At 39.6% G+C, this 482,714-nt stretch overlaps 4 protein-coding genes across 38 annotated transcripts; 2 read left to right on the top strand and 2 right to left on the bottom strand.

Moving 5' to 3' along the window:
- Nucleotides 1-13,357: 13,357 nt before the first annotated feature.
- ANK2 (ankyrin 2) lies at nt 13,358-383,966 on the bottom strand. Of its 32 annotated transcripts, none has more exons than XM_065633277.1 (51): nt 383,772-383,800; nt 332,164-332,222; nt 167,538-167,639; nt 155,824-155,922; nt 154,352-154,450; nt 138,517-138,615; nt 133,115-133,300; nt 132,609-132,632; nt 130,368-130,466; nt 129,112-129,210; nt 120,837-120,935; nt 118,562-118,759; nt 115,486-115,584; nt 115,214-115,312; nt 112,550-112,648; nt 111,699-111,896; nt 109,641-109,739; nt 108,773-108,871; nt 106,799-106,996; nt 105,264-105,362; nt 105,059-105,157; nt 102,282-102,380; nt 99,682-99,780; nt 94,211-94,283; nt 92,732-92,812; nt 81,061-81,205; nt 75,692-75,794; nt 74,981-75,084; nt 71,331-71,372; nt 70,405-70,440; nt 62,962-63,186; nt 59,824-59,978; nt 58,776-58,987; nt 57,734-57,938; nt 55,852-55,948; nt 50,984-51,212; nt 48,346-48,471; nt 46,616-46,738; nt 45,043-45,075; nt 42,260-42,281; nt 31,719-31,793; nt 29,952-30,083; nt 29,280-29,426; nt 27,678-27,960; nt 24,956-25,241; nt 23,097-23,189; nt 22,599-22,682; nt 20,817-20,981; nt 19,262-19,444; nt 17,796-17,887; nt 13,358-15,609 (listed from the first exon to the last, which is right to left on the bottom strand). In XM_065633277.1, the coding sequence occupies exons 2-51, from the start codon at nt 332,182-332,184 to the stop codon at nt 15,426-15,428; spliced, it is 6,147 nt and encodes a 2,048-aa protein (XP_065489349.1). In that variant the 5' UTR covers nt 332,185-332,222; nt 383,772-383,800; the 3' UTR covers nt 13,358-15,425. The 32 variants fall into 32 exon arrangements, with proteins under 32 accessions (XP_065489349.1, XP_065489347.1, XP_065489348.1 ...); XM_065633275.1 differs by lacking the exon at nt 383,772-383,800 and adding an exon at nt 358,486-358,592; XM_065633276.1 differs by lacking the exon at nt 383,772-383,800 and adding an exon at nt 358,490-358,592.
- Nucleotides 383,967-403,482: 19,516 nt separating this feature from the next.
- On the bottom strand, nt 403,483-433,187 carry LARP7 (La ribonucleoprotein 7, transcriptional regulator). 4 transcript variants are annotated; one of them, XM_065633448.1, is made up of 13 exons: nt 433,035-433,187; nt 427,885-428,100; nt 426,315-426,415; nt 426,123-426,206; nt 422,990-423,154; nt 422,222-422,330; nt 420,251-420,625; nt 419,145-419,280; nt 416,223-416,365; nt 415,195-415,313; nt 412,252-412,411; nt 409,952-410,043; nt 403,483-403,893 (listed from the first exon to the last, which is right to left on the bottom strand). In XM_065633448.1, the coding sequence occupies exons 2-13, from the start codon at nt 428,090-428,092 to the stop codon at nt 403,813-403,815; spliced, it is 1,773 nt and encodes a 590-aa protein (XP_065489520.1). In that variant the 5' UTR covers nt 428,093-428,100; nt 433,035-433,187; the 3' UTR covers nt 403,483-403,812. The 4 variants fall into 4 exon arrangements, with proteins under 4 accessions (XP_065489520.1, XP_065489521.1, XP_065489519.1 ...); XM_065633449.1 differs by lacking the exon at nt 433,035-433,187 and adding an exon at nt 432,592-432,899; XM_065633447.1 differs by lacking the exon at nt 433,035-433,187 and adding an exon at nt 432,636-432,899.
- A 1,537-nt stretch (nt 433,188-434,724) lies between these two features.
- ZGRF1 (zinc finger GRF-type containing 1) lies at nt 434,725-459,491 on the top strand. The gene is made up of 28 exons (XM_065634072.1): nt 434,725-434,806; nt 434,918-434,998; nt 435,127-435,183; nt 435,638-435,823; nt 436,189-438,382; nt 438,690-438,772; nt 439,454-439,552; nt 439,992-440,165; nt 440,868-440,970; nt 441,057-441,163; nt 441,366-441,516; nt 442,473-443,131; nt 444,677-444,815; nt 445,345-445,529; nt 445,989-446,176; nt 446,789-446,928; nt 448,117-448,263; nt 450,336-450,450; nt 451,192-451,451; nt 452,631-452,790; nt 453,493-453,570; nt 454,466-454,613; nt 455,544-455,671; nt 456,000-456,123; nt 456,570-456,746; nt 456,886-457,020; nt 457,761-458,022; nt 459,376-459,491. Exons 1-28 carry the CDS (start codon nt 434,786-434,788, stop codon nt 459,489-459,491), a joined length of 6,417 nt encoding a protein of 2,138 aa, XP_065490144.1. The 5' UTR covers nt 434,725-434,785.
- A 6,815-nt stretch (nt 459,492-466,306) lies between these two features.
- NEUROG2 (neurogenin 2) lies at nt 466,307-467,023 on the top strand. Its single transcript, XM_065634665.1, has one exon. It carries the CDS (start codon nt 466,307-466,309, stop codon nt 467,021-467,023), a length of 717 nt encoding a protein of 238 aa, XP_065490737.1.
- Nucleotides 467,024-482,714: the final 15,691 nt, after the last annotated feature.

Here is a 482,714-nt window from a genome sequence, read left to right as displayed (position 1 = left end):
CATATATATTTGTAAGTGTCGTCCCTGCACAGGACTCTCTTCCACACTGAAATACTATCCTTCTGGGAGACTAGCCAAAGAACTTGGACACTGTTCAATATTCAAGTGACTTTATGTCCAGAATCTGCAACAGCTTTTCTAGTGTCTTTGAATTGTCAGGAAAACCCCGTAACTGCCACCCCTCTAAAATGTGTTTTTCAGACTCTCTGGTGCAAAGACCTCAGAAAAATGGCTCTGAGATTTTCAGAGTCTTTTTTTTTTCAGCATGTTTGGAGTAAATGCACAAAACCTATTGCTGTATGCTATTCAGCTGTGACAGATAATAAAATAAGCTGGCCAGAGAAATTAGGAGCAGAAGCAAAGACCTCTAGGCAGCAATGTAATATAATACAGAAAAGATATAACTCAATTGGAAATAGCCAGTTGGCACTAATGGCTCATTTGTTTAGACTCATATTTCTAGACTGTCTGGCTTTTGGTGAGATGGGAGCAAGGAAAATCATGCCTGCCTGCCAATGGCTATCATTAAAAGCACTATTAAATAGAGTCATTGGTCTGCAGCTAAGGAGGCACTCAAAACCTTCTTGATAATCGGAAATGGGTTTAGGAAACTGTCAAGTACCTGAGAAGACAAAGCTTCCTCATCACCGTCATCCCAGGAAACTTTATCTTCTCAGGTACTTGACAATTTCCTAAACCCATTTCCGATTATCAAGAAGCTTTAGATAATATGCTACTGGAAATGGTGTAAACAGAGAGGCAGCATCACTATGCATAGCTAAGGTAAAATGCTCTATTCTGCATGGATGAAAAGTTTCCTCTATGAGCACACTAAACTAACAAAACTTTATTTTAAGCAGAACATAAGATTTTGCTGTTCCCGAACACACAACTTGGAGTTTAACCTCCATACCGTTTTTATTGCAATGTGGTTGGTTTTAATTACCTTAAACAAACAAAAACAAAGGAACAGAAAAACCCAAACACCTAGGACTGTTTCTCCACAGGTTGTAGTATATGCAGGTGGGTTAAATGCCACTGTTCTTGTGGAAAATAAATTGAATACTGCTGAATTCAACAATCCCAAATGCAGAACAATTAGATGAACTGGTGGAAGGGTGAGAGCGGTGGGAAATGGTGGGTGCTTGTAGTCTGTCTGGGAACGAGAACTAACTCACTATAATGTGATCCATCTGTCTGGCTGTTCCAGTTTTGGGCAGGGAAAACATCCTGCCTGCCTTTCCACCTCCCCTCTGGTGCTCCCGGCCACCAAAGCAGATTCGGCTCTTCTGGTGTGGTCAGGAGCACGGGATTTGTCTCACTGTCCTGCTCCACCTGCCGTGATCAAGTGCAGGCTGCCTAACAGGTAGCCCTAGCTAGCCCCATTTGTATGACTGTATTATCCATTTTCCCATTTCTTGACCTTCCTTTCTGCCGTCCTTCTAGCTCTCTTTCTCTGCCCCAGTCCCCTCCTGAATAAATAACCTGCCCCTGATATTGCTTCTTCCTTGAAGGTCCCAGTTTTACTAGATCCATACCCACACTGGGTATTTCTGTTACCGTTGTCTAGAGGGAATAATAATAACAGTAGTAACAACAATAACAATAACGATGTTGTTATTATTATGGTATAATAATTGGTTTATTTTTATTCCCTTAGTGGGCCTTACAGATAGGTTACCTCACAATCATTTGCTTTCCATGGGATCCCCAGTACTCCCCTGCAGTTACGTGTGATGTTCTAATTCCCTCGTAAGCCCACGTGAAGGGCAGGCATCTCTCCTGGCACTGCCTGTAGCTTTTGTCAGCTCCTCACTCGCTTACCTGCCTTACCCATGAATTTCTCATGATGTTCAGTTCGCATGTTCTCGTGGCAGGACTGAGTCAATGCCCGAGTCATTTGCTTGAGAACATAACAAAAGTGTGTGTGAAGTGTTGAGGAGCCTAGTTAAGGATTAGTGACTTGTAAAGTGGTGGGAAACCTAGTTAAGGATTAGTGACTACTTTGCTGGCAAATTCATGGCACGGTGCTCACAGCCGTGCATGTTGAGCAGCAGGAACACAAACCTTCTGTCTGAGATGGGTTAACTTGCTAAAGGCTGGAATGAATCACCCAAAGGTCCTGAAAGCAAAAGACAAAGATGGAGAAAATATGTCCTGCAGCACCTGTTAGAAATGACTCATGAAGAATATAGTGCTATTCAAGAAGAAGAGACAATAGCACTTTCAAATCTGTCTGTACTCAGCTATGTTTTAAGGCTTCATTAGCTGCAATGTCTTCATGTATATGATCATTTGGTTGGTGGGTTTTTTTAAATTGTTTTCCTTCACCATTTCAAAGAGCAGGTGTAACTGCACCTTCTGCTAAGTTTTGGTGACTTCTTGCACCTGGAGGGGAGAGGCGCAGACACGGTGCCAGCTGTTCCTCGTTGCTAGTTGGGGTAACTGCCTTGCAGCTGTCTCAAAGTGTAGCTGAAGCTGGGCTCCTCACTAAAAAGTTAGAGAGCTTCTTAGGTAGCGAACGCTTCTGTTAGAAGCATCCTAGTGAGCTGCGTGGAGAACTTCAGCAATTCAGAAGAGGTGTCGATGTGTTTTAGCCTTCATATGGACAAGCAGATTTTCCTGTGAGCTGCTTACAAATGGTGAGTATTGGCTGGAGAAGCCCTATTGTGCACAGCTGAGATACAGTAGCTGATGGCTGGAAAATAGTATATTTTCTGTAGGCAGTGTGTGATTTAGTGGAGAGGAGGCTGCCAGATGTAGGTGGAGATCTGTGGAGGTGTTGTTGGGAGCTGTTAGTGCACTGGTCTGGACTCTTGCTAGGAAAGTGGTGATCTGGTCTTGCTGCAGAGTTACTTTGCTGTAAAAACTTAAATAAAAGGCTGTACATGCCCTTATAGGGTAGTGATCTTAAACCTTATACAGCAGAGAAAACAATTGGAAATTAATACATCAGTAGGTGTGGTTTGGTTAGGTTGGTTTGTTCTACCTATTGTGCTGTGAGTAAAAGGCTTTCATTTTAAAAGTGTCTTTTAAACACAGAAAATGCTGTATCTGTTTGCTAGGTGAGCTTCCTCTTGTGCTAGCCAACATCTGCACTTGATATTCAACTGGTATACACAAAGCTTTGTTTAAATGATGTGTTTCATTTTTTGAAAATGTTCAAGCATATACAAGCCGCAGTATGAGAGCAGTTTATCTAAATGTACTGATTAGTTTTCAAAGGTGCCCTTTCATGACAAATGTACTGCCGCTCATATTTCTTCTTTATGAAAATGCTGTTTATAAGCATAGTTCTCTTTATTATTGAGATTTTTACTGGATATGTGCCAGGACTGTAATGTCTGAGTCTTCCAGGATCTTCAGTATTGCTCACACATAAACAAAATAAATACTCAGCAGTTAGCTGTGTGATTCTTATGAGGTGCTGATTGGAGTAAGTGTTCACGCAGCTCCAAGAAGTTATGTAAATGTCCTGTCTGCTGGTGATTATTCTCATATGTTACACATGCTTTTCTTCATACTGATCCGACTACATGGGGAGCAAGAGCCTGAAAATCTTTCTTCCTATGTCATCAGACTCTTGGATGAAGCTTGGCATATTATTATGGAAAACAATTTACTAGATTAACTTTTTTCCCCACATTTTTCGTGGATTGATAAATGCCGAAATCATTTACATGCTGTATTGGAATAAATTTCAGATTGTGTGCCAATTACATGATGTTCGCTTAACATGCTTCTCTACTGGCAATAAATATCGTGCTATGGGTTGTCAGTCACTATTAATTTGGTACCACCATGGAGACCTAGAACCACAGTTTAGCTTCATTAGTAACAACAAAATATCTCTGAATGTCTTTAGCCTTCTCTGGTGTACATGTGACTGAGATGCACTTGTCCAGATTTCATTCTTTGAACGGTAATTGCTTGTGCAAATATTCTTGAAATGCTGACTTAGAGTGCTGCTGGGTAATGGGATTGAGTCAACCTGGTGACATAAAGCCTGCTCTCCTCTTTCTAAGTTATTGTGAGAAGAATTTGGCATTAGTTTTTGAAAGCAATCCGGAAATAATGCTGGCAAAGTAGAGATAGTAAAACGCGCCTTATGGAAATCTGCAGAAAACACATGTGCTTTTATGTACGTGAAAAATAAGTTACCGAAGCCTGAACCAAAACTCGAGAGGTACTATCTGGTATCTCTGCCCTGGAGTGGAAAGTGTTAATGTAGAAGTCAAGCACGAGCGTTCAGGCCTTAGTACAGGTTGTTCAGCATCCAGGTTCAGGGTCAGTTCTGGGGAGAGAGGAAAAACCTTTCCCTCCAGGATCATGTAAAAGTCACACTCCGATAGTGCAGGTTTAGGCCCTGTTTAAGTCAGTTCCCGTGCATTAAGTACATGAACCATATAACACAGTTTCCACCATTTAAATGCTGTAAAAGTCATACTCATCCCTATGTATAGAAAGTAAGCAAAGACGATGTGTCATAGTCTGAATTATATCAAACTAATTTCAGCATTGAGAAGAATCTGACTTTGTTCAATGATTTAGAGACTGCAAGGAATAAAGGTTGAAAAATAATATTTTTCAGAACTGGGTGCCTTGAAGCTTTAATTTTGGAGTCTGGGGAGATGGAAAAAGTCTCATTCTGTGTGTCTGTGTATGGGGTTATCAGGGGAGCGATGTCTGATTTGCACTTTGATTTTTTTTTTTCCCCCATGAAAATTGTCTGTGGACAAATACTTTTCTCCTCTTATGGATACTTTAAGATTTCAAGAGGGCAATGCAAAATCCTTCCTGAATCTAATGAGCATTTTTGTAGTAGCTTCACTTTACTGTGGCCTTAAACTATACACTATGCCAGGTGTAGTTCAGCCTTTCTGGAACTTTAACTGGGCATCATCATCAAGTACAGGCAAATGCTTTTCACCTGTGAGAATGAATAGTGACTTTTCAGTATTATGTACGACCTTCTGGGGCCTTCCTGAAGTTTGCTTTCCTTCATGAAGCTATAAACATTCTTTTCCTTTGATGCAAAAAAGCCACAACTTTCCATCGCAGGCCTTGGAAGAAGGGAGAAGTGGAGAATTGATGGCTTTTCCATGATGGCAAGCTGGGAATGGGGCAGAGAGAAGAGGAGAAGAGTGAACTTGTGTCCCTTCCCTTTGCCAGCTGTATTTTCAAATGGCTTGTATGATAAAGAGAGTTCTTAAATACCAGCTGAAAAAAATGTGGTACCTTTTTTGTAGTCGTCTTGGTTACTTCACTATCTTGTTCTGTTCTCCTAACAAACCTCAAAGAAACTAAAAATACTTAGTAAAATCATTGGATAATCTCATGGTACTTAAGATCTGATGTATCTATGTACAGCAGAAGTATCTGAGGAAAAAGGAAAATTTCAGAGTTTAAGTTGAAGCATGAAACTTTACAGCCTTGCAGAGAATGAGTTTAGTAAGTGCATTCTGCATATCCATATGTACCAGTTCAACAGCTGATGGAAGTCAGTCTATTCTATCAATTTAATTTGTAGCAGTAAATGATGCAGTCATGTAATGCTTGATTTTTATTAATTTATTTATTTCCACCAAAGATGGAAATGTGGAAAATGAAATTAAGAACTATATCCTCTGTCTTCACTGAGAATTTACATGTTGATTTCTGTTTGAAAGGGGAAAGAATATCACATCTGCAGAATCATGACGTCATCTCCACAAGTTAACCACAACCTTTCTTTCTGTGTATTTCTAATTCTATGTGTCTTTGTGAAGACAGTGTTGGTGAAGAACTCGGTTATCATTGTAGAAAGCTATAGAAAAAGCAACAACAAAAAATGTCTTTGCAATATTTGAGTCTTTCACTTTCTGGTTGAAAGTACAATTATGGATTTATTATGTCTGTTCACTACCCTGTTTCCTAAGGAAACAAGGCTAAAAAGAATAATTGTTTACTGAGTACCATCTATGTTGAACTCAATGCTCCAGTGACTTCATTAGTTTGTAATGGCTTCTGCATAGGGAGAAGAGGGTAATATAATACACAGGCAGTCAGATTTTTAAGCCAGAACCCTGGATAAACACCTGCATTGCTATGATATTGGTGTAACTTAGAGCAGGTCTGGAATGAAAAGAATCTATCCTCAGTCACCAAAAATCACCCTGGGTAAAGAACCATGGTAAAATGCTCTGAGAAGGGATTCTCTTAGAGCTGGTATGTGTGTGTGAATGCAGAATTTCACAGCACTTGCAATAGCAGAAATGTTACTTTAAAAGTTAACATAAAGAATGTCAGTTCTTAAGCCTATAGCAATGTATTCCCATTCTGAAAATGCCTTTTCAGTTGCCTCATTTATTGCTGCCTACCTGCATGCTTCACGGTGCAGATGCTGCTTCCCACACCCCTTGCAGATGCAGGACTGGCTAATGGGAAGGGGAGCCCGAAGGAGCTGCTGTACCCCCCGTAAGGAGGCTGGAAGAGCAGCCTTGATGAAGGCAAATCTGCACGCTTGGAGGAAGAAATAAACCTGTCAAATGTAGCAATAAAAAGGTGACAGGATTATTCTGGATCTGGATATCACTTTTGATAAAATTGTCAGATACTTCAACTTTAGAACCACTGAAAGGCTTTGAATACAGAGGTGTTAGAAAGTGACTATAAATTTGATTTTTCCGATGTGGTTAAAATGTTCAGTGTTTCACTAACTGCAACAAATTTGGCCTGATAGGAAGCTTTCTGAAGTGTAGGGTTGGATTCAGTGGGCTTTGGCAAAGCCCTCAGGTGGGGTACAGCCATGTCTCTTACCTTTAAATCTTCTCTGGCCTTAATCATCTAAGCTGTAAATAGTAGGATAAATATATTTGACCTTTTTTAAAAATCTTTTTCTTTCAATTATCCTTGTTAAGCAGAAAAAAAAAAATTCCTGGCTATAAATTAATTAAATCAGAGGAAAAAAATTGTGCTTTACAGATCAGGAAGAAAGTATTTGAAATTAAAAACAAACAAACAAAATACCCAAAATACACAACCTCCCCCCACAAACAACAGCAAAAAAAACCCAACAAAAACAAACAAACGAAAGCACACAGATGGTTTGCTCTGGTCTGTTTGGAAGCACTGGCTGCACAGTGTGTTTATGTCCTGTGGCTGCTATTCTTAGAATTAGGTGTGTGATGGGAATAGTTGCATGTGCAAGTACAAAACTTGCTTAATATGCTCCCTGGTGAAATGTGTCTGCTCTGGGTGCTGACAAGGAGCCATCTGCTTCATTACCCACAGAAAGTAAACAATGACAGGATGCAAATGCAGTTTAAGCAAATAAATTTAAATATTCCCAAAGTATTCTGATATCCTTATTGAAAACTCTTGCCTGGCTCTTACTGTTGCTGTCACAAGGGAGAACTCTGTGTGTGTGTGCATGTAAATACAATACACATATATTTTAAGTTCTAAAGTTTGGAATAACGAGTGAGGAGTCTCTTGCCATTACTGCGGCATTTGACTTCAAAAATTCTTGGGGGTTTGTTGTGGAGTTTTTTTCTATTAAACACTGATTTGCTGCACTCTAGTGGCTATTTGATAAAATTCTTGTGCAATGCCAGCTATTTTTCAGTTAGTTACATCCAGCCTCAGAAAGGTTCAACCAGCTTTGATAAATTTTGTTTTGTTTCAATTGCCCCCCATTTTTCGCATGTAGCACTGGAGGTAGTAATATAATGCCGCCTTCTGCTTGCAATAAGAGACACAAAGACAAGTGTGCCAAGTAGCCATCAGAGATGAGTCTGGTATGTCTTAGCCCTTTGGAGATTTAGTTGCGTTGAAATTGCAGGACAGGAGCCCTGAGATGCTGTGGCCAGACCCTCTCCTGTAGTGACTGCACTGCTGGGGCGGGGGCGAGGAGATGGCACGTTCCTCTGGGTGCTTCTCGTGCTCTCCTCTGTCTGTTTAGTTTGACTGGGGGCAGAGAGGTTTATTTTTTGTGTGTTTATTATTATTTGCTCAGACCTGCTGTTTAGCATGTTTTTTATTTTTACCTCAAAACATAGATTATTGGTGTATGAGAAAAAGGCTGGAACTGACTTCCTTTATTTGCAATATTTCCAGGGATAACCCTTTAAATGTCTTGGATCCATATATTTCTCTGTCTCTCTTTTCCTTCACATTGATATTCCCTAACTCAGAGTTAAGATAGCATCCTGTAGAGCAGGGAGGACTGGGTGCAAGCCTTCGTCTTTACACATACTTGGTATGAGTATTTGAAAAATTATTTTCCTGCCTTGTCAACAAATAACTATGTTCAGTAAAGCTAGAAGGGCTCTACAGTTACAGCATTGCTTCTATAGCATTTTAAAATATGTCTCAAATACAAATAGGCTGTCTCTCATCTGGCTGTTGGCGGAATGTGCTGTTTGAACGCAACAAATGAGAGAAGGAGGTGACACCCTGAGCCGACACAAGGACTGCAGTGGCATGTTCCTCCCCTGAACACCTTCTCTTGTTCTCTTAATCACTCAGAGCTTCCATGCTCTCTCCTCCCTTCCTGTGTTGATTGGCTGACTTCAAGGTAACACTTTTTCTGTGCCCTCTCCAAAAATTCCGCTACTGTTGAAGTCAGTGATATTATCCTGATTTTTTTTTTTTTTTTTTTTTTCTGGCTTTCGAAAAATTAGGAGGAGAAAAATAACTTCTCCCTTGTGCTCTTTGTTTTATCTGGAGCTAAGACCAAACTGTTCCCTTGGCCATCACTGATGCGAAGCATCATTGCTCGTCTCATAGCACGATGTTGTACAGCCCTGAGGTATCTTTGTTGCTCCAACCTGCTTTCTGTCGCTGTTGTCCTCACACATGGCTGGGATGGTTTTAGCACACCCTGCAATGTGAGCAAGCATTTTGCTGTAGTGTTCTGGTCGTTGTGTCTGGTCATATCGGTGGTCACACAGCCGTTGCAGCATGACCTTGAGGAACGCTGCCTGGCCAACCCTGCTTGCTGCTCACCAGTAAGATCCTTCCTCCCATTCCTCTCCACAAACTGGCTGCAGAAATGAGCAGGTGGGAGTGGGCTGTTTGGCAGGTGTGGGCCTCATTTCTCCCCTAGTGAAAGAGTTGTGGTTTATCACTTGTCACAGGCGCAATACTAGAAAGGGGTCCTTAGCACCTTTTATCCCACTTCTGTGTATTGTATGTGGAATTATGGTCCCTCCTGCAGTACTAAAGCCAAGTGGAAGTATTTGTTTCTGCTGCTCAGTTGCCTGTTTCTCTGATCAGAAACAACAGAATGATGTGGTGACTTGTGGGGTGATTTCTGGATGGTGTCTTCTACTGTTCAACCAGCTAGTCAAAATCTTGTTTCTCAAAGATGCAAAGGGAAGCTCTAAGGCACTTAAGAGAATCATAGAATAGTTTGGCTTGGAAGGGACATTCAAAGGTCAGCTAGTCCAACCCCCCTGCAATGAGCAGGGACATCTTCAACTAGATCAGGTTGCTCAGAGCCACGTCCAGACTGGCCTTGAATGTTTCCAGGGGTGAGGCGTCTACCACCTCTCTGGGCAACTTGTTCCAGTATTTTACCATTCTCATTGTAAAAACTTTCTTCCTCATGTCTAGCCTGGATCTCCCCTCCTTTTCTTAAAACCATCACCCCTTGTCCTGTTGCAACAGCTCCTGCTAAGAAGTCTGTCCCCATCTTTCTTATAGGTCCCTTCTAAGTACTGAAATGCTGCAATAAGGACTCCCTGAAGCTTCTGTTCTCCAGGCTGAACAACCCCAACTCTCAACCTGTCCTCATGGGAGAGCTGTTCCATCCCTCTGATTATCTTGGTGGCCTCTTCTGTCCCTTCTCCAACAGGTCCATGTCTTTCCTGTGCTGGGGGCTCCAGAGCTGGATGCAAGAGGAATTCTTGATCTTTGGCACTGCTGGAGCCTTTTACAGTTGTCTCTTTTTTAAAATATTTTTTTAATCTTGTTATTCTGACAGCTCCTGCTATGAAGTCATGTTGACATAAGAATGTGAGGCTGAAACTGTAGCATTACAAAGGGGAAGAGATACTCATGGTCGGTCACCCACTGAAACATGAAGAGCAAAGCACAAACACACGTTAATGAATTGGATTGATATATTTCTGAGTGTTTTTCTTTGCTCTTTTTAAATCCTGAGAATCCTTGTTGGGTCCTTACCCTTTAGATATATAGAAGCTGAGCATCACCTAACCAAACTTAGTGTTTTCCACTTGTGTTCTCTGTGAGGTCTGTATTTACTGCTACAGCTGTTTTAGTTCAGTAAAAGCCATCATGTCGCACTGCAGATCTGGCTGGTTTTGAGCACGTCATATGTTCTGACACATTGCAGCTGGTAGTAGATGCTGGTGCTTCAATTATGTATGTTGAAATGGTGTGCCAGATTTAGATTCGTACCCCATGATTGCAGTGAAGTAGGTTGACAGGTGCACTCTGTTTTATCCTTGAGCTTGGCAACAGGGATGTTTGGGTTCATGTAATGATTGCTCAGGTATTGATTTAGTAAACAGAGAAAGCTGGTGCCATATTCATGAAAAAGAGCTTAAGTCTGACCAACAAGGGCATTGAGTTGATGGGGTGGATTTGAACAGCATTCAAATGGAAAAAGGAGTTCCTCACTGAAATAAAAAAAAAATCTGGTGACCTCATTTGACATCCAGTGACCTCCCAACATTGTATCAACTTTAAGGTGGGGGGGGGTGGGGGGGAAGGAAAAAAAAAAAAAAATGTTCCAGTCCAGGGTTATTGCTGTTGTATAAGTGGGTTTTCTGTTTGGTGATTGTTGTGTGGGTGCATGTCCTTGTTTGTCTGGGGTTTGTGGTGGTCTTTTTCTTTAAACAGGTAAACAGGTTTCAATTCCGGGTGCAGCCCTGCGTCTTAATAGCCCTATAGCATGCGTTCCAAAATAGATCACCTTACTTCCATTTCACAATCTCCTAGAGAGTCTTAATTGCTCTCTTGCTAGTGGGAGCAGGAGGCAGACCTGACAGAAAAGCTGAGGTGGACTGAAAAGAACAGGTTTAGAGCACAGAAGACAAAACAAATCTATGCCGGGGACTGAAAAGTGGTGGCAAAGATTGAAGACACAGATTGTAGGGTTTGTTGTTGTGGGTTTTGTTGTTGGTGGGTTTTTTTTGTTTTTTTTTTTTTTTTTCCCTGGTGTTGATTCTTCCTGACAAAAATTGCAACAAATGGTATGCTCTTTACAGGGTATTTTGAGCTAGTTCTAGCTTTGGACTTTTCTGAAATGCTGCTTTCTATGCCAAAATGTCTGAAGCAAGTACGAAGTTCATAGTTGGGATACTGTGGAACAGGTTTTAAGGGGGTGATGTAGGTGAAGCCATTTGTATTTATTTCCTCATGGAAATATGTCATTCTTTTAAATTGCTTACTATCAAATACCTGAAATTATAGGCTATTGTGTGTGGAGTATATATCTTGTACTTGCAAAATTCATTGCTTATGCATGTATGTGCTGAGTGTTAGCTGTAAATTCAGTGTTTGGGGGTTTTCTATCTTGTACAGAAATAAAGCATTTCCTTTTTTTAAGGTGGGAGCAAAGAGTGAATCAGTATCTAGATTGCTGCTACCACTTATCAGGCTGTGACAAGCACGAGGTTAGTCCTTGGATTTGACAACTTACGCTTGCTTAAAAAAAAAAGATGATTAATGTGACTTTGTAAAAGGTGTTGACTTTCAGATATTATTTAGCAGAACTGGCTGAAGTCTTTCAGCAAAATAATGTTTCTATTGGAAAGTGCTGATAGTGAGGTTGAAACTAGTCAGGCTAGGGTTTAAATCAATTTAAAACCCTGTCAATGCTAATAGCCTACATCTAATATGTCCTATTTCCCCACCCCAACCCATGTGGCTCAGTTGTGACTGAATGATGCAGGACAAAAGCCCTGCAGCCCGGGTCACCTGTAGGGCAGAGCTGGGAAGGTGGCTGGGGACACTCGCAGTCCAGGCTGATGCCCACCCTGGGGTCCATGCCTAAGTGTGGCGGCCACCTCTGTACTGCTTGTGCTCTACCTGTCCCTCCTCTTTCAAGCAAAGCTTCTCAAATAAGTTGGAGTGAAAGAGTACATGACTGCCATGGTGGTGTTACAGATACTACTGTTGCTCTACAACTGACACCTGTTCTGATACACATAGGTTGCAAGAAAGCAAGCCATTTTATTTGCTCTAGGTTAATTAGTGTATTTTGTAGATCTGCATTTTTTTTTAAAAAAGGCACTTACTTTCATGTTTTGCAAATGCTAGATTCTGCAATTATTTCCTTTTTGTCCTCAGGCCAATGTCACGGGGGGGGTGTGGTGGAGGGCTGCTTTTGGGGTGGGTTTGTTTGCTTGTTGTGTGGGGTTTTGAGTTTGGTTTGGGTTTTGATTGTTGTTTTGAGTTTGTGGGGCTTTTTGTTTGTTTGTTTTGGTTGGCTTGTTCACTTTTTAAATTGTCTCACTGGGGAAAGGGGCCAGGGGGAAGAGAGGAAAAAGTCTTTGGCTTAGGTACTTACCTCAAATGTGTAAGTCTTGACAGTGCCTGACTTGCGATGTGATCCCATAGCTCCTGTGGTCTGGGTGCAAGTACTCTTCTGGCCTGTGGGCATCATTCTGGTCCTGCCATGGAGTTCAGGTGTCCCTCTCTTGTGCCCTTTCTGTCCCTTAATCTAGCAGGTTCAATGAGACTGAATTTTGGCAAATATAGAAACTGGCTTCTCTGCTGTGGGAGATGTAGGTAGGACTCCTTTGCCTGTGAATAGCAAAGAGTCAGGATGCTGCGGCAGTGGGAACTGTTCCACTAGCCTGAGATCCAACTACAGTAGTAGAATTGGTACAGATTTAAACTGAATAAATATCAACCAGCAGCAAAACAGACTCTTCCCCAGATTTTCTGTGCATTACAAGGACGTAAGACATGACAGAAATTTACCCTACATTTTTTTTTTTTTTATTTCCTGTGGCTGAGAAATTCTCAGTAGTAGTAGATCTGGGTGCTGAAAAAGTAATTGACTGTAAAAAGCCATTTGGGCCATATTTTAAGAAAAAAAATTCTGCAGTTTCAGGCCCAATAAAATAACTAGCAAACATGGCTAGCTACTCTTTGAAAAACTATTATCAATGATTGTTAAAAAACCCCTATATCTGTCTGCTATAAGGGCTGACACCAATCAGTGCTGAATAGCAGAATAATAACAAAAAAGATATAATAATAAAGAAAAATCTTAGGGAGCTGGGTACAGAGGAATTATAATTATGATAGTTCAGTTAAAGTACCCAAATGGATGCTGTCCCTTTTTATGCTGCATTGGCAGTAAAAGAGAGTGAGCCATTATTTCTACATTTAACACTTGTACATTTTTATTTAGTTAAATCAGCCATTGTACACATTGCAGCTATGTATTGTTAGTGTTGTATTTTTTTTTTTTTTAATTTTTAACTAATACATGCCCTCATAGATATATTCAATTAGTGTTATCACCATGGGAACAAGATGCTGATTCGTCAACTTAAAATTCACTTCTTCTCACAGTATTCAAGTTCTTTGATAACACAGCAAAAAATCAAAATAAGAGGTGAATAACCATTATGTTGTTACACAGAACATCATCTGCACCGCAAATAACACAACAGAAATGCATTTCTTTAGAGCCCCATTCTTGAAGATCAACCTGTGCTGTCTCTGACAATAAGAAAGCCATGATGCATTGTGAAATGTTTCATCACAGATCTCATTGGTTTTGGCTACCAAAACACTTTTTTTTTTTTTTTTTTTTCCTGCTGCCAAAAAAGTGGTAGCATGGCACCTGGGGTTGTTTTCCTGCAGGAAGCCAGAACACTCAAGATGTTTTCATGCTTTTGGCATCGTTACCTTAATGAGGAAGTGCCCTTGTTCTGAGCACTGAGTGAGTCATTAAAAAAAACCAAACCTATAATTGTAGAAGGCCAGATAAGCTTGGAAAAAGTATTACTCGTAGAGGAGAGGATTTGTTTTACTCTGGTTTCAAGCATACTATCAAAAAAATCAAATAGCTGTTTAAAAACATTTAGTGTGTGTGTGTATTATATGCTGAAACACTTCAGAGCTCCTTCCATTAAATATTAAGGTATAGAACACCCAAAATGTCAGATTCTGTGTTCCCTTTTTTGAAAATAAAAGTGCAGACATGCTATCGTGGCTTTCAGAGGGTTGGTTTAGAAATATATATATTATATATAGATAACAAAATATTAACAGAAACTGGCTTTCAAGGATTGTGAGCAGTTTCTCTTTAGAAAACACTTGATTGGAAGATAAAAACTGCTCGCTCAGTGCTAAGAGGGCTAACAAGCTGACATGATTATAGGAGGGTTTGGTTTTGACCTTCAAATGCCACATGCATGTATTGGATAAGAGGCAATCTTGATAAAACATGGTGAATTAATTATTCTCCTTGTATAGTGGGTAAGTCTTTCTTCATAGTTATCTACAGTGCAGTGGCCAGCGGGAAGTACCACCAATTAGACAGTGTGGTTTGCTAAGCAGTGATGAAAACAGGAAACTACCGTAGTTATAATTGTTTAATACACCCTGCCACATGTCCAGATCTAAAAGATTTTAATACCGTATGCAAATGTGCCATAGATATAGCTGCTAGCAAGTTGGTTACCTAATTGGGTATTCTTTTTTTTTTTTCTGGAAATCTTTAAGTGGCTGTCCAAAGGTCTTAGAAGTATTAATGGCCACTGTCAGCTATTACTCTATGAGAACAGCTGAATTTCCAGGTTTTTAGCCTGACTCTTAGAGCCTTTAACTATAATAGATCCCTAAACTGGAAGTCTTAAGGATGCAGTAGATCTGCAGTGCTTCCTCCTCAGTCAGTCTGTGTTTGCAGTTGATTGTGTTAACATTACTTTATTAATCACTGTTCAGCAGTGTCAATAGACCTTGTAATCCATGAAGCTAATTGTAGTCACAGGCAGTGTGTTTTCTGCAGTCTTGTAAGTCCAAATACTCTTACTATATACAGTTTACATGTTAACTCCCTTTTTCTTATGATGCATATACATAGTCACTTGAAGAGGCCTGTAGATGAAGTTGGCTTGACAAACGTGATTTCATGAAGCTAGTGCAGAAGCAAAGGAAGGGCAAGAAGTGGCGATGCTGACAAATTCCCAGTACAGCACAAAGACGACGATTCGGTGGATAAATCATCCTGAATGAAGGATGCTATCTTTGGTCACAAATTAGCTTACAGGGTAAAAAAATAACAAAAACCCAAAATCAGATACGGGGGGAAGAAATGAATTCACTGCGTCTGCACAAGTAGAAATGGCAGTGTCTTCCAGTGATTATGTAGGTAATAATGTCTACACCTAGACAAGATGAACGCTGCATACTGGATGGGTGGTTATGTGGTGATGTTGAGGGATGGCAGCTTCTCACTTTGCCTCCTGTTCCCAGTCCTCTTTGCAGAAGTGTCTAAGAAGCTGCTGGAGGTCGTGTTGGAGGTCATCCTGTGGTAGTGCTTCTGGTGTGTCTTCCACCTCTTCTATGTGAACATGTTTCCCATACCGATCCTTCATCACAGTCCTCTTCTGTGTGTTGGCTTTACTCAGCGTTGTCCTAAAAAAAGGAGAAAACTTCCATTAAAAGCCCACAGTCCCTGAGAGGTTCTAAAAAAATGTTCCCTTTTTGCTGCTGTGTTAAGGCTCTTTCTTTTAAAATAACATGAGAAGAACTGTAGCTGGCAGTTTAAGCCAGCTACTGAGGTAAGATAATCTCTATACATTCTGAATACAACACACTACTGCTTTAAGTGGCTTTCATAATGTAAAGTAATAGCAAGTCATCTCTATATGCTGATTAAGCATACAGTTTTAGATGCCCAACAAAAACACGCCATCACACAGACATGCAGAATATGTTGAAATTCACACAAGACCTTCTATTTGCTATATTTAACTTGAACATGCAGAATTGTCCTGTACAGTAGTCTTTTAAGCTGATTAATTTCTTGAACACGTACTTGTGAATAAGTCTCACTTCTGCCAGCCATTAAAGCTACATTCATGGCAATCTAGTGCCCTAAACTGTTCCGTTAATTACTTTCTTACCTCGCTGGAACTGTCTCACTCTACTAGGTAGAATCTTAAACCTCACCAACTCCCTTCTAGATCTAGGCAAATAAATGTAGTTGTCACAGGACAGCTGGGTGGCTCTTGCTTAACTTTACCCAGAAGCCAAATTTTTGGTCAGTGTCCTTGAGAGAGGACCACGGGAAGCCAAGAACACTTGGAAATTCCTGAGTGCTCAGCCAGGAATAGCTTGATTTCTATCAGCCAGCTGACACTTCTTAATTTGACCTGAATGACCAAAAGGTCCCTCCGTTGGATGGAGCACTTGGACAAGAATGTGTGCCCTTCATCCAAAAGCAGATGCAGCAGGTCTCTGGGCTCTCAGTGTGTTGTTGTGACACCATCCTGCTAACTCTGAACTGGTATGTGTTTGCAGCTCATAAGGGCTTCCATCCCAACGAACTGGGATACCAATCACAGCTTGTTACAATTACATACACAGTTTGGTCAGGATGTTATTTCAAATACTAACATTGGCTTTACCATCTTGGCGGCCACTGTCAATACAAATGGTCTGAAAGAAAAGGCTTGTAGCAGCCTTGGCTCAAGTTGTGTGTGGTAGGAATGAATACACTTGCTGTACTTCAGTAGATTGTTGTTTTGTTGTTGGTTTTTTTTTTTCCCCCAAAATACTTTCCTATCTGCCCTGCCTCATTCTTCATAAGCCTCAACTGTCACATGCACGTATCTATATATATCTATCCATCTCCATATATCGGATCTATATTATTTTGATATATATCTATTTTGATAATGTTCAAATTGTCAAATGATAACAGAGTCAACTGGTATGAAAACCTATTTTTGAAGTAACCTTGATTCATGTTATCTGTAAATCACACCATTATTCTTGTATGGCCTCCTATGGAACCATCCAGGCAGTGATGCCCTCCCTTAGTACTGGGTCTAGCCAGGGTGCAGTTACCTTCCTTCACAGCAGCCTGCCTGATGCGCTGTTTTCTGTTTGTGTCTGAAACAGTGGTGATAACAGACCACTGCTTTGGCTGTTGCCGAACTGCACTTACACAGTATCGAGGCTTTATCTTTTTTAACCCACTGCCCCCCTTGGTGAGAAGGCTGGGGGGCTGGTGAGAAGCAGGGAGGGCAAAGAGCCAGGACAGCTGCCCCAAACTGGCCAAAGGTATATTCTGTAATACATAGCATCATGCTTGGCAATAAAAACAGGGCAGAGGAAGAAGCTGGGGGTATGCAGGGGGTTATGTCTTCCAAGGCGACCGTTGATACCCAGCCAGTCTCTGAGCAGTCTGCTTGTGGGAGGTGGTGAGTGATTGCATTTCCATCACTTATTTGATTGTTCTTCTCTCGTTCTTTCACTTATTAAACTGTCTTTACTCAATCCATGAGTTTTATCACTTCCACTCTTCTACCTCTCCCCTGCTCCATGGTGGGGCAGGAGGAGGGTGAGGGAGCAGCTGCGTGGTGCTTGGCTGCTGGCCAGGCTGGACCCACCACACCCCTAATGACCAAGTCTTTTCAAGTGAATGTAGATCTATCCCTTCCTGTAAGCTAATGTTAGTAGTCTTTAGTACTTTTGCAAATAAAGCCTCAGATGCTGCCAGTGGTTTCACTTCAGACACTCACTTAAATCCCCTTATTTATGATGAGTTTGTTAATCCTTTTCTAGTAACAGTTCATTGACATGCCAAGCCAAACCTTTTAATAATCGATCCATCCTCTTTCATGATTTCTTTCTCTACTAAAGCGGGAAGTTGGACTTTCATTTGGTTACCTGTATAGCTCAAAGCCTCAAATTAAAACATAAAGTTCAAATTAAAACAAAAACGTAGGACAGAGGATAATTGCTCTTCATACTTTAGCACTATAATTAATGAAGTTGAATGCTGAGAAAATGGTGAATAGAGAAATAAGAGAAGCATCCGCCTGCCATTTGCATCCTTTCAAACATTCCTCAAATGTGCAGATCAGTTATAGCTTCTTGTACAGGATAGTTTCATTTTACTAATAATTGTACTGAAGTATGTTTTGGTACTTTCTTTTCAACTTCGAAGTTGCCCAACTTGAGGCCTTGTAGTACCACACTGCAGAACTCATCCTTTGTATCTATTGATGACAGCTGCTATAGTGACCTTTTTTCTGTCACAGAAAATACTCTGATAGCTGTTCCACCTGTCACCTTGCACTGCCTGTTCTTACTGCCAGTGGTACATAGATGGGTATACATAGAAAATACAGGTATACAACAGAAAAATAGAAGAAAAAGGCTACATTTTCATTTTCCTTTTGGCTGGATGTTATTTCCCAGACCATTTCTTTGAACCCAAACATGAACCCATACATTTGAACCCATTTTTGCTGCTTGTTTTGTTGTTGTGATGACAGAAGGATCTGGCCGCTGGGCCTATATTCATAAAGGGAAATTTGGCATTTCAATCTGATAGCCTAGTACTGCTTGTCTTCCTGCAAGATGTAATACCATTGTACAGCAGAAAACATCCAGGCCACGACATTGTTGCATCTATGCTTTTATATGATATTTTGTCAAATTAGGTGCAACATAAGTACTTTTTTTTTTTTTTTAATGATGCCAAACTTTTATCCACATGAATCTTTAAGATGTGTTTTACACATGTTATTCAAAGGGACAATAAAATAGGGTAAGAGTGAAGTGCTATCAGTTCCTCATAGAAAAAGCTGTATTAACGCAATATCACTTTGCTATTACTAAAATGTCTACACTGATCACAAAAAGCATAAAACCAAGAAAGGTGCTTAATCAGCTTGGTAGCTATTTTTTTTCTTTCGAGAACAAATACATCAGCTTACTCAGAGACTAGACTTAACTGTATTGATTTTTAAAATTAGCTCCATGTGGTAACATATGAATGAACAATTTTTTAATAGTAATCACACACATGATTTCTAACAACTTCACTTAAAGCCTCCATAGGTTTTTGGAATCTTAAAATGTTTCAGAGCTAATTCCATAACATTAGCTTCCCACACACACACTAATCTTTTTATGGTTGACAATAACAACTGAAGTTTATACTCAGTAGCTGAGTATGATCCTCCACCAACAAAACTTTCAGTAGAGCAGAATTTGTATCAAGGTATGTTGTGACACCTGTTTAGTATTTATAGTTAAAAGGAATTTTTACCTCTTCAAAGTCCTCTTTGGCTGACGGAAGATCAGTAGCTAAGCTAGCATCCCCCAGATGTTTCTCCGTTCGCTCTCCTTGCACTACAGTGGTCTTTATGACTTTGCTGACCTTCCGGCCTTCTGCTGGTTCAGACTGGAATTTGGAGGCACTGGGCAAAACAGCGGGTTCAGACAAGGTCACCTGGAAGGTTAGAAAGCAGAAGTATATTGGATATGATTTACATAATGGAGCTTTTAGTTACTCCATCACTCTTTCTTAATCATTGCCATAGAGAACAAGCATATAAGAAGTGTCTCGCTTTCTATGTGTACACATCAAAATAGTGAGTGCACGTTTTATTACCTGCTTTACAGCTCCGGAACAAGACGTTGTAAGACTCATGCCAGTTCAGACCGCGGGAACACCCCTGGATAATTATTCCACTAAGCAGCTTTATGCTGGCAGGGTGAAAACTGCTTCTGGAACCTGAATTCGCCTGAGGGTAGCGGAGGTATTGCCACCCTCCAGCACACCACAGGCTGCCATACTGGCTTACCCCACAGGCCACCGAGTTACACCAAGTAACAAGTGGACCTCTTGCTGTGAATCCTTGCTGTGTTCACACAGGTAGTACCAATTAGTGGTATCAGTCATATCTTAAAATTAAGATAGTCTTTTGAGAGATGAGTCACACTTGTAAAACCAAGGAACTCTTACAGCAGCAACAGACTAGAATTTTAGAAAACCTTGTGAAAGTGACAATTGTGATTTTGGCAAAATACTTATTTAATGTATATGGTGGGTTCCATATGATACAGAGTAGCTCTGGTGTGGTCAGCTAACTAAAAAGAATTTTTTTCCTTGTTACCTTACTCCTAGAGAACTAATTCTGATGATTAATTCTGGCAAGAGAGCGCAGCAATCGTCTTCTTAGCACTTCTAATGATTGGCTGTCAAATGTCGCTTTCAACTGCTGTTACTGGCTTCTGACCTTAATTGTGCTGACACAAATGTCTGTGGGGCTACATGGTGAACTAAGGCAGGAAAAGATAAACTGAAAAGCACTTTTTCAGGTTGTTCTTTTCTTTTTAATTACCTGGCTCTACAGTTTGCATGAAAGTAATACTTTTTTTTCACTCTCTTCAAAGCAAAGAACACCGAAGTTAAGTAAGTTAAACCTAATATAGCTGTATAGTTTTAGAAGGATTTAGTTGTAGAAACCTGGAGAACATCAGATCATTTCATTACAACATTCACTAATTTTCTTATCAGAGTAAGAGGTAAAATAACAAATACAGATCTTCCACTCATCTATATGTCATTTTAGTATAAACCTGCTTTCTTTATGAATTTGGTACTTCTCATAAATCACAGAATCTGTATCCTGGCCTGTTTTCAGAGAAAACTTCCCATTTTCCCCGACAGCCTTCCCACCCCCCACCTTTTCCATCTACAATAAAACTTTTAAAAGTATTATTCAAAACTGAATGTTGTTGGCATGAGTAAGATGTAGTTGCTAAGTACGCTGGTGGTGTATTGCTGCTTTGTACCATTGCAAAGTAGATTATCTGACCTCTGATTGTTCACTCTCGCTCTTCAGCACAACCCGTTTTACAACTTTGGAGTAGCCATCTCCCTCTTCAACCGTGACAGGTGTTTGTGGTGCTCCTTGCATTAGGATTTCCTCTTTTTCTGTGCCATCTGGAGAAACATATCGCCGTATGATCTTTCTAGTGACCTGAAGGAATGAAATAGAGCTTTGTCCTGAAAGAATTAACAATGACATATTCCTTCTTATTCTCCATATAGTATTTTCTACTCGAAGGACATTTTTTTCCTACACAAACCTACCTAGATGGTTCAGTGGTTTAGTCTTTAACACGTACACCTGTAGTAAAGCTGCCAGTTGATGTGTTCACCCTACTTAGGTTACCACACAGCAAAGCTTCCATAAACTGACTTCACAAGTGGACACAATATAGATACTGGAATGATTCTCTAAAGTAGTAGTTATTATTAGGAAAAGATGTAAAGTATTTTAGAGAGCAAACAAACTTTACAAATGCACAACTGCTAGAAAACGTTTTCACACTGGCAATTCCGAAAGGCTTCTGAAAGTATTGAGGTTATCAGCTTGGCTACCAAATGCTTAGAACTAGATTCACAGAGGGACTTGGACATCACATTGTAACACTGGTGGTACTAACCACTGCTGAACTAGTGAGCTAGAAATAACCAACCTAAGAGACTACACTGGTCCTTACGCTTTCTAGGCATTGGCAAGCCAAAGAAAGATGGGCAGAAAAGAATTATAGGGTTCAGGATGAGATAAATTTCTCAGGACGATGCGTACGAATCCCTCTGCGCGTGACCTAGAACTCTACATTTCTACATTTTCAAACAACCTTCCCAGCCTTTTTTGACACTTACCACCTGCTTTGTCCAAAAGCTTATTTGCTGTGATTGTCATTCAGACTGTGTCACTTATATTTAAGAGTCACAGAGGTGGGTTTAGTGCCCTTCCAGGCATGGACCTACCCAGAAGGATACAGTCATGCTCACTCTTGCACAATGTGCCCAGGAATATTTGGCTGGTGTTATTTGAATTCAAACAGCTTCCAGAGACATGCTATCCGGCTACGGGTCTGTGAAGTTCTCTTGGGAGACAGTAGAATTCAGCCAACTCCTAGACCAATTCTCTAAGTACTGAATCGTCAGATGAAGCAAGGAGCATAGAAGTTCCTCTTCCACCTTTGTGCTGTGCAGAATTCACTTTGTAAGCATGGTCTAAAAAATGCTTATTTTATGAAGCCATCACATAGTAAATACACCCCATATTTTTTGTGCCATATAAATTGAACTGTATGTACAGATATGGAAATTCAGGAACCTGTTCAGGCACAGCTGAGTAGAGATTTTGAAGATCTGAAGTCTGGATTTATGTGGCTCTTGCAAACCTGCCCCTCCATTACTTTCATTAACATGAGCAAACATGATCTTAGATAAAATTGTGGTGTGTTATGTTTTTTGGGGGGGTTGGTTGGTTGGATTTTTTTTTAACTTTTTCTCAGAAATGTGGATCTATGCAGAATTTTCATGGGTTGTAAGTAGGAAAATTAACAAAATATTAATATGTCATGTTCGGTTATAAACTCTGAAATAGAATGATCTTGCAAATCACAATAAATCTTCACATCTTGGAATTTCTCATGAACAGAAATTCTGGTTCCTTCCATGCTCTACTCTTAAGAGTCATGCCCCTTCACAAAAAAAAAAAAAAGGTATGGATGTGGCTGTATTTATTCTTCATTTTATAGGACAGTAAGAAGGTAGCAAGGGGCATAACTGACAGTACCTTCTTTACCACTGTGTGGCCATGTTCATCTGTATATTGCTCTTCTGTGACTGTTTCTGGTGGCATTTCAGGCATACTATCAGCCTGTATGACAAAGAACGAAGTTTTATGAAGCAAATCCTTCATACAGGGAACTTCAAGTAATTTTAAAATTGGTTAATTGGTTAAAGAACAACAACAACAAAAGGTTAGAAAATTCTGCAAATAAATACTTAGACACACACACAAAAAGTAATGCCACGATGGACAGGCAAATATTTGTTAGTGGACTGTGTCATTCATGGGGGTGAGAAGTCTTTGTCCTCCTCCTACTGAGGCATCTCATGGAATTTAGAGTTGGGTTAGCAGTAGTACCATAAGCCTCCCTTCAAGAAAAGATGTTAGAATGGCTTATCAGGAGCATTCCAGCCTCAGGTGCAATCCCAGCCAAGCAGCATGCCTCAAGGTGCCACCAGGCACAGTCACCCCCGGCTCATGCCATCCTTCAACACTTGGTACCTGAATAATCACCCGGCGACGAATGACTCTGGTAGTTACCATCTCCTCGTCCTCCGAGCTGGTCTCCAGCCCACCTAACTCCTCTGCTACCTCCTAGAGGAAGCATGGAAGCAGTGCTTTGTTGTATGGGGTACTAGCAGTACCTACAGGTTCTGTCTTTATCTAAAAACACCTTCGCTTCTGAAAAGTTTTGCTTTTAGGATTTTGGCCTCTTATCTGACCAGTCTGCTGAACACTGATGCAGGGTGGGAGGCTTTGGCCATTTGACTATATGTTAGCTGTTCATTAGCGTATTGAAAAAAGAAGGATGAATCTTTGTGGTACTAATTCTATAGGATGCTTTTGGTGATCTTAGTGCTCTGAAGGTTGCCAGAGACAAGCCTGAAGTTTGTGGCAGACATGGCTGCAGGTGGACTAGAAGGTATTACTAACACCAACTCTGGAATTCATATGTATTGCATATGGTTTCGGTATTGATTGCACAGAAAATTATATGAAAGCCTTTTAATCCTCCGTAGTGGGAAGTGCACAGTGCAGCATATAGACAATAGGAGTAAACAGTTTTAACTAGAGAACAATGTATCAATAGCCTCTCATTGGAAAGATCAAGAAAAACTAGTTACAAGTGTTGAAGCTCTTCTTACTCCTGCATTGGGAAGAATTAAAAGTTTAAATGAAGAGTTCAGAAGGTAAAGAGAAGCTGAAAATAAATACTTGGGAAATAGCAGCAGTATAAAAGCATAAAGGGGAAAATAAATGAGGAAGGAGGTTGTTTCCTTTTAGCAGTGCTGGTTTTTGTTGTTTTAGTTTAATAAAAGAACTGTTGGGGGGAAAAAAAAGTACATTATCTTTGGGGGCAGCCTTTCCTACAGCAGCCATTGTATTGAGCACTATTGTAGCTGATCTTTCACCACTTGCATCATCCTACACACTTCATAGTCAACCTTCTTCTGAGAGCCCAGAGGCAGATCCCTGAAACTTTTCATTCTAGAGGTGGTACATTTGGCAACATAAACAGCAAAGAAAGAAGAACCTGTTTCTAGGTGAATGTCAAAACAAGAAATGATTCCTGCTTGAGTAGAACTGTGCTTTCTCCGCTCCAACCTCACTGATGAAACTATTTTCCTGCCCAATTATGCCTTCTCCTTTTCTCCTACTTAGGGCGGGCAAAGAATGCCGTTTATTCTTGAACATTCTTGAAGTAATTTAAATTCCTCACTGAAAGCCATATAGTTGCTTTCTTTTATTGCCTCTTGACATCTTCCCTTCTCCAAACATTGCAATAAGGTTCCTTTGCCTCACACAACTAAGTGTCTTCTATCTCCTGTCTCCATTTCTCTTTACTACCTGCATGCTACATAAACACCATTCTCAGGTTCTTTTCTTCTAGTACATCATAGTGCTCTGCAACGTACATCCTGCTGCCTCTTTTCCATCTCACTAATTTCACAGTATTTTTCATGTCATTCTTCATGCTGCTCTGGGCTACTCTTGCATTTCTTCACAAGCTTTTTTTCATTATTTCTTTGGTTTTCATTACATCTGTTTTTCAGCTCTCACTTGCACGTGGTTTGTTTCTGTACCTGTAATTTACACTAATTCTCTCTTACGTGTGTGGACATAACTGTCACAGACCAAAGGACCAATAAGGGTAGCAGAGCCAGAATTACAGTCTAGACTTTAGGATCTGGGTTTTGCTTCAGCTTTCAAAACCTCTATACAAATGACTATAGCTAGCCCTTGTAACCACGGACAAAGGGAGAAAGACTTGGTTGCAGATGGGGACTAATTAGGCTTATTAAAAAGATTCCTTTCTTAAAGAATGAGACATAAAACTTTGAGGCAAAGTTGGTACTTACCTTTTCTAAGGATTCCTCTTCATGGCCTCTTCCAAACTTTTCTGTCTGCTCATCAGTTGATTCCACTATCACTAGACTAGTTCTCTTTGGAGAGAGGTCATCCTGGTGGAGCTGGGGGTCCTCAGGCTCTTGGATGATGGGAGAGTCACCTCTCTGAGCAGATGATGGGGGCTGTGGGGATGTTTTTTCTTTCTCTTCCTTTGCCACATGGAAGTGCGCAGATTTTTCGCTTGCTGCTTTTCCAGTTACTGGTGCTGTGGACTGCTCTGTTCCTGGAGTTGTGACACTGTGAATTACAGGTTCAAGGAAAGTTACTACCATACAATCCTTTCCAACTTCCATAAATAGAACATTATGTGCTGATGAAATATTGTTATGCCATCTGTTGTCTAGCCAAGTCTAGAAACAACTGATACTCCTTGACAGTAACTACAGAGCAATCAGGCTAGGAATCCCTCTTATCTTCCTGACGTAAGAAAATCTCCAAATGGATGTCCAGACATTACACACAATTCTGCAAAATCTGGTCTTTGTAAAATATTTGTGTGAGCTTGGCTGTCAACTGTGCCCTCACCAATCTACATATTACCTTTTTTTTTTTTTTTTTGGAGGGGTGGGGAGGTGGGAGCAGACAGAGACTGGATCACTGCAGATAGATGTCAGGTAAATATTACATTAATTGCATGGTATGCAGCTGCAGGTGAGGAGAGATCAACATTTATGTCAAATGCTGGAGCCTTACTAAGCAGATATTTAGTAGGGAATCTTACTTTGTTTATAATGTTATTTTCACTGTTGAGCATTGCTGTGATTTAATTGCTGCCACAAGTTATTTAAATGTATTATTACTTATGTTACATAAAGTAATACATACTTTAAAGCACATATACATGCAATATTTTTTTCTTGCATGTGGCTATTAAGCCAACTTTCATCTAACTGAGTTTTATCAGGTAAGTAGCTTAAAAAAGGTCACTTCTGATTTATACTAATTGTGAAAATATTACCCACTTCATTGCCTAGAATCTTTTTCTGAGGTTGACTTTTCTCTTTTCGTGTATATCAGTAAAGAGAATAAAAAAATCAACTCTGTCAAAACTGGTGGAATTACAGCCTGAAAAACAGAGAAATTACAGCCTGAAAAATAGTGAGCCTGCAAAAATGAAACCTCTTACTTCTGAAACTTCTGAGATGCTTTAGAGCTGGCATCTACACGCTTGATTTTTTTTTTTTTTTTTTCCTCCCTCATCCTAAAAATTAACTGGGGAAATCATTAAATTTTAATAATAGGAGTCCAGATTCCCTTCTCTGTAACCAGTCCCCTGAGTAGATAACAGTAATAACAACATGAGTACATTAACTTGCCTGTATATGTTTGTTTTCTTCCTGGCACAACTCGGGGTTTGACAATTTGTTGTGCTCCCCCCAACTATTGCCCAAAACATTTCATTGTAGTATAAAGTTGAACAGTCTTGATCCAGCTTTTTTTTTTTTCCCCCCACTCAGCAGGCTATACTTATTATTGTATAATTCCTCTTAGTATCTGTTCCTTATCAGCTATGTAAATCCAGCCCAATTTTCCTCCTAGTTCAAATTATATATGAAGTATAGTGATACTCCCCTGTCATGACTACTCTTTCATTTAATATTGGCAATATTGTCTCAAATGTATTCTCTATTCCTCAAAAACATTCATTTTCTCATGCAAATCCTTTGGAAGTATAGGTGTTTTTTGCCTATCAGTGGAACATAAGTCCTCTACCTTAGATGCTGTTTTCTGTCTCACTCTCTCCTGGGCGTAAAGCCCCTCCTGAGCAAAAGATTCCCCCCGAAAGACCATTTGCCAGACTCAACTTCACTTTGACTGTTCAGAGCTGCGTCTCTGCATCAAAGCTAATCGCGCTCAGGAAAATCACTTCTTAGGAAGGGGATCCCTGATATTTTGCTAGCCTATGGATACCTGAATCAACTCTGCATGGAGTTCTTGGTATGGGCACATGATCAGAGATGGTGGGAAGAAAGAAACTTGACCCTTTTCAAGTTCCTTTGCAAATAAATGAAACCAACCCCACTGACAGCCCCAAATCAGAATTCAAAGCTTTGCTAATGCAGGTCTTCTAAATCTATACTTTATCATGTGTTGTTCCCTGAAGTACTTTGCCTTGTCTGTATAAAACTCTGTTTCTGTTTTTTGATCATCTGAAATTTACATTTTAAGATCTAGTTGCTAATCACAGAATCACAGAATGTTAGGGATTGGAAGGGACCTCGAAAGATCATCTGTGTGTGGTTATGAGTTTTGTAAGTAATGATTAAGTTGGAAAATTTTTGCCTCAATTGAAAAAGCTATCCTGAAGTTGAAGATAGGTCCCTCTAGTGTTAATTCCATTAAGTTTAACATTACTTGCTAACATATGAAAAATATACACAGTTTGCAAAAAACCCCCATCTTTACGTTATCCTTTTTCTTTCATATGTACTAGACTAGATTATTGCTTTCGGGTCACAGTGAGAAACAAAGTTTCTCTCCCAATCCTGAAGGCTCCCTCCACGTGGATTAAAAAGTTTTAATTACCTGCAGAAGGAGCTAATGAACTGGTGTGCACAATTGGAGGAAAATTCTAGTGAGCTCGAATGTTTCAAAGAAAACTGTAAAATCCTCTTATTACACAAAGAGATAATCTGTTCCATATAGGTTTTGTTCAGGTCTTTTGACACTCACAAATATTCATGTTGTGAAGCAGATGTTTTTTCTGGCACATCTTGGGGTTTCCCTGAGAATTCAGCTTCTACTTGTTCCTTATGTGCTTGTCTCAGGAGCTCAGGCATTGATACTTCTGCCTCACTCCTGGGAGTACTGTCCTGAAAAGGAGAATAACTGACAGACACGTCTTCCTCAGAGACAATAGGAGGGTGTTCAGTTGAGTCACTGTCTTTAGATATTCTGTGTTGTTCTTCTTGCTTATGTCTTGAACTGTACAGTTCTTCTGGCAGTGCAGAAAACCCTTTAAAAAAGAGAGAGATGACAAATATCATTACAAGTCTTACTAGAATGCAGGAAGTCCTTTCCATTCTCCATGTGCACTTAAAAATCCTGGATGGAACACACTACCTGAAACTTTTAGAAATCTTGAGTGGAAGAGGATGTAACCTCTCTACGCAAGCAAAGGAACACTGGATTACCACTAGTACGCCAAAAAATAATTCTTGACAGTAACAGGCAAAATAAAATTTACTCAGAAACTTACCTACAGTAATTAATCTTGAAATCTTTGAATTATGAAAGAAGTTTCACGACAGTTTTTTCCAGCAGACTAGGACAGGTTTAAGTGACTTCCCCCCCTCCCCCATCCATTATTTATCTGCTTACGGGAAAAATAACTACACAAGTATGGACAGAGAAATTAATGCTGGGCTAGGAAAGAACGAGCTAAATTAAGTGCTTCAAAGCATATAAACAAATCCACCTGCCCCCTACCCCTAATCTCAAAGTGAGGGTTCTCATTCTGCAAAAAATGTAAAATAACATATGCATTTCTGTTGTACAGGCTACAAGTCACAAGCTTGAGCTTTTGTTTTCCTTACTGGCCACATTCACTAGGAACCTACTGAACTCTGAAGAATAGCTTGGAGGAAAACATAACTACTTATGCAGAACATGGAGGTTAACATTCTTAAACTAATCAGTTGTGATATTAAAATGCTAATTATAGCAAACAACCTTCTATTTCTACATTATCTTAAAGCTGGGACATTTTATCAAGCTACTAGTTCAATACTTAGTTAAGGATGTAAAAGTATCGCTTCCAGAAAAGAGAATTTTATTTCATATAATTTGGAGGTGTTTCTTAAGTTTACAGCCATTGATCTAATCTACTGGACTTTCAAATTTAAGAAATCCAACGGTAGAATTACAAACAGCAGAATTACAAATATCCTGGATACTTGAATCCAAAGGCTTTTCTAAAGCATGGAGTAGTTTTCCTTTTACAAATTGTGGTCAAATGGTAATGCAACCTTCTTAACTTTTATGAGAGTACTTGTATAAGCAAAAAACCCCCAATAAACTGGGTGTAAGTATTTGCAGTAGTTTCTGACAACTTTCCTTCATTTGCTTTAAAAGAATCAGCTAATGCAGAGATCTTGTACCTGGTGAAGTAGTGACTCATGCGATGTCATGCTTGCATTCATCTGTATTGTCCGTGTCTTCAAAATTAGATTCTAGTGCTGTGTCATGAGAGCTAACAGATTATCACACTCAAACATTTCAGAGCAGAAGCTAGTGCTTAGATAACCTGGACAGTCTGGATCAGGAGGCATTTACCTTCACTGTGGTCCAGTCCTATTGTTTGTTCAATTTCTGCGTATGTGCGAGTGCCGTGGACCTGCATGGAGTCTATGCCGCTCGTCTCCATTAGGTGAACAATATCCATTCGGTTGATTTTTGTAAGACATTGGGTAAGATTTGTATCTGTGGCATTAGAACAACACCATGTTGCTGAGTTAATGATTTCCCATGCCCTCTCCCTTCTATTTTCCATATGAAGGGGACATATATAGGATAATGAGCAATAAAATATCCTGCATAAAATACAGATGCATTTAGATGCACTGCTATGTAAAATCTAAAATTAACTGAAGGGCTGCCTATGAAATTACCACTACTATTGTTTTTTTCCTTTAACCAATTGGTTTCCCCAAATATTTTTTGGTTTTTTGGTTTAGGAAAAAGAGGCCCCAGTGTTCTTCCACCCTTACTTTGCTGTAAGATGTTCTGTCTTGCTCTCTAAATGAACAAGATTAAACTATTTTCTCTGAGGATTCTATGATATGCCATGTTATACAGAGAAGCTTAAAAAAAATTGAAGTACAACCTATGGATATTCTTACTATAGCCTAATTTTTACCTTAATTTTCTTTTTGTGATTATAACATACATCTGTTGCCTTAACTAGTAAATTGGAGACAGTCACAAATACTATAACTGGAAACAAACCTGTTGCATGTTTCCCATCCCTTTCAAGCCAGTATTTGAGAAGCGCGTGGCTCTGGTCTTGAAGTGAATTAGGATTTTCAATTCGGATCTGGTGAATTTGCTCCTCTGTGAAATCCAGTTCTCTTGCTAGCTCTGAAAAAGAAATCCATGTCTGTAAAGATGTCTTTTTTTTTCTCCTTCTCCACAGCAAAGTGGATTACAAACTTTTCTGAAACCAAATTATCTTTGCTTCTATGTACCTCGTGTTATATTTAGAGACATTGTTAAACAATAACTTCATGACAAAGACAGAAATGCGTTATGCCTAGAAGTGATGGTTCTGTGCGAGCTGCTATTTTTTTGTGTCTACCATTCCTAGTTCTCAGAGGCACAACACTACTGACAAAATTTAGCAGTGACAAGCTATCGAATAGAGTGCAGTTGCAGAAATAATACGTGAGCAGATACAAATATTTCTAGCTACCGAGTAGCATGCTCAGCAAATTCAATCCTCTGAAATGTTTAATATTTCAGAAACTTTGATCAAAATCTAGTAAAATAATTCATTTTAAGTAACGGCATTTCATAGGGCTAGATTAAAGCACAATACTACCACACCCCTGGACTTTTTTCATTTACAGAAAAGTAAATGCCCATGAATCACAGCTGAAAACCAAAGATGTGAAACTAAGAATAACTGATGTCTTTCTGATATAGTATAGACTGCAGTCTGGAAAAGAGAAATCGTTTAATAGGCTGTAACATCTTTATTGTGCCCTGAAGGAGGAACGGCTTTCTTGCCGTCACCAACTAAGATGCAGCTCTTGAAGCAGGTCATCAAATGAGATAAAGCCATGGAGAAAATATGAGACTCCTACTGGTATTGCTGGTGTACAGATTTCTGCTTCTTTCACAAAGAAGGATTCATACTCTGTTCCATTGTCATTATCGCTATAATGGCATGAACATGATTTTAGAGGGTGTTGAGGGTGTCATGTTTTAACAAGGTAGAGGGAACCCTAACCCCCAAAGCCCAAGATAAGTTTTTATTTCCAGGCTGGCTTGTGAACTGGTGCAACTGTAAATTTCAACAAATATACAGTAACTACACATTAGATTAAAATCCTACGTAGACAAATAAGTTTGAATAAAAAACAACTACTAGTTTATCCCCCAAAGTAACATTTGACACAGTAATCTTTACTATAATCTAAGACAGGAATATTTATGCAGGTACAGTAGCCTGCCCTCTCTAAAATGCTATGAAACATTAATGTCTACTTTGAGCACCCATTTTTTTCTAGTTTTGTTTTCTGAACTGTCTATTCATTCATATAAAATTTTCAGCAGATTCTTAATCTGTTATATTGCACAGGTCCAAGTTCTACTGATTTCAAGATAATCCATGTTGGAATGAGTTATATATGCTCCCAGTCTTCTCTATAGGTTGAAATAGAGGACAGGAAAGGAAGAGATGAGTAACATTAAGCAAAAGTATCAGTGATATTTTGTATGTACTCTGAAGATGCTTATAAAAACAGCATAGAGCACAATCTTCATTATCAAGGAGCTAACATTTTTTCTCTGAAATGCAACTCTTCTTTAACTCCTAGAATCTTGTGTATTTTCAGGAGTGTGGTACTGTGCTAGGGATAGATACTAGAAGACAGCTACTGAAATATTTCTATAAAACATCTTCAGATAATCAGGAAATCATTTGAAAGAAACAGGAAAACAGTGAGGAATGCTCCCCTCCTTTCTCTCTAGAGTAGACAACATGCATTTTACCTGTCCAGCTGAATCCAAGATGATCAGCAATATGGGCCAGCCTTTCCTCTGTCCTTTCCTGATCATCCTGTTGATCTAAAGGTCAAAGAGAGCCACAAGTTGCCTTTTTCAACTTAAGAACCATTTTCATAGGTGATACAGGCCAAGAAGGGAAAGTGCTTTTTTTTTTTTCTAACTGCTGTAATCTAAATGTAGGGAGGCTGTTACAAATAAAGTGAGGATTGTAAATCACCAGGTTTTTTTAAAAAAAAAAAAAAAAAAAAAAAGCCTGATTGCTTGCTTGTTTGTTTTTCCAAAAAGCATAGGACCATTTGCCTTTTCCATTTCAAAATCAGGTGTTCACGTGAAAATCTAAACAAGAACTGAAGTCCCACTGTGCCTATTTGGGCCAAGAATTTTATTGTAAAACTTCATTCTAACATTAAATTGAAGAGTTTAAGTCAAGAGCCATAGTTTTCCACACCTTCTTAGTCAATGCCAAGGTTGAAAAATTCATCTAGACTGGTGCTTGTAATTATGTTCTTTCTGTAGTAAGGAAAGTTTGTTCAAACAGTCCATACTGCACTTCGTATTATTGTTTCTATTTGCGATATTGTTAATTTAAGTGCCTTTGACTAGTTCAACTAGGGAGTGATATAAAATACTTACAATGAAGGCAAGGGAAAATCAGATGTTCACTTGCCAGTCTTCACTTACATCAGTAACAGTGAGACTGACTATTCCTCCCATCCCCAAAGCTAATCTGAGGATGGCAGAATTTGAGTTTTGGTTTTCCCTGAATACACACATGGATTGCAATATCTGAGATTCAGAAAATTGCTTAAGGTTAATGATATTTGCATGTTTCAATTTAGCTACTGGATTTCCATCATAGCTACTCAGAAGTAGTAGACAAGTAGGTGAGAAAACTTGTACTGAAGTTACTAGTGACACAGCATTTTTGGGGGCCGCAGATGGTCAAAAAAAAGGAATGTGAAAAACTTAATTGTTTAAAACTTCTGCAGATTTCTTTGTGTAACAACTCAAAAGAAAATGGATTTGCCTGTCTCAGTTTCAATCAACGCCCAAATCTTTGATTTTTAGTAAAAATTAATAGCTAAGAATAGGGCCAGGGAAAGCCAAAAGCCAAAATGTACATGACCTGAGCGATAGTTTGATGGTAAGACAATACATAGTTTTAGAAGTGTTTTAATTTCTTAAGGTAACACTTCCCACAAGCATTCATGGTTTGCAATCTTGAGATTTTTTTCATAGACAAGAAAAACACAGACACGACACAAAAAACAAACACAACTCACAGGGGAAAAAAATGCACAACAACCACCAAAAGCTTAAAAGAAAATACCACACGCATTACACGTGTATACATACATACACACGCACACCAAAGAAAACAAACAAACAAACAAAATAAAACAACAAAAAGTTTAATTCATGACATGCGTCGCACAGGGAATCCCAGTTGTTGTCAAATACCTTCAGTATGGTCATGGACATTTTCATCAGGGATACGTTCAATCTGAGTCTCTACAGACTCATCCCAAATGGGTCTGGTGTCAAAGATGTCTTCAGGAACTGACTGCTGGGTCTCACTGGAGGGCACATTTTCAATAACTGAAACTTCTAGGGCGCTACTGCTTTCATCATCTGAAACTAATTCTTGTTCTCTCTCTGACTGCGTGAGTCTTTCCACTAATTTAGAAGCTTCATCACTAATTTCTTCAAAGAATTCTATGGAGTTTTTGTAAAGGTCAAAAAAATGATCCTTGCTTTCTTTTGTGGGACTGTAAGCACTGCGGGAGGCTGTAGTGCTTCTGCTTTTAACTGGCAACCGTGATGAAAATACCTTGGGTCTTGCTGTTGTTGCCTCATCTGAGTCTAGCTCAAGCTTCATCTCTCTCTCTCTCTCCCTGGTCTCTGCTTCTGCCTCTGCATAACTCCTAGCTTTGATTGAACGTTTAGTCTTTGGGTCCGTGGGAATGCTGCTATCAGATTCAGATTTACTTCGGTTATCTTGTTTCATAGGTAGTTTGCTTGTCATGTCAAGAGCTTTGGGTGACTCTAGCTTGCGGACAGATGTGTCTGTGTGTGTATATTGTTGTTCAGCTTTTTGCAAAGCTGTTTTGACAGGAATTTTAGACTTTGGTTTTGCTTGGTCATCTTTTCCTTCGAACTGTGAACTGTCTAGGAAGCCATCTGTGGGAAGACTCTCGTTTTCCCATTGTTGCAATGATTGCAATGAAGCAGCAGCCGTCCGTACAGGAATTTTGGATTTGCTTTCACAAGAAGGCACTGTCTCCATTAGAGCAGTAGGGATTTCAATCACAGATCTCTGTTCTTCTGGTGAAGAGTCTGGGGACTCATCACCCCGTTCAGAAGAAACGAATCTAGTGACTTTGGAAAAATCTAATTCATCTTCTACTACAGACTGCTCAGGAGAGATAGGGCAAGGCACCTGACTGCTATCAACTGTGTCAGTCTCTGTTCTGCAGAAGGGCTCAGCTTCAGAGGCAGCAGTTTCTTTCTTTGGTGATTTTGAAGAAGCTGAAATACCCATTTTAATCGGAATTCTGGATTTAAGATCTGCTTTTGTGGTGCCTATGCTGACACCTTCAGCTGTCATTTCTTCTGATTTATCACTAGACTCAGATGCCGGGGGTGAATATTTCAATGTATCTTTTTCTTGTATATCTGAGTCCTCCAATTCTGAAGGTGAAAATGGATCTGGTGAGCTCTTCAGCTCAGAAGATACCACCTCTGCTGCTTCTTTCATTTCTTCAGACAAAGAAACTTCTTCCTGAGCCTGCTGCCCCATTTGGAAGAAGTGAAAACCTTCATCTGGATAGTTCCTTTTGGTCATGTCAATGGCTCCACTTCTAGTCATTTCAAACAACTTCCCTTCCTGAAAAAGAAAAGGATTTTGTTCACTAAGTGGTGTCCCTTCTTCAGTGGGTGTTCTGGCTGGTGTTGTATCAGGTGTTGTGCCTTGTGATCGCCTGTCTACCATCAACCCGAATATCTTTTGTTCCTCTTCTTTCACCCGAGCTTCAAAAGCTTCATCATCTTCACGTATTTCACTCCACATGTCAGAATCCACATCAGTTTTAGTGATGACAACTTGACTGATCAATTTCTCTGTTTCATCTCTTATATCCTCAAAGGCAGATTCAGCAAATTTTGTGCAATCTGATGCTGAAGACCCCTGTGACGTTTTCTGAAACGCATCCTCTGGTTTTGGCTCTGTTTCCTTATCTACTTCCTCTGAAGAGTGATATTCACTACCTGTGTCTCTGCTAAGTAAAGCTTCACTAGTCTGATCTCTTCCTTCTTCAACAGAATAGTTTTCCCTAGATAGCAGACTTCTGCTAGCTCCTACCTTACTTTCAGAGTCAGTAAAGAAATGTTCAGAGGACACATTTTCATAAGGGCTTACTATGTAAGGAGCACTACTTTCAGCAGCATCTGCTACACAACTTTCAAGTTCCACTGTTTCAGTGGTAAGGGATGAATACTCTGTTAAGGGTTCCTCGGCACAAATGCCTCTTTGAGATGTTTCAAAACCTGTATCTGCTTTTCCCAAAGCAGAACAGTCAGTGGTATCATCTTCAGCCAGTTTGCCATCTTGTGGTACAGAGTACTCAGTGGTACTGTGTCCACAAGAACGATCACCTACTTTCTCAGACACAGCTCCCGTAGCAATGAGATCTGTGTGTGGTAACAGTGCAGTGGTTTTGACATCTTTTTCAGTAGTATCGCATTGTGGTAGAGTTAGTGAAGACTCAGCATGAACTTCTTTTTGAGAACTGTCACCAATGGAATGATACAGAGTACCACCAAATCGTGTCACTGGGGCATTGGGACTAACTGTCTCACTGTCATCTGTACTGTCACATTTTGATTCACCAGTTTCTCCTGATACACAACCATCAGAATGACAAGTGTCCGATTCTCTTGTGGAAGCCTTACAGCTGCCTTTGTCATCTTCTGTTGCCTCATCCTGTTCTGCTTTAACTGCGCCTACCCTGGAAGAGCACTGTTTTGAATCAATGGGTTGAAAACCTTCGTCAGGGCTAGAACTGGAGTCGATACTGGATGGTAATGGTGAGGGTGGCTGCACTCGGATCACAGGCTCCATTAAGAGGCCTGAGTCAGCTTCTTTTTTCAGCTGAGTCAATTCTGGCTCACTTTCTGAAGAGGAAGAACTTTTTCTAGATTCAGCTGCAGATGTCACCACTGTAGGTATATCTGTTTCTTTTACAGCTGTTGACTCTAATTCTTCAGCTTCACATGCAGCTTCTGAATCGGCATCTACAGAAGATTCATCTTGCTTACAATCCTTTTTGTAATCTCTTTTCTGCTTTGCTTCTTGTTCTAATTCATCAAATGTTTTAATTTTGGTCACCATTTTAAACATCTCCTCTTCTGGGGTGAATCTCTTCTTTGGTTCACCTTCTGAATCATCCTCTGCTTCTTCATTGACTTCAGGGATCATGGCTGACTTTGGTATGTTTGACAGTGCCTGTGAGTCTGCTGTCTTAGGTGTAATTTCATAGCTAATTTCTTCAGAACTAGGAGTTTCAGGTGAAAGGGGACTTTTCCCTGAACTCTCCATGAGGGATGTTTGCTCTAGACTGTCATCATCAGCACTTCCCTCAGGGTCACGGAGAATCCTGGAACGCACCGATGCCAGCTCTGGGTAGGTTTCTCCTTTGCTAAGAATGGGCTGAAGAGGACCCTGCCCCAAAATACCAGCCTTCACTGTTTGTTCTACAGGGCTACTTTCAAGAGAATCACGGCAGGGAGACTCTTTCATAGGACTGGGCTCCAAAGAATCAGGCGTTTTGTGTGATGAGTTATCTTCTAGCACTGGGCTTGCTTCCAGTGAGTCTTTATGACTTACAGCAAAAGAGTCATCTGCAACTGGGCTAAAGCTTTCACTATCATGGCTAGCAAGTGAAAGTTCCAATTTCTGGGGACTTCTAACGACAACACGGCGTTCACAGGTTATATCTTTTTCTTTCTCTAAAGCTGTGTCATGTGTTTCAGAAGACTTAGTTAAATGTGCAGTGGTTCTGGATTCTTTATCCCTGCTAATATCTTTCATAATGGAAGCTGAGCTACTTTCTTTAAGTTTATCAGCCTCTTCTTCAGAGGCTGTAGGTACAAGCTCTTCCGACACATGCTCAGAATGAGACATGCTAGTCTCAGAAACAGCATCTAGCTGTTTTTCAGTAATACCTTTTTTATCTTCCTTTGGAGAGAGTTCCTTCCGAGAACATGTTTCTGCTGTTGTGTGTGCTCTAGCTGCTCCTTTAGCTTCTTCAATTTGCACATCGGTTTTCTTCGGTGAGAACGAAAGGCTTTCAGGGCTTGTCTCTGGAGTCTCTGCCAGACCCTCATGCTTATAACTGTCCTCAGAGCTGATCTGAGGGGTTCCGTCAAGCAGGCTACCTGGAGAATCAGCCACACCTTCATGTTTCAGGCTCTCTGAGCTCCCATCAAAAGCAGCACTTTGCAGAGAAAGAGCAGGAAGGAATCCATCTTTCACATAGTCTGTGGGGAAAGCAACACTGAAAGGACTAGTCAGTACTTGCTCCAGGTTAAGCTCTCCCTCCTCTGTCACTGAAAGGTGTCGGAACTGTTGGTATTTGTCATTATCCTCCAGTTCTTCTTTAATTACATCAGAAAAGTCTGTTGAGGTTTTTCTGTCAGGGCTGATTTGGAAGTCAGCATCTCCTTGGTCATCAGAAGTCCTGCCCTTCACAACTGCTGTATCTTTGGCTCTTTCATCATCACATACTGGAGGAAGAGGTTCAGCTGGTTTTTTGCTACTCTGTTCTTTTACCTGGTCTTTACCTACAGGTTTTTTTGTAATTTTGACAGTAGAAATTTGCATCTTTCCTTTTTTTGATTGTGGCTCTTTCTCTGCTTTTAATATCGTGCTTTGTTTGTCCTTCTGTTTGTCTGTCTTGTGGCTTGATACTTGCTTCGTTTCACTTTGTGAAGAAATGGTTTTTCTCCGGGTTGTTTCCTTCTCAGGGGCCTGTTGCTTCTGTTTGACAGATTTGTGCTCAAACAGTCCAGATATATTCTTGGATGGATCTTGACCTGACTGGAAGGCTTTCATCAGTTCACGAACTGACATGGTCTCTTCAAGTCTTTCTGTCTTAGAAGAAGGTGAAACAGGTGGTTGTGCTTTGTGTGCTACTGGTTTTTTGACTTGTACTGGCTTTTTAGAAGCCTTTTCAGCAGTGCCTTCTCTTGTTTGAATTCTGACAGGTAGTTTTGACCGTATTTTTTGTTCATCTTCCACTCGTTTCTGAAGAGCTTTAACTTTATCTTTTATTGAGCCAATAGGAGTTTCCTCTATAACAGGGGATACAGCTTTAGCCTCAGGAGCAGCTGTTGGTGTTAAGCCAGGTTCTCCACCTAGTGACACATCTGAGGTGGGCTTTGTCAGTCCTGGTTTTTCTTCACTGATGTGCATCTTGCCTTCCTTTTGTTTTTGCTTGTCTCTTAATTTTGTCCTAACTGGCTTTTTCATTTCTAAGGCTGGCTTGTGTTCCTCCTGTGGACTTACTGTTTCAGTTGTTGGAGATTTTTGTCCTTCTTTTTCAGAATCCCTGCTTATTACTACAGCTTCAAATCTCTCTTCTGCTAAGTCTTCTTGTAAGCCTTGTGGCTGTACCTCATGAAGAGAGACATATGTTTTTAAATCCTCTGTAAGGTAATCTACCATTCCTGTCATGTCTGGCTTCTCCATTTTTGTTGTCCCTTCGTCTAACCTGACTTCTACACAGGTAGGTTCAGTGACTTCTAAAGGAGCGTTTCTTCTGGCCTCTTCAATTTCATCATCACTGACAATGACCCACTCTTCCTCTACAAATTCTTGTCTGGAAAGGGACTTCTGCAAAACATGTTCTTCTCTGGTATAGGAACCACCTCTTAGAATTTCATTTACTTTTTCTAAGTCTTCTTTCACTCTTTCAACTATTTCAAAAGGCTCTCCTGGCTCTTCTTCAGTGGGTTTACCAAGATCTTTCACTTTAATGGAGCCTGATTTATCAGAAGGGTCAGTTGTCAAGATGGCAGTCATTTTGATCAAATCTTGTTTCATCTCAGAAACTTCAGACAACAGGTCTGGACTGGCTAGCACAGGGACTTCATTAACCAGATGGCTTTTCAGGATAGATGTTTCTGTAGATTCTGTCTCGTCATCTTTGATGCGAATGAAAAACATTGAAAGTAAAATGGAAATCAAAAATAGAGATTGGAAAATGTAATCAGGACTGAAAATGACAGTCTTTGGTTGCAGTGGTAGGAAGGTCAACAAAATGGGCCGGGAATGGTGGATCCACAAGATCTGAGGGTACAAGAGCAAAGCAAAGCTAACAGGGAAAAAAAAAAAAAAAAAACAACCAAACTGAAAAGGAAAATGGCAGGAAATAACTTGCTTAACTGTATCAATATAGCACAACCACACATACATTATCAAAGCTGTAACAAACCAAATCAGGACACCACTAAAAAAAAAAAAAAGAAAAGAACCAATAAAATTTAAAATTAAAAACAGAAGAAACACAGTGAAGTTACACAAAGGCATCTCAAGATTGTTCAGATGTTACAGATCAATGTTCAAATAAAAATAAACAAGAAAAAAGGGGGAAAGCATTAGAACTGATTGAAAGTCGATTTCCTCTAAGAGAAAGCCAGTGTTAGCAAACTGTCAGAATAACATTGGGTTAACTTTTTTTTTTTTCTTAATGACCAAAATAAAAAGTTAAAACTAATTCTGCAGTAATCTAAAAGATGATCAAATATGTAGAGATCTGAATCAGCTGCAAACCGGCATTTCATCTAAGGGGATTTCACACCTAAACAATGAAACAAACATTCTTTTGTTTTAAGAGGCATGGTCCTTTCCTTGGAACATCCTCATTGACAACTAATGATTTGACTGAGGGAAGAGAAGACAGAGGGGAAAAGAGAGGTAATAAGAAAAAACTGTGAATGAACTTAGAAGTGATTTCAAAGTTTAAAAAATGTAATGTATGGCAACCAAAAATCAGAGACAGTCACACTAGACACATACATACAATTTATGTAAGGCAAGTTATTTCCATGCAAAGCAAAGGTGTTGCAAATGCTGCTGGGTATGTAGCTTCAGTTAAAAACGATAGCTTTAAAATTAATCATATAAATTAAAGATACATGAAAATATTGTAAAACATACTGTGGTGAAATATTTTTCTGATCTGTGCAATCAATATATAGTAAGTTGAACGTAGGTAATTCCCACTATGCCATAACTACCTGCTTGGAATATTTAATTTCAGGAAGGACTACTAGAAAATGTATATTGAACAGAATGAAACATGGAAGGACTGAAGCAAGTTATGAACAAAATGCAATGCTTAGAAATTATAATTGTACATTTTGCTTTTAAAAGTAGCACATCACACAAAACTTGACACATTTCTGAACTCCAGTCTAAAAGTCCAAGTAGTAATTCAAATACTGAGAACCTAATCAATATTTAATTATCTGTATTTCTTTGTAAAAATATCCTCTTTGCTACACTATTCTCTCGTATGTAATGAATGCTAAACGTTTGTGCTGTACATTAGTTATAACCAGATTGCTGGAGGTTATTTTGGTGCTGAAAAGTTGGTTCTTACGGTTCTGCAGGTTTTAGCGTGAGCTATCTAGTGCAGTATTGTGACATGGGTGAGATTTTTCTGCATTGTCTCACAGATCCGTTTCCTTTTATGTAAATAATTATTCCCAAGCCAAGGACATACACATGTGAGTCCTAATTCTTACTGAACAGTACCACTACTGGGCCAAAAAATCAGTCAGTTGTATATTACCTTATTGCACTTAGAAGTTACTTAGACTAAAGGAGACCATTAGCAGAAGTATAAGGGTACTGAACTAACTGCCGGAAAAGAAGTTGCTTGGTTGTAAGTATATTTTCCAGCAATTTGGATATCATGATGTGAGCCATCTCAGGGGTCTTTAACGAGGGACTTGTTGGTCTCGTTCCTGTTTAGGAATTATGTATTAAACGATTCCTGGGAACGGCATCTCTCTCTCACTCTCCTTGCAGCGGTTCTACACAATTCTCAATCTAATTCTCCATTAAGCCAAAGGAAGAAGTAGCAAAACTAAATTGCTATGTGACTGGTATTTTCATTCATCCAGTGTAAGAGTCACTAAAAATTCTAGCTCTACACCATGTTGAATTTAGATGAGTCTGTGACAGACACAGCTGAGCAACCTCACCAAACCTGCATCTTATCCACCTTCCGTAGGGTAGGTGTACTACATTGAGTAAATAATTATTTGGCAGAGGGAGCATTCAAGCCTTTTTTCACTTGTAAGTTTTACTGTTCCACTGAATTCGCCTCCCATTTCCCATGGCCAAGGTGAGTCATGAGGCAAGAGAAATTCCATTCTGCTGGCTATACTACGGTGTCTTTTTTCCATCTTGATTATTTGTCATCCTGATATAAATAATAATGAATTAGAGCAAAAATCTGTTACTAATAATGTTGTTAAACATGGTGAATATTATTTCCCACCATGTTATCAGTGATTTTGTAACCCTGATGTCTTTTATTCTCTTGATGAAGCATTTCTGCTTTAGACAAAGGTTATATAGGGGAACGATCATCCATTTGATCTTCAGGATCATGGTGCTGTTGTCTTTTCAATTAAAACATGTACATCAAGAATAGTACATCACGAATAAATAACATTCAAAACGAAATGTAGAAAAAAGGCAAGGCATTGCACTTTAAACTGGAAACAAGACAGAAGTCATTCTTTTCCTAAACAGATTTAAGAAATCACTGCATTGGAAAGCAGTTCTTATTAAATGATATACTCTTCAGACTGAATATATATTTGTTTGATTAGCATCTTCATTAAAGGAGATCTTTGGCCTTGTGAACCACTCAGTCTCTAATAATGCCCTGATTCTGTATATACAAAGGGTATCTATGCTGTACCAAGCTTAACAGTCATATTTCTAGTCATATTTCACCACAGTAAAGGGAGGGGAGGGAAGGAGGGTTAAACAGCCTGATTACTTTGGACAGTATCACTTTTTTGCATGCTTGTTATTTCATGAGTTCAATGAAATATATTGCAGCATTAATTACATTTTCATTAAAAATGATACTGTCATTTATCTCTAAATATGAGGCAACAATATGTATCAACAAATGGACAAAACAAAAAATGGAGGTATGAGCATTCATACAAGCAAAATAGCAATAGCGGGATCAATCACTAGGGATGTCAAAGGAAAGTAAATGCTTAGATGAACTGTTTTAAACTGTATTACTTGTTAAATTATACATTAAAATGTATTTAATTGAATAACTGCTTTGGTATTAAATTGGTTTCTGTTACATTTTAAAAGTATTGATGTTATTAGCAATAGCAGTTAAAGCTTAGCTCTCTTTCATGCTTATCTTTAGTCTTAACGATCTTTCATACAAACTGCATTATACCACATTAAAAAAAAATCTTACTTTTTTCTGAAGTCATATCAACCTGGAAGAGAAAAAAGGGGAAAATTTAAAAGTTCTAATATAATCAATACATATAAAGTTGCTAGGGAACTACTACAGGTTGAGTCAAATCCACTAGATGTATGGAGACACGCAGATTCATTGACTTAAAGGGAACCAAGAATGTATTTCAAATAGTGGTAAAAGCATGGCTTAATTTATGTAGTGTTGCTAATGAAAGGAAAATGGTTACTCTGCTATAGTTATAGTAAATAGTAGATGCTAAATGTTGCAATGTATTTTCTTTAAATGTAACTAGCGGTACGGAGGACCCAGACTTTTGCATTACTGGGTATGTTGTTGCATTGTTCTTAATTTATTTCTTCTCATCTAAAGCAAAAAAGAGTCCAATATTGTCATCTGAAGGCATGTGTCCCATCTGGAAGGCAACCAGCCTGCTTTGTACAGAGTTTCATTGTACATATTCATTCTGAGATCATGCTTTGCATTTTTGCCTCTGTGCTTTGTGATGATGAAAATCAGGTGCAGAGATTACTACAGACTTCTTACTGCCCAAGGCCAGACTTGATGCTCCTAATAGCTATTGGTACCTCTAAATGGAAGCAGTGACAGCCCTCGGGGGGCATCTTCTTGACTTTTTCAGAGTGTATTTGGGTATAGATTGAAAAAGCTATATCCAAAATAAAAAGCCAAGTCAGACTATGAAAATTCAGGAAGCAAATGCTGGAAGTTGCCTCGTAGTTTGACTTTTTTTTTTCAGTTCTGCTGGCACAATTGTTTGTTCACACAAGCAAAAAGATAGATTTGTTGTGTAAACTTGGATATGCAAAAGTATGCAAAGACAGAATTAGCAGTAAACATTTAATTTCCTATACGAACTTGTGGTGGTAGGATGACTCTGAGGAATGAAAATCGGCTATGCAGCAGCGTTGATTCAATATACTGTGTTTGTTAAAGCCCTCAAGATAGTTTTTAGTGAGTGTTGAAAAAGTTTTACTTGCTTAGAAGTATTCTTTATAAGGATAAATGCAATGTATTGTCTCAGTTAAGATGCTACTAATTCTTGCTTTTCCATAAACTCAAAATGAATACAAGTAAATCACTTACATGTTCATACATGCCTTGCAATCCTTTAGGGTCACATTTTTAAACCTCACACTTAGCAGCGTGTATTACAGATCCAATACGGTGTGAATTCCTCTAATGCACAGATTGCTCTGCATGGTAACCTAGGATCCCTGGGATACTCTAATTCCCTTTACTTTAAGTTCCTCCAAATCAGTCTGGAATTATGTCAGCACACTAATTAATCTTATTAACAGAAAAATGAATGAAGTAAACAAAAAATAATTTTAAATGGATGGTGGTTTTAGCCATCAGTGACCCTATCTTTTTGTGCTTTAGTTTCTTACATATAAACATAAGAAGTCATCAATGTTTGGAAAAATAATTTTCCAATATCTTTTACATTGCTTTTCTAGAGCATAGATTTGTTAGAAACAACTTTTGGGGACTTTACTGGGAGTGCATAGACAGCATTATAGAGTCCAGAAGAATTAATTTTGTGCTTTTTGTATAAAATTGAATGATCACCTGACAAGAAATGTTAACTTCTGAATGAATATAGTGGGAATTAGGTTAAAAACTTTAGCCATGTTTTCACTTGACAGTGCCTATATTTCAGCACTGAAACGGGAGTGGTAAATATTTTTGTGATGATAACAGGAAGCTGCAATCCATGCAACAAAACTTCTGACCTCTGTTTTGCAGTGCATGGAAAAGATGTCCATCGTTGGGGAGCAGGCTATTCTCACAGGGCTGGCACTCTTACTTGTTTCCAACAGCTGAACATCATCAAAATGTAGGGGTGCTTTTCTACTGTTACTCATTCACGTAGAGGTCAGACCTTCAGAAATATCTACAACTGCCAGACTGGGGCTGGGAATGTAAGGGGAGTTGGCCACATTCCTCCACTAAGATGCAATTCAGTTTATGCTAAAGATGAAAACTCTACACCTTTAACTTCGGCTAAACTTTCTCGTAACTTCTGGATTAACACTGATTCTGTACTGGATGTTAGTATACAACCCAGAAATCTGTAAGATCCAGTCCACTGGGTGTAAAAATGGACAAGATTTTCAGCCCTTTCAGATACACAGGTAGTGCTTTCAGCTGCAATCTGGTTGCAATCTGGCCACAGACTCCTCACAACAGCAGGGAACTCGCTGATGGGAGGTAATTGTTGGATTTAGGTCTGTTCCTCTGTCTCCATACTCCCACCCACCACCACTAACTAGAGGGAGCGTATTCAGACTGTGCTTAGGGGTCAATAAAAGTACACTATGCCAATGAGCCACTGGCTCTGAATAGTTATTTTTAAGATGCAGGATGGTGCTCAGAATCAGAAAAATCTACCCCATTTCCCCTTTTTTGTGCTGCAGAGAACACGAATTAAAGCAATACACTTGTATGGCTTATTCTTGAAAAAAATAATTTTAAAATTATTAAGAAACTGTTTTGAAAACAAGATGAACTATTATATACCTCCAAAATCAGTGCATCTGAATCAGTAAAACTTTAACGTACAGCAAGTTAAACTCAGTAAATCCCAAAAGTGAGCCTGTGCAAGATCCTTTTAAATGCGCTCCTCTCCATTGTTTTAGCAGCACTGAACTAATGATTCATATGCCTGTTTCACTACAGACTTGATCTTCCAAGCTATATCTGTTAGTTGTATTTTAGTAGTATGCGTAAGCAATAACATGCTGTTAGAGCAACGTTACCTCTTCTTCTTGTTCTTGATCTGATTCTGATTCCTTTCAGTTCCAAAATGCCATGCAAAAAGAGAAAGGGAAAACAGAGCAGGCAAAATGCAAATTTTTTTTTCTGAATAGTGTAGGAAAAAATATTTTCTGACAACATTTAACAGAAGAAAATGCAGTAAGTTTCTTTAGTTGATTTCTTATTTCAAAAAGCAGCAAAACTCTAAACTGTCAGTTTAAAACACAAAAGGCTACAGAACCAAGCAAAGTTGCTTCTGGGTGTTAGAATTTTAGTGATCTTTAATTGTACCAAAACTTAAAATATATATGTGCTTTTTCATCCATAAGTAAGGATGAATAAATACTTTAATTAAGAAAGTTACTCATTTAAAGTGAAAATATGTTGAGATGTGTTATTTTTAAATTATACAAAAACCCTACAATAAAAATAATCTGCTAAAAATGCTTAGAAAAATTGAACACCACGGGCAAGATTTTGGTCAAACAGACTAACACATTACTAAAAGGCATGCAGCTCCTAATCTGACAAGGAGAATAAAAAATCCTCGTCATCACAGAATAGCAATAACTTGACTCTTCACAAGGAAACAAGTGCTTCGTAATATCTAATCTCACCCAAACAGAAAACAAGTGCACTCCCATGGTTTATGAGAATTTAACTGGTCTCAAGCTTCTTATTTATAAATATTAATTTATACTAGAATTTCCTTTTTCTGCCCTTGATATTGGACCATTTTCTTCCCCAGATACATTAATAACTGTTATAAAAATATTCTGAAGAAAGAACATTTACACGCTCTGACATATTCATAGATTCCTGGAAGCGTTTATCAGATATAGGAAGAAAAATCTGTGAGAAAAGTCAATGCAATATTAAAATCTAGTCTAAGAAAATATTTTTGGCACTGCTGTAAATTTTCCAAATTTTAGAGCTCAAGTCTGTGACATTTTTACAACTATCACCACAGATAAACAATTTGGTTAGCTAAAAATGCTATTACTGCAAATCCCATTAACTTTCAAATTGGCAAATGAAAAATTGACAAATAGTTTTCAGCCCTTGTGTACTTCATACCTGCAGAACATCATATGATCTACAGACATTTCCTTTAAACTTTGTGAAACAAGAATTAATAGTTACTTCATCTCCAGAGAGGTGTCACAAGACATAGTTAGACGGGTGAGAAGTCTTTGGCAAAATAAAAAATGAACCTAGAGATACTCATTGAGTCCTAGATATGTCTCATCCCTGAAGAGGATCTGGGTAAAATTTCTACACAAAATAAAATTAGCATAGGTCTTGTGCAACACCAAATGAAACCATGGGAGCTATGTAGTACAAATTGTATTTTCATGTCCCTTCTGTCATCTCTTCTGAGACCTCAGAAAATATTCGATAACATCTTTGAACACTGACATTAAGAGTACCAAACCCAAGAAACTGAAAGCCCTTGGGTGGTATTTTTACTTTTCTAAAATACTTGACTACGAAGCTTTAAGAATATTTTGCCCTTCTTGTTTCTTGTTTATATTATAATCCTGATTACTATAGATCAGTATAATTTCACAGTACCTTTGTGTAAACAGGTAAAGTGATGTTTAAATTACATATGGCTTGATGAACGAGGCCTCTTGTAGATTTTGGCTCCTTCATGAATGATAATCGTCCACAGGGTTCTTGAGTGGTATCTCGCACCTGGTAGAGCAAACATACAGAGGTCTAATCTATTGTTTTGCTATTTTGCTGTATGATCTACTTGTGTCACTCAAAACTGATTAGCAGAAAGAGGCTAGACGTGGGAGGAAAAGTCCATGTAGACAAAAAGAACGTGCTCTCTCTTTTTTTTTCGTGCTTTTTTGTAAATGTACATATGCACGTATTTGTGTGTCAAAGCCAGAGAAGACACAAGCATGTACACACTTACACATTAGAACCTTATTTACAGAAGGCAGTCCTAACACTGTAATCACCGTCTTAAAAGAAAAGAGACATTCCAATGTGATTAAGCTTCTACGAAAACTTATAGCACCAAATTTTCACTGAAATGGTCCCCAAACTTCATGGTAATAACAGAGACTCATTCTGAATTAGGTGACGAAATGAGCTAGAAAATTTCCCTCCCCATATGGCAAGAATACGTATTTATGTTGATGTTAGAAATAACTCCCTGCTGAAAAATATAGTATTAAATATTGTGTTTGTTCATTTGGCTGCTCTTTTGGCTGAAAACAGTGAAAGATACACTTAAAATTTCTTCTCTTGCAAAATGTTTTCTCAAATGTATCGATAATCCTACTCTTAGAATGAAGAAATTTTCTGGAATATATTTATTGGCACGACCATTACTATCTACAAAAGGTACTACAGCATGCCGTACTTCAAGATTTTGTGCTGAATCTTAGAAAAATTTCTTTCATAGTTGTTAGTATTAACAAATGGAAGCACTTTGGTTTCAGTTTTTGTAAATAATGTCAGGAGGATTAAATAAGATACCACAGAAGAAATACAACTGAAAGCATCACCTTAGTCTGAACTGATAAAATGATACAATTAGATACATATGTATTAACTTTATCAGACTGAAAATACTCTAGATGCAAAGATACAAGGTTTTGAAAATATTTTGGAAAATCCATCATGGAGAAAAATATGCAAAGCCAAAGATAGGCAGTGGCATAGATAAAGTTCTAAATTAAAACAAGCCTACAAAATATTGCTGGAAAGGAGGAAGAGACTTCAGAAGTCATCCAGCAGCATACAACAAAATGGACCCATACTTTCTTACTGTAGCACCAAGGAAGTTTTGCGTTGCCACTGAAAGGAGGATTGGTTGAAGAAGAGTTATATCTATTTTTACAGCCATATGCATATTTACAAGCGCAGGTTACAATTATCATATTTTAATAGATTTCTGCCAATTCTACAATGCTGACACTTTCTGCAGTTTCCGCATTTTTTTCCTGCGATATATGAAACCATGATACAGAAAAGCGAACAAGACTAACTTGATCAGCTCTTTAGATTATCAGGTAGAGAACAGGATTCCTGGAGGTACCATTTTGGGGTCTGGACACATGCATATATAGCACAACACAGTCACATATAATTATATATTTGAAGAAAAAAATTACTAAATTTTAGGAAGCCACTTCCATACATATGGTCATTTTGACTACTCAAGTCAGCATTTAACCCATTATCATAAAATAATTTGGAACTGCTCTTCAGTCTGCTAAGTTTCTTGCAAATTAAGAATTAGACAGAAATAAGAATATAATTCATAGCTCATATTATAACATTACCTTAACAAACAGAGGAAGTCTGTTTTCTTTGAAGGCAAAAAAACTGAATATATGGTGTTGCCCACTCTTCGTTAGTGGCACCAAATTGCCAAAGCAGTCAACATAGATAGGTTTTCCTTCTAATACCTATTGGAAATGAAAAAGAAGCAAAGCAGCAATTAATCACAGTGAGGTGGTTAGGATTTCTTCTCAAGCATAATTCTACAGTAGTTTTGATCCATTTCTTAAATTGTTAGGACTTGTCAGCATTTACAAGCTTTGTTACTTCCAGTTACCTAAAATCTGTGGAAGCATTTCAGATTATTCAATTCCAGTTGTAATATATTGTTAATTCAATAACAATAGCATGACATTATAAATGATGAAATAAGCATTCAGTGTCATGACTCTAGGCACATTCTCAATCTATATTATCATTTGGATTTTTTATTGGCTCTAATTTTAGCATACTTTGCCAACCTGGGCTCATGATGACAGTTAAAGAAATATTTTCTTCAGCAATCAAATCAAAAGTCCTAGTTTTGGCTGGCAGGATAATAAACCAGTCTGGGAATATCATGAAGTTGCAGAGGACCTTTTTACCAATGCAACAACTTTCTAAATTGGATCACTCATGCATTTAATCTACTTGCAACAGTCTGCTGCAGCAGGCAAACAGGGTGTAGATAGTAGATGGTATTATTTCAGCTTGATTTGTAAAGGCCTAGAGCTTTTGAAAGTCAAGCCTCAGGTAGATGCCTCCCCGAAATCCCTATATAATGATACTACCTACATCTTTGGATTGCTATTGTTATGGCCCCTCTCAGCTTACCAGTTTTGGAGATGTTCCCTTCAGACTGCCAATATATTAATGTTTCATCCTTACATTCCAGAAATCCAGCCTTGGCATTCCGTTTTATTAGCCCATATTTTATCTAGCTGCTCTGCACAAGAAATGCCTGTCAGAGCTTCAGGAACAGTGAGCATAAATTTTTTTTTAAAGGTGGGTTTCTCACCGAAAAGAGACCATACTAAGCAGAAGAATACACCATGCATGTAATTTAAAACACTTGCAATTTGTCATCCCTTATGAGGAAGCTGACGGAGCCAGAAAAACTGCGTTTAGCAAGCAGTTTGCTGGATTCCACATAGGAAAGCTTTTGCTTGTTTAGCAACATGATTTTTTTCTTTTTTTTTTTTTGGTGGAGCAGAACATTAATCAAACTTGCTAGTTTAACTTCCTGGTGTGCAAAAATGCTGACAAAGCGTGACTACTGTTGACTGCCCTTCTGGTTAGTGATATGCATTTTATGGAGTTACTGGAAGTTGAGATTTACCTGCCTTTTTTGGCAAAGACTATCTCCCCTTTTCTCACAGCACCCACTTTGTATCAAGCTGAGGAACACAACAGTTCAAAGAACAACACCCTCAAAACTCTTTTTTACTCAGACATTCCTCTAAGAGTAAGTCAGTAACTAAAAAATTCAAGGTGTCTCCTGGCAGTTTGCTATAGAGCTAATCAAAAAAAAGGAATCACTGTGGACCACCACAGAAATGACTAAATTACTATGAGGTACCCGTTTTGAATTTAGGGTTAGCCTGCGTCCATAGAACTTTGTTTTAGGCCGAGGAAAAAGTCAATTTACAACACCTATCTGTTATCTCTCGGCTCACTGACTTAAGTCTTTGGTCTTGTTGTGCACCTTAAACCCCAACCAAGTTATACAAAATGCTTACAAATTATTGCATTTTGTTTAATAAGAGCCATGGGAAACATCTCCTGCTTGCATAACTATCCATCTCAAATACATTTCATGATACTTAGTTGGCAGTTGCTGCTCCAGTTCTCAATCTGAATGAAGAAACGCTGACCCTGACACCGGACAAAAGGAGGACAAGGAACCTGAAACTGCTGGAGTAAAATGGTAACTCCCAACTTCATTTTATTACCTGATTTCCTAGCATAAAATCAGTGCAGTTTCTAAGTACAACTGTTTAACAGGTCTTTTGGGAAACCCAGTTTCAAAACTCGGGAAACCAAATTCTTTCAGTTCAGTTTTGTCTTATAAGTTCTTCTAAGCCTTAGTCCTATAACAGAGAGCTCAGATTGAACCAGCCCACACCTGTGTTTACTATCTCCTTAAAAAGAGCTTAAGGTTCCCGCGACCTATTTTTTCAATTGCTGAGGACTGCCCCCTGAGAACACATGTGAGCTCGCATTTGAATGCCAATGATGCTACGGAGAAAGCAAAAAACTGGTAATACCCAAGTCAGACAAGGAGTTCATTTCTACCTTCTGATAACCAGCTCATTGGATTCCCTTGTGGGTGAAGCTCACAATTACCTTCCACCTCGGTAGGTTGACCCAAAGGACCCTAATGCAGTCAGCTGAATATAGATAACCTTTCCACCAGCCTTGTGGACTACGAGATTGAGAACTGCCCACTGAGAACAGGATTTCATCACTCATATCCAGCAGCTAGTTTTCCCTTGCATCTCACAAAAATCAAAGTTTCCAGCTTATCATGATGCATGGTACTGCGTCTTGACAATATTTGTATGTTGGCACTATTATCTTTCAGTACTTATGGCAGTTAGAAGGCAGAAAATATTAGCTTAAAACCAGACATGAGAAAAAAAGGGTAAAACTGTACAGTACCTCTACATCCCTGCTTCTGGCAACTTCAGAAAAGTTTTCTTGTTGTTCTAGAGTTTTATCCACCTTGTCATCTGTCATGCAAAAACATCTTAACCGTGCTTCAATGGGATCATGTGATTTGGCAAACACGACAAATTTGGCCATGTAGGGGACACAGATAATCTCTCTGTACACTTGGGAAGCAAAAGTAACAGATTCTTGTGTCTGTCGACAGTCTATCAACCAAAACCTGTAAAAGAAAATGAAGAGTTGTGTAATCACCACAGAAAGATTTAAGCACAAAAATCTCGGTTTTGTTTCTTTCCATCTTGGCAGCATGAGCTGGTAACCAGACTAATTGGATATGACGAGTCAGAATAAAATAAAAAAATTAGTTACCATTTGGGAAGAATATTCTAAGAATGCTCATGGTACCCCCTGTGTATTAGGAGCACAAAGAAAAATCAACAGGGAAAGCATTTGGACCAGAACTTAACTCTCCTAAATACCAGATGCAAACCCTTCACAGGGTCTCCTGCTGCACAAATTCCAGGCCATTGTTTGCCTTTCTGATAAGATCTCACTCAGCTAGAAGCTTTTTTGCTTTCAGGTACATGACTGGCTTTTAAAGAAGTTCACTTGTCCTGTGGCAGCCTCATACACCTCCTCTGAAAATTTAAACATATGAAACTTTTCATATTTTTGTGTGTATGAAATACATATATTAAATTTATAAGATTTTTAATAATATTTAAACAATTATTGATGGCTTACCAAAATCAAGAATTTCTGGAAATTCATCATAGTATCAAAAAAATGCTTTTTCTTCTATTCAAAAGTTGGCTTTGGCCTAAGCTTTCTGTTCATCTGAATAGACTCCTTATAGTAAGAATATGTGATCAAACGTTTCCTGCCTTTAATCAATAATAAAAAAAATCTCCTCTAGAATAAGCTCAGTCGTGATCTTACCAGCTTTCTTCTAGAGCCGCCCAAAAAAGTCTCTGAATTTGTTCTTGTTTGTCACATATCATTATTTGATTTCTATGCAGACTATTAGTAAATAAGGGTGTACTAGAAGTGTACAGTTCAGATTTCCCCTTAAATGTGACTCTGCAATATGTGCCTTTCATCTAGAGAAATACAGGTGCTTTCAGACAGCTGGTTGCTGCTAAACATATGATGATGCAGAAGAGTAATGACCCATAAAAATCTTACTAAAATTGCTTGTATCTAGTCATATGCCGATCCTGTCATATGTCTTCCAGGTTATGACTAAATTGTGAAACTACAAAGTGGGAAATTTCATCCTTTTTTATTTAGCGCCCTGAAATCTTCTTAGGCATTGTAGAATTTCCCATTTGTTAAGTGCTGGACACATCAACCTACTGCACTTAGGTGTTTGGGAATTGTGTACAAACTCCTGACATGACGAGGATGCTATGAAAATTTCCTGAATTTTACTGGTGAGGGACAGGAGACTGAAATGGCTTTTGTCATGTGTTGCTAATCCTTCAGTCTGTTCTAGGACCTCCATCTCTAACAGGTGAAATATAAAGCTGCCTCACTCAAAACATTTGTTTTTCTTCTACAATCTAGCTTAAAGGTTAGTGGCACATTTCTTACATACCACGTCAAAAACTGAGGGTCTTTAGGTGAATGTAAATGATTTTGTCCACCGTGTAACACTGCATGCAAAATCAGAAATTATTCTTAATGTGAGTTCAGTCAAAGACTTTGATATTTGTGGTAAGTTTTTGTTACGCATATTGAAGACTAGCGATAAATATAATTCTACATTTGAGCCATATTATATTTTGAAGAGCCTGAAAGCAGATGTGTCCACATCTGATTCCTACTATCCTTGCCTCACAGCAGCTTTGATCACCACTGACTCACTTATCATGGTTTCTCACATGCCATTTTACTGACAGCATCTTTCTAATATATAACACTGAATCTCCTGCACCAGTGGTTCCCAGTCTAACACATGTACCACAAGTCAAACATAAACATGTTCAGAGCAACAGGCAAATACTATGGGAATAAATGACCTTCTCTGCATGGTGCGAAGCCAGGAGCTGCCGCTGCTTTCTCATTCAGGTACCACCACGCCAGAAAAATACTTTAGGATTCCAGAGTAAGGTCATAATTTGTCTAACATAATTACTATAAATGAACATCTGTCTGTTACAAATTATTACTAGTACATGTGACTTGGAACAAACTACCTCAAAACTTATCAAACATACACAGTTACTTCAGACATGTCTAGAACTTCAGCTTCCAGAACAGGTCCCCTTGTGTCAAAAATGACCCTCCTCTTCACAGGTTTTTTACCATTTCTTTAGGCCATTCAGGCCAGGACAACATTCCCCAATAACAGAAAATCTACAGAATTTCCTTATACCTTTGTCAAGACAACTGAATTGCTATTTGCAAAGATTACAGCTTTCACTTAAAATAATTCTACTCCCAAAACATAAGAGCAGAAACGTGCCAAGCATTTTACAAGGAGTAACATGTATTGCCTTCTTTCTCAGAAATCACTTCAGTGAGTTTCTCTGTGGAGCTGATGCCATTTCTTTTGAATGAAATTCAATGTGTGGGTGAAAAGCATGCTCGAGCTTGACACCCGCAGTATGGAGACGGACGTCATGAGAGGTCAAAGACACCGCAAAAGCTGATATAATCTACAGGGGGCTTATTACTTACTGTAGAATACATGGTGTTATAACCCACAAAGTACACCTTTCAAGTGTGATTTCTCTGGTCTTACTCATCTGCAGTTGAATAATAGTGAATTTCATGCTCTGCTTATCTTCAGAACATTTAACAAATGCACTGGTTAAAAAACATGCTGATGACATTTGAAAAAGGGAAAGCATGTTTGGTACATAAAGGCTCTGCATACTGATACTTTACTTTTCATGTGTGGGAGAATTATGCCACGATGGACTCAAACTGGAGAGGATATATGCTCTGAGAAACCACCATCTGCTCAAATGATTTGCTGTCATACACCAGGGGCAAAAAAGCCCAAACAGATACTGAAGTATTTAAAAGTTGCGGCTCAGGAAATGGAAAACAGCTATGCCTGAAAGTATTTTAGACAAACGTATCTCTTTCCCAAGCTCGTTTTGGACAGAGTCAGTCTTATGAATGGGAAAATTGTTCTCCATCATTAATGATTTAACTAGATATAAACAAGTTATTGTGAATAGCAAGCAGTCAGGAATCAGCAGGGCTCGAAGGTAAAAGGGTAGATGCACTTTTAGACCAGGGTGAAGAAGTTCAAGTTAGCTTGTCCTTCAGCAAAGAAGGTAATTAATCATCTGACTGTGAATACAAGAAAAATCCAAATTGTCATTTTCTAACTTTAACTGCATAGAAAATCAAGTTTGGGTTAGCGTAGTCTGTTGAACATTCATTTAGATTAAAAACAAAAGGTGGAACCCATTAAAATCTCTACATGGGACCCAGCCTATATCCCAAAACATTAGCAATAGTAATCAATTTTATTCTCATCATCGGGATTCGGTAATATCCACTACTAATAAGGTTTGTAGTTCCATAAACTGTCACCCTCATCCTGGCTGTATTTCATGTTTAGCCCTGCTGCTTCACAATTTTAGGGACTTTGATCTCTCAAAATTTGCATGTAGTCTCCACAGCTGGTTCTTAAATTAATCTTCAATTTATCCCTTTAAACAAAACACTGAAGATGGCAGATGAGAGCTAAAACACGCTTTCAGATCTCCCTCTTGTGGTCACTGCTATTAAAGAAAAATGTTTAGTTTGAACTGAAAAGACATTCAAGAAATGTATATATGCAAAGTATCCAACTTAATAGGAAGAAACCCATTTCTGAACTGAGAAAGTATAGAAAAATAATATTTTATTTCTCCTAAAGTCATACTGTAGATTGGACTGCAAGAGCTGAACTAATTTTAACATTGAATAAATTATTTAATTAAATAGCAATCCTAATCTAATCTAATAGTAATATCTCCTCTGGACACTAAATATTTGCACTGAAGGAAATTCATCGATTTTCATGGGCCTAGTCACACTTCCAAAGTTACCCGAGATTTTTGTAACTTTTTGCAAACCTACATGCCCTAAATTTAACACTTTCCAGGTCATGGACTGCATGACCTGTTACAGACAAGATTTTTCAGCGTTTCTGTGATACAAACCATGGGCAGTATGCAAACTAAAATCCACCCATACACACACATATATATGTGTGTTATTATTTTAATACAAAATTCTGTTTTCAGAAAGACAGCAGTTGAATCTCATCACAAGAAGAGATGGTTGGAAGAGACTTTTCTAGATCAGAGTTTGGTACACCTACAGGCCTTTCTGCTTGATTTCTTCGTTTGTTGGATGTTCTGGTAGTAACATCTTTTATAAGATGCACAATGACCTACCCAAATAAGGGATTTCTGTTTCCATGGCAATTTTCACATTTCTGCTTCTGGGGGGGACGGAGTGTTCAAAATTAAATCAGATTTTTTTCTAACCACCTGAAAATTGAACTGTCCTTCAGATTACTATTTCAGAAAAATGAGTGTGTCATTCCTTCATTTCTGGGATCACAGCAGGTACTGACTGTAAGGGACTAATGGCTGAGGTAAAAATGACAGGAATATCAATTTCTTTTAGCAGCTGGTAACGACTGTAGTACTTAGAGCTCTCGTACATCATCTGTCTGGGCTAGGAGGTTTGGGGCTTCCACAATACCTGGCCAATTGGTTCACAGCACAGACAAAACATCTATGCTCCTTCTACTACATAAACTAAAATAGTTTAAAGGAAATATCTCTTGAAAAAAGACATGCACTTGAAAGTAACACTGTAAAATTCATGTCCTGTTGTACAGATACCTGGCAGACACATTTGTTGTGAAGGAAACACATTCATTAACAAATGTCAGCGGGGTTGTTCCAGTGATGTCTTCCCATTGGGCAGGGGTGGTTCCTCCTGAAATGATAAGATTTAAAACAAAAATTAAACCCAAGCAAGTCTCCAGTTTCCTTGCTTATAAGAAATATATTACATTCTTATATAGTTTTCCATTGCTATAAAACAAGTAATAATCCCAGACATGCCTTCTCCTTAGGTCCACATTATTTCACTAATGCTAGTAGGATTGAATGGGTTTCCCCTGAGAAAAGAAAGTGCCCAAATACAAATGATTTTCAAATGACGAGTCCTGTAGTGCAGCACCAGAAATATTAAGAGGCTGGAATTTTAGGGAGGGGGGAGGTAATTCATTAGAACTTACTTTTGTTTGTTCTAGACTATTCACATATGTGAGGCAAAATTAGCCCAAATATATAGGGCAGTTAAACAAATACTGTTACGCTTGGGAAACAACAATAATGTTAGTAATAGTGACAACTAGAATTTATGATTTCTAGGTTCTACTTTTTTTTTTTTTCTTTTTTTTCTTCATATCCATCTATTACATGTTTCAGCCCTCGCTGTTATGGGTGCTGCCAGCTTCCTATTTGGCCCATGCAGCTGAAATCTTGGGCACAATCTGTCACCCGCAGCTGTGTTTTCAAGTCCCTGCCTCACCTTTTGGTGAAAAATATCCCATTGGTTTCCAGTTACCTTAAAATCACGCTGCGCTTACAGAAAACAGAAATAGAAGTGTTTATTTTTAAGAGCAGTTACAAATGTTTATAAAAAAACTATGAAGACCTAAAGGAGAAATTATGCATAACCAGGGCTAAATCAGAACGGGAATCTGTCCCTCCTCGCATATACACCTGACTTCTTATATCCATTTGACCATATGGCACAGTCTTTATGCAAACCTTAAACCTAGTATCTGTAAAGGAAATACCTCCGTTCTCCTTTTAGTGAAGCATTCTTGGAGCCAATGTCCCCTTTAGAGTTTTCCAGAAGATTGTTGCAGATTTACTGTCCCTCCAAAAAGCTTACTTAAATTCCTCTTTATAGAGGAGACAATTCTTCTGTATTTAAATAAGCATTGTTTTGCTTTCTTCGAAATGCGAATACTTGTTTGCTGACCAGAAGTTGTTTCTGGTATTTCATCAGCTAACTAACACTTTGCAGCAAGAAATTATAAGGTCATCTGTCGTCTGGAATGACTCATTGGCACAGTGTGTAATGCATCTTACATTGGGTTGGTATTTGAAATCGCTTTGAAAATTAAGAAAGATGCTAACTTCTAAAGAGAATAAAGGCATGCACCTCATTTCTGCCTCCTAAGTGACACTGAATGAGAGGCTAACAACTTTGGACTTACAGGCAGTATAAAGTATTTCATTCCAATATTTTCCTCTGAAGCATATTGCAACACTATGTCTGTACTACACTAACTTTGCTAGCCAGAGGTATGGTGGTTCTCAAGAAAGAAACTGTACCGAGAAAAAAAAAAAAAACAAAACCAAACACACACACACACACAAAAAACCCACCACCAAAAACCAAACGCCCCCACTCAAAAAAAAAAACCAACACAATAAACCCACCACAACAAAACACACCACATAAAACAAACAACAAATCCAGTCCCAAAGTCTATGATTATATTACACATCTCTTATTAGTCCAAACAACAAATATTGTTTCTGCTATAAATTAATTGCTTGGAAAGTAGTTTATTTCCATGCTCTCTCATCCCAGTCAGGTTTTCACCAAGTTTTCCATATATATTGTCAGTTTAACATATTCAGCTCACGATGAATGACAATTTCAAGAGGCACATAAAAAGCTCTAGCATTTGCATCCTACCTGTTATGCTGCACAGTAATCTTAAAGTGGGTGTGTCGCCTCCATAACCATTCATGATCCCATCACTGGAGGCCTTGGGGACAGGAATCGTCATCGTGATGGGTTTATGGAACTTCCTTCTCCTGGGCTCCAGTGTGACTATAGGACTGAAGGTAGCCTTGTTGCCTAAGATCTTCTTTATAAGTTCAGTATGCATAGGTTGAGCCTTTCCAAAGCAAAACACAATAATAGAATAGATACTTGAAAACGGTTTAATGAGTATATAAAGAACTGGGTCTGTACATTGCCATTAAACCCGTAAGTTTTTACACTAAATGGCACAATTTCCCATGAAAATCTGCGGACAGAACTGCCTGCCAATGAGAAGGGGAGACCTCCCTTTTTCGACATTCCCACACCTTCCTCCTCTTCCCATCTGTTTTCCTGGTTCTTGTCAGTGCCTTTACAGCATTAATTTAATTCACTTAACCAGCAGCAAATGATTCCCTTGTCTTTTTGTTGTTGTTGTCGTTCTTTTGGAACAAGTTCTGAACTATTTTAGTAAGATATTCAGCTGTTCTCAGGGGATTTCAACAAGCACGGTCTCCTGGCGAAGGCAAGTTGTGGATGCAGCAGGAGACGGGGATGGAGGTGGGGGGAAGACTTCCCCCTCTTTCAGTAGTGAACTGTTAGGCTGGTTTACTTCATGCTGAGAATCTGTACATTTGACCTAGTAATTACAGCAGTTTGTACTTCTTTAATGCCTTTCATTTAAGAACTTGCTCTGTGACCTACACTAGTATCATCATCACCAAAATTAGATGCTTCTCCCAAGATCATAAAGACAGTTAACGGACAGAAATCTGAATTATCTGGAATATCCAAAGCTTTACCACTTGCTTTGACGTTTGCATGGATTTTTAAAAAATTATTTTTACTAGATGATGTCTGCACAGCAATGTACAACATGATAAGCTGAATATGCTGGTTCTCCAGTACAAATAAGGTTATTTTAAAATTAAAAAAAAAAAAAAAAAAGAGTCTGGTAACTGCTTCACTGTACCTGGAGGCCAACGCGAATTCGTTTGGTTAGAGCCCCTTCTGGGAAGACCGCCTGCACTTGTGGAACCACCGTGCTGCTGAGCACCCCTCCCTCAGGGCCGATAAGGTTGCTGTCCTGTTTGATGCGGGATACCACCGCAAAGTACTGAGGGAAATCTCGGGTGATGATGCGGCAGATACGTTTCTTCTCCAGCTCCTCTGGAGTGTCAAGTACTGGAGCCAAAAGACAAGATGGTCAGAAGACCATTGTAGAAACAATACAGTGAACTTCCAAATGCATTCACGAGCTTTTCACAGTTTAACTTGCAAGTTACAAAAGCATTTTGTCTAGAAATCAAAGGGGGAAATGAAACATATCCCAGTATTTTAAGTTCAGCTAAAACAGAGAAATCAAGAAAGGAATAGACAGACAGACCAACTAACTGAAGGCAGCTTAATACAGCAAATTCAGAACATGTTGACAACATCCCCCAAAACAGCAAACAAGCAAAGGGATTGGTCCGAGCCCCTTTCTACTTCACATGTTTACACTATGGCCTGGAGTAGCATCAAGGAAACTAAACTCCAAATGAAAAAATTATCAAAGTATGAGTTCAGCTTTAAGTATGCGAGTTCGCTTGTTTATTTTTGTTGTTTTTTTTAAAAAGCCATCAAAATTAATGACAAATTCTGCAGATCCTAGACAGCCCAAGTCCATTCTGTTCTCTCAGAAAACAAAAGTACTCATGAGTGACATTTCCTCCCACACATGTAGCTGTTGGAAAGGATTAGTATGATAATTGTCTTGTTTTGGAAAGATGTTTGCTATGGAAGCTTTTCGTTTAACATGATGAAAAGGAGCAGTAGAAAACCTAAGCAGCATCTATTCTCAGCTTTGTGATGGTAGAATTTGTTTGTGTGACTAAAATGAAGTACCTGGAGGATGTAGTGTCAGAAAGTCTCAAGGCGGACCAAACATGAGGTGCTAATTAGAGTAAAGGGTAAAATGCTATTACCCCCAGTTACAGAAGTAATGCAAGAGCAGAGAAAAATAACGTCACAATGGATACCTTCATCCATCCCATTCAGGATTTCATTCAGTTCATCCTCAGTGTATTCACAGAAATGCTCCTTCCAGCTGTCCCCATTCTCACTGCGCAGGATCACCAGCTCCCTCTCTTTCCCACGCAGAGCAGCAAAATGGGGAATCTCCACAATCACAGGCCTGGCACAGCAACACAGCGCATTAAATGCACACAGGAGAGAGGAAGAAACAGGATTAACAGCAACTCTATTCAGTCTGCTACAAAGTGACCTGGAATTCTACCTATTTTGCTGGAATACTTTGGCATAATCCTAAACTAGTAGGTCGCTAACACAGATTTTTTACAGGGACCCAGTAAATGCTAAAGGACAGATTAAAAAGTGCATTCAGCTCTTTCCACAGTGTGAATGATATTTGGTAAGATAATAGTGCTTAGCTAGAAATTTGGTAATTGTTTTGGAAATTCATAAAAAACTCATGCTCATTTTAGTTGTCACTACTGTCTGGGTTAACCTGTGCAACTTCATTTCAAAGAGAATCTACTGTAACATATATGAATAGTGGGGCAAATTCTGATCTCACTTGTACTAGTGCAAATCAGAATAATTTCATTGCAATCAGTAGGCAATTGTGTCCTATGCCAATTTTACTACATTGTAATTCTGTATATTCCAATGAATTTATTCCTGATTTACACTCTGGGAGAGACAAAGGAGGTGTGAGGAGATCATCTGGGCTTCTATTTCAGTATAGGAGATAAGAATTTGCCTCCTTGTTGCCTTACAAGCAGATGCCAATATATGTATTAATGTATGTGTCCATATATATATATATATACACACACACATATACAACACATATGTGTACATATAGCATATGTATATTTATATATACATACTCTTAGAAATAAGAGAGAAACTATACATATATTTGTATATACACTCCTCTAATTAGAGTACTCACACAGGTTACCATGTACATAGTAAATGTCATGTGTTCTATTACACTGGTGGTATCCAACATATAACTTATTGATTAATTAGTCCTTCATACAAAAAAAATCTTTAAATTTACAGTAGATTCCTTTATTTTGGTCCCAATCCAGGTTGCTTTGCTACAGACATCAAGCACATAACTAGGAAGATTTCATGCCAAAACAAAAATGAAGGCCACAGTACTTCAAGAAAAAGATACAAACATACCACCAAAACAAAACCACATACCACAAGGGTTGAAAAATGGTCCACTAAGGGTTAGGTATACAAAATCTCAAATTATAGAAAGGGACTATATCATGGGCATAATGACATAAAAAAATCATATTGCAGAAGGAGGAGAAGAATGGGGAGGTCAGCATCCATCAATTTGTTTCAAGTCTCTCCTACCCAAGGAATTTGGTCCCAGGAGGCCCCAGCTGAAGGATTCGGCTGACCAAGCTTTCTCCCTCATTAAGTGGGGGAGGAGCCGTAGGCAGATGAAGTTTACTGAGTACATCCAAAGCAGCAGTGAAAGAAAGAACATAAATAAACTTTATGTATTTTTTTTGCCAGAATGCCTGTGCCACTATCTGGTCCACAGAGTGGAATTAGGCTGTACACTGAATAAAGTTCCGTCCTAGCGATGACAATTTGGTGCTTAAATCAGCAAAATGAGTGTAGTTAATTTAGGAACCTGTCTTGCTTCTGGGCAGACAATGGGAGCTTTGGCAGTGAACTCAATGAGAACATGATTTGGACCTTAGAATGCATCTCTGCAAACAGTACAGTAATTTTCTGATTTCGCTGCCAGTATAGCATCTAGGAAAACACTTGCAGGAAGGGCAGAAAGATCTGAGAATGAATAAAACCATGCTGTATCCTGGTCTGTCAAGTGAGACATTCTCATTAGATACAGAAACCATTAGAAAGAAAATGGGAGACATTTCAGGTCAGTTTGTGTGTGACAAAGATAATGGCTGAATGTGGCAGCACAATATTTCTTCTGGTCTTTAGATTTCTTTCTGCTTCTCTTTAAAAGTGACCAAGGTGTGAAAAGAATAAGTGGTACAAAGTATCTGATTAGCCAGCTTGTTTCCTGTTATTTGTGATATTAAGAGGTATCCTGTCTGCCCAAAGGAATGGTTGGTTTGCTCTCAGAGTCACATTGGCAGTCTTTCAGAACTGCTCGCGCTTTGTTACCAGATTAGAACAACAGGGAAATAATCAAAACACGTCCTGGGTATGTTCTGCTTACACACTCCATAATAAAAGCAGTGGGCAGTTAAAATCCACAGAGCAACTTTTTTCTCTCCCTAAGCTAAATCTTTTAGAAAAAGTACTAACAAAGCGGCTCTGACGACTGCCTGTTGTGATAGGATTTAAACGTAACTGATTTGTCTTTAAATTGATTTAAACTATTGCTGTTTACAGAGTCACTTTTTTTTTTCCCAATTTCTGAATGAAGCTATCTATTGTAATAGAAAGGGTTCCTTCAATCATCCACTGTTGATGGGGACAACAGTTGGTGTAAAATTTTAAGAAAGTGTGGATAACTGCTGCTTTCAGCTGAAAATTGCTAAAATGAGCTTGGCAGCGAACACAAATTTGATCTTTCTATGGGTTTTTGCAGCATAGGACAAAATAAATAGCTAGAAAATTCCAGGGTTGTCCTATTGCTTAATTTAGCAATTTCAACTCCAGAAAAATCAAAGGCACTGTGCTTCCCTGAAAGTCTAAATTACAGAGAACACAACACAGGTGTCTAAAATAAGCAGCTGTAACTTGTGTTGTATACGTAGCAGGCTTTATATTTGGGCTTTAGATCAGTGCTGTGCTATTCATGCCTTATATGTAGATTATTTGAATACAGTACAAACTGCCTTTTTGAGCTGCAAAGGGATTTTTTCTCACCCTAACATCACAACACTGAGCAATAATGATAACCAATGAAGCACATTAACCTTAGCACTAGTGGCTGAAGTATCTGTTTTCAAAGGAAAAGGCATTAAAGCTTTGTGAATTGTTAACTAACAACTGATTTGTATTTCATACGGCCAGGCTGTTACCATATGTTAAACACATCTTTTTTCTGTTCAAGTCTTGAAAAAGGAAACCATTTCAGTGCAAGGTGCAAACAGACGAAAACGGCCTGAACATTTCCTGCTGGGCCACGTGGCAGCCCTTACCCAAGAAACTGAGCACCAGAAGGTCCAACTTCGATCAGGCGGCTGGCCAGACCTTCGCCTTCCACCATGGGAGGCATGGTGGCCAGCCTGTGGCGTTTCACCAACCGGCAAGTCACCCGTGTTGGAGCCGTGCATTTCCGCGGAGGGATAATGAGCCGGAGTCCGTTGTGCCTGCAGCCTCTCATGGCGCCCCCGCGGGCATCCACCATAAAACTAACCAGGAAGCTGAAAAATCAGGAAAAAAAAAAAAAATTTAGATGCAAGCCCTACCAAAATTCCTTTGGTTATGTTCCACATACGTAACAAACTACGTATGTAAATATAGCTCTTTCTCAAGATGTACAAAGAGAAAAAGCCTTTCTCCCATGTGAAGCGCCAAATCATGCTAAGATGATTTATTAATTAAACTGACAAGTGCTATCTAAGAATTCTTCACAGAATCAGTCTTATTTTTCAGTGCTGCTGTTGGTAAAAACATCAGCAGTCACTAATAAATGTGAGCATGGGTATATATCTATTAGATAAAGTGCAAATATCACTACTCTGTATCTGTGAGCATCTATATGGTAAAGTTGACACTCTTTAAATACTTTAAAAACAAATACAACTTACTGAAGAAAATTATTTATGACTGAAGAATATAAAGCCAATTCTGACTGGAGGGGTTGTTGGGGGGTTTTTAGGTTATCTATATAATTTACTAGTTCTTTGAAAAACTATAATTTCTAAAAAAAAAAAAAAGGCTTTGGATTAAAAAAATCAAATTTCATTCTGGATTGTGTGGATACAATTTGTAATACATCACTGGAGCTAGCACCTGTTTGTATAAAAAACCTATCATTATCGTTTGAAGACGAATTTTTCATTTTGGTGAAATGACAATAGCTATAGTCGTGATATAACAGGTTTATTTATGGACTTTTGTTTTTCTTTGTTACTTTGCACAGCAATACAATGTCCCAGTGGAAAACTTACAGATGAAGAAAGTCACCTACAGGGAGCCCTCTTCTAGCACAAGGTAAATTATTTATTTCTTTTTCTTTAAAAGGGAGAAAAACATTTCATGGAATTTCTTTTATGCTGAACTTTTTATAGTTCCATATATAAACAACCGGTAGGTTTTGATAGATTAGTTACAAATATTAGGGACATTCTTGGGAAAGGTGTGGAACTACTTCAATTTTTTTTCGCTGGTTTATGACTTAGGATCATGCCTGATGTAGGATGGGAATGTCAGGTTGCTGGAAGTGAAAATAAGAGTAGATGAGACAGAACGGTATCAGGCCTACTTCTAGCCACTAAAATAGAATCATCACATGGGGAGTCGCAGAAATGCTACTGAAGGACCTGCAATAGAGAAAAGCCCTTATAACAGAGTAACAAATACAGGTATTTTTCCACTGTCCCCCTGACCGTTCTGTGCAACAAACATTGCATCCATCCATTGTCCACACAGCTACGAGTAAGTCCACATGCTGTAAAAACACAACACTCAACACACCGTGCAAGTCAGAGGAATGGATGATGGAAAGGAGCCACAAGCGCCAGTCAGAAGCACACCATGCACCAGGGATGCCAGTCTTTCTCACACATGCAGTCTCCTATTCTACTGCCATTCATATACCTCTAGGTTTTGTTTAGTGTAAAAGTCTGGGTAGTACAACCATTATCTCATTCCTTAGAGGTTGGTGTTTCTGTGGTTTTAACAAGGGGGAAAAGAAAGAAAATGAAAACATTTTACAGCTTTGATTCTCTGGGGATTAATTTAGAAAACATGGGAGCTTCCTTGATAAAAAAACACACTTTATACATTTTAAGCACAGATTAAAGAACAGTTTAAGAGATACTAAGTGTTCAGTTGTTGCAATAATGTTCTACGGCTCGCGTTGCTATTTTCCTTTAACAGTACTAAGTAGTGTTATCAAAATGATTCTGAATTATGTTTCAGAGAATCAGTCCAAGTCTCTGTTATAATGGGTGTGTTAGAGGTAGTTAATAACACTGAGTGCTGGAAGAAAAGTTTCACATTTTGATGCTAATACTGTGAGCAACAGAAGTACTACCCCCACAATTACCAGAAGCTAATGAGTGCACTTACTGAATTAAATTGGCATTCACATTTTTCATTGTGTAAGCTGTCACGAATACAATTGTTACGATTCATTTATTTCATTATTGATGAAATACTCAAGTTTGTGTACTTTAATAACAGGATCATGTTTTGCTGTCCATCATTGAAATATTAGTGCTGGGTCATCTCTCTGTTTTATGTTCTCCTTACCCAATGTCTCCATGTGTCTCAGCAATGCCAAAAACACTGTTAACTGCTAGAAGAATACATGCACACAAAAAATAAGGGTCCAAATCAAATAATCTCCCTTCTGACCACAGTACCGGGGGATTTTTTGCATTTAATACAGTGCTCTTTCTCTGCATAGTAATTCCTTTCAGACTAACTAAAAGATGAGCAGAGTGCTGAACTAGTAGTGCCTTCTGATAAAGCACGTGTTCACAATTAAGATAACTAACCTGCGGTGTAGAACCAATACAAAAGCTGAAGAAGCAGGAGTAGCCTTTGATTTTGAGCATCTGTAACAGAACGGTATCTCACCCCACAACAGTAGCCCTGTAGTTCCCACACCTGCACAGCTCTGGATCTAATACAGATCAATTGAAAAACGAGGGTGCCGGTTGTCTCTAGTACGCACTCGAGATGCAAAGGGATAGCTGTGGGCGTTCAGGCCTCAAAGTTGCGGCTCTTTCTTTCAGTGTCAGATTACTGAATGTGCCCGGTGGGTCAGAGCAAGGTCTATCAGCAAATCTATCACAAGGTCTGTCACTGAAACCATTGCTCCAAAAAGTGGAAAAACAGGCAAATATAAGTATCATTGAAAGGTGGACATAAAGTTAACAACGGTTAGGATAAAAACAGCAGGATATCATTATTCACTGTAAAAAGAGATGTTTCTGTCAAAATGATCTAATGTGTTTACTAAGTGACAAGATACAATCTGGCAAGCAGGAATGTTCATCACAGTATACCCCAAAAAATAAATTTGTGCCATATCACTGAAACAGACCCTCAGATGAAACAGGAGATTCCTGAAGGGTTCTGTGACTTCTGGATGAGTCAGAAACAACAGCGAGCACCCTCAAAAGGCTGGATACCATATTCAGGCAAAAGGAAAAGAGTATAAAGATTGCACAGAAAGATGAGTGCCAATTATCATACTGAATATGGAGGAGCCCTTTCACAAAACCAGCTATACACTACTATGAAATTCAAGGAAACCAAATTTTTGAGAACTTGTATAAAATACTGCAAAAGAAGGAACTGAAGGAGAAAATTTCTCCACTCCAGAGCTGTGGCATGAAGATTTGTAGAGCTGACACAGAATGTAAAAATACATTCTTTTTCACCATACCACTCTTGTTTATATCCCAAACTTTTGCCACACCCATTTTTTCATCCGCTTATTTAATCTGATTTCTTTTACCTCGTTTTCCTTAAATTAGCACATTTCCTGTAATTTTTGATATGCAATAAAGCAAGTCATAAGAAAGCATCTTCTGAATCATAGCAGCCTCTTTTTCTGCCTATTTGCTATATAATACGGCATCTGGATGGTGACATTACTGTTCCAGGACTGGAAAAGCTTTGCCCTTTTGAAAGACTGTGTATATCAATATAAAACTAATCCACATAGAATTAAGGCATGACATTATAAAACAAGCTTTCTGAAATGTGCATTTAGGAAAGTGAAAAAAATGGTATCAATAATATAAAGGAAATGTAAAATGCAAAGTAATTCTTTTGTTGCCCTCCTCCCACTATTTTTCCTCTCTCCAACGTTTCTTTTACCAGGTGTTGTTAAGTGACAAGATTGAGAGAGGAGGAGATTGTACTCAAATGAGCAAACGAAACTAGCAGGAGCATTTGACAGATCAAGATCCTGTGGTGAAAAATAAAGTAATACATAATACTAGCAGATGAATATCCCTAACATCGTATATACTTCCTGAAGCTTGGAGGTGGGGGTGCTTCTCTTACTGCCTGCAGAGAGACAGTGACAGTGCTTTATGGTAACACCCCGAGAGGTACCCGTTTAATCTTTGCATCCGTCTTCCCTGCTCTGACTTAAAACTTTCTAAGATCCTCCTTCTGCAAAGGGCATTCAGCACCCTCTGCTTATGCTAACTGGACATTGCAAAAAGTGACTTTTGGCGAAGCAGGAAACTCAGAGCTTACTCCGTGTTCCAGTTGCAGGAACCACTACTACAAGCACTACCAACCGTCTTCATACACAGAATGAAGAGGAGAGGGCTCATGAAAAAGAAACACAAATAGGTGTGAGTAGTTCAAGAGGAAAAAAGAAAAAAAATGGTAATGAAAAGGATTAAAGGGAATCAGGAAGTTCTTACAGGTCATCCAAGGAAAGGAGGCATCCTAAAAAATGAGGTTGGTAAACATTCCTTACATGCTTCTATGATAATTTATTATAATATTAAAAATTAAAGAAAATGTAAAAGAAATCAAAATCACTTTCAGGAACTCCATGTAGATGAAATAGCTACAGTTTTCAGAAGGGGATAAAAATGGCATAATAAGGGAAGGAAAACCTTAGCAGGGACTAACTATGCTTAGGAGAAGTGAGGTAAAACTGAGGAAATGGAAAGCAACATAAAAAAGTGAAAACTTTTGGACAGCTGGTAAGTAGGAAAACATTCTTGTGAGTCATTTAAAACAAAAGTGGCCAAAGTAAGTGAACTGATTCTTCAAGCAATGGATCAAAATTACATGTGCTTTCCATCATCGAAAGTCTATTTCAGAACATGTTTTAAACGTTCTTCCTATAATAATAACCATACACAGGGGAAGCACCCTTCTTTATGCACTGACTTTGGTTTATCTTGGCAACCCATGGCAAGAACTTAAATTTCAATTAAGTGGTGATTCAAAATCAAAGCAGACTATGGATTAAAGCAGGAAAGTGAAAATTTGTATGTCAAAGGTGACTAGGGCAACACTGAGATGATCTTTCTCAGTACTAAGGCAGTCTTTGAGCAAGTTACATTTTCTGCCGATTTTAAAGGTTCAGTTACAAACGATGCATGACAGAAACAGCTGACCCTGACAGTCTTGCAAACTGGATCAATACTGAGCTTTCCTGAGATTTAGAAAGGTGGCAGTTCAATATAATAGCCAAATCAATGAAACAAATTAGGTTGTGAGAAATTGCCTTCTCTCTTTTAAAGAGAATGAAGGGGAAATCAGGATTATTTTTTAAATAAAAAATTAAGAACAAAAGCAATTCTTTTCTAGGAATAAGTTATAGGTTGCAGAGGAGTCTATACATGCTTCTGTTAAACACACAGCAGTTAGATCAAGTATCATCCATTCTCCTCTAATTTAGCAATACTTACTCATAAATTAGAGAGGCCATTTCACTCTTTAATTTTGGAGTGATTAAAATCTACGTACTTGCCATATGAAAGGTAACTGTATCAAATAAAATTGGCTACAGCATCCTTCTGATTGGGGACATAAGCAAAAGGCCCCCGTATCTTTCAGGCTGTTTCCGTGCCTTCTACAGAGAGCACAGCAAACAGCAATGGGTTTTCTAATGGCTTCAGTTGAACAAAACACAGACAATAAATATGCACTGGATTTATCCACCTTACAAGGTCAAAAAGATGTGGTATATTTTCATAAAATATTTGTATTTCATGTCTGAGCCTGAGTTATTCCCTTTGTTGATTTTATTCATATGGAATTAACATGGTTTTATTCTATATCTATGCTCATTTGAAAGATAATAGCAGGATGAACAAATAAAAAATTGATGTGTCAACACTGGGGGGCGAAAGAAGATATTTGTGTGATTTGTGAAGAATCGCTGCTACATGAATAGCTTTGCAGAAGAGTCAGAGTTTCAGGTGGCTGTGAAGGCAAGCATGTTGGCACTCAAATGCACTTCTCATTCTGCAGAATCACCTGAAGAGCCATGCAAACCTAGCGCCGTCAAGTGTCTTTCTAGAACAGGCAATAGTTCTTTCGGCACACAAAGCCAGAATAGGTAAATCAATACACCACCACTTTCATACAGTCAGTTCAGGTATGAATATTCTTTTCCACTAGCCAGGCAGGCACACATGCTCTCATTAGGTAGCGGGAGACAATAAGAAGCTATAACTAGAGCACAACCATTGTAGACACATTTAAGAACTTTTCTGCATACATTATCTTCATTTTTAAAAGAAACTGGGAAACAAGGAGATAGCAGCATTCAGTGTTAGTCGTAGTGTGAAGAAGCAGAAACAAACAATCAGGGTGCTTCAGCCATTGTAAAGTGTTCAGCTGGAGAAGGAAAACTGATAGAGAGTCTGAAATTAAGAAAAAAGACCTTGATCTAGCTCCCACTGAAGTCAACAGTGAGTCATTCAACTACCTCACTGTGCTTTTGATCGGGCTGCAACTATGCCATACATAAACGAGGCAAAATACACATTCCAGGAGGACAAAAAACATGATCCTACACAGGAAACCACCAAAGTATTAACTTATGGTGACATTCTCTTCATTGCATTAGTCACTATTGAGAGACTGAGTGATATGACCTAAAAATAGAGTTTATAGCTTGTTTTTTTTATTTAGCCATTTAATAATTTTTCACAGCAGAATATTTAAGATTTTCACCTTTCTACAGTTACGTTAAAGGAGATGAAGCGGGATTGTGCCAATCAACACTCAGTTTGCCAAGTGAAGATGATCTCCTTTAGGAAGGTACCGCTTCAGGTGTTCTGTGCAGGATGCAATGTGCCAGTGATTCAAAAACTGATCAACCAAAGTCACACAGATAATGCACACAGCATGACAAATTAAGCACGCTGGGGTCAGTGCTGTTATTCTGCTAGTTCCGATATAGTGGCACAATTAGAAAAATATGGCCTAGGGAGTGGCTGTGTAATATTCTTTACATACACAAGTGAGATAAAAGGCTCAGTTTGTAAAATAACAGTTAAAACTATATCTATAGTGGTTTGTGCTGGATTTTTTTGTGGTTTTTGGTTGGTTGGTTTTTCCTTCCTTTTAATATTAAACCATGTCACCAGCAGAGAAAATGTATTGTTAATTAAATCACCGGTTAAAACTGTCAAGGAATGCATAAGGAGGTTTGTTAAGATGTTTTGCGGTGGACTTACTATGTGTTCAATATTCCTTTCTTATAAAGGACACAGCAGATGGGAGAAAGTGGACACTTATTGTATAAGAGAAATAGAGTGATGTGTAACTATTACTACTAGTCAGAATAGACTTTTTTTCTCTTGGCTAACGTGCACTATCAAAACACTAAAGCATCCTGAAGTGAGGTAAGAGAGGAGGATAAATAGGGTGGGTAAGAAGTGCAATGTATTAAAGAAATAAATTACGCAGAAGTTCACCTGCTGTTGTCATGATCAAGACATGGAGAAGAGCATCTGCAATAGAATAGATGATTTAACATCAAAAAGGAAAAGAAAGGGGGAAAAAGAATGAGTTAAATGAAATACTGAAATATTGAAAAAAAGAAATCGATTTCTAAATTAAACACATGAACACATACATATATATGCATATTCATTACATGTGAGAAGGTAGAAGTGAGTATGGAAAAATCAGCCTACATAAACATCCTTGGTTACAAATGGTTACTACTACTACAGCAGTAAAGCTAGTGTGATCTGGTTTCTTAAACTGGAAGTCAAGATACCTAAAATGTACAGTTAGATTCTGGTAAATCTTTCAGAACCAGACTCGGGGAAATGCTGCTTGGTTTAGGTATCCACACGTAAAATTTGGACCACAGTCTATCAAAGGGTAAGGTATCTTAGGTAATTCCAGCCAGTGTTTCTGATAACACAAGAAATCTTTATTTTCTTCAAATTTCCTATCAATACATTCTGTCCTCCAGTTTCTTCCATTTCAACATGTTTCTTGTCCTCCTTTTGTTCTGGACTACAGAATGACAAATTTCAAACTTTCAGTTTGACCTGTTTAGGTTCTTAGTAATGCATCACGTGGTCAGTTACTCTTCTGATGTCTCTTTTTATTATGTATATCTCCATTGCCATTTTCTTCTACTGACATGAATTGAGATTTGTTATTAACAAAAGAAACCCGCCATTTTTCCTTCTTGTAACTTTCTGAATAAAGGTCATAAACGTTACAGCATAATTTGAAATAATTTAGACTTTCAGATTTTAGAAATGACTATCAGCTGGTCGCTGCCAGGTCCTGTTTCCATAACTATTTCCAGGAAGTTAATCTCACATTCAGGAGAACAATATTATGGAGTCAAAATACAACACTTGAAATATATTTTGTTTACCTTGTTAGCAAGGATCCAGCCTCCTTTTTTGCAGCCATGCAGCTAAGAATGATAATTCAAATTATTTGTCACAGTTCGAGCTGCCCACTCCCTCATCCATCTCCCTTTTTCATTGATGGAAGCAACAGCTTCCAGAACGGTAAATTCACTAATAATATCCAAGTTGTTTAATTTTGTCAGATACAAGTACTGATACAACTGGTCATCTATTAGTCAAATAGGGACTTCTTCATCACAGTAAATAAAGGAAATCAATAGATTTCCTTAAATAGTTTTACTGTGAACAAATCAGAGTTGGAAAAACTGCAGAGTTGCTATGTATCTTGCTCTAGAACACAAAAGCAAGTTAATATCAAAGCATGAACTCAAAGTTCCTTGCTGTCAGTGCCATATTCCTGATAATATGTCAAATAAGATTTACGTCTCTTCTTATCTACCATACTTTCACATATTTGTCAGTAAAATTCTTAGAAATAAAATCTACACAACTAAATTTTTTTTCACTGTATCACCAGAACCCAGGTATAAAAATGACATAATTTTGTACATAATTTATACTTTAAAATCTTACATTCAGCCTTATCTTTACCATTCACATTTAACTACTGTGGGTGACAGAGGCATAAGAATACGATATTGTCAAGCAATGTCTACATGCTGCAAGTGAAAAGAAATATTTCAGTTCAGTGCTTTTTTGTGTTCCAACTTAATGGAAATAGTACATGTATTCCATTATTATATTATGGAATATTATATTTTATATATATACAATATATATATAATATATATATATAATAAAATAATATATTCTGTTATGGAATGGAATATTATAATATTCCATTCCACAATAGAATATTGTGAGGTATGAGATTAAAACTGTGGAACACATTTGCATTTATGTCGGCATTAGTTCTGTCTCTCATAATTCTTCAGGAGGAAATTATCCATTATATTCCCTAATATTACCAGCAGAGCAATAAAATTCTTTTCTTATTAGATATTTAGCACCCAAACTTTCTGGCATATTCAGAGATCCTTAACTTTGCTCAATATGCAAGATCAGATAGTTTTATCAGGAGAAGCAAATCTGATTTGCTGAAAGGTAGTTTAAATGCAGGAATTTCTACTTATTTCCTAAAGCCAACGTATGAAACTATTCAGAAACTGTTAGCTGCATAAAACGACCAGAAGATGCTTATGTTGAGATTGCAAGCACCAAAACAGCATCACCTCTTAAGATTTTGAAATGGCTGCCAAAGACTCTGATCAAAGATCTTTCTTATGTCATATTGATGAAATTATCAACATATTGATGCAATAGTTACATTTAAATTTTAAATGGATGGTTAAAACATTTTTCTCTTCTGAAATTTCAGGCATTTGACAAGTTTAGGTTGGTTATGCAATGGCTGAAATATACAGCTGTGAAATTGCACACCAAGAAAACAATTCTCTATAAATTTATCTTTTTTGCTTGGGGGTGTTACAGTGTGATCCACAAAAACACTTCCCTACAATGGGAGACTGGTAAGAACCCAACAACAATCTGGGTTGAGCCACTGAAGTAGTGCAGGGAGAGAATAGTGTCAGCTTTTTCTCAGGTTGAACAGAATACAAAATGGAGATCATCTGTGCCAATAAATTGCTGTCCAATACTTTGCTGATGTGTTACTTTATGAAAACTCGGACTACATTCAATACATTTCCAGTGTCTTGGGGAAAACAAGGGCTATAACCTTGCTTAAAATCACTAACTCTTTATAGAGGATTTGTTTTCAAATGCTGAGTTTTCTTTCACATCAGATATATAGTTACTTCAATGCATGCACCTGAAATGTCATCAGCATTGCCAGCTCATAAAACCCTAGTCATAGTGTGTGTCTGTGTATGCAGAAGAGTGTAGGTGACGAAAAAGGTATAAATGACAAACATCCATTGTACCAGCTAACTGAATGTAACAATCACACACATCATACTTCTACAATTGTTTCACTTTTAAAATAAGATATTACAAGCGCAACTCTAGTAGTTAATGTATTTTCCTAAAAAGACATGTAAACAAAATGCACCCCAACAGTTTATAACTTAATGACTCGGCCAAATCTAAGCAAGATAAAATACGAAGTGTTGTACAGTCTTTTCCAAAGGCTGAGTAATTATTATTATAGGTTTCTTTATTACAATATTTAGTGGCATGTTAGTTGGCATGTATATAAAGAAGAACATAATTTGTGTTGTGTTAAATGTCAATATTTCATAAAAAGCTGCAGAGACTATTGCTTCTATTAAAATCAGATATTCTTATCCTACCACTAGCATCCTGGTCATCCAGAAAGATCTAAATATCACTAATATTTTTTTAAATAAAAACACAACATGACTGCACATCCAAGAAATAAATGCCACTCTTCTAGAAAGTATTTAGTTGGAAAGACCTACCTTTCTGGAAGTAATACATCCTTTGGAAAAAGTCTGTAAACTATTTAGGGTTAGAATGAACCACTAAAACAATTTTAAAGCTTACATAGTGACATATATGTAAACATACACATACTGTACAGATTAAGTATTTTAGTTTAATTTGTTAGTTAGAGCTCAAGAAAGGCAAATCCAAACAGCTCTTGCCACAGCCAAATATCCTGCTACCAGCTAATAAACAAACTTTTCATGTCAAGTATCAGTCAATTTGCAATCACAATAGTGACAATGTTGTTCCTCTTCTAGACCAGGACTGCCTGTCATTCCAAACTGGACTTCAGTGTTATTTTTTGAAAGATACAGACTGTAAGATCGTTGCAGACTCATTTGAGATTAACAAAAAAGTCTTCCTTGAGATGTCCAGCCATGCTGTATACAACGTAGCTCAACAGAAATGAAATGCTTTTGCATTAAATCAGTTTCGTATTAATTCACCTGCATGTGTCTCACCAAATCTCATGGCAGGACAAAAGTGTAGAACTTGGTGTAAAGAATAAAATTACTTAGAACAAAGTAAATGCACTCTCAGATTTTGAGGACAACCAGGATAAGTTTTGTAAGTAGGAGTTTGGCTGGGACTGCATTTTGATGTGTTTTACTCCATTTCAATGAGCTTGCCTAATTGCAAATGCTTACAAAGAGTCAGTTGTGAGAACACGTGTACATAGTGGCCAAATACATGTAAAGCACATGATGTTTAGGTTGCTTCCCTATTACACAGTTCACGTAGTTTAAAATCATTTGTTTCATTTTTTCAGTAAGCATGCCAAACACTAGAGTTGCTCCTTACATAAACTACTTCACTAGCATAAGAAGTACTCACCGTCTGGAGTGATTAGAGCCTTTGTCTCAATTATTACTAACTTTTAAAAGGCACTGTATTTATTTTTCCATAAAATTCACACAGAACGTGTGTGTATGTGTCAATTTTTCATTCCTCTTGAACTTGACTGAAAGCCACCAACATCAGTTCACTGACTTGCAGTTATTTCAGTGGATAGTCTTTGTTCTCAGACTGGCTTAATTCTCAGAGCTTAAGAGATCATAACAATTTATTGACAGCTCTAGAAGGCAATGAATTAAAATGTAACTCCTAGTTAAGCATTAGTCAAAGCTGCTGCCACTGCAGGTATTCTGGGTTTTTTTAGTATAATGCTAATTGATACACTCACCCTGAGTGAATAGGGCTGGAAGAAAGAGCCACATTGTCCAAGTTTTCAGGGCCCCAGCTTAATCGATATGAATTCCTTTCAGCTTCTTTGGCCAGAGTTGTTACCTTGGTAAGCAAAAAACCCTCCTTTTTACTATAATAAAATCAATGAATCAACCAAACAATAAGAAGATATTTTGCATAGTAGTACCTGAAGCATTTCAACTTAAAAACAAAACAAAACAAAAGGAATAATAATAGCATTAAGATATTAGAAACCCTTTATTGCAATGTTTTACACTTGCTCAAAGTAATCATATGTTAATGGTCCTAGTGAAATGAATGCTGTGATTTACCAAGGTGGCATTTTCCTAAGTATTTTTTTAAACTGCAAGCATGCTTCAGAATAGTATCTTTGAGGACAATGGCCTGGAGTTCATTAGATCACCGGAATATTTAGCTCAATGGCTGTTAGTATCATTAAAAAAATCAATTAAAATGGAGGACATTATAAAGACAGTCCCTGTACTATATTCACATAGCTTATCCATTTATTTTGGAATAGAGCTTAATATTGTACAGTATAATATGCCGTTAAATGTCAATGAAAATTAGAAAGATTTATGGTAAAATAAATAAAGCAGCAAACACCACATTAGCAAAATCCAAACTGTCATTTTTTATATTCCTGTATTTATCCAACTGATAAGTGACCGTAAGAGAATGTGCTTACCTGCTGGCTGGGGATTACAACCGTGTCGTCAATCATGGCACTGTCCCTCAGGTAGGAGGCATGGCTCAAAGTGTGGGACCTGTCTGAACTGAAGGATCGCAGGCTGGTAGGTTGGTGGGATGCCATAGCAATATACCAGCAGTACAGATGATGTTGTAAAGGTGTGATGATAGATCGAGTGGGAGAATGAAAAAAAAGCGTGCTATTAGCAATATGATGCAGCTTCCAGGGGGAGAGTGTAATAGTCAAGGGGGAAAAACCAGAGCTTTACAAATCTGAGTTATGCTGCCTTTCTGCCCAAGGGCCACAAAGTGCTTCTGTCCCTAATGACTGACTTTTTCTTTGCTTCAAAATGCAGAACCCTAGAGATTAATCTAGATGACAGTTTATTTTATATTCACCAATACTTTATACTTGGCTTTATGCCATGATAGTTTCCTTATAATAAAGAGCATGAATTTTTTTTAAGTAAGGCTCTTTAGAGAAGTTCTCTCTCCTGCTATGTCACACAAGCAAACCACTATGGAAAGCTGTAATACTAACATCTGAATTAAAGCTGAAATTACTCTTCCTGAAGCTTTGCTATGATCTATTCTCTCTCATTAAAACTGTAAATAAGTAAGCTTGATATTGTCCCCTGGAAGGTACACACAGCAAGGTGAATTGTGGCCAGCCGCAAGCTCCTGTATAAAACGAAATCCTTCCTCTGTGTGCCAACAGCATCTTTAGAGAGGCAGCCCAAATGCGAGCACTGTTTCCTGTGTAAGTACACGCAGCTCTACAGAAAACTGGTTGCTGTAGCAATGAGTGAGGCAAGGCAGTAAATCAGCTGCTTCCAAGCACTGGCTCAGAATGTAACTGCAGTATTCACTAGCAAAAAGCAAAAAAGACAAATAAGACACCACAGAAGGACATATAAAGGTAAATGGGGTTTCTGCTATCAAATAGCACTAGTTTTGTCCTTTAAATATTTACTAGCAGCAATATTACAATAATGATTTTTAAAAGCAGATCAACCACCTTCAGATGTCGTACGTGTACTCTGATGTTGTTCTATACGCTGAGGAATATAGTACAAATAACTGAAGGAAGCGCTTTCATTTTCCTGGCTTACACATCCATGAGTAGTACTCATAATGACTAATACACTGGATCAGAACAATAGACCACCTATCTAAATACATAGACTTTTAAAGGATAATTCATTTTCAGCAGTTAGCAGTAAAAAAGTCGTGTACATTACAGACATGAGATTCAAGTGCTTTACATGCAGATCTTGTTGGAAATCGCATTTTACCATCTGATTCAGACCAGTCAACCTTTCTTAACAATAGCTACTCAATATTTTTTGATCCATTTTTAGAAGGAAATGATTATCTTATTTTTATTAGAAATATATAACATTGAAGAATAATCAATGATATTGAACACTGACTTAAACTAATGGCCTATTTAGCATACTAGATGGATTGTACAAAACAAAAGCAAAGATAAGTATGACACAAGTATCAGCCTTAGGAAAATCTTGAGCGAAAAAAAAAATCAACAATAAATAATCTCTCTTACCTGTCATGAATTGCCTTTCACCCAGACAAGTGAAAGAGGTGAGACATATAAAGTTGATATTTAGTGTATTATTTGGATTATGTATTTCTGGAATAAAACTCTGTTTCCATTAAAACAACCATAAATTTCAATAGGGACAGAGATTCATCCTAACTGTCTGCATGTAATGTTTCAGAAAAAAAATTTTTGAAAGGGAATCTTGACTGAAGAGTATTTTGGTTAAATATTTTAGTGTCAACTGGGTGGGCAGAGTACACCTTGCTTGTTTGTAACAAGAGCACTTCAGTGAACATCTGTTCTTTGGTTGAAAAATAATCCTCAATAGCAGACCCCATTTGCCATTATCCTTTATTCATTTCAACGTTTGACACTTTCAGAACTGCTTTGCTGTGCCATGCAATGCTTGTAAGAGGTTCAACATCCAAATTGTAGGTTCTGCTATTCAGCTAATGTCACATCCTGGACAGCTACGGAATGAAAGGGAGTATGTACTAAATTTGACCGGCAATCTGTAGGGTGATTTTGTCCATATTCTCCTGCAAGTACCTGACACTGCTATTACCACCACTACAAGCAGCTCAGTACATATCCACTATATAGTACGTGTATGTAAGCTCCAGTAAATATCCAATACATTGAGGGTACAGACTTATCTACAGGCAAAGTATGCACAAACATGACTGAGGTCTTCAGTAAATCAGATGTTTAAATTTCCTACTAATTTCAAAACCAGTGTTCAGATGGCACTGCCCCTCTTGCATGTGCTGTACCAGCTAAATGAAGAGCAAACCAGGAGTTAAGGTCTGTGCTTCTGAGACTCAGAAATAAAGGTACTGACTGAAACGACAGCCCAGTTACAGGGTGCAGTGGCACTGGACAGAACTTATTATTTATTATTATAATGAGTCTTCAGGAACCCTGTAAAAAATAACCATAAATCACAGAGACAAAACTAATGTCTAAATACATATTCTTTCCAAATCTGGTTGACAAATCTTGAGTCACAGGGGTTGCAGGGTCAATAGCACTTTATTCAGCGCCGTTGACTGAACTGTGGAATCCAGGAACACGACAAAGCTCCTGAACATCAGAGTGTGTCTTGCCTGTGTTAGGTAGTGCACAGGCATGTACCATCCACCTCTCTAAGCCCTGAATAAAGCTCAGGTAGTATCCAGAACTAAGAGCAGCATACGCTAGCCAAGATTCTAATCGGGATGACTGGGAGACCATGTTGCAGTACACATCCACTTGCCAGCCCAGACAGAGCTCGAGAATCTCTAGTCCCACTTAGTGTATCTGATGTTGTGGGAAACATACGTTGTTTCAGAAGTTGGGAAAAGAACTTGGTATCATTGAAAAACATTGAAAACATTTATCCATCTAAAGAATGAAAGCCTTCCTCACACCTGTCATAGACCACAAAGGTGGCAGGGACTTACAATGAAACAGTCTTTTCAAACACTGGCGATCTGATATGGCCCAAATCAGTTCTGGCTCTCAATATCCAGAAGGAGAATCCAGCTAGTGTATCCACTCTCTTTAGTTTTTATTCTACCAGTTTCTCCACGTAGAGAGGAAAACGGCTAACCTTCCCAGCAGCACGGTGACAGGAGGACGCTACCAGCTGTCCTGACCTAGTGCAACTCCCCTGCTCCAGGAATCAGCAAAGTTTCTGTGGGACAGTAGCTACATCATACAGTGACCCTTCTACACAGAGAGTACTGTTGGATCAGTATTCACCACTACATACTCATTTGAGACTAAACCAATCTCCAACGGCAGTGTCGTTCACATGGTTCTGCAAATCAACCTTCCAGCAAACAGCAGCCCTCCAAAATGGATGAACAGAGACAGGTGCCATAAAAAGATACAGAGACATGTTTTCATGCTATGTAATACCTACCTGGGCATGGTGCTAATGAAAGCATATGAAAAAGAATGAAGGGGAGAGAGAAATAAAATAAATACGGAAGATGGTTACAAAAGAAAAAGATATGTTTTAAAATCAAATTGTTTAATACATAAGATTATGTGAGTCTAGACTGCTAAAACTATTTCGCTTTGCTGAATTTCTTGAAAAACCAAAGTCAGTATAATACAATGAAAATCACATTAAAGCAAAAGCAAAATAGTTTAAGCAGTGTCTGTGAAAATTATTACAACCAGTTACCTGACAGTGACAGAAAATGAGACCATGGAGTTAGAAAGATGTACTTTTTTCTTTCATTCTCTCTCTCCTTATCATTTTGCTTCATTTCAATATAATCACGCTTGATACGGGGTGGGAAATAATTTTCATACAACACAAAATAGAACACATCGATTTCATGCCAGTGAAAATCTACTGAAGTCCACTGACAGGATTTAAAAGCTAAAGTATTCTAAATGAGAGCAGAAACTGGCTTAACATTTGCCTGCACAATCATTTCTATACAACATCTTAAAATTAAAAAACACAAACCACTTTGTTACCATCGAAAGCACATGATAAAAGGTTTGGATTTTTAAGCATTCTGATGTAGTTCATAAACATCCTCAGAGACTTAAAAGCCACACAGTCACTTTGTTTTCAGTGGATTCACTGGAGCTGTCTAAAAACCAACAAAGACTCCAAGCGTATAAGGCCTGAATGATGAGAGATTTACACATGCTGTGAGGCAAACCAAACTGCTTCCTGACGCCTTTTGTTCCAGAAGTAATTCATAACCTAATGAAGTAAACAGAACGGATCCTACTGACTTGACTGCGCTTCAGAAACGCTACCAGAACAACAGTCGAGACTGGAAAACGAGGTAGGTTAAAAATTCATCTGTTGCCAAGATCTCAACTTTTTTTTTTTCTTCCTCTTTATTGAACCCTAATTCTAAATGCAGTAAGTCTGGTGACATTACTGATTTATATTAGACATTGTCATTTTCAAACAGAAATACCTGGGTAGCCTATTATAAAGTACAACTGTGGGTATTAATCTACCAGTTTCAGACTCTCATTTTGACAAGGGAGCTCCATATTTTTTCTAGATTACTGTAACATTCTCTAAATTCAAACAAACAAGCCAAAAAAAGAAAGCGACAGGCATTGTTATTCTGCAAATACATCTAAGCTTAAGTTCAATACGTTAGATATAAGCAAATCAGTAAGTTTTCGGGACTGAACACACCTTTTTCTATTTTTTTAATGTACAACGTAAATATTGTGCTGTGCCAGTAGAAGGAAAAATATTCTCTTTCCTGCTAATTCAACCATGATGAAATAGTCAATGTGCTTGCTGACAATACCCTCACTGCCAATCCAAGGCAGAATGACCAAGTCCATCCCTCCTTTCCTTATACCTATAGCCAGCAAACTACTTTAAAAAGTCAGCTCACCTAATGCTAAAACACCTTGTCCACTTACGCACCCCCCACCCTGTCTCAGGACAGGAGGGGATGGGGATGATTCGTAAGCCCTTTCCATAGACAAGCAGATTCCTCTTCCTTTGCCTGACCACAAACACAGTAAAGCAAGCCATGCCTTTTCAAGAACCAAATAAATACCACAAACAAATTCTTCACTAGACTTTGAGTACAATATTAATGCCAAATGTATTAATTTCTAGACTGGTTAGGAACTATCATGCCTCCTGCCCACACCTTCCTCCTAAAAAGTGGCAACTTGGCACCCTGACATACTTAATAAAGAAACGTTGACAAGCGCATCCCATGTCTGCCTTGAATTAAAAGCCCCAAGAAGGAGATTTCAAACATTTATAACACAATGTGTGCAGAATTATCACAAGAAAATATATGTGTCCAGGCAAATACCTGTCAGATCGTCCTCCTTCCAAGCTGTACCTTAAGTAGTTCATACCATCCAAGAACTGGCTGCTTGGTAAAGAGTCATCTCCTAGTTCTTTGAGGTCTTCTGGCCTAAGGTACTCTCCTCCATCTCCTGTCATTGTGTCATCACCTTTAAACCAATCACAGAAGGGACAGGGATAAGTACACACACAGGTTTGATATCATTTACACATTGGAATCTAACAGCTGGATGGTACAATCATCAGGAAGGCATCAGGAAACACTGCAAACCACAAGCAATTAATGTATTTCATGAAACTGGCACATCAAACAAGATTAAAAAAAAAATCAAAATAAAGGTGATTAATCAATTGGATTTAATCTAATTTTTGCTGTTGCACATACTGGTAAGGGTAAAATTCCTTTGCTGCACTCTGACGTGTGGTCTCTCTGTTCCTTTATCCATTTTAGCTCTCTGGTATAGCTATAGCTATGTTGTATCACAGCCTGACAGTTTATGATTAAATACAACCACTCACTTGACTATAAGCTATGTGTTTTCTGTGGCCTTATGCCTGACAGTTGCAAACACTAATTTAGACTCTCCATTGTCTAAATTCCACATCATTTGAGGCCGTCTCACCCATGTTCAAACATCCTTGTGTGATCAGTAAAAAAATTCTTATTTCTAAAACACAGCAATATCCAGAAACTGGGAATAAGTTCACATGCATAGATTGTAACGATTGTTAATCAGAAAAGAAATTCTTAATGAATCAAAGCCTAAATGATCATTGGTTATCTGACATAGCAGCATTTCTGCATATACTCTGAATGACTGGGTTTAAATTTTTTTTTTTTCTTTTTTTAGGTACAAAATTATTTTCCCCAGGAAATTCTGTCTATATGAAGTCACAGTTTGCTCTTCCCCAGCAGACTAACAGCTTACATTGCCAAGAGGTAGATGTTTCTTTTCATTCCTATTTGCAACACGGTTTCTCTCCTGGAGATTGCAGCCACTTTCCCAATGGTTAATTACTACTGTGTGAACCTGGCTTGGTGTGGCCCACAGAACTGCACATCACCACCCTAGGCCACCAATATCATCAAGTTTTTCATTTTCTAAGCTGCATGGGCAAATGTCAAGAACCTGAACCTCAGTTATGTGAAGGAGACTGGAACCGTCATACCAGAGCAACACATTCCAGCTGTAATAATTCCCTCTGATATGCCAAGAAATATGAAGGATTGTAAAGGTTAGTTAAGTGGTATCCATGTTGTTTCAAACAGAATTCAGCTGTGCATCAGGGCATTTAAAGTCCTAATACATCAAAATTGCAAAAACCCCCTATTTATTGTTACTGCTGCTATTTCTGGTACAGCACGTTTCCCCTCTCCCTGCAAAATGCTACCAGCATTATCAGTTACAGGAGTGGTGTCCACTCCTAAAGGAAGAGTACTTGGTATTTATTTTCATGAAACAAATCAAGCTAGTTTTTCTAGCTTGATGTTTCAGTTACTAAATAAATAATTTATAATTTGTCACCTAAAACAAAGTAACATTTGAGGGTTTTAAGATATTTTTTGTATCCACAAATATTATATGTAAAAAATAAGGCCTAAATCTTCTCAGTATAAGAACAAAAGCTCTTGAAAATTCCATCTGTCCACATTAAGACAGAGAAACTGGGCACAGTTTCACAGAAAACAATAAAATGCATTTAATCATTGCATGTTTCCTGTCTTCTGACAGATGATGCCTCCTGTTGCCTGGGAATGTCACATTATAAAGCACAGGGCTTAGTGAAAACTTGGAAGAGATTAAGACAATGCTGTTAATCAAACAATAAAAGGATTTTCAAGTTATATTTCAAATAAACTAGATACTTATAATCATGCCAGACATTCCATCTGTAATAGAAACAAAGGCAAAATCTTCACTGCTTTTATCACGCCCACATCCTTTAAGAAAAAAAATCCAAGGTCTAGTCTTATTTCAGCTTTGGCCTCTCATCTAAGAGTTGTCAATAATGGGTCTAAGTAACACAAGCTTTTTTTATGTGATGTGAACATCTGCAAACAGTAATAAGATTATCCATGAATATTTCACAATGTCTTCAGAACATTTATCTGTGGGTAATACAGCTTACTTGCTAGCATACTCGTTTTGAGTGAGTGAACTAGAAGCTAAAGTCACTCCCCACCAACCCCTTGTGCTCTTCCATCTTTCCTTAATAAGATGAACAAAAACAAAACTCCCCAAAAAGTAGCACAATCCTAGTACATGAAGGGTAAAAAAAATACATGTTTAAGTCTAAATGACTGTGTAGCAACATAACATTTAATACAACTGTGGCTACCCCAGTGCCTTAATTCCTGCTTTGCAAGGCAATAGCACATACACAAAGGGAATTATTCGGAGTCTGCATAATAAGCACTCATTCCTGCCAGTAATATTGTGTTGTCATTTAAATATGTGACATGGCTATATTCCTGAGGCTCAGTCAATTCACTGTGCTGGAATCTGTACGAAAACATACACAGACATGTTACCTGCTGAGAAGAAACTACATATTCAGCTGACCATGAGCTTCTTTACATAGCAAATCTTACCAGATGGTAGTTTTGTGGCAGTACAAGACGTTATCCTTTTTAATCATGCTGGAAACAATTCACTTGCCACCACATTCCCCATCAAATTAACGATAGTAATGTTTTCACTACTTACTAAGGAGTTCACAACAAATACAGCCCTTGATAGTGATGCTCCATGAGTTGCAGTGGCCATCTAGGAACTTACAGGTGAATTTCAATGAGTTATCCACTTATACTTTATCCTCAATTTACTTGAAAGAACACCTTCCGTTCTTCCGTGATACCAACGGACTCTCACAGGTTTACTTGACAGGGGAAAACACACTACAAAACACCGGGTGACCTTGCACTGTGCCCTAATTAAAGCATTCTTAAAGCATTTCTGTTCAGCCTTGGCCTCATCACTGCTACTGCCCTTCTCTCAAATATGTCTCAAAGTTTTACCTAAATCTGGATTTCTGAGTAACAACATCTCTTTTGGGACAGGTTTGAAAGGAAATAAAATGCACTAGAAAGAAGTATCAAGTACCTGGACTTTCTTACAAGAAACACTGACATTTTACTGCTAAGGACAGTAAGAAAAAAGAAAAAAGAAGAAGAAAAAAGAAATTAAGAATCTATTTATATTTAAACAAAAAGTGGCCAATAGTTGAGTCCCTGCACTGGCTGCTGCTATTATTCTTACTTTTCAGGGGTGCAAATAACTCCCAATACAACAGATAGCTTTTCTGGAGTATAACACACTAAGTGTCACGGTCCCACTGCACTCTCAGTAATTACCCAGTTAGTCCATTAACCTGTTTCCAGTGGCCAAACTACAAAAAATAAGTGAGGAGATGTGGACCAGCTAAGCAAGGTGCTAAAGATTTCTATGAGGTGCTGGCCATCTTCAAAATCTATTAAATTAAGTGGGCTCTTCTGCAAAACTGGAGACTCGGCACTTTGCAGGGTTGGATCCAAGACGAGTACAGAGAGGGAAAGGACGAAAATGGAATGAAAAGGTGGAAAGGAGAGACAGTAAACCTGAGATCGGAATGGGGAGATCAAATAAACTTTAGGATTTAAATACTATGCTTAAGGCAAGGAAGGCCTGATACAGAAACCAGTAACAGGCGAGTGAAAACTACACTGATGGTTCTTAGTAACACCTTACACAAAGTTTTACATCTTTGTCACAACCAAGCCAACCAAAGGCGTATCTACTTTAAGTGGTGAAGAGCAGCACAGAGGTTCTTGGGCTGGTGGATCCATCCATCCCAGACCACAGAGTTGTGCAGACACAGGGGTTCGGTTTTTACATTTTATGCTGATCACATATTATTCTGTGTACCATGAACCCATGATATCCAAATATAGCAATGGATCTCAGGTGCTAATTTCTAAGATACCTGTTAGCAGAAAGGGAAGGACCAGGGCAGATCTGACTGGTCACTCAGTAAATATTTGCCTTACTCTAACCCAGCAGTACAGAGGAAACAAAAAGCTAATTTTGATACCTATGATTTCATGTGTTTGAACACAGGTTTTGAGCATTATAAATCACTGAATACGCTACTAAGAGAAACAGGCCACATGCTGAGACCACATATCTGTTCCTTCAGTGACAGTCTGGCTGAACACACATGAATTTATCAAACCATCAAAGCTGGAGACTCACACTGATATTCCTGTACTTCTGTTTTCTTGAATTCAACAAAAGGGAGTGGTATTTCCTACCTATATAACTGATTAAATCAAGCAACAATCATGAACCACATTGAGGTCAAAAACGTGTTTTAAATGCAAAGTAACATTCACGAGACAGTAGCTTTGAGGCACCCAGCCACATGCCATTCTCAGCTTAGCAAATCACTATTGGCTCACAGGAGAACTGCTGTTAATACATCAATGTTTCTAAAACAGACCAGCTTTTCCAGCTTTTTTCTTTTTTCCCCAGAAATAATCCTTCCTACTGTTATCAGGGAGCTATGCAAATATTTGATCAAGTGAACAGTTTTTAAATGTTCACCACACCATTCTGGATATGCATCTACAAAATCAACTTATTTAGGGAAGCTTCAACAAAGGCAGTTCCTACCATTCCTGCAGTTCTCCTGCTAGGTAAGTGAATTGCAAAATACAATTGCTGTATGAGAATTCCTCTGGAGTTTTTTCTCAGAAAACACAGAGAAAATATAGGCAAAAGTTTTTTAAAAAAATAAATAAAAAAAGAAAGAAGGCTCTGATAGAAACGGCAGGAAATTGCGTTTAATAGATGCTTTTAAAGCCAGATACAGTTACAAGTTTGCCAAAATTACTGTTTTCTCTGCAACATGCAGAGAAGTCTGCAGCTCCCCACATAAGTGCTACTTCTTAAAAGAAACAGATGGAGAAGGGATAGCTATGGCAAGCACAGTTCTTTATGAAATACGTAAGTCCTGAAGCATCTTTAATGGAATGTATAATGCAGAGTTTCTCTGACACTTTCCTTGGACACCTTCACTTCCCTAAAGGCAACCCTCTATTTAATGGTCCACACACGCTAGAAGTTTCCCTAAATTATATCTTGGCTAATTTATTTTTTGCCAGTCAGGGAAGCAGGTTTTCACACATGGTTTTACGCAGGACTTAATACATCAATACATGACTTAACATGTCAGCTATTGGTAGCTCAAAGCAGCACTTGCAGAAAGACAGAAGGTGAAGGAAAGGCAAAGGGAAAGGCAAAGGGAAAGGCAAAGGGAAAGGCAAAGGGAAAGGCAAAGGGAAAGAGAAAATCCTGTATGCCTACCCTCCGGGATCTGTGGGGAGGGGAAGGGACATAGATTTTGTTTTCTCGCAAATTAATCTGCCGCAAAATGAATTCCAGCATTTCACAGGTGGCTACCATGGCATTTATAAAGGCGTTACATTGAATCCAGGTAACGAAGAATAAAAGCACGGCCTTTTCAGAACCGGACGAACCAGATCAAACTACCCGTACGCCTTGCTAAGGCACAGAAGCCTTGGAAGGCCAGCCATGCTGCCTGGCACGCTGGCAAGTCTGAGGTGGTGGGGCTGCCACACCATGTACAGTCACACTGGGACTTGAGTGAGTTCCCCGTGGAGTTTCAAGAGGAGCAACAGAGCAGATCCCATGAAGAATTCTGGGCAGGAAATGACATTAAAATAACATACTGGGGTAAGTGACAGAGAACTGGCTTAGCTTTTTGTTCCACCAGAATGTAACTTTCTTCTCATGGAAGAGGAAAATTCACCCTAAACCAGGTAAGTATTTCCTATGAAACAGGAGATTTCCTCACAGTATGAAACACATTGAGCACTAAGGAAGGAAAATTTGATCTAGTACAGACACCTGTGACTCAGAACAAACCTGCAGATGAAGATCCTGCATGCATTCAAAAAGAAAACTGAGGGAAAAAAGTCTTTTCCTTCTTCCCAAGGATACAAATTATTTACTAAATGTACCTTTGTGAAATTCACATGGCAAGTACTGCTCTTTTATGTAGCACTTTGAAAAATATTTGTAAAATGTTATGTACTGACACACAAGTCATCTCTCACAGCCACATCGTTCCAGGGAACAATAGCCCAAGACATCTGCTGCCCGTGGAATGGGTAATGCTCCTCTGGCTGGGAGAGCTCACTTTGACTACTAAATATCTGTAAATATTGCCAGCATCCGTAAAACCTTCATCTAAGGTTAATGTAAAAGTAAAAGCAACAAGTTTGTATCAGTCACGAGTGGGAATAATATCTAGTAGCATTAAATACAGATTTAGATCCGATGGTTAAGGCTGGTCAAAAATGCATTGCCCCTTTTTAACATGCTGATTAGGATTTACTTCAATGAACAAACTAGTGTAGGTGTCCCCCCCAACTTCAGTCTCTGAAGAAAATAATTCAGTGCTCAACATTGCTCACAAAATAAGCAATAAAATATTAACAATTTATGAAATAATTTTAAGTATATAAAGTATAAGTAAAAACAGTAGTGTCTCCTGGTTATATCGATGCATTATTCCTTCTTTGTACTAACAAAGTTCTGTCTGTACTTTGGTCATACCTACACGTGTCACTGACATCATTTATTATTGTTAATCTGGTCAATTCTGTTTTTTGTCAACACTGATGCAAATGAAAAACAGGAGTTTCTTTAAAACTTTTGCCAAAATTTTTGCAGCCTAACCAACCTTCTATTTTTCATTACCAAAGTGTTGAGCCGTTTTTAGCAGATTCTACCCCAACAAAAAAACCAAGATTAATTTAATTTAATTTCTTTCTAATGACAATACCAGATTGTTTTAAAGGCAGCTATAGTCTGTCTGAAAGATTTCAATGGAAAAATCCAAGTAAGACTTTGTTCTAACTTTTTTTTACATTCCTAACAACAATGTCAATAAAGTTATAAGAGAAAAATTGAGCAGTTAACTATTATATTGAGAACCCTTTGTGTTGACAACACATGAATGAAAAAAAGGCAATGAATTTTCAGATTTCTTGTTGCATTTGCACATCTGGCACTTCGAAGAAAAAAAACATCCTCATTTTGCTCAAGGAAAGGAAGAAAAAAAAAAAAAGGAAAATATAAGTAATCTCAACAATACCATGTAAACAAAAGCAGCTTTCCAGAGAAGAATCTCCTTCCATCTTGCATTACCTTGTTAAAATGTCCCAGCAAGAAACTACCCACATAACAAACGTTACAGAGCATCTAAAATATACAAATTGCTAGGAAATGAGAGAGAGAGAGAGAGACTGGCATATTTTCTGTGCAGGTTATCGTAAGTAAAGTTTTTAGAATCATCTCTCATTCACCAGCTGTTTCTTTCTGAGCACAGATTTCTTTCCACTAATAGAAAAAAAGTTTCAGTTAAACTTTCAAAACATAGCTTTAGATTTACTTCTATAAATCAATAATCTTTGGCTATACTTTATACTACTGGTTATAAGACGTTTAAATTAAGAGTGTGAATTAATTCAGTGGTGTTATTCTGATTTTACAGTGTTTTAATGTGCAGCAACAGCAGCTTAAGTCTAACCAAGAACAGTTACCAGCTGCAACTTTAACTCCCAGCTTTAATTAAGGAAAGTTATTCTTTAAGTCTGCCACTAATTAAGCCACTACTTCAGTGGAATTATGTGCATGTACAACAGCAATGAATTCTTCCCAGACGTAACTGCTCATTTCTCACATATATGCCGTACTATTAGCATACTTGAAGGCCACATGCAGAGGCTCTCAGGAAATTCACTGTCATATTTTAGCCCTGTTTACTGCTGCTACGGACACTGTTCAGGAATTTGGTATGTTATGGAAGTGCAAGATGCATTTACCTCACATATGAAGCAATACACTTAGACAAAATAACATTCTTTGGTACCAGAGCACATTATCATTTAATCACAACAACATTCACAACAATAACTAGGTAGGCAGTTAGTTCCAGGCAAGCAGTTACAAAGACAGGTAGACAGATACATGTGGCATTTTCTTCACGGCTCCCAACACACCAGGCAAAGCAGCTTGTCATTATCCCATTCTGCAACTGGAAGGCTGAGATAACTGGAGTGATTTCCACACAGACATTTAGGAATCATCAACAGTGCCAGAAACATATTCCTGAACCCTATATGAGTGTCTGTTGGTAAAGCAGTAACTTCTTGGTCCTCTGTGAGCCTATGTCTGAACCAGACTTACAAAGCAGTTTGGAAGTTCTCTTTGTTGATATTCTCTTTACACTGGAAAAATTGTCTACACTGAAAACAACATTTTCAATAATAAAAATATATATTTTTTTTTTAATTTTTAACCAGAAGTCTGATGTAATCAGGTATGGATTAGCTGTGAACTGTTTTCTGGAATCTAGGATCACATTTTTGTTGTCCTTAAGCAATGCAATAGTTCACAGATCTGCCTCCCTTGTCACTGATACACATCCATGAAGGGACAGCAAACACCACTTTTACACAGATACTGTTACTGTGAATCTGTTTGAATGATGTAGTATCATAATTTTGAGTAAGATTTAAAACTAAAAAGGAGAAGAAACTCTGTGAGAGGAAAAATGCAACAATCTGACACTGGGTCATTATCATTTGTAGGCATTAATGCATATTCTATTTTATAAATTATTTAAGGACATGATGACACTTTCCATTTTTAGAAACACTTCAGTAAATTCAATGTCCTAATTACCTTCTTTTTAAGATGACTCTATTATTAGTGTTCGGGGTTTCTTTAAGAAACACGAGGTTAAAGTAAAGAAAACAAACAAAAACCCCCACCACCTTGTGTGTCATCCAGGCACAGGGCTGAATCTTTAGCAACTTTTAGACAAGCATCCCTCATGAAAGTCGTGCTTTTTGTTCTTTGAATATTGTGATTCCATCCAATTTTTGAGACTCCATTGACTATTTGCACGACTGTTTGCTCAATGTTTGTGTCTCTTCTTGGCAACTGAAATGTCAGCACCAATTACTGTGGTGTGAACTGAGCTTCACGACAGCCAGCTCAGGGCCATGCTGCTTCTGACCATGGTGTCTCACCTTCCACTGCAGCCTTTCTATCCCCTTCTGCCTGCAAAAGTAATCTGGCCCCAAAATAACTTATTAGAACAAACAAAGAGATTCATTTTCAGACAGATCAGTTCTCTGGGTTGGTTCACCACATGGCGAAACGTTTGTGCTGACTTATGGAGGATGTGGGAAAGCGCAGTTAGAGCTACGACAACTTCTTGCAGCAGCCAGAACTTGGTCTCAAAGAGACAAGGAAACCAAAGCTTTTGAAAATTAACTGCACTGAAAACAAGAGTAGGAGATGAGGAGGCCCAAACAGACACAAATGAGAGCTCTTCAATAACCTGATTACTGGTGGGTCTTGTATCCTCTATATACAGCACTACACCTACTGTACTGTTTCAGACGGGAGTCACAAAGACAAACCACCAGCAGTGTGTACAAGTGTTTTGCCACAAAAGTAACACATGGAATGAATATGGAGGAACAGCAACATGCTCCTCAATACAATATTAACAAATGGGAGAATAAGAAAAAAATGTTCCTGCCTTTTCCAGATTTTCTGGTATGTTTACACTGACTCAGCCCTAACAGAAATATCTGCATGTGTTTAACTTCACTAATTCTGTAGGTTTCACTAAAATACATTTCACAAGATGCTTTGCAGTAATTGCCCTTTACTGCTGTAAAGATCCCTCAGGGGCAAATTGCTTCTTTTGTTGCAACAGCTTCAAAGGGACTAAGCTTTGTAGCAATACAAACAGCCAAGCCAGATACAATGATAAAAATGCACAGTTCTTTTGGTATAACTCTATTCACAAAAAGCACTTCTGCTGGCATGGAGATGTTTCAGAAACCACATCACTGAACAGCTAGGCCTGTGGGAATCTGTGGTGTAATTCCCATCCTCGATGAGAAGCACTTTTGCAAGATCAGGCCATCGCCTTCTGTACAGTGACTGTTACATCTGCACTGTGCACAGTGCTGAGCAAATACCAATGGACGATTATCCTTAAACGTTCTTCATGGCAGACTGTGGTACAAAGAGAGAAAGCAGCAGTAACACACACGTGCGTGTACGTATTTCTGCAGTGTATGAATAAACAGCTTAATAAAACTGTGCTGATAAATCTTTGGCCCTGATGGCCACGAAGCAGGAAAGGCTTTTTAATGCCATAGAATATCTGATACATGTAGGACCACGTAACAGGCTTACAGCAGATGAAGTAGGATTTCTCTATAATCATGGTTTTGCTAGTCTATGAAGTTTCCTTTTTTTCATTTCTTCCTTGCACAAGGCTTATGAATCCAATTTAATCTATTCTGTTATTGGCCTGGGTGTTTCTCTTTCCCTGACAAACATACACTCAGTTCTGTAATTAATTCTGATACTTATAATCTAAAACCAACTGATCTAATTAAAAAAAAATCAAATGCAAGTTTAAATAAAAATATAATCTAGTTGTGTTCAAAGGAAATATTTTTTTCCAGTTACAGTAAAAGGTAAAGAATTCTAAATATTAATACAATTGCTAAACAAGAAAATGCTGTATGAAAATTAAAGACGACTTAGTGGGACTCCCACCCCATTCCAAATATTTTAGCGTGGGCAACACAGAGCAGGACCTTACATAGCAAACCGAACAATTTGATAGATTATGTGGTCCTTTATTTTATACTGCTAAGACTGGATATTGCACTTGAATTTGTTTTAGGAATATGAATACTATATTATTAATGTAACAGCATACTACTATGAAATATAACTGCTGCCCAGGCAAAATGCAAAATACTTTTCACAAGCGATGAACAAACTCCAGAATGAGACCTGAAATACTCATTTGCTGAAGTACTCTTCTTGTCTTCAACTTTATAATTACATAATTGCAGCTGGCAGGTTTACCATGTCATGTAAATTTATTTCAGAACACATTATGTCACTTTAAGGCAGATTAGAACACGGCATTATAGAAATGTTATTCCTATCCTCCTATAAAGACTATACTATCATTAAAGGTTCATCCTCTTTATTTAAAAAGTTTTCCAGTCTTTCTGCCCCCAGCTACTTTAAGTTCCTGGGATGAGTACCCTCCATCTTAGGAATTTTCGCAACATGCTGAATGTTTTGCCTGTAGAAACAGATTTTACAAGGACAGTGGCATGAAGTGCTTTAACTGGTACCAGCCTGCTTAGCAACCTGCAGCAGGATCACAGAGGCACTATCGGTGTGAGCGCTCAGTAGTGAGTCCTGAGCAGCAATGAGCCCGAGTACCTGTGTCCTATCGGCTGGCTAGTGACAAACAGGAGGTGTCAGATGGCAACAGAAAGCAGAGAATGTTAATTCAAAGCGCTGGAGAGCATTAGTCATGCTGGATGGCCACAGTAAGTTCTGCCAGCATATTCAAGATACAGGTAATAAATCTTGGATTTTCTGGCTTCCCTTCCTCCTCCCACCTTTCAGGAAACACATGCCCAGTCACACTTCAAAAGAAAAGGAACAGTGTTAGGCACCCAGATTAAGCAAATTCCTGTTGGTTGCTTCAACACAACAATAAAATAAACAATCAGAGTTAAGGAAAAAGAGAAATTTCGCAAGTCTTACTCCATGAGCTTCTGCTAACAGCGCCTGTGCCACTATAGGCTTCACCATCACTGAAGCGCTCATCATCAGAGTGTTTAAAGGCTGTGCAACATATAAATTGGTTTGAGAAAAAGGAATACCCTGGAAATTTATCCTGTAGAAGCAGATGGACACACCAGGCTTTATGGATTTAAAGATGGTTAAATGGTAGTACAAAAGACTGGGAGAAAATTCAACAAAGTGAACATAAGGCTATAAGCAATTTGAAGGCCATTTATCATCATAATTACACAAGCAGTTGAATGTTTTTCTAACTGAGAAAATGCAGAAAAACATGCCTGAGGGAAATAATTTCACTAATCATGATGCAGCAGAATAGAATTTCTTTCGAATAACACTTGTTTGCATTCACTTGCAATTTTGCAAGTGTTAAAAAAAAATAGTATTTGCAGCCTAAACATAGTATTGTCTCAAGAGTGTAACCCATTAACACCATAGATCCCATTTCAAAAAGTAATAGAAGCACTTTAGAAATATGAATGCCATTAACTTCCAGTACCATTTAGAACCACAAGTGTATTTGTATTCTTTGTAAAAGAAAAAAAGTCAACCCTCTAACCTGTGTTCCTAAATCCCTAGGGCTTTTTGAAACTAGTCTCTCTAAAAAATATTTCCATGAAATAATAATAACCATAAATATGGCATATGTAAGATACTGTAATATTAACACTGCTAAAACTAAAAAAGAACTTAAAACATTCTTGCAAATGTCTGTGTACCTATCAGATGCCATGCTAATTAAAATTTGTAAGAAGTGATTTGTGAACTTCTAGAAACGGATGTTTTTAAGCTATTTCCTTAATTCCGTGATGTATAAAACTGCAGTACTTTATCATTCCCTACAGAACTTTACAGAAATTTTCTTGGGACTTAGCTAAGCGATACAACATATGCCTCCTGTCCGTACACACAATAGACTTTGAGACCAAAGCGCCAAACTTATTAACATGTTGTTGTTTTATGTCATGCCATATGTGTCTGTGATTTGTGTGTGCCAAAAGCTCCCTCAAGGAAACAGTCTCCTCAACTTCCACCTTACGCGTCTTATACAAATGTTTCCAATTAAGCAGAACTCTAGATATATGTATCTGAAATAGGTGGCACTGATCCAAAAAATTTACTGCTCAACTCCATTTTTATGGGAGGGTCAAATCCAGTTTTGGGACAGCTCTACATTTAAATGTTAAGATCTCATGTTGGGAAGTGTTCTCATTTGGAGAGTTGGTTCAGATAAGTTTTTTCTGAAAAAGAAGTAGGGGCTTAGGATTTGGGGTTGGGTCAACTTTTGGCATCCTTATACAAATGTTATGTGTACGTCATGAAAAGAAGTCCATTACACAGAACTTCATTTCAAGCACTGTCAAATGAAGACGTCAAAATACTTAAGCAGCTACAGGTTGCACAAGTGATATGGAATAGGAACTTAGCAGAGCTGCTCACCTTCTTCATCTGAAACATCCAGGACCTCAGTCATTGTCTCAGGTACATTTAGCTTGTGCTTCTCTGTTACAGTCTGCAAAGACAGAATCATCAATCCCCAGATTAAACACCAAAAACAGATGCAAAGTTTACAGAATGGTATTTTCAACAGCAGCAGCAGTGGGATCTGCTGAGACATTTTATAAGTTGTTTCCCCTTCCCCAACTTTACTTTTCATCTTTACTCCAGAAGCTCCTGTTCTCAGTGCTGTATATGGTAACATTTACTCTGGCAGAAAAGTACAAAAACAGAGACAATGAGCTGGTCAGAGCAATAATAAAGGAAAGAAAAGAAAGCCCTCAGCAAGTTTATTTATAAATGGGGCATGTAGAATAATTCAGCTCAGCGTTTCCAAGATGATTTTTAAAAGAATTAGGTAATGTCTACAAAAGAGCTTCAGAAAGTTTGTGTGGCATATGGAAATTACTAAATCGTAAAGCATTTGGAAATGAAGTTATGAATGATGTGAAATTTTTACACTAAAAAAGATGTGAAGGATTTACACAGACCACTTGAAGCATTTCTTCTCCCCCCTAAAGTGACTACACTGCATATTAATAATACCTTTTTGATAAATAATGCATATTCCCTCAATTCATATTAAAAAAAAAAAGTTACTTGAAGATTCTGATATATTTTGTGCACATAAAAACTTAAAATATTGTGATACAAGGCAAGTATGGACTGGGCACTGCTGGGAGGACTGTTTAGGTGTGAGAACACAGAGTAGGAGAACATTGGAAGATTTTTTTGTAATATGATTTTATCTTCATAAAGGACTTCCAGGAGGAAACAGATGATGTTCAGGGGTGCTGATTCAAGAATGGGGACATCCTTTGAGCATCAAGATACACACTGGAGAAGGAGACAAAGAACATAACGAGAAATTGTAGGACACGCAATGTGTCATAAAGTTGCCTACAGGGAGACAAAATGTCAAGGGCTTAAAAAAGAGCAGCGATCAGAACGGCATTAGTCACAACAGAAAAATAATTATTTTCCTGGCTCCAGCCAGACCTGCAGCTGAACTGGGGAGCTGTGGAGGGGAGTCAACACATCGCCCTGGAAGGTATGTAGGAGCAGATGTGCCCCTTGTCATGGAGGAGAATGTCAGGAGGCCATGTGTCTTGTGAAACTCCCACTGAGGTAGTACTTCACTCCCTATTGTGGATAGTATCTATCTATCATATAAATTAACATCACGTGCAGAAGTAGTGAAAGAACATACAATCTAAGGGATAATTAATGTCAGCCAAAGCCCAAGTCCCTTTTGCAATATGCTTTTGGGAGAATACCCATTGATATCAAGCAGTGAAGTCAACAGCAGTTTTGTTTCACAAAACTTACTGGGCATTTCCCTATTCTGCTTTATACTTCTGTATTTCTCATACACTGACAAAGATAGCATTCTTGATTGTTATAAGATACTGTACTTTATAAATAACAAACTTAACAACAGTGTAATCACTTCAGAAATTTGTTTTTAAAGCCTGCTTTGCATTTTAAAAATATATTTAACTGTGACTTCAGTTTTCAGTTCACCCTTTTGAGGTACAAGAAAAGAACAACGCCCTTTGCTTCAAACAGCAATCTTAAGTAGGCCGCCTAAATTCAATCTCACCCCTGATTCAAGACAATAAATTTTTTCTGTTGGAATGTTCTTCATAACACATGTTCTGTGTTGAGAATTAGTTAATATTCACCAAATGCCTCCACCAGTGTGTCTGACTTTTCCCCCCAGTGTTCCTGTGGTTTTCCTCAGGGTGACAAAGCCAGCTGTGACAGATGGAGAGGATCCCACCGCTCAGGTGATGCTGACCCCACCTCTTCAACAACACAGCAGGGAGTTAACAAATACATCCTAAATTAAAAATAAATAATCACTAACACTGGGCCAAAGAAATAAATCCAGGTGAAGCAGGTTGCATATTTTTCAAGCGAAGTGGAAAGCGCTGTATATGAGTATCAATTTACTGGCATTGGAATTGTAATTGTTGTTGCAACTGTATCTACACAAGGCGTACTGCATATTCTCTATCGCCAGTTCCTACGTTTCCCCATGTAAAATAACTGAAAGGTCAGGAAAAAAAAGCAAAGGCAGAGCAGATGACTGAATTCTGAAGAAAGGAGAAAGAAGGGGTCTACCTAGGAGTCACAAATGCTAGTTTTTGTATGTCTGATGTATGACCGAAATTGATTTAAGAAAACTTGATTCCCAACCTTAGCTTCTGTATAAAATCCATTTGGTTAGATGAACAAAGAAGTGAAAGAATGCTACAGTACTCTTGTCCACCAGCTACAGGTAGAGAATTCATTGTATTCTGTCTTTGTATTAACTTAGATCTGCAGGCCCTAGTAGTTAAGGTTCATTTATCATTATATCATTTTATTTGTAAATAGGTTTTTACAGGCCCCTATATAACAACTATTTGGTCTCTGACTAAGGCTCTCAGACGTTGCTATTTAACTACATAGGAGTAATGATACTTTATTTACTTCCTGATTTTCCTCTTAGTATGAGAAAATTATTATGTAATTTAATCATTGAAACAACGTTTGGAAAACAGAATCAATATGGTGTATGTGCATGTGTTTCAGAAGAACAAAAAATCTGTAATGTTATCTCTGAACACTGAACTCAGCAAGAATCATTACTGCTACAACGATTCCAACAGAAGTTATGAATTAATGTTTTAAAAATATTTTTAATATAATACTAGATTTTTCTAATTGATAGGCTCATGAAAAATGTGAAATACTCTCAAAACTTAAAATCCATATCCAGCCCCATGAATGGCCCATTTTGAAAACTGCTCAACCTATATTTCTCAAACTTCCTACCATGTAGTGCCTCTGAGAATTCAATTATGTACTTTAGGCTTCTGTATTTAAAATTTCCATTGAAAGGCCAGATTTTCATCTGGTGGCACAGAATAATTCAGATATATAATTCAGGTATATAAACCTATATATACATTCAGCAATTGCTTACTCAACAGCAGTATACTGAAATGAATGTCAGAGCTCCTCATATATTCTCATTTGTCCACAGGAAGACTATGCCTATTTGCATAAATACCCCAAAACTTCGTAGCATAGCAAACCTTTGAAAGTCTAGCTGCTTCTGATTTATTTCCTCTTCACCTCTAATCCGTGAGTAAAAATAAGTGCACTTTATTCTCTCTATTGCTTTATATTCATGTGGTTCCCCTAACAATAACACTAATGCAAGGAAGAGGAAAGTTTGTTCTAAGTTAGACCAAAAGCCTTGGCACTGGAGATCTCTTCCTCATCTCTAATGCCAGTGACTTGAATATTAATAAAGCGTCAGCCTAACATCCTTCATGCATCACTCAGCTACAACCTTGGAGAATGAAGTAGCTATGGTGACAGCACCTTTTTTCAGTGCTAAATGCTGTTTTCTGGTTTGGCAACACCAACCTCGCCATCTGGACAGCTTTACTGCAGGGAGTGCCTGTGAGTGCCTGTTATTTATCTCGCCTTTTCAGGACTTGTTCTAAATTATGTTTAATCGACATTCCCCACCATGAACAATGCCAGAGGTTTACATTCTATATATCCCTAAGGTACAAGATTCAGACAAGCTCATAGCTGAAAAATCTGCTGAGTTTATCGAGGGTTCCCACCTGACTTTTAAAAGCAGTACTTTGTACACAGACACCGCTGGAGATTCCAGATTTCTCCTATATGCAAGCATTAGAGGTCAACTATGCAAGTAAGGTTCAGTACTTGATTCAGCCCTAAACCTCAAGCATCTGGTCGTAAAGTTCATTACCCTCAAAGTTTAAAGAAACATTTATCCAAAGTAAATAACTCACAGGTGTTTTTTCATAGTGTAATCCCTGTTATTGCAAAATTTATAATACCTACATATGACCAAGTACAAGGCTCCACAGTGCAATACAATGTACAATAGAAAGGAAGTTACAACTTATATCAGGCATGAAAGGAAAAAGCGTTCCAGGACACAGCACAGAGAACACAAAGGTGTCATTTGAGGCTAAAAAATATACTTTTGAAAAGATTTAAAGTTTCCAAAAATTTTTTACCCAGGTTTTATTTTTCTAAATCTCTAAATAGATACATATGTGTTTATGTATTTACATGTGTGATGTCCTATATGATTAAACAGGAACACAAAACAAATATCAACAAAACCATACAGTCTTAAGAGACTTCTGGAACTACACTGGAATTCCTTGCCCAAACCTGACTCAGTCTGATTGCTGCAGTTCATTAATAAATTATGGCTCACTCTATTTGTAACCTTATGCCATGTTAATTTATTCCATCTTCCTCAGTTAATATCAGTGGAACTCGCTGTTAGCATGCAACAAAATAAAATTTATTTTCCCCTTTCCTTAAAAAAGACCCTGGATTTCTTCCCTTCCCTTTTTCTAACTGTCTCCCTGGCTGAGCAGTAGCATCTTATAAGTGCTCTATAGATTTTTACATCTCTGAGCTCCTAAATGACACCTATATCTTGTAAGTTTTCTAGTCTGGTAATCTTCCTTGCATTAAAAAAAAAAAAAAGTGAGACCTTGCAACAAAGTTTCAAGATAAAATGCAGTAATGGAAAGTGAAATTTAAATTAATTTCTTGAATGATGCACTATTTCTGATGTTCTCCCTTACAACCTGCTAAGACTTTTGTAGATGGGAGGTAAAAGTCCGAGAAAACCTTTCCCTCCCAGAGTGTCAGAATACATCAACTTTTTCCTGGCTTAAAGCAGCAATACTAGTTTGCTGATGTTCAGCACATAGTATTCACAAACCCTGAAATCAAAATACAGACTACCAAGAGAGTGGAGGGCTGAGCACATACGGAGAGATCCTTTCGTATTTTGGAAAAACAGGATCCATCTGAACTGAAAGGGACTTGAGTAAAAAGATGATTGATGTGATCCAGAGCCATCTAGCGAGCATCACTAAGCTTGGCACCAGTCCAGGGCTGGTACAGTCCAAATGCTAAGCAGCTTCTTGTGGTGTGCTGCAATGGCTGAGCCTCAACAGGTGTCAAAAGTGTGGAAACGTAAGGATAGGTGAAAAGGAAAATAGAGAAACAGGGCAGGATCTAAACAACAATGCACAAACTTCTGGAGAGTTTGAGTTTGAAGCTCAGACCCATATCTAGAAAAAAAGTTTTACTCTGCCTTTGAATAGTTGTTTTCCATCTGCATGTACATAGATTTCGTTACCTAGCTCAATGAAGCCGGATGCATTGCACATACTTCTACGTGCTTAGAAGACACAATGATAGCATTACAGCGCTTTTGTCAAAATCCAACAGAAAGGGGGGGCTAAAAACAGAAAATTAAAAAAGGAAAGAGATACATGGAGAGTCTGAGGGCGGAAGAGAAAGACAACATTCTAAATAAAGAAGAGAGACATTTTAATGCATCTACAACTTACAGTTGTGGTAGTAGTAATCTCTTCCGTTACAACCTTCAGCGTATCGACCACTGAGATGTATCCCAGGCGCCTCGCAATAGCTAAGGCAGTGTTCCCATTCTGAGCAGGAAAGAGAGAAGCAGAGAGAGAGCGCGGTGAGAGGGAGGATTGTGGTGTGAACCAATGAAATCACTCTCAACACTGCATGAGCCAGCATTTCCATCCAAAACAAGGCGCAGCCTAGGAAAATCACTGGGTTTTTTACCGTTACATCTGACTCTGTCTTTGTAACTTCTTTAAGACTATAGCCCCGATTACCATGGTAACACAACACACATCTGCCTGCTATTCCAAATAGAAAAGTGTTGTATGGTTTAACCCTTCAGTGGTCAAATTTCACTATACAAAATGTGTATTGTCTGCAGATCTTAATGTTTTATTCTGCATAAGCTGTTCCACATCAGAAATACTCTTCTAAAAATGTACTTTAAAATGTTACAGTTTCAATTTCAGTTGAAACTGTTAAATCTTTATCGGGTACAATTCCCTTTTTGGGGAATATAGGATTACAGCTGTATTGTCCACATACACTTCTATTCCTCCTTACAACAAAAACGTATGTACAATAAAAGTACACAAAAGATAATGATGCAACAAACACAAAAACAATCCATATAAGGCTTGGGGTGTGGACCTATTTTGCATTATACAAATTTATTTGCAGTTTAAACGCCTGTGCTATATAGATGTGCCATTCATCAAATGGACATTAAAATTATAATTTAGTTAGTGTTTAGGCCTGTTTAGCTCCACTTCATCACCTGGAACATCAAAATAGCTTAGGAGAGTAGTACTATTTTATGAACTTAGACTGTTACTTTTCATTGTAAATGAACAGTACTTAAGATTGCCATCTGTCTCACTGCATTTGAAATTCTACTCAAAATGCCTCAAAATAGGGTCCATGCTCATTTATTTCAGGGAGAACATCCATTGCAACATAATGCCATCCACAATAGGTGGCCAAATTTATAAACTTTTTCATGTACGGAAGGAAAATTATTGTAAGTATCAGAAACTAGCTAAATCACCCACAACTCTCTTGAGGGTGTATCTTCCCTGCAGAACTGGCCCCGCTGACTGGTTGCCAGTTCCCCCTAAGTGGCCACAGAGGCTGCTGTCACAGTTACTTGGTTCTATGTGATGTGGCAGTCACAGTCCCTGTGTCACCCAGCTTGGGGAGGGGTGGACGGGACATATTGCATGGTCCTTTGTAAAGAGCTCTACACAGAACTGGTGTATGTTATTTCGCACTGAACCAAAGGACACCATGCTGGCCTACTGGGGGAATTATGTAAAGGCACTCCGTGCTTTGCACTGGAATGATTTCTCTCATGACACCACTGCAGTGTGTGCAGGATACCAGCCTGAGGGCTTCTCGCTACTTCAGTATCGGCTTTAGTTATCTATAATTTAGGTTCTTCTGCATTAGTCTAGCTCAGCAACCCTGAAGCAACACAGGGTTTGTGGGTTAGCACCACAAAATGAGTAGATTAGTATCTTCATAGCACAAATAGTTCAACTGTTACTGTCACTTGCACATTAACTGCTCATAACCCACCCCCATATCCCCCCTGCCAGATGTCTCAGGTTGAAGTTCTCTCTTATCTCAAGCTAGAGGTTGCTATGAGTGGACAAGAACAGTGCTAGTAACCGAGAAAGTAGGCAAACTGGGCAGTAAAGGCACATCCTTGACACCCTGCTTGCATTTGGGTTAGATTTGGGCATGACAGCCCCAATGTGAGGGCTGAAAGCAAGTAAAGAGACCTTGGGTTGAATATGCCCAGTAGAACCTGCAGTCCCACAAGCTGACCACAATGGTCTCTTTCTTGCTGATCTGGTGCATAAACTGGTCTCTTGGATAACTTCACAGAAGATTACTCAATGTGATCGTTCCAGAACCAACCAGGGCCCCAGTGCTGATTTAAGCTCGCAAAATGTATGTACACAGAAACCCGATCCACTCTAGGGAATGACACGTGAGTTTTGGACATTCTGGCTGCATTTTAAAGATTACCCAATTAGAGGTGACTAATAACAACATCAACATGAAATAAGACAGTTGCATTCCTGGCTGACTGCAGAGAAGGAACTGTGCCAGAGGTTATTGACGGTCTTGGAGGAGGCATTAACATCAGCGAACTCAGTAAGAACCTGAAACAGTTCCAGCGGATAAAGGGACAGAAATTTGGGTCAAAATCTTAAAAGAAGCCCAGCTTCTGATTTCCCTTAATTTTTATGGAAAAATCCTTATCAAGATACCAGTTCACAGCCCAAAGCACTGAGGCAGAGGGCAAGAGAACAAGCAGAGCACAGCCAGCTGTGGCCAGCAGCTCAGAAATCAGTTTCCCCGTCTCATGTTTAGCTTAATGCACGGTGAGACAGATCTGATCTGAACTACCTTAAGACGACAAGGAAATCAGAAGTCACATACACACATCTGACAACCAGCTGTACATAGAACACTTTCACCAAAACAAGGGCTTGCTCTCAAGCCTGAAGAAAGCAACAGAAAGAACTGGCCAGGGAAACAAGTTCCCTCTGGCACTTCACAGACTTACAGTGGTGATGGCGTTGGGCTTGGCTCCATGTTGGAGAAGGACGTTAATGATGTGAGTGTGGCCTTGTTGAGCAGCTTGGTGGAGAGGTGTGTACCCATTCTGTTGCCCACGGTGGTTACCATAAAAGCAAACAAAGAAAGAAAAACAACCACCAGTAATGAGATTAGACACTTTGCTTTGCTTCCTTCTGTTCCTTTTGAGACATTTTAAAAAGAAATCATGCCATCAAGTGACCCAAAGAGATAACAGATCTTCAGTAATAATACTACTTCTCCAGATTAATGGGAAGATAAAAGAAGATAATATTTTTATTCACAAATCATATTAGATCTCAAAATACTAGCAATCTCTGGAAAGACAGATAATTCCTCATTTCCTAGGTCAGAGAGGGGAACAATGAGGAACAGTTAAAGTGGCACACTAGGGACACAGAATCATAGCTGAGGCAGATAACAGTTTTCTTCCTCTCGCATCTTAGTTTGCTGTAGAAGCCTAAAGATTTGCCTTTAAAATATTTGAGGCAATTTAAAAAATATATCATTTTTAACAGCAGTGATTTGAGACTATTTGCTTTTAAAAAGGCTAAAAACATATACCTATTACAAATGTCAATCAATTTTAGCTTTGTTTGCCTTCAAAAGGCCTGAGCAAGCTGCAATTACACTTAGAAACATGTACAGAATGTCTGTATTAATAAACACACTTAACTCCATATACTTATCAGCTCCAGTGATTCATTCTAATGTTACACAATACAGAAACATAGCCAAAGTGTACTTCGGCTAGTTGATCTGAGATGGTATTGTGTAAGTCCAGTCAAGCAATTCATTTACCAAATTATTTGCAATTGGCTTTGAAAGCAAGCAGAGAATATACTGGAAGAAAACACCAAGTTGATTCACTGTACACTTATGTAAAGCCCGGGGCAGGCTCTGAAAGACAGGCTCCCAGAGTTCGCTCTTTTGCAAGCAAATAGACGCAAGTAATGCTTTGTAGTACTAATTAAATAGTGATAGTTCAGCACTTTACAATTCTTATATTTACAGTTTGCATGCATGGACCGCTAAAAAAATCAAAGGAGGATTTTACTGTGATTTTAGTGCAAATAAATTTGCTATCTTTACTTAAACATCAGCGCAGTTCTTCAAAAGCAGAATTCAGCCATATTATTTTTCACTGGAAATGGCACAAAGCATCATGCAGGCTTTCTCCAGCTAAACACCAAGAAGCAATAGAGGTTACTTATTCTTTAACATGCCTATCCTCAATCTATCCAGGATGGATTTACTCTTTAAACAGAGTCCACAGTACCAGCTGACAGATTGCCAGTATTTTTAATGGTCCCTAGGCAGGAAATTCTGGAGAACCACTGCCCCATACTCTCATACAAACTTGCTGACTTTAATGAAATTATTCTAAGTGAAATACCAGGGGAAATGGCATCAGAACCTGGTCCAGAGGCCCCTTAGACATAGAGTGAGACTTAATACTAAAGATGCAAGCATGTCTGTCCCTTTAGTTAGCCTCCAAATACCTCAGCTGAATGACTTGGCAGCTACCATCTGGATCCTGCTAGAGTCTGCTTTATTAATTCTTATCAGCTGTTTTTCTAGTAGTGTTGCCAGTTCTTTTGGAATCCTTGCGTTTTGCCTATTGATTTCGGGTGATCTCACAAGGGATGGGCCAGCATCTTGTATTTATTTACTTTGCTAGCTGTTTCTTACCACATTAAGCTGTGACCACTGTGATGAAATAGCCCTACTTTGAGAAAAGAATCTATCCCATAGGTCACAGCTGGGGACAGCAGAGCTGGCCAGAGTGACCAGCAGACCACAAGCCTGTGATTTTGACCAGATCTTACAAATACTAAGTATGTCACTAGAAATATCAATGGACTTCTTCACATTGATCCCAAGACATCCAATGTGAAGCTAGTAGCTAGCTATTGCCTGATGCCAGCTTTAACTGAGCTGAAGCCCTGCAGCTCCTGACTTAGCCTTCTCTTTCTGTTAAGGGTGATGTGATGATATTTGGGATGCAACACACTGTTGCAGCCACCAGAACCTCTCCGTGTATACTAAGGAGATATACGATTCTTGCTACAAGTTGTATAACGTTCAGCTGTTGTGCACACCAGTTTACACTACAAGAAATTGCTGAAATCAGTGGATTTCATTCAGGCTTTGGCTGTAGGCAGTCAGGTCCATTTCAGTAGAACCGGTCAGTAACAGTGTACCCAGATCCTCCTCAAAAAAACCCTCAAACCTCTCTTCAGCAAACTGCATTCCCCCACCACAGCTGCTTCCTCTCCCAAAGTCATTCCACCCACGCTTCGATCAGCAGCAATTCTTCCCACTCTTCTCCCAGCAGACTGGAGAGAACCTGGCATCCCCCTCAAAGTGTCTGCGTCTGCATTTCTACTTACTAGTTTGGCAGCACACCGGTATGACACTGGTGTAAACCATGTGCAAATGAGATCAGAAATAAGCTTGCATTTGTTAATTTTCAAGTAAAAACAAAAAAATAAAATGAAACAGATTCTCTATCTCCTTCATTCGTACACTCAAAGAGCTACCTGACTTTTCTTTTGTGAACACTACACAATGAGATGTTATAGAGAGAAGGTATTCTACTATAGCCACGAATCACCATAGGTTCACACTTCTCATACAATCATTATAGTTTCCTAGTGAAAAGGCACCCATCGTATGTATTTGTAGTACTTGGTTACCAGGTTCATAATAAAAAGCAAAAGCAAGCAAGGAAAAATTCTTTACCTTTGTTTTAGCATTGACATTTGCTCCCTGCTTGAGAAGAAAATTCACCATTTTGATGTTTCCATAGTGACACGCCACAATTAAAGGTGTATAACCAAGCTACAATAAAAAAACAAATAAGTGAAACTGCAAGCTCAGTGGAACATTCCTTTACAACACTAGCATCTTTTGGCACACCGGAGACAGTAGCCGCTCCACAATTTACCTTTGTCTGAGCATCTTGGTTTGCACCATGTTTGGTGAGTATTTCAGCTACATTCACTTTATCCTCTTGAGCTGCAAGGTGTAAGGATGTCAGTCCAGTCTGGAGGCGGAATACACAAAATAAAAAAATGAAAATAAAAAGAAACCTACTTTACATGGGGAAAGAAATCTAGACTTTACCACTTTCTCATCTTTAAAACATGAAGTGATCCTAACTATAGCTTCTAAGTATGGGTGGCTTTTTTGAACAAAGTAGAGTTGATGTTTCCCCTGATCTGGCTGACAAACAGCTCCAAAGCAATTACATCACCATAATCATGGAGTAAAACTTTCAGGCATCAATGATCATGCTCAGATTTTATACAGTAATGTCACTGGGGAAGCTGAGGAGGCCATTAATAAATTAGGGAAGCATATTCACTGTGTTTACCACTCTCAGACAGCAAAGAGAACCTTGACAACTGCAGGCAGGAGTCAAAATGAAGAAAATAACTCCAGAAATAGAACTCATTCAAAGATGCCAAGGAAATTGATGCAGCCTTTAACTAAAAGCTCACTGCAATCACACTCACAGTACTTGCCTGTGTACAAGGGAATAAATTTTGTAAGAGAAACGAAAACCACTTTGTTTCTTATTTGTTAGATGGCATATTACACCAATGTGAGACAATGAGAGACTTGAGCCTTCTATTTTGTCTTCAAGTAAATAAGACTTACATATATGCCTGGATACATCTGGTGACCTATGGAGATCTACACTAATGTTGGGGGTTTTTTTGAGGAACCATCTTGTTTTCTATGAGAAATCTGCCATGTGCAATCATAAAAAAATATTAAAACTTGGAAAGCTCCTCCACAAGATTTTTGTCATTCACCACTCTGTTAATAATATTGTTTCGTTATTTGCCAGACACCACCAATTTCTTCCATTTGCAAAGAAGGCTGAAGGGTAAGTATATGAGGAAAAGCACCTCTGCTGGCAGATGCGCTGAACTATTTTAGACTGTAGCTCTCAGGTTTCTGATACATATTGCTAAATCTGCCCCTGGACCCACAAACTCCAAAATTTTACACTCCTCTTCCTTAGCATCCAATGTAAAACTTCAGGCGCATATGTGAAACACCCAAGAGATGGCAAGGTTGCAGCACAACAAAAGCACCACAGTCTTGCCTTCTTGAATGCTCAGGAACAATTTTCTCTTCGTCTGCCTTTCCTCCTGTAACCTCTCTGCCCGAGCCAGATGTTATATCATTTTCCTCCAGTCATGGCAAACAGCTGCAGCTTGTCCTGTGTGTTAGTCAGTACAGCTATTCATTACATGATATAAGTTAACTGGTTAATCCATCTGCCAGTCCTAGATATCCTTTTCTCACTTTTACTGTTCACTCATCTGTTATCACTTCTGCAGACTCACAAATATGTACATAAGGAAGTGAAGCAGAGAATTTCTGACAATGTGACAGCATTTCTACACTGCACTTTGCATCTTACTGGATGCTGCTACCCATAGTATTTTGTCTCCGGTTGTGAGTTACCTTTGTTGCCACGTGGATATTGGATCCTTTCTCCAAAAGCAAGGTCACCATGTCAGTGTGACCTTCTTGGGAGGCCAAATGAAGTGGGGTGACTCCCTGCTTGGTCAAAATGTTTGTCTCAGCCCCGTAGTTCAATAGAGTGGTAGCTATCTGCATCTGGTTCTTCTTGGCAGCAATATGCAGAGGGGTGTATCCGTTCTAACATCAGTCAGGAAACAAAATGAGAATAAAGTTAACAAAAGAGCCATGTAAGCCTGGGAAGTCAGACACCCTAAACCAGTATTATTTCGTGTTACGCCTTATCACCAGAGATGAGAGTTCATTAAGTTTTCAAGGCCAGACATGTCCCACATGGCCCTGCTGTTGTGTTGTTTTGTCCGTCTGTAGTTTTTGCCATCCAAACTAGAACCAAGCCTGCCCTTGCCAGGGTGGGTAAGGCTGTTCATCTGATACCCTCAAATTATCTCGAGTTTGACACCTATATTTTGAATAATCTATGTTGTAAATATTCACTTCTGACTGATGAGTGACATTCTCTATGATGAGTGACGGGTGCCCACTCTTCATTGTATGATGCTTTTTTGGAGTGTGTGGGTAGAGGTGTGTTTGCCTATGGAATTTTGATATGTGTGTCATTCATGGCACTGGCTGGAAACAGTAAAAGGGAGGAATGTTTTTTTGATTGAATTAACCATTTAAGTGAAGCAGAAAGGCATTAATGGTACTTTTTGGCAATAAAGCAACTTCCCATGTTTAATAGCTTTACAACGCACCACAGGGAAAAATTCTGGGTTACAGCAGACAGTCTGTCTGGGAGTGTTCTGTTGGTCTGTTTTTAAAACAGAGCTCTACCAAACTCTTCTACTGCAACTGTAGCTGTTGCTGCTCTCCACGCACCACGATGGAAACAACAGCTCTGATATAATCACTTAACAGACGGGCTGCATTTTTTGGCAGCATGCAAAACAGCAGCCTCACACAGGGCAGAACGTTCTGAAATCAGCACCAATTCACTCATTATTTTCCCCTTTTTGGTCGCCTCTGCCTAACACAGTGATATGATACTATTCCCAATCCCAGAATGAACTCTCCATATGCATGGTCAGAATATGCGCAGTTTCTAATATTACACAATACTAAAGTGACTTCCAGCTATGACTAAAGCTCACAAGCATAAAAACGGGCTTAGAGAATTGCATACGTACATATCTACACATCTATATTTCTTCTTTTTCAATGAAGGCGTGCGAGAGCCATATGCCAATTTAGGTAGGGGGTCATCCAGCCAGGCTGTTTGAACCTCCTACGGCTCAGCAACTCGCTCACAGAATCACAGAATGTCAGGGATTGGAAGGGACCTCAAAAGATCATCCAGTGCAATCCCCCCACCAGAGCAGGAACACCGAGATGAGGTTACACAGGAAGGCGTCCAGGTGGGTTTGAATGTCTCCAGAGAAGGAGACTCCACAACCCCCCTGGGCAGCCTGTTCCAGTGTCTGTCACCCTCACTGAGAAGAAGTTTCTTCTCAAATTTAAGTGGAACCTCTTGTGTTCCAGCTTGAACCCATTGCCCCTTGTCCTACCATTGGTTGTCACCGAGAAGAGCCTGGCTCCATCCTCGTGACACCCACCCTTTATATATTTATAAACATTAATGAGGTCACCCCTCAGTCTCCTCCAAACTAAAGAGCCCCAGCTCCCTCAGCCTTTCCTCATACGGGAGATGCTCCACTCCCTTCATCATCTCGGTTGCTCTGCGCTCAGTGACCTTCTGACCACCCCCTCGGCTCTCACAACCCCCCGTGCAGCCCGTCCCTGGCCGCCCGCACCCCGGGGATTATTTTATTTCTTTACACCGAGCGGACCCTCCCCGCTCCGCACCGCTCCGCAGGGGCGGGGGGCGGGGCCAGAGCCGGGGGGCGGGGCCAGAGCCGGGGGGCGGGGCCAGAGCCGGGGGGCGGGGCCAGAGCTCACCTTGGCGGTCGCGTGCGGCGAGGCGCCCTTCTCCAGCAGCAGCAGCGCCACCTTCTGGTTGTCGTAATGTGCGGCCACGTGTAGGGGGGTGAGGCCGTTCTGTAAGGGCGGGTTAGGGTTAGGCTGCGCTCGCCGCGTTACGGAGCCGTTAGCGGGGGGCGGCCGGGGGAGAAGCAGCGCGGGGGGAACGCGGGCGGCTCTCGGGCACCGGCTGCCTGAGGCCACGGATCTGGTTTCCATCTCCCCAGCGCCCAGGATGCGCAATTCCCACAGCACGGGGTGGACGCCGTGTATTTGACAATTATGATTTTTACAGTATGGAGAGCTCAGTGCAACCTCAGGAACATTTCTGTCTCCAGAGCGGCACACCCTCCCACCAGGGACCCGTAACAACACTTCAGCCGCATCGTCTTCACCACCCTTTGGGGACTGAGACCTTAACAAGCCAGCACAACCGCAGGAAAGCAGCCACAGCTGCCCTTCCCGTGCATGTTGCACACAGTTCCTTCCCAAACAAGAACCCAAAATGCTTCTGGATTTTCACAGAATCACAGAATGTCAGGGATTGGAAGGGACCTCAAAAGGTCATCCAGTCCAATCCCCCTGCCGGAGCAGGAACACCCAGATGAGGTTACACAGGAAGGCGTCCAGGTGGGTTTGAATGTCTCCAGAGAAGGAGACTCCACAACCCCCCTGGGCAGCCTGTTCCAGGCTCTGTCACCCTCACTGAGAAGAAGTTTCTTCTCATATTTAAGTGGAACCTCCTGTGTTCCAGTTTGTACCCATTGCCCCTTGTCCTATCATTGGTTGTCACTGAGAAGAGCCTGGCTCCATCCTCGGGACGCTCACTTTCCTTTCTCATCATTACCTTGCCGGCTGAATCGGGAGAGGCACGGCGCTGCAGCAGGAGTTTTGCCACTTCCAGGCTCCCGTACTTGGCTGCCACATGCAGAGGTGTGAATCCCTTCTGAAAAATACCAGGATATAAAAAGCAGGTGTTAGTGTTAAAGATCATGCTGACATCTCTCTTTTACTAACTATGTATTAACAAACACTTATTCTTCAACCTGTATTCTCGCTGGCGGAATCAACAGCCATACCTAGAAACAGCAGCATCTCTTGAAAGCATCTAGAAACATGAAAAACAAGAAAATACTTTCCCTTCTATTCTTTCCTACGTGCATGCTGTCAGGCTGGCAGACATTTTATCAGATACAGACTCCACCAGCATCACACACTGTGTGTGTGGGCAATGAAGGCACTTGTTAAAACTTCTACTCCGAACTAGCTGCATTTTTAGTTTCATGATGACAGCTGTGGAAATATTTCCTGTATCAGTTGTTACCAGTAACAATGAAACACCAACTAAATTCAGTGAGAAAAGCTCCAATCTTTGTATTCTTCCTTTAGAGAGTTTGTTGAAGAATGATTTATATTTAGACTCATGTATCCATACAGGCACTAAGTTCTGCTACAGCCTGTGAGCTTCAGCTGAAAAAAGTCATGCCTGACTCAATGGCAGTGCTTTTGGAAATGCACCGTGGCAAGACTAAAAATATTGCCTTTTAAAAAAGAGCCCTTTTTGTTTTAATAATGCTTGTCAGTAAAGCCCAGGCATAGGGTCTACATCGAACGAACAAGCTCTTTGCCTATTATGTTAATTTTAAAAATCATGTTGATATGGAACACTCATGGATGCAGGACAGCAGGTGGCAGACTGCACCGCTGCCCAGACTGTAAGTCGAGGGAGCTACAACGACCTATTTGCCTGACACAAAAGTTATGTGTAATGTTTATTATCATTATCATCTTGTTCCAATAATCCCACCTCGAAAAGAGTTTACGTCAGTGAATCTCAGACATTTCCAGTTCATGAATCACAGGTTTTTAGAGAGATTATCTAGTGGACTACAGCTTCTCCTAGTCATAATTACATAATGCTCCTGCAATACTAAAGCCATTGCCATAAAGTGATATGGAAAATTAGGAAAGTATTTAGTGTATTTTTAGCCATTTTAATGTGATTTAACAGCTGGATAAAAGGAGAACATCAAGCATTTTCAGTAATCTGTGGATCATAATTTGAAAATTGCTGGGTTAGTCTTCTAAACCCTGGAAGACACCCCATTATACAAAAAATATGTTTTAAGCTTCAACTGTAAAATCACTTTTCAGACCTAAAACAATAGCAAGAATCCCTTAATTACACGCAATAAATTTGGAAAATATACCTTGGCACATAATTCTGTTTGCAGCTAACTATTTTCTTATGTGATCATCACTGTCATGATTCTATTGGTAAACATTTTTGGCTAACAAAATAATGATTCTGCAGACTATTTCTTCTATAACCTCTTACAAAATGGCCTATTGTGTGGTATGACACCTCACAAATAGAATCACTGAAAATAGATTCAGCATTAAATGAGGCTTGACAGATGCCGAATTGTATGTTTTAGGAACATTCCTTTCAGCCAGTACAGACCAGAATTATTTAACTATTTAAATAAACAAGGTACTAAAAAATAAATAGGCCTGTTCATTTAAAAAATCCCCCCACTCTTCTACTTTGAAAATATTTGCCAAAAAAGACCTACCCATAACACAATGGCGAAGTAAGAAGCAAGGACCTAATGTATATTTTAAACCTGTTGAGACCATGTATTTATCATGATCTGCATGCGGCTCCAGCAGGAATCAAACTCCCAACTTTAGGTGACAAGAAAATCTGTCAAAATTTGATTAACTTCTGATACATTACTTCAGTCTATCAGATTGCTGTTGATTAAGATTGAATAAGAACAAAACAAAAGACCCAAACTAGCTCAGTTTCTCAGTGTGAAAGTACGCTCTCCATTGAATGGCCATAGACCACCACGCACCGCCTGAGCTACCGGAATACAAGACACGAAGCATTTTGTCTTACTTTGGTGGACATGGAGTGCGAGGCACCTGCCTCTAGGAGAACAGATGCAACATCAACTTGTCCCTCTCTGGCAGAGATGTGCAGCGGGGTGTACCCATTTGTCGTTGCCGCGTCGGGGTGGGCCATGTGCTGTAGCAGAAGCTGGACGATCTCCGTTTTACCCAAGCGAGAGGCAATGTGCAGTGGAGTCTGTTCTTCCTACAACTCAAATCGAGTAGATAATTAGCACAGGTAGAACCACCCTGAACACAACCTTTTTGTTAATCCCAACAGACCTATCTATGCATTTGTCTTGCAGAAATCAGAGGAAGTAATAGTACCAAAAAAAAGGCAGCAAAGGAGTGCTTGCAAGTTAAATTTTGTGATGAGCTTCAGCAGTCTTATTAGAACAGAGACAACTAGAAAGCAAAACATTGTTTTCCTTTTATCAAGGACAGCTGACCTGAATTGCCCCGAGCGATAATCCATATCATGGAGCATCATGCTCAGCAATAAAACCAGAGAGTGAGTTTCTGCAAAGGAGCCATTGCTCAGAAACTGCCTGGGCATTGGTCTGCTTGTGGGAGGTGGTGAGTGATTGCGCTCCCATCGCTTGTGAGGGGGAGGGTTTGTGCTTTATTTTGTTTTGGGTTTTTTCTCCTTCACTTATTAGACTGGCTTTATCTCAGTCCAAGAGATTTTCTCACTTTCACCCTTCCGATTATCTCCCCCATCCTGCCACAGGGGCAGCAAGCGAACAGTGAGCAGAGCTGAGCTGCCGGCCAGGGTCAGCCCACCACACACGTTCTCTCTGGAAGATCTACACGTATTTTTGAGTGAAAGCAAAAAAAAGTTGTAAGCAGAACACCTACCCTGGCTCGGGCATCAACCAGGGCCCCGTTTCTCAGGAGGCAGCGAACTACTTCCACCTGCCCAGCACGTGCCGCCATGTGCAGCGCGGTTTCTCCACGCTGCAGAAAAGCAAAAGTATTTCAGTGTCCTAAACCTCCATGAAGAAACAGAAGCTCAAAGGGTGTAAACTCTACCCACATCAACTTGTGCAGAGACCCACATTTCCACCAGCTGAGAATCTGGCTTCAGACCCAGCAACAGGCAGCGCAGAAGAGTGCGTGCGTCCACGTTGCTGGGCCTGGGTACACTGTGATTTGCAAACACGGTGATCCCAGACAAGCGTCATCTCACTACAGAGGGTCAGAATGAAAATCCTGATTTGTAGAAAACTCTGCCGTATAGATTCCTCTGGTCACATATGCTCCTCAGCTTTCTACATAATGGTGCATCAGCTTGTGCACTGCACCAGAGAGAAGAGTATATTGAGCCTGTCTCTCTCAAGGGATTGAGAGGCACATGAGCCTCAAGATGGAAGGGGATTATTTTTCCAGATGGTCTCTTCCTGCAGACTGTGTGGAGCTGGCAGCTTTCAAAGCCCTTGCAATGGCTGTGCACAGCTGAGCCAGCATATGAAATGTGTAAAATCTGCGCTCAGCAGTGTGGCTCAGTCCGCGGGCTATGGAATGAATCTTGTTTCAAGCCTTTTGTAGCCCACAGAATCTGAAGGAAAATATTAAATTTTGGAAAGCTGACTGGGGTGATGTGGAATTTCAAGTCAGGATAATGAAGTATGGATGACACATTCAAAGCATGTACTTCTTGCATAGGTTTGCAAAGGAACACTGGAAGTGAGTATTCCTTGACGACTGCATTTCTAGCTTAGTTTTGCACTGTCCAACATTCTTTAAGTGCACTGTCATAAAGTGGACTGAAACAGTCCCTGTGCAGCTCACTGGTGTCTGGTACATTAGGTACTGGGACAGTTCCACAATCAAGAGCTCTGTATTGATCTTTTATGACAACACAGCAGGACTAATCACTTCTTTGTACTAATTGTTCCTTCTCTTTACTCTAGAGCTGGAGTATATTCTGTTGTAAGACTTTTACCCCCAGGACTATCAAGTTAAATTGCAATTGCCAAAATGAACACTCTGGTCAAGATCTTTTGCATCAGAATCAGGAATCACATCTTCTTGTCCTTCGTCTAGATGTAGCAAAAGCAGCAACCTGAGCTTGCCTACTATTATGAACTTCCTATTAAAGCAAACCTCCTTCACCAGGAGTTGATTTATCTTTTCATTTTAAAGTTAACATTGTATTACCAGCTGTGATTAGTAAGTAGGCAACAAACAAAATCCCACAGCTCTAGCTACAAATCTTAATACAGAATTTCATCTCTATAAAGTTTATTACCTGAAGAATGAGCTGTTTAAAATGTGAATAAGTTTTACATTTCACACACTCTAAAGATCAAATTTCTGTAATGACCCCTTTGTACTTGCATTAGCAAAGCAGTTTAGCTTTTGGAAACAGTTAGTAATCCAACAGGGAACTTCAGCTTAGCAATTAAATGCTAAGACACAAGTGTAGCATAAATTGTAAAGTGTTAAACTTTGCACACAAATGTCTGATGACACCACCACAATATTTACACCACAAGAATTGCTTCCACAATAATTTCTTGTTGGCTGTCATATCATTGATAAAGGTTTTATATAAAGATTGCTTCCATTAAAAAGTGTGACAACAGTAAGAGGTTTTGTCAAAAAGAGTCCATTCTAACAATTCAAGCAAAAAATTCAGTGTGCTCAACATTGTTACTAGGTTCCATATAACATTATCCTAAATGAGAAAAACTGATGAGTCCAGTGCACCTGGATTACTCAAATTTTCTTGTTTTGTTGTTGGGAACACTTAATTTATAATATTATTTACTGGTAAAAAAGCTGCTTTCAAAATGCAGATGGTCCGAAGTTAAATATTTTACATTTTATATTGACATGTTTATATTGACAAATTCAAACACTAAGGTATCTATAAAATACAACTCAGGAAACCATCATGTTCTTGTTATTTTTCTTGGTAACTAGGCTATAGGTATACAAACACTGATTTCTATGGTAAGTCATGTTCTGCATTTTGTGTTATCTCCCAAAGGTCACATTTTCTAAATTTAAGTATGTTCTTGTGAAAGGCACTAGTTCCTGGAATTTCCTTTATAAAAGGAACATCTTGACTATAGCATTTTTACTTTTTGTTTGTTAGGTTTTAAGCATTTTATACCCTTTCACTGGTACAAATGACACAATTTCATGGCAGCCAGTGAAACTATGCAAGCAAAAATTAGAGCCATTTGGACTTAAATTTCATCATTCAAAGACAGTCTTTCCCATGACTTGGCTTATACTCAGTTTTGGATGAATTTCGCGAGCTCTGTTTTTAGGGGAAACTTGACCTACTGAAGCACTGCTCAGGAACACATGGAACTACAGATAGCTTATAATGCTCTCATACAACTGCCATTTTCCCCTCTTCACTGTTTGGGACACTAGAATAATTTGTCCTAAAATGCAATACAGTCATAAAGCATCATTAAAACGTGACCTTTGGTTGGAGTGCGTGGTAGGCTAGACCCTTTCCGCAGGAGGTATTGCAGAGATGATTCTAGTCAAAGCCATACTCACAATGTTAGTGACATCGGGAGAGGCTCCGTTCTGCAGCAGAAGGAGGACTATGTTCAAGTGGCCCATAAATGCAGCCACGTGTATTGGTGTGAGGCCCGACTGCGAAACAAAGCAAGAGCAGTTTTACTCCTCTGCACCGGCATAGGGAAGGGGCTTCTTTGTTTAAATAAAACATAACTGAAAGTGAGGTATGAGAAGAAAGAGGAAAAAAAAAGAAGCAAAAAAGTAGAGAGAGAAGGAATGTTTCTTCAGGACATGAAACATTTTTCTACCTCTGTTATAGCCTGGATTGAAGCCCCATATTTCACCAGGAGTTCCATGACTTTGATGCGATTTTTCTTGCAGGCAATGTGCAGTGGAGTAAAACCATTCTGTGCAAAAGACAGTCATGTTAGTTAAAAACATGCAGCTACGCTTTCCACACAGCTCCATGCTGGCGCACTGGGAGCAGAAGTGTTAGAGTACCAGAAGCAATTGTTCTTTAAGCACAACAGGTTATGAATTACAGACGTCTCCCAGTAATCTGAGGCAGAACAAAGCAGTGCTGCTGCTTTCTTCTCAGGCCACGGGGAGAAACTGAACATCCGCCTCCGAAAGCCAAATACAGACATGTCCATTTGGACTTCAAAGTGTGTGCGCACACACGTATGTGGTGCTGAAGGCTGCACACAGGTATGTGTAAGAATGACTTAGAGCAGTTCCAAATATTGCCTAACCCAAGGAAAACATAAGAAATTATAGTGACTGGTTTGAAATCAGTTAGTGTCTTTGGAAATGTTTCATGCATAATCTACACCGCTCTAGGAAAAGAACAGAATGGAGTACTTCTCCCACATCCTGCCTTATTTGTTTTTATAGAGTATCTTGTAATCTAAGCATCTATGTCTATTTATTTGTATATTTACGCATCAATTTACAGCATGCTGTATTCATGTTTGTGTGTGTGTGTGTGTGCATTCTGTGAGGTGTCTTTATAATCACTGCTTCAGCTGTAGTTTCACGATATGGAGTGTTCATTCTTGAAGCAATTGTGACCCCTCTTCTTTTATTCCTGCTTTGTAAGACAGGTATCAGCCCTCATTTGGATTAAAATTAAACGGGGCAGGGACAGGAACAAAAGGGAGGTGGGGAAAGGAACATCTGAAATCAAGATTGCAACCTAGCATTTTGTATTGCAAGAGAATATTTTTAGTGTTGTGCTTAGCATCAGCACATATTCATTTCTTTGAAAATGCTTATTCAGTGAGATTGGGGCCCAAATCAAAGCATGTCTTCATATTATATACTGTAATACATGCTTTGACTTCAAGCTGGGTTTATGTACTATAATAGTTAATGCAGGTTAAGTGTGTGCCTAAAGTTACACAAACACATTATTCACCGTATGTGAACGTTTAAGTGAAAAACACAGGTAACATTTTTAGATAATGTTGAAAAAATGCTTTTTTTCTAATGAGAAGGATCAGTATTGCTAAACACTCAACTAGCAGTAAAGAGAACTTAGTGAAATTTTAGCTCATGGAAAGAGGCATATAACAGATGATTCTACAGTCAGCTTCTGTTAAGGGAAATGTTAATTACTAGATGACTTGAAGGTGCTTTAAAGCATATACAAATTGAAAAAGCTGAGAACTCATATAGTGCTTGTATCCCCAAATCATTTTGCAAACATTAACAATGATTTTTTTTTTAAGTCTAGCTAAAAGTGAATTATTTGTATATTTTTTCCATCATAGGACTCTGCTGATTATTATTACTATTGTTAGCCCTCTGCAATTTCTAAAGTAGGAATTAAAACCATTAGATATTTTACTTCCCATACAACAGCTCTAAATATATTGCATAGGGAGTTTTACTGTTTCAGAACTTTTCATATTTTCACTTAACTATACTGCCTGAGTTGATTTAACTTTGCTACTTCTAGTTAAGTGAGGAACAGTTTGATGGGGGAGAGGAAAAGGCAGAAAAAAATCTATCACTAACAGAAATTATAAGCATAATAATAATATATTAAATACTACAAACAAGCCAGAAGCTACAAGTTCCTGATGGGAGAGGAAAAAAAAAACCAGTTTGGAGAGAAGCGAGCAGAGAGGCAGTGAGTGGCTTGAGGATGTTCTCCTTTCATTTCAGGATGGATGTTTTGCAGGGAGGGTGGGAAGGGAGGAACAGAATGTATATTTCTGGTCATAGAGGGAAAAAAAGGAAGATGTGGGGGCTAGCATACAATGTGTATGTGTGGGTAGTTGAGGAAAGTACAGCTAAAGATAATCAGGAGGCTGGAAAGAAAAAGAAGGGTGAAAACAGCATTGAAAAAGACCAACCGAGTGAACATGATACTGAGAAAGATAAAACAAGAAAAGCATAAGAATAGGAAGCAAGAGGGATTACGGGATTTGTGCGTAGAGAAAGGCCAAGAAAAATGAGAGGGCAGAAGAAAATCGGTCAATAAAAAGACAGTTGCAAGGAAGTAAGGGAAGAGAGGGACAGGGGGAGCCTTCACAGGAAAACAAAGGGCCATCCTGAAGGCAAGAAGCTGGGGAGGACATCCGAGTGGCCTGTGGGAAAGTTCTGTGGAAGCACCGAATACAGCAGGCAACGGCAGACTTCTTGCCATGCACAAGTATCTCAAGTGTGCACAGTCTCTTTCCCACAGTGACTGTAATATATCGGTATTTTAACGTCCATCCAGCTAACAGTTCATGGGGGGCACTTCCTATTAGAGAAAACTGGAATCTTGTCTGGGCTTGGATAGAATAAAGACTCTTGAAAGCTTTATATGCTATCAAAGCCAAATGTGATGTTTTTCCCTCAGTTTGGAAATAATGGTCTGATCAATGAGTGAAAGAACTCATACCTGTTTTCCTGTAAGCATCAGAACTGTTTTTTAAAAAGGAAGAATAGTGGCACCTAATAGAGGGGAATGTCATAATTTGATAAATACAGAAATACTAGCTTTTTCATATATTTTCTCCATGCCAATTAGCTTACTGATTCAGCCAAAAGCTTAAAAATTATTTGTGTATCATATCACACAGTATGGAAAACTGAACTATCAATGCAATAAAATGGCAATGCATAAATTAGCATCAACTAGAATTGGCTCTGATTTTAGGAACTGTGTAGAGCTTCCAGACCTGATACTACAGCCACTTGCCATGGGACATGGTCCATGACTAGGCCTAATGATGCGAGATACAATACTGGTAACCAGCAGGTGTGACAACCCCTGTTGGGACTGCAACTACTTAAGCTTGCTGGAGTTCGTTGAGAGAGTTTTCACTTAGCTGTGCTGGCAAGAGCTACTCATCTGCCCTTTGTTACATGACACAGGTGGGACAGGTTTACCAGGGCACGAGCATTGGGATTTGCTCTCTTGTCCAGAAGGAGTTTGGTGACACGGTAGTGACCACAGTGTGCAGCCACGTGGAGGGCGGTCAGGTAATCCAGCGTGACGTCGTCCACGGGAGCTTTGTGCTGCAGTAGATGTTTGACGCATTCCACGTGGTCCCCCTGGGCCGCCATGTGAAGTGGAGAGAGTCCATTCTGTGGCAAAAGCAAACAGAACAGTAAGTTCTAGTACCTCTCGCTTAGATAATGGCAAACACTAGAAGGAAGCCATCGTGAGTTTGCAGAGTACCCCCATCAGGGAAATAGAGCTGCATCTGAGCTATGGACACCCTCAGTCACCCTTTCTGTTCCAGCAAATGTAGGGAAGTTTAGAGAAACATCATATAAATAACTAGAATGAGAAATCAATCAAAGCAAAAGAATCTAAGAGTCTTTCCCATGATTTAATATTTAATAAAACATATCTTGACCTTAAAAGACAGTTCTAAGGATATTAATCATAACACAAACATAGGTTGTGTGTTAATTAGAGGAAAAGCACCTACTTACCCATCACCATGTTTATTAAGGAACTTATATTTTTTTAAGTGCTCAACAAAAAACCAAACTATATTGGTAAAACCTGACCCCTGAGCTTCTTGGGAAATGATACTTTCAACCTCCAGCATGGCTGGACCTTTTGTTCAAACCACAACACTTGAAGGGCAGTGGAAGTGGGAGTTTTATAGCCCTTTCTGGCTTTAATAGATCTTTTCATAAATATCGAAGTCCATGGAAGGCAGACAATTAAAAGGAAAGAGAATTGTTGCTATTAATATTTATAGCAACTTGTTTACAGAAAAACAACAAAAAAAAGTAGTTTTAATATTTAAAAATTTGACTGCCTCCAGTTTGGAACCACCTTTTCATTTGAAAGTTAGCAAAGGAAGTTACTTTTAAATCTAGGTTCATTTTACATGCAATAAGATAATTTTAAAAGCATTGTGTTCTGGGCTATAACATATAGGCTTGAACAGGTAGCTGAGTTGGTGTGATCAAACTGACTGTTTATTTGTTGCCTGGAAGTCGGGGATTATTCACTGGCCAGTTCTGCTTTGCTCAATTCTCCACACAGTGGGGATGTCCAGATGCTGCCGGGCAATGCTGATATTTTGTCCTTACTGGCAACATCTGCCTCTGAATGGCAACATCTGGGAATCCTGCCTGAAGTGTGCAGAGTATACGTGGCAGGGTCTGTTCTTCTGAGCCTCTTAGTGAAGTGAGGCTGTTGTCAGATGGGGTTCACCTAACCATCTTCTCCCACCAAAGGAATCGGTGAAGCTACAAGGAATCTTTTCCTTACGCTTCCCATCTCCCTGTGGATCCCTCCTGTAAAAACAGAGGACAGGGACTACTTGGTGCTATCAGGGATGCATAGCTTGAGCACATCCTTATTTGATGTGGCTGATATGCGTGCAACCCAGTGCTAAAACCTCCTGAAGACTATAAAGAGAAAAAAATCTCAAGCTTCCAAAAAGGATAACTATGGGTCAGAATATGCTAATTGCCATTGTTTTGAACTGTGTTCGAGGGAATGGGGTTGAGTAAACAGTACAATGGGCTGAAATCAATACTTAAATTGTCCCTCCTGATCTTTCAGGAGACCTCAAGCATATTTGTAATACTCTGTACCACTGTTTTCCCCCTCATGATACCAGCTACCTTTGTGATATAAAGTGCTACTCAGTGGGGTTTGCTATTATACTGCAAGTATCTTTCTCTCACTGGTTTCACAAAAGTGACGTAGGAAATGCATTGATCTAAGATGCACACTCTTGAGAAATCAGTAAGGCCACACTTAAACTTAATTTTCCAAGTCTGAAATAGCCCCATAGAGAAGCTCCAAGTCACAGGTCCTAGTTAGCTTATATGAAGAATGAGAAAATATGTACCAGGAATCATCTCTTAGGAGTCACTGACCCAGATTTCCCATCTCTGTGCTCGATGGTCTCAGGAAGCCCCAAAAGTGAAGTGCTTGCAGTGGCACTGTATATCATATGTTTAGTCTGATATTAGAGAGAAGGGCAAAGAAGTGTATACTGTTTCATATATATTTGGAAAGGATAGTCCCTAATTATATAACCAAAACCTTACTTTTGGATCATTTAGCCATTAATACATTTCCTTTGGGAGAACAGAAAAGTTCCTGTCTTCTTCTTCGTCCTTTCAGTGACATTAAAAATTCTGCGGCAAGTTACAAAGAGCTGTTAACATATCCTAGCAAGACACATACCTTGGTCCTTGCAAGCAGTGGGGCACCTCGTTCCAGAAGCAGCTCCACAACTTGGTCATGTCCACTTCTTGCAGCACAGTGGAGAGGGGTGAGTCCATCCTTGAAGTAAAATGAGAGAAAACAAATTAGCACATCCCCAGCTGTCCATCCTGGCATGCTGAGGAACACCCTTCCAGGAATGCAGCCCCACAAGTATGTAAAAAAGTTTATTTTGGGGACTCCTAACTGCAGCTGGTGCTACAACATGAAGTTTCATCCCTATTCTTACTTGCACCAGTAAAGGACACTTTAAGGTTACCTTTTCAGAGAGGAAGCCCACTGTGTGTTGAAATCTTTTATCAAAGAGGATAACGTGAGCATGCATTGCCTCCTCCCCTCTTTCTCCTCTGCATGGCTTTAAGATTGTATTGCCTCTCCCTGAATAATGCATGCTGGGCCAAGGCTGCTCCGTTAATCACCTCTGGTCATTTGGATTTCTTTTGATGCAGGGATGAAACAAGAAAGGTCCATGCTAGAAAATTTACTCTAGAATTTATTTGTGAGGTTTTTTTGTTTGTTTGTTTGTTTTGTTATTAAACAGGCAGCAGGAGAAAGAAGATTTTAAAACAGAGAGAAACAAACAGAACAAAACTTTTCGTTTCTGAGATTGAGTGGCAAACAGAAAGCTAACAATTCTTTGCTAAAATTGCTGTGAGAGCACCAACTTCACAATATTTTTTCCATTGCGGAACACCACCTTATAGCATGAGACTTGCTCAGGCTGCTCAGTAATGGTCACAGAAGTGGTAGCAAAAGATGTGTCAATGAAACATTTAGATAGGAGAATGCATTCTAGGTAATTCTGCTACAGTTTTGATTTTATGCATAAGAACACAGGAAATATGAAGCAAGAAAAATGGTTGGAAAAGAATATTAGTGCTGAATGACAGAAAAAAGAAAAATCATAAGGTATAGAAATGCAAGTTTTCATCTCATTTGACCTTGATACTGTTCAAGCATGCACTCAGACAATTCATCAATCCTCGTTCAATAGAGACAGGTTTATAAAGGTGAAATGGTAATAGCTTTTAATCACAAGAAAAGCCTTCTCTGTTTGAGACACACTGCTTATCTTTGATGAGGTAGATGCTATTGCTCTATGGGGCTTTCTGAAAGAATCCAGTAACAGCATGATTAAAAGATGAATATACTGGTCTGAGGTAGATCTATTACTTACAGGATAAAAAAGTAGCAAAAATACAATAGCATGGCCTTAAGTACAAATTAGTGACCCTGCTTCATACACAGATGCACTGTTTGCCTTGCTGGAGTTTGGAGGAAGTCTATATCATTGTATTTTTACTTCTACTACTAACAGTTCAATTAAAAGTAGCTCTAGATTGCCCAGTGCCATTGCAATTGCAACATCATTTTGGCTACACTTTAATACTTTACATATGATAGTTCCAAGAACTAGATCCTCCCTCATCCTCAGTTTCAAAAGCACAGAGCACCTTCCTGAGTTAGCAGAGCACAAAGCTCCACCTCAGCAACGAACCGAAGTCTGCGGGGAGGAATTTTTCTCATTTATCTACTGTTTCCAGAGATTTTTCAGTATCATGTGAAGGTGCTAGGTGTGCCCTGACACTCACTATCTCAGAGGCATCACTAAATCCCATGGAAGCTTTGCAATGAAATTCAACAGATGCAAGATCAAGCCCACAAACAGAATTCAAAGCTGTCCAGCAACCGGCAGATCACGTCAGTGTAAAGGAATTGGGTATAACTAGCTTATCTGTTTTTTTCAGATATCCTAAATCAAGTCTGTAAATGCACAACAGAGGTTTATTTCCATCTTGCTGCCAAAGGGATTCATACACATACTTCCCATTAGCGTCACAAGGTGAGAATGTATCTCAAATGTATTTCTAGGAAAGGTATTTATTTGGTATTTCTTTCCGGTTTCTGGCATTTTGTGCTCCATATTTTTAATCAATGTAGGAAGTTCACTTTCCTTATCTGCACAGTGACTGTGATGTTATTCTATTCAACAGAACAGCAAAAGAAAGGTAGAATTGTGTGAACTCTTGAAAAAAAACAAGGCAAATCCCCAGTGGGAGAAAAAAAGAACAGTACAAGCTAAGAAACACATCAGCTCCACAAGAAAAGCCAGCTTTCATAATAATCGGAACGAAACTGTTTAAAAGCATGATTTCTCCTCTGTTCTTATCTATAATTCCCTATAAAAGTAGAGACCAAAATTTTATATCTATCCTATCCTGTCACAGTTTTTATAAATGCATCACCATTTCCTATCTCTGCAGCCTTCCCATATAACACTTTCCTCTTTCTGCCCTGGGGAAAACAGCATGTATATTTTAAAATTTTTGTATATTTAATACTGTAGATTCTATTTTTGCTTCTGTTTACTTCAAAGATGAAGGAGAGTGAAAAGGAAGAGCTGTTGCAGTAAAAGGATTAGTACATAATACAATGAGGACAAACTGACACTAGCCAACAACAAGAGACACACTGGTGTACCAAACTAGTCCTCTTTTGTACCATTATCTATTCGCAATGAACATCGGTGCTCTGAAATCTATTGCAGGACTCTGCCTACATATCTTTTAAATCATTCTGTTACTAACTCGTACACCACATAAATTGAAGAACACAGGCTGACGAAAATATCAAACACATCATTTGACAAGACATGCAACACTGGGTCGAAGAGACACAGACTTGAAGCACAGATAATGGATTTCCCATGAGCATAAAGGCTGCCATGCTGGAAGACTGGAAATTCAACGTATTTATATTTTAGAGAAGTCCAATATTTATCTCCTCATCCCAAATAATGCATAATGGTGAGCTATATGTTTTCATCGTCCAAATAACATTCTGCACCTAGTATTCTGCTCTTCCCATATGCGGTACTCGCCTGGTGCACACTTCGCAATGTAACGAACAGGTGGGTCACTGTTAGAAATGACACTACGATCCTCTCTGTATGTATGGAAGCCAGGAAATTCCATCACTCCTAATTTCCTCTTAGAAGATTGTCAAATAGAAGGTAAACTTTTGCCTTTTTTTCTTGAAAATCAATCGCTGGTCATTTTTTAACCTGCAAAATTCATTCCGAATTCCGTGCATGACTCCTAACTGCAGGGCTCAGAAAGATAAATTATCAGGTCATTTTGCCGTGATTAAAATGCTTTACCTCAGCTTACCAGAGCAACTGAGATAAAAAGCAGCTGTGCTTATGAGAAATTCTTAATTGGAAATTATTTGGGTAGTATCTTAACAGAAGGACAGTTGTGTACTGTCCAGTGCTCATTCGAATGAAGACGGATGAGAGCACATGAGCAAAGGCCAAATTACTGAATTCTTCTAAACTGCAGTTGCATATTCTCATTTTTATGAGGATAAAGCAAAATTTTAGTATTCTGTATGTTAGACATGCAAAATCTTCTAAATTTCCTTGACAAATAAAGACCTTTTTCATTTTTCATTACTACTAAACCTCATCTCTTTAAAAATGAACACAGCAAGTGTCTCCCTTGACTCTAAGCTCTCAGAGTCTTGACATAATTAAACACACTCTAAAGTATTCCTGCAGATATGCCATTCAAAGTACAAATTTTTAAAATACAGCAAAAAAACTCCCATGTATTTGCTCAAGTAATAAGATGTTAACTTAAATAATTCTAAATAAGAGTCGCTATTTATATAGCTTGCTTAGATAATCTGCACAACATTCCTTGCCCCTCCCTTGTAAACATTATATGAATCCACTCCATTTTTTATAATCAATATCTGCATTGTGACTAGATATTTATAATCTGACATTGCTTTAGGAATGGCAAAAACTGCCAATGAATGATTAGTGCTCTGTGCATGTGTGAAGACTAGGAGAATATGTCACAGCAGCATTACTGCAGGAAAAAACACCCTGAGCACAGTGTAGAGCCAAGACAGTGTTAGGATCCTGCTACAATGGCTTTATGGTGGGAAACCCACTATATGTGGTAACAGCAGAGAGCCATTCCTGTTCTGTCAGGCTGCATATTTACAAAAGAAGACACTATTACAAATAAATCTCAATAGGTTCCCAGAATGAGCATTAAGGGGTGTCTGAAGCTCATTCACCACAAAAAATAAATAATCCAAGTTCCACCTCCCATGGCCAGTGGGAAAAGGAAGCTTTTCCCACTGGCATCATACATCTCTGGGACCGACTGTCCACTTCTTTCAGCTCCAGCTGGGCCTCCTTTCTTTTCTGTGGCCCTTCTCCAACCCAAATGTCACACCAGACTTTCCCCCCACCATCAGCACATCTACTCCCCTCTCCAGCTCCAGCTGCCACGCTCCAGGCACACAACGTGTTTACTTTCCCACACAATAAGCTTTCCATTCCAAGACTGGATGCTCTGTTTCATTCCAGCAATTTTTTTTCAACTGTAAATATTCTGGACAAGAGCCTGCAAGAGGATTCTAAAGAAAAGTCTCAGAGCAAGAAAAATTTAATTTCAATCTTGGCGAGATTCAATAGAAAAAACACAAATGTGTGACAACTTCAGCATCTGAGACAGGTGAATGTGTTGCTCCCCAACTCCTAGGGGTGTTTGCATAGTCACACAACAATGCAAACACCAGTAAGGTGTCAAGTGCCTGTGAATAAGACTGTATTTTAAAAGTAAAAAAGCAAACAAAAACTAAAAAAGCCTCACATTCTTGTCCTTCTTTCCTATACATTTTCTACAGAGAGATTATACAAATAGAGATATTACAAAAACTGCATTCATAAGGAATACTGCTAAAACCATTTAGTAGTCAGTGACAGAACATCCTGACTGTTACTATTCCACTATATCAGAATTTTCATATATTTAATAGAAATACATCTATTTTGGTTGTGCTGACATTGCTCTAGCTTTAAATGCTTAAAATAACTCTCCCTGTAATAATCTTTACTATGTTTCAGAAAGGCTATAAGTGCTTTCCTTCTCTCAAAGTGAGAATTGATAAGTGCCACATTACTCTTGACCACATGTCACCGATTTAATCATAAATTGAACTTTCAGCCATCTTTTAGAGACTAAGTTTCTGCATACTGATTCCTAGCCACAGTTTGCACAATTGCTTCTGAAACCAAACTTCATTGGTCAGCAGTTTAGCTAAATTCTTAAATTTTAAATAAACACTGAAGTTCTTATTCAGGTAAACTTTTAAATATTAGAAGTTTTAGCATAAGAAATTTTACTCATTAATCATTTAGCAAACAAAGCTCCAGATGAGGCTTGTATGTAAATACAAATAGCACGAAAGTAGATATGACAGATAGTACCAAAAGTACACTACTAATATAATTGTGAATGGAGTTTATATTTTTGCCTCAGACACAATATAAAAGAGAAACGAGATTCTGCTTTTTAAAAAGTTATTTAGTAGTTTGCTGAGAAAAATGGTAAAACCCCCAAAATTTAAGTAAAATTTTATATTAAAATATATAAATGTAGCAAGCAGATTTACTTGCAATTCTACATCTTTATACTCTAGTCAGAAATGCCAAATTCAGCAAATACATTTTGAAAAGTATAGAACATAAAAATATTTAATTCCTGCACTAAGAAGGACTTTCCTCTGACATGCAACATTAACTATGGAACAGCAGGACACATTAATAATTTACTTCCTTGGAAGAATGTACGTTTTGATTTCTTTTCTTTTAGACAATACAAGGGCTCCTAATAGATCGTTCCAGTCGACCATTTTCAAGCATAAAAAGATTTCACATATTAACTAGGCAAAATTAAAGTACTGAGGCTCACTGAAAATCTGTTAAAATAAGTTTTTGTATCTTAATTTATGCATCAGATGTCAGGTAATAAAGCAAGATAAAAATAAACTGAATGAAAGCAATGAGTACTTTTTTAACAAAAGAGGTGGGGTTTTTAATATGGTATTGAGACCAAGAAGAAAAGCCCAAGCTGCCCAGCAATGAAATATCCTAGTACACTTAATTCCACTGTTTTTCAGTGAATCTGGCCTACTGGAAGAATGCGGGTGTTCCTCAGGAGAATGAAGAGGCATGTATGGAAAGGCAAGCATGTTAGTACCAAGGAGGCAGAGGCGCAAGTCTTTCCTTTGCACTACAAAACACACGTATGCACGGCATGCAACACACAACCTACCTCTTCCATACCCTACATACTCACGGCCATAGCAAAGCACACAAGGCATGCGGACAAAGCAAAGGGGAAAGAAAAAGACACCGAGACTATATAAACAGTTGGCATGAAGACGAGATCACGCCACGGAGAGACTGACAGCAAAGCCAAAGCTCTGGAATCTCCCCCACCGTGAAGGACACGCAGCCGACCAGCACCGTGGGCTTTGAGCAGGGAGGAGGCAGGAGGTGAAAGCAAGACGAAGCTGCTGAGCCCGTGCAAACTGGGATAGATGTGCTCTAGGATACCTTTATGGGTTTTCACTGATACCTTTGTGCTGACAGTTTTTGAGTTAATGTAGCAGCTGACAAAGGGCAGGAAGCCACGACAATGAGAAGACTCTAAAATTAGCACCTTCCACCTACGCTGGGCAAAGTCCTGTTCTTTCAGTTTCGTTCACAACTGCACATCAATCTTTCTGGGTGAGCAGGGAACAGAATACACCTTGACCTCTTAAAATCCAAGATATCCTTTACAGTCATCTGGGCCAGCTTGTCCAAAACGAACATCCAAGTACTGAACAGGAGATGGGTGAATTCGATATTGTCATTCCACAGGCCAAACGGACCATTTCTGTATGACTACGGTGCTTATGAGTATGTGGAATATACTGACTGCAGTATATTACTACCATTTAGAAGCCTCTTTACTATGAGATTTTAGGCACTTATTGTGGAGAATTTAACCAGGGATGATTTACTGCACACCTTCATGAGAGGTAGCATTTTCCATCATCAGTAGATAAATTAGGGGAAAAAAAAAAAAAAAGCAAGAGACATAATTTCATAAATAATCAGAAATCAAAATCATAATCACATATAGAGCTACATGATAATCACAATTGTCTTCCTTGCTTATGAAGCAACAAATGGTTGATGAAATTAATAGCAAAGTAACTGCAGAGGTTGAATCAACCACAAGGGCAGTTGCATAGAGTATCCCTATCTTTCCACCTCATTAAACAAAAACTATATTGTTTTAGTTTGGAACTCTTATGTCCAGCTCTGAAACATCCTCTGTTACTTGGAGACACAATTTTGCAGATCAGTGCTTAAAACCAGCAGCTTTCAAGAATGAGTCCTGTGGAGTTCAATTTGCATAGATGACCACATTTTCCTGGATGACTCCGAAATCCAATTTTAAATAATTAACTCTGCCCATATAAATCGACTGGCAAAATAGTGCAAAGTATTGGTGTGACATTTCAACAGGACAACTTGGGAGGAGGAAGCCATGGAGAGTCACCTAATTCTCTGTTGTTAGCCTGTGGAAGAGGTGATTTGCTGCTGCACAGAGGAGGTTACTGTGTCCCCAGGACTGAGCCCAGTAAAAAGTGATGGGCAGCCCACAAGGGCAGGTTTCATTAGGCATGATATGACTGGCACAGACATTCAGGACTCAGGGGACTGAAAGGCTTAGCTGAGTCCAGATCCCCCACTTCCCACTGCTGTGCAAGATGCTTGTTCTGTCACATAACGTTGGACCAACTAATGGGCTTATTTCCTCAGCAAGATCAGAGTTTCATCAGCTTCTTCTTGTATGACGTAGGTAGATTATGCAGGAGATGGAAGGAAATAGTATTTCTGCCTCCTACTATCACTAATACTTGCCATTCTTTAGTCTTATTCAATAGAAAGCAGTCTACATAAAACAAATAACAACCAGAAAACTAAAGGTAGGATTTTGAATTTAAAAAAAAAGATACAAAAATTTCTTTACAAATTATTTTTGGAGTCACAATTTAAATTTAGTCCAAGTTTCGAAAAGAGTACACTTGTGAGGAGGCAACGTTTTGACATTTTGGAGCTGTGTTCAGCTGAATCTTTTTTTTTTTTTTTTTTTTTTGAGAGTGTGTGTGTGTGATTTATAACAGCTGCATCTAATGTCTAACTTTAAGAACAGAGAACAAGACACAATTACTGAAGTTGAATTCCTAGCTATGAATCTTGGTGTTCCCAGTCTCTGATTTGGAAAAAAAAAAAAAAAAAGAAAAAACAAGCAATCAAAAAATCCCAATCCATTCTCAAGAAGGGACAACATCATATTCAGGGAATAGAAACACTCACCCTGGTTTTGGCATCGATCTGCCCTCCACGATCCAACAAGAGCTTCACCATGTTTGTGTTTCCCCTTTTGGAAGCCACATGCAGTGGGGTGATTCCATTCTACACCATGAAAAGAACAAACAATGAGCATGATGGATTTGAAGGTGTATAATGGTGGTGAATTTGTGTTTGGATCACAAAAACGAGACCATCACATTGTAGAGAATAAACAAAAATGTACTTGAGCATCAGAGCTAGGCACACACCGTATATGCTAGAGTTAGTAATTCCTTTGTAAGCAAAAATCTTTATTCATTGTTTGGGATTTTTTAATAAACAAAGAAGCGCATCTGCCAAAGCAGCAAACATCACGGTCCCAGAGTCAGACAAATAAACAAACATATATCAGAGTCCCAATGAGTCAATATTCACAAAACACTGATGCATTTAGATCATCGCAACATACACAGAGTACACAAATGCGTCACTCTGACACAAAGGAATCTTCTTAGTGTAATGCCAATAGCATAAAGGAGTAGGTCCTGCTTAGGCTGAAAGTCCTGGCAAATGCTTTGGGTGAGGGAAGGAGGTAATATTAGCAGTTATTCCAGATCAGCAATAGGAGGAAGCCAGTCTGAAAGGCAGAGCCCTAAAGTAATTCCAAGAGTGTCTGGCAATGCAAAATTAAACAGAAACCTCATGATCCAGCAGCCATGTTGATGCACAGATTACCAGAGGTTTTCACGGCACCACATGCCGTGCTTTAAACTATGCATCGTACAACAGCAAGTACGCTATATTATCTATCTCTGCAGTTGTTCACCATAAAAAGTAGTCATGATTAATTAGTAGTTTTATAGTTGTATTTCTATAATGGCAGTGTAGCTTTTTTCAAAATACATTTATATGTGAAAATATCAAATTACAGTAGCATAGCATATACTGAATCCTGCATACTAAAGAAGCCAATAAATCCTACATATATTCCTGGAGTATGTGTAACTGATGGGAAAGCTAAAGTGAGTTGACATATTATGAGAATATCAGCTTTCTGGAGCTAGTCACAAGAGCCTTCTTCCTTCAGCTGGGAATACAGGTCGCTACTAAACGCCCAGGGACTCTGCTGCATTGAATTATTGCAAAAAAGACATCTTTGAACACAATGGAATTTCAGCATTACTTTGCTGCTTGCTTACTCTTGACTAAGAATTACACAAAGAAACACTCCATTTTCGTAGGCCGTTACAACTAAGACGCAAAAAAAATTTCCTCCGTACCCTTGCTGTGAAATCGACTGCAGCTCCTCGGTTTAGCAGAAGCGTTGCCACATTGACATTTCCATAGTGCGCGGCTATATGCAAAGGTGTAAAGCCACTCTACAAAGGGAAACAGACTTCATTACAGAAATCAATTTATACAAGATAATCAGCTTAACTAGAACTTCGTTTTAGAAGCTGCTGGCAAACAAATGTATCATGTCAATTTTATCTAGTTCACCTATAAGATAGCACATTCTTTCAGGCAGAGTGTGCATTTTTCGTAAGGGAGGTTATGAAAAGTGCTTCATTCTTTCATTCTCCGATTCAGTGTTCTGAATCAGTGGCCAGTAAGAAAAGTAGCTTTCATGACAGAAAATATAAAATTTATTAGCCATTCTTAAAGAAAAAAAAAGGAAGTTTCCTTATTATAATTCAGAAGCAACATGGGTCTTTTGGGCTGCATCTGTTTACTGTTTTTGTCTAAACGACCACAAAAGTTGTTGGACTCTTATTTTACTGATCTTAGAATTAGAAATTCTGATAATATATTTCCTTTTTATTTTAAGCAGCGGTGATTCAATATGTAACCCCAAAATATGGTGTTCATGAGAAACTACTTAGTAGCATAAGAACCATAATTACTTATATTTATATACAATTTTTATTTCAAAGGATGTGAAGAAACTAAACATCTAAACATCAGAGAAAATATAATTTACTTACTGCCTCTTGAACACTAGAAGGTGAAACATGCTCTAGCTACGAGATACAGAATTTCTTGACAACAACATAAAAAAGATTAATTTTTCAGAAACTAGGCCACAGAGCAAGCTTTTAGTTTCATAATTAATTCAAGTAGAAAGGACCTTGCTTTTGAGGTTTCCCTGAAGAGCTTTACAATGATTTGATCAGATCTTACTGTTCGTTAAGGGAAAGAGAGAAATAACTTTTGGCTTCTACACTATACTGTTTTTTCAAGTAGGTTTCATTTCTTTCAGTGTACAAATCATGATTTTAAACTGCTTGTAGAATAAAGAAATGTAGGCAGATGTGGGACTCTGAAATCAACTATATTCCCAAAAGAAACAGCAATCAGCCCACTATTTTACCCTAATTCCATTTACTTCCTTGTCGGCTCACAGGTGATCCTGGTCAAAGTACAGTCAAACACTCATTAAATTCATCGTCTTGTTGCTATGGTAAATTACCAAGGAAATGTCTACTGAGGATATTAGGCGCACAAACATGATACCATGTTAAGCTATAGATTTAATGTATATTGCGTTAACAACTAACTTCTCACGGACACATGTTTACCCGGTGACAAATGCACTGAGAGGTAACATGTTGGCCAGAGGAGAGAGAAGGCCCCTCACGTTTACCATGGTGAAGAGCAGGTCCATGGGCAGATGCCAGGGAGCAGCTGTCACCCTGTCCCTTCACATCGTCCCCTGCCTGGGGACAACTTGCTCATGTGCGCGTCCCCCGAGCAGGGAGCTCTTCCACCTGTGCGCCTACATCCAAAGTTCATTCCCTCATCTCACAGAGAAAGTTCCATTATTTAAAAAAAGACCTTCAGATAACAGCTGCATTCTTGGAAATAATTCTTTTTCTAAAATGTTACAACAATTTTTCGGGGAGAAAACACAGTTTTAGCCAATCAGACACATGATTTTTAGTGGAAGTGCCTGGCAAGCTGATATTTCCAGAATCTGTACGACAAATGTAATATTATCTGCTGCAAGTAAATTCTGATTATGTACTATCCCTTAAGGACTTTTCAAAACTTTATTGAAAAGATCATAATAAGAACAATGGTAAAAATAAGCAGATGCTCTGAACAAGATTTTACCTTAGAGGATTTGATTGTATTTATTATTGTAAAAGAAGGAAAACGAATTTTACCATGACTCTGTCTGAGCCAGACACCTTAATTTAGTTATGCCAAGTGAGTGCATTTTCATAATTAACGAAATTGAGCTTGAAAAGCATCTTTAACCTTTCAGATCCATTACTCACTGCAGACTTCTTTGAACCAATGTGAATTCTCAAAAGTTTATTTCAATAGTGACACAAATAAAAAGAAATTCTAAGATAAAGGCTGAATAAAAATAGGTTTGCTTAGTCACAAATTTCTGTGTATTAAAAAAGAGTAATATCTTCACTTTTAGTGCTAAATAATAAAGAAATATTGCCACAGAGCAGAGAAAATAATCATAAGTAACAGAAAGAGTAATTAAAAATTTTTTGTCTCGGTACCTCAGTCGTCCTATTCACCATCATCTGATGCAGCATGGTTTGGGAAAAAGAGGAAAAATATTAAAGAGTGGCCGCAAAACGAAGAACTATGTTGCTTTTTGAAATGAGTTATGCTGTTAATTATGGGAAAAGCCATTCAAGCATGCATTAACTTTAAATACAACCTATGTTCCCGTGGGCAATAAACCAGTATCCTATTTAATCGGGAAGCAGTGATTCTGCTTCCACTCAGGTCTCTTCTTGTTTACAAATAATGAAAAGAAAGCTGGTTACAAAAGAAATGGGAGGTATAACTAAAAAGCAAAAAAAAAATGCATAACTTGCAATTACTGAGTAGCTGAACACTGCAAAAGTAGATATATTACTGGTGATACTGGTCAAGCAACCTGTCTTTCCCCACAAAATAACACTGCCTTTAGACATTAAGACTAAGGAAGTGAAGCTTGTTGCCCTTCGGCTCTCAGCCGCGTGGCCACCCTGTTACCTCTCAGGCAGCATCGTGTTACCTTGGACTGCACGTCAGCGTTATGGTCGTTCTGCAGTAGGAGTGCTGCTGATTTGGTGTCGTCTTTTCTAGCGGCAATATGCAGAGCGGGTAATCTCACTTTCCCCTTGGTGTCATTTTCCAGGAGGATGGCCACCGCCTGGTTGTGTCCTTGTTGCAGTGCGACAGCTAGAGGAGTGAAACCATCCTGGTAGAGCAGAAAAGAAGATGTGCTCAATAAAAGCTTTGAAAAGCTGAGGGAGCTGGATCTCTTTAGTTTGGAGAAGAGGAGACTGAGGGGAGACCTCATTAATGTTTATAAATATGTAAAGGGTGAGTGTCACGAGGATGGTGCCAGGCTCTTCTCAGTGACAACCAATGATAGGACAAGGGGCAATGGGTTCAAACGGGAACACAAGAGGTTCCACTTAAATTTGAGAAGAAACTTCTTCTCAGTGAGGGTGACAGACACTGGAACAGGCTGCCCAGGGAGGTTGTGGAGTCTCCTTCTCTGCAGACATTCAAACCCACCTGGCCACCTTCCTGTGTAACCTCATCTGGGTGTTCCTGCTCCGGCAGGGGGATTGGACTGGATGATCTTTTGAGGTCCCTTCCAATCCCTAACACCCTGTGATTCTGTGAAACTGAAGGATATAGACCTTCAGTAATTTGCACAGCACTGTTCACACACCGAATTTTGAAAGGTACATTACCAGCGCAATGTTTTAACCCAGATATTACATCAAACATGTCAGAAGCACACTTCTTCACTTCAAAGTAGTCTTTTTTAAATCAAGTACAAGCAAAGGATCATTTTACTGTATCTCTCTTAATTATTTCTTGTCTTAAAATGGATCACAAAGCATATTTTCAGCAACATTTTGGTAAGGATTAGTGAGGTCTGAACAAGGTAGATATAAAAAATATCCACGGAACTTGTTTCTGAATATCTCATATCTGTGGGAAAAGAAAGAACATCTTCATTCACATTTGCTGTTGCTTCTCATTCTAAGTTACATGTGAACTACGGCACAAGAAAGCCAGATCATGTTTAGGATTTTATTCTAATTTGAAGCAGGAAAACATTAGATAATTTGTACTTTTTGGAACTTCAAAGTCAGAAAAATCTATCTACTTCTTATTCACACATTTAGCTTTGTTTTAAAATTATTATCAAATTTTCTTGCTCCTTCACATGTGCCCTGGATTGGCAATGCTTCAAAATGTCACACACCCACAACTTGCTATCTCAGCTGAAGTACCGCCTGCTCCCATACCTTTTATTCTGACTATAAAACTGAATCTAGCCCACGACTTGTGTGCTACCCAAGAACATATGTGCTGTAACCACATGCAAGATCAGAGGGCAGCTAAACTATCGGGGCACAGAGAAGCTCTCTAACAGAGCCTGTGACCAGAGGCATGGCGAATGACAATGAAAGTAAAGAGAAGGGAATAATACAAGGTCTTCTATGTTTAGGTGGGAAGGAACAACTAAGGAGTTGACTATAGCCAGAAAGTGAGAAAACTGATTTAAAGACATTGTAAAAGGCATAGGAATGAGACAGAATTGATTTAGAACAGGAAAATGGAAAAATGATTAAATAATAAAGGACAAGTTAGGAAGGAATTAGAGTCAACATATGCTGAAAGAAACATCTGAAGGATTGCTAGAGCAATTTTTCCCCTTTGTAATCTAATAACATTCACTCCCTTTTGCATAGATCTGTGGATAGGTGCGTTGTAACAGTGATACTACTACGGTTTCTTTCTGTAATAGAGATTAAATTGTGTACAGTGAATTAAAAAGGGGTGAACAGCTGATGAAACAGCTGAACTGTAAAGATAATTCTGAGATTGGGGCTACATTAGGTGTTGAAATGGCTTAATGTATTTGCCTTTCGCCTCTGGGAACATGAGAACAAATCCTGGATTAGAGGCCCTGTGAAACTGAGCTCATCCTTTCTCTCATTTTGTACGTATACATATATAAAAGTGAAAGGAAACATAAAATAGAGGAAACAAAATACATCCAAAGGTAGTGCAAGTTTCAAAGCTCCAAAGGCAAGATCATCCATTTGATCTCCACCACTTTATCCTCCATCCTTCTCTAAAAGGACACAACCCTTTCTGCATTCCCTTTCCTTTTTGTGGAAAGCATGGTTGACCAGAGCCTGGAGAAAGTATTTCATTTCCCCAGTTCCCCACATGAGAACAGCCAATCTGTTTGACATCAAACAGAAGGCCCTTCTCCATGTATTTTGGTAGCATCCTCTGTTCAGGCTGTCACCCCACTTCATTTAATGTACCATTTCTTCACTGTGTTCATGAGACTAAATCTGGGCAGTGTGAAACCAGACAGCAGCTTAGGCCATCCTTCAGTGGATGGATCCATCAAATCATTAAAACCATCACCTGAGCAGGATCTCAACCCAAAACTTACTTAAGGGGGTAGGGAGGCTTTACTTCAGAGGCTACAAAAGTGAGAACTGACATTTCAGAAGACAGACTTGGACTCAGAGTGGGGGGCAGCTGGCTTTTCTCTCGCCCTGCCTTATTTAAAAAAAAAAAAATCAGACTATACTACCGAGTTCCAGTGATGCCTGGATGTCTGCGTTCAAACAGAGGTCATGTTAATTATAACCACCTCAGCCTCACAGTTCCAATAACTAATGAATGAATTCCCCATGCACCTGATCACAGCCAGAAGAAGTTACTCGGTGAAAGGCTGCAGGCAGGTGACTGGGGCTGCAGCCTGGCCTGGCTCCTGAAGAGCCACAGTTCCACTCGGCTTCTTCACAAGGAGGGTGTTTCTGCCACGTTGCCTGGCAATCACACGGGATTTCATATTTCAGCAAGCTGCCATGTAACGTGATCGCTATGTATGCAGGCCACAAGAGGATTATTTTAGGAGCTGTCATCAAATGGTACAGTATCCATTGAAAGGAAGGACAGTAAAGCAGCTGTTAAGACTAGCAGTTCAGTTTAAAGAAAAGGAGAGTGAGCATAAACGCACCATCATTTCAAATTCATCCATTTGTGAAGGCAATCCAGAATGGGTATGCTTCTATACAGACTAGGTAAAAGCAACAAACATGAGCAAAAGCTCTGACAGGGAGGAACTTTCCTATCACTATTTCACATGGCACATCCACAGAGCAAACACAAGCCAACAGAAGCAGCACAGAGCCTGTTCACTCCTTCCCTTGGCCTGGAATAAAAGAACATTTGGCAGAAAGAGAATAATAGAATCATAGAATAGTTTGGGTTGGAAGGGACCTTTAAAGGTCAGCTAGCCCAACCTCCCTGCAATGAGCAAGGACATCTTCAACTAGATCAGGTTGCTCAGAGCCCCGTGCAACCTGACTTTAAATGTTTTCAGCAATGGGGCGTCTACCACCTCTTTGGACAACCTGTTCCAGTGCTTCACCACTTCATCATAAAAAAATATCTTCCCTTCTATCTAGTTTGAATCTCCCCTCTTTTAGTTTAAAACCATTACCCCTTGGTGTATCACTACAGGAGCCACTAAAAAGTCTGTCCCCATCTTTCTTATAAGCCCTCTTTAAGTACTGAAAGGCCGCAATAAGGTCTCCTCGGAGCCTTCTCTTCTCCAGGCTGAATAACCCCAACTCTCTCAGCCTGTCCTCACAGGAGAGGTGCTCCAGCCCTCTGATCACTTTCATGGCGCTCCTCTGGACCCTTTCCAACATGTCCACATCTTTCCTGTGCCAAGGACTCCAGAGCTGGACACAGTACTCCAAGTAGGACCTTACTAGAGCGGAGCAGAGGGGCAGAATCATCTCCCTTAACCTGCTGGCCGTGTCTCTTTTGATGCAGCCCAGGATACGGTTGGCTTTTTGGGTTGCAAGCACACATTGCTGGCTCATGCCCAGCTTATAATCCACCAGTGCCCCCAAGTTCTTCCCCACAGGGCTGCTCTGAATTCCTTCAGCCCCCAGAACAAGAGGAAACAGAATGAGCATAGTCCTCATTAACTAGGAGTTGTCCCCATTGTTCTGAAATCCTGTCATCTGCAAAAATAAGTTCTTATGATTCAGTTTCTCTTAAGATGGAGTCTCATCTCTCTTACTTTGGTGTCTGCCCTGCTTACACTGAGGTTAGCACAGGTTTACAGAACTGCAGTTAAATCCAGAGCCTAGCAATGAATGCCATCCTTCTGCGTATTTATACCCACATAGTTTGGCAGTAGAAGCAAACCATCCGAGAAGAAAACAGCACATTGCCTGCTGAACTCATTGATGTGATCCTTGTTACTCATTTGATTTCCAATTTATGCTAATCACAGACAAAAATGAATATTTACAGGTTACACTTAAAGTTGCAGACAAGACTCAGCATCAGAGTATCTTAGCTGGTCAAGGAGGCCCATCTGCCATCACTCCTCACTTAGAGGAACTGGAGCAGAAGATTGGAGTAAGTGACTTCTTGAGGCACCTTTGATACCTGAATGGTTCTGGGAACCCAGTACCACAGAGAGCCTACTCATCTCATCACTTTTGTGCATGCACTTGCCTGTTTCCCACTCTTTCTCTCTATGCAGAAAATAGTCCGAACTCATCTAAAATCTCAAGTCCGTATCTAAAAGGACATTTGTCAGCAACTAGTTGTTGATACCAATTGTTTTTATACCATTTTATACTATACACAGACACCCTTCGGGACACAGTCCTCATAGTCTAATTATGGGATTCACATTGTTCCACATGGTTTTCAGCTGGCTGAGAAAGAAGCTGAAGCAAGTCAACAACCTACCTTCCCCAGGAGACCACTTCTACAGCTAAGAGAGGGAGACACATGCTATAATATTATATTCACTGATTTTTGCCCAGGTCCTATAGTGCAAATAGAGAAGCAGTGCAAAGATAGCACTGTTACTCAGGTGATGACACTCTTAGATGCTTGAGTTTTCATGGGCTTCGTTGGAGACATAGTTCTATTCAAATTAAATGTTGTACCTCTCCACTTAGCCTATGATTGATCTACTATTCACTCCATCCCCCTGACAATACAACCTTGGCCTCCTATAACTTCTACAGCTCTAGGGACCCCTCTTTAGAAGCCTCATTCATTTTTCAGAAAATTCTTCAGGAAGCTGATAGGAGAAATGGGCATAAACTGAAGGTGAAAATCCTGGGCTCACTAAGGTCAGTGGAAGAAATTTTGATGTCAAATGAATCAGGCTGGATGTCAACCCTTGACTTTTCACCACTTCCAGAACAGTTCACCTTTGTCTTCTGTGTGTGTAGGAAAAAAAGGTAAGATTCATACATACAAGTCAATGAAATGAAAGGGTGAAAGTTCCCAAAATACTCTGTTTGAAAAATCTTCAGACTTTAAGCAATATGAATATAAAGGCAAAGAAAATAAGAGTGTATGTAGAAAAGGAACAATATACCTCACCTCAGTAGCTGTGCTTTGGTTGGCTCCATTCTCCAGGAGATATTTCACCACTTCAATGTGGTTCTCTTGAGCTGCCATATATAAGGGAGTAAAGCCATTCTATGAAGAACACATAAGAAAATATTGTAATGAGGAAATGGAATATACAAACAATGATGAATCCTAAATAAATATACAGCTAAAAATGCATTTGTGCTTTTTAAACTGAAATGTTTTAAGTATATAAGTCGAACAACTTTGTAATTTTTAACTTAATATGGAAACATTTAATGCCACTTAAATCCACAAAACTCTACGTGCTTTCACACTCATTTTTTTCTGACACACATTTTAGGGAAGCAATGGACGCACTCATTATTAATATAGCTATCCTTGCTGATAATGCCCAGGGACCGTAAAGCTGGCAATAAAGTTTTATGAAAGCTGACAGGAAAGCAAGAGTCTCCTCCATCTATTACATCGACTCAACCAAAGGCATCATCCCCTGGAGACCATGAAGTCTATACCTCATGACAAGCTGAGCAGAGATGACAAAGGCTTAGCATACTACATAAAATTTTGTAATACATAAAACATTGCAAATCACCAAACATAAAGGAATTCAACCTTACAAAGTAACAACTGCATTTCTGACCATGAAGTAAGTTAATCTATCATTTAATTATAAACATTAGTGTAAATGTCCTAGAGTCCTTAAAATAATCTGTTCTAGATAATCATAGAATCATAGCATGGTTTGGGTTGGAAGGGACCTTTAAAGGTCAGCTAGTCCAACCCCCCTTCAATGAGCAGAGAGATCTTCAACTGGATTGGGTTGCTCAGAGCCACGTCCAGACTGGCCTTCAATGTTTCCAGGGGTGGGGCATTGACCACCTCTCTGGGCAACCTGTTCCAGTGTTTAACCACCATCATTGTAAACGATGTCTTCTTTGTATCTAGTTTGACCCTCCCCTCTTTTAGTTTAAAACCATTACCCCTTGGCCTACCGCTACAGGCCCCCCTAAAAAGTCTGTCCCACTCTTTCTTACTTTTAAGTATGGAAAGGCCACAATAAGGTCTCATCAGAGCCTTCTCCAGGCTGAACAACCCCAGCTCTCTTAGCCTGTCCTCAAAGGAGAGCTACAAACTACAGGCAAATTCATTAGAAACGTAAGTCCTTTCTCTCATTAGAATACTTTAATGCAAACAACTTTAATTAATTAGCTACAAAATCCTTATGAAAGAATGGCATAGAAAGGAACTGTCTGCCTGATTAATAACTTTTTTCTGAAAGTTTTTAGGATTGTTAAAAAGACCTTAGAAAATTCTTTAATATTCTGTAGATTACCATGTAACATCAGAGGACATAATGATCTATACTTCTGGAAACATTCTTCTGTCTTTGAATGGCACTTTTAGCTAGAACATAAACCATAAACCGGACTTCAAACACACAACTTTTTTAATCTTGCGTGCTGTGACAATAAATTATAAGCTTAAGCATTTACAGACACAATAAGAATAAAAGCAAATACTGTGATAACTAAGAACCTTGTTTCAGAGAAGCCAATATTATTCTTTCTAGCAAACCTGGTTGTAGAACTGATGTCTTCACAATGCCCCTCTGCATTTAAAAATGTAGAAGATTGCTCAAGACAATACATGCCATCTATATTGGGTATGTCATATGATATATGTCATATACGTTGTAGCCTTTTAATATTGCTTTGCACAATATTCTGGCACTTCTATCAACAATCCTGGGACATATAATTAAAAAATTGCACCCAGAAAACAGGTAACAGCAGCTCCATGCCAAAACTGTGGGATGTATTTTGAGTGGTTTTGCACAGGGGCCTATCTTTGGCAGGTACTATCCAATATTGTCAGTAATGACTTCAAGGATGGACCCGAGTGCTCTTATTACAGTTACAGACAGTATGAACAAGATAATCTGCAAGTACGACCACACAACAGGACCATGATGTGAATGGTTTATGTTACCCTGGAGGAAAGGGCTGGAAATGTAATTTAGTAAGGACAAATACAAGTACCTACACTATGGCAGGAAAAACAAACTGTGCAAACAGGGAATGGTGAGTTAGAAAAGAAGAATGCAGAAAAGGAACTGAAGGTCCCAGTGGTCTACCAGAGGGCCACTGGTCAATGAGCACATTCTGCAGTAATAAAGACAGTCATCACTCTGGCATAAAACCAAAAATGTATCTCCCTAGGTTAGCTATTTTTCTTTGAGAAAGGACTAGTAATCGGTGTTGTTCCATGTGGAAAGGGAAAACTGAAGGAAAACAAGATAACAGTTTTCAAAGAAGAGGGGAAAGGTCTGTTCTACATGTTCATAGTGACTAAAACAAATAGAGAAGCACATAGTTTACAAGGGTTGCAGGAAAGAAAACTCAGGTTAGACGTCAAGGAAAGCTTTTTAACAGTAAGGTCAGCCTGCACTGCATTTTGATGAGCCGCTTCCCTCCACCCAAATCACTGCTAAAAGCAGGCAGCAAACTAGATGCACAAATGAAGCAAACAAGCCAGGCTCTTCCATTTCCACGCCGGGGCTGGGAGGCCACAATTTGGGGTGCGTGCTGCTCTCCCGGCTGCTCCTCAGGCAGCTCTTTAACAGGGGGCAGATCAGAGGTCTCATCACCACGTCAAATGAAGGAATGCTGTTCAGCCTATAATTTAGGAACATGCAGAAAGGCAGGGGACTGCCAAGTACAGGGACTGAGCTGGCAGTGGGAATTATGAACAGATTGGTTTGTTTTCGACTGCACTTGGATGGAATAGCACTGAGAAAACTGCAGGTAACAAAGCTGGCTCGCTATTTCAGTTTTCCTTCCCACTCTGGAAAGGAACAAAATGTCAGCCTGTTAGGTACAGCTAATAGTGATTTTCCACCCACCTCATCAGGATTTTAATATTAAAGTCTAATGTAGCATTTTTTTAAATGGCAATACGTGCCATTTGTAAAATCATTCTAGCATTGAATATTTCATGGGTGAACACGAGGATCATACAGACTAATTTGAAATAAGAATTTTCAAGCCAGAGTAAATCAATTTGCTTAAAAGCTTTGAAGATTTTTTTTTTTTTTTTTTTCCAATCAACTCATGTCCCTAGTTCTGGAACAGGATGAGGACAATAAATCCTGGATTAGGAGATCATAAACAACACATATATGACTTCATGACCCTTTAGTACCAAGAAGTACTAAATGCTTTTCCACACAAGGATCCAGAAGAGTGCCCATTATATCAAAGATACCTTTCTTATGTGCCATAATCATACCTAAAACTGCAGCAATCGGGGATAAGGAAACTCTTGCACATAAAACCACAGCCTTTTTTTTTTCTTCAAGTTTTATTTATGGTTTAAAACTATGGTATATATTTTCTTTAAAATCTGTTTTATTTTGGAAATTGCAACAACATGCTGAGGTCTATGTGCAAAACTGCCTAGAATAGACATTTTTAATTTCTCCCCCTGGCACAATCAAGCCTGACTATTTCCACTGGCAGGGTGAAGTTCGCTTTCTCAGTGAAGAGCTGGTTTCAGGACTTCTAATTGTGGTGTTCCCGACCTCAACATTTCTGGCTCCTATTTTAGGATTCCCAGTATTACCGCTCTCCTTGGCAGAGCTCTGCCCAGTGGGATGACCTGCTGGCCCTGCTGGAACCCTTCTTTTGCATTTGTCCACTGGACCCCAGGACTTCCACACCTCCTCCCGTCCTGCACAGCTTCTATGATGTGTCTGTCTGTCTGTCTCCTATACAGCAAGGTTCGCTCTTTCTCAGCCAGTCCTGCAGTGAAGTGGAAATGCCCACAACAAAATCATATCCTTCCCTTTGTTCCCTTTACTTTTTTAACCTAAAATGCCCTTTCCATTTTAGTTTCAAAAAACTATATGCCAATACTTTGGTTTCTTTGTTCTGCTGCTAGAGGTACTTCGAAGCTCAAGATCCCAGATCTCTACAAACTGAAGAAAACATGCTTTCCCTAAACTTCTGTTTCACTACCCCAAAGTGTTTTCTACTGAATCAAAGACATTGTGGTTAATGATTCTCCATGGACATATTGCAAAGGAGACTGACCTCTCCCCTCCTCGTTTCAGTTGCAGAATGGGATACAGAGGGTTTATTGGGCCAGGGGTGGGTAATCTGTATTTCAATAATTTTCCCTTCAGCTTATGATCCCATACTGTATAAACACAGCCCAGAATAAAAGTAAAAATACTGATCGCAGTACATAAATGTGACCTGGAAAAGGAAAAATACACTTTTATTTTGCTTTTTCTGAAAGCCCAGCTGTGTACTTAAGTTTAGATTTTGTGCATCATCTGAAAAATAGAAATTAATTTTGTAATAATACATAACATTCATTTTCAAACAATTATTTCATCAGAGCATTTATAGTGAGGACAGAGTACTCAGATTTCATTATCCTCAAAAATGTATACTGCAAGATGTTTACTGCTATAATATAAAGTTATAATGAGAAATTAACGCTAAATAAATAGAGTGTATTTCATACTCCAGTCTTTCTACTACATTCACTGATTTACTTGCTAATTTGAGAAAATTAGTAGCTCTCAATGATTCCTCAAGCTATTAATGCAAATTGGCAAGTCTTTATATGACTCAGAATTTGTATCATTAAATTTTGCCCAAGCCCTAATGAAGAACACAGTCTGAAGAAGCAGAGGGATTATTAGAGCATTTAGAAAATCACATAAACAGTGTTGGTTTAGCTTTATTTTATAGAAGGCTTTCAAGGAACCATACTCTTTGCATGCAGTATGAAATGACCAGAAGCACACACCTTCCAAACTCAGTAGCCAGGGCATGTGAATGACTAGCCTACCCATGCTTGTCCATGAAGATGTGTCCTTCTGAGTCTCTATACCTATAGTACCTATATACCATATATATATATTTATATTCATACTGATCAGGGAAAGAGAGAAAACAGAGATACATTATCTCTTCCCTCAGTTTGCCTTTTTTAAAGTGATGCATGAGAGTATAGCAACAGGTCTCATGAAGAAATAACTAATGTAAACCCAGATGAACATTTCTATTTTATTCTAACAGCCTCCAGGAACTGTTTAAGACTGTATTAGGAGATCACTGAGATTACCAGGGAAGATGAGACAGCTGATATCTAATGCAATTGTTTACATATAGCAAATGCCCATTCCTACTTACTCTTCAAGATGTAATTACCAGTCAGAAGGTCAACACAATCAGCAGATTGCCTGACCCTGACCAGTTGCCTCCTTTGCCTCTCCATCTTACTGCCTGTGTTTCTGGTTTGACATTTTGGTAGGTTTTTCCACCCAATTTTGCTTCATATCAAGGAAAGGAAAAATTTGTTTACTCAAGGTCACAAATGAAAACCAAATTAGTTTAGCTTTTTCTGTAACCTTTACCTCTGCAACTGCACTTCTAAAGCAACATTTGGAGAAGATTCTTTGCACAAAATACTGCCCATGTAAAAGCTCAGTTTCTTTTCAATTGCTCTGGGGTTTCCTTCATAGGACCCAGCATGTGACCTAATGTGAGAAAAGCCTTTGTGAAACCGCTCTACCTACCCCTTCCTGTGCCTCCTTCTCGTTCTGCCCTTGTAAGAATTTAAGCCAGCCCCAAAAAGGAACAGATAGTGGCACAAAGGATGAGACAAGAATGAGACAAGGGTGAGACAATCTTGGATGACTCATTAAACAGCTCACATGGATTATTAAATCTTCTGATTTATGGTCATATGTTAATATAGCATTTTACACAGTAAGATTATGATCATTTCTGGGGCCTTTAAATTCAATAACTGTTTCAGGATTTTTCTACTCTTCAGAATATTGCTCAGCTTCAACAAAAATTGTAAGTTCCTGATTTAAGTCTTTATTCAGTGACATACAATAATCTCCCCATTTTCCCCATTCTTCCACAGATACTAGTCTACATCAGTGACATCTGCATCTCACATTAGCAATTACAAGAAGGTAACTCTACCTTCACTGTTTCCTTTATCTCAGTCTCCAGTAAGCTCCACAGCAGAGGAAATAACCACTCCAGCAAAGGCTACTCTCTCTCAAATAGGAGAATGTTATGCAAGGAAGAAAACGGACCAGAGGCAACGGGCACAAACTGAAACATGGGAGGTTCCCTCAGAACATCAGGAAACGCTTTTTTTTTTAATGTGAGGGTGACTGAGCACTGACACAGGTTGCCCAGGGAGGCTGTGGAGTCTCATCCTTGGAGACTCAAAAGTCACCTGGACATGGCCCTGGGCAGCCTGCTCTAGGTGGCCCTACTTGAGCAGAGGGGTCAGACAAGATGACCTCCGGAGGTCCCTTCCAACTTCAACCATTCTCTGATTCTGTGAAAAATCCTCTAACCATCCAAGCAATTAATTAATTTTAATCAATGAAACACAAGAGTTACAAACAAATGCAACACCACAAGTTAAATTAAAACTACACAGCTTGATAGAATCAACAATATTACAGTTCTGGGAACTTTGTTGTGCATTATGCTCAGAGCATTATTTTCAGTCAGTCTAAAAATAAACTCTTCGTAAGAGGATTTTATCTTAGCAGAAGAGATCCTCTGCCTAAAAGGGTGAATTAAGGATAGATCAAGGTACCTATTTTAACTTCTAAAACTCTCTATTTTTTGTTAGCTTACACCAAAATCTGAAAGTTTTATATAGTGGTAACTTTACCAATTACTCACATTCCTTTTTCTTTTCCATTAAAATACATTTTCCATAAATCAATCATATAATCCATATTATTTTTCAAGAAAAATATCTCAGAAATATTTGGACTAGTGCACCTATATTTATATTCAAGCAAATATGCAATTGTCAAATTTGTGAAGATATGCTAAAGGGAAATTCACACCATTTAAGTTGCCAAATATAAGGTGTCTAAGGAGTCTCGTTTTGCCTTACAGTCAAGGGAAAGTGGGCCACTCCAAAGAAAGACTGAGAATATTCAATTCAAGAGCCCATCTTCCTCAACTGACAGTATAAGGAGCATGAAATTGAGAATGCAAAAGTGGATGGAAGGAAACTACCCTTTATTACATCCGTGACTAAAAAGGATTAGAAATAACATGTTTACTGTCAGAACTGGAACTCTAAAACTTGATTAACTGTATAATACTATATACGTATTTTTAAAAGATCTGGGGTTTTTTGTTGCTATTGTGGTTTGGGGGGGATTGTTTGTTTTGGTTTTTGTGGGGTTTTTGTGTGTTGGAGGGGTGTGTTTGTTTGGTTTTGTTTGTTTGTTTTTCCCAAATAAACAACTGTGTTTAAACTGATGTATTTTAGCAGGCTTTCACAAGTTGAAAACAACTAAAAGGCCCAGAAAACCACTGCATGTTTTTCTCCAGTGAGCCTAGAATGTCTATCAAGCATTCAGATCAATGCTGCCAAGGTGTGACACTTTAATACCTGCACACTGCCTGATTTTATCTTTAAATGATTTATCATAAGATGATCTATTTCTGTTAAATGTACCATTGCAATACTCAGAAGACAATTTGATATTTGTCTATATGTTCTCCTTGAGACCCTAGCAGGGAGTTTGACTCTAATTCAAGCATAGGGAGAAGTGCTGAACCACCACCAGTGCAAAAAACAGATTATGCCTCTGATAAGCGTAATTCAATTCAAGGTTCTTTCCTTGTTCTGAGAGAAGTTATTTCCTTCAGCTTCACATCTGGCTGAAGCTAAGAGAGACTCGGGAGGAAAGAGCACTCTGTTCCCCCTTGTTCTCCTGCCCTTGTAACTGCATTGTTGTGACACTGACAGCACATTCATGGAGGGGATTTTTCTTTTGTCTTGAATACACGTTATAAGAAAGAGACATTCAGTGCAAACATCTTTTGGATACATCCACAACCAGATAAATTAAATACTGGGGATTTCTGGTATTGATATGAGCACCTTATATTTTCTGACTAGACTCTTTTCCTCCGTGTTTCAAAATGAGCACACATTAGCATATATTCATTTTCTTGGAGTATCTTTTCATTTTATAACAATGACAGCAAGTGCTAGTAAAAAGGATGACACACAGATTAAATGTAACCATTTGTGAGCATAAAATTATTCCATGTAATGTGGCACATCTGTAATGGAATGGGAGAGCTACTGGATTCTGACCTACTGTAGAATTCCCAGTAAGTGTTAGCTAATCATGTAGGTGACAATCCTTACATTCATTATACAGAGCAGATGCTGAGGCCTGCAGGGCCCCATAGACTGAAAAGATTAAAGCTGAGACAGCATTTAGGAAGAAGACTGGAATTACTGGATTTAAGGAGGCTGGTGATTCTACTTCATTGCGTCAAACAATTAAACAAAACAAACAAACAAAACCACAATAAAAGAGTATTTACCTGTTTGAGATGACAGATCATAAAACTAATTTGTCATAAATAAAATAAAAATAATGTAGTGACACAGAAGTCTACACGGAAAATATTACCACCCTTTCAGCTGTCTCACTAATTTGCTAGTAAGATAATAGTGTTTTCCACTCTGTACTTTCACCAGTGCAATAATTATAAAGCCTATGGATAAATGATTTTGTCTGGGTTTGTGATGAACTCAGTAAATCCATTCATGAGAGATCCCACAGAACTCCAACTGCAGCACTACGTATATGACACCTGTTGCCTCATCATTACAAGAATCCCTTTCCTGGGAAGTGTATTTTACTGTAAATCACCTTCTAGCTCATATGCCAAATTTAAAGAGCACAAACATTCTATTTTAGCAGCTTCAAATATCACCATTTTCTCCACAAGAACACCAAAGCAACAACACAGCCTGAAACAAAGCCAGGCAGAAATCAAGACGTTCCGTGCTTTGAAAATGTCATTTTTACAAAAAGAGACCCTGTAATAGAAACTGAGCTGATGGAGAATAATGGGAACACAATAGCTTAGTCAGGCACAATAAAATATAACCTTGATACTGGGCATGGGTTAGGGCCCAAAAGCTTAGCCAGGTCAGAGGTCCCACCTTTGAATGCTGAGCAGTCATCCAAAACAGCATTTGGGGTTTGCCTTCCAGACATGGCAAAGTAAAAGCAGTACTGAAAACAGCAATTTATTTTATGTTATGGTTCAGAGCTGGAAGGAGGATAATATTGCACTAAAGTTATAAGTAAAATATTTGTATTTATTTGACTGTGATTCAGTTATACCTATGCTCTCATAAACCTGTGCAGATAACATTTACGCTGCCTGGTTCTTATCATTGTAGACTGTGTCTTTACAGCAGGGTGAAATGTGGCACGTTGGTCTGGTGAACCCTTACCTTCCAGCTGGTGTGTTAGTTTATTACAGGCTCCTAAAGTTTCTGCATTTTAAGAACAAATATTACAGGTCACCTCTGTATTACATTACTAGCTGAAAAAACCCACTATTTTTTTTAAATTATATTTTTTCAAGTTCTAACCTGCACCATTGGTATTAGATCCTTTCAAAGCACTTTAACAGAGACTCTAAGTTAGCAAAATAGGCTAAGATGTATGTTGCAAATATTTTCAGTTTCTTCTCAGTTTCAGTTGAGATCCTGACACATTCAGTTATTTTATGGCTGCAGCTGGGATCCCACAGACACATATTAAACGGGCTCAGTACACTTCTTTGTTCTTTAAGAGCTCCTGATCCTCAATAACAGCTTTTGAGAGAAAGCCAACCATACTTCCAGATCACCACGCTGCTTTTCTGGGCATCCTCATGGGGTTATTTTTCCTTTAACTATATTACTTATTTGGCAAAATGGAAAAGCCCCACATGAATGCTTTAACATCAACAATCATTATATTATGTTCTCTCTCTGTTATCCTGTAATTCTGTGTATATCTGTAAGCACCACTGTAGTCTCACATGCACAGGCATCCTGCTCAACTCCGCTTCCATGGTGCCCGAGACCATCCTTCAAGATCAGGAATAAGGGTTGTTTGTCATCAACTGATAATCACTGTAAGAGACGGGCAGCTGAACCTTGGACTAGCTTAATGGAGGATGAATAAGTATATCTGTTCTTTCATTGTTCTTAATGTATTACTTTTGTTTACAACTCTCAAAATCCATATAATCTTCCAGAAGGCATTTCTTCCTTTTTTTTATTTCCCTCTCCAGTGAAGAGATAATGGGCCCGATCCTTTATTACATTAGCAATGATGAACAGCATCTAAATGAGTCCTCTTGATATAGAGCAGCTAAAAATCTGTCTCTCTAAATATACTGATATAAATTCAGGAAGGCCAGTTGGTGGAATTAAAACCATTTGTCATAATGGAGTAGCAAATACTCTACAAAATCTGGTCCATTCTGAAGGTAAGATTATCTTTACAAACCACAGGGAGACCAATCTCTGGTAAAGCAAATCCCAGGGCATCCTGAGAGAGACAAGCTGATCACTTTTCTGAGAATCATCCAAATCCTCCCTTTGCTTTGGTGGTAACACAGAATACAGACATTCAACAAGCTCTCTTACCGCTCATTTTTGGGTAAGTATATTGAGGCCAGAAATTTTGTGCTTCTCTAAGGGTTGCTTTAATCTGCTGAATAGTCTGGATAAGAATACCATAGCAATCACAATAGCATCTCCTATGCATTGAAACAGGAAGTGGTAACCATAATGGGGGCAAATTTAAACAAAAATATTTTTTGGCTAATGTGTTTGCAATGAGCTTAGAGAGGGATATAGAGGAAAGGAAACCAGAGGGCTTTTAAATAACAAGATCAGCTTGGGGGAGGACTGATTTATCTAATCCTTGCTTTCTGTATCTGGGTCACTTTAAATAATCTGATGATTAAAAGGTAGCTCCTCCTTTTGTGAGGGCCCCTAAGTGATGCAGTGGTCAAAGCACAACCTTAGCAGCTAATGGGGAACACATTCTGTTCTAAACTCCGTTGCAGAAATTTTAAAATTGAAGGGAATAGTTTATTTCTTAGGTGACTCCAGGATATGATAGTTCCCTTGCAGTTACTGAACAGAGTGAATATTTCCTCATTTTGTATTTTACTTTTCAGCTCTCTTTACCTCAATCACTTGACATTTGTGAAACCACCTCATACTGTAAGGTGCAACTCTTTGCACTAAGATAACTTTTTTTGACCTTGTTTGGAATGGAGGAAAGTCAGGATGCATCCATTCCATACGGTATGTGTGGTCAGAATAGCTCAGCATGATTGCTGCAGGTGACAGTTTACAGGTAGACTCAGTTATCAAGATTACTGCAGTAGGAGTATCATCACATTTGGCAAGCTAATATTCTAGTTATTAGATATCTCTGATGCCTACACAGGAGTCAGATGATACCATCTGACTTTAAGAGAAAGCAACAGAGACAAAAGGTCATTTATCGAAGGGAAGGACTGGACTGACTAAATCTGGTGATGTCTCTTCCACCTGGGAAAAATGATCAAGAATGGGCATAAAAATTCCTAATATGTCACAAAAGTAGACACTCATTGAGAGGAAGATTTAAAAAAATAATAATGTTCTACTACACAAGCAACAACTTGAAATAGTTTGAGGTAACGAAATGATACATCTATGAAAGGAGGATACCACTGGGCTCAGTGACAGTATGTGATGGAGAAGGTGGGGGAGAAAGGGACAGTGGTGGGGAGAGGGGAGAAGAGAGAAGTGGCCAATGCCACTTCCATGGTTCTGCATAATGAAACATTTCAATGGCTCCTGAGGACTTTTTCTGAATTCCTCACTGAAATTCAGAAGTACCTAGAGGATCACCCACACAAGTGAACACATACTGCAAAAGATCACATCATTCTATAGGATGACCTTCCTCTGCAAAAAAATATAATGAAAGCCCAAAGGAATAGCCTGGACCAACCTCAATAGATTTGCTACCCACTTTACATTATAGTTTGTGTCATTCAGTCCCCAGAAAAGTTTTTATATTATCAATGAGTACAGCTTAGTCAGATCTATATGTGACAAAAAATCATGGTCAAATCAAGAAGAGAAATTGCAGAAATTGATTTTGACTTGATGACGCATATCTAGATCTGCTCATTGAACCATGAGTAGAGTCAACCAAGTGAACGTTTTATAGATATTCATTATATATTTTCTCCAGCAATACTTGTAGCAAAAGGCAATTCTAATCAAGCCAAATAATTGCACACTTGCCAAATTCTAGATGGAGGTATGCCAAAAAGGACCAGCAACTTCCAGATCTCTCTGGCCATTTCTGGGTTTGATCTCATTTCAGCATTTGCCTGAAACATACTCAAGGAAGATGTCAGCTCTCAAATGATATGCATGCAGGTGAAAGTGGAGTCATTCAATTAGTAATCACTGTGCAATTAGGCTATCAAAATAGAAATTACTTTTCTAAAAATAGCAATGACGACATATTAGCTCAAAAGGAACAGACTTTTTAAAAGAGTAAGATGAACAAAATAACAGCTCTGAAGGCCAACATGAAACTGAAAGGCAAAGCAAAGTAATATAATAGAAAAACAAAATCCATAAAATCAAAGTCCTGAATGCGTAACTGTCTCAGATAACACATATGAGGTTTGTAATCTCAGTGGTTGCAAAGTTTTTAATAGCATTTTCTAAGATTATTCTGTTATTTTCTTATTGCAAGGAACTGGGAAATCAGTGTGGTGTTTCAGATGTCACTTGTGGTAAGTTTTGATAAAGGCCAGTGGTTTTATGCACTTTAATGGTGAAAAAGAAAGGAAAAACAGTAAATTGAACAAGTTGGTGTTGAAAATGGTCTTTTATCGATCAGTTTATCATCAGTGAAGAAATTTTGTCACTATGGCAAATTGTCATCACTGGAAATGACAATGACCTTAACAGATACCAAGTTCTTTAAAGAGGAAGTTATGGAGCAACCTGAGCAACTTCAGTGGCATTAAATCTCTACCACCAAATGGCATTTAGCAGGGGCCTAAAAAAAATAAAGTGTGGAATAACAGAGATATCAAGGAGAGGATGTAATATACCCTCAATACCAACTGTTCCTAAAAGATTTAACAGTGACAATGCACAACGTATTTTTAAAAAAAGGAATTGAGAGAAAACATAAGAAAAAAAATCAGACCATTTCAGTAACAATTTCTCACTTTTCAATTCATTTTTACCTTTAATTTGTATTTTTGTTCATTTCTGACTTTCTTAATTAAGCTCTTTCCTGATATGATTTTTTTCTCTTCATCTTTTCATCACTGACATATTTTCTAAAAAAACATCTTAGTATTTGAGTATTCAAGCATATTCTGCTTATTCTCTTTTCCCTTTTCTATGTAACTTCATATTTTTATTTTTTGACCAGCTGTCGTTAGGTTTGCTTGAATACTTCTTGACCTTTTATCACAAATCAAGTGCCTACCTATCCTTTATTAATTTTGAAATTAATGTTTCTCTTTTCTTTTTTTTTCTAACTTATTTGTTGTTTATGACACATGTGATTCTTGAGTATGTCAAGGCAATCTTGAGTAGAAAGACAGCATTCATTATCCTCATTCCATTCAAGGGGTATAGAGGAATTATGGTTGTTTTTTTTTTTTAGTCTTCCAAGGGAAGCCTCTGGCAAATCAGTATTAGACTCAAATTCTTAGGAGTCTTCTCAGAGCTTTGACTGAAAATTACATCCTTTTCACCCATCATATAGGCAACGTGTTCATTCTTATTCAAACTACTAGCTACACAGCAACGTGTGTGTGAATGCCCACACACAAATACTATTCAACATGCTGAATATCAGTAGATGTTACCCAAGCGCATTCAATGTTTACCAGAAAGAAGACAGATCCAGGTCATCCGCTTCTTCCTCTACGTGCAGATGTTTACTGTTGTGCTACCGACGGCGCTGTGACCTGGAAACTGTGTGACAGAGCAGCCCCTACCAAGGGACACCTTCCAGTGCGTCCTCCCCCTCAGCAGCAGCAGCAAGAGCCTCTGAAAGCTGAGCTGCTCTGGTAGCCGGCAGAGCCAGAAACACCAGGCCAGGAAGGCTTAACACAGAAACTGAGAACTCCACAAGCTGCTGCTCCCCATGCCGGCCGCTCGCACCCTCCACGGCAGCGGCAGCAGCAGCAGCAGCCACCCGATCGAGGAACAATCTGGCCACCCAAACCTCAGCTGCCCCAGCAGCTCTTGTCCACCTCTTCTGGAAAAGTGCAACAGACCAGAAAGATGCAACCAAAAGGCCCTCGCAGCTGGATCACGCTGCGTTAAGGACTCACTCTCCAGTTCAAGTCAATGGGACTTAATTAAGTCAACACGGCACAAATCCAGTGTGTAGATATGACAGCAGTTTGAATTTGTCCTGTCTGGAGGCAACCAGTGAGCAGTAGTGGGGAAAAAATGCCATTCATCAGATTCATTAAATTAATTCAAGTAGCAAATGCCTGTTAACAGGTCTGCATACGTTACACAGAATGTCCAGTGCTAGCAATAAATGTGTTCAAAACTAGAAGAGCGTATAAAATAATACCTGTGAAAACAATTTCCAATTATGGCAGGATTTTTTTTTTTTTAAATTTAGAAACGTCATGTCTTTTTCCAGCATAAGGAGAAGCCTTTATGAAGACTTTTTGAGGGCTAATGCTTCATGAAAGTATCATTTTTACAATTATTTCTCTTATAATGCTCAAAGTCCTAATACTAAAGATATCACTTTTTCTCCTTATACACATGAAAAGGCTGAAAAACGTATGCAGAAATCATCCAGTTAGGTCATTATGAAAGGAGTTTGCTAAATTTTTGAGCAATGGAATTACGACATTTCTTATCTTTAATGGAAGTAGAGCATGGGGAGCAATAGACCATCAGTTGTTCTGAGACAGCTCTTTAGCAGTCACTTTGGGGCAAAAAAGCATAATAAAGAAAATATTTTAAAAATCTTGGAGTCAGGCAGCTTAAAGATCCTTTCAATTTCTCTCTTGTCTTAAAATGTAATGAAGGTATAGAAAAATCGATTCATTTTAGAAAACTATTAGTTCACCTGCCTTCTACTTACTTCTCACTGTCCATCATAAATTTGTAACAGCAAACAGCAAAAAGCCCTGCCAGGTCTGGGCAAGCAAGATGTGGAGCTAGCCAGACTTAGGATGGACTCCGACAAATGAAAGCCTTTTACAAACTCGTCTGTGTTCCTGATGATCAGGGAATGCGCAACAGAACAGGATTGAGAAAAGCATCCCACAGAGGCCCAGATATGCTTCCTGAAATTCTCTTGAACCATGGTAGCTCCCAGCAGCACTGTTAAATCAGATTGCTCTCTTTTGTTCACATAACTCAGCAAGATTAAGCTAAGGGCCACTATCTTGCCTATAGACACTAAGCACTAGGAAAATTTAATTGAAATTTATCTAACCCTGAAGCTTGACTTATTTTTCTCATCATCTTAGCTTATACCATTACTGCAAAAGTGGTATTTGTGATCATTGAGTGATGCACTAGGGCTCAATTTGAGCACTGTTAGTTAGCTCGATGATTTACTTCCGCGAATGTCACAAGCTGAATAGATGCTTCAGAAAGACGCAGTTACTTTATCATATAAAGTCCTCATCTATACCATCTGTTCAGTTCTTCATAGCTACAGACGGTTGCCATAGTTAAGGTAGCATTTACAAACATTAATTGAATTATTTATTTGACGATTTTTTTTCACTTACTTTTATTCTACTTACCAGTGAATGCTATGTAAGCCTCAGTTTGATTGATTTGTCAGGCTTGGATGTTTGGAATCACTGCCTAACATCTCAGGTCTATCTTACGAATTTCTTCAAAAAACTTTTAGAAGAGAGAAGGGAAAATAGCATCATACCTGAGACTGTGCATTAATATTGGCTCCTTCCTTAACGAGAACTTTGACAACTTCAGCTTGTCCTGCTAAGGATGCGATGTGCAGGGCTGTATTCCCTTTCTGTTACAGGGAGGAAAAAATGAAAGACATTACCCTTCATTAGGAATAATTTCAACCAGCAGTTCTTTATAACATTCATTTTTTGAGTACAATTTTATCTTACAGTTCCATGATGTCCCATAAACACCACAGGGGAGAGAATTGGTAGTTGTAGCCATGAAGGTTTGAGTGGTTGTGTAACCCTAACAGCCTAACATAACTTTTGAGTTAAATTATGGAATCTGATTGGGGCATGGGACAAAGTTCTAGGTAAAGTTTAGTATGGACTAACAGGTTTTTTGCATTCAGGTCCAGAGATCATGCCCTGTAGAAGGCAGCTGAAATCTAGGACTCCTGAAATCCAATCTGTGAATCACATGTAAAATGAGATTTCCCAGTGCAAGACCCAAAAAGAAGATCTGACTGTTAAGTAACAGAAACCCACCTTCTAAACACAGAAGATAAACCTTTTTTCTCTTCTCTAATTGGCGTAAAATTAAAATGTGCATTTTTGAAAGGCATTATCTTTAAGAGATGCATTGCACAACAAAAATAATCTCTCACAAAACAGCAGCAGTGCAGTAGGCCACTGCTTTTGTAAGACCTTTGTATTTTTACCAGGCCAATCACTCCTCCTGGCAGCGATATTTAAACGGCGCTATTAAACAATCAAGGTTCATAAATCCAGAACAAACCCCAAAATCCTATCAAGAACCTGGTGGTTCTACTAACAGCTTCACTGAGGGGTGACTTAAAGATATTTTTGAAAGAGGGAATGTCTTTCCACCAATGATAGAAATCACAAGTTCAGCAAGAAGCTCTCTAGCTGAGGATCAAGTGTTGAACCTTGACGGAGACCCTGTCCATCAGAAATCATAATAAAAAAAAAAAATAACAGAGCTGCAGTGACACAGTGGTGATAACTGAATGCAAAGGCTAAGCACAGCCAGCCAACCTAGGCACTAGGAGTCAAACATTCCAGTGTTCAAACCAACGAATCTGGCTGATGACAAGGAATGTACCATCCATAGACAAATAACACACTGATTCAATGTTTTGGACATATGCGTGTGCTTGTCTGTGAAAAGGCTGAAGGCAAAACAAATTATCACACAGGTGTTTTTTTCCATTGTGCCCTTGAGTGAAAAGGCTCTGGATATGATACAGGCAATTACCAATTTTCACAGATTGTTAAAAAATCTACTATTTTGAGCTATATTCACTCTCTCTGTAATGGAGACTTGTCATTGGAAATAATGAAAAATTGAAAATATGTCAAGTATCAGTGAAGTATTTATATGATCTTATTTTGTACTTTATGTTTTTTCTCTAAATTTCTCCCACGTATTTGATTTTTCTTTTTGTGAATAAACTTACAGGCATGCATGAATTACCTTAGTGGCAGAATCCACAGCTGACCCTCTTTCCAATAATTCTTGTACCAGTCCCACATGGCCTTCTTTAGCCGCCAGGTGCAGAGCATTGAGTCCATTCTGTAAGCACAAGGGCCATATCAATTACAAATATCAGTTCTGAAGATACACATTCCTACCTTACTCTGGTATAAGAAGATTAGTAGCTGGAATACTATTACATGTCTTAGCTGGCTGTCTACATAAGTCAGATATTTTGGACTTGGCTAGTTAAGCCAAGGCACTGTGTGACAAACTTCTCCAATAACATTTTTCTCATAGCAACAAAGACATCCAAACAAACCGTATTTTGCAGCCAGCAAGTATCCATAAAAGATTCCTTCCTTTCTGATAGCTTCACATTTCCCTAGACTACCTTGGGTATTTCCATGGAGCCCATTATTTCAAAATTTGAGTGCATATCTGCCTTCTATTTACTGTAACCTTATCTAGCCCCACTGAGGTATTATCATCACAGAGAAATCACAGGAGTTAGCTAAATTTACACAGGATACGTCTATTGAATCAGGATTATTCCAGGCTGATGTAGCTGTCCTGAACCCTGGGCTCTCCTCCCTTCCACTGGAATAACTGGTATCAGACAGAAGACCAAAAACACAACTAGACCAAATGGTTGTCGATTATACGTGGTTTGCAAATTACAGTGATCCTTGACTTAATACATCTGCTGGTTTCTGATGAGCAAGTCTTCACTAAACTTCAAGGTTTTGTTACCTCATTCAAAAAGGAAAAGAAATTTAATGAAGTGCTAGGAGTTTCAAAAAAGGCAGCCTAAGAAGGTAAACATCTAAATCCCTTTCATATTAAATGGGAATAGAACACTTTATCTCTTATTAATTCTGGCCATGGAAACTGGATCTTCCTCTTCCTAGCATCCCTGTTCTACCCAAGGGAAAAATATAACATGACAGTCCATTTTAACTGAATTGCCAACCTATATTTCACAATCCTATAGTATCTTTCACAGTACATCAGGCAGGTGACAGCAAGAGATACTGCTATTGCCCTGAAGCATTCTGCTGTTTTCCATATTGCAAGCATCATAAGCAATACTCAGGTATCTGAGTAACGTGCAGCAAGTCTAGCACTGTGTAATTCCTATGACTTTATTTGCCTCTAAGTCATTTTTTAGATTACAAAATAAACAAGCAGCTTTCTGGTCTTTTCTTTGTCCATCCACAGAGGGAGTTCAAGCTTGTAAGTCCCAGTAGGATTTTAAAGCACTTAGCACTTCACAGGAGGCATTTAATGGGAGCAGGTCCAATGGCTGCAGACACAGCAATCCAAATGCATTTCTGAATAACTCCATCTAATTCTACATTCATATGAGCAGCACAGGCAGATTTTGTGGTCAAATTTAGAAATGCAACTATGAAAAAAGCAAAGGAACTGAAGGAAAGATACATTCACAAGCTGCCACAAGAAGAATATCCTTGTGCAGCCTGGTAGATAGGAAACGTTAATGAGAAGTGTGGTTTCAAATCCCATTACGTGGGTAAAGCAGCAGCAATCAGATCTTCTTTATTCCAGAGCAACACTCTTACTACTGAGCTGCAGAGTCCAGGGGTGGCAGTAGTGCCATGCCCTGGAACAGGGATATATCTTTAGCCAAAATTATGCGTTGAGGTTGACCATAATCATCAAGATGAGAAACACTGTACATGTCAGTGAAGTTTTTGCAGGCTGAAAACATTTCATAAAATTCTAATCTTTCTTGGTTTTGAAGCTCAACTGAGTATTAAATAACCATAATTACTACCTACAGTGGTTTAAAGCTTTGAAACAGTATTTTGTGAGGAAACACATAGCAGTCTTCTTGCTGTTTGAGAACAAAGACCTGGTCTCATATCTAATCTCACAGATTCAGTCATCACCACTTTCTATGAACGTATGAACAGTAACTTTGACTCCTTGCAGTTGTACACAGCTGACACATTGCTATGACATGTTATTAACCTTTTTCACCCTTGGTGAGCAGACTGAATTCCACAAACAGCAATATTGCATGGCCTACACAAATTATTTGCATACACATGCCTTCAAATGCAAAAAGTTGAGGGCAAGCTTTTTAGTATACTGAGTGCCGAAGTATGGAGAAAGCAAGGCTCATCCCACTTCTTAATCAGTAGCAATCTCTTAAAATATCTGTATTCGTAACTCTAAGACACAGATCTAATGATACCACATTAAGCAGCTGAAAGCTAATATTGTTGCATAGATTATGTTTCTTTGCAACATATGACTTTTTTATTTATTAAAGATTAAAACATAAGCAAAATTCATAGAGTGAGGTCCAGTAAAAAGTGCACAGAAAGAAACTATAGCCTAAATACAGTTCCTACTTTAGACATTTAAATTCTGTCATTGCTCCAATAAAGTAATCCAGGGCAAGCAGTAGTAGAAAGCAAGCACTACACTTCAAATGCTGAGGGCCAGCATGACTGAAGCCTTAAAGCAAGCTTTGTTCCTCCATAATCAGAACCAATGCTGTAATTATTTCCCAGCCCACATTGCTGATCCCTGCTACTTATGATTATGGAAGCTCGGATTTAATCAATGCAACTCCTCCGTTCCTGTCAACTGGATTCTTGTATTCTAGAACAACGAAGGTTTCTAACACTTCCCTTTTTCACTCCCATGCCTACCAAAAAGTTGTGTGTGGGGGGAGATGAAATTAGTTGTCTGCTAAGCAAAACTGTACCACATAGGGACTTGGTCCTCCCCACAAAACATACGTATACCATAGTTACCTTTCTTTTAGAGGCTCATTTGTAATTCTAATTCTCATAAAAGAACACAATACTAAGCTCTGCAAGCTTGGCTCTTCAAATGCTTTCCTGCAGAGCCTCATTCCCTCAGTTCTTTTTCTCTTTTACCACTGAGCTAGAGGCATCAGCAGTTCATATCCCGTAGAGTGCTACCAGTGTGCACACACACCACTACTGCTCACAGCGCTTATTATAGTGTCACCCTACATATTTTCACCACATCAGAAAAACTTGCAGATTTCTTGTAAAGTCCTAGAAATCACCAATCTTTTCTAAGCTAACTGAATATCTGCCACATTTTTTCCACAAGACTGTCTCACTACTATTGTCTGAAAATCACCCAAGGAAGTCCATGGTACTTCTGCCTTTGAACTCACCTGCCTTATGGGATGGTCCCTACGTGGAATGGAAGCTCTTCAACAGTATGAGGCTGCACACAGCGTCAATCCTGCTGTGCTATTTACTCCTTCTGGCACATCACCCAGATCACTGTTACATCCAACAGCAATAATGGCTTATACTATTCCTGCCGAGCCCTGTTATGCCAAAGCAAACCGACCCCACAGAAAGGAGGCTTCCTGGCAGAGCAGCACATCAATCTATAGTTCAAAGAACATTTTAAACCAGTGAAGTCAGCACTGCTAGCAGAAGTGCTTCTGCTGCTTCTGTCCTCTCCTCTGCTCATTTCTATCTCCAGTCACCTTTTTGCAGATCAGGTCCCTCGGTCGTTCAGTATGAGGCTGCACACGCTTCTGCCAGCGTCAGGGAGAGCATGACATGGAAGCACGATCACAAAGCTAGGGCAAGGTTTCATCTATAGCGGTATTGACTTAGGTCAGCTTAAAAAGACCAAATACAGCCCCAGCAGCTGTCTAGCGTTACTGCGGCTTCACTGACAAACTGCATACAAAAGCTGCAATATGGGCACAGTGCGAGCTTTTGCACACTCCCGTCTAAGCTCAGCTGTGACAGGTACAGACAGTAATCTGGTAGGCCTAGAAAGCTTTACTCACCTTCTGCTGGTGAAAGTTAGTGAGAAGTATAAGCCCAACAGAAAATGTATTGATGGGGGAAAGAAAGCGTTTGAAGGAAGTGAGAAAAAAGTGAACATTGGCTTGTATTACTTCAGTATGTAATGGACTTTGCACTAAAGAAAACAACCTTTGTTAAATATAATAATTCTTACTTTCCTGAAGTTTATTTCAGGTTGAAGAAATTAAGTACTTAAGATCTTTGAGAATATTAGGATGCAAGAATGCATATTAACAAAATTAATCCTCTTCTTTCCTTTACACTAAGAGGTTGAGACCTTATAACTCCCATTGACTCTGATGGAAGTTGAGATGCAACACTTTCCAGGAAGATTTGCAAACATGTGAGTTTCTAATTACTCTTGCCTTTGCTACACAAGGTTAGAATGGCAATTAAGAAACTGTCAGAAAAAACATCATGACAGTCAACAAAAATAAAACAATTCAAAAATTGATTTCTTTTTTTTGGTAATGTCTTGACATTCTCTTGAAGCGTTAAATGCAATGTACTTTTACAGAGTTCCTTCCACTGAGGCTGTGTTCACAGGCCTATATAGACTAACGGGCCAATAGCAAAGCACAAGTTACAAACACAAAGAAAATTACAAAGCTATTGTGAGTAATTCTGCATGATCATACTAACTCCTTTATGTGTTTTGACAGAGTTAAGAAGGCATCTGCGCTTAACAGTAGAAGCTGAGACTAAAAAGCAATATCAGTCTTTGTTAAAGTCACACACTTTTCTCTATATCTCTAATAGATGTCAGTTGAGGGTTGCTGCAAATTCTCTCCTCTGAATAAATCTCATGGGGAAGTAAAAAGTGCACGTGGCCAACATCTTTTCAAGAAGGATTTGGGAAAGGGCACATTAGAGAGCTGGGCATGGCCTTCTCAAGTCCGAAAGTTAAAGTTTTTCCCAAAAATACCACAAAGAAATAAAGTGTATGGTTGAAAAAGGAAAAATAATTTCAGACTATGAAAATTCTCCCTTTATGTTGCTTTATAGAAAATGAATTCATGAAAATGAATTAACCCACTGAGTGACATCAACGTGTGATACTGTCAACCTCATGGCTACAGTGCTGCTTCAGTCTATAGTTAGCACTACGGGGAGCGTTAGCTGCTTTCTATTTGGACTAAATAGGGGAGTAATTAATAGCTGGTGGTTTGTCTCACTGTAACTGAAGAAATAAAGACACTACTCAAATTATAATGAAGCCAACAAAGTGAGAGCAAAAGCCAAACAGACCTAATTTTTAAAAAGCCTTGGAGCTGGCAGCCCCCCAAAACTACCTAGTAGTTGAATCTTGTTCTGTTCAAGGTATTTGACTTCACATACATTCCTTGTGAATACAGAAGACTTCATCAAAACAAATGCCAAAATCCATCATAAATTTTTCCTTCCAAGAAAGTAACTTTTATCACCGTGAAAACTGAGAAGCCTCCGAAGACAAGATGGGGAAAACATTACCGTATGTTGCCTTTTCTATTACCAATTCTGTTTCAAAACACAGCATACAGCTTATGAACCCTTAGATTTGTCAGATTCTAGAGTCTAACTTCTGCTAGAACTATGGGCTGTATAAAGGCTTTCTGTAAAATTAAAGTTCATTTTGCTAGTCAACATTTTAAATATTGATTAAGAAGCAAGTTGTTTTCTCTTGCTACATCAACTAGAAATAGCAACCATGTCCTAAAATAACTACATCTGTAACATAAGGAAAATAGCTTTAAAGGAATCAGAGATTTCCAATGGCTATCAGTTTTTCATCCTATAAAATACAAGTAATTAGATTTTTTTTAAAGGTACTGCTTTTAAAACAGCGGAAATTTGTCCACTGACATTTCTAACTCTCTCCAGAAATAAATCTAAATTATTTATGATTATCAGAATAGATTATGTTGCTTGAATTCAGATTAAAGGATATGAACTAGAGGTAGCATTCAAAGCAGCATAATTAAGTAATAACTAATTATTAACTATATAACTATATTAATAACTGTAACTAATCCCTGTATTCAGTATATCCAGAACCATTAAGATCCATCAGATTTTGAAAACAGTTAAACTGGGGAAATACTTTCATTATCTACAAAAACAGATCTCTAAGAAAACTTAGGATCTGAAAAATAAATGCTAAAGCTGAAGAAAGCATCTTCTTGTGTTATCTCTGTTCAGGAAAGCTTATTCTCAACATTAAACACTGTTTTCCTAGTTGGGAACTAGTCTAAAAATAGCATTATACTGAGAAAAAAAACTCCCTGCATATACAAGGCTTCATTTTTTAAAGAGTATTCAGTTATCTCACTCTTAAAATAAAATATACTCCCCATATTTTGCACAGTGTTTGCTCTTTTCCTTAACAGGAACAACCACGTAGACACCCCATTCAAACCCCTGGAGGAGGAGGAACAACTCTGAGGCTGCACTAGCAGCTGCTGTGTTTTATTGCATATTCCCAAACCTCTAGAAGAAGAATCTGCTCCCACTCCTATTAAAATTTACAATACACCAGTAATGGTTAATCAATAGAAGCTGAGGGTCTTAGTTATCAAAAAGCTTTGTCAGCAATTTTATATGGTACCAGAGTCAGAGTTTGCAAGAAGATAATGTGCCTGCATGTGCTCAATGGATAGTGCAGGCTAAGAAATTGGGCTCGCTAGTCCTGATGATGTAGGATGCTCATCTCAGTTCATTCTTTGTACTTGGGAAGCCCCATAGAGTCATCAAGGTCTTCAGGGAAACAGATTATCCCGTGCACAGACAGAAGTTTTTCCTGGCTACCATGGCTGAGACAATCTAAATTAGACATTAATTTTATTCATAGATGTGAAGGGGTTATTTTAGCATTTTCTGTTTTGTACTGATTGTCGAGAGCTCAAAACGCTTAATGTAGTCTAGAATAATTCCTGAGTTAACCCAGACATCAGGTAAAATTAATTAATTAAATCATGTTCACATGGGATTTTTCTGTTTTGTACACTAATCAACCACTTTTTTTTTTTTACCCTGTGATCCTAACCACAGTGCAAAACCACAGATTCTGAAACTTGGTGGTGTTGCCATCTATAATCCAGGAACATTCTATCTATCTCAACCCACTGAGAAATTACGCAGCCTCTATTCTGATGTTTGCATTCATCTGGCTTTGATTTCACCCATACAGTGTCAATGTAGAAGCAGCCCTGCTTTGCAATATACTGTTCACACGCTCTTGCCAGTCAGCTGCAGAAGGGAAGCACTTCCAACACAAGATAAATCTGCAGCAACTCTAGTCGTATTCCTCTCATACCAAGCAGAAGACTATGAACACTGGAAGAAAGACATGTCATCTTTCAAAGTAATTATCATATTAACTGTGCTCTGTCCTGAGGGTGATGCTTCTTGTTAATATTGGTTGGACTCGATGATCTTAAAGGTCTTTTCCGACCTAAATGATTCTATAATTCTGATACCTAAAATTTGCTGGATCTATTTCAATATAAGAACTTGAGTCCAAACTTATTCTCTCCTAATCAGAGAACTTGAAGTTCACCAGGTTGTGTCCCATATAACTCGGCAAGTTTTTTCTTTATAGTAGGTCATGTAATGGAAACTTTCTTCTAGACAGTAAGACAAGAATCTTTCTATGTGTTTTCATTAAGCCGTACATGGAATGCCCGAGTTCTTATCCTGCCCATCATTAAATTCCTTGGCACAGACACCAGAACCACTCTCCCTTTTGTATCCTACATTCCACTTGACACATGCCTACTATAATCATCTGCAGCTTTTCTTCAGCAGGGAAGGTAATGTCTCAAAATATTTTAGATTACTTCATTTCTTATTCTTCCATCTACTCTTTCCAAAATAAATAGTGTCCACAATTGTGGGCTTTTTAATTAGTTTTGACATTTCTCCAGTCTGAATGTCAGCATGTAAGTACCGAAAAGAAGCAAGGAATTCTGTGGAGGCTTTCTTGGTGGTATAGATAACATTTGGATAGTATAAAGCTCCAGTTCAGGAAAACAGCCTTCTTCAGAGTAGTACTCAGCTCCATACTTCAACTAAATTAATTAGGACTTAAATGTAGTTTTAAAATTGAACACATACTTATTTTTTCACAGAAGTAAGGACTTAGAGTTCTTGAGAATATGAAGAAGCTTCAAAAAACCTGTCCCCCACACTGTAGATTCCTATGTCGGCGCTCTCTCTGCCCCGTGCCCCGGCCCGCGCAGCTCACACGCTGCCTGCGCTCGGTGTCCCTGCAGCAGCCTGGGCAGCCCACACCACACAGCCCCTCATGCAGCCTTCACCTGGCCACACATGCTGGACCATGTCCCAAGGACATGACGTGTGTCTGTTTTCCTTGGGTGCAAGTTCCTGAAATAACATGAATTCCATACAACAAGCTAATAAAGAAGAGAGGTTTGGGGTTTTCTTGGGTTTGGGGGTGTTTTTATTGCTGGTTTGGGTTTTTTTAAGAAAGATGCCACAGTAAGCTGTGCACAACATGGCTCACAGTCTGAGACAAGCCTTACGGAATCAAGGTTTGCTCAGATACACTGGGGAACTATGGGGAGCAGCAGCCCCCCAGCACAGGCTTTCTCTGCTGCATGAGGAGAGCGGTCCCTGGACTGTGCACCCCCTGAACTGCTCCCAGGTCTCATCTCAGAGAAAACCCCAGCTGCTTTATGCAGAAGGAACCCAAGAGCCAACTAATACACATAAAGCATAGATGCTTAGGGAACCAGGACTCAAGGCTGAAACTGGGGAGGGAGGTCATTTAACAGCATGGACACACTCGTTATGTTCCCAAACATAGCCAAAGTACAGGAGTTTTTTCTTACAATTGTTACATGCAGGGATACAGGAGTGTAACCAGGGATGCCACAGTAATGACACCTTTCATTAACAGTTGTTCTTCACAGAACCCTTGCCCAAGACAGACAGTACAGTCAAATGTATGTCAGGGGCAGCATCTTCAGAGTCTTCTCCTCTGCTCCCAAACTTTCCCTGAAAACCTGCACCTTTTCACCAGGAAGTCTTGTTCTTTACAGCTCTTCCACTGTGGGAGTCAAACAGAATAATCTGTGCTGCCAAGAAGTTGAACCTGATGCTTTAGTCTATGAAGGTGAATAATCTTTGAAGTTTCTATTTAGATGGTGTGCTAAAATTTTAGTCCATCTCATGATGCATGAGTCACAAAACAGAGCTTATGTGACATTTCTATTGAATGATTTACTGATTTTAATGCTATTTTAAAACATCCTTTAAGCAATTTTACTTTCAAAATTGGTAGCCATTGTCCAGTTAATGGTAATTTTGATCGAATCTGGCTAAAAGATAGGGGAAAGCTGGACACCATACAGCTTGAGCTTTCAAATGTCCCTTCAAAGAAATGCCATTGATTTCACTAGAATGTCAAGCTGTTTTTGAGGACTGATGCAGACACTTACTTGCATATTTATTTTAAGTCACAGTTACAGTCCTATTAAATTTAATGGTACTAGCCACTTAAATAAGCATTGCAAATGTAGTTCCTTATGCTTTGAAGCAAAAGTAATTGGATTTATACAACAGACTTAAAAAGAACCAAGCTAAAATATTTTATCACCTTATAGTCATATCAATGGTGAAACTTTAACAATATATTTTTACAGCAGTAATAACTTTCCTCAAAGTAGAGGTAGTATTTTAATCAGAAAGTTTAAGTACCCTTTTATAACAATATGTAAACCAATTTATTTTATAGAGAAGATTAACCAGAGACAAAAACATATCTAAGTAGTGATAAAAACATATCTAAGTTTGTAGTTTTGTGAAACAAGGCTAAAAACCATGGCTACTCTCTCTAACCATCTGAGGGTAATCAGAATTGCATTGCTAATGCAAGTGAGCTATAAGATTTTAATCTGCTTGGACAGAAGTTAGCTAGTCAGCTGAAAATACCACCCACTGAATGTTTACTTACAGGCTGAGATCTCCCAAAAATAGCAAGGGAAACCTCAGACTTCCGCATCTCAGGTCACAGGGGATCAGGTGCTTTGTGTGGGGTGGCTAAGAAGAATCAATTGGCTGACCATACTGCTTTCAGTGTGATTAAGTAGTTTAGAATATTTCTATAATGTCCAGAGAGTATACTGCTCTTTCTATTATGTGAGTACACATTTGGAATTGGATTTGACCTTAGTACAACAATTACCTCTACAGTTCCAGCAACCGCTCCTAAGGGAGGAGGCTGGCACTGTGAAGTGCAAAACCTCCTCCTGCTTCCTTTGAACTTCAAAACAAAGAAGTGTTTTTGAACCCACTGAAGATATCTTAGGTCACGCACTAACTACAGAGTTGCGAAAAATTCCTTCTAAAATGTTATGAAGGCCAGGACATTAAATAACCAACGGACCAAGGAAATCATCATTAGAACTGAACCACTGAAGTTAAACATGCACCAGAAGTACAAAAGAGACTGGTTAAAACAGTAGAAAGGTCTTATAGTAATAAGTTTAAGGTATACCGCAAGTAAATAAAAGCAAGAAGATCATGTATAAATACTGTCTTTGAAAAACTTATTAGAACTCTTTCTGCCCTTCCAAAGCAATTCCCTTACAGGTTTCTAAATCAATTCCCCAACAATTTTCATAGAAGTGGCCTCCTGATATCGAAGAAGAAAACAAAATATTGGTTTCTTCAAGAAGGGTTCAGAGACACAATAATTTCAACCCAAATTCCAGAGACTGGGGAATTCGCCACCAGCACCGCTGGCAGGGTACTATTCCAGAGCATACTGCCCAATGACTTTCTTAAAATTCTTTGGGAAAAAGGAAGATTTCAAATTTCATGTGATCTTATTGCTCTTGCTACCAAAGAAAAACCATGCTTTAGTAGTATTTCTTTGCTGCCTTAGAAATCCATGGCTTCTAAAGCCCACGTTCATATATATCAGAGCAGAACAACTCAAGCTTTCAGCCTGATGATCAACTTGGTAAATGTATACCTTTTACCTCAGTTGTTAAAAAAAAAAAAAATTAGAAATGCTGTTTCAACACCCTTTTTTTCTTCTGGCTGCCCTGGAGAGCAGTTTGTTAGCTGTCACGGCTTAATGGTGTCATAATATCATTCCTTTACTAATTCCAAAGCTAAACAGAGTCTTATTTCCTAAATATTTTATTTATTTGTAATAGGTTCGTCCAGGGCAACTAGCAGCTCAGCTCCTGGACACAGTTTACATTAGGAGCAGAAACATCTCTCTGTGTCTCATGACAATCAATCTCATTCTGTTACAGCAATACAAAGCCAAGCAGACCAGGAAGGTGGTGGGTTTTGCAGAATACAGATGCTTCCAGACATCTCAACTGTAGCTTTCTATAAAGAAGCCAAATGGAATCACTGAGAACCTTCAACGTGATATCAAGGCATATTTTATCATAGTATTTACCTGTATCCAAAGAATACTACACAATAGAATAACTTCCACAACTAAAACTTTTTTTTTGGCATAACTTGAGTATTTTGAGGAATGCAACTCTATATACACATGCTCAGTGGTTCAGATAGAACTGGAACATCACAATAGCGGATTCATTAGTGTTTGACTACCAAAGCACACCTTAAGTGTTGATTATAGGTACTTCACTAACTTACGTATCCATACCTGTGGGAAACTGGCAGGAAAGAGGAGCCTGAAAATGACAATGCAAAGCTTTTCTAAAAGCACCACAATTTTATGGACGCTGTTAGCTTATTGTAGAAAGATACCACTGAAGAGCAAGACTGAAGATGAAGCTCAAGATGAATCAAAACCTCTGTATGAAGTAAGCTAGCCTGAACAAAATAGGTTTTGAGGGGAGTTTCTTGCAACTCACTCTTGCAACTTCTGTCCTTCAGATATCTTACCTGATTACATGTGTTAATGTCTATTCCACTTTTCAGATATTCCACTACTTTGTCCAGATTTCCAGCTCTGGCAGCTCGGAGAAAGCTTGCATTGCTGTCAGACTGTAAAAAGAAGGAAAAAAATCTCTAGTTAGCTCCTGCTTAAAAGAGAGCACAACTTCATCACCAGTGAAAGGTTACTACATTTTATGCTGCAGAAGAATAAAATTATGAAGAGAACTGACTTTGCATTGTATCTGCATTGATTAGCATATACATACTTAAACAAGGCAATACTGGCACAAAAGAACTGCAGACCTGTCAGAGCAAACAAAATAGTGCAATGATTGCTTAAGTTCAGAATTTATGAAGAACCAATGAAAAAACAGAAATCATAGTCACTGATACTACCAACAAGAAAAAAAAAAGTGTCAACTTACTAGCTACAGTTTTTGGGTTTTTTATATATATGCTCAAAAATCTACAAAATAATAATCAATCATGTTATTGGCTATGCTACTTAACAAAACATATATTGGGTTTGGATTTGTACTTGACATTAAAAGTTACATGACTACAATACGTATTCGTGCACACACACTGGCTTAACGGAGAAGTACACACTGGAGAAAAAACAATATCCAAGAGCAAAAAAATCCTGTGGATATATTTTATCAGCTGTGACACAGAAGTGGGGCATGCTAAAGGAAAAAACATCCCACAAAACTGGGTAGCACTGCAAGTGTAGCTAACCATAGAACAAAGCGGATGAAGTACTCAAGCCTGAGTATCTAAATCCAGGATAATGCTGTAAATAAACATGCTCACTCCTAACCTGCCTGCATTCATACATTTGCATTTAAAGCTCCATTAGCATTTATAGGTTAAAAAAAAAAATCATATTTTCATTTTTTCAGCTAGGTTGTGGGAAGTACTGTTAAGCAAGGGAGCAAGGAATGTGCCAGTGTGCTTGCCTTTATTTATGGTTATAGCATGACATTACGTCGGCTGTTTGAAACCAGCATACACTTTGATGTTCACCCACATGTGAACCTACACACAGGTAAACTGGCTACTAATGCAACTGGCGATACCAGGAGAAAAAAATCTTGTGCAAAAGAAGTAATGATTAAACAGAATAAGCATTTGAGAACACACGCAGAGTAACAATTTTCATACTTAAAATAAATAAATAGAGAAGGAGTGTGTTTCAAAAAGCAGACAAATAACTGTAAAAACCTGTTTTCTGGGGACATAATTAGAGAGGCACAGAAGGGCGTGCACACCATTGGACTAGTACTTGGTGTTCCACTGAAACACCTCCGATTGAGCACAATTCTCATAATTCCACCTCCCTGCCAGAAACACCAGGTGAAAACCACTCTTATACATCCTGAGAATATCCTAGAAGCCTCCCACTTTCAGCTTATTAATACAGATTGACAAAGCCATTTATTTCAGTCACCCAATCCATTTTGATGCATTTATTTTGGTCACCCTACTTATCACGCTGTACTAACTCTCTCCACAATCCTTGATTCCAGCCTATTTTAATCTGCAACAGATGGATGTCATCAGAATGATTCTTCTTACAACTGCGCTACATGCCAAGACAAAAATATTTCCTTTTAAATTCCTTTCAGCAAACTTCAGCACATTTTCCACATCTTTTACTGTTAAGAAAACAGACTGTCTTTCTAAACGCACAGCAGGGTGAAGAGGAAGGTAGCACAGGAATTCGTACTGACAGAACCCTTCTATAGCTTCAGGCTTCAGTCAGGCATTCGGATGAGGCTTGACATGGGAGCACATTTTCACAGGTACTTGAAAGGGATCCCTTTTAAGATCAAAGGACAGCTATGAGCACTGCACCCTCTCCTATGATGTGTTTGTGCACATAAAGAAGCAAAATTATATTTTCATGTTTAAATACCCTTGAAAAAGCAACTGACTTGGTAAAAACAATAACCAAGAAGAAATATTCGAGCACATGAGGGCTAAATCCGGACGCTGTTGAAATTAATGGGAAAAGCAACTTTGCACTCAATAGAACACACATTTTTCCTTCTTTCCCCCCATTTTTTTCATGCTTTACTACTTCTACAGTAATTTGACATGCCAAAACTGCAATCATTTGGTTTTGTATTTTTAAAAGGTTAAGAGAGAATGACGCAACAACTTAACAACTATAAGTTCTGTTTTATTAGGGATGAATCAATCATCGCTTGTTTTTCTTTCACACAGAGTAACATGAAAGGCTAAAAATGTTAAAAGTTCCAATTACCGCTGGAAGCTCAGATTGTAGCTAAGACCATACTAATAAATTCAATTTGTTTCTGGCTAAGAAGATGCAAGCAGCACTTGCAAAATAGATTCTCATTTCCTTGATTCATGCTTTTGTTTTCTCAAAATTAAATTAGTGTCATGTTATCTCACTTCAAGACATATTATGTATACCTGAATATCAGTCACAATGCAGAATATGGACTTCTTGTATACATGAAGAGTTATTATGAATTAATGATAAGGTCCCTGTAACAGGCACTTTTATCCCAGGAGCATCTCCTGCTGTGTATGTTTTCACTCTGAAATACCAGTGCTTGACCACAAATAGAAGAGTAACAAAACTGCCAAAACCCCAGTGAAACACAATGAGATCTTGATGCTTCAATTAAGTGCCTTTGAAAATCGTAGCCCACATGGTCTTTGGTTTTTTTATGAACTTTCTCACTGTAACATGTACTGATCTCAGATGAATATAATTGTACCCATCTTTTCATAGTCTGGCCTCTCCTGTTTTAAAATGGTTTCTCACAGACTTGCATGATGTTCTCATTTAAATCAAACTTGAACACACAGATAAAAGACATGAAGCAGCAATTCAGCTGCTTCATATACAAATTCACTTACAGGTACCAGTGAGAGCTTTTGTGAAATATGCGAAAGATTCAGCACTGTGTTTTGAAGCTTAGAAGTCCTAGAAGTTAGGAGTACTCATATCTGTATTTTCTTTCCTGGTTTGGTTTGTAAACTATAATTTTTCAGTAGGTCCTCAGTAGGTTCTCCTTTTCCTCATTCTTTCAAGGTCTTTAAAAAACATTTTCATCAGTATTACTGTCTCAGCAATTTACTCACTTTGGCACATTATGAATTCAAATCCATTTTGACAAAATTGTCTCGGTAGTCAACAGCCACGGTTTTCTGTAGACTTAACATGCTAAGAAGCCATGATTAGTGATCTGTGGGCTTTTCCAATTGATTCAGTAATCTCGTGAAATATTTTGTTTCCTTACATGTTGAATTTTACTTGACTTAATGACGCATATCAGTGGCACAGAAGCCAGCATATTAGTCTTCACTAGTTTCTCGACTGGTGAAGACAATCTGTCAACAAACTGTCATTTGAACATACTTTCTTTACAAGAAAGAAGATAAAAACATGAAGCCAGAGTCCATTGCACCATATGATACCTATCACATAATCTCTTCCCATGCACACACCTCTGAGATTTTTTAGGAGTTATACGCATGTGTGCAGACCACACTCAAAAACAAGCACTCTACCAGTAAGGAAGAGAAAAGACTGCAGAAGAGCATGCCTTGAGCAGCTACCAGCAACCACACGAATATGAGAGGCTAGCAAGCTGGGAAACTCCAGTGATGACATGTTAATTTGCAAAGTCTCAGCTGGCATCTCTGCATGCCACAAATAGTTCAGGTCATAAAGAATTAAGGATCACTTTGTTTACATGTGGCCACTAAGACTGTGCTATCTAATCAATATGTCATTAATATGCTATTAGAATAAGAACGGTTGAAGAATACTTAGCTGATATTTTATGGTATGGGACAAACCGACAGTCTGTTGAATTAACAAGCTTTTTCTAACGTACTAAATTGAGAAATCCAAGCTGTTCTATCAAAAATGCACTACTAACAGTAGTTAACATTCACATTTGACTGCTCCATAGAGAACTTTTTTACGGCAACCATAATCGATTCTGGACTACTACTTGCAGTTCTACAGAAGCCAAATATTGATCACAGAAGGACAATAGTCACTGTAAAAACAAAGAAACAAACAAAAAATAACGAACAACTTCCAAGACATACTCAATGAGACAGTACTACAAATCTTTGATAACTACTTTGTTTATTAACTTCTTTTTAAAATCTGTTTGCAATGCAATTCTAATACACATTATAGATTTGTGAGGAATATTCGGTGTTATTGAAACTTATAAACAACACCTCTCTTTTAACTTTTCTTTATTAACTTTCAACTGATGAAAAACAATTTCAGCCAGAAATGAGAATTTTCAGAGAACTATGAATAAACTATGATGTGAAAAAAACACTATAACCTTCAGTACACTCACAGCAGAATGCAAAAGTGTTCTTTGTAAGTACCCAGTTGTCAGATGTTGCATAAGAAAACAAAGGAAAAGATAGAATGAACAACAATAAATGAATGCAAGGCTGTGGATTCAACTTCTAACTTTCTAATTGTAATGCCAGAATTTTGCCCAAATTTGAAAAATATAGCTCAGGGAGTCTCAGTAATTAAATCATATATGGAAACTAGTATTTTATTCATAAACCTCCCCTTCTGTCCTCTGTTCTCACTCCAGTTGCCTTTCCCATCTCATAGCATCCCACATCCCTTATCGTGCACAACATGTGTCTGTTTCTGAAATGCATTTTATAGAGATGTGCCAAAATAAATCATGATGTGTAGTGTTGAAGTCATATGCTGTACCAAACTCACAGGAATTTCTCCGATTATTCAAATTTGCTGGTGAAAGCAGCTTCATGCATAAGAAGGAAAGACTGAGGGAGTAAGAAGCTTCAGTTTTCAAGAGCTAAAGGACAAGTCTCATAATATAATAACATTATCCAAACCATCCAAATACTTGCTTGAAATCATGTCTATAGTAAAATTATTCCTGCAGGTTGGCTCCTCACCCCTGCCCTCCAAATGAGGTGAATGGCCCCAGCCTGTCCGTAATCACAAACATCGCTGTGCGAGAACAGAGTCTACCAACAAGACCTACTAACAATTCTCAACTGTTAAACACGGTTTATTAATTGAATGACAGCAAAACCAGAATTCAAAACTGATGCATAATAACCAAATTGGAATTTTATGCCTTAACATTTTTGGTTTGTATGTGTATTAAAGCATGTATCTGAATACTAACATCACTTTTAAACTTACCCTTCAAGCATCCACTCTGGGACATAGTGCTTTTTATAGAGAAAATTTATTTAGATATAGGCTTTTAAGAGGCTGGCCCTGATCAGTAGGTGAGCAAAACCTGCTAATAACTCATAGGCATTATATAAATCAAGACACTCAAAACCACTAGTAGTTATAAAAACTTTCATGCTAAATTGAATCCTGTATTATTATTTCACATAAAATCAGCATTAAGACAGAATTTGTCAATGTGGCAGTCTTCAGGGTTATCTGACAGTATTAATTCCATTTACAAACTTCAGAGTTGTAAGGGAGTGTTTGTTCAACAGCTGTTTCGATAATTAGTAAAATGATGATGGCTTGTTAACTCTTTTTCTTCATTAAAGGCTCTTAATTGACTGTTGGCTCAACATGTTAATCTATTCAGGTAATGCTTGGAATTGAGAATTCCACTCACTGCAGAAAGAAAGTTGCATAATATACACTCAGTATTTTGTGGCTTCTTGACGTCATTCAGTACTTAAAAGAAGTGGGGGGGAAATGACAGATGTGTAAACATTTTTTTTTTATAATGCCATATCTTCTAGAGTATAAATTTATGCTCATACCCTTGAGACAACCACTAAATTTTGTCCCAATTGGCTTGGTTATTCTCTGATTTCTGAAACCATCTGTTCAAACCAGCCATTGCTTAATTGGGTGCAACTCTAAAACCAGCACAGATGAGGCGTTACCATTACCCAACTCATTTGCAAAATGTAAAAGATGGGACTTGAAAAGGAATTCTTTTTCCTCATGAAACTGTTTCTCTCTTAAGCTTACCAGGTAGTTTCTCCGTGACTCACATTTTATCTTTTGTACCCTGTCTACAATCACCTGAAAGGAGGTTGTAGCATGGAGGGTGTTGGTCTCTTCTCCCAAGTAGCAAGTGATAGAACAAGAGGACATGGCCTCAAGTTGCACCAGGGGAGGTTTGGATTGGGTATTAGAAAAAATTCTTCACGGAAAGGGTTGTCAGGCATTGGAACAGGCTGCCCAGGGAAGTGGTGGTGTCACCATCCCTGGAGGTGTTTAAAAGTTGTTTAGACAAGGTTCTTAGGGACATGGTTTACTGCTAGAGTTAGGTTATGGTTACGGTCTCTTCCAACCGAAATGATTCTATGATTTTTTTTTTTTTTTTTTTTTTACATTGAGCTGAAAGTGCTGCTGATCTGCAAAGGGCATCACAACAGCACAAGGGTGATACTGTGAACTGCAAACCTAAGATGCAGCAATGACTGCAAGAAGGCAAAGGCTTGCGTTTTTTTTGCCCCCCCCCCCCCCCTTTTTTTTTTTCAATTAAACTATCACGGCAGAGTCTCAGCCTGCAGTTCTGATGTGCTTGCCAGAACATGAGCTAAATCTTGCACTTGCAATGGCACAGGCTCAGTAATCTAACACTGGTAAATGAGTTAAATGGGATAATAACAGCTATAATGGAAACATATTTTCCCAGCCTTTAATGAAATAACATTCATCTTCAGAAAGAAAAGAAATACAATAGCACTTTACTTTCAAAGCCACTTCCTTTGTTTATAAACATAAATGTCTTCCTCCCATTAACTTACTGGAAGACACGAAGGAAGACAGATTAAATCTCAGATCTTAAAGAAATTTCAGTATCTATATTCCTGGATGAACAACCTGCCAATTTTCTTATTTCAATTTCAAAAAAGTATTTTCATCACACAGGTTTTCCCATTCAAGCAGGTATAGGCATATCAGATTTAATTCACCCTACTACGCACATTTGGTTGTATAGAATTTTTTAATAAACAGTTGAACTAAAAAGCCCACAATTCTAAAACTGCAATCTTAACTAAACAACACCTCTCTCTCATAATCGAAAGCATCTTCTTGTCCACCGAAAAAACCAAACCAAACCAACAACACAACAAAAACATTACTGACCTTACAATAAACTAACCTTTTTTTAAAAAAAAAAAAAAAAATGAAATGAGAAACTGAAACACAGGAACTGTGAAGTGTGAAGAAGACAACAGGCTTTAAAAGACAAAAAATCACTAGGAAGTTAAATATTCTCTGCCAAGATGTAGCTAATAAAATCTAGTGTTTAATTATTTTAATCTCAGGGGTCTCTCTCTCTCCCCATTGGTGATGATGGTTAAAAAAATCAGAAAAAATAAAAATATTATTTTAAGTACATTCTATGCATCTGAATAATTTAAGGCACTTTGAGTATTTTGGCCAATTAATCATGGAATGTCATGAAGGAGACCAAGAAGTTGGCACCACTTTCACCAGCTCTGAGCTGGAACTCTGGCCAGAGTTCTTCTTATCGTAATGTCACATACAGTATGGACACGGGTCCAAACTCAGAAATAAAGACTATCGCTATTTACAGCAAAAAGTGTTGTGTAATAACAAGCCAGTGAAATAGCTATAAGAAAAGAAAAAGCTGCTGTGCTATAAGCTACATGAGACCCAGGATTAAAACATCCAGTGATTTCAAATCAAAACTAGCTTGTACATATTTGAACAAAGAAAATGACTGCCTAATACAGGTGCCTGTGACAGACGTGACTGAATTCAGAGGTGACCCCTTCACTACATCCCATATTCCTCAGAATGAATACTTTCTCATTAGATCTGCTAAGGGATGTGTAGGAGCCAAAATTATACAGGGCCAAAGTAGGTGGGAATGCTGCACATGTTTATTATACATATTGGCAAAAGCTTTCTTATGTTAGACAAAGAGGCTGCAGCCCAAAGTAGTACTGTGTGTAGCAATACTCAAGACTTAGAACATCCTTGAGAAATTAATTTCATTGGTATGACTGGAGATGGAAAGAGCCATTGCAAAAAAAGAAGCTAAGAAAATAAAACTAGGTTGATGAATGCACTGTGATACAAGCACATCATAAAATAACACATGTATTATAATTCCAACATATTTTTAGTAACTGATGAATTAAAATACTTCTTCCAGTAATTTTAATATTTGCATATGACAGTTTTGTAGCAGGTCAGAACAGTTTTACATCTTGCTATGAAGACTGTTCTCAGAAAGCTGCATTTGGTATTTGGAAAGATTCTTGTTACTGTTACCCCACCCCAACAAACATATATTTTTAAGTAACATTAGGAGCAGAAAACAATGCCTTGCTAACAGCTTTATCTGAATACCAGTTCCTGCTACAAGATTGCTCCAGAAAGACACAACTAAAAGTTTTTACATGCTTCTGGACCCTTCTAATTTTTACTAATGCACAGTTAATGGAAGAGCAAGGCTTCAACTATTCTGTCTTTTGATATGGATGTGAAAATTTCCTATTATTCGTAAGGGACAACTTCCATTTTATGATGGTTGTTGTACTTTGACACCTTTGACTCTTTTGCAAACAACTCCTTGAAATTCCAGAGTTTGCAGGATACCAGCCATCCAGCCCCTCTTTTCTTTCCACTGGAACGTACAAATGTTTCATCAGTTCTGGCTTGTTTTTAACCAGAAGAGGAATAAAGAACTACATTTGGCAAAACACTTCAGCATATTATTAATTTTTACCACTTATTTAGTCCAATTGATTTCAAATTAAGTATGTTTAAGTTCTTTGCTAAAGACTGGATTTAAATACACACTTAACTGTGTTCCTTAGTTTGGGCCAATATTAGCAAATGCAGCAGCAGCAAAAGAGGAAGAAAAAACTAATGCAAAATCAATCCTTACTTGAGCCAAGGAGTAAATGACTTCTATAAGCCCTTTATGATACTTAGCTGCCACAGACATCTGTAGGAGTCCTCCCACTACGTTCATTAATTTGACATACTGGACTCGCTGCCAGCTGACTTTTACTATGTCAATGAAGGATTTGTGAGAACTGAGGCAAAACTGCATAGTTTTCTATGAAAAAGAATAGAAGTGTTTTGCTCAGCTGCATGTTCTTTCCAAACACAGTATTTGAAATTATAGAAGTTATTTTAATCCATACTGATTTTAAAATATTAAGTGACATCAATAACAGAGTCCTAATCCAGAACGACACCTCAGTACCAGCTGAACTTCAGGCCTGTGTAATCCCTGATTCATATTCTCAAAAACAAACAAATATTTTAGTATAAATCCCAGCTTGGAAACAATGTGTACAAGTCTGAATTACACTCATCAGGGCGAATATGAGAAAAATTGAGTCTCAAAAGTATCTCAAAAACATAGCCTGGATTTTAAAAACAGGAAAAAAATAAAACAAAATCCACAACCACACACCAAACCCAAAAGCCAAAACCTGATGAATTTGGGTTTAAAGAATGAAAGCTTTTACCGTAGTCTGAGCAATCCTAAAAACTAGAAAAATGTTCAAGTCTTTACCAAGACTTTAAACTACTCTAAAAATGGAAATGGATAAACTTATTGCTTAGTGGGAAAGTTTCCTGTGCTGAAATTTGAGTGAGGACTCCATATATTGAGATTTTGAGGTGTGAGTAACAACTTTTAGAACTTGGCAGGCATTCAAATGGTTTCCATGGCAAGCTTCCATTACTAATGATGTCCCTAAATATAGAGGTAATAATACTGGAACACCTCTAGAAAGAATTATTAGGATGCCATTCCAAACATATCTAACAGGAATTTGGTTTTAACTAGGCTTAACAAAAATCTAGCCTGTAATTGAAGTTTATGAGAGACTGTTGACAGAGAATTCTACCTCTCTCACTGATTCTTCATCATCTTCCATCACTTCTCTTACCATCAAAGGGACATTTTCTAATAGAATAAATGTTCTAACACCATCAGTGCTAAAGAATCAAACAGCTTTACTTACCTAAACATCATTAACCAATTGCCCATTTATTCAAATTTACTGATACCATAAGGCAAAAAAAAAATTATTTCACGTCCCTTTGAGGTGGATTAAAATAGGTGCAAACAAAATGGGTGTTATTAAAATGCAGCAGTTTCTAATTCAATGCCAGTTCTGCCAGCAAGACTCATCTTAAAGACCCTACTTGTACAGAAAGGTAAAATGGACGCTAAAGCAGTAAATGAAGAATTTTTACCTTTATCCATTGTGGAAAGAAAGTAGGTTTCACGTATGAGATTTTTTCAGGAATCCTGCAAAGAGCTTCGTACCTAGAACAGATAATTTCCTTTTCTCTCTTCATATTAATTTCTTCCCAAGCATCTGGGAGTTACGTTTGAAGCATACCTAAACCTGGCAAAACCCTTCTCTTCACTAACCGTGACATTTGTTGCTTGTGTATAGGTCATGATATTAAGCAGTCACTGTTTCCCTTTAATTCCCAGCTCAACACTACCTGTAAAAACAAAACTCCTGTAATCCTGGGCCTAAATTTCAAATAATTTGGCTTTGGGCAGGAGGGAGAGGAATCAGTTTAATCTAACTTCACCTGTATAGAAGTTACACTTCTAATTCAAGCAGACCACATAGGCTTCCTATGGCTAATAATAATAATAATGGATACATGCCACTTAAAGGTGTCTAAAATATGCAGAATTAATAGCTCTTTGGCTGCATTTTCCACTGTCTGCAGCCCTCCATTTTAGAAGACTGTAATGCATGGCTCTGGCCTACTTAAATATTTAAAACTTTCTGCCACTCACTCATATTTGCTGTAGTAACAGGAGTGAGAGGAACTGACTGGACCATGAATCCTGCATTCTGCAAACACAGATATTTCCCAAGTTTTTGCAAGCTGCTGATCAGCACAGTTTATCACTTCTCAGCATCGATGCTTCACATCAGCTCCCTACATTGACTCTCCCGCTGTCTCGTACAATGACATAAAAAGTCCACATTGCCAAGTCTATCACTCTGAGCAGAGAGAGAACTCTCCTCCTCTGACCGATGCAGTAGGAATTTAGAATGTCCCTGCCCTGAAACTCAGAAAGCAGTCTGTCATAGGTAGTCTGAAATACAACGTGATCCAGCCATATTTCCAGCACTGTGAAGCTTTCAAGAGCAAATACAAAGGTAAGGGAGAATAATGTACAACGAATGCAACAAACCCCAGTGTTTTGTGATCTGAGATCTCTTAGTTTCAGCACATCAAAAACCAGAAGTAATTAAATCTATGATACGTGATTATTAAATAGTTTGGGGTTTGTAATGCTGCTGTCATTTCAAACTCAGTAACTGCTGTTATTCAACTCAGTATCATAATTTGACTCCTCAGTTGAGGAAGTTATTTGGCATCACGTAGACAATTCAGGATAGTCAAACAAACACGTTCATGATTTCTTCAGCATGATGGGCCTGAAGCAGCAGGCTGTATTTGACTTTAGTTTCGAGAAGATTAGATTATGCAAAGCAGTTCTGCCATTTGAGTTGGCTGAATACCAACTGAATTATTCTGAATTTTGTACATTGTACAAGAGTCATGTAGTCATCATACTGAGCTTGATGTGGCATTGTTTCTCAAGCATCATAAACTAAGACAGCACGCATGGCTACAGCTATATAAAAGCATACAAAATGTACAGGTAACATGGGATTGTCCTGGATACTATATTCCAGCTTGGGAAAAAAACATATACAATTTCTACCTTTAGCATTGACAATTCTAATTTACTCTTTTTTTTTCTTTTTACCTTATTGTAAGGAATCACAAGAATAAATACAATGACAGACTCTGAACTTCCTTAGGGAAATACACCCATTTTCCTTTGTAATCCTCCAAACACTGTAACATCTGAATCAAGCAATATAAAGCCAAGATCTTATGACTAAATGTATCAAAGACATTATCAAACTGCCTGATCTTTGCCTGCTATGAAAAGCTCTGAAGGCTGGCTGAAAAGTATCCAGGAAAAAAAAAAAATATCAAAGATGACATGCTGCTAGATTTGGCTCACTCCTGCTTCTTCAAAGTCCTGACCTTACGCAGAAGGGCAGCTTGGAGACTGTGAATCCAGAGAGCACTGTTTTGTATTTGTGTTTGCTCATTTGTGTCACAGGGAACCTTTGCACATTGTCTAACAGGTTCAGACCATCCACCTTAAGGGAAATACAGTGTGTGTCTGAAACAAGAAAAATCCACACACTCAGCAATGGAAGCAGGCCTGTCCTCCCCCCAGCCCACTACCCTGGGAAGTCCTGTGCTTGCATTGTCCCTCCCTCCGACTGCACGTCTCCCATCACAAATGCTAGAGCTTTTTTGTTAATTCAACCAAAAACTGCTCGGTGGGAGAAAAAAAATTGTCTCAAAGTTCAAATAAATAGTTTAATTTCATGTTTTAGCTCGAAGGAAGTTTTATTTCTGAAGAACCGTTCCCACTGTGTTGTCACTGAAATAAGCAGTAGAACTGTTCAGAAAATTTCAGCCAAGAAAATTTCCTAGCAGAAAACCCAGCGAGCATGACACTTATTTTCTAGGTGAAAGCAGAACTTCTTGTTCTGCTATGATTCTTGTGAGCTGCTGCTGCGAGCACCTCCAATCTTGTCTTGCCTTCCGAACACTGCAGCTCATCTCAACTACATTTCCTATGATGCATTGCAGTAATTCATGCAAGTGCAAAGCATAATATTGACCTGAGAGCAATTTTATTTTAGATCAACGTGGGAGAACATACAATTTGGATGTATCAACATTAACAGTTTTCTGAGCTTCCTGTTCTGCCCGGCTGTTTTGACACTATCCCCTTTCATTGCCAATTTTAATTGAAATAACCAATTTATAAGTGAATTTCCCAAGTAGAGCAAGAAAATAAAGAAAAAAAATATAATGGAAGGACTTAATTTTCTATAGACATTATACAAGTATTCATTTCTATTTTGTTGTGTTTTGCAGAGCAAATACTGACGTTACCGTTATTATATAATGACTTCATGCCTAACTCTCAAGTCCTGCAGTCACCAGTGTAACCCCATTACCTGTGCCTGGTCCCACTCACTGTAACCTTCATCTGCATAACCATCTGTGGGACTCTGTCTCTACTGCAAACACAGAAAATAACATAACGTACTGGACAGACAACAATTTAAATAAAGAAATAGTTCAGTTTTGAGAATGATAGATGCAGGCTCATTTATAGCAATCACGTTCTCTGTGATAATTGATCACATCCATTTATCTGAAGCACTTCTTTCATGGATGGTGTTATATCTCCTATACCTAAACCTTTTGGTACCTAACAATACTTTTAAAAGACTGCACAGCTTAGCGACAGCTGCTTTTAAATTACAGTCAGTCACAACAACAAACGTAAAGCTTGAACACGGATACATTTAGCAGGTCTCTTAATATTGCAAACTGTCAAGTAAGATTCAGGCTCAGCAAATAAATCCTTTTCAAATCTAACATACACAACCCTGATTTTAATTTTTCTCTCCAGTTCCCATTTTCTCCAGCCAAGACTTACCAGGGCTTGAGGTTCTTTACTTTCTTCACTTTTGCATCCATAATAGTCAGAGTTTTTATCCAAGTCCTCTATGTTCCCTTGTGTTCTTAAACCCTTATCTGAATGACAAGCCTGGCAAATCGGTGCATTGCCCATATCAGTTCTTCTGCTAACTCCTGCAAGTGGGATCGCCCTTGTGCCGCCGAGGGTGCCCAGTGGTCCCCAGGGACGGCCAGCGCTGACGATCCAGGAGGAGGATCACGCTGCTCTGCTCCCCGGCCGCTCCTGCCAGGCTCCCTTCCCCGAGCCGTCCCGTGTCACGGAGAACCCGAAACCCCAGCAACTGCAGGCAGCAGTCGGTGACCATTTCCAATTCAGGCACTGACTGTCTATTTTTACACCTACCAGGCCAGCTATGCATGTAAATGGCGTTGGGGTGGGGTGGGGGGAAACCTCTTTCTTCCCAGCGAACAGCCAGCCTGCCTCGCACGGTGAGTTAAAGTCCCACTGAGTGAAATGCCTCTACATGTGAGGGTTATTGAATTACCCAGTTGCATGCCTTTGAATGTTTTGATTTTTTCCTACTGCTCTCAGTCTCACTGTTTACATAAAGCACTAAATTTCAGAATGTTGCTAACGCCTTCTGAGTTTCTAACTCAAAAAGAGAATGAATTCGAGTTGCATCTATTTGATATTTACAAAACAAGAGAAAATGTATGAGTCCGGATTTCATGGCTATTTCATTCCAGTGATTCATATGGTATTTCATGTAGATATTGACTGTGATGAGTTTGCTTTCGAACTGATACATCCTCTGGGTTTCATTTCAGAGGAGCTCAAATGTAACCAAAAAGGACAATCCCTGATGTTAGATCACTTTAGCTCTTGTCTATGTCATGTCTGATATTGTTCTGGTTTTTGCTGATGTTTTGGGTTATGCTTTTTTTTAGCTAGAATACTAATTATTTAAGAAAAAAACAATCGAATCACCAGCACCAATATTGAGATAAGGACATTCCCTCTAAGTTTGAGTTGATTATCACAATCATAGCCAGCAGGATAAAAATAATTTTGAAGATTGAGTTTTGGAATCCAGCCATTATTCCGGATGAGGCCCAAATAAAACAAACAAACAAAAAGACCACAACAAAAAAACTCCCACAAAGTTAGCTGAGAAATAATTAGCAGTTTTCAAATGCTTCAGGAACAGCTGAAGGTAATGGAGATAATGGAGACAGACTGACTGTCTGTAAGTAAGAGTCCCATCGAATATATCGCAATGCACATGCAACCCATGAGTAGAGATGAGCATGTATTTGAAAAATTAAGGCCAAAATTCCTCAGAAACAGAGTGATCCTCAAAGCTTTCTAATATCTAGCCAACATTTCTCTCTTTGGCGTTTCAAACTATTGCTGGTACTGCAATACACAGCAGGCAGGTGTCCATACCATTCCATCCATTTCTATCCAGTTACCCTTCATAGCAGTGCCAGTTATAATCAGGGAAAGAGAGGTCTCCCCAGTCCCCCTTTAAGGATAATTGATCGGTATAGGGTTCTCTTTTGTGTTAATTACCGTAAGGTAGATTTAAAATGGCTCTATAATTTTTCCTTGCCTGATGAACACTCCAGGATGGGACCATTCGGCTGCTTTGAAAACCCTTGGGCGCTATGGTGTGTAATGAGTATGAGTACGTGCTGGATAGATGCACGTACAAAATAGCTAAATTCATTGTCGCTTTTGGTGATGTGATTATATACTTGTACAGAACTCAGCGCAACCTGCACTACAAAATCTCCCTGACAACAACATTTTTCCAAGCAATTGGCAAATACAAGAGATGGAATGTTTAATCTTACATTCAAACAGTCTGAACTTCAAATATAAAATGACTAACAAGCAAGTAAATGCTTCAGTTCATGTTAAAATTATACATTATAAAATAAAATATAATATTCACACACATTACTTCTTAGCTATGGGCAGGTTCAGATGCAAACTGACCATTCTAAGAAGGAAAATAGTACCAAGCATTGCTAACCACATTTGACATTCAGTTCCTACAGCACTGGAAGCAGTCACTGCTCTTAATTGACACCAATGACATTGAAGAATTCTTCATAGAAGGCTAGCCTACCCCCAAATTATCTTACACTGAATTTCTTCAACTTGTCCAAGGCCTTACTCTATGACAGTAAGGTATGTATACACTGCCATAACTTCTTCATGTAGTTATAAAAATAAAAGTGTGCAAGAAGGAATCCCACCAAGTGCTTGGCTTGACCAAAGCTCTTGAAACTAAAGGTTCCAACATAAACCAGAACTAAAACCCCTTGGATAGAGGAATCTATTTAATGTGAAATGAACTTACTAGAAACAAAGAGGGTGAAACAAGGCATCAGCTCAAGGGGAAAGGGTAGCAAAAACCAAGTACCATGCATTCCTTTGAAATAATGCTTGCAGAAAGCAACAATCTGCGTAGACATCTGATGAGAGCAATGGATAAGCTTCCTGCCAGAGCCTTTTAACAATCTTACTGTTGTTTGTCAGAATGGTTCAAAGCCATTAGGGCAAATTACTCAGAAAGCAAACATGTTCATGTTTTGCCAAACTTAGCTGGGACATAATATTCAAACAAAGTATATGTCTTATGATGTAGGATTCAAAGCATTTGTGGAGGAACATGTTGCACTATCTTTGTAAGTTCCCATGCTCTTTTTTGCTGTTGTTGACTGGGCTGCAAATCTATCACATCAGGCAGAAGAAGTAAAAACACCAAGGCACAGTTTTCAAGCATGAAACTCATATCAAAGCATCTTCCTCCCCTGTGTAGAGAAAAGTCAGAGCCTGGTCTGTGTTACACTGCCAGAACTGCTCTGCAGCCGACGACCTTGTGTCTCTTTGCAGGGGAATCAAACTTTTTAAAGAACCTCCTGTAGGTGATTTACTGAGTCTGCTTGTTTTCCCATGCTTTAATATACCCTTTACTCCTCAGCAGTGCAACACAGCTTTTTGCAACACTAACTCCAAACCTTAATTACTGCCCTAACTAGAAAGCCTCCTAAACACTTTAAAGTGTCTGGTAAGAAAGAGAGCAGAGTATCTCATATACTATACTAAAGCGTTGATGCTAGGATAGCAAGCAGCTGACTGAGACAGGATCTCTCTTGTCCCCAAAAATGTTGATACCGTAGGAGAACGTGAGAAGAATTCAATAGTCCAGAAACCCACCTTTTTGCTCCATTCTACACCTAGCACTTGTGCTTTAAAAATTTATACAACCCTCACAATTTCTTGGGGGGGAAAGAAAAAATTATGCTGGGCTTCATTTTGAGCTTGTAAATTTTCCACATTACTTGTGGGACGTGCAAACTGGTTCATTCATCTTAGCAGGTTCTCCCCAAAGCCAGCCTTGTGAAGTGGCAGCATTAATCATGTCAGCATTTTCATTTTTTAAGAGAAAAATTCGGGTGATGCGCTTCTGTCAGAAACCCCATTCTTCCTACTCCCTTTCCATCCTAAGTAAATCCACACATCCAACTGTCTTTGTTCTTGGCCAATGAACTTAACCCATATTTGGGTTTTCACACATTGAATTCTGTCAGATACTGAGAAAATCGGGGGTGGGGAATCAAAGAACTTTGGTGCTATTTAGAGCAACCAAGAGACTGCCCTAGGTCATTTGTTGAAAATTGTCATACTACTACCCTCTGATTCACCACAATTTCAGAATACTCCCCTCTTTCTCCTGGCATCATTCTTACACAATGTGGTGGCTCATTATACCAGTTCCATTAGCTGGTGCTTGGTGGAGAATTCCATCCCTATGGGGAGTCTTCTCCTGGCAACTTTTGCACTTTTGTACCACCCAAATAATGCAATGTGACCATAATTCACCAAAAAATGCAGATCGGCAAGCTCAAAATCCTTGGTAGAGATCATTAGTAGTATAACAGGCTGTCTGCAAAAAAACGTAGAGCCATATGGAGACTCCTACCAGCTGCCTGCTGTATCTCAAATAATGCTACAGGCTTTGGGAAACATTCCAGTTTCATCACTTAAACTCTTTCTAAGCCTGCAGCAGTTATGATTATCATCTTTTCCGTGACACAAAGCCGGTAAACAAAACAACAGACGAGGCCCTCAGCAGACTTCTGGGAATTCCATCTTGCAAGATCTTTTCCATTAAGTGCAGCAAAATGTACCTTCAAGTTTCATGGGATCAGCCATTAAGTACATTTGCAGGGGCCTTATTTTGTTATATTTCATACTCCTTTACATAGTTTTCCTACTCATGACATTCAGAAGAGATACAGCTGTAGATAAAATTAAATATGGTTTAGTAAAGGAACTCATTTTTAAACTTGACCAGAACGCCCCCACATTTTTTTCTACAGAAATGAGGTCCAGCGTGTTATATGATGCCTGTTCTGAATGCCACACATTTTATAAATATTTTTCTCAGGTAGGTACCTGGCTTGGTTTACATGTTAGCGTAAGGCAACTTCTGACAAAACAACTACCACTGCCTTTGGCCAGCAAACACCACCATGTATTTGTGATTCTTGTTATGGTCTGGTTTATTTGCAGTTTGCCATATTTAAAAATATTGAACCTAGTCAAAGAATGAAATATAAATGTAAAACACATGGGAAGTCCTGTAAATTAAAAACTGAAAACAAACGCCAAAAGATAACATAGACAATGTTGCCTGAGACCACATAAAACACTAAGTGAAAAATATAAGAAGCCTTACCATCCAAAAGATGAATGTTAAAGACAAAATAATATTGAAAGTAACATTTTTGCACATGTAGCATTGCACTTTTGTCATACTTAAGCATATATTGTGCTTCTAATGTTACCAAGAAAAAATAATAAGCATATAATGTCATCACCAACAAGAACTTACTCTCTTAATAACACTATTTCTTTTGTCACCACTTTTCCAGAGATTCATGCAGTAGAGTCACTGCTAAGCACTTTGACTGTTCAACTACTGGACACCAAGAAAGAGAGTGCAATACAAACCCACTGATTCGCTGCTACTTGCAAAATCTCAACTAAGAGCTCGAAGACTAGTAAGTGAGAAGTAGTGAAATCAAAGCTGTAATCTAATCTCCAGATGGATACTTAATTTTGTAAGATACTGTTCATCAGTACAGGAATGACAAAGCTTGTGTCTTGTAAGATGAAAGAGGATTTAGGGACTATCATACATACCCAGGCTTGCAGTAGCAAAAGCAAAACTGCTCTGCTGCTATGAAGAATGCTGCTTTATCCTTTTTTGCTATTACTACTAAAGCTTGTTCTGTCAGTAGAGGTTTCAATTATGCCCTAATGTAGCACAGTAGGTAAAATAACAAAGCATTAGGTACTATAAAAACATTTAGTGCTGCAAAATAAAAGACAAAAGGGAAAAAGAAAGTTCCAAGTATCAAGACAAATCACAACCTACATATTGTTAGTGACATAAATCCCCAAATTTATCATTATGAAAACTTTCCCCAAATAGATATTTCCTATTAAATTTTTAAGGTTAAACATAGTAATTAAAAAAAAAAGAGAGAGAGGGAAAAGAGTCTGCACTGGGACCTAGATATTTCTAGGAGATTTCTTGAACTTTGAAATGTTTCATAAACACAGTGTATTTCACTCTTAGAGATTCTTCTATGGGAATGTCAAGTATAACACGGCTCACTTGTTTCTCGCAATTATTTTGGGTCAGATCTTGACCCCATGCAGATTATAAACTCTGATGATTTATGCCTTTATACAATTTATGCCTCCTTTATGTTTTACAATAATGACACTGATGCTATCATTTCCCAAAAATTCAGCATTTTCTTTCTTGTGGTATCTACAGTATGTGAGTCACACAGGCCAAAAGAAATAATTCCTGAAACCCAAATAGTCTTGAGAGAGAGGCAGTTGCCTACTACAGAGGACCCAGCCGCAAATCCTTTTCAGCTTAAATAATCGGAGTCCAATTGATTGCAAAAATCTATTCTGAGACATTTTGAGGAAGACAAATCATTTTGCTATGCTTTAGATGGTGAATCATTCAACACATTAAGCATAACGATCCTCTTTGGCCAGTGACAAAGAGCTCTTAATCCAAGTAGTACCATATGTCTTTGTATCCCTATGAGAATCTGCAAACAGATAACTTGTTTTTTAATCACCACAGCTACAGATCCTGCAGTACTGAAAGGGCACAGGTGTGACAGAATTGGAAAAAGATTGTTTCATGGATAGGAAGGTTTAAAACAAAGAAGTATATAATATACACAATTAAAAAAAAGAAAAAAATGTATACGGTCTCTGTTATTCCAAAATATCTATGTCTCTTTGCTGAATTTATAGGGATCTTCCTCCAAACACAAGCCACCTGAGCCTCCAGCATTCCACAGATAAAACACATGGAACAAAAAAATTTAGAAACAAAAAAAAAAGCAAAGTGTGGACAATTCAAAATCAGAAATCCAGTGTACTGCCTCATATATCCTTCATATACTTGGTTAGAGTGGAAGCAAGTGCAAAAGATAACCTTTTTATTCCAGCATTCATAGTGTTTGAATATGTAATCTATAGAAATACAGTATTGCCTAGCCCATTAGTATTTTGGTTTGTAATTGAAAACATACTGGTTTATTTAATACTCGTTTTCATACCTACTCACAGAGGGGGAAAATGTCTCACAAGAACTCTGAGTTAATTAGAAAAAAAGCTCATTTCTCTTCTACAGATTATCCAATGATCAGTATGCAAGTTTCTAACCAAGGCTTTCTTCTTAGTATGTAACAATCTACTCTACAGCTTGAAAAATGCAAAACACTACCAAGAGTGTTTATGAGGACGTTACCCTGGGACTCTCCACTAGGCGCCTAGTGGGGCCCCACAGCCAGACTCAGCACCTGTGGCACGACCTCAGCTCTCTATGCCTTTTGGATTGGTCCACCAATATGTTAAAACTGTGGCACACCCTTATTTTGCAGAGTTACTATGACAATTTCTCAGTATGTGCAAAATTATAGGAACTTGTAGGTGAGGGGTGTGACACATGAAGATTAAAAAAATATAAAAAGAAAAATTCATGGTCTATTTAACAGAGGTCTCCTCATAGACATAGCAGTTTACGTCTCATGTGCATATTTTTCTCATCAAAATTACACTCAGTATTTCTTTTCTTTCTCATCCCTGCTTCAACCTTCCACTTTCCAAAGAGAAATATTCATTGAAATTGAAATATACGTGTTAACATCAAATGCTGAATAACACACAGGAACTATTACAGGGATTGTTGACTAATCACAGAACTAGCAAAATTTATGGCTAACCTTAGAAGTCTGGGTCAAACCAGTGGAAGGAGAAGTATTGAATATAATTTTATCAGTTGGTCTTTATCTATTTAAATTGCTGATCATAATTTCCTTAAGCAACAGCAAGAAGGTCTGTAGGACTACAAGGGCAGTTCTTCAGCTGGAATCTAAGCACGACTCTGAATTATGAAATTAATACCTGCCTGATTTCAACTCAAATACAGAACTGTGTTGTTCTTGTGGATTTGCATCTTTGCCACCCTTGTTTTGCAGATTGAAGAAAGTACTTTCAATGCATAGCAATATTAGTATTTGCTGATATATACAGAAAAGCAGTTGTGTTATAAAATGACAGCTGTTCACTAAATTTAAAAAAAATGTATGCATATGCTATTTAGCATGAACATGCTATATGCAGGAAATGATGGAATGCATTTGCGGTACTTGGCCAACACAGAGGAGCTTTTAGATCAATTTAAGCGAGTGAGCCCACCTTCACTTTGATTAACACCATGGGTCTTACTGAAAGCAGTGATCTAAGAGCAGTGATGCAGCAAAGCTTTGCTGCACCAAAACATGGGTTAAGAACGCAGTTCAGCCCCACCCATGCCAATATAAAGTATATCATCGCTTCGTGTGCCTGAAACAGCTTGCCTTTTTTTTTTTCTTTTCAACAGAAGTAAAATGTTTTTTGAGAACTTCATGTTTTTATATCTCTCTGTAGCAGTAAGCTCTAATTGGTACCTATTTGTCTCAGGCAGTTCAGTCTAAATCAAATATCTGCCCCTTGATTAGCTCTAATTTTTGTTCCTTAACATAGACGGGATACTAATTCTGCCCTAAGCCATCTTGTAGGATTTCGTCAAGCTATCTCATTCAGAATTTGGAATATCCAGCAAGGCCTCAATCCTCTGCTCTAAGATAATCATCCTATCGTCTCTTTTGAATACATCAGCAGGAGATCACTCCTGACTCCCTGAAAATCCCAGTCTCTTAAATCCTTGTTATTGAAATACAGAATGAAGAGCAACAGTCCCACTACAGACCATGGTACCACTCTGTTGCCTTCCCCCTGAAAGCACCATATAGTTACTTCCATTGCTGTAAGAGAAATATTACTCTGATCCTTTTCCTACGTGCTTCTAAATTTCATACAACTTTCAAGGACAAAACTTCCATATTTTCACGTAAAATTAGTTTGCTGGGGGAATATATACTTCCTCTATAACAGATAAAAAATAGCTTGTCTCATATACATACATGTGTATATTATACACGTAGTAGAATCTTCCACATGATGCATCTTTACTGTAGTTTAACAGAATCAATTGATTCATGAGGAATGAAAGGTAACAATATTAAATATATAATTCTTCCTTTCCAAAAGATCTTACTATTCAGTGACATTCACTAAAATAGACTTTACTCAGGCTAATACCCAACATTTATTGAAGTCTAAATATTTCCTGTCTAAATGTAAACTGTCCTTCTATTTCTTTGTGCAGCAGTAGTATTTGCAATACTGCTAATGGGAAGTTAGAGATTAACAAATTGTAATAAAATGGGGTAAGGCAGCAATATGAAACAGAGAGAAAAGGTAACTGCTTTATTCTGAGATTTAGTATTTTGTTAATAAGCTAATCCAACAAGCAAGGAAGAGAAAGAGTGAAAATACTTTAAGAAAACCTGCATGTATATTAAATAGCACAGAATATTATACGCGGAACACAAAAAAGTGCAGGTTCCGATAAATTTCCTCATATTAAACATTGCTTTATTCCAAAAGCAAAAGTATTGGTTTAAGATAGATTTTTTTTTTCCTTAAAAATCCGCATTATCACAAGCTTTGAATATTTTGCACTGAAACTTTAAAGAGAAAAATGGTTTGTAATTAACTTATCTTCCCTGGAGCTCTGCCCTAGGCAGGATGATAAAACCTACTTATAGTCTAACATATGCAAAATGTCATAGCTGGTAACTGAAAGTTACACGGTTTTATCAGACCTTTTGTGGAACTAGGGAAATCAGTTTATTTTTAAAATGTTTTTTTTTTAAAAAGAGCATAATTTATTTTAATATTAAATGTGTTTTGAAATTGCGCCTGTGTAAAACTATGCTTTATAAATACTACTTGAAATCACTGAGTAGAGAAGTATCCTCTTGTCTCAAAGGCAGCTCCTGCCTGGGCATACATTCTGGTAATGGAAACGAGTAGACTGAGGCTTTCAATATCTAAGAAATTCTCTGAGAAACTGATAACAGAATACAGAAACGTAGGCTTCAGCCTCACCTACCAGCTTAAGTATAAAAAAGAAAGAGCATCAGATGTAATATATGTTCAGTATTTTAGTTCCATTTCTGTGTCAATTAGAGAAAAAAGAGCATATTCTCAGGATCGAAGAATTATTAACATTGTACCCCTGAACCTAGCTTTTACTCTCTCATCGTAATTAATTGTTGCTGATGTACAAAATTACATAGGTTCTTAAGTACATACCAGTAGTTAATTTACTGAGTTTCTTTTTTATTTTACATCCTGTGCCTGCCTACTATCTCAGGGTTCATCCAATACAGGTGGTATAACAAGTTTTTCTATTAATCTGCATTAAAAACTACTTTTATCTTGAATGTTAAGCTATTTGTTTTAGTAAATTGCTCTTTATGGTTAAACTAGAATCAAAAAATAATATCTAGTGCCACTGAAAGAAACCTATATCTAATCTCCCCAAATTCACACACTAATATGAATCAATGCACACCATTATATACACATATGCACATACATACACACATACATTGAACATATCTGTAGCAATGCTGAAAACAACCTGCCTATGCAAAACTGATTTACACGTAGTTGAACTACAGCGATAAACCAGTGTCATTTTCTATTCTGCAACATTACAGCTAGTGTTATATGTGCTCAACTAACCACACCACTAGCTCCTTGAAGAAACGAAACAGAATCCAGCATTACTGAGTCCAGGTCTTGGGCTTTAACAAGTCAATAAGGCTTCCGTGCGAATGAAAAGACATCCTCTGTGGAGCAAACTCTAAAGAGTTTATTTCTCTGATCTTTGAAGAAAAAGTGAGTCATGAACTAAGAAGTTATATGCTATGCACATCACATGTCAAACAACAGCATTTGAAAGTTTGGTTTTATGTCACTCCTATCCAACATTTTTTATTTCTCCACACTGAAGTAGTTTGTGATGGATGATAAATAAAAGATTATAATCTTCCAAAAGCAATTCTCTATGATCAAAAGTGTTTTAACAGAGTATAATCAAGAATTTTGTTTTCTGTACGCAAACAACGATTTATGCCTTATAGTTGTAGACATCATCGAAATGATGGACAGAATACGATGAAAAACAAATAAGTATGCTATGTAACTGAACAAATTTTCATTATTGCAATCATGAGCACAGTTCTAAATATACAATTTGAGATTTTGCGATTGAAAACACATCTTCACATAATTTACCAGGTAGACATGCCACCCAGAAGAAAATAAGACCTCAATACAACTAACAGAAACACCAAAGGACATATTGATAAGTGTGTCATTTGTAACCAAGTCTTCATCAATTCTGTGGTAATTCTGAACTATGTATAAATGAAACATTGTGAGTGAGTCTGATCATGAACAACTGACAAAGGAAAAAGGCAAATCTTGGTGTACTGTAGTCTCTCAGGACTATTAAAACCAGTAGTGTATGAAAACTGAAGAGAACCAAAGAAGGCACAAGGACAAATCTGAGAAGTTTTTTCCAGACAAGTTCTAAGAATGCTATAGAACTTTCTTCAGTTGCCATTCATAATTCACGATGCTGTGATAAGCACAACGTTAATGCTGCATATACTGTGACTATTAAACATGAGGCAAAATATCCAATGTTTTAAGAACAACTTTGCATTCTTCTGAGAAATAAGCACATAAGAAAGAGACAATAAAATAAGCATTCATTTTGGAGTTAAGGCATTAGCAAATTCAAGTAAGCATGGATTTAGGACAACAACTTTCACCATTAAATAAAAAAATTAAAAAATTTTTAAAAACACCCCACAACCTAACCTGCTAAAAGACAACAGTGGAAAATTCTGAACTAATGAAATTGAGGAACTTCACAAGTACTTGGCAGTTCATTAGTAGCACCTAGTAGACAGGATTCAATGAGTTGATGATGATTCACAGGAAAAGCACTCTCATGGAGCTACAAAAATCCAAATGCCAAAACTATATTTAATATGATGAAGATTCAGTAAGGAGACCCCTGTTGTTTAGCAGTGGTGGCAGCCTCTATAAAAGTACACTATAAAATGGCTTTATTTTCTGATGATCCCATTTAATGTACTTTCAAGGCTATTATTCTCTAGGGATTGTCTTGCTACAAAAAGTAATAGATTTTGAGGTACAGATTTGTAGGTGGTATTACAAACATGAGTTACCTCCCTCTCTGTCAAATATCTCTAGAGTTCCTAGCATCTCAGGAAAAATTCCCATCTGCCTTGCTTGGAAGCCATAAGCTATGCAAGGGAACATGCAGCCTCTTTTTCCTGAAAGGATCCACACAAGAACTGGAGTCTCTCAAAACCCAACAGAGCAATTTTAGGAAAAGCATAATTCCAACTGGAACATGTGCTCTGCTCCCAGTCTCTTTGGGTGAGCTGTTTGCCTCTTTTCCCCTTTAGCCTGAGTAATCACAGATGGCCTCTATCACAACCCAGTTCATTTTCCCAAATCGATGCCACCCACACACTCTCAATCAATGTCCAAGTATAATATTTCTGTGTTTAAGAACAGCTGGACTAGTAGGATCTTTGTCTTTCAGGTAATTAACCACCTTCAAAGATTCAAAGGGCTCAAGGAATCGAAAGGGCTAGATATGTTCTTGGTCAGTGTATAAACAATGCTTTCCAGTCTGTGTTTCACTTTAAAGGTGATAAATTTTATTTTATTCTCACACTAGGTTATTTTGGATTTCACAGAATGTCAGGGATTGGAAGGGACCTCAAAAGATCACCTAGTCCAATCCCCGCACTGGAGCAGGAACACCCAGATGAGGTTACACAGGAAGGTGTCCAGGCAGGTTTTGAATGTCTCCAGAGAAGGAGACTCCACAGCCTCCCTGGGCAGCCTGTTCCAGTGTCTGTCACCCTCACCATGAAGAAGTTTCTTCTCATATTTAAGTGGAACCTCCTGCGTTCCAGTTTGCACCCATTGCACCTTGTACTATCAGTGGTTGTCACCGAGAAGAGCCTGGCTCCATCCTCGTGACACTCCCTCTTCACATATTTATAAACATGAATGAGGTCTCCCCTCAGTCTCCTCTTCTCCAGGCTAAAGAGCCCCAGCTCTCTCAGCCTTTCCTCATAAGGGAGATGCTCCACTCCCTCCATCATCTTCGTTACTCTGCAATGGACTCTCTCCAGCAGTTTCCTGTCTTTCTGGAACTGAGGGGCCCAGAACTGGACACAATATTCCAGATGTGGTCTCACCAGGGCAGAGTAGAGGGGGAGGAGAACCTCTCTTGACCTACTAACCACCCCCCTTCTAATACACCCCAGGTACCATTGGCCTTCCTGGTCACAAGGGCACAGGGCTGGCTCATGGTCATCCTGCTGTCCCCCAGGACCCCCAGGTCCCTTTCCCCTACACTGCTCTCCAACAGGTTGTTCCCCAACTTACACTGGAACCTGGGGTTGCTCCTGCCCAGATGCAAGACCCTACACTTGCCCTTGTTATATTTCATTAAATTTTTCCCTGCCCAACTCTCCATCCTGTCCAGTTCTCTGGATGGCAGCACAGCCTTCTGGCGTGTCAGCCACTCCTCCCAGTTTGGTGTCATCAGCAAACTTGCTGATAGTACACTCTAGTCCCTCATCCAAGTCATTGATGAATATACTGAATAGTACTGGTCCCAGTACCGACCCTTGAGGCACTCCACTAGATACAGGCCTCCAACACTGTCCCATTGACCACAACTAAGATGTAGAAGAAAGATGAACACTTGGGTTGCATGCACAGCACACAAGGACTTCTAGGACTGCAACTACTATCATAAAGTATTTCTATTTCTTCCTCCTCCCCATAATACTTATTCAATGAGGAGATTTTTGCTTTTTCTTTAGAAATTTCTTTCAAAATGAAAATCTCTCATGGCAAGGAAGCTGCCAGTAGCATTTTAAATTCTGTGTTCCATTATAACTGTAATATTTGATCATTACCAAATAAATTATGTATCTGAATCATCCTATATAATCTACAGTGTCTCCAAGAATCAGAGAAATCCTTAGCAATGACCATTCTCCAACGCCTGCCCAACCACCCCAACAAATTCCCCGACTCCATTGTGCAGCGGGACAGAGTCTGGGCAGGCAGTGTAACTCCAGTCAAGCAACTGCTATATGTGTCCCTCGTGACATCCAGCACCCTTCCATTTCAGAACGTCTTTTCACATCTGTATTAGTTCTCACCAGCCCCATTCTGTCACTACTACAGCTCATTTATTTGGACTTCATGGGCGAGAACCAAAATTTGGCCCAGAGGCAATTACAAGATGGAAAATAGGTCACAGGCCCTCATAAACCACTCTCCTCTCCAACGCCTTCTCTCAACACTGGGTTTCCAGCTTTTCTCTCTGACAGCATCTCTATAATTCCAACTGGGACAGAGACACATAAAATTCCAATTACAAGCAATGGAAAATGAATGTGTTTCCAATTAGGTAAGTGCAGTTGTTAATAGGCAGAGTCAGAAATAGATTCCAATCTATCCAGACCTTACTCCTGTTACCCTTCCTTTCAGAGAGTAGCATATCTTTATGCAATCAGCCTGAGCAGAGAAATCCTATGGACTTGGTTTTTTAAGTGCTTATCAACAGAAAGAATATTGCTAAACTTGTCCTTAGACTGTACTAAAATGGCTAAATAAACATTGATATTGTGCTTTATGATGTTCCCTGCTACCTGAGATTACAATAAATTTAAAAAAATAGAGAAGAGGTAGCAAGATACCCATCTCACTTGAACCAACTCCCTGTTTTGTGAAATACTGCACTAAACTTAGTCTTTTCCTTCCTTGTACCTGCAGGAACTCCGTCCAGATGATCTTTCAGAACAAAAGCAAATTATGTTCTATATTTGTGATATAAATGACTGTAAATCAGTAGTATAATAATTCATATCAGCACTGATAAAGTGAAACAGTAGATGCAAATATTTCTGTACATTTTGACATGCCCCTGTTTGCCAGATTTCTGGTAAAGTTGCTAATTTTCTAAGTAAAATGTCTCATGGAACTTAATAATGATAATATTTATAAACATTCTAACATAATCATAATAGTTGCTTTAGTAGTATTAATTGTATTGCAAAGTAGAATAAGTATAATTATTTCCATTTTACATAAATGGAAGCCAAACTTCAGCCAGGTTCATACCTCAGCTCACTGACAAAGACCCACATCCCAGGTCTTCATCCAAAGCCTTAAGAGTTAGACTCCAATTCCCACTTGAATTTGCATCTTACATTCAGAATGAGTAAAAGGAGGGGGGTGGGATGCAGGAATTATATGGCATGCTAAACAGCCAAAAAAACCCAGATAAGTAAAAGTACATATCTTATGCAATAATACTCTAAACCAGAAACTAATTTTATGTAATAAAATACTTCAGGAGGCTAGCATTTCCCGGGCAAAATGAATATTGAGTGAAAGACCTCAGATCCTATGCAAGATTTCCGATAAGTTCTACTGCATTCAAAGTGACAAATGACATTCTTTTTTTATTACTGCAAAGATGACTCATTTATGGGAGGATATCAACACCACATACATGGGAAGCAGCTGTCTGATTAAATGAATAATCTATTCTTATCCATTCTCTATAAGCCTCCTCCAGCACCCACTGAAGTCAACATGATCTTTGACTTTGGATTTCAGTAGAGCAGTTTATCTCTGGCCAGGCAGTTCTCCCTCGGTCACTGCTCCAACTCTCTCTTGCAGTAAAGGACTGTCAGGGACAAAAAAAAAAAAAAAAAAAGAAAATCCCATGCAGTTCTGTCAACAACTTTTTTGACAACCCACAGCCTCTTCGATCAATGGTCAAGCACCTTCAGTCCTTCTGGAAGCTGTGAGGCCATCAACATTTCTGTCTATGTGGGTCGCTTCAAATATGTGTTAGTTTCTTTTCTCTTTTTTTTTTTACATTACATGTATTATTTCTAAAAGCACATTATAAATCAGAGAATTATCCCTCTTTTTCTTAAGCTGCCTCCATAACCTATATAGCACAGAATGATATTCATCACAAGGAAGAATGTGACGGCTTTCAGCACAGTATGAGAAAAACCTTCAGTCTTCTAATGCAAAATGTTTTAGGTGGAAGAACAGGAGAAAAAGCAAAGGTTTAAAATCATTAAAAATTGAAACTGTTACCCTGCCACTGAACGTTTAACTATTAAGGGGGGGGGGGGGGCGGGGGGAGAGAGGACGGGGGTGTTCTTGGAGTGAAAATGTCACAAACAGAAAATCAAAACTCCCTCCCCCAATTCTCAAAAGAAAATGGCAGCAACTCCAATTTTGCAGGACTATTAAATTGCTTTGGATCATGAGGGAGATATTTCACCTTTTGTAAAGATGAATACTTAGTAACTTTTTCCAAATCTCTGCAAAGTCAAGCTTTCGCTGTACACAGAAAAATTGTGTTCATGTAAGGGCTAAACAACATCCTGATGTACCTATTCAACATTACACTACTGGGACAGAAGCTTGTGCACAATTGCTTAATTGCTTTTTTGAAATGACTCAGATGCTTTTCTAATATTCCTCAGCTGGACACTTCAACAATTCCATGGCTCCTTTGAATATTCACATACATTATAAAAAAGGACTAAAGGTATTATTTAAAAAATAATTAAAATATTTTATATCTATTCTTCCGTGTGTCAACTGCAAGATGTTTTCTGTAGACACATTCTGCATGTCTGTCAAGCAAAAACTATCTACACATAATTAAACTTTGGCCCTTCTTCCCACAGTGATCAACACCTGATGCTGCATTATCTTTGCACATTGAAGATGTACCTATTTTTAACACTTGTGCAAATATCCTAGGTAAAGCCACAAATGCCCTAAAGTAGTATTTAGGAACTGAAGATTTTTGTTCATTCTCCAATCCTATTTCTCCAACAATTGGGATCCCCTGCCCCTACAGAACCCTGAGGGAAAATCAGCAAGTTCCTCTATTAATAACCTCAAGGAATTCAAATATATCAGAGAATACATAACATATTAAGAATCTGTAATACACTTTAAATAACCTCAGCATATACAAAAAAGGATGAAAATGTATATCACTTTTTATCTCTCTGTATAAAGTACTAATATCACCAAAGCTCATACACAACTGCAACAAGCATCTTGCCATTATAAGCACTACATCACTCCTAGTTGCACATACACTATTATGAAGTAACAGGAGACTATAAGCTAAAACAGTCAAACCATATTTCAGATAGCCCCTTCTGAACTGCTCAATAGAATTATTTAAGTCAACTTGAAGGACCATTGATTGGAAGGATCTCAACTACCAGAAATTATTTTCAAAAGTAAAACCAGAGAAAAATATTTAAACCTAACGTTCAAACAGGTTAGAAGTGCACGAGTCCCTTGGCAAGGCTGAAGCACGCATAACCATTCTTCAAAGGACATTACATCGATGGCATGTGAACACCTGGAGTCCTGGTGCTGGGAAAAACTGCCTTCATTTTAACCTTCTGCAAATTTCTCTCCAATTATATTTGTGATTTTTCTGCTCTTTCTGCCCCTGTTAATTATTTTCGGCATTATCTTCAGAATAGTATTAAGTTTATAAATAGTTTCAGAACACCAAAGCTCTCCTCATGCCAACAACATGGTGATTTGAACAGGACAGGTCACAAAACATGACACTTGTGTGAGGAACATTTTGGTCCTCCAGGTATATTTGCTGAGCATTATTTTCCACTGTAAATAATCTCTCTTTCCACCACACAGCTATATTAATAGAAACAGAACAAATGTTCACAAATTACATTAGAAAACACAAAGCACTAAGATGGTTATGTAATATGAGATGAATGATCTTCTGTTTGAAATCTTCTGGAAAGAATCCTAAATCTCTTGAAATCATTAGCAAATCTTTCAGGGATTTCAATGAGTTAAGATTACACTCTATATTATAATCAAACCAAGTCTTTTATAAGCTTTAATTACAGTTGCCTATCTCTAAATTATCCTTGTGCATCTCAAAAACCTTTTCCAGGAGGAGGCTGGTTCTTCTCAAGTGTTCTGTTTTCATAACATTAAGTTTGTATATTAAGGTTGGTTTGACCTGGTACAGTAAAAAAGGATCAAATATCGCCTTCTGTATTTCAGGTTTCTGGATTAACGATTGTTACTACAGCTATGTAGAGGCTACAAAATAACTATGGTTTATTGCTTGAAATAAAGGAATATGTACTGCTAAACTCACCCAGATGACTTATAAAATGCCTGAGATAAACAGAAAACTGGTGTTAATTAGCGTTTTCTACCACCTACATACTCATAAGCCAAACCAATACTTGTTTCCTCTTAAGCTGCCCTTAGAGAATTTCCTTTTGTTCCTCTATTTTAATGAAGTTACCAAGCACTGCTCAGAGCAAACACGCGCTAGGGTTTTCATCAGAGCACTGTACCAAAAGTCAGAAACAAATGCCGCACAGGCAAATCCACAGGAGCCTACAGCCCCGCATCAGTGGCACCACACTGTACAGCCACAAATAACTGTATCCTGTCTGTGTTCTTTCCATAACCGCATTTTCATCAGCAATGCCACACGACAGGCATAGGAAGGACACCCTAATACTTAAAACCGCTGTGTTAAGGGCTAGGCTGCCTTAGAAATACAGGGGAGATGGCCAAGCATGTACATCCTTAAGCCTGTGAGAAGTCATGCTGCAATGCAGAGCTCCGCTACACAGCCAGCTCTCTGCACGGCTATTAATTATTTCTGATTTCACTTGTTTGGGAAACCTTTCTCAAGGCCTCATCATTCACCAGGCTAACACCATGCCCTACTTCAGGGAAACCGCTCTATTAAAGTACATATTGCTAGTGCCTGTATCTGGGGAAAGAGAAGTTAATAAATAAGTTATTACCAAAAAAGTGATGGAGTTGTTTATCTACCTTTCAGACAATGCTGCAGGCTTTGTGTTGTCCTTGTGATAATCAAGAAAAAGAAATAAAATACGACTTGGGGAATTTTTTGTCATCCCCAAAATAACCCTGATGCAGCGGTCATTCGCTGAAGTTGCCGTTTGTCAAATGCAATTAGGCTGAGCAGCACAGGCAGCAGGGGTGCAGTGTCAGTGGGTGACAGCCGCCTTCTTCACAGAAAACACAGCAACAGTACTAAGAATTCAGCACATATTTTATCTATTTGCTACGGAGCCTCCATGCTTTTCTTCAGAAAAAAAAAAAAAAAATTGCTGCTACACATCAGTTTCTATTGCCACTGACCAGTCAAAATAACTTTTCTTTTTTTAAAATCACATTCACTTTTTTGTCTCCATCGAATACCATAACCAAAATTATTCGATAATCCTTAAAGCCACATCTGCTTTGGACACAGAAGCTTGGCATGTCAATCCAAGACTCAAATCAGCATTTTGAATTTTATTGAATTCCTCCTGCAAAGTCATGTCATTCTACAAAAATACCTTCAAAATGTATCCATCTATCCATACTTTTTTCCATGAGTAACATATAAAGAAATAGGCACCATTTGGAAAAGTACTGGGTTTTAAATTTTGCTGTTACATAAAGTTTGGGGTTTTGTTGTTTTTTTGCTTGTTTGGTTGGTTTGGTTTTTGCAGGGGGGGAGTTGTTTGTTTGGTTGGTTTTGTGTTTTGTTTTGTTTTTTAATTTGGCGCAAGAATGTAAGTTTTATACTGAGACAGACCAACAGTATTATTTCAATAATCTTTTTCCAATAGTGACTAACAGAGCTAATATTAAACCTGTGGAGACCCTGCACAGAGGCTAAAACAGAGATAACTTACACTGTTACCTGACTCAGCTGAGTGCAACTGATTGTACCTGACCTGGAAACTCGGGCAGCAGCCACCGGGCTGTTCCGATGTCCAGTACCACATTCATCAGCAAAAATGAAAAATACTTGCCAAGTAAAACTATTCTCCATTAGCTGCTCAGGGTCTGAAGTTCTGTTTTTTATTAAATTTTAGTTATTGCCTCTTACCGTTACAGTAGTGACAGTGTTATCTACATGGAGCATGCAATTTCTTTCCTCTCGGCTGCTTTGGTGCCTTTAAAAAAATATGAAGCAGGGGAGCAAGAAGGCTCAACGAGGTCTATCCACTCCCGATTAAATCATGGCCTGAGCAGTGAGGCACTAACCAGCTTTTATCTGTTCAAGTCTCCTGTTGCATTGTCAGCTTCACTGGTTTTGAGTGTGACGTGTCTTTGTTAGACATCTTGACATACCATAAGCCTGAAATAGTAAATAATTAAAAGCATGCCTAAATTATTAAACCTAAAACAGCCTAGAAAGGTTTGTTATTATGGTTCTATAGGCTGAAATAATTTTCTACCAGCCTGGGGAAATAACAGCTACATCCATTTCGGGTGAACACTGGTTCTCAACACTAGCTTTATTTTGCATACAGAAATAAAGAAAATGCAGATCTAGATTATTAGGAAAGAAAAATGTACATCCTTCCTCAGGTTGGGTAGAATAACAGCATCGCATTAATATTTTCTAAATAGGAAACACAGCAAGTCTGTCATGATCTGATCCAGCCTCAATGGACTTTTTCAGTGCACGTGCAAACAGCATAACCTTTTTAATGTAGTGTTCCTCCTCTTCCCCTTTCTAGTCTTTTTTTTTTTTTTTTTTTTTTTTTTTTTTTTTTTTAATTTTTTAAATTCTCTTTTCATCAGAAAGGGAACACAGTCCGCAATATAACACCCAGGAGCTATGGTGAGGATTTTGTTGGAGGATGAGAAGCTGACCTTAAACAGAATAGTTCCCAAATATGTACAGATATGAAACATATTTAGGTTCCATTCCCTAAAACTGTCTCTTTTCCAAAGCCCTAAGCAGCTAATAAACCTGCTATATTTTGAAGAGGTTAACATGCTAAGTTTTTCATTAGCATCAACAAATAGACAGTAATTGCTGACTTTTGTTTTCATTGCAGCCCTTGTTTTCAGTCACTTGTAAAAGGGTAGCTAGCAATTAATCTGTATTGATCTGTATGTGGAAAATCTTAGTATAGGAATGAGTGTTAACATGGTTTTGAAGCAATCCCTGAAAAACTATCAGCAAAACACTGTCTCTATTTGCAATATATGGAGCTTTTATAATTAATTACCGAAAGAAAACTCTTGAACAGTGCCAACACTGTGAACTATCTGAAACTCACTTAATTACACTCAGATTTCAGTAATTCATATAATATGTTCTAATACTGCATACAATTGTGTAAAGTCTGTGGAATATCTACTCCTACTTCCACCTGGGCAACTCCACGGCCTGGTGAGGAAAAAACTGTTGATTTTAGCTGTCTAAGGCTAAAGGATTGCTATCAGGTTGCTAGCAGGAGCATCCATCAAGATGTAGTTAAGTATAGGAGAGCAGTTCTTGCAAACTGTGTATCTTCCCCTAAAGAACAAGCTCCCAGTCAGGGAAGAGAAGCTTGTCAGATGTTCAAACAAAACTATCCAGTGCCACAATGACTGCACAAGCTTCAAGTAACAACTACATTCTCAAAAAGTAACATGAAAAGTATTCTGTGAGAATAGAGAGTCAACTCCATCAAGTATGGAAATCTGTTTTACTATCAGCTGTAGTATTTTGCTAAAATTCTGAGGAAGAAAAAAATATTAAGTTTGGATCAAGTTGATGACAAGCTCACAAAAATGCAAAATATTTCTTAAAAATTAAAAGTAGCTTCTGGAACTTACACACCATTTTGTTAGGACAAGAACAAATCCTACAGGGAACAAAGGTTGTACATCACATTTGAAAAAAGCTACAGGACTGATATTGCTGACCTACAACTGACAACTCTCTCTGACATCAGGGGACCTTTTTCTAAATAAGGATGAGTTCAGGTCTCTGCTTTGGAACGTTTTCCATATTTTGACTGGAAATGAGTATGGAAAAATATTTAAAGGGGAAACTCTTCTGTTACATTAGTCAACAAAAGCCTTAATTACTGATAGAGGATCTATGCTTTGTTTAGTCCTGTTCTTTACAAATGAAGACTATTTCCAAAATTTGTATTTTCTTATTTGAATATGATCGGGACATGAAGGGATGACTGCCAGTCACCTCATTAACCTCCAACTCACTTATAAGGCCTTAACACTAAAGTAGTTTTAAAACTGCTTTAAAGTCATCATAGAGGAGTTAAATATTAGACATGTACAAACTGTACATCAAATGTTTCTTCAGTATGTTGACTATACAATGCTTAAGGAAGTCACTCAAATAGACACTTGATAAAGAAATATGTATTTATAAAAACACACTTGTTTAAATTCTGAAGCAATAATAATGTGTTTGCAAATAAATGGATGAAAATATCTATCACAGGCAGATGCAGTCCGTGATGCTTCCCACACTCCTGATCCCCAGAAATGTGTTCCAGTTGGGCCGTAAGTCTTTGCTGGCGAGGGCAACATCTTGGGGAAAGAACCATTGCCTGAATGGCGATAATCCTACTATACTGCTTACGGACATACTCACTGTTTCCATGCTCTGGATGCGCTATATGTTGGCAAATATATACACCAGGGCATGGCTCCAAATCTCGCCATTAAAGTATGATCACTCAATGCTCATATGCCACTGTTACTTCAGGTGCCAAACTTTCCCCAGGAGTTCAATGGAAAAGCCTGAGGGACAAAATTACAGAAGCCAAATTCCTAAAAGCTTGACGTTTCACAGTTTAACATCTGACATCTACATTACTCTTTTAGCTCTTGACCTCCCTTTGTAAAAGTTTCCTTAAAACGCCTTTTTTTTTTTTTAATTGCCTAACACAAAACGATAATTCTTCCAGTGTGCAGAAAATGTCACCAATGTAAAGGCTATAACAAGACATCTTATGAGAAGGTAAATAAAACCAAATGAAAAGCCACAAAAGTTTATCAGGGATAATTTCCTTCAGTGTGTAAATACTCTCTCAATTTTTTCAATCACTCATAGTTCCTGATAAGAAGAATCCACACTTATTACAATTTTAGAGACCAGGATAGGCAAGTTACTGTAGGCAGGTACTAGCATTTTCCCTCTCTCTTGGTTGCTCTTTTTAAAGTTCAGCGAAAGTTCTTTATACTGAAATAGATGGAGTGAGATATGAAAACTTAGGCATTTTGGACATTTTCATAACTTTTTTGAAACAATCACATTATGGATCAATCCAGCCATAAAATCCAAAGCATATGCCATTAAATTGGATGGCATCAAGCTTTATAATGCAAAAGGGTAGATTGAGCCTGCCAGAAATACATTTTCCTCCTCCTGCAGTATCTAACACAATGGAGCTGTGAGCCCGATGGTTTATCTCCATCCGGAGAAGGAAGGTGGGAGAAAGAAGTGAAGAGATATATACACATATTTATATCGCTCCATCTTCTCATGGCTAGATGAGAACTGCAGCCCCAGCTACCAGCAAGAAGCAGTAAACAAGCTGCCAACCAAGTAGGAGCTCTGGAGTCCCCAGCAAGTCAGATGTCCTCCATACAAGTATTCCTCCTGCCCCATCTTATTGTGATGGAAATAATAGGGAAAACCATTGCAAACTTTGTGAAAGGATTATATTATAATACAGCTTGATTTCCCTCATGCCCCCCATGCCTCCCTGCACAACTAGCAGGGAGTGAGAGGGGATTTAAGACTCAGACCATTCCTGTGCCCATCACGCCAATTAGCCATAGGGGACAAGTACCAGTGGGTTCAACGTGTGTGCTACACGAGACCTAGACCCAAGCCCAAGCATGCTTCTCTTCACTACATACACAACAGGCAACTGTTACCACTATGTTTACTTCATGATACCTGTGTACTAACTTACCCCTTATTGAGACAGTGTTTTTCTCAAGTATTCCAGATATGCATTAATTTAAAAGTTGTGAAGAGGCATATTTACCCAAGATACCAAACCACACTTAGGCAAATGGTCTGCATTTTGAAATACTGCCTACATATGATTAAGATCAAATAAATCTTGTCTTTCCAAAACTACCATGGAAATTAAATTTAAAAGTCACATATAAATCATGGAACAGTTAGACAACAATCCAACATTAAGGTGAGCAAATTTAAACTTGTAGTGGAGGTTACTCCTTTCCTATCAGAACTAAAGGAGTTGGAGATCATCAGTCTTTACTACAAACCCTGGCCTACTTTATTTCAGAATATTCTGTATTTGTTCCCAGTTTAATCATGGCAAGCAGAGCAAAAGTCTCAAAGAAAAGTAGAGAAATAATGACACTTGTCACTACAGTAGCATTCTGTATCTGCAGAAAGGTGAACAGAGCTTAATCAGCCATTACTTTAGAGCCCCACTTGTTTTTCTTCATTTAGATTAAACCCACAGTGAACTTGGTAGCTAACTTGCCTGAGAAAGACACACTGAACAGGACATGCATGTTGAATGCAGTGAAAGTGCCTGCACAGATGAGTATTTGCAAGCTTCAGCAGTGTTACATGCACATCGTCCCTCAGGTAGGACACCTCGAAACTGAAGCAGCAAATACCAATGTATTATGAAATGCAGTGTCATGGAAAGCAAGTCCATTTTACAAAAAGGAAGCAAACCGTTGGGTATTATTTTAATGCCAAGAAATACCTACATAATGAAAACAGAAGTTTGAGATACAGAAGGTAAATACTCAAAGGGCATCAGAAATAGGCACCACCTACGCAAACAATCAGTTATGAAACACCAGGATTTTTTTCTTTTTTCATGGCTGAAGAGGCATTTGAAACATCTAGAAATTCTAGTGAATCACAGAGATGTTTGCCAAGGCAACGAACAGAACATTGAACAGATACAACATATTTGTCACTAAAGAAAAAACCAGTAGGTTAAAGCTGCAATAAACCTTGAAATCTTCGAGTATCCAGGGGTAAAACAGTGAGAGACTCCTTCTTTCTCTTCTTTAGCCCAATGCAAATTCTATATGATCCTGCAGCATGTTCACACAAGGTGAGATACTGTTTGGCATCCACGAACCCAAGTAGGACTGACCAAGAGTGAAGAACTGTACCTCCACACCACCTCCTCCTTGGGATACCTCTTTCTAGCATGTCCAAGCCCTCATTAATTCCTCCATGTCCTCCCTTTCTCATTGAACCTTTGGCCCTTTCCAAGGGATGAACTTTGTGCCTACCAGTCTCAACACAGAGCCCACATACCAGACGACAAATACTCACTTCCCCTACCAAAGGTATGCTTGGGCTTTTCCACCCTGTTTTGAGACAAATATGACATGATTTTCTATGTGAATGAGATTTCTTTCTGATATTCAGTTTATTAAAAAGGAGATGGTAATGTGGAAAAACGTCTGCTGTTGAAAGAAAACAAAGAAAACTCAGTCCCTGTCTTCTGCAGCTACGTAATGGAAGCCGCTTACTGAATGTTGACTGCTCCCCATACACACCTGAATTCTGCTGATGGCAGCAGCTCTTTATTTTTCCCTCCATCCTTGTTTTTTTTGCAGATGTCACCTAGCAGCAGCAGCTCTCTGTGAGCTTGGACAGTGGTTAGGGTGCAAAGTGAAGGACAAAATTTACTGACATGCAATTGTGTCTCAATCTCTTTTGGCAAGCAATGCTGAATATTCCAGATACTGCGGGACAATTTATGCTGAAGGTGGTGCTGGCCTTTTATAAAATATATAGAAGTTTAAAAACCTTTTTTTAAACTGCATATTTAAATACTAAATACTCATAGTAGAGCCCAGAGGTCAAACTCTGTCCCCATCACTGATGGTAAAAGGGTAAGAGACATCAGCTTACCGTAATTTTATGTTCAAAAATCAGTTTTATTTGGCAGCAAAATCAATTTTTGATAACACCTTTTTTGTTAGGGGTTTTATTTTTTTGTGGGTTTTCTAAAATCTTTTAAACGCTTGCCACATGCAAAGACAGGAAGCTCTGTCTGCTTTAAAGAGTATTTTAGACAGAGAAAAGCAAGCATGTGTTGCATATTGCCAGAGGCTAGGAAGCTGGATTCCAAGGCTGTAATTCCAGCTTTGCTGCTGACTCAGTGAGTGACCACCATGTAAACACGACCACTTCCCTTTCCTCACTCTGCAAAAGACAAGCCACATTCAGCTATCTCACAAAGACACCGAGAGGTAAGTGGAACTGGGCCTTACATATCCTGTATTTAGGTATAATGGAATTAGTCATGCCTAAATTTCAATAAGACCTACATATTTTAAGCTACTCACTTCCTCTGTTTGTACCTGGCTTGTAATACTCTTGGTACATTTGGGTATCCATGCAGCTATTCAGACCACTGAGAGGGTTTTTTTGTTTACATACATATATTTGCTACAGTATGTGTTTCTCAACATTGCAAGAAAAGATTGCATGCGTGAAAGTGAATAATTCCCATTTGAATGCAAGATGAGCAGAGCTGACTCTTGTCAACTGGTTTTAAAAATCAATCAACTCAGTCTCAGAAAGAATGCAGGAGAGGGTCTTGAAATTTGTCTTCGGGCTGCAAACGCCTTTTTCTAATTGATGGGTGGGGAATAATTCTGCTAATCTTTAAAGCACTAGAAATATCTAAGGACTGCAAAGACATGATCTGAGCAAGAATGCTGCTGATGCTGGCCATTTTCCCGGCTCTGCTAATGGCGAGGGAGTTGTTATTGTCCAAAGCTATGTCAAGTAGCAGACATGATGACATTTAAGAAGATGCTGGTCCTACGCAAGAAGCACAGAAGCTGCAGCCATGGTTTGTAATGCTGCCATCACGGCAGATGATCACTCTGCAAAACAGCATGAAGCAGAATACTCAAGAGAAGAGGCAAAGCCACAAAGATGTCACACCCTGCAGCAGCCCTGGAAGCCAGAGGAAGCAAGGGACAGTACTAATAGATTCCCACAATGCTGGCAGAGTGGAAGAGCTAAAGTCATGGCCCCTCATTACCCTCTTTTGCATAATCAGGATGTTCCAAGGTCAGAGAAAAAGTTTCCATCCCAAGGCCAAATCAGTACTTCATGCATGCAGCACATATTGGTATATGGCATATGTCCAAATGGGATTTTGAAAATACAGTTCACGATACCTTATCACTAGCATATTCCTCCTCTCACTATCATTCTGACAAGTAAAATGGATCTCTGCTGTACTGAAAATCCGGTCACTGCAAAGCAATAGCTTTTAAATAAATCACAAAGCTGGGACCATATTCCCCATATGTAGAAGAGAGTCTAAGTGCCAAAAGCAATCAAAATTCATTTACATTTTGTCTCTCGTGGGCCTGCACATACAATTCATCCACAGCCTCCATTTTATAAGGAAGTCAACAAAAATTGGGAGGGCTCTGTACCTACTAGGAGATGGTCATGTTTCACAGTAGAACAATTTCTTTTTCTTCAGCAATTTAAGTGATATATATATAAATATATCTATCACACATATATATAAAAATATATATATCACTTATATATATCACTCACAGATAATATATCACTTAAATTGATGAAATACAAATATTCTATATTGTATATAATATATACTACATATTTTGTGTATCTTGTACATGTGTGTGTGTCTACACATATTCATCTACCTAATCTGCTCTACATGTCACATTCTGCACAGTATGTGCATGTATAGATACAAACATAACAAACCCATCCATGTGTTGCTGTATGTCTCATGCAGAAGGAGCATGGCCTAACCCACACCCCTACCAGCTGACGGCAAGTTCAGGATGCAGCCGAGCACTTGTTTATGTAACAGCAAGGTACAGCTGCGGTAAAAAGGGAGGAGACAGGAGTAAGGGCTAGCACTGAATATTAAAAGGAGGAAAAGCAAACAACATTCAAGTATTCTCCATATTTTCTAAGCAAAGACAACTGGTGTTTCCTGTATTTGAAAATCTAAACAGCAGCCTGCATCACCATACATTATTAGTAACGCGAATGCGGCCTGAGCCTGTCTACTTCCAGTCAGGGGTACACAGCAAACTAGGAAGAGATAGCAGAAGGGGCAGTAGTAATTTTACCCAGCTTTAATTAAAGTAGGAGAATACATGTTTGAATCAAACATATTGATGAAACAGGACATGTGAAAATCAGGACAAACAATACACACAGTGATTAAGGAACTGAGATAGGTGCTGGGCAAACATGAAAAAAAGACCCTCCAGCAAGGACATACACACATTGAATAAATAAATTTAAAGGCTGTTTTGACGAGAATTCTGCAATCAAAAATGTAATCCCAAAAACTACCTTCTGCTGCAGTGTCCCATTTAGGGGATTAGGACAGTAATCACAATCTGCCCCAAGCAGCTCTGTCCCAGCATCCAAGCACTGCGTACATTAGAAATTACATTCTTGTTTTGAAAAAGAGAATTTTAACGCAATCTAATAAACTCTGCAAAGCAAGTCTTTCAAAAGTCAGGGAGGTCATACCCAAAGGTCCCAAAGGTATCAAACAGCCTCAGTAATTTTATTTAAGTTATCCAGCTCACAACATGAAAATCTGTAAGATTGAATATAAAACCAATTCAAAATTTCTCAGGTATGCCAAGGGAGCAGATGCTTTCTGAATCCTAGAGATTTGCCAAAAGGATCTGTAAATTCAAATGTTACCATTGCTGGATCCTGTTCTTTTTCCTTTTACAGAGAGATCTGCGTTTATATGCAATGTAGCAGAAAAAAGGAAAGATCGTATCTCTTGATATTATCCCTTCCACTGGAAATTTATAAAGAATGGATCAAAACACGATGTCAGTGAATGAGTTAATGCATACTACAATCTAGAGATTCCCGAGATGGGAGAAAAGAAGTGGTAATGAGGAGGCATTAACGCAGGTACTCCCAACGCAATCCAGTCCTAAAGCTATTCATGTTTTTAAATATTTACTTCACTGTGGTATATTACTTATGTCCTTGGAAACTATAGAGTGATCTGGCAAATAAATTGCCTACATTGATTTTTTAATTTATCTTTTTTTTCAAGGCAGAGATTCATTCTGCATTTCTAACACAGAAGGAAAACAATAGTCAATTAGAAATTAGAAAAAACCTCCCCCAAAACTTAAACACCTAAACAGATATGCCTTAGCAGAATGAAAGATTGCCACCAGCAACAGATACAAAAAACTGTCAGATTGCAGACTTGTGTTTCAGGCCCTAGGTAGAAAAATACACCTGCAGTGTACAGCGTAAATACACTGAATCACGGCTGCTAGCCCAGGAGCAATGACTGGTAACTAACCGCATAACAACTCAGCTGACACACCTAGCACCACAAGACAGGTCTTACGTGCAGCAATTAGCATTGATGTTTTTGGTAATGAGGTAGGAACTAGACCTAAAAATGGGAAATGGAGGAAAAATGCTGTCGTAAAGTACAGAAATGCACCTTCATGCTGCAAAGCAGTAACAGCCACCTCCCTCCCTGACAACTTCTACAGATCAGCTGGAGCCATGGAACACCAGGTTTCTGAATGATGAAACCCATCTCTAGCCCCTTTGGGGATGTAGGGAAGGAAATTCTGGTGTGCCAATGGCCATCTTTATTTACACATTGCCTGTGTAGCTGTGGACTGCCATGACTGGTAGCACTTTAATCTCACTGCAGTGGGGTTAAGTCCACAGTGAGGCTCAGAGAGGATTAGAAGGGATGCAAATGGGAAATATGATATGAAAGATCAGGAAAACGAAGGGTAGAGCATCACAGGTGTTCATTGCCATCTGTAAAGTGCTGCACAGAGAGAAGGGTGCGGGGGGGAAAGAGGGAGAAGGGGGCTGTTTTTCCCCTCGTACCTTGCGTTTCCGATCTGCCCTAGAGATTTTCCGCTGCCTTTTCCTTTCCTTCTCAAGGTTTCTCTCCCGCTCTTCGAGTTCAGACTCTCGAACTTTTTTAATGGAAGCGGCTGCATGAGCCATTTTGGAGAGAAAAACAGCAGCTCCAAGGAAGCCGTTTTCACCGCACGCAGATATCCAGGTGATTTATTTTTCCTGCAAGGGCACTGGCTGCAAGCCAGAACTTCACAGCGTAATCCACTCTTCCTTGTCCGGCACTCCAGAAAAGGTCACAGCTTCGCTCCAGCCTCTGCAGCACCCATAACTCAGAAGCATGAGAACCACGTCCACATATGCAATGCTCGAAAGTGCTTGCAGCCACACACACAGAGAGCAGCCCGCAAATATCTGCTAGCAGGCTGAAACCTCTTCAGCTTGGCTGCGACTGCAAGTGAAGACAAGCTTCAGACTTAGCTGGTAGGAAAAAAGGAAGGGAAAAAAAAAAAAAAAGAAAGAAAAATCGGCCTTTAAACACACATCACCAAATCGGAAAGGTCTTTGGGGATTCCTCCAGATAGGCTGCGTCTTCTGACTGGGAGGAAGGCTCCACTTCAGCATCACCACCAGGTGGGGGAAGGGGCAGCTCTCTTCAGCTTCTCACATCGCCTTTATGCAGGGTGAGAAGAAAATGGTGCAGTCTGACTTACTGACTTGCCGCTGAAGCGACCGTCTGCACTGAAGCCCAGCATAGGCTTTCCTGCTCTTCTCCTGCAGTGATCTTCCCTTATTGCCGAGTCAGTCAACAAGAAACCAGGAGCAAAAGCTGCCAGGCTCGGAGAGCCCAGCCTCAGCCTGCTCACCTGCAGGCAGCGCCTGCCCTGCTACAGCATGGAGAGCCGCCTGGAAACGGCTTGCGATACCCAAGTCCTCATTGTGCCTTTATGCAGCCACGTGAGGCTGCATCAGGAGAGCCGCGTTAAGCAGCAAACCACACGCAGCGAGGAGGGGGATGCTGCTGGGGGAAGCACGCAGCGTAATCTGGGCTCAGCCGGCCCCACTCAGCTCAACTCCACCGCGGTAAAAATAATACCACCGAGTGTGCTGTTCGTTATTATTCACTGCCAAAAGCTGCTTTCAGACGCTCCCTAAGGCAACTTACGAAGCCTTGTGTTGAAGATGGAGAATGATTATAGCTGTGGACCAACAGATACCGAAAGAAAGACAGAGACAACATGTTGTTTGATTAGTGTCCCCATTCCCTCCCCCTCAATATAACTTGGATTTGGGACATTAATTTATAGCGTTAATATCAGAGACAGATGGGCCTGTCATTCCCTCATTGCTTATCTGCCTGTTAAAACCAGCATATTAAAGCTCTACCCCTGCCTCCCCGGGTAACTGCTATCACTATTAATGTCAGGCATTTATTCATCAAAATAGGACACACGTAGATAAAAAGAGCATTTGCATTAGTCCCTGGAAGACAGCTGATCACTCCTTCCAACAACACTGATCCAGCCTCTTCCAGGCAGGTCCTGAGGGCGAGGAGGAATACTACGCTCTGACACAGCAGAGATGTTTGCATCCCCGGCTTAGGCACCCCAGAGAAGGTAGGGATATGGGAGCTCACTGATGGAAGCATTAAAAAAAAAAAAAAAATAATCACCAAATCAAAGAAACAATATTCTTAGCCAGATTTTCCCCCTCAGCTTCAAACTGAACTTGACTGAACAGCCACTGAAGTTGAGCACCATGAATTTCACTATAACACAGCATCACCAAATCAGTAACAGATGTCCTGCGAGCTCTTCATGCGACAATAGCTCACAGACCAGGACTAATCCCAATCTCGCATTTCTGCACCCGCAGAACTTGGTTATTTTCAATTCACATAGACCAAGACCATTTATTATTACCATGGAACTAATCACTATCGATAGCTCGTGCTTTTACTACAAGATTTCACTTTGAGAATGTCACAAATTTCCACAAAGTACTCGTATATGGAAATTATGAAGCACTATAAAGGCATCTTTAAAACAAGCACCTATTTTATGTTTGAGCCAGTGATCTGTACACTCAGTCAAAAATATATTTCTTTAGTGGAAGACGACATCTGCAGAAGCAGGGTTCACAGTGCCAGCCAACCTATTTCCAGCTCCTCTGCACATACAGACTGATTTTCTTACAGTTATTCCCATTTGTAATAAACCAGGCTGCACAAAACTAATCACTAAATCACAAGCAGTAGCTGCAGCAACAGCCACATGCGAAACAAGACAAGTGGAGGCAACCAAAGGGGTAAAACAAAAGAGAAAATTGGATTCTTTAACAGGATTGTAGCTTACATTCCCTTCTTAATGTTGGATGAACCTCACAGGTAGCATCACTTGTAAACCAGAAATGAACAGCTGATAATATAAACCTCTACCTTCCTGATACAGTGAGAAAGCATTCAACCTCTTCATGGTATCATAAGCAGGAAACATGAAAATAAACAAATCACAGGCCACTACACTTAAAAATCCTGGCCGTATGATTTCCCTCAACCACGGTTGAAGGTTTCTTTAAGCCGATAAATGCTTAAACCCTGATAAGTAGTGCACACAATGGGGTTTGATATACAGGAGGGTTCATAGGAATCATGATTATTAAACAATTTGTCATCTTTTGATGATTCATATGTGCAGGTTCATCAGCTCAGTCTCAAATAATTATTCTTTCAGAAAACTCACTTCAAAGTTAATAGAAGACTTCATGTAATTTATAAACCATGCTACACAAGAAAAAAGATCAGACACTTGAACAACTGGTGCCAAGTAAGACAAAACCAAATAGCAAATATTCTTTAGAAGATCATTGGCAAAGAAGAACTTCAGATCAGTTCTATGAGTTCACCATTATGTCCCATAAACATTTTTCCCCTAACCTCAAAGAGACATAAAAGTATTTAATCATCTTGTAGGGGAAAAAAAAAAAAAAGAAAAAAGTATCTTTCAATAGATTATTTTGGAAAGAACATATGCAGTCTGGGGAGAAGAACATGAAGTATGTATCACTTAATACTTGACACAGCTAATGTTCCTGCAGGAAATAAGCGTTCTGTTTTGAGAGAGAAAGATTTTCCTAACAGAAGCAGAAAATGGCTAGTCATTGTCCTGCATATACAGATCTTAACAAAAAGAAATTCTTCTGCAGACATCAGTCTGAAGATTAAAATTTCAAGATCTGTTCAGTAAAAATGGAGACTGAGCATTTTCCCCCTAAACATAGAAAACATATGGTAAAGCTGCTAGATAAGAAAAACAGAATATACAGTGATGCTGCCACAAACGGTATGTAGGAGGGGAGTGGGAGAGTGGGCAGATGCACAACAACATAAAAAGAACACAGTACCAGAAAAAGGGTGGTTTTTCTGTTAAAAGCATTTGTCATCATTAGCTCTGAATGCAGAAATACATCACTCGTGAGATTCAACAAACTCCCATTTGGGATAGTAAAGCTTGTAGGACTTCAACCTGTACAACATCCTGCGTGATTTGTGAACAGGCTCCAAGTGACTAACCTCACCATGAGATCCACAGCTGTGTGGGTACTTAACTAAGGTCACAGCTCCTATTTGCCTGGTTTACAAATTGGCATAAATCATTAACTTCCTGACCTGATCTCCGAATTTCACAGTCTCCAGGTTTTGTTGTTTTAACCTGACCCACCAGCTGAGACAATAAGCTGCTGCACTGCAGTGCTTTATTAGCCATGGCTATGATCAGCACTTGGTTTTAACTGCCAGCTTTCAGGTAGAGAGACATGATTTGCTGAGCAAATCAACATTTTCTGTCTATAGAAACCTGCTCAACGAAAATCAACAGTAACTGAGTACCAGGGGAAAGGATGTAAACAAGTGATTATTTTTCTTGAAGCATATCCACTAATAGAGGTCCATCTCATAAAGATGAGGTTCTCTCCACATAAATCATGTGGGCAGTGAAAAAAGTTAAAACTAAGTCTATAATAACACCCAAAAAGCGTGACTCAAATCTGCTCTCATCACTTCCCAGAGTTACAAAAAAGGGAGGCAGTGATAGAGTGGGAAAAGCCTTTCATGCCTCAAAGCCAGAATGGAGACACTTTTTTGCAGTTCTAAGCTGCTAGCACGTTCAGAAAACATGCTGGAAATCGAAATTGGTTTCAAAGAGCTAAAAATGGGAAAAGACTATCCCAGGCAATAGTTTGGTAGAGATGAAAGCTAGGAAATTCAACATTTTGTCTAGCATTGTGGAAGACCCTCCTAGACAAGGCAGATCACAGTTCTTCAGAGGAACTGAGTTCTCTCCAAAGTGATGCACTGCTTAATTTGTACGTAATACCTAACAAGTACATCTACATGTTATTTTGTAACCATACAACAACTGCCTCTGTCCTTACAAATTGTGCAGTGATTTAAAATTCTCCTCCTTCCTGAAAGGCAGAATGTGTTAGACGAGGCACAGCTGTCAGTGGCCTAGAAGCCAGAGATCGCTGACTTGCAGAATTAGCTCACCTCTGCCTACAAGCACAGATGTCATCCTACCCTCTCTACTGCTATTTTAGCTGGGTTAAACGTCAGAGGCAGGCACCCTTGTCCCCTGGTCAGGAAACTCTTCTGTGAGCACTTCCTCTTGAGAGATGAGGATGGACATCACAGAATATTTTTGATAAGGACAACAATATTTGGAGTGTCAGAGCAGAGTAACAACGTATTTAATTCAACTATGTAAAGCAATTTGGATGGATTGTGCGCATTAGCATATTCAGCCATTTCAATATCTACAGAATTACACATTCCTAGAGGAAAAAAAAAAAGACTAAATAATTCTTGTGGAAAGTAAAAGTACAAAGCTAATTATGGAAGTTTACGCTACTTTCATAAATTGCGTCCTGCCTCACTTATTGTTTAATCCACAGTCTTATTTATTACTCACACACAGCAGTATTTGTCCTAATTCTAAAGGTAAAATAACCTTGGAAGTGAGTTAGCAATCACAGATCCATACTGTATAGTTTTCATTTTTTATTGTCCTGAAATAAAAAAATATTAAGGTTAAAAAAAGGCTCTACACTCATTCTCAGGTTACTGAATATGTGAAGACAATGTGTTCCAGAAAGCTCTAGGCTGGAAATTAGCATCACTGAACTGGTACTGACAAGATGATATATAAAACTATGTTCTGGCTTTTTTCCATACCTTGATTACATCTATTTTATTAATTGAAAAGAGGCAGTACAGAACAAGGAATGAAAAACGGCAAGTTATGGCACATATGTTAATAGACATAAAGCAGATCAGTCTTAATATCTTTCCATTCTTTTCTGTTTTACAGCTCAGGTATAATTCACAGCACTGAAACATTTAGCGGCCAGTACTAAAAATATATTGCAGATGACACAGTAATATTTGCAATACCATACCCTCCTTTGCATTGCAGGTTTCTGTCTTGAAAATGTTCAGTTCAATGCCGACAAACTTATAATGTAATTAATTATTACTCCAGAAAAAAAAATACTGCTTAGATACCTTCATCTTGAAAGAGTTACTGAAAGTATTCATCTACTCTTATAAAATTAGTTTTTCGTATATTACAGATGAAGAAACTGAGATAGTATGCTCACATGTTTGCTACTAAGAACATAAGAGCAATCACTGTGGGATGAGACCAAAGTCTTCTGTCTCTAACAGTGGCCAAAAATCAGATACCTAGCAAAGGGCAGAAAAGGGCAAACATATGATATTTTCAAGTACTCTCCCAGATTCTGGTCATTTCAGACTGTTGGACATCTGTGCTAGACACTTCAGTTTACTTAGTCATCCTCACAGGCATTTTTCCATTAACTTGTTCAGTCTCTCTCCAAACCTTTCTGAATTTCCAGCATCGACAACACATTAAGGCAGAGTTCTGCAGCTTAACTGCACATTCAAAGTACCATTGTCAAAGGCAAGTGCTTACAGACCAGCAAAGAAGGCGAGATAAAATAATAGCCATTCTCAAATCATAAAAGTCCTTACAGTCATCCTTTATTACTGTCGAAGCTGTGCCATGACAAAGCAATGCTTTGCACACACCACCAACTTTCTGAACAGCAAAAATAGGATTTAGAAAAGCCCTTCAAAGCCTGATGCCTCCAGTTTAAACAAATATCCCAAATATGAGGTAAAGGCATTCCAGCTGTGTCAAAGTCGGCAATTCAAGAATCCTAAATAGAGACAGGTGTTTCTGGCAAGAGTGCTCATTTTGCAGTTTTCTGACGACAGTTAAGTTGCATTAATTCTAAATATCATTCCACTTATTTTAGTTCTCATATTGATTGAAAATATTTACGTCACATTCTATTTTAACTAAGTTAAACATGGCCTGGCCCAATAGCACATTAAGGGCAACAGCAGACATTTTATTGATTTAAATGGACTTTGGATAAGGACTGCAATCATTTAATTCAACACTGCAATGTGCCTTCTCATCTTCTTTTGTGTCCCGGACATCCTGCCCTAACTTCTTTTGTCTTTGATTATTGTGTTTGGTTTTGATCTTGTGGGGCAGAAGCTGCTATTAATGCAAAGAAGTAGCCAAGAGATCATCCTGCAGATGCTGCAGATCTGCCGTGTCTCGTCCCAAAGTATGCAGTGTGTTCCTCAAGCTCCCTCCTCACGCTCCCTCATCACTGCACTTACATCTGCTGGATCTGCTCTGAGGGGCTCAGCCACACACCCACGCAGGACTTCATCTTTTGCAGGTGCAGCTTGCTGGTCTCTGTTCTGCTGACAACACAAGAGAGGCTACTCACAGCCAAGAGTAGGGAAGCTTGTTGAGGTCTGCATTTATCCTGCCTGCTCCACAACTACCGTGGAGTGTCACTGACAAGTGGCCCAACACCCTGTGGAAATGCTCCCTTTCTAATCCTGTGTGGTAGATACCTGCCTCCTCTGTGTGACCAGATGTAGTCTCTCTAGCTGGAAGACAAGAAAGCTGAAGGGAGTGGCTAAGACTTTAGAGCTTTTGATCTTTATAATAAAAATAAGTGTTTAAGCTTGAATGCCTTCCCATATAATGATCTGATCAATTCTCAGAAGGCTTTTTTCCACCTTTTTTTCTGAGCATTTGCATTATAGCCAAATACTTCTGAATTGCGTTAGCTCTAAGAAACAGGGCATATTTCAAGCTCAAGGGTAATTTATCTCAGAGAAGCCACAGAAAGCAAGTTATATGCTGAAAGGTACTTGCATATATTTCTACTTATGTCCCTGATGGATCAATCCTACCACTTGTGATTAAAAAGTCTTATTACTTGTTTTCCCAGAAACGAGGGGAGTCTCTCCACTGAGCTGCCTGAAGAGCGAAAAGGAGAGCTCTATATTCTATTAATAACCTTACTGACTTACCTGATGTAATAGTTCATTACATTCAGAAACCATCCTGTTACCATACTTTGGCTGGACTGCATGTGTTGTATGTAGTATAACCAAATTTACAGGAAACACTTGTTGATCTGGAAACAGAATTCGATTATCCTAAAGCCAAATGCTTCAGTGCAACGTAAATAAAAATAACCATATAAATTATAATTATATAAAAACCAATTATGCCTGTGCAACAAGAGCATATAACAGGAAAACCGTTTTGCAGGCCACTGCATTGGAAGCCTGTAAGCCAACATGACCCAGATCTCGTCCACTTTAAATCCTTTCAGTTGCAACCTAGATGCTGCACATAATCAGCTCTGCTTGAGCATCCTTGCTGTTACATGTAAAAGTGTGCCTGCACTTTAGTGTTGGACCAGGTCACATGCATTCACATTTGAATGCGCCCTATCTACCTCAAATTAAAAGTTTACATTTCCACAGCTATCAGAATAAAGGCTTAAGTGTCTGCTCCATATACAAATATTGTTGTATATGTGTGTATATTTATTTGTATATGTAGCAGTCTGACCCACAAAATAAGTCTTCCAAAACCCAAGATTAGACAAAAGAAACTATTATTTTTCACAGTTTCAGTTTGCAAAGTACGGAAGAAGAATAGGACCGAGTGATGCATCTTTATATTTCTGTCTACTATATATATGCTTTCTAAAATGTCATTTATACCACTTACATACCATCAGGACTACTGATATGGTTGGATTTGACCTACCCACCTGTAATCATGCTTGGAACCCGAATGTTTGGTTCACAATAGTATTGGATGTCAAAAACAAAGTGACCACACATAGCCAATCATAAGAAAGATTCTAACTACACAATTTCTGAAATACAGCTGCAATAATTTGCCTTAAGTAACAACCTACGGAAGCCTAGTATAACTGCTCTAAAGCAAACAATGCTATTTTCTTTCTCTTGTGCTTGCTGTAAGCGAGATGTCATAAAAACATAAAGAAGAGTTAAATAATCCGTTGCTTCATCACTTAAGGTGGTTTTCAATCAGATTTTTCCACTGCTTATAATAAGAGCAGATATATATGATACTTTTTTATAAAAACACAGGAGAAAAATTTGTAGTAAGAATTCTTGAACAGTTCTCAAAGGCCTTTTTAGATACTCCCCAAATTAACAATCATATTATACATAGAATTATAGAATCATAGAATCATTTTGGTTGCAAGAGACCCTCAAGATCATCGAGTCCAACCATAACCTAACTCTGGCACTAAACCATGTCCCCAAGAACTTCATGTATGTGTTTTTTACATATGTAAGAATAGAGCCTGAACCTTCTTCTAAGCATTTTCACCTCTTCCTCACAAAGGATGCTAGGACACCTTTACTTTTGTTCCACTCCCCCAAATAACTTCAGAGGTCCCAATGTCTGACCAAACCAACATAGAGAATAGTGCTATTACCTACAGTGTGCTGAATTCCTCTGCCCTACACATACACAGCCAAGCTCTGTCTCTAGCACACATTTATTTGGCAAGGACAGAAGGATTTTACAACAGATGAGATCTTTCTGCTCTCCCAGACCTATTCCCGAGCATCTTCAGCAGTATTCACTGGAGGCCTCTTTGTGCGTTTGGATGGTGCGCCAGGGCAGAGGCAGCCATGAGTGCGGTGGGCTGGCGGTCAGCACCACGAAGAGCGCCCGGCCAGCACCATGGAGAGCGCCCGGCCAGCACCATGGAGAGCGCCCGGCCGCTGCCCTGCCCACCTCCTGCAAGGCCATGGGTACCTGCAGGTTAACCCGTTGAGTTAAGCAACAAGGAGGGTAGGAAAGCATCAAGAATGCAAAACCAAAGACTCAGAAACCACTGGGGACACGTTCTGGTCCCATTTGCACGTGCTTATTTGTGTCCATTTAGAACTGCTGCCCAACAGTACTGTTTCAGATCTGAGGTGGGTGGCAGCAATACATGGTGTGGATGGCATGCAGAACTGCTCAGGACTAACCACCTGGAGCATCTGGGAAATCCTCTGTTCAGATGATGCAAGGGCAGCAAAAAACACAGAGACTACAAAGAACCTTCACATTTCTAATCAAATATTTCATCAGTGGTGAATGATAGATCTTGAATATAAATAACAAATTTCGACTAAAACCCTAGGTACAGAACAGCTGAAAATTCAAGTTTCAAAATTCAAGAAATCCAGATCTAATTACTGTGGCACACACTCATTTCTGTTAAAAACATGGAGTAAAGATAAATACAACAAGCATTCAGTGTTGTATTTCCCACCATGAGTGCCTGGGGAAACGAATGGCAAATGACCCCCCTCTCCTGGTCAAGTATTGCCATAGCAGCAAGAGAATAATTTCAAAATAGCTCTTCCAGCATTACAGCAGGCTTAGCACAAAGTTTTGGGATGACTAAAACACACCATTGCTCTAGCTGCAAACACTGCAATAAGCATCCACGTCTGTTCAGAACATCAATAGTAATCTCTACCCATAGTCATATTTTGACATATCACTTTCTGAACCCAGGATGGCTGGATCTGGTTTAATTAATGCACTTGTAAATTCCCCTAGGGTATAACATCCTGCTGAAAACAAGAAGAAATGCACTGACACTGATTACAAAGAGAAGGTAAAGGACTAACTTCATGAGAGGGAGGTCCAACTGTACAGGTACTGCCTCCATTCCACTGTCCTACTACAGCTAGGATGGGATAGACGAGGTTAAGACCAAATAAGATGCTCCCTGTGTCATCCACACCATTAAATCCTTGACAGCCCACAGATACAGACTACTGGAGAATTTCTGCAGAAAGCACCTGACAAAATCCAAAGGCCCTTGAGGTAGAAGAAAGAAAGAAACATTTTAGGGCCCTGAGGAAGAAGAAATGAAGAATCATTTTCCCTACATGATAGATAAAAGCCACAAAATAATGTCTAAAGACCAAACCCAGTGACAGGAAATAGGCCTCTGACCAGCGTGTAACCCATTGCTGAAGAGACCTGCCGCATGCGCTTCAGCTGGTCTTAGATTAGTAGTTTACATTCTTCTGTAAGCACTTGCCAGGTGTCCTTTTAAAAGCGTATCATAACCTATTAAAGCTACCTTATATATATAATATCAATTTTAAAAGGGGTAATTTCTGAGTCAGCTAAGGACACAAATTACTCAGAAATAACACAGGATGTAGCTTATTGTCCTTCTATGACTTAAAACCATAAACCATAACATAGATCTCTTTTTCAAAACACTAGCTTTTAGCCTTATCTTTCCTAAATGTAATACTGTACTATGATTTTTAATTTTTTACTTCCAGATCCCTGTTTATGGGACTGCATAATGAAAAATTCTACATGTAGACACAAAAAGCACATGAAAACACTGCTATCATATATATTTGCAATATCTAAGGACATTTCAAAGACTACGGAATGTCATTTTCACTTTTACATTTACTTTATATTTTTATATTAAAAATCCTATTTATTTTTAATTGCTATTGTTTCTGCAGCCTTCAGACATTTAAGAGACCTATTCTGGCTGTAGGAAGTTTATTGGAATCAGTCTGAATGGTCTGGCTTCCTGTCAAAAGGACTTTCAGATCACTCCCACACTTGAAAAGCACAAATGTGGCCCTCAGTAAATTATTTTCTTACAACAGTTTGAAATTATTTGGGCAATTGTATCACTGATCTGTGTAAGTGTGCTAGGCTAGAACTGTGCTTACATTGAACTAAAGTGGCTGGTCTGATTCTGAATTTGTACTAAAGACAAAAACATTCTAGATCTGAAGCTAATTTGCAGAGGCAACTATATGTCTCAAGCTAAAAATAGGAAGATAAATTGGATGCATAGCCCTTTCTTTTACTGTGAGATCTGTCCCACCAGGTAAAACATCGTCAGTTATATGAAACAAAGCACTCCCCAGAATCAAGAGAAGTGTCTGACTCACAGAAAGGTATACATTACCATGAATTTGTTCCTGAAGCACTTCCAATTTCCACTAATTCCTGTGGATTACGATTCTGTCTTCTCAGACAACAAAGAAGAATGGGTCCCAATTCATAGCTAAAACAAAGGCAGCACTCTGTCTAGATTAATCACCATCTCCACTTTAAAAGCAGGGTCTAAAAGGAAAAATTTCTGAAAAATATTTGTGACTTCTAGGGAGCCTTGAGAATAAAGACCTTACAAAAACAGAACTGTATGAACCACCTTCCCAAACAACCTCTTGCTGTTACTATGTAGACTTGAAAATGCATTGCAGAGATCATTACCAAAAAAATGTATCCTTGCAAAAGTATACTGTAACTCAACATGCCTGATTTAATTTGAAGCCTTATTGTAACTCAGTAACTCATTCATCAAATGATCTCCCTTGACTATCACTATATATTTAGCAATTTTACATTTCACCATGACAGCAGAATTGAAAAGGATTAATAAAGAGTATAGTCATTTATCCATTTGCTTGACCTTACCCTGAAAGTCAAAAATGGGATGCTCTTGCTTGGAGCCTTTCAAGTTTAAAATGTGTAGAATGAGATGCTCCTAAGAAAATATTCTCTGAAAATGAGACACCTGTCTGATTGTAGTTAAGTTGACAATAAGGTGTGCTTGGAATGGACTTGAAATATTTCTGCAAAAATCTAAGCAAAACTGACCCTCAGCTGCCAGACCAGTTCAAATTTGAGCTGGCCATATCAGTTTGTGCATATGCAGCAAAAGGGCAGATGATTTATTCACATAAGTTAATGCTGTGTTTTACATTGGAAAGGAATAAAGGCAGCAAATACAGACTTCAAATAAAAAAGGAGGACAAAAAGAATTGCAAGTGTCTTGAGCTAGACTAAGTACATACTAAACCCAAGCTTTCCCTCACAAGTCAATTTATCACCCATCACTTAAGATCTTGCAAAGAACAAAATTAGCCTTGATTCCCACAATCTGCAGCACTGGATTATAGACAGTATTTATTTCCACTCTGCCACGTTAGCACTCCTAGACCACCGGCAAGAAGCATGCTGAACCGAGGCTGTTCTCCTTCCTGTTCACAGAGCTGTCAGAACAAGAATACCTTTCAAGACATGCAAGTTCTTCTGATGACACTAACAATTACAGAAGATGAGTTTCGAAGCAAGAGTTAATTATCTTGTATGGAAAAGGCAGAAGCAGGGCTTCCCAGTGATAGCTAACAAAGGCAAACACTAGTTAACATCTAGCACATCACTGGGGATATAAGAAACCTAGATTCAAAACCCCAGGTGTCCTACCACCTCAACAAATGAACAGCCCAATTAAAACACTATTATGTAAAGTAGAACACCTCAAAAAAAAAAAAAAAAAAAAAAAAGAGATGATCAGGCTAGTCAAGCACTAACACATTCATTTGAGACTTCAGAAACCTCTCTGAATCAAAAATTTCCAAATAAAGCCTTAGCTGCAGTCTTTCAGTGGGCACTGGACACTGTGCAATGGAGCACACTATGAAAGTACCAAGTCAGCAAACGTGTCTGCATGGCAGAGCATGCTGGTCAGATGTAGAAGCAAGAAAGGCACAGCAGCATGTCGTGCCCCATCTTTCAGCTGGGTTAATTTGTAGCCTTGCATTGACACGCTTACCTTGTCTCTGTTGGTGCTGACTTGAAGGTCACTGCATTGTTCACCATTGTACAATGCAGAGATATCCTGAGACATCATCTTTTCGATATTGAAGGAAACATTTGCAAACTTTTCAAAAATGCTAAATAGAAGAATAAAATCACCAGGATTCACCTGTCCATAATTGCAACCAGCCAGCAAAGAGGATTTACCAGTCCCTCCACTCCTTTAGTTGTCATCTCTTTTCTTGGAGAATGCAACCATGCACAGCAAAGTGCTTTCTTAATCAGCCAGTCCTTAATTCATCAGCTGAGCCCGAGATGTGTTGTTGGCTAAAAGTAAAAGATATTCAAAACAACAGCAAGCACTCAAGTGAAGCCTACACTGTAGCACCATGTTATGTTTCCATAACAGTAGTAGGTTCAGATCCTACAAGATCCGAAGATTCTAAATACTTTTTAATTCAGGGAGGTTAAAAAACAAGTAAGGATTCAGTGAAAAGCACTACTGTGAACCTAAAAAAGGGCAATTCTGTTCTCGTGGATTTCAGAGCCATTGCACTTTTTTCTGTCTAAGTCACAATATTCAAGTTCCTCTTTGATGCGTTCCATTCATATAAAGAAAAAAGGACCAGAAGGGCAGAAGAAATCATCTGAACCTCAAGCAGCTACAAGGGGGCACTAGATAAGCAAAATTCTACTCTCAGATCCATACTTTTCTCTATTGAGTTAAAGGATAGTTTCCAAGTGGTCTCTGGTCCTGGAAAAGCAAGCTTCACCTCTGTCTTTCCACAGCTAAAATAGAATTCGCAGCCTCAAGAGGTGAGGTTTGTGAGGAGGAATGGTTTATCTGGGTATACAGAGCTTCTATGATAACTGGAATTGCAGAAGCATATCCCAGGTGTCCCCTGTTCCTCCCTCTAGAAGTTTACACCCCAAGCTGGGTTTAAAAAATTGGAAGATTTATAATTTGCATCATCCCTACATGTACATAAGTTTGTAGAATTATTACTAAAACTAAAAAAGAGATGCAGAGGGGTATTGCAACCCAGCAGAGAACAGCATTATATACAGCAATGCTGTACTGTTGCATTTTACATATGCATGTCCATGTCTTAGAATAAGGAAGGTTAGATTCTTAAATGGTTTTACAATCTAATACAATATAACAGTATGTTACATGTATTTTTAAATAAGAGAGGGAAGGAGTGGCAGAGAGGACCCTCTACATACTGTCACACCGCACCATCCCCTGCACTGCTCCAGGAGGGCAGGGGAGTCAGAAGCGAAGTTGAGCCCGGGAAGGAGGAAGAAAGGTTTGCTTTAATGCTTGCCTTTTTGTTTCCCACTACCTGAATCTTTTTTAACTGGCAATAAATCAAATTAATTTTCCCCAAGTAGAGCTTGCTGTCAATTGTGGTCATTGGTATGTGATCTCCCTGTCTTTTTCTCAGCCCAGGAGCTTGCTCCCTTCTGTTGTTCTTATTTGCCCCCACCCCGTCCCACTAAGGAGGGGGAATGAGTGAGTGTCTGGGTAAGCATTTGGCCCTTAGCCACTGTTAACCCACCACAGCAGCACAGCTTCTTTACTCTTACGTTGACTTACGGCACTATTGGGGTTCTTCTCATCCTTCTTTCGTTTCCCCGGTGTTTCAGAAAGGTGCATTCCTTTCGCGTTCCATTGAAGGTTGATTTCAAGGACCATGTACAATCATTTTCAGGCTGCACCGCACGGTGGCACTCCCGGCCCGCCCGTCCCCAGCAGCCGCACCGCGCCGGGCAAGCGAAAGCCGAAGGACCAACTCATCTCCGGATGCTGAAATTTCAGCCTGGTTTGAACTGTATTAACAGGCTTCGATGCTGTTCGTACAATTTAACAGCTCAATGCGGTTTAGAAGAACAAAAAGTTGTCCACTAGGCAACTGATTTTTACTGCTTGAAATAAAAAGTAAATTACTTTTTCACTAATTTTAAACTCCTCTTGGGGAAGATCTCCAGATTTTCTGGTCCAGGGCAGTAAAGTGGCAATTCTGCATGCCTGCAGCAATTGCTACAACTGCTGTGACCCTGTCAGTCTCCAGCCACCAGCCCCAGCAGACTGGCACTCTCAGCAAAGGCTCTCTGCGCTTCTTCTCCCACCTCAACGCAAACAGGACGAGGAAAACCAAACAGCAAACCTTTCTGAGTTCCTCCTTGCAGAAAGCCTGCCGTAAAACTCAGGAGAAGGCTTGATGCTGACACCAAGGTTATTTTAAACATGCAGATCTACGGAAATCCCGTGGGAAGTGCCCTGACCCCCTGGCAGCGGCATGGCGCTGGTCTCACCACCTGGTGCCTGGAGCTCTCCCAGGCAGGGGCCACCCAGGGCTCCCCGGGTGTATCTCCCTTTTAGAAGTTTTACACGGCAACAAGAACAAATAGTGGCACAGCTCAGCGTGCTGTTCATCACAGCCTGCCCTTAAATTAACCTAGTGCTAATTTTAGTGTAACAGATGCTCACAAACATGGATAGGCCTGTGACCTTGACAAATATGATTTTACATCACATTTAAGATTAACCACTCTGTTTTCACCATCCTCTGTACCACTCAGGAAGGAGCAGGGTGCCTCCTGCTTTTTTGCACTATGGTACCTTTCTCATTTCTCCAAATTTGCTACTGTATTATGGTTTAATACAGGAACATGAAGGAGATTACATGATGCAATCTACAGTGTAATTCCACACATAACGTTCAGAGAAGCATTAAACTCAGGAGTTTCCACATAAGAGAGAACACCACAGGGCTTTTTGCCTTCCATCAGCAGAAATGCATTTGGGATTTAGTGCTGTCTTTTAATACAGCAAGGACAAAACTTCAGTTTCAAATGCAAAATATATTCTTTTTAGGCATCAACACAACTGTCTCAGCAAATTCTGTTTGCCATAGCCTAACCATCTCCCAGAGTCAGAAAGAAAACAGTGCCCAGTGAGGATACAGAGAAGAAACCGCAGTAACCTTTTAAAAGACTCCTGTTTTCTTTTGCTTTGTATAATCTTAGATTAGCTGCTGCTGTTTAGTCACATATAAAGGGACTATTTCTGAATTAATCACACTTTAAATGGCACATGTATGCAGGAATAGTCACTTCAGCTGTTGTTTTGTACAGGTGAGCACAAAAAACCTGATTATTCTTATCTGCCCTTTAGGGTTTTTTCCCCAATTCATTTATTGTTGCTGTTTTAACCTGCCCCTAAGCTGGAAAAAGCAGGTATTTCTGCAACAGAAACAAAAATATGTTCAGCAGTATTCCACATACAGTCTCACCTCCTACAATATCTTAAACTGCATAGATATAATTAACCTAGCATCACAATAGAAACACAACAAAAGTAAGACGTGTGAGGGAAGATGCAGATGGTAGCTTAAGAGAATGAGGAAGCTGTGGAAGAAAGTGGTATCAGATGGGAAAGGACGCAAAATTCAAAAATTCAATTTTAAGCAGCATAAAGAGGCACACCCACAGCCATTTTTCTTGTGTGATCTCTGCATCATTACAGGCTCAAACTGGAAAATAACCCCAGAGCTCTGGGAACTGAACACTGGCTGTTCACTGCAAAAAATGAGAGTGATGGGACTCCTTGACAAGACTCCTAGAGTTGCTCTCTGCCGTTCTCTCTTGGAAGCTTTTCAGTGACTGCAGAGAGTCAACTGCACAACAAAAGTCCTGATGAACTGTAGATCCAAATTCCATGTACACCTTTTTACTGTGAAGGGCTTTGCTAGAAGAGGCGGTTGTTAATAACAATTTATTTTGCTGTGTATTCCACCTATTCTGGGCTAATTCAGGCACTAACAGAACGGGAATTCTGAAAGCCAGGCTACCAAATTTTGTAGAGAATGTGTTACAATGTTCAAACTGACAGTTTTAACACCTGTCCTCTAGCCCAATGGGCACAAAACAACGTGTAGTGCAGAACAATTAAGATCCTATAGGTTGCAAAGCATGTAAAACCTAAAAAAAAAATCCTAATTAAGACCATAATCTTTATTCAATCCCCTTATGCGTATGTACTGTGAGATAGTCTGTAATTAATAATCACATGGTATATATTCATGAGACCTCTGCCTCCTTCAGAGAGCGGGCCCACGCAACACGCACTTGAGAAACAGCTCTTTGAGCACTTCTTTTCTCCTTGATGCTCAACGGGTGGCAGAAGGACTTTTATTCTGCATGATAAGCTTGATTTCTTAAGACGAAAGTATTGATTTCCTCATAGGCCTTTCTGTAGGTCTCTCTGTTATGTACATATCTGTAATAAGTATTAACACATTTATTTTCAATAACAGCTTTGTGAAATGAAAGAGGTTTAATCTTCAACTTACAAGGCTAAATGTATCCGCTAATTTTGGCTGCACCAACAAGAAACACTTCGGATCTTATTTTTCAGGGCATATACATTACACATCGCATTTATAATTCAAAAGTGACATTTCTATTGGCTCAATTTGCTACAATGAACGCTCGGTATTTCTGTAGGTAGACCATGAATCAAAAGGCAAGCTGTCAAACAAAAGGAGGGAAACATGTAACTTCTGGCAGTCCTTGAAAACGTGAGTTTTCTGATGTAAGCAGCATCACACAGGACCTCTGAGAAGAAAGTTAGAACCCACATCCCCAGGGTGGTGCTCAGTTTCCTAAATGGACATCTCTTCTCTCTTCCCCATGATCCCATATCCTGGCACAAACACAATTTCTAACACAGCTCAAGCAAGAATGCTGCCCTCCCCTGATTATTAAACTCCAAGTCACGTGTAAATCAAGTCCAGCCTATGTCCTGAGTAAGTCAAAGATATTATGGGAAAATGGGGCACAACTCCATCACCAGAAATCTCCACCTGAGAACCTTATTTCTGGCACTTCTAAATCTTTACTCATAATTGTCCTCAGTCTTGTTCTTGAAAATGTCTGAATGCTGTCACAACTGAAAATATGAAGTGTCAGACTACTGAAATACTACCCAGCATTAGCAGTGTTACCATTTGTAGATGTACACGGATACAAATGCACACAAACACTGTTGAAACACGGAACACGCCTTTGATGAAGCAGTTTAAACAAACAAACCAACCAACAAAAAAAAGAACCCAAAACAGAACAACAACAACCACCACCAAACAAACAAACCACCTTACAGAAAAGGAATAACAAATCTGTATGGCATGGACTTATGTTTTTGAAGAATTGTGCAGGACTTTAACCTTGCATATTCAGATAGTGGAGTCAAATTAGAGAGGTGAAATTTTTTTTATTCCTCTGATAATCCATTACTCATTGCAATATATGTGCAGAGGATATACAATGATGAAGACAATGTCCCCTAATTTACAGTTTGTTACATCCATAGAAAGAGCTTTTCTTGATCCAAACAGCAGGAAAATTTACCATTCTTATCATTAGAGATGGAACGTACATCCTATGTAACTCTCCCAGACTTTAGTTTAAGCCTTGCCTTATTCATGTGTTTGGCAGAAAGCAAATGTCTTGGAGCTCCTCTGCCTCTCAGTATTTCTGAATTCACAAGGAAAAATCACCTACCAGCAAGCACTGTATGTAATGCCAGTGTGTTGCCTGCCTTCCAAACAAGCTCCTGGACTAAAAGATCATCTATTAGTATCTCCTTATGCCTTTTTGCAGCCAGTCTCACCCTGCCTCTTCTTCAGTGCTTATCCTTGCCACACAGCAGTATTTCCCCATACCCCTTCTTCTAGCCCCCTTCCACCCAGGGTGTCCCCATCCTCTTCCCTGCATTGGGCTTTTGATGGATCCACCTCGAGGCAGCACTTGGTATTTTGTAGAGAGTCAGAAAGCTTGGCAGCAGGCCTGCATAGGTTCACACCCTTCCCAAACTCAAGCACCTTCCCTCTTCCCGGTAGCAGCACACCACGGTGCACCGTGTAGCACAACGTACACAAGATTTCCCGTTAGGGCACCTGGGGACTCACAGAGCGGCTGCCACAGCTGCTACAGCATGCAAACATGTCAGCAAGAGGCAGGAGCGTGTGAGCCAAGGACAAGCCTCACTTGCTGCGATCGATACCAGCAGATGGGTTCAGCAGAGATCAGTGATGGGCCTCAGTTCCGGCTGCCGTGTCCATTCCCCAGCCCTGATTACACGGCATCATTAATGCCAGTTAGCGTGGATCGTTACTGCAGCAAGCCCCGGTCTCCATAGCAACAGAGCGCCTGGTTCCCCTCAACAGCCTGTAATTCTGCATGCAGAAACCCAGAAGTTGGGCAAAATGCATCCTCACACATGCTCGTGGAGTGGCACAGTGGGAGCTGAATGCGGCTTGCAGGATTGCTACACTGAATCTCTGAAAAGACCTGCATAACCAATGCTTTGCTCAATCAATACGCAGCACTCCTACAAATTTTGCAGATCTGCCTCTGGCAGCAAACACTGGCATAGCAAGAAGTATAAACACCACGTGGAGGGACTGTGGTCCAGAAACAGAAAAGGGAACAGACACTTGCGGGGTATTTCTGGCTCATCTGCTGATTTTCTTCAGGCAAAACATATTGAAATTCTAAAAAATGCATAGAATGATACATCCTCTGTGCTTTTGACAAGCACTCTGATAACTTTGGAACATAAACATGTCTACAGAAGTAAGGAACAGTTATCTGACAGCAGATGTGTTATTGTATTAATGCGCACAGATAAAAACAAAAACTGAAGTTCCACACACCTACCACCATGCAGATTAATTTTTTTAGCACAAACCTCCACTTCCCACCATCCCCTTTTTCCCCCCCTCACTCTCTAGCAACTCAGGGGAAGAAAGCGTGTTTTCCTCTGTGTACAATGACATCCAGAAGATTGCCGTACTTACTATAGCAAATAAACAGTATAATAAACTGTCTACACTTATCCTCTCCCTTTGCTTTGCCTACTTTCTCATAAATAGTCTGAGCTTCCATTTAAATGTACTATTTATAATATTGTAAAACGAATTGTTTCATTGATACTGAATAACAAAACAGAACTTTTTTCTCTCTCTCCCCCCGACCTCCTGGGAGGAGCTGTGCAAGTCCTGGTAAACTTCCTGTATAATACATACTGATTTATAATGTACTTGCAGACCAGATTCTCTTGCCTTAAATATTATGTAAATTATTCTGTTTCTTTACCCACAGAAACCTATTCCTGTCCCTCAGTCTCTCCATATACATATGTATATAGATGAGGAAAAAAAAAAGTGTGTGTATATATATATATATAAATAAACCAAATAGCACTGTAACTATGTAACCGCATTAACAGAACTCTTGTGATAATCCAGAAGAAGCAGAGGATCATAATCAAGGATCAGTGAAAACGTTCGCATTATAAATCAGTCAACTATCACATTATATCATATGTCTTACTGGTCAGCAGATGAAAGAAAACAAAAACAACTAATAGAAAATAAAGAATACAAAGATGTCCCTCATCCAGCAATGCACATCGGCAAATACTTAATCTTAAGAACCATGGTAGTCTTAATGATTTTCATGAAATAGCCTAGCTAAATAACTGCTTAGGCACGTAGCATGTAAAACCATACGAACTCAGCAAAATAAAACTAATAACCATTTTAGGTATGACAGTCTCTCTAGTCATCACACTTTTTAAAGCTGCTCTATTCCAGTTCGCTTGGGCATGTGAATGATAGCGAAGCATTTCATAACAGGAACTGAATAGAAAACTGCTTATGAATAAGCTCCATCAAGCAAGGTCAATCTACAAGGAATTGTTTAAAAAATACTGATTATTTATTGTGGATTGGCAGTTTGTTAGGTATTACTCAAAACATCAATGTTGTAACTATCATCTTAAAACCATGTTGACCTAAATTCAAGTCCTGAGTAAGATTTTAGATACTCCTAAACAGCTATAAGACTGATGTTAGACGACAAAGCCACAAGAATGGATACGACTCTATTACAGTAAGTTGTCAGCAAAGTCTTGTTAGAAAAAGGACAAAAAAAAGATCAAAACTGAGATGTAAAGCAGTTTGAGATGAGTGAGATATGGAGCCAGAACAAAGAGAAAAAAAAAAAACAAAAAAAACCAAACCACACACACACAAAAAACCCAAACAAACCAAAAAAACCAACCAAACAAAACCAAAACAAAACCAAAAAAAAAAAAACCCACAAAAAAACCACACCAAAAAAAACCCCACACCAGTCCAGTTATCTGGAAGACATTTATCATAATTGGTGCCCTGCATGCCCTTTGGCCAGAGGACTTGTGAAATCCATCCTTTCTGGAAAGAACTAAGGCTTTCAAGTCATTTTAACCCTCCTGGCTGAAAAAATAACCTTGTAGATATTAAAACAGACTAAACAATACAGCAGTGTAACCCTGAGTCAATAGACCACCTAAAACATTATTAGAGAGGTTTGGTTCCCTATTCATCAAATAACTTGTTAGGCTTTCAAAGGTGAAGTATGTTACTTTATAAAGTTTAAAAGCATAAATACTTTGCTGACATGATTTTAACACAGCATCCAAAATCCTGACCATTTCCCATGCAATCCGTAGATTTATTCCAACATAGTCCACAAAGAAATGCTTAATCAAAAGCAGTCATTTCTATGTTAAGAAGATACTCCTGGATGTAGAGTAAGTGATGCAGTAAATTAATCTATATTTAAAGTATTAATCTTAATTTTGCATTTTTTTTAATAAACAGAGCAAGTTACTGCTTTTAATCAGCATGTGGATAGCATTCAATTATACTGACAACTTCCTTCTCTTTTACCCACATTTTACTAATATTTTGGCACACTTCTTCACTAGTTACTAAGACCACAAATGAGATTCAAATGTCATAGTTTTGGCCCCACCTTTTCCTGTGGGATGAATTAATTCAAATGACACTATATTCCTATGGTATCTTTCTTAAATTTGATGTTCAATGAGAGAATAAATGCAATGCTTTTCACCCTCCTGTCGTCTTCAGAGCAATGAGTGCCCTGAGGGGCCAATGGGTCTTGTAAAAAGCCCCACAGCGCATTGTGTATGTGCAACATGATGAAATCTTGGATTTGTTTGCTCTTTGCTAGCTTCCTTGACAGGACTTGCATTGTTTGACACTGTCATTGTGTCCTGGGACTCTCTAATCTCTTTCTGCTTCTGTTGAAGTAGTATTTTTGCAGAATATAAAAGCTGTAGGTACTAGCCATCTGGTCTATTATAACATCTGATGACGCATTTTCCTAGACGTCATCTCAACTGGAACTGTAATAGGTGATGCGGGAGATAGCATCATTGAGTGATGCATTAAATGTCATAGAAAAGCTCGATCCAAGGATTCCTTTTTGAAAATGCAAGTAAAGTTGAGTCCAAGGAGGGGAAGAATTAGAGAATAGCATTCACGGGATAGCAGTAGATGTGGTAGAAACATAACAGCACTACAGTGCTACAAACATAAATAACTACAATGGACAGAAATGTGGGAAGAGACTGTTGCAAGAGCATCATTTATTCATGTGTATTAAATAGGCTGCATAGTTCACCAAACACCTGTGCATGCTTAGAAAGAGACTCCAGGGTGAAAGAAAAGGCTAAGATGATTCCTTAGGCAAGAGAGACCTGACGAGTGGTCCCCTGAGCAGCAGGCAGTAAGGAGGTACTGGACCACCACCCGAGAATTGCTGTGGCAGCTTTGCTCCCTCTGGTACCTTTTGAGCTGAAGGGTATAGCCACAGTTCAGACTTCTCACAGAGGCTGCTGAATGCACTGCTGGGGATGGTCTGTTGGAGGGAGAAGTAAATAGCCTCCATGTCCTCATACCAACATAATGCACACAAAATATATCAAGTCAAAAGTTAACGTTTCCTGTGGACAGTGCTCCGCTTTGAGGAAGGAGTCGACTACATGATCTCCAGAGGTCCCTTTCAACCTCAATTTCCTGTGATTCTGTGAAAATAAATCCAATTAACATAGTACGCTGTAGAATATTAATGAAAACTATTTTACGTGTAATTAAATTAAATGCATGCTAGCAACCTGCTAATGAACCCATCGCATTTTACACAAAAATGTAACTACCATTCATCACCAGCACTCTCCTAGCTTTTACATAAAAGATCATGAAAACATAGCAATTTCTTTATCTATTTCAAAATGATGCTGTTGTTCTTACAAGTCTCTGCTAAATAGTCACTGGCCATAATAAAAAGGCAGCAAAGCAATGCAGAAACCTCTGAACGATGTCCTATCTGATTTAAGCTGTTCAGTCCCCTGTAGACAGCTGTTCAGGGCAGGGAGCTCGATAATGTCTCTCATGTCATGTGCTCAACAAAGACCGAAATACTCAATTCTGCAAAATCTCTGATGGATGAAGATCCATCAAAGAGTTACATTTTGAAAGAGTCTCAACAACAAGACAGTTGGGGTACAGAGTTATCGTAAAGTACAACCACAGATAAGTCAGCTCACTTCTAATTCAGCCAGCACTCAATCCAGAAGAAAATGAGTTATTGCAGCTTTACCAGCTTTATTAAACTATATTTCTACAGAAGACTGCTGTAACAAGATTGTTAAAATGCATTAGAGTGAATTATAATTAGGGATTTCTTATCCCTTTTACAGGCTTACTGATTAAAATCCAGCTAAGTCAAATAAAGTCTTCCACTGACTCAGAAGCCTTTGGAGAATCTCCCCATAATTTTCATTGATGTGAATAGGAACTGTGTAAAGGAGAAATGAGAAGCTGATTTCATACCAATGAGAAAACTTCCTGGGTTTTCCTTTAAAAGAGCTTAGTGTGAGCAAAAACCTCAAAATGGCACAAACTTAATACTGCAGATGGGTTTATACTGAACTGTTGTTTCTACCAAGGAACTTCTCTGAAGAATTCTGAGCCATCACAGATGAAGGGAAGAGTTGCTTACAACTTCCAAACCCAGAACAAAACATTTCTGCTTGAGCAAAAGCATTATGTGAATCCACAGAAGAACACGATCAACGTGTGTGGGATAGTCTTGGTGAACATCACTGTGGATACCAGGAGAGCATGTAGAAGACAGCTAGGTCAGTCTAAGCAGCCAAAAGTGAGAAAAACATCTATTTCACAGTCATTAATGACACAGGAGCTCATATAGATGAGTTAAAGATAATCTGAAAGCAGCTAGGTCAAGTACTACCAGTGCATAGCTATATCACTCATCTGGTATACACAACCTGCCCAGAATAGCTGGCTTATGGTAAATGTTCATTAACACACACACACACATTGCCTAAGCCTATTTAGCTTAAACACTAATGCAAGTACACCTACACGTGCTTCAGTGACCTCAGTGCTAGTGTCTCGTGGCTTAATTCTTCAGTACAAAACCAGCAAGACTTAAAATAGCTTTGCAAATTAAATTAATCATTTTTACCATGACAACAATTTCTCCTAACTCCAACCGACTACACATCAGCATTGTGATAGTTAATTAGGCTCTAGCAACAGCATCAATGCTCTGTTTCTCCAGGATTTCTATGCATTGCTGTGTTGTAACTGTATGCAAGTCATTTTAGTTTTGTCTTTACGTCAATTATAAATTAAAAAAAAAACCTCAGACACACACATTCGATGATGTAAACAGAACTAGAAATTAAATGCATGCATCATGAGGCTACATGCATGCTTCTTACCTTATGCTTTTTTGAAAGAATGACCCAGAGCCTTAAGACACCTTAAAAAAAATAATTGTTCTAGACATAACTTAGACTCTCCATAAGTATAGAAGTAGTCTACCTGAATTTTGTGTTCTGTCTATAACAACAGGTGTGACAGCACTTTGGTTAATTCATTAAAAAAAAAATTTCAGAGAGATATTCTGTAGCAGTCAGCATCATATCAATCACATGGAGGTGGAGAACAGACTACAGGATGCTCAAATCTCCATATGTGGGGACAAACTTTGCTACTTGGTCTGGGGCTCTTTCTTCAGTAGTCAAAAGCTCTAGAAACTCCTACACAAATAACTTATTCTGGTGGAAAGGGAGAGCCCTTGCAGTCAGATACCCTTAGACCTTGTCCAGACTTTTACTCTGAATTGTGCTCAAATCATTTATTACATTTAGCGAAAATTAACTATACTAATTCCCAATAATGAGGATGTCGTATAAATAACAGATGCTGATAATTTGTTGCAGTAAGCAATCTGCTGTGTTGGTTTGAGCTTTTTTATGGAGGCTTTGCTCAGTTTATCCCTGCTGCAAGGGTACTCTCTATGAAGTGTCAGTGGGAAGCTAGATGGGAGGATCTGGGACAGATTTGGTGCAGAAAAGCTGCTGTGCAGAGAAAGTGGAATAATTCCAGGGCTACTTGCTGTTCTCAGTACCATAAGAGTGCTTCTTCAGTGTTGAAATAAAGGGTTTCTTTCTAGTAGTCTTTACCATTATCATATGTCAGCAAGATATTAATGGTCTCCTAACAAATCTGTCTTTTGCAAGTACATAAATTAGCAGACTGACAACTATTCTGTAAACATAAACTATCCTGTAAACATTGGGAACTTCAGGCAAAATCCCCAACTGCGGGGACCAGGGTCTCTGCACTTCTCAGAAAGCCACACAGAACGTGACACCGGCTGCAAGTCACACAGACACAGCTGAATGAGGGCTGTGTGTTTGGGAGGTCTCTCGGACTGCCACCAAAGGCGTTGAAAATAAAAGGAGTTTTCAGTGGATACGAAATAACTGTGACACTAGAAGTGCTCGATTTACACTCAACTACGATCCATTTTACTGGGGTCACTTTTCTTAACACAATAGTCACAGTTTTCCCAGCACCAAGGCTTTATGAGAGGCAGGTTACAGCAAATCAGTATTTTTAATCTGAGCATTTTCACTGCTTGTTAAAGGCACCAGCAGCCGTACAAACTGACAACCCTAAATCCAAAACGCTTTTCAGCGTTTTTTTAAATCCAAAAGTGCTTTTCAGAACTGAACCTGAAATAATTGGCTCCCATCTTGCTCTGCAAGCCTGTCTCAAGTCTGACACTTCTAACAAAGGCAGAAAGGCAATCTGAGCTGGGAGGCTTTTGGTGCCCGAGGAGAAGTGTTGGTGCTTGGGATGCGGGTTTGCACACTGAGTGGAATCAGATCACCAAATCACGTAGGAACTCAGGATTTTCTTAGATAACTTTTATTGTCTCCATATCTAAAACATCTCTCCGTGGTTATAAAAAATTCCTATTGAAATATTTTCAGGCGGAAAATGACCTGTCAATACAACACTCTTAATGAAGCATCTTAGCATTGATCATAAAAATATTTATTTTTCCACTGAAAAAGCTGTCCTTGCTTATATATGAAAAGAGAAAGAGGGCCCACACACGAGCAAGAGTGCACACATTAAAAATATCTTCCTCCTCGCTGAAACATTTCTGCAAAGAAAACAATTGTTTTCAACAACGGCAATCATTGCCAGTCAGGACTCAAAATTAATGAGGAATCTAGGAGTAGAAAAAAAATCTCCCCAAGCAAAAACTGTATTTGGATACTAATCTCCAGAACTACCCTGCACTTCTCAGAGCAGTCTTCACTGAGGCAAAAGCACCCCACAACTTGAAAGTCTTTATCTGCAGGTTGCTTAACATGCTCTAAATTATCCATTTTGATATCACTCTTTTGTTGTTTTACCTTGATTTGCCTCAGGGTATCCCTATAAATAAGCCTGAGCACTGTTCCCATACTTTTCCACAGAATTACCACACAAGGAATGTGCATTATGGACAGTGACGGTTTTGGATCAAATAACTTTGAAACATAATTCAAAATGCATACGTCATAATATTTTTTCGATGTTTGCCAGAAGCCAACGATGGTATAAATTTATTTAAAAAAACAAACAAACAAACCCAACAACAACAAAACAACCCAAATCTTGAGCTCTTTTGCTCTGAATATATTTTAGGAACGGAGGCAGGGCACTGGTAACAACACATACTCATCATCTGCAAACATTTTATAAAAGCAGCCCTCAGTGTTTCCTTATTCCCCACCACATTCTCCAGATTGCAGCAAGTGCAAGGCAGAGATACCACATGACAGAACGAGCTATGAAACAGATAACCAGAGTAAGGAACAAAACTACCTGCCACCACAATATGGCGATTTCTGAGTTGGAGTGGGGGGTCCTTATGGGCAAGGCAATTGTAGATTTGTTTGCACACTGCTGTACAAACAAGAGACTGCTTGGTAGGAACAGATTTCCTCTTCCTTTTAATGAAGATGAATAAGCAGGAGTTGGGTCAATTTATTTTCATGGAGAACAACTTACAAAGCCAGTGTTACATTGTTAATTGCCAAGGTACTTAAGATATCAGGCACAGCAAGAGTCTGTTGCTCAGTGCTGCACTGCTGGCATCCCCATCTGCAAAGGATAAAGGAAAATCTGTCTATTTTCAGTCCATGTGGCCAAGCAAGTACAAGAGAAACCAATGAATGTGCCAAGACATCCCAAAATGTAAGATATAAAATGTAGGGGGTTTTTTTATTTCTCACACAATTAAGGTCTTTTCATATATATAACATTCCAAATACTTGACTATAATTATTAATATGGATCTCTATCTATTTTAGCATCATTTTAAATGGAAGCTTTTTGCATTTGTTCTCTGGTTTGTATTTCTGCAGGTTAACGTGTTAACAGCTGCCTATAAAGGCTCCCTTCTTTGCCAACTCAAGATTTTTCCCTGCAGTATGTTCCCAAGTACACCAGGGGCCACATCAGCTTCACGGTTGCCTTCAAAGGGCCAAATGTAATTTTAGGACTGTATAAATGTAACTGTAGTGACTATTCCTGGTGAAAATGAGTTGGACACCCCTGCTCTATGGTTTGGTTTTGAATAGCTCAAGCAAGAACACAGAAAGCAGCAGTAGTGCAGAGCCGTAAAAAGTAAAAGAAGCTTAAACAACTGCATGGGGGGTGGTGTGTGTTAGATTGAGTGTGATTAACTGTTTGGCCCCCAGCCAGACATTTCCAACTCCTGCAAAAGAGCCATAAAATTCTGGATTACAAGAAGCGGCCAGAATTGGTTTGTTCATCACTTTACCACTCGTACGAGCAACATCCTAGAGCAGCGTGCATTACCAAGGGAGAACGTGTCACCTACTGACAGACAGATTCTTGAAGCCCTTCAGTTTTCCATCCATCATTTGCTGCCCAAGTGCTTGTCTGAAAAATCCCAATTACATCACAACACTGGACCAGATCACATCTCAAAAGGGCAGAAATGCAGAACACAGTTGTGCTCTTTGCAAACCTCTGGTGAACCAGGTTTCAGATCAAGGCAAAATGTACATTAGAGGATTTCATTTTCTTCCAGAAACGAACAGCTTTAAACTACAATGTAAAACCCAAGATGTGACAACTGACTGCATTTTGATGCCTGAACCACTCCTCTGGGAAGGATGCTCATAGGAGATGAAATAGCAACAGTCAGTGGACAACCTGCCAGACTTTTACGTACAATTAAATTTCTTTTATCACATATAAATAAAACCCCATAACCAGCTGCACAGGCACTGACTGTGATACACACGGGAGTGCATATGCTGAGGGGTGAGCCCACTGTAGGATCAAAGTTATGACTACCAAACTGTTTTCCCTTCTTTCTTTTTTTCCCACTAAAAGCACATTAAATAAGAATTATGTTTGCAGCTCTTTTAAAATTAACAGGCAAATTATTCAAAGGTGAAGATGCATCCTCAGGTAGCTACAAAGTAGGCATGACTTTTTAAACGTTACAACCTGAGCTACCACAACTGGTATTCCTTTTTTTTTTTTAGATTAAAATTACACTGCACCAGGCGTTCACAAAAAGCCAGCCCTCAGTTATCACCTGATGTGGATCTGTTGGGGAAATCAGAGGAATCGTGCTGATTAGAGCTTGCTGAGGACCTGTCATTTAAAGTGGTCCTAAGGTAGAAGGCATGTGGTCATTAGGACAGTATTTTTCTATATGATTTAATTCCTCTGTCGGACACATTTGGTCATTTAGAAACAAACGTAGATATACCTTCTCAGTAATTTTCACCCATCCAGGGCTAGTAATATCACCGACCAAAATTTGTTCAAGCTGTTTGAGGAGGCTGAAGAGTGTTCTTTGAAAGACTGGGATAATTCCTATAATCCCTGCGATGTTACTGATGTGGCAAAATCTCAAGAGACTGGAACTGGTGACGGAGTGACAACAGGCATAGGGACAAAAGTCTCTTTATATTGATAAACTGGGTACACTCAGTACCAGCAGCTAACTAATGTTTATTTCCTTTGTCTACATTTTTTTAATATTCAGAAAGTATAAATACCAGGAGCAACCAAAGAAATTGCTAACCAAGCTGTGGAAAACATAGTTGTACTCAAGAGCTACAAAATATATTGAAGGGTGAGTTTTGCTTTAACAAAACTTAAAAATCAGCAATCTGGTAATCTGCAATTGGTACCACAGTCCTAGAACTAAGAAAAAAAAAACCTCCCAGCACCAGCAGTGAGCCTGAATTCACAAATCACCTGCTCCAGCTCTTGGGCTCCTACACGCAACACCTTTCTACAATATTAGCGCAGTCTTCCTTCACAGAAAGTGAGCTCTAATATTTTTATATTATCAGCCCAAGACCCAGTTCTAAATTTCTACCTGCACTCAGGAAAGACACTAGTTGCATTTAAGAACTTGCAGCTTTTCAAAAGACAGCAATGTTTACTTTACATTCAGGTGCCTACATCCCAGCATCTAGTCCCAGAGGAAAGTGACCCACAGAGCTCGACAGGAGCACTCACAGCGTGGGCTGCAACTCGCTGTCCAGGGAAATGCTGTGGAGGGACCTTCTCCAGGCAAGACAGAAGAGTTTATTAACCACAACCATTGCCATCTCAATTTTTATGCAATATGACAACTGGAACACAAAGAGTAAGACTTGAGCGCCAAGTTCAGGTAATAGCAGAGAAGGATGAGTTCCTGACCTGTCGGCCAAAATTTTGATACACATAAAAATACTAAAAAACACTATTAAACAGTCAAATCACGAGGATTTTGAGCAAGGCTCAATGCTACCTATGAAGAATTTTTGCCCTTTGAAATTTCAAGTACATAGTGACTGTCACACTTCTTCAAGACCTGCTTATTGTCCACTTGACCTCCCGGGCAGCTGTAAAGCTGCTTTAATGACACCTGCGTGGCTCAGCAGAACTGGAACTGGCAAACAGCTTCCTGCTGACTGGGTCTCAGTAAAAATTGGATAACCTTCATAAAATTACCCAGAGGACTTCAATGAGCAGCCCTGATGTAAAGGGAAAAATGATCATATGGAACAGCCAACATGAGTTGGTTAATAACTAATCATGTCAACTAAATTAATTATTTTGCATTTTTATTTTAATAAGAACTTTCAAATGGACCTTCAGATGCAAACTGAGGTGGAATAGATGGTGGCACAATTACAAAACCAAGGTTTTTCGCTAGTGGAGAAAACAGTTCTTTGCAATGCATCTCTGACCTGCAAATGCTGGAGATGAGACTGGAGTGAATAAACCTTTCATCTGCCTTGTACGCAGCTCTTGCCTATGGAAATTCTGAACCTTCAGAGATTAAGTCAAAGCTTTTTTTGGCATATGAAGAACACAAGGCTATACTATTCTTCAAAATCATTTGAAAGATAATAACCCTGTATTATCTACAGAAAGTCCTGTTTATCTGGTCACACCAAAGTCCAAAATACCCATTCAAAACAAAACAGGAAAAATAACTGTGCTTCTTTAGTGGATTAAGCTGCTCAGTAAAACTATACGACTTAGAGCAAACCTGCTAACTGAAAAATATTTCAAAATGGAAGTTTAGTAAAAACTAGTTTTTGTTCCCACCAATTAGCGCCCAAACTTCATGTCAAAACAGAGTAAACAAAACAAAACGGACAAGATTAATACATCCAGCAGAGATGTGACATTTGCACACCTTGAAGACTTCTTAATGAACACAAAGACCTGCAAGAGATGATTTTTCCTGGGCAGAAGCAACAGCCTTCAAATTGTGCACTGCTGAAGGAAGATATTTCGAAAGTTGTTGGAATTACTGAGCAGCAGCAATGGAAAATAACACTCAGAAAGCACATTTTGTACCATGTCCTTACTTGGAAAATGATGTTGTAATACTGGACGGGGATTCTCCACATAATTTGTGAGCACAAATTCAAGTCTATAAGGTAGTTTCTTAAGAGCTTCTACATGTCTATCTTAGCCATGTTTACATTGTTGGTTTAAACTTCAAAAATCAGAACTGGGCAAAATTAGCCAAAAAAGTTTATTTAAAACAAGGACACATCAATTGATATTTCTGCGGATCTCAGTGGAGTTTTTCTGGTTTTCTGCCTGTACAGACAATACAGAAATATGGTTCTACACTGACACTCTTTCCCATGATACAGATTTCATATATTCTTCTGCTCTAATTAGTAGTGTTTATGCAGTCATGTATTAATTTTATTCATTTCTATTTCCAACACAAATACCGAACGTACATATCTTCTTATCCCATTTGTTTCTTCAAAAGCATTGCCTAGTTTTACATAAAAAGCTTTCCTCTGAAAATAATCAGAGGAAAACAAGTTCTAAGCCTACTGCAGATACGCTAATTTGAGTGTACGTCTGAGTTATGAAGATGTGCCTTTGATTTGGACACTTGTTTCAAGAAAATTAACATATAACAGAAATGATCATAGATAAGACAAAGGATGAAATTAATTTTAACATTTCTGTCTTTTTTTTTTTCCTCCTTTATTTCCAGTCAGAACATTAAATGCTCTGTGGCACATGGATTACAAAATGGGGGCTGGTCTCTTTCATACACCAACTATCATTTTCTGTCAGGCAAATTTTGGTACCATCTAAAGCAGCTTTTGCCCTGCAGCATAAAAATTGATGATCACTTTATTAACATACTCTGGTTCCTTTCTTGACACACAGAGGGCGTAACAAAGTCAGCTGCAGAGGTTCATTAGTTTGAAACAAGTTAGTGTTTTAGAAAGCCTCATGACATAGTCGTTCTTCCTATGCTAAAAAATGAGGTCTAAATAATTCTTGAGTCAAATCATACAAAACTACTTGTTTCTTGCCAACTGAGCACAGAATTCTGTTCATGTTTTTAAAATGCCTTCTGATTTATCTCAGTAAGCCATGTAGCTGATACTGTTAATGTTCATGCAAAAAACTGCAGCAGAAAGAGATGCTGCTTTAAAAGTGACTATAAAATGCCCCAGCCAGCTGCCCTCAGGCAGTGGGCAGCAGCCCCACGGATCCAGCGTTTCCCATGAAGCAGCCACAGAGATGCAGGAAAGAAACAGCTGCGGCAGAATCTGTTGGAGTAGGACTGAAAGGCTTGATGGCAAAAGCACTGTTTATTTGATGTTTTGCCAATGTTCATGTCAAGGAACGCAAACAAAACAACAAAGAAACAAGCCGGCCCCACAATGCCTCTGCCCTGGCACAGCAGAGCTCCTCCTGGCCAGGGCACGCACTGGCTGCCTTAACTGAAGGAGAGCATCTTCAGCTCCAACTGAGTTCAATAAGACCCCTGCAAATAGTAGTTTGTGGCCAGTAATTAAATTCATTTGCAAGCTGGTTTGCCTGCCAGGCTGCAAATTTACAGTAGATTTGATATGCAACAAAGTTATATGCTGTGCATAGTCAGTCATAGGAAAACAGCTTATTTTAAGGGCTATTTAGTTCTCATTTCTAGAACAACAGAAATTACTTGATTTTCCATAAATACTTTGCTAAAATATTTACTCCTCAGACTCACAAGTTGTTTTGCTATTAAGAATCACTATCTTCTAGCTCTGATTGGTAGTGTTTGAGCAGTAACCTACTAGTATTATTTTATCTTTTTAAGGCTAATATTTGAGTAAATATAAACTTTAAGGATGTTGTAAGCAGTGTTCATCTGCATGAGAGCACTGAGGCCAGGACTGACATCCAACATCCACAGGACGTATGGGTAACTATTAATATACTCCACAGCTGGAGCAAATGGAAATGTCTCCTCCAGACGAAACTGCAGAGAAACCAATCCATGGATTTAAGAACTTGCAGCTAAGACTGATTATATGCAAAAATCTTCCACTACAAAGCTATACTTTTAACATTACAATGGTATATTATTAAGGGAGGGAGCAACATCCAGATTTATTCTTCAGCCGTATTTCAATCTCGCTACCAACACACAGGGTTTCTTGGTACATCTTTAATGCTGTAAAATGGAGAAAGGCATCAGATGCAAAAACCCAGTAAGAAGTAGCTTACACTAGTACATGTTATTATAATCTCTCCGCTGCACTTTTTGACAGACAGTTTTCCACTCCTTCAAAAATTAGGGCTCCATAGACTGAATGTTCAGATGCGCTAAATGCAACATCAACAGTGTACATAAATCTCAAGAGCCAAAATAATCTTAAGTTGCACAGGCAGAGCTATATGAAGTTCTATCGGAACTGAATAACCTTCTCTGTATTGAGACTAGGACTTCCATTTAAACAACCATATAAGACTGTTTATCTTTCTTGTTCATCATTATAAATCCTTCACACTCAGGTATGAATTTTCTGTGAGATCACAGCCTTTGAAATCACTGCTCTTCTCAGAAGTGTTTTCCAACTCTCATTCAAACTATTTCTCCTTAAGTACTGTTCTCTAGTCATCTTAACTACCTCTCCGAAAGGCAAGTTAATATTGTTTTCCTCTGGAGTTGCACCTTCTCATGTGGTGTTTATCCATATCATGAAGAAAGGTTTTGAAGTTTAAAGCTCACTGATGCCTATTCCAATCACACAGCAGCTTTTTCTGCTGTTTTTTCCCTCCTGCTTTTAATGCACTTATTTTTCATATGCAGAAAGAAGACGATGCCTTATTCACAGTAATAAATGTTTTTTGTCTATGGCAAGCAATATTCCACCATATTCACTATGCTCCCAAGTTAAAATTCAAGATAAAAACACACACGTGCACATCTATGAAATATATGCATGTAAGTGTCTTGAGCCCAGGTGGTTGCCACTCATCCAAACCAGCCAGTTTTTGTAGAACTCCACTGATGACAGCCACTTGCAACTGGGTACTATGGAGGAAGCAACAGAAATTTACTGTTCATAAAGAGGAGACTTGACTTTGCTGTATGTTTTTTTTGAGACCTGGTTGCGACAGAACTTGAAAATTTTGTTCTGGATGTCAACCTTTGCACAACTACTCTTCTTAGCAGAATGAACTGTTTTCTATTAGTGAATTATTTACTAATTTCTGCAATATAAATATTCTAAACTGTTCCCTTTTGGACGCTCTATTTGCCCTATTTTCTGTATGTTTTTTCTAGCTTCTCTAGTTAAGTGCTCCCAAAGTCTGCTGGCAATTTAAGTTTGTGAGGACACCATATTTGAAAATATGTTTGAAGGAGGAAGCCAATTTTGCTGTATAGCAATGGTCTTAAGTTCACTGAACCTGATTTGTGGCTTTACAAAAGTGTCAAGACTGGATTTCAAATTTGTGTTAACATGCTAATGCTTAGTTATTTTTGATCTAATCCTTTACTCTTCTTTATTTAGGCAAAATTCTTATTGAGGTCACTGACAGCCTTTCTTGACAAAGGACAATCATCCCACAGGCCATACAAATTTTTCATAGTTGTCACTGAGATTTATTTACTTCTCTTCCTGGGAATTAGTAAACATAAAGCCTTACATAGAATATTTATCACTCTAAACTTTGTCAAGCAATAAAATAAGCATTCAAAGAAAAATACTACATTTTCCTGTCTGCAACAGCCCATGCTTCAGGAGTTGCCACAGGGTAACAAGAAAAATGTCTTGCAATGTCCAAGGAATGCAAAATTAGACAGAGTATAAGGTCATCATATGTTACCATTCCAACAGCAAGTTCTAAGAGCAAACAAGCACCTTGAGGCTTCATCAGAGAGCTGTTGCTGGCAGTACCCCTGGATGCTGTGTGGGAGAGGGCTTTTACACCCTGCATCTATAAACTATTCTATGAGGCTGTGAATAGATTTGACCCTGGTCATCACAGCTACCAAAACCAGATAGAAGGCAACAAAACATTTCCCAGGCCATCCATTCCAGGTTCCTCTCCACTTGCTGGTCACAAGGGTTTAGAAAACAGTCAGACATGTGGGAGTGATTTTTACTGTATGAGTGAAAAAATCTTTTACTCAGTGAAAAGTGTACAGTTTTGAAGAAGAATGGCCTTGGTGGTTAATTCAATGAGGCTGATTGAACTGAGATGGTTTGAATTCCACTTCCAAAGCTGCTACCAGTTTCTTGTATGACTCTTGTGCTGATTTATAACAAACTCAGCTCAGAGCTGCTATGTCCTTCAGCACAGCATTTAGGCAGGTGTGTGCCCCGATATGTTTTCAAGCTGAGGCTAAAACCAGACATTTTGCTAAGCCATGGGCCCAGGCTCTATCACTGAATTCTTCACCTTGGAAATGAAGATACTGCTTCCTTCTTGATGCCCTTTGGAAGACCTGATGCACAGTTTGGACATTTATGCAGAAGTACAGGGCACATATTTTGCAACAAGGTTTTTAAATGGCACAAGATCCCAAAGCAGGTGAACCGCACTAATCTCTTGAACCAAATCCCTACAAGAAAAAAATACACACATCCCCATCACACGCATATTTTAGGAATGCTGTTAATTATTTCTCAGCATTTCTTGGTCTTCCTTATTTGTAACTTTCATTACAGCTATCCAAAGTCAATCCCCCACTTCTTGTCTGAAAATAACAACCAAAATCAACATGTTTACACCTCATCATGAAAGCCATTATTGAAGAAGAGAGTTTATCTCCAAGATACACTTTAAAAACACCATTACTTATGCTAAAATGGCATAGCAAAATCACTTAAATATCATTCTACAAAGGAGAATCAAAATATTCCAGCCTGGGATTTAAGAAAAGTCTCGGTGACATAATATCCTTTAAACAGGATGTGATTAGCAGGTTACCCTTACTTAATATTCTTAGCATCTTTGACAATGTTTTTCTGAGGTGACATACACATAAAAAGGCATACCAATTGAGCTACCAGGGAATATGTAAATAAATGTAGCTAAACTGATACAAACCCTTCTGAAAACTCAGGGCTTTTAAATATGAATAAATATGAATATGAATAAATAAATTAATAAATAAAAATATTAATTACTTTTAAAAAAATATGAATTACTTTTTTTTTAATGTAAACCATGAGAATTAACTATGTATAGTAACTCAAATACACAAAGTAGATGATAAGAAGCTGAAAAGTCATGCAAAGTCATGCATAAACTACTCTGAACAATAACATCTTGCTAGCTGCAATACCAAAATATGGAAAACTAGTGACCCTGAGAGAGAATTAGATACACTTCAAATCATTAAATACCAAAAGAAATAAAATATCATGCTGTTTTATAGCCTCCCTCTTTTTTAAAGCGGCAGTCTAAATTAATTCAAATGCTATTTGCTCTGTTTGGCATGTCATCAAGTAAAACACCACTTGACTTAACTAAGACCTACTGAAATCATATCGCTCATTATGGAGGAGCTGAAATTCTAAACCTGCCTCAAACACCGTCACCTCTTATCAACAAGGGAAAGGTATTTTGAAAAATAGCAAACAATATTATTCTGAATATTGTGAGCCCAAACAACTCGAAATGTAATACCAAACATAGAAAAACATGCACTTGGATCAATACAGATGATATAATCCCTGTTTTCTGCGGAGATTTTCTGGAGCTGGTCTGGCCTCGGTGGGCACAGACAAGCAGAGAAGGGAGCAACGGCCACCAGTGCCCGCAGCAGGTACATGTTTTTAGGACTCTACCCAGTTTTTCTGTTTACCCCAGTTTTTCCCTTCTGCATATCAAAATCCAAAGTAAAGTGCTCAATGGAAAGACTGAGCACCTGTATCATTTTAAAAAAATTTGAAAGATTTTACACAGCTACGGTAATTGGAACTTAACTTTTTAGGCCTGCAAAGATAGGGTTTTGCAAATTTGTGACAGAAATGCAAGTATTTTGTTAAACTACATCTGAACAGACTTTTTGCAAAGAGAATCAAGACTAAATGTTAGGGAGAGGCTGTGCCTTGAAAATGATCAGTGCAATAGCAATGTACTTCAAATGCTACTAGTGTATTTCAAAATAAAAAACCCCGGGGGGAAAAGTGCTGCCAACTTTGACTCTTAGAGTGGAAAAAAAGACTCTCCTGCTAAAAAATTTATGATAGACTGAGGAAAACAAAACAAAGACTAATAAGTATATTCCGTCAAGCAAAAACGTCAGCAAAGGCAGGAAAGCAAGAAGACGTCAGCTGTACTGGATTATGGCATGGGTTAAGACCTTTATCTCGAGTGTTGGCCTATAAGGATGTTTCCTTTTGATGGTATCCAGACTCAAAAGACATGAATGAATTCAAACAAACAAAAATCCCAACCACGACCACTTGCCTATGATGGCTGCTCACAACCACAACAAAAAGAATCATCGGTTTTCTAGTCAAGGAGATCTGCTCTAACCCATTTGTTCCCAGAAGTTTTCTGACTTCATGCTCATGGTATGTCTGGTCCTCAGGTCCAGGCTCCTACTCTCCTGCTATTGCAAGCAACACATCATCCACTCGTGGTTAAACTTTAACTCCACACTGAAATTGTAAACTTACTTGTTCCAGCTCTCCTAGCAGAGAATTCATGCAAAAGCTCATTACTCAAATGGTTACAAACAGTGTAACTTCAGGGCTAAACTGAATAACAGAAAATATATATACATTTACTATCTATGTCAACATTTTCACCTCTTATGAAACAGGGTCCTTTCTCCAAGCCTCCTCAGTGGCCTTTTCTGCCCTGTTCCAATTTGAGGTCATCTTTGTAAAGTCTGGGTTATCAAATTTTCTATATTATTACAGATGAGATGTCAGCAGCATCTTGTACAACAGCACTGACAATTCACCATCTCTATAGAAAAGATTATACTTGATATTACCATAGAATTACCTTTCTATGGCTATACCAAATTTGTGGCTCATTTTTAGCCTGCAATCAACTATTACATTAAGGTCCTTCTTGCCTTTGACTTCCAAAACATTAAGATCCAAGACTGTAGCATAAAATTTTATTAAGCCAGAACTACATGATCTGATATTTTGTACTAGTACCTTTCATCCCTTTTCTATAACATCACTTGAACACTATTCATTCTTCTTGTGCTCCACCCTTCTCAGCCCTCCTGATTTCATCAGCAAGTTCCTGTTTCTAGTGTCAAAATGAAATTATTTCCAAAGTCAAACTCTGGGGAGGTCATCAGTCTTCTGGTTCAGCCTCATCTGTCAGATCTGCTTCAAATGCAACTCACTAGCATCTCTGCTTCAGACAAGTCCTCATTGCCAAGATGGCAAGTGACTCCTACCCAGACTCAGGAAAAACGTTAAGACTGAACATGAAAGCACAGGTGTTTTAGTGATTTACGTGTATATACAAAGGGGTTATGGTCAGAGAATGGTCATAGTTGGGAATTTCCCCATCAAAGAAGTCTCATTCACATTGATTTCTACTCAAATAATGGAAAATCTTGCTAGTTTCCTACCTATCTCCTATGGGGTTTGTTCAGCCCAGACACCTACGGTTCCTGCCTTCAGGCTACTCTCTTTTGGCTGCCAGGAGTCCTGGGAATTTTGATTTCCAAACCCACAGATCAACTCAAACATGGTTCCTGCTCCTTTTGTCACTGACTGCCAGAAGGTAAAAAGAGCTTTGAGTTCCCAGAATTGAAGTCTTCTGTAAATCTACTACATAAAACATTTTTAAATTTCTTCTTTACATTCTAAAACCAAATGAGATTTTTTAAAAATGCACATATAATCACAACAGAACATAGATTCTGATAATTAGCCAGAAGGTTAGAGACGTAAAATTACTCACAGGCTATCCCTGTGACAGCACAGCACTGAATGAGAGGTGGTCTCATCTGTAGCAGTCTGCAATTTTTTTCTGTCCCTTCTGCACTAACTGTTTAGGATAATAAAAGACATTTCTTCAAAATATTTGTAGATGGAGGCCCTGCCATAGCAGCTGTGAGAGCTCTGCAATTTGTCCTGCATAAAAGGTTAACTCTGGAGTCTTGAAAAGGTGAGGGAAACCACACATGCACTTTTAATATCATATTTGCTCATGTCCCTGAAACCCAAGAACTCTTTCGTACCTTTCTGGAAGTTCACTGCTTTCTATGAACAACTGATATACATGCCAACAGGGACGCAAGCAATTAAGCCCTTACCCCAAAATACGTTGGAAAACCAATCTACAACTTGGTATTCTCAGTGGGAAAGCAAGTGCTCAGCACCATATTAGAACAATCCCTGATTTTAGAGACTGAGTGAAACTTTTAAGTAACAGAAGGCATCATGCTATTCTACCTTCTTGGCACTTCCGCCTTGTTAATATAATTTTTGCAAAATGGAAAACACTTGCATCTTGTTTTAAAAGGAAATCTTTAATGTTACAGTGTTGCCAGAGACCCATCCATTATACAAACAGAATTACTTAATACTGCTAATGGTTTTACTGTTGTTTCTGTACATATCACTGAAGAACAAATAAGCATACTGTCTAAAGGTTATGTCTGTGTTTCTTAGAATTAATGCTGAACTCTTCACAACCAGGAGTGCTTTATATGAATGACGTAAGATTTCACTATCTGTATAAAAATTCATAGATCAACACATGCATTCAATACACAAAACTTAGCAGAGCTCTCACACTTATAAAGGTCATCTTACAAGAGATCAGGAAGAGGTGGGGAAAGAACCCTCTTCTATTATACTAAAGATGGAGAAGGTGAGCGGGGAAGCTGCTGCTGGGTGGTGGAGTCGCTGTTCATTAATCTTGTCCCTGTGATGCCCAGAGGGGCACCACCTGCTGTTAACGCCTCCTCATAGGAGCCCCGCACCTGCACCGGGTAACAAAGCAGCTGGCACAAGGACAAAAGCTTGAATAAATTCTGAACCTAAGCTCTGAAGCGAGACAGACATTTTAGCCATATTCTTTAAAAATGCCAAGAGAAGAGATAAAGGAAAGAGAAAATAAATCTTATTTTCAAAATAATGTCTAATTGAACAGAGAGTTGCTGACAAAAAAAACCCCACATTTTTTAGAAATAAAAAGCAATTCTCTTCCAAAGCTTGCTCCTCTCTGGATTTCAAATTATTTTCCTAAAACCTTTTGATATTTTTTTCTTCTGTGAGTCTCCATTTTATCTCACTGAAATTATATTAGGTGCCAGCAATCCAGTTGTGAAACCTCTGCAGTTAGTAAATTCCCAGAGGCTACAGAAACATTTCTTCATTTAGAACAGCTGAAGAAATATTTCTTTATTCAAGCAGACAGACACATTGAAGGCATTTAACAACCTAAGAAAAAGAATTCACTGAGCACTACATGGAATGACACATTGCATGGTTGGAGTGGACAAAGGTCCTCGGCAATCATTTGAACCTTGTTTGTGGCTAGACCTGAAGATTTATGTCAACTTTAACAGACGCTGAGATCAATGTAAAGAAAGTATGTTTCTTTCACCTCTGTTCTGAAACATTTTGTAAGACAAGACTGAATCGAAATGCAATTTAAAAATTTTCTTCATCAATACCCTAAGAGTAACAGAATAAATATCTATATTCATAGCTGCATTTATGAAACCAAAAATGAAGCAATACTTTTAAGAAGAAATTTGAAAGAGGGAAGGGATCATGCTTTGACATTTCCTGCTACAGTCTGAGAGTTTTTTGAAACACACTGAAAAGTATAGTCTTTCTGCCACTCTGAAAGGCTGTAGACTGAGTTTAGGCATTCAAGCAAAATTCATAAATGGCAGCACCCTCTCCAGAAGAACAATTTAGTCATTTGTAAGTAAAGTTATTGGTACACTAACTCATTTGCATAAGAGAGCTTTTCATTCCTTATAATCACACTGAATACCACTGTCCCCGAATAATCCCTGCCATTATTTGTAAGGGTTTTCCACACCTAGAATTTTCTCTGTAGTTGCTTTGCATCAGAACATCGCTTTGCAAATGCAGCCCCTGGGGCAGCTCCAGAGCTCGTCCCCTCCACACTCACTAACGCTGACAGCTGCCTTCACCCAGCACTGGCCCTTCCCGCTGCTCTCAACCACAGCCAACATGAGAGTGAAAATCTGGACACCGATCCCAGGAAACCATGTCAGAGCTACAATAAAATGTAAGTCCTGTTCTCTGTTAGTACAACCATCTAAAGACATCATCCATATCCCTTGACATTACTCCCGTAATGAGAGAAGCTCATTGCCTTTCTTGAAATGAAATCTATGTCGTAAGTGAAGTTGTTTCAAACACTTCCCACAACTAACATGCCCTTTCTGTTGTCCTTGGAGCACTACATTTACGTACCACATTTTAGACCATCCTTAAGACTGCAGTATCTGTACACCAAAAGCTCTGATGAATGCTTTCACCAGTGCAGAATGGAATAAAAGTTTGGCTGAAGTCGTTTTCTGACTGTGTGAAACGAATTCTCCAAACCAGTCACACTAAACATTTCATAGGTTGGGAACTTAACAAGGAAGCATCAGAATTTTCAAATTCAGGCACAATAAATAGGCACCTCATTTCATATTTTGGAAACAAAATCAGGCAGCCTGATTTTCCAAAAATCCCACCCTTATTTACTGAGATGCTTATAAGATGCAACACTGAGATGCTTATAAGAAACTAGTAAAACAGAACTCTGTGGGCTACAAAGGGGAAACCTGCTCTTTATATTAAAGACCTGTAAAGAAAGCCAATTTTACCACTCATGCACTCTTTTACGTGTATTACATGTCAAATACTTGTCAGATGGTGGTAAGAATCTTGCTCACTTTAGCTTCCATAAATTTAAGTCAAAGCATTGCTGCTTGTTATCTGCTTCTCCTTTTTAAAAAAATTTTTTGTCTAAAATGTAGATCCATTTTCCTGGTGGGCTAACAAGAAAAGAAACAGCAGATATGATTTGCAGCAACTCTTCGCTGTCCTCCGGTCAACGGATACAGGGTCTTCTGGGGTCAAGTGACCTTTGCAGTGAGCTTTTCATAGCACAGTCCTTCTGGCCTGGACTTAAATAGCACATTTTTCCATTTTGCTGCATTATCAGTGGAGGCTACTCTTTGAAACTTTATTTTGTTGTCCCAGTTTTTTCTGGTGTTTACTACCACATCCCTATACATTTCCATTCCTATTTCATTCATGCTAATCTTAAAGTTATCATGTCATGCTAATCATAATGTTAATCTTAATATTTGTTACAAATTTATACAGGCTTTCCTTACTGCCAGAAAAAGGAATTGTTCACATATTGGCCTCAATGCCAGAAATTCGGATGATGATACTATGCTAGGCAACAACTGAACTGAATTTCCAGCAGAATAGTGGCTCAGCTAATTAATGTGCTTGCTTGCGTCTAATTCCAACTTTCTTCTTACTGATCATTAACCAAAGGTCTGGCAACTTTCAGTCAAATTCTGCTACTGCCATATCTTATTAGTATAATAATGTCTTCAAAAAGGACCGAGATCCTTCATCCCTGCATCTAACAGAGCACTGAGACGTGCTTCATTATGGACTAAAATGGGGGAAATATATCCCTGTGTTTTGGAAATGACACAAAGTGAAATACAGAATAATTTATGACAGGCAGTTACAAGTGAGAGTAGCTGTTTGATGTATTGTTCTTTAAAAAACAGTGGGGAAAATAAAAAAAAAAAATCAGCTGTCCCCAGAAGAAATTGTTTTAATGCTATCCGGAATAAATAATCCATCCATATATTTCATCACCTCAAGGCTATATGTGATGGACTTACTCAATCCTTACTGCTGAGATTCAGGTAGGTTATAGCTGGACACTGTTATTTTTTAAAGGTGAATCAACACGCTTCATTAAGATATCTGTGTATGTTTCTATAGGTATCTGTTTGCTGAATTTTATGGTACAAGCAGGAAAATGACTGATGGTATTATGTTTTCCACAAACATCAATATATACTAATGGCCATCATTACTACTGCAATAAAACCATCTAGATAATTTTACTAAGTAACAAGGAAAAATTTTCCAGAGAAGGATTAAAGACTTGGCCCCAGAATTTATCAATCCAAGCTCTAAGTATGCTGAAAATTAGGCCCAATTCAGTTGTTAATGTAGCTACATGCCATAAACATCAAGGGTAAACAAGGAAATAGTCAACTCATTCCTGATGGGCTCAATCTCAAAGCCATTAAAAGGCAGTCAAAATTACTGAAGGCAGTAAAATTACTGAAGTCAATAGAAATCCTTCCATTAATTTCAGCAAACTTTAACTTAGGCTCTAAAAATGATTTGTGCATTTTGTCTGAATGCAGCTAAGATAAAGTCTGCTTTTCAGGGCACATCTCAAGATACTAATGTCAAAATCAACAGGAGTCTTTGAATACTTTGTGTAACCTCTGAGAAAAGACCTTGGACTCAGAAGGTCTTCAGGTGAAAAGTACAGGGCGTAGAGAGCAAAGAGAAGAGATGAGGTTTTAAAAAGGGGGAGAGGGTGGGGAATAAAGGCCCTTGAAGCTGGTCCCTAGCAGTAGAAGAGACACAAGAGAACTAGTGTGACTGGTAGACATGCAACTGCCAGGCTGAAGCTCAGGCAGCATTTTAAGAGCCGGTTTCCACTCATCCCAAAGGCTTGTGGGGTCTGGGTTCATTTGTGCAACTCCAGACGTTGCCATTCCAAATAAGTAGGATGCCCCCTTACCTTGTAAAAAATATGAAAGAAAATAAAATATACTGCCATGGATCTATGTCAACAATTCTTATCCCAGCATGAAACAAACTGCATGCAAAGTTCCTGTATCTGTTTTGAAAACCAGTCATACACACACGCACCAGGAGATCCACAGAAACTGGTGATGCAGAGGGCTGTATCAAAGTCCAGGGCTGCACCCTCACCTTCTGCTTCAATGCATGAACAGTATGGGAAAGCAGGAAGCTCTCACTCTGTGAACACTCTTGCAAGATCCCATATGACCCCAGTAACTGATTAAGAGGAAAGAAAACTTGTGATGCAAAAGAGAAAGTATGTTGAATTATATGCTGAAGTCAATAAAATCTAACATACTTAATTTTCACATACTTAGACTTCGAGGGTGTGCTTTTTGTTTTGCTTTTTTATCAAAAAAAAAACTGAAAAAAAACCCCACAACATTTCCATGGTAGTGAGATTATTTAGCAATCTGTGTGCTGAGGATCACGGGGTTCTCAGCCTTGCTCTGGCACTTGCACCTGAGGTTGCCCCAGGCAAACCACAGCAAAGTAACTGACTGCAGCACAAGGCAGTTATACCAGTTTTATTCTATAAAGCACATTAGCTACAACAATGAAAAACGCTATTTGAGAAAATGACTGTATACTAATATCGCCATTATGAGAATGGCAGCCCAATCTCAGTTGGTTGAACCGTGCATTACAGTAACATAAATCACACTCTTATTTCATTTGTATTCCTACAAATCTCAGACAGAAAAAGACACCAAATGATTGTATGCTTTTCACACCGTTTCAATAAAGGTTTTTATAAGTACACATAATAGTGAAAAAGATCCAGAATTTTCTCTCTGATGCTCCAGTCAAGCACTGAAACAGCTGCACCCTCTCGCCCCTCTCAGTTGTTCATTTCCACCCGCTTCCCATCGTGTCTCCCCTGCAGAAAGGAAGAAGGGAGCTCAAACCCAGACCAGTTTCCTACTCTGGTTCCCAGGAAGGACAAGCCGTGCCAAATTCAACTGGTGACAGCACCATCTTACACCACTTGTCGAACTGTGGCCTCAGCCTTGGAACAAAGAAACACAAACCCATAACCCCACTGGTTTCAGAACTCAATGCTAAACAATATTACAAATGCCACATCAGTGTTACAGACCTTGGAGACTCAAAACTATCCTGGTTTGAAGTGTTTGGTTTCCCTGTGTATTAACTAGGGCTTCTCTTTCTAGGAGATCAACTAAATCCATTTTCTCAGAAAGTTTTAGCAAAAGGTTAACCATTTGTTCCCTCTTTCAGAAAGAAAAAAAATAATAATTCATTATCGCATTAATCCTCCCAAGAAGATAGATGGGAGAACACAAACAAAGGTTCCAGTCCAAACATCACTTACCCATGTGTGTGATCCTTTACCTCTGGTCTCCAGCATCAACACCCAAAACATAAAGCTTCTCTGACTCTTAACTCGTACTTGACTGGTTTGTAACCGTCACTTCAATTACAGCAATTAAAAAGGTGACTTTCATTAATGTATTTACCACTTTCATTTAGTGATTTTTTTTTATTAAATGTATCTGGTTTCCATTTAGATGAAGCTAAATTGTGCAGAAGAGATTTCCAGCAGGACTTTCTTGTTCATTCACTAAAAAAAAATTGGGATGCCATTCATGTAACTGTTGTATAAATATGAGCCAGATTGTATTCTTTCTGTTCAGAGGAAGCAACTGGTTCATAACAACAACTTCTAGGAAAGGCGTGTTGTACATCACCACCCTAATTGCTGTCGACTGTATTTCAAATGGGCCACACTCCTCAGCTTGTGCACTGCAAAGGAACAATCTTGCATCTTAAAGTATACATTAGTGCATAATGAGCTCATGACAGCTGTTTTACAACTGAAAGCCAATGCCCACTGGTTCTGTTGGCGAAGTTGCTGTGAAAAAAAAATAGTTATGCTGACTACCAGAGGGGGAGAGAGGCGTGTATAAATACACAGCATCAAATATCAGCCATAAGCCCCCATACACTTATGCCTCCAAACACAGTCAGAGCAAACTCTGCAATTGCCAGGGCTTGCGTGGAAAACACCTTCACCATTAGAAGCAGTTAATAAAAAATAAATGTAACAACAAAAGCTGTGCTTGTTCTTCCGGCAGGGAGCACAGGGTACAGGGGGAGGACAGTTACACCTTTCCTCCTCACCTCTGAATTGCACCAAAGGAAACATGTAACTGGGCTCTTCACAGAATCACAGAACGGTTGGGGTTGGAAGGGACCTATGGAGATCATCTAGTCCAACCCACCTGCTAAAGCAGGTTCACCTAGAGTTCACTTGATCCGTTTGACTTGCATTTCATACAAAATAATGCAGCATCAGTAGTGCCAATGGCTGAATGGGAGGCCATGATCTCTAACCGGAGCAGCGAGTCTTTAGTAGGGCAGTGACCTTTAGACAAGGCACAGAACGCATTTCCCATCTTTCTCTTTCACTTGTTTTCGCGAATGCTGCAGTCATGACTCTTGTGTTCAGTGTGAGTAAAGCAGTTACAGTGCAAATGGAAATGCCAGCTCATAAAGCGTCTTTCTTCAGCATTTCAAAGCTAATGAGCATGAATCACAGATTGATTGGAAAATCTGTGCCCATTCCAGCGCTTCTGTTTTCTGATATTCACCACGCTCTGCTCTGTTGCATAGGTACAGAGCAACAAGAGAGCAGATCCCCAGCTGATGAAAGCTGGCAGGGGCCCCGCTGGCTGTGACAAACCTTCGCTGACATCCAGAAGAGACCATGGCCCACTGTGTTCAGTTGCCATGCACTGGAAAAGAACACGGACAAACAGGCTGAGATACAGCATAACACCACATATACAAGTGCGTACTTACGCTACCCATACCCTGCTTCTCCCAATATTTATGCCTATTCATTCATTTTTTTATTGGATCATACCAGGACAGTCAGATTAGGTTTCTAATTGTTTGCATGATGAATAAGTGCCACTGTTTCTTGACATTTACTCATCGACATCTGCTCTCGGATACTGAAAGCTGCCAGATGTATTAGATATTTAAAACATTAAAAGACAGTATTTTGGGCACAGGAAGTCTATACAATTTTTAATACAGTAAGAGACAAACAAGGTTCAGAATCATATCTTCTACAGAAGAGTATAAATTATCTATAAACTTCACCAGTTCACACTTTCATTTATGTATTTCAAAACTGTCACCAACATTCTTCACTGCCTCAACTATGTCAACGCATGCTTCAAACACTACCTTATAAAGACAGCCTAGAAGTGGAACTATTAGCAGATTTAATTGATCATGAAGCTAAATTGTTGCAGGAATCTGTGCATTCCAGGTGCCGCTTTAGATCCATACGCTCTGTTTGCTCGGATCTAGTACTATAGCATAATATAAATGCATGCCATCCAAGACTGGATGAAACAAAAATAAAAGCAACCAATCACTTCTGAAATACTTGGCCTGTGGCAGAAGCCTCTATGCTGTTTAGCCTAGAAAATCATTTCAAACTGCAATTACTGATGTTTACTCTACTGTTTCCTTAGAAGCTGATCCTGTTCTCCAGAGAACACTTGATACATGGATGAAATTTTTGTGTGTGTGAGCTAAACTGAGAGAAAATATAAGTACATTTACCTGCATGTAACCCAACTGCAGGCTAGCTGGAAACAGCAACAGAAAAGGTGAGATAATATGAGCAGGCATCTACCTTTACTCCCTCAACTGCTGTGTGCTCAAGGAGCATTTTTATTCCAGGAAGGTTTGGGGAACACTAGCCAATGCCTGCACATTTGACTTGGAATGCTGGTAATGATACACTGCCTTTTTCTTTAAAAGACAAAGATGTAACAGTATATTTCCATCCTCCAAAACCACAATTACAAGAAAGAAATATTAATTTGAAAATTAATTACATGTATTTTCAACTATGGATTGTTTGTAAAAAAAAAAAAGTGACCTGAAACAGTTCACTGCCTCTTTCATGCAATTTTAGAAACTGCTCCAAAGGAGCATTAAACACTGGTCCATCTCTATCTACTTTCCCCCCTTCTATGTGGTGCCAGAGCACAATGAAATCAAGTGGAAATAAGTAAGAAAATGCAAACAATCTAGGACTAGGATCACACTGAATGAATAGTAGTACAGCAAATTTCTACTGAAAATGAAGTACCAAAATACTGAATTATTCCTATACAGCGTAGGAATAATAACAGTAAGTTCAAACTTCCAGCTCAGCAATTTCTGTCACCAAGACAAAAGCAACCCACTTAATCAGCTAAGAAAGATTTTGAAATAATTAATTCCTGCAAATAAATTAGGATGTAAGAGCCCCCAGCCACCTTATTATTTTCTTAGCCTCCCTCTGTTCCTTGCATTTCAGAGCTCCAGGGCTCCCAGTACCTAGCCTAGATATCTACATGCTGCATATGTCAGTCTCAATTTGTAGTGAAGAAAAACTCTCCTAGCCAGAAATGCCATCTAAAGCATCATCACAGCATGTCCAATGGAGGCAGGGACACAGAGCCGCACAAAACACGGCGTATCTGAGAGGGACAGGCAGGTAGGAGAGGCAGAGAACACAAGAGGCTGCTGATCCCTCCCCAGACCGCTGCTTGAGCCAGCTGAGCAGCCAGACCTTGTGCATGCACCTTGCCCAACAGAGACAGCCTAGAGAGAGAAACAGCCCAGTCTTGCCTCAGTAAGATTTTCAAAATGCAAAATAAAACAAAATAAACCTGCAGAAGACCAAACAGAACATTCACTACAGACACATTTATAAGGACTAGGCCTTCTCACTGACTTGTTGCTTCTCCCAGATGCTCTTCCATCATACACACGCTGCAATGTAACCAGCAGGAGGGGAGGCAGAGAGAGCACGAAGCTGCCTCCAGCATGGACCCCAATGTCCCCAGGGAGCTGGGACAGGCAGCTTTAGGCTCCCATCTGAAAGCCCAGCTCAGCCTGTGTCACTGCTGGCCTGCAGGAATGTGTGACATGGCTGCGAGATGTGTGAATGCAATACAATATGTGCGATGCTTGACAGCCCCAGGCATCCTGCAGGGAGAAAGGCAAGCTGGCTGGGGAACAAGGGACTTGCTTCTCTGACTCAATTGATGTTTGCCAAACATTTGTGAAAATGAGCAAGAACTGTGAATGATAAATCAGGAGCCCAGAACGCATGGCAGGCGGGTGCAGGCTCAACACATCATGTGCTTCTGTATAAAATTCACCACTCTTATCCAGATGATTTCCCCCCTTTATCTTCACAGTACTTAATATATGAAATGTAGCGCTTGCACAAATCTGCTAATACACTAAAATAACTTCATTCCTTATTACTCTATTTAAAAACAAAAAAACCCCAAACCAAACCAACATTTTTCAAAGAAATATATATACTAACATTAAAGCCCCCTATGAATAAACCTACAGTTGTGTCAATTCAAGGACTTGTTCATTGCTTATTCCAACAGTACAACAGAGCATAATATGCTTGAACAGTTCCTACCACACTAGAACACAAAGACCTAGAGCAGCCGGGCTCAGATGTGTGGCCGGTATCACATGCTCTTTCCATCTTACACACTTTACGATGACAGAAAAACAACCACAACGATGAGACAAAATGCTGTAGTCCAGATGTTCAGCTGTGTTGCCCATTGCTATTCTCCCTGTCTCATGGCTGTAAGTAAATAGAAATTATATCTCCAGAGTGTTGGCCACCAAGGGGCTGCCAGGAGAGAAGCACAGGGTGTTAGCTGATGCAATCACCAAAAGTGATGGCTGCTCTATGGCAACTAGTGACATAGAGGTGATGCGCTTTATTTCGTAGTGGAATTAATACACACCATTTTTCTTTTGTTACCATTACACAGCAACTAAAGCTAGAGGGGACAAGCAAAGGAGAAAAAAATACATCAAAGCATTTGTAAGCTATTAGTTTTATACCTGGCACAAAACGTGCTGGAAGCCTTTTGACAGGAAGAAAAGGCAACAGGAACAAGAAAAGTCTGATCTCAATAATGTAAGAATATCAGTGGAGTTGCATCAGATTTATGATAGTGCAAATCATATTGAAACATAGTGCAGACATTTAGGAATTCAGCTGGTTTGATCCTTAACAGTCTCTTTACAAACCTGTCTCTTAAATCCATAACCTAAAAATAAGTTTGTTTTTTCTCCTATTTTATTCTTTCAAGACCAAATTCTAGCACCATTTCTCTGCTTGTTCACTTTCATGTAAATTAGATTAACTCAACTGAAAGCAAGGTAGTTCCAGTTATCTAAAACTGGTTCAGCTGAAAGGAGAATAAAACCTTCCAGACTTACAGAACCTACATTACAAGTACAATTAACTATACTGAATGCCAGTGAGTTGGGTTGACTTATAACTACCACTTTTGCTTTACAATAAAGCATTTTAGAAATCTTAGTCCTGAATGAAAGAAAAGACTCTGGATTTCCTCATTAGCTCTTTCTGCCTGTTCAGTTTACTGTGTATCATCTGAAAGAAAACCTTATTTCTTTTAAAACTTTAGGCATGATCTGGTTTCATCTCAGTTGGATCATCAAATAGTACAGCAAAAAGCAGTGTTGCCACAGCTATTTGTCTGTCACCAGGAACAACAGGACAGCAAGGGAAATAGCAGCAACTGGAGAAGGCAAAGTGGGGCTTTGCAAATGTGAAATGAAGGCAATTTAGAGTAAACACCACCCAGCAGATTGGAATTACTGTTATTCAAGTCCCCATACTGATTTTAGGGATTGACAGACACTGGTTGAAATTTTTCTTCTGGTGGCATTCAATTTTCCACTAAATTTGGTAGCTGGAAGAGTGAAACAACCAGGTAAACAAACATTTTTAAAGGCTTATATAGCCACATTTACCATCAATTAAACTGTTGTAGAATATTATTATGGCACTGTAAATGACAGAGGTGAAAACACAGGAGCACAGGAATGAAAGGGACCTCCTTCACCTGAATGTAGTCCAGTGAAACGTTACAGAAATCACATCTCATTTATAATTAATCAAGTTCATCTTGATTCTTTACCTGATTAAACCTATTAGAAGGCTACTAAAGAGCCTCATTTCCTTTTCCCCTCAGAGAGCCTTTTGCTTTAGCACACTAAAGCCAAGCTCTTCCAGTTTTTGCATAAGACAAGCTCTCTCTTTCCTAGCAATCCCTCTCCGCATGTTTTGTCTACATTTGGATTCTTATTCTTGAACATAAGTGGCCAAAATTGTGCTTATATTCCAAAATGGGTCTCAATGAATTAATGGTCTTAAGTAATTAAAATTAATTAAAAGCATTAGCTTGTACACTGTAATGTTCCATCAGCGAGTATATAACTTCTACTTCACCTAATACATCCAATTTAATTTTTTCCATAGATACACTTAAAATAAGAGATTATACCTAGGTTAGGAAGTCTCAGGTATCTTCCTTAAAATCAGCATTACAACTTCCTCCATGTTGTTTATAGTACAAGCCTAACCCCGAGTTTTTAATTTCTCTTAAAGAATAAGCAATACAAATGACAAGACTAGAATTCTTTCATAAACTCAGATGGATTATCTTTACATTGATCAGTCAATAGTGAGTGCTTTATGATGAGTGGAGTAAGAACCTGTGGTTTCTGGAAAACCTTTTTGCCATCAGTGCTTTTAGTACTAGATGTAGCAATATGTTTCATTTTCTACATGATGACCAAGAGTAGTTCATTTTCCTCTGAAACACCCTATAATGAAAAAAATATCCTTGAGAAGAATTTTAGGAATTTGGTACTTGGACACTTTGCAAGGCACTTGGCAAAATACAGAAGGAGGCCTCAAAAACTAAACGTATTACAAATTCGTTTGTTATACTAATCCTTCAACACAAATAGTACATCATCTACCAAGACGACAAGACCAATGGGCACCAAGTGCTGCTCTCCCTGGGTTTCCGCGTAGTTACACCAGCAACAAAAAAAAGCCGTTCTGTTCACTTCTGTCTCCAGCAGAAAACACCCAATGCCCTCTGACACTGGAACTAGATGAACGCAGAAATTTAGCATGATTTTTTCCCAGGAACACAAATTTCACCATATCCCATTTATCACACAGAGGTGAAGTACCACAGGAAAACTGGACACAACTCTACAGCTGAATTCACAAACCTATTAAGGCAGCCTACTGACTCACTGGAACACACTAAGCCACAAACTTCACCAAAAGGATTACATTTATTTGGGAGGTGGGAAGTCATTACCTCCATTTTACAAAAATTTCAGGTTTTCCTCTTCTGTATGAGGATGAAACTGATGTCTTTTCACTTTAAAGTGCATGTGCATAAAAAAACCCTGGGGTACTGATAAAAATTAGAGAAAATCCTACATCATTTCATAGCTGGGACACCCTCCTGGAATATAGAAGAACCAGCTAAACGCTGTACCCGAGAAGCATTTCTGTCTCTCCCAATACATAGATCAAACTCATCTGCCTCAATTAATATTTAATTATCCACACAAAGGGGATCAACTTCCACAGAACAGATAGAGGGCATGTTGGATGGTGCAATGCAGCTTTGTTCAGCAAAAGTAGTTCAAGACCTGAAAACAGGCTACATTACATTTTATTTTGGAGCTCTTGCACATGGCACTATCATCTCTGTTCCCAAAAGAAATTGTGCCTACCAAGTCAAAATGCAGAGGAGCCAACCTCAAGTGCTGGATTTTTGACTCAACATCAATCTGGAATTCTTGTACTCCTGGCTACTCCAGGGTGTCTCTTGCTCATTAAAAAAAAAAATCTGTTTTTAGCTTTTGTGACAATTATTGCTAGGATTGAAAAAGGAATATTAAAGCCTGTAGCTGTACTTCTTCATGAAGTCACTAAGTGTAAAGCTTCAGGAGAGCTAATCTAATACCAGACCTGAGGCACCAACATCTATTGCTTGTCAACTGAGTGATAAAAGAATTTTTTGTTTTAAATTTGTCCGTTAAAAATGCCCAATTAATATTTTCTAATTGTAAAAGATAACTTTAAAAAGATACTCAAACATTTATTACATTTTCATAAATGAAGATGCATCAAGTGTTGGAAGACTCTGGATATGGAGATTCCATATAAGAGATGCTTTCTAAGCATTCATTTAGCAGCAGAGTGACATATACTTGTGTCTCAACCTTGAAAGGCTCTGGGCCAGTTTACTTAGAAGAAAATAGCAAAACAAGAAACCACATAAGCATGGATAAAAAAGAAGAGATGGAAATACCCACTTTGACTCCTTAGATCTTCAAAACCTCTCCCCTAGCATGATATTGTTCCCAGGTTATCTAACAGTCAAATGAAAACACTGGGTATGTACTTGATCATTTGATTTTTGCTTCCTCATATGAATTTACATACGTGCACAAATAAACCTCTCAAATTCAGAGGCAAGATGAAGCAGATATTCCCTCTGCTGCTCAGTTGTGCTTAATATAAAGCCAACATGCTATATAAAATCCCCCACTGTGTGGAGATCCAGGCAATATTCCAAGCACAATGGGGTGGGGTGAGGATGTTTTTGTTCAACTTCTTGCTTAGACTAGATTATCTCATGTCCTTACGCTTATACATGTAGAATCTTCCCTCTGTGATAAAGGAGCCCAGCAGTGTCACCTATTGCAAAACAGCTTTCTTCACCAGTGCAAAACCCTTGCAAAAGTCCCTGAATAAGTGTCTGTTTGCAGCTCTAGACATCATTTCTATTTGTAGCAATTTGCCTTGCTCACATAAAAGATTGGTCAAAATACAAATTCTATGCAAAATAAAGGACTGAAGAATTCATCAGTGAATATACTTTGTATGGATTAAATTCTTCCTCATATTGGAGTAATTCTTCACCCCACAAGTAGCCCTACTCATTTCATGGGGTAACTCATGTTATACCAATTGAGATTAAAGAAGTGGGTGGGGAAAAACCATAAACCAGTTTATGTCATAAATATGCAGAACCACAGATATCTTTCCTCTTAAAGGAGAAAAACCAAACAGAAGTAATTAGTTGCCTACAATTAAAACCATTAAAAAGAAATTACCTCAAGCAGAGGGTTGAAGCAGTGGGCATGTTATACTTTGCAAATTAACCATTTATGAAAGAGAGACTAGACACACATAGAAAGTGCCCTGGAAACTGGGTGTGGCTGGACAATTCACATTTTTTCCCAATTATTTTTCATTAGCATCACTAAATTACTACAGACCGTACAAAAGCCTGCAATGTATCTCCCCATGATTGTTTATAAACCAAGCTGAGAGACGCCTCTTGAAATCTAAATTGAAGGTTTATAAACCTGCATCTCTATCTTTTGAAGAAGGGGGAACAGAAGCACACAAGTTAAGTCAATACCATCACGTGTAGGTTTTATGTTTCTTCTGTCAAAACAAATAGCCCTCTTTCTTAAGCGGAATACAGAGACACCTGCACTGAGAAGCATCCACTAATGATGGCTAATAAAGCCAACTCCAATTGAACAAAACAGACAGCTGTTAAGAAAGAAAGGAGGAGGGAAAAATGAAAAAAGAACACCCTCTGCTTAACCATCCGGTTCAGTTATTACGATGTTATCAATTCAATTGTCGAGACAAGGAGAAGCCCCTGGATTGTGGCGTAACAGCAGGTTGGCTACTGAGCCATCGCTGCCACCCGCAGCCAAGCCCTCCACTCGCCGCACACCTCAGCTTCCTACAAGCTCCTGCATCGCGCCCATCGCCACCTCGTACTCTTCCCGACACAAACAACCGCTCCTACCCAGCCTGCGCTACCTCCCCTCGCTTTACTACTCAGAGCAGAGACCGCGGGAGGCTGCAGCCGCATCCCGACCCCGCATCGCTGCCTGCCGCCCGGCAGGTCCCCGTCCCCACCTTCTTGGGTCTCTTCCTCCGCTGATTACTGCCGTTGCACTTCTCCCCGCCGTCGCTCTTCTGGGCTGCCTCCTCGTTCATCCTAGCGAGCAGGTTTGCCGGCGCCCGGCCGTGCCATGAAAGCCTCCAGCCGCCCAGCCCCTGCCGAGGGTGGCACCCGCCGGGGGCCGGGCCGGGGGCGGGCGCAGCGGCGTTACCGTGGCAGCGGGGCGGGGGCCGGCAGCGCCCCGAACTCCCGCCGGGGCCGGGCACGGAGCCCCGGGGACGCTCGGCGGGGCCCCGCTCGCAGCACGGCGGGGCAGCCCGGTTTCCCCCAGGGCACACCCGCCCCCCGGCCGCACCCTGTGCTGCCGTGGACGGGCGTGCCGCTCCGTCCCCCCTTAACGTGAGCTCTGGAAGGTGAAAGTCTGGGAGGAAGAATGAATAGCGCGTGTAAGACTTTTCCAGGCCCGATGCACTTGTTGAGCAGAGGTTTGTTTTTTAACAGAGGAGCCAAGAAACGATTTGTGGAGGAAAGTGGCTCAGAAACGGTATTTCCATAAACAAAGAGTTGTGTTCTCCTTCTTCAGAAATGACAGAACAGCCCCTCAGAAGCCACCAGTGCTGCTCCCCGCCCGCCTGTGGTCACGGAAGAAACAGCCGGTGGTTCCCAGGCATCCCACGGGCCGAGGCGCCGCTCACACACACACACACACACACCTTCCTCGTCCAAAATACACACACGGGAGGGGAGGCAGATATTTGGCTACGACTGGAACAGCTAAGACATGATTCACTGTCAGTATTAAAGCAGACAATAGCAGCATGATTGGCACGGCGTAAGGCAATAGTTTGTACTACCGAAACAAATCACCTCCTCCTTATTTTGAAAGAACAACACAGCAACATTCACATGTAAATGTATGTGAGAATTGAAGATGCATTATTCCAGTTCTTCTGGTGAATACGTTAAAAAGAAGGGGGAAAAAAAAAAAAAAAAATCACTGTTCCACTTAGAAGTGAACAAAACAGCCCAGTAATTTGCTCTCCTTCTCAAACAGTGGCAAAGGCTGGGGAACAAAAGAAAAAAAAAGTCACTTTAACTGCTTACTCAGCGGAGGAGAGGTTTGAGAACGTGGAAAGGACCCAATGAGGCATGAATACGCTAACCCACAACTGTGCTGGCTGCTAACACAATGAACATCTGCAGCACAAAAACAATGTGAGCAGTGTAACAATCTGAAAATACTTTTTTTTTTTTTTTTACTTAAAGAGTGACTTCTTTGTTACTGCTAGCAGTAGTAAATTCTACACTAAAAGAAGAAATAACTCATGTAAAAGTAAAGGGAGCTACAAATCTTGAAGAAGGCGGTTGCTATAGAACACTGCATCTGTTATCCCATAATTAGAGCTGCAATCACAGTCACAGCAAGTATTTTGGGGAAGACATACAACAGTCATTTGTTATCAGCGTCAGACATTCATGGAAATCATTTGTGAAACCTGTGAGAATGTGAATATTCTTTTAATTTACAAACTAGCTGACTCTGCGTGTAAATGCTGTGTTTAAAGAAAGAGGTCATCTCCTCTTTTGCATTTTAGTCAAATTTTGCACAAACTTACCCCTCTCCACAAACCTTTTTTTCATACAAAGCTAAGCCTTTTACAGTCTTTGCTATTTGTTTATTCCCACTAAGAAGTGATCCTTGCGTTAGGGCAGATTGCTAAAGTAGCCATGATGTATTGTGCATTTCCTTCTTACAATAATGTTTCTTGCAAAATATTTTCTTTTTTTTAATCACTGATATTTCTGAATGTAAAGACAAAGAAAGGTTGAATCACGTGTGATGGTCCTGAAAACTCTGAGGTTATGGTGCAGTGATGTAAATGGGATAAAGAATGTATCTCTCAACCAAATCCATTGCTTGTCCCTCTGTCCCGAGATAATGGGACTTGCTACTACACTTTTAATTCTATGTTTATTTTGGTCTTCGAGACTGAAAAGAATAAGGAAACAGGATTGCAGGAGAATTCCATGGCAGCCAGGAAAAGTAGCAGATTTTCCTGAGAGGCTTTTATGATTGAAGGCTTGATGCCTTGTTAAAGGAAGAAGTCACTGGGAGTCACTGTGAGAGCAAAAGGCCAGCACCCCTGGGAGGCAGCCAGTGCTAAGTGCAGGCTGTAAGGTGTGAGGAAGAAGCGAGAGACAAAGGCACAGTCTGAGGATTTCCAATTTCATTATGTAAGTTGTCTGGTTCTTCATACTTCATCGTCACATAAGTCCATGCCAGGATAAAAATAGAGAGGGAATTAAGCAGTGGTTAGCTACAAAACTAGACTGCAGAGTAGAATCACTTACATTAAGAAATCAGCCTGTAATTGCCCATAGTGAAGCTGCACATTTCTCACCAGATAGATCTTTTATTCTATCTGTACACCAGAATTGCCTCACTACACTACAACATGTAAAATCAAGTGTATGGTGTGACAGCACCCACAAACAAAATACTGGAAAAGCCTATTGTGACAAGTACGCCAGATCCATATTGATGAGAGTTACGAAACCATCACAAACTCACACGTACAAATTTACTGAGGGACAACATCAACTGCTCCTAGCTCATGTCCCCAAATCCTGGGCATTCACCTTTGCCAATACAGTTTTAGATGTAGTCAAAGAAAACAAATGCTTTTGCTCAGTAACAATACATCAGTTCTCTTTACTTCCTACAATCCCAGAAATCCAGCATGAAACCTAAACAACTGGGGAATCACAGCAGGTGCAAAATGACAGTAAGTCAACCACAGAAGCTCAGGTCTAATAATCATACAAGCTGTCTCGAATAAATGCTCAAACACCCCAGCAAACCCTAAATAATCATGACTGCTGAAGGCATTCTTCCTAATTTAAAGCAGTTAGAAAAAATATTATCGCGTATGGATTGCATTTCCTTCACAAAGCAGAATTTATTAGCTGAAAAAAAATACTACACATAATCAAACTTCTAATACGGTGAACTGCACAGGAAGTAATTTTTAACTCACTAGTAACAAAGGCCTGCTGTCACATACATGATCATTCCTTAACAGTTTATAAAATGGATATCATATCTCCAATCCATATCTATCACCCCACAGAACTAGTGAAGGATCAATGGCTTGTAATTTATGATCAGGCAGTTCCCACCAATAAGGGTGTAGATGATCAGACAGATCAGCATGTGGAAACTTCCCATGGGTATATCCTGTCCATTATGTTGTTTCAAGGCCCATATTCATGACACCCAAGTCCAGGTGCTTAGCTGAAGTGCTTTAATCCAGCCAACATCTGAATCCCATTCCAGTGAGCAACCATTCAGGTTAACAACATACAAATACTTCATACAGCTTTGATGAAGGGGATTCCACTCCAGCTTAAATTTACTTTATGGAGCTGAAAAGAAATTATACACCGTAAGTGTGAAGCAATTCCCTGAAAGCCTTTCTGCAAGCATTGACAGCAGCTTCTTGTAGTACATTAGCAGTAACAGTAGCAGCATTAAAGGAATCCCTCTGACTTGGTAAGTGCAGTCAGTTGGAAAGGTTTCCTTACTGAGTATTGTTTGGGCATTTTCCAAACCTAGGACCCTCACTCCCAATGCATTCACTTCAGCATGCAAACCAAAGTCAAAGAAGAATGTCCTCTTTACAACTGCTAGCAGATGATGCCAGTCTGCACCACGCTCCATGATGCTGCAGCTGGATCACTGCTGCTGTGTGCGCTATCAGGCTTATAACTATTATAGCTCAGGTGTGTCTATGCTGTCGTGTGGTCACTGGCTTCCCCTTTTCTGTCATAGAAGTCATGCTTTCCTAGTAGAAAATAATCTACATTCCTCATTACTTCTACAATTAAAAAGATTAATCCAAAAAGTCAACTCTATTCCCACTGAACTCAACAGTAGCAGGTCCATTAAATTTAACATGTCTAAAATCCCACCATTATAAAAAGCAATGAAAATTAGAAACTTCTAGTTAAACTAGGACTTCTTTCTACACCTTGACCTTACTTTATACTCTGCAACTGTGCTATCTGTACTTAAAAAAAAAAAAAAATCATAGTCAGTCAGAACACTTCCATGTTTCACATTTCACACTTTGGAAACTGAAGGCTCAGGGGAATTTTATCAATGTGTACAAATACCTAACGGTAGAGAGCAAAGAAGATAGAGCCAGACACCAGTGGTGCCCAGTGACAAGACAAGAGGCAATGGGCACAAGCTGAAATACAAGAAATTCCATTTAAATACAAGACAAAAATATGTTAAATGTAAAGGAACAGATTACTCAGACTACAAATTTCCCACCCTTAGAAATACTCAACACTTGACTGGACACAGCCTTGAGCAACCTGCCCTAGCTGACCCTGGTCTGAAATGGGTGCTGGACTAGACGATCTTCAGAGGCCCCTTTCCACCTCAACTGTTCTGTGATTCTACAAATATAGACCCTTGATTCTGCAGCTGTTTGAAGAGTGCATTGATTTTCGTAGTTGTTATAGGCATTAAAATACTCAGGTGTTCCACATGAGTAATTGCAAATATTGTAATTCTTGAAACAGTGACACATTTATATTTTGTCAGTTGCTTCTATGTTTAGCAAACCAAAAACCACTCTAAATATCATGTGTGGTAAGCACTCTGTATTGCTTGAGCAGTACACCACAGATGATCATCTGGGATTTTATCAGCTTGCCACTACAGGAGTTTCTGCTGGTTAACTTGAGCTGAACCCTCAGCTTCCATCTGTCCCATCCTGATAAGAGAAGAACAATAGAGTGAATCAGAGGTGGATGAAAAAGCCATCTCTGTGGTTTACTACTAAAATCATTAAACCAAACCGTAACAGGAAAGAGTTAAAGTACACGTTTATTTAATTATACCAAAAAGTCTAAAAAGTTATTTTTATGATGATGAAATGAAGTTCAATAACATATCATAGAAATGAGCATTTTTTACACATTGTTATATAACTGTTCCCTCCTCAATGAATACAGCACAAACAGAACCAGTAGCAGAGAAACAAAGGTGCAGGCAATTAAAAAAAACACACAAAAAAAACCCCAAAAAACCCAAAACACACCACAACAAAAAACCACACACACACAACACCCAAGGGAAATATTTTTACCCTGCTCAACAAATTATTCCTTTTTAACTTGGCAGGCACATATTTTTCCCTATAGTTTTCTCTGTGTAAAAATTCTGCATGAAATACTGATTCTGATAAAGACAAGGGGAGTTTCATTGTTGAATTCTTCTATGCTAGCCAACCATTTAAACACAAAGATATGTCCCATTAATATAATGATCACCCTGATGCAAGGAGCAAGAAGGGGTTTTAATATATAAAACTTGACTCAGAGACCACAGAAAATGTCTATTATTTTAATGCAAAGTGTATACAACCTAATTTCTTCATTTGATTCTGCATGCTCCTTGGTATGAATGGATTCATTTCTTGACAGATAGAGAGAGGGGGTGAAACTGTAAAAAGATCTAACTGATCAATTCATATCCATTTAATTTCATTTTCTCCAGCATATCTTTCAATTGTCAGCATAGAAAAAGAACTATAAAGGAATACCAATGGTCGAACCACTTAGTTGTCAATGACCACAGCTACTGAGCAGATTAACCATGTGGACACAAACCCTTGGCTGCCTGTGACTGAGGACACACAACAATAGCCAATGCAAGTAGGACTTGAAACAGAGGCCTGAGGTGTGCTGCAGCCAAGTGCCCAACCTGCTGAGAACCCACACAGTTCCACTGAGGGACCTGTGCAGGGTCTATAATTCCAGATATTTGCTACTTCAAGTGAAATGCTGGCTACAGTCTTATTTTTTTCTTATACCTAGGTTGAGGATGGGACCAAGGTAAAGGTGGAACAATCTTTAGAACAAGAAAAGTTGAGGTTCTAGGCCAAACTATAACTCACAAAAATACCCTAAGTGTTTTTGTATACGATAGCACTAATAAAAAATGAAAACACATGGTGACAAAAGAGGTAGGCCAGTGTTTGTTCTTACTAATTCTGATTGTATCTCCCAATAAGCAGATTCCTCCATCCGTGCATCATAGTTTTCCATTAAAAACAGCCTATTATGTTGTGTTTAAGAAATACTAGAATGTTACACAGTTTGCATCTAAAACATATGACAAGTGATCTATCTTTGGATTTATGTTACACAGCTGTGATTGACCTAGCAATGAACCTTCTCAGGATAGTAAGATAGCCAAGAAATACAAAGCCACCTTCCAAGAAGTAACCCTGATGTGTACTTCCATTCTTCTAATAGATCATGTTTGAAAAGGAAAGCCAATGAAAAGAAAATTTTTTAAAAATCCCAGTTACACTTCACTGGTTGTTTCAGAGTTCAGCACCCACGGTGTGGACAGCAGTGCAACCCAAGGCCCTTTTCCTGACACTATTTTTTTGAGCCTCCAACACAGGCACAGCACAAACACCTGTCAGTGCTGGTTTCCACACAGCAGAAAGACAGCAAATACTTCTGTGGCAAATACACTTGGGTAGCTCATTTCCCCAGATGAGTATCTGCTGTTAGTAGCAATCTCAAAACAAAGACTGTACCTCTTTGTGTGTCCAACCATACATAGTGCTCTCTTATTATCAGTCAGATATTCCATCATTGCTGGTGATGCACAATAATGCTGCAAACGTGTATTACAGAAAAGGTTCTTTCAAAGGTAAATATTTCCAAACTGTGACAATTTCACATCCAAGTTTAATACGGTCTACAACTTGTATAGGTGTTTTAAAAAAATGTAGATATACTTAATCACTTTATTTCTTGTTACTTTTATCCTCTACAAAAATGTCATTCTATGGAAGTGGCAAGGGACTACCTATATTTAAGATTTTTTAAATGGAATTCTTAACAGCTTTTAAACACTGATGAAAATTAAATCAGCAATGCTATATGCTGGAATAAATCTGAGATTATCTATTCAAATACACATCAAAAAGTAATGCAGCATACAGATTTGACAATTTTTTTTGTAGAAACAAGTGCATTATTGATGCCAAGCCACCAAACTCACTAGACAAAGTAATTGTCTAAAGAGAGAATTAACTTTAAAACAATTGGTTATTTTAATGAAACACTAAGTCACTTTGTCCTTCAGTATTAACAACTCCTATTTGATAGGATTAAACAATATCTCTAGCATTATTGACATAATAATGGTCAGCCAAGTTTTACTGGTATGAGCGTGCATAATTTGAAATGCTCCACAAACCACGTACACAGCAAAGATGTACATACAAAATGATAGTCAACACACAGATTAAAAAAAAAAAGTTAGATTGGGGAGAAGAAAATCCTCTCTGTACTTGTAGCGTGCTGTAGATCAAACAAATTAAAATCTATGAACTGAATGCACCATTTTCTGCCCAGTGGGAGTTGCAAATTGATCGTTTGCATTATCCATCCATCTGGTGGTTGCAATTGAGTGTATTTGACCTCACATAACACCTCTGTTTTGAAGACATCAAACTTATGCAAGAGAAAAGGCTCTTAAGTACCTTGCAGTTATCATGCTGGTCACATGCTCCATGGTGATTGCTATAGTAACCAGACACTTACCATGGACACTTTCTAGCTGGGAGCATTCCTCCCTTATGCCTTGAATTTTTATTCTTCCGGTAATTGTTAATTTTTTTTTTATTTTGCAGTAAAGGAGTTCAGATTTTTGTGTTCATCTGGGAAAGCAAAGATTACTAGAAATTAAATCCAAAAATCAGTTATGGCATAAAGGTAAATTAGGATAAATGTTTATATCATGGCTCCTATAAAATACAGTATCTTGTATCATTTAACGTGCACAAGCTGCAATAAAAATGTGTCATATTTTCAGCAGAATATAACAAAATTTTTGTTTTTAAAGTTTTTTTTTGCCAGGTACTCAAATGAGCCTCTAAGGTTGAAATTATTACACTATAGGTATAGATGGTAGTTATGATAGTTACATACAACCTTCTTTTGCTAGGTACTGTTTTCATTTTCTTGTAAAATATTACAATCAAACTTCTACCTCTTGGATTTAAGGGTTTGGGTTTGAGTTTTAGTTTGTTTAGGGTTTTGTTTGTTGGGTTTTTTGTTTGTTTTTATACTTGACTGTTCCAAGAGGAACTTGAAATGTTCATCTGAAAGAGTTCAGCTATTAAAGGTTTTTTTATATCCACACTCTTTGGATCAAAAAGCACAAACCAAGTGACAGGACTGCCAACATCAGAGGAGCAGAATCAGGACCTAAATCTGGGAATGGCACCAGTAGCACAGGAGGAGCAGAGAAATTATGCCTTGAGGTTGAAAAATAGGAAATGCACAGAAGAGTCAGTGCTTCCTAAAAGCCTAGTGTCCTCCAGAACTGGGGGCGGCAGGGAAGGGGAGTAGAGAAGTCAAGATCTATCATCAGCAAATGTTTTGAAACTCAGGCAAATTGTGTAGGGGCTCACATACAGAACAAGAAGCTACTGCTGTTAATACTAAGAAGGAGCAGATGGTTGTCTACTGTTCCAGAAATAAGGAAAAATAAATAGCAATGGTACTGATGTAACCTTAATTCTACCTCTATTCATGCATTATGTGATCTATTCGTATCACGGCGTATCTGTTGTTTCACTAGAACCATCTGGCTCCATCAGGGCTTAGATTGCTACACCAAGGGATCAACATGAGATACAGAGTGGGGGCATGTTTTATCTGATTTGCAGATTTTTTTTTTTAGAGAAATTGGAAGGTGTGTTCTAGGGCATTGTAAGACTAGGAATAGGATGGCAGCTTCACAGCTGGGGCAACTGAACTTCCCACCAGATAACAGGATTCATATGCTGCTACATCTGCACCTGAGATGATACTTAATACAAGACAGGTGCTTAAAAATGAGCTGTTTGCAGGAAAGTTTATAATTTTCTGGATGCTTATCAGAGATCCTGTGATCATTTCTTCAGAGGGTTAATAACTCCCAGCCATAATCAAAGTCAAGACGACATTTTATAACTGGAATCAGTGAGACAGAATACACTTACACTGAAACCCAAAAGTCCCCATTTTCCTGAACTAAGGATCCAAACATAGTCAGAACTTATGAATACCATTTATCTCTCTCTCTTTCGGCATCCCATCTACTAAATAGGAATAATTGTGCCTCTTCACTTAACAGAAATGTAATGAAAATTAGTTACTTCTCAACACTCTGGATAGCACTTTGATGAGCACTACAGATGAGGTCCTGTGGGAATAATAATTCTGTCTTCAAGGGGGGGGCTTGAACAACATGTTGTAAATAAGGCCTAGGGCCACAAATCGAACAACAAGAAGGAAACAAGCTATTGAATAGCTGTTCATTAAATGAGTATTGTCTATTTTGAGCACTGAATACAGCAGGGGTTGGTGGAAAAAGTATTAGGGGCCTGTGTAATTGAAGACTGTATCATGATGTATACACGTGACTGGGTCAAACAAAGGTTGCAAAAGCGTCTTATAACTTGCACTCTTAGTAAAGGCCTTTTTAAGTATACTACATAAAAATTAGTAAGAACTCAACATAATACAGGATCGGAGAGCGAGACACTATGATTTACAGTCACTGCCATTTTCAGTGCTCCCAGATCCTAGGTGTATAGCTTTTACTTGATGATCTCAAATCTAGCCTTAGTAACTTCCGCAAAAGGAAAGGGCCAGCAAGAATTATTTCAGAAAGGTAAGAAAACGTTAATTAATTGAAAAAAAAATATATATATTCCACATACAAGATCAAGAACCATGAGCTCCTCTGACTTAATCCCAACACTGACACCAGCTTTTTTGGCTTTTATTAGTCATTATTAGAGTAAATATCTGACACCCTGGGAGCTTCCCAACTGGCCCTGAAGCTGCTGTATCCAATTGCTCAACTCCATACCACAACCTCATGAAACACCACACTGTCACAGGGATATAACTAAATGCATCCTATTATTAACTGACTTTGTGAAGTTGAGAGAGAATTATTAGCATAAGACACAACAGCAGCTTGAGTCCACCCACAAGCAAAGGAAATGATTCAGACACACAAGGCAGCCACTTACAGCACTGAGCTCTGCACAGCAGTGGAGACATTCTGCTAAATCAGTTGATCTTTTATAAGATTTTACTGCTCTTCATGAGATTTTATTTTCAGTGATTACTACTTGATAGATTCCTTCAAGCTGTCCTGTTTCTCTGGGCCCAAAAGCAAGGAGGTAATACCATGTAAGCCTCGGTGGTAGATGGGACTGAAAGCATCTGAGCACTCACCGCATGAGGCCCCTCCAAGCCACAAGTCCAAAGCCCAACAGCTTCAGGAGAAAATCCTGATGCTTTCCTTAACCAATTAAATCACTGAATCACAAAAGTATTGAGACGTTGATTGACAGCTTTCCCCTAAAAAGCTTCCCATTCTATACCTAACTATACAGACATCTTTCTGCACCCCATTTTTTCCTGCCACAATGTTCCATTTTGAAGTGTTTTAGCCAAATATCTGGGACAGTTTCTTGCCTTGAGTGAAAAAACACTTCCTCCAATTTTCAGAGAAAAATTGCATGTCTCTATATTTAGCAGCAAAAACTGGAGTAACATTTAACAAAGAATTTATTCTTCCCTTCATGTGAAAGAACACTTCAGCATGTCAGTCTGACATTCTTCTGCTGAAAAATCTATCTTATTAGAAAATATTCTGTTTGGAACTGTACCAATATCTACTTGATGAAATACACATTTAAAAAAAATCAGAAGTACTTCCTTTTTTTCCGCCCACAGGCATTGTACTTTGTAAAAAAATATTTTTAAGAGAACCACTTTCACAATCTACAGTTATACTAGAAAAAAATACGACTTGTAAGTTGTTCTCTTGGTGTTCAGATAAGACATTTGGTGCATAGAAGACAAATTCAAGTCCAGGATGTGGTGGGTTTTCTGCTGTTGAAGCAAACTGATGTAGACAGTGTCCTCTGTGCCTCAGTCACCTGTGGTCAACAAAAAAAGACCCCATAGGTCCCAGAGGCTCCTCTGAACTGCAGTGGCAAATTGCACGGAAGAAATTGAGTTTCAAATGGCCCTTTTACAGCTCTGTCCACAACAGAGCACAACATTTCATGAAGTTTCCATTCAATGAAGCATTTAATCACGTTTCAGTGCTTTTCTGTACCGTGATGATGCATGCTGGAGTGGTGTAATTATAAAATAACCTTATACAACAGCCTGTAAGCATACCTATCCTGCAAATCAATATGTAAAACAATAAAAAAAAAAATCTGATCTGCATTTTTTTTGCCTCATTTAATCATCTTTAAATAATAAATCTTTTAGGTCAAAATTTTCCAATATACAAGAAAAAAAATGCTGTTCATTCCCAGAGATGGACACTTACTAAATTGATTGCTTTTATTTTATAATCTTGCAATTTCTGTCATAAAATATAGTCATAGACTTTCTAAGTTGCACTGGATAGGTAGGACTTGCTTGTGATATATAATAACTTGCAAGTAAACAATCTGTAATAACCAAAGAGTCTTAAGTATAAACATCAGTTTTAACATCAGAATGTACTTGCCAATACAGAGTTCAGTTTTTGAAACACACTGGAAGAAACCATCCTTTATAGCTGACACATAGAATCATATCAGTTGGAAGAGACCCTTAGGATCAAGTCCAACCATGACCTAACTCTAGCACTAAACCATGTCCCTAAGAACCTCATCTAAACACCTTTTAAACACCTCCAGGAATGGTGACTCAACCACTTCCCTGAGCAGCCTGTTCCAATGCCCAACAACCCCTTCCAGGAAGAATTTTTTCCTAATACCCAATCTAAAGAAGTTGCTAGCACCCTGCACGTAGCAGCACTGCTCTCTTGGATTCACCTTAAGGAGATGGCACTTCTCTTACAATGTGGCAATTAACACTCCCACAGTGAGTAACAGGATGAATCATTCTAGCAATAGCAGGGAAAAAAAAGCCACAAGGAAAATGGCTACACCACATATTCTTTTGCTTTAAAATAGGTTTTTCCCTCATATGCTGTACTGTGAACAGCCCAAATACATTTGAACTTAGAATAATTTTCTGTTTATAGTATCTTAAGCCAAAGCATATAAAGAAATGAATGCATTTATTTTTAACTCCCTGTCTCAATAGGGAAACTCTGGCAGCGAAGAGTGAGGACAGTCTCCAGAGCACTGTTTACTCTGGAGCGAAGCCTGCGAGGTGGCGCGGGGTCCCAACAGTCTGCTTGGGGGGACACTGGTGTCCCGAGCGGCCACTCACAGCAGCTGGACACAGTTTTCACGTTATCTTCCTCAATAAAAGGCTCTCCTCAAAAGCTGTGTTGGTGTGATTGCTGCCCACACAGATACTCAAGACAGATGTATCATGGCAAACCTGACTCATTGCATCTGATCGTTTTGGCAATCAACAGAAATCCTCTTCGTGTTCTGTAAAATAGGCACAGGGCCCAGAGGAAGGTAAAACTCCTCTGCAGCACACCAGAAGCTCAGTTCAGTTTAAAAAAATAAAAAAACCCCACACACAACCACACACACCCATACAGTGGTGGAGAAATGTTAATCTGACAAAGCTCTGGAAAACAAAGGTCATCTTGCAGATGTGAACAAGATGTAGGAGAAATTTGCCCAAAAGGAAAGTCCAAAATCTGCATGGTCTGAGACACCTGCTGCAGGAAATGGAGAGCACAAAAGCACAGATGATTCTCAGAAAGTAGGCTTGAGAAGCTTTTCAGAAATTACTGGTTGTGCAGTAGAAACTCTTTCATTCCACAGAAGCAGCAATAAAACATACTGGATAAAAATGTTATCAGAGTATTCTTCCAAACAAAACTTGGTTTAAATCCATACTTGAACCCACCTTTCATCCTAGAAGCAGACATTTCCCCCTAGAAGCAAGAGCTAAACTACTGCTGAAATCTACATTAGTTCAAAAGCGGGCAAAGAGACGTCCCCTCCAGCTATTTTTGTGCATCATCTTCCAGATTTTTTCTTTCCCTCCAAAACTGTTTGCTAAGCTCAACACATTTATGAATAGCTTTCAGGTTAAAAACACAAACCAAACCAAACCCACACACAGCTACAACATTTTGGGTAATATATACTATTCACCAAAAATATTTTGGTATAATAAGTGTTCCATATTTCGGTCAATTAAAAAAAAAAAAACAACACACCAAAACATCTGTATCTTGTAAAGTACTAGCTACTTTTCTTTAAAAATGACTTTGAGATAGCAACTATTTTGCTGCAATTGTGGTGGTATTTGGCAGTGGAGTTATAATACAACACGCTAAAAAGTCTAACTTGGAAAGTCACCAGAAGCGGAGTTTGAATTTTGAAGGCTGGGAGGGAACAAGGCCACCCGAAATGCCTTGCAGCACAGGGACCGCTCTGCTGCCGCCACAAGGATATGATACACTTGACCTTGAGACAAGAGCATGGAAGATACTGGGGTCAGTCCAAGCACAACAAGACATTTTCTACTGGTGCAAAGAAAACAGATGAAATAGAGAGGAAGAAAAACAGAAAGCAAATAAAACCAGAGACAGTTCTACCCTCATACATAATTGATAAACAACAATGAAGTTAATGAAATGAGTTGAAGTGAATCTGGGAAACTCTGAAGACAGACATTTTGCCTATAAAACGCAGGTTATAAATATGATGCTTGCTTGCAGATCAGCAACGAGCACATGCATTAGGTGGGAAAAAGCCTGAAATATTTGAACACAACTAAAGGAGGGCACAACAGGTAGCAAATAAATTTGAATTATGATACTAAAAAGTAACTTCCACTGAAATAAGCAATATACAATTAGTATATGTTTTGTTGCATTTTTATGACAGATTTACTAATAAGAGCTTTTTTCCTTCTGCACTAAAGTCAAGATTCTTAATGAGAACAGAAAGAACACAAGATGTCTTTAGCATTTCTTTCCTGGAAAACCAGCTACAACAGCTAAAGACAATTTTGAAACTCAATCTGATTTAAACATCAGAGCTAATACAACAGGAAAATGGTTCTTTTTAACTGTCTGTAACTGTAATTGCAAATTTTCATTTTGGAAACATACACAAAACTGCCACATGCAGAATAATCAGAAAAGATAAACAAAACATTTTCTGTAAAATAAATAAATGGATGTCTTATCCTGCAAAGACTTAAAAATATTTCCTGTTGCCAATAAAAATACTCATAAAATTTGGAATGTGAAACAACAGCTGGGAACAGTTAGCTACAGGAACAGCAGTCTGGTTTGTAGTTGTTTTGCAAATCAATGCACATCTCAGCAGTCATAGGTTTTCATTTCCTTTGTGATAAGCCTTTGATAGAAAGAAAAGTCAGCAGTATTTCTTTTTGCCATACTTTGGAACCTACTAAGAATTTCATAAATTCATATTTGAAGGGTCTAAAACACACTTTAAAGCACAATAGTCAACACAATATGGAAACCACCATACGATGGATGAAAAGGATCATTATTCATGTGGTAACATAAAAAACCATCAAGTAGCACCAGTCTTGTCTGACAAGTGCAATGCTCGCTCAAAACATCTTCAGGTTTATTGCTTCTGTTTCTAGCAATAAGTCAGAAACAGTTTATCTGAAGGATTAATTTCTTACTACGGCAGATGTGAGCATTACCTTCCACAGGTTTTTCACTCTTTGGTTCAAAGACATTCGTGTTTTTTACTACATGGGATGAGAATAAAAATCTGGTACAAGAAAATGACTTTCAATTCCATGCAAGAACCTACACAGCCAATGAACCTCAGCAGTTGTCAAATGAAGTATTCGCTTCCTAACAGAGTAGAGAAACCTTGAGATGCCAATACTGACAACTGTTTTCAGATTCTAAATACAAACAGAGAATTTCATCTGAAATATGAAGAGAAATTAAAAAGATTAATGTCAAACATATAGATTTTGCTTCAGCAGACATGCTTTCATTAATTCTTCACTTAATAATGCATTTTTCATTCCTTCCCTGCAGTACGTATAATGTTAGAAATGCACTCGGTGTTTTGATAACATTTGAGAAATGCAGAAAGTAAATTTTTCGTGACTGTTTCTTAATTTCCTCCAAATGTTTGCACTGCTATCATTGACAGGACACCTAGATAACATATCTGAATGAAATAAAGGCTATGGTGAAAAAATGGTGAAAAGCAAATGGTAAAAGCCTGATTTCTCAACATAGAATTCAACTTATTTCGCTTTTAAAACACAAAACATGAAACCAGTTTCAGTTTTAACCCATATCGCTACATTACTCCAGTTGTACATTAACATCAACAAGCAAAAAACCAGTAATCTCACATATACAGGAATACGAGTGATCACTTTAGAAAGTATATCTTTATATTTAAAGTTCATTTCAAGGCATAGCAACACTAAATATTGCCTTGAGGAAGGCTTTTATCTACTTTTTTTAGTAATCCTATGGTTGAGTGTAGCCTGTTGAATGGATCACAGATAAAGGCCTCTGCATTTTTCATACTGTTGTATATGATTTCATAAGTCATATGATCTCAGCAAAGTCAAGGAATAGTGTTCAATACAAGAGGAAAATTAAGCTTCAAGTCCCTTTCATTAAGAATGTCTTAAGGAGAAGGATTCTTAAATACAGACAATAATATTAACATCACATATTTCTGTCACATCTGTTCATTTAAGCATCTTAATACGCAGTAGTTTAACCACAAAGACTGAGATATTGCTGATCTTATTAGAGGTCTGGAACAAATTCACACAGAAAACACTGACATGTCAGTTCTCCCACATCTAGCTCTATATTAAAACGGTGCCTCTTCCCTCAGGAGATGCTTTTTGGTTTTGTTGTTCTCTCCAATCAATAGTGCACTTCAGAATACAAACCAGATATTTCTCACTGCCCACAGCTGCAAAGGTCAAGCTGATCATAAGATAAGTGTTTTAGGAAGAATGGATCCAGGGATTTAGAAATTCAGTAGACGTAGGAGATCTTAAAAGAAAGTACATTTTCAGCAGGCAATTGCTCTACTGTACACAGAAGAGAAAACCCAGGGTCTGCTGAGGCCACGTGTGCCTGGCCAATTGTTCACACCAATATGCAGAAATTTAGGTAAATCTAGAACTAGTGTTGTTCTCCTACCACATTTTCAGGAGCCCCACTAATTTTGACAACATGGACTGCAGAAAAGAACAAGCAGCTGAAGTCAAAGAAACTCATTGAGCAGAAGGGGCCGCAAAGGCAGCTCTAGAGGCTTCCATGGAGATATATGAACCAGCACAATCCTCTCTGCCAAAAACATAGAAAGCTGTCTTGACATTTCTTTCTTGTTGTTTGCTACAATGCTTCCCTAGGTCTGTCATTTAAAGTGTTTTGACTTTTGTCTAACTCCTCCTGTCCTATGTACATTTTTTTTCCTGTTCTACTTTTTCCCCTATAAACAATTACCTCATTCCACCTTCTTGTGTTTCCACTTAGCAATTTCACTTTTAGCTAATTTGAACCCAAATATATACATGTATAATGTGTGTGTTTAATAATAACATACTGTGACTGTTTATCAACCCTCCTGCAGCTTGTTTGTTCTAGGCCTTCTGTTGCCCTGTGTGTGAATAATCCATTTAGGCACTAAACTCTTCAGGAAAAGGACTGCCTGTTGTTCTAAATTCCTACAGTGCCTAGCACATAGAGCTCCATTCTTAATTATTATAACTTCATTAATGCTTTCATTTTCTGGATTGTTGGATGCTTGCTTTGTGTGCCATTACTTCTCTAACAAATCCTTATGATTAAAATTACAACCAGCTTTGAATATACATTGAACAGCATGTGTGGTAAAGCAGAGCTTTGTGTTTTACATAGAAACTCTGTATAAAATCTCTGCTGTAGATCAGCTACTACCAAATGTTACCCCGTGATTTCTGGCAATTGAAAGCACACCCACTCAGAATGATATGCTTACACTAGGAAAAACTTCCCCCCCACACCTTTTTTTTTTTTTTTTAATTAAAAAATGATACTGTTTGCATGGGCTTAACTACAAGCAATTTTGATGGCACTGCAAGGCAGGTGCTCATGCTCTGAGAGGAGCACGGCAGCAACCAAACCAGGTTCTGCACACTCACTGCACAGAGCATCATCTACAACATCGACACACGCACTCTGATCAGGGCCCCCATGTAACCTCTTTCCTTAGATCACACGTGCAGCTCCTGTTAAAACCAACAGCAATTCAACACACCATTTGTGGGGAAAACAGAGGCCTTGGGCACAAGGAAGAACTACTGAAATCCAAACCCCAGGGAAGGGGTGGTGATAAGAGGAAAGAATGGCATGTTCCTGCTCCCAGACACTGTAGGACACTCAGAGTTCTGCCTTTGCTAACAAAAGCTTCTTTTTATTAGAGGGTGGGAAAAAAAAATCCCCTTTTATTCTCTAGCCTTTGAAGGGCTTACATCATTGCTTCTTCAATTCCAGGATTTTAGTGAAAACAAGCTTTATATTGGGTTGGTCAAATGACTTAACTAAGAATTCCTCAGAGTGTTTAGCTACACTCTTTCATTATTAATTGATGGTTACAGTACCTTCTAATAATGACTCATCTAATGAAAAAAAACCCAAAAACACAGCAGAAACCCTGCCCGCTCCTACAGTATTAATGTTACAATGAACCTGGGCATCTCCCCACCAAGTAAGTCACCATACCTCTCCTTTCTGCCCCCTAATCAGACCCAGGGCTTCCAAGGGAAAACCATAACAAGACATATATTGCAGAAAAAAATATTTTAACACTACCATTTCATTGTATACATAAAAATACCATTTTATCACCAAGTATGTGCCTAACAGATGCCTTGAATATGAAGACAGGAATAATTTGTGAATACTAACAGAGGTACATTGGAGAAATTAGTAAGGGAAAATACATAGTTGCACTAGTCTCATTTTTTCTCCACGCTTAAATAATATAAATAATATCTTTTTTTCTAAAGATAGCTCCATACGTATCCCTGTGATTCTTTTTCTTTTACTTCACTTGTATGTGCATTAGCTTTGAGAAATCCACATAACACAATACACAACAGCCTTAAGAACGTGAGCACACATTTAACCTTAGACAGGGAAATCCTATAGTGCAGACTTTGGGAAAGCTCCAAATTAAGGACAATATTTGTATTTTGTTGCAAACAAACAAGTTGTGCTAGTGATTTTTCAGCCAAAGGTTCTAAATGTGATTCTTGCCTTGAGACGTTCTATCTGTGTTTTACTATTTCTACAGCAAGGCCTACTAAGCTAGAAATACTTGGAGCAAAATTTTTCTCACCTGTTTTGCTAATGCATGAGGATTTGGGCAATTGCCTTCTATGGGTTAAATTCACCTCTGTTTAAAGAACCAGGGCATGCAACAGAAAAAAAGAAACAAGGACAAGAATTCAGCTGGTTGTGGGTAAGAGTAAAGGATTGTTCCTAATTGTAGGAGCTGGCAGTGCCTTCTGAAAAATTACAAGCCAGACAAACATGTTTTGGAAACAACCTGAGGGCAGTAGATCGTGCAATAGAGATCAATAGAAAAGAATCGCAATTTTTGCATTTCTCTTGTTGGTCTTTTCTAATATTATACTCCTCTACTTGGTAATGAAACATGGCTAAAGCAATTCTTTTGAACCAATTTTTGTAAATTGTTATAAGTATAAAATAGTTGTATATGAGAAAAATACCAAAGGGTAGAAACAGAAAAAAAACCTGAAGACACATGAAAACCCATTACAAAAAAAAATGCACAGCTCTTTCAAACAAGTTATATTTTATTATAATACTTCCTATGTCATCTCTGCTTTTAATTCCTAGAGTTATAACTACACGTCAATCAAAAAATACCACCTCACTAAAAGGTGAGGTGCCAGCTCTTCTTCCTGAAACACAAGATGCTTGAAACAAGCTAAGTGTACACCGCAGAACTAAGTGAAGGCAAAGTCATTACTTCACCCACTTTTCCTGTCAACAGGCTAAGAAAACCAACTTGTACTAAAGAATAATTTTTTAAACCTCAAACAACACATAGCCTTTAGAGAACCAACAAAAATAGTTTTAAGTTTCAGGCTAAAAGCTGTGTTATATAGTTTGAATTACTGAAACCTGATAGGGAATTACAACAATCTTTCATCATCCCTAGCCAAGAGTTTTCATCTGTCACCTGTAAATAAGCTAATTTCATGAAAGGCTTTGCTATAGTGAACACTTAACCCACAGTTAATCTTTGTCTTGACCTGTACATTCACTGAAACTGCCCGCAAGCAATTCCTTACCAAAGGTTGCAATATACAGAACTGTACCTTGCAACAGAGCTTTCGCTATTACCCACCATAAATCCTGAACTGCTTCTGGACTAAACAAGTGTCAATTCTTTGTGGTTGACACAAGATGACAGACTGACTTATGGCAAAAACAGAGAGCTGGCACAGAAGGGTATCACCACAACGTCACGTGCAACCCACTGGTTTGTTCAGAGTTTTCTGCTGCTAAGGTCAGAACATGGGCTGTCGTACAGACTTGACCAACTGGATCTTGACAGATCAGACTGACCTGTCTTTGTTGGAGAGGTGGCTACTTCCAATTGGTAAACACAGTACCCAGGCAAAAAATAAGTGTTCAAAAAAGACAAATCCGAGATCCTAATCTGTTGAAACAAAAACTTTGTTTGGGAATTGTCGGTGATTGAATTTAAACACTAACAGTATTCAGAAATAATAATATCAGCAGAGAACATGCTAAATTTTTACAGCTTTCAAATTTAAATTGTTTATATATATATATCACATGTATTATATAACATATATGTTTATACATATAATATCTATGACTCAATGTATTAAGAATACAAATCAGAATCAAGCTTGCATTTTTTCATCAAAATAGAACAGATCTGTTATTTTACTTTGTTTTGTTAAAGTTTTAAAGCAATTTTGTTTCAATTCATGACAACAAAGGGGAATATGTTAGAATTTCTCAGGTAATGAAAATTTTAAGCTTTAACCCAGCTGAGAGTCTTTTTTCAAAGTGAGGATGGTCTTTAATGTTGCTCAGAGCAGAGCTGCTGCTGGAAGCTAAGAATAGGCTTTGGTCTATCCATGAGTAGGTTAACATTAAGGCTCCGTGCAAATCAATGAGTTTATCATTTTAAAATAAGATATCCTATCATCCATTTGATGTATATCACAAGCCAAGTCAACTTCTGTGGATGGACCTGACCTGAAAAAGGTCTTCAGTTTGTGCATATCCAGTCACCTCCAGAACTAAAGATATGTGAGAATCCCTTTAATGCCAATGTGTTTATGAGAGCTGCAGAAGCATCAGTAAGTTTGTGGTCACTGGCGTAAAATAGAAGAGTGCATTGATCACAAGATGTGAAATGCTTTGCCAGTTATGTAATTGTTTAATCTGAAGGGCACTCACTAATAAATATCAGCCATGACTAACTTTAGCCTAGAAAGTAGAACATCAGATCCCAAAAAAAGCAAGTCAACCTTTGGCAGACACAGCATTAGACATTCTTAAATGTATTTTGTCTGTGAAATCAAACTGCATTTAAAACAGTTAACTGAGGCGAGCACTAAAATTCAAGTAGAAATAACAGGACTTCTTACAGGTTATGTGCTTATTTTTATTAAATAATCCCCACCAGTGATCACAATCCAAATCTCTCAATGCCATAATAATACAAGAGACTGAAAATAAAATGGACTTGAAGGAATTTGCAGTTAGAAACAAGCCTTGATCCCAAACTGAAAGAGACTTGCTGTCATCTCATCACCTAGAATGAAAAATGTAAACAACAAACCTATGAACAGCATAAATGCAATCTGATTTTTCACACTGTTCTCTCTGTAAGTGTCTTTCTCTGACCTGTCCCCTTAAGCTCTGACTTGACACAGATGCTTGCTTTCATCTCTGCACCAGACCGTTTACCAAATAGAGAATAAGGACCCTAAGGATTTAATAAAAGATTTGCATTAGATTGAAAAATGTAGGATTGACTTTCTGATGCAACATAGGTAGACAACGCACTTATGAATTCAGACTGATTGCAGTGAAAGTTTTCCATCCTGGCAACACCGTTGCCATAGCGATCCCGGCTGATCAGATATTCTTAGCAACTGCTCACGACTCTCCACCCCCAGCACCCCACGGTTTCCTCCAAAGCTAAGCTGCATACCCTCATTTCCAAAATTCCAGTGATCACCAGAACGATTAGAGTAACCTGAGCTCGTGAACTGAAGTGCCTTCTTCCCAAACACCACACATGACATCTGACAGGGTAGTACAGACTGAGATTTGCAAGCGGGAGGACATGGGAAAAAGCTTGGCTTCTGGGTGCTGCACAGGAACAGAGAGGTTTGCTTTCAGCTTTTCCAGAAGTAGCTTAGTGAGCTTGGATCCTAAATCTCATTGCCTCTTCAAAGTGATATTATTTATGTGATCATCAAATTCTTACATGAATTATCTCAACATCGTCAACTATGCTGTGTATTATCCCCATGCAAAACTGCAGGCTGAATTTATTACCTATTAAGCATTTTGATTCACTGGGGGAAGGGCCAGCTTGATGAATGGACACAACACATTTGTTATTTTTCAGTAGGGTCTGAAAATCGGGAAATTCATTTCCAGCTTCATATGGATATAACCATTTTTTTCTTAACTTTCTCTTTGATTGTATTACTTGTATCTTGTAAAGGGCTGGAGAAAGTCTTCCAGCATTTACCATACCTCTCTAAAATGAAATACTTTAGTAAACAACAGGATGATCTTTAGATCAGGCTCACTGGAAAGTGCTGTACAGGACAGCTAGAACCATAGAGGATGCACAGCAGATCAGTGAGGATCTATGAGGTTCCAAGACCATAAAAATCCACTTTATTGTTTTTTACATGCATATCTCTTTCACTATCATTCCCCTGTGCTAAAGTAGCATTAGATGAAGTCAATTTAAAGTTGCATTACTGAAATCACAAGAAGACACATGGCAAGACACCATTTGGGGTTTTATACCATTCAGCAATGAAGCAGTTAAGTATTAACACTTTCTCAGACAAAACTAGGTAAACTGTATTAACAGGCATGCTTCTAAGCCAGCTGAAGATACATCATGAACTAAGCAAACCACAACACCTGTGTTACTCCAGGTAACTGTGTGTGGTGACCACCTTCCATTCCTGTCAGAAGCTGGTGCTGCTACTTACGTTTGGGCTTTACTCCACAATTTACTCAGTGCAACAATGATAAAAAAAATTGAAGTGAGGACCCTGACTAAAAATAACATCTGAGTTTTCATGCTAATTCAATTTATGACCAAGTGACTCATAACTCCTCACTGACGTGATCCTTTATGGACTTCACCTGGGAATAAAAATGGGGATAGTAGAGAATAGCACTCATAGGAGACATGGAGAGGAACATGAAATGGATAAGGTGGCTACGGCTTAAAAAACAGATTTGGACCTGCTACAACTACCAAACCTGTATCTGCTACTACTAGATAGTAGCAAGAGCAGTGAGTTTGACAGGACTGACAGCTGCACCACAAAGCGTGATAAACCAACTGCTCTAGATAGGTAGTAAATATATAATTTACAAGATCTGTAAAGAAAGAAAAAAAGAGACACACAAAAAACTACCACATTGCATTTCTGCATTTTCTGTAGCTGCTCAAAACAAATAATACATTACTAGGCATAAACTACATGAAAGTAGACCTTTAAGGAGATCTCTTCAAAGGCAAATATAAAGTTTGCAAGATGCAAGTAAACAAACAGAAAATATTATCTAACTGTACATTCTGAAACAAAAGAACCACACTACAGAGAAATAAAATTTAGAAGGCCGCCTTGGCATTATTTCCAAAAGCCAAAGAATGGCAATTTTCAAAGTTCTCAGTGTCAGATTTTTTTTTTTCTATTGCTATAGCAATTTCAATCTTCAGTTAAGATCAGGGTCCAAAATACATTCACACTACAAGTGCAGAATAAAAGACTGTTGCTAAATGAGGTACTTCAGTGTTTCTGGACAAGAAAGCTCCTGATAAATTTCTGTCTCTCTTCCTAAACCAAAACCTCCAAATGCAATAATAAGCACCTCTGGTTTAACATCATGAAATTGGCAATTTGCAAGAAATGTAGCAGGAAAACAATAACAGCTTGGCAAATAGCCTGGTCTTGACCCCATACCAACATACACCAAAGGAACCTTTCATCATCTTTTCAGAATCATACTAGCTTGACCTCAACATACATAAATAAAAATCAAGATTAGGCCTGACATTTCAGCTTCATTGCTTTTTATCAAGTGGAAGTTAAGCAGAATTCTGCCAGTTGCTTAGCTAATATGCAGACAATATGCCAAATATCAGCTAGTACTTTAGTTTTTCATTTCTTGCATATTTCTATTCAGAGGGATCCTGAGAAGATGCAAGACATAGCATTGCAAAGCACCCAGTTATACTGTATTTACTTTGACAGATTTTGTGGTTTCTTTCAAGTGTGCTAAATATAGCTGATTATTTTTTCTTTTTAGCCTAGAAAAGGAAAAATCACAGCTGACACAGATTTCTTCTCAGCAGTTGCCTGCAAGCACTGGTTGCAGATCTCCTCCCACACTAAACAACAAGCAGCACAGTCCTGTGGTTGTAGGTGCTCTGACCATACACTGGACTCCTACCATGCATTGTTTTCTGTTCCAAAATTAAGTACAGATAACATAAGGGAAATGCTGGAAATATCAGTGCTTCAGATCAGTTACCAACTTATTGCGCTTGCAATTTAATCCAGAAATAAACAAGAGATTCCACATAGCATATCATAATAACCTTAATATATTCTCTGTCTGGGATCAAAGCAAACTCCACATATATTGCAGTATCCAATTTATACACACAAGCTTTTTTTTTTTTTTTTAAATGACCAAAGAAATGCCAATTGACAACTTTTCATGGTTATGTCACTTTGATGCTGCCGAGCCAGAACCATCACGTTGGGAACCCTTACATAATTTATTCAGGTCATTTTCATTCTGAATAGGTAAAAACAGGTATTTTAAAAATTCTATATTAAACACTGCAATTTTTTCTTTTTCAGCCTTTTAAAAGTGTTTGTAATAATAATAAAAGCAGAAGATGCCACCATCTACTCAATACAACTAATCCTCACTTTCAGTACTCTCTATATAAATCTCTATTTTTCAAGGTGAGAAAATGTTAAAAGCTCTCCATTAGCAGCATTTGGTGCTTATGTCACACCGAAAAGAAGCAGTGCTAGAAGAACATCATGCTTGCAAATCGAAAAGCTCAAACAGTAGGAATGTTAGAATTGCACTGTTTAAATCTGCATGATGCTCTTGAGCATTTCCTCAAGCAAATCTGAAGCTCATTAGTATGACTCCCAGGGCTATTTGCACACATGCAGCTCTAAAGCCCTCATTTCAATAAGAGCCGTGATAGATTCCACAAATCATTAGCACCACAGCAGGAAATGGATTGCTTTTTCACCCATCACAACTGATATGCAGCTTGTGTACAGCAACTTCAAAACATCTGCAAATATCTGAACTGCAAGAGGTCAGTGGAAATAAACTGTGTTGAAAATACAGTAGCTAAATCGATGCAAATTGTACAGTGTTAAATATAAATGAACCATGGCAACTGTCTCAGAGGCAGAAACTCCACCCTTGTTTCACTGGTATTAATCTGATGTAACCAAACCTCCAGCCAGACTCTAGATTCGTTAAAATGAATTATTTTCAAGTTCATTTGAAGTAAAGGAAAATTAAACTTGGGACCTAAGAAAAAGCATGGGGAACTTGGTCCCAAGCCAAAGGAACCACAGAGTGTTAGAACAAGTCAACTTGGAAGGGAGTTGTGGGGCTCATCTCACCACCACATATCCATTTTGACCAGGCTGTTCAGGACCATATCCAGTCAAACCCTGAATATCACCGAGGACAGAGATGCCACAATCTCTTCAGGCAGAATATTTCAAATCCTTGACCTTTCACAGAGAAAATTTTTCTCCCTATACATAACCAGGATTTGCTGTGTTGCAGCTTATGCCCAACACCCACCCTTGGCACTGTGCACCTCTGAGAAGAGGCTGGCTCTGTCTCTTCCCTCCTAAGTAGCTGAAGGCAGTAAGACAATCTCCTCTTAACCTTTTTAAGGCCAAATTACAAAAAACAAAATGAAACACAAAGCAAAAAATCCTCTCAGAAAGTTCTAAGGAGACATGCAAACACCTGCTTATCAAAAACATACATTATCTTTCTTGAAGATTTTCCATAGGAACATAAAGAACAATGTTTATTCCTTTATATTTTTCCTAAAACTAAGATGTTGGCAAATTTCTCCTCTGTGAATGGCAAAGATGACTTTCAAGAAACAAGTGGCAAAATACCAGAAATAAAGAACTAATCGGCATACATTGCATGCTGCTGGGAAAGGAGCAAGGAGGAGGAATATCAGAACACTATGCTACGGTCCCATCCAGCTTGCTAGAGAAAATACACTGAAAGTGGTTTATGGCTTTTGTTGTTGTTTTTGTTTCGGGGTGAGGAAGTTTTGTTGGATTTTATTTGTTTGTTTGTTTTTAAAATCTCAGTTTACTTGCCAGCAGGTGGCTAAGTCATTTCAGATTCTTCTAAATTGAATTTTTCTACCAATTTGAATGGAGCACTATGTTAAAAATAACAAAGAAATCTATGGAACAACCTAACTGGCTGCAAAAAGCTTGCACCAACTGTAGAATGGTTCTTTTGACGTGTTCTCTCTCAAAGAAAAAAGTTAACTGTTGTAACCTATGATGTTTGTTACTATTTACAGATAAAAAGATAAGAACTTTCCAATGGTTCTTTAAGTCACTGTAACTAAAAAGTTTCCACATTTAAAAAACAGACTAAATGCACTGCCTGTCATGCGATCCAAATGTAAACAATTTCTGGAACCTCCTGACTGTGCAAACAAGGCTTACACAGCCAGGTTTGCTTAAACAGACATTGCCTCCAGCTTCATTGAAAGGAGTGCCCATTTAGAGGTGGCAAAATCAAGCATACCACTGAAGGCTTTTTAAAACCTGTTTTATTCATGCAGAAATAGAAGAACTTCTATAATTTAGTGAGAGAAGATTCTCAAACCTTCAGCAATTCACATGTGATACAGTGAGGCACACCGTTCCTATTAAAGGCTATTTGGCAATTTCTGAGTAAGAATCCAGCAAACCCAGCTCCTTATGCAATTTAACATTGAAGGCATGCACAGCATACATGACTGCTGGAAAAAATTCAGGCAGGAAATATGTTAACAGCGAAGGTCACTAGCAGTTGAAACAATATTGCAAGAGAGACAGCCAACTAGCACATTTATCTTTGCAATGTGATGAGAAGATGACATAAGGGACATGCACCTGCTCGATTACAAGTCACTGGCCCCACGGTGAGCATCACACAACCACACTCGGTGGCCTGTGTTACGTACTAGACCAGATTACAGCTCCATGGTGCTTTCTTGTAGTCTCAAAGTCTACTAGGTAAAAATACAGACAGTTAAGATGTGGTTACTAAGTGAAATTTCCCCCCAAATCCATGTCGATTCCTTTATGTACTGCATTACTTTAAATCAGATGCAAATCCCCTTTCTTCAGTGGCGGAGCGCAAGTGCCATGGTACCTGCATCTGTCTGAAACCCACAGCCGCAAGCAGAAACTCGTAACAATCTTTTACCCTTGCATGAAGAACTGTTTTTCCTTCTTGCTTTGAGAATGTATTGTGAACTATGGATGGAAAAATACATCATTTCACTTTGCACTTGAAACTCACTGCCTAATTCTAGAAGCATGTTTAGAGTTTTATCCTGCAAACCTGCATAGCTTTGAGCTTTTATCTTTGAAGACGCATTTACAAATTTAGCTTCATCTGTAATTAGTAAGGAAAGAAACAGATTTCAGTTTTTAAGTCTTATCCCCTAAGACCATAAACCTTAAGCTGCAATAAAATAAAAGTGATAGAGCTCATATGAATTTCTCCATGGACTTGCAACTTCGCAAAAATATTTTTAACCTGGACAGAAGCCTGAGACTCAGTTTCTGGAAGTTCTGTGTTTGTAAAAAGACAGAATGACCTACTTACTGGATCTTTTGGAGCAAACACAGACTAGTGATATTAGCCTGGAGCGGTTGAGTTTGGGGGAAGAAGAAAAAAAAAAAAACAACCACAAACACCACACCAAAACAACCCAGCCCTGCAGTACCTGATTAATACTCTATTCTCAGAATATGCTGCCCTCTCAGAGAACAAAGAGCTAAAGGTCTCCTCAGGTTTTAAAAAAGTTTTTTCCGCACATTTTAATTTTTCAAGATGTCAGTTTTTCAGTAATTGTTAATCTTTGAGCTCTAAGCCAAAGTAAATAAATAAATATACAAATGTAGAAAGATTATTAGAAAAACCCTTTTGGGATACGCCCTATATAACTGAGAGAGGCCAAGATTTTATACATACTTAGCTGAGTTATTTTAAAAATTCCTCGATAACAGAGATGTGAGGTAAAATGAATTAAATCACCAGGACACACCAAAACATCCTGTATTATAGCACCTTTCTCCTGACTGTTTGTGAGGTAAATCAGGGACTAACCAAAGCGTCAAGTGCCACATCAGGAGCGGGAACGAAACGAAGAGTTAAGAGTGGGAAGACTTGTTGGAAGAACAAAGAAAATCGTACAATAAAAATATCCGGGTGAAGTGGCAAGATGTTTACAAAGCATAAAAGAAGTTTAAAGACTAATCCTGAAGAGAGCAGTTATGAAATGACAATGCAGACAGTATTCTCAGGATACTGGCTACACTCTTATTAAAATCTAACTATATATAAACATTCAAACAACTCAGCACTTATATTTTTAAGTCTTCCAACTATCAAGAAAATGCATTAAAGAGAACAAGAGCATATTGCCTTTAGTTTTCTTTATATGGAAAATCCTGCTGGGCAAACAAAAGCCACATCAATTTTATGCTATAAAATATTTTGTAATGAGAATATTCAAGGGTACTATTATTAATGTCAGCATGTTCTAACTCAGATGACCTAAAAACCTAATGGCAACTAAAACGTCATGATGGATTTGTTCTTTCTTCGTACTAGATTGCTGTTTCTGATTATTTTAATTGGTTACTATTCACAAAACCGTATTTAGGGAAATTAGACAATAAATTATATAGCTAATCATGTGGCCACATCAATCATATAAACATCATATTACTGTGTCTAGGGAACTGCCTGCTGTTCTACTTGGAACTTAAGTAGGAAAAAAAAAAAAAAATGTCATGAAGCCAGTGAATCTTGATGTTATCTTAACACTGGTGCTTCATTCAGCTTGATGCCCTGCTGGCACGTCCTGCTGAGATGCCAGTGTGTTGCAGGGTTATTTCAGAAGCAGAGAGTCCCAGAACCACGGCAGCAGGACGGGTCAGGAAGGGCCTGGCTGCTACATCCCCAGGACACTGAGCAAGGAGAGAGTATCTGGGACCTCCTGCCCCAGCACTTCAAACCTTGTTTGCTCCTGGACACACATAAAACTGTCAAGCCAGAGGCTCTACCCAGTCTCCACCTGTTGGATTTTTGGGGCTCATTCACTCTTATCACTCAAGGCAGTATGTCAATAAAGGTATTAATTCCAGCTAAGGGTAATAATGTAGCTCCACCACAAGGGAAGAAACAACATCTCCCCACCCTGCCCTAAGACTACAGCTCTTTTAAGGAGCTATGCAAAAAAACCAAAATTCGGGAAGCATGTAGGACCCTGATTTCCCTTCCCCCAGTTTCCTGTTCCCACTCTAATTTCTTTCAAGACATTGAAAAGGCTCGTTGAAAATACAGTTGAGTGGGTGATATAGGATATTCAGGTTTGGTTCACATGAAATTTGACTCCAGGTCAAAAGATTTCTTCAGTAAATTTTCATTTCCCTTAGAGTGACATCTATATACTAATGGGGACCTCCTGGTGTTCTTTAAGATGACAGAGATTCACATTAATGTTATTCCTTTCATTTTTGATGTATTCTTTCTACTGAGTTGCTTCAGGGAATGCAGGGAAGAAAATGCTGTTAAAAAACAGGGCAAAGTTTTGCAATCACAAAAATACGGAGTAACTTCTGAGCAGGAATTCTCCCTCATTTCAAACTGATCCTTAGTGATGTCAGTTGTCAGAGGGCAGCTTCTTTTGTTACATGTAAATAACCTGAAAACTGATCTAGCTGTACTTTGCCAAACAATTTTCAGCTAAAACTTCAACAAAAGTTTGCCAGGATGTTATGCACTGCGTAACTGAAATTTGCATTCCTTCACAGAAACAGGTCAAGGATATAACTTATGTACTTATAATTACTCTACTAAAGTGGTAAACAATCTTCATGCAAAACTTTTTATTTAACATGTTAGTGTCTATAGAGATAATATTATTTCTGTCATTCCAGTCTTGTATTATCTCAATTTAACTTTGAAATTTCCTTCAAAGTCCAAAGCCAAGATGATCAGAAATCAGAAGCATGCAGCTGAGATCATCGGATCAACTATGCCAGAAAGATCCTTTCCGTAAACAGAGAGCATCTTTAACGTTCTCAGTTTTGTTATCCTCTGATGGCCTTATGGCTCTACGCCATAATCAATACGTATTGCTTTACCTTTCGATTCTGATAGCTTTTAAGAAAGATTCTGTAATTCAGTTGGAGCAGCACCTTTCAACTCAAGTACCCTCACTTAAATCTAGATTCTAGTTGGTAAATGAAGTGGAAAAACCTACATAAGCATAGTTCAATGCAAGGAAATACTTAGTTGACATTAAAAATACTCACTGATTCTGGCAAAATGAGTAACCAGTCAAAATAAATTCCTTATTCCAACTTCTAAACATTAAAGCATTGTCCAACTGGCTACACTGCAGAACGCTACAAGATTTGCCATGGCTTTTTCCTCCTTAAGAAGGTAGCTGAGTACAAGCTGCTGATAAATTTTATTCATTCCAAAACTAGACACTAAGATGTAGAGTAAATAATGCACAAATTGCTACCACTTACTCCTCAATTTCAGTAAACCTCATCCTGCGTCTTCTCCGGCCACTGACATGACAGCGATTCAAGGAGACTGACAGGCTTTCTACTAACACCCCCAGTAGCATGTACTTGTCACAGCTAAAGTAATAAAATGTTACTTAAAAAACATTCACATCTAAAAAGCTGAATTCCCTCACCATATTCATGATGCGGATCCATATAAAACAAAGACCTCTGTCAAAGCACCGGTGGTGCTTTACTGGTGACCTGCTCACAATGAGCTGTTTGGAGCCAAACCTATTTCCAGGTCGTACTTTGCAGCTGCAGCAGTTTGTTAAAGCTTTCTGGTGACTCAGGGAAGCATTCTGGGCACTACACAATGGAAAACAAAACCGGATAAGACAGAGAGGAGCTAAATCACAATGAAGATACTATGAAAATCCATTAAAAGACGTATATAGGAAAACTTCACTCCAGAGTATGTAAAAAGCCAAATAGCAAGAGTCCCAGTGTGTTTCCATATCAATCTGATGCACAGTAAAAAGAATGGAGTTAAATAGACATTTTTACCTAGAGAATGATGTAAACTAAGAGTAGTTATGACTTGACCTTGCTGAAGCTTCCCAGAAATTAGTATTTGTTTTGGAATAATATATTAAGTGTATATATGAAAATAATAATTTAACTATTCTGCAAGTATGGCAAGATACCTTTCTCTTCCTCTGTCTTTATTCTGAGAGGTTCACAACCGTAAAAACTCTCAAAAGGAAAAAAAGTGATGAACATCACTGTAAAATGAGTAAGGTAATGTTAAAAAAATCTAGAACAACAAAAGCCTTGAGAATATTAATAATACATAGCTAATGCCAAAATTCAAAGGCTTGTCAGAAACCATACGAGTTCAAGTTAATTTTGCAGAGATGTTATTGCAACAGAGAACAACAGCAGGCTCGTTTGTAATGACAATAAACCAATAAAATAGCAACAAACAAAATAAGAAGGTACAGCATAGGAAAAAGTAAGTAGATTAGCAATATTTCAAATTAAAAAAAAAAAAAAGACCAAATAGTAGAATAACTTTTTAATGCAATGCCACTACATATTATCTAATATTACTTATCAATACAATTTGTCCTGGTGCCTCTCTCTGAAATGTTTTACATTTCTTCCAAGCCAGCTATGCCTAGTCACTCACAATACCAGTTCTTTCAGCCTGGAAGCGGGAGACGTTTCTATACAGACAGCACGGAGGAGCTCACAGCACTCAGCCATACCCATTTTGTTGGCTTTGCGTTTTTTGTTTGCATCTTTGTGCTCTCTGGATGTTCAATTAAAATTCTGCTCAAGAGACAAATCCCAGTGTTTTGGTTTGGTATCTCGGACAGAAAGACATACACCTTTAATAGGCATATGTGCGTGCTCTTTGGCTACATTCCCCTTAAAGACCAAGGTAGCCATTAGTACCTACGGTGGCTGGGGATTCCTCAGCTAGTTGCTCCCTCCTCCTTTTCGCAACCGGAATTAAGGGCATGGTAAAATGTAAGCCCAAAAGTGGGACAACTTAATGGACAGGAGGAGCAAGCCTTACCTTTTGCTCCTCTCCCCAAGCAGCACATTGCTTTTCCTGCAAGCCTCCTGTGCTTTCCTGCAAAGTGACTTTCCTCTCAGCTTTCCTCCGGTCCCCTTTGTGCAGTTCACCTTTTCCCAGTACACATCATGCTTGCATAGGGGCAGGGAGAGAAAACCAAAGCACCTATAAACAGAAACTGGTCTGGTGCAGCCTGCTGGTAACTGAGATGAGCTGTAGGTAGATATTTTCTGATAGGCTTCTAGAATTTCTTCTAACTTCCTCCTGGGTAAGAAAACTGGTATATTATAGCTTTGCACAGAGCTTGGAAAGCACTCTTCATCGTTGCTCTGAAACTAAGAAAACAGTAAACTTTTGATTATCTTATTATTTTATTAGAAGTAGTGCTTATGGATGCAAGACTGCTAATGAGCAAGATCATGATTCTTTTTCACATTTCATTATACAGTGACTGACCTAAACTGGAGTGGTGAGATGACAGAATGTGAGAGAGGTCTCCTTAGGCTTCAAGCAGACTTTTTGAATAAACAGAAAAAAATTATTTCCTGTAAAAAAGATTCTTGATGCATGGGTTTTCTGCGAGTGGAAAGATGGCCTTGCAAGGCCAAAAATGAGGAGATGTGACAAAATATGCTTTTTCTGTCATTTTAATTAATACCAACAATATTGAACCATGTTAATCAAACAATATGCCACAACTTGAATTCAAAGATATCTGTATTATTCATAGGCAATCTTAATATTCAGTGTACTCTGCAATGTCAGACCTAATGCTTAAGGTGATGCACTGTTATAAATCACTCAGAGTAGATGCACTCAGCTACAAAATTATTAGAAACTACTGGGTTGTAATTCAATGCCTTGTCTTTCTACTTATTGGATATGTGCCAGTGCACATACTGCATTGACAGTTGAAATGAATGGCAGTTAGCTTAAATAACTTCAAAAAACTGACTCATGTGCCATAGTGAGATGCTTTATGATACATTGAGATTGAAAAGTCTAGTAGAAAGGCACGTTTTTTAAATTTTCTTCTCAAAGTCTTCATTTTTCTAACAAAAGTGTAAAGACAGAATACCAAAAAGCAGTTATATGTCTGCTTTATACATTAGTATTGGAGCATACACCAAAACTTTGTCATGTATTAATTAAAGAAACGTTCAGCATAAAGCACCAGTATGTTGTGGAGCTGTCAGAATTTATATGCTTCGATCTAGCTATTCCCATGTTGCTTTTAACACATCTTGTTCTCTTGCCTGTCAAACTTGGGCTCAATTTTCACATATTAGACTGTGCTACTGTTCTAAATTAAAACAAATGGAGAGCTCCCTGACCTCATATTTGTTTTCTTCTCATCACTGCGTGATGCAGCTAAGTATACAGCAGAAAGAAGCTCACATGAAAATCTGCCTAAATGGAGCAAAGCTAAGTGTTTTCAGAATGAATTTTTCCCAGGGCTGACAGAGATTGCTTAACAGAGCTGCATTTTTCTACTGACGCTGGGCATTTAAAGGTACAGACTGTTTTTGTTCTTTAAGCATCTGAAAAGCTCAAGAGGTGGGCTTCTGTAACAGGAAGGGTAAAAGTCATATTGTTATAAGTAGATTCTCCCATATGTGCAACTGTTTGTTCTCCGCTTCAACAGATACACTTAGTCACTGTGTACATCAATCTAAAAAAAAAAAAAAAAAAAGCAGCCAAATACAACTCTGCTAAAGTGATAGAAAAAGAGAATCCACAACCCAATGCCATCTTCATTGTAACTCATACTTTAGGTCACTTTTTGGCAATTCAGCAACATGAACTGCTAGAATTCATTTTCCTTGAAATTAGAATTACCAGGAGGGCTGAGTGTGGTTGTTGCTTTGCTTCATACAATTGATATATCTGGCCTCCTGTACTGGTTATGGAAAATGCCAAATGAGTTATTTCATCAGAGATTCCCAGTCCTTTAAGATAACAAAAAATTATGACTAGGTTCATTTACAGCCCCACAAAGCTGAGAAGTTGGTTGACAAAGGTTCTCTCTCATGAGAGAGAAACTCATATGATCAAATCCCACTTGCCTTCCTCACATCCGCAAACTGAACTTGGCAAACCACAAAATTAATCTAACCCATGGTCATAGGCTCTTCCCTATGTGATTATGAACTGGAACAATCAGCTGTCAACTTGACTATTTATAACACAAGACAGAATCTCATTGAATTGTAACAATGCCATACATTTTTTTTTCCTTAAATGCATTAGTCTACGAACATTTACAGTTCAAAATCTCACACATCACCGATTCAATTGCAAAAAAAAAAGTCATTATTCAACCTTTAAAAACAATATATTGTTATCAACTTGCACTACTGACTTTCACTACATCTTTAAATAATTTATAAATGAGTTTCCTACTAACAAGAGACTGAGCTATTGGAACACATGCAATTTTTATTTCTTCAACTTTATCCTGTTTTCAGTAGATGTCTAAACTAAGGCTAAAAAACACAAGTAAGGCTTTCGACTAGGTCTCTAGATAGGTTTGAAGTGATACTGAGAGTCTACAGGAAAAGGGGCTCATTTCATTCCAGGACAAGTATCTTCTTACTCCATCAGCAGCATTAAACTGCAGCCAGCCTCTTTGAAAAGGCCAGTGATAAAAGTTCGAAGAAACCGATGTAAAAACTGGGAGGAGCAAGTTAGGAGTAGCTAAGAGGCATGCTCTTCCAGGTGTTTCAAAAAGTAAGACAGCAGTGCGTAACTGTTTGTTTCTGTCAATGGAAATGTCATTGAGCCAGACATCGAGATGTGGTCCAGAACTGCAGAAATCCTCAGGTGTCTGTGGTACAAGACAGACATCTTCAATCCCCAAATTAATATCCAAAGGAATAGGAGAAATACTGTGCAGCAGTGGCCTGGACTCTTCACTAATAACTTGCTTGTCAAGCATTATGACTACAAACACCTCAATATCCCAGGCTTTGGTTTGGTCAGGCTTTGGTTTGTTTTTGTTTTGTTGTTGGGTTTTTGTGGAGGACGGGGGGGTAATTTTTTTTTTTAAGGAGACGGAGAGGAGATAGTAAGGAAAGGAGCTGACTGCTCTCAAAGAATGAGAACAAGTCTACACTGCATTTAAAGTCTGCTTAAGCTCTGCCTGCCACAGCTGTTGGGAAATGGTGATACATAATGAATTAGTCACACAAAGTTGTTATTTCTACTAATCTGTATTCTATACAAATAAGTGTGCCTATAAAGGTCTTTAACTGCTCTCCCAACCACCTTACAACATAAAGATGTGCTTCCTGCCCCAAAGGGTTCGCTACTTTTAATGGTGAAAATTGAAGCGGTCTGGAAAACCTTTTTCCAATAAGGATGGCAAAGGAACCAAGCAGCACAAAACTCAAAACAGTCATCATTGTCTTAATTTTCTTTATAAACAATAAATGGTTGTGGTTTCTGTAGTGTGGAGAGTCTGGTGCTGCACATCTTATTAATACTGAATACTGTTAGTAAAAAAAAAAAAAAAAAAAGAGTATCAATGGAATTACTTACTTGCGTAAAGACTATTGGATATGAACAGCTAAAAACCCTAATTCTCTAGGCCATTGGCTTCATGCAGGTGAACTCTTCTGCTAATTATATTATATTACCGCAAGCAATTATTTAATTTATGCATCTTACTAGCATTCATCACCTACATGTAACTTAAAAAACACCTTTGGTTATTTCTGCAAGTGAAAACATGTAACTACATATAATATAGCTTTAAAGTCAACTAAAATGTTTGAAATAAACGCTACTTCTTCAAAACACAAAAGAACTAGAAATAGTGTAGAACTCCCCCTATTGAACAGACCCCTCTATTCTATAGCAATTTGCAACATGATGACGAAATGAGACAAAAATATGAGAACAGAATACCCAGTATTATGAAATACGCAAGCAAACATTAGTTAAAAGAACATAAAATGACACCATTATATCACACAGAAGAACAAAGATGACAAAATCGTTCAGTTAGAGTTGAAATTTAAATTCTTTCAGTTCTTCTATCAAACATTAAAATGATAAAAAAGTTCAGGGTAGGTCTCTGAAATATGTTTTTAATCACTTTTTCATTTTATTTATTCTCTTATGGCATAATTGTTCTCTGCATTAAGAGTGAAAAAGCAGAAACCTGTTAAAACACTTTTCATGAGTAATCTTGCAGGAGCAGATATGAACATAAAAGAGCCATGAAACAGCAAGTGTCAATAGGACACAAGCTGCAAGGACAGATTAGCTATTTTGATTCTATATCTAGAGAATCTGATCCCTTAGCACATGAAAATTAGAAATTGCTTTGCTACAGCTGTGGCTCTATCCCTTTTTTTTAGTTATTATTTTTAAACTTCAGGTTCAGTTCTAACTGATTCCTGCGTGATCAGCTGCAAGTGAAAAATGTAAAGCAGTAAAAAGAACTGCTGCTAATAATACAGGAATATATGGAGGAACCATTGTAGTTAACAGACTCATCAGTTCTGTTATAAAGTACAGAAATCAACAAAGCCCATCGAAAAACAACAATGCCTAGGAGTTATTGCATTTAGTTGTTATCATCAGGAGAAAGATTATTTACGCCAAATTAATAAGCGACTTGGTATTTATGTGAAATGCTACAAGGGAATTTCTTTTGTGCCACTGGTGTAGTAGAATATTTATGAGCACTGGGAACCAGGGTAGTCAGAATTACAACAAAGAGAGGTCACATAGAGTAGCATTGCAAGGTTACTTTTTGAAGAAATTTTTTTTTTCTTTGTTTGTCGTTTTTCTTCAATACATGCATCTTTACAGGTATTTTTATTGTCCTGAATTTAAAAAAAAAAAAATGTTGTGAATTTGTTTGGTGGTCACCCTGATATATGCACTGCAATGCCCATTTACATTTATTTTTAACACATATCTCAATTCAGCCTAGTTTTCCAACAGGCAGGAAGACTCAAGTGCATGTCTTTTTTAACTATGAAACTGCTTGGAGCTAAAAATCAAAACTAAAGATCATACTGAGCTGGACACATTAGAAATGCATAAACATGCGGATGGACACAACGATAGTCACACCAGGAAGAATGTTTTAATACACTTCTTGATTTTGTATAGTTACTGAACAAAAGAGCAACTAAAGAAACTTCCTTTCTCAGATGCAATTTGCAGAGTTAAGATACATACCTGCCTAGAACAAGGAAATGCCCTGAACTTCAGCAACTGTTTTGCCCCTAAATTGGAACAGAATCCTTTTACTACTTAATTAACGAGAAGATGAAGAGTTTTACAATAATGGTGGAACACACATCCATCTTTTGTCCTTTTCTTTTGTATACAGACGAATGACCCAATTTAGCACAGCACAGAGGGAATCTCCTGAGACTGGCAAAGTTCATGAAAATATTCATAGGAGAAAAGGTATGTCATTATCCCCAGGCTCTTGCCTACTAGATCGTAATTAGAAAGATATCAGTTTTTTAGCAGATGGGTCTCCTGGCCTCTTTCCAGTCTAGACTTAATGTTTTCTATTATTGACAATTCAAACTGTGAATAAAGGAAGTAAAATAAAATGTTTTCTAGTGTACCTTTGGACAGATCCAACTCTCATACATATTATATGTGAATACTGTTGCTTATTATTTTGTAATAAGAGGCACAAAAGCTCAATAAATTGATAACGGGCTATAGGATCCCCCACACAAGAATAGCTGGATCAAAGCTCCTTCAGCAATGCAGAGACAGGGTCATTATGCTGTGACAAGCTGGTGATTTATTTCTAATTACTCCAAGACAAGTAACTTTGTCATAAGAAATAAGACTAAAAACACAGTCTTTGTCAGCAACCTTAACAGGAAGATCAGATAAGAACTGAATGGCCTGTTCATTTCTTTAATAGCTTTGCTAAGTCAAAACTAGTTAGGAAGTTGGTACCGGTGCTGTTTGCTGTTCTAGTGGATAGAAACCTTCATGGCTGTTCAATTTACCCTAATCACAGGTATTTCCTCCCCCAGCCCAGCCAACCAAACCGAGATAAGATAGTGGCTTGGTTCTGGCTACAAAATAAAATTACAGTGCATGTGGAGGAATGGCCAAAAATGAAAGATACCATATCTATATTCATGAATACCAGAACATTTTTAGGGACATAATAGTAGGAGAAGTGGTATCATAAACCTTTCTGTGCTTTTTCAGCAGCATTTCCCCAGCGAGTTCTAAGAAGAACTGAATCCTGCCTGAAAACATTGTTCAGAGTCCAGAGCCGTGCATTACTTGGTCTCTCTACAGCTAGAAGCAATAAGGTTCTCAAGTAATATAAACTATGGAGGTGATCCAAGGGACTGAGATACGTCTCCCAGGAACTCCCCTCAGCCCATCAGACTCATTTTACGCAGACTATTGAATAGCCATCAGATGGTTTCATTTTTCACTCAATGTTATCGCTGAACAAATAATGAGAAAAAATGATATGCAAACATCCCTGTGACTTCTATATGATTTTGCTCCATGTTCCCACATTTTCTATTTTATTATCACAGACATTTTGTTTACAGGAAGAGTTTGCACTCAGTATTCTCTCAGGACCACAAAGTAAATCTTACTACCAACAGCAATTTTCAGGAAAAAAAATATTATGCAAAAAGTGATTACAAACAGCAAACAAGTTTGTTAAAATTGCAGTGTGTTTGCAGACAATCTGCAATCAAGAAAGAAGTCTAATTCATCAAGCAAATTGTTATTGAAGATTGTCTTCCTTAGCTATAATCACTCATACAACCAGGGCACTTGGAAACCAAGGTAAGAGACTTCAGCAAGCCCTAGCACAAATTCCCTGTTTTATCCACTTGTCACAAAATGTAAGTTTAACTTAAGAATGTTGTATGTGGAATTAGTACCAAAAAGCATGGAATCTCTAGTAATAAAGAACTTTAGCTTCCTGTAAGAAGGTGTGTTCAGAGCAGCTTTGGTGCTGTCTAACATCGCATACACGCACTAAAGGATCAGGCCTATCATATTTATTTGGATTCAGTCATAGCTGATACGAGCAGAGCTACTACCAGACTCCTACTCTTGTTTGGAAGCCAAAAAAACTTCTGGAATTATTCTGAAGGAAGATCAGTCATTTTGGCAGAACCATTTCTGTCTGGCATGTAATTAGTTTACGTGGGGAAAATCATTTGCTCTCTATTCGCCTACAAGCTTTTCTGTCTGCACAGAACATCCTGAGAGAAAAGATAGCGAGAGGTTAAAATTAGCAACTAACGCAGATGCCATTGTCTCTTCCCATTACCTCCTCCCACAGCAGGCATCTTGCATTCAAACTGAGGGGGATTGAAAGACACAAGTCTAAAGCTCATTAAAAAACAAAAGGAAAAATAGCAAAAATAACCCCTCTTTAAAATGATCGATACATCAGACTTTTCTGGTCAGTGATTACTTTACATATAATTTTCTAACCAGTAATTTCAGTATGCGACTTCATTAGCATCTTAGGGTCATATTCCCCAACACCCAATGTCACTATTAAATTTCATTGTCTCAAGACTAGAAAACCAGGAGAATAAGACAATTAAGACTTCAAATATTAGATGTCAAAGAAAACAAGAAACCTTCTGAATAGCCTGTTTCTAGGATGACATGCTGTAAACAAGAACGTCAGCATTGACTTCAGCTCAGCTGCCACAGAAAAAAATAGCATCTGTTTTTCTTCCTGGCACATAATGAACACAACTGAAACATTCTCATTTATTTGAGATATACTTATACCTTTCAAAAATATCATTCAAGGAAAAAAAATCATTCCTCTGGTCACATCTTTAAATGATTCTCAGAGATCTATGTATCGCCTGACAAACCAGAGAGTGGGACTGATTAATTCCAGTACCTTGAACAAAATTTATCTTCAGAGGGTCTTCCCACATGCACCCAAGAGAAAAAAATAGCATCTGCATTTAGGACATCCCTCTTTGTTCCTCTTCGTTATGTGCAGATCTTACCAATCTAAAATTTGACAAGTTAAACATTTCTGGATGCAAACAAAATGAGGTCCAGATCCATAACTTGCAACTTAGTCATAGTCATGTCACACGTTACTTAGGGGGAAAACCACATACTGAAATTTTAGATTGTGTGCGCGTACAGAGAAAAAAGGACTGGCATCACCATTGTGATGAAACCAATTCTATATTATAAAGCTCTTGTATTTTTGCCTAATATACTCATTGTACACAGATACATCTCCTCACCCTTCTCTGTTTACCCACTAACTGGAGACACCAGGTAGCAGGCAGCACAGAACAAAATCAAGATGAGATTTGTTTAAAATGTGTCAGGATCCTTAATAAGGCAAAATATTCTGAGTAAACTAATCCTTCTATCAAGTGGCTGACAGCATCATAAAGAGTCAGAACTAATACATCTACAGGGCTCCTCCTGAAAAATGACTAAGTAATCTCCTGCTGCCAACCAGAAAACAAGAAAAATTAAGTCTACATTGCCCTTCAATAACCCTAATCAGATATTTCCTTACCCAGAAGGACTTGAGACACTACCAGGGATGGGGGGAGAGAGTCTTTATTAGAGAAAATTTACTTTAATAAAAGAGAACAAAGCAAGCAAGCTCCTGATCACAAGGTTGACTTGGAAATTCATAAACGTCTAGCACAGCAATCGCCAGCCACTAAGAACAAGTTTGGGTACAGTGATGTCACATTTACCATCACCATGGTGAGAAATGAAATGTAAAGTGCTCAAAATAAGTATTTGTAGATCTTAGTGTGGATGTCGTATTGACACTTGTAGAATTGGCTAGATTACACAAAAAGTAGTGGAAAAAGATTTTTAAAAACCCCCTACACACAAAACCCAACACACCCAACACACAAAAAAACCCAAACAAACAAACCAACCAAAGCAAAACCCACCACACAACACACAAAAACCCACAACCCACACAAAACAAAACAAACCCATGATGACTCTGTTGCAGTTCGCAGGAATTTTACTGCTAACCTAAATAAAGTGGGACTAGACCCCATATTGCTTGGAGAAATGGCTCCACAGGACACAAAGCCACCATCTCACCAGATTCCTTGTGATAATTCTGAGTGATGTTGCAGAGAGTTAGCAGGAACGGAAAGCCAACCATTTACCAGAAAACAACATTCTTGGCTTACACAATCGAAGTTATAATGCAAGGAACAACTCCAAAACTGTTGAAAATTAGGTTTCTGGAATGAGAAGTCAAGCATTTTTAAATTCAAAAAGCTGAGACTGCTAAGAAAGAACTGTGCTTGGTTTGGACAGGATAAAAATAGCATCAATAATATGATTAGGGGTAAAATGTTTCCTTTTCAATTAAAGACCAGAACTGAACAGAAATTGAAAAGCGGAGATATGTTAGGATTATGACCCCTGAAATTATGTGTGCCAGGCTCAGATTTGAGTGACTAGAGCCTCAAAAGGGTATCTTCAACTAGCTGAGGTTTAATGTAATAAGGGGATTCCAGAGGCATTAGTATCAATGAAGAGAGGAGGTCATGAAGCATTTGCTCTCTACAAGAAAAAAGTATAAGGAAATTATGCAGCTCCTTTCTTGCTCTGCTGTCTGCAGCTCCTTTAGTTAGCTGCAGACTCATTACTATTGCTTTTGACAGCTGCAGCACAATGTAGGAAACGACCTACAGCTCAAACCACTGTACTGAAAAATCCCACCCATGTGGCTGGAGAGACATTAGATCTCTACAATAGCAAACACTGCCTTATTTCAAACAGATGCTAAGACTTAACACTAACTGCAATATCCAGTTCTCTGGAAAATATACCAAGTTCAGAGGTATAGATGTGGAAGGACCACTGGGACACTGTAAAAAGCAAGAGAACTCATACACAGCACCATTACACACAGGGCCTCCTAATGGATGTTTGTAACTGGCCAGAAGAGTATACGACATGGTTTTCAACCCTGCCAATCAATCCAGGAGTCACATCTGTGAAAACAGGGAGCAATTTTCTTCACCTTCGCTCACACAGAAGGAAGAGTGTTTGTTCTAAAACATAAGGGAACAGGTTTGCACTCTAATAGCTGATGGCAGCTGTGTTTGCTGTGGTCACTTTCCTGCTGACCTTCTTTCATTTACTATCCGTAGTGCACATTTCTCAAAGATGCATAGTAGATTGGAAGTTTAATATTTATTACTGCAGCGAAGACATGGGCTTAACTGGGCTGCCCTGACCCACGCTCAAGGAAACATTAGTGCGTTAAAGCTTAAAAAAAAAAAAAAATTCTAACAAATGCAGATCAAGATACCACTGCAAATTTCAGTGATTCCAAAGCATAAATTAAGCTCTCATTTAAGGATAAGGCATATATTAATAGTTAGGCCAGGGTTCTACGACCCTCTTCCTTTTCAACTCCTCTCAAGTAACACAACGATAAGCAGGACAAACCTTGGTCCACCTTATACAACATTTCAGAAAGCAAGCCCTAGATCGACATTTTTCTGTCTTTCACCCAACTCCTTCTTCCTTTTACTCCCATCTTGTCCTCAATCTTCCCTACCCCACTCCCACCTTTTTTCCCCTCAATTTCTGGTGTTATTCTCTTTTCCTGGATCAGTTCATTTCCTAGTTCCATGTTTGTAAGTCTAATGTAGCTATCCACTTGTCACAGCTTGCTTTGCCAGAAGACAAGGCTGTACTGAAATGAGCCTGTCACTTCACACGCCTGCAAATAGCTGTGTAAGTTAACCACAGAGTGATGTTCAAGGATACAACCTAAGCATTAGTGGCCATTTACCTTCTGAAGCAGCAATGACTTAATGAGCAATCCAGCACACAGATGAGAAGAAATGAGCAGCAGATCAAGCCCATGCATTGGCAGAGCTTCCTACATCAGATACAAGCAGTCCTTCAAAGATTTCTTGTATCACTTAACAGCAGCAAGAATATACTCCACAATTTCCATTAAACAAAAACATTACCCCAGTGCTCACTGAAATAAAACCTGAGCAAAAGTTTGCTCTATTTTAGTACTGGCTTATCCAAATCTCAAAAAAAAAAGTCTCACTTTGCAATTGATACAAAGTGCTGCTACCATGAGAGTCCTGTCCCTCACTTCAGTAGGGCCTAGATTTCGCCCCAGTGTTTTATGCAATAGGATACTATCCCTGACCAGTATCCTGGGGCATTTTCTTTCCCGTTAAAGAGACTGAAAGCTAATGCTATCAGTGAAAGACAAAAAAACCCTTTTTCAATGCATTATTTGGAAGCTGCAGTCGTCCAGTGTTAAATCAGTGTGGGAAGCAACAAACGTGACTGTGGCTGCTACACTGCCTGGGGTAGAAGGTGCCCAGAAGGAAACCAGAGGGAAGACAAAGCTACACACGGGGCACAAAGCAGACTTCCCATGCAGAATAAATATATTTGAACATCAAGACTAATTAATTTAAGCTTAGCAGGCAGTTTGACATCTTTCTTCAGTTATATCACTGGAGATTTGAGAAACAACTGGATTAAGACACTTGGTCTAGAGCTGCAAGTAAGTCCAGTCCCTAAACATGGCAAATCCCCTGCTTGTCTGCTGTTTTCTTTGTTGCCTTCCCAAAGAGCCTCAACAAGTGTCACCCAACAACACATCTGCTGCTTCTTTTAGATTTGGACTCCTCAGTGTTAAACACCAGGACACTGAACAGCCATCTCTTTCTTCACAACGCAACTTCTTGGTTCAGTTCGCACCAAACACGTGCAACCATCTTGTTTAGCAGATCACAGGAACTTCTTGGGCAAAAACAAACCCTGCCCTCCTCCAACCTTTTGATTTTATATGCACAAAAACGCATCCATGATCCAGCCTCTGCGATAAAGGGAGAGTGAAAACATCCTCATCAGATGCACTTAACTCCTTCTTATTCCTTATGGGAGCAAGATAGCAGAATCCAATGATGTTTATCTGTGCAGCAAATACAATACAAAAAAAAAGTGCTACACATTGAGACAAAAAAAGTTAACACAAATTTTCTATAATCAGCTTGCACTCAGATTCCCAGAGACAGGGAATGGAAAGCTCATCAATGCTCCCCCTGCCTCCTTTACTTCCTAAACAAAAACTTAATCCAGAAACAGTCTGTAGAATGTCATTTTATTATAGTTTTTTTCTGTGGCGCACAGAGATTCTGTAACTTGAAATCCCCATTTCTTCTGCCTAGATAATCATAAGGTGGCTTTCCAGGATCACTCAGAAATGACCTACGGAAATGCCCAAGCAGACGACTGAAGACGGGAGGACTCGTCTAATTTTCTGACAACTTTGATGAAACAATTTGACATGAACACTGTGCTTGCAGGAGCACAACAGAAGACAACAAGCCCACAGAAATCACTGCAATGCCTTGAGCAGATAATGATTATGAAAACTCTTCTTTTCAACACACTGAAGGGAAGCAGACATCAGTCTGATGTTTCATATGTTTTATGAGGTAAAATACTCAAGTTTCTCCTCACCCAGACAGAAGGTAACTGAATGCAAGACAATAAAGCAAATCCAGGAAACTATACGGACGAACAAAGTATGCTGTGGTGTTTGAATTCACGTTATTATGCTACTTCTGTACACACAAAGGTTGAGCTAACCTGGTCAAAAATAGAGATTGTTTCAATGGGAGGCCAAGAAAAAAAAAACCAAACCACCAGCCTCACAAAGAAATTAATGTGCTCAGATGCACAACCTTTCAGATATTTGTTGATTTTCTTTTCTAAACTGCTTTTCCACTGGCAGCAGCAAGCTTCTAACATATATTCTTTAAAAAAAAAAAAAAAAAAAGTCGTAACTCAGAGGAGTCCTAATTCAAACCTTCCTCCTAATCCTAGGCTAAAACGTGTGGAGCCTGGGAAGGAAATTAATAGCTATTGTGGAGATTTGTAGGATACAGGAATGGAATGGCTTGCAACCCCAAAAGCTGTTGATCCGAGATTTGGGTTGTTATAGTTTTAGATTTGCCCAGACAATTTCCACTTACTTTCCAAGCAGCTGATATTTTCTAACAGGACAGGCCTTTTCTTGAGTTAACTCAGTAACACAAATAAAATAAAATATGATCTACATTGAAAGAATTTTCTCCATAGCTTTGATGGGAACATTAGGTACATATAATAATTACTGTTTCTATCTAATTGAATTGACTCAGAACTTAGTTTTACACTAAGTGTAAAAACAAAAAGTAAAATGGCATTTTGCAGTTTCAGTCCATGGAAGACACATCCTGTAGCTCAAGATAGAGACCAAGTTCACTCTTGATGTCATTTTTTTTGCCTAAAAGTCAGACGTTACATCAGAAGTAAAGGTGACCCTCTGCCATTTTCTGGTCTATTGAAATGCACCTTCACAAAAGAAGGTTTAATCTGGTCTAACAGAAAATGTCAAAGCTTGACTAAATGTCAAGATTTCATTACACTGTGAAACTGTGTCCTGAAAAATAGCTGCAATTGAGAGCCAATTTTAAATAAGTTTATTGATACTACACTAAAACCCAATAAAGAACAGTATAAAAAAATTCCAAACATGATGTGACTAAAATCCAGACTGACAGAAATTGAAATGACTTTTTGTGATTCCCTAAGTTATTTTACATTTTGTGACAACCTCAATCTAATTTTCTATTCTTAAATGTTAAGAACATAATTTCAAAATAAAATTTACCGGTAATGACAAGATACTTAAGAGGTTGTTTTCTAGTGAACTATACATGAAAATAAAGCAACAAAAGTCAGAGCTCAAGAAATATCAAACTTAAGCTTCTCAAGCAGGAAAAGCTAAAATAGAAACCCCTGAAAAAATACTACTGTCGAATTTTGACAACTAATACATAAACCCAAATATTTCCTAAAAATAGGCAAGTTGAAGACCATTCTCAAACAACAGATGAACATTCAGTGAAATGTAATCATATAACCTTTGCAAAACAAATACTATTTGTTTTATATTACTGCAATTATTATTGATATGATACTACTTATCTTCTCAATAAATAACCTTTTCCTTAGTGAAAATAGGCAGGAAAAAAAAGAAAGGGAAAATCTCCCAAATAAAATAAAATACATGTACCCATATAGCTGGGATGCTCTTATTTCACTGCTGGGATGCTCAGCAGCCTAAGCACTACCTTCATTCTGTCATGATACCAAATCAAAGAAAACTGTAACTAGTGCCATCATCTGCCATCTCCGAGGCACTGGAACTGAACTGCACTTTTCCTCTTTGAGATGTCACCCTTCAATAACAGCAGCTGGACACTAGTGGGGCTGAAGTGAGTTGAACTGCGGTGACTCAAGAGGTCAGATTATGAATAACTGCAGCTATGTATGACACACACACTCTATTTAACCACACAGCAGGTCCATCTGTCTCAAGCATATTTTGCTCTTAAACTAGTTCTTAAACCTCAAAATCCCACCTGTACTGAAAAAGCAGGCACACACTTCCCAATTTCACATGCATTTTTACGTTACTTATGCTTGGTGGGAGCACTTCCAAGCATCCATTGTGAACACGCACACATAAAGCCTAATTCAATTTTTGTGTAAACACAGAGTGAAAACTTTCAATAGAAAAGCTTGGCTTTCCTAGTAGGAACTTTGAACAAGAATGCATTGTTTGATGAAATTGCTACTAATATATTTGGTACAAAACATACATGTGCTCAAAATAAGAGATGGCAATTGTAGGAGTCCACTCTTCACTAGAGCAAAGCAGAAGTCAGGATCATGTGTATGGGCAGTTGTGTAAACAATTTTTAAACAAGTTTACTTAAATTAGTAAATTAAAATAAATTGATACCATACAGATTTAAAACTGCTTTGCATCAATTTTGTAAGAGAATAAGTTACTGTGAGATAACAAGTTATAACCTACATTTGAGCAGGAGGTGTGTCCTTTTCATAGCCTGTGATGAGCAAGTCAAAACAACTAAACTACCTGTGCACGCACCTGGGCAGGTACCACTGATCAGTAACTGTCATTATTCACATTACAGCCCTTTCAGTATATGGGCCACAAGATTGTAGGTCCAGGCAAAAGCAAGCGTGGCCCTGAGTGGGCAAAGAACCTCACGCTATCAACATGTTCGAAATATCACCTATTCAAAATAAAAAGTCAGGGCAAGTTAGATGTGATGCCTAGCCCAGTTCCTGCTCTGCACAGAAGCTTTCATGCTTAGAGACTCATTTAGGTAAAATAACATCAAGGGGGATGCAGAGAGATCCATTAAAGGATGAAGGCAAACTGAACAAAAAGTTGTCAGGAAATAATGAGTGACCACTTGCACGTTTCACACACCACTGCCTGAGTTACTGTAGGTATTCGTGTATCTGAGTTCACCAACCAGCTCCCTTCAGCTGGCACAGCAATTTTTACCACTGAGTAACAGATGAGTCAAATCTCTTTTCTAGCCTTTAACATCATGACCATTAAGCTACATCAAGACGCATCCCATTTGTCTAAGTCCGAAGAAACTATTTTGCACTATTTATAAATATGGGTAAAATATGATCTGGTTTAGGACACGCTATCCTCCATGGTATGCTTATTGTTAGCTAGTCAGATTTATTTCTCCTACAACTCTGACTTCACATTCTTTATCCTCACAAACTGCAGGTGTTGAGCAGGTTCAGACAAAAAGAATTTTCTACTGGTATAGCTTCTAAGCCATGCCAAGAGAGGGGAAGAAGAACGAACTGTTATATAGTGATACGCTCATGTCCTCTTATGGATATGAAAATCTGTGAAGTTTCAAGGCTGCTTCTCTTCTCCCAGCTAAAAGTACCTGTTAGGAATACCAGCAAATTTCCTCTGTTCCCTCTCTAGCATGAATTTTACTAAACAATTCATATACCTTTCAGCTATAATTTAAATTGCACATATTTCCAGTGTTTTAAAAAGGATAGATTTTTATTAGTAGGATCCCAAGGTAGCTGATATTTTCTATATCCTTCTACCTGAATAGAGTTCCTGATAGAGCAGGAAGAGCTAAAGACAGCGTTTGGGCCTTGTAGTAAGTCATAAATGCTGACAGGGATAAACATCCAGAGCATGCCTTCCACAGAACACCAAGTAGAAACTTCAGAACAAATCAATACACCAAGTAGTCAATACTTCTTCGATAATTGCTTCTATTCCCTATTAAAATATTCAAAGGTTTAAATTAGTCTCAAAACTTCTGTGATTCACAATGCAATACACAAATACTGTCTGCTTCAGTTTCCGATTTGTGAGCTTTTAAACTAATTGAAGTCAGATTGAGCTACTCAGTGTCAGAGAAATGGCTTACGTCTTAGTTTTCAAAATGATGAAAACTATGGCTCATTTTCCTACAGAAGACATTTTCCTTGTATTATTTAAACGAGGCTTTACATTCATGAAATTAGAAGAGGAAATGACATTTCCTTTTGGCACTGCTTCTTTAAAACACTGTATAATCAAATGTCATCTCAAATGCAAGTTCCCTAGTGCAACGTATTACTGCAGCACAAGTGTGTGGTGGAAAGATGTATGAGCAGAAGGTGGCAACAGAGCATCAAATCAAAATCTGTATAAATTTTATTCATAATTAGATGCTTGCTGTCACCACAAAACACACACATACGCACAGGTCATACACCTCTGCTGAAAAGGCATGGTGATTTCTTATGGCTACATTACTCTTGGGTAAATGTAAAAATAACACCTTTCTCCTCAGGTAGCTGACATAATTACAACTTTCCTAACTGCTTCAGTATGCTGCCTACACAGTTTCCTATATCTATCAGAAAAATACTTAAAACAAGTGGTTTTGTGCAGTTTTTCGATAGAAAATGTTATTATAAGCCTATCTCCAGCTGAAAGCCAAATTTTAAGCACCTGTCTTACAGTTAAAGTGTTACTACATTCTAGACAATAGACAATAACATTCCCCTTAATTTCTAAAAAGTCATCCCTTGAGCACTGGTGGAAAGTATACAGAAAACTTCATTTTATTCTTTCCAAGATCAAAAATATTCTGGTTTAGCACTTAACTGTTAACCAGGTAACCACACAAATTAAGCTCAACTGAAGTTCGCAGTTAAGCTTGTGAACATCATAGAAGGGGTGTGATTCATAGGTTGAGAGAGGTTCTCCTGCCCCTCTGCTCTGCCCTGGTGAGACCACATCTGGAATATCGTGTCCAGTTCTGGGCCCCTCAGTTCCAGAAGGACAGGGAACTGCTGGAGAGAGTCCAGTGCAGGGCAACAAAGATGATGAAGCGAGCGGAGCATCTCCCTTATGAGGAAAGGCTGAGGGAGCTGGGGCTCTTTAGCTTGGAGAAGAGGAGACTGAGGGGTGACCTCATCAATGTCTATAAATATGTAAAGGGCGAGTGCCAGGAGGATGGAGCCAGGCTCTTCTCGGTGACAACCAATGATAGGACAAGGGGCAATGGGTATAAACTGGAACACAGGAGATTCCACTTAAATACGAGAAGAAACTTCTCAGTGAGGGTAACAGAACACTGGAACAGGCTGCCCAGAGAGGTTGCGGAGTCTCCTTCTCTGCAGACATTCAAAGCCCACCTGGACACTTTCCTGTGTAACCTCATCTGGGTGTTCCTGCTCCGGCGGGGGGATTGGACTAGATGATCTTTTGAGGTCCCTTCCAATCCCTAATATTCTGTGATCAGCCTGTCAGTACCTAAAACTGTCATTGCATACTGCTTTGCAGAGTCTTCTCAAACATCTTTTATCTTTAATTCTCTTTTTCACTAGAAACATGTTCTGATTTGCAGCCTATAACCAAATGCAGAATAACTTCATTGTCATTCTTCTTTGGAGAGGAGGGAGGATGTCGCCTCCACGAATCAGCAGGTTGAGAAGGGGTGGGCAGGCAGCCCCTCGGCGACGCGGACCCGCCCGGGGGGAGGGCGGCAGGAGGGGAGGCAAGACCTCCCCCTTTCGGCCAAAGGTACGTGAAGCAAGCAGGGCCCCCACACACTGCCTTGAAAGAGATGACGATTTGAACGCAACTAGTATTTTTTTTTCCCCCACGGTTCTGACGTAGAAAAACACAACAGTATTAAACAACGGCGGGGATCATTTTTACCAGTGTCTCATGTGCAACATTTCAAAGATGCAAGATGTTATACTGCATAAAGACAAGCACTTTTTTAACACTCATCTTCATGCGTTGCAGAAAACGTTTGGTGTTTTTTTTTTCCTGGGGTTACAACATACTGGACGTTATTATTTTGAAGCTTTGCATGGGTTTTCTGGTTCAAAGCTCTCAAAACAAAGATATTTCTTAACAGAAACACGGCAACCAAGCAGCGGCCGGGCCGGTGCCCGCGTTCCCGGCGGAGCCCGGGCGGGGGCAGCACCTCCCCGAGCCGCCGCTGCTCCACCAAACCACGCAAAAATAAATCCCGCAGAACGGTGCTTACGAGCAGCTAGTTTAGGTTTAAGCGCTAAGGTTATAGAAACTGGGAATTGAAATTCAAGCCGTGCATTTTAGTTACACACGTTTACTCCCCCTTGCACGTACACCACGGTTACTACGTGCCAACCAGCCAGTACCACAGAAGATGAGGAGGGCATGAGAAAGTAGCCTGATTTAAAAGGGGCAGAGGGTGAGCTTTCCACCTCAACAGCAAAGGGAGGGGAACCGAGAAGCAAGCATGAGTGAAATTCTCACTGGCTCAACTAGCAGTGGCCATGCATGGTGACTGGTCCCGGTTCTTGCAATCAATCGCTTGAGGCTGGAAACTGCTACATAGTGGGCAGGAATGATGTCTTCCTTCATATCTGTACGGCGATTAAAATGTGCTAAGAAAACATTTCTGGCAACAACTCCAATGGTCTGCAAGTATATCAGCACCCCAGCACTGCCAGATGGAGATCTGTGTGAATACCAAACTATAAATACCTTTGCAGACTTCGGCCACTGCTCATCTACCACAGAAAGGATCTCAGGAGCATGCCCTCCACTAGACACATCGCTTTCTCTATATCATTGTAAAAGGTCAGATTTAAGAAAAAAACCAAAATGAAGCAAATGGAAATAGTGAAAATACTGAACACCCTAAAAAGTCTACCAGACTTAAAACACAATGTTAGCAAAAGTTATTGAAGTGCAAAGAGAACAAGATCCTCAATTAATATTTCAAATGATTGAATATCTAAGGTGCATTGTGGTCTAGCTGCCTAATGTACCTGAACACAACCTTTAAACCAGTATTTTGATACTGGTGCAGTGTTTATAAATTGACCATTCAAATGCCACAGTAAGCCATGCAGAACAAGCATTGGAAGGAAAATGAACATACATAAAAGCCATTGTTAGGTACTCACATGCACACATGTTCTGAAATATTAAATAAACGTTTCTGTTAGCAGCTATAATTTCAGCTTGCTCAGATACTAAGCCAAGAACATACATCCAGAGGCATGCACACGTCAGCCTCCTCTCACAGGGACACAGCCACACCACACGCTCCTCTCACTCACCATTCCAAGCTAAGCTGTTACTGCTGAGCACCCAAATACACAAAAGCACATTTTAAAGTTGATTCGCTTAAATATTAGTAACTTCTTATTACTGAGCAAAACAAAGCAACTAAAATGTAAATCAGGAAACAAACTATTAACTAAGTATTGGATATTATTTAAAAATAGTTAGAGGGTAAGCCGCATAGCAACCAACGCTTACTGATCTCTTAATTATCCGTGTTTTTAAATAACTTCGCTTCACTACTCTCACAGCTACAGCTTCCTGACTGGTTAACAGATAAAGTAAGTTATTCAGAAGCTATTTCTTGCCCTGGCTTGTTGTCTAGCTTAGTGACAGCATTACATGAACCCAATTCTCCAGCAGGCTGGCAGGGGACCCTCCTTCCCATTTAACCTTCACTCCAGAACACAAGCTATTACCGGTTAGAAACGTTGCACTTGAGCCCCATACGAATAACTTTGCTTCCCACTGAAACAAGGACTTGAACGGAATTCAGGCATTAACTGCTTTTGTTACATGCTGTAATTGTCTTAATCTGGGAGCCCACTTAAAGTGAAATTTTGAGTAAGATGCACTTTGTTCTTCAGTGGTTGGTAACTAGAAAGTAGATTAAATAGCACAAACTAATTAAAACAAAATCAAAAACAGTAAGAAAGGTATAAAAAACATTTCCTTTAAAAAAATAAAACAATAACTCCTAAACATTAATTTTCTTAATTGTCTGTTTCCAGATCTCTTCAGTAAGTTAAAATTGACTTCATGTGCCATGAAGAGACTGTCACACACCCAAAAATGAACCTAGTAATCGCCAGCCATCTGCCCCTCAAACCTTGCAAAACCATAATTTTCAAGTTGGTTTTATAACAATGACGTAATAAAAAAACCTGATGTATATGTTTGGAAAGAACAATTCACCTTTGAGAGCATATCCCAAAGACTGATAGCATGAGTTTTAAAGGAACAGTAACGGAAGAACTCTTGAAACATACATACTCAGTATGTGAGAAAGTAAATGAAATGTCATTTTAGCTCAGTGCATACTTCCACAGCAACATGGCACTTCAGTAAATCTATGGACTTGGGTTTTACTGTATTTAGAGCCCTTGAAAGGTACTGCCATATATGACTCAAATTCAATTCTGTTATTATACAGCTACCTTTTGGCAATTTTTATTTTAACAGTAATAATTTAACACCAATACCTTGATGGGCCAAACTATTGAAAGAGCCTTTTTTCTTGCTGACACTAGTGTCCCAGTTGTTTTGCTGGATGAGATTATGACTCCACAAGGCGTATGAGCAGCAGCATTGAAGCAACTCCTAGTGCTGCTACAGCACTGCCAAGGAGATCTAGAAAATATCAAATGTCGCACACAGATAAAAGTCGTATTACTGCACTTGCACTGTTCTTTTTGAGGACATGCTGCAGCCCAGAAGGCCAGATGTGGGCTTAAGGGGCTGTGCTTTGCTTCCTTCTAAAATCACCATGATTTTAGTACAGTGATTCAGCTCTCAGAATTTTCATAATTTCTCCCATTTGCAATTAAAGCAAAATTGTTTAAAGGGCAGCAAAATGTGATGCTTTTTACATATATTTAAAATAGCATTTCTTTGTTTAAAAATACATAAATATCTGAGTAGAACTGTGTGATTGAATCTCAATAGTATAAAATAGTATGAAAATAATCTTGTTTTCAGTTGTATGCACTTCTTTCATGAAAACCTGCTTTATATTTTTTCCACACTATTTTTAATAGCACTTTGTCAGGAGAGAATTTGACCAACTCCAGCGTATGTGCTTCAGAAAAAAGTGTTTCAGATAGCAGGATATTCCCATTGACTCCTTTACTGCAGATTGAGGGCTTCAGTGCATTCCCTTGGAGACACCACAGCACATACAACACTCCATACTCTGCTACTGGCATTTGGAGTTCAAGTCAGTCCACATTTTTTTCATTATTATTATCATTAATTTTTTAAGACTATGCTGTTATTGTTTAAAGACTTTCCTTTTCTCATAATAGTATGCCATATTTAAAAGTGTAGTTTGAGGATACATGTACATTTGTTTTAAAAACTAAATAGTAACACTAAAACTTGATTGAGAAAGTTTTCTCTGGCTATAGCATCTTTTGTTTGTTTACTTTTCATTTTGACACTAGAATCTCCAACTCCGAGTTTTCAACAATTAACTCCATGTAAACCTTTCCACCCACACACTCATTAAGTGTTGCCAAGATTCAGCTCCAACTCTGCTTAACATCTTGCAGGATTTAGGAGTACCAAGTAGTACAGCTGTAATCATAAATTCACCAGTTCACTTACTCTGTGGTCCTTCTTCAACATCCATCTGTATTTCTTACCTTCCCAAATGCCTCAATATTTTTGAAATGATGGCATGTGATGTACAAGAGTAATGTTTAGTCCACAATCTTGTTGTTGTTTTTAATATTTTCTTAAGACCTTCAATGTAGCTTGACAAAAGGTTCCCACTAGGGAAATAGCAATCCCGCCGATTTCAGTTGTGTTGTTCCATTCACTTCAAAACCAGGAAACACTGCAGAAATTACAATTGTAGCAATTCCCAGTTTTTCTTGTGTGTCATGCCTATAATGGAAATCCATTGCAGTTTCACTCATCTTCAAGTGTCTACATTCTTGCTGCTGCTTTTTACCATGAGTTTCTCTTACACCTCTAGACTTTAAAGATACTGTCAAACATATTAAAATTCACCCTGTATTACACAGTCATAAAAACTGCGTACAACACTAAAATAACTATAGAATTAAAGTATGTTCTGATCAGTTTAGAGTTCTAGAAAATGTATTACCCATGACCTTTTTTTTATTCAAACACTATTAGGGAAAAAAACCCTGCCTGCTAGCTGGAAGCTGTATGTCTCTACCAAGTCACACACGACTTACTTACAGACCATTAGTACAGATACTAGTAGTAGTAAGACAGTCTCCCTGGTGGAATAGGGCCACAAGCTCCCAGTCACGTGCCAGTATTTACAAAACCACATTGCATATGGTGTTTGGATGGGGGTTCCTCATGATGCCTGTGATTTACACAACCAACAAACCCAAGTGGAAAGAAAAAGGAGAGGAAGGGAAAGAGATGTATATTCCCCTTCCTTTTAGTTTGCAAGTGACAGTCATTTCATTGACATCTTAAAAGTTCCTGACCAGAAAGCAGACAAACTAGACTAAATTCTTACACTAACAGCTGTTATTGCTGTGATGCAGAGAGCTATGCTAGCAGATTGTCTAACAATTTACAGTATAAAGGCAAGTTGCTTGTTATTATACCTAACTTAAAACACTTCCAGTGCTTAGAGTCTCAGACTGACAGTCTAGCCATTTGAAAAAAAAATGTGTGCCTAGAACAGATTATTTTAAGAAAATTCTTACTGCCTTACCATTCTAAAAATCTCTACTGTATTCAAGCTTTAGAGCAAAGACTTAAAAATCTGGTTTCCACGTCAGGGATAAGCTTTCTAACATCCCCATGAAAATTCATCCAAAATTGAACAAGTCACAAGGCTCTAAAAATGCAGCTTACATTTAGTATTACAGTGCCTTTTCCTGTGTAGAGTGCATTTCCTGAGTAGTTCTCAGTGCATTTTGAAATGAGCGCTTTGCTATCATTTTGCCACTTCTTTAAACAGAAATTTACAGGTGAATAATAATTTTCTGCAAGATTCAGTTGGCATCCAGCATCATCTGTCCCCATCCATCCCTGCTGACTGTTGAACTGTGCTTGAACTCCATTGCCCTTTGCAAGCCGGGCTCACAGCTGTCAAGCGCTTCTGGGGAAAGCACTGACGGGAGAGGGCTGTGCTACGCTGACTGCCAAGGAGTCCTGCCCGGCCAGGGACCTACCTAAAGGGAACCACTTTGGCTCCACGGGATGAGACTCCATTCCCCTCTTCTGATGCATTTTCCAAGATTCTACACAAAGTTACTTAAAAATCAGGAAGCTACAGCAACAACAACTAAAATAATTTTTCAATGTTTGAAATGAAAGACAGGAACAACATAATGCTAAAAATAAGAAAACAGAGTACATCATTCTCTTAAGCTACAGAATCAATACACGCTTTTTCACAAAACTCCTGCATCATTCAGCATGCAAAATGGGTGGAGCTCCTTGGTATGCGCTTGCTAGTTTTTCTTCACTATTTAAACCCGGCTGTGACTACAAAGTTATTTATTTCCTGATGGCTTCCTTTCGAAAGATAATATTTTATAAATAAAGCCATACTGATGAGTGCAAGGGAACTGACAGGACACATATTCCGCTACTACAAAGACTCAAATGCCTAGTTCTTTGAATAAGGAATTCTGTCTTTGGTATGTGGTGGGTTTTTTTAGTGTTTTGGGTTTTTTTTTCTAGATCACATGATAGCATCCAGCACAATACTTCAACTGTAGCAGTAACTATCCATGTTCTTTAACACAATTATTTTCCTTTTAAACCATGCATTTCCCCTCCTTGAATTTAAGAACACATCCTACATTCTAGGACAGCAGGCTTCATATTTCCCACCCCAGCAGCTGAAGCAGAGGTGGTCACAGGAATTCCCCTCATTTAGCAAGAAGGAAGGGGTTTACCTCAGCTCAAGGAGGGTCAAGTTTGTAAAAGAGAAAACTATCAAGGGTTATTAAATACACAGAGACAATATCCAGCTCAGGAAATCCCCTGAGCAGAACACAGCTGGATGCTGGAAGATTATTCAGGGGAAGTATCAGATATGCTTGCCCTGTTCTTATTCTTCCTGAAGCACCAAGCTATGGCTATTCTTGAGGAGAAAACACTGAGAAACGCAGACCCCCAGGTCTGATCTTGCAGTGCAGCTTTTATAGATGACAAATGTTGTTAGCATCTGAAAGTCCAGAGAAAGTTTATTCCACTGCATGCTTTCAGACTGTCTGGAGAACAAGGCAAGCAACAGTCCGTCAATTAACACTGTATTTACAGTTTCAAGACTATCACTAAAGTGATTTTACTAACACCAGTTAAAACAGAAAGAGGAATGAGAACAAAGTGATTGTTTTGTAAATTTTTGGCCACGGAGATTATAATCTCCAGAGAGACAAACTCATGTTGTAGCATTATGAGAAGACACAGAGTAAATGGCAGCTCCCAGCTAACCCTCCTAAGTGGGAGGTACAGCTAACACTGTCATGTACTCTCCTGTTAACCTTTTCCTAAATGGGAGGATCATTTCTTCTTCCTTCTCCAAAAGCATTATCTGTGCTCTCCTGGATGGTACTGGCCCTTCTTGGACAGTTTCTGCTATTCTGTTTCTGATGTGTTTTAGGACAGGTGTCCAAAGTTGAACATTATTTATAGAGGATTGTACATCAGGCTTTTGTTTCACTATTTGGCTAATTCTTAACACAAGGCAAAATTCAGGTTTTCAAGCTGGTATTCCATTTTAAAGTTTTGGAAGACTAAGGGCTCAGTCCAAAAATCATTAACTGCAGTCCTTGAATAGTTACTAAATGTGGACTCCAGCAACTTCTCCCACTGCATGTTACCTCACATTCATCCACAAGTGATTTCTCCTGTTAGAAGGTGCAACTGTAGGTTCTCAGCAACTCCATAACCACCAACCTAAGTTTTGTATCACTAACAAAAGGCACTGCTCAGGTTTGGGGTTTTTTTATTCCATTATTTGAATTCACTTAAAAATCTCTTCTATAATAAACTGTAAACAGACTTTCAAAAGTACCCATTTTCCATCTTAAAAAATGGAAGTTTATTTCTAAGTGCTAAAGAAAAGAGCTGAAATGTAGCAGAAGGTGTCTATTACCTACTACTGTGCAGGATTTTATCCAAGTGCTTTGAGTTTTTAACTCGATTACACCAACTGACTCTCCTCTGAGAATTTATAGAGACTCATCAACATGTTTGCTAATCTCAAACCATGAATATGGTCTCTTTTTTATCTAACATACTTATATACTCTATACCCTCTCGCATGCACATATATGTATACCCATACATATATATGTATAGACACACTTCCATATTTTTAATTAAAAATGTTTGAGGAAAAATACTAATTGCACGGCTTTGGTATTTAGAAAACACAACATCCTCCCTATCATTTTTATGACCTTTTTAGTTAATATAATTACCATTATAGCAGAACATAATTTGTTCTCATGGCTACAAATTATAATGAGAGAAATTGCTGTGACATTACAGTCTGAGCAAAACATGAGCAGATGATGAGGCAGCCCAGCTTTCATCAGCTTCTTTAGCCAAGATGCTCCAAGTACACAAAGGAAATAAAAATTACTTCCTCTATCTTTGCATTGCCACTTCTCCAGCACTGCATGCCTCTGAACCACAAACGTCACAGCCTCAGGTACTTGTAAATATTATAGAGCAGGTCTGTAGTCACTTTAAAACATATGTAATATCTGCCAGCCCTTTCCCTCCTTCCTCCTAACCAAGTAAATCTGGTGAATGGATTTTGTGAGGGAGTAAGCAGATTGCTTATATAACAGCTCATTAAACGGTTTGAGTTCCTAACCTAAGGTATATACATTGAGGGCAATATTTTACTACCTCAGCTTGCTCACTTCTAACAGATGAAAAGTTTGGGGGTATTATTTTTTTTTAATTATTATTTCATACCATTGTAAAGTAATCTAGGGAAAACAATGATTTATAAAAATTGAGAGATTAACTACATACCACCGATACTTTATGAAAAAAAGCCTACCCTATCCATTACAGCAACAAGAGTCATGAGACTGACCTAGTTCACCCTCAAATGTGTCAGTGGAAACCTTCCTACCATTAACACTTATATCCAACAGAAAAACCTCACATCCAACTGATTTTGCATTGACTCTTGAAATAAAGCCAGTAAAACGATCTTCAGAGAGAAGGGAACAGGCATGAAGCACTCAGATTGACAAAGGATTAGATGTGCACTTTTTAAGTGGCACTTAAGAGCCGAGAAGTGACAGTTCTGCAGGACAAATACACTTAAATGGTAGGCACAAGCTTAAAACGATGACTTTGGACACCCCCAAATCTTTGGTGGCATTTGAAACCCTGGCAAGTTTTTATACTTTGGCCCCATCTTCAACCTCTACTGGCACCAGAAATACCGCTGGAACGTGGATGGAGAAAAGCAGAGGCAACAATATTCTGCAGTTAACATTTAATCTAGGATTATTACTACCTACTTTCCAGTTTTTACTCCCAGCCAACAGTTAATATACCAGTCAGAAGACAACATTGCCTCCTAGATAGTTTTGTCTAGCTGGAGAGGAGACCAATTGGACACAAGTACAGCATAAACCAGTTGAATTGCAGCTTCCAAAAGACACCAGGGATTATCCTTGCTTGATTTACTGAGCTGATCTGTTTAGTGCTATAGGTATATAAAAATTTGTAATGCTGCTGGATAAGCATTATGATATGATTACAGGACTGGTTGCCCACGTAGCTCTCTGCTAGTGTTTAAACATAAAGGAAATGCAGAATACCAAAAAGCTACTGGTATCCAATTAATTTGTCAGAGCATTTAGAGAAAGTTTTGATTCCCATGTTACGCACCTCTTAACACAGAGCTTCATTTACACTGCCCATTTACAAACATTTTTTAAAAAATAGCAACACCCCCGGCATACGTGAAAGAATTTGCAAATTGGGCAGGGGGGAGAAGGCAACCAATAATTATCCGAAACACTAAAACAAAAAGAGTATCTTTAAAATTAGCTGTGAAAAGCAGCCAGACCTATGTTTTCGTCTCTTCTGGCACAATAAGGAAATTGTAAAAGCTGCAGTAGAACAAAGTGTTTTCTCAACATATTTATAAACAGAACATAATAAATTTGTCTGGCTGATAAGAACTACCCATTCCCTCACTGGAAAAACACAATGCCCTTTTGACTGCCATGCTTGTAGTCAAAGAAAATAAATAAGATTTTTGGCAGAAAGGCTAAAACAGATTAAAAAAAATTGGCGGCCAACCTGTTGCTCTTTGCAGTCAATGCTTCACACGTCAAGTTTTACCTTATGTCTGGAAAATGAGCCATGAAAACACTAAGGACCATGTCAGCACTTACTTAGGATTTATGTACTTAAGGCTCTTTTTAAAATAAAATGTCTTTGGGAGACCTTAGCCTATCAGAAATGGGTTCTTCCTTCTATTTTTATACCCTGGGAAAAAGTAAAAAACAAATCAGAAGAGAACAAGCCACAGAAGGGCCATATACAATCTGCTTCTCAGTGACTGCTTCAAGCAAGAGATGCTTTCCACATCCATTTTCTTCCCAGCTACTAAACTGAAAGCTATTTTCAAGCATGGCTACACATCTTAAAACAGCTCATACTCATTCACAGCGCATCATTCAGCCCTTGGCCAACACATCCAGCTTCCCACTCCTGGTGGCAATCTATGTTCAAACCTAGTGCTGGACACTTGAATTATCCTTTACAGTCCATTAGCCCATTATGCCTTTACAGCCCATTAGCTTCAATTTCTGATGGAGAAGTACCTTTTCGGTTGTATTTAGCTTAGCTGCTAATTGCCCCAGCATCTGAAAACCTTCCATGGAGAGAGAAAAAAAAAAAAAAGAAAAAAAAATCAATAGCAAGAGTGAAATACTTTCAAGTCTTCATCAAGACTCCGGAATTTCTCGCATTTTGTAGCCACAGATCCCAAGAAGATCAAAAGAAAATATCTGTGACTTCTCTATGCTCATTTTGGTTATGATAAAAATGCTTTTTCTTGCATTTTGTAACATAGGCCAGATTATGATGGTTTAAATTAATCATGAAGAAACTGAGCCTCTTACATACCTACAAAGAAGTACAAGAAGGCAAAAAAAAGTGGTGCAAACTCACCATACACCATTATGTTCTGTTTTGAAGAAACAGTTTAAAGTCAAAGGGTAATTTATTCATTATGCCCATTCAAACATTCATGTCCCCTGAAGCTGCCAAGAAAAGTACCATTTAGCATGAAATGCTGTGCTGTTTTTTTCCGGATGTAGATATCTGTTCCTTGGAAAATTTGAACAGGCAGATAATATTCACAAATTAAAGTCACTGTATACCTAGACAGAATTTAAGTATCTGCATTTTGTACCATTTTTAAACAGCACAAAAATAAATAATAAAGCTACAGTAATGCAACTGGAAGAAAAGGAAGAGTACAGCTAAAACCATGACTTTTCACAGACTCATAGAATCACAGAATGGTTTGGGTTGGAACAGAGTTTCAAAGGTCATCTAATCCTATGTCCTTGCCATGGGCAGCAACATCATGCTTTGTGTTTGTGCACATAAGCATTTCAGAGACCTCAGAAAATTCAATTTAACTTTTAATGTACACTAACAAAGAAGAAATCCTGAAGTGCTACGTCCACTTTTTAGGGAGGAAAAATTTTTAAAATAGAGATAAGGTGCAGACATAAGATCCTTCTGTCAGTTTTAAAACTTCCATCATTCACTGTAAAAATCTTAATACAAGCATATATGTTCTCTGCTTACAGCCTTTTTCACCAGTATGACAATAATGTTGCCTAAAGGAAAATACCACCAGTAGACTGTGTAACACACTCAGATCCTGAAGTACTCAGAATCAGCTTGGATTAGAGGCCATCCCGGTTTCAGAAATAACTTGGTAAGAAGATCAGTTGTTCACTATGTGGAAAAACAAGTTTCTTTCCCTCAGACAAGTTATTTACCTTAATATCATCATTCCTTGATAGAATACCAGTCCTGGTAAGCAACTGTGTGGTGTAAAACAAAGATCTTCACTACTTTTTGAAGTAAAAATTTATTGTTGCATTTGTTACTGAGCATCTATAAATCAAACCTTCAACCATATACAAATAAAAATATGTAAGCACACCATTATAGATTACAGTTAATCACCACAATTCTCCAGGTGTATCCAGGCTGTAGAGCACAGCAAATTTTCAACTTTCCAAAAAGAAGTGTAGGATCCAATTCTGTATTCATTTCAGTAAACCAGATCTTTCCCAATGCTTATAAGTCTAGTTATAAGGACTAACCAATAAGTCAGTTTTAAACTAATTAGGCATTATGCAGCTCCCTCCCAACTCTTCTATGTCAGGCAGATGTATATCAGAAAACAAATATACAGCTGTGATCTTCCATGATCTTCCCTTTGCTACAGTTCCAAAACTTGACTCCTCTCCACTGACATTAGTTGACTTCAGCATGTAGAACAACCTTCTTAGTTCCACAGAAACTGAATCTAACAAGCACCTTTTTTCCCAAAAAACTGATGCTGCATTGCTTACAGTTAGCAATACTGACTACTGTTTTACTAACTCAATATTCTTTCATATTATTTGCATTAAACAGAAAAGTAAATTGTCAAACATCTCAATATCTCAGTGATTTTTACTAGCACCAAATCACTCTTTAAAAGGTTTCTAGCATGAATATGAACAGTATACTGTTGAGCTACAGAATTTGCCAGATGTTTCAAAAAACAAAGAGACACAGCAAAGAGCTGTAACTTGTGTTTTTAGGAATCCAGGAGAGATCCTTTAGTAGATAAATTCCACTGACTGGAACTTTGCACTACTGCTGACCCATCAAATCTGAACTCTAATATTGCAGCACCAAACTGCACAGAGGATTGTACTTGCCTGCTAGGTGTCAACTGCTCAGATTTTAATACCATATATTTCAGTGGATGAAAAGTTTATAATAGTACAGAATAGAAATCATAGTAACCGAATAAGCTTAGCATGTAGAGATTGCACACTACCGTGTATAGTGCATGTATAGCTCATAAAGGAATACATATGCTCATAAAAAGTCTAACAAGAAAAAAAATGGGGCAGGGAGAACTTAGATGGTTTTAATGGAAAGACAAATATAAAAGGCATTTTTTACTATCTTGTAAGTCATTCAGCAGGTAAACTCCTACTGCCTAGCTGTGGATCTGGAAAAAATTAAAATTAATAAAGGTAAATCCTATTCAGTGATTCATCTGCCCTCCAGTGTAACCACTTAGGCTCTATGAACATTATTTGAAAATGCAAAGAATTAGAATGCAGCACTCTTAAACAGATTTGTATAAGAAAACATAACCCAGTTTGGAAAAACTCTTATTTTTCCTGCTCACCAGCCTTCTTTTTTTTCTTTTACCCCAACTAGAATCCAGTTTAAACACAATACATTGCCTTTGCTTCACTTTTAAGTCAGAGTAGACACTACAAGTTCTCCTTGGCATCTTGAGCTCTCTATTTGCCTGTAGAGTAGACAGAAAGCCACTCCAGTGACATTTGCTGTCCTGTTGACCAATTCTACAGCTGTGCATTTTTTCATGGTCTCATAGTAGCTCCTTTGCATTCTAATGCACACGTGTAAGTTTAATAATGACAGAACAGAGAACTATTGATCCCTACTTTTTCCAAAAATATGGTACTAGAAATACAATGTATTATACTGAGAGAGGGAAGGAAAAAAAAAGCATCTTATACCCCTGAATAACAGAAATGCAGTGTACCTCTGTTCTTTGTTTGGACATATAACAGACACAAAACTGCATCACTTAGAAAGGATAATTGCTTTAAGTTAACTGCAAAGATATTATTTTACCATATCTAAATGATAAAGACATAATCAATGCCTCCCAATTAGGAGATGTGGCAGATTTTGCCATTCAGCTACCATTCACAGAGGTTTTTGGTTCTGTAATGTTGAAAAAACACCAGGATGATCATTAAGAGATTCTCCTTTAAAGTTGGATGTTGAACACACCACTAATTGACTCAGTTTTCAAAAAAAAAAAAGTTACTGCATCTCTCAGCATTTTATCAGGTGCTGTAGCAATTGCCCCAGTTCAGAATCACCAAGGAGAAAAAATGTGGCTGTTAGCAGCAGAGCAAGAGACAAAAAGAAAAAAAAAAAAAAGAAAGGAAGGAAGGGTGACTTCTGTTCTGGTGCCTGGCTCCATGGAAAGCTGAGGAGAGAACACTACACAAACCCAGTGTCTTTTATCAAAAACTCGAAGAATGAAAGACGAGGCAGCATTTCCCTGCTGCATAGCACTACACAGGCCACCTTATTACCTGCCAACAGCAAATAAACACATTTTGTTCTGTGATATAAAAGATATATATACACACACACACAGAAGTCTGATTGCTGAGTCCTTAGTGTCTTGAAAAAGAACACCACCTACCTCCCATTTCAGGCAGTAGAAAGGCTCAGTTGAGCACTGGGGAAATCAGTGTAAACGGAGTTCATATTTCCACTGGTAGCTCTACAATCATTTGACTAGTAACTTGTGTTTCTAGAAGGCAAGGTAAAATTACCCAAGAACAGTGACACTCTGAAGTCTTACAGGATTTTGACCTACTTTTGAGAATCCCTGAGCTAAGCATATTGTTCGGTGTCTACCTAAATGAACTGTACAATCTCAGTATAATGTTTGAAGTCCTTTATTGAGAGCTTATACTCATGCACGCATGTGGTTTGATAGACAAAAATATAATGTAACAGAAAAAAAAAAAGAGTGAAAAAAAGCACATCTATACTTCAAGAACCAACATGGCAGGTTGTTTATGATGGTGATGATTCAAGCTCATAAAGCAACGCCTGAGATGACCTCTGAAAACTTTCAAAGGCATGATATAAAATTAGATTATCCTTCCCATAAAAATTAAAGGAATTTTGTATTCCTCAGCAGGAGAGTCTCTGCTGGCTTCTGATAGAAAGTACATAGCTACAATGAAGGAATAATAACATACTGCAGATGATCATTAAGACAGACAGGACACGACGTGTTTCCAAGAGGAAGCTTCTAGTTATATTTAAGAGACCTGATAACATGTCAAATGTAATAAACTGAATTGCCTGAAACAAATCACTCTAATTTCATCTTTTTACATCAGTATAACTGTTTCCCCATGGTGTATCCCAATATAGCCCATAAGACACGGATCTATACAGGACAAACTTGTATTAATTTTACACTTACCAAATACATGATGTATTCAATAAGCATTGTATCAACCTAATATTTTTGCTTGGTATATAGGAGGAGTGCACCATTAATTATGCTTATTTTTACACAGATTTTTATCAGTTCCAAACAACTGCTTAAGAAAAATCCCAGTCATGCAAGAGTTTTACTCTACTGTATTTTCCACACAGTTCTCACTGCTATACTAAGAATCTGAAGCTCATTTCATGGACTAAAGAGGATCCACTCCCTTTAGTAACAAGCATTTCAGTCTACTGAAAGGATCAACTTTGAACAGGAAACCCCAGCTCTTCAAAGCCTGAAACCAGTCTTAAGCAGCAGTGTACCGTTCATGCAATCAGGCCTCAGCTTCCATACACTAGGAATGGTAAATATCAAGAATAATTGAATGATGAGGGGTGCTCAGAACCTCACTTTCAGAAAGCAACAATTATACTGTGCTGTAGGCTCCACCCATCATTTCCAAGGTACTGAAATTCTTCCCTCTGGTTCATCACTGGAGGTTTTCTTAATGTTTAGCCATTCAAATTGAAGAAAAAAAGAAATCTAAAGTAGCCGCAGTTTGCAGCATTTTGTTTTAATGCGAGCCATGCGATTTCTCTTTTAAAAGTCTAAAACATTGCTCTAGCATTCTGAGTGCTTAAAAGAACTTTCATATCCTGCAAAGGCATTTATTCACTGCTAGTTCACAAAAGTCTGCCATCACTACCTTCTACATGTTGATACGTCTGTGTCTCTGTTCAGAAGGACCTCTGAACTGGTAAAACTACAGCAAGCTTCAGGAGAGAAAAAAAGTTGATTCGTTTTCTTGCTTAGCTGCAAAAAATTTATACCCCATCTTTCAGAACAGTTACTGCTTAAAATACAAATCAGAATAATCATGCACGAAGTTTTAGATAGACAGATTTTTTTAAGCTGAAATATTGCCAAAGTAACTCCAATTCACTAGATCAGCTTCAGGTGAGGTTTTGTTTCTCCATGACAGTTCAATGTCAGTAAAATCCCAGTGAAGAGAAAAAAAAAAAAAATCAAATCAGGAAGAATAGCAGAAAAATATGATAAATAGTTACATGTAGTCAATAGTAGAAAGTCTATAAAAGGTAAAACTGGTCAGTAAAACCAGTCAGAAGTTTGCAGCTGAAAACCTTGTCAGAGAACACTTAATTTTTGTGTTCAATACAGTGTTGCTTTTATTTTTTTTTTAACTCAAAATCTAGAGGAGAACAGCCAAAACCCCAGAGATCTCCATAATCTTTTCAGAAGTAGGAAATTCAGAGTTAAACCTCAATTATGCCTCACTGAGGCCATACATTGAGCCTACGTTCCATATCTCAGACACACTCCCTAATCAAAAGGCTCATCTCCCTCTTTACACTCTTCCGTCAAAAATACTTGGTGTAACTTTCATTCTAATGGAAACAATTAGGAAACACTGACATTTTTATGAGACAGAATTCTTATGCTTTACCTAGCCTTCCTGAAGATTCTCCCAAATAACTTTTTGTTACCATCCCTAACAGGTATTAACTGGAATTGCTCTATTTAACCATGCTTTCACCTCAACCTACACCCTACCAATGGATTTAACAGACTAACAACAAACCTGACAACAAACATTGTACAAAATTATAATCAATTATCAGGGTTTTTTTTAAAATTATGTATCAGTAGAACAACCATTGCAAACAAAAAATATAGCAGAGTATGCTTTGAAGCTTATGTGTGGGTGTCATCAGCAGACGCTCAAGAATTTTGTTAGCAGCATATTTACAGATACCGCTTCCCAATGCATGGTAAACCCTTGCATACCTACACAACCATCTGGCTGGCAAGGACATGGTTGTTTAGAGATGAGATACTGGTTTAGCTTTCTCAGAGTTATTTAGTGATATCACCTCTTAGAAACCAGATATGACATATCTGTCAACTTTATGATCAGCATCTAAAACAGACTTTCCAGTGACCAGCAGCAAAATTAGCAATATCTAGTCTGACCCTCAGGCAAAGTCTCTGGAACAGAAAAAGATTTCAAGCATGCTACTTGTATATTCCATTTACCGTATTATTATTCCTGTTGCTTTTTTAGCGTACAGTAAATTGGATAATTTTAACCAACTGGCTAAAACCAGGTTCTTTTCTCTGCAGTGACATAGCGAGGACCTCTGGCCCAGTCTAGATGTCACTTGATAGCAAAGAAGGATTAAACATCTTTGTAGAGACAGCAAGCAGAATTCAAGAAAACTCCCTGCTTGCAGCTTCTTCCCATTAACTGAATGATGGGGTGTGTGTTCAAATAACCTGTGACCTGCCAGGGGAGCATCACAGACACTTTACCTGCATGCTCAATGGCGTCACTGCAAACCAGAGAAGTAGAAGGACTTAACACAGGTTGGCGTTTGGTTGATCAGCATCGGTTACATACATAAAAAGTTAAGAGAATAGTATCCAGTTTCCCATTAGATGCTAAAGTCACTTAAGGATAGCATGAACACCAAACATAAGCTTGTTTTTTACTTCTTTCAGTCATTCAGTGAACAAAAGAAGGTTTAATCAATTTTTAAAAGGCAAATATTCATTAAATATGTGCTCAAATGAATTATCTGCACATTCCTCTTCAATCTAAAGTGAAATACCTTTTGCAACATGCTGGCCATTTAAATGTCAATTCTTCATGTCCCCTTCAGTTACTTACCTAGAAAAAAGGAAAAATACATTCATTTTCCATGTTCTCAAATCTATCATGAACACATACCTTGCTCTCCACTGCTCCCCAGTAAGTTTTCAGTAGTTATAAATTAGATAAGACTAATGGGCTTTAGTTATATGATTAGTTTAGATGACATGCTTCCACTTCTCCTTCAGCTAAGTATTCAGTAATTACATATAAGAACATTTTTTCTCCCTAGTAAATAATATCTAAATAAAAGCTACTTGATATCCTTAATTTGATTTTCATATTCTGTGTATTTACTTTGGAACAAAGTCATAATTGCAATCACAGCAATGGAAATATAAACCATTCAGCAAAAGTACCCCAACGTGGTCTTCAGCACAGAAATTTGTGCGGACATCTGTGCAACTTCTTAACAGCTGCTGGCATGAAAACATGTTTTGAGCAGACAGAGCAAAGAACAGCAAACCACGAGACTCCAGTTGACAGACTAGTTCTGTGAACTCAGGTACATCTTTCCCACCAATCTCCATAGGATCCATATTTTAATCTCTGAGTTTCTTTTGAGTTCTGTCATTACTCTCTTCTGTGACCTCAAGCCACTTAATCTCTTTTCCTTTTGCAAAGGTAAGGTATTTTCTTGTCCAGCTATTGGAGGCTTTGGAGATTAAACAATGGTGTATAACAGTAGGTACCACTGCTTGTCTGAGGAACAAGCTACTAATGAGAAAGCAGGAAAAAAGCTTGCTGTCAACAATGTTTGCCTCTTCACTCATTCACTACTCAATAATTTCATCCTCCTTAGTGGCCTTCCTTTTTCCTCCCAAGCCATCGAAACCATTTCAGAGGCTGGTGCTCTTTCCTTGCTTTTACCACACTTCACTTTAGAAAGGAATGATTGTATTCAAGGGGTTTTTTCCCTCCCAAATTTTAAATTCTTAACAATCTTGTCAACATTCAGAAATAAAGAAATGTAATTTTTAAGTGATTAAGTTGAGGTTATCACAATGGATCGAAATTGTACTTCATGTTTGTCCAAATGATGAAATAAATCCATTCTGCAGTCCTGTTATTCTCTACACTGTATAGAAACAATTTTGGTTACTTACACTAACTAAAGCACTTTTAGAAATCACTGCAAATTAAAGCACAACTTCTGTGACAAGAGAGACAGCTTTTGAAAAGTGCTTGGCAACACTAGCAAGCAATATATAACAACAAGCAATGAAGACAGACTGATCAGCTCAGATTATTTGCCAAACAGGAGTCCTGCTGGGCTCCTGCCTCCAAAAAGTCAAAATTTCTTTATTTTAGGTTTTCGTTTGCTTCTTTGCTTTATGAGGGTCATGTCTTTCAAAACATATCTAAAACAGGCACATAAGAATACATTCCTGGGAAGAAGAGCTTTAACGGTTTTATCAAGTGTTGGATGAAATCCCAACAAAGCAAAGACTATCAGCACTACTAAATCCAAGTTTCATGTTGAAGATACTGGAACAACAGCACATATAGGCCCCCCAAACCAGTAACAGAACTATTCCCTCCATCCAGGAGCAGCAAGAACAGCATATACATGACAAGCTCACAGTTCTCTTCCACAGAAACATGGTTTTCATTATACACTGCATCTGTTTTCACCAAGACCTTTCCAAACCAGCCCTGCAAAACAGGCAGGCGTGAGTTCAGAACCTCACAGAAGTCCCGTCCTCCCATTCCCACCCAGGACCGCTTGCCCAGAGGCCGAGAACCCAGATGGGAAAAACCTCCGGCACGGCCTGGAACCAGCCTGCAGGTGTCCAGCACAACTACACAGGCAGAAGCATCTTTGCTCAAGCTGAAGTGATGGCACCTGGTTTTTTCCATAACCCATATGAGGAGACTGGGCAACAGCCACAGATCTCATATGAATCTCAACTCCTATTTTTCCCATTCACATATCATCCATCACTCTTCTATGATTGAATTGCATTTATTATTACTTCTTTTCTATACTCAAATTAAATATATTTTTAAAAGTTTACAATACATGCTATAATAGGTATGATTGTCTTACATGATCCTTATGCTACCTAAAATATATCTTTACAAGCACTGATTCTTAAAAAAAAAAATTTCATATAGCATCCATACCACCACTTTTGCCATATGCTGGCTTTTCAGATGTTTTTCTTCACCAATATCACAAATTGAGAATGATAAGAAACATAGGTGAAACTCAAAACAACTGAATAGCTTTTATATTTGATCAAAAATCCATTTTAATTTATTTAATTCATAACCCTGTACTTTCCAGCATTATGCTCATTCAAGCTTTCTGAAAAATTTCAGATGGAAATTTCACTTTTTCACATATTGTGCTCACACTGAACAGAGTGTACAGGCTCAACATTAATTCTGCCTGTACTGAACTATTTTAGATTGAATTTTAAATCACTGCCAAATTCAGACATCTACTGCACAAGTTCTGCTGCTTCCACCTCCTGTCAGCCTTCTCTGTGATGCCTCCAAATGAGCACTTTTTTTTTCTTGTCAGAATTCATATTATCACCCCCTTTCAAAGCAGAAAATTTTGGTCCTCCGGTCCATATGCATATACATGCTTAGTCTTTTTCAAGAGAAACGCAACTGCCAGCTACAATCCTACTTTTTCAGGGTATAAGCCCATTTCAGAATTTATAACGCTACTGTGCTTTAGCTACGAGATGTACTTAGTTGGATTTAAAGTGTACCACTTTGTACTTCTGTCTTTAAAATAACAACTCAGTGCATTACTGCCATTTTACCCAGACTATCAGCTGAAATGTGCCAGGTTTTAGGTTTGGTTCATTTCATTTTCCCCCTTTCCCTTTTAAAGTAGAAGCATAGTTCTCAAGGTTTGCAAGAAAACAAATTAATCCTGTTTATCTCATTGCCAGTTTTCCTACAGTTGTTTGCAATGACGACCCACATACCCATTCCACATGTCATTTTGAGTGATAATACAAGTGTGAGTGATTTTTTTTGCAATGCTTCCTTTGCATTTTAGAAAATAGGGAGTGTCTCATACCAAAAACACATATTAAAACTTCAAGTATCACAGCTAAGGCTTATTTCTGTGGAAAAATATCTTTGTCCTTTGCTATTTGGAAATGTTACTCTGACTCAATTGCCTGAGGCTTATACCAGAAGAGTTGAAATCAAGACAAGCGCCCCTTGTTGCACATTAAGCATAATCGTGAAGAATGCACATACTTGAGCCGTCCTTTGCCCATTCTAGCTGCAGATCACAAGCATTCCACTCAAATGAGGTGTACATTTCTCTTTTATCAGTGAAAAGTTGTCATGTGGGAAACAATGATTAGACAGACGCCAAATGAGGTGACTCATATGCAGATAATGAATCCCATACCATTTCTTTCATGTAATGTCCTTCATTTTACAGCTTCACAACCCAAGGCATCTAAGACTGTAGTGATTCAGGAATTGTTTAGTGCCGATACAGGACTTAAGCTATTAGACTTTATTTTGCATCTCAACCGCATCTTTCAGGGTACACCAAGCCACAGTCAAGCTGAAGGCACAACTGCTTGGTGGCAGGTGTTGCTTGCTGCTCCTAGATTCTTGTATCTCAGCCATTACCAGGTTTTGCAATTGTCACTACTTCTAGCTGATGGCAATAGCTCAAGAGCTTGACTTGTGAAAGTAACACAGTTCTGTGCACTTAAGCACATTATTAAATGAGATATAGACATGGTTTAAACCCCTACTTGCTCAAGAAAGCAGTTAAGCACGTGCTTGACCAACAGTCAAAGTTCTGAAAACTTGAGTGTATTACCCTGCAGAAGAACTACCTCTCAGTAACTCAGATGGTGCCAAGGCATGCAGCAGATCTCCACAGTTTGGTTTCAAGAACACTCAAAAAATCCTGAAGAGCACTTTCCTCCCTACCACATTAAAAAAAGGAAGATTTATTTGGTACTAGGTAGCTTTCCGTGTCTAAACTTGCCATATACAGATGTAATACTTGGATTAGGCTATAGGCTCAACGTTAGGGGACTATGTTGAAGATCCTGCTCTGAATCAAGTAAAACAAGCATTTTGAGCTTAAGATGCCAACACACCATGTGAGAATCCTTCCTGATCACCGAAGGCATCTCAGTTTCTTCTGTAGAAATGCTCTGCTTTGTCCAGTTAAGTATTTACTGGGATGGGGAAAGAGGATGCATAACATGTCATAAAGCAGTGAAGAAATCAGAGTAGTTGACAAGCCATTAAAAACTACATTACTGTTTCCTTAGGCATTTGAAGTGAATCTAGCAGTGCTGGTAAAAGACATTAAAATGACTAATCTAAAAGTTAGGCTCCACCATTTGTATGAAGAGATGATCACTCCCTCCTCCTTAATACCATACCAGCATATAATAAACAACAAGAATGTCAGAAATGCTACTGTACACAATAAGCATATTTTTCCTCTTCTCCAATATTATTTTTTTAGAGAAAAAATTATATCCACTGTAGGGAAAGAAATAATGACCACATTAGTAGCTGGTGTCATAATACCACCTTTATTCACGAGACTAAGCTACACCTTCCTCCAGTTTTAGAGGAGGACAGAGATGCAATAGTTATGAATCAGGAAGGAAATCAGTATAACGGCTTAAATACTGAGCTTCTTGTGAAATAGGATTAGAGCTAATGGATGAAGCTGGCTCTTGTCCGTCTAACAATTAGAAGTGATGCTCCAAAAAACTCTGACCGGAATTGTTATTAACCAGCAATTATAGACATAAATAGCTATGAGACTGAAATCATATTTTTCCTGCTACTGCAGGGGGCTTGAAACGGAAGTAATTTAGTCCAAATCTGTATAATGACATCCACTCTGTGAAAGACAGGCAAATCTCCTTCCTTCAGGATCTCTGTCCACCCAATTAGATTAATAAGAAGCTGCCTTATCGTCCAAGTACTCACGCCAAGAGTCACCCGTGGCAGGTAGAGGAGAGCTGTCTTACAGTGATGCCCTCTTCACTGCTTTTGCTCATCCTGTGTCTACCAAATAACTCCGTTCTCTGGTTTCCATGCCCATTCTCATTATGCCAGGTTCCTGCATCTGCTTAGAGCACCTTACACACAAAGCAAACACTGTGGTTTGGTTTTTAAATTAGAATGCGATTAAAAAAACCATTCTTCTAACCTAGTAACTTCTATACTTCATTGTAACACATCTTGTGCTTACACGTTATTTTGAACTAATTTAAGAAAGTCTTATTTTTTGCTCCCTCTTTTCTGCAATGATTTATCTGTCTTCACTTTTGTTCCTTGACACCTTTACTTGTTTATCCTGATACCTGTAACTCACTAAGAAAGTAGCCTAAATAAGCTATAGTAAATCATATTTGATATTCCTCCAATACTAAACATATCACACCTAGCACAACTGTAACACTCACCTCAGCTTTCCTGTGTGGAAAGAGAGTAAATGGAAGAAGATATTTACCACTATTACCTGTCTGAATAATTTTTCTCCTATATAAAGTGGGTAAAAATTGATTTACATTGGAAAATTGACTCACTGCAAAGAGGCATTACACAGAGCAAGTTGCAAGCCAAAACAACAGCCTGTCAGAAGACAGAGTAATCTTAATTTGTATATGGCATTCTGACACTGGATGGATGGTTCTTTGTGGACTTCTGGTGCGTGGGACTTTTCTCATAGTTATTAGACACATAGCAGTATGGGTGCACTAGCTGTCAGAACCTTTGCTTCATGTTTTCCAAACAAAAAACATAGCCAATGAGATTTAACTTAGTGTTGCACAGCTCTTCATCCACTCATAGCAGTTAAAATCCACACCTAGTTATCATTTCTAACATATAAAGTGAAATATTAAACCCTACAGCATGGTAAACATTGAGTACCAAATCTTAATTTATATCCTTGAGACCATTATGCACTGCCCAAAACATTAAAAGTGATGCATTAGAAGAAATTTGCCTATTTTTCTGCTTAAGCACTTTCAAACCAACTGCCTCTGCATCCTCCTCTTCAAGAGCTCTATCGCCAGCTGCTTTTCTTCTGTAGCAAATGGTTTGAGCAGCCTGGCCGGGCACTGAGTCACCGGGGCACGGAGAAGGAGAACAAATGCTGCCTTTGTGCAGGTTCCTCGGAAGGCAGCGAGAGCTCAGCTCACGGATACAGTGCTGTCAAGGACAGGGCCAAATGCACAATATGCCCAATATTCAAAGCAGCAATAGCATGAACTCTTTCACCTTGACACAGACTTTCAAAGTTCAAAGCTCTTCTCGATATTTTCAGATTAAAAAGAGTCCTCAAAAAAAAAAAAGCTCTTGCATCTAACTGGAGCTTTCAGAGCCCAGTTCTGCAAACTCTTTGAAGCCACTAGTGCTATTGATAAAAACAGCAACTGCATCAAAGTAGTAATTTAATCTCTCTTCCTCCTAACCCTAAGCATCACCAAAGATATTTTAATAGGTTTTGAATAGTTTAAATCCACTGTGTACCTACAGCTGTCTACCTCAGAATATGACATTAAGTTTTGTATTAATAGCAAATTAATGGTCTTGCAAATTTCAATTAAATCTTGAAGACGAGGTGGCAACCCAACATACTTTTTTTTAATATATATATACACACACACACGCTATATATATATATATATATATATATATATATATATATATATATATATATATATATATATATGTAAAGCTCTAGTACAGTATTTTGTATTTGGTTTCATTTACTGTGACTACATCAATCTTCTTAAAAGCACTAAAGTGCAAAAGTCTAATATCTGGATCCAAGGTACCTACTGAAGTAAATCTAGGCATTAGTAGCAAAGTAATCTATTTAATCCTTTAGGAAGATAAAATACTTCTGCTTCTCCAACATAAAAAATAATAAGTGAGAGAAGAGTTCGTGACGTCTTTCTTTCCACAATAGCTCTCTGAATTCTCCTGCCATACCATCTTTTTTGCTACTGATATATGAAAAACCTATTGGAAATTTCTGCTCCTCACATGCTACCTAATTAATTCTAGTTTTACTTAATGAAATCTATATATTGATCAAAAGAGATTTCATGGGAAAACGCAGAAATCATTTACTAAGTGCTACACTGATGTCAGCCGTTATGAGATGTCTGTTTTAATGCCACTTTTATTTTGATGTCAATAGTGTAATAGTAGTACAATTCCACAATGCAGTTCCACCTCAACTTAACCTTTCATTAGTGAAAGGATGGTACCCGTTGACTTTGTTCGGGCTGGCTGACAATCATTTACTTGCTACTGGGTACTTCTGAAACATCCCACCTCCAGAGTTCTCTTTTGGAAGTGGGCAAAACATTCTGAATCACTTCTTATTCTTCCTGCCCAAGAATGAACTATTTCACAAGCCCCAAGGAGAAGATCATTGGACAAGATATCCTCATATCACCCCTGTCATCATCTTTCATGGGGGGGGGGGGGGGGGGGTGTTTGGTTGGTTTGGGGTTCGTTTGTTTTGTTGTTGTCGTCATTTGTTTGGGTCCTGGGGTTTTTTCTAATGCAATAGACAAGACTTGCTGTAATTGATCCTATTTCTACAGGCATTGCACTAGAAGCTTTCATTTAGGGACCAGTGCATCACCATGCCCAACACGGACACAACAGAAAATTACCCTGTGCTCTAGAAGCTGCAACCCAGAACTGATTCCAGACTGGAACAGGACAGCAACAGCAAAATACAAGGAAACGAGGAAGCACCATTCAACATCATAACAAGTGGATAGGGCTGAACACACAGTATCATAAAACATAGCAAGAAGCATGCTCTATAGAAACCATGGTAAAATGCCATTAGAAGAATGCTAGCAAAAAAAAAAAAAAAAAAAAAAGAGGCAGGCTTTGCACATATTTGCATACAAGAAAAGCAGAAGGCAAACACTTGTGAGCTTCTGTTTGAAGGGCAATGAATATTGTAAGTTCATATTATGATCTGATTAGAGATAGGCATCAACAATCTGTTAGTAAATAAAGCATGTTTTTTTGGAGTAGGGAGGGAAAAAGCTCTGGAGAACTCTGAAAAGTAATAGCTGTTATTTTACACATTAGAAAGAAAAAAATGGAGCCAGTAGAAGTTAAAACAAAATAGTACAGTTAGTTTCATAATAACACTTTCATACCACGCCAAAAGCCTAATTTTGGCAAAGAAAACCATTGCACCCATCACCATGATAAAAACTTGAACAAGAGCTGTAAGGATGATCAAGAAAGGCACATGCCAAAAATGCCCTGCAAGAAAAATCCAGAAGGTTCAGTTGCTACTCACATAACTGGGTTAAACCCATCTAAATTCAGGCTGACACTAAAACAGGCACACCTACAGAGACCCCTGCACTACCCCCAGTGCAACATGTGCTTTAGTTACTGGCATAAATCAGAGGCATAACTGAGTTACTGGGGGAGAAGAGGGGGAAAGAGAGTGGAGGCATTAAAAGAGGAGAGGAAGGGGAAGAGAAAGCTCTGATGTGTGCTGTAGTCATGCCAATATGACAATCCAAATACAGGCAAGGTGCCCCAAGTGGCTAGGATGTATTTCAGTTCCAACTATAGAGCCAACATTGTAAATACCTCCATGTCTTCTATATCTCTTGAGTCTCCACATTACGCAGTACTCAGTTTTGCAACATGACTACGTAAAACTGGCAGCTACTCCTCAGACCGTTAGATCTTTTTCCTTTAAAATGGTAAAATCATAAACCTGACATTTTTCTCCAATGACATTCCAGACAGATCTTATTCATCGTTACATCAAAGCTAATGACTATTGAAACGTGAAGCCAAACAAGGATCGCTGTAAAACTACCTGGTCATGGAGGACGAGGCAGTACCAAGGCACAGTAGTGGAAAAACTGCATCTGTCTTCCCCTCCTGCTTGAGCCCTGATCCAACACGCTGTCTTTCATCCCTGACAGAGAAGCAGCAGCTGGCACAAGGCCAGCCTCATCACCTGAGCACTCACATCAGAAAATAAATCCCACACAGGGAGGATTCTCTTAGTTGTTCTGTACCTTTAGCAACAGTGAGTGCAACTATGTTTTTTACCTTGCCTATAATATATAGTGCAGAATTTGGCCTGTCATATTGTACAAGGGAGAAAGGAGAGAGAAAAAAAAATAGAGGGAACAATCAGACATTCCTCACATTTCTGAACAGGGTCATAGCCTACAGATACTCATTAACGGTCAGTAATTAGATAATTGTCCATTATAAATATACACTTGCTTTCACTGAGAGCACAGAGATTAATGCTGAGAACATTTTAAAAGCTCTTAGCAGGAATGACTTCCGAATTACTGAGAAATTATTGTATAGCATTAATGTATTTTGACATATTTACTGACACACCTCACTAGCTTTCTTGCTATGCAACCCAAGAAGATTTTCTTAGTGGGTCTCTCAGGACAGGTGTCCTCTGGCGATCAAGTTTATGGGACCACAAGGGACCCTTGAGCCCTAGGGTGACAGCGCAGCTTACTGTGACATTCTCTGGGTGCCAAGCAGCTTTGAACTTCAATATATGGCTTAGGAAACTAAGCCGAAGGACACACAGTCGGGGCCCCAACTTGCAAGATGAAATTATCTCAGCAGTCATTTCTGTTTGGCTTCCTTCCTACTTTTTATGCTATTATGCTGTGTGCTCAACAGGCTTTAGCTAGGAGTCTTATTTGATTAAAATTAAGATGCTGATCTAATTTTTTTAAAAAGGAAGCAGAAAATAAATATGGTTTGGGGAAAAAAAAAAAAAAATCTTCCTTACTGAGTCTTACTAGACTTGCAAATAACTACCTGCTCTATGATGAGATATTATTGGGGAACAAGGAGGAAGGATATCTCATGAAGCAAAGAGGGCAATGGCAGAAATCACTATTTTATTTCAGTTATACAATTCCCCCAAAGCTGATAGTTCTAGAAATTCACAAACAGGTGTAATATAAAATAAATGGAATGGAAGGTCACAAAGCTCTCTAGCTGAGGAAGGAACGCCAGTCATTAAGATGTGTCCTTACTGTAATATATTGAGGTTCAAATAGGACTTCTAGTGCTTTTTAGCTGACAGGCATAGGTATTTCACTCCTGTCATTAGTCATTAAGCCATTAGCATATTATAAAAATATAGCCATGAGGGTGGCTTCACACAACACAGTTTGAGGATGAAGCCACTTATGACCTTTAAGTCAACACTTCCTTGTTCAGTAAGAAAAGCCCAGTGAAGGAAAATTTCCTTACTGTCTGGGGAGGCATAAATGGCAAGTGTCATAAGGCAGAAACAAAGACTATAATTAACTTTTTTTTTTAATAAATTATCGCCACAGTCATTTTTCTTTCAATGTCTTTTATTGCATTATTTTTATTATGTAAGTTTAAAAAAACCCACAACAATCTCTTCCTTCAGGAACGAGAATAGGAAAAAAAACCCACCACGCGTGTATAAGAAATTCCGATTAAAACTCGCAACAGCTTTCATTTTGTACTCCTCCTGGATCATAAAAAGGATTAAATCTTTCCCTAAGACAGAGGTGTGGAGGAAGAATAGAGGCAAAAATGGAAGGAATGAGTGAGCAGCAGTTACATATCTCCTTCATTTTCCCCAAAAAGTTTCAGAAAAAAAAATTGAAACCACCTCTTAGAACACAAAAAGTGGAACAATCTGCTTGAGCAAAGGCCACGTGTTTTCCTCTTACACTTGGTCTTCTGGAAAAAGGAGCTCTCAGTCACCATTAGGCAGCATGCCCTTTAGCTGTCATATCTGAAGGTGCGGTGTGCCTGCTGCGCTCTGCCTGCCTCCTCTTGGCTTTGACGCATCTGCAGCAGAACAGGCTCTGCTCTGAAAGCCCTGCCAGTTTCATTAGGTTAGCCCATGCTTTCTGCAACGCTTATTATATTAGCTTGCACATTACAGCTGTGAGTCAGAACTGGCTGGTGTCCAGCCAGCTTGGAAAATGGAGTGAGGGGGCAGGTCTGCCTGTAAATGGCAAGGCAGACATGCCCGCAATCCGATTGTACAAAATGGTTAGCACAGCAATGTACACGGATAATTTCTGGGTCTATATTTGGAAGGCCAAAATGAGAGTGATGGCCATAATTCAAGGATGATGATGCTGCTTCCCTCACCTTCCATACATGAGATCTCTCAATGTAGTGGCAAACACATACAGGGAAGTATTTTCTGTGTGACTTGTTTTTAAAACAAAAACTTCTGTTGGAAGTTGATCTACTTGGACTTTGTATTTAACTCAAAAAACAAACCAACCCACACATAAACAAACATGATTGAATGAATAACCTCTGAGAAGAACAGCCCCAAAAGAAAATGTCAGCATGCACTGTACCACACTCAGGACTTTCTGTATGATGCCGAACTGAATTCCATCTGGTTTGGGATTAAGCATAAATTTAGCGTAGCATTGAGGCTGATCTGTAATATTACAGATTAAAGAGTTCAAAACAAGCTCTAATTCAAAAAGCTATCTATTGTTATACAAATCATCTAAGGAAAACACACCAAAAAAAGCTAGTATTTGCTCCTTTCTAAATCTATTCTAAGAAAACAAGGAATAGAGTGGAGAACACACAGAGAGAAATATCCTGATTTGTCCTATGTCCTGTAATAAACAACCTTTCTCTACTTTTTTTTCTTCAGCAGGGGAAGGGACAGTGGGCAGGAACACAACATGAGGATTAAGAACAGAGAATCTGGAAAGATTTGGTCCAGAGTTCTGGAACAGTAAGAAATATTCCCAGAGACATTTGCTTTGACAACGGTACCACCAACTACCACAGCAGAACTTCAGAAGTGTGTGATAATGTGTGACTAAGCACTAGTTACGCTGGAGAAATCAATATTTTACATTAGCCAGAAATATATATCTGCTCAGATAAGCCTGTTATCTTAAAACACGTGTGCATGTTTGCACAAGAAACTCAATAACCAGGGTAACTCCACACACCCAGCTATCGCTTGTAATCCCATTTCACTCTCATACCTTAATTTCTGAAGGAGCGCCACCATTCTGCAGCCAAATACCTTCCTCTAGAGTTCTGACACAGCTTTTTACCTTTCAACATTTTTTTATAATTTTTGCAAAAAATTATGTCAAAAGCTGTACTTGTAAGCAAAGCAAATTAAGATTTCAAACCTTCCTATTTTGGAAATGATATAACATCACTTAATTCTGCAATTTGCTCTCTTTCTTGAGAGCAAAAGACAGTATTTTTCCACATTAAGAATTACTGACAGATGTTCTCCCCTCTGTTGTTAAACAAGTTTTGATAAAAATACACTCAAGTCTTAATAGAACTGGATGTACCCTAAGTAGGTTTTCTATTTGATCTGCTCTACGCCTCATAGGCTTTTTTGTCTGCTTGTCCTAGCACAATGCGTGTTTGGTACCACAACAGTGACAGCTGACAACTGTTTTTCCTGTTTGCAAAAGCTTTACCATTCAACTTGAACCAAAAGCATTTGTCATGTTGCATGGCAGTGAAGTAGATTTAATCAGATGAGGCCACTAGCGTTGTCAGTGCCAGGCTGAAAGAATTTGGTAGAACAAAAGCTGGATTTATCTCTCTGGGAGTCTGGGCAGGGAGCAGCAGTGTATTTTTGTGAACACACAAGAGGGAATCTCAAGAGAAGAAGAAAATGAATGCAAGATAATATTTTCATTCCAGTTAAGCCTGAAAATAACTGTTCTTAAGTGACCAGAGGGATGCTCCTGCCAATTGGTAATACCACCAAAGTTTTGACGTCATGAAGTGAACCTTCATGTCCCTATTTCAAATGTTACTAAGATGGAGCAGGATACCGTCTGTGCTCTACTGCAACATAATTTTATTTCCAGAATAATATACATCACCTGATATCTGGTCACATTTTGCAATAAAGCTGCAAAAAATGAATCAGAATAGATGGGAGAATCCAAACTGCAGAGACAATCCTCTAAAATATCCTATTAGGACTCCAAATTCCTTAGAAGTCATAACATGCTGTGCTTCTTCCAGCTGACACGTCAGAGACCACATAAAACAAAACAAAACTACATACCAATAAAATACAGGAAGTCTTCATTTTGCATAGCCACTATTCTTTCCTATATATTCTTTCTTACTCTTTGTATCCTTTTGGATGATACAGTCATTCCACAAGATTTACACAGGTAACTTAGGTTCAGAAGAAAAATAATAAACCCATATACACAAAAATCAACTTGGAGGTTTGCAGCATTTCAAACCCCCAACAGCAAGGGAAAAAAGGCACAGCTCCAACTTAAGAGCTTTGCTGATTTACATCAGCCTAATACAGTCTTATCATGAAGTCCTACCTTGCTAATGGGATGCTGGTGCAAGAGGAAAGAGCCCCACAACTAAAATAATTTACAAAGTCAAATTGTGGTTCTGACCCGCTACAAATTGGGATGAGGGGAAGGACTAGAAACACAACTTCACTTAAAATTAGACCATGGGACAAAACCTGAAAAACAAGGCACCCAAATTTGAGAATATTCTATGTGAAAGTTACCTAGTCTTCTCACACAAAGATTCAGAGTTTTACATCCACAGAGTGAGAACAGAAAACCAAATGTTTTTAAATTAGCAAGAGTGGACACTGACAATGTTGCCTTGATGCACTGATACTCTCTTGCATCATTTTAAAGTGACAGTTAAACTCCCCAAGGTTTAATTAACTGGCTGCCAAAGGTCAAAGAAATAGGCGCCTGTGTTTTGTTTAGAGCATGCTGGTATAGCTGATTCTTTGGCACTACACAGCCTAGGATTTGGCATTACTGTATTGAAAGCTGCCTACAGTACAGTAATGAACTGGAGTTCAGCCCTGCATGAAGTGTTTCAACATCCACTCCAACTGTGCTAACAAAATTTCCCATTTGCTTTTTTGCCGCTAATTAGAGAGCCACTGGAACAAAGCATGGCCTTTTGAGAGGTGCAGCGTGTCCTCCGGTTCTGCTAAGTCAGGGGGAGGTACAGGACATTTACCTCCAAGAACCAGGGTGTAAGCAGAACAGTATTCATTATAGTTAAATAAGATTTACCACCTTTTTCTGACTTGACCACCTACAGACACCAACATCCATCTAGACATAATCTGGGAGATACAATAGTTAAAGGCGCTGATGAATGTGCAGTTTCTTAGAGACCTCACTTTTGTAGATCCTGCCCTGACTTAAGGCAACTCCATTAGAAAAACTTGGCATACATTTCATATGGACACATCTTCAAATACACCGAGGCAAAACACAATACCCAAAGCAACTCCTCCAAAGTGACTGGCAGAATGTGTGCATTTAAAAATGTGTTATAAAGCCTCAATACAGCTTTTAAGTGTTTGGAACCTCACTGCACCTGCAGATCATTTGGCTTCTGAATCCAGGCTCACAAAAATGGTGCTCACATCCACATTGCAACAGGCTCAGCAACTTTTATAGGTTTATTCTTGATTTCAGCCTCAAGAAATTGAATTTTAGAAGACATGTCAAAACCACTTCAGAAATATCTTGCCATTTAATTTATCCTGAATGGCCAGAAAGCCACCCAAAATCTGATCTTTTTAAAATTCACTTAGAAAACATGGAAATCAGATGTCTGCATTCTTGTGCGATGCCATAACTGTGGTATCCACATGTTGTGTTTGCATCCAAGAGAAACACCTGCTGTGCTTCTGGCTTTGCAGTGCCACATGTCTCTCTGATTGCAGCTGCATAGCAGGACAGTCAGAAGATAAGGAGCACAGGCCCAAGGGGCTGATCCTCTGGCCACTAAGGTCAGTGGAGTTTTCCTGCTGGCTTTCCTGGTGTGCTGAAGCAGGAGACATTTTTCACTACTGTTCAGCAAGCATTCTCTTGTCAACAGAGGCATCCTCTCCTGCATCACTGTTTCTGGTTGTAGTGTTTTAATTAAGCAGCATTCTACAATAATTAGCAGAATATGCAATCCACTACATTAATTTAGGATACTTGGCAAATTATGAAAAATCATAGTCCAATTTATTTCAATGCCTTCAGATTGAAAAACAATCCAACTTCCCCATTTAATTGACTTTTACACTTCCAATAACTTTATGCTCAAAAATTACAGTTTATAGGACAGACTTGTAGTTTCGTTGTTGGTTTACATTGATGTTCTATAAGTTAATATTCAAATACAGCATAATATTTTAAGACAATTTATTATATCTGCATTTTAAAGCACAGAAAACCAATAACCAGTCAAAATGAATGCTATCAATGTTTACATACCAATACAGAATACTAAAACACACTATTTAAACTGATATTAGTTTTCATAACTTGGTTAACTGAAATGGTATTTGAACAGCAGACTTCACTTCCACTGCAGTATAAAAAGGTACTTGTTTGTAAGCATCTGTTTTTTTTTTAACTTGATAAAAATTTATAAAGATCTTAAATTATTAATGAACTTTTATGCTTCTCAAAGTGAGCTTTTCTGTAGAAGACAATAGCAGCCAGCCTAGTGGGGGAAAAAAATCTAAAGCTCAAAGCTGAATTTCTTCCAGATGCTTTATACCATCAGTAAGTTGGCATCAACACCCAAAAAAACGTAGCAGACTTATCTTTAAACACCTTTACAGGCCAACGCATTGAGACCTGGGATTGGAGAAACTATGAGAGCAAGAATAATACCGGTAAGGTAACAACTACTACAAGCACATCTCTCCTTAGCATACAAAATGCATTTTTCTTCTATCAGTAATTTAAATATTTCCAAGCAGGTGAGTTTTGTAGACTTGATAAAAGAATTTCAGAAGGGTGGCCAGAATCCTGGGGAATCTCAGTGGTAAGCAATGTGAAGGGAGACTGAAAGCAAAGAGATGGCAATGAAGGAGAAAAGAAGGCTAAGTAGAAAGAACAGCATTGGGCCAAAAAAGACAAGAAGGGACAAAGCTGGCAATGTATTATTTCCCTCAAGAAATGAAAACTAGGAGCAATTCCAGCTGCACCAAACTGAAGTGACAGGAGAACCACCAGCTTTCCTCGAGAGCCAAGCACACACACCTCCAAACCTGCTTGTGGCAAGTTTTTATTTTCCATTTCTCCCCAGTCAAAACGCACCATTTACTTCACACTTCAAAAATCTTTCAAGTACACATGAGGAATAAGTCTTAATGAAATCTCCCACATCTTAAACTAGTGACCTAATCCCAGGTTACAGAAATTGAGAGGTTAAGTAAGAAGTCACCACATTTTTCACCAAATGAAACAAAAAATCTGATCCAAATTTCACATAGTACAATTCTTCTATTAACTAAATAGCTTAGTCCTTACAACCTTTTAATTACTTTTACTCTTTAAAAATGCAGGAAAATGTCACATCACCTTTAAATATTTATTGGCATTTTTAGATTAATATTTCATGCTGATTTTAAAGAATAGGGTAATTTTCCATAACACTTAAGTACAAACTGGCAATTCTACACTCTTAGGTATGCTCTCAGTAGAATGAAAAGGAATTTTTAATCTTGTACAAAGCAGACTATAAACATTGACTACTGCAGAGAAATAATACATTAAGGATGAATTTTTTCAAAGCTACTTAAATGATTATGGAGCCCACACAGCTCCCATTTAAATTAATAGAAATTGCATGTCTGAATCTCTTCAGCAATTTTGAATGCTTCATTATTCTAGAAGAGATTTTCCCAATTTAAGAGTAGTAAGTTTTGAGTAATAAATTGATAATGTTATCCCTGATGTACAATGGAAAGACTTCTCAAAGTAGAAATGAGCATTTTTTTTTAAAGATGCTAAAATCGTCCTTTGTTTCCTACCCACACAAAAAAAACCAAACCACACCCTCCCGGTATAGTATGCTCACTTTTGCAATAAAGCTCTAAAAACACGAGCACAATAAAATTCAAAATTTCTGCATAAGCTATAACATTTAATTATTTGTTTTCCCTTTCTGCTTACCATCTTTCATGTGCAAAACAGAAGATGTCCAGCCTAGATAAAGGAAATTAAAAGCGAATTTCTGAACTGCATGTTTGGTCTAATCAGAGACCAATTTTTTTTTTAGCATTCCCCTCTATCACCCCCAAGGTTTTTTTAAAGCCATTAAGATGAAACAGAATAGCAGGAGGGCTGTAATTCTGATGGATTTAAGGAAGTTGGGTCCATGAGCAGCTGAGACAGCAACGTGAGGCAGGTGCAAGTTCTTTCCACAACGTGAAAAAAATTGGTGCAGCCAGTGTTGTTTGTTTACATACAAACAGCCCTGCATCTTGGGAAAAAAAAAATACACCTGATCAAATATTTAAAACCATTTTTCATATTGCCATAGAGGGTTCTAAATATTTCTTTTCAGCAGACAGATATATGGAGAGCCAAACAGAGAACAGGCATTTAAAAAAACCAAAAATGTTAAAGTTTTTTTTTTTTTAAAAAAGTGCCAAAACACATTTTTAGTTGAAAAAAATTCTGTGGTCTACATTTCTGAAACATCAAGGTTATCATTTAACCAGTGATGACCTTCCCATGGAGAGAATTAAAGTTATTTTATTTCATGAGCCTAAATATATAACATTAATATAATTGTCACTGCACAGTACTTAAAGCCACATTTGAAAACATTACATATTATACATCCTAACAGTCAGCTAGGAGGCCTAAAACAGCCTGGAAGAGCAAGTTGTAATAGCAGCTTCACACATCTAGAAACTAAATTATTAACGTTCAAAATGCCTTGCTAATATTGTCCCTTCTCATAAAACTTTGAGAGTGAGTGTACTAACACGATCGGTCTTTTACAAACAGGGTGGGCTCATCAGGATTTCTTCCCTTTAATCAATTTAAGTTCCATTCTCGATATTTCAGCTGCCTATGGGTCATAGTTTAAAGCAGAACATGTCAACCGAGCTTAAAGCCAGTAATTTGCAGAGACAGTAGAATTGAGCAGTTTGATGAAGGAAGCATGACCATCTCAACTGGCTTTGAAACTGTAATGTCCAACCAGCTCCAACTCATTCAGGACTTTCTCTAGGACTACTCTGATCAGTGGCAAAAGCTCCATGTCAGATTTTAGATATTCCAGACTTCTGTGGTTCCTATGCTGATTGTCACTGAAGTGAGGAAATATGTTAAAAGTAGCTAAAATATTTTAGCTGATGCAGAATAAAATATGGCTTGCATTTTCTTTGCTCTCAAGAGTCTCCTACATTTAAGAATATTCTCATATTTTGCAGTCATAAAATGGTTCAAAAAGCAAATAGCAAGTGCCCATGTACAGTTGGGGGAAATAAGCATAGATAAGAACAAATTTTTCAGAAAATCAAAAGGGGGGAAGAGTTTGAATATGCTGTGCTACAGTGGTCATTACCAACATACCTGTTAGAATTAACAAGCACATGAAATACCAGGATTTAAATAAGCAATAGACTCTGCTGTGAAACCCTAAGAAATTACTATTATTTGCCAGTCATTCAATCAGCAAAAGCAAATTCTGCTTATTGCACACAACGTCCAATACTGTGTTGCGGTGCGCTTTAACTTGATATCAACTGAAGTAAGAGAGAACAAAAACCATAACTATAATTTCACATTCACCTTCTACTTGGTACTGTTAGCATTAGACATTAAATGGAATGACCAAATCTAGACAGCAATTTAATCTGAATACTAGATTCAGTTTTTACAGAAGCAATTTTAATTTTGAGCAGAAATGGTTTTAAATCATTTTCAAATAGGCCTTTGCTCTTTTCCCCAAAGACCTAAATTGTAATATTTTCCAAGTTCTCCGAGGTTTCATTTTAGTATTGTCTGCCAGAGTGACCACAATCTTATGATCAAAACCACATCTTGAATAGAATCACAACTGAGAGATTTTTCCCCACCTTTCATCAAGACCAGCACATCCTGGACTTTGTAAACCTTCATTTTAAATTCAGATAGGTAGTGAAAATGGCAGGTGTTCAAGAAAATGCATTTAGTCTAAAATGTTCTGATTGACATCAGAAAAGACAGTTGCTGTGGTCACTAATCTAATGCACTGGAATTTTTGCCACGTTTCACACTTCCTTCTCTTCCTTCAGACAGAACGGTCTCAAATGAACATCATCTATTCACTGTTTTATCCTCTTTTTTTTGTAGTCAATATAATAGTTTGTGTTAATTGGAAATGCAGCACATTTTACTCAATATTGCTGAGAAGTGGTTTCAGCAAAACAACTGCAGCTATTTGGTCTGTAGTTCTTCAGCCAACATTCGGACCCAGGTTAAAAACGTAGAAATTGAGCAAATATAAGATGCACCTATCACTCTAAATTCATACAGATGAAGCTGGGAAAAGACCCAACATATCAAATGTTTTGATGGTTTTTCCCCTCTTTGATTAAGGAAAAACCCAAGAGACACCATAAGATAAAACCCTTGGACAACACTAAGATCTTTCCAGAGAAACACCAAAGATTATGTACAACTCTTAGAAATCGACAATTAACATTAGTGTATAATGGAACATTTGTCTAAAACCCAGCAAAACTAGCCAGAGGTGATAAAGCATCAGATACTTAAAAGCTAAAATCTGGCTCAAGTCAGTGAGCCTGTGTGTATGCTATACTTTAAACGTGGGATTCCCTGCGTCAGGTCTAAGTGAATCTAGCACTCTACCTGGGCCCCAGTGAAAAACAACCAACAGTGCAACACACAGCCACAGACAGTAGATTAAATTTGTGAAATTCAATATGTTTTAAGATCTTGGAACTCATTCCTGCACTGCACGCTGTTCACTGCTGGGCACCCCTCGGCCCCCAGTATCCAAGATACACTTAGCATTTTATGCTGGACTTAAAGCAGAGGGGCTTGGGGGTAATTTAAGAGGGGATGAGTCATTATACTCCTTCAAGGTACAGAGCTGCATAGAAATCACAGCAGAAAAGACAGGATCTTTCAGTATCCCTTGGGACAGGAGGAGACACCTCCTGCAGCAGCATACACTACACCATAGGAACTCCAGGAGCTGCAGCTCTACATTATCAGTGAGTCATTTCAAAGACTAGAAATAGAAACCTTTTAAGTGCTTGTACACCATTATCCAATGTTATTATGGAACACTAACAGCTGAACACTGCTCACCTCCCAGAAAAAACCCACAGTCTTCATCTCTTTTTCAAAATTAAACTAATAAACTAATAATTTTTTCCATAGTACATGATGATTTTGTTTCATCAGTGTGTGCACTCCATCTATTGCCTTTCAATCAATCGCTCAAAATCCATTTTACAGAAATAAAGAGTTGAAATGCTTTCCTAAACTAAGTATAGCAAAGAACCTAATAGGTTAACTGTAGGAAGCTGAGAAGCATGCAAATGCCTGGGAGCAGTGAGCGCTGAGGACAATGAAAGAGCAAAGGGAGCCAGTGAAGATGACTTACAGAAACAAGTCTCACCAATGCAAGAAGCACTTTGATTTACGAATTGTATTTACAGAGATTTCTGCTGTCCCTGAATCAAAGCAGCACATCTATAAAAGCTGAGGCATGTCCTGAAAGGCACCTGAACTGACACCTTCCTTTCCAGGCATGCAACCAATACGAGTCCCTGCAGCACACGTCACCCCACGGGTGACAGCAGGGAAGCCTGCAGAACATCCAGCAGCGCTGTGGATCTCACCGCAGATACACCAGATCTGCAGAGCGCCAAGTGCCACACTGTGGGACCAGCTCTGTCTCATTGTCTTCATCATCAGAACCACAAAGCAGAATGTGGTATGAAAACAGCCCGGCTGTTCTGCAGGTCAGAGCAGAGATGTATAAATAAGAGCTCGCTCTAACTGCAGACAATTAAGCTTTTAAGTCACTGCCACTATTTAAGACGACTGAGAAATGAAAAGAGCCCATAATGCCATGTTTACTTCAGCTCAAATCATAACATTGATTTCTCTGCTTACAAACCAACTCTTGAATCAATTATTCTTGTTAACAACTGATAAATACTTATTTCTGTAGTCATCAATTTTCTGTTCAATAAATAAATAGAAACAGGAGCTTTCTATTTAATATTAAAAACATCCCAGAAACTACATTTTCTCTATAAGGTACAATATATAAAATTCCTTTGCAGCTAATTTTGTAGTTTTCCTCTAGGTAGATTACTTCAAATCAGTTATGGTTTACAATTATAATCTGCATGTGTTAAAATCTCACCACTGCCCTATGCCTTTTCCAAAAACACAAACCAAAAACCAAACAGACAGACTCCAACCAACCAACCCCACCATCACCATAAAGAAAAAGCATTAGGTTCTCCCTCCAGAACTTCAAATAGCAGATAGAAAAATACCTAGTGGAGATGTTTCAATGAAGCTCAAGAACTTGAATAGGACTATAGAATTACTACAACCTCAGCTGAGCCACGAAATAAAAAATCACAATAGAGCTCAACTATTTTTAAACAGTTTATGTTGAGCCAGTGTACCATAGATCAAAATAAGCCTAAGATATCATTACCTTATGCTTTTCTTATATGTGAAAAATGGCTTTAGATTCAACGTAGTCACCTTGATAACCACTTTCAAGACTTGCATGTTTTGTAGAAAATTTTCAAAATTAAACTTTTTTAAAAAATTAGATACTTTCTTTGTTTTAAAGCAAGTTCTCTCTCCCTTACTTTATAAAAATGAGTTTTCAGAGTAACATAGTCAAATTTTCTATTTAACATATATATTTTTACATGTATATATTTTTAAAATATATATATACATATACATTTTAAAGCTTATTTCCTGCTTCTCTTCAAAATCACATTGCAAAGTTATTAAGAAGTTTGAAGTGAAAGCCTTTGTCAGGAAAAATGAGAGTAGGAGAAGACAAAGTCATTTCAAATTAAGCTGAAGTTTCACAAACAACATGAAAATAATTTTGGGGCCATTGTCTTAATAAGAAAAGACTTCTGCAACCTAAAATAAAACAAATTCTATAAATATCTCTGAAATTTAACCTATGGGCCCAGACGAAGGTCAATGAAATAGCACAGGAAGGCAGTCAAGTGACAAGTCTCAGTTTCTAGTTTCACTGCAAAGGTTGAAGATGGGATGAAGAAGAGATGTTGCAGGGGTGGGAGGCAAAAGGGTTTCTCTGGAAGTGGAACAGGTGTTCTGCTGAAAAGCTATAATGGCATAGCTGGCTATGCAGAAACATTGAGCTCCAAATATCTTGTACAAATTACTGATATTCTTTCAAATAGAAACTATCAAAAATTAATTTAGTTCCAGATGACAACAACAGGCGACTCAGCTGAAAGCGGGCACAGTTTATGCCCGTCAGTCACCAAAGGGAGGCAGGGACGGCTCGGTGCCCCACGCACCGCCGGGCTGGAATCACAGCTCGGGAGCACGACAGTCACTCAGACAGACTGCACCACGTCATTCCACCTCCTGCTCAAAATGCCCAGCACACATTCACACTCGAAGTGGGAGGTTTCCCTCTGCAGCAGACACACAGCCAATATTGCCAAGTTTTGTGACAAAAGCAATGGATTTTAAAAAGCAACAGAACCACATTTACATGACCGGTATACATCTTGTATGATCAGAAGACTAACGCCATTTATAAAAAGACTTTAGATAGAAAATAATATTTTTTTAAAATCTTAATCTATGACTAATTGCTTTGCATCATAACCCACTTAGGAGGCCTAAATTATAATCAAAGTTGCTGCACAGAGATTAAGAACTTTCTGTTCCCTGTAATTAACCGGCCTTTAAATATTTGTTCTATGGAAACAGAAATATTACTTCCAAACAGACAGGTGTCCCACAGTTCTACAGTACCTTGCTAATTTATTCTCCTAAGGAAGAGTTGGGGTTACAAAGCTTAAAATTTAACTTTATAGATATAAATTAGTTTGAACATAGGAGTTTATATAGTTCAAGATAATCAAACTCTTGCCACTTGGTTGAGAACTCCCAATGAATGGGACTGAACTCTTTTCAATATTTAAATCTTCCAAAATGTAAATGCCTAAATAATTGCAGACTACAATAGCAGCAGTCACAGGAGAAGAAGTTTGCATGGCATTATCCCTAATACATAGGAATTACATACGTAAATCCTTCTCAAAGTCTGTATTATCTTGTCATTGTTAAGACACAACAAAATTCAGCGTCACATTTAACAACTGGAATGGTCTCTGAATACTAGTTCATAATTTAGGATGAACAAAAGCTCTTCTCATATTTACCCCAAATCAACATTCAGGATTTATTGTCAAAATTAAAACTTAGCCCCTTGAGCTGTGCATGCTTACATGCAAGTATAGTATTAAGCAAATTTGCAGGATAGGTTTACCAAGCACATATTATCAAGTTATGTATGGAGCATGCACTCTTCAAATACTTTGTTTAATACTGTGTTTATATGGTCCTCTTATAATTGATTGTAACACATTAGTCTTCACAGCAGACTGTGAAAGAGAAGGAAGCATCATCATCTGTGTTTTACCGAAACATTCAATGACTTGCCCCAGGTCACACAGAAAATCTGTGGTGATGCAGGGAATGGCTCCTGGGATCTCAGAAAACCCATCCCAATATTCTGGCCGCGCTGCCATCCGTCCTCAGCCGTACTTAATACAACTAAATTACTGATGGCAACAAATAGCGGAATCTGACTTTCAGATGAGCTGATTTGTACAATGAGTCAATCCATAACTTTTGTCTCCTTCAGACACTTAGATAGATGGGCTGTATGCCCAGCATGTTATAATAACCCTGAAAAGCTTTTGGCTCAGACTGCAAACACATTAGCATTAACTTAAATCTGCTGCTTTGTTTATTATATGAGATATTTGCTTACGCTCTATGCCTAAGCGATACCAATTAAAGAGACCCAAATACAGAGCTTATGGAACAGTTTACAGCATGAGACTAAAGCTACCCACTAATACAAAATTCAGTAACTTTAGCTGGTATTTATTCCTCCAAATCATTATGGTCTGAGAGTCATCTTCTTCCAGTCATAGACTTATGATTTACATTCAAAACCTCAGAAAAAAAAAAAAAGTGATTCACAAAGTGTTAGAAACTGCGTCCACTCCTGCTGCTTCTGAAATGGATTAATATGACTCTAGTCTCACATCCATATGACTGCAGATTACAGTAAAGCCACCCTTGATTTAAACTGCCAGGGAGCAAGACAAGAAAAATCACCAAAAATTCTGCTCTTTCAGCTTATTAAATCCATTACAATGTCCACGCGGCCATATAGGTACTAAAGTAAATCACTCAGAGTATGCCATTCAGTAACAAGAGGCTTTTCTTATTTCTTTAAAGTTACAAATGCAGCAGGCCTAGGATTCTTCTGAGTGTAATCAGACCTCCCAAGCAGCATTGAAAGTGATAATTTATTGACCATATCAGTGTAGCTTAATGCACAGACTGAAAAGACAAGTCAAGGATTGTATCCAAGCACTGAATTACCCACAGCTTGCCAGGGTGAACAGACTGCTGCAAGCCAGTAAAGTAGTCTGACAAAACCATAAGCAAGACTTACAATAAAACCATGCTTCCCTTTTACTGGCTTTTAGTGAAATAAGAGAAAGGTAAGACTTTTTTTTTTTCTTTTAAAGTTTAGAAACAAGTTCAAGAATCATTACCAAGACACCCTGCTGGAATCCGGAGTCACTAATTACCCACATGGGCAGCTAGGGAGCAGATCCAAAAACCTCTCCAGGTCAGTAGAATGCTTTTTATCAATCTTAGCGGGCTTCATATTGAGCCCTAGGATACCAGCACTGACCTGACTAGTACTGGCTTATGCTCTAAACTCAAGTGATAATTACGATCAAGTGCCAACCCTTCTGTGGCTCTGCCCTTTTGAAAAGCACATATATGAAAGAAAGAATTCTATACAAAGAAAAAAAAGTAGCAAAGGATACTGTGAACACAGCTTGGCAAAAGACCTTGTTAAAATGTGTTTTTTCGCTGTTCTATACTAACCCACTCTTCCACCTTGTGTTACCAAAAAAGTGGGTGGGTTTCTGACCAAAAAGTGCAACATAGACTCAAGAACCCATTTTCCAGCAGCTACTACATGCTATTGGCTTCCAGTAACACCTCTACAAAGATCAAGCCCATTTTGCAGAAAAATGAGATGCAAATGGTAACAGGAATATTTCACAGACAAGTAAAGTTACTCATGGCAGTTTAAACATGTTTTTAGAATGTGTTTTCCCCTCTCCAACACCCCACCACAAACAAAAAATAGGGTAAAATACATCAACTGGCTAGTTATACATAAGTGAGACTAAATTAGAAAATATGAACTTACATCACTGGTAATTTCTTCCCCACCCACACAAAAAGATAGGAAACTAGAAGCAAAACCAAAGGTTAAAACCACCTGTATTTTGAACAGCTGACACACCCAAGGGCCTTGTTCAATGCCCCATCCTCAGCTTCTGCAGAGTCAGAATCCAACCACTGCTGCCAATGAAGCCCTGAGCCTGTAAATCATTTGGTAAAGCACCTGCACATGAGCAGCCTCTACATTGAGCTGTTTAATATCAGAAACACTAACTAGTGCTGCTCGATTATATTATGAGGGAAATTAAATAGAAAGAAAGGCACTTAACATGCTTCTCTACTATTCAGGCTCTTTGAGGAGAAAGACAGAAAAGGAAGAAAACCTTAAGAACTGAGGACATTTTGCTTCCCTCAAGCCCTTCTTCATTTAAACAGAAGAATCAGAAACCCCGACAATCTCCTATAGCAACTCCTTCCCATCACATCAAGCAGAAAAATCTTTTGGACAACTCTTTACAGAGGATACAGGAATTATTGATGAATGTCAGTCTGCATCTTCCCAATAATCATTCTCAACCAAGGACTGCAGAAATGCGGAGTCTGGCACAGCTGAGACAAACCCCCCTTCCATACCGTTCTTCCAAAGATTCAGCAAGAGCACCTGTGTCCACCATCCCTAGACTGCTCCAGGATGCCGCAGAAAAATCTCTCTGCATCTAGTAGTTCAAATGGGGCTTACTATCGGATGCCCCGGCCGCCTGACGTATTACTTTGCCAGAAGGCAGACTTCCTGTTTCTGCTGAAAAAATAAGAGTTCCGATTATCCCTCCCAGCTATTTATTTCAACGGTTTCTTAAACAGTACAAGTTCTGCGGTTGCCATCGGCAAATACCAATAAAAACCAAGCCACAGCAAACAAACGAAACACCCTAACAACCGCTCTAAACGGGAAGGGACCCCGCATAACTTACGCACTGGTGTATTTCCCTTCTCAGCGGCGCATTTTGGAAGGTCTCCCTGCCGAAAGCCCAACACGCCAGGGCCGCCGCACGCCGGGGGCGCAGCCGCCGCCTCCCAACGCTCCTTGCAAGTGACAGCGCCGCGCAGGGAAGCCCTGCCTCCCTCCCTCCCTCTCCCGCTATGTCAAAGCCACCTCACGCCAAACCCGAAACACGAGCACGTAGGAGGGCAGCGAGCCCGCTCCTGCCTCCGCGTTCAGCCGGGGCCGCGCCCGCCGCAGGGCGGTGGGGACAGCCGGGTCCCGCCACCTCGGTGCCCGCGGCCGGGGCGGGGGCTCCCGTCCCTCCCCGTACTGTCCTGTCCCGTCCCGCAGTCACCGCTCCCCGACACCAGCGGACGCAGCCCCGGCCCCGCGCCGACCCCCGGCTTTAAACCGCGCCTGGCAGATCTGCTGCCCCGGCCCACACGAACACGCGTGGGGCTCGGGGGCTCCCGGGTGCTATTCCCAGCCTCGGCTGGCTGGGCAGTCGGGCGGGCGGCCCCCGTACCTGCCAGGCTCCTGCTTTGCCCAGCGAGGCTCTTGGGGTGCTAGGTCTTGCTGGGGGAAGAGAAGGGGGAACCACACCGATGTGGAAAAAAATAGCATCCAACAGGCTATACACCACACAGACACATACGGCTGCTTTTTATTCCTCCACTTCCCTCAAACTGGGGAGCAGGTATGACCATGACTTCAGAAAATGGTCATTTGAGGCAATGGACTAAGGAGGTACAAAACCATTAGCAACAGAGAAGCAGTGCCAGAGCTGGGAAGGGGGAAGAAGAGTGAAACCGAGAAAAGCGGCTGCTTCAAAACACTTCTGCTGAGCCAACTAAGAGGCCAGCTGATAAACGATGCTAGCATTGTTCAAAATGACATCTAAGTTTGCTTTACTGCTGCATTATAATATATTTCTGTCACTATAGCTCTGCTAAAATAAAGATGCTTGAGGCACAAAGCTAGAGTGAGAAAGTCAGTCAGTATTTCAAGTAGCATCCAAAGGCAAAACCCCAGGAATGGAAAGGCTGGCAGAACTTAGAGATAGAAGGCCAGTCACAGGACAGGACTGGCAGAAAGCAAATGGCGTGTCACCATCACAACAGCAAAGCACAACACAGAGACCCCTGCTTCAACAGCTCCAAGTCATATTTCTCCACATGACAATTCAAGCAGTCTAAAGAGCAGTCTTCAACTGCACTGACTGAAAAGCACAGAATGCAGCAGTATTAAAGTAATACTATATGGGAGGCTTGGTTGGTTTCTGTAAAGGTAACTATTACCAGATTAAAGGGGAGTTTAATGTTATAAAGTATCAAAAAGGTCACTTGATAGCAATGTTTCATTAAAGTGGCTTTTAATTTTTTCCTCTCCATGCCTTGCTGCCTATTACTTCCCCCCGCCTCCAATAAACTTTAAAAGCTTTAAGGAATAAGTTCAATACAGAAGCTAATTTGATCACAAGGATTTAGGTCAATTTCAGTTCAAGACCTAACCATGTCTCATCTAAGCAAGCAGCTGTTTTTCCTACTGATTTAACTGAGGGCCATTTCTCATAACCACACATACAACAATCAACAGGATTTTTCAAATAAATTTGTCTACTCTATCTGATGCTTCATATTACAAGCACAAATGCAAGTCTCCTTTTTGAGCACAAAGTAAATCAGCAGAACATTACTGCAGTAGAGAACAAAGCAGGTCAGCAATTTAATGGTCACGGCAAAACAGAAGGAAGTATTCTAGGTCAGAAACATTAGGATTTATTTTCTGAAGGGGTTTCAGAAAATGCCACATTTACAATGTGGTTCAAAGATTACAGGTAACACACCTCATTCTTCTAATATGTTATCACTTCAGCACAGAATGGACAAAGTTTAGTGCTATTACCATTTTAGAGCTTCCTCAGTGCAATAACAGGATCTAAGAGTGAAAGGTACTAGGTATTTCCCCTAGCTGTGCAGTTTCATAACTAAAGAAAAAAACCTCTATATTAAGCATACAAAATCTTGTAGTGCAAGCACATGGGTCTTGAAGCCTGAAATGTTTCAGCCACATAAAGTCTGATAATTTTAGTAAGAAAATATTAACCCGCACATCAAGTAGTAACAGAAGATAGGCTTTGATGTGCTATTAAAATCATAAGATTGGAGCAAGGGTTAAAGAGAACAGGAAGTACAAAGAAATGCAAAAATAGAAACTATTCTGTGATGCTGTATACATTAGCTCTGGTCAGTACTATCTGGAACTGCTTCTGAGAAAGCTTAACAGTTCTCAATACTCCTCCCATTAAAACTGTGAGTGAAGTTAAGATATTTATGCCAGAATCTTAAAAAACAAAAAACAAACAAAAAACCCAAAACACACACAAACATCACACACAAAGCCAGACCTCTTTCTGAACTTTTTCCCCCTTTAAATTAATCCTGATATGATTCCACATCACTGATATAATGACTAAATTGACCCACAACTTCATTCCGAGACCAACACAAGTAGCAGAATTCCTTGTGCAGCCTGATGAGGCAGGGGCATTTTGAATCCTGCAACACCAAACATGCACCAAGTACAATAAAAAGGAAACCAGAAATAAAGCAAGCTACAAAATTGCTGCATTGAAATATGTGGCATGAAACATTAATTTGTTTTTCCTTATTTCTCCTTCCCTTCTTTTCCAGATACATCTAAATTGTTTCTTTCATAGCAAATGAAATCAATAATGCTTTTAGCTCTGAGTACATAAAGCATTCAGCATAATGCTTCACCCCTTTCATATCCAGCTCCTTCCAGAGCTCAACAGGAGCAACTCCCAAGCATAAAAGAGATGCTGGAGCAGGCCCAGCAGAGCCATATAGGGTTTTTTTAATAAGTAAATACATATATATATACACACTCGCATACATTTGGGGTCTGAAAAGGATGAGGAAAACTACGATGCTTTAACACTTCTTAGTGGGCTACACTGGGTGTCAAAGGAGCTTGAGTTGGAGACCCTTCTCTCTTGGAAGAAGAAAAAAAAAAAAGCCATTTCACTAATTAAAGCTATTCTTCCACACTTCATTTTCTGACATTTGAGCAGTCCAGTCTCCGTCAGTCACAGTTCCCTTGCCACAGGCAGACCTGATCATGCCATTGAGCTCAAGTAAGAGGCTGTGCTTTTGAGGCTTGCGACTCAGCCCACTAACAAACAAAATAAATAAATAAAAATCGCACACCACACCCAAGCCAACAGGTTACTACCCAAACATACAGTTCAAGAAGGACACTCATATCCACTGACTTTAGAATGTGTTTTCCACCATGGAGTTAAAGTCTTTCTTACATTACAGCATAACTGACAAAAAGAAGCGGCCAAAACACCTTGCCACTAATCAGCAGAATGAGGAGCAGTTTTCTCCTGCTAGAGAATACTTCAAGGGTTTCACCACAACATAAGAGTTTTCTTCTGCATAGCAACAGACTGCTATAGTAAAGTAAAATATTTCTCTGCAGCACTCACCCTCTCAGAAATAAGCTAATAAAGGACAACTCTGAGAAAAGCCCTTCACGTAATATCACCTAAACCACTAAACGAGAGACAATTTTCACCTTCCTGGCAGAGCAAGCCGCAGACTGCAAGAAGCACCTGCCAAATGCACATTAGCCTATGTCTACATAACAGCTTTGAATTACTGTAGATCAGAGCCTCAAAGGCAAGTTTGTTGATTTGGGGTTTAAGTTCCATCTTCATGACAGGTACTTCGTGAAGTTAACAGCAACAGCGAGCCCAGAGATCCCTCACAAAAGGAACTGCTGCTAAATGGATCAATCAGAAGCTTTATATGAGAAACATATCCATGTTTTTTCCTAGGGGAGTCTCCACCTGATCAGGATGCCACATACCCACTCATTTGGGTCCTGGTCCACTCAAAAAAAATATTATCTGTTTCCTGGTGCCAATTTTACACCTACCTTACCTATCCATCACTAAGTAGATCCCACAGAGCCACTTTCACCCGGTAATGGGAAACACAAAGAAAAAGCATGGCACTTATGTCCTTGACTTCCTCTTCAATACCTGGTGATTCTGAAGAGAGGAGAATTAGGAAACATACTATGGTCAAATTAACAAGTGAAGGATTCTAGGCACTTCCTTTTTGGTTGAAAGGGTAACTTCGAATAATTGTTCTACACTCCACTTTTTTTTTTTCCACTATTGTTTGTCTTCCCTTTCCTTCCCCTCAAAGCCTTACTGGTAAAGAAATTTAACTTCATTTACAGTATAGGCAAGAGGAAGGCCTCTGGTATTTGTTAATTTCCAGCATTATGGCTTTCTAATTACATTTCTGTGTATCTCTGTTTAGTGTTTGGGACATAATTGAAGGAGGTGGTTCCTACAGTTCAGCCACCAGCCTGAGCCAACCTGAAGATGTTTCCAAAGCTCATGACAGGAACAAGCAGCTAACAAACAAACCTAACAGTTCCTGGGGGAGCCAGAACCACAGTAGGTCGCTTCCATCAGTATGCCCAGAGATGACTACATTGTAATCCTTACAAACACACAGATCCACAGAGACCGGATCTACTCTATGATACCCAGCCAAACACAGATTCTGTCTTTTTGCCAAGAAAAGCTATACTCTGTTTTCACATCAGTTCATCCTACAGACTGGAAATCAGGGCCACAGTGCTTTAGCAAATAACAGAATTTGCTATAAAGTACAAAGTTGGAAAAAAAAAAAAAATCACATTTCTGCTAATTTAGTACAGCTTTTCCTCAGGCTTTCACCTACATCAAAGGGCTGCTTACTATCTTTTGGGATTACACTCCCTGCAGAAGCCTTTGGAGCATGCCAAGTGCTACTTGCCCTTGCAGACAGACCTTAGCAAAACCAAACTGCCAGAATTTATTGAGAATATTTTTCCCACTGTACCCAAAGAACAGTTGGGAGAAAGAATTTTGAGGAAAATGATCCTGAAACCAAAGAGCAAGTTGTTGGCAGGAGGTGGTGTGAGCAAGGGGGTGTGGATTTTATAGTGTCTTCTACTTCCATTTGAAAAAGAGTTCTCAGTATTGAGACACACAAGAGTTCTCAGTATTGAGACACACCCCTCAGCCTACAGATTCATCTGTACTTTTAAACACAAGCTTCTTGTTAAACAACAACAATTAAAAAAACCCAACCTTCTCAGCACATTATGTATTTTAATGGAACAGTCCTTGATGTGCGATATGAAGGCAAATTCGTTTCCTGTCAACCTGACTCACTCTAATGGACTTTCAGGCTGCAGTTTTTCCACTCCTCTTAATGACTTGTTGCAATGGAGATGAGTGCTCTGCGTACAGCAATGCCATCTTCTGGCACAGTTCCTGTGAGAAAGGGACCTTGCTGAATGCCACTAAAAGAAAGCTCCTCTTTTGTGAAAACAAACTCAGACTCCACAATAAATCTCAGATTTTCCCCTTTCCATTGCATGTACTGTTAGGCTCCAATTGTTCAAGAGACTGAAACAAAGTGGTTGAGAAGGCACACAGTGCACTGCAGGAGCAAATGCGCTCAAATGTCTCTCAAAGGCACACCAAGGCCACCATCACGAGTGAAGCTTCCTGCTATTCACACACACTCAAAGGCGAAGCACTGTGGCTGAAGACATGGATTTGTTCAAAGCTCATCTATGCAGGAACCTGGCAGGAAGGGCAAAGCACTCAAACAGAGCCAACTTCGCATATCCCTGGGAAAACGTTTTCTGTATCAGCAAACATTTCACACATCTGATTTATTTTACTTTGGTGTTCCCAGCCAGAGAAATCTATATTAAGCAACAGCAATGATTGAAAACATGTGCTATTTACATTGAGGAAATAAACAAGGGCTAGCAATTCATAATTTCCTCACAATTCTGACTTTCTCCTGAACCATTTCTATTTGTCATTTGGAGGTATAGTAGGACAGGCTTACAATAAAAATTTCCCACAAAATCTAATATCTATGCTTTTTTTTTTTTTTTTAAATTTGCAAGGTTCATGCTACAGTATGTATTGAGAGTACAGACTTTAAAGACTGAATAAGAAAGTCAGATCTGAAGTAGTTCTACTCTGAAATCATACTTACAGAGAAACAACATTGTGGAGTTCTTATTTACTGTATCATTTCCACAGTTATTATACAAAAGAACAGCATAGTTTAAATGGTTTTGCTTTCACATTTGAGAAATGTATTTTGAGCTGCAATTTGTGAAACTGTTGGACAAAGCTGAGTGTTCTACTTTCATTTCCAACTTCGAGTCTTCCATTGTCTTGCCTCTACTTCTTTCCCACTATCAGTTTTGTTTTCCTGTTCTCTATTTCCCCTTATGTTCCTTTCAATTCTCACAAAGGATGTTCCCCAACTTCCCTTTACAGAAGTTCTCTTGCTTTTCCTACTGCTCTAAGTTAAACACACGTTTTACAGATGGCTCCCCTATAGATAGCACAGCCTTCATGAATGCTTATACGGAATCTCTTAACATACATGGTTGTACAAAAAAAAAAGCGAGGAAACATTTTTGAAAAAAAGTCTATCAGTTACTTTTTATTTTGAAGAAGAATTTAATAGGTTTTGGGGTTGTATAAGACGTGATAAATGCCACCAAAACCATTCGCAACGCACTTCAAGTCCTAGATTTCTATCTCATGTTGGTGATCAAGCAAACAGGCTGTCCCATCAGGAGTCTCATTTTGGAGGTCAATGATAATCAGAAATTTCCTACATTATAAATTCTCCATCCTCCTTATGGCAATGTCAGAAAGAGATAAGAGAGCATGAGAGTTTGGATGCTTTCACAGGCACAGCAAAATAGTCACCTGCCTGACCATGATACCAGCACAGCAAAAGGTGCCACTTTCTAACTAGGAATAGATTCCTTCTGCAAAACGTAACCACACTGACATCTTCTAAATCCTCCATCTGCCAATTTGGGCTTCCTATACTGATGCTCACAAAATTCAGGTTTGTTTTTATATCAGTTGGAAAGAACTACAAATTGGGCTGTTTGAATCCATCAGCATCTTGGCCTGGCAGGACTCGGAAAACTGTGCCCCAGTAGAAAGCACCTCACAATCTAAACTGCTAAAGCATTAAAAGGAAATGAGAGGAAGAAAAACACCATTTGGCAGTCACCAGAATTGCTCTAGGAACTGACTGAATTAATTGAATTACATTCAAGTTGCTACAGTAGTTCACTCTCAAGTCTTAAGAGAATCCATGTGGAAATTTTATATCTAATCTTTCACAATACCGAATATTTCAAGACGAATGTACTTTGATCAGATTCTCTGCTCACATTCTGACTGAAATAAGGGAAGCGTGTACAGTGGCCTGGCCTACAGTTCAAGTGCATTTTTCAAAAATTGTTTTGATTTATCAGATAAGCCACTTAAGAGCCAGCCTATAAACAGCAGCCAGAAAAGTACTTCCAAGAAAACAAGATTATTACTGGAAGTATCTTCAGATAAAGTTTATCCTCTGGACACATTTACATAACAACCACTAGCACTGTCCTAACATATGTGGTAACTAGAACAAATAGACAACCACAGTTGCTCAGAACATCAACCAGAATAGCTGACATAATCAGGTTTGATTTTTAACGCCCATTCAGCCAAGCATTTTGTTTGTTTCTTCCTCTGTGGGGAAGATCAGTCATACAAAACAATATTGATTGGGACTTACCTCTCAAATTCTCAGCCACTGTCTAATTTTAATTTTTTTTTAAGATTAGTTGAATGTGCAAGGTTTTGTAATCATCAAGCAATACAGCAAATAGCACAGTTATGTCTAGAAATACACAAAAGCTGTAAATTAAACAATGGTCCAGCAGTGCAACTGATATGAAAATGGTGCTACTGACTTTCTGAAAGCTGCATATTTAGTTTTCCCTTAGTTTTATAATAAAACTATAAATTACTAGTTTAAAACTGCTCCTGTATCTCAGTGACTTAGGCATTAATGCATACAATATCAGGACAAAAAGCAACATCAATTTCTTTAAGTTCACACTTCCATCTCAAAAGTGATGCATGAAAGTTAACCATGCTTCCAGTACAACAGTGCCTGGAAACATCTGATAACATACTGAGAAGGATCAAAATTGGCATGCTTGGGAAACAGCACAGGGAAGATGCAGATGTTTGAAAGCAAAAGCCATATTCTTACCTCAGGTACAGCAATTTTTCTCAGTGTGAGAAGACAGCAGGCTATCTGACAAGCTTTTGCAGAGAGATGTGAAATCAAGATCTGGTCTCCAGCAGCTGTAAATTCAACTTCCCATAAGATTAAAAAAGAAACAACAATGAAGGACATGCCACTAATTTCAAGATCTCATCTGATTGATCTTTGCTGGCTCTGGCAAAGCTATAGTATCCATAGGGATACCAATATATGAAAAAATTTAGGAAATACAAAAAGTAAAAAAAAAAAAAAAAGCACTTAGGGCTGAATGTAATAATTCTGTACATCAGTAGACAAATGTGGTGGGATTTTTCTTCCTCAAGTCATCTCTTCAGAGACTGCCCAACTACATGAACAAGCTAATCTTACATACATGCACAGAGGTTCTTCATGCAGAGTTGTTTATCTAACTATAGTCTGTCTTTTGCAGGGGCAGTAAAAAACCCGAGGAAAACACAGAAGATGGTCTGTGATACACAAACCCATTGATACGTGGGACATCTGAAATGTGTACCCTGTCAAATATTTGGCTAGTCGAATTATATGACTTCTCCTCTGAAGTTCAGGCATCTGGGTAAACACAACCATTTCCCATGTCTACTGGTGTCCACATTCCTCATCAGTAATCCCAATAACATAAATTTGGAATCAGAAGTGAAGTATTTGTCTTGTCAAATCACGTACACCAGTAACCAGTTTTCAATATCGTTCTTGCCTGCCAACACAGTCAAATAGTGGGTTCTGGTAGCCAACACCAAGCATTACTTTTTTTAGAATAGTTTTTTTTTCCTGTATTCAGAGTAACACTAAATGGTCTTCCATCACTTTGAAGTGAACCAAAACAACGCAAGTCTATGCGGAGCTTGCATTTGAGGGAGCAGATGATGCACCTGCTGCTCTCCACCACACTTGAGAGCTGGTTTTGACACTTCTTGGAGCAGCAGCCTGATGCCAGTTGTCAGGTAAAACAGGATTACTGCATGTTCCCGCTTCAAGGAGGCGAGACATGAGTTCTCATCAGGCAGGGAATCACAACTGATGACACCTCATCTTAAAAAAAAAAAAAGAAAAAAGAACCAGACCTTTTTTGTTATTATTATTAACATAGATGTTGATCTACCCTTTAAAAAGCTACACTTGTTGTATCCTCTGTTGTGGATGAAAAGGACCAAAAAAGCTTAACACACTCAACCTGCCTAAACCAAGAAAAAAAAAATTAACCTTCCCTGCAACCTGCAACATTTCATTTAGGCTTAGAATACAGGAGAGAAGATTCCCATCTTTCCTGATTCTTCTTTCCAACTGTTCTGGTCATCAACATAAAATTTTCACACCAGTTTTACAACCCCACAGTGGAAGAGAAAGAAGTCTTTAATGAGCATTTTACTACAACTAATATACATCTAGGTGCAAGACTGCTTTTACTTTTGGCAGAATATAATCCTCAGTGGAGACATTTAATTACAATCAAGAGCTACACTGTATATCCAGTTAGGTTTGTACAGGTTTTCCTTCTACAGTAGGTACACAAAACTGACGCAAAAAGCCCCATACAAACCACTATTCAGCACTTGCATGTTAGAAGGATTTCTCCAAACGCATACTGATTTCTATATGCATATTTATGTTCTTACAAATTTGATATTTAAATTGCATACAATTATTAATTATACATTAACTGGACTTTGAGTGAAATATATAGTAATTAACAAAATTAAAAATGCAATAGAAACATCACCTTTCATAGTTATTCCCTGGCTTCCACTGGATCTTAAGTATCATATTTTTTAAAAGCCAGAGGCTCAGCTATCATAATCTATGTTACCATAGTAAATGTTCTAACATGCACAATACCATCTTCCTACAAACAGGGACCAAAAATATATATTTTTGTCATCTCTAAATGAGAAGTTTTAATTTTTTATTCCTGTATCAAAGTGTGCATCCAAAAACACATCTATCTTTGCAATCGCATTTAGGTCAGGATTATTTTCTGACAACTACAGTCATTATGACAGCTACAGACACCGAAGCTAATAGTTTAAGATAAAGATTAAAAAAATCCATCCATTATAGTAAGAAGTGTTTATTGTCTTTGATTTTGCAATACCTAACTACTTCTCCTGCTCTAATCCTTTCAACTTTCTACAGCAGGAAAAAGCTCTCTTCAGAACATTCCTTAAGACAATCTTTTCCAACATTTTTTCCTTCCACGTAGGTGTGTCATTGTGTGCTACTATAGCAAATTCACTAGAAAAATACATCTACAGGGCTCATTGCAATTTCTTCATTAAGTGTGAAGTCTTCAGTACCTATGCTTCCTATTAGATCTTTAAAAATATATTTTAACCAAAGCAAAAAAATAGGCATCAAGTGAACCTTGATTTATCTGTTAACAAAAAGCATTACGCTCTTTTGAATAAGACTTGATATGCCCTTTTTTACAGTAGTGTGTATTCTACAGCTGAGCCACTGTTTTATAATCGATATCCAGCTTCAGAATATTTATTACTATAAAATTATTTTTCTTGGGAATTGTTCAAAGACATCACGTATCCTGCAATAATGAACCACTCCACACCCTTTTCTACCTACAAAATAATTCCTCAGGTTGTATGTGCAAGTCTTAGAACTTCTATTTGAAATCCAGCAGTATTAAAGTTAAGATAAAATGAGTATTGATACACTACTATCTCTCTAACCTCTTACTTAGATTCAGTTTACATCAAGATGCATTTTACAACATAAGCTCACACCTCTTACTCTCAATAATCATTGACAATGTATTCCACAAGTAAAACTGAACTAAAAAGGGTTAACAACACATTCTTTATGCAGCCCTGAAATTCACTGTCCTTAAGTGAATGCTGACTTCATCATTTCTGCAGAAGCAACACAGACCAATAAGGGATTTTAAGCTGTAGCTGAAACCAAGGTGACCAAGTTCCTCAGCTCCTTGTTAAATAGCAGCAGGGCTGAATAGATAATTGAGTTTGTTTGTCATAGCAATAGTACTGTAGCAATCTAGAGGGCTGACTTAGAGCTTGTTTTTACAGTACATTTCTGGTATTTCAAATGGATTGATGATTAGTGTCAAAGTAATCAGGACATTCCACTATCAAGCTCAAAAAAAAAAACCCCATGATACTGTTGCTCGGCAATTTTCTATGACTGAAATGAATCTTTACACTAACTCTACAAAACCTTGAAGAAGAACAAACAAACAAAACACAACCCACAGATGCAATACATCCATACTTTCAGCAGAAACTGCTATGGGCAAGAGATGTCTAAGCTGTACTATTGCTGGAATTTGGTGATGCACCAGTAAAGCTCAATGTCACAAGCTACCGCAGGCACTAGTCAAATCAAAGCTCAGTGGGACAACAGAAAGAGCAAAGGCTGGCCATCTCCTCAACTTCCAAATGCCTCAAAGGAGAGATTATCCAAGAGACTTAAATAATTCTATATTAGCAAAACTTAAGAAGGCAAATCAACTACCTTTCATATATGTGGAAGCTAACTTCAGGTAAAGGTCTCTGCTTATACACACCCCTTCAAAAGGGGCACAGTAACAAGCAGGCTGACAGGTGCAGAGAATACCAAACTATGTTTAGTTGCAGTGAAGGTTGTGTCAGGTCACATTACATATAACCAGAACTTTCTATTCCCCCACCATCACACTTGTAGATGCAAAGGTTTGCACCTCACCTCTGTATCATATTACCAGTAGCCTTTCAGGCAGCCTGGTTATTTCTTAAAAATACCATTATAGACAAAAGAGACCCCAGTTTAATCAAGTGCAGCCAATAACATAAAACCTTGACAGGGGTTTCTTATGCTTTTGTATCCACTGGTACATCTGGCTGTCACCTGAAAAGACCAGAAAGCTGCAGAGCCAAGCCCAGCCAGTGAGGGGGCCTTAGCTGTGGAGCCACAAACAACTTTTGGGGGAATATGGTACTACGCAACACTTCAGGCTGTCTGGTGGGATGTGTCCACTCAGGCCTTGCTGGATGCATGTTCTACCATACACAGACAACCCAAAGTGCCCAGAGACCTTATCAGAAGCACACAGTAGAAGCCAGAGCCCCTCCCCCCACAAAGGACTGTCCAGCATCCCAAGTTGCAGTGCTCTTACAGAGTCTTCAGGAAGATGCTAAGACCAAGGTCAAACAGTCTGAGAAGTTAAGGACTTTAACCTTAACCTCAAGGGAGATGCAATAATGTAGTTCAGACACAGATGTCAAGACCAGGAGCAAATAAATTACCTGCCAGGAGTAGTATTAGTCTGGGTGATAAGAGGTTATCACCCATAAGCCAATGCTAAGTAATTTAATATTATAAAAACAGAGTAGCAATTGATTTTTTTATGGTCCCTGCCCAATGACTTACCGAACCTTAAGAACACATCCAAAACATGCCAGACAAAATGCTTTGATATTTAGTAAACCAAATCTATAAAGATTCGCCTCTTAGAGTTGAACAAACTGAAGGGAAATCAGCGGTCACTGGAGCCAACAGGAGTTTTGCAGAGGTACTTTTACTTCTGGGTGTTTATATGCGACTCTTTTTGCTCATTACTTGCTCTGACTTACCCGACCATCATTATGAGACCCATAAGGCTTCCCCCTTTTTGCCTTTTAGTGCCACAGAAACTTAAGGTCCTCTATTGTTCTTGACCCCTTTTTTACATGTAAATAATCTTCTCCAATTGCATCCTTAGAACTTCATAATTACTCTAAAAGAATTACTAGAAATCAAATTTGTTGCTTTGTTTTTTGTTTCAGCAATTGATCCATTGTGATGATTAATATAAAGCAAAGGCTTGTTGAAGAGAAGTTTTCCCCTTTAATGGCAAGATCACACTTATAACAGCTTACTATTGCTATAACAGAAATGAGTGCTCAAATAGCAGGAATGCGAGCTCTTGCTCTAAAGACCTTCCTAAAAATTATTTGGCTGTTTGCAAACAGCTACATGAGAAAATTTGATCTGGTATTTCAAACAGGACATTCTGCAACGTTCAGCCTTGGAACTGCACTTTGCTCATGGAAGGTTGACCCAGCAAAGAGAGTCTCTTACCCATTACTTCCGGCATATTATGGTCCTCAGGAACGGCACTTTCTTGCTCTCAGTAAAGCCTGAGTAAGGTTGTGCTGACATACTTGCTTTGGAGGGGTTGGAGTGGGTGTGTAAAAATGGTATTGCAATGGTGTCTTTTCATCAATTATTGTCATGCATACTCCTGATCCCTGATGAGGGACAAAGTCAGAAAAATTCAGACTAGGAGAAAGGAGGGGTGCCAGCCCTATTTTCTGGTGTTTTTTTAGGTTTGCTCTGACATCATCCATACCATAGAGTCCCAAAATTGCTCGGAACATCTATCTCATCAAGTACCAGTCAGCCAGAAGACAGCAGAGAATGCATACAAAGACAACAATGAACCCAGCAATGATTCAAGGTACAGCATTTCCAGTACAAATCTCCAACTGCTACAGAAATAATTCTCAGAAATGCTCTCATTAAAGGGCAGGTTCAGATACAAGAAACTATTTGTAGGAAGTCCAAGACTAAATTATTAGTGACAGGATCTGGATCTGAAGTTCTCAAAGCTTACAGCGTTACAAGAGATGTACATGCAGCATGTGACGCCCCTGTCTGCTACCCCAGGCGAACCAGCCGCCTTTGGCTTCTGTGCACTGACCAGCTGCTGCTCTCGGCAAGAACTAAAATATCGCCTTGAATCGAGGCCAGGATATCAGCATCCAGCCTGAGCAAGTTCGAGTTCCCAGAAAGCTCTTGCAGAGTCACGAGAGCTCTACTCACGACAAAGTCCTGCCCGTTTCCGTGCCAGCTCCCGCGCCACCCACACGTCCGTGCACAGAGCACATCGGGGGGGACCGCGGCCCCCGCCATCCGCCCCTGGAACCAAACACGCATTCCTCAGAGCAGCGGTGGCTGAGGGTCACGGATGACCAAGTATTGGCAGTCATTCCACACCAGGAGGAGGAGGGAAAGCTGGATTTTAGAAAGATAAAAATAATAAGCGAAAATGCCTTGGAGTATTCACGTAGCTGTAAGCACACTGAAACAGCGTACAAAGGACGTTTCGGAGACCTCTGGTCACATAATCTAACAGCCAGTTACTAGCTTAGATCAGATACAGAACACTTCAGAATGAACTGCAAAGTTATCTTAAAACACCCAGACTATCTTAATTAATAAAGCAACATATAAATAAAGCTCAGATTAAGAAAGGGATGCATTTCATAAGGCTTCTTACCAGCTTTCAGCAAGGACAAGTTTAATTCTAAATACAGTGCATAACTTGTGGAAACTTGCCTTGGTTACCAATGGTCAAAACACCATTGAAGGAGAACTCCTGAAAGTGGAGGTCAGCAGCTTCATCACCTGTAGCTGCCGTTTTGTACACACCAGTAGAACTGAAGACAAGGCAAACACCTTTCCAAAATGCTTTGCAGGGGGGTGTGAGGTGGTGATGAGTGAATCCTTGTTGCATAAACAAAGATTCCTTTAATACAGGAAGTCTCAACTGCCTCATTATATACTGTACTCTTAATGCTTCATAGGAACGATCTAGTTCTGTAGATAAATCAAAACACTTTAGGACCAGACAGTCAAACAAACTGAAACAAACCACCACAACCCAAAAACTGTACAGAGACAAAAAATAATTGTGCTTTGAGTACCGTGCAGTCCCACAGCTCAATGCAGTCCATTTTCGTTCATGTTGAGAATCTCAGATGTCATGTACAACTTGCCCAGAGCTTTAACTTGACTAAATCTAAAAACGCAGAACAGTTGCATATAATTGTTACCAGCAGTTATTGCACAGAACGAGGGAAAACAGGTACAAATATTATCTTAGGATATTATTAAACAACTGTCAGAAAGCACATATTTAGACAGTATTCCCCAAAGTGACTCCTGCAAACCCTTCAGCTCTCTGAGATGTAATTTTGTGTTCTGAGATAAGGGGAGACTGAAGCATGACTCTGACATTACTGCCATAATCTCATTAGCAAAGCTACCATGCTACTGCTACTGGTTGTCCATTGAGGGTTTAGCAACCACGAGCCTAGCTTGCATGTTCAGCCAATTATCAGAAAAAAGCCAGGATGTCAAGCAGTCTGCATCACTTAATTATAATACATTAAAATTATGATCAGAAAAGAAATAATTTTTGCTAAACTGAAAAGTTCCACCTCAATGCAGTATCAGTTCAGAAAATCCACAGCACTGTACTTTTACTCCATTTTATGGACAATATTACTCCTGACACTTCTAGTTAGTAAGGCCCAGCTTTCAGCTCTAAAGCTTTCTGACAGAAACTTTGTCGGATAATTTCAGCCAGATGCCCACTTGCTTTGTTCTAAAAATCTCTGTGCATCAACAGCGCATTCTGAATACAGCTTTTTTTCCCCACCCAAGTCTATAAGCCTCCGCAGGGTAAAAACTTCTAACTCCCTACTTAAATATTTTTATTTTCTGAAGAATATGAATAAAGAGTGCAGAATATGGTTACATCTTGAAGTCTGCATCCTGCTACATACAACAGTTCCCAGCTTAATCACGACCCCAGTAAGGACAATCTGGCACTTGAGAAAAAAAGCAAAAAAAGAGAAAGGACAGCAGACATCAGAAGAGAACATATTGTGTTTAGCCAGTTATTTCCCCCACTCCATTAGTCAGTCCTTTATTGACAGTTAACTAGGAGACTTCTACAGCCCGTTTACCAGTTGCTGTTTATAAACACAGAAGAGGTTTCTCCCAACCCAAACACACACCAGCAGAAGGAGAGGAGGCCCAGCTGAGTTCTCTGATCACCAGCAGAGCATAGGGCATATTCTCAGGGACTGTAGCTCGAGACAGACACCCAAGGATAAGCTCAGATGCCAAAATTCCTTCTCTGTTGCTATAACATCAGCCTTTTCACTTATCATACCATCTAGTGATATCACATGCACACTTTATAAAGATGTAACCTTGGGAGGCAAGAAAGCTACAGCTATGAAGAACAACAAGTTGTGCTTCCACAAAACATACATAATTATCAGTATTTAGCCCAAAAATGGGTCACAAAGCTTGTCTTGAGGGTTTGTTGTGGTGTTGTGGGGGTTTTTTTGGGGGGTGGGGGGGTGGAAGGGCCAGGTTTTTCATTTTGGTGAGTTTGAGAGGTTTTGTTTGGTTGAGGGGTTTTTTTGTAATTTGTGGGTTGTTTTTTTTTTTTTACTTACTGACTGTTAAGAAGCACTACTTCTTCAACACTTAACAGCCAAGTTAAGAAGCAAATCCTCCTAGATACGAGGCATGCGGTAGCTATTTTTTCCAAAGCAAGCTGTGGTGTTTGCTCCCGTTCTTGTCCAAGCACCCCCCGACCAGAGGACACAGCCACACAAAATGGCGGCCAGCGCCACAACCCAGAAGGTTCCGTGTCCCCCACCCACCCAGCCCCTGAGGCAAGAGGCAGCCCCAAGGGCTCCTCAAACACACACACAAACATCAACATCTACAGCCAAAATGCAGACTTGGGTAACCCTGTCACACACAAATTTTGTAAGGGAGGGAATCCCCCAGAAGGAAAAAACAAAACAAAACAAAACACACACACCATACACACAAACAAAACAAGACTCTCCCAAACACCCTACTCTTCATAAAACAGATATATATACATATAAAAACTAGGAAGCACACAGAGAAACTCAATAACGACCACATAATATCAGAAGAAACATAGTAGTTCTAATACTAACACAGAAATCAGCGTCAAATTCAAACCCTTAACTCAATCCCCATTTCTTAAACATTTCTATTAAAAGGAAAATAAAGCTCTACCTCTGTGATCACCCATGAGCAGCCAGCCTGGAACAGCCTCTCTCCCACACACAGGAAGGCAGCAGCTCTGCTAATACACCACTTTCTGCTGCTTCTGGCACCTTCTATGCAATGGCTGTGCGAGGTGACCAGGTGCATGAGTTACAGGGCCCGAGTGTGACGAGCTGCTTCACAATTAGCACCAGCTGGGCCTAATTACCACAGCCCCTAAGCAGGCTGTCACACAGCAAACCCCTCAGCTCTGCTAGCAGCTGGGAGGGGTAAGAGGTCAGGCCAACCAAAAAGTAATAAAAAGATTTTCTCTGGGACTCTGATGATGCCCCTCACAGTTAGTGGTCCTCCTGGGTGGCTGAGCTAGCCTCTCCTCATGTCCCTGAAGAACCAAGCCAGCTGTAAACGCATATATGTGCGTGAGAGAGAATAGTGTGTGTTATCCATATATCAACTTTTGGTGGAGCAGAGGGAGGCTCGACTATCCCTGGGGGCCGCCTTCCATCAGCCAGGGCCCCCGAAGCCCTCCAGGGATGCTGTCCCCCAAAACTCCCCTCGGTCTGTGTTTCAGCAGCAGCCTGGTTGGGTTTCAATGGTTTTGCTCTTCAGCACAAAACTGTAATGCAGCTCAGCAGCAAATGGTCTCTTGCTCTAGTCTGCTGGGTTTATTTTTGGGGGTGTTCCAGGCTGCCCAGGGAAGGTCTCCCCAGGGAAGCTCTGTCCCTTTGAAACATACAAACTCACCAACTTCTGTTTTTATTTACTCAGGGAGTAAGTCATAATATTTGAACACCACCTTGTCAATTCCTTTCCACCTGGTTTAGATACCCTGAAATTACACATCCACCAGGGCACCTGACAGTATTTACTAAATTAACTCAGTCTGGGAAGATGTTTAATGCCTATTGACAGACAATGCTCTGGGACTCACTTTACTTTTTTCCTTTTTTGCTTTTCCACACTCTTTTCTATAACTAAAAACGCTAGCTCAGACTAAAGTAGTTTTCGTAACAGTGACAAATTTTTGCACGCATTTTCTGCATAAATCAGGACAATTCATCACAGTTCCCTCATTTTACAATCTCATACGTGATTGAAAGGATCTACTAATTTGCAGGATTTCAGAGCGCCCCTTTGACTAAATGTAACCTATCCACAGTCATGCAGTCTTGTAGGCTCTACATGTTGGTTACTGTGTGTCATGGAAATGGGACTGCATATAAAGGATTGGCTGTAATTTTGCATTTACCAGATTTTTCTTATGGAGAATTTTTGCTGTTTTTTTCAAAAGCTCCTGTATCTCCATTGCCTGCCTCAGGATAGTTTAGAGTATTCAGGTGACTGAAACACAAATACACTTTAAAAGATTTCACCTTCCTTGTATACACACACTTCACCTCCAGGGATTAGATAATTTCCATGCAATCCAACCATATGCCAAGGTCCAGCCCCCAGGTGATAGGATAACTTTGCCGAGGTAAAGACCTGAAGCCAGAGCTGTACCTTTAATCTCTGCTTAAAAATTCCCTTCACGTTGGCTGGGAAGCAAGCTTTCAAAAATTACCATTTCCCTTTTCTTGATTGTGAGCCTAACAAAACTGGCAGTGTGGCAGAAGTATGTTTGTTATCCTACGGTATGTTATCATATATTGTGATTCAGTTTCTAATTATATGATCACTTAAGCCTTTTTTTCCAGAGCCCAATTCAGTGTAAAGGGCAGGCACAAAGGGGACAGAATTAACACTCTACAGTCCATAATTCTATTAGTTTGTAACTACTAAGTGCTTGACTTTGCAGCCTAAACAACACTGCAGCATAGTAATTTTTATATGTAATACAGATACATGTAGCCATTTATGCACTAACTGTAATTACTTTTTCCTACGTTACCCTACATCTATCATGCAACAAGTTCATTATGCATTATGTTTCATCGTTTAAAATCAGTGAGAGGATATATTCCTTTTTTTCCTGTGATATGGCACACAGGGTTCACTGAAATAGAAATGTGTCTTTTGATGGATGTTCTCTTTACTCAGCGCTGTGACGCCTAAGCAAGTATTTCACTATGCTGATTTTCAAGTCATTCTAGTTTGGAACAAATGACTTCTAATCCTTCATAGTAGCAGAAAGTAAGATTAAAAATAAGATTGAATCAAATTAAAGTTCAAAGAATCCTTGAAAATGGAGAATTCAAACTACTCTAATTTTTGAAATTATGGAACTAGAATCCATGCCAGCCAAGAGCTGAAGGCAAACATCAGTGTCCAAAGCAAAGCTACTGCAAGAGTGGGCTGGGAGGGGCATCAGTCCAAACCACCCAGGGAAGAGAAGCCTCAAATATCCTCAGATCCCCCCGTTAGTAGGGGACAAAGAACGTCCTGCAGTCGGAAAAGCCTGGGACTGTGGCAAAAAGAGCACTGGGCTAGAAAAGGCAGCACCAAAGCACTCCAAGTAGTATATGAACAGGCAGTAGAATGAATGGTCCAGAGATCACCTCTAACATTGCAGTGGCATATGGGTTTTCAGGAGCATTAGTTTTCTCCTCCTTTACAAGAGAAAAATATAAAAAGGAAAGGGACAAAATCCAGTAAAGTTACAGGGGGAAACTCCTTGAGAAAAGAAAACAAAACCAATAAAACTAGTTCCTGCAGTCCCACACACCAAAGTGTTCCAAATAACAGATTCTTGTCAAACCCCTAGGTGGAGACCTGATACCAATTAGACCATATCTGTTGAGTTTATGTAATCTGACAGGCTAAAAAAACTGTACAACTTGAGCATAGAGATTATTTGCTATTGCATCCAAGAGTCATATTTGGCACTCTACACAAGGCCAGACAGACTCCTTGTTTCCAGTCATCTCAACTGCTGGTGGTGACTTTGGCTCTTCCAGAAACAAGGTACTGGGTAAAATATGAAGGTCCCACATTCCTCTCTCTTAAGTACTCAAGTGAATGTCTTGCTTTCATGGTTTTGCAATATAGGACAATTTTGCTACAGAAACATCCCTGGAGAAACAGAATGATGGGAGCTCTGTTCTGCGTCTTCCCACGTCCACACCAACAGTCTTCTTCTGAACACCATGGTGAGTCCTCTGTCTCCAGTTTTAGTTCTCACTCCAAGCCATGAGTTCGGCACCCCAGAATCCTTTATGCCCTCTCAGACATATTTGGAAATCCAACCGCATTTGGAAAAAAAAAGAGAGGTTGTATAGGAAGAAAGAGGCCTTCTAGTTCCAGGCATCATTTTACAGACAGGTCTTTTACCATAAGAGAATTATATGGAATGAAGGGATTTCAGGGGGATCAATAATGGCGTGACATCAGGAAAAGGACTAGGTGGCCGCTGTACATTGCTCGATGATAAGCAACTTCAACTGAGATCAGTTAAATCACAGTAAGACATTCCTGCACACCTTCTTTTCATGTCAGGCAATGGATTAAGGTCATGGATTTATTCATGTGTGCTCAGAGGCACAGGACAGCAGTGGCTAAGTGCCACGGCAGATAACGCTGAGTGGGACACAACAGGAGAACTGGTTTTCAAACAAGGACCCCAGTCTGAGTGATATGGGAACCCCCGTCTCAGCCTCTTAACTCCAGACAAGGTAGAAAGGGTGTTTACAGCTGCACGTATCACAGTCCAGGCAAGATGTACAACATATGTTCAGGCATCTGTCTCTTTATTTCATGAAAAATGTTGAAAGGTTTGTCCTGATGCGGTGCAGCAGAACTCTGGAGCACCTAACACCTTCACAAAACTGAAAACCTATTTCTTGCCTAGCTCTTACCGTTGACTCTGTTTCTATGGCTGACATGTCATTTCTAAGCTGTCTATATGCTGAACTGCTTGCGCAGGATAATACATTTGGATACCTCTGCGTCAGTTTAATATTCACTTTTCCCTTTAGAACGCAGTGAAGTTACTAGATACAATTCAAAGCATCTACATTAGTGAGAGAATATTCCGTCTCTTCTGGTAAAAGTGTTCTTTAGATTCTTCACTAAATCATAAAAACCGTATTGTTTAATACAATATTCGCAAATTTTAGCATTGCTGATCTGTTTGTCTTTAACCAGATATACACTCAGCTCAAATCCAAAGTACTAAACTACCCTAATTTTATGTTGCCCTGTAAACAGTATAATTACTGTTGTACATATTTCCTGTTAATGAGTTAGGCAGCTTGCAATTTCAGTGGACTAAAAATATTTCCTAGGGAACAGTTAGTTAGAAGGGTTTATTTTTGCTTTATTTTACTCATAGAAACGCACTCTCATAAAATCACAGCTCCAAAGTGAGTAGGATTCCTCACTGAAATATTTTCGTCATTTAAAAGACCAGAACTGAACCGTATTGTGATCTTGATTATCCTTTAGTACCTGCAGTCATTTCTTTTTAGTCTGAACAACTTTTAATCCATTAGTCAGGTCCTAATACAGTAACCTGGGTTTATTCCTCAGAGGCCAAAGTGATTCTAGAGTGTGGAGGTTCATCAGACATGGCGATGCACCTGGCTGTGGTGGCTGAGGAAGGCAGTCTGGTGTAGCAGATCATGTTGCACATGTGCAGTTCAGACATCAAAATACCTTCCACAGAGGCTGGAAGGAAGGACCTGTCTGCCAAACGGGCAATGGGAGATCCATAAAACGGTTCATTGAGTCACGGATCCATGTCACAACATCAACACAGCATCCCAGTATTTCCCTTCGATATTATTTTTGTTGCTTTGTTTCTTCTACAGATCGAGGGTTGTGATACAAGCCACTCAGTATTTGGTTTGCAAATTTTATTAGTATGGTTGTATATTTAATGTGAGGATAACCTGGTTAACTTTCTTTTAACAAGAGAAGTAAAGCCTTGATAACTAGAAGGAAAAACAGCGGAAATAACCCATATGACTACTAATGAAACAACATCCATCCTATTCCAAACACTATGGTCTCCAACAGTGTAATTTACGAAAGCTTTGCTTTTAGTTTGATGCATTCTTAGGCTTTATGTAACAAATTTAACCGGTATCTGAGTGCAGTACTTGATTCAGCGAAGGATACTTTAGGCACAGCTTAAATGGTACAATTCAGGTGTTTAAGGTAAAATACAGTTCTTGCTAAAACAGGTTCACAGGTAACAGATGCAAATCATGGCTTCAGTTCCACAAGCATCCCCCAATATATATTTAACATTAAGGACAGATCTCTTAAATTAACTGAAAGACATAGTAAAAACTCCACAAATATAACTTCAGTACAAACAGCTTCTTCAGTGACTTTTGCTATCAAGCCGAAAGACAGGAGTAGCTTCAAGGACCTTTGAGAGGCCTCACTGTAGTGGGAATTCAGTATGTTGCTGATTTCAGTTTTCATTAAGGGCTATTGCAATGAGCGTGTTGTGACAACAAAACAGTACGACGGTTTCAAGCAGATGTGTTCGCTTCCCTTTTGTTTTCTACTCTCAAGGATACTCTCCTTCCCCCGCAAGGAAGTAAGAGATGTTTGGTGAAGTGGGAGGCTGGTAGTGATTTATAGGAAAATTGCTTAACTTCGGCCATTGTTGTGTTCTTCACTTTGATCTCGAGTGGCTTTGTGCATTTATTCATGCACTTTTAAATTCCTGTGAAGGTCACTCAATAAGCTGTATGGATGCTTTCTTACTGAAGAGCAGCAAAAATCCAAATAAATACTAGACTCTACCACAGCCATAGAGCAGAAAGATGCCTGCCAAGGGATTTCTTCCTAAATGCAATTAAAAATATTTCTAAATATAGGGTGGATAAAATGCATGGGAAGACAGTAAAACAGCTGTAGTAGCCAATTTTCTTCATGAGTGATTTCCACACACTAATTCAGGATATTACATTGTCATTTCATTCTCATGTAAAATGAATAACCCTATGAGAAATCAATTCAGATTGCTGCAGAGCACTGGACTGGAAAGCAGAAATCATCCCATGCAAACTGCCTGCAGGTGGGTGTAATTCTGGCAGCTACCACCGCCACTGCTGGGCAACATCGTACATCACAGCAGTGGATGGCAAAGAGAAACACAGAATGCAGCGGCCTGGGGTTGCCACTGGATTTTCTGGATCCTTGCTCAGAGGTGTATTTCAGCACAGGGCAGGGGCTGCTCTGCTTTGCCCCTGGTTGCAGCAGCCCCAAGGACCTGCTCTGCTAAGCAGGGCTGTGTCAGTCCTGTCTCGTTTTCTCCAGCTTCGGGCTTCGATCAGACAAAAACCCAGGGAGAAGAGTGGTGGCACAAGAAGCCACCTACAGTAGTTTTTCCTCTCAAAAAGGTCCAGCTTTTCTCCAGCAACGAGGTGCACACAAGGCGTGCCTCTGCCCTCCTGGCCACCTGACTTCTGTATCACCTTCTCAATAAAGCAAACTGTCCCCACGGTCGAAACTACTGAGCTGAAAGCAGCTTGTTGGTCTAGCAGGGCTTCCCGTCCCTTTGTCTCCACCAGCAGTTGCAACCACTTGTTATTAAGCACTATTAACGGTGGTAACTGCTTGGTATTATAAATAAATAACTGGAAACCTCGTGGTTCCCATGCTGCTGAGGAGCGAACCGAAGGTCTGAAACGAGCAGGATCATCCCAGGAAGGGACTGTCACTGAGGGTCTCAGTCGCTGCTTGGAAGGATGCTGCCTAGCTGGTTCCTGTGAGCACACTGAATAAATAACACGCAAACAATATGCAGATTTCATGAGGATCCCTGGTTTGGGGGGTCTTTGTGGCCAGGCCTTTCCTTTACTGTCTACCTGGACTTCCCCTCCCCAATGCTCTTCATCTGTCCTGCTCGTTCTGCCGATTGCACCTAGTAAAGATTGCCAAGGAATTGGACAGATCCCTAATCATTTTCCTCTCTCCTAAACACAAACTCAGCTACTAAAATCGGGACGCTTTTTCCTTCCAGTTTCCAGCAAGGGAGGGAACAGGAAGTGCCAAACTACTTGGGGGCGAGGGGAGGATGTTCTTGTGGTTATTTCCAGCCGGGGTCAGAAGCAAACCCACACAAAGGCCTTTTTGCTTAAGTTATCCAGCCCAGACTTCAAGTGCATAACAGGGCTGACAAGTTTAGGAACGCATCCAAACTTTCAGATGAAAGTCTGAACTGCAAACCCTTCAGATTTCCTCGTCAACCGTACCACCAGCTTCCCAGTGAAAATGAAAAAAGAAAAAGAAAGGAAAAAAAAAAAAGGATTTATATTTGGTTTTATGTTTGAGTACATACATACTATGCTAATCTGATTACTCATCAGGAATCCTCCTTTGCAATAGCTTTTTATTTATTAATCTTACCGCAGTAACATTACAGCCTTAGCAGGAAAGAGCAAATTGAACACACCAGTGCTGTCCCTCCATTTCGGTTTCTCCCATTTTCAGGAGATACAAAGTGCTCGTAGCACGAACCCCCCAGGATCCCCAGCAGCTTGGCAGTTTTGGCCCTCACTGGCGTGGGCGCTGACCCAGCCAGGCAGAGAACGTCAACCAACCTCTGTGACCAACTTCACCATTCAAAATGTAAATTAATGCAGCAGCCACCGCAAAACAGAGCTCTCTTCATGCAAGAGGATAGGTGCAAGCAGAGAAGCGTCGCAAACGGCAAGAGCGGGAACAGTCGCTTGAAAATTGCTGCATTACGTTAATTAAGATTTTATTCATGCGTTTCGATGCGCTCTGCTCCAGCAGTAATGCACCATAAAGCATCCCGGTGCACCACCGCTGCTGCAGCCACGTGAAGTTACACACGCGCGTGTGTGTGTGTGCGTTCCTCTGCGCCTGTGACTGCACGGGCACACCTGCGCAGGTGCGCTGCCTGAAACCGTGTCGGCGTGGCTGCGGGGGCTTTTGTTCTTTAACGGGGATTTGGTTTTAATTGAATGACAAGCAGCGAATGGAAAAGCATCCGCCGATCCATCCCTCCATCCATCCCTCCATCCCTGCCGGCTTACTTTCGGGTCGCCCAGGTCCCAACACTTCCGCCCCCCTCCCCGCTGCCTCGCTCCCCTCGGGGCGGGCGGGGAAGCCGCGGGGCGCCCCCCGCCCCCGCCAGCCGCAGCGGCCCCGTCCCGCAGCCACGGCCGCTCCCCGCGGGCTCCCCCACGCGCGCCCCCCCACCCCGCCGCCGCACCTGCCGCCCGCGCAGGCGCGGCCCCGCGCGGGGAGCGGGGGCGCGGACACGCGTGTCGCCGCCGCCGCGGCGCGCACCCACCTGGCGAAGGCGCGGCGGGCCGGCGGGGGGCGAGGGCCCGCCTCCCGGCGCGGGGGGCGCGGGGGAAGCCATCTTCTCGCCCCGCGGCTCCGTCCCGCCGGCGCCCGCCTCTCCTCAGCCCCGCGGCCGGCGGCGCCCCGCGGCCGCCACCATGCCGGGGCTCACGGCCCGGCGCCCGCCCCGGCCCCGCCGGCCGCCGCGGGGGGCGAGCGGGGGTGACCTTCCCGAGCCGGCCGGCCGGCGGCGGTGCCGCTGCCTCGGCGCTGCTGCAGCGCGGCCGCACGCCCGGCCCCTGCGCGGGTGGCGGGGGGTGTGTGCGGGGCTGCGTGCGTGTGCGGGAGGGCGCGCGGAGCCGGCGCGGGGCCCGCAGGCGGCGGCGGGTGCGGGGGGCGCGGAGGCGGAGGCTCCCGATGAGATCACGGACAGCTCCGCGGCTGCCGGCGAGCGGGCGGTGGCGGCGGGAGGAGCCGCCTCGTCCTCGCACACACACGCACCGCGCTCACACCCGCCCGCCGTCGCACACGCACCCCCGCCGGCACGCACCCTGCGGCATGCACACGGACGCACGCACCCTTCACACACCCGCACCGGCAACCACGCACGCAGCCCCCTCCGCGGGCGTGCACGGCACACTGACATCCGCCACACACGGACAGACATCGCGCACAGACATCAGCCACCCTCGCACACCCACTCTCCGCGCACCCCCGTGCGCCATACACCCGAACAGCCTGCCCCACAGACCCAGCCCAGGCTGTGCCCCCGGAGGCCAGCGGCAAGTGGGTGGCCACAGCCAGGACGTCCCGGAGCAGCGGGCTGAGGCCGCTGGCGCTTTGTTTTAAATTCTGGCAGAAGACATCTTGTTATGCCTTCCAGTTCAGCTCCAAGTTTCAAACTACAGGAATAAAATTGTGGCTTAGGGTTTTATGCTGATATTTTCAAGTGTGATTATCATCATCCTCCGCTGTCTGCATGAGCAGAAATGCACACAGTGTTTTGAATTGCTGAATGCCTTTTGGCCTTCATCTGGGTGGAATATGAAGGGAGAAGAATTATTCCTTGCTGCCTACATTCAGATATTTTAAGGCCACAAGGGACCCTATAATCAGAGAGTCTGATCTCCTACATAAGACAGGAATTTCTGGGAATACAATTTCCCACAGTGGCTCCTATAGCGAACCTCAAACAGCGAGTGGAGCTACAATATACGTGTCAGAAAGAGAATTTTAAAGAATCCATTGTATCCCTAGGCAAGTGGTTCCAACACTTAATTATACTCACTCATCTCCAGATCCAAGCTTTTGGCCACTGGAGCTTGCTTCACCCCTGCCCGCCCGTGTGGCCAAGGAGACCTTCACTTGCTTGCATTTAACCGTGGTGCCCTGTCACAAATCCTCACCAAGATACCTGTGTAGTTATATAGTGATCTGCCCACTAGAGTACAGAAAAAAGTTATCCCCTTGTTCAGCTGAGAAGAAATTCTCTGCTTCACTCAAGCTTCTTCCCAAAAATAATTTTGTTCTTGAATACCACATGTAAGAAAACGGTTACTCAAAAGCATTCCTCTACAAAACTCAGGCTCCTGCCTCAGGCTCCAGAGCTTGTCCCAGTCTGGGAAATCTTATCAGCCCTCTTACTTTCTGGTGCTATCAGGTAAAATCGATTTGGAGGCACAGACTCAAAAATCACCATTATTTTTATTGCCTTAGGAAGATGCTAAATTTGCTCACACCATCTAATTCATTTGAAAACCACTTGGTCTTGTTTCTGCCGGGATTTCACTAACACCTTTAGCTTCGTATCCCTACATCCTTTCCTTGGGGACACTTGGGCAGCTGAGTGGTCAGTTGGATCCAGCTGTGGGCTGATGTTTCTTGGAGGGCTGTTGGCCAGCGGCCGCACTGCAGGAGCATGCACTGGTGCCAGCCCAGGGCAAGTGGTTGGAGAATAAAACCTCCCTTTGACCTGAAACTTATTATTATAGCACCTTGCTAGGTATGAAGGTGCTGCACAAGCAATGATATAGAACACAGCCCTGTCTTGTCAGAACCACAAATAAGTGACTGTATGTCTCCCAGTCAGCTTAGAGAGCTGGCACTCCCTCCATGTGGGTTGTCACATGCCTGCAAATATTTCTCCCACAATCAGCAAATGTATTACATTTATTTCTAACTCATTTCTAATTTTTATCTAGCTCATAGGCTGTGACTCTGTGTGGTAATCTTCAGTTAAATGTTACATAGCGCTTAATAATGAAAAGCAGAAAGAGTCTTTGTGTTTCAGAGCAGACTAGAAACTGTTCGGGCCGATCAGAAAGGAAGACTGCAGCCTTTTACTGAACAAAAGAAAGGCACTTAAGACACCAGGTTTTCGATGGGAAAAGCTGTTATTTTCAATTTGTGGAACACTGCAGGTGCATGTTGCATTTTTACAGACCTATACAAAAGAAAGTTCAGACTTGAAGGAGCCTAAAACTCAAGCCAAACACAACTGCAAGAGGAAGAGGAGCTGCTGTCCAACATTGGCCAAAGCTTGAGCATCACCTCAGAACAGAGATTTTTGAGGGAGATTTGTCAGAGTCTGGGGATATTCAGTGGAAAATTAGATGTCAAGTCGAACATGGGAATGATGCGAGGGAAATGAAAAGCGAGAGAAATGAAATGAGGCTCAGTCAGACTTCACAGAACCACAAAAACCAGCAGTAAGGTAACCCAGAGCTGAAAGGTAACCCAGCTGAAGGTAACCCAGAGCTGAAAGCAGTGGGAGAGCAGGATCAGGCCTTACATCAGAGCGGCAGACAGCTCTTAATACACCTTGCTGTTCACTGCCAGAGTTTTCATCCTGCTTACCCGTATTTTTTCCACTACCACTCTCCATCTCCAGCACTAGCGTTTGCCAGAAGCAATACCTACCTGTGTCACCTCCGTCACGCAAGGACACGTCTCTGCCTTGGCTCCCACCGAGTGCCCCGTGCCGCGATGCCTCGCACATGTCAAACAGGTTTATTCCTGGTAACTACCGACATGTTTCCAGCCTGCTGCAGGCTGGCAACACAGCCGAGGAGCTCAGGGACCCTGGGAACACAGGGAGGCTGGGTGGATCCAGAGGATAAGGGAGGCTGAGAAGCAGTAATAACTGGTAGCAGGTGGTGGGAATTCAATACTTCATTGATGAGAAGGGTGGAGTGGAGACAACTAGTGGAAAACCAAGACAGGTGGGAGGGCAGCAGTGTTCTGGCCAGGACTAAGTTTCAGTCTGAAGCTTATGATATTTAAAGGTGTTGCTGGAGGGTGGCTCTGAGGGAAGCTTGTGGCACTATTCCTGTCTTACATAGAACCAATGATCCTGTTCACGTTCAGAGCTAGTTTTCCATCCTCCTTTCTTGCAAGTCTATTTTATGACTTACCTCCAAAATAATATAATGAGGGTGGGTTTTATTTCTCCTTTCTTTTTTTTCTTTGCCAGGTGGAGAACTTCCCTCACTTCTCTGCTTGGCTACAGCCCATTCCAGGTGTGTAGTTGCTGGGGCCAGGTAGGGAGAATCAAGGACGTAGTAAAATTTCCAGGGTGTCCTAGGAAGTTAACCTGGGATGGAGAAGCTCCCTATGTTTTTTTACCAATGTGGCCCATAGCACTGGCTCATTGTTGAAAAATCTCTCTCCTGAACTCAAATAATCCAGAGAGGTTTAACCTGGGACAAGCCCCAAGGCACCCTGTCCTATTTTTGTTTCTATGGTTGCAACAAACTTCTAAGTCAGAGACAAAAAAGAAAGATCCCTGGGAGCCTATTAGTGCCTTCTGGCAGCCAAGAGGGGAGGAGGAGACTGGCCTGTGACCTGCCCGTGACCAGCATAAAGCTCTGACATACAGGGTGAAACAATGCAGATATATAATGATCTAATTTTCTCAATTCCTCTGTTGTCTCTTTTATGGTGACAGCATTTGATGAAACAGAGCTTTGGGCATGGTTTCCCAGCCAGCCTGTGCCCTGCTCGAAGAAGAGGACCGATGCTGGTAGTGATTCAGTGCTGCGCAGCTTGGGATAATTGAGGAGGGCATGAAAGGACAACATTCATCTACATCAATTAGAGCTCTTTGGGGACTGTGCCTCAGCAGAAGATTGTGTGTGCTGGGGACTTGCCTCTCTACAATCCCACCTTGCACGCCACGTACCCCACTCTGCAGGATGTACTTGGCATGCGCTGTCTTTCGCTTAACACAGAGTCTGGTGCAGGAAAAGGTGTTATGCTCCTTCAGAAAGCATCCTCTGGCTGGGAGGACACACACCCGGGACCACACAGAGCCATCACGTAGCCCAGAAGCTGTAGCCCAAACACATCAGGTGCATGGTATGTGCATGTGAGATTCTAACATCAGCCAATTTAAAACAAACAAACAAACAACAACAAACACCACCACCACCAAACAGCAACAATAAACCCCACACCATTCAAAACAGATCTCACACTTCACTGGAGCACAGCCCGCCTCTTGCTGTTGATCTGGCCTGTGTTTCCATGGCAGAGGGACAAAAATGGGCCAAAAGTGAGACAGAGGTGTCTGGTGGAAAAATAGTGGTTGCCTGGTGTGTAACAGCTCCCACAGATTCGGCTCTGAATGGCCTCAGCAGGGACAGATGATCCTCTCTCCTGTCCCCCCTAAGGTTGCTTGAATGCCGTGTTTCAAAGCTCCACTATTCAGCGTAGGCTCCACCTGGAGGTCTGTGCCAGCGGGACCTGAGGGTGGTGTTGGAAGAGGAGAGCAAAGAAAAGCAGAAGGGAAAAATCTGACTCAAAATTAGATGCAGTGCAGAGTGGCTGTGATTTTCAGGACTGCCTAAGGGACTTGGATGACCAATTCCAGTTTAATTGGGCATTATAATTTTCTAGGCATCTTTGAAAACCTCTGCCAAGACTTACAAACTATTAACTTTCATGCCTAGCTTTGGGAAGCAGCCTGTTCTATCACAACACACAGTACAAGCTTCACTTGAATGAGGAAAACCTCTTTTCTGCTCAAAGTATTGGGTTTTTATGACTAGTACATCTCTATTTTTAAGCTGCCCTTGTGTCCTCAGTTATATTCTCTCTATACGTGGATATTAACTCTAATATTGTTCCACTTTTTATTGATATCTGCAGGTCCTGGATTAAATCACAATCCTGTACACACCCTGGTAACAGACCTCCAGCCTTACTTCCATCTTTTAATGTACCCTCTGCTGTGCCTGGGAGTTAAAATCACCCATTAGTACGGCCTTGCCCTTTTGCCTGCTTTTTCACTTGGGCAGTGATTTTACACTCCATTTCCTTCTGGATGAACAGCCTGTAAGATTCACGTAACTAGTTTTCTTGCTGAAATATTACTAGTACCAGGCCATAAGCATTCTGCCATTTTCCCATGAAAAGCCTCTGCCCCTCAAAGCTCAGGGTTTCTTGAGGGATATTGTTCCTGGACATAAGAACCAGAGGCCAGGTTACTCAGCCCTTCTGACTTTGTACCTGATAGGAGGACGGTGAGGTCCTCCCTGCCACCCGCCAAAGCAGTTCAGGGAGGCACTGCTCTGGTATCAGAACAGTTATCACAGAATGAGCAGCTGGATAATTGATAAATGAGCCTGACCTCATCCTTGCCAATCTTTCTGTGAGGGGAGTGATTCAGCATTAGATATACAGATCTTCTACTTTCACACCCATGTCAGACAAAGATAAAATCTGCACAGTGCTGCAGCAAGCAGCATGGCTGCTCTTTCTTGGTGTGTCCTCTTTATTTTTTAATCTGTTTTTTCTTATTTTATTTTTTTTTTTTTTAGCAGCAGCACTACATTGCCAGCAACAATCCCTTTGGACAAGAGCCCTCCTCTTGTTATTTTAATTTGCCAAACGTGACGAGCAAAAGGCTGAGCTGGATTCTCAGGCAGCATCATCTATATCGCCCCCTTCAATAAAGCAACATCAATGTATACTTCCTAAAGATGCACCCCAGAGACAGTCTGCAAGGTATTTGTGGCAGCTGCTGCCTAGCAGGCTGCGCTACAGCTTTTCAGTGCAGCCACGCAATGAGATGCACTGCCTCGGGAAATCTTGTGTGGCATGTTCAAGAAGAGTACTGCCTGCAGACAAGTCTGCAGACAAAGCAGGGGTACCATGGAAACTGCTGGAGAACAAAGGTGCTGCAGAAAGGGAACAAACGCCGTGCTGTGCCACAACCTGTGAGGCATGGCCAAAGTGCTGCTCTCTGGCTTGCGTTCGCCTCCCAAAACTGAAGCCCCTGCCACATGGAACTGAGCTGTGCCCTGCGCGGGGATTTCAGCAGGGTCAGGGTTTCGTTTCCACGCCTCTGATGAAGAAAACGAATCAGGAATCAGGACAAGCAGATACTGATTTTGCAGAGAATTGTGTTTTCTGTCTCCAAGGTGATGAAGTAAAGTAGGGCAGCCCGTGGGAAATAGTGAGAGAGGACATTTACTCTTTAGCTGGTGCCACTGAGGACTGGAAAAAAAAAAAAAAAGCCTACTGGAAGGGATGAAAAAGTAGGAGTTAAAAGAAGTACTTTGCACTCTAAAGACTCAGGGGCTGTTTCTGGGAAGTTTCAGTGTCTGTTTATCCTTTGTTTGCCTCTTTCCTGGGTGCTGACTGCTGGTGCTGCTGGAGACGGGGCGCCCAGCTAAAAGAAACCTCTGTCTCACTGGGTGTATGGCTGCTCTTACTTCTTCCTTTTAACGTCTGCTGTTAGCCAAATCATGATCTAATTTGTTTTAAGACAACTGTATGGAGTGATATCAACTCATTCCAGCTAAGAGAGTCTGTACTGTACCATTTTTTGTCTAGCAGAGCATCCAGGAGGATTCAGACTGTGAAGCTGACATGCCGAGTACGACATGCATCGTCTCCTTTTGTTAGAGAGCAGCTGAAAGGTGGTGTAACCACTACACTGCAGCTTTAGGTATAGACATGTTGAAGAATAATAATTGTATTTCCTCGTAAATGGGAGATGATGTCGTATGTACAGAACTTGTGGGTTTTCCCCCACATGACATTTTGATGCCTGTGATAAGTCCCAGGAAACCAGCCCTAGCAATTCCCGCACTGCTTGTATGGATATCGAAAAGCCACCGCACAACATCGCCTGTTCTTTTTCCTCTCCGGTGGCTCCGAGTCTCAGTGACAGATGAATACAAAACAGATGGGACAGTGGCAGAACCTCATTAGATGGACCTGATGGGCCTCAGGCTGCTCATGGTATTGCATAGATTAGTGTCATGTAATGCTGGGCTTTGTATTTTGATATTGTAAGACATGCAGATTTAGTCTTTACTCTTGTCCTGTCCTAATGTAAAAATTCTCATTTTGATTTTGATGTTATGCAGAAGATACACTTAAGCTGCACCTATATTTATGTCTCTCAGGTTTTTTGTAGTAAGCTTCAAGACAGCAAGAGAGACTTATCCTCTTCTTGAAAAGGCTTTTTGAATTGCTGCATTCAAAATCAGACCCAAACACTAAAATTTTGACCAAAATGAGTATTCGGTCTCACTAGATTTTTGTCATGTGTGATCCTTAGTTTGCTGTTATCTCACTTATAATTATTTAATAGCCATGTTACTTTGGAAATATATGTTTGTATTTGGCCATAGCAATGCACTTGACATTTCCATTCAGTCTGAGATCCCTGCAAGCTATTCTGTGAGCATCTACAGCAGAGCCATGTCATTGAAAAATGATGTCTTCACATTCCAGCAAAATCACTCCTTGCCTTTTCCGCAGCAGACACGTGAGTTTCCCGAGAAATACTGCAGTCACACAACTGAGTCAGCTTGCTGAGAACAAGAATATTATTCAGCTTCCGTGTGACCTGCAGCCACATGTGCCTCCTTGTGCAGAAGGGCCTGTCCTGCCAGGTGTGGAGGGTCTGGCAGCAGCTCCCAGCACTCAGCACCTCACAGCCATGAATCCCAGGTCACCTTTCTCTCCTAAGAGAATCATTTCAGTTGGAAGAGCCCCTCAGGATCATCAAGTCCAACCATAACCTAACCTAACTCTAGCACTAAACCATGTCCCTAAGAGCCTCATCTATACGTCTTTTAAACACCTCCAGGGATGGTGACTCAACCACTTCCCTGCGCAGCCTTTTCCAGTGCTTTACAACCCGTTTTGTGAAGAAATTTTTCCTAATGTCCAATCTGAACCTCCCCTGGTGCAACTTGAGGCCATTTCCTCTTGTCCTGTCACTCGCTACTTGGGAGAAGAGACCAACCCCCTCCATGCTACAACCTCCTTTCAGGCAGTTGCAGACAGCGATAAGGTCTCCCCTCAGCCTCCTTTTCTCCAGGATAAACAGCCCAAATTCCTTAGCCGCTCCTCTTAAGACTTGTGCTCCAGACCCCTCACCAGCCTTAACAGCAGCAAGGATATTCACTCCCCTTTTGCAGGGTAGATGTAGAAGAATATCAGAAACAACAAGGTGGTACAGTGACATGGAGAATATGTTCTCTGCGTATAAACTGCTGGGCTTTTGGGGTGCTATTACTATTCTATACAGGTAAGTGTTGCCCTCTCTAGCTGTGTAGTGTGTCATCACTCTCATCTGCAGGCACTCCTTCGTGTAGGCTCTGGGGCGCTGCTGAGGCCAGGAAAGCCTGTCCCAGCACTCCCTCAGGAATTATGCCTTCCCTACACTTCTCCAAGGGGATCACAGCAAGGGAGGAAGGGATTGCACTGCCTCTGCCCGGGGAAAACAGAGCCTATTTCACCAGCTCACCCCTCTCCATCACATTTTGCTCAGTAGACATCTTAGTATGCTAAGAGGGGCGAACGCCAAAAAACTTGAAAGCTTCTTTCACTTTGGAAGCTGAGGTGCTTTAGCAAAATGTTGCTGGTGTCAGCTACGGCGTCCAAGGGTCTGGCAAACCACCCTCTCTCAGGAGGTTTCTGGTGCATCCAGCTTTAGGCGCGATGCAAACCCCGTGAGAACAGCTCCCCCGCAGTTTGTCGTCACTTCTAATTCCCATCATGGTTAAAACTGGACAGTGCTGAGACACAGAAAATAAATAAATAAATACATGAACCCTGCGAACCTGGGTTGGGACCTCCAGGTGGTGTCCCCAGAATGGCTTCCACCCTCTGTCCTGCAGCCAGCAGGCAGCTCCCGTCCCCTCGTCCTTGCTGCTTCTGCCACCGCCAGGTTCAACCCGTGTGTGCTGCTGCCTGCGGGGCTTGGGTCTCCACCTGCGCACAAGGGCAGCACCAGCTTGCACTGAGATGGCGAAAGCCATTCATTATATTTAGGAAATGTCTAAAGCCAGGTACTCCAACTTTTCACTGTAAACTCTCTGCTTCTCAGTTTAATTTTTGACATGGCTTGTTTGACTCCATTCGACCACAGGCAGTGTGGCATCTGTGCGCCTCTCCCTGAGCCTGTTCATGCCTTTTCCAAAGAGGCAAAGCTGGGGATGAGACAGCCATCAGCATTTTGGAAAGGTGGCGATTGCTGATAACAGAACAAGTGGCACGAGATGGTTTTATTAACATCTGCCTACACAGCAGGACACATTGTCTGCTATCAAGCAGCCTTCGTATCGGACTAGCGGAGAAAAATAACATTTTCCCGGGCAGGCAAGATGTCTTTTTCTAACATGGGATGCAAGTCTAACACTGCAGAAAACACTACCCTTCTCTCAGCCTTGCCTACCACAAGCTTCAGCAGGAATACCTCTGTTTCCCCACATAAATTGCCACCTCACTTCCCAAGGCCAAGTTATCATCTCCATGTATGACATGACCACACTCCGCACTATCCAACACAGCCGTAACTCCCCGCTGAGAAAGCTCCAGCTGTTGCTTTCAGGTACAAACTCCCCAGGGAGCACTTGAGGAAGCTCCCCAAGGAAGGACTCTCTCTTCTGCGTGCACTGTTCAATGCCTACCAGTTCAATGCCTACCAGTTGCTTTAACATATTTGAACTTTCCTTAAAATTGTTGCTTTCGCACATTGAAAAGGCAAGTATATACAATTGAGGGCAAAATAAATGTGGAGTATCTGACCAACAAAGGAAGAAAGTACAAGTTAAAAAGCGTGAGTTATGCTGTCAGGTTTCCCTAAAAGAAGGAGTCCAACCCAGCTGCAAGGAACATGTCCCCAGCCACGGTGAAATAATTTGACAAGAAATAGGATGCAAAATACAGCAAAGGAGTTATAATCGGGGCATCTGAAACAGGGGATGGTGACGAATTCATGCTTAGAAACTGCAAAATGACTCTTCTTGTGTGTCTCTCCCTGCTGGAAGCTGTGGATGAACTATTCTGCTACTGCAGCTGTATTTATATATAGTTGCATATATAGAGATATGGCTACAGATATTTATAGATATAGTCTAAACTAAATTAAGCTTCACAGCTGCATGTTTCAACACCCAAATAACTTTAAATATTTTGCCCTTCACTCAAGTTGTATAATTCTGGTTTTTTCATCAGTGTAAAAGCGCAGCACTGGGCCTGGCAGAGAGCAGCAGGGTTTCAGACACGCTTGTGGTACAGAGGTGATGAGAGTGTTAGAGGGCATCTGGGAAACCAGTGACAAAGGGAGAAGGAATGGGCACGACAACAACAACAAAAAAAAGGACAGGAAGGAAAAACAAAGGTTACATGAACTGATAGGAAAATGGAAATTATTTCCCTCCTGCTTAAAGCTTTCAAGAGACTTACTGTGTTTTTTCTGCAGTGATTTTTGGCATAAGAGCAGTTCTTGTGTAAACGCAGATGTTGGATGCCCGGCTGGGCGGCTGCAGGCACGACAGGGGTGGGACCAGGACATGGACAGGAGCTGCCAGCCCAAGACCCTCACCACCATCTTGAAGACCAACTCTCAGCAAAAAGCATAAAACACGGAGTAAACCTGCTCATGTCAATCATCTGGCCCTTCTCAGATCAAAGTGAACCGCCATCAAGTAGAAAATCCAGGAAGAGTGGTTGTTCGATACTTTCTCCATCGCTCTACATGTGGAGTTTAATCTGCCTTTTCACGTCTGACATGAGAGGTGAACCCAACACAAGCCAGAAAACAGCTCAGAGCTATTGCTGGGAGGAGATGGAGAAAATTGTTTGAGGATGAATTGTGGTGGCACAAATAATAAGCTTTGCAGTGGATGTTTCCGTGCAAGTCAAGGTATTTCAGTGGATTCAAGATTCAGATTTGAGTTTTGACAGTGTTAAATATCAGAATTTTTAAAAAAATTATAATATCAAAGCAGCATTGTGTGAAAAAGATTAGTTATACCTGAAACTTCAGTCAAATTAATGGATAGATGTTCCTGTATCTACCATAGTGTATGACACCAGAAGCAAGAAAGTCTGCAGCTGCAACATGGAGAATAACAGAAAAATGTAACATAAAAGGAGCCAGACAGAACTGGCTTCTGCCTTTTCATTAACAGTGACCTGACTTTGCTTTTGGAGCTGCACTCAAATGTGGGCTCCCATTAACGCTCTGCACTGACAGGGAAGAGGCGAAAGGACAGGCCCATCATTCCTGCTAATTGAATCATGTTGGTTTTACAGCAGCAAATGTCCCTGAAGCGAGAGCGCCGGGTGGCTGAGCTCACCCCTGCCTGAAAAAATGCCACATTTTATTGTGCCTACACCAGGTAAAAGCCACTGTGAAGACAGACTTTAGCTTATAATTGGTAAGACAAAATTCCCACCCTGCAAGTTACCTTGCAATAAGTTTGAATTTATTTTTATACAAGAAAAACTGATATATACTACTTGCCATACAGAAGCAAATTCAGGGCTTTTGGATTTAGAATAAGGCTTTCTTGATGGTGTGAAGTTTGGACTAGACAGCATAACCTGTTTCTAAACCAAGATTTTAAATTATATTAGTCTGACTAAACCAAGGCATCAGGTCAAGTATACATTGCATTTGTACACGTGGAAGAGGTCTTCGAAGCTAAAAATGCAAGAAGTCATCTACTGAGGCACCAGATACGATGGGCAAGATTTGTGGCTGTATTCCCAAAATACACACTAAACAAATACCACACGAAATGCTACGTAACAAAAAGCCACTTTTCATAACAAAAATCCACTTTTCATAACAAAACTACATTTTGGCATGTAGCAGGTAAGGGAAAGTGAAGAGTAGTACCAGCCACGGTGGGAAAAACCCAAACCAAAACAAGAGAGAAAACTGCAGAAAGCACAAAGGCAAAAAAAGTATTCAAACATGTCTGCTTCATACGTTATTCAGAGGGTGGGAGAATTGCAATACGTTCCCTCTGCAGAGACAAGGAGCTGGGGAGCTTCCTAATTTTATATTATGTTCTTCTGCCTTTAGTGATAAGGAAGAATGTGTGTAACCTGCATCATGCATATCACAATGTATGCTCCCACCACCAGGTAGCAGAACACCTCTTCTCCTCTCCTCTCCTCTTCTTCTCTTCTTCCCTTCCCTTCTTTTCTTTTTCTTTTTCAGTGGAGTTGTGGACCAGATTCTTCCCAAGGATGACCATCCTCAGAGTGCATCCATCCCTAGTAAACAAACATTTCCCACGCGTGGGCTCTGCCACTGCCAAGCTGTGTTTGTTCACAGCTTGGAGATGTGTTTTTTCACCACATCCCTACTGGCTCAGCAGAAATCCCACACTGTGTGGATGAAACTTCTGCATTTATCTGGTCCGTTATGGACTGTGAAGAGTAATTCAGTGCCAAACTACCCAAATTTCTCTGTGGATAGCTCTGCTATCTGAGGCAGGAGGGGTATTCAAACCAGACGCAAGTAGTTTTAGCTACCCTTGGAGATTTTCCCAGCTTGATGAAAATCTCTCTTGAATGTACTAAAGGAGTATCTTTCTGGTCCATCACAGGCAGCAGATGAGAGCCAGGGCTCGTGGCTGGCGCTTGGGCACCCCGTGTCTGAGCATCTGACCACCTCGCATACTCCCTGGGTACCTTACCCGGGTACACGGAGGACTTTTTGTCCCCAGAATTATGTATCATCTTTGTGATCTGCAAGGGTGTAACACACAGCAAAACTCCCTCGATGGGAAGTGGTCCTGAGCTGTGTGTCCTGCCTGCAGCGCAGGACAGCGTGCGGCAGCTTTGCCCCCGCTGGGCACAGCCTCATGGGGTCCCTGCAGCCTGGCCCTGGGCAGGAGCCCCCCGGGCACCCCCAGGGCTGCCACCCCTGCCCCCCGCCTGCTCCAGCTGCCACAGAGCAAGGATTAGACACAGCAAGAGATTTTGCAAGCCATGAGCTAGTGGGCAGTGGCCCTCACTGGGAACTAAAATCGCAGCTAAGAGTCTAGAAAAAAAGATTAGGAAAAAACCCTCTACATTTTATGGAGTCACAGCCCTTGTACCCTGCTCTGCCCTAGCCCTGCAAAAGGTGAGAGAGCAATGGGGTAGATCAAATGACCTTAAGTGAAAGCACACCATACTGGAAGGCTTTTCCCACCAAACTCATCACACTCCTCACTTTATTCCAGGCCCTTTGTGTAGCACAAATCATTAGGACTGAACGCTGTAATTAGACATTTCAAAACGGCGTGATCGGCAGCCTGCTACCGCCGAGAGGTGTGCAGAGCCAGGGCGCTGTGACACAGGTCGGAGACAGAAACCCCGCTGCCGAAGCACAGCCAGCTCTGCTGCCCACGCCACCGTTTGCTTCCAAGTGCCAGGGGCTGGTTTGCCCCTTCTCTTTACCTTTCTCCCATTTCTTTTCACCATCGCGTGTTTGTTTTGTTCCACTCAAAATGCAATAAAACCTCAGCAGCGATGAGGAGTGTTTATCTAGCTCAAAACGAGTTGCCTTGGCAACGGCAAGCAAAGCTCTCCCATATTCTCCTGCCTTCATTTTCTCCTGGTTGCGCAGGGATAGCAGTTACGCATGCTAAGTACGCCATCAACCTGAGTTCCAGCAAATGGGGGCATGAATAGGAGAGCTGGCCCAGCTCTGCTTGTAAACTAACAAAAACCTGTGGGTTGCCAAACACCCTGGAGAACTGCCCGGCCTCTCGGCGCTGACAGCTGCCGAGTTCAAAGGATTCGCCTACCACTGTAACAGCGACCGCTGGCTTTGAAGGCAAGTCCAAGAGCCCCAGCTTTGCAGCTCTCTGCCACTTACAGCTCCATTAGAGAGTGACCTTTGAGGATGGAGATGCAATTAGAAGATCTGTATGGCTGGTCTGATTACACGTTCAACCAGTATCTGAACATCATTGTGCTTGGGACTCGGTGACTTCCTACTATTTTCTGTGAAGCCAAAATACTACACTACGTAGCATCTACCTGTTTGCAGCACTTCTGGTTAATGCCTGGCAAGGTACACCGAGCGTGGGGACATCAGACGCACACTTCGGGTGCACTTAAACGTGATGTCTTCCTCAGCAATGAAGTCAGCTTAAGATTTCCCACCATCGTTGGCCTAGCTGCATGTTCTGGCTCCTCCTCATAGAGAGGATTTTCTTTTCAGTTCATATCCTTGGAGCCGTGTACTTGCCCGCAGGCTCCCGCAGACGCTGCGCAGCACGACCCGCGGGCCCAGGGGCACCAGCGGCCCCGGCAAGAGACGGGACAAACCCCTGGGCCAGTGGGGCTGCCAAAGAGAGACACCAATGATCCCATCTTCACAATGCAACGAAAAGCAGCTAGTAATATCTTTTGTTTGTAAAGAAACCAATCAAGTGTGTTCTCCCAGCCATTTTTTTAACACACTGACAAAATGCCAAACGGCATATTTAAAAAATAAAGGTAAAAACCCCCAAACTTGCCCTTGCATTTAAAATAAATGCTCTTCGATACTTGCAGGACCAAATTTATAACCTGCTACAGGAGAAAGAAGAGCATTTAGATTATAATGCTTTAATACCATTGGTATGAATATAGCTAGTTTACATCTAGAGCACCACAGGTAAGAAAGCCATAGTCCCTCATTACAGAGCCACAACTGACATGAATAAAAGGTATTTAATGCTGGGTAGAATATTCCACTTTTGGTAGAGACCAACTCCCTTAACACGATCCACAGAAACTTAATCATTTGTAGGTAAGATAACCATATTACTTCCACATTTCAAAGTCACCCAAGCATGCCTTATCTAATTATTTTTTGCAGCATTATTCTCATGATTTAATCCCGTCTGAGATCATTAGACACTATGGTACTGTGAGTAAGCGATTACGACACTGACCTATGTTCTAGGGGACCTATGCAGGCAAGTGCCTTTGTCATCTATCAGAGGGTAATTTTCTAATTGGATTTAGAGCCTCTCTAGAAAAAGATAATTTACTTACCTGCTAGCTTTCAAGGACAGCCTGAAAGTCTGATTTAAACTAGAATACACAGTACATTTTTTTTTAAAAAAAGCAGAGAACGGCAGTATTAGCTGTATAAGATAAAACAGGTAGAAGAGGCAATGTTAGATCACACTCGGTCAGATGGTAAAAAAGTGAAAGAATCAGAGATAACAAAGAGAAGGACACAGTCTTTGGGAATACAGCATGTCAACAGAGGAGGCAGATAAAGATTTAGGACGTTCTCTCACCGCAGACACCTATGCCCCAGACAACAGCACTTCAACATCTCATGATAACTTGAGTCTCCTACAGGATCTGTAATTCAGTGGAAATTTGCTATAGGACTTTTTTTCTTTCCAGGCTTCTTGCTTGCTCCAGCTGACAGTAAGATTGAGGACAGTCAAACAAGAAACAGACAAATTAACACAAGGTGAAAAATCAAAAGTAAAGCTTTTCTACACTGCAAGGACAGGTAGAAAAGGCATAGGCTACAAGCATCATGCCATGAACAGGATACAGCACCGACCACAGACCGCTGGCTACTGAAAATGGATCTTGGGGATGATCTCATTACCACCAGCTGATGTGGGAGAGTGTGAACAATTTGCTCTGAAGGCCTGTGCTTCCCCCTGCTCCACTGCAGGAAGGCTCTGTGCATGTGCCTCTTTTGAGAGGACTGAAGCAGTAGGGACACAGGATCCCATCTGGAAAACGATTACTCCATTAGGAGATCAAAATGAGAAGGGATCAAAATACAAGGGTGACAATCGCAACCCAAACAACCCCTCCCACCAGAACCCTAGCCTGCAATCCAAGACAGTGACTCTTGAAATTTCTTACTGTGTATCAGTAATTATTTTGGTGGAAAACACATGTGTTCGATGGGGCTTCGAGACTTTGAATGCCTGCTCTAGTATGATGCCAGAAGAGCAGTTGCAAAAGCAGACGCAATCCAAGCCAGCTAACACACACAGTATTCCTGTAGTTTGGAGACTCTTCCCTGCAGCTGACAAGATTCGCAACTCTAACATCTCCAACCCAGATTTTTCACCCAACCTTCTTCTCACCTGCTTGGATCCCCTCACCTGCTTGGATCCCCTCACCTTGCTAGTTGGTGTCTGCTATTGAGCAGACCTTCTCTAGTCAAACCCCTCCCATGCTCTTTGTTGCCATCACACCAGGCAGTGCACACCTCCGTTCCCACCCTTCTCTTCCTTCTGTCCCTCTTACTTCTGAGCTCTTTATCTGTGCAAACCCTAACACAAAGGAGTTGGCACCACTAAGGTAACCGCAACAGTCCTCGCTAAGAGACAACAGCACTCACGAGGCTGGTCTCCAAATGTGGAAATGTTGCATCAGAGGAGAAACTGAAGAAGCTTTTTTTCTTTTTTTTTGGGGGGGAGGGGGTGGGCAGAGGGGAGAAAAACACGTTTCCAGCAGAGCACCCACGATCAGGTTGGTTGGATCAGGACACTGTGAATGGTCCCTAGAGAAACAAGTCTTCCAAGTCACTGACCACAAGATCTACAGTTAAACCCTACTGTTACATTGCGTTTTGTTTGGTTGTTTTGTTTGGTTTTGTTTGTTAAAAAACCCCCACAGAGCTCTCTTTTTAATTGGAGGCCCAAATGATGAATGTTCTGCTGGCACCAAAGGCCTCACACAGGTCAGAGTGACAGTCCTGCCGCTGCCATGCAGAGTCTGCAACTAGTGGAAGAGAGGTAAAAATATGAGTGCAAAAAATCATTCCAGATTTAGCCCCATGCTGGGTCATGAAGAGCAGAATTGGTGCTGTTTTTTTCTCCAGGCAGATTTATGTGCAGTAACATTCTTTCAAAACACTCTACAGTCAGGGGAGATGGATAAATCAGCAAAAACAAATGAACAGTTCAAGGTTATGAATTCCTACAGTTTCACCGCATCATCCTGATTTTTTAAATAAAACACTGTATTTCTGGGGGGTGGGAGGGAAGGAAAAAAGTCAGTGTTGGAAGTTCCAAGCAGTAGATGAACCTAGAGAAAAGCAGTAAAGCAGAAAATTTAAACAAAAACTCAAACCACCGCAGGTCAGCAACAACAACGTGCCAGACTTCACTAAAAGCACCCGCTTTTGGTAAGGTCAAATACGAAGTACCTTTGGGGATGCAACTATTGGGATGGTAAAATACACCAGATGGACTCCTCTTCTTAGCATATGTTGATGGATAACAACAGCAGGTATTAACTGTCATGTATACTTAAAGACAAAAAACCCCACAAAAACCCAAACCATAAATACAGAAACCTTTCTGGCGTACTTAAGAATCCAAGCTTCTTTTCTGAAGGCATGTAGAACATACTCTGCGTACGTGACTTCTGAAATAAGTGGCAAAAATTGTATTTATTTCTTCAGAAAAATGCAAACACCACCCGTCCATACTGAAGCAGATTCCTGCACTAGTTTGAAAAAGGAGAAAATAAAACGGATATTTAATTGTAAATACTTAACCTATATAAATACAGACAGGAACAGAAGGGTGACTTCCCTTGATACGTGTTCAAGTCAGGAATTATTATTAAAAGAGCAAAACTCCAAAACTAATGCTTTTGCAATTTTGCTCCACTCTCCACAAAACAGAAAAAGTCTGAATCATTTATGATCTGAATTATTTATAATGTGCATGAATTTTTGACTTAATTTCAGCAGAGAAATCCAAAACGTTTTACGCAGTCTAGGCCATTGTGGGTTTTTTGTGTTTTTGCTGTTTGTTTGGGGGTTTTTTTGTTGTTTATTTTGTTTTTCTCCCCCCCTTAACATCACAGAAATGGGGGTAAATCAATCCCGTCCTTCAGGCAGGATGCCTAGAAGACATTCATTGATCAATTCTTTCCATAGCTGGGTATCTCTCTGCTGTGTCATCAAATATCTTACCCACCTAGTGTAAGAGAGGAATGGAAATTTAAATAATAAAAAACAATCCTGCAATTGGACTAAACATCTGAATATTGCTGAAGTCCAACGCACAAGCACCTGGCACACGGGTTGATTCCCACCTTTCCCCTGCAGTTCCCTGGGAGCAATTTGTCCTTATGCAACTTCCAAGAACCATTAGCAAGTGCTCTGCTCCCAGCCCCGCCACCTCCCCTCCCGTTTGTCTCTTATCTTGCACTTTTCCCCTCTGTAATTCTGGTATCTTTAGTCTGATCGCTGCCATCCCCTCTCCACTGAGGTGTTCTCTCCAAGGAGAGGGGCACTGGTCCCATCTGCTGGTGGCTCTGGTGCTAACTGGGGTCTTGTGGGAGCCAAGGATGGAGCCCTGGGCCTGCGGAGCTGGTACTGGAGCCTACAGGCTGTGCACATAAATCCTTCCCATCGCTGCTGCATTAGGATGCACCACAAGTAGCAGCACATCTCGGATAGTTCAATTACAGTTAATATGCTCTGATAGTCTCTTGAAAAATGTACTTTCCATTTTTTTTTTCCCCTCCTTGGCCTCCTGTTTTCCCTGACTGCAAAGCCACTGTGGGTATTATACCCACACTACTTTCAAGAATTCAGCAGGAGTAGTGCAGATTCATTCCTCAGATAGCAAAAATATACCAGTGTCACCAAGCTTTACTATAATATGCATCATGAAAGTACCTACACTGTTCCAGTAACATTATAGAATTTTAAAATGTTATCTTACCAGAAAAATCTATAGCCACAAAAACACCTACAGTGTCACTGACACAATTTCCTTCAAGAAACTGTGATGGTATTTTAGGAATGTACTTCTAGGTTCAAAAATAACTTGCTTGTCCTTCTATTTATATGGAAGTTTCACACTTTTATAAAGCAAGGTGTCTTATTTCTCCCACAGTAAGATTCACTAAACCAATCTCACGGATAAACACGTGAATTTATCTTTACATTAATCGAGAGAACTTTAACAGTAGACTTAGTTATACTTAAGTTCAACCTTCTATATAATCCAATTTAGTTTTACTGTTTGATGGGGTGTTTGTTGTTTGGTTGGTTTTTCATATTGCAAGTCTACAATGAAATACTTCAAAGAACCACGTTAAGATCACCATCTTAACTCAAGAGCTACACAACTTTAACACATCTGTATGCAAGAATTATTTTTGGAGTTAGTTATCAGATATAACAAAGGTTTTCTTATTTCTTTCCCCAAAGATTCTTTTAAAAAAGAAAAAGTCTAAATTCACTATAGTGTGCACTTCATGTAAGTAAATTTTCTTCCAGACTTCCCAACGACAGATTTTTCTGACAGTCGTAGCCACTTTACAATACATGGAAGGTTATATGGTCATTCTGTTGTATTTTTGCAACAGTTTGATGGACTAAACAGTCCTAGAGAGGTTTATTTAGCATTTACCAGTTTTATTATTTATAGTGTCAAAAACAGACTCAGGAATTAGAGATGCACAACTGAAAATTTCTCAAGCATTTTATTTTATAACCTAGTGTATAAAACTTCAACATACGAAAAAAACCAAACAATCAGAAGTGAACTAAAGCAAGATCTCTTAATACTTTTTTTTCCCAGAAAGCTTTACCTAAAGGCTCAGAAGCAGTAAACATTCAGCCTATTTAAAAAATGGGATTCAGAACAATCTTTACACTTGCAGTCTGCAGAATTATGGAACAAATGGACGAGTTTTTGATGCCTTTAAAAAAAACTTCAGTTGCTGTAAGCAGTGGCATGTGTGGTAGTTTTTTTTAACACCTAGTTCACTTTCAAGTGACACACAATCAGTCTTGATTAGTAATCTTCAGTGAAGCGAATATGTTTACTTGTCTGTTGAGTCTTTTCAAGTCTCATTCTTTCAGCTTTAGCAATCAGCTGCAAACAGGAAAAATATTGTAGAAAATATTAGAGGAAAATTATAGTTATGATTTTATCCCACAGTCATGAATATATTATTCACTGATTTATCAAACTTCATAAGAAAAAGCTACATCTTTGAACAGCTACGTTACCGTGTACATCTGACAACAACAAAAAAAGTAAAGCAGCCCTGATATAATTTCAGTATTGCCTCAGAACCATAAAAAATAGCACGACATCTTCTTCAATCTCTGGACAGTGCAGCATCTTTCATTGCATCCCTTCTTCCTTCCAACGTGGTTCCTTCCAACAAAATTACAGCTTCAAAAATCCCAAAACAAAGTCTCATGCAGTAAGTTTAAAAAGCCTACCCTTTTAGCAGATTCATGCTGTCACTGATGTAAGAGAAACAAGGCCTTAGGAGTATTGTGTCATTTTTACAGTCAGCAAAGAAAAAAAACCACTGAAATGCAGATGGGGACCATCCTTCAGGCTGGGCAAACAGCACAGTACATATCACAACTCTGCTGAGAATTAATCTCCAGAAATAACCTTGCAGTTCAGAGGAACAGTGATGCTGAAGAGAAGCTGCCAAATTCATGTAACCAATTGACATGAGACAAATGCTTTCTGACCGCCTGCAAAACGAGGGGATACTTTTCAAGTTTTAGATCCTTCTGCTTGACAAGAGGGTGACAGAAGATTAAGTGATATGTTGTTTAGAAGCAGAGTGCTTAGTTTATATTTAACTAATAATTAATAGATGTAAGTAAGAAACTAAACAATTATACCTAACATCAAATTATTTCTTAGTATAGAAGTACTGTATGTCAAAATTTTCAAAAACTGTAATGCATATGTAATAATTACGTGAATATAAGCAATGCAAAAGCATCCAGTCATTGGAGCACTTATGGAGGATGATCCCCAGTATTTCCCCAGCGCTGGTAAAATAAAGAATGCTGCTTAAACTTAACAGCAGAGTCAATTATACTGTTATTTCTTTGTTTCAATGCTAGGAATTCCTAACTCAAAACCTTGTCTGACCAGGGATTTGTTTGTTCTCAGTTGCATTTTATGGAGATTTACTATATTACTAGGGTACCTGGGACTGCTTTACTTTTCCATGCAAAATGAAGCTGTAAGTGCTGAACAGTGAGTATTACTGAAACCACATGTCTCAGTCCTTGCAGATTCTACCTTTGACCAGACAACCTTCCACTGTGGCAGTAACTCCGTCTCCCTTCTGCTAAGGCAGCCTTGCTTGCTCTGCAGGAGACTGCGAGCTAGAACACCTTCTGTCCACTGCTCCCCTGACAAGCAGTGCTCCATGGCAGCTCGGGGGACTCTCACAGTTTACGTTCTCCCTGGGATAGGACATTCTTCTCCATCCTCACAGCTTCCCACTTTATGCAGGGAATCCAAATCCAGACTTGTGCATAGCTAAATCCAGAGTTTACTACAGAGATATCCTAAAAGATCCCAGATATCCTATAGGGTATTTACACTTTAGGGCAACACTCTCAGTAGCAACGCCATACCACCCACTGCAGGTCAAACAGTTCTTTTGCTTCCTTGCAAAGAGCTAAAACCAGAAAGTAACTGAAAACAAAAACATTTGTCTTTCCAAATACCGCCATAATTTGGATAATCTGAACAGTTTATCTTCAGTTTGTTTCTCTTCCATGTATTTGTCTCAGAGTACACACGTGCAGTCACTAGTGCTGTACAGAAAACACATGCCATTTCTTGGCAGATGAGAAAGCTGCTCCCAGTACAACAAATGCTGTTGTGGAACATACCTAACCTGCTAATTTTCAACTTCTGTGCACTGTGTCTTCAGGCAGAGAACAAAACACTGAGAACAACTTTTAAAACATACTTGTCTTTAAAGCATCTGTATTAGAACATTCACAGTACTGCAACAAAGTCATAGTAATACCCAAAAGCAAAGGTACAAGCTTTGTTACTGTGATACTCCATTAAGATTCCTTAACCATAGGCAAGAGCTCATGAGGTAATTGTTACATGAATAAGATGGGAAAAAAAAAAAAAGATAATACATAAAACAAAATGTAAGGAACAAGACAGGCTGCCTAATCTGAATTTAAAAAGCGAGAAAGCAGGAAACTCCTGTGAACATAAGCACATCTGTAATGCATCTGCATAAAATCCACATTAACCTATCTGATGGAGACTACTAAAACATTTAGCTGGTGCTGAGACAAAAGGGAGACTTGCTCACTAGGCAATCCAGTACAGTTTGCTAGGTTTGAAAAGTTTCACATATAAATCAAATTATTTACTATTTATCCATATGGCTGTGGTCACAGCTACATTCTGCAGACATTGCATGTTGTACACAGCATGAAAGTGCAAGCTACGCTGCTGCATCGGTGACAGCAGCCAGGAATTACACTCTACACTGACATTGCACAGATGCATTGTTTGCTGTGCTGCAATATAGTTACACTACCACAGTTATACTGGTACTTCCCCTCTGCACCCCCTAGCATTTAACTTGATTGGAATCCTCAACATGTTCTCAACAGCAGCAGACCATAACTTCCGACAGATGAATTTCTTAACCATTCTCCAGAAATAAATTGATTTAAAGGTATAACTAAAGGTTACTTTTATTCTCTGGTATCTGAAAGCAAAGGATAAAAAGAGTTAATCTCTAAAAAGAAGTGAGGAGTACAGTAATGCATTCGTTCAACACATGGCATGGAAAATCACCAACCCTGGAAGAAAAGACCAAAGTTATAAATTGCCTGGTTTCATATCAGTGAGTGTTTCTATACCAGCACCTCAGAGCTGGAGAATTTGTAAGAGGCCTCAAAGCTTCTCATTTTCAGCTGATCAATGCAGTGCCACCACATATTTCTAAGCACACCACTATTCATGTCTCCAAACAAGTACCCAGCCCTTCCAGAGATATCAACTTCACAGAACCATGGCAAGGGGCTTATTTGTGCCCTGGAGTAGGACCTCTCCCCACCAGCATACAGAGAGGGAACCCGTCAGTCTAGCAAGGACACAGCCCCAGAGCCCCAGGCATCATCAGAAGAGACCAGTGTAGGCTGTGCCCAGACATTCCCACCATCCCACCACCCATATATTCTGCAAATTATTCCACCCTTCGCAAATACCCAATTCTCACTTCCTCCGCCAATGCCTTTCACTTCTACCACCACTCCCACCCTCTTAAACTTCATTTCCTCCTAGGCAAGGGGGTGTACAAGGTGTAAACTGGGCTCAGCAACACCTCCCCCAGCAGACAAGTACCCAGGTGGAAAGCTTGCAGGCACTCCTGCCTTTGCTTTGAGAACAGAAGACTTCAATCAGTCTAGAGAGTTTAAGGCTACAGACTGATGAATTGCTTTAGGTCTGAATAAACGGGCACTGCCCTAAAGCAGCAGTTCTGGCAAGGAGGTTTTTAATCTGTATCACTAAATCACTAAGGTTGTTTTATCATGCAGTTGAACAACAGGCTAAAGAGGACATGGGAAGGGGCAGCAGAGGGGAGTAGAGAGGTTACAGACAACCAGTGACCAGGCTTGGAGGCATAGCCTTGACAATCAATATCCTTTTAACTCCAAAGGACGGCAGGGCATTAGTCCAAAGTTTTGGGGAACCTTGAGATACCTGGTCTCTTTTGGACATTTAGTTTATTGCAAGAACTAGGCCATAGAAAGTGAAATCTCTAGCACAGCTTTTTGGGGGCAGGCATTACTCCAGAAACCCTCTGCTGAAGTGACTATTAACCCTTATCCTGGCATGCCACAGGACCCCACTGCAGGAAAGCTGAGTAAGCCTGGACTTTGGAGAATACCTGGAAAAGAGGAATCTCAAACTGTCTGAAGTTAGCCCCAAAAGCACCTCTCTGTGCTCTGTTACTGTGTACTGCCTGTAATGTCATGCAGTACATGCAACAATATTACTGTATTATTCCCATCATTATTATGATAAATACATTGATATCACTGCAGCTACATAGCTTTTATGAATATACCTTTTAAGCCTACATTTAAACACTGATTAAAAGAAAGTATCTCAGAGATGCTGTCTTTATCACAAGTATAAAACAGGTAATAGGCAAATGCTCATCTTCAAACAGATCTTGTAAGGGATTTTAAAACCTTTAACAGAATTGATCTTTACAAGAAAGATACACTAATGGAATATTCAGCTGTACATGTTTAATTATTAATTAATATATTTTTCCTTCCTTTTATTGGGACCTTGAAAAAAGTGAACTTCTGAGTACTTTGGAATAATTTTCAAATAAAAGATTACAATTAATATTAATGAACAGAGAAAGAAACAATGTTTTCTAATTATCTGGAAGTAACGAAACAGTTAAGACTACAATGAGGCATTCTTTTCTTGATGTTTTGCTTAACAGTGTTAGCATTTAAATAGTATTCACTAAGCTTTGAAGTTAACACCTCCCGGTGTTGCAAGGTGATGTGTAAGGGGGAGGAGCAGGAGTTTGTCTTGCTGCTCCTATTGTTAGGCAGAACTGAGACAGTTCATACTTGCAAGCCTCAGTGAGGTACATTACTGGCCAATTTAGACCAGTTTGGTCAACAAGTACCAGCCTTCGAAAGATGAAGAATAGAAACTTGAAAGCAAGACACCTATAGTCCAAATTAAAGTCAAAGGTGCCTGATACCTTTTGTTTAAAAAAAAGTACATTTAAAAAAAAAGAAAAAAAAACTGGCAGCGCCCTGTAAAAGGCTCTAAAGTGTACAGTTTTCACGCTCAGTTACTGCTTATATTAAAGAATATGGCTAGAGCCAATGCTATTTTTATGCTTTTAAAAAAATTAAATCAGTCATTTGGGGAAATTCTTTGTGCACACTTTTGTTTAAAAGAACTAGATTCATTTGTCTACAGGATCTCTGAAAGAGCATTTAGACAAACAAGATAACACATGCAAAATACACCTTGTGCAAGACAAGGTTTTGACCTGTATAATTGCTGGGTTTTTTAGGTGAATGTAGTATTTATTTTATAATATATATGGAACAACTAGGAAATTTTTGGTATTGTGTGCATCACTGGCACATCTAGTAAATGGAAGTTACAGCAAGTCTCTAAAGTCACCAGAAAATAATTAAGGTCAGATGATTTTTAAGTTTTACAAGCAAGAGCAGAAAGATTCAGCTTAAAGCCAACTCAGAAGCCTTATCTGCAATGTGTGTGAAGTAAACACAGCAATAAAATGTCTGTGAAATGCTCTTTGGCTCCTCTCTGTCGGGTAAAGGATCTCACTGTCCTAATCAAAAACCCTTCAAGCCTGGAAGAATCTTGTGGGACAGGAGTGGGGACTGCAGCCTGCAAGTTTACCGCAACACTCCCTCAACACCACGGCCTGAGAAGCACACCAAGGTCAAGGCTGGAAGGTTATTTCAGATGAACACTCCAGAGTGAAATGCACCGCAGTGCTACAGATAGTAAAGGCAGTGGTTTGACAGAGCAAGAGCAAGCAGACTCAAGCTCCTATGTGCTCTGAGTTCACTAGATGGGAGGCAGTTTTGGTCTGGAAGTTGCTCAGCTACCCATGCTGGTAGCAGCATTCAGATTTGTCAGGAACAGGACATAAGACACACTGTTGCAAAGGCTCTTGACTGCACTAGAACTGTACATTTTTAAAAATGTGCAAATTGTGAGAAAATTAATTCATTCTGAAGAAAACCATCTTATTTATCATGCTAGAGAACAAACCAAGAGCAAATCAGGACTAAACTTTAATGAGTGCACCCAGAGTTTTAAAGGAAATCCAGCTTACAAATTAACTTCATGCCTTTAGTCATGGCCTTAACTTTCTCTGATTGTCTCCCTACAGACCAGCCTTGCATTTGGTATTGGACCAGGAAAGCCACGCATTCTCTATATTGTGGCTGTAAAATCCTGCTGCAAGGTCAGTAGAAAGTGGTCTAACTGGATTAAATACAAAACCAAATGTTGAAGTACCACAAAATGTAAACCTATGCAGAAAGAGAGTCCTATTTTCAACCATGGCCATACAGGGGGAAAAAAAAAAAAAACCTGACTAGCAAGTTACCTTCTCAGTACCCCGCTTCTTTTCTCGAGGCTGGTTAAGTTTAGCTTGTCTGTCCACTAAAATCTTCTGCCAGTAACGTTGTTCATGATCACCTTGAAAAACAAATCAACATTACAGTGCATGAATAAAAGTATTCAATACAAGTAGATGCAGCGTTTTCAGCTGTGATGAGGAGGAATTTTTTCTAAGGTAAACATATGTGAAAATACCTGTTAGGGAAACCTAACAAGTACTTCCCCAGTAGTCTTAAATTTCCTAGTCAGAGAAATACGCAAACACCACTCTTTCCGTGTAATTACCAGAAGTAGCTCAGTTTTAGCTAAAGTTTCACTACAGCACTCAGAGGCCCTTTGATTTACTGATGTACTCAACTTCTGACTGATATTAAACAACTATCAAACCGAAAAAAAAAAATACTGCAAGAATGGCTGAGATTGTCTTGTTTCATCAAAACCATTGTTAGAAGCAAACTCTGGGGACTTTGTGGGCAGGTTTAAGAATATTTAAACATGGGGATGAATATGAGAGGAAATAATTTTGCAGGTTTTTTTCAGCAGCTGTTTTGCAGTAAGAAGCAGTTTGCCACTGTTTCCTCTGGTTTTTGCTGTAACTATCATGAGGGGAATTTTGTGAAGTAATGTTGTACAGTCTCATGGGAAGTCTTCAGTTACAAGAAAGTTTCCAAGTCACCTTGGAAAAGATTTCTGCAAAAGTTATGGAATTAATAATTCTGAGAATCAAGTTTACACATATTTCAACAGCCTTATTTATACATTCAATCACAGTAACATCTAAACATTACCATAGATGTTTAATATCTTGTCAGATGAAAAACTGAAGACATTTAGTCAAAGTCAAGTCCTAAAAAGTAAGATACCACTGGGAAAGCTTTAGTCCCTGAAGTGGGAAACATTAAAGATTCTTTCCTTATTCTTGTTCTCTGTATTTACCTTATGCCACCAAGAAAAGCTGAAATCCTTACTGTGAGTCACTTCTGGGTTCTTCAGAAGCCTTTCCATTCTTATTTCAATGAACCAGTTTGAAAAAACTCCCACCCTTAAGACTATGAAAGGAACAATCCTACAGTGTAGTACTTAGTCCCAATCTACTAGTACACTCTTTTATATAAGGATACAAAACCAGTGACAAAAACACACAGAGCACACAGCTGTAAAATGCCGTATTTCAAGTTGTTTGTGGATCTCTGGAACACAGAACACTCTGGAGACAAATCTATCTCAAAATGACGTTAGCAGCATTCAGTGAGTCTCAAACTTTAATTAACTTTGATATTATTATGAAGGTTAATGCTTCCATTATAACTCTTCCTTCTGCAATCCTTAATTGACATTTATGTGGGTTTACAACCCTGCATGCATGGAACTTGGCCCTATGTAAGGATCTGTGCAGGAGTGTGGTAAAATATTTAAATGTATAGACGAGATAATCCCATCTGTATTGTTTTATCTGTGGTGGTGGGTACTGTGGTTTTGTTGTTGTTTTTTGGTTTTGTTTTTCACCTCCTCACATTTAGATTTTAGTGCATGTGTAGAATGTAAAAGTTTTATTAATACCATAACAAAGTTTGAGAGATTGCCCCCACCCCCCTCTTCTTCCCTGACTTCCATAAAGAGGTTTCTCTGCACTTGGAAGACTAGTCTAATCTAATGTGAGATATACACTTAGAACACCAGAGTAATTTCTGAAAAAATAACACACATTATCGTAAAGTTCCAAAGCAAGCCAGTAAAAATTTTAGTGTAAATACAACTTAACAAAAAAGGCATTACTCTGGCGTAAGTTATTCAACTGCCTGAAAAAAGATTAATTAGAAGGCAAGTGTTAAAACCACTCTAAGTATATCCATGATGTTAGATTTTTGTCCTGTTATTTCACACATCAGAAGTTCAGTATTTTCAAGAAAATCTTCGTTTAAAATTCTTTTGCATTATCAGAATGTTATCTTCAGAAAGCTGAAATGTGAATTAAGGTCTATAGTCCATTGCCACTAGAAGTGATGTAAATAAATTAATCTCAAAAGAACAGAATTAAGTTGATAAAGGCAAGCAAAATCATTATTTTGCTCTGAACTGTGGCTCTGAACTGTTTTACCAATTTCACTACACTAGCAAAATGAGAAGAAGACTGTTGGAGTAAAAAAAAAAAAAAAAAAGAAAGAAAAAGGCAGTCTTTTCCACAGTTACCAAGATATCTAAATATATCTGTAAAGCTACCATGCAACACAACCCTTTTCACAGTAATTAAGTCTTCTCCAGTATTACCATTAAAAAATGTCTTACCAGTGAGAACTTCAAATTTCCAGTTGTTTTTGATCTGTATTTCTTTGTATGATTTCATGACAACCTGTGCATCCTCAGGAGTCTTAAAACGGACATGACATTCTGTGTCTCCCTCCAGCATGTCAACATAAGCAACATCAACCAGCACTGTCAAAGCATCCTATCAAGGCATGTGAGAGAACACAGACCAGAAACCAGACTTTAAAAAAAGAACACAAAAAAGTGACTTTTTGACCATTCAATTTGTAAATAATTGACATTGTCAAGAAGGTCATGAAGTAGAAGGAAATAACAGAACGTTTTCATTTAATCAATGAATCTCTTGTCAAATACTTTTGAATGAGTGTATTTTCATAAGAAGGTTATAACTGAATTCTGATTTATGAGCCTACAGCTAAATACATTTATCTCTCATTTTACCCTCCAAGAACAATTTAAAGCAGTAATTCCCCGAAGATGTTATTCTTTGCATAACAATAATTTTACTAATGAAGCATCAGTAATTGTCCATCTGGTTCAATACTGTATCCTTATGATCTATTTTTTTAAAATTGTGTACTATAAAATTGATACATGTCACTCCAACAGAAAAATATCTAACTTCATTCTGCACATGAAATATATAAAAGCAAGGTCATGGTGGTTATTTCAGAAATGAGTAAACCAACCCTTCCTATCTTTATGAAGTGACCTCTGCCTGAAAATTTTCACTAGCAGCTGAAGGAAGAAGAGCCACACATGTTCTTTCAGATGAAGTACTTCACTTGTAATACCTGCTGTTAGGGAAATTAACTAAGACCACACATTCCTAGTCAATTTTGGTCACAGCAGGCAGCTCAAGTAAGATGCTTCCATTCAAGAATTACACACTGCTTTTAACCCTCCACTACCAAGGACAGCCTTAAAACAAAAATTAAGTGCCAATACTGCAAGATCATTTGAGAGCCAACCAAAGCTACTTTATCTTAATTCTGGTATCCTAAAGTGGGAAACTACAATGACCGAAAGAGTGTACTGGATTTGGCAAATGGTATCATCTCAGAGAAGCACCTTAATAGCAAAATGTGGAAGTAGCCAAGCAAAAAATTAAAACTACTCTGCAAAGATCTTTCCAGTGTATGGAAGTATGCCTACCACACAACCAGAAATACAGCTCAAACCTGGAAGTTCATTAAGGAAAAAACCTCCTTGTTTTGTGGCAGGGTGTGCTGTAGCTATGAGAGTCTAGGAACACAGGCAGGGTTTTGTCAGAGTTATACTTTTCATAAAAGCAACTACTGGGGCCAGAAAAAAACCCAAGAAACAACAAGTGAGTAAGCATCAAGTACCTGAAGATTATTGCTTCTTCCAGCTACAGTTGTATTCTGCAATTATATTTCTCCCTAAACACTTTGCCTTATTTGTTTGCTAATGTTTTATGAAATATTTTGCCTATCTATCTATCATGGGAACCAAAGACATGATTAATAAAGGCGAAGGCCACCCCAGTCTTATTTTGTCCCCCTTTACTTCCATAAAGAATTAGTTATCCTTGGAACACTTGCCTAAAACTAAACCACAAGAATAACTTTTGTACCTGGGAATACCAAACTAAGTTTGTTTGCAGCTACTGTGGGAGCAGTAAGCTTACCTACTGCCCACCATACATTAAGTTGTGACACAAACTTAACACAGTGAAGTGTAAAACCACATCCAAAGGGGCCCTCAAACATTACAGTGGCAATTGTAACCTTCTCGCAGTGCCTCCAGCACTCAGACAACTGCCTACAAATACACCTAGACAGGCAGGACTAAGCTGAAATTGCACCAGTTTGTTTTCATAAAAGAGACATCTCTCATCTTGCTTAGATTTATGCACAGACTAAACTTCACATGCTTGCAAGCAGCCAGTGACTTCAGATGGACTACTCAGTTATAAATACAGGTAGGCTGAGAAGTCATCTCAGAAATTACATTTTTGAACCACTCTCATTCTCCTAAGCCATCCAAATATTTATGCTAACATGAGTTAAAGTTGTTCAAATTCTTTCCAGCAGTATTCACCCAAAAGTGTAATTTGTGAAAGAAAAAGTAATGTGTCACATTCAGTATTGGGAAAAAGCCCGTTATTTCCTTTGAAAACGTTTAGAATTTCAATTTCAAAAGGATGCACCTTAAAACTGCTATTTTTCTTAAAAGAAAATATTCTGCTTAACATGTAACTTTCATATCATGACACAACACAAAATTTAGGTTATTCTAAACCCTTTTAAAATTAAGAGGAAAAGTAATTGTCATAGGAAAAAATAAAAAACACTGGACAAGTTCTATTGCTGTCATTCTCACTGAACTGGAGGGTTTGTAATGGTGAATTTCTCACTAAAAAAAAAAAAAGACAATTGTTTTCTCATGCAGAGAGCATTTTCTCACTCCCAAATTCCTGTTAATAGCAAAAAATCCAATATACTATTACAGATTTCTTGATCTGAATTTTGCCAGGATGACTGGTACAATGGCAAATAAATAACATCACATCTGCTTTGCTTTTAATTTCTCTTTTTAAATTTTAAGATTGATTTTAACAGTTATTTACTTTTAACGATATAAAAATCAACCAGGTTTTTCACACTGAAAATGGAAAGACATGGCAACAGGGGATGCAGATGGAGAACTACTCATCCTCTAGAGCATTATTATTTTTTTGTCATAATTTTCATTGTAAACTTGACATTGCTCCAAGCACCCTAAAGGCTACTTTTTGCTTTGAAGCATCCTCTTTACCCTGTTTTGCCGTTGTAAAATCTTCCATTAACAGCTACTAGAGAAGCATCTGTACACAACTACTGGCCAAACAAATAAACAAAAATCAGTAAGACTTGTTTAAATGGCATTCCATATTCAAACATTTTGGGGACACTGTAATAGGAAAGGCTAACAGCTACCCTGAGGTTACAAAGGCATTACCTTGATCTGCTTCCTGCTTGGCAGGGGCTCGGTGCTAATGATCTTCACAATTACTCCACTCACGAACTGGGGGCCCATTGTGTTGGCCTTGGCAGGAGGGGCAGAATCTTCACTGGTGGCTGGTCAATGCGAAAAGGGGGGGAAGAAAAAAAAATTTACATTTATTACTTTGACAAGCTAAAGATGCTACGAAAGCAGCTAAGCAACATGATGTACACAAGAAATGAAACCAGAGAGGCATCAAGTATTGCTATTTTTAAGTTGTAGTTTTGTTTTGTTTGGTGTTTTTTTTGTTTTCTTTTGTGTTTGTTTGTTTTGTTTTGTTTTTTTTAAATCTACGATCAAGACTGTTCTCACTAGGTAAAGTCAATGTTAATTTAAAAAAGTCTTAGAAAAGTTTTTACAGCGTACAGGGTCTCCTTATAAGATTATTTTCTATTCTATCAATTACGGTTAAGTCAAACTCTCAGTTCAAGTGATTAAAAATAAGCAGACAGGCATTGCAACATTGGTATTGAAGTTAGTGATGTATAGAGCAAAAGAAGAACAATTCTATCTCTGAAAAATGTAGAAATTGAACTAAGGCAACATAAATAGAAAGCTACTTTTAAACATAAAGCTGATAAAATCCAATTGCAAGCCATTTTTTGAATGCTGTACTTAGTGAAATAGTTAGGTAAATCACTGCAGGTATAGTTAAGCCTAAGCACATCAGGCCAAGTTACATCACTAAAAAAGCTGATCCTCGACTGAGCCTCTGCAAGGGCTTTATAATTACCTGTAAAGATCCTTAAGCTTTAAGAATGCTGTTGAAATTACTTCTTTATTAAGTCTCAAATCTATCTAAATGGAGGGGGGGTTTGCTTTTAATAATATGTAACATTCAGAGAAAGCGCCAGCATTAGAGAAAATAATTTTGCAGTGTTTCTGGAGGACCAGTGTCTTAAATCACTCTTTGTTTGTGTAGTAGAATCATGAAAACAAGACAAAAACCCATCACAAACAGGTTTACATTTATCATTTTTTACATTGAGGATTTTTCTGTGCACAAGAGTCTGTTTCCATCTCTCCCACAGGTTCAGGTTTGATTTGAGACATTGTTTTCTTTAAGGAGGCCATACTGGCCTTTTGAAGGGCCAAATATTCTTGCTTCAAATCCATCCATTCGGTCCTATAAGTGACAACACAGTAATAGGATATCAGTTGTAAACAGGGAAACAAAAACAGCGAAATGAAAAAAAAAGGAAACTCACAACAACTTAAGACAAAACAGTTTACAAATAACTTAAGCTGAACTTGGTAAGCAGTGCAGACCCTTCTTACCATCAGATTTCTCCTTGCACTTAGGGCATATTAAGCCTTGTCAATATCTGCATTTATTATTTTGCTTTAGTTTTTAATATTCCAGTCAAGTTCTAACAAGATCAACCTATCATTCAAATAGAGTGACTCCTAAGTTTGTTTTATATATTCAGAAAACATAGAGAACAGCTTGGTAAACTCTGTTTTCTACTGAAACTACACAGAGCATAAGCACTAAACTCCAAGTTAATTCAGAGACAGTGAACTCTGAATTCACTGAATTAGTTCAGTGAACCCGCTCCTGTGTTACTATATTAAGAATCAGTACTTTATTTTCTAGAAAAAATCATTGATGGAAAATCAACAACTGGTTAAACTCACTAAAAACCTACTGAGATAAGAACATTCCTTACCATTCAAATGCATTTTGGTTAAAAAATACCACCACATGGAAGCAATTTATATATTTACATACATTTAACATGGTGATGTTTCTGCAAACAGCTAGAGCTTTGCTCCACAGAAACACAATGCCTATAGTGCCACTGTGAGAACGACTCATTGTTACCCTAATCTGTGCTATCAAACAAGCTGATAGAGGATTTTTAAAGAGGAGGATATCTTGTGGTAATGGTTTTAGCTGTTAACATTGACAACTGTATACTTCAAAAAAGCATCTAGACTCACCCAGGATCATACATTCTCAACAGAGCAAAGACATTAAAATAACAAAAGACCCACGTAATGATTCTCTGAGATAAAAAGGCAACACCATTCCATCACAAGGTATGGTATAAATACAGGCTCAAGGAGCTACTTGTTAAGTGGAAGGAAGAGAAGACCACAGGGAATGAGTCAGGCAAGTAGATGTAATGCTTATGCTCTTTAAAACTTTTTTTTTTAATATCTTCCTATAGTTAACTAAAATTTAAAACTTTTTCTGTACTAGATGCAGTAGTCTCAGAATCTCTGCAGAAGAGGACACCCATCGTTCGTAACTACAATTTTTTGTGGACCCCTTTTACTTTAACATGGAGGTGCTTTCTGTGACTTAAAAAAAGTAAGTGCTTCCATGTTTTAGTAGAGGTGAATCCTGATCACAATACTGATATACTCTCCAGGATTTTTTTTTTCTTCAGTCACAAGGTAAAATGTATTTAGACCCGGGAAAGGAAAATTGGCAGGAGGCATAACTTCCCCAACAAGAACTTAAGTAGAACGCATTGCTGAACAAGATGTAATTTATTTAACGCGGTTTTTAAATTTTAATGGGACTCCCTTTGCTTTAACATGGAGGTACCTGCTGCTTAGAAAAGTAAGTGCTTCCATGTTTCAGTGGCGGTGGATCCTAATTCTTGAATGCATTTCTAGAACTACATCTCGGAGAAGCCTAGTATGCATTTTGTATATCAGAACTTTGTATATATACAGTTTTTTTGTTTGTTTTGTTTAGTTACTGCGTGTATCTGCTTAAGGACCCCCATAACTTAAATGTGGATGTACTTGCTTTGTTCCTGAAAAGTAAGTGCTTCCATGTTTTGGTGATGGTGAATCCTTTTTTCCTCGACTGAAAGTACCATATTTGTCATAAAATGTAACATGCCATGGAAACCCCCTTACTGCACAGCAATGAAATGGAATTCCAACGACTACAGACTTCTGTTGGGCAGGGGAGTTCTTTATTTTTATCCCACAATATTAAAGCATCTTGTTTTATGTGTTCGCACAGCACAAGTGGCTTCCTTGCTAAACATAAGCACAAAACAATTTTGCATCATGGTACAAGCACAAGAGGTGAGAGGATCCCCTCTACTTTAACATGGGAGGTACTTGCTGGATGCCTAAAAAAGTAAGTGCTTCCATGTTTTAGTTGTGGTGACTCCTAAAAAAGCCCAACAATTAAAAGCACAATCTTTTTAAAAATTCTGGAATTGCATGATTTGGTCTAAACACTACAGAGGAACTGAGTCATGAAAACTCTGGTATTTGAACCTTTTCGGCTACAGGCTAATACTGTTGCTAATATGCAACTCTGTTGTATAAAAAATTGGAATTGCACTTTAGCAATGGTGATGGACTGTCAGACTTAAAAAGATATGCAAGTATCATAATTTAAGTTTTGAATTAAACATTCCAAAGGCTGGAAACATTGAAATGGTTGTATATGAGCCTGTTAAACAATAAAATTCAATAAAGTATGTAAAACTTGTGAGTACTGAAAAATGTTCCTCTACCTGACACCATATGCTAACAACTGAACTGCATGTTCTAGGAGAAACACCTAAACCCACCTAAATTTAAAAATTTTTCAAATGCCCAAGTTTTGCAGTTAAAACTATATAGCAAAAAAAGAAATTTTTAGTGCCAGGAAAGTGTACATAAACCCATAAACTTCGTGTATATAGGCTGTGCCCACCTTGTTTTTTAATTTGGGCACCCATTAAAAAAGTCAGGTTTTGTAAATTGTTCCACATCAGTACCCAGTACAGCTGAGAACCACCCCCCAAAAAAACCCCGCTTATTTAGCTCAGTGGAAACCACGGAAAATTGTTGTCATGCTACAAAAGCTATAATATATACATATATAAACACCTCCCCATCCACCAGGGTACCATAATCTAGTCACGCAGATTAATTTCTTAACCTACTTTGAGAGTACTCTGAGTGGAATGACTTCTTCACCCATTTTGTGTCTTTCTTTGTGCTTTTTCTTATGTTTTCTTTTAGATTTTGAAAGAGATGTGTCTTTTTTATCACCATCTTTGTCATCTTCTGCAGAAACTTCTGCATTAAAAACCAAAAGAAAAATGTTAAATTCTAACATTACATTGGATATACTTGAAGATACAGGTATTACATAAAACAGCCTGAATAAATATTTCCATAAAATGGTGTAATATTCTTTGTTCTACCCGAGTCTAGCTCCTAATCATGGATTCTTGTCAACCCAAACGTGATTTCAATGCAGCTGTTAATCCCATCTGTTGCTTTTTTCCTCTTATCTTATGTAAGAAACAGGGGGTTATCTGCATTTTCTTTTGTATTTTTGTCTTACCTAGACTTTTATACTGTTGCCATTTGCCTAGGCTGACTATTTAATTCAGACTTTACCTCAGTGAATTTCTATTAGTATTAACTTCTTTGAACTATTTTACTTCTGATGAGATTTACCTGCTTCAGTGTTTAAAGTTCTTTTCTATTCTCCATATAGCTTATCTCCTTGGAATGACTCATCACCAGGTTTAAATTTAACTGCAGGGAACTCCACATATTCCTAAACTGACATTGTTATGCCTCTATCATATAATTTTTCACCTACTGACCCAAGCAGAACAACCTTTTACCAGTTTTCAGTCTTTCAAAGACAGAAATTCAGTGTCCGAATCTTTCACTAGCACTTGAAAGATTTACTCAATAATCTTTAACTCAAGGAATAAACCTATTAGCCTCCAAAAGTCAGTTGACTAAAGCAATTGTATTGCACAGATGACACTGTTACATTTCTTGTTGCTTTCCAGCCATGTGCTTTGCAACTCTCCTCTAGCATATCAAAATTCCTATTTACTTAAGCCACCACAAACACAATTTCAACTGCAAAGAACACAGTATCTTTAACTGTGCTTTGCTCCTTATCTAGACTTTTCCCTCATTACTAAGCCTACCATTTCTTATCTGTAAGAGACACATCTGCCATTTGATTTCATTCATGCATATAAATCATAAAAATACTAAAAACACATGCAGCAAACTTTACCATTGGAATCCTTTGAAGCTTCTGCTGTTTTCTCTTTTACAGGATGAACTTCATTCTTTTCAACAGTCTTCTTGACTTTTGGAGTTGATGTTTCACAATCCCCAGAGCTGGTTCTTTTTCTCTTCCCTGGTCTGCTTTCACAAGGTGCCTCTGAGCTTTCTGTTCTGTCCCATTTTCTTTTCTCTCTCTTTGAGGGCTGCCTGTGAGTCTCAGTACCCTCCATTTCTGAACACTCTGATGAAGTCCGATGTCTTTTTGACTTAGGTACTTGCTCTCTTGTAGCGTTCGTGTTTGATTCCTTTGTCTCTGCAGCTGCCTGTACATTGTTCTCTTTCTTGATTTTGGACTTCTTTTTTTTCTTCTTTTTCTTCTCTTCTGTATTAAAAATACAATATTTAAAACTACCAATGATTAAAAACTAGATTAGTTTAATTGACCTAAGTAATGACCACAATATTACATTACAATAACCTGGGATGTTAAATGCAATGCCTGTCTCTGCCATCTCTAACTACAGGAGAGACGTGATACATTGTCCCAAAGTTCTTCCTAGGCTTTTCAAGCAGAAGACAAAAAAAAAAAACCCAACCCAACACAGAAAGGACTCTCAGTCTCAAATTGAGAAAGACCCCTGGGTCACAAGTTCAGCTTGACTGCAAGATTCCTGAAGTACTTACTCTCAAATTAAAAAGGAAGAAGCTAAACTTCTTTGCTTCTCCTTAATAAATGCACATTTTGTTATGTCATCCCTTACTTGCCTTTGAGAAGAGACACCTTTCTCCTTCCAGACCAAACAACAAAGACAAGAAAATTAAAAAAGGACTGCCAATTTGTATGCTGAGAAGAAAAGGAGATACTCAGGGCAATGAATCTATCACAACCATTTAGGTAACAAACAACTATTTGCTTACTAAAGCATTTTAACCAATCTGAAAAAAAAATTGTATTTCCAATACTGTCTACCTTTTTCAAATTTGTCATAGGCAGGATGCAGTATGAAGCAGCAGGGAGTACCTTGAGCACATTTAAAGTTTAATTCTAAAAGCATGTATTTTCTCGATTTTTTTTTTTTGTCCTAATAGCCCTAATAGTTACTGGTGTAACAAAGAGTTAGTGACAATAGTGAGGAATACAAGATATGATTCATCATTACACTTACAAAAAAAACCTGGAAGATGTCTGAAGTCTGAGAAATTGTATTATGCCATCAGAAACAAGGGAAAATATTTAAGTGATCAAAGCCGAAAGATAATCCCGAGATGCTGCTTTTTAAGTTATAGTAGATGGTATTTATTGGAAATATGCTCAACTGTGAATTCAGGATTTTCTCTGCAATATTCTCAAGGTTTCTGAGTAATTACGAACCACGGAAAGTGGAATTTTAAATATGCTGTAAGAAACTCATTCTGCTTTAGACTGCTCCGCTCAAATAGTAGACTTCTAAAGAGGAAGAAAGGCAAAAATCCACTGTTTTCATAGTTGTTTTACAGAAAGTTTCAGAAAAGGTTTCCTCTGAAACATGTCAGATGATCACAAACTCATCTGAACAAAACATTTAATTTTGTTTGTACATCTGTCTTTTCAATACTAAATATTTTTAAAACAATCTGTGTCAAAATCGTCTTTTGCTAATGCAATGTGCTTAGATAATGATTTAATGTACAGTCTGAAAGCTGCTCTGCCAGCATAACAATGACTAACAGTAACAGCTGGTAACATAGGGAAAAAGAAATTAAGTTCCTTATCAAGCAGGAAAACGGGAAGGCAGACATTTATTATATTGTAGTTTTACAATTTCATTCTTAGGCCTACATTGACCAACAAAAGAAAAAGCAACATTTATTTATTTTTATAAGGCTTTTAAGAAACATGACATTAGAGTGCAGTAACACAGCAGTTCAAAATTCTCTCTTCAGAAGCTGAGGCACAAACCAGTTTGTTTCTTGATCTCAATAACTTAATTATACTTACCTACTACGCTGCTGTTGCTTGTATTCAGTGCAGGAACAGGCTTATTCTTTACTGTTTTGGGGAAAATCCCAGGTTTCCGTGGTGCTTCTTCTGGTGGATTATTCAAAAACTTTAAAAAAAAAATCCATAAAAATTATGTTTTCTTGTTTAAAGAATCTTCACCCAAGTTCGAACCAGCAGTACTATATTCATTCAAGAATGATGCGGTCTCCCCGTGACTCTGGAGGCATACCTTGTTCTTTCAGTACTCTCAGTGCTGTGGTGGCTTTTTGTGGGATTTTTGTTGCTGTTGGGGTTTGCTTTTTAAGTGCAGAGCTTGCTTGATTTCACATTACTAGTGTGATACCTTTATGCCTCTGTTACCATCATGATATTGAAACAAATGTTTTTAAACTTTCAAATCACATTTAAATACAGAAAATTAGGTACAACTGTGCTTGTCTGATGAAACTTACAAGGCCACTGGACTGTTGCACAGAGATCTCTATTTCCATAAAAGATGCTATGAGTGGCCAACCAAACTATTTCAACAAATGCCTGTTATGCTTCTACTAAGTCCCTAGGTTACTACAGAATTACACTTTTAAAGAATTGTGGAATTGATCAGAGGTGTGGGGATATGAGAAAGGAACATAACTCTTGCTATGTTTCTAAATTATGATATTGTAGGAATTTCTCTAAGATTCAGTAGGTGAATTAGCAAAGACATCCATACCACAGAGTGACAAACAGGAAGAATGTTAACAGACCGGAGGCATCATTACTCACCTCAATGGCTTTCTCTGCTTGCTCTTTAGTTTCAAATTCAACAAAAGCAAATCCCTTTGGATGGCCAGAACTTTTATACCGGGGTATACTGACATAAACTACATTACCACACTTCCCAAACACCCGCTCGATCCAACTGTGATTGACATTTTTGGGAAGCAGCTCCTGAAAAAAAAAAAAAAAAAAGGAGAAAGGAAGAAATGTCCTGTTCTCGCTAATGTATTACCATTGTATCGAATGGTTTGCTACATCTTCAAATTAAAAAATTGTCACAACAAAATATGTTTAAGTTTGATGTGATGACATTGAGAAACATTTTTTATTTCAGTAGGTATTCTTGTCAAGAAGTCATAGAGTTCAAATAGTAAAACCAGTGATCTGAAAATGGATCTCTAATCATTCGTATACCTATAAGAAACAGATTATCTATTTAAATATGCCTCTCTTCTTTCTGTGACAGATACCAAGGCCTTATCTGCAGCTGTATCTTTGCAAAATAAAATATATTTATAAATTTAAGACATTTGAGCAAACATAATTCTGCATTGTCTTAAACTATCCACTGGAGAACATGAGGATTTTTTAATTGTTGGTAATGTGGGTATCACAGAAAGAATCCTTACAGGTTAGTAGAGCCGTTACTCAAACTAATAAATTCCTGCCAGTAGCTAACATTTTAAAGCTTAGCAGTTAGCACTTAGGGCCTAGTTGATGAGATGCAGGAGAATTAAAAACTTTAAGTCAAATTCTTGAATGATGAAACACTGATTTTTATTTCTATCAGCTCCTTAATAAACCAACACATTTTAGCAGGTTGCAGACACCATGTCTCAGTTCCTAAACATTTCCCTTCAGGAATCAAAGAGAAATCCTGTTGTATCAATTCCTAAATAGACCCAACACCTTTAAAAACCCTACTTTCATGCCTAAGCCACAATGGAGAGTCAGCATTACTTCATATTTTTTTAATAGGAAGGTACCACACTAAAAGGTTTTTCTTGTAGGAAAACGTTATTTATCACATTCAGGTAGAACACTATTTTTGCATGAATTTACCTGCCTGAGAAAAACATTTCATAATGGTTTTAGTATAAAGTTACAGCTCTAAAAATCTTATGGGATGAGCACAAAATAACAGCATAGGTCAAAGTGTAGTTCATGTTAAAGTATATTTAAAAAGTCACTAACCATAAGATTATTTCAGAGAAAGTTAATTAAAACTCCCCCTAAGTTAAACGAGATTTAAAAAAAATAAAATAATGAAGTTACTATTCCTTAAAGAAACACATCTTTAAACATCCATTCTTAGTTCAGAAATGAAGCTTTGACATCCTGCATAAATTCAGAAAACATACTACTGCTGAAAACAATCCTTCACAATGGAGGCTTTAACTGTAACCTTTGTATTAAATACAACATAGAAATCTTTCTTTCACCTACCCCAAAATGAAACAAAACTTACCGGCACTTTGACTACTTCTGCTCCTTCCCACTGCTATAATACACACCAGTCATTTAACATGGCTTAACATTACTGTAATTGCAGTATAAAGTGCAGATACCTCATACACTGGTCTTTAAAAAAGAAAAAAAACCCACCCTTTTTAGTAGCAACATGAAAAGATACTGGGTTACTTGGCACTTTGTACTTAAAAAAATAATAGCCTTTCCTGGGCTTTTGTTAAAGAATGCAACGATCAGAGTCATCCAGCATCTCTTTATCTGGATAGCCTGGCATTTGGGGCATCATTATTATGTATCTTCATCACAGAAAGCTTGGTGCCTGCTTGAGATTAGTGACTGCTGGAAGATTCAGCTGCTAACAGCTACGGGTATACACCTAAATTGACAATAGCCATGAAAACCTTTCTTTAGAGACAAAGGGAATTCCACACTGGCTTCAATTCTATTAAAAAGTTGCATAGGATTTTAAATAAGTGACAGTTCAACCATCTGATCTCTTTCCAGACTACTGCTTAAGTGGCTCAACGATATGGTAATAGTTGTTCCAATCTGATACATCTGAAATCCCATGTTGAGATGTAGATTTTTTCCAGGAGCGCAAGCCATTTTCATTTAAATTAATGAAACATTTCAGTATCAAGGTAGCCATAGGATATCTGTGGCCTCTTATTATTATGAGGATTAAAAAGAAAAACAGAAAAAAAAAGCCACCTAAACATAAGACTAGCTCATATTTGGGTACATTCTGCCCTTAAAAGAATGATGTTTGTTACAAAACGAGAGGCACTTCCAGTAACAGACTTTGTAAACAGATTGTACTTTATGAAGTACCCCTTATTATCTTGCAAACTCAGCCAATTCCTGTTTGACAAAACTAATAAAGTTATTATTGTAAAGCTTTAACTACATTAATGTAATTGGTAAATATTTCTTGATACCAGTGTTGGTCCTCTACTGACATTAACTAGAAAAGCCCAGCGAAACCAGTAATAGCTAAATGAAAGTGCACCTTTTCTTACTAGAATGTAAAGTCACTCTTTGCTCACCATTTATAATTATTGAAGCTGGCAGAAGAAATCAGAGTATGAAACTAATCCCTTTTTTGTGATAGTCACTACCATTGCTCACCTGCCTTCACATAAATAATTTCCCTTACGTACAACGCACAAGCAACAGTAGAGAGACACCTGCCCAGTCCCCTCCCTGTGTTAACAAGAATATTGATGCACGGATACATTTCTGCTACAAAAAATATTTACTACATTAAATATGTATATTAACCGCACTCTATGGGCCTTAGCATTACAAGTTCAGTACATCTATAATGCATTTCCTTCCCTCGCACTGTCCTTTTCTTTTGGAGGAAAATAAACTCCAAACGGAATAGTCAAATTATATTAACATTTATACTTTACATAAACGTTTCTTGTAATAAATCCATGACGTTCTCAAAGAAAATCTACATTCTAATTCTAGTAAAACTATGTGGCTGGTTTATGTTGTTTTCATTGTTCTTAATGCAGTAAATAATACTAGGCAACTAGATTGTCATAGACAACGCACCGTGGGTTTTGCGCTCTGAAACAACAAGAAAGTTTAAAAGAGTTTCCATAGTTAGGAATACCAAAGCACTCTGCCAGGCACGAGGCACATACAAGCACGACCTTACCACGTAGACTGTACGACTATCCACATCCTTTGGTTGCTCACCCAGCGGCTGGCGTCTTCTGATTCTAGTTCCTTCTAAATCCAACTAAAAGCAACAAGAAATGAACAAGCATCTTCCATAAGATTGTGTACTTCAATGTCACTATCATTATTACTCCAGTATCAGCCAATACAAAAGGGAAATATGAAATACCTCTACAACAGATGAACTTTTAACTGCTCGAGCTATCAGTTTTCCATCAGTAGTCAATTTCTTCATTTTGTTGAAAGAAACAAGAAGTGATATGTCGACATCTAGATATAAAAAAGTTGCAAGTGATGAAATCAGGCTGATCTAGAAAGCATTAGTTATATTTTCTAATATGACATTAAGACTCAGCTTATATTTTTGTAAAACAATCTGCAAGTCATAACTGCAGTATGTAACCATACAGCACGCTACCAAGGATTTACAGAAAATTTCTACCATCAAAATTGAAGTTTCAAGTAAACCTACATTTAATTTTCTTTTGTGCTAAACTTTATCAAAGGAATTTTTTTCTTTTACCGCCTCACTGATAACTGCTGTCTGCGAAAAGAAAGGAAGAAAACTCCCTTTCTGATGCAGTTTTACAATACAAAACTAATTTGCATTGAAAACGCGCCTCTCCTTCAAGTACTCAATTAAGTGTTTAACCCAGCCTTTGCAACACAAAAGAGCCCCTGCTTGCACCTCAGTTGCAATGAGTCATGCTGCTAAAACCTTGACAGAAAGTGATGCACTATTAGTCTTAATAAAGAAAGTTAAAGACATGAGAGCCCTAATATTTCTAGAAAAAGTTGGGTAAATTTTATTCCTCTGAAGGGTATTTTCTCAAACTGAGTTATATATATAATTATATATATTATAATTGAGGACTATACCAAGCAGTTAGAAGGCTAGACTTTTCACACCATGCAACTGGACTAATGAGTTACGCTTCAAATAAATATGGACTCTTTAGGAAAATAAGTAAACACTTGTGTAAACTGCTAATTTTTTTTGTTTTGATGGAAAAGGACCATCTCTTTTTAGAGACACGTGGCAGCTCCAGTCCACCTGGCATAACAGTTAACAATTATACTGATAGACTGTATTTACCACACATGCACTGTTTTTAAAAGCAAAAGCATAGTAGTTACTGTAGCTAATGTTGAAATTAATTTATTCAGAAACTGGCACATAGTTTCAGAACCAAGCTCAATTTCCTACTCTGAAGTCGTATCAACCATGTCAAAAATTGTCTAAGAGACCCACAGTAGCCCTATATGCAAATATACAATTTCCCACATACCAAACTTGCAGAAAATATTTTAAAAAGCTATATATACACGTAACTGCAAATCCAAGCAACATTTTAATTTCTACATATATCTAACCTACAAGTCAAGTACTGCACATCCAAGGGCAGAACACCCCTTGTTTGGTTGGTGTGCATCTGCCACAGTTGGTTATTCTTAAATTATAGAAAGTTAAAAAAATTTACAATGATCAGGTCTCCCAGTAATTTCTACCCTTGCAGATACCTCTAACATATGGCTGGTAGTAAAGGAAAAGAGAAAAACTAAATACAATTTCTAAAACCACTACCAAGCTCCCACCTCCTAATGCTCGTTTCCAGCATGAAACAATCTTCCCCAGTGGACACACACCTCAAAAGAAATAGTAACTGTCACTAGCAACATAGTGAAGAAGAAAGTTTAAAACATATCTGTTTACTGAAATATACTTAATATAAACTTACACCCATCTCTGGACTTTTCTATTTGTTCTCGGAGAAATCTATCTTTGTGAAGATTAACATCGCCAAACCAGAAATCCACTTGTTTTGCTATATCTGCAAGCACCTGTTTAACCCTTGACCTCTTCTTTTTCTCTCTCTCCTTCTTCTGTTCAGTGCTTTCTTCTTCCATGGCTTTGTCTCTTGCAGTTTCAGTCTCCATTCCTGTCATTCTGTCAACTGAAAGTTAAATACAACCTTTGAGAAAAAAAATCAAATATTCTTAGTTCAAGGAGTAAACACTCTTGTTTTATCTGACATTAGAAACTTCATGCATCCTCTGTGAGACTACGTGCCATTCATTATGGTAGTGTTGAAAAATACAAAGCGTACAGAAGCCGATGAAAATTAGGTCACAATAACTGCATAGTGAAGACTAAGCTAGAACTCCCATCTCATGGCACCTAGTACTGCCCATTAGCCACAGATATTCACTGAAGTCAGTCAAGTTGGTACTAAACTGAAGGCTTTTCATTTAAAATCTGTACTACTGTGTTACTCCAGAATGCCCTGTGAACAGTCTGCCCTCCCCACTAGATTTCTAACAGCAGCTTTTGAATTTCAACAGCAGTCATGGGATTCACAGTTCCAATTGTATTCATAAGTTATCAGACAAGCAATGCTATTAAAAAATATACATATATATACATGAATTCTTTAAATCATTTGTGCAGATCACAATGTGTGTTTTAATAATACATGACTTCCCTGTTACCAGAAAAGCAATTTACTTGCTAAAGAGAGCCTACAAAAACTAAATCTGAAAAGCAATTTCCCTTCCAATAAACATACTTTCTTAGACTTGAAAGGGGAAAAAAAAAAAGCTGGATTATATAGGCAACTTCTAAAAAGGCTGGCCAAAGGACCAAGCTCAGCAGGCCTAAACTGTAAATTCTGTGGTTGCAAACAGGTTACACTGACACACATACAGCAGCTGAAGAGCTTGCTGCAAAAAATTACAGTATGACTTCCAAATGAGAAGTATCTGTTAATTCTTAAAAATAAATGCAATGTAAAGACATACTTAAACACATAGTTGATATTCATGGCAGGTCTGGTCATAGTAAGGTTTGTTTCTAAAAGTTGTTTTTGTTATGTCAAAAACACAAACCACTCGGTCAATTGCCAAGGCCCGACCAAGGACCAGCAAGTAAAAATATTGCAATCCTACCTTTGAATACGTTCTAACACATTCTTACTACATTTCTTGCTCTGTGAAAAAGCTAAAAGCAGAGTACAATGTTTTGGAACTCATTAATTACCACCCTTCTTTTAAGTCCATGTGGCAATCAGGATGTGCTACACGTAAACAGACATTTTCCTTTCTTTCATCAGCTGTCACTGATTTTAATGGAAAACCAAGTCCTATCAGAACCTCAGAATCAGGGCCCTAGAACTTAGGGAATAAATAGAGGGAATTGACTTTAATGTACAGATTTACCTTGAAGAATATAAAACCTTTTTAGTGCATCATCTTTTCTGTTCACATTTCAATTCGCTGTAGCTAGTCAGTCGTCCTCTGCCAGTCACCACAGAACTTAATTTTACATGAGCAAAACAAAGTGGTACTGCCAAAAGCAGACAGCTTTTTGGAAATGAAATTAACACAAAAATCAAATTAATTACTGTAGCAATCACCACGGGAAAGACTTCCCAGCTCTCTGTAAATGCAACATAGAAGGTGAGCATAGCCATCAGAGAGAAGGCCCATCTCTACAACAGGATGACAAAAATGGAAATGGTCTTCAAATTATTGTGCAAATGAGGCTTTGTTAGCCGGATATCAGTTTCTCTCCCTGCTGTGAGCCGACCACTCAAGATAGTGAAAGGTCAGCAATTACCTTAAAAAGATAAGGCAGGTAAAATTCCCAACTGAAGCAGAAGTTCAAGCTCTATTCAAGCCTTTCGGCAAGATATTTACACTAATCGTGAGCACAACGATATACTACTTTGCTAAGGGCTACAGTGAGCTGCACCATTAAAAGTAAAACATCAATATGGGATACTTTTATTGGCTGAAGATTATTAAATGACCATGCTGATATATAATGAATGCAGCTTATGTGTAAGAAAGCTTTATTTTAAGAAGCCATATAAGCATTTCATGCACTGAGTCACTCAGCCTTGGGACTTCCTTCCCAGGAGAGAAATTCTCATTCAAGCTTAAAGGAAAGAAAATCAGGTGCAAGCTGTATTCTGAGCCCCGTCCCTCCCCAGTTTGTCCTACTGCCTCAGGAATGAAGCTTTGGGAAAATTACTTTGGAGGAGCTTGGAAATAAAGAGTCAGAGCAAGTGTCAGCTATGACTATAATTAGAATCTGTATACAATCTTACATTTAGTAGTGAAATACTCATACCTGAGAGATCACTAGATTAAAACTCAGGATATAAGAAAATACTGTAAGCATGTCAATAACTCATAGCACTTGGTTTTTTGTTGGTATTCTCCTTTGCAATTACTCTTGCAAACCTCAACTCATCAATGAAAGCTGCAATGCCAAGGTCTAAGCCAGTCTGCATTTTTGTTACTTGCCAACTCTTACACTGACAGCCTCACAGCTGCAAGCACTATTCTGATAAACAAAATCAAAAGAAAGCAAAAGCAAGGTCAAAATTTTTCTGTTAAAGCAAAACAGCTGCCACCTCTTAGTTTTCCCCAAATGAAATAAAATCAGTGTCTCTACGTGCGACAGTAAAACCAGGAAAAGGAAGGACAAGAAGGAGAGCGAACTCTAAGAAAGCAAAAAGGGCAACAAAGCTGGTGAGAGGCCTGGAGCACAAATCTTACAAGGAGAGGCTGAGGGAACTGGGGCTGTTTATCCTGGAGAAAAGGAGGCTGAGGGGTGACATCGCTCTCTACAACTACCTGAAAGGAGGTCATAGCACGGAGTGGGTTGGTCTCTTTTCCCAAGTAGCAAATGACAGGACAAGAGGAAATGGCCTCAAGTTGCACCAGGGAGGGTTCAGGTTGGATATTACAAAAAATTTCTTCAAAGAAAGGGTTGTCAGGCATTGTAACAGGCTGCCCAGGGAAGCGGTTGAGTCACCATCCCTGGAGGTGTTTAAAAGACATATAGATGAGGTTCTCAGGGACATGGTTTAGTGCTAGAGTTAGGTTATGGTTGGACTCGATGATCCTGAGGGTCTCTTCCAACTGAAATGACTCTATGATTCTGTGAAAGATAATATTAATGGAAGTAATACAGACCCACAGAAATCTATAGTAATTTATCTATACAATTTAAAACCCAAACATTTAACATGCTGGTGATAACCTGTACAGAGTCAAGTTCCAAACCTAACTTTTATTGTTATAAAGACCTAGAAAAAAATAATCATATTTCACTGTAATCCAAGGTCTGGAAGAAACAGAGTTCCAGCTATCCTTTATATTAAGCATTAATGCAAATGCTTGCTTGCTTTCACCATTTTAAATAGCAAAATCGGGTAAGGGAGGGGAGCAGAAAGAATAATTCAAAATACTTTCTATACTATGAAATTATTTCCATATAGTCAGTATCAACACTTCCTCTTCCAGACATTTACTCCAAAATAAATGCAAGTATTCAGCAAACCTTAAACTACTTTCAAAGATGCATTCTATAATCCAACTTGGGTATTCTTACTCTAACACACCTATAGGCAGAGCTGCAGCAGTTTAAGTTCCTGTCCTGCCTTGTAACTTCACTCTACGACAAGGGAGCTAAGAAAGAAGTTATTACACAAGGACCAGTACAATTTTCTTCGTAACTTAAAACCAGAGGACTTCCTGCTTTTCCCCCCATTTTAAACAATGAAACCAATACATCATTTTAAGCCTACATTTAAGCTGTGCAAGACATGTCATTAAACCAAAGTGTTCACAAATAGAAAAGGCTTTGCTTCCACATAACACCGATTGGTGTTAAGGCTGTTTCCAGACATAGGCAGACCCCACTGTGTCATTCCTACCACGGTTACCCTTTCCTTAGTCATGATAAGAGGTAGAAAGTGGATTTTGAATAAAATGCAGGCCCACAGCATGAGACTGTGGTTAGATGGATTCAGTTGTATGACCCAACAGGTCACTGACACCAAAAGGGCAGCCCAGCTCTCTCGTCTTACTCACTACACAGTTGTCCCTCAGAGTATCTCAACCTCTGGTGAGCCAGTTCAGCTGTGTGACCTGAGAAGTAAGTCACTAATTTTTGGTCCTTTCCTGCTGGATAAGTAAGTTACACAAACTCACTAAGGAGCTGAACGCACAGCAAAGCTGATGAGGAGAAGCCTCAGGAATAAGCACTTGGGAGCAGGAGAGAGGCGGGTGTAGAAGCAAGACATTCTGCTGTCCTGTTAGCGGCTGCAGGCAGACTGGCCTCGAAGCAATGCACAACTGTAGAAGGACCTCATCTTTACTCTTCAAACAACGGGGAGACACACAAAGCAAAATGCATTCTTCTAGCTACAACTTTATCTTTGCCTGTGTAGCAACTGGCTAAATCCCAGTTACCAAGGAGGCCAACCACCATACATGTGCCAATTGTGCAGGATTCAGCACTGTGATTGCTCACAGAGCTTGTATGCGTAAGAAAAAGTAAAACAAGCACATGTATGGCAGCCCAAAGCCAGCCACTCCCCATATCCCCCCAACATGGAACTGTCTCCTTCAAGGCAAGGTATCGGGTCTATGACCTTATGTGAAGGCGCTCCCCCCAGCACCGCAACCTCCGCTTCACCTGAAGGCGAAGTCACCAGTCGGGCTCGCCGGGCTGCAGCAGCAGAGCCCCGGGGAGAGGCCGGGGAGGCAGGGCTGTTAGAAAGGCTCGGGACGGAGCGGGCAGCGGGCGGGAGGGGATGCGCGGGGGCCGGGCCGGGGCTCAGGGGCCGGCGCGCTCGAGGCCCGGGCGCGGTGGCGGGCACGAGCGGCGCTGCCCTGACCGGGCTCGGCCAACCGCCCGCCGCGCGCCGCGCCCCCGGCCCAACGGCCGCGGCCTCGCCCCGCCCCGCCGCACGAGGCGCCCCCTGCGCATGCGCCGCAGTGAGTTGGGGGGAGCGGGCGGCAGCGCCCCCTGCCTGCACGCGCCGCCCCGGCAGCGGCCCGCGCCGCCGGCTGTCCCCCGCCGCGCCCCACTGACCTGCCGCCGCGCCCGCAGGGGCTCGCCGGGCGACGTCACCGCGGGGACACCGGGGCCGCCGCCCTGCCCTGCCCTGCCCCCCCTCCGCGGACCGCGCCGCCGTCAGTCCCAGCGCGACGCGCGGCTCCCGCGGGGAGGAAAGCCCCGCGGCGCCGCCCGCGCACGCGCAAGGGAGCGGCGGCCGCGCCTCGGCTCCGCGCACGTGATTTCCTCCCGGCCGGCGGAGGCGGGGCGCGCGCGGTGGGGGCTTTCCTCGCCGGCCGGCGACGCGCGGTGACGTCACGCCGGCTGCGGCGGGAAGTTTGGAACGCGGGGAGGGAGCGCGGCGGCGCGGCGCGGCGCGGTGCGGTGCGGGTGTCCGGGACAGGTGGGCCGGGCCGGGCTGGGCCGGGCTGGGGCCGCCGTTGGGTCCCGCAGCCCCCGGGGGCGGCAGGGCCGCGCTGGTGGCCGGCGCGGTGGTGTGGCGTGTTGTGGCCGCCGCCGCAGCGCTGAGGGAGCGGCCCGGGCGGGGGCCGGGGTCACTGGGGGCGGCTCCGCGCAGCACCGGGGAGGCGGATTTGGGTCAAACCCCTTGTGCTCAGGGCTGAGCGACGGCTGGTGGGCTCAGGAGGGCTTAGCGGGTCCGTCCTGGCTGCGTGGGGAAAGCAGGAGTAGCAAATCTGTGTGAACGTGCTGGCGGGATTCCTGCTCACCCCTGTTCCCATGGCAGTCAGTATTAATTTATAGCGTTTACATTAACCCAGCTGCTCATAATAACTAAAGGAGCAGTTCTGTGACCTTTAAGCATGTCCACTTCCAGCTGTCGCACCTTATTACACACCTGGGGACTGCCAAGAAGGTCGCGGGCATAAGAAACAGTGTGAATATCTCTGCCTTAATACCAACTGCTTCTCACTAATCTGTAGCGTCAGAGTAGCTGACAGCCTTGAATTGTCTCTTGTGACCGTTTCCATTGCAGCGCTGTTAACGGATTGAACTCAGGAAGGTTGCAAATGCAGGTCTCTAAATAAACACTGATGCAAATTGCGGTACTGATCAGTCGTTATAAGCCAGTACGTGCAGCTGCGAGTCACAGCTCCTGAAGATGAGTTGCTTCTGTAACGATTTTGCTCTTGGTTTCATCATCACAGGCTATTTTAAAAGTTATTGTGCTCTAACTTTAAATACGTAAAGAGGGTTGACTTCGCGGGTAACTGGTTTTGAGAGTCCGTTATCTTCAACATGAATTAAGCATGCGTGACCAAGTCCAGAGTCAAGAACTTGTGACAAAATTATTCTGTCGATAGCTCCTGTGGTATTTTTTTGCTGCAAGTAAATGCGTTTAGGATAATTTGTTAATTCTGAATAGCAGTGTGATCCCTGGAGTTTTCAGAGTTGCCAGCCATTCCTTGAAATGAATTCCCGTGAAAGATAAAAAATCTGTCGGCATCTATAAAAATGCCAGTTTTTACCAGTAGTCTTTGTGTTCCGTCATTTTCAAGATTTCTCTTTAAAGTGCCCACATCAGCTATACCCCACTGTTTCTCCATTGTCTTGCATCTAGCTCTCTTGTTTTGAGGAAGAAAAATAAATGAACTGGTCTCTGTTTTTTGTCAATGCCTTTCCTTCAAAAAAGTGAACTGATATCTGGTTTTTGTTAGGACATTTCCTTCACAAGTCTGGTGGATTCTGAACATTTCCCTGTCTCTCAGGCTGTATGAAGATGTGAATATTTGTGAAATAAGTTGTTGGATGACTGCTTTGCCAAAGCAATGGCTTCTCAAGAATTTATTGTAAGTGATTTTTAATGCTGTGTACAATTAAGTAGAAATAAATTAAAAGACACTATAGCTGCTGTATTCTTTTCTTACTTATTGTTTCAATATTTTACACACTTAAAACAGGTATTATACACTCACCAAAAAACGAAAAAATCAAAAACGTGGCAAGATGGAATTCTGAGGATTAGAACTGGTGGAAACAAGGTGAACAACTCAGACTTATTACCATCAGATTTCATATCATCTGCTGCTGCTGGACTGCCAGTGGCAACCTAGTTGATCTGTGAAATAAAATTAGTTATTTAAAATTCTGGGGTTTTTTTCCATTGCAGGCTATCTTGTTTGATGATAAAGGACAATGTTTGGAGAGTATTTTTATAAAATCTCAGGTATATATTTTTTTTAATTTTTATGCTTATGATTGTGGCTTGTGTTTCAGGAAGCATTTCAAACTCTTACTTGGTAATTAAGGTAGTACTTTTTCTTATTGTGGATATGACAGTCTTCTGCAATGCAAATAATGGAAAGCAAAAGCAGCTTCTATTTATTTGTGTCTTATTATTATTCTTTTTCCAGAACTAGTGTAGAGGATTTATGGAATTTTATTCCTTTGGGATAAAAGCAGGGTATTATAGTGATATATTAAGGAAGCATAATTTGAAGCTAAGTGCTAGTCTTTTCTAGTATCTGTATATTTTTATACATCTGTATATTTTAATATAAGTATTTATATGGCAGTTGTAAATTTCTGAAATTTTTGCATGTAAGTATCACAACATTTAGAAAATTTCTTCTTTCTTATATAGCACTGTTATGTACACACTGCTGCTTTCTCTTTTCTAGGTGAATGTTGGAGATAATTTAGAAAGTGAACGATATCTGATCACAGTTGAAGCAATAAAAGTGAATGAAAAACCTTCCGAAGATCAGCCAAGGAAAGCAGAAACTCCAGCAGTCGATAGAAATGGTGTCAAACCCGGTGTTCTGCCTCCCAGACCTCTGTCTGTTGGCTTGAAGAGGAAGTTTACAGTATGTCTTTGTTTCAAAAGTTATGTCCTATGCTAACATGCATTTTAAAACACAAATGGCACATCTTTTAATGAATGGTAAATATACAGATAATGGTTCCCTGCTTCTTTGGAATTGTAAGCCAGAACGTGTTACCAGTTGCTATTTTCCCCAAAGTTTACTAAATCCGTTTGGTTTATCAGATTGCTGTTGCTAAAGCTGCAGTGAAAATCACAAGGGCTTAAGATTATTTCGAAACACCTGTGGAATCATCATGTGCTACTTTGCCAGAATATTTTTTTGTGGAGTGTGCCCCATTTTCAACATTTGATTGCAAAATGTGAAGTTGATTTCTGCATAGAATTAATTTAAAATGTCTCTCCTAGGGTTTCCAAGGGCCACGTCAAGTTGAAAAGAAAATATCAACAATGGAAGATGATGAAAACACAATATTGCCTTTATCTAAGCAGTGTCAGGGTACTTTTCCATCCAAGTTTTATATTACCTCTCCTTTATTTTCTACGATTTGCAAGAAGGATACAGAAACAGATCCGTCTGCAGACTTTAATGATGGCACATGTACGGGTAATGACGGAGAACACCCGTCTATCTCCTCACTGCTTCCAGCTCCGTTTCTTGGCAGACATAAGGAGACAGAGGAGCGAAACTCTGATCAGTCCATCGTGAAGCCAGAATCTCCTCTCATGACTGGGCACAGCAAATCTAGCGGTCAGCCAGCCAGTCACAGGGCAGTGTCGCAGAACATCAGGAGCACGGCACAGATAATAGCTCTTCTGAAGTCTAAACCAACACAAGGATGCAGAGAGCAAACCAAGTCTGAAGTCACAGAATGTCTTTCTAGGTTTCAGGCATCAGAAAATGCAGATTGTTTGTATAACCAAACCAGCACAATCCTACCTGCTTTTTCAGGCAACCCTGTCAAAAGACTCATTCAAAATATTCAGCACCCACCTTTTACGAAGGGAACTGTAAATGATAAAAAGGAATGGAATACTGAAATGCTTCTAAATTCAGCTGAACAAACTTGTGATAAAGGAACCACAGGGCAGAGACATGACGAAAAGGCAAATAATTTAAGTCAAGATTTACAAGATCCCTGCAATATAAATAGTTGCTTCTTACCTGAATCCACCTCAAGTAGGATGAGTGACAGTCAGTTTGTCCCATCCTCAGGAGGCATTTTGTGTTCAGGAAGTTCAATGACCTCTGGAAAAAATCTCTCTGGATCCAGGGAGCATTCAGTGACTAACAGTCTTAAGGAGAATTCATCTGTCAAGTTGCAAAGTTATCTTCAGCCAACACAAAATTCAGAAGGAAAGCCTCGTGACCTGGAACTCTCTGTGGATGTACCGTTGACTGAAATGGGAATTGTAAAAGAGGAATTAAGTACGAGTGGCAAAGACTGTGGTCCAGATGAACAGGTGATGGAGGTTAACTTTAATCTAATGGAGGCTTTTGATTTTAATGACACAGATAACGAAGACCTGTGTGAAAGAGATGTGGAAAAGCTCACTGAAGGAGACATGCTTTCACAAAGACAGGATTGCTTAAAGGCAGAAGATGTAGCACAAAGTGCTGCGTTGAGACTTCAAGTAATGACACACAGTAGAAATGAAGAAGTCAAATGTCCAACATTTGACAGAGAGAATGACAGAAGTCACTGCACTGGAGATATACCATCTCAGCTTTGTGACAACAGTGTTGGGGATACAGAGAGAATTGCGGAAGACTCTGCAAACCAGACCAGAATTCACATGGGACTTCTGGATGATAAATACAACATAAAAGAGACTAATCAAAGTCAATTAAGTACTGAAGTCACAAACAATAAGAAGGATCTTGATGGCTCTGCAGCACATACCACTAATGGTGTGCCATGGATGCAAAGCAAGCAGTCTGATCTTTTGCCTGGTGACACAAATGTTAATGAATGTTACCCTAAACCCAGTAATTTTGAGAAAACTGAAAGTATTTCATGTATTGCTACCAGCAGAATAATTTCTGCAATCGAGAAAAGGACCAAAGATGATGTTATACAGCTTGGATGTGTGAAGTCCCCAGATGTTGATTCAGAACACCTCTGGGGTACCAAGAGTAATGACAATAAACCAGGTAGTCCTTTGCTGGCTTTGTCACAAAAATCTGATTCTAGCTGTGGCTCATTCCAATATATTACAGAAGACCATCAAAAGGTATTTGGCATTTCACATAAGGAAGATACTTTCATTTCCAGAAGTTCTATTTATCCTTTAGGAGAAGGCCATTCATCTCAAGAGGAAACAGCTATAGGTGAAACTGAGTTTGAAAATGTAGAGAGCATAAATGCATTTCATGAAGCCAGCGAAGGTGAAATAATAGGAATGGATTGCCTGAAAAGCAGGGCAATGGCTGAAAATTCATCAAATTTTCCGGATTTGGTAAATAATATTGCCCTCCTAAGAGCTTTGACTCAACATAGCACAGCATTAGAAAGCTTAGAAAAGATGGAGGAAAATAATAGCGTATTATATGAAGCAGAGACTTCTAAAGAGATATTTGAACCCGTTGTGAAAGATGAAGGTTAGGTCAGTTTCTATTTTAAAGTGAATTCTGTGTAACTGTACCTATTTGACTTCTCTACTGTTATCTCTCTTGCTGGACAATTGATATTCAGAAATCATGCTTCTGGAGGGATGTGCTATGTTTTTAGTGTTTAAAGCAACAATGTGGGCTCCAAGTCTGTGCCTTTGTTTGCTTTAGTTCAGTTAAATCTGAACTGCACAATTGTTTGCACAGGTAAGGTGTGCAAGCCCAGTAAATATTCAGATGTTTTCATGTAAAAAGAATACTGTAACTCTAACTTATTATGCTTTTCTATCTCTTGTAGCTATAAGACAGTTTACAGAAATGCCTTACTCAGAAAGTATACAAGCATCTTCATGTTCATACTTTGACTCTTCTGGCTTTATGGTAACCAATTTTTGACTACGTATATCTATCTTTATAGAATAAACTCATTTTCCACCAGGCTTCTTGAGTACAATTCCTGGTTTATGAAATTGTGGAGGCTGGGCTAGAAATTTCTCAGAGATATCAACTAAGAAGCTGGTAGTAAACAAAAGATGCCCTCTCACTGACCCTGTTGCCCATAAATGTTCAGGAGTCTAAGTGTATGACAAGAGACTTAATGCAAATTATAATATCTAGCTATGTTTAATATCACAACATCTGTATATCTGTTACTTCTGCTTCCCTATCACATCTTTTTTTACCCTCTGTTTTTTTTCTTTCACCATTTTTTGAATGCATGTTCCTCCTAGGAATTTTTGCACTTTGGTTGCAATACGTGGGCAAATCTGTTTGTGTTTGGTGCTTCACATAACAATCTTTGTCATTCAACCTGTCCAAAGTGAAGGAACAATTTTAGATTAAATTCTTCTCTTTCTGCTGTCCCATTTGAGCAGCAAACACAGTTTCTTATACTATCGTGTATTGTTCTGTCTTCCAAATAAAAAGCCTGTAATTTAAAATACTCTGTTGTATAAACACATCAGGTCTTTGGAAAAATCTTGAGATTTCTTAGCTTAACTTTTCACTTCAATTGGTTATTAAACTGTTAGACTAATTAGTTTTTGATACTTTTATATGCAGTCCAGCTGTGTGGACAATTCATTACAGAAAACAGAGGCATGTATTCTACAGATAGCTGCAGCCCAGAGAGACCCCAGGATGTCTGACTGTCACCCAAAGGTAAAATTGCAGTGGAACTGAAGTATGATAAATAGTGTTTCTTAAATTTCAATTCAATGGTTTACTATTTGCAATATATTACAATAAGTTGTAATAAATATTTAACCAGTCTCATAATGAGGTTATCATCACTTTTTAGTATATTTGTGTGTGGTGAGTTTTCCACTGAGAGCTTTAAACCCAAATTTTACGTTACAAAAATAAGACAAAACATACTACATCAGAATATCAGGTTTCTGTTGACAGAGATTTGTGCTAAAACTGCATTGCTGCTGAGTTGCAGAGTGCAAGAGAGAGTTTCAAAAGCACAGGTTGGGTTTTTTTTCTGCAGTTTCCAACAGATTATTTTTATAGTATGTATGAAAAGTACTTTTATTGACTGCATAGTTCCATAACAGTAATTCTTTTCAGTTAATGACAATTCCAATATATCGTGTAGCCTGTTGCGTTTCAAGGGCACCAAGTAAAGGGATCAGCAGCTAGTGAGGTAATGTTGAGAGCTCCCTGCTCACAGCTAAGATGGCAGCAGTACCCAGATAATATGGAATTTGCAGCTGAGAGATTTTTGTCGCCCTTGTTTTCAAGCAATTATGTTCTTTCTGACTTCAGAGAGGTAAAACAATTTTTCAAAGTTATTCTAACTAACCTTAGCGCAAAAAGTATTCTGTAAATGTAGGATAAAAGAGAGTTCGTTTTTAGAATGCTACAGTCAAATCAAAATCACTAAGAACCGAATGTAGTGCTGTGTGGTTAAAACTTTGCAGTTAGACAATTATTTTTACTTGTCTTTGTCATAGGAGTACGCATTTGCAAGATGTAACTTGTTTTTTTCCCCTCTGATCAGTTCTATTATACTTTGAAAAGTTTGCATGGTCATAATCTGTGATGTTAAACAAGAAAGAGTTTTTCTAGAGAAAACTGGCAAAGGGCTTTTGTAATGATTGTTTGCTGGTGTTAGCAGTATAATATTCACCTCAACTGAATTTGAGATTTGGTATATAATTGTTAGAGTTCCAAAGCAAGAGCTAAAACTAACTTTCTTAGATTATGATTCTGTTCCTCGTGGATGCAAAGAAACATGACATGCAACATTAAATAAAATACATTTTTTTTTCCAATGCAGTATATATTTCAGTATTTAAAATAACAGCAGAAAGTATATATTTCATTTTTTAATTCCAGAATGGGCTAGAGATGCTGAAGAACAATATCTAGAAATAATATTTAGAAATAAGATTCACACAAGGATAGTATTTATATAGAGGATAAACAGATTGATTTCTAAAAAGTTCTTGCTTGTACTTTTTTGGTGAAGTCTCCAGGTCCAAGAAGTCTTCATGAGGATATCAACTTTATCAGAGAAGAGAATTTTCAAAAGAAGTCTAACATTAGTAAAGAGTCAATAATAGATCACTCCTGTAAGTGAAAGTGTAAGTGGAATTGCAGCAATTTGCCTCAGAACAATTATTCTGCATGACCTGTGTCCTTTGTGTATTCTTCCTAGCATTGGCATTGAATGTGAATTCTGAAGTTCCACCATGGGCCATGTTGGGCTCACCCTCACGTTCTGATTTGAAACAAACACGGTGGACATTGTGGGAACCAGACAAGGTGCGAATTGACCGTCTCTTCTAGATCTTTGGGGGTTTATTTCATGTGTGTTCATGGTAGCAGTTTCTTATTTTTGAAACTGTTTCATCTCAACTCTGAGATACATTTCAGTTTAGAACTATGAGAGAATAGTGACAGAAGAACTATAATGAAGTTTTTTTTTCCCATTCATTCACTTGACATGTTAATTCTCCATCTGTAGTTGATTTCATCAGTAGAACCGACTTCCTCACTTGATCCAGACTTCACAGTCTCTCCAGCTTCAGGATCCGAGGAAACTATTGGAGACATCCAGGAGTCCCTGGTACACAGGATCTTACCAAGTCGACCACAACTTTCAGAATTTTTTTTTAGTAAGAAATTATAATTGCACTTTACCATCTTTTTGCTAGAAAATCTTTGAGGATTTTTGAAGCGCAGTGAGTTGTACTACAAAAGACAGTTACTCTGGGTGCTGAAATACACTGAGATGTGTCTGGGTAACTACAGAGTTTGATTTGTGTTTGTTACACATTTTGCATAGGGGAGTGTGTCACTTCTTTTAAGTATGTTTTTAAACAGTATTTTCCAAATTAGCTGAATTAGCCTGGAATTGCATGTCTCCCTCCCCAGATATATTCTCCTGAAAGAGACTTCAGTAGAGTGATTTAATTGTAGAAAGAAAAATTAGCTTCTAGTTTTGGGGGGGAAATAGGCTGTAAGCTAAGCTTCTAATTCATATTAATGTTTTCTTTTATTTACCTGCTTTTAGTTTTATTTCATATTCAGCTGTCTTCTGACCCATTTCCAACTGGCACCCATCAATGACTGTCATTTCTTCTTGATAGTGAATTTAGTCAAAAGGATGTTTGTGGTACTAGGAGCCTATTTATCCATGTTAATTAATATTAATTTACACAGTTCTGTGGGTGATCTTTTTGGAAAAAGGAGCAAATGTTAAGATGTTCATTTTCCAGTTGGCAGCTGTCACTAACCTACCAAAAATATCATATTAATGATCTCCAAAGCACAATAATGTTTAAATAATTTCTATCAAACATTTTCTTTTATCCAAATAGAGTGCCTACAGAAATGTGTTCTGAATAAAGGGATTTAAGTATTAAAAGAATCACAGTTGAAATCACTCATTTTGTATGGAAATTCAGTGTGGTACTGCACAGGCACGATATGAAAACTTGCTAATTAGGGGATGGGATGTATAAAAGGAAGAACTGAGAATTATTGCTTATCTTAGTTTTTGTATTCATCTAAAATTAATGTGACGTCCATAAGTGCTACAAGTTGCTTGTAAGATGTATTTGCCCCACAGCACAGGAGAAATCCAGCTATCCAGAGGAATGCAGCCTCTCAAGATTCAAACCCACTGTTAAAACACGAACTCCACTTGTCACTGTTCCTGCCACTGAGAAGATTCCTGACGCGGTTTATCCACCTGACAGTGAGGAGGTCCAGCAATCTTTCGGCTCTTCAGTAGTCAATTTATGCAACAAGTCAGTGGTATTTCCTATTAGTGCTTTTGGCCCTGAGGACAGAAATTATGAAACCTCTGTATTTGGAGAGTACACAGAAGACAGACAAAGGGAATCGGTACAACCAGTGGTCCCTAATGTGACTTCACAATATAGACAAAGCAAGTGGCTAAAATATCAAAACAGTTCTCAGTGTGACTTGATAACTCAAAACAGCGATGATGGGGAAGTGACTGATGACATCTGTGCTGAGAGCGCCCTTGGAATGCTGCAGCGTGACACGGGAGAGAGCAGCACTGTGAATAAAAGTGCTCCTGGCTCTGCACCTCTGCTGACAGCAAAGAGCCTGCTTGGTAAATGCTGTGCAAATGCCAGCAACCAGGATTTGATTTCAGAGAGGAAGTTACTTTCTCTGCACTTAAGTCAGACACCTTTGGCTGAAGCAACACAAAAGGTTTTAAGTCATCTGAGCTGCCACGCTGTAACAGGAGACGTCCAGGTGTGTAACTGTTCAAGCAGATACAGTTGTAAGTGGCAGAAACACATTTTTCTGGACAAAGTAACTGCATTTATCTGATTTCCTGCAAGATATTATCAGTATGATTGGAAGAAATGTTTCTACATATGTAGTAACACAAACCAGTCTCAGTTACACAACAGCAGCTGCTAATGTATTTTTTAAGTGCCATGACTAATACTTTGTATAGGTAATTCATTGGCACACACAGTGCCATGTTTAGATTTTTTTTTAATCTGGATGTTGATGGCAGGAAGATGAAATAAAAGCTGTTGGGCTGCTTTGTCATCGAAAATTAGTAAGAACTTGTTTTCAAAAGGTGTTTTTCTTAATTGTGAAGTCAGCATTGTTTTAATGAACACCCACATCTTGCTTCAAAGCATAGTCTCTGCTTTTAAAATATTTTATATTTCTTCAGTTTCAGTCATGGAAAAGTAAGTTATGACATTGAATAAGCATCTAGAAAATTCACACAGCTGTTTGTGACCAGTAGACTGTCTTAAACTAATGGAGTAATTGGGGAAAGGAAAACAAAACAAACAAGAAACCCAAAACGACTACAAGTCAAGTTGTAAAAGTTGTCAAATGGCTATGTTTTAAGATGTAATGATGACACAAACTTCGTATGCTGTGTTTTCTAGTTCTTTAAAACTGTACAGTAAAATATTAATGTGAAATAGAGGTGTGGAAATAACTAGTATATTTCTTATACACAGTGGTACACACTTTGTCTGTGTTTATATATTTATATAATCCACATAAATTGGATTTTAAAAAGCTTATAAAGAGGATTATTATGATGCCCACTGCAGTGTAGGTAGGTGGAAGAAGCTCCTCAGGACTGGCCGGGATGGCAGGCACAGGATAACTTGTGCTGTGCCACACTTTCCCAAAGCTCTCTACTCTGCTTCTTCCTTCTCTAGCCTGTGGTACCTTTGCTATAGTTTCATCTGATGGATTTATTTCTGTGCAGAAATGGTGTTAAAAATGTGGTTTGTATGCTCCTTCCCCGTGCCTAGGGCTAAAAACATTATTCTGAACTACATAATTTACTCTTAAGGCCTTTGAAAATACTACCTGTGGTGTTATAAAAGCAGGCTGTTTGTCAAGGGGCAAATTTTAACTTCATGGTATATTCTAAATGGCAGTCCAAGCTCTCTGTGCTGTAGCTCCAGGTGTACCTAATTTTATTCCTGTTGGCAGTCCTATTGAATACATACTCTTGTACTTAAAAAGTCTGCAAACATTTGTGGAGAAAAGGATTTGTATTTTGCTTTTAGAAAATGGATTCTTCACTGACAGTCTTCATCTCGAAACTTCTGGTTGCAAAGCGAGGCCCTGTGGTGTGTGTTTTGGTTTTTTTCTTTTTATTTAGTTGTACTTATTAATAAGAGCACAATATATAAAAGAAAAACAGACGAGAGGAAGAAAATGGATAGGTTTTGACATCTATACAGTAGACAGTTATCAAAATTTGTCTCATTCAGGGTTTTGCAAGTTTTAATGGTTTATTTTTCTGTTTTCTAGGACATAACAGTTTCTGAGTTGTTTTTCCCTAATGTGGATAAAGTAAAAAATGCTCATCTTCCTAAAAGAAAGGTTTCCATACCAACCGTGTTTCAGTCTCATGTTCACTACAAACAGATTTTTAAAGCTGCTTTGACAGGTATGTCTAACACTATGCTATGTAAAATGCTGGAATTTTTGAACAGTGTATTTCTGAAGCTTCCCAAAGAAGGGCGAGAGGGAGAGAGATCATCAACAACATCATCTATTAGAACAACTGTTTGCAATTTGGGGTATAGATATATCCAAACCCAAGAGCAAAGAAAAACCAGAACATCAGTCCACTTCTGTTCAACTATATCACCTTGTGTGTGTTTACCAGTTGTTAGAGTTATATCTAAACCCTTTTTTTTTTTTTTCCCAAACATACAGTTGTTTAGTGTTTGGATTGTTTGGAGTCATATATTTAAATGTGATTTGAATGAAAGTAAGGCAGTTAGAACAAATTAATTGTGTGTCCAATATGCGAGTTATGCAGGTCACCTGGTTTCTTTTAGGACTCAGATTAAATATTTTCATTTAGATTCAGAATTTAAAATTTCAAATGAAAATGTATTTGTTTGTTGTGTACATGTGTAACCATTTTAAGGCTGCACTAATTACTCTTTTATTCTCCTTTCTATATCAAGAGCATTTAAACATAATACTGTTTGAGTTGTCACAAAGATTACACAATGCTCTTTCAAAAGTGGATACGTCATTTTACACTTCATTGCAAGATGGGCAAAGTGAGAGCAAAGAAAGCTGCGTTCCACTCTGCAATCATATGCATCCTGCTAAGCTTGTTATGGTTAAAAAAGAAGGTCAAAACAAGGTGCTGTTTATTCCTTGTTTGTTTACAGGTTTGGGTGTTTGTCTGTTTGCTTTATATTCTGTGAACAACTCCAGGGCAGTTCTCTATGATTTACAATTACAAGTTAAAGTGATGTGTTGTAGAGATCACTTTTGAGATCAATTGTAGTATCTGCTGGTGTCCAGAATTGTTGATGTGCTAGTTCTCCCCATACAGAAACATCTTTATATATATAGAGAGAGAGGAAGACTTGAATTTATAATTTTCTGATTAGACGGTATTTCTGTGAGGTATGATTACACATACTGGGTTCAGAAACAGAGTTCTGGGACACGCTTGTTTTTTCAGCCAAACACGGTGAAAACACAGGTGTTTGGCTGATTATTTCTATAGCAGCTAGTACAGGTCCATTGCTTTACATTTTTTTTTGCTTGTTTGTTTTCATGTGCTAATGGTCCTTCTCCCCCCATTCTTTCCTAGGGACGTTTGTTCTATGCCTGCGATGCCCCAAAAGCTGAGCAGTGTTCATTTTTCAAGTGGATAGAAGACATGAACCCTGCACAGATAAAATTCAGACCTAGTGTAGTGCTTCATGACATAAAAAGTATTGGGACGTACCTCAGAAGTCAAAAGATTTCTCTCTATGAGGGATGCCAGCTTTTGGTGAGGTATTCTGAAACACTGTGCACCTTTCCCAAGTGCTATCTGAATTGCAGGATTTATAAATATTCCAGTAACTCTGGATTTTGGTAACATTTAACAGACACATTCACTAACTACATTTAAAGAGGTTACAGTCCTGTGTAGAAATGTAAAAGCCAAATGAGTGAAGGAATAATATTAACAGCAATGGCATTTTGGGTCATCACTCTTTTCAGCAAGAATCAAAACTGTTTACCAGCAACTTGATCAATAGCTTAACAAAATCAACAAAATCTCTTATGACTGTTGCATTTGAATTACTGTTTGTTTAATCTTTCATAAGAGAATTTGGGACAGACTTTGATTTATTCTCTTAGTGATTCTAGTTTTAATGTTAGAGGTTGTATCAAAGGCTGTTCTGTGCTGCTAAACTGTAGGGGAAACAATTTAATTATGGTTGAATATGAGATAAGTATTTTGCAGTTGAGATAAATGTATTTAAAACTTGACAAAGTAAGGTGATGAACAACCACGAAGATCTGTGCTGTATAACTTGGTCCTATCTCTGGAGCTTTTGGTGGTGAATGCAAAATGTGCCAATTATTTACATACTTTTTCTTAAAATTACATTTTAACAGGAAAGCCTTTGAAATTCAAACACAGCGGTGTAGTAAATTCAAGAAATTTATGAATACCCCTGCCAGATTTGATGGTGATTTCAAAACCAAGTTATACCTGAAACTAAGCAGAAAGGAGCATTATTCTCTCTATAGCAAAGGTAAGCAAATCTTAAACATCAGAAGAATTGTCCATGACATATTGTGCCTTTTTAAAGTTTTAATTTGTAATCTAAAGAGAAAAACTGAATCCAGTTTCAGACTCCTGACAACCCTGATAATTCAATTCTCATGCTAGAAGGATAACAAAGTATCTTATTAATTCATCTTTTCTTGTAAATGTTCAGCTACCTTAGAAAAATATAAATTCTATGTCCTTGGGTTTGGAGTGTATTAAATCTGTGAACAGTGAAGTTTCAGGAAAGCCATTATTCAAATAGATGAGATTTAAGGAAAACTTGATGTAAGAATTGGTGTTTCAGTAATTGTTGCGTATCTTTTCTAAATAATTGTATATCACAAAGTTGGAGGACATTCAGTGATTTGATCCAGACAGTCTCAATAGTTTGCTTCACTTCAGTACTTTTTTAATTGATACTCATCGGTTTCACAGTTTGTTCACTTTGTTGTTGAAAGTGATGTGAAGGAAATTAGGCGGAAATAAACAAGTTTGCCTGCGTACGCTTTATGCACAGACTCTGAAATGTTCTGACAAGTCAGGGTTTTTAAACTTTAAATTCTGAAGCTCCGCATAGGCGGGGTTACTTGTGTATGGCTAATTTTTTGATCATTTTTGTCACAGGCAGATGTAGATGTACCATTATTGCTCCTAACTTTGAAATCTCCCTTGCTGTGCTCTGCAATGTACAGGAATAGTGTAATAAGTTTTAGTCTCATCAGGTATGTCAGGTAAAACAGAACATTTGTAGGCTCCAGTATGTGTTGGTTTCAAAAGGAAAGGGAAAATGTGTGTTTATTTCAGTACTCGCTGTTCTTTGCAAAAGTGTGGTTAACTACATTTGTAGTATACTCCAGTGATTTGTTTCAAATACTCTCAAAATTGATAATACTTCAGATTTGTCAGAAGCCAAACGATGCTAAGTGCACCAGGAGATAACTTTACAGTTACCATCAATTTCAGACAGTAAGTACTAGAAGAATTGCTAATTATTTACTTAGTCTTTTAGAACTGAACTTACACTTATTTAGAACTTTCTAATACCCATACTTTCACATAAGCAATGGTTTAATTTGCAGCATAGTAAATGCTGGGCTATTTTGTCCAGCTTCATTTTCTTTAAAAGCTGACAGTAGAAGAAGCTTATGAGAACTCTGTATTATTTTGACAGATGATATTTGGGTCGTTTCGAAGACTCTGAACTTTGATACTCTTGATACTTTCATTGCAAGTAGTGCTTTCTTTGGACCATCCTCCAACAATGAAATAGAATTACTACCATTGAAAGGCTACTGCCCCTCAAACTGGCGATCAAATAGTAAGTTGTACACCAAATAATTAGGAATTGTAGGAAACGATGACTGAGGGGAAAATATGGCCAGCAATGAAATCTAATAATTAACGGTATTTTTTTCCTTGTATCTTTGAATATGCAATTTGAGTACAGTACTTAATGTAATTAAACCTGCAAAGTAACTGGTAAGAAATTTTAAATGGGTGACGAAGAAATGAGAATAGTATACATAACGTAGTAAATCATAGAATGCAAATTAACTGCCAGAGTGTAGGTAAAAGGAATATGTTGTTACTGCCTTTGAAAAGCAAACAACCAACCACGTATTAAATCTATTATTTGGCTGCCCTGATATTAATTTCTGTGGCTTTGTTACCACAGTCTAGAATGACTAAAAAAATCAGTGTTTTAAAATCCAGAAAAAACCCCAAGTCTGTCTAGTTTTAGTTATTTTCACCTTTGTATTTTAAAAAGAACGCTTTGCTAAACCTAGTTTTTTAATGAACCACCGACCTTTTTATTCTTTAGCAAGCTGTTACTAAGTAAGTTGCAACCATCCTTTTTGGTTTTTGGCGTTCTTGTTTGGGGTATTTTTGTAATACTTTGTCATCAGTGTTTTGGAAACAGTAAGGTTAGTGGGCCTGAAGTGCAGGGAGAAACAGTGTGGGTTTGCTGTTATCTCACAGAAAAATGACAAATGTGCTGCCAAACTTGATGCAAAAGTTTCTTATCTTTGCTGTTGAGTTGAGCTAAAGTTTGGGGTATTTTTTTTGTTTGTTTTAAAACAAAAGAGATGAAGAATGCGTTATGTAGTGATGTGCAGTCATTCTGGAGCTAGTAATAATATACCTCTGCTTACTTTCATTTAATGCAATGTGAAAATCGTGTGCTTGATCACAAAAGGCTGTATTCATAACACTTAACCTTGAGCAGGTAAATTGAGTGTTTGAAGTCAACAGATCAGTCTTTTTAGGCTTTCCATGTCATCATTCCTGCAAAACACAATTCAGTGAGCCTACATTAAACTGCAGTTCTGAATGTAATTCAGAAGACTACAAAAATACAATGGCACACAAGTTCTTTGTGGGCACACTTGCTATCAAAATCACAGGCTTCTACTGCAATTGGAGGTTTGGTTTTGTTTGTTCCCTGCGCGTGAATTGCAGGACTGGATCTCACAAGCAGCCGAATTCTTGAAGCATTCGTGTATAGCTTTTCTTTCTTTTGGTGGTGAATCCAAAATGTGCCAGGTGTATGTCAGGGGGCAGTGATTTTTAATTATGTCAGGTGTTAATCATGAAGCTTTTCAGTCTTAATGCCATTGAATCGTGTTTTCATGTTTATTTTTTCTTGGGAAGTTTTTGTTCCTAATTTTCTTTGTGATCCTAAATACAGATTATTTTATAATTCTATAACCATTACCAAACCAAACCTCTGAGTTGTATGAAAATAAAGCTTTAAGTAATGTATAGTTGTTGGCAGTTATAAACAACATCAAAATAGAGGCATGTGGGTTATTAAATATATTAGAAATCTCTATTTACTTAGGCAATCCCTGATCCCTAGAACTTTAGGAAACTGGCAGAGAATTCAGAAAGATATCCTTAAATACTTGTTCTGTTTTTATACTCTCCCCCAGGCATCTTCTTTTGTACACTTTGGAAACAGGCTAGATGGAACTTGAGTCTGGCCCATTGTAGGTGTTCTTATGGTCCTGTCTTGTCTTTTTTAAAGAAAACATCTGCTTAGCTATTGTGATACACAAATTTTACTTAGGAAATTCACCTCTTAAATTCCAAAGCCTTCTAAATACCGACTGTTTTTAACACGAGTAAGGATTTTTATCTAAACTTCTTTCTCAGATGGTTCCTAATGTTGGAATCACAAATACTTCAAAACAACACACCTTGAAAAGAACGGCTGAAAGGTCTCTCCTCATCCATAAAATTCAGTCAGACATGGTAATTGGGTTAACTTGGTTTCTGTTACAGTGGGCTAATTACTCTCTTGGCATTTTGTAATTCATTTATCTAGCTGATTTCAATTTTTGGCTAATTTAATTTTTTCCTAATTTTATTTTTCTGTGGCCTTTTCAGTGGTTGTTCATGCCTTACTCGTTTGTAATGCTAGTGGTGAACTTACATCTTTAAGAAATCTGGAGGAGCACTTCAATCCATCTACTTTACCACTAATCCCATACCTACTAAAAATGTAAGTCACTGTTTGAGTGATACCAGGAACATGCAATATGTCAATAGGTACAGAAAAATAAACAACAAATATACCATTGAGTTCGCCCTGTTAAAAAAGTGGATGAGGAAACCTGAGTAAAACAGCTCAAGGAATGAACTACTGACAGTGCAGTTTTCATTTATATGGAATTGAAAATATATCTGCTGCTTAACTCGGGGATTACAAGTTTTTTTCTTAAAAGCTACCTGCAGCCCACATTTTATAACCTAAAGACAGTATTGGGCATTATTATGACCATTAGACTGATAGTACAGCCACTGACTGATCTGTATTAAGTCAATGTATATGCTTCACAGGGGTTCAGTGGAACTGTTTTTCCTTCCTGATTTTTAGAGTCTCTTGACACAAAACCTAAAAATATTTTCTTGGAGAATTGGAGCAATATAGGAATATTTCCAAGGCCGCTTATGCTTCACTGTATAAAAATGAACTCCTGCTACCTTTGACCACATTCTTCTACTGCTCTTAATTCTGCTAGTCTCACTGCCTTAGAGTAAGTCACATTGTTCAGCCAGGGAAGTAATAAGGGGCAGGAATATACAGCGCAGGTGTATGTCAGGGGGCAGCGACTTTTAATTATGTCAGGTGTTAATCATGAAGCCTCAGCATTTCAGCGTGAGTAACAACATCAGAACCATGAGGTACAAATTATACATATGCGGTATTATACCGCAACTTTTGACGTCTGTATTTTCTTAGGAATTTTGTTCCTGAAAATGCTACTAATAGAGTCAACAGAAGAAAATTTATTCCACCTGCTATCAGCTTGAAACGCACAATGATGTATGGACCTGTCCGCACTGAAGTGGCAACAGAACTAGCTGAAAAGATGATCCAAACATTCTCATTGAACCCAGATCAAGCTACATCGCTGATGCAGATAGCTCAGATGATGACCTCATGTGAAAATACCAAGCCAGTGGAAGAACATCAGATCTTCCCTATCACAATTATACGTGGTATATAGCAAATAATTGTGAAATTTGCTGCTATTGTATCTTTGCAAAAATGCTAATTTATATGTAGTGGCAGTGTTAGTTAAATACTCCTATGCTTCTCTCAGTGATGAAACAGTAGACTTGTTCCCTTAATCCTATATTTACAATTCCAGGCAGACTTAAAGGGAGATTCTTATGTCTAGGTAAATGTCGCCTTATTTTAAATATAGCACAAAAGATGAGCTTGAAGAAACTGCCTCTGTGTATGGAATATCCTTTTAAACTCTTTCGTAACACTGCTGTTCTCACCTACTTCAAGCATTTTCTGAAAATTCGTTTATTGGATGAGTCCCCTCTGGTAATGGAGTTCATATTATAACATCTGTTCTATCAACACAGAGCTTTTCATCCTTGCATTTGCATCCTCCTTTTGCAGGATTTTACATAAGTATAGAGTTCTTTCCTAGCGAGATCTATACACAGAGTTTAGTGTCTTCAGTTTATTTATTTTTGTCACATGTTAGCTTTCCTAAATTATCATATATTACTTTTTCTGTTATGGATTATTCCTTGCAGTTTTATGCTTCCTTTTTTGTTTTACCCCTTTTCAACATGTACAAAAAGGCTAGTAACATCTTGGTTCCAAGATTTTTTTTTTTTTTAAATCTGTATTGGGAAGCAGTTAACATATTTACTTTGACAAGATCTGAAAATACATTCATGGTAACAATAATAACACTCTTATTACAGATAGTACTAGATTTAAATTGCCAGAGCTTTTGTTAGGCTGCCAGGCATATTAATCTAGTTAGAATAATAATCTCTCAAATTCCTATTCTGTATCTGAGGACATAGTATGAGAGATGTGCATGCAGGGACTTGTATTTGTATTATTTTAATGTATCGATGTGACACCTTAGCAAGTAAAGCATGTATTAAACCAGAAAATTTAGGAAAAATACCTTAACTTACCCTCTTCCTTTTTTTTTTGGTCAACTTCTTGCAGGCAGTAAATGCAAAGTGTAAGCCAACTGGTTGCACCTGGATACTTAGAGCTGCTGGAGCAAGCATGCGCAATGTTTTTACAGGAATCACAGCATAATATTTCATAAGACAAACTTAGGTTATAACAATTGATTAAGACTGTACTTTCTAGAAAATTTTCACTTGTAACTTTGGCTTCTTCTTCCAAAATACCAGGTGTTTTTGGAGCTGGAAAGAGCTATCTGCTCTCTATTGTGGTCTTGTTCCTAGTACAGCTCTTTAAAAGCAGCGAAGCTAAGGAGGGTCCAAGGCCAGCTCCATGGAAACTTCTGATTGCTTCTTCCACTAACGTTGCCGTTGACAGGATTCTGCTGGGGTAGGTTACTAAGATTTTTACAGACTGGTTTTTTTCCAAAACCAATAATGCACTTACATGGTAAGACCATTGTGTTAATATTTCCAGTATAACACTTCAAATATATTGTGTTCTTTCCCGAGAAGGTATCTCACGGGGGCTTTAATTTTACCCTGCTCCTTTGCACAGCATGCATATGCTAAAAGACTGTAAGGCCAGCTGTACAAATTTCTAGGAGACTAATATTGGGCCCTACTCTCATCAAATTTACTGTTAAAATCTGTCATGACAGAAAGTAGGATTGCTCGGGAAGCTTTGGGGAGTAGGAGTAGGGGCAGAGGAAGGAGGGATGGAGGCAGAGGGAGAGGAAGGCACAGAGTCCGACCAGGGAAGCTTCAGCAAATACCAAGAGGAGAAAAAGTAGTTGTTAGAGGCTAACATGAAATGAAACTTACGGTTTGGAAGGATAAATGGAGGAAGGGAAAGTACAAATGGAAGACTATTTATGAGAGGAGAATCATGAAAGTATTGAGCATTTTTGAGACAAACCACAATGAGGTAATTTACTTTGGTTTACTTGAATAGTGGCCTGAGTTATTTCATCTGGTAAACTGCAGAACTTTGTGTTCTTCGGTGTTCTGATATGTCTGACAGCCTTTTTAGACTGTTTAAATTTTTCAAAACTTATTTTTACACTTCTGTGTGTCATCTCTTTCTTTGAAGTCTGCTTGATCTTGGATTTGAGGATTTTATCAGAGTGGGAAGTATTAGGAAAATCACCAAAGCAATTCTTCCCTATAGGTAAGAATCGTAATCTTTGAGGGATGTGAAGCAATTCTAAGATTCATGATAGTATGCATGCTGTAAAATCACTATTTTGAAGTCATTCAAAATGTGAATGTAATATGTCTCAGGTGTTGGGGTTTTTTTTTATTTTTTAGTCCTCCTGCACAAGGGAGAAATTTTACCTTGATTTTGCAATTTCACTTGTTGCTGAATAGAGCTAACGCCTTTAAATGGAAAGTAGTAGAGAAGAACAAAATAATGGCAGTTACAAATTTAAATTTGGGAGTTTATACAAGAAGGAAAAGTAAAACAGGCAGACTTGAGATATATATATGTACTACTGTAGTGATAAGAACAAGGAGGAAGTAATTATAAATCTAATGTTCAAAGAATTAATGGTAACATCTCATGAATTCTGTACTTCTTACCCAAGTTATCTTTGCTATATACATCTGAAGTGTTTGGGGATTTGTCCTTCAACTATTTAAAAGTGATCTACATAGGACTTTCAACACAATTTGAGAGAGTGAAGTACAGTTCAAGATAAATAAAGATTAAATTTCCATTCTTTTGCATCAGTAGCATACCAAGGGTATAAAGTGGTATAGGAATGAAAAACTTCTCCTTGGTTCTACTCCAGTCTGAAATCAACTGCATGGTTAGAGAAGTCATTTACTACATGTATGGCTCTGAGTGGGGTGGCAGGGTCGAAGCTGGTGGGACAAAGGGTCAGTTTTAAAATAGGTATTATACCAGTCTGTCTTAGCTGGATTTGGGCTAAGTTAGGACATTGTTGTGAAGTACTGTTATGTATAAAGTATGATTATTTTTCTATATTGAGTGTTCACTAAACACTGAAAGCACAGTTGTTTTCAATCGTTGTAATGCAAGGTATTAAATCTTTTTGAAGTTTACATGCTGGCTCAGGAAATGAAAATGAGCAGTTAAAAGAACTGCTTGCTCTCATGAAAGAAGATTTAACTCCAGTGGAAAGGATATATGTAAAGAAGAGTATCGAGCAACATAAACTGGGGACCAATAAAACTATACTGCAACAGGTACAGTCAAAGTGACAGGATGGGAAAGTGGGGACTCACTAGGCCTTGTCCACAAGGGCCAGCACACGGAAACTAGGAATCTCCTCTCATGCCTGCCAAGCTCCCAAAGTTTCGAACACTAAAATGAATGTGAAGACTGGGACAGGTTTGATTCCACAGGTATAGCTTAGAGTCTTACCTGTGTATGACTTGTCTGAGTTGTACTTGCAGTTCCTGTTTAGTGATATATTGTGAGTAGGAAACCCTTTCTGAACTTTATTGCAATGATTTAACATTACCAGTCTAGTTTACAAGGTGCAGAGAGAAAAATTTCTGAGCACAGCTAGCCTGCACTATCACCGTGAAACTACAACATATATAGTCATAAAGAGAAAAGATAAGGACTGAACTAAATCTACCCTAGAGTTGAGTATCAATTGACAAGAAGACCAAACATTTCAAATATATTTTAAGTAAGTTTTGATCCAAGTATTACCTTTTAAAATTACTGCTTCCTGTAGAAAAATCTAAATTTCTGATTTTACAAGCCGTTTGCCTTTTCTCCTCAGTATCAGACTCAGAAAATCCCAGGTTGTTGTAGAGCAATTATAAGAAGGCGGATCTAAGCAATTTGTTTCTTGTACTTATTCCTAGTGGTCATTGCTGCCACTTTGGCTGCTGGGGCTCTGAAGGTTTTGGAGGATTGTGTAAGCTCAACTCTCTCTGTACCAGACCAGAGCTGGTCTTAAAAATACATGAATCTGTGAATTACTGGAAGTTAGAATTTAATTTTTTGAGACCCAGTGAATATGACACAGCATGCAGTGGAACTGCTAAAAATGAATTTAGGTGTATTCTACTGCTGAAGCTATAGTTATGTACTACACAGAGATTAACTATTAAATGATCTTAACGTTTTGTCTACCCATTTTCCCCTCACTAATAACAAAGGTAAAAGTGGTTGGAGTGACCTGTGCTGCCTGCCCATTTCCATGTCTGAGTACTCTGAAGTTTCCTGTAGTGATGCTGGATGAGTGTAGTCAAATGACTGAACCTGCTTCTCTCCTTCCTATTGCAAGGTACAACCTTCTTTTGTGTTTCAGCAGAGGAATCACTTTTAGTTAGCGGTGACTCAATCTCAAATAATTGCCAAACTTGCATGTGCTTTTAACAACATGAACTCTGAGGTCTCACCTGAGAAAGCAAGAAGAATAATTTCAAATTGAGGCCTGCTCTTAGGTGCCTTCCTTGAGTTATCATGTGATTTTAACTGTGGAAAGAGGGTGATGGAGAAGGGAGCCTGATGGAAAGTAATCTGTGATACATAAACACAGCACTCACTTTTGTTATGAATAGTTTGACATCCATTTTAGAACTTATTTTCTTGCTTTTAACATTCTCATTTAGGTTTCAGTGTGAAAAGCTAGTCCTTGTTGGAGACCCTAAGCAATTACCGCCAGCTATCCAAGGGTCAGAGAGTGTTCATGAAAAGGGATTGGAGCAGACGCTCTTTGACCGGCTTTGCTTAATGGTATGTGCTACTAACCACATCTTTAGAAAAGATGGAAGGTGAGACGGTAGGTCCACTGAAGTCACTAAAAGATTTCTGGTTTAGACGTCAGAGGATCAGTTTTTCAGCCTGTTTTTTAACTAAGCAGATTCCTTTATAGTGCATTTCTCTGTAAACATTATTTTCGGAACATACAGAAATTTGTAAGCATAACAAATGTAAACAAAGAATGGATTGAAAAACAATGACAGATTGTGCCTTCTGATCTTTATGTGCAGTTTTGAATCCAGGTAGAAGAATCAAGGGCTGCAGTATTTGTTCTAATTTTTGTTGAAGTGAATAAAGGTAAAGCCAGCTTACTGCAGGAATCGTTTCCACTTATTTGTTGTTTGACCTAGTTCGCATAGCAAAATATTTAGTGTTTCTTTTTCCTACTCACACTTTCTCTATATATCATCATTCCTTAGGGCCATAAAACAATACTTCTTCGGACACAGTACCGATGTCACCCTGCTATTAGTGCCATAGCCAACGAGCTGTTCTACGAAGGAAATCTGATAGATGGTGTTTCTGAGAATGACAGAAGTCCTTTATTGGATTGGCTTCCAACACTGTGTTTTTATAGTGTAAATGGGGTAGAGCAAGTAAGTTTTTAAACATTTCTTATATAAAAAAGTCAATATTGTAGTTTTGCCTCCATTTTTTTCCTGTTTGTGTTCTCACTGTGCAGCTGTGTATTTTAACAGCTGTTTGTGAGAACTAAATCTTCTTCCATATTTCCAGATTGAGAGAGACAACAGCTTTTATAACATGGCAGAAGTTCATTTTACAGTGAAGCTCATCCAGGCTCTGACTGCAAGTGGAATAGAAGGATCTGCAATTGGTGTGATTACTCTTTATAAGTCACAGATGTGTAAGGTTTGTAGAAAGTATCATCAATGAAACAGTTTTCTTAAATGTGTTTGTTCATTCTAAACCTCGGCTCCATTTCAACTAGGGAGAGGCAGCTAGAAGTGAGAAACAAATGCTGGATAGGTAAACTAGAGTTTACCATAATTTCTCTTTCTTGTGGTGGTTTTTTTTTTGGGGGGGGGGTGGTTTGTTTGTTTGTTTGTGGGGTTTTTTTTGTTTTTGCTTGGTTTTTGTTGTGGTTTTTTGTGTTTGTTTTGGTTTTTTTTTAATTCAAATAAAATTAGTCAAAGTCTTTTAATTCAAACATATGATTAAATAAAATTTCCATTTTTTTTCCCTTCCACATAAACACTCAGAAAATTGGCAAATTTAATAGTACATAATTTTCATGAATTAATTAGGAGCTGTTACAAATAGGTATGTGTGATAAGGACAGATGGGAGAGGCATCTACTTAGCAAGGTTAGAGTTTTACCTCACCTGGTCACCCACAGCATGACACAGGCTGCTGTGATTAGTAAGCGAAAATACTGGGTGCCACACTGAAAGCACTGAGATGTTGTCAAATACAGGTTCCTTGCGCAGTGTTTTCCTGTGATTAGCTGAGGTTTTACTATCATTGCACTCTGTTGTTTCTTAGGTCACATCTTGTGTAAACTCAGACTTGTTGAGTGGTTTTTTCACTCAAGACAAGTGATTGACTATGAATAGCACAACTCATCCCCATCCATATTCATTTGCCTACAGATTCAGAATTTGCTTAGCAGCGTACAGTCGGAGGCATTTGAAACTAAAGCTGTCCAGGTGTCCACTGTAGATGCCTTCCAAGGAGCTGAGAAGGAGATAATTGTTTTGTCTTGTGTAAGAACAAGACAAATCGGGTTCATAGACTCAGAAAAGAGAATGAATGTTGCACTAACAAGAGCAAAGAGGCATTTGTTGATTGTTGGAAATCTGGCCTGTTTAAGTAAGAACAGACTGTGGGGAAGAGTAATTTGTCACTGCAAAGGTAATATATTCTTTTCCTTTCTTTTCAAAATTATGCAGCTCTTCTTTTAAAATTATATATAATATACTTATACGCTACACATACTACATAATATAGTGTGCATGCTGTATAGAACAGTATATTCATTACATATAAAAATAGTATATTGCAGGAAAATGCACATATTTGCAAGTATGCAAATTCCATGTTTGTAATTTTATCTGCCAGCTGTTTTTATACTTGAAGAGTATTTGCTATCCAGTAATGGGACTTCTTTCCTCTTTTGATGCCACCAGATCGCTACGCAAAGAGCACACTGGTGAGGAGAGCTGAAACTCATTACTGCATTTCTAGTCCTTTCCCAGTTTGCTTTTACATAGTAGACCCAGGCAGAAACAAGTTATAGACAAATTCTTCCATACAGCAGTATTTCTGAGTAGGTAGTACTTAAATAAAGAAAAATGCATAGTGTTTTTCTGCAACTAAGAGGCTCATTGTTTTTGGAAGATACATTTTGAGCTGCCAGAAAGAAAAAGCAATGCTACTGGAGATCAGCTGATGCCACCAAGTAATTCCTGATTGTTTTGTTTACAAGTCACTGTCTTGTGAATACACGTTTGTTTTTTCGGACCACAGAAAGAAACAGTTTTTGAAAACAAGTTTTTTACATAGTTTCTGTATTTGCTGTGAAATTTACTGTAATTGAGTATTTATATACTTGAAAGCTAATCCTGCTTAAAACAAAACAAAACCCCTCATGGTGCCTGACTCCACTCCTTGCAGCTTTTCTAGGAGGTGTTTAAAATGCCTGAACAGCCCCTTAATTCTGTGTATCTCCTTCCTCGCCATCATATGCATGTTTTGGAAAAACCGGTGGTAGTTTCTTTGTTGGCACTCAAATTAGTCTCCTTTGAAATGGGATGTTTTATATCTCAAAGCATTATTTGAATTTCATCATAAATTTTTCCTTGGTGATTTTCTCTGAACTAGAGAAGTGGAAGATGGAATAGTGTCCAACTCTGTAAAATACATTCAATAAACTCTGTCTGAATCCAAGTCCCCAGCACCCACTGCGGCTCCCTGTGGAGGGCCACGTCCCCAATTTGGAGGGTTTGGGCCTTCGCAGATACTGCAACGGGAGTGCTCAGTCTCTAAAGCTGCCAGGATAGGTGCCAAAATAGTAATTATTTTATTTACTTACTTGGTTGACACCAAAGGAAGCATCTTGTTGAACTCTGAAGAACAATTTTCAAAGTAGAAATATTACAGCCATTTGATAGGCTTGGGGAAGATGATGTTCTCATCACCACAGACTAATTACATGATGGATGCTGTAAAGTGAGATGTAATTATCTTGTTTCTTGCTGCTTTTAGGATGGGAAAATGGATTACAACACATGAGCCAGTGTGAGCAGCAGCTAAATGACATTCTTAAGTGTTATTTGGAGAAATGGAAGGAAGAGGAACAGAATAAGAAAAGGGAAAAATAAAATGTGCACATATTTTATGAAGAAAATATTAATTGCGTGTCTATAAAAATTATCAGAATGATTGCAAATCTAATATTTAATGTGGGAATTTTTTGTTTGTATCTCAGTGCACTGGTACTAATGTTTTGACCCCTTGTTTGTATGACTAAAAATTAATAAAGTAACTTTATTTGCTTGATAACTGAAATCCTTTTTTATGCTTACAAAGTACCTCATTGTATTAGTGTTTTATTATTCTTCAGGTTGGCTATACACGTAACATCCTATCTTAGAACAATTCTGCCATCTTGCATATTTGCAAATCTGTGAAATCTAGGAAGGAGCGTGACTAAAACAATTAAAAGGAAAAATAAAACATAAAGTCATTAGGCATTACATGTCGGTCTATTAAATCTTCAGATGTCAGCAGAATGAAACACGAATGGATTGACCTGTATTTAGATTTTTTTTTTTTTACAGGTTGTAGGATAAGATCACTCAGCTGTGTTTCAAAACTACAAAAAGAGCGGAATGATTTTGTTTTGGAAATAAGTGCTGTTGTGTCAGAAACTCTGACAAGGAAGAAAGTTCATTGTTTTTACCACAGCAAAAGTTTGTCCGCAGGCTGTGTCAAAGGTGTATGAAGGAGGCTCATTCATTTAATGTATGAACGGTGGGGAGAAGTGGGCCAAGCGTAGACATCGTAAAATTTCAGGATGCTGCCATGCTGTTAAGCCTCTTCCAGAGAAGACTCTGAGGCACTTGAGAGGCGCCACAGAACAGGCATCGCAGTGGCACTGAACTTACTCCAAGTCATCTTCCACTTCTTTTTATGCAGCTTTGAAACAAATCACCTGGTGACAAGCTTGTTGCCTTCAGCGATGCAGTTTTCCCTGGAAAGAGTCTGGAAGTGTGGGAAACGCTGAACGTCAGAAGATGTACGGCACATGAGCTGACGGTGGCACGGGATAGCCCAGAAGGATGTAAGGAGAGGGGATAAGGAGGAAAGAGGGAAAGCTTATTTTAAGGAAGTTAGTTGAGGTCATTGCTACATAAGTAAATGCGTGTGGGTTGAGAGAGGGTCAGTCGGTGGATTGGAGCTGGTGAGGGGCCTGGAGCACAAGTGTGATGAGGAGAAGCTGAGGGAGCTGGGGCTGTTCAGCCTGGAGAACAGGAGCTGAGGGGAGAGCTTATCGCTGTCTGCAACTGCCTGAAAGGAGGTGGGAGCACGGAGGGGCTTGGGGTCTTCTCCCAAGTAGCGAGTGATAGGACAAGAGGAAATGGCCTCAAGTTGCACCAGGGAAGGTTCAGATTGGATATTAGGAAAAAATTCTTCATGGGAAGGGTTGTCAGGCATTGGAACAGCCTGCCCAGGGTGGAGTCACCATCCCTGGAGGTGTTTAGACGAGGTTCTCAGTGACATGATTTAGTGCTGGAGTTAGGTTATGGTTGGACTCGATGATCCTGAGGGTCTCTTCCAAACGAAACGACTCTATGAATCTCACTGAGCTGCCCGGGGTCGTAACCCCCACCCCCCGCCCCCTAAACCCTAAACGTACGAGGGGACCGGTCAACCCGCCCTTGTCGCCACCACCGCGGGGCCGCGGGCTCCGCCGGGCGGGCGGCGACACCGGTAGGTGGCGCCGCCCGCCCGGCGGAACCCGCGGCCCCGCACCGGGAGGGTCCCCGGGACCGTCCGCTCCCCGCTACGGTAACCGAAGGAGCCAACAAAAAATAAAAAGAAAAAAAAAAAAAAAAGAAGAAGGAGCAGCGGAGGCCTGAATAGCGCCTTTAAATTACTGCTGACACCTCTGTTACGGCTCCCTAAAATCTCAATCAACAAGCCATTAGAACTCAACGGGAGTAAAACTAAATCCTCGTTTAAGTGTATTTATCCGCTGTCTTTTCTCTCTTTCAAATGCTAAATCCATTTCAGCATATGCCCCTTCTTTCTCTCGCCTTTCTCTAAAGACTGGCAGCCCATACTACTCTTGTAAATATGAAAGATGCTAATCATATGACATATCACGTCTCAGTCGGAGCCTGGAATAAAGCCTTGAGATTTGGGATCATTGCCTCCAGACAACAGCTTCATCAGCCGGAAAGTTGGTTTTTTTCTCCTTTCCTTCAACTCTCAATCCCTTCTTTGTCTGGGGAAAAATGCAGCCAACTCGAGCCACCCTGGCCATATGGTTCACTCTGTGTTTTCTTAGTTGAATTCTGAATTGTTTGTGACTTGCGAAGGGTTTTTTTTTTTTTTTTTGGAAGTGTGTATAAAGACATAGAAGGGGCTGCCCGGGCTGGGGTGGCTTTGCAAGGTTACTACATGTTCTTCACGTGTTCATTTCACACTCTCCTTCTGCAGCCACTTCACCGCTACCGCTCAAAGCAAGAGCCAAAAGATAAAGTCCCGGACACACTTTATAACAATAACGTGAGCAATTCCAGGGATTTTGTTATTTTTCCCTTTAGTGGTTGGAAAAGCCTTCTTAAAACATCATTTGTTTTGCTTGTTGGGGCTGCCCGTACTCATCCTTGGCTTGAATTTGTGGTGTGTGAAATGGAGTATCTGCTTGCTAGCAAATCCTTTCTAGAAACGCCTTGGCTAAGAGAAGCCCTGAAGTATTTTGCAGTAAGGAAGAGTGGCTTTTAGGACCTGTATAGATTAGAAGCTGAATGAGTTCGGTGCGCTCGAGTTTGGATAGCCTCCTGTTTGATAGCAGCCTGCCAAATTTTCTTTCTCTCTTTCCTTACACAAACCCCCAAAAAGGCCCTTTCACCAAATCATTAAATTCTACAGAGGTGGTCAAGCTAGTCCTGCTTTTCATGCGTTCGAGAAAGAAAAGGGTCCTTGAAGTTTAGAAGATGCCCAAGGAAAACTCATTGAATGACATCAAAAGAATGAGTTTCCATAGCTGTTGAAGCACGAGAGCCGTGTAGCCGCACAAAGGCGGGTTGGGGCAGTGGGACTGTCCCACTGCTCTATCCCAGCACAATTGGGTCACTGAAATAGGGAATTAATTACCATTGGAGAGTGGGCAGCCCATTCACCACTGGCTGAGTTTTATTAAACGCCAATATAAATAACAAAACAACTCTTGTGGCTGCACTATTCCTACACGCCAAAGGAAGGATTATGTTGGGGATTAACATCTTAAAGTCTATGAGACTTTCTGACTCAAGGCTCGGAGCTGGTAATCGTATTTGTCTCCTGGTTCAGCGATTAGTGCTCTCCCTCGCGCACCTTCGCCTGGATGGCCAATGTCCCTTTTTGCAGGCACTGGGTTTTTCACACAATCGGCTGTTCTTTTCCCCACATCTATAGAAAAGAATAAGAAAACTGAAGCGTGTTCACGCGATCCTCAAGCTTCTTCTCTTCTTCATGGGAAAGGAAGGCCTTTTTTCACAAGGGGAGCAGGAGGGGGGGAGGCAAACCCTCTTGGGGGGGGCCCAGGCGGGGCTCGGGATGGCAAAATCGCTCCGCAGGCCTGCACCTGCCATGCAAATCTGCCGGGAACAATCGGCCCCCGACGAGGGGCTCGTCTGCCCGGGGGGTGCAGAGAACGATGCTGGGGCAGCACGGCCTGAGGAGGAACCCCCCCCCCACCTTGATCCCGAAATGAACCCCAAACTTGCTAGCGTGGCTTGGGAGTCGGGAAGCTGGTCCCTGTCCCATCCCTCCCTGCAGCACTTTTTGCTGCAGCATACACATGGGTTTGGGGAAGGACCTGGCTCTTGGGGGAGAACTGCAGCAGCCTCTGATTTCTCCCCTGCCCAGAGCTTCCCGGCACCTTGCTGGGGGAAGGTACATATTCTAACCCCCAGTTTAAGAGCAGAACCATCCCACTCAGCCAGGTCCTTCGCAGGGTTTGGGGATGCTGCTGTAGGGCTGGGCACCCCCGGATTCAGGGTGAAGGGGGTGCCCTGGTGTGGCCATCCCTGGTTCCACAAACCTTCAAGAGACCCATGGGCAGAGCTGGGAGGGGTCAGCTCGTCCTGTCCCTGCAGCTTTGTCCCCCTCTTTCCCTGGGGGGGTGTCGTGCCTCCAATCACCTGGGGCAGGCGAGCCATTAATGCTGGCTCACAACTTGTGAGGTCGAAGTGTGGATGGGCTGTATCCAAAGGTCTCTCGGCAACACAGACCCTAAACTTTTAGGGCTATTGGGTCGCCTCAGAGTTCAATCTTCTTACAGCAAACAAAGCCTTTCTGAAGGTCTCCCCCTCTCCTGCACACAAGCTCAGTGTCCTTTATTTCTGGGCTGTGTGATAAGCTTAAATCATTGTGCTCCCATTTCTTGATCATCGCCTACTTTGGGCTTTTGTTCCCGTAAAGTAGGATTGAGTCTGGCAAAGGGGCTGAAGTTGAACAGTTTGACCCTTGGAGGACAGTTCAGGCTGTGGGCAGCCGCAGTGCTCCCTCGCCCCTGCCGCCTCCTCTCCCCGCTGCTCTCAGCCCCACAGCTCTCGGTGGAGCAGATCAGCCCTTGCTGTTTCAGGACCAGCCACAGACCACACAAGCGCCTCTTGGACCTGCTGTGCTGGAATAGTGCGAGGACTTGATAGCTAACTTGTCCTCAGTCCCGTGCTCAACCCTGCGGAGAAAACCACTGCACTAGGGGGGCTATGGGCAGGAATCGGGCCAAGCCCCAAAAAAGTGCCCGAATGCTTTACATGTCCCGGGTCTGGCTTGCGCCCTTGCTATCACCCCCGAGCACTGCAGGCACCTTCACCACTGCTTCACCGCCTCTGTCTGAGCTCTCTGTAGCTTTCCCTTCGGTGATGGAAGGAAATACGTCTCAGTCAACGGAGTGAGGGCACAGGGATGGGCTGGCCCAGTCTTAGGTGACTCTGCTGTGCACTTTAAGGCACTGAAAAAGAAACAAGAAAGTCCCTTCATGTCACTCTCCTGGGATGCCAAGGGGACCTACAGATTTCCCGTTCTTCAAAAGAGGGAGGAAAAAAGTGCTAAAACCTCTTGGTAGAGTCACAGACATTTTCTAACAGGTTGGCTAGGTCATAATGAGCTGGCAGTCCCTGATCTTACAGGATGTATCCAGACACAGCCCCTGGCTGTGCAACAGCAGAGGAGAGGACACAGAGCAGGACCGTGAAACCTAATGCTCGAGTGTACCAAACACCTTTTGATGCAGGCACCCAACCGCAATCGCTCTTGCAGGGAGCGAGAAAGGGGCCACAAACTCAATGGGCAGCAAGAGCCAGGGGACTGAACTGTGTGTGTATTTGCAGTGTGCTTGATGAGACGCTCGCTGAGCTTTTAGCCCTTCCGTCTATTTTGGGCTTTTCCCAGCAGTTGCAAATAAAATTCTGTTTCAATTCCCGCCTCCTTCGAAGAGCCTCAGTGACTGAGTTTCTGCACAGGGAGGACATCGCACTGCTGTTTTCATTTTATATGTCCTTGCTGTCATTCCTTCCTCGTTGGTCTGTCAGCCAGAGCAAGGCTGTTGACCCCGGGGCATGTCGCAAGCCCTATCTATTCACTCGGGCTTTCTGCCAGAGAGGGTGGTCTGGAAGAGAAGCAGGGGTGGAGGATTTCCTGGTGGACTGACAAGTTGTGGGGTTTGTGGTTTTGTTTCGTTTAGGTTTTGGGGTTTTTTTAGTGTCTTCTTAAGCATATGTTGTACCCAAGAGTTATACTTGCCAGTGCTGAGCGAGGACCGCAGCCCCTGTGCCAGGACTGCAGCTCTTCTGGCTGATAAAACACAGATGTCAAAGGCGCATCGCGTGTTCTTCCTGGGGCTTGTTCTGCTCCGTGCAAAACCTGCTCCTTCTCTGGAGACATTCAAAACCCGCCTGGACGCCTTTCTGCGTAACCTTATCTAGGTGTTCCTGCTCCGGCAGGGGGGTTGGACTAGATGATCTTTCGAGGTCCCTTCCAACCCCTGACATTTTGTGATTCTGTGAAAAACCCATGGAAAAAGGCGAGGCTGTGCTGGGTGCCGGCAGACTTGCTGTGCTGCAGCACCCGGGTGTAGGGAGCAAACGCGTCCCCAGGGCACGCTGCCTTCGGGGGGACCCTGATGTCACGTTTCGCTTCTCGAGGCCACAGAAGGCCGCTTTGCCCCCCAGGCTGTGTACGAGCCGTGTGTCCTACCCAAAGCCATCGACCCTCCTCTCCCGTGCCCCGCTCTGCCCCCGCCGCCCTGTCCCCTTGGGGGTGTCCCTCCGGCACCCACCTCCGCCTTCCCCCAGAGGTACTGATCACGGGAGCCGCGCTCCCAGCAGAAAGCGTTATTCCCTTGATTCCCCCCAAAAAGGCGAGGGGGGCAGCGAAGGGGAGCGCCCCCCCGGGGATGGGGGTGTCGCAGCCGCCTCTTAATGAGCGGCTGAAAAGGAGCCGGCTCCGGCGCGCGTGGCGCGCGGGGCGCCCTGATTGGCCAGCTGCGCCTCGCGACCCTCCATTCATTAATAAATTAGCGGCACGCTCCAGCCGAGCGCGAGGCACCAATGGCGCGGCGGCGGCCCCGGCGCGGGCTCGGCCCCGGGGGGGCGGCGGCGCCGTGAAAAGAAAAGCGCGGGCGGGGCGGCGGGGGCCCCGGGGGTAGGTTTGATTGTTCCCCGCGGGGTATATAAGGGGTGTTAAGGAGGGTCGTGTGCCAGACACGCAGCCGTCGGGCCGCGGGCCGCTCCGCCGCTGCCGCCCCGGGGCGCGTGCCGCCGCCGCGTCCCCCCCACACTTTGCCCCCCTCCCTTCCCCCCCCCCTCCCGGCCCCCGCCCCGTCAAACCGCCGAACCGTTAAACCGCCGCCCAACCGTCGCCCCGGCTCCGCCGCCAGGCCAGCGGAGGGGAGCGCGGCGCGGCCGTCCCGCCCCGCAGGATGCTGGTGAAGGCGGAGGGGCTGGCGCCGCCGGCCGAGGACGAGCTGCTGCTGCTGGGCCTGGCCTCGCCCGCCCCCTCGCCCTCGCTGCCGTCCAGCGCCGGGGAGGAGGAGGAAGAAGAGGAGGAGGAGGAAGAGCAGCTGCGCGCCCCCTCGCCGGCGCGGCCCGCCGAGGCGCCGGGCGCACGGTTGCCCTCGGGGCTGCGGCGGCTGGAGGGGAAGCGGCGGCCGGGCCGGTCCCGCGGCGCCCCGCGGGCAGCGCGGACGGCGGAGACGGCGCAGCGCATCAAGCGGAGCCGGCGGCTGAAGGCCAACAACCGGGAGCGCAACCGCATGCACAACCTGAACGCGGCGCTGGACGCGCTCCGCGACGTGCTGCCCACCTTCCCCGAGGACGCCAAGCTCACCAAGATCGAGACGCTCCGCTTCGCGCACAACTACATCTGGGCGCTCACCGAGACCCTGCGGCTGGCCGGGGCGGCGCGGCTCGGCCCCGAGGCGGGGGGCGCCGCCGACGGCAGCCCCTCGCCCGCCTCCTCCTGGAGCGGCGGCGCCGCCAGCCCCGCGCCCTCCGCCTCCCCCTACGCCTGCACTTTATCGCCCGCCAGTCCCGCCGGCTCCGCCTCGGACGCCGAGCACTGGCCGACCCCGCGGGGCCGCTTCGCCCCGCCGCCGCCGCCGCCGCAGCCGCCGCCGCTGCCCCGTCGCTGCCTCTAGCCCGGCCCGGCGGTCCCACCGCGGTGCGTGGGACGAGGCTTCTCCCGGCCCGTCCCCCCGGGGCGGTGGCATCTGCCCCGCTTCCCAGGGCGGGCTGTGGGAATGTCATCTGCCAAACCAAACTTTCTCTCTTTCCGATGTGCACTTTGTCCGGTTTCCCAGATCTGTCGCCAGGCCTTTTGTCCCCCTCCTCTCCCGTTTTGCCATCTGTCTCTTATGATTTATAGGGGTGGGGGGAGAAAGGGAAAAAAAAAAAAGTTGTTTTGTTAGAGGTCCAGGTTAGAAGTCATTGTATAATTTGTAGGCTTTGTGAGGGCTGAATGCAAGCGTGGAAATTTAGGCTGAACTCTCTATCAAAAGAAAAAAATGTCGAGGAAAGGCGGGGGGGGCGGGGGGCGGAATCGGGAGGGAGGACCTCCTCATGCATTATTTATTTCGACCTTTAGGGGACGGGGAACTCCCCCCTTCTTTCAGGAGATTAAAAATAAATCAACAGACTGAAAACCTAAACAGACACGGAACATTACAGCGATCAGCCACACACGTGTTCACATTTATTTATTATAAAGAAAGATTTCATGGAAAGTATGTATTTTTTGTATAATTTACAGAGTTTATTCTAGTATGTATTTACAGCGGAAGAGCAAAGGGATTGTTCTTGTGATAAAATATAAATAAAAATATCTAATTTTCATAACATTTTGTTTGCTGCTCTTTCTGGTTTCCGTGCCATCTGCCGGGAATTACAGGACTGCGGCAAGTGAGGCACTGGGGGGGCTGGTGCCTGCCCTCGCCTCTGGTCAAACTTGGTGTCCTGGGGGAGCTGCCTGCACTTGTAGTGCCGTATGGTGACAAGTGCCACCTACACCTGGGGACTCGGGCAACAGCTGCTTTTGCAGGTAGAGTCGCAACCAAGCGCAGGTGGCAGGGGCGTGCGTGCCTGTGGTGCTGGGGGGTTTCAGAGCTGGCATATCCTCCAGGAGGCTGGTGCATGTTTTCGTTTCTAAAATTTCACTTTGCTTCTTAAAAGGAAAACCCTCTTTTCTGCAGAATAAGAACAAGGCTAAACTCTCGGGGATGTGGGCTTCGCCCCAGGGTGGGGTTGGAGGAGGACTTTTGGGAGAAAAGCTGCTTAGGGAGGAGTGGATCAAACCAAAACAAAAAAAGATATTTTCCCAGCAAAGTAAATCCTCAGACTGGTTCTAAAAGGGACAGGCGCCACCAGAAACACACACATGAATCAGCCTCCATCCCCCTTCATGTCATTTCAGTTCCTTGTGCAGCTGGTAACATAGCAATGACAAACAGCCACAGTTCTCGCGTTGAGCACAGTAGTTTAATTAAATTAAGTGGAAGATCATTTACTTTTGCCTCTCAGTACAGAAGATGCTGTGCAGCAAACGATGGATGGATGGATGGATGGATAGATAGATGAACTGTCAACACACTTCTTCAAACTGATGGCTCTGGGATTTTACAGAGAAGGACATAGGAAATAAATGTTACTGGGAAAAAAACCTGCATGGGTTTAAAGAGAAGAACTCAGTTTCCCTGGTGGACGGATGAAACCCAAGTCACAGACAAGTCCCGGGGGTTCAGGTCAGCATGGTCAGCAAGCCGCACAAACCCATGGCTTACAGCACCCCTGGCTGTCCCAGGGAACCGTGGTCCTCACACCAAGAGGTGGTCGGTGGCAGTGCGGCCAGTGACCCGCATTACTGAACCCCGCCGCAGTGACTGCAAAGCCTTTTATGGAAAAGTTTCTAGTTTTTCCACTGATACCTTATGTCCTATCGAGGCCACATCACGAATTGTAAGTAAGACCAGCAGGTTCCCCTTCAGTTCACCTCCTTCCAGCCTTGCCCTCACCTCCCCTGGCTGCCCAAGTGTCCTCAGGCTCTGTGTCTGTGCTGTAAGCCAGACCTAGGCAGTTGTTTTCAGTCCCTTCCTAGGTAGTTTGGACTTGTTCCTGGGCAGGTCTCATGGGGCACCTTTGCAAAAGCTGGCGGAAAATGTGGCAAGGGGATAGGCGTCCTGCCATCCACACGGAGGAGGGCAGGCAGGGAGCCCACCCTGGCAGCCCAACCAGCCACCGGGGCCGGACCTTGGCCCCACCATGCGGTGATGGGCCCCTTAGCGAGTAGTGGGTGCCCACAGACCCCCTGAGCACTGCCAGCTGGGCTGTTACCAGCCAGCACGGGCTCCATCAGCTCAGTCCCCACACAGCGTGGGTACGAACAGCACACAGCTGGGCACGCGTGACCCTGCCAGGCCCAGGGATGTCACCATGGAGGGGGCTGTCGGAGGCTGCCGGCACGGCTGGCGCACTCCGAGGCCCTTCAATCATCGCCCCGTGCACCCGGGAGCACTTTGTGACTTCTGGGTACAAACACCTGGAAATCATTAAAAACCAGCAAAGGCGCCTGAATGTATTAATTAAATAAAACATGCGGCACATGAATCTGCCCAGTGCCCCTGGATCTTGGGAGCGTGAAACCCAGCCCTTGGAGCGATGTCTCTGAAGGGGGAGAAAAAAAGAGAGAGAGAAAAAAAAAAGAAAAAAACGTGTGAAAAGAGAATTAGTGAAATTAGGTTAGGCCAATAAAACGTGCGGGGGTTCGCCCCCCCGGCCCCAGAGCCTCAGGCGAGCAGCGCTATCTAGCCTGATCTATTGTTTCCCCCCCTGGCAGGGGGGTTATTGTGTGATAAATAATTCCTTAAAAAAAAGTAGGCACATTTGCATAATCACTGCTTTGATGTAGCCAGCAATATGAAGCTGTGTCCCCCCAAATCTGCCATGGGCCAGAAGGAACAAAACAAGAGGCACCCTTTCAACCCACTGGCAGTGCGTGGGGCAGCCCATCGGGAGCAGTTTTTACTCTCGCTCTCTTTTAATGACCCTTTTAAATGATTAAACTCCAGGAATGCCAAAAAGAAGGCTAGCGCCTTGCTTGCTCTCTCCGTCTTTTCTAAGGCCAGGCTGGTTGGGCCTCATTGTCCTTCCCGGTTTCTCTCCTGCTTTTAAGAGGCGCTGGAATAGGTGTGTTTAGCTCTTCGAAAGGCCAGGACGGATGTGACATGCGTTCTCTATGGAAGGAGGGCCATGCAGGGGCAAGAGGGACATCTCGGGTGGCTCAGCACCAGGATGCTCCTTCCACCGTCCTCAGGGAGGGACGCTGCTTCTTGCCAGGTTTGTCCTCCTGGAGGTACTTCCTTCCATCCCAGGTATACACCCTGTTATCAGGAGCATCCCCTGTCCTGCTGGGGCTGTGGGAGGGGGAACCACCACGGAAAAAGTGCACGTAGCGTTTCCTTTATCAGGAGGATGGAGGGGGGACTGTGAGAGGGTTTTTCTGTGGATGAGCACAGGGCTGGACTGGGACTCTTGAAAGCCCTCCCTGGTCCCCAGGCAGGGCCACCGGCTGGGCTCAGCTGACTCACTGCTGATGTTTTACACCCCGGGGGGGGCGGGTCAGGACGCCTTTAAGGAGACGGGCCCGAGCGGGGCAGGCTGGGAGGGGGGGGTAGGACAGAGCTGATAAGGGATGAGCCAGAGGCTGGTCCCTGCTCCCAGCCTGGCAGGGCTGCCGCTCCGTCCCGCCGCTGGACGCCCCTGGGCGGCTTCTCCCCGTGGGAAAGGTAAGGGGCTATGGAGGCCCCCTGTGTCACCCCCATGCCCGGCTCAGCCCGCCTTTCAGCGCACGAAGGGAAATGTCTGTTTTCCTGCGGGGTGAGCATCCGCCGGGAGCTCAGCCGCGGAACGGTGCGGAGCGGGGGTGCTGCCTGCCCGGCCCTGCAGCCCCTGTCACCTACCCTGGCCAGCTGGGGGCTGCGGTGGGTGGCACTCAGCGCGTGCGGCCACCCCAGGCCTGCCAAAAAACCTCATGAAGCGGAAAAGGTGGGGGGTAGCTTGCTAAGTATTAGCAAAATCCCAGGTGAAACACAGCAAGGACTCCTGCAAGTCTTGCCATCTGATTTGTTACTTAACCCAGTCACTTGATTTTCCTTTTGAAAAGAGTTTCTTTCTCTCTAAACCTGAGAGACTTTCTTTCCTTTATTTTTAATTTTTTTTTTTTTTAAATTTCCATCTTGTCTATCAGAAGATTTGTTTGGGAGATGATGGGAGGTCCCAGGTCTAAGCAGAGCTGTGGTTCTCCAGACTATTGGGAAATCAGCCTGTGTGTCCAGAAATTTTTACGGTGAACCTGAAAGTGGACCAGGGGATGCAGAATGGAAAAGCACCTCTTTGAATTAAGTGTAAGAAAAGGGATGGTTTCCATGGCAGCACCTTGACATAGAAATGTAATTCCTAAAAAAGGTTGTCTTCCCTTTAAAAATGTGTTTATGATCCTTCTGTGTATTGTATTTTGGCACAAAAGCTTCTCTGCACTGTCAGAGCTGGAGGGGCAGCCCTATGGCTCCCAAGGGGGTTTATAGCCATACGCATATAGGCATAAGAATAGTGACAAGAAGCCAAACTAGTGCCAGTGTGGCAGCAGCCACACCCCAAGGGCTTGCACTTGCTTTCTTTCATGCCAGACATAAATCTTTCAACATATCACCATAATTAAAAAGAGTATTCCCAACACGGCCCTAATCTGGCTGGGTAATTTTAAGCCCAACTTTCACCTTCCCTTGTAAGTGAGCACCTATAACCAAAGGCAGAGAGCTGGCCTTTCAGGCTTGAGCACCTTGCCATTGGGCCCCTCTTCCCTACCTGTGTGCCACCTGGATGCTCACCAAGACTCCACATCATGGCAGAAGACCTAAGAGGACTGTAAATTCAACTTAGTTTTCTACATAAATGTGAAGACATTTAGGCTCAATATGAAGAGTTTAGCTTAAAAACAAATTCCCTAAGGACTCAAGCTAAAGAGTCAAGCTTTCAGCTCTCATGAGTTTGTTGCACATTCTTGATTTATTATTTCTTGTATCTTGAAGCCTGGCCTTGCAGCCCTTACCTTTACTCCACCAGAATGCAAAGCCAGGTCTTATATTTGCCTTTTTAGTGGAAATCTTTCTAATGATTTTATTGTCACAATGATACTTGGATTTCATGATGGTGAAAAAGTAATGCCATTATGCTGGGAAACAACTAGATTAGGGTTCACCTGTTATGGGGCATCCTATGGTGCTCTGTAATGACTTTGTCATTGAAAGGTATATTACATTAAGTAATTAAGCACACACTGTTTTTTTTAACACTAGATGCATTCGTTATTACATAATGTTATTTCAGCTGAAAGGACCAATCATCTGGGATAGTGAACAGTTAGATCTTTTCTTATTTCATTAAGAAAACATGTACGCAACTGAAAGAAATGTAGTGCCTCTGTAAAACTTATTTTAGTAAATGAAAGGGCATATGTTTCTCTGCAGATGAAATGCAAGTGTAAAAATTAAACTTCAGATGAGTCCTAGCTCTGGGCCAGGTCCTGCAAGAAAAGAGAAAGGCAGATGTGGAAATCTGGAGACAGGTCAACTGTACACAACATTTAGCTTGCTGTAACGGAAGCTCTTGTCAATGCAGATGATACCGTGTATCCACACATGTACTGAGACAATGATTAAACACCATTTTACCACAGTGAAACTGAATTTGGGCTCATATCTCTGTTATGATGGCTATAATTACTCATTTACATACGGGTGTGTGCGGTGTGATTCAGTGTACTGTATTTCTCACAGACCCTCTGACCATAGCTTTGAAATGCAAGTCCTGTGAAACAGCTGGCATGGATATGATTCACATAAAATGTGCATTCAAGTCAGTGGGATCACACGCAAACTTTGTTGCTACCTTGTGCCTTGGGACAGGCATTTTGCTGACATTCTCCAGTCTAGCAGCACTCTGCCCCTGTCACCTCTGTGTCCTTACCTCACTCCCAAAATCTCTGATTTCTGTTGCAGAGAAGGCAAGTTTGGGCAACAGCCCTGTTTGCTCTTTCCAGGGCGCCAGGCAGGGAGGGAGCCATGTGGTGGGTGATGCTCCTGCCGTGGTGGGGACAAGGGAAGGGGCAGGGTGGGGACAGTCCATGGGACATACCTTCCCACAGCATGGCTCAGGCTCTGCGTTTCCCCACAGGATTTTGGTTTTGCATTTCACTGATGGTCTGCTGTCTGCTTGGGGACTCAGCCTTTCACTGGTGCAAGCTTCCTTTGCTTGCTTTTTACCTAGGGGTGCTAGTCCTCAAATTTCTGTCTCGTACTCTCCAGGTAGGAATTTCATAGTCTCTTCCCACTGAATTGTTTTAATGCTGTTTGACATGCCAAGAGCTTTTAAGCTGTTCTCCAAAAAAAACACCTTTTAATTTTTATAATGTGTAAGAATTACTTAAGAGCAGATACTAAGGAAAAGTCCATCACCACCTCAGTTCCCATCGCTGCTGAGCTCCTCCAGCCTTTAAAGGTCCTGTTGCACATGCTTGTGCCAGCTCAGTTGGTAGACTGATTAAAACTCATTTGTCTTTTTTGCACTCACATGGCACCAGAGATCATTTTAAAAACTTGTCCCCAAATGACTCTGGTGAAGCACTGAGAGGCCTTTCTGTGACAGATTGCCCCTTGAGATGCAGCTGCCCCTGGGTTACCTGTGAAGATGCCAGGGCGCATCAGAAACAGGGCAAATGCCCTGTCTGGGAAGGTTTTCCCATTTTACAGCCACACCTGTGGGAGTGGGTTTTGGTGCCCAGGGCTTGGGGAGCTGGCAGGTACGGCAGCAACCCTACAGGCTGGGGAGGGGGACCGGTGCCCCAGGGGCACAAGCCATGACAGCAGCTGCTGTCCCGGCCACAGGGCAAGGGGATGTCCCAGCAGCTGCCCCAGGGGGTGCCAGGAACCCTCCAGGGAGGGGGATGCCCAGGGGCTGCAGGTGGCTGGAGGGATGCCTGGAGGGATGCCTGGTTTGGTCCCTGGCTTACTCTCCCTGTGATGCTCTCACAGGGCAAGAAAAAGCGCATATCCTCCAGGCACTGGGGGACACGGGTGGCAGGGGAAGAGACGCAAGTTAGGGGGTGGCAGAGAGGGGCAGGGCTCTGGGTGGTGCACGCAGAGCAGGTCAGGAAAGGCCCGGGGGTGGCGGTGAGCCTGGTCCTGCCGAAGGGGCTGTGCATCTGCCGGCGATGGTGGCACTCCCGGCATTGCTGGCGGGAGCACGGCCGAGCTCCGCGTGCTCACAGTCTCCTCATCCCCGAGGGGCTCAGCTGCCAGCAGAGCCTCGCAATGTGCTCCTCTCAGATAGAGGCAGGGAAAGGATCAGAACCAGGTTGTGGGTTCCAGTCCTCCTAGATGATGTGAGTGCTTGGCCCTGCAGCTTTGCAGCCAGGACCCTGGACCTGCAGCTTTGCAGTAGAAATTGGGGCATTGCTTTGCCTGGCAAGCAGTAAAGCCCTTGCTGGTCATTCAGCAACCCCCCCCGGGCTTGTCCTGCAAGCTGCTCTCAGCCTGGGGAGTACACTTCAGCTGAGCACTTGAGCATTCACCAGGGATGTCAACAGGCCGTCTGTTCCCCTCAGCTGAAGTAATCAGATAAACTCAGCGTGAAGGAATAAAAGTGAGCCAGGAGCAGGGCTAATGGTTACATGAAACTAAGCCAGTGTTTTCCAAGGAATAGGGAGCTTAGCAGGAGCGCCTTTCTCAGCAGCAAGCAGCTTGGGGCAGCTGCGCTCAGCCCCACAGTCAGGCTGGTCAATGGTGGAAAGGGGCTGCTTTCCCTAATCATATTGCATCAGCAGGGAAAACAAGTTTGCACAGAAATGGGAGCATTAGCTGCCCCACTGGTAGCATGGGGAGATATGGGCACAGGGTTTGCTTTTGCAGTCCAGTGTTTGGGACAACACATATGGCTGAGCAAATGTACAGTGTTAATTTCTGATCTTGGAAACCTCTGGGCTGCACATATGATGAAGAGCCACCATGGATTTTGCAGGGCTCTACCGACACGTGGGGATCAGGTGTTGGCAATTTGTCCTTTGGGAGGTGAATCATAAACACCAAATCCTGTAAGGACGGTGACTTCATGAAGTTTTGCCTTTATTATATGTGGATTTGGCCTAGGCAGCCCCAATTCCCATACCATATGGACAAAAAAAATCTCAAGCACCCATCTTTTATATAGTAATTGTAGTGCTGCAGTCCACCTGGATGAACAGAAATCCTAGTGGGATTTTTTTTTTTACCTGGTGTAGGTTTTTACCTGGTTGTCTTGCTATGGGGCCAAATCTTGTGCCTTAAAGTCTAAGACAGACTCTTTTGCTCTGACAAGCTAGTCGATACCTTCAGCTTCAGCATATATCCTGCCTTCAGCCCGTGATGCTGCAACATTGGTTCAGCAAACTTCTGGCCACCTTCTCATCCTTCTGACTTCTTGTACTGAATTCAGCCTTGTAATTAAACAGAGGTGTAATCTTGCAATGCTAAGATTTAAGACAAAGCCTTTAAAAATGGATTTGAGAAGCAATTCTTTGGACTGCTGAATGAGCAAGCGTGCCGGAGATGGAGGGTTGCGGCGAACGGCAGCGGGTGACGGCAGGCGGTTGTGCAGGGAGGGAATATTGATGGTGCTGGGGTGGCGGCGACACACAGCCGTCCCCTTTCTCTCGCCTCCCCTCCCCCTCCTTTTATTAAAAAGAAGAGAGAGTGGACCAAAGCTGATGGCATATTTACCTTCATGAGTTTTAAAAAAGTTAATTACTGCTGGGAGCAAGTTGGTATAGCTGTCCTGAGCTGTCTTTTATTAGTAGTCGCCTTCATTAATTTCCCTTGCTGGATTTGCTGCTAATAGCCGCTTGGTCCTGGGCAGCACAAAGCAGCATCTGTGCCATTGAGCAGAAAAGCGGGAGTCAGGCAAAGGGGGGCAAGGCGGGGGGGGCTGACGCCGTTTGCAAATCAACCTCTATTAACGTGATGGCCTGTTCAGAGGGGACAGCAGCCCCGGTAGCCAGCACGGCGGTTTGGGCTCCACTGGGCTGTTACTGACCCCTCAGCCGAGGGAGGGAAGGCACCGGCTGCCACCCGGGGTTACCCTGCCCTTTGTTGGCCGGGCTGCACCCCTTGGTGTGGGAGGGGAAGTGGGGTGCCAGCCCTACGCCCCCCTCGGTGCTGCTGCCACCGTGCCGGCCAGCGGGTGCTCCGGTCCTGTGGCACACGCTGCTTCCAGCCGAGGTGTTGAGCAGTAGCTAGCCATAACTGAATTATTCATAACTTGGTATCTTTTAATGAAAGATACAATCCATCTTAAAAATAGTTTAGCAGATACGATTTCTGATTAAATAATGGGATTAAGTTCTATTTGAGAAGAATGAAAAAGGGTTTAATTTTGGGGTTTTTTTGGATGGTCAGGCAGGAAAGACCAGTGTGTTACACTGGTATGAACTTCCCCAAACGAGCTGCCTTACTTCAAGCACCGTCCGTGTGCCACGGACAATTTGTGGTCTCCCCTGCTGTGAGGGAGCAGGATGCCGTGATGCCAGAGGGGTGATGGGACAATCTGTGCGACCAGCCCCGCAAATCCACCCAACTGCCCGATGCAAGCCTGGATTTCAGCCGGGGCACAGAATTGCTGTGGGCAAGCTGGGGGTGGCTGAAGGCACCACAGGCTCACACAAACCGGGGCAGAGGGTGGCTGCAGGCACCAATAGCCCCATCTGCTCCCGCTCTGCAGAGGTACCGGGGATGATTTCATCCAAGTGGAAAAAAGGAGGGTGGTGCATGCCGTTCCCAGGAGAGGGGTGACAGCGGTAGGCTGCTGCCGTGGGGTCCTCAGGCTGCTGGTCTCTCTGCAGGGCTGGGCGAGTCACCTGGATGCTGGTACAGGGACTTCCCTTGAAGGCAGCAGGTGACGGCGACAGTTAATTTGCTGCAAATAGCCCTGTTCCAGTTATTTAAAGGGAGCAGCACTTACAACAGTAAGTAAATAGCGTGCTTTTCCCAACACAGATGCAATGCCTCGAGACACACGTGTGTGGGAGTGGCGCTTGTTTTCCCCCCCCGGGGGGCTCCCCCGGCCCAGACATCGGTGGGGACCCCCTGTGGCTCTGCCGGCGTGGGGGCAGGATGCGCAGGGAGAACTCCCCTGCTGAGTGCCGGTCTATGCCCGTGAGAGCATCCCCGTCCCTGCTACCAAGCTGTACTGGGGAGAGTGGGAATGAGATCGCCGAGGAGGCTGGTGCTGCTGTGTTCAGTGTTAGCGTTGAATTTTGCCGAATCTGGCAGTGCCTTTGTGAGCTCGCTTACGCAAAGTTTTCTCCTCAGTACCCGTGTAAGCCGTGAATAGCTCCTCCTGGTAAAGGACCGATGCCTAAATCCAGCAGCTGGGCTCTTGGGGCAGCTGACACGGGTTTTATAGCAGCAGGGACGTGCTGCCTCGTGTGCAGGGGCTGCCTCACAGCTGGAGGGGTCACTCTGCGCCCGCTCTTGCTGCCCTTAATTGCCCAGGCTGCTGCTGGCTCAGAGGGAGAGGGAAGGAGGCAAACCTGGCTCAGCCTCCGCATGGTTTTACAGGTGTTATTGTTGGGATAACTGAGGGTCTCCCTTTTACATGGCACCTTTTGTAAGAGAAGTTCACCAAAATGCTTCATAGTGACATCAGGTATTGGCAAAAGAGTGAGAAAATCATTCTGTTTGTGATTAATAGGCTTTGGCTGTATCACCTTGTTCCTTCTTGATATCAAATTTGCTAACTTTTATGCATAAGTGCATAACACACAGCAAACGAGACCTCTGTCTGCCACCTGGATACTTGCAGAAAGGTAAGCGGAAAAAACTTTCTTAACCAAGTATCTTCCCCCAAGGACTGGAAAGTGTGTCATCACCTTGCCAAGAACCTGAAGTTTTTGTGCTGGACTTAGTGCAGCACTTACACTGAGTCTAAACTCAAGTCCTTGAGGTAGATGCTTTAGCCAACAGGAGGGAATAGACTTTATGTCCCTACAGTTAATAATATTTCACTGTACCAGCACAACATAGTTTCGCTCACTTAGTGCAGACGACAAGATGACTGGTTCTTAATGGTCATATTGAGCTCTTATGTCGGACTTTGGAGTGTGCTATAATTAATCAGCCCCCAAAAGCACTCTTGGCAGCAAGTTGCTTAATATAAACCACTGAATTTCTAAGGAAAAAAAAAAAGGGAAAAAGGAATTCCCTAAGTCTTGGTTGGTTCAAATGACTTGCTTCTGAAATCAGAGGAAATAACAGAATAGTGGGTTGTGGGTTGTTTTGTTTGTTTGTTTTTTTGTGTTTTTTTTTTTCTTTTTTTGGTCATTACTTCTAAGGTGAAACTTCCAGGCTTAATATTAAATACTTTGTCATCAGTCTGAGTCAACTGTTTATTTTCCCTGGTATTTATACCACAAATATCAAACAATACTCTAAGTTTTGTGTGTTTTAAGCCATAGATGTGCTGCAGCTGCCCACACCTGTCTTGACCTAAAGCCTGGCCACACACCTGGGACTTTTTCACCAGTAGCTGCTAACTCTATGGGAGTTACTCCAGGTTTATATTGATCTGAAAGGAAGGCAACAAGGCTTCGCCCAGATGCGCCTCCTTTAAAACATTTTCCAGCACAGCCAGCTGGATGCAAGGTCTGTGCTTTGGCTTAAGGAGAGATTCAACTGGCCAATATGGGGAGAAATCCCAGCGGGAGCAACCGCAGTGGCTGCAGCTTTCCCGACTGCTCTGTGCACGCCAGCTCACGGAGCTTTGGGAAGCGACACTGCGGCTGGTGAGTCTGCAGCCTGTTGTGAAAATGTCAATGTGTGTGTGTATGTGTGAGACACCCCCTGAGGTCTGCTCGCATCCCTCTGGGCTAGGGGCAGGGAGATTTGTGGCTAACGCATGCAGAGCTCAGACTGAGACTGAGCGTGATGGAGGTGACCAGACAAAAAGTGCTGGGCACATCAAGTAGAAAAAAAAAAGAGGAATAACTCAGTAATGCATCATTATTACGACAAACTCCATTCTGCAAATGGAAAACTCAGGTATCAGATGGGAAAGGGGCAGCTGTTCCAATGTTTGTATGCAAGTTCTTCAGGCAATGAGGTTATAGAGCACATAAATACAGGATTTCCAGTTTCCAAGCACTGGATGAGGGCAGAGCACTAAATGAGCACCTGCATTTGTGAAGGACTGACACCTCTGAATTTGTGCCTGAGCCTGTTAAGAGTAAGACCAGTGTAAGCTACGAGGTTAAATATTATGATGTCTGTTTTACTGGGGAACTGGACAAGCTGATACTTGATATTAGCTTTTAACCCTGAGTAGCTGTAACTTTGGCTGAGATGGTAAAATGTATTCTACAAAACAACAAAAGAAATGAGCTGCTAAATGCAAATACTACAATATTAGGAAGAACTTGGAATATTAAAATTTCCCACATATCAATTTATTTAAAAGCCTATCCAAACACATAATTTTCTTTCTTTGAACAGGAGGCATAAGCTGGAAAAGGCGTTACTTTTCAGGGGTCTCAAAATTGCATGTGCTATTACTACAGCCGTTGCAGGGCGGCTGTTGACAGTGTATTAGGACACTTTGTTCTGCAGAAATTGTCAGGAAAGTTTTGTTTTGCTTTTGTCTGTATAGAGGAGGGAAAGCCTCTGCAGAGGGGCTTTAACACAGCATCTCTGCTGCCTTTTAATTCCTGAGATCTTGCTAACTAGCTTTGTTTCCTCTTTAGGGTCTAGCACACTCTTTTGCCGGAGCACGAAGCTATATGTGCGCAGCGTTTATCACTTGGTTAAAGCCAGCATCATTTTCCTACTGCTGCAGACCAGGCTTCCCTTTATTGGCTGCAGAACAAGATAACAGACTTAATCTTCCCAGTAACACGTGAGTTTTCGTGTATCACTTTAATCTGTGAAACACTGGGGCTGGCTGTACCGTCACATGCCGATTTTACTTTTCTATGAGCGAGTGACTCCCGGGCTCAATGATGGATTGTTTGCTCTCTTTTAACAACAGTCAAGATGGTGAATGCCCTGGGGTGATAGACAGTGTGCAATGGGAACGGCAGCAAATCTGATGGCCCAGTTCAAGTTCACCTGACAAAGCTGAAGCAGTCTGCAAGCAGCATTTGAGAAAGGATTATTCACACTAGCATTATATTTTTGAATGCATTTTTCTTCCTGCGCAGCTGCCCAGCTCCCCAACACTGAAGGTTTATGCACCATAATAAAGAGATTTAATTTTTTTTCTCTTGCTTCTCCCTCTTTACACCTAGTTCTAATCGGTTGGTGCAGTGATAGGGCATCTTTCCAAACAACTCAGCACAAACATCACGTAGAAAACAATAGCATTGATAAAAAGTGGGAACAAAAGCCTAAAAATCTCTGCTGGCTGCAGAAACAAAAGCGGACGGTTTTGTTAAAGCTAACTCTCTGTTGGGGACCCATCTTTTTGTGGAAGTTTGATGCTGTGTTCCCTTTCTTATCACGAAAATCTCCCCAAAGAAACAATCCCAGCCTTTGCGCTCTGGGGCTGTGGAATGCCAGGGCTTTGGAGGAGAAGAGGAGAATTTGAAATTAAGGCAGCTTTTCACTGCTTACGTAGCAGGAAAGCTGCTTGTCATTAATTGGATGAAAAACCCTGTAATACACATGTGAGTGCACACACGTGTGTACACATACATATATTCTGGAGGTGCTGGCACATTATTCGAAGAGTAGAATCTAGGCCTCATCGCATTTTATTTTGACTGGAGACACAGGTTCCTGAGAAGCAACACGTTTGCTCCAGTCCTGCATATGTATTCCAGTTGTATGTGGCACTGTTAAGGGGAATACGTGTAACTGTTTATCGAACTTCCCCAGAAGTAGTTTTTCTGCCTACTGGTTAAATTAATAATGGAGAGGGGTGGAGAGGGTGGAGATGGGATGGAGAGGATCAGGGTTTTGGGGTGGGTCATTGGTAGGGGCAATGTGTAAATATATCACTTAAATATTATCGGACATCTGTTTTACTTTCATAAATGTGTTTTCTGCATTATGCCAGAAAAGCCAGGAAAGATGTGATGAAAGAATATAAGATCATGTGCTGGTTTGACTGAAAGTGGGTTAATTTTCTTCGTGCAGTCAGAAACCTTTCTTTTTTGTAGCTAGCATGGTCATTGTTTGGATTTAACTTGAGAACAAGACGATGACACCCTGGGACAGAGTTAATGTTTTTCATTTGTTTTCTGGGAGCCAAGGACTTCCAGAACTCTCTGCCCACAGGTGCGAGGCAGCTGGGAAGTGGGGCATAGATGGGGCAGACCTTGACTGACATCCAGACTGATCAATAAGAATTTCCTATGCCATTAATGTCATGCTTCATATTTAAAGCAAGTTGGGATTTTCCAGCTAGAGAGACAGAGACCGAGGCAGAGACCCATCCCGGTTCTGCTCCATTTCAGTGGAATTCCATTCAGGAGTTATTTTAGTTGGGCCTTGTTGCCATCCTGCCGTTTTGCGGAGGCCTCTGGGTGTTTCTGCCTGTTTTTAAATCTTCCCCTGGGATCGGCTGTTGGGGACCAAGGTGCTCCGTCTCTCGTCCTGGGACTGGCTGCTCAGTGCGGTCAGAGTTTGTGAAGAATGGCATTAAGTATCTTTTATTTTATATTCTATTTTCGATTTTATATATATTACCAGTAGTAGCGGTATTAATATATTAGTATTGTTATTTTATTAAACTGTGTTTATCGTAATCCAGGAGTTTCTCCCTTCCCTTTTGATTCTCTCCCCTACTTGGGAGTGGGGGGCAGGGAGTGAGCGAGCAGCTGTCATGGGTTTGAATTCCTAGCTTGGGTTAAACAGTGACAGATCACTTGCCTTCTCCTGTGGAAAAAAAATTAGCTGCAACATGCATATGCAGATATATGCCCTCTGCTTTAAATCAAAATATGAAATGCATCCCTAACAGAGGCTGAAACAAGCAGCCTCCTGTAAGCCCATGAAGGTTAATCGCCCATGGGAAATTAAGGTTGAAGCCCATCCATCCTGGCCAGGTAACCCATTAAAAGTCTGACCACAGTAGGCATAAAATAGACAGTTGAATTTTTTTAGGACTACAATGCAATAGTGAGCATATTTGATTTGAAAGTGCTTCTTTCATCATAGTCTGAATTTGGGTAATATTGCCAATAACTTTTAATTTTTTTTAGTTCAACTAGACACTCTGGTTGGCTTAATTCAGCATTGAGTTGGTGCAGCCTTTTGTGTGAGGAGCTCCCATGCTCTCTTTTTTTATAACTCTTTTCTCTATGGCACATGTACATATTATCTGGCCATGCCACAAAGTTTGACTTTTTCCAGCTAACCAGCCTGCGTGGAGGAAAAAATGTGTCCTCAGTGGCAAAAGACCAGTCTAGCTCTACATTTCATACTTTCCAGCTTTCCACATGGTGGCTGGAGTCTAAGGAGGTCACATGAATGAAGTACAAGGTTTAGTTAAAAAAAAAAAAAAAAATCCCAAGACAACGGAACAACAACAACAACAAAAGCACACAAAAGATTGTTTCATAAAAAGTGAAAAGCTGCAGCTGCCCCTAACCCAAGCCCACACTACAGAAGCGTGTGGCCGGCACACGTGCCACAAGCTGCTCAGTCCTGGTGTTAAAAATCAGGGGCTCTCCGAGTATGCTCTATGACAACCACAAATAATAACAAAACTACTGCAGAAATGTTGGAGGTAAAGGACTAACTAAGTTGCAGCTGT

The sequence above is a fragment of the Caloenas nicobarica genome, chromosome 4, assembly GCF_036013445.1.
Source record: "Caloenas nicobarica isolate bCalNic1 chromosome 4, bCalNic1.hap1, whole genome shotgun sequence".
NCBI lineage: Eukaryota > Metazoa > Chordata > Aves > Columbiformes > Columbidae > Caloenas > Caloenas nicobarica.
Note: the sequence above shows the minus strand (reverse complement) of the source record. Positions and strands in the feature narration are given on the sequence as shown.

Bases quoted from the DNA above. Each gene is read 5' to 3' on its own strand.
- ANK2 (XM_065633297.1), bottom strand. From the start codon at position 181,228: ATGGGCAATGCACCGATTTGCCAGGCTTGTCATTCAGATAAGGGTTTA. The intron at 167,640-181,093 runs GTAAGTCTTGGC...TTCTTTTTACAG, and splicing joins GTAAAGAACCTCAAGCCCTG to TCTGACAGCAATGCAAGCTT. The intron at 25,242-27,677 runs GTGAGTGTCAAA...TGTAATTCACAG, and splicing joins GCTTCACAACATGAATATTT to TGTCACAACTCCAGGAACAG.
- LARP7 (XM_065633448.1), bottom strand. From the start codon at position 428,092: ATGACAGGAATGGAGACTGAAACTGCAAGAGACAAAGCCATGGAAGAA. The intron at 423,155-426,122 runs GTAAGGTCGTGC...TTTTTTTTTCAG, and splicing joins ATAGTCGTACAGTCTACGTG to GAGCTGCTTCCCAAAAATGT. The intron at 415,314-416,222 runs GTAAAAAATGAT...CGCATTGACCAG, and splicing joins TGCACAGAAAAATCCTCAAT to CCACCAGTGAAGATTCTGCC.
- ZGRF1 (XM_065634072.1), top strand. From the start codon at position 434,786: ATGGCTTCTCAAGAATTTATT. The intron at 448,264-450,335 runs GTAAGTTGTACA...TGGCCTTTTCAG, and splicing joins CTCAAACTGGCGATCAAATA to TGGTTGTTCATGCCTTACTC. The intron at 455,672-455,999 runs GTACAACCTTCT...ATTCTCATTTAG, and splicing joins TCTCTCCTTCCTATTGCAAG to GTTTCAGTGTGAAAAGCTAG.
- NEUROG2 (XM_065634665.1), top strand. From the start codon at position 466,307: ATGCTGGTGAAGGCGGAGGGGCTGGCGCCGCCGGCCGAGGACGAGCTG.